General features: G+C 32.1%; 41 protein-coding genes, 4 long non-coding RNA genes and 6 other non-coding genes across 82 annotated transcripts; 24 read left to right on the top strand and 27 right to left on the bottom strand.

Annotated features, from left to right (window-relative positions):
• Nucleotides 1-15,789: 15,789 nt before the first annotated feature.
• On the bottom strand, nt 15,790-32,838 carry LOC111426061 (basic helix-loop-helix transcription factor amos-like). Its single transcript, XM_071194323.1, has 2 exons — nt 32,469-32,838; nt 15,790-28,802 (listed from the first exon to the last, which is right to left on the bottom strand). The coding sequence occupies exon 2, from the start codon at nt 28,574-28,576 to the stop codon at nt 28,007-28,009; it is 570 nt and encodes a 189-aa protein (XP_071050424.1). The 5' UTR covers nt 28,577-28,802; nt 32,469-32,838; the 3' UTR covers nt 15,790-28,006.
• A 7,173-nt stretch (nt 32,839-40,011) lies between these two features.
• LOC111425899 (E3 ubiquitin-protein ligase RNF181-like) lies at nt 40,012-41,564 on the top strand. Its single transcript, XM_023060193.2, has 3 exons — nt 40,012-41,251; nt 41,310-41,416; nt 41,480-41,564. The coding sequence occupies exons 1-3, from the start codon at nt 41,083-41,085 to the stop codon at nt 41,531-41,533; spliced, it is 330 nt and encodes a 109-aa protein (XP_022915961.2). The 5' UTR covers nt 40,012-41,082; the 3' UTR covers nt 41,534-41,564.
• A 12,236-nt stretch (nt 41,565-53,800) lies between these two features.
• On the top strand, nt 53,801-59,323 carry LOC111426065 (carbonic anhydrase 1). Its single transcript, XM_023060420.2, has 6 exons — nt 53,801-53,940; nt 55,804-55,834; nt 56,375-56,557; nt 57,669-57,787; nt 58,519-58,836; nt 58,890-59,323. Exons 2-6 carry the CDS (start codon nt 55,804-55,806, stop codon nt 59,028-59,030), a joined length of 792 nt encoding a protein of 263 aa, XP_022916188.1. The 5' UTR covers nt 53,801-53,940; the 3' UTR covers nt 59,031-59,323.
• A 184-nt stretch (nt 59,324-59,507) lies between these two features.
• Nucleotides 59,508-110,955, bottom strand: LOC111426048 (melanocortin receptor 5-like). Of its 3 annotated transcripts, none has more exons than XR_011639727.1 (5): nt 110,648-110,955; nt 67,176-67,236; nt 66,173-67,117; nt 65,639-66,018; nt 59,508-64,362 (listed from the first exon to the last, which is right to left on the bottom strand). XR_011639727.1 is itself a non-coding variant. In XM_071194322.1 (5 exons), exons 3-4 carry the CDS (start codon nt 67,106-67,108, stop codon nt 65,830-65,832), a joined length of 1,125 nt encoding a protein of 374 aa, XP_071050423.1. In that variant the 5' UTR covers nt 67,109-67,117; nt 67,176-67,236; nt 110,648-110,955; the 3' UTR covers nt 59,508-65,747; nt 65,827-65,829. The 3 variants fall into 3 exon arrangements, 2 of the variants coding, with proteins under 2 accessions (XP_071050423.1, XP_022916160.1); XM_071194322.1 differs by having other exon boundaries at nt 59,508-65,747; nt 65,827-66,018; XM_023060392.2 differs by having other exon boundaries at nt 59,508-66,018.
• Nucleotides 110,956-122,225: 11,270 nt separating this feature from the next.
• Nucleotides 122,226-123,593, bottom strand: LOC111425897 (uncharacterized). The gene is made up of 2 exons (XM_023060191.2): nt 122,844-123,593; nt 122,226-122,789 (listed from the first exon to the last, which is right to left on the bottom strand). Exons 1-2 carry the CDS (start codon nt 122,859-122,861, stop codon nt 122,250-122,252), a joined length of 558 nt encoding a protein of 185 aa, XP_022915959.1. The 5' UTR covers nt 122,862-123,593; the 3' UTR covers nt 122,226-122,249.
• Nucleotides 122,649-123,963, top strand: LOC139429015 (uncharacterized). Its single transcript, XR_011639726.1, has 2 exons — nt 122,649-123,530; nt 123,592-123,963. It is a non-coding gene; the product is annotated as an uncharacterized lncRNA (long non-coding RNA).
• A 3,228-nt stretch (nt 123,964-127,191) lies between these two features.
• Nucleotides 127,192-128,321, top strand: LOC139429014 (uncharacterized). Of its 2 annotated transcripts, XR_011639725.1 has the most exons (3): nt 127,784-127,800; nt 127,844-127,923; nt 127,988-128,321. It is a non-coding gene; the product is annotated as an uncharacterized lncRNA (long non-coding RNA). The 2 variants fall into 2 exon arrangements; XR_011639724.1 differs by having other exon boundaries at nt 127,192-127,923.
• Nucleotides 128,322-128,768: 447 nt separating this feature from the next.
• Nucleotides 128,769-132,243, bottom strand: LOC111425968 (sodium- and chloride-dependent glycine transporter 1-like). 2 transcript variants are annotated; one of them, XM_023060275.2, is made up of 8 exons: nt 132,011-132,243; nt 131,822-131,936; nt 131,626-131,757; nt 131,319-131,580; nt 131,008-131,263; nt 130,275-130,940; nt 129,298-129,453; nt 128,769-129,091 (listed from the first exon to the last, which is right to left on the bottom strand). In XM_023060275.2, the coding sequence occupies exons 1-8, from the start codon at nt 132,149-132,151 to the stop codon at nt 128,825-128,827; spliced, it is 1,995 nt and encodes a 664-aa protein (XP_022916043.2). In that variant the 5' UTR covers nt 132,152-132,243; the 3' UTR covers nt 128,769-128,824. The 2 variants fall into 2 exon arrangements, with proteins under 2 accessions (XP_022916043.2, XP_022916042.2); XM_023060274.2 differs by having other exon boundaries at nt 131,822-131,948; nt 132,011-132,084.
• A 592-nt stretch (nt 132,244-132,835) lies between these two features.
• LOC111425975 (uncharacterized) lies at nt 132,836-133,656 on the bottom strand. Its single transcript, XM_023060293.2, has 3 exons — nt 133,518-133,656; nt 133,279-133,463; nt 132,836-133,222 (listed from the first exon to the last, which is right to left on the bottom strand). The coding sequence occupies exons 1-3, from the start codon at nt 133,585-133,587 to the stop codon at nt 132,965-132,967; spliced, it is 513 nt and encodes a 170-aa protein (XP_022916061.2). The 5' UTR covers nt 133,588-133,656; the 3' UTR covers nt 132,836-132,964.
• A 144-nt stretch (nt 133,657-133,800) lies between these two features.
• LOC111425868 (ADP-ribosylation factor-binding protein Gga) lies at nt 133,801-139,894 on the bottom strand. 2 transcript variants are annotated; one of them, XM_023060156.2, is made up of 8 exons: nt 139,783-139,894; nt 139,168-139,727; nt 138,887-139,106; nt 138,454-138,465; nt 135,577-135,882; nt 135,393-135,516; nt 134,809-135,340; nt 133,801-134,729 (listed from the first exon to the last, which is right to left on the bottom strand). In XM_023060156.2, the coding sequence occupies exons 1-8, from the start codon at nt 139,817-139,819 to the stop codon at nt 134,502-134,504; spliced, it is 2,019 nt and encodes a 672-aa protein (XP_022915924.1). In that variant the 5' UTR covers nt 139,820-139,894; the 3' UTR covers nt 133,801-134,501. The 2 variants fall into 2 exon arrangements, with proteins under 2 accessions (XP_022915924.1, XP_022915925.1); XM_023060157.2 differs by lacking the exon at nt 138,454-138,465.
• A 328-nt stretch (nt 139,895-140,222) lies between these two features.
• Nucleotides 140,223-140,719, top strand: LOC111425869 (essential MCU regulator, mitochondrial-like). Its single transcript, XM_071194321.1, has one exon. The coding sequence runs from the start codon at nt 140,364-140,366 to the stop codon at nt 140,616-140,618; it is 255 nt and encodes an 84-aa protein (XP_071050422.1). The 5' UTR covers nt 140,223-140,363; the 3' UTR covers nt 140,619-140,719.
• Nucleotides 140,720-140,968: 249 nt separating this feature from the next.
• Nucleotides 140,969-149,320, bottom strand: LOC111425830 (FLII actin remodeling protein). The gene is made up of 14 exons (XM_023060089.2): nt 149,096-149,320; nt 148,692-149,041; nt 148,262-148,638; nt 147,979-148,201; nt 147,533-147,774; nt 147,275-147,369; nt 147,147-147,217; nt 146,829-147,075; nt 143,244-143,429; nt 142,871-143,185; nt 142,643-142,815; nt 142,465-142,591; nt 141,298-142,410; nt 140,969-141,233 (listed from the first exon to the last, which is right to left on the bottom strand). The coding sequence occupies exons 1-14, from the start codon at nt 149,156-149,158 to the stop codon at nt 141,099-141,101; spliced, it is 3,717 nt and encodes a 1,238-aa protein (XP_022915857.1). The 5' UTR covers nt 149,159-149,320; the 3' UTR covers nt 140,969-141,098.
• A 211-nt stretch (nt 149,321-149,531) lies between these two features.
• Nucleotides 149,532-152,030, top strand: LOC111425983 (maternal haploid). 2 transcript variants are annotated; one of them, XM_023060306.2, is made up of 3 exons: nt 149,532-149,635; nt 149,705-150,445; nt 150,496-152,030. In XM_023060306.2, exons 2-3 carry the CDS (start codon nt 149,708-149,710, stop codon nt 151,960-151,962), a joined length of 2,205 nt encoding a protein of 734 aa, XP_022916074.2. In that variant the 5' UTR covers nt 149,532-149,635; nt 149,705-149,707; the 3' UTR covers nt 151,963-152,030. The 2 variants fall into 2 exon arrangements, with proteins under 2 accessions (XP_022916074.2, XP_022916075.2); XM_023060307.2 differs by having other exon boundaries at nt 149,547-149,635; nt 149,696-150,445.
• A 251-nt stretch (nt 152,031-152,281) lies between these two features.
• LOC111425908 (ribosomal protein LP0-like) lies at nt 152,282-153,213 on the top strand. The gene is made up of 3 exons (XM_023060202.2): nt 152,282-152,401; nt 152,461-152,705; nt 152,764-153,213. The coding sequence occupies exons 1-3, from the start codon at nt 152,374-152,376 to the stop codon at nt 153,187-153,189; spliced, it is 699 nt and encodes a 232-aa protein (XP_022915970.2). The 5' UTR covers nt 152,282-152,373; the 3' UTR covers nt 153,190-153,213.
• Nucleotides 153,214-157,227: 4,014 nt separating this feature from the next.
• LOC111425960 (atrial natriuretic peptide-converting enzyme) lies at nt 157,228-178,220 on the top strand. 2 transcript variants are annotated; one of them, XM_023060251.2, is made up of 10 exons: nt 157,228-157,363; nt 162,256-162,758; nt 171,052-171,238; nt 171,667-171,880; nt 172,105-172,709; nt 174,184-174,390; nt 174,800-175,013; nt 175,065-175,210; nt 175,258-175,793; nt 177,003-178,220. In XM_023060251.2, the coding sequence occupies exons 2-10, from the start codon at nt 162,705-162,707 to the stop codon at nt 177,186-177,188; spliced, it is 2,349 nt and encodes a 782-aa protein (XP_022916019.1). In that variant the 5' UTR covers nt 157,228-157,363; nt 162,256-162,704; the 3' UTR covers nt 177,189-178,220. The 2 variants fall into 2 exon arrangements, with proteins under 2 accessions (XP_022916019.1, XP_071050421.1); XM_071194320.1 differs by lacking the exon at nt 162,256-162,758.
• A 65-nt stretch (nt 178,221-178,285) lies between these two features.
• LOC111425844 (Protein phosphatase PP2A regulatory subunit A) lies at nt 178,286-183,920 on the bottom strand. Of its 2 annotated transcripts, none has more exons than XM_023060108.2 (6): nt 183,812-183,920; nt 183,580-183,710; nt 180,461-181,033; nt 180,293-180,398; nt 179,060-180,064; nt 178,286-178,781 (listed from the first exon to the last, which is right to left on the bottom strand). In XM_023060108.2, exons 2-6 carry the CDS (start codon nt 183,661-183,663, stop codon nt 178,771-178,773), a joined length of 1,779 nt encoding a protein of 592 aa, XP_022915876.1. In that variant the 5' UTR covers nt 183,664-183,710; nt 183,812-183,920; the 3' UTR covers nt 178,286-178,770. The 2 variants fall into 2 exon arrangements, with proteins under 2 accessions (XP_022915876.1, XP_022915877.1); XM_023060109.2 differs by having other exon boundaries at nt 178,286-178,775.
• Nucleotides 183,921-184,368: 448 nt separating this feature from the next.
• LOC111426003 (zinc finger Ran-binding domain-containing protein 2) lies at nt 184,369-185,943 on the bottom strand. The gene is made up of 2 exons (XM_023060333.2): nt 185,512-185,943; nt 184,369-185,453 (listed from the first exon to the last, which is right to left on the bottom strand). The coding sequence occupies exon 2, from the start codon at nt 185,446-185,448 to the stop codon at nt 184,861-184,863; it is 588 nt and encodes a 195-aa protein (XP_022916101.1). The 5' UTR covers nt 185,449-185,453; nt 185,512-185,943; the 3' UTR covers nt 184,369-184,860.
• Nucleotides 185,944-187,021: 1,078 nt separating this feature from the next.
• Nucleotides 187,022-188,555, bottom strand: LOC111426010 (uncharacterized). The gene is made up of 4 exons (XR_002707763.2): nt 188,259-188,555; nt 187,943-188,182; nt 187,539-187,794; nt 187,022-187,488 (listed from the first exon to the last, which is right to left on the bottom strand). It is a non-coding gene; the product is annotated as an uncharacterized lncRNA (long non-coding RNA).
• A 34-nt stretch (nt 188,556-188,589) lies between these two features.
• Nucleotides 188,590-301,036, top strand: LOC111425851 (Muscle-specific protein 300 kDa). Of its 8 annotated transcripts, none has more exons than XM_023060129.2 (34): nt 188,590-188,655; nt 193,059-193,320; nt 193,381-193,678; nt 216,570-216,631; nt 217,342-217,437; nt 217,496-217,672; nt 218,086-218,240; nt 218,290-228,590; nt 228,639-229,243; nt 229,347-229,421; nt 230,033-230,283; nt 230,343-232,164; nt 232,217-232,538; nt 232,754-236,805; nt 236,863-240,048; nt 248,721-249,026; nt 249,086-249,237; nt 253,990-254,800; nt 254,862-255,020; nt 255,091-255,303; nt 255,363-255,623; nt 256,680-271,016; nt 271,538-271,645; nt 273,755-273,928; nt 275,450-283,336; nt 283,393-284,349; nt 284,411-284,713; nt 292,414-292,671; nt 292,731-295,684; nt 296,531-296,569; nt 296,635-297,007; nt 297,079-297,471; nt 297,880-297,938; nt 300,598-301,036. In XM_023060129.2, exons 2-34 carry the CDS (start codon nt 193,102-193,104, stop codon nt 300,812-300,814), a joined length of 51,582 nt encoding a protein of 17,193 aa, XP_022915897.2. In that variant the 5' UTR covers nt 188,590-188,655; nt 193,059-193,101; the 3' UTR covers nt 300,815-301,036. The 8 variants fall into 8 exon arrangements, with proteins under 8 accessions (XP_022915897.2, XP_022915898.2, XP_022915894.2 ...); XM_023060130.2 differs by lacking the exon at nt 188,590-188,655 and adding an exon at nt 192,492-192,786; XM_023060126.2 differs by lacking the exons at nt 188,590-188,655; nt 193,059-193,320; nt 193,381-193,678 and adding an exon at nt 207,758-208,515.
• LOC111425852 (serine/threonine-protein phosphatase 2A 65 kDa regulatory subunit A alpha isoform-like) lies at nt 195,004-198,873 on the bottom strand. The gene is made up of 5 exons (XM_023060136.2): nt 198,509-198,873; nt 197,744-198,133; nt 197,450-197,644; nt 196,895-197,000; nt 195,004-196,838 (listed from the first exon to the last, which is right to left on the bottom strand). The coding sequence occupies exons 1-5, from the start codon at nt 198,584-198,586 to the stop codon at nt 195,094-195,096; spliced, it is 2,514 nt and encodes an 837-aa protein (XP_022915904.2). The 5' UTR covers nt 198,587-198,873; the 3' UTR covers nt 195,004-195,093.
• TRNAF-GAA (transfer RNA phenylalanine (anticodon GAA)) lies at nt 199,585-199,657 on the bottom strand. Its single transcript has one exon. It is a non-coding gene; the product is annotated as a tRNA-Phe (tRNA).
• On the bottom strand, nt 201,331-201,403 carry TRNAF-GAA (transfer RNA phenylalanine (anticodon GAA)). Its single transcript has one exon. It is a non-coding gene; the product is annotated as a tRNA-Phe (tRNA).
• TRNAF-GAA (transfer RNA phenylalanine (anticodon GAA)) lies at nt 204,392-204,464 on the bottom strand. Its single transcript has one exon. It is a non-coding gene; the product is annotated as a tRNA-Phe (tRNA).
• TRNAF-GAA (transfer RNA phenylalanine (anticodon GAA)) lies at nt 204,787-204,859 on the bottom strand. The gene has a single exon. It is a non-coding gene; the product is annotated as a tRNA-Phe (tRNA).
• On the top strand, nt 205,782-205,854 carry TRNAF-GAA (transfer RNA phenylalanine (anticodon GAA)). Its single transcript has one exon. It is a non-coding gene; the product is annotated as a tRNA-Phe (tRNA).
• A 4,139-nt stretch (nt 301,037-305,175) lies between the features above and the next one.
• LOC111425896 (RNA polymerase II-associated protein 1) lies at nt 305,176-310,878 on the top strand. Its single transcript, XM_071194318.1, has 12 exons — nt 305,176-305,368; nt 305,423-305,610; nt 305,665-306,290; nt 306,343-306,881; nt 306,933-307,035; nt 307,097-307,237; nt 308,920-309,139; nt 309,189-309,337; nt 309,390-309,567; nt 309,622-310,014; nt 310,071-310,622; nt 310,674-310,878. Exons 1-12 carry the CDS (start codon nt 305,254-305,256, stop codon nt 310,854-310,856), a joined length of 3,387 nt encoding a protein of 1,128 aa, XP_071050419.1. The 5' UTR covers nt 305,176-305,253; the 3' UTR covers nt 310,857-310,878.
• Nucleotides 310,879-310,934: 56 nt separating this feature from the next.
• On the bottom strand, nt 310,935-314,555 carry LOC111425999 (uncharacterized). Its single transcript, XM_023060329.2, has 12 exons — nt 314,460-314,555; nt 313,152-313,403; nt 313,006-313,097; nt 312,815-312,951; nt 312,615-312,754; nt 312,488-312,548; nt 312,098-312,220; nt 311,874-311,951; nt 311,759-311,803; nt 311,632-311,703; nt 311,145-311,580; nt 310,935-311,089 (listed from the first exon to the last, which is right to left on the bottom strand). Exons 1-12 carry the CDS (start codon nt 314,496-314,498, stop codon nt 310,987-310,989), a joined length of 1,578 nt encoding a protein of 525 aa, XP_022916097.1. The 5' UTR covers nt 314,499-314,555; the 3' UTR covers nt 310,935-310,986.
• A 288-nt stretch (nt 314,556-314,843) lies between these two features.
• On the top strand, nt 314,844-357,134 carry LOC111426000 (DNA oxidative demethylase ALKBH2-like). The gene is made up of 6 exons (XM_071194319.1): nt 314,844-314,894; nt 321,720-321,899; nt 356,154-356,456; nt 356,508-356,692; nt 356,747-356,901; nt 356,954-357,134. The coding sequence occupies exons 3-6, from the start codon at nt 356,283-356,285 to the stop codon at nt 357,085-357,087; spliced, it is 648 nt and encodes a 215-aa protein (XP_071050420.1). The 5' UTR covers nt 314,844-314,894; nt 321,720-321,899; nt 356,154-356,282; the 3' UTR covers nt 357,088-357,134.
• On the bottom strand, nt 314,980-352,074 carry LOC111425998 (uncharacterized). 2 transcript variants are annotated; one of them, XM_023060326.2, is made up of 6 exons: nt 351,811-352,074; nt 326,587-326,658; nt 323,273-323,356; nt 317,587-317,763; nt 317,321-317,527; nt 314,980-317,257 (listed from the first exon to the last, which is right to left on the bottom strand). In XM_023060326.2, the coding sequence occupies exons 2-6, from the start codon at nt 326,651-326,653 to the stop codon at nt 315,366-315,368; spliced, it is 2,427 nt and encodes an 808-aa protein (XP_022916094.2). In that variant the 5' UTR covers nt 326,654-326,658; nt 351,811-352,074; the 3' UTR covers nt 314,980-315,365. The 2 variants fall into 2 exon arrangements, with proteins under 2 accessions (XP_022916094.2, XP_022916096.2); XM_023060328.2 differs by having other exon boundaries at nt 317,321-317,515.
• On the bottom strand, nt 327,104-330,487 carry LOC111425894 (uncharacterized protein DDB_G0283697-like). Its single transcript, XM_023060189.2, has one exon. It carries the CDS (start codon nt 330,485-330,487, stop codon nt 327,104-327,106), a length of 3,384 nt encoding a protein of 1,127 aa, XP_022915957.2.
• Nucleotides 357,135-357,419: 285 nt separating the features above from the next.
• Nucleotides 357,420-358,654, top strand: LOC111425877 (THO complex 6). Its single transcript, XM_023060167.2, has 4 exons — nt 357,420-357,579; nt 357,631-358,020; nt 358,076-358,238; nt 358,294-358,654. The coding sequence occupies exons 1-4, from the start codon at nt 357,479-357,481 to the stop codon at nt 358,612-358,614; spliced, it is 975 nt and encodes a 324-aa protein (XP_022915935.1). The 5' UTR covers nt 357,420-357,478; the 3' UTR covers nt 358,615-358,654.
• Nucleotides 358,655-363,075: 4,421 nt separating this feature from the next.
• On the top strand, nt 363,076-377,720 carry LOC111426067 (uncharacterized). 2 transcript variants are annotated; one of them, XM_023060422.2, is made up of 4 exons: nt 363,076-363,402; nt 373,209-373,777; nt 376,916-377,123; nt 377,268-377,720. In XM_023060422.2, exons 2-4 carry the CDS (start codon nt 373,292-373,294, stop codon nt 377,684-377,686), a joined length of 1,113 nt encoding a protein of 370 aa, XP_022916190.1. In that variant the 5' UTR covers nt 363,076-363,402; nt 373,209-373,291; the 3' UTR covers nt 377,687-377,720. The 2 variants fall into 2 exon arrangements, with proteins under 2 accessions (XP_022916190.1, XP_022916191.1); XM_023060423.2 differs by lacking the exon at nt 363,076-363,402 and adding an exon at nt 363,676-363,917.
• Nucleotides 377,721-377,783: 63 nt separating this feature from the next.
• Nucleotides 377,784-379,792, top strand: LOC111425893 (heat shock cognate 71 kDa protein-like). The gene is made up of 3 exons (XM_023060188.2): nt 377,784-378,192; nt 378,315-378,616; nt 378,672-379,792. Exons 1-3 carry the CDS (start codon nt 377,979-377,981, stop codon nt 379,728-379,730), a joined length of 1,575 nt encoding a protein of 524 aa, XP_022915956.2. The 5' UTR covers nt 377,784-377,978; the 3' UTR covers nt 379,731-379,792.
• A 1,336-nt stretch (nt 379,793-381,128) lies between these two features.
• On the bottom strand, nt 381,129-432,253 carry LOC111426012 (probable G-protein coupled receptor No18). 7 transcript variants are annotated; one of them, XM_023060341.2, is made up of 7 exons: nt 432,006-432,253; nt 414,227-414,330; nt 383,607-383,871; nt 382,567-382,795; nt 382,177-382,360; nt 382,005-382,126; nt 381,129-381,903 (listed from the first exon to the last, which is right to left on the bottom strand). In XM_023060341.2, exons 3-7 carry the CDS (start codon nt 383,857-383,859, stop codon nt 381,375-381,377), a joined length of 1,317 nt encoding a protein of 438 aa, XP_022916109.1. In that variant the 5' UTR covers nt 383,860-383,871; nt 414,227-414,330; nt 432,006-432,253; the 3' UTR covers nt 381,129-381,374. The 7 variants fall into 7 exon arrangements, with proteins under 7 accessions (XP_022916109.1, XP_022916113.1, XP_022916112.1 ...); XM_023060345.2 differs by having other exon boundaries at nt 382,029-382,126; XM_023060344.2 differs by having other exon boundaries at nt 382,183-382,360.
• A 3,366-nt stretch (nt 432,254-435,619) lies between these two features.
• Nucleotides 435,620-436,466, top strand: LOC111425836 (uncharacterized). The gene is made up of 3 exons (XR_002707742.2): nt 435,620-435,921; nt 436,068-436,158; nt 436,221-436,466. It is a non-coding gene; the product is annotated as an uncharacterized lncRNA (long non-coding RNA).
• Nucleotides 436,467-436,636: 170 nt separating this feature from the next.
• LOC111425828 (uncharacterized) lies at nt 436,637-445,351 on the top strand. 5 transcript variants are annotated; one of them, XM_023060086.2, is made up of 8 exons: nt 436,637-436,842; nt 437,832-438,077; nt 438,178-438,441; nt 443,731-443,921; nt 443,985-444,085; nt 444,140-444,382; nt 444,437-444,904; nt 444,958-445,351. In XM_023060086.2, the coding sequence occupies exons 2-8, from the start codon at nt 437,833-437,835 to the stop codon at nt 445,288-445,290; spliced, it is 1,845 nt and encodes a 614-aa protein (XP_022915854.1). In that variant the 5' UTR covers nt 436,637-436,842; nt 437,832; the 3' UTR covers nt 445,291-445,351. The 5 variants fall into 5 exon arrangements, with proteins under 5 accessions (XP_022915854.1, XP_022915853.1, XP_022915852.1 ...); XM_023060085.2 differs by having other exon boundaries at nt 443,731-444,085; nt 444,140-444,376; XM_023060084.2 differs by having other exon boundaries at nt 443,731-444,085.
• A 1,755-nt stretch (nt 445,352-447,106) lies between these two features.
• Nucleotides 447,107-467,609, bottom strand: LOC111425961 (uncharacterized). The gene is made up of 10 exons (XM_023060252.2): nt 467,442-467,609; nt 459,602-459,945; nt 452,506-452,632; nt 450,947-451,265; nt 450,660-450,891; nt 450,111-450,338; nt 449,223-449,376; nt 449,051-449,139; nt 448,864-448,984; nt 447,107-448,717 (listed from the first exon to the last, which is right to left on the bottom strand). The coding sequence occupies exons 2-10, from the start codon at nt 459,666-459,668 to the stop codon at nt 447,265-447,267; spliced, it is 2,790 nt and encodes a 929-aa protein (XP_022916020.2). The 5' UTR covers nt 459,669-459,945; nt 467,442-467,609; the 3' UTR covers nt 447,107-447,264.
• A 5,897-nt stretch (nt 467,610-473,506) lies between these two features.
• On the top strand, nt 473,507-478,544 carry LOC111425817 (juvenile hormone esterase-like). The gene is made up of 6 exons (XM_023060074.2): nt 473,507-473,763; nt 473,822-473,950; nt 476,803-476,949; nt 477,025-477,915; nt 477,975-478,234; nt 478,293-478,544. Exons 1-6 carry the CDS (start codon nt 473,707-473,709, stop codon nt 478,480-478,482), a joined length of 1,674 nt encoding a protein of 557 aa, XP_022915842.2. The 5' UTR covers nt 473,507-473,706; the 3' UTR covers nt 478,483-478,544.
• Nucleotides 478,545-479,432: 888 nt separating this feature from the next.
• Nucleotides 479,433-482,243, bottom strand: LOC111425971 (pyrethroid hydrolase Ces2a-like). The gene is made up of 5 exons (XM_023060280.2): nt 481,410-482,243; nt 481,162-481,293; nt 480,954-481,100; nt 480,015-480,893; nt 479,433-479,945 (listed from the first exon to the last, which is right to left on the bottom strand). Exons 1-5 carry the CDS (start codon nt 481,593-481,595, stop codon nt 479,496-479,498), a joined length of 1,794 nt encoding a protein of 597 aa, XP_022916048.2. The 5' UTR covers nt 481,596-482,243; the 3' UTR covers nt 479,433-479,495.
• LOC139429013 (juvenile hormone esterase-like) lies at nt 480,768-487,856 on the top strand. Its single transcript, XM_071194314.1, is given in 5 exon segments — nt 480,768-480,916; nt 485,363-485,509; nt 485,565-486,446; nt 486,507-486,766; nt 486,822-487,856. Coding segments are annotated over 4 exon segments (1,389 nt in total). The 5' UTR covers nt 480,768-480,916; nt 485,363-485,452; the 3' UTR covers nt 487,012-487,856.
• Nucleotides 487,857-487,862: 6 nt separating this feature from the next.
• On the bottom strand, nt 487,863-496,501 carry LOC111425835 (proteasome adapter and scaffold protein ECM29). Its single transcript, XM_023060094.2, has 18 exons — nt 496,414-496,501; nt 496,105-496,235; nt 495,934-496,050; nt 495,738-495,885; nt 495,563-495,683; nt 495,229-495,498; nt 494,904-495,173; nt 494,404-494,841; nt 492,690-493,111; nt 491,964-492,634; nt 491,576-491,906; nt 491,112-491,286; nt 490,521-491,052; nt 490,332-490,453; nt 490,060-490,282; nt 489,850-490,006; nt 489,166-489,324; nt 487,863-489,113 (listed from the first exon to the last, which is right to left on the bottom strand). Exons 1-18 carry the CDS (start codon nt 496,436-496,438, stop codon nt 487,936-487,938), a joined length of 5,490 nt encoding a protein of 1,829 aa, XP_022915862.2. The 5' UTR covers nt 496,439-496,501; the 3' UTR covers nt 487,863-487,935.
• A 129-nt stretch (nt 496,502-496,630) lies between these two features.
• LOC111425912 (zinc finger matrin-type protein 2) lies at nt 496,631-497,464 on the top strand. The gene has a single exon (XM_023060205.2). It carries the CDS (start codon nt 496,753-496,755, stop codon nt 497,350-497,352), a length of 600 nt encoding a protein of 199 aa, XP_022915973.1. The 5' UTR covers nt 496,631-496,752; the 3' UTR covers nt 497,353-497,464.
• Nucleotides 497,465-497,827: 363 nt separating this feature from the next.
• Nucleotides 497,828-499,222, top strand: LOC111425863 (nuclear transport factor-2). 3 transcript variants are annotated; one of them, XM_071194311.1, is made up of 5 exons: nt 497,828-497,887; nt 497,946-498,066; nt 498,141-498,212; nt 498,294-498,392; nt 498,956-499,222. In XM_071194311.1, the coding sequence occupies exons 2-5, from the start codon at nt 497,959-497,961 to the stop codon at nt 499,067-499,069; spliced, it is 393 nt and encodes a 130-aa protein (XP_071050412.1). In that variant the 5' UTR covers nt 497,828-497,887; nt 497,946-497,958; the 3' UTR covers nt 499,070-499,222. The 3 variants fall into 3 exon arrangements, with proteins under 3 accessions (XP_071050412.1, XP_022915919.2, XP_071050413.1); XM_023060151.2 differs by lacking the exon at nt 497,828-497,887 and adding an exon at nt 498,576-498,692 and having other exon boundaries at nt 497,894-498,066; XM_071194312.1 differs by lacking the exon at nt 497,828-497,887 and adding an exon at nt 498,576-498,696 and having other exon boundaries at nt 497,894-498,066; nt 498,956-499,158.
• A 433-nt stretch (nt 499,223-499,655) lies between these two features.
• LOC111425883 (tetratricopeptide repeat protein 17-like) lies at nt 499,656-501,269 on the bottom strand. The gene is made up of 4 exons (XM_023060178.2): nt 500,809-501,269; nt 500,505-500,748; nt 500,039-500,452; nt 499,656-499,984 (listed from the first exon to the last, which is right to left on the bottom strand). Exons 1-4 carry the CDS (start codon nt 501,111-501,113, stop codon nt 499,820-499,822), a joined length of 1,128 nt encoding a protein of 375 aa, XP_022915946.1. The 5' UTR covers nt 501,114-501,269; the 3' UTR covers nt 499,656-499,819.
• Nucleotides 501,270-501,358: 89 nt separating this feature from the next.
• TRNAC-GCA (transfer RNA cysteine (anticodon GCA)) lies at nt 501,359-501,430 on the top strand. The gene has a single exon. It is a non-coding gene; the product is annotated as a tRNA-Cys (tRNA).
• Nucleotides 501,431-504,449: 3,019 nt separating this feature from the next.
• LOC111425953 (X box binding protein 1) lies at nt 504,450-507,903 on the top strand. The gene is made up of 3 exons (XM_023060243.1): nt 504,450-504,830; nt 506,001-506,492; nt 507,160-507,903. The coding sequence occupies exons 1-3, from the start codon at nt 504,685-504,687 to the stop codon at nt 507,239-507,241; spliced, it is 720 nt and encodes a 239-aa protein (XP_022916011.1). The 5' UTR covers nt 504,450-504,684; the 3' UTR covers nt 507,242-507,903.
• Nucleotides 507,904-508,377: 474 nt separating this feature from the next.
• LOC111425981 (lysosomal Pro-X carboxypeptidase-like) lies at nt 508,378-512,018 on the bottom strand. 2 transcript variants are annotated; one of them, XM_071194310.1, is made up of 5 exons: nt 510,370-512,018; nt 510,131-510,313; nt 509,014-509,737; nt 508,768-508,957; nt 508,378-508,670 (listed from the first exon to the last, which is right to left on the bottom strand). In XM_071194310.1, the coding sequence occupies exons 1-5, from the start codon at nt 510,504-510,506 to the stop codon at nt 508,594-508,596; spliced, it is 1,311 nt and encodes a 436-aa protein (XP_071050411.1). In that variant the 5' UTR covers nt 510,507-512,018; the 3' UTR covers nt 508,378-508,593. The 2 variants fall into 2 exon arrangements, with proteins under 2 accessions (XP_071050411.1, XP_022916072.1); XM_023060304.2 differs by having other exon boundaries at nt 508,389-508,957; nt 510,370-512,017.
• Nucleotides 512,019-522,421: 10,403 nt separating this feature from the next.
• On the top strand, nt 522,422-525,437 carry LOC111426057 (salivary antigen-5-like). Of its 2 annotated transcripts, none has more exons than XM_071194678.1 (6): nt 522,422-522,605; nt 522,665-522,783; nt 522,836-522,914; nt 524,876-525,036; nt 525,095-525,204; nt 525,247-525,437. In XM_071194678.1, the coding sequence occupies exons 1-6, from the start codon at nt 522,509-522,511 to the stop codon at nt 525,314-525,316; spliced, it is 636 nt and encodes a 211-aa protein (XP_071050779.1). In that variant the 5' UTR covers nt 522,422-522,508; the 3' UTR covers nt 525,317-525,437. The 2 variants fall into 2 exon arrangements, with proteins under 2 accessions (XP_071050779.1, XP_022916173.1); XM_023060405.2 differs by having other exon boundaries at nt 522,430-522,605; nt 525,253-525,437.
• A 22,529-nt stretch (nt 525,438-547,966) lies between these two features.
• Nucleotides 547,967-549,969, bottom strand: LOC111425829 (salivary antigen-5-like). Its single transcript, XM_023060088.2, has 6 exons — nt 549,867-549,969; nt 549,693-549,812; nt 548,954-549,032; nt 548,657-548,817; nt 548,485-548,597; nt 547,967-548,427 (listed from the first exon to the last, which is right to left on the bottom strand). Exons 2-6 carry the CDS (start codon nt 549,771-549,773, stop codon nt 548,364-548,366), a joined length of 498 nt encoding a protein of 165 aa, XP_022915856.1. The 5' UTR covers nt 549,774-549,812; nt 549,867-549,969; the 3' UTR covers nt 547,967-548,363.
• A 1,719-nt stretch (nt 549,970-551,688) lies between these two features.
• Nucleotides 551,689-552,681, bottom strand: LOC111426047 (salivary antigen-5-like). The gene is made up of 6 exons (XM_023060391.2): nt 552,576-552,681; nt 552,391-552,509; nt 552,244-552,322; nt 552,021-552,187; nt 551,842-551,963; nt 551,689-551,790 (listed from the first exon to the last, which is right to left on the bottom strand). The coding sequence occupies exons 1-6, from the start codon at nt 552,634-552,636 to the stop codon at nt 551,727-551,729; spliced, it is 612 nt and encodes a 203-aa protein (XP_022916159.1). The 5' UTR covers nt 552,637-552,681; the 3' UTR covers nt 551,689-551,726.
• Nucleotides 552,682-558,471: 5,790 nt separating this feature from the next.
• Nucleotides 558,472-560,242, bottom strand: LOC111425996 (phospholipase A2 inhibitor beta-like). Its single transcript, XM_023060324.2, has 2 exons — nt 560,044-560,242; nt 558,472-559,230 (listed from the first exon to the last, which is right to left on the bottom strand). The coding sequence occupies exons 1-2, from the start codon at nt 560,079-560,081 to the stop codon at nt 558,561-558,563; spliced, it is 708 nt and encodes a 235-aa protein (XP_022916092.1). The 5' UTR covers nt 560,082-560,242; the 3' UTR covers nt 558,472-558,560.
• Between the last annotated feature and the right edge of the window lie 16,474 nt (nt 560,243-576,716).

The following is a 576,716-nucleotide window of genomic DNA, read 5'->3' as shown; positions in this document are numbered from 1 at the left end:
TTAACAGATTCATTTTAAATTATCAAATGAACTTAATATCTATAATAATAATAATTTATATTATTATGTAATATACGTTACTATAATATTATTTATATTCATTACAGTTATCAGATTAGATGTCTTTATAGATATAGGTATAAGTATCCGGCTCATTATTATAAATTCATGACATAGTAATAATATAGTGTGCGCATGTCACCTCAATTTGCAGAGATTATATCGTGAACAACTAATTGTAAGAAATCTCAACTGAATAAATGACAAATCTGTTATTAAAACGGACATTGAACTAGCACTAATTCTTCTAAGGGATATAAATCACGGCTGAAGTGTTTTTGCTTCAAATAGATTAAATAATTATAGTAAAAACTAAAAACTCGATATAAGAGCCATGCGTCTCTTAAGACGATTAAACCCGAATGTTTCTACTTCTAGGTCTAGAGTTAATTCTAATGCTAGTGTTAGTTTTACTTTTAGTTGATAATCAGCGCTAGGTATGTATATTTTCATTGAACTAAACGTAGAACTAACACTAGACGTAGAACTAGAAACATTCGGGTTTAGCCGTACGTCTCTTAAAACGACTAAATCCGATTGTTTCTAGTTCTAGGTCTAGTGTTAGTTATAATGCTAGTGTTAGTTCTGGTTTTAGTAGTTATTCGGCATTATATTGCTGTATATTTTTCATTGAACTAAAAGTGGAACTAACACTAGACCAGAACTGGAAACATTCGGATTTAGCCGCACGTCTCTTAAAACGGCTTACTAGTTCCAGGTCTAGTGTTAGTTTTAGTGGTAGTGTTAGCTCTAGTTTACTGAATGCAACGTTGTGGATAGCTATCCCATTTTGTGCATAAAGTAATTCATTCAAAAAGTTTAAAGTACAAATTAAAAATGTTTCATATAACTCACTTTTGGCTATAACGGAAACTCCCTTCCACGTATTAGTCTGTTATATCGAGGTTATACTGTAATATATTTCAATTATAATGATTTTACTTGACATTCTTCCAACTATTTATTAACTTTCTTTTTTTATCTTAGTATGGTAAACTTGTAATAACCAACTTCCGTTGTAGGAAAGTTTTTGACCAAACATGATTCCGTAAGTTTTGCCATTCAATGAAGCAATTAACATGTGGCAGGATGACATTACGGGGGAATTTCTATTCGCGACGTAGATAGACGTAATGGTATTATTTCCATTTACAACTCTTCGGACTCTAAGACGTTCCTGCGTTTGCTCGTTGGCGTAGTGTCGACCAGCCAATATCGTTAAGTTTAATCCTTGTAAAAAAGTCGAAAATCACGGTGGCTGTCTGTAAAGGAAGAACGAATCTCTGTTCGCTGGGGACCTATTGAACTGCCCGAGAAAATAGCACAACTACCCTAATAGGTCCTGGTGAAGCGAGCACGACCATCGTGAAGAAAATCTTATCGGTTCTAGATTGGTTTTGGAATTTCTTTCATTTAATATACAGTTAGTATGGTTGCAGAGGAATAAGGGGAAAGTCTTTTAATCATTAAAATTTAAAGAGTACAACTCGACAGTTAATAATTATGGTTAATATTTATTACAAGTATGTTATTGGTTGTAAATAGCTGCAATTGAATTGAAAATGGCTTTCATGGGAACTACTGAATCAAATATAAAAATTTACTACGCTAAGTAAGTAGCTGGCTGAATTCGCAAACCAACTGTCGCCAATTTGAATGCAAGAGCGGGCATTCTGTTGGACAATGTACAGTAGTTCACTGGCGTTTAGTGCATCGGTCATTTCTACGTAGTTAACGTTAATGGTTTCGTATTAAGATATCGGTTCGAATAGGAATTCTAGTAAATTTCATTCCGCTCAAGTATATTCTATTACTAAACTTAAAAGGGTTCATGCTTTATAGGATAAACGGACGCAGCAAGTTTCCCGATTTCTATTTGAATGTCAACTCTTCTTTAATTATTCGACATTTAATTTATTACCCATGCAGATAGTACTTTATTTTGTCACAATCTGTTAACATTGGTGAAAATTGCCTATTATTCATTGTATCTAAGACATTGTTAAAACAGAAAGTTTAAAAACTCATTAATCAATAGTTAGAGGTCGCGTACTCAAATTCCTGAAAGTCGGAATAGGAAAGTGATTTTAAATTGGTGTCAAGATTTTAGAGTCATGATTAATTGAGACATGTATTAGAAATTTACAGCTTTGTTTCTTCTACTATTGTTTCTATCAACATTTATTATTTAAAATTTAGATAATTTCTGCATATATTTAGAAGTATAATAACATACTTCCACAAATTTACTTACCGGATTAGTGATAATATCAGTCAATAATAAGTAAGTAAGTCAATAGTAACAATTCACTAGCGATATCAACTATCGCTGAAGACACTTATATGAATGATGAAGCCGGAAAAATATCTGCTATGAATAGGTCTTACATTGCACTTTAGTGACCAAGGAAATTTCATCTTTAAATCTGGCATTGAGATATCATGTTGGAGTGATTATACCTGGTACTACATAATTTTTTTGATTTTATATAATTGCAGACTGAATATACAAGGAGCGTACCAAAGTAGACAGAAGTGTTTGAGCCACCCTCAGAAAGACCCTCCAGCCATTTAACTATCTATTGAGTGTATAAAAAATTTGTAAGCACTGGGTCTGTGACCAATAATTACAAAGTAAATAGTGCACGTTGCAAAAGTATTTAGACCCAAGATTACACAATAACTGTTCAAGGCACAATGATTAGAATCCAAGGAAAGTCAAATACGTGAATTAGTGCTTAAAGAATATTCCACCTCGATTTGGGAATGAAGCCATATTACATTCAAACGATACAGTCCTTTTCTGACAAACATAGAGACAGACAACATACACAATATACATTTTATGTCAGCGGCAACCTAAATAAGCACAAACACTTGATTCTCTCCGAAAATAAACGAGTAATTGGTCCATATTTTCTTAATGATCAAACTGTAAAAGGAAGTTCTTATCTAGATATATTGCAAAATTTTGTGGTAGACAATTATTTAGCGAATCCGCCATATCCGTAGCATTGTGGTTCATAAAGCTACTATGAGCAGGTTCCTTCTTATGATAATATCCTTTCGTTTTCGAAGCAACTCCCAACGGCATGTTACTAACAATAAGAGAAAGAAAGTCGAATTCACAAATTGTTATTTTGATTAAGGTTCGGGTTGGAAAATAATGTGTATGTAATTATATCCTATTACAGTAGCTCGAGAAATCATTTTTATTGAAACATTTTGTTATATTTTTATCGATAGACGTGAGAATTTACAGAATGATTTAATAGACATTCTTATAACCTTTCCTCAGTTACGATATGTTACCAAGAATAAAGTCTATTGAATAACGAACAGTTGTTGATTGCGTTTGCAAATATCTTGGGGTTAAAAAGTTGTTGATTATACACGATATGAATCGTTGGGAGATTCCGTGGATAACCTTGATGGATATATCATTTTTTGACCAACGTTTAAAGATCAATTGATGTAATTATCTGTTATTAATTTGGTATTTTTGATCGGTAATGGTCGCAGATTTATTGTACAATATCACCATATTCGTAATATACAGTTCAGCAATCAACGCGGTACGAATACCGCATGTAATATTCATTACGTTGCCATACATTCTGAGCTTCGAATACATAACTTAAAGCAATTAAAATTAACTCTATTTTAAAAATAAATGAAAATGAAAAGATTTCTTTTCTTAATGACATCAAGTATAACATCGATGCGAGTTTAACAGTTGTTCACGTACAGTTTTCTATGGATTTCATAAAGAACGTTAGAAACAAGATAATAATTCAATGTCGCCACTGAGGTGCCATCTTTGGTGTTCATTTGCTATTGACAAGAATTTTTCCGTTTTGGAATTCTTTGATAACTGTTCATAATGTAGTTGTAAATCGTATCAATAAAATAGACATTTTAAGAATTATAGCGGAGTTAATGATTATTAATCTTTTATTTTTATTTTCGCATGACTTTACATATATAGATAACTTATTGATCAGGTCTAGTTAACATAAAAAGCTATTGTTTGTCATGCACTACTAAAAGCACCTTTTGTTTGAGATATTTTTCTAAAGAAGTGTGACCTTTTGTTTCCACGGGAACTAATTCGTTTTCGGGTGATGGTCTTTTGATAATAGAGTACAATAACAATTGTTATTTGTTGAGTTAATAATGAAACGGTTGTTTTATATGTGGTGAAACATCTACGTCTTACTTTTACGAATAAAAAAGATCCAGGTGATCTATAGAATCGAAACGAGTTCCAATTTAATCAATTTGCTCGTTTAATTTGGTTTAAACGTCAGCGGCAAATTGGTTTTCAATTGCATCTACATAATTATAATATATTCAACAATTCAAATCGGTAGCTGAGTTGTGGGTTATATAAGTGAATAATATCTATTGACAGTTTAGTCAATACTCGTGTCGTTATTGTAAACGAAGAACGAGGAACATCGTAGAGTTCACTGTGCTTTACATATGGCGCGGGATCTTTTCGAAATTAACTCAGCTGCTGGCGTCAATGGTTGTAGAGAAAAAAAAATTACAGTTACTTCAAAGAAAATGTACCAAATTTTAAACAATTATACCCATCTTCGGACTGACATATGCCAACTTACTGTTAGACACGTTTACTGGACACTAATTGAACCAGTAGTAGGGCTTTGCGGCTAAACAAATTACTGGTCGTCGTCACAAAGTAATTGAATAAATTGAGGCTGATGAAGAAAAAGATTATAGAGCAGTCTCGTACCCATCGATCTATCACCATGAAATTGACTTGATTTCAACTATTGTTGATACACGAAACGATCGAATAATCGTGTTATGATGACTTATTATTGAAATTTTTTATAGGGAGATCATTAATGGTCACTATAATCAGGAAATACTTAACATTCTTAATATTCAATTGATTATATTATGTAACACGTGTTTCATTTACTTTATTTATTGCTAATAGATTTTTACTGACTTTATGGTTTTTTTTTTAAACGGGGGGATCAAAATTCCTATAACTAGGTAGGCAGTTTGTTGGTAGGAAAAGAGACTCATCATTTGCAACCGACCCTGACGCAAACGACCCATTTGCCATATGTTCCCTTTGGGGGGTGGGCCACTGGAGGCCTTAGCACACGTCAACACGAGCCACCGCACGAAGAAAAACAGCACACCAACCATTTATCTTCACACGGATGGACGATCGAGTTAATGGCACCGTTCGGGTTTCAACTACTACTCGAAAAAGCTATTTGATAGCCATTCGGTTGAGTTGATTCCCCATTGCGAGGATACAAACCAATGAATCCAGTAGGATATTAATTGATATTTCAAACGATCGTTTCGACCGATCGCTACATGTAATTATAGAGCTTGAAATATTATTTTGAATACTATATCGTTTTTACTGAAATTATCCCGTCAACGTATCTGTTATAGTGATAGACAGTTTCTATTGATTCGTCGTGTTCTGGTAGCACGAGAATAAGATTGAACAGTATTTGATTATATTTATCATACCTAAAAAAGTTTAAACGAAGTTGACATCGAATAAGTCAACATTCCTAAAATAACTCGTTCGAACTTCGATTTGTAATTTTAATATAAACATGTGTACATAGAAACTTAACAACCAATTAAAATAGCATCGTTCTAATATGGCAAACGATCTAATTGGTTTAAATAAGATTTACGGACACTAATTTGAGATAAACAAGTACTTACAAGTAATGTTGTGTTTACGGTATACGAGGTTATCCCGTTAAGAATTAATCGATTGTATGCGGGGGCTATTTAATGAGTTACAACTAGAATAATTGCGAATATTTCTGCCTTTTAAAGTTAATTGAAATGCTTAAACATTTCGATTGTCTTCAGACGCACGGCTAAACCTTAATGTTTCTATTTCTAGGTCTAGTGTTAGTTCTAGTTTTAGTTCAATGAAGAGTATACAACAATCTAACGCTGAATAATAACTAACACTAGCATTAGAACTAACACTAGACCTAGAATTAGAAACATTCGGATTTAGCCGTCTTAAGAGACACACGGCTAAACCTCAAATGTTTCTAGTTCTAGATCTAGTGTTAATTCTAATTATTGTTCAATAAAAGCTGAAATTTTCGTTAAAAATATTTTGTCCAATATAACCGAAGTCCATTTTAACGAGGTTTGTTATATTGAGGTTTTACTGTATACCTATTTCAGTTAGACAGAGATAAGGTAAATAAAATTGACAGGTAAACAAAAATAAGTAATTTCGTTTAATTGTGCACGCGACAAACGATGTGGTGGATGGATCGTCCATTTAAGTGTGATCATCGTCACTCTTCCAACTCATTATTCTCGGCAAATTGAAAATTTTCACAGAGGCAAAGACCGACGACGACGACGGTACAAATTAATAGCTAATTTAATGTCGTTTAATGGAAGGCTTAGCGCCCGCTAAACGGTTGCCATATATAATAAAACTCCGTCGAGGAGCACTTGCCCGAGACGATTGGAATCCGACGAAGAAGCGTGCTCCACGACGATACGCTGTTAATGTTCAATTAATTCAAATTATGTTTAACAGTACGCAGAAAGCATCTCCATGTAACTATACCTACCGGTAGCGAAACGTTTTACACGGGCTATTTCCCGTTTTTAGGTATGTCCGTATACATTGCGCGGAATCGAATTCGTTATACGATGATAACGTAACGCACACGATGGAATTTCCATCTTTTCATTGCCTGTGGCCAATAAAGCTTGCTATGCGGTTTATTACCGAGGACAAAGGATGATTTTCTTGCGAGACCTATGTATCCATCTTATATCGATTCCGATGAACCAACAGAATTTAATACTGTTGAAATGTTTTACAATTTATATGTTTTGCTTTTGCCGCGCAATCATTATCCAATAATTCCTCCACTCAAGCAATAAATAAAGTAAATTTGTGAAAATACAAAAAAAAAATCTTTTTATTATATTTTGCTTCATCGCTGCATCTAGATGTAGGTTTGCATCAGTATGAGTAATGTATATGGGCACGGATGCTTAATTACGCGTACTTTTTTAATTGGTAAACGCTTATGGGTGTAGCGGTAAGATGTTTTCAGTAAAAGCTTAAACATCACGCATACAAATTTGCTTTAAAAGCGTACTTTCCACTAGGTACGCATAGTTTACGACGATTTTAGCATGAACATGTAGTTATTTATGTTTTGTGGCATTCCTGGTTTACAAACGCGGTATGGAAGCTGTAAACTAGATGTCGATTGACTTAATTTCATTAATAGTCAACAGGGTTTCATCGTTTTTAATGCCTTTTTCTTTATTCAATCGGTTTCAATCGGTAAGAAGACTTTTTTAATGTGATTTTTCGATTGATTTAACTGTAACGGTGGGAAAGTAGGGTAACGATCTGTTTTTCGTGTAATCATAATATAAATGTTTTCTTATAAACATAAAAGACCCTTTAAGTACCAACGTAAAAAACTTTAAAAGAACCTATTAACCTCAAAATATTTTATGGTATATGAAGGTTTTCACATTTCAAGTGTATTTTGTTCGCTTCTTTTCTTGTAGAGCTAAAAAGCCACAGGACTGTCTAGTTATAAAATAGGATATAAACTACCGATCTCCAGTTGGATCGTCGCAGATGTCACGGATGGCCCTCTTTGTTGTTGTTACCTATATACGTACCCAGTAGTAAACGCGTTATATTGCGTACGTAAGCTTTCCGATGTCGTACGATTCTTTTGGAAGGTAATTGGAGACCCTTTAAATACCCACCGTTAATGTACAAAAAAGGATGATGTCTCGACAATTAACAGTTACGGTATTTGGCAAACGATACAAGTGGTCTTGATTGCCAGCTATTAATCCAACTTCTCGGGTATAAAACAATCGTTGAGTGGTTTTGTGTTGAGGAACTTATCGATTAATAGCGGCTATAAATCTGTTAGAACTTTTATATTTTAAAGTTTCTTTAAACAAACAAAAAATTTATTTAAAGATTTTTTTAACAATCGCAAAAAAGTTTATGTTATGTGCTTAAAATTATTTTTCGATGACTTTTGAAACTACTAATCGAATTCTTCATGCTATTAATCAATAACGTAATTAATCACTCTTTCTCGTGCTGTGGAACGTGTCTCAGTAAATTGTGTGTATACGAAAGGGATGGCAGTATAATGGTCTCTAGGTAATACTTTTATGCACTCAACCGTGAACTAATCCAGATGACGGTAGTTTAAATCGCATATGGTTCTTTAAGTGATGGTCACGTGCCAGAAAGACACGAGCTTTAAATCTTTTTTTCCTTCTATGAATACCATTTATAAAAAGTTTTCTCTGTTTTGAAATGTTTAAGATGATTTTACCTTTTTCAAAGATTGCCATAGAGCTTGGGCTGAGGAAGATTATAAATTATAAATAACATCATTTGGGAATACTATCTGTACTATAGCTTTTCTATAATAGAGATAATCTGGAGATTTGTTTGCTCTTTTATATGCTAGACCCTAGATTAGTGCAAATGTAGATAGAGTATTTAGCTTAGTTCTGTGATCATTGTGTTAGGGGCTGTATATTGAATACTGATAGTTTATTCGAATCCATTAAATTCTGCGGACGTTATTGACTGGTTTTGGTAAGATCCATAATCTTACCACTAATTTCATGAAAAATATGATACAGTAGTAATATGTTCTTCATAGAGCCACATACGCGCATGAGTCATGGATAGGGTTACGATTTTGCCATGTTACTGAATTATATCTCAACTTGCATCTTTAATAAGTTGTAATTTTGTTTCTTTTACCATTATTTCTTGCCCAAAGTGATTGATTAACTAATGTAATTGATTTATTTATTTTTATGATCACTCCACAACACTACATTGTAACTTGGTAATAGACAGCATATCCATATTTAATAAAATCCAATATGAATTATTTGGATTACATGGTTCAAATGCCGACCGTTAAGATATTTTCAAATGGTTGGATTAACACAGCTAGATAGATTTGGTTTGAAGTCAATAATTTTGTACTGAACAACAATATTGCCGTCATTTATCTATCGTAGGAGATTATGAAAACTTCATTAACTGTTTCAATTTCTATGGATAATCGTAGTCAAAGGCTGGCGTCTTAGAATAGAATCCTTGGAAATAGATTAGGCACCAACGGGTAGGAACGAAATTAGAGGTTCGATTAGAAAAAGATTTCTATATTGCATTGGAGCGTTAAAACTCCATTTAAACTGTAACAAATTTCGATGAGGCGTTGTGTTGCTTCGAGTTGCCGTGATGGCTTCCCCGTTGTTTCATTCAAGATCCGCTGTGCGTATACCGGGAACTCTATGAATAATAAAAAGATTTATATTGGGTCCACCGAACGGACTACATAGAACAAATATGTATTAGTTTGTAATGAGAGCTATTGAAATTTAAATTCGGTTACTCTCGTCTGATGCGCCTATTAACTCGCGTCAAATAAGTGCTATGTAATCTACTGTAATTATTCACGTTCACTCTTCTATCTATTCGAAATAGAGATTTTAACGGCTCGTTCAAGATATATGCTGATTACTAAATGACATTACTCTTAAAAAACCGATTAGCGATTATAATTAATGCTCATAAACGTGAATTAACAACTTATTACTATGCAATAAACTTTTTACGCTGCAAGTTATTTGCATTAATTTTAAAATGTCAACGCCGTTATTGCCATAAGGAGCTATTTTAGATTACGACAACAAACAGGGTTTACAACGAGGTTAAAGATATTGTAATAGACCTAAGATTAAAATTTCCATTTAGGGTAACGAGAAGTCTGGTTTTCTCTATACAACAGCACATATAATCTATAAATCTATAATAATCGTTTTAACCCCACTACTATCATGCGCAACGTTACCGCAATAAAGCAATGAACCATTGTAAAATTCACGGCCAATAATCGAACACCTTATTAATGTCTTTAATGAAGAGAAGATCATAAATCTTGCATAGAAATACTTCATCATTGCAATAACAAACCAATGCCTCTATTTATGTTTATTGTTCTAATGGAAAACTTATTTTTATTGTGTGTATTATTATTTATTTATAGTTTGTAAATACTCCGTGAAAATAACTAATAGGATGAAGGCCTCTTTCACAAATAAGCAAGATCTCATATGGTTTATGTAGAAGTAATGGAAATTTAGATTGATGTTAATGGTTGATAAGGGTTGTTCCGTATTGAATAAAAACTGGATGGATCTTATACGTTACGTTGTCCATCACACAATTGCCATTATCGTCAATAAACCGGGCAATTGAATAAGGAACGTACGCATCCGGAACGGTCGGAGAACGTGATCTTCTAATGGCACCAATTGGATAATATTGCAGCGCATGCGGTTTATTATTTTAATGGAAAAACTAGTTGTGCGGACCATTATTATAAATTTATGCCCATCGCATATAGCTGACAATGCGTAAATCTTCGCACACATCCGTGTTGACATCGCATCGTCAGAGATTTACGACCGCGACTAATAGAAATAAGATCGCGAACGCGCCACTTCTGCTGACAATATAATTACTTCATATTGTACTGTATTTATCACCGGTACGTGAACTCCAACCGCAATTACCTTCACGGTTTCCTTGATCGAGAATGCTCCGTGAAAATAAATCTTGGATTGAAGTCTAACGGCCCGTCATGGTTTCCGATTTTCTTCAGCAAATTACTAACTGAAAACTTTTAATTTAATTACTAGTTTAATGTTATTAAATCAGAAACAAGATGGTTTGTTGAGTTACAGAAATTCCTCTTCGGTATGTCAGTAGGTAATAAGAATGATTTATACCGATTGAAGCACTCCACATCATGCACAATTTTGTTCGGAATCTAAATGCAAATCCCGTGGGACGGCGTAGTCTTTGAGATAACGGACGTATAGATGGCCCGATACGGAATTTATGCGCGCGGAATGAAAGTGTGAAGTTCACAAGTTACTGTAAATAACGAGATACTATCGTCAGACCATAATTCGTCGCGTGAAAGGTACAAATTAGACAGTCCGTTCGGCGTGTAATCCGGCCGTTTCCAATTTGTATCTCACCTACTCCATCAAAGAGGAGGACCGAGAAGGTCGATCCGATCTACGTGTGCGGTCCTTTCATATTTAATACTCACACTCGGGACCAGAAGATAATTAAGAGCAACAATTACCTACCGGTAATGGAACGTTTAGTGCGATATCCAGATAACCATAAGATGATTCGTACTTCCTACGATAATCTATAGCCATTATGAGTATATATTGTTCAAAACATTACACATCAGGCTCATCAAATTATAGATCATGTTGAAAAATTTATGATTTGAAATTATTTGTAATGGCGAAACTATATGGGTTAATTGCAAAAATGTTTGATGGTACTTACATCAATTTTTATGTTTATATCTGACAATTACACCATAAAATGTGTTAGAAGTGTGCAGTCATTTAATTAACTTTTTACTAACGATTAAGCGATAAAAATATAAATGGCAATTATAACCTACTTTAAGTGAAAATCTAATTGAAATTATTCCATTTTTATTAAAAAAAAAAAAACGTTACTTGAAAACATAAGAATTGTGTAGTCTATGTACTCATTGATTGTATGAATAATACATAGGTGCTTTCGCAATAAGATAAAAAGAAATATTTACCATCGAGTTGTTTAAGTACGTGTGCATAGCAAGTGGGAACGTTAAACGCCTTAAGACCCTGTCCGTAGACGCGTAATTGAACAATTAAATAAAAAACGGCGGCAATAAAACCGGAATAATGTGAATTGTGCGCGACTGCCTTTGCGGTTATGGCGGTGTAGAAAAGGTGGACGTAAACGCGGATATGGCTTTCTGCAGCGGCTTGCTACAGAAAGCGGTATGCGTTACGGATGTTTCGCTATTCTTTAAAGGTCGAAGCAGTAGTAGAACAAAAGGGGACGTTAATTTTTAATTACAGCCTTCCAAACCCGTAAATCCTTCTTTAACGCTCCTGTTCTTCAGTGCGCACCATTATGTCTTTCAGGTATATAGCATACTTTCACCACTTATAATAAAACAAAATTGAAAAAAATATCTAAAACATCAATAGATATTTATTGGTTTGTCTTGGTTTGCTTAAGGCTAATATGGCCTTCAATTATTTTTTTTATGAAATTATATCAGATTATTTCATAGTGGCTATTCAGTGACCTCTCCTAAATCATTACAGAGTATTTCAAAGTATTAAAATACAATTTGAAAACAATGATCAAAAATTATTTGCGTCTCAATATCTACTTTTAAGTGATATGTGTCAGATGGGTTATTCTTGTAGATCTTAATTGTAAGGCAAAGTCACAAGACAAATTAACTCAACCCATACATATTGGACGTTCTGGTTTTTGCGAGATTACTTTTCCCACTGTTCCACTATTCGTGGACAAACCCAAGTCCTGCTACATTACATCAATTCTTTAAATTTGTACACCAATTTTTGTGATGGTATTGAAGGATGATATGCTTATTATTAGCCACAAGGAAAAATGGATTAGTACTATGGAACCAATTCAAACTGTAACTCAACAAAATTTTGAAACTGCGTGCAACACCGGTAATATCACGACAAATGTCGTGACAAGATGGTGTATTTGCTGCTTAAAGTAGGATAGCGGTTTTTACAACCTTAAAAAAATAGTTCATTTTCTAATAACTGCTGGAGAGGTTTGGATAACTTTGAAACTGTTCAACAGAAATCCGACCATATATCTACTACGAACGAATGAGTGAACCTCACAGTTCAGAACTGCAGTACCAGATGGGAGTGTATCAACTCTGAAGTCACAGTCAACTTTATACTTAAACATGGTAAGGAATTTTACTTCTTCCCGAAGACTTTTGGACGAATTTGTACTCTTTATTGTTGAACCCATTGGGACGGTTCTGCAATCGCTATATCACGAATTCTTATATACAGCGTAGACCATTAGACTCAGTGATGACTTGTATTGGCTATGTTCTGGACTACAAGGAATCTGTTTTTCAAATTTTCATTGAAGTTGAAACTTTACTAGGACACTGTGATCGATGTACAAAGAGTCAACTAGGGTACAGCTGCGGTTTCAGGCAACGCAAGCAATATCAATCCTACATAATTTCAATGAGCAGAGGCTGATGTATTACAACGAATAGAAGTAGATGATGAATTATGATCTGATTATGGAAAATGAGTATGAAAAGGAACATAATAAATTAATAAAAGGAACAATCCTTTTATTTGTGAAAAATGAAATATATGTAAAATTGAAGTTGTTCTTTCTATTTTTAATCGTTTAAGGTAGGTAAGATACCTACAAAGAAACCATACTAACCTGTGTCGGAAAGTTTTAAATTGTTACAATCGAAAAGGAGTTTGTTTCAAGAGAGCAATGTTACAACGCAATAACTATTCGTCATTCAGATGTATACTACGTAGGTGTCGTAAATATTCTAGCTAGGTGTGCGGATCCTTTAAACCTGAGAAGCACCCTGTTAGACTTGAACCGATGTAGAAGAGTTCATGTCACTGAATCGATTTAAATTTATGGTCAGAGTAATAACCATGTACAAATTGCAATAAATTTACGCTGCTGACAAGAAATCTGATATAGGTACAAGTTGACCACTCACGACGCATTAAGAATGAATGTTTTGTATTCGTTCAACTTAAATTCAAAAAGGATATCAATAAAATAAAGTATCAAAAGGAAAGATTAATAATTTAAAATACCAACCTACACATAGAATTTTAAGTAAACTTAATATGTATCTACACTTTTCGAAACTCGTACTATCTCGGGAAATGGAAATGGGTTTCGTGACAATAAAATTAGTGTTATCAGTCCATCAAAGAGAAATTAGAATTCTGGCATAAACAATTTCGCTTGGTGGCACTCAAAATGAACCTTGACTGAACGGTCTCCTTGATAAATTAAAAGCCCGCTGGCGAATTGGAGCTTTAATTAAATCGTTTCAGAGTCGATCACAAGAAGTGACGGCCGTAAAGTCACTCTATAAATCCAGTACCCGCTGTCAACTCGATCGTCATCGTCGGAGAGGTAAAAAGAAATAACTTGGATCTGCGTTAATAAAAAGCCTATAAAAATAAAGAGTGTTTCGCATTAATCCAAGCACTCAATTTTATGCCCTTCGCTTTTATTGCGTTTCGATCGTTGCCAGCAATTTTCATTTTGCGCAAATCTAGTACAGTAGTGATCAAAAGATAACTATTACTTTTCTATTACAATGTGATTATGAAAATTCAATGTAATTGTTGGTACCGTTTCCATCCTGAAATAAGGTGATTGATCTTTCTACTATACCAGTTAACTTAATTTCAATTTCTGCTATTATAATCGTTACTTCACCGTTGCATTATAGACTTATCAGATAAATCCTCGCGGTCGTGAATCGCGATATTCCAAGTTAAATTGTTCGAGATAGACGATTCTCAACTTAACGCGCCGTTCGTTTTGTACTGCATTTCTGCAGCACGAAAAGCTGACACAAAAGGTAAGGAATAAATGGGAAATTTCCGAGAAACCGAACGTGTCCCATCACACTCCGGTGAGAAGAACTCGAAGCTTAGGAGAGAGAGTAATAATTGCGACGAGTTCTTAATAATTAACGGTATTCCTTTCTGGTGCATTTTGATTATTCCCACTTTGACCTTTTACGTTATCCCGATTACGATCGGATATTATTGTATAGTGGAAGTATTAAGGTTCATCGCGTCTTTTAGTTCCGCATATACATTCCTTTTAAAATGACTTTCTATCCTCAATCGTCATATTATGGGATTTGTACGTTAACTACATCTATTATATTTTCTTTTCATGGAGTTGTGGGATTTCTTATAAGCACATAAATCGTCTCATTTGGAAATTTTAAAAGGAATCTTCGAGTTGAATGCATTGTGTGTTATGAAATTGATATTTGAGTTGAATGATGAGTTTTAACGGTAATTTCAAATCTAAATAATGTTGATGTGATATTTATGGTTTCCTTCTTTGACAACACGAATAACAATTAAAATAACTGTGCGAACTAGGAACTTGAAGCACCTTTTCATGTTCGTTTGTTAAAACTTGCGTGAGGTTACGGCAATTCCTATTGTGGTTGTTTCACATACTCGCAAGAATAGTATCGCAGAGTCATCCCTGCAAACTATCGTGCGTAAATCCACTTTATTTTGAAAGAACCTTGACTAACAACATATACGATGGATATTCGAAATTACCACATTTACCATATCCTTTTGGCCTTTACATACTAAATTCCTTTGAGATTTTACTTTCTTGATGCCTTTAATGTTGACTATTAATATATTATTGTATAAATTTAATGATGATATTAGTTGAGTGTAAAGTAGCTGCGTGTGTGAAATATAAATAGGTCAAAATTTGCGTAGCGACTACTTAAGTTTGGCCGATATGCGTGTTTCATGGTTGGTATGAAAAATAATAGTGAAACTTAAACTTTCTAACGCAATATTCTTGTGAGGTGTTTGTAACATAAAATTTTACATAAAACAGGGGAGTCATAATTTTCACTGGCAGTAAAAGTTGGTTAGATATGACGATAAATCGTAACTGCATATCCACATCTTTGAGACTTACCTTTTTAAGTGCATAATGAATTAAAGGAACGAAATAATAAAACCAAGTTTTATAATACAGATTTATTTTGAAAAAAAAAATATTGCACGCATGAGATAATATAACATTTGGTACACAAATATATCATATTATAAGGAACATTTATCATAAAGTCAGTGATTAATTTGCATAATAAAAAATCTGTGGAAATATTTTTTTTACCGAAAGCACTCATAGTACCAATAAATCATTATATGAATACTTAATTAACTATAAAAAACGACTTTTGATAATGTTATAATATTATTTACAATTGTTTATAAACAAAAAAATATATACTAAAAAATCACTTTGCGTTATGTAATAAAATGAACTAAATAAAAACAAATATACAGAAAGAAAATGAAATGAATCTGAATTATATCAGTTACATGAATTCAAGGTACAATTTGTAAGAAAATTAATCTTATCTTGTGCTTATTTGGTGCTCCACAATTTCCAAAATTATTAGATACTGTCTTTTTATTTAGATGTCTTTGGTATATGAGTAGGAAAACAAAAATTCCTTTTTTTTTAACAAAATGTTTAACCAAACTAATAATCCACAATCAAGAACATTCAGAGTATTTTCATTTTCAATAATAAAAAAACTGTACAGCAACAATAAAGCACAACTCACATTAAATACATTAAATCTAATAATAAATAAATTAATCTTAAACAGAAATCTTCAAATATTGCACTTAGTTTAATACTGAAAAAATATACATACATATTCTAAATAAAAAAATATTGCACAGAGCCCAACAACCAAAATAGGTTCGAAACATAAAAAATGACAATAAAATTTTCCAAGTTCGTTGCGATGTGATGATCTTGCCGCGGTCATCGCGGTGACCTTTCAGGTACTGTTATGCCGAAGGCCAATAGGTTATTCATGGTGTTGACCGTAATCCAAAAAACTCTTTCTTGCGATAAAGTCAAGTTAGGAAGAAATACATTTGTGCGAGTGTGTCGGTAAATCGAAGAATTTTCAACATTCTCCACCGCAAACGCGCAATTGTGCTTACAGTTACCCGTAATTATACCAAGTAATTTATGGTAAATTATCATTTTCCAATGACACCCGTCACCTATTACAGAAGACCCGCGATGGCATGCGTAGAAGGCAAGTTATATCATTGCATTGTTAACTTTGATTATATGATTAATTTTAAAATGGAATGAAGAATGTCTATAAGAAATATTCATCAATTCTAAACGACAAAAATAAATCAATAAATTCAATCAATCATTTCATTATCAATAAAATTATAGATTCGAATAGTTAGAGACTAAATTCTTTTACCGTTTATTATACAAAGAAATGTTTATTAAAATTTATAAATATTTTATCAGTTTATTATCAGTTATTATTATCAGTATTTATTATCAGTTTTACACTGTATGAAAGTAAAAGAATTAATTATGATCTGTAATCATTGGATACATATTCAAGTGCAAATGCAACTAGAAAATGAGCTTCACCTAGTCAGGAGTGAAAAGCGAATTAAATTCTTAAAAAAAATATTCGTAAATGGTATAAGTCACAAATTTCGAACATTATAAGACTTCTGACTTCAGTTTTGGAACATTAAGGAAAACTCATTACAGTTATTTTTGCAAATCTAAGAAAATTTTAATATAACAGAATCCCACGTTAATGACACTCGGTTTCTATCGCATTTTAGCTATGCTACAGTACACAGCTCTTTTAGATGTGCTTTTGTTGCAGTTATCTTTCAAAAGGTGTAACATGTGTCGTCTAATTTGGGTGAAATTAACTATACAGTAAGATTGAAGTTATTATGAAATATCTTTCTTATCTAAAACATCAGAGATATGAAATAATGCTTAATTGGTCCCAACTACAATTATGCTGCATATGGTTGGCTGAGATGTGATGATTAAAAGTGTTATAAATTCCCATGATTAATATGTGAATGGAATACTGCAATAAGGAATAATTAATATTGATCCAGAAAAAACTGGCCTAAAAGAAAATCTTTAATGCGTAGAGAAAAGAACATTCTTTTATATTTTATGAACCTAATAGTTTGCGAGACCCTTCGCCAAAAATTGACAATGTTTTGAGTACATCTGCGAGAAGTTTGCAGAAATGATGTTTGATCCCAACTCTAAATCACTAATAATAGAAAATAAGAAAATATACAAGAATTTATTGTTACCAATATGATGGAGAAGTTTCGATGTTTGAAATATTGGGATGAGTCGGAAGAAAAAAATTTTAAACACCCATCTTAATTTTATCCCATACAATTTAGATGATGTCAGAAAAGAGTAAAGTGAGGGATTTCATCAAGACATGCATTAACGTGATAGAGAAACAGTATTAAGGCTGCTAAAGAACCAATATGATAGGAGACTAGTGTTCGCCATTACATCGAGGCGTTAAATCAAGCGACTCACAAGAAATCTAGCTGTATCAGGAGATTTCCAGAGAGAAGGGTAAAGTTATAAGTACATAAAGCCTATGGAATGCTAAAAATAATTAATTGTTATATTAACAGTACAAATAATTAGGCTATCAAAGATTATCTAAGATCCAAAGACAATTAAATTTTAACTTTTCCTCATAGAGTAATTTTATATACTTTTAATTAATTATTAATTCCTCAATGGTTCTAGTAGGATTTGTTAAAAACAAAAGATATAGGCTAATATCATTTAGTCTTGAAATGAGTGTCTTTAACATATACTCCTAAAAACTTTTATACTAGGGCTACACTCTTGGTCTCATTTATTTGTTTATCTTCAGGTAGTACATACATAATTATTATTAATGCTAATTACCGAAATTGGTTGTGTTGCATTTATTATAATACGTTATTAATGTTGTAATAGAATAAAAATTGTGTCATAAAAAAAATTAAATAAAAATTGTTACAAAATTAAGGCTAATTAACTATGGAATAACTATGATTGAATAAGAAAAGAGGTAGACAAAAAGGTGAATTATTAAGAGTGGAAAAGCATGGTTCCATTTACCGAGCAATCACAGTATGAAGTAACTGGCAGTCAATTTAAACGTGAAATTTCCAGAACGAGGAAGAAAACGCTTTCATGGTAAACCATTCGCGGAACGATTTCCATCAATTCAAACGTCCGCATCTACGTATACCGGGAAAAGATAATGGTGCCAATTTCAGAACGAAAGTTTCATATTTTTAATCACGAAAACTATACCAACGTAAGCTAATGCGCGATCGTTTAAATAGAGTTTTTGATAAATAACCGTACCGTTTACGCTTCTTTTATTTCGCACGATTATTTTACAACCGATTTGTTGTGTACTTTCTCTTTGGATTTAATTGTACACCACTGAGGTGTTCTTTCAGTTGTACGTTAATTATTTCGTACTTTAATCTTTTTACACTCACCTATTATTATCTCCTTTTTATGGTGATGTAATAAAAACCAATAAATTAATATGTTATTTTATTTCCTTGTAATATAAATTGTGTGTTTATGATTGAATCATTAAACGAATATAATTTATAAAATAAACTACCTAGGTACATCTAATTAATAATCATATGATTATTAATAAAGGTGAATTAAAAAATTTAAGGAAATTAAACAACATTTTTATTTTGATTTTAGTTAATTGAACCATAACTGTTTTTTTAATGAAAACATTAAATCGACATGGTTATATTAACAATTTTGTGTAATGAAAAGGAAGATGCATAGCTTATAAATTCAAAATAATAACGGCAATCGGATTCTATAATTGAGCAAGGTCTTTACACGGTGAAGTGGGTCATCGGATTTCGTCTTCGAGAAATTAATTTCACCGTCTTCTCGAATACTAATCGGGTTCGACGTGATGCCTATGTAGGCAAAAACGAGAACGCGACGGGATACACACACTCGACCACACGTTTTGAGCCGAATATAACTGTAATGTGCGTTTCTGAAATTTTTCATGATTTATTCATGAAGAATTACGTACGCCCGAAGGGAAATGTTTTATTAATGTCGTCATATTTGTAATTGCCCGCGTATATCGATAATTCATTTTGTTTTTTTTATGTGTTCACTGTTCATTAACTGAGCATTTAAAATCGCGTCAAAATAAAAAAGAAACACTCCTTGGACTTTGTTTAGATAATATATATATATATCTATTCTGGTTACGAAGGGGTTACGACTTCCACGAATTTTATCTTTGTCTATGGGCGCACGGAGAGGCGATAATAAGCTGCCTCGGAGCATTTAATTGGCCATCGTCCACATGTAGTTTTCCCATTCGATTACAAAGGCAAACCTAAACAATGCGGGCCTTCGCTTGCCGGGCGTTTATTGAATATTCATCCGTCCAGATAATGCGAAATCGCGTTATAGAAAACTATACGGTACACCTTTCATTCGTGCCCCGGCATATCGCAGCAATCTAACACCGGAGGCCCTAACTGTAAATTTACATTTGGATGCCTCAACGTAATGACTAACACTTTTTTAGCAGGTTTTGCAGAGGTGAAGAGTACATTTTGTTACTTATACACGCATCATCAAACGTTATAACTCTCTTGTTAGTCACACTGTATACATCATACGATATTCTATCTATGTACATTTAATAAGCATGTAAACCTAATGCTTTATAAAAGAGTGTACCCTTTTTCTCTATATTTTTAAATTTATTATTCATAATGTCTTGATCATCGAGATGTAGAGTCTAATAAGTAGACTAACAAGTTTGTTTAACTCAATGAATGCTTACTAAATTAGGAATTCTTTATATCTTAAAATCTGTTGCAACCACACATTTACGGTTCCAACTAAAGTTATTAAAAGTTGTAATCCTCTTTATGACAACTTTGACCTCGTTGACAAATATTTCTTCATCATCTAGATTAACAGTTGTATTAAGAATTCCAACCTTAATCTGCAATGGATAATAAATCATCACCGGCAAGTGTCTAAGGGAACAACATAGAAGATCGGGTTCTATTATTTAAGCAAGTTTCGTCCAGATTAATGAAAATTTTCGTGTTTTTATCAGCAGTGTTTAAACAGCTACCTGTCAGTATCAGGCAATATTATTTTAGCAATTTCAAGTCAATGCTCCATCCTGCTAATTGAGATAATGATAGATTTAAGTCTATATTATGGTTAGGTGAAATGAGATCAAACATAAAAAAATGTTGTTTGAAAATAATTGCGTGTCTATTGTGCCTTATTATTTTAAATCGTGAACTCGGATTACGGGTTTATGTATTAAAAATGGCTAAAGTTACAAGTGAAGCATTAAATTCTTTTATCGAGTAATATAGAGCGATCATGCACAATCTAATTCTTTCACTCTCGATTCAATTCTCGCGAAATTTACGGAATTTCAAGAAAAAGTTGGATATATGATTTACATATTAAAAAAATCGATTGAGGAAAACGCTACCTAAATTAATTCGGTTACGAGATGGAACTATTTGATAATTCACAAAATCGCCGAGACATTTGGGAAGCAAAAAATACCCAGTTAATGCTCAAATCGTGTCATGATTGATTGAGATGTCATCGTCTTCGACGTCCAAAGACAAAGAAAATCGTTCAATAATTATCAAATTTGATTTATGTTGATATTATTAACCCAGATCGTGATTTAACATTTAGAGATTTAAATATTTTTACACATTATTACACACTGTATTTGATTTTATCGACTAAAATCAAGAAGTTTAAATATCGTTTTTATGCAGAAGTTATACAAATATATTTTTCTTTCCAATTGACGCTCTGTTGTCCACTAAAATCATTGATAACAACTTTGACAACAGTGTCATCGTTTTCGGACATTCTTTTCATTTGAATCATGATAATACTCAGTATTTCCTAATGCTTGGTGGGTAACTTTAGTTACTCAAGCGTCTAAACTAACCAAGTTTTTGCATCTCAAAGACCTATTTTACTATTACTATTAATCTGTTTTATTTCATATTTACGAAACAATGATTTTTAAGCAATTGGTTGAACGCCTCTGAATGTTTTGCCAATAAGAGTATGGGTTTCGCTCGGGAAATAGCTGTATAACAACTGTTTTGAAAATCAGTTATGATCTTTACTAAAACAATTCAATACATTATATCAACAAATTCAATATAGTAAACCAAACAACTATTAAACAAACTTCTAAACCATCGATGAGCTCAAAACAGCCATGTTGGATATCATCGATATCACGACACCCCATTTTTTTTTTTTGAAAATGTTGCTCTTCGTCTGTACTCAACATAGCAGACACCATAGATGGCAGACCTATCAAGCATGTCAACTAAATTTGAATATCTGTAGTTTCTTTTAAAGTTTGAATAAAGTTTTTGTACTATTTAAAGATAATTTTTGAAAATTAAAATTTTTTTTATCATATAGCACAATAATTATCCTTCTATACTTTCAATATAGTTCGTCTAAACAAGATTTAATTTGCTAAACAATACAATGTTATCACAGGAAATGTAGTCACAAGGAATGATCAGAAATTTTTAATTTTTGCATTGTAGACAAGTGCTGGACGTGTCGCGCCGCACTTTTGGATATGTTGAAATGTACAAAATTCATAATGTTTTTTTCAAGTTCGAGTGATCAAACTAACCAGTGATTGCACAACCTAATTTACCTGTTTTACATCTCATTCGAACATCTGTTAATGTTTAGAATTTTTTTTCTATTGGGTAATCTTCGATTGAGAAATTTTTCACCCTGTGTTGATCCTGTAGTTGGATATTTTCAAAACTGCTTTTAAATGGTGTCTTATGATAACAATGTACTGTTTGCTAAATTTGATCTTTCTGCAACAGACCATATTGGAAGTATTTAAAGAAATATTGATAAACTTTTGGATAACTATAGGTATATGTATAAATCATGATGGATTAAATTATAATACTTTGATGTTTAAAGTTTGACGATCTTAGTTGTAGCGTCTCGGTCGCAAGTGACCTCGGGAACTATCTCAAAAACACTTAATTGTTTCCATATACAATGCTTATTTGTCATGAAATTATGAATCTGTTAGAAAAGTGATACGGACAAAGAATATATGTGTTGTCAAAAATAGGAACAAGATGCGTTTTTATTTGGATGCCGGATCAGGATGTATTCGTATCAAGAGAAAGGCGGTAATAGAACTGGACGCCGCTGGAAATTATTATGATAAGCTAAATAGGTATCAAATACCAGGGTATTATAGCAAGTAGAAGTTTCGATATCAATCCAGATAAAATATATATTGCTTTGAAGTGTAGAACTAACGTAGATCTTGCAAATCTATCCACAACAGAAAATGAACCATATGAAAAAATGAACCAATAGAAGTTTTGGGTCTGGTAATGAAATTCATGTCATGAAGATTTATAATGAATAAAAAAAAATGGTTGCTGAGGATAACTAATTAATTTTCGTCCAATATGTCAAAAACTTTTAATTGCTTTCAGGATGTGTTAATAATAGTCAAAATATTATCGCGGTTTAGGTTATCTATAATTTAGGTTATGGTTTGTATTTTTCTTCCATTAACCACACTTATAAATTAATATAAAATACATTATCAACATATGTAAATTTTAATTAGCATATTATCTTCTAAAAATTGTTTATAATGAATTTATTGGTTTTTTTAATAACAAAAAAACCGTTTGCAACCTTTTTTTTTAAATTCCTGGAATTTACATTTAAACCTACCATACAAATTAGAAAATAATTATTTATAGCCGACAAATAAATTTGCCCCCCTCACTTAAGCCACACACTAAAGCAGTAAAGTTGACCAGTTTTCCACTGTATACCTTTTGTAAACGATAAATCTAACTCGGGTTATTTATTTGATGGTATTAATAACGTAGCCATTAAAATTAAAGGCTACCGATAGCCTTAACGGTATATAGCGAATGAATAAATTATACGGAGCAATTGAGTCATTTTATCGCTTACAAAGTTTTATGAAGCGCTTTCGTTGGTCGTCGTTGAAGAGCGCCCACTTCATAATGATGATTACAAAGCTTATATTAAATAGAACTCCGTAACGTTACATCTCGCCGGTTATATTATTGTCATTATCTACGCGAACGCGGCGGAAGAATGAGGGAGAACCAAAAGAAATAAACAAAAAAAAATGAATAAGAAAAAAATTGACAGAAAGTATGTGAACAGCGGACCACTAACTGGGGGACTTCTATTATTATAATGACGGTCTAATGGACAGAGAAATACACTACTACGGTGAAGTATGGACTGGGCTAAAAAAGAAGGAGGAGGTTTGACATGAGCTGTCAAGAAGTGACGGCGCGGGTTAAGCTTGTGAACATCTTCCAGATTATTGCTCTCAATCGTGAGAAGATTTTTCCATCTTTTATTATGAGAGGAGGAAATGGGGTATTAAACTGTATAATTTGGAATAACGTTTACTAATTTATTTCTCCTTACACTATTAGATGTTATAGTTAGGTCGTTGGCACGTTTTATGCGAAGATTTAAGAACGGAAAAGGTTAACTATAACGAGATATTAATTGAAATAAAAAAGTTTCTTGCGTGTCTATTTAATCTAAACGGTAAAGTTCTTCTTCACTGATTAGTATTAATTTATCTATTTAATTTGTATTCGTGTAAAGATCACGGAAATCACATTATTTTTGTGATCAAATATATCGGTTAAAATCAAAAAGTGACCGCGTTATCTAACGTTGTAATAAACTTATTAACGAATGCGGATGTGCCCGTTAATATTCAAATATAATCGTCGGTATACACGCCGGTTAGTGGTCATTATTTTTACTACCACGTAAATTTTAGAGTTGGTAGATATTCGTTTTAGTGTTTCCTACGAGAAAGTACTGTCGTGATGTAGAAGAGACCAAGTTTCAACTAAACGCCTAATCGTAACTAATTTTATTGCGTGTAACCGTACATAATTGTATATCACCACAAATTACTTAAATAAATTGCTTTGAAATTGACTAATCATTATAATTATTTATTTTTTCTTTTAATTATTGATAAGAGTTAAATAAAAATTGTAAACAATTCAACTGGATATAATACAGTTAAAGGTAAAGACGTATTTTTAAAAGTATTTTGAAAGTAGTTGAGATCGTGGTAAACCGAAGCGTTTCCAGGATTGAGGCGATGTTAAACGGAGCGAAATTAAATTTCCTAGTTGGGATTGCGCGTCGATTAGGTGTTATTAAATCTAATAAGAGTTTATAGACGTCCGGTGCAATAAAAATTAGCGATAATTTTTCTTCTCGTCTCTCTATAACACCGCATTCACCGTTTGACCGCGGGTCTCCGTACAAATCGACCGTGTACCGTTCCATCGCACTAAACCATGATTGAGCTATTATTTATCCCACCTATTAATTAAAGACGGCGATCGTTAGCCCCGAAGGGAATCTTAAAGTTGTTGTTTACTTTTATCTAAGCAAATGCATAATTCTAATTCGCAACGCGTTTCTATTTTGAATAAAGCAAACGAATTTGGTTAACGCCGCGTGAAAGCTTGATCATCATCATCACATCGCAAAAACTTGAATAATTACAACACACATTTAAAGAAATGATTTCCTTATTCGAGAATAATTCACACAAGATTTTCTATTCAATGCTATTAAAATTCAGAAATTTATGGGACAACATTGTAGAAATAAATAGTTGGTAATTTATCTGTATATGCATCGTTTTTGTACAACACAAAAATATTAACAATTACACTAATCGACAACGTTTTTGTCACACAGATTCTTAATGCTAATTATTACTTTACTACATAAGCTCACTACAAAATAAATTACTTTGTTACTGTCACCCACAGATTTCTTGTGACAATCACTTATAATTTACAGTGTTAGTTTCTCAACATGCGAAGGAAGTGTATCATTCATCTTAACAGTTTTTGCTATGTATGTAGTGAGTCAATAATCTTCATGTAGTACAATTGCAGATTAAATTAATGATCCAACCTATGTACTTGATAGTAAAACATCTTATTTAGTAACTTAAGCTGATTTTAACGATAGGGTTGGCAACTGAAAATTGTCAAAAAAGCGGTCTGCTCTATTAAAATCAAGATTAAAAGAACGGAATTTACTTCATCCAGATACAAAGGTGTGCCATGTTTCGATTCTTTTCGATTTGAACTACAAGATTGGCGTTTGTTTATAGATTCGTCAAAAATCAATTTAAAACCTGTACTGTTGCATAACGGAAATAGATTTTCCTCACTTCCGGTAGCATATGCTTCCGGTATGAACGAAACTTACAAAAACGTGAAATTGGTGCTGCAAGAAAGACTACCCAAAGCATATTACTCCTGGAGAAAATAATGTTTTCTTACCGAGAAATAATCATTTATTTTGAAATGCATAGTTGGTTACAACAGGTAGTTGGGCCACCAAGCTGTGGAGGAAGTATTAGAGGGTAAAATGGGGTAACTCTTGAAGCTAGAGTTAAAAGAAATAAGAAATAAATTTACCGCAGAGTCATCGAAGAAACAATTGAGTCAGACAGCAACATTCTCTCCAGAATATGAAGAAAGTTTTTTTATGAAGGCACAATTATTTGGTTTCATACTACATGTCGTCAGAATATTAGCATTCAATCAGAATAAGAAAAAAAAAAAAAGGTAAATCCTGGTAATATGGTTTTGTAAGTAGACATCCTGAGTCAACATCGCTTGCACGAGATATTAGCTTTAATAGACTTGCTGTTCAGGAATATTCTGAGTTTGTACGGAACTTTACTTAAACTCCAAATCAGATGACGGCTGGATTAAGAGTATTTATGCGATTTTTGCAAATAAAATAGTGGTTGCCTTAGTTTACTTAGTTTTATGACCGCTACATCTATTACCAAATCACAAGAGAATTGATTTATTTAGAAAGAGCAAAAGCAGTGCTAAACTGTAAAGAAAGAAATCATTAAAAAATTTTCTTTGGAAAAAAATTATCGAAGATCAAGTATCCTGTTTTACCCAACTCTCTTCTACTTGAAAAAAAGTTTCCTAAAATTAGGGACGCAAAAATAAAGGAAGGAATTTTCGTCGAACCTCAAGATCAGGCAATTGTTTAAAGATAACATATTCGAAGAAAAGTTGAGTCCAAAATTTTTGGGAAACCATAAAGCAAGTAACTGCAAAGATCTGATACTGATCTGTCACTCAAAATACACTTTCTACACTCCCATCTCGACTTCTTTCCTGAGAAGAATATGGAAAAAGGTTTCATCAGGTTATTTCAGGATATCAGAATAACGGTAACAAGGTAGATCGAGTATCGATCGTATGTTGGCAGATTTTTGTGTCCATAGATCAGCCTCAAGTCAAATACTACAGAAAATCTTAACTTTTAGTTTTAAGAAACATATTTTTTAGTTTAATTGTAAATAAAATCTCAGTCAAGTTCTTGCCACAAAAAAAATATGGGTAGCAAATTTTTTCTACACCTTTTTTCCACTTTAGGGAATCAAAATAAAGTAAAAAATGCTTAAGAAGTTGATGTGACAAATTAAAATTTCATTTTTGTCGATCAATGTTATTGTTTTTAAGCGTTTTCGAAAGTTTTATAGTTTTAATGATATCGTCTTATATAATTATCAATGATAAATAATAATTAAGTGATAGAGAAAATATTGCACACAGTTCCAGGACGATGATTTTTTTAAATTATGGGTTTAATGCTTAATAATAACACTGTTCAACACGAGAAATTTGTCAAAGTTCATGAGTAAAGCTTCAAACCTACAAAGTCAAAGAGGATTTTAAATTATACCTTGAAAGCACAAAGATAATTTTGATTTTCTGATCATAACTTTAAAATAACTTATGAAAACTGTCTTTTGTCTAGAATAATTATAGCGTCGACTTTCACCTTGTAAATTTAAACGTTACTTTCAACCAGTACAACAACTTTTCCTTTATTAATTTATCATAACAACTACGTATTAAATTTCATAGGTAAACTTAATTAAAAGTTTAAGATCCGTAAGAAATTTGATATGCAATTATTGTAAAATGTAATAAGAGAAACTTTATCTATAGATAAAGATTATTATTACTTTTTCTTGAAAACGGTTATTATCGAAGCATTAGGTTCATATTTACGAAAAAAAAATCATCGTCCTCTTAATACGTTAAAATCACAACGCTTTGAAAATAGCAAAATAATAATTAAAAAAAAAACTTAAACAAAGTATTGTATTAAAAACTTAAATAAATAATACTCAACAATATCCTAATCCCTCTGTAGGAGTTCGTGAAGAGCTGCTATATAAGTTTGTGCCATCTGCAGCGTTTCAAATTTTGATAGTTTTCTATCATTTCCCAAAGAGGGCACAACATCTCTTAACCTATCAAAAGCGTCATTTAAACTGTTCATCCTCCTCCTTTCTCTAGCATTTGCTGCTAATCGTCTTTTTCTCATTATCTCAAGACCGCCTTGCGGTGGAACGCTTTTCTTCGGCTCCTTATTACTATTCTTCGAACTATACTTATTATCCAAATTGGATTTATAATAATTTTGCGAATAACTATTCATATTCGAATCTTCTCTTTTATATTTATTATATTCGTACTTGAGATAAACGTTGTTATTCTCCCCGTAATATTGCTGCCGACTCCACGAATCACCTTGTTTATAACAATTCGGAATGTAAGGTTGTGACGACATACTGCTTTCCGAATTTCTTGGACTCGACAATGTGTACGTGTAAGAATTTTCTGGACTGGAAACTCGAGGGGATGCGTAACCATCTGAAGATGTTTCGTTAGACATTGGCATGTAATTGTTTCGGTACAGGAACATATTTCTTCATGAGCTTTAATTCCTCTTTCGAGGATGTTTTATCATTGAGCATTATATTTATTCTAAACGATTATTTCTAAGTTTGGCGTAAATTATTGCACGTTATTTAATAAACAGGTATCCAGTAGCGTCACATCACACAGATTCAGTCACTATCTTTTTCAAGATCATTGATTAAATTCATGTTTTTAGGATTTGCATTATTTAAATTTTTGTTTTGATTTATCTGAAAAACAAAAAAAAAATCAAATTAATAATATGTTAACAAATTCCTTTAAATATGTTGTAAATCCATAAAATAGTCGATTAACTTCATCGGCGGCGGCAACGATGACGCCGATTGATAAATCTTAAATGATCGACATTTTTCACACTTTGCGGGCGAATTTATATCATCGATACAAGGAGAGCGTAACGCCGGGCAATTTTACGCAGTTTATTGTCCGTTAAATTCGCATGAGATTGAATGGAACAAAACGAGACCGCACGTCCGTTGTCCTTTTTGGCGATCGACCACACATTCTCGTAATAACTTCCAAAGTCTATCTATACATCATGGATACAACAAAGCTGAAGAAAGTTTATGAAAGTGTATAATATAGGAAGATTTAAAATATTGTTTAAATCTTTTATATCGCCTGTATTATTAAAGTTAATGTAAGTTTTAATCAACCGATGATAATATGTCATTGCTTCATGTTTCTTCTTAAACAACAAAAAATAGAGACTGTTAAAAGTATGACAATAAATATGAAGTTATCTCTTTGAAGTAGCTTGAAAAAAGATACGATTTAGACTGAATGCATCAATAAGAAGCTGAGACTGCATATACTTGTAAATCTATTGACAAAATCAAAGACGCCAGCATTAGCTGTAACCATTTGAAACACAGTTTAGAATTTAGTGACTCAAGAGTCGTTAGAAATGGATTTTTCAAAACAACCCAAGTATTTCTAAATTTTTAAGATTACTCTGCGTTAGAAACAAAAATACAAATACAAGGAGATCTTGTTGGTGTTTCATCCTAAGAATCTTGATCGACTCGTCTGATTACTCATTTTCGACAGAATCGACAGTGAATTTGTACAACAGCGCTTTTATGACATCTTCCATTTAAGTATTATTTTCAAGCCTAATATTAATATGCTGGTATGTATGAAGTTATCTGTGACGTGAATGATTTGTGTTCGGGTTTGCACGAACGACTACATAATAATTAACGCTGGCTGTAATAGCGTTCTTAGCGATAGGTGAATGTCTGATCAGACGTTTTTTCATATTTGAAGTTTGCCGAGAATCTGTAACGTTCTCTTTGTCCCTATACCATACTGGGATGGAAAATGTAACTTAAATGGGGTCATCACTTTAATTGGAAGGTGATCAACTTCTTTTGTAAATTATAATTGTTTCTATTTTAATAACAGTTTAATTTTGAATAAACAAGACAAAACTAAATTTACCTACACTTAATCTTTTGAGGGAAACCTTAAAAGATCTATTACATAATATACTCTAAATGGTTGTAAAAATTTCTGTTCGATGAAAAGTATAATGTATTATGTATAAATGGATACTGTTCGACGAATAACGACGTTAAACAAAAATGTTCCTACTCTATCGATATTTCTCAGAATGGCAATGGTCGTGTGCAGATTCAGTACCAACCTAAAAATTAGCACGGTATAAGTCGCTTTTATACTACTAATCGACTTCTTCTATATGTTGCTGCTTGTGGTGCTGAGGTTGATTGTAAAATTGAGTCTTCCAGCTTGCAATGATGAGATGTTATTATGATTTTTGTATGATAAAAATTAAAATCATGGATAAAAAATAGAACAAAATTGATGATACCTCAAAAACACAATTAGTTGTAGGGGAAGCTATTAACATCAAAAAGATTCGGAGGGTATTAGTCGTCTTAACTTTTATACATATTTGTGTAAAGCTCAAACGGCTATGTCAAGTAGCTTCTATAAATTACTTTCTGACAGCAATCATCAACATATGATCTAATAAAGTTTAGCTATCAGCATGCTCGGCGATGACGCTCATTTTATTTTAATCTCATAGCACGAATGCTTGACGATCTGTAAGCCCTGGTGGAGTTAGGATCAAATTTTTCCTGGATGCATGATATCTCTTCTCGATAATATACAGTATACATGTACCATTAATTCTGGCTCTCTTAAATAATACAATTGCGACTTATATTTTGAAACCTAAAACCCAAGATCTCTGTCGACAAGTAAACAAATCTCTTTCTTCCAATTCAGCCACCTATAGTGGAGCTTTTGAGACGCCCAAATAATCTCAAAATGTAAAATCAAGTTTAAACGGACTGAAAAACAAAAACAGAGAGATCCATAATTGTATCAATGATACGACTAATAGCAACATCACGGAAAGACATACAAATAGGCGGTGTCAACCTCGTTGGATTCTATGTTAGAATTTAATCGCATTGAGATATTATCAAAATTATGGTATCATCGTTTATTAGATTATTAAGAGCTATAAAATGGCAGTTGTTGAGAGGCAGGAAATCCTTGAAGAGTGAACTGCATCAAAAAGAAAAGGAGAAAAACCATATCAAATAAATTCCTTATTTGGACGTTTTCCTTGTTACCATGGAACTTATATCAGAATATTGTGGTCAAAATAAATCCATTAATTATCAATAAATAAATCTGAAATATTTCATATAGTATATACAAAAGCTAAATCATTAAATGAAACAAATCTAAATCAATCAGTTTATTAAGTAACAAACTGATAGTTAGAGACGTCAGTTTAAACTACAGACCATAAGAACATAATAAATGACCCCAATTTACAGTCGATACTCAATAACTAATAAATAAAATCGTTTGCAAGTTGCAAATTATGATCTGTCGCGTTAACAGTTCTTCGTTCTTGTTTTAATCCTGAGAAAAGTTCTACCTTGTAAAGCTACTCATTAAGATCTCTCCGCTTATAAGGAGCCGTAACGAATACTTGTTATAGTCGCGGTGCAACAATTGAATTCAACTTGTTTTCAATATATTTGTAAATCATTTATTAATTTTACAAATTAAATAATATTGTTAATTCTAAAGAAACACGCCATATATAAATATATGCAAATTCGCAAACATCAATAGCTCATTTGTATAATTAATTACGAATATAAACAATATATTTGCATAAGCGGAATGCGAACGCCCAACACGCGAATAACGTTGTAAAATAAGAAAGATTGTTAGATTTACGAGATTTGAACATTACAAATGATTTACTATTAGTTTTCAAGTGCTGTTATTAGCGGAATAGGTAAACAAGGTAATGATATGAACTGGGAAACTCAATATTTCAATTAAAATAAAATGGCGTGCAGCTTGGAGCCAAAGTGAAATTTTTTCGGTTACGAAGTATGCCAATGTTTACAGTTATGCGACGGTCACGTTTTCTTTTATCTTTATTTTTGTTTCTTTTGAAAAATCGCCCAAATTTCTCTTAACAGATTTAATGTTTTTTGATCACTCTCAATGATAGTATTTTAAAATTACAAGTTTTGTAGTCTATGTCTTGTAGCATTGATCTTTCTTATTCCCGTCGTAATTTCTTGTAGTGTTTGAATTGGATACCTTTCATTCGGTAATTACTTAGAATTCTTCGTAATCATGAACGATTAGCTATTGTTTCACACGGTAAAGAAGAACGCGGTTACAATTATGGCACTTGTACGTACTTCGAATACAACCAGACGAGAAAGGTAATTTGTCATCAATCACTTGTATACCCGATAAGAAGAAAATTATCGACAATTTGTCTTAATACCAAAAAAATTAACCATGGGAAAAACTTTTCCGACTCGGGTTATCTACAACAAATAAAATTTATTTTTTAAATTTACCTTGAAATTTCTTCAGACATATCTTCAAAACAAAAAAAAAAAAAGTCGCGAATATAATCACATCTCTCAGTTTCTTTCTTAAACACACGTTGAAATCACCACTTATAAATAAAAGAAAATTTCTTTTAGTAAACACGTGTGAAGAAAATATTAAAATTTTTATAAATTCAAAGTCGCGAATGATCGAAGAGCACACAGCATGAAGCGGTCAGTTCGCGATCGGTTCGAGATGTGTTGCGTCTTGCGCCTCTGCAAGAAGTAAGTCGCCGGTTTACCGCGGCCTTCCGCGGTAGTCGGGAGATGATGGAGATGATGATGGAGGGCCGATTCGCCACGCAGATAACGCACGCGTGATTTCAGCGGCACGCAGCCGAGACCTACTGGAGGAGATGTCCAAACGCGTGCTGCTGTGGCGGCGACTGTTAAATCGGAAGAAGTGTGGTGAGGATCGCGACCGATGCCGCCTCTGCCAATGCCAAGGCGAGATATTGTGATTCACTTCGTACGGTCCTATGCTGTAGTCTTCGGAGATCTCGTGTCTTCGTAATTAATTATCTTGAACGTTGACGGTTGCTAATTTTATACATCTTAAAATACACACCTACAACAACCATGTAACGTTAGGAATTTGTTATAAATAAATGATTACCTACACTTTTTATTTTTTATGATAAAATTTAATGCAGAATAATTACTAAGATAATCTTAATAAATTAAACAACTTCATAAATAACAAAAACAGTAATTATTTCATTATCATCTTTCATTCTTTTTTTCTTTCTCCTTATTCTAATAACATTTCTTACATTTACATAGATTCAATATAATGGACATCGTTAATTCAGTAAGATTAAGATTCTTTAGACTGTTATCAGTTTCAATTTTGGGTGTTATTATATCCATTAGCTTAGTGATCGATTTTTAGTAGAAATAATTCATTATTATTGCAATATTGAATATTTATTACTTAGGTTGAATAGATTTGAAACAGATTTGGTATCTGCAAGAATCACGTGATACTTCCTTTGTGGAAGGTTTATACATAGTCATGAAAATTAGATTTCATTGTTGAAAATCACGAGTAGAATACACTGTGTTAAAATATTAATTAAATTTAATTTAAATTAAGACCTACTACTATATTAATAATAAAATGATGCTTCGCCTAACACAACAGTTGTTCCTCTATTATTCGACTTCTTTTTATATTAATAACAACAATTTAAAGTTTTATAAATAAAGAAGAATTTAATTTGTACTTGAAATATAATATCTCAATGTTTTTCATGATTATATAGGCTATTACAAGATCATACTTATAATTGTTTAAATCGATGGTTATATTTTGAGATATAGTGAGATCCGAAAAAGCTCCGTTTAAAGCTTAACACAGTATCAGTATCACTAGATATCATGAGTCTGCATTCACGATATGGGGAAACAACTTACAGTATGCTGTAGACTGTAGAGAACTGGTGCTGATATGATTTAACACTGAATATATTGTTGGACATACAAAACATCGAAGGACAGATTACGCTACAGTACATAATGGTAAATATACAAGATTAATTCATCCCGACAAAATGGTACAGAAACAAAAATACGAGGCAAACTGTAGAAAACATTAAATATAAGCTATGTAACAAAGTTTAAATAAGTCTCGACCAACTAATTGGTGGTGCAAAATTATGAAGCCGTGGTCTTACCTGAATATATCCAAAGCGAGCGAAATGAAAATAAGTACTTACAACTTACTGACTAATTAGTACAAGTGTGAGGTATGACATTTATGGACAGAGTGGGTAACAACAGATGAAATGGTCATCTCTGTGATATGATTAGTAAAGTAACCGATGTAGGAGAACGCAAGTGACTCATAAAGCATCAGCATGGTTTCAGCATGGTTTTGTTTCCGGTCGCTCTAAAGTTACCAACTTGGCTACGATTTCCGAGTTTATCTGTAGCACCTTGGATAGACGTGGGCAGGTGGATGTTGTATACACTGATCTATCCAAAGCCTTTGATCTGATTGACCATAGAATTCTCTTGTATAAATTGAGCTCTTTCGTATTTGTTCCTTCAGCAATTCAACTTCTGGCCTCTTATTTGCAACATAGAAAATGTTATGTTGCTTACAATGGATATTTTTCTAATGAGTTCACTCTTACCTCAGGGGTTCCACAGGGATCAAATTTGGGCCCTCTATTATTTGTTCTTTTCATAAATGACTTACTTCTAAAAATTGATTGTCGGATGTTGGGATATGCTGATGATATCAAGATCTATGCCGAAGTCTCATCGATGGCAGATGCAGATAAGCTGCAGCACAACTTAAACACAATAGTGCAATGGTGTAAGACCTACAAACTTAACCTTAATATAGATAAATGTTGTGTACTTACTTGTAGCCGATACTCGTCACCATGCATATATCCTTACAATATTGCTGGCAGCACTTTAAGTCGTGTTGAGGAGTACAGGGATTTGGGGGTCCTGTTTGATGCAAGTCTTAATTTTAAAAAACATATCAATAATGTGTGTTCGGAGGCCTTTAGGTCCCTAGGTTTTGTGATGCGTATGTCTAAATATTTCACAAGTGTCAGCTTATTAAAGACCATGTATTGTGCTTACGTTCTGAGTAAGTTAGAATACGCTTGCCTGATTTGGAGTCCCTTATATGCATGTGAGTTCTTAAGCCTTGATCGAGTCCATCGTAGATTCTTAAAATTTCTTTCTTACAAATCTGATGGAATTTACCCTGAGCGAGGTATACCACAAAATAATTTGATTGCACGACACAATATGGTTTCCTTGATGGACAGAAGAAACGCGTTTTATGAAGGGTTTCTACAAAGGCTTATCGAATATAACATCGATTGCCCTTTCATTCTTGAGCGACTAGGGTTTGTTGTTCCAAAGAGTAACTCAAGATATAGCTGCGTATTCGTCATTCCTTATGCTAGGACAAACATTATGAGACGGGCGCCAACATACACTCTCTGTAAAGTGGGCAACAGGATTCCAGACAATCAGTGATCACCTGCATGTATATTCACTTATACATGTAAATTCACTTATATAGTTTTTATTTTTATTTTTCTTTATAATTCGGTCAATTGTTAATTTCTTGAATTTTTTGTAATTTTTGTTTTTTTTTCTCACCTACAGATACATATTATTGTATTATTACATTATGTAATATATATTGTTATCCTTTTTTGGGCTATGCCTGTTGGGTAATAAAGGAATATTATTATTATTATTATTATTATTATAAAGTAAATTTAAGGAAAGAAGAAAAGATAACGAGAACGTTCCTATACGTTGATACGTTGTAGGCAGTTTTATTCCACAATGCCCAAGACCCAAAAAGATGCAGTTTAGAACAGAAGATGTTTGCGACTTATATTAATCATATTCAATATTCGATCACACAATGGATTGATCAAAATTTTACTGTGGATCCCTAAAATTGGTCAGTTAATAAAGGAGATAAATAATTAGGCGATAATCTATCTTGGAATATGTCCAAACTATACTATAGAAATACTCATTATAATTCTGAGTTCTTCCTTATAGACATTTTTTCAGTAACTCTAGTTTAGATAAATCGATGATGACAGTTCTCATCAGGCTATAGTAATATTGCAACTGCTTAATTGCAATCAGCATCAAACCAGGTCTACCACCTAAGGCAGTTCTATCTGATAGCTTTTTAGTTTTTTCCTTCAACTTTCCCATTCTGTTTCAAACCTTTTCTGAACATTACTAACACACTCAAGTATTCACCCATTTTGTCACCCAAGTATTCATAGCGAACATTGTAAGCGTTTTTAAACCACTTGAACATAGTGATCGTTCCTGAGTTCTTCATTAAACCACCTGTTACAGAAATATTTGCATAATAACCTTGTTCATGAGCACACTTAATCTTAGGTTCTCTCTTTGGGGATCTGTTTAAACCTAAGTTGACACCGCTTATAGAACTTGGGAAAAAGATGCACATGTTATAATACCTAGTGGTAAGACCGTCTATTTTTAATCTACTTTCTATTTCTAAGCAAAGGCAAGTACGTAACATTCATTTCTCGTTATTGGAAAGAAGTTCATAAAATTGTATCTAAAATAAACTTTATAATGCCTAAATGCATAGAAAATCAGCAATTCATATAATCGAAATAAACTGTTAATACAGTTTTGCACATTTGTTTTATGTTAGTATTGCAAAAATTTATGTAGTTCCACATTCTACATGACAATTCATATCAGTTGATGACAAATTGTTTTGGAACTTTCACATATCTTGTTGTGTTTAACATCTTGCGTTTAACATAGAATTCGATGTATGCAGAATATTTGCATTTTAAACGGAATATGTTTTGCTATAAATCGTTGTAATTTATTATAACAATAATTTAACCTGAATTTATTTGAATATACTGATGCTAAATTAAAAAAGTTGAATAAATTAAAAAGACTAAAACGTAATATAATAAAATAAAGAAAACATAACATATTTATGTAAATATTGAATCAATTCAACAAATGTAAATCAATTTTCTAAAATAGGTTTCTATCCGATTAAATCAAGCAATAAATTTTCATCATTCCAAATTAAGATGATATCCGAACAGGTAGTTAATTAAAAAACGACTTAAAAAATGTTATATTAAAAAACTAGTACTAACCAACATGAAATTTATTGACGTTGCATTTTTGCCGACGAGCCATTGTGAACTACTAATTGTAAAGTCTCGTCTTAAGTTCCCAGGATGGAACGGAACGTTGTTCGCTTCGTCAAGTGAAATGAGCATATACGGATCCTGCTATGCGAACAATGAATTACACACTTCATATTACACCCCATAACCGGAATAATTCGATTAATTCCGGTATGCATTCAATTTTTTTTTAATAAAGAAAAGGAGAACACAAAAAATATACAATACAATTTTTATTATGTATTTTAGATACAAATTAAATAGACAAAGTTAATCAAATAAAACGATTTATTGATAGTATCAATGGTGAATTGATTCATCGATTCAAACAAAGGGTAAAAGAACTGAACGGATCTTATATAGATAGATGCTTAGTCACAGACTCGTCGTTGGATGGTTGAAGAAGTGAAGTGAAGTGAAGTTGTCCAGGCATCTACATAAACCAATGTCGCGTATTGACATTGATTTTTACGATCACCGCGGGGTGTCGGGCCACCTGTCGTTAACTGTTGCGGCAACTGCCCAAGACGATGACACTTCAATAATACAATTGAGTTATCCGCACCGCGTGTGTGGTTAATTAGCCGCAACGGACCAGTTTAAATTTGTCATCGATGTTCTCTCGCTTAGAATTTATAGTCGTACTACTGTTTGTGGAACATTACCATATACGATCTTGGGATGTGGAGCTTAGGAAACTTGCGCCCATCGTTTACGAGACTGTTTCTTTTACGGTATCCCGGTACGTGCTTCTTTATAGTCGCTTTGGGGGTCTTTGCGAACACGATCAGCCTACGCCGTCACTTTTAAAATGACCTTCAATTTGTTTGCATTCTTATTATAGTTCACGAGGCTTACCGTAAATCCAATCAATATCTGTTCAATTCGGATGTACCGAAACCCTTTATTATCTCCTCCAACTGGAAAGTAATTTATCATTCAGAACAAGTTAATAAACTGGAACGCGACTTACAGAGATAATTGTACCTGCACTATTCTGGTAGTGAAGTAGCAGGGAAAAGTTATTTTAGATCTCCCCAACGATTTATGAGTAACGGTAACCCTGCATCGCCGCTGACCGCAAACAAGGATTTGATTGCCCAAGGGCGCCGGTTTATCATTAAATCGGCCGTCGATTTAATTACTCAGCACGTCATGAATTACCTTTGAAGTTCAAACGCGCTACTTCTTATCCCGGAACCCGTTAATTTACACCTTAGATTCAATTAACCGTTTCAAAAGAATCGGTAACTAATCGATTGTCCACTAACAAAACATGCTTATCTTCCTTGGAATACAACATTAAATAAGAAATTACGATCGAACTCTACTTTTCCATTTAAACCAAACGATTACGAAGCTTTTAACTACCACGAGCTCATTTCATTGTAATCGATTCGTTATTTATAGGCACAATTCTTTAACGAATAGTAGTTATGCATTTTTAATTATAATTATGCATTTGCAATATCGTATTACTCTAATTAATTAAATGACGAACATGAAAAAAAAAACAAAAAAGAATATGAGTCTGTTTAGAATTATTTGTAAGCTTTATACATTTTTATCTCAATACGCCTTTTTTGTTTAAAACACTTGTGTGGAAGAGTCTTAGAAAACTCACACTATATCTCCACGCTTCATTGAAATCACTCTAAAATAGTCTACAACACCACATTATATCAAAGCGAGTAATATTAAGTAAAATTTGAAATTTAAGTTCAGATTCTTGCTTCGTAGAGAGAAATCAATTAAATATGTAGGTTGGTATGGAGTGATTGAGTTCCTTAATACATCGCATAAACCTCATGACTTCCGATGTAGAGAAACTCTATAGCATCACGCTTCCTTCATAAAGATACTGTCAAGAAAGATAGAGATAGACAGAGTATAGCAGCTGCTTCATCAATCTTGGTGTCATTGCTAATTGTCGATAGATACTTTGTCTATAGAAAAATATCTAGATTTCTTCATTTCCTGGAATTTATAGAGATGAAAGGGAGATGGGGAATTCAAAACATTCGTTTGGTATGTCTTAAACTCCAAAATAATATGTTAACGAGTATCTATTCTATCTGTTGTGAGTTTGTCCGCTCAAATTCCAATTGTGTAACTAAGCTTGAATCTCTCGTAGTAACTATTGCAAGGACCATATCCGGTGATAACTGTATTCTTTTGCTTTTCATGATAATATTGTCCGCATTCCTATACCTTACGTTTCATCACCCTCCTAACAATCCTTTTACTTTATTGGGATTTAACCACATATCATTTTATTCCCCATCTCATATCATTTCATCAAATCTTCTTCGCACCAAATATTTTTTTGATTGGATTTCCTATTTTCACTTTTTTCTGCTGCTTTTAACCTTTTCAGTAACTGTAACCTGTAACTTTTGCTTCTTCTGTTAAAGCTGGGTATTTCTGTCTTTTGGATACTTAGTCAATTGCCAAATTTATTCTGACTTGCACAATTGCGAAACATTCCTTCACTTTGGTCACCATCACCGCATCATCTGCAAATTGAAACTCATTTGTCTTAATTTTCGCCATCCTTGTTGGGATTTTGTAGTAATCTGAACAAAAGTAAACTGTATCTTTCATCTACACCTAACCGTATCTATTTTTCAGAATGAAAACCGTGGTTGTTATAAAGTTATCTCCCAAATCGGGTTCGATCTTGCCATTCAGCTATTATGTTATTGCCTATATTTATTTTATTTTTATGGGAGAGGTCATTCTGGTGTTTTAATTATCAATTGTAGTGTTTCAATCAATAATTTCTGGGTTCTTTCTTTTTTGGCATTGTTTGAGAGTCTCTCTTTTTCCTTATCTGTATCTTTTGAGACACTGGTATGGTTATTCTGACTCCTCCAATGTTACGGCTATAATGTTACATAGAAGTATAAAGTTTATCTTCAAGCAGCTGGTTACCTTTTTGTTGTGTTTCACCTTTATTTAATATTTTTAATGTTTGCAAAACACCATTCTAAATTGTTCTACTCTCCTCCGTTATAACAAGTTCCAATTTCAAATAAACTAGTTTGAGGTAATAATTAACCTATAGGTAATATTACATAGACACTGACAATGACAACAACACATTTAACGAGTTAATGACGATGGTTTATCAATAAATCAAACCGATCGTCCTCATTATTCGAACTGCGGTTCGAAATTATCTTTAATACGGATTTCACCCGGCATACTCCTTATTAGCGGTACTAATAACTTTGTCGATAATGGTCGAGTTGCAACCTTACAACGTACTACGCTTCAATTTACTCAGCACTTCATGATGGTATCAAATTGAAAAGTCTCTTTTGCTGAAGGAGACTTGCCGCTGCCGACGGCTCTCTCGGGTTGATTTTTTATTAAGAGATCGTGTTGTATACGCGTGAAACTGGATCAATTTGCCGGAATCGAGTTTAGCCTCGACTCGATGGCAGGTTTCACCTCGTCGACGGCTACGACGATGCCTTTTCGCATTGTGCCCGGGCCAAATTCCTCTCTTGTCGTTGTGAACTCGCTTCCGAGACGCCAAACATGGTCAGGTTAAAGCGAAACTTTATGTCTTTGGTACAGTTACGTTTATGTGCTTCACCTACTTATGTAACGCCAGTAACCAGAGAGCAATTTTTTTTCTTAATCAGGCCTTTTAAATTTTAATGTTGCTTTTTAGTACCAAAATATTTTTTGTTATTTTAATAAATTCCGCAAATTCATTATTTTCACACTTTAATTTTATTTTAATTACCTTTCTTAATATTTTGAGGAACTAACAACCCCTAAATACCTACCAAGTAGTTAAAAACATGTTTATTTCAGTATTTTCTATAAATAGCGCCCTTCATCTTTAAAACTATTCAGTTTCACAAAATCTCGCGAATATGGTTGATCCCGTCAGAGCATATTGTGAAGAATTGGAGGATGTTGTGGTATCTCTTGATCGTTTGATGTCGTCACTTTTTGTGCGCAAAGATCTTCGAAAAAAGTATCATACATATGTTGTCGATTTCATTCATGAGGAATTACCGGATCTTACAACAATTCAGAGTGGTGAGTTTAAATAATTTAAACGATCCTGGTGAACTAAATTTCATAAATTTTTTTTTAGAAAATTGTTCGATATGTTTAATAGAAATTTCACCAGGGACCCAAATAAAAAGTGTTCCATGTAGTCACAAATTTCATAGTTTATGTTTATTAAATTGGATGTACAAGGTAATATTTTATATAAATATGTTGACTTAACTCCTACAATATAATTTAAATATTTTATTTTAGAAACCTACATGTCCATTGTGTAGGAGGTTTATACCTCCAAGAGTTGATGTTTAGTTATCATAATTTTAACATTTAATTTTAAGAAATACTAAAACAAAATTGTTAAATATATTTTATATTTTAATTTATATAAATCACTAGAGAAACGTAGAAATAACAGATAAGAGAATCAAAATTATTTGGACAAAAAAGAAATGTTTTAAAAACATATAAAGAGTTTCTTTACCCCTAATAAACATACGTTTCCTGAGATATAAATCGTGTTTAAGTGATGACAAAAAGTACAGTAATATATGTCTGAAATAAACTACGACAACTTTTAACATATGTTATGGTATAATTACCAATTAATTAATATTCAATCGAATAATGTAAAATAAAAAAAAGTATATTTTCTTCATATATTTTTTTATCTCTTGAAAATCTTAATGAAGTATTCTATTAAATCTTACGGTGCAGTTACGATATTAGTCGGATTTATAGCATGCAATTTATTCTTGACATAATTATCTCAATATGTAAATGGCTGCTGTAACGACGGAACAAGAGTCTCATAATCATATACACATTTTTGGGATTTTCGGTGTAGTTGTTCTGTTATAACCCGTATTAAACAAATACTATATAAAATGAAAAATTCATAAAATTTGTATAAAACAATAATTCCAAGAAGGCTCGAAGAGACTTCGTATAAACCATACAATCTGTTGTCAGAAAGATATATGGTTGGGTAGGCTTTCTTCCCTGAACCAGGAATACCTATATCCTTTTTATACTGTATCTAGTTTGCGTTTACTCGTTGACTCTTTCAGAAGTAGTTACAGGTTAATGAAATACTCTAATGTTGAGTTAACATCTCTTTGACATCCAACAATAAATCGACAAAATAAGTTTTGAACCGTAGCAGACATGGAATAGCAAATCCGACATAAGAAAGTTTATTGCAATAGTTTCAAAGTGCAGCTGGTTGAAGTTTGTGAAGACATTTAGGATACAGGTAACACAATCTGATCTAAATCATGATGGTTCTTTAAACAGCACACTAACACTCTATTGTTATTGTTAATCTATTGTTAATATTAAACTCATTTATAACTCTACGAAAGTAAAACATTTCATCAAGACAAGGCTAAGATTATTCTGATAATACCATATTATTTTAATATTCATATTCTACAACATTGTCCTCATACCCTTCAAAAATCCCTCAATGGCTTCAATAATAAAGTTTATGTATACTGCAAAAGGAACTTCATTACACCCATTAATATTAGAAACATTATTGCCTTATGTACTACAAGGTCCAAGAATGTTCTTCGCTTAATGATACCAGTGTCTTATATGATGCTTGGTTTGGACAGAATACCTTTCAGTTTAGTTTAGTGTTAGTATGCTGCAAAAGTTACATGTTATTCTTGAAAGCAAATTCCAAATTGGTAATGGATTTTTAGCTTCATCGAGGTTAGGTGCTTTTCACTTTACAAAGACAACAGCTATCTTATTTATATCATTATATTTATGGTCTTCAGAAGCAGACATTTAACTAATGTTCTGACACACCCTGACCGTCAAAATCGTTACTCTATTGGTAGTAAAAAGGTGCAGAGACAGCTCACTGATCTGCGTAAATACTCTGCCTACTTCTAAATTCTTCCTAATTTATTAAAATTGAATTTCTATACATATTCAACAGTTTTAGTTCAAACATAAACAAGCCCTCAGACAGCTGGAAGCATATATATGGTGCTTGTCAAGTATTAAAAGGTTTATTTCGAATCGGGTCAGACTTAAGTGACGCACACGTGTCTTGCATACAGTTTTAGTTGTCTTGTTTATATGAAAAACAACATCATTCCGTATTGATTAAATTCAAACGATAATTATTTTGTTAGAGCAAGATTAAAGTAAAGTTTCATTATAAAGTCATTATTTTTATATTAAACGCCTTTTATATTATTTTTGATTGATTTTGACAGTTCCATATTGTTTCGTAAATCTATCTGAGTATAATAAACTGCTTAATAAAAGAATTACGATAACATTTCGAAAGATCATTTTGGTGGAGACTCACTTAACGGGATCCTTGTCATTTGGGTCAATCGAATTCTATACAACTAGTACTCGTTGATCAGGTTTTTTACAATTTCACTTCATGTTTCCTCCACATTAACGACCAACAATATTTAATTTTCTTTATTTATGAATGTTACCTACGTAACTTACGGGTACCACTTATGACTACCGTTTTCGTGTGGTTTTGGTATAGGTATTTGTGGGAGAAATGCGGGTTAGCAGTTTCACGAGCGATCACTGCCCGCGTGGGCTTAACGTCAAGTTCACAGCTATGAGGACTTAAATCCAACTTTATATTATTTATATCTTTTCGTCTTTAATTCATGAACGATGTGGCTATTTTCTGGTATATAACGGCGTTTCATTCTTAACGTTATTTAATCATCTCAAAATATCTTTGTTTAATAAATCGAGATATGATTTATCTTGATAAAAATGAAAAATGTAATAAAATATTTTTGATTCTAAAAACATATTATTAACTGTCGCATAAATTTAACTGTCCAAAGTATGTGTGATAATAAAATATTACTTGACAAAGTTAGAAATTATCCAACCGATTTATACCTACATATTTCTTTTGAAAGATGTCGATAAAAAGCTTTCAGTTTCAAGTTACACTTTATACCCGTATGTATTACTAGTTCCTAGTAACAAATTTTAATGCTATTTTATTCCAAGCAACGGGAAGTCTTTAGCGAACCAGATTTATGCACTTACAATTAGTATTAAAAGTAACTGTTAATCAAAATCAAACACCAAGAAAACTATAAAAATTATTTCTTTTAAATTTAAATTTAACACGTATACAGAAAGAGAAAATTAAATGTGAATTAACCTAATAATCATAAAACATCAATCTAATCTGTTAACGGTACAAGAATAGTAGTAATACGTGAAAATCAAATTTTTTTTAAAGATTCTGTACCGTAATCGAATTTACGATCTACAATCATACAATCTTTATCACCAAAATCTTATCAAAATCGTTAAGAGTTAATACTTTGTACGGTTCATGCTGCATCTTCGTTTAGAATATGTAAACGAAGAAAAATAAGAAGAACCTAACGTCTCCGTTAAGTGTAGTGGTGTAGTACATCCACGGCTCGGGCTACGTTTTATTGAAACGTCGACGTATCGTAAATTTACGATAGAATGTCGGCAATTCAACGAAAGCAAGTGAAACGAGCAAATTATGCAAATTGGTAACGAACGATATTGTTTACGCACAAATCGAACGTGTCCATCAAACGCCGCACCAGATCTGGATATTGAAACGGCTACCGGTTTTGTCCATTTGAAATTATAACCATTTCGCGTGCAAGACAGTTGTAAAGTCAACATCGTTTTCATCCGATCGTAAACTTGCAGAACGATTTATAGGTAGATTTGCTTTAACGATGAATCGAAAGGCGGTCAATATATTATTTATTAAAATTTTTAAATAGTGCAATCTAATTCTATATATTTGGGGGTTTTAACCCAAATTAACATCAAACGTTTAATAAATAAAACTGTTAATAAGATTATAGGAGGGGGTACAATGGCTCAGCGTGTTAAAGTTAACACGCAAGATGTCTCGGGATCAAATTCCGTAGAAACCACGTTTAGTCGTTCTCCATCCTCCAATGAAGAATATTTAGAAGGAAAATGGAATGGGACAACATGACAAAAATGAAGAAGAACGTTGTAGTGGTACAAAAAGGAGATTACGTTAAAGGCGCTGATAAAAAAGAAACGGTCGTGAAACAGATGAAAATGATGAAGAAAAGAATGAATTCCAGGAAGGTAAAAAGTAAAAAAATTACCAACAGTAAGACCTGACGTAGATGACGATAAAAACATTCCAACGTTGCTTATTAATTAAATAGAGGTTTTTAAGGAGGTATGACAAAAAGTGAGAAAAAAAACTTTAAAGGTGCTATTCTGCATAAAATCTTGTTGAATAATATGGAAATAGTAAAACTATCCAATACAAAACCTTCAGTAATGCATCTAGATCCAAGATCGATCGTGTAACAAGTCTAGTCATTCGATTTACATCATACATTAAATCCCATTTAGATTTGCAACTTCTTAGCTTACTTAAAAGACGATAAATTCGAAGATTGGTTAAACAAAGTGCAAATATTGGTAATGCAATAACGCCAAAGGACTATGATGTGTGGAAGAATGGTATTTATGGATATTGCGAATTTATTCATCACGATGTTGAATCGTTCGTTTACACAATTAAGTATTCTGAGGATCCGAGCATTATCACTGGTGAATATGAATAATATTAACGTTGATATCTCTTAATGTTTCTTCGTTCATTCGGGCTTACCTCAACTCTTTGGATATAGCCAAAATAAGAATCCTTCGACTTTTTGTGATTTTTGTGGAGGCCAAAACAAGAATTTGTGTATGGTTCGTACTCTGTATTGTTGGCTATTATGTTAATCATCTAAAACTTTACAGAAAAATCGAGTTTATTTTCTTGTCATCAGATACAGTTTTTTGCCAACCGATGGAGTCTTAGATAAAATCGAAAAAAGTTGACGATAGTAAAGTAGACGATTGTTTTATGCGTAATGCTACTCAAGGCATCAACTTTACTGACAAGCTTGATTCCTCGATGGCATCTAGATATGGGAATAACACTAAGATAGCGTAACTAAATCTTATCAAAGTGCACAATTAGCCACTGGCACACACAATCAATGATAAGAATATACTAGTCATTTTAAGCTGTGGTTCTATGAGAAGACATAACCTAATGTTCTTTGATACATACTGTTATTTAAGTAGATAATGATGGTAGGAGATAAAACACCAAGACGGAGAGTCTTTGAAGTATAATATGAGGAAGAAGGTATAAGAAGACTGATTCATCATTCTGTGGCGGTACATGGTTCCACTCTACTAAGTGCTGTCACTTTCCAATTGGATTTGATTGACTGTGTTTTGTAGTAACGGCATCCTTCGGTCTTTGGTTAACAAATTATACTTCACTTGTAATAGCTTAAAAGAGTCTCCTTCCTAATGTTTTACCTGTAGAGATTCCAAATAACTTTTCTTCTTCTTAATGGCTTTACGTTTAAGTTCAGTTTTACACTATAGAAATGTGAGAATTGCCAAGGTTAACTACAGATGCTTAAAATGTTGTTTCTCCAGTCTGAATAAGCAAACCAATGCCGGATATCCGTTCCATCACTAGTCCTCACCATCATCACTGTCTTCTGAATGTTTTTGAGATATTCATCTCGATGTGCTGGATTGGGATTGCCATCTAGTCTAAATACTATATAGGCTAATACTACATCATGATGATTTGGTGGTTCACTCAAAATTACAGAACTTTCCTACTAAATTAAAGACTTAATTTAGATCAAGACTTTATTTCTAACGGCTTTCCAAAGTAGTTACCTTATGCTTGAACTGGACATGATCAAAAAAAGATCTTTTTGATAGACAAAATAATTATGGATTTTATAAGCGTTAATATTTAATTAAAAAATCTATTTAGCTTATAATACATTAAACCAACACTCTTATTTCCAGGTAAAGTGCATCAGTGTGGTAACTAGTAGCAGACGAAATTGTAATTAATTACCATGAAATTAAATATAAACGACCGAGGATGTCGGCGTACGTGGGGCGGAATGTAGAAAAATGAACCGTCTATAAAAGATTTCGATTCACAATCCCGTGCATTGTAAGTGTATTCTCTTATAGACAATGTAAACAATACAAAATGCGGCATTGTCGTCATTAATGGCGTGTGAAAAGTTTGGTATTATCGACGTCAGTCATTCACGTTCTCGTTCGGAGTACCTTAAATAATGTGGCCTTTATTTTTTGTGCCTTTATTAGCTACTTTTTTTATTTCTTAAAAGGGATACCGCACATACCAAGTCACAATTGTCTCTAACATACCTCTACGACTACCTATACTCTTACACCAAACAAAACAAAAACGAATAAAAACGGATTATAATGAAACAGTAATAAGTATTTAAATACTCATTTCATTTTAATTTTTAATTTTCTGATGTTTTTTTTAAAAATAGTTTTCAACGCGTAACATAAACGGATTTTGGAATACAAAAGGTCCTATGAAAGAACATTTATTAGTGGTACTCGGATATTATTTTTAGCGGCCCGTTGACGACACGACGTTTCTGCTTTGCTCTATAAGTCCATGGTCTTTTATCGCCTTATTGTTTCGCGACGTTTTATGCGACTTCCAACTAACACAGGAACGAAAACGGTAATTAGCATAATCCTAATGAACGAGGCTCCGCACCAATGCTTTACGATGTAGTCGGAAACGTTACGTTCCCGATCACACATAAGCGACATTAATAAATCCGACAAAGCTCACGTACTACACGTACAAAGCTCTAACGTCTACGTTTACGAATTTTAACGACTCTTATAAAACTACTAGAATATTTTTCTAAAAATTTACATTTCACCTGATTTAAAATATTAAGAAAATTGTTAGTCCAGCTGACACTAGCAGATGCATTCTCTTTTATTATCAAAAATAAAATCGTCTTGAAGCTTTAAACATCTTTACTTTTAGATTCCTAAAATAAAGTGGTGAACGCTTTTTACGACATTTGAGTAGGCAACTGCCACTATCAAATCTCTTCTATGTAGAGATTTCGCTTCTGTTTAATTCAAGCATCTTCTGCAAAAGGCAGCCGTCTGGCACATAGAGATATAGTAATGGTTTTTAATTTAATAGCCTTGGAATAAGCATGAAACGAGAAAAATGATTATGGTCTACGTACATCTCTGCTCTTATTCCATGTTTTATATATATTTTTTGCTTTACGTATAGCACGCGTTCTTCGAAGTGTAATTTTCCGAATACGCTAAAATATTAGTGATAGAATTGATTATAGTCAATGGTGCAAGTCATTCACTTTAACATCGTTTTTTTTATAAGATGATTATGTAACCTCGTTATTGTACACTTTATGTTGTTAGAATCAAGTACTTAGATAGAAAACCATTTTATTATTCGAAAATAGATTTATTATTTAATATTAACATATCTAACAAAAAGAAGGGGTTTTCAATTTACTTTTCGATGTTGATATATTGTTTTATGGTCGAATCAGGAGAAGCAGGTTGTTGTTTGTTACGATGCCTTTAGGTCATCTTTAGCAAACGAAGACGTGCTATAGCAGTGTTATGACTCTCTACGCACTCTCACGAGAGTTATACGACCTTTAATTATCAAGTACAGTAGTTAATAAAATGCCTAAGGGTAGTTTTTATGTGCTTTTTATCTAAATATCGCTGTGAGAAAATAAGTAATATAATAATTGTATGAAATTTTACAGCTTTAAAGTAATAGAAAGCAAATGATTTATATAATGTTATAAAAATTTCAAATTTGACGTTATTTTTGTAATATATGCAACCAAAGAAACGTTTTTAGTATTCTGTACTTTTAATTTAGATGATGATATCTACTTCTTATTTATACAATTCTATAAATTTAGCTAGGCATTAAGAGAGGGCGCATATATTACAATAAAAATCATTAATCTTCCAATAATAAACATTCTTAATCGCTTAGAAATCACAAAATATATTTCTTCTTGTTATTATTAATTAAAAAATTAATTTTAAATTAAACGTTTGAAAATGTAAAAATATTTAAAAATTTGTAACTTTAAAGCTGGCGTGATTTATGAACTGTTAAAGCGTAAAATTAGTATTATTAATGAGTGCTTATTTTTAGAATGAAAATTTTCGTTCAACTCAACTTATTTTCTTATAGTTACTTTTTATACATAGTCGAATCTTTTAATAAAATTCACACCTTGTTACCTGTTTTGTTATTTGTTGATATAATTTGTTAGAATTAATAAAAAGTTTGAATGTACGCATAAAGAGTAAACAACGTGTTGCAAAGAAACGCAAATTTTTTTTTGGCCACTTTTATGTGTTAACTTTTATTTTTTCTCTGATATATTTTTTCATCATTTTGCATATTTTTTTAGCATAGTTTAATTTCATCAATTGAATTAAAATTCCAGTCAGCTAACTTTGTAATCGTAACTGGTCGAGTTGGTGATGTCGGATAAAATGCTGATTGCATTTAAAGGTAGGCACGGTTCCTGATTATATATTTCAAACAAATCTAACAAAATGAACTTGTTTATAGATTTTCCATTCAAAACCCATCTTGAAGTTCAGTCCAGATTACATTTGTGAAAAGACTAAAATGTAGAGAGATGAACAGATATTGACCGAACCACATACAATTTTGCTAAAAAATAAGGCTTTAGCCAATGGTGGTTTTCTACAATCTCTTCAATGTCGCATCCATCACTGATTCTGTTATGAAGATAGGGAACAAACCAAGTGGTGAATTTGCTAAAACATGTAAACTGATTCAAAACAATCATTGACAAGTACGCGATCAAAAGTGCACGTTTTTCTGATTTGATGCTCTTCAACTATCGGAAATGAGGAAATTGTGATAGAAGTACCGCCTGGTAAAAGAGGGAATCAAAAATGATACGACAGACTATAAAGTTTATCTAAGATTTTATTATTTAGTTTCTTTATTTTTAACATCATTTGTACATTTATTTATCAATAAACACTGTTTAGCCACTTTTCCATTTTTTCTTAATTTCTTCGAAATTTCAAAAAAAATTTCAAAAATTAAGAAAAAAAAATAAGTAATGTGTATACCAAATTTAATAATTTTATCACGACAAATCAAAAGTCGTGACTCAAAGGGTTAGATAGTCAAGTCTATGTGTGAATTTTGGAAAACATACAATTTGTAACCATTTGTAAACATAATTTTGAGATACTAACACTGGAATGTGTTGCACATGTTACTATCCTTTAAAGTTTATCTCATTTTGCACTTTATAGTAGTACCAGAAACGTAGCGTTAAATGTAATAGGGGAAAATGGTATGGATATAGACTATGGACTGTTAGATAGTATCTCTAATATAGGTACAAAAATCATCCCAACATCAAAAATTATTCCAAAAATATAAAGGGAAAGAAAAGACAACAAGATCTGTGGTAAAAAAAAAACACTATATTAGAAAGTCCTAAAGATGCTAATATTTGTGATTTAAGGCACTATCAAAAATACATTTTTTTGTACTATTGTTATTAAGATTTAATAACATTAATACCTCATGATAATGACAAAGAGATATAAAGAATTACTAAAAATTTTGAAGTGTAAGCTAATCCGACTGCTATTTCTTTCAACTACTGCCACATTTAGTGAGCCATTTGTTACACTGACGTTCGAAGATTTTTACATCCTGGTGTAAATTAAACTACTTAGAATAGTTCCCCATGTTTTGCTCAAAAACTTCCGGGATCGAGTTCAAAACATGAAGCTTTAGTTCCAGCTAGCTGTACCATTAACAGATAATATGGGTATGTTGTATATCATCCTGGATTCCAATAACTATTTGGGTTATAATTTGAATTGTATCAACTATTAAGCTTGACTTAACCAAACAATTTGTGACAAAGTATTTGATGGAAACCTAGAGAAAAATGGGTGGTCGACTATCAGTCCATGCTTTAAAATCATACAACAAAGCTATTAAGCAGTACATGAGTAACTATTCTGATGAGTAGTAAATCTTGCAAAATTGCAGATTTTTGAATTTGTATTTTACCATTATAGGTTGGTGTTATGTATGTTATATGGTATTATGGTATGTTACTATTCTAATTTGGACCATCACACTCAATAAATAGACGGAAATTCACCCGCCTAGGTCTTTAAGTTGGATCTTGTTGTAATTATTTATTTACTTATTATTTGTTCTTATGTACCTAGTATACAGCTAGTTCAGTGGCTATTCAACATGACTCTTTTTATTTAAATTTATTTTTACAATTTTTTTAATAAATATTTTTGTAGTAAAAAAACAAAAACAAATTATTCGTATTTTGCCGACTAATCTCTATCTAAAATTTCAAGGGCAATGCAATGTACCATCGCACTGTAAAAGATAAATCCATGCAATTAACTTTAATATGCAAAGTAGTGTTGTTTTCCAAGAATAGTCTAATTTTGAGATAAAAATAAATTTTCTTCTAAATACGATTTTTTTGATATAAGATTACATAAATGTGAATATCACGTAATTTCTTCGAAAATATCCTAACACAAATTTATAATTTCATTTGCATCCTATATCTAAAAATATTTTCGTATAGTTTCTAAGTGTTTGTTATACTTGTTCAAATTGTATATTTAGAGTTTTATTGCAAATATGTTATCCGTTGATCGCATAATATAATGGAAAAATATTTGTTTTTGATTTTTTTTATAGAATTTTATTTATCTTCTTTTTTTAATAAGCAATAATTTAATTTTTATAAGTAATAAAACTTTCAAAAATATTAGGTATCCTTCAAGAATTTTTTTCATCGTATTTTATAATTAACGACATTAATTAATATAATATTCATAAAGTGGGCAACACGTTTCATAAACGACGAATATCATTATAACACGTAATGAATTGGATTATAATTTTTAAGTTCTTCGAGGAATCATTAATTTTTAAATAGACGTAATTCTGTGTATGAATTCTCTGTTACATATAACAATGCATAATCATAGATAATTTGCTAACATTTATTTTTGATCATCCCCTTATTATTGTTAAGTGCAGGTGTTGTTTGCACGTGAAACACTAAAATTTTTACGATATTTCTAAAAGCGTGAAATCTCTTTTTTTATATTCGCGAATTGGCTTTAATTCAAGACGTTTCAAACAATGCTTGATACTATTATAAAGTCGTAGTTAATAAATAATATCTAGGAAGTATTCTACAGAGTATTTCTATGGTTGGTAATATATACAAATAGACTTTTGGGCGGTTTTTACATCAACTATTTCCGCAGAACTACCCTCTGAACTATCAATTTAGCATTTTTTGGTTTTTTTTAAATTCAACGTACCAATTTTTGAAAATTTTCAGTTTCTTGATCTTCATTTTCATTATCATTGTGCTTTTCCGAAAAAACCTTCAGTTGATGAATGTCCAATTCTTCGAAATCTTCATCTACAAAAGCCAAATTTTCATCAACTTTTTCAAAAGCTCAGCTGATCAACATCAACGGCGTTATTAAAATCATAAACACGAAGAAATTAACTATAGAAACAGAGAAACTGTAAAATATGTTCTGGAACTCTCGATACTGGTTTAGAAATCATATTTGAAGAAAAATTAAATATTTTGGTTGATATTTAACTTGCGTTATTAATTCCAGAAAAATTATTACTTTCGAAATGTTTTTCCTTTTAAAAATTACTCCTATTTCATTATCAATGATAAGAAAAGCGAAAAGGAAATGTAAATATAACAAAAAATTATGTTGCAATTAACTATATTTTTCAATGAAATTGATAAATTTGATTGAAAAAGTAATGATAATGTTATCAATGTTTTTGTGTTGATTTATATTTCAGAAATTATTCATTCTTACTCGTTCCTTATATCTATAAAAAAGTAGTTGTCGCGAGTCAGAAGTTATAAAGTAATAAAATAATTTACGAAAAATTTACAGCTTCCATTTCATAAAAAAATTAAATAAATTTATTCGTTTACTGGCCCTGAATTTTAACTCTGATCGTAAAATTCTTCCTTATTTAATTCTAATAATAATCAACATACGGTCATAAAATTGGCTTTAATTGACATATACGATTATATTCAGATTTAAATAACGAAATAAAAATACGATGTGATTTGAACGTTCGATTAGAAAACTTATTTTTGGATTATGTACCGTTTACGATTTTTTTTGATTACGTATTCAAAACGTTTATCGACTTTGAATAAAGGTATGTAAATAAATATTTTAAAGTGTATCGTATTTAGAACGTGATTGATTAACTAAATAGTCTTAATAGTTGTTGTTAGATGGTAATATGTATTACAAGAGTTGAATTTAAATATAAACAATTTAATAAAAGATGATTTGAGATTTATTTTCAATATTAATATTGGTACTAATAAAAATAATCAAGGTAAAAAACATCATAATTTTATTATTGGAAGTATTTATGGTATCTTTAATTCCATTAAATTGCGAATAACTACAAACAGATAATAATGATATATGGGTGACTAAAAATTGAGGCACTTCGATTATGGTAAAATGCAGTGTTATAAATATTTCATTGTTTACATAATAGAGTACGATGATATAAACGCGTCGTCCAAAGTAGTGGGGTTCGTAGTATTTCCGCGGATATTGGGTATTTAACGCCCAGTGTCCCCAGTAAGTTTAAGTTTTTGCTGAATCTACCTTCAAGAAATATCCATCCAATTTTATTTTCTTAAATTTTTTTTCGTGATTCTTTTTAATCTTTTAAGGTAAGTAAAATTTTTTTATTATTAAATTTATAAGTGCAATGAAAAATTATAAGAAATTTGTTTTCTCGATGGAAATTATTTTCTTATTTAAATTTTAATTTCAAATTTAAACCAACCGTGCTGAAAAAAAATCATCGATTATATTTTTCGCTTCTCTTTGCTGTGGTAAAATAATTAATCCAAAGAAAATTACTGTTATATTAACACACAAATAATGGTACTCGTCGTTTAAATGTAATGATTTTATAACCACGCGTATGCATATACGTATTTTACAAGGACATTGAATCGTTTGAAATGCAATTTTTTATGTGCACATTAAAAAAAACGTGTTTACAAATCTTCTTGAAGTGGTTTTTATTTATTATAATACAATTTTTGTAAGTATAAAACAGTTTTTTTTATAATACATTTTTCTCAAAAATTTTGCTATTACTTTGAATTGGTAGTGGTTTTGATTAGCATAAGGAATAACCCAAGGACAAATTTTCTAAAACTGCAATTCACTATCTTTTGTATTCTAGTAATTAGATTTCCGATTCAATACACATTAAAATTTGCATTATATATAAGCAAGGACAATATTTTAAAAGCAATTTGTATCTTACACCAAAACGACGAATTAAAATGCATTTACTGAAATAATATTAAATTTTGATACAACTTGAAACACTCGGATTCAACAAGATGCATAATAAACACTAAACGATCACGATTTGTGTGTTTGTCTCGCCTATTTGCATGGAAAAGTTACGTTTTACTAATGCAAGTCTACGCAGAATGTATTTTTAGGTTACGTAGGCGATTATATTAAGAGTACTTTGACTTGTTTGTAACTTTATCTTATACAATAACTTTAGGTTTATTAAATTACACCCAAAAAAATACAGTAAAACCTCGATGTAACGGATTAATATGGGGAAGAGAGTTACGTTATAGCCAAAAAAATTTTAATTTGTGCTTTAAACTATTTGAATGAATAATTTTAACAAAGCACACAAATTCGAAGAATCTAGCTCTGAATAATAACTAAAGCTAGCGCTAACACTAGCACTAGAACTAACACTAGACCCAGAACTAGAAACATTCGGGTTTAGCCGCGCGTCTCTTAAGTCGGCTAAACCCGAATGATTCTAGTTCTAGGGCTAGTGTTAATTCTAGTTTTAGTTCAATAAAAATATGCAAGAGAGCAACTTGGGGGATAACCCGAGTTGGATTCTATCTATAAGCGATAACATTTATATTAAAATATACTTATTTATTAAATAGATAATATAAATAGTACGAATTAAAAATATTTTGTTCGTTATATGTGAACTTCTTTGTAATGAGGTTCGTTATGTCGAGGATTTACTGTATATTCAAAAAATCATTACATTTACGATTATTTAAATGTTCATTTTTCACTAAATAATTAAATTAATGACTAAAAAATAAATTATAAACGTTTCAATTAGAATACAAACCCATTTAAACTTTATTTTCGTTAGTTTTACAGTTATAACCATTTACATTAGCAATAACCATTAAGTAAATGGACGACTGAAATGTAATTTCTTGATAAAACTAAACTAGTTATTATTTTTTTTTAAGTATTCCGAGGACTTTTAGATAATTAAAAAAATCAGTTCGATACTTCTCTGAATAATAAGATTATAATAAAGATTTATTACCCCTCTATTCGATATCAGTACATTTCATAATTTATTGCTAGGTTGTAAATAATAGCTTGTGCCGTATGGGTATTAAATCCTTAATTGTTGATAAAACGATATCTAATTTTATGATTTTGGAACATCACCTATAAATAATAATAAATGAATAATAATTAATTACTTAAAAACAATTTTTGTACAATTTCAGATGTCTAACTGGGGTTATTCTTCTTCAAATGGTAAGTTTATATAAAAACATTAAATTACCAGTTACACCCAATAATTTTCTAAATCGAAGTTTTATTTTTCACGTTTATTTATATACGTAAACTTGCTAGACGTAAATTCTATGAAATTTGCCCATCATTTTATTATGTCTTTTTATTGGTATGTTTACAACGCCATTATCAAAGAAAATTGGTATATAATCGATTCGTAGTGTTTCGTAGATATATATGCACGTGATGGTGCAACTCAAAAAAAAAGAAACAAAAAGTTATAAGGATGACCCCCTACATTCTCCAGAACGCAAACTAATTTAATCGATTTATTTGTACTGCGGGTCCGAAAAGGGAAATTGTCCATCAGCCCTAATTATTGCATGTATTTGCCTCTCTTTCAGAACGTCCGACGACGGTAATGACCTTTAATTGTTCAGTTTGCCAAAAGGCTCATTTATTAACCACGGGAATATTTACCGATCCACTTTTAAAATGAAATGTGTTCATAAATGTTGTGTGTAATAAAAAATCGTTTTAATATATTTTTTTTTGAAATAGGACCTGAAACTTGGGCTGAAAGTTATCCAACAGCAGCAGGACCTAGACAAAGCCCCGTGGATATTAAAGCGGTTAATTTTGAAGTTATGAAAAAATTAGATTGGAAATATAATCCTAAAAATACTATCGATATTTGTAATACTGGTTATGGATGGAAGGTACATGTTGATGGAAAAGGGTCCGGTAAGATATCAAATAAAATTATAACAAATGTTATTTATTTATACAACTAACTTTAAACTTTGTATGATTTAATCCCAAACATTCTTTTATAAACCTAAAAAGTTTTATTTCTGAATTTCAAAATGTTTGAGAGAAAAACTGTTCAATCTGTAAACTTAAATCTTGGTACAACTCAACTTTAAATAATCATATACTCCAAAACATGCAGAAACCATCTGACGTCCAATATTCTTGTGTAGAAGACTTGATTGTTGGTAACTTTAATATTAAAAACAACACCAAATAATGTGATGTGTTACTTTTACACTTTTGACCATTTTTTCTATAGTTCGATTCGCGAAGTGAACAACTTATACGAAGAGTGTCTTCAAAATGGGCGTCTGTTAACCGCGAATTCATTTGGCAGAATGATTTTTCACATATATATGTAGAGCCAAACATAATACTAGTATTTTGTAATTAGGGAAGTTTTCTGAAACATTTTGTTCCCAAAATTCTTCGCTGGAAGCACTTATTTTGGTTTTTAAACACACATCTTCCTGTTAAGCAATTATCTCCAGTTGAAGTGAAGCCTTTTAAAAGATTAAATCGCTTTATAGCCATATAAAGAGATACTTCAAAAGGCAACTTTCAGAATTGCGATAGCATTCCTATTTCATCAAATTCCTTCCTAAGTTTTGATATAAAACTTAAAAGCACAACAGTATCGATTTCCCTATTTGCTATTAATTGCTGTTATATTGAAGAATGGTTGGAAAATGAATAAATTGCTTATTTACGACAACATTTTCAAAAATATCCAACTTGCGCCGAAAAACAGACACATTTTATATTAAATCAGATATTAACTTTCCATTTCCTCGCAACTCTACGTTCAGCGCATTCAAATATTTTAAAATGTCGTCCAAAAAAGCCATATTTGCCATATTGGAGCTGTTTTGTTAAGAATTTCAAGTATTTTTCTCTTCTAATCTATCCAAACTTTCTAAGAAGGCGATCACTTGCTCTTTCATTTTCCAAAAATACTCTTGACATCAAAAACTATTAAGGCCAGCATCCAGCATATTGAATAAGATATAGAAGTTGTTGAAATACGTTTCTTAAATTTCAGAATTAATTGGAGGACCATTACAAGGAAAATACATTTTAGAACAATATCATTGTCATTGGGGTGCAACAAGTGAAAAAGGATCAGAACATACAGTTGATGGAATATCTTATGCAGCTGAGGTAAGATACACCTCAAAATGTTTTTTTAATATCCCTAAATATGATTGAAATAATATTGATTCAATTTCAAAACCAATTTCTCTATGTCCTTAAAACTCAGAGAACTGTTTTTGATAAAAAGCATTTCAACTGTAAAAACAATGATGCAACCCAAGTTCCAAAAGTGCATTTTGCACTCTAAATTTAAATAAGTATTTGAAGTGAACCTTCGCGATGTCAGTCGGAGTAAATAAACTCCGGTTGATGTTTATTTGAAAACAGTCCAAAAACAATAAAAAAGAATCTTAAAATTAAATCATCGGTTATCGTTTAAAGTTAGAATGACTTAAATTAACTTTTTAATTTTCAAAAATATAGATAGTTTGCATTTTGAGTTAAATGAAGGTTATCGTGAAGGTTGGTTATTAATTATTAATTTTTAAGACTAGATTTCTCTTTACTGTAAACTCCGTAAATCATTTACGTCATTTTGTAATTGACATGACTAATTATTAGAGATATACTGCCATTGTTGTTAAGAAAAAATAATAATTGACCTACATCTTAAGCTTTTCTGTTGATGTTACGTGATAAAATTCCAAACTGGTTTTAGAGTAATAATAAACGAATTTAATGGGTTTGTTTTTAAAACGATTTAATACATCGTAATTTTATCACGTATAAAGAATAAATTATATATAAGTTTGCTGATTTTTCATTTCTTGGTGAAGTATAAAATTGTGTTATTTCAGCTTCATTTCGTACATTGGAACGCTGAAAAATATCAATCGTTTGAGGAAGCAGCTCAACAACCTGACGGATTATGTGTTTTGGGCGTTTTTTTGAAATCTGGTAGACAACACGATGAAGTAGAAAAAATTGTGTCTTACTTATCTAACATAGAGTATAAAAGCGAGCATAAAAAAATAAACGAGGCAATTGATCCAAACCAAATGCTACCTCAAAACAGTAGCTATTGGACTTATTTGGGATCTTTAACAACTCCTCCGTGCTCTGAATGTGTAATTTGGATTGTTTTTAAAGAACCTATTGAAGTATCAGAGAAACAGGTAAAAATTATTTGTAATTAAAAATACAAATTTAATTTTTTAAATATTTTTAGTTGGAAGCCTTCAGATCTTTAAAATCTTATTGTTGCGAAGAGGGTTGTCCTTGCGACGATTTTTCAGGTTTCGTAAAAACCAATTTTCGCCCAACGCTTCCATTGGGCCAAAGACAAATTAAAGAGTGTCCAAATTGTTAATTTTTTCCACATGTAGCTGGTGCAAAGCATTTTAATTATGAAGTACAAATATCAATAACACGTCCATACATTCTCACATTGTTATACGTTAGCACGTTTTATTGCAATAATATTAATTCAATGGATCTGTATTGATATAATTAGATTTTATATTATACGCATAAATATACAACGACACGTGGAATTGTGTTACTCAGGTGCTAATATGCAAGTATTGTAATATTTTATTCTTCGAAATATAATAATGTATTTAGCAATTATTAACCAGTACGTAATAAAAATACTAGTCAATATTTGAGTTATTTATTTATTTTGAAATTAATTGTTATTTTATGTTGGGAAATTATGAAATGTACAAATTAGACATGAATTGTTAATAGAAGTGAATTGAAGTCTTTGGTGCCATCTTTTATAGAATAGGCCAAGTGACTACAAATATAAATTAGGAATTTATAATGAATTGATTTTAATTTGGGATGTAATAAAACAACATTTTATTTCACATTTATTTCTTACAACTTCACATGAAATGTAGTTTATTCTTATTAAGAATATGTTTAAGAATACATTTAGTTATCATTTTTGATCGAGGTTTAACCCAAAACCCCCCATTTTAGACCAAATAGACCACTCATTTTACCTATTTGTATATAGATTAGTTGAATGTGTATTTAAATCATATTTATATCTATATATTTATATCGTTCTACAATATTACCTACTCTATAACATACCTACACCATAATTAACTACTATATAAATATTATTTGTTTACGAGTCATTTTAAATTTATTTACTAACGTATAGGTATTACATATTAAGACTCTTAAATTATATCGATTCATAGTAATTGATTTAGGGCCGATTTTAAAATTGTTTTTTAAATTCATTTTAGGAATAAGATGTACCAAGATTATAAAACCAGCCCTTAATCGGAATAAGTATGTATTTTTAAAGATTTTTATAATAATTTTATCTGAAATCAAAAATTTCTTTTCGAATAAAAACAAAATAGTGCTCTTTTCTAATAATAAATTCTCTTTATATCATAGATTTTATCACAGTCATACTCATTAAAATTTAAATATAAATATCTTTAAAGTATTACATTCTTTTACACAGTTCTTAAATTTTAAGTTTAATAAGTTAAGTTTAACATTAACTCTAAGTCCTGAATTTTAAATCTTAGACAACGCAACTTATTTAAATCAAAACTTGCACACTTAGAAAAATATAAAAGAATATCAACCTGTGATATTTTTTAATATAACTCTGGAAAGATTTGACGTAAAGTTTTAAAATTTGTGTAGTAGTAGATAAGTTTATATAATGTCTTGTGTATTGCACTCTCCGCATAAATATCTATCAGATGGGAAATCGAAAGCATAAAGATACAATACCAATACATGCCGATTATGAAAGTTTCAGATCAAAGTACTATCGTCTTCACACGTCTTGTACCATAGACAGAGATGCAAAAGGGGCTTTACGCTTGACTCGAGTCAGGTAAAGCCCCTTTCTCATCTCTGCCTATGGTGCATGTCAAGTGCAGATGACAGCACGCCAACGAGCTCAGTTATATGCCTTTTGATTCTCTAATGAGAATTCATGACAACATCGAAATAGCGCTACTTATTTGATATAGCCAAAATCAAACCCAAAATGGAGCGCCGAACTGACTGTGGAGGTGCGTCATGCTGGAGGTGTGATTGGTTTGTATTTTTCGCCAATGAAAAAGATTGTCACGTTATGGTCAATAAAGTTCGCTACCGTGCTACTTTAATTTGGATGAGTGTACTTGGTGAGCTGCAATCATCTATGTTTAATTTAAAAACACCACTTGCATTTTCTAATCTCCATGTTCAGTTATGGCAAATGATATCTGCTTTTTTTTGAGGAGATTTTCAGCTATACTAAAATTTCTCTCTACTAGATAAAGCCATGTACTGAATTTGAAGAATTTAGAAAACTGAAGAAGAATTGGAGGAACATAGACTTAGATGGTACTGTAAAACCGAGTACTTGTAGCCAAAGATTTTGGCTAAAAATTAACCTTATCTTACATTCTGTCATGGTATAATTAGGCTAATCTTACAAAACATTCTTTACCAGGATGATTGACATTTCAAAACAAAACTAACCTTACCTAACACTATTTAATGGGATGATTGACAATCCTAAACAGAACTAACCTATGTATATGATCAGGGGCGTTATCTAGTACGATGACAATACAAGCTAATGTTGAATATTTGAAAATTTTTTATCTTCTTAGACTGTACAGCACTAGTTACGAGAATACTGTTAACGACTGTTGCACGAGTTAATTTCTTACCATATAAAGCTCCATGGTATTAGACAATAAAGTTTCCCCCAGTTCTCATGTATTTGAGGCTTTAATCAATTGATGGATGTTTAATGATATATAGGGTGATTCATAAGTAATGGGCCAAATTGTAAATGTACGTTCAGGAGGCCAAAATAATAATATTTTCATTAACAATAATGGGTCTTAGTCTGCTCCTTACTGAGATACAGGATGTTAAAGCGAAAAAAATAAAATAGATTTTTGTTAATAGATCAGCTACTTTTCTACATAATGACTCATAGTTGACTTATAGTTTTTGTAAGAGTAAACAATAATGTGTGAGAGGATTTGAGTTAACTCGTAGATGTCGCCACATGCGCCATATGAATTATGAAACGTCAATGAGCTTTTACGTTTAATGAATAGTTTAAAACATTTTATTGTTAAGTAAACTGATTCATTCTTGTCCTAACATAAATCAAAATGGCGAGACATAATCACTTTTCAAACGAAGAAATGAGAGACATGTTATGCGTTTACGCACAAGAACGTTTTTCTGGGCAAGCAGCATCCAGAAAATATCGTGAAATGTACCCTTACAGAAGGCAGCCAAACCGGAAGATATTTGAAAATATTTATAATCGATTGGGTGAAACAGGTTCATTTCGTCCAAAATATCATACAGGACGTCCTAAGATTATCACTCCGCAGCAAGAAGATGAAATTTTGGTAAGAATTGCGCAAAATTCTGAAATAAGCACTCGTCGATTGTCTGCAGCAACTGGAATAAGCCAACCATCCGTGACTAGAATTTTACACAAGGAAAATTTATATCCCTATCATTTTATACCTGTGCAAAATTTACTTCCAACAGATTATCGAATCAGAGTTCAATTTTGTCAGTGGCTAAAAGGAAAATTGAATAATAATCCAACATTCCTAAATAACATTCTTTTCACGGATGAAGCAACCTTTACCAGACGCGGAGTTTTTAATTGGCGAAATAGTCATGCCTGGGAAACCGAAAACCCTCGTTTAAAAAAAGATAGACATTTCCAGCACGAGTTTAAAATAAATGTGTGGTGCGGTGTAATAGGCAATACATTACTGGGCCCAGTTGAATTACCTCCTAATTTAAATGGAGCTCTTGGGAGATCTTCCATTACAACTAAGAAGAAATATGTGGTTCATGCAAGACGGTGCTCCTCCACATTTTTCACGTGCTGTGCGCGAACATCTGAATGAAACATTCCCTCACCGTTGGATTGGACGTGGTAGTGATCCACTTGATTTTTATGTGTGGGGTTACATGAAATCAATGGTCTATGCTGAACCTACTATAAATACACGAGACGAGTTATGGAATAGAATTCAAGATGCAGCCAATTCAATACGAAATAATCCTGCTACATTTTTTAAAGTCAGACAATCCTTAACCAAACGGTTAAATGCGTGTATAAATGCTGGTGGTGGTCATGTTGAAAACCTTTTGCAGTAGCTCATAATTAAGCTTAAATTTAATTTAACTTCGCACAACATTAACATGTAGGTTTTGATAACAGTTGTCGTAAGTGGTCTTAGTTCAAGTCTGTTCTAATGTTGTATTTCGTTTTATTAACTGGCGTACAATAAATTGTTTTATTACGTAATTTTTTTATGGTTTCAGTTTAATATTGTTATCAATTATCAATTACGGTTAGGTAAATGTCAACATTCCATGCCATGCTTGTGTCTTAACAGATTAATGCTACGTCGACCACCGTGAAATGTAGTGTAGTGAATTAGTAAAATTCAAATATCTCGAAAATCGTTAATATTTTCAAGATCAAAGAAGTATAGCTTTTTTCTACAGAAATGATGGGGCTATCCAAATTAAACAAGTATGTTGTAAAATAATGAGCGATAAAAAATTTGTAGCTGATTTCATCTAATTCATATGGCGCATGTGGCGACATCTACGAGTTAACTCAAATCCTCTCACACATTATTATTTACCCTTACAAAAACTATAAGTCAACTATGAGTCATTATGTAGAAAAGTAGCTGATCTATTAACAAAAATCTATTTTATTTTTTTCGCTTTAACATCCTGTATCTCAGTAAGGAGCAGACTAAGACCTATTATTGTTAATGAAAATATTATTATTTTGGCCTCCTGAACGTACATTTACAATTTGGCCCATTACTTATGAATCACCCTGTATATAACTCCCATTACCGTGTTTTCTGCAATAAAGAGGGGTCCATTCGGTTATTACAGCTCAGAAGACTTCTTTTGGAGAGTCACGCAAAATCTCGATCAACACTGTCGGACGTTTACAAAAGTTATCCGTATTATCTAAAAGTCCGGAAAATTCATCTTCTTTAAGTTGGACCATTTCAAAGCAGAATTTTCGTCGTTTATCACGTAGAAGTCGTTTCACAGCACATGAATTATAAATTTGAAACTGCAGAAAAGATGAATATAGTCAACGAAGTACCTCCAATAACTTAGAAGTGAACGCGAAAAATGTATCTAAACCCTTTTGTGTATCCATTTTTTTTGTTGGTTTCTAACACATTCACTATATCTTGCAGTATAGTACACTTAGTGATTATGTAAATAAATATATAACAAAAATTTACAAAAATTATTCTTAGTAAAGAAAAGGAGTCAGTTACTTTTTTTGAAATATGTATGATGTTAGTTAAGGGTTAATGAAATACGTTAAATCAAGTGATATCGCTTATGCAAGCACGAATGGACTACAGTGGGGTACAAACAAAGTTAAGAAATTAAATACTTAGTATGTAACACTCGACACGTGGTCACGAACCCTACTTGCTTTCAGCGTGCATACTGTGTTTTAATCACGTCGTTTTCATCGACCATGTAAACGTCCTTTACCGCTATCTATGAGATAGCTATAAGTTATCATAGCTTTAAGACAAGATCGATCCGAATTTGACCGACGGTGATGCATGTTCGTTCAATAATATAGCTCCGCATCTAGTAGCAATGTGGTTAACACTCCGAATGGTTTCCTGTAAAGTCAGAACACAAGTAGATTATCTATCAAGAATATTTGTAAGCCACGAATGTCTACGACAGGAAGATGGGTTGTCATGTTTGCTTTTTAACATTGCCCTGGAAAAGGTAGTATGAGAACATCATGGTGGAGAAGATACATTTTGAAAAGACCAAGTATATGGTGGTAAAGGTTAGCGGTAGAAATATACCACAACATTTGGAAGTTGGGATGACAAAATAAAGACGGTTAAAAGCTTCGTATACTTGGGATCCCCAACGAATAATAAAATTCATTTGGTCAGCAAGGAAATCCAAGCCAATAAATGCTTCCATGGACTTAAAAACAATTTCACATCTTAGCTACCAAGAAAAATCAAATTATTCCTATACAAGAACTTAACACAACAAGTACTTACCTATGGGTTGGAAACATGGGCCTTAGTGCAGAAAGACCAAGAGGCACTAAGGAGATTTGAAAAGAAAGTGCTTAGATGAACATATGGCGCTTTTAATGACAACAGTGTCTGGCGTCGGTGTTAAATTTATCAAAGTGCAATGGTTGAGATTGATTGACCATGTAGCCAGAATGGGCACAAAAAGTACCGCAAGAATTATCTTTGATCGTGTGGACCTTTGGGCCGAAGACACGATTGGTGGACGATGTGGAGAAGGACCTAAGAAGATTTAGGAACAATTTTAGAAGGAACTGTTCAGCCAAGGTTGGCAACGAGCTGTAGAGTCAAGAATGATGATGTGGAGCCTTGTATTGGTTCATTTCACGTGTAATGTCATCAAAAAGAGTGTTTGTGAGAAAGTGCTCAAAGATTTCTAAGGGATCTTCTTGCAACAAACTGATCCTGGATTTGGGCCGTCAAATGGTCTATGTCTACTTATCAAAAAATATAGGGAATAATTAAAAGTTAATTAACAGTTATGATCAAAAAGTGCTAAAACTAAAGTTTAGTACAAGATGATATATAAATAAACAAATCTAGTTTAACTGCTACAATATGGTCTCTATGGTCACTTTATGGTCCAAAAACACAACTCTTAAAAATTCTGTATTTTAAAATCACCGCGTTCTTTTCACATTTAATTTGCTAATCGATAGATGATGAAGGTTTTATGACATGTCGGTATTCATCAGTATCATATGGAAATGGGGGAAACTTGAGTGTAGGAAACCCGATAAACAGTAATAATTAATGTCAAAAATAAATACTTTGAGTCAACGTATTCTAAATTTATCTAAAAAATATGCTCATAGATAAGTTGGTTAATGAATATTACCTACACTCCTGCTCTCTTCTAATACGTCTCCAAGGTTGTCTAAAAGTACATTCACAATGGTAAGAAATTGTTTATTTTTGGCGATTAAGCTAAAATTTTTGTCTTTTCTCTGTAATTAAATAAAATAACAAAATTAGAAACATTTTCCAACAAATTGTATACGATTACACAGCGTTTCACACAATTACATTTTAAACTAACGTCCTCTGTGATAAACGAATACTTTTCTGAACGGTATGTAATCCGTTTAATCGGTGCATAGATCGTACAGAAGTGCTGCACCCTAAGGGAATTGATTGTGTATCGGAGTGGTTGATGTCCGGGTCGTTCGATTGACAGAATACCCCGCAGAGTTCCGAGTTCATCCGACGAGTCGCCTCCTGAAATTGTTAATTAATTGAATTTACTGGTCGGCATATTTTGATTTATCACATTTCCGTCTAACATCAAAATTGAAATTCAAAATTGAAATTGAAAATTAAAATTCAAAATTAAAATTCAAATTCAAATTCAAATTCAAAATTAATTTATTACCTGTATTTCGATCATCCTCCTCGAATAGATAATAGGATTTGCAAGCGTTTTCAATACGAATAGAAAGAATGCTAAATGAGATAGGAATAAATTGAGTTCAATCCCAATATTATCCGGGATCCTATCATAAACACATCCGTTTTTACAAAATAGGATAAATTTTAATAATGACGGTACCCAACCGATTAAGCACGATCCCAATATAAGTAATGTAGTACAAACGGCTTTAATTGTACCTTGCATAGCACGTTTTTGTTGGGAACTGTTCGATGTTATGTGCCGACTTCGTTTACTTCCAGATCGAGAAAGTTTTTTCCATTCTATTTGATGTTGTATCACAATTATCAATATGTGAACGTAAAGAAATACCATAGATATCAACGAAATGAAAAAAATCGCAGCAAAAGTCATTCTGAATTTAAAATCTTGTAAAAAATCCGGGCAAAATTCGCTGTATTTACTATGAGCGAAGAAATATATATTAAAAAATGTTATGGGTAAGATCCATAAGAAAATTATGATTATTGTCACTCTTCTCGTTGTCATCATAAAGGAATAATGTAAAGGCTTTAAAACTCCCAACCAATGATTCATGCTTAATACCAATAAATGAATTACTGTTATAATAATACAACTGAGTCGATACATTTCAATGTATGTAGCAAAGTAACAATTTGCATGCTTGAATAGGATATTTGCAACTATGCTGTATCCTAAAAGGAATGATGATATAGCATCAGCCGCAGCTAAACTTAAACTCATATGAATTGTTGGAGATATAGGTTTACGCAGCCATCTTACAGCTAAAAGCACTTTTATATTTATAATTACGCTGATTATACAGAATATTGTTAATATTGGAACTGTATAGAAGAATACGTAACGATATTGATCTATTAAATGACCTGTATCGTTGGTATTATTATTATATTCCATTATAAATATCTGAAAAATAATAAAAACATTATGAATAAACATTTTTATTAAATATATCAAAACTTACTTTTAGTTAAATTTTTAAAATGGGATGTTCAGCAACAAATTCATTTATCCATTTTTAAATCCTAAAACAAAGAAAAACATGAAAACGTTTCATAAATAATAAAAACTTTATTCAATCAAAAAGTGTGTGGTGTATTGTACGCAGCGGTTTATATATTCAAAGCACGTTTTCAATTGGACCAAGTTTAAGTTTTTTCATTTGAATTTTAAAAGAATTTAAAGTTGTATATTATTTCAAGCGGAGAACAATTACGTTTAAGAAACATCTAATTTATCTCTCTTTAAGAAACTGTTTATAAAGGCATCAAAAACAAGACAAAAATTAAAAAATTAAACGAATTATCAAGTACTCAATAAGTTTTAATCTTTACCTTAACATTAATTATTGAATTGGGAAAAGTACCATAACCTCGAGGTTACTAGAAAAACTGCTTTAATTTTTCAGTAGTCATAAGTAATTTAGATTAAATCAGTTTCATTTAGTTTTACTGGGTAAAAGACAAGAAACACTAGGAAATTTAATTTAATTCAATGGAACACTTAAAAGAAAATTCAAATTGTTTTCATCTCTTTAATCTTTTTAGAATTAAACAATTTATAGATAAAAATCTTTTATATTTATATAGTTATAGGAATTAACGTTTTTTTTTTGTAAGTTCTTATTCAATTGTTATAAATACTATATCATTTCCAAAGAAGAGACCAACATTAATAGTTCAATGTCTCTTATTTTGTAATTTTTGTTCCAGAACAAGCACATCAATCATAAGAACTTAGAGCGCGCCGCGATGAGGGCACAAGGGGTATTTCGCATCCGGGTGCGATCAATCAGGGGGCACATTGCACGTGATGAAATTGCGCCTTTATATGATTTCCATGCAAAAATGGAGAGAGTGCGTAAATAATTTCGTTCAATACTCGGATCAAACAGAAGGATTTTCTAGATATTTATTTATTGTGTCCACTACATTACGAATGAATTAATGCTTGTACTGAAAGACAAAGACTGTTGGATTCTCTACGAACAGTCATTTTTAAAAGAAACAAGTACGGACTGTTTATTTGTAGTTTCCGGGTGTGTTAATTCGCCAAGTGTGTCAATGGATTTAGTTAGTAACACAACGGTTAAAACAATACAGAGACAGATTAAGGAATTTAGATAACTAAGTGCTTTCGAATATACAGGGTGATTCTCAACCTATACGCATAAATTTGAGGATTTATTCTTCGTGACAAATAATAACTAATAGGTAAAAAAAATTGTAGTAAAAATTTTTTAGTTTCCTAGATATCCATGAAATTTGGACGCTCTGCACACGGAGCTAAACTGGGTTGGTAACTTGGGTCACTAACCAGTTACTGACTTATTAGTCTCCACACACGAAGCTGACGGATGCAGAGCCGCCAAAAGGCATCGTTCTGTCAACTGCAGAAGACAGTTCCAATGAAACAAGTACAACATTAAACTAAAATTAGAACTAAAACTAGAAACTGGTTCGAAGTGGTTCGGCCACTTCGAACCAGTTTCTGAAGAAGGTTGCAACATGGCATCCGAAACGTCAAACCTTTTATTAAAAGACGCACGGCAAAACCCGAAAGCTTCTAGTGTTAGTTCTAGTTTTAGTTCTAATTTTAGTTTAATTCACACCGGCCGCGAAAGCCTTCGTACTTATAAAATATAACATTATATTAGAAGGCGAAGAATGAATGAACAGAAGCAGGCTTTGGGTCCACCTCTACATGTAGTTTTTTTCTTTCCACACTTGTGGTGAGGGTGGCAGATTTACTGAAGGCTTTCCTAGTTCCTTGAAGTTCACTGAAGTCCTTTATTCATTTCCTTTATTCCTGCTCCAGTCTTGGGGGTTTCATGTATCAAACAAAAGCAGCTCTTATGTTCTTCTGGTCAATTTACATGAGTCACAATTTCTGGTCTAATGGATCTATTTACATAACAGATATTTGGAAGATGGAGGTACATTTACACCGATTTCGCATCGTGGCTGAGACAACTCAAAAAGATTTAGCAATTTTATGAGAACACGCGAAGGATGCGGTAGATGACCACGTCATGGTGCTCTGCAAGTCTTGTGCTTATGCCAGGCAATGTGTACAAGTCTAATTGCTTCTCCATCCTGCCCAAGCCTAGGTTGAATACTGCCATCTTCCCTATTATGTTACACCACACGTAAACAGGATTCATGTGCCGGATGATATGTACATGGAAACTTTTCTGCATAGAGACGACCCGAAAGCTCAGAATTTTGCCATGATTATCCTCCCATATGCCAGTTCCATGTCCATAAATTCTTTGTTATAGAAATTGTGCTCCATAATTTCTATAAACACCCTAAGAATCACCTGTAGGTATAATTCTTAATAAGATCGCTTAGAAGTATTCAAATAAACATACAACATGAATTCTGGAGATATCGTGTAAAGTAATTATCAGTTTATCATTTTCAAGGATTTATTACGACTTTATTAATATTCTATGGATATTTACGCTTGGATCTTATAACTTGATCAGTTTTTGCATGAAATTCAATTTTGAGATTACATGTGTTATTTATGAATGGAACAACAAATAGAAATACGAACTGTTATTTGAACATCACTTTTAGATCAGTATATTTTTCAACTCAACGTATATATATCACGACTTTATTTATTTTCAGTACACGTTTTTCGAAGATAAGTTACAGTTTATAACAAGTACCGTGAGAATACGAGCAATGCGGGATTCGTTTTGTAACCGTAACACCTGCTAGAAACAGAAACGTCATAAAAACATTCTTGAAAATGTTTGAAACGTTATTTCTTTAGTTCACGTTCAAGTTAACTGCTATTTCGTTATTTTACAAATGCCATTTTGGACGTGTCAATTCCAAAATTTTATTGCTTACATAAAAATGAAGCACTCTTCGTTCTCCATTTGATCACACTTTCACAAAGAGACTCTTTCAACGAATTTTGTTGCATTTCGCTCTGATGAGTACTAATTAAAGCTGTTGCACACGCTCTTTGATTTAACTAGAATTTTCTCGAAAAGTGGTAAAATGAGTTTAATTTAAATAATTCGAATATGTATTTGATATTTATAGAATGCAATTTTATTTTAAAACTCAACTTCAAACCATAAATTTAAATATTTTTAATTAAACAAACAATTATGTTACAGACTTTACCTTATATTTCTATACTGACGTTTAGCTCATACATTTTAATTGTGATATTACGTTGGAACGCTTCAAAGCTAGATCTGATTGCGTTGTAACACCAATTACATTTTAAACAGTCTGGAATAACTTGGTTTCAAATAACTTATTACCACAAACATTTTATGCGGTAGACAAACAAGGAATTTATTTATATTAAAAAGTTAATTAACCCTTTTGTCTATAGATACAACTATTTACTTTTGTAGTCGAAAATAATTGTTAATTTGAATAATTAATACAAAAATGAATGCTTGTACGCTTTGCAATATCCAGATAAATTCGCAGTATTCGTATCATTATTGCGAAATTAGTAGTAAACCGGCAAACATATTATACTCTATCGATATGTAATTTATGATCCAATCATTTCCAACCCCTATATATACCCAATTATTTTAAAATATACTGCTAAATGTAAATCTGTTCGCTGCTACACATACACTAATCGTATTGAAGCGTTTTGTACTTAAATCGTTTAAATCCTTTAATCTTCAATTTTCATCAAGTATCGCTTTTAAGTTTTACGTCAATAATTTTAGTACCACTTCTATTATTTAATCATTGTTTTGGTCATAACCGCTGGAAGATGAACCACATGTAGCATACATTTTTGATGCTGAGAAGGTATTTTGTGTATTCTCCTATTTATCCACACATAGTCTCTTGCAACATCTTGAACACATATAATTGCACAATACCTCATTGTGAGCCTTGGTCTCATCTATAACAAACCTCCATTCAATTTGGGCTAAATTGCCCTAGTTCTGCACCTACAGGGCGCTGAAATCCTCCCAACATTGTCCATCCAACGCGCCCTTGGCCTTCCTCTTAATTATATTATCTGTGGGAATCTTTTTAATTTTTTATGAAGTATCTGGGTTCAATCCATCAATAAAGTTATCAATTTAATGCTTTTGAAGGAAAAAACATTCATAAAAATACTATTACAAAAAAAAATGGATGCATGACACCCTCCAAATCTCGATCTGCGGTCTACAACTGGTCTTTAGCAACTATTTCAGAAGAAACAAGAAATTTATAACACTTTTTTTAATGAAAATTGTTAGAAATTATATTGCATATAAACTCAATTTATGGACGGATATGTATTAGTTGTTTTACACTGTTTTAGTTTGATGATTGATTTGAATTCCACAATATTCATAGTACGTGATGCAATTACTATACCCAATTTGTTCGTATTGTGTGAACTTGATCCAAAACGAAGGTGTACACATGCAGATTTTGGTATCGATATAAATATTATGCGAGTTAATTAAAATTCGAACATTCCATTAATTAATTTATCACAATTTTAATCAAAAAATTATATTGAAATGTTATTTAAAAAAATAGTATGTCGCTTTAGAATAAAATTACGTTTCATTTAAAATTTAAATTTTATCTTACATTTTGTTAGGTATGATCCATAGACTAATGTTCTAGAGTAAAGCTTTTAATGGACGTATAAATCGTAAAACAACCCGAAAATTTTAAAGGGGGTTTCTAAACTCGAAGAACCGTTTCATCCAAATTACGATGATTTATTTAGCTGAGAATGAGGATTAATGAACTTTCAAGGTAGCAATAAATTTAATCTGTCAGTAAAAATTATCAAAATTTGTTTGTTTATCGTGTTCTTTTAAAACATCTCTATTATTTTAAAATCGAATATTTTCAAATTGTTAAACTACAATTCACGCTTAAATAACCGTTATTCATTGCATCGTTTGTACATTCAAATTTGTTACCTGTTCAATCGAATAAATTTAAAACCGTGTGAAATTTTATTTTATGTCATAAAATATCTATTTGATTTGGTTTACTCATATCGTTTTTCCAAAGAGATACATTAAAATTGATGGAAAATTATTTATTTTCAGATAAAAATTTAAATTGTCACGTTCATTGTATTATACAAATCATCAGAGAACAATATCTAGTAGATAATAATTTACTGCATTACCATTAAGCATCTATAACACGTATATTCAGTTTCCACATTCGTAAATATCTTTACGTGTTTACATTGTGTGAGCAACGGAATGGTTAATCTTCTTTCATAATGAAAGTAGTTGGATTACATGTTAGTATTGTTAAATTATAGCTGTACATAATGATTGATGTGGAGGTTCGAAATAAAAATATTGAGTTTCGATTATCTGTATCTATTGTGACCAAAAATATACTTAAAAACTGTCTAACACCTCTTATTGGTGTAACATGATCAATAATTTACTGATCTTTGTTTTATTTTGGAAGATTACTCGATACAGTTATTTTTCTTATGTATCACTCGATAACACCTTCCAACCAGAAACATGACTTCAACAAGAGGATGTGCATCTTTCTCAATCATTAATTGTGTCACCTTATCCATACCAATCTTAGATCTTGCACTATTCAGCTGCCTAACGTTTAATGTATGCATTGCCTAAGAAAAGTTAAGATAACAGATTCTCTCATCCATCATATCAAGATATAGAAAGTAGAATAATGATAATGGACAAAACAATCATAGAGGACACTCAGTTAATGTGGTACGAACAATTTGAGAGAATGCCAGACCTAATAATTACAAAATTTGCATTCCAGTGGGTACTGACAGAAAGGAACCGAAGAAAATAAACGTTTACCTGGATACGCAGCATTCAGAGGGCAACGTCGAAGAGAAATGTAACACCAAGAGACTGGGACGATAGAAGATGCTAGAAATTGGGAAGGCTGGAAACCGGAAGGTGTAGGACGTTAAAAATATGGTATGGCACTGGATGGAAGAGTATGGTGATTGGGAATGAGAATACAACACTGGGCTGTCTGATTGATATACGCTATATATGTATAGTTTATCCCATTGTACTTGATTGATCCCAAATAAATAATAATCAAAAAAATGTAAGGCCAAGGAATTATTAAGGAAAGTTGTTACCAATGTCGTGGGTACCAAAAGGATTAGACGCATCATGAATTCTGAAATATAGGTTGGTTATCAACCAGATAGGTACAAGAATAGCATAAAGAAGAAAGGGCTTTATAACAGACCAGGGTTTACGTGAGTTTAATAAAATGCAGTTTAGTCTATGCAACACACCATGAGTCACCCAAAGAATAATGGCCTAGAAAGGGTATTAAAGAGTGTTATTATTTCAAAGGTTGCAATAGAATGGAGTGAAACTCCTACTATTTGATGGAAGGCAATTATATTTAGAATTCAGAATAAATGTTACGGAGAAGTTTGTTTAGCAACATCGCGTACAAACAAGGACTACCACCGACAGAAGAACAAAAAAGCCAAGATCTTGGAGACTTGTGACTCTTGAACTTATTCAACCAACTGAAAAAAAAAACTTTACCCCACAAGATGTTGCGCAGTGCGTTACAACTAACCAGGAAAAGGAAAAACTCGATATTATTATAGAATATGTGTCTGAAATATGTAATATGTCTGATTTCTAAACCTATTAAAGATTAGTTATCAACAATAAAAAAAGTGATATTTTTTACCATTTTTAATTCTTAGTTAATAGATTATAACACGCCAAGATATACTTGTGAACAATTGTCAAGGTACATAATATATCCTGTTCGCGTATGGGCGTTATGTTCCATATGGTTACACAATTATCTAGAATCTATGACCACAACACGCAATATAGGCACTCGCCTGTAATATCGTAACGATGCTATCAAAGTGTACCACGGTATGCGGATTTCCACGTCAGCGAAGTGTTATAAAATGGTTTATATATTCGCCCATTATATCCATAAATATTAACTATATATCATGATTACGTGTCCTTCATACTTCGAGTATTGATGAACCGCATGCGTAAGTAATTTCAATTGTAATTAAAAGGAGATTTTATAAAAAAAATCTATTTTAATGTTTTTAAATTTCATTACAATCTTATTGTGGTATTTTCGTTGTGAGTTATGAAGGTCAACTCGCTTGAAAAATGAGTAGTTTAAAGAGAAAATTAGTTGGGCGTGAAAAATTTACCAGAAAACTTAAGTTATTTTTATCTGCCCAAAGCAGATATGAATTCTTATTGTAGGATACCATCTGGGCTTTAGATAAACCTCTTACTGAAAATTGCTTTCCTAAAAACTTTCAATGTACTTAAGAATTTTCAATTACTGATAATACTCATTTCAGTAAATATCATCTTAAATTTTAATTTGTAATAAATTATACTAGTATTATTAAAATACAATAACAATCAAGATTTTATCGCATTGTAATGCCTTTTATATAAATTTATATTTCATTATTAAAAGACTTTTAGATGGTTCAATTTAAACTATATTTAACGTTTGCATTTCCAATAAAACATTGTATTCGTTAAAACAAATATTTCCGACTTTGATTAATAGCTATTCAATTTCTCGGATATATGCTAAAACATAAAATGTGTAAACCAAAGTAAACTAATTTACCGTGAACACGATAAAATATTCAAGCAGAAAAATCCGTAACACGATATCCCGTTCGCGTCATTATTCATTTAAAAAACATCCAATACATCATTTTTAGATAAATAAACCGAAATAAACAAGTCAAAAATCTGTTGTTTCCTGTTTTAAATTTTAAATTAAAATTGCTAGATTTCAAAATAGACCGCTATTAAACCTCATATGGTAAAATTTCTCGTTCATCATAGCGTTTTATTTGTTTTGATGTGACGTGTTTTATTTTATACTAAAATTATTGTTGAAATTGGAAATAAAAAAAGGGTAAAAACAGATTGCATGAAAATTATGTGGAAACATGAAAATTGAAATATTTCAATAATAATAGAAGTAAATTTAAATAAATTTTAAAATTAAAATCACAAAAATGTATGAATTTCCAAATAAGTCTTGAAAATGCCTCATAAATAAATCAAACACTAAAAATATTTGCATATTTTTATTTAAAGGAATCCGATCTTTTAGTAGAAATTCTCGCCTGGTTTCATTTCGTTCCGATATTTATCTCACCAGCTTTCCTTCTATGAATCAAATCAAAAGACGTTCTAAATCTTCTCACAAAATTAAATCTGAAAATTAATGATTTTACGACTAACGAAACGTTATTGATGTTTCTAATGTGTCTATCAGTATAAGGACTTATAAAATTTCTGGAAATATATTTACTTTCAGTTTGTTAGGTGTTTGATTAATAAACTAAAAAGACACGAAAAGTTCTTATTTATAGAAAGTATTTGTAGTATAGACTGACTATTTAAATAATATTATGACTAAGCATAATCGATTATTGATTTGTTTAACGACCGTAAAACTCGAAATTAACTTTGTAACTGCCTAGTTCAGTACAGAATCAATTTATAACATCACTGTGACACATGTGGTGGCATAAGCGCAATTTCTAAATTTTAGTTCTCCCGCTCACTACGCTCGTTCTACTATAAACATTTGTGTTCAGCTATAAACCTCTGAATTATTACATTCACTCATTACATAAATAGCTAGTCGAGCTTCTGCGATCCGTTGGACCGTGTTTGGTTTATACGTTCACTATTACGACCACAATTGAGTGCTTCATATGTCAATTTACGATATCGAATAAATTTGTTAGTGTATCACTATTCTGTTTTTGATCAAACGTTGTTGTATTTTGTAATTTTATGTAATCAGCACTACAGTTATCGTTGGTAATATTATTAATTCATAAAAAAATCACTTATGGATCTGAGTATGTCTATAAATAGGTTGTATCAATGCAAATTTTTCTAAATATATGTTACTAAATTTAACTAAATGAAGTGGTGATAACAACGCTCTCTGCCACAGCATCCAAAACAGAAAAAACCTCAATATGAATTCCAAAAATAAGCAAATGAATTAATTGTTAATAATAAACAACATCTCATTTGGAGACAATGTGAAAATAATGAATTTTGAAACTTCTACCATATTATTTAGAGATTAACCCCATATGAAATAATAATTAGGCACCCTTTGAAGCATTCTATATTGGAATGTTTTTAGTCAACCCAAAAAAGAAACTTTAAATTATCAAATAATAATCGAAATTCAGATCTGGTGAAATCCAGATCTGTTTCCCTACAATATTTTTTGTAAGCGAAAAAGTTTTTTGAACCTTACTACTCAAACATAATGCTTGAAATCGTACAGTTCTTGTCTGAATCCACCGTATTTCCTTTTAAGCGGGTGATTTTCAAGTAAAATCACATCAAATTCTTTATAAATAGGCCGACGACATTATTTACGCTCTTCCGGGTGATCATTTGTTCTCCAGGACTTCAACAACTTCAACTTCCTCATTGAGTTCATTATTGACATTTCCTGGATTCCATCCTAGTTCATAGCTCTTGATTGGTACACAAAGACAAGGTATTCTAGGAACTTGCTTAATTCTCTAAAGGAAATGAGAAATATCGAAATTAAAAAAGTTCATTTCTAATAACTATGTCTCCTTAATTTAGTGTCTAAAATTCTTGTTTTGATTATTACTTTTTTATCAAGACAACTATTCTGTTCCTATAAACCATAAGGGGTAGTCTTCAATAAAATATCCATGTCTTTGATAATTATAATTCTTTAGATTTTGAGCGCCCTCCCGTGCTTTTTAATGATTAATGATATCACAACAAAAGGTCATGTTGGTGATGATTGTTATCATTTCTTAATTGGATTCTAAGGTTACGATTCATATCCTTAAAAAAATCATAACTTATGAATTTATGGGAACTCAGAAATGATTATTATATCAACTTAAAAATGAGGTTTCAAACTTTAATTTGATCTATAGATTATTCCTGAGCTTCCATAAATACGGTCGAAGCGAACGTTTAAAGTTTAAGTTTTTAATTTGATATATTTTCGGTGAGCTGAAAATCAATATTTCTTTAAAAAAAATCATAACTAATAAATTTATTGGAATTTAGAAATGAGTATTATATCAAAATATGAAATAAATTTCAAAATTTTATTTGATCCATATATCATTTCTGAAGTCCCATAAATACAGACGAAGCGAACGTTTAAATTTGATATTGATATCGTTGAGTTAAAAATCAATATATCTTTAAAAAACTCATAACTAATGAATTTACGGGAACTCAGAAATGGTTATTATATCAAATTAAAAAGCAGATTTTAAACTTTAATTTGATCTATAAATCATTTCTGAGTTCCTATAAATACGGACGAAGCGAATGTTTAAAGTTTAAGATTAAATTTGATATTCTCTCATTGTGTTGAAAATCAATATATCTTAAAAAAATCATAAGAAATAAATTTAAAGGAACTCAGAAATGGCTATTATATCAAATTAAAAAGCGGACATTAAACTTTAATTTGGTATATAAATCGTGTTTTAATTCCAATAATTACGATATACACGATTTTTTGATTTTTTAACTTGGATTTCAGCAATACAATAAAATTTTCTTATAGATATCTCCAGGTCATATTAAAATTTTTATTAAATATGTATCAAAGCATTAATTGTCATCTTCAACCAAAATAAATGATAATGTAATAAAAATAATTCAGAATCAAAATAATATATCAATTCTATCAGGTAAATTCAAAATAGATACTTTCAATGAACGTTACATAAATCCATCAGTCGATTCCAATGAAAGGGTTTGTACGTTTTACTGCGTGTTTTAAGACCTTTCCAATCTCGTTAATGCATTCCTACACTATTGGCAATTTGCCTGGTCGCCTAACGTTCCATTTAATTCGAATTTTATCGTGAAAACACCTTCAATTTTAGTTATGTGTAGTAAACAGTCATTGTCAAGAATTGGATTTCATATAACACAATTTTGAGCTTCAAATAATTTGATTTAATTCGATTATAATAATTAGGAGTTCAATATTTTAAGATTTAAATAATATAGTTAAGTCTTAAAATTCTGATCTTTAAAACATAAGAGTTTTAGAATAAACTCGTTAATTTATTTAAAAAGTTATGAGAAGCCTTTCAACACAGCTTCTTGACTTTTTTCATTACTTTTTAAGTATCCGTCCACTTTCGGCGTTTAATTATTTCCTACCGTTTAAAAACTTAGGGTGTATAATGTTAGTAAAGCTCTTTTGTGCACAAATTTCATTTTCATCCCGCTAGAAGTTGTAAAAGCATTAATTATCTTTAAATTATAACTTAAAAAATGATTTATGGTTTTACTTATCATAAAATGCTATTATCACAAGATTATTTAGATTTATTATAGAACACGCAACATCTACTATTGCTTGTGCTTTAATAATTCTAACTCATTCACTATTTTTTTGTATATTCTTTTCGAGTTGACTCTATTTTCATGATCTATAATACCATCCTAATCTAAAAGATACGTCGGAATATTAAGAGTGACGGTAGGAAGTAACTTTATAGTACGGTTTTTTCCTTTTCAACGAATCCGAGACAGAATCTCGAAAGCCTGCCAGCTTTTACTTAAGGTCTAATAAAGCGATTTATATCCGTCTGCAGCTTTTCATTTCGAACTGCTACAATTTCAAATTATGATCGAAAACGTACTTCAACTAGAATTCCTAGTCTATTATTCTAATAATAAAATTCATTAATAAACTTAATAAATCAACTATTCAAACACAAAATGGAAGTAATGCTTTCATTTCAGTAATTATATTATTTCAGCGTCACATTGAAATGAAGCGGTGGTTTTACCAAAGTTCTTCATTTAGAAAGATTATACGCAACGCCCAAGAGGTTGTGCTAAGTAGTTTAAAGCACGTTGGAATAATCATAATAAACATCCCATTCCTAACAACTATGTACGTATACGTATATTTTGTTGGGTGTTGTGTATAAAACACCAAAAATAAAGCTTGAAATGTGAAGTTATGCATTGCCTTGAGTAAATCAACAACACTGCAAATGTTCACCCGAGCTTGATGATGACGTTTACGATTTATTTTAAAATAGTTTAAGCGTGAAATGTAATATTGTTACTTATGAGGGAAAATTTTCTTTCTAATGAAAATAAAAAGAAATATTCTACAATAAATTCAAGAGTAAAATTACAAGTATCGAGTATACTACGCGGAGATATAATAAAATCATTGAGCCAGTTTTCAATTTCGTTTAATTTGCTTTAACAATATTAAAACGTAATAAAAACAACTTTTATAGTCTATTCAAAAGTAATTTAAATTTAATTATAGCTCAATTATATATTCGGGATATTCTTGTTTATTGGAAATGCTTTTCACGTTCAGGAATTGATTACAATCCCTTTACATATTTAAAATATTTCTCCGTAAGCTTCAATCGAACTTCTAATTCTATGCAAATCGATGGGTCCTTTACAAAATTCTTGGAGAATAGCCAACCCATCTTTTCTTATTCCTTTGATCTGCAATCAAGATATATTTGATTACTTTTAGAAGAAATTTTTGCTTTTATGTTTATGTTACTACTTTTATAAATTGAAATCCGTCATATAAGAACATCATTGATTGAAACTCCTAATTTATATAAATTATACATCCTAACTCATAATAATTTAAAAACTCATTTACACCTGTTATGCTTAAACTGTTTTTATTCAGTACCGTATTAAATTCTTTTTTTTATCAGCTGGCGTTCAATCGATTTGGTTTTTTTCAGCAATTCCACGAATTCAGGTTGATCAATCCTGTTTTCAAATGAAATTGTGTTTTGGTCATTTCCGGTTAGCGATTTAGATTTCGAACATGTACGAAACGATTACCAAAACTTTGTGACTTATTTCCTTTAATTCATGTGAACTTATTCTAGATAAACCATTTAGTTGCAAATCATTTCTAAACAATTCTGAACTTGTTAAACTAATTAACACTTTTACCGAGAGGTTCTTGAAAAACTTTAAAAATTCGTGTGAGACCAAACATCAAGAATAACTGGGTGTTGCATCACGATAATATGCCTTGTCACACAGCAATTTCAATACACAAGTTTTTGGTCAGTAAAAACATTCTTGTAGCTCCTCAGCCTCCTTATTCGCCTGACTTGAGTCCTTGTAACTTTTTCCTCTTCACGAGATTGAAAAATCACCTCAAGGAAACTCATTTTGGGACACCCGAAAGCATTCAAAGGCTGTAATCGACCAGCTCAAGGCTATTCCAGTATTGGAGTTCTAGCATTACTATGAGGATTGAAAGAACCGTCTCCACCGTTGTGTAGCTTCAGAAAGAAGTTATTTTGAGGGAAAAAGTAATTAAATTAAAAATAAATTAATTAAAGAATATTGTCGGAGTATTCATAAAGTTGACCTCATTTGAAAATTTTTAATAAACATGTCATTTTTAATTACGTTTTGTCGTTAATTTGAAATGTGAAGAAACACTAACCTTTCTATATAATATATTTCATCCGATTCTTGGAATGAAATATGGAAAACTCACAAAAAATTAAATAAAATATAAAATAATTGGTATTTAGCTGGAGACAAACGATCAAATATCAAATATCTTCTAATTGACGTGCCCAACGTTGATTTGTCCTTTTTGCTACTCCAAATAATTGCGAAAGAACATAGGAGGAACAAAATAAGACAATTAACTTGATCGTATATCTCAAGCAAGAACAGTTTCGGAGGGTTTTTTTTTCGTAATAGTAGAAAATAAGGATTAATGCTTTTAATATCTCTTTTATTAAAAATAAAAACTTGGTATGTATAAATGAATTAATAAACGAAATTTTGACATATTTATTTGCAACCAACTTGATTGTCTCACGGTTCTCACGCAATCTTTTGTAGTGTAACTCACACAGTAGGGGTACTTCGTTTTGTAACCATCTAAAGCTTTCATCTTTAGTATACGCAAGACTAACTTTGTACAGAAATTTCTCTCTCTGCGTTCTAATATCATAATATAACTTTGCAATTTAAGCTAACATTACAAACTAAATATTACTAAATAGTGGTAACATTTTGAAACATATATTTTTCGCTAGCCTTATTATTTTTTTGTTTCATTTATTTATAACAACTTAGTATTTTTAATGTGATGTGCAAAATCTTACAAAAACATAAAGAGCTTTTAATAACTTTTTTGGGAGTCTCCCATATTGTGGGAGACTAAATGAGTAACTTCGTTGATTTCAAAATTAATAAAATGTTGTAAAAAGACAATGTTAATGAATATCAAATGAATGATGAAATGTATACAAGAGTGAGGTTGCGACAAATAATACATCGGAATGGTAAAAATTTATTACATAACCCAGATAAATTAGATGGCTAAGTAGAGAACTAAGTGGGCAGAAAGAGTTTTATTCGCAAAGTTTTCGCATATCCTTTGTAAATGTAGGTCGCGGAAAATCGAATGATAGTTAAGTGTTTTACAACAACTTTATTTGTTTTTTTTTTTGATTATTATGCTTTATATACTTTAACAGTTACCGTCTTAGTATGGACACATTAAATGTACAAATTACAATCATAATTTTTTTTAATGTTATGTAACATGGACTAGTATGTATGTAATGTTATCGATTCGTAATCTTTTATGGTAATTAGTAACACTAATTCAAATAAGAGCGGCGAGGGGATGCGGTAATTAGTAGAGCACATGCGGTGTAATTTTACTTGGACATGCTCAAATTTACCCACCAATACGTAAAGGCAGTTTAATTAAGGTATCATAAATACCCTTGTAAATTATATAGGGTCAGCACAACTTAATAATGGATTAAAATACATAATAAGCTTAATAATATATAACATTATTCAGAAGGAACGATGTGTTATGAAAATATCTACCCTGTTATCAAAATTGATCAAAATAAAAATTGATAAATTTACATATAAATCAATACTAGGTTGGTAAACAAATTGTATTTAACTCTGAAAGAAAAACACGTATATAAATTGTCTTATTTGTTATGGCACACATGTTCTAGTGGTATCAACAAAGCGTAACTAATGATTAGAGTACCGAGATATCATAAGACGTCTTCTTTTTGAAGTTAATAATTCTGAACCCAATATACTTCTCGTATAGAGTCGAGTCTCAAGAAATTTACAAGTTTGTTTAAGACGTGTTACTGCTGTTCATTTCTAAAAAAATGTTGTTTTTTTAGATAATTTCTCACATGCTCAACCACGTCCCCATGCTTACTACTCAGATGCTTCAACAATGTATGAGGATTTAATTGGTGAATTTCCGATTAGAAAATATGTTGAAATAGGTTCACAAAAGATATGGGGCCGATTTCTCCTTATAGAATTTAGAGTCACAAATGGATTAAAATGATTATGGCAATAAATAGGCTTCAATATCCCTCAAAGCTTATGTTTCCAGGAGTTTATTTTAAGACAGTTATTGGTTAAATGAAGAAATCAACAATTTATATTCGACGTCAAGTTTTTCAAGGCGCGTTTTTTCTTTGAGGCAGCCTAAACTGAAATCGTTACAGTAACGTAGTCGTAATGTTTATCGATTCATTCATTTCACAATCTCTTGATTGTTGGATGAAGAGTGCAAGTAAAATTTTGTTTCGAAAGTATTCTAATTATAATGTTTATTTAGACATAGTTGAATAAAACTGAAAGGAAACAGAATTCAGCTCCAAACAAAACGGTCTAAGGATGTTTTCTGTGCCTGAAAGCAAAGATGACAGCATCGACATTTGCAAAGTTATTGAGTATTTGTACAGATGAAATTGTATTTTTATAAAGATTGAATAAAAAAGTACTAATAGCTTTTATTATAAAAAACGTTTAAAAAAAAAAGCGTGGTATCAATGGAAAAATTAACACGTTGACTAATTGCACTCGTACGTTGTTTATGAAATGACAAGTAGTCGATAACAAGTACTGCTTTGTACCCAAACGCTTTGTTTCAATTCAATAGCTTTTGACTGTTTTCGCCATGATGCTTATGTACCACTAAACACGGAGAAATGTTATCGTATCATGATTATATTGGAACCGAAAAATGCTTTCAGATACTCAAACTGAAACTGTTTGATCAATTAACATTCATCCCGCATTTTTTATAGGAACGTTAAAATTTCTATTTAAACTTTTATATTAATAACAAAATTATCGTTTGTTAATTTAAACGTAGATTAGTTATGTTGATATTTGTTTATTATGAATTTGTAACACTAATCTTCTAGGTTGATTACATCTAAAGTCGATAATTGCGTTTTCGCCCATAACATACCGATCGCTAATAGGAAATTATAAATCATCCAATCAAGTTTGTGTAATTAATGATCAGTTATATAGGATATATGGATTCATCGTAATGATTGTGTTGGTTTATGTTTGAAAAAGATTATAATTAATGAGGTTCAATATTAATTTAGTCGAAACTATTTGCATTGTTGTGTTTCTAATAATGTATTAATTTTCCATTGTAAAGCTTTAGATATGTAAATCAAAAATAAATAAGTATCAATTTATTATGATTGTTGTATTATTAGTATCAGTAGTTGGAGTTATAAATAAGTAAGAAGTACAAGATTTTTACATGATAAATCTTACGATGACGGTCACAAACTGTTTCTCGATACTGGTTACATATTGTATGCAAGACGAGTAATGTAATCAATTTTTCACTTTACCAGAGATACAGATTTATGCGGAAGTTCCCAACTAAAACTTTCTCTGATATAACTCTAATACATAATTCTTGGTTTTATTTTTTAATCACTTCTCGCAAATCCATTTGAATAAAACAAGAATTTCCAATAACAGGTTACAAATTATAAATATAGATTAACTTTTTGACAGGTGAAAAATTATTTTTTATGTTTTTATTTTAACTTTGATTATGAACAATCGGTTCGTTGTTCGCTAACGTTTTAGATTGTTGAGATAAATTATTTTTAGCAATTGATTATTAAATTGAAAATTTATGACTGAAAATACGGCAAAACTAGTTTTATCCACAATTCTCACCATCCATTATAACTGGCTATTACAGCTGTCAACACAACAATTGTAGGTAAAATATAATCCTTCTAACTCACGACGATTACAACCGTTACGATTTCTAATAACCTTAATCAACTCATAAGTTATCTTTTTTGCTTTTTCGTTGTGGAATCGATAATAAAAAATTTCAAGCCTCATAGAAAGCTGAATATTATAAACACTGTGTTAGTACATCATGATCGATTCAAAACTAATCTTGGAACGAGGAATTTTAAAACGATTATAGATTTGAATTAAATATTCGAATAATTAATTTATCATCAAATTATTTTCTCAAAAACACATTAAGCAACAATTTTCTTTTAATTTTTTGTTAAAAGTCCTAACCGAATTACAATAAGTAAGAAGTTGAAACTTTCAGAATTTTTAATGAAACACTTGACACAAGTAAAATTTGCGGAAATTGCGGAAAGTTTCGTTCATAATATTCGCAAACTCGAACTAACTTCAGAAGACACAAACGCGCATCGAAATGGGTAATTTCAAAGCTACCCACCAAAATTACACGTCTAAATATTTAAAGAAATCTTGTCTTTTAATGTCGTGATTTTAATAATTTAAGATTAAGCAAACCGCGCAGAAATTAATAAAGAATGGAATAGTAAAAACTTTATAATTGTGTTTTATTATTGTTCTAATTAAGTTATGAGATGAATTAATTTAGCTTTTTTTAAACTATTTAGACAGTAATCAGCTTAAAAATAATGGAAAATATTTTTGTTTGATGAAAGGGGAGTTCAAGCAAACAAATCTTAACAAAGAAGAAGTTTCACCTCTAATGGGTCTTTAGGGCCCAATACGCATTTCGACCTCTCTTAAAGAAAATAAAACATAAATAACGCACGCATAAAAACATTTGGAAAATACTTTTGGGGAAGTTGAACTCCCAAAACACTTAAAAGCCCAAATGATCATGATTGACAATATGTAAATTAATTTAGTAACAAAAATGTGGAAATCTTAATTTTGATATATGACCAACTCATTTTAAACCATCCAACAAATTTATATATAGTTCATGTACTTTGTAATAAAGGACAGCCATTTCCTTGGCTTAGGAATGTGAAGTTTTAAGAAGTTGATCCTCCCGGCTGTCGTGTTAGGGTAGTTTAAATTCCTTTTGTGCGTATATTCCCGAGCTGCATATAGATACGACACGGGTTAAAAGAACAAAACCTGAAAAACGTACTGGCTTGTAAAAATGCCTTATTGTTTTGACACGTAACGGATATAAAACTCGAAATGGAATGAACCATTTTCAACTCAATGAACTGCGACTGCGTCGATAATGATGAAGAACATATATCTTAAAATTGCAATGTGGAAACTTGAAATTGAAGGATTCTTTCAAATAAAACAAAACAATACATATGCGAAATCGGCAAGTTTTCAAAAATGCACGTACGCTTTTATAGTTGACAAGTTAAGAAATTTGTCTACATCACGTACTAAAGTTTAGGAAATCGATAGTTCATTCGAGACTATTTCAACCGTACAGCATACCAGATGGGAGCTTTCTAATTACCTTCAAAGAAACGCAGTTAATCAACTCCTAGGTATTGAAAGCTACAATTGGATACGTTTCAAATTTAGTAGTGTTATATTATGTTTTTGCAGTTTGATGTCGTACAATTTTTGTATTCATAAATGAGGGATTAATTTATTTTATCTTATTTAACAATATTAGTTGTTACAAAAGATTTTTTAAAGGATTTTAGTAATATTTTCATCTACATGTTAAATTTGATCGAGAAGACCCCAAAATTGATTAGTAAGAGGATAAGTTGAGAATTCGCCAGGAATTCCTTGACAGATAGAAATCCAAATAACTTGATGGAAGTGTTAAAATCATAGCGCCAATTAGTACAAAATATTCCGTAGCGCTACCCTAGGATTATTATTATTGATGTCCCTAAGTTTCCATCTTCCGCCTGACCCGTCTCGAGTAGATTAATATGAAGTGTATAAATGCGTAAGTTTGAACCTCAAAATTGGAACATCCAGAAGGATAAACAAATAGATCCATACACCGCGTACTCTAACCGCGATCTAATCAACGCAAAAAGCAAAGTAAATAATTCTCCGAGTAAACTTGGGGTTAAATTAAGTCAGAGAAATTAAGATTACAAATATTGGATTTAGACGTCACCCAATTATTACGCAATAATCATTTTAGAAAAAAACATCATAAAAGATTTAGGTTTAAATCATCGCTAAATAATCTCTTATCGCAATCTAAGAACTCTCATGATGTTATTGATAAACACCAAGAACCAATGATCGGAAATTGTGCCAGAAAATATCGCAGCAGCAAGTGCTTTAGTTCAAAATGAGCCAAATCAGTGGAATTTGGATTCGCTTAAACCACATCGTGGCGAAAGAATTGATTTATTAAAGAGGAGTTGGGTAACCGTGTAATCTCGAGATCCAGTCGATTTAGCGCCGTTAGATTTCTTTTTATGGGATTACGTTAAGTCGTTGGTTTATGTCAAGAAGCTAACAACGTTAAAGGATCTCAGACACAATACCGAATTCGAAATTGTCAACGTTCAGGTGGATATGCGGGAAAGAGTGGTGCTAAATTGGATCCGAAGAGGCGTCCTTCGAATATTGAAGGTTACTCAATTGGCAGTTTGGTGCCGTAACTGTGATTCGAGTTAATTGTAATATTTCATCTGCCGACGAGTTTAATTGCAACTAGGTCTCATATTTAAATATGAAGAAAAATTCTTGAAATTCCTAGTTTTTAGTCATTAGTGGGATTCAATCAAACAAACCTAATAACTGTAAAGCCACATAAATAAAAATACTTTAAATAAAACTTGTCTGTCGCTGGCTGAACGTATTTTTCGCAACTGCTTGCTGAAATTCTCTTGAAGGTTATTCACTAAAGTTGCGTATTCAGGTTTGTTGAAATTAAAGCTTGTATATTTCTGTTACATCTTCCCATTACATTAATTACACACAAATTTGATGGATTTAGACTAAAGATGTGTTGTTACAAAATCCCCTGATACGAGTTTCCACATCGCGCAATCTCACTCCCAACTATCAGAAATGTAGCAAACAACTCGCCGCTAGTTCAACCCGCAAAACGGTCAGGTATCTGTATGAAAAATAACCCGCATGCGAAGGCACCTCAAGCCCTGATGAATAAAACCTACACATATGCGACACTGCGTCCGGAATACGTAACACGAGTCAGGGATTTATACAGTACCATAAACAAACAAATTTCGCGCAGAAAACCTGACCATTAGCGAAACCGTAGAGTATACTTTACGAAGAAATTGTACGCGTAAATATTAGAGTTGTGCATCATAACAAATAGATGATATTATTGATATGAAAGCTATCGATAGTTTATTAGCGACGATGGATGAAAATGATAAAATCCACATAAGGTTTTCCAAATAATTTCGCGAATTTGACCAAAAAATCTATCAATGTCTTAGTTAAATTACCCTTGCTCAGAAAATGATAAAACTGTGAGATATTCTTTGAGGTCAGTTAATTAACATATTTGCTATAAAATTAAGAACCATGATGAATAATGCTCGTATTTTGTTCAACATTCAAAGAAGCAATAAATTTCGCTTAAGATATAAAAAAATAAAGCCTCTTCGCGTAATGTGTTGTATTATGACAGCCGTGGATATCATAAAAGAAGCTATACAGAAAATAAATTATACTGCTTTTATACGTTAATGCTATTTTTCTTTTAATGAACATATTTGTATGAATCTCAACTATATGTACTTGTTAACGAAGTTGATACACTTATGCTCTGCGGAAAGTGCTAAGCCGTCTGCTTTACAACGTGTAGTCACCTCTATAGCTCTAAATTATATAAATTTAGCCACATCATATTTGAGACGGTAAATAATAAATATTAAAAAAGTGAGTTAGTAACATAGCTGTAATTTTTTCCAAAGAAAAACAAATTTATTACTTACCCCAATGGAAAAAAGCGGACAAAGCGAAAAAACCGGTCCAAACAATTTCCGGATGCCTTCGAAACTGGAGCAAATCCTAGGAAACCCAGACTAATATATTATTGCATCGAATTTAATTCTTTGTGCGTAAATTCGTGTTGCGTTGGTAGTGTATCGTGTTGCCATCGCAGCGTGAATGAATACGGAGGTGAACAACAAAACGTACACGATTTAGTGAAACAACAACCTAAATTGGGAAAATTCGTTTCTACGTGTGAAACATCATCTGTACCTTCACATGGAAAAACAATGAGAGGTGCAAAGACTGGAAAACGTGATGGTTTTTTCAGCAAAGAGTTCTAGGAAACCGGATGTGCTAACTAAAGCAACGAAATTGGAGCTACAATTTTCTGTGCTGATGAGACCGAGCTCTATTGGCGTGTGATGCCCACTCGTACATTAGCATTTATTTTCGAAAAAACTGCTCCTGGCCATAAAATTAATAAGGACCGGATTACAGTCTTATATTGCCCAAATGCCGCTGGAGAAGATAAATTAAAATTAGCTGTAGTACGGTCAAGGTCGCCTAAGTAGAACGCCAAAGAACGTAAAAAGCCTCTAAAAAGAACCTTTCTGTGTGTATGACGAGAGCTATTTTAAAAATGTTATTTAAGAATAAATATATGGACGCCAATGGTCTCTCACAAAAAGTAGTATTGCTTCTTAATCAGGACGTAATTGAAACAATGAAGGGGAAAAATTTAATGATGAATCTACGATTACAACATGTCGTATAATTCAAAAAATGTTCAAACAAATTTTAAACAAATTTTTTGCAAATGAACCTTTAGATAAAAATTTCTTACAGGTTCTTTTATAAAATGGTAATTTTGGCTTTGTTTAGTCCTGCTCATTACATACTACAAACACACCGTAATGTAAACGCTATTCTAAGCACACGGTAAAAGACCATTACAAAGAACTTTTGGAACACCGCGAATATTACTTACACTGTTTCTCAACTAGGAACCTACGAGGATACGCGTTTCAATTAACTCGGGGATCCTTGCCTGTGACACCGGAGATATGGTTTAATAATGCAGGTACTAAACGAAAGACGACGACACTGAAATAAAAAGATCTTGCAGTTAAGATTTTTTTATTATCAATAACAAAATAATAATTAAAAATAATACTAACACTCAAAAATACATCGTAGATGATATAACTATAACGTGTTATAATAAGTAACTTCAAAACTCTCAGAAAACGTTATCACGGGTTTATGTTAGTCTGAATATTCAACATAAGGGACGATAATTATGGGCCCTCCAACCATATTGTATTCCCAAAGGTTAACTACTATCACTCAAGATGAATACCGGGTGATTACGGCTCGTGTCTGCTAATATGTAAATGTGTGGCTATGACAAATAACATGCAACATCAATCGTAGCATCATCCGCAAGAAAATCAACCGAGAAACTTAAAAACTACGAACGACTGACGATTTGATATTACTTTACATGATTCTATCATCGCCCAAATTTTATTAAAGTTGGTGAATATCTGGTAGTCTAAAACATGGTTTATAATCTAATCTGATCAATACCTTACCATAACCAATGGTAAGGTATTGAAATATATTAATATATTAATATTAATATATTAATTGAATATATTAATATTCATATATATTATATATATATATATATATTATATATTATATATTATATATATATATATATATATATATATATATAATATATATATATATATATATATATATATATATTATATATTATATATATATATATTATATATTATATTATATATTATATTATATATTATATATTATATATATATATATTCATATATTAATTGAAATATGTTTGTACTTGCCGAAGCATTGAACAAAAAAGGAAGAAAGAGATATAAAACATGTGTGTTAATATGTCAAACATTTTTCGTATATACATATGTCAACAGTTCTGGAAGACAGTTCTGTAAGACTTATGCAATAAAGCATAAACTTATGCTGATACAGATTGAACAATTGAACATCTTAAGACTTGATGAAATATTTTCTTTTTTTAATAAGATCCTTTCTGAATATTGTTCACCATGTCCATGTAGATACAATAAATCTAAATCAATAAACAACAGAGTTTATTGCAAAAACGAATTAAGTACAGTTTTTCGTTTTCTTTATATGAATTAGAGATTGAAATAGATGTAGATCAAAATTTTACTATCTAATTAATAATGGATCCAAGACAAAATCAATAAATAAATGAAACGATATTCTGAACCCAATAATACCAAATTTTTCTTTCATTACTGGTGTAAAGGATTCCTATTTGATAAAGCAGGAATTTCAATTCTAAAGTTGTTAAAAAGTCTGTGCTAAAAAAGTTGAAAAATGAATTTGTAGATTTTTAAAGTTGAACCTTGTTATACCACGACATGAACAATGAATCCCATAACAAGTTATATTGCAATGCTAGATGACCACATTCATATCTGCCGCTTCATTTACCATCCAAATATAAAGTTATCAAACGACTCGTGTACAGCTTTATTACATTTTTTCGTGCGAACTCCTCTAGTTTCACTTTATTAAATGAACCTATTGTTAGGTAAATGTATATGAAATATTAATGTTACTTATTTCAAAGATAAATTCAACAAATTTTGTTCTAAAAAAAGATATATTTACGGAAATATAAATTTTTTAATACATTTTGCATTATGGCTGAAAGTTTATATTTTCAAAGTTATTTATGTAGACTTTGGGGAGTTCGCTTTCCCACAGCTCGCCGCAAAATTGAAAGTACACCAAAATCAATTTTCTACAAAGCAGATTAAAATAGTGATGCAACAAGTTCCGACAGGTGTTATCGATTATTTGTTTACTTTGTGTCGCTTCCTATTCATATTCAAGTTTTCCAAATTTCCAACGATCTTAAATTAATTATGTTAAAAATTTAAATCGTATTTATTTATTAACAATAAGCAGCAAACATACATTTATCACGCTATTGAATATGACCCAACAACTTTTATCGCGCTTAACATGAATGCACGCTAAATCGATTTACGGCAGAAACTCGTAACTTTCTTGAAGTTTAACCCAAGGGATTTATGATTATTCGCAATAATTCAAAGTGTAGAAAATTTATTATTTATATTTTAAACGCATTTATTTTATTATCCTAAGGAAATAAACGTTAATACGTATACATAATGAAACAATCTGTGTCAACTGCACTCATTTCGACTAGTTATAGAAGAGGGAATGTTTGTTGAAATAACACCAACTCTACTGGCAAGTGCGTAATTTCAACCCTCTTTGTAAACAATTCGTTGAAATTGTCTGGACAAAATTGTTTTTTTTTTCACACGTATAAAGCGCTGTAAAATTTTCGCTAACAGATAAAGTCCATGTGGAATTGTAAACATTTTACGTGGAATGGAAAAAATCAACATGAATAATCAATATGTCTAAAAAATTAACATTAGCTAAAATTTATGCATTTAGTTCTCAGAAGTTGTTTACAGAAACAGATAGAACGCATTTAGTTCAAAGAAACAATTTAAATAATAAATTTTGATGTTTATAGCTTCAAAGGAAACTTCTTGATCAAGGTAAGAAAACGAATTTGACCGTTTTTTGTCGTTTACTCAAAATATACTATAAAATAATGATGCAACAATATTGTAAGTCAATATAAACGTGAAAACTTTCCATACCAATACTTTTGTTTAGAACAAAATCACTCGATCAAAAATTGCCACTCGATTTAACTTTGATATGCCATTTACATTTACATCGAAGTGAATTTGAATGCATTATCATATTGCAATATTTCGATATATTGACTTGAGTCTAACTGTAATATCATGTGCTTATCGTGTATTCATAAAATCTGTACATATAAAAATTGCAATTTCATTTTGAGTTGTTGAAAATGAAATTTACTTTTGGAGGATGCGTTTGTTCGAAATTGAACGGAAATAACAACAAACAAGTGACAAATACAATATAATGTAACGCAACATTATACGCTGCGAAATTGACTGTCTCCTACAGACTATTGTCTTCATGTTAATTAATTTCGTTCTGCATATGATTAAAATCTTATTACGTGTAAAGCTGAATAGGCTGAATTTCATGAATTAATACAGGAAAAATTATTATATAAAATAATCGTTCTTAACATCTCGCTTAAAACGCTATTGATGATGAATGTATTGTGTAGTCAGATCTTTTATTCCATTTTGCACACGTGCTTATTGATTATGCTGGGGGGATATTTGAATGGTAGAATAGAGAGGGTGTTTTGCCCGTTATGTAGGCGTGTGATTTACGTGGAAGTATCTCACCACGTTCTACGTCATACAAAACTCGATTTTTTTATATATAACAGGAAACCCTAAGGCGATCAATCGAAGTCTTATTTGAAATTTAAGCTCTCAATTTGGTTTTGCCTTCGAATACTTAATATAAGAAAAGAAATCATATAAAGATAAATATACAAAAATATTTACAAAAAATGATGAATAAAAATAAACAGAAATCGTTTCTTTTTTCGAGGTTGTTTGAAATTAGTGAAAAGCAAGGATAGAAGTATTTACTCCAAACCTTTTGTTCAGGTTTAGTAACTCCATGAAATTCTCGACCAAGATTGTTTTGCGTATACCCTAAAACTATGTAAACTGTTTCAGAGAGTCGATTATGTCACAGTCAACAGTTATCTCGGTCTGGCAAGCACAGTTTCGGTGCGAGTTGACACGAGATTACCCTTCGAAAGATTTAAGTTTTATGAGAATTTCGTTCTCAACATATATTGCCGGATTGTTATAAGAGAACTCAGTAATAATATAAAATATTTCTTTTTACTTTCAGAAGAATTAGCGGGAACTTTATTAATAAACTAAAATACTATAAAAAAGTATAACAACAAAATGCCAACAGCATCGGCCTTCAACACATATAACAAAATATACGCTCATTAATGTGAATAAAATCGTCAGAAAGGTAACGATACTAGAAACAAAAATTGAAAAATGGTTTCATCGGGAGCAACCCCACCGCCTATAATTGGAAATGGAGAGGTAAAAACAGATGAAAGAACCGTAGAAAAATTAGTTGGTTTTCGGGTCAATCAAATGGAACCGGAAAAGGCGAGTGCAAAATTACTAAACTACATTGTTAGGAATAGTATAAAGTTAAAATGTGAACTGGTGATGTCCAACAACGTGGAATTTTCTCCTCGAAGCACACTATTTGTTATGTATCATTTCACTTACATATCGACTTGAAAGAATCACTAAAATAAACAGTTATTTATCGATTTTCTGTTTTTAACAATGTATATTCCATATTTTTGGTTCAATGCTAAGTACACAAAAATTGTAGATATATATATAATGTTTCATACTGCTCTTTTGTATCAGAACACAGCAAACTATGAATATTTTAATATTCTATTCAGCATTTATTTAACCAGATATTCGAAGCCGGCTAAAATAAAAATAAGAAGACAATTTAACCACGTGCGAAAAAGATTGTTCCATATCATTGCACTAGATACGTCGAGGTGAGTAGACCCTTCGCAACAGATTTGGAATCGATTCAATAGTCGATTTATTATTTATATATATCAGCAGATATCATTTTTAACGTGTTTCCTTTAACATTCTCATGATTTGGACATAATTTAATGACGAATGACTTTTTTATTATATCTTTCATTTTAAAATTCTCCAAAAAACTCCTCCGCTGCTTCAAAGGGTTTCTCATGTTTTATCTAATCATTAGTACCTAACTGTAAAAGAAGAATATTCGAAAGTTACTTTCTGCGTCTTTTTAATTCGATTTTCACTGGAAAATTGTTTTTATATATAGTGTTTTAATCTCCCTCTAAGTTTCAACAGTTAGATAACTACTTTGAAGTTCGACAAGCTTACCAAACAAATTTAATTTCGACCATAATAACCCAAAGTTTTACCTCCTAACCATTATTAATCCTAGAACACCAAACTATATCGAACTCGTATGGAAAAGTTATTCAATAATAACAAACAAAGATAAATTGTTGCTGTGTGTATAGCAAAATTGCAGAAATAATAGCGATCTAAAAACATCAACATTATGTGTATGCAGAACTTGGCCCTGCCTTTTATGCCAGTGCAGGAAATGTTTTATCTCAGAGCAAAACTAAGGTTCAAACGAAGTTTGCACTGGTATAGCCGACTTTATTGCGACAAGTTGCAACTGTCTAACGAGATTTCTCTTGACATTGATTATGACAAGTTAATTTCAAGTTATGCAGGGTCAATATTTTCCGTCACGTGATCATAGTATTTTAACCTGTAATTGAAATTTTGCCATTACTAAACGCCGTATTTGCAGGCTGGACCGAATCTATTCCCCAGAGGAATATGATAATACTTGATATGGGCAACTTAGGGACTTCATAAATGGATGTTTTGTATCTTCAGACTGAACAAGAAGGATAATATTGCTTCGCCTCTAGCATAGGTAAACGAAGTAGAGTTGCCACAAATGAATAGAAGTTGTAGGATCCTTACATTCCTTGACATTCAAAAATTCACAACTAGTTCAAGTATTAATTTGAAATTTTGGGAGGAAATTCATTGAGGTGTATAATCGGTCAATATTACCAATTTTCTTTTCAGTCCATAAACAATCAATTGAATCAGTACTTGAACAATAGTGTAAAGATAGTAGTTTACAAATGATTAACAATCTCTTTGTTAGTATTATTAGAAGATTATAACATAATATTTATTATATATAATAATCCATATTTCTTGTTATTTATATGACAAAAAATGTATACATGGTCCTATTAAAAATAAACTTTAAACTTGTTTGGTTTATCCTAAAACGAAATTTATTTTTTGTTGATATCACTCTTATACGTAAACTCACACGTTATACATACAAAATTCTCGACGTTTTTTCGAACACACAGCATAAAATGAAAAGAAAACATTAACAACGTTACATAAAATATTTAACCTTAATCTTTATAGGTTCATCTTTACTACCATGGCGTTTTTAATATTCCGAAAATTTACACAATTTACAAACAGCAAACGGTGTTTTTATGGTAATTTTCGACACTGAAAAAGCATTTATGTTTTTTCATGTTCAAAACATAACCAATATTTTTTATGTATATCACTTTTTTCCCTTTTTCCTTAATGGTCTCGGTTATCCTACACTATCAGCAATTAATAACCAATAAAATCAAATGCATTACCGCATAAAAGAACACTTACACCTATAACATTACTTCATTCAACGTTTGTCGTATTCACAATAATGCATAACGTAAAAGATTGTCTTTTATGTGCTTATAAACCATTGTTAAGAATTTGTTTTTTTTGCGGATTGTTTCCGTGTTCGTTTAAATGTGATCACAATAATAAAACATTTTCTATAAAAATATCGGGATATGTCGTCACAATCTCTTTTATATTTATATTAATGCACTCGACCGTGTTATTTCTATCCCTCAGAAAAGGAATGGGAAGTAATATAGTGGAAGTTATGAGTGTATTCACGCTTTCTTTACATGCGGTACTAATGTTAATAACGTATATGTTGAATATGACTTCGTGTTTAAAATTTCAAAAATGGTTGGAAAATATGCTTATGGTAGCGACGTCATGCTTTGAAGAATTATATCAAAACTCTGAAGGTGTTGTAAAACGAATACGTACAACTGTAAAACGTTCCGTATTTATATGGATCACTTATATATCTGCATTTATTACGAATTTTTGTTTTTGTGCGGACAACGACATGGCTAAAATCTTATTTTCAACAACATTTATTTCTAATTTCACAATGTTGGGTGTATTTTACAACCTTGCTTATATACCCGCATTAATAATGAAGCACTTTTATAAAAACTTCGAAATCACTTTGTCGGATAGATTAAATAAACGTTATAGAATCGACTCTTATTTAGAAACTGTATCAAAACTTCGAAGAAAAATGTTTAACATTCAAAATCGAATAAGCATATACATATTATGGATCATCAATTTATTCCTTTGCTATATCACCGTGTATTCAGTGATTTTAGTATGTGGGAATGCAGAATTGATTAAGAAGAATGAATTTTTCTTTTCGAGATGCTTTATGTTTTTTTTCGTTAATTATATTTTGCTCGGGAGTTTTATGTTTATTATTGCATTAGAAAATGAGAAGCACAAAATTATGGTATGTTAATAGTTAATAAAAATAAAGTTTGTATTTTAATTATTTTAGGAGAAAAACATTTTATCGTTTTTATATCGATTACCGTTAACAACTTTATCCAACGCCGAATTAAATAAAGTTTGTAACAAATTAAATGGAGCGATAATAAATTACGATTTTTTTTATAGATTGAACTATTTATGTTGGACATTAAAACTCAACCCACGATACTGTTTTGTATGGGAAATATTCCGATAACGCGTAAAGTTGGTTTAAAGGTTTGATATTAATTGTCATGTAACTATTTTTTGATAAGTAATATGCAATAATCGAATTTTAGGTTTTTCAGTACGTTTTAACTTATTTTGTTGTTTATCTCCAGATGTATTACATTTTCGTGGGGATGTTTTAACAAGAATAATAAATTGAAGTTACGTGAACAAATTCGCAAAAAGGAATCCGCTGTCGTTTCGTTATAAATTAGTCTTCATTTAGTAAATTACTTGAAATGTAATTTACATTTTTCAACATCAACTTGTCCTTCATCTTGGTATACAATAACTTTTTTTAGATTTTGAGTATCCTTTATCTTTAGTGAAACTTCATTTTTATCCACTACCTAAATTTAACAACTTTATATTACAGCGCATGTTCATTTGGTTGCATATAAAGCAGTAGCTATGAATTTTTTAATTAGCTCCATCAATTTTTGACGAAAATGTACTTTTACGTACTAAAACTTCGTTCCTCGTTGAAGTTTTTGTTGTCATTTATTTTCGCAAAATTGCTTCGTTCGCGTTTCAACAAAATTTAAAGCTATTAGGAATAGTGTAAGTAAACTTCTAAAACGCGCACTAAGGTATTTTCAATGATTAATTTTCTTAAATATGTAATGGGATATATTGCATAAAAACATTATGGTGAAGGCAAGCGGAATGGAGAACACTTCAATTTAGCATCTTCAACCAGTCTTTGCTTTGAGGACCCAATTAATACAAGGACATCTTTTAAAGATCGAATTAAAGGTCGTATCACACAATTTAGCCGGATTTCTGCTTCAACAAATCCGTGTTATAAAGCACAAAGTTGAGTGTACGTGACACAATAGATCGCCGATATCCCAAATTTTAAATGTCACAACCATTCACACCCTCAACGTGTTTTATACAATAAACTCATGCTTTTAAAGACAATCTTTGATGATTTAAGAATGAGCTTGACTGTGTTTAAATCATATCTCAAGAACAAAATGAGATATCATGATAAAATAATAAACGTATTAAAGAGAATTTAATTGAGATTTAGTGCGCCATAAATAATTCCTTATTTTCAATAAACCTCGTTGTTATGATTATTTATATTCAACTCTGCATCTTCATTTATGTTGAAAAAGCAGAAACTCAAAACATCGTATCTCAAGAACGAATTGAGATATCATGATGAAATAATAAACGTATTAAAGAGAATTTAATTGAGATTTAGTGTGCCATAACTAATTTCTTATTTTCAATAAACCTCGTTGTTATGATTTTTTAAATTCAGCTCTGCATCTTCATTTATGCTGTAAAAGAAGAAATTCAAAACATCGTACCTCAAGCACGAATTGAGATATCATGATGGAATAATAAATGTTTTAAAGAGAATTTAATTGAGATTTAATGTGCTATAAATAATTTCTAATTTTCCATAAACCTCATTGTTATAATTTTTTCAACTCAGTTCTGTATCTTCATTTATGTTGTAAAAATTAAAATTCAAAAAATCAGATCTCAAGAACAAATTAAGATATCATGATGAAATAAGAAACGTGTTAAAGAGAATTTAATTGAGATTTAGTGTGCCATAAATAAATTCTTATTTTCAATAAACCTTGTTGTTATGATTATTTATATTCAACTCTACATCTTCATTTATGTTGAAAAAGCATAAATTCAAAACATCGTATCTCAAGAACGAATTTAGATATCATGATGCAATAATAAACATTTTAAAGAGAATTTAATTGAGATTTAATGTGCCATAAATAATTCACACTTTCCATAAACCTCGTTTTTGTTACCAGAAAATATTTAAATAAAAAGAAATAAATGTGTCGTTCAAACCGATTTAAGTTGTCATAAATCTATTAAGAAACACAAAATGTGATATAAACTATTTCTATCGTAGTGGAATTTACAAATTGGAGTGTGACACTTGTGACGCAGTGTAAACGAAAAGTATACGCAAGATCAATAACATATAGAGTTAATGAACACAAAGGAAACATCAGATCAAACTTTGGCAAACACGTTTCGAACTTCTCTCACCCCTTTGATGACGAAACTAGCGTAAAAGTTTTATACAAAATTTAAAAAGCTACAAAAACGACCCTCAAAGCCTAAGAAATTGAGAACTTTTAAATTCAAAATAAAGCTGTGGAAGAACTACCAAGTTTGCGTAATGAAATCGCCATTGTATCCCATTTCCAAAAGAAGCTTTAAAACTCTCTTAATATATTTTATATATACGAGAGTATTTTTAACATATCTTTCACGTCACAATCTAAATTATCATGTTCTATAACATGTTCATTAACTGTTCTTTTTGTAGATTTGCCTATATGGGAAACGAAATGAGGTAGCCTTTTCACTTTCAAATAGTCTGGCGGTGAAATTGAAACTGCGGTGAGTACCCTTCAGATTAGAAAATGTGTGCGGTTAACGGGATAAGATCTTGAGGATCGATATACATGGGTAACAAAGGGCGAAAACTTAGGTTGCTTCAATCTAAATTAAAGCAGTATAAAGCTGTTGTAAGAGCAGCAAAATTATCCGGTTTTAGATTTTATCAATAATTCTGGTGAGTAATAAGCTACCAATCTATTTTAATCAAATAATCACTGCAGGCAATAATGGCTCCATCTTTGACGTGGCAATTAACCGACCTAAACAGTTACCGCAGGCGTCTTTAGATTTTAAATAAACGGAAGCTTTGAGTCTCCAGTTAACTCACATCACAAGTTTGATGTTAAACATTTCGTATCCTACTGTTGATCCCAGTTATCTGATACTGCTAATGCAAAAATTATTTACGAATATTAATTCCAGTTACCGTTTAGGTAGATTGTGGTGTACCAGCTACTGTAACTACTGGTAACATTGCGTCTTGTTTCCAAAATATGGTTATTGTCAAAATGACATTTAATTGCAATTCAGCATAAATCTTATACTTTAACATGGGTAATGTCGAAACGTATACACTTCCACGAAAAAAATAAAACGGTATAGTAAACCGATAATCAATTTCATTTCTATTTTATTATTAGGTAACATCGTATTGTTAGTTTTATAACTTTCGTAAAAATACTGAGATCGAGTAGCAACGGTGGTAGCTGCAATGCATTGATTTTCTGTTCGTACTGATCTGTTTTTAAAGTAATAAATTCCCCAATAGACAACGTTACGAAAAACCCAGTGTATCTAATTATAACCTGAATAGCTTTTAATTTAGTCAATTTAGACTTTTTTTATTTTTTTCTACACCAAATTTCAAATTTTTCTGAATTTGACTGTTGCAAGTCTTAATAAACACCTCTTCAGCCAATTCATAGTTGTCTATTACCAACTGGTCGAAATTAGTCCACAGAATTCTCTGAAACCGGGTCCAATCCAATTTAATGAGGCATACGTGATACATTATCTGTGCATAGGGCAGACTTGGTATTGGATCAACGCGGTACATAGCATAGACTGAATAATACGACCCTTCACCTGTAAATCATTAAACGACCTGGTTGTTGTAGGACACAATACCGAAACCGTTATTTTCATTTAATATACCCTATGGAATATAATACATAATTATTTTGTTTCGTCTTTTTATTCAGCACTACAACATGTGTCCTAATTCGCGATAAATTTGCTGTTATTATTTTCGACGCAAAACGAAGAAGTCGCTTAAATAGTCGTTATTTGCTGATTAAACGAGCCTGCATTACGATATGACTCGCTCAGCTGCGAATATATCCTAGTAATAGGGATAATAACAATGAACCAACGGTCTCTCGCTCGAATGGTGTTTTTTGTAAATGGTCTTCATACAGCGCGACTATCTTAGAAAACGATTCCGGAACGTCCATTGAATCTATCGCGAGAAACTGTGCGAGTTTCTTTCAGATCCGACAATTTAATCTTTTTCGCAAAATTGCACCACACCAAGTGTGCACTGCTAAATTGTATCAGTCCAGAAATAATCCACCCGAACCTGTTGTTTGCATATTATCTAATTTAATCTATTCTATGCATAATTATTCCCATAAGTAAACCTCACCAACCATATCTTACATCTAATAGCAATTAATATATTACCTGGTTTATGAATATTTAACAAGTTAACATCAATTTTAGCAAATTTTTAACACAATCTCTAGATTTTTAACCTATTGATTGATTTTGACTATTGACTATTGCCGAAATAACAAATCCAAATTTTTTATTTTTTTTTAGGATGGCTCGTATCCAGAAATTTTAGAAACGCTTGTTTGTATTATACCGTTCGAGTCCCATAAAGTGACTGTAAGAAGTAAGATTTACGTGGTTGCGGTGGAATGAAACGCGAAATTGAGGCTGTGTATTCTCGTTGAGTGCGAGGGTTGCGGATCTGGCCGTTTGTATAAGGTCATTCAATCTTGACGCACGAGTTTTTTTAAAGGAAAGTAATTTACTTTCCAACAAATATTTTTTTAACACTTTAATTTAAGATACCTAAGGTATAATAAATGTTTCATGCAATAATATTTCATAAAGGATATTTCTGCTCGAGATCGCGATATCTAGAATCGTAACTTTTTCTTTTCAAAAATTGAAACCTCCATTCACTCTAACAGTTTTCATTAAACTTTGTAATAAAATGAAATAACCTATTGAGTTTGGATAATTAACGCTGATAATAAATAATGAAATTGAATATTATATACGTTGGTGTAAATTAACTTCAAAAATATTACGAAACTTTTATCTTTATCCTTATCCTTTGTTCAGGAATCTTTCTAACAAAAATCATAAGATAAATCGCGTCATATTATCTTTGAAGTGTTTCGCTCTAACGTTGCTCAAGATTTGTATCGTCTTGAACATCTTCAAATCTAATAGTTTCTTATTTCATAATGTTTTTATTTTCTTTCTATTTATTCTTTAAAAAGCAATTAAAGAAGTAAAATATAATTAAACTTCCACGACGTGTCATGGTTAAGATTTGGTCTCCAGAAATGTAATGTCCCGGATGATTCACATTGATCACATCGCTTTCGGGATTTACAGAACTAAACGACCATTTCGACACGATTTCCGCAATCCGGAACTGTTCATACGACGATTTACTTGGATTTTTGAAAGTTTAATCTTAAAAGTTTAAATTTAATTCCTCCATATTCTCCCAATAAACTCCTAATTTCTTTTTTCCCCTATATTTTAAACTTAAACTAACACGACGACCTTATTATATTATATTTCAAAAAAGGGGTTAATACATCCAAATTTACGTATTCAGGTATATTTCTGCCTAGAACACCTAAAATCAGTAACTTATTGAAAATAAAACCAATAAAAATATCGTAAAATCATAGAACTTGTTAATATCTATCATCAGCATCTACATCTTTTTATTGAATTTCTCCATTTGATGTTCTCCATTTATGTGAATGATATTAACGATGGAAATGTTAGAGTATATTTTTTATATATTTTATCGTTTAGCTGTCATGTAGTATTTACATGTTATTCAACCTTTCATTCGAACAATACACATGTATTGTAGGTAGAAATTAACTTTTAACGCAGTTATCGTATTTAAACTTCACGAATGTAATTATCCGTCCATGTACCCTCAAAAATCGAGTTTGTAAATTATTCAACGAGGGTCTAAAATGGGATGTACATAATGAATTATACAGGAGTTACCTGAATTGGAGCAACATTAAATATCACCTATACCTTTAAAGATGATTTTGAGAGGGAAAGAATTTTCGTTTTAATATTAAAAAATTTCTTATGTAAAAATATATCGCTTGGCTATCACAGTCATAACAACTTAAGTAATCAAAAATTCCATAAAAAACGAGCAGCAGGTTTTCAAATATGAATTAATTACATCTATTATAGGAGTTAACATAAATTTATTTAAGTACGAGGAGATCGCAACATAAATTATTCTGCTTTAGACAGGTAATAAAATTTTCCAAGTTGATTCATTCTTCTCGAGGGTGCCATTGTCTCCAACTATTTCTGACGACTATGTAGTTTTACTTAATAATTAATCTGCGCATATATGCAAAATTTATGTAAATTGAATTTTCAATGGCCTTCTACCCCTACACAATATTTTAGGTCGTGTACATTTTATATAACAAAATAACTTTTCATACAAATATATCCACCAGAATTTATTGAAACGATATATCCCAACACTACATATTTAAAATTTATATATTATTGTAATCTTAAATTAATTTGAAAATATAGTTTATTTATTTTAATTACATTCAATTTATATGTTGTATATTAAAGATTGTTAATAACCGACGAAAATTTACATCATAAATTAACACAGATAACAAATAATTGTAATTTATGGAATCCACACACATCCCATAGAAGATTTAAATCATGCAATATCAAAAGTAGTTTATTTGAAGCACTCCTAATTAAAATATTGTATTATTTAAAGATTCATTGACGTATATAAGACCTATTAAGCACCACTATTAATAAATTTATTACCCGTTTTCAAACCCAAACGGCGAATTAAATTAATGAATTGATTTATGTAGTATTACTGCAACATATAATTAAGTTGTGTTCTATTATTTCCTGTATTACTTTTATAAATAGTATATATGTCAGTGCTGACGACAATTAAAACAACTATAAAATTACAAATATCTTTAGTAGTTTGCCGCCATATCAATATGGAAGAGAACGATTAATTATTTGTAAAATAAATAAAAATTTTTTTTTAGTATTTATAGACTCCAAAACGTCTCTAATAAAGTTCGGTTCATAAAATGTTAATATCTATTAATTACAATATTAAAACGGTTTAATAATAAACACGTTATGAAATTAACTACGTAATAAAGAAGTTGTGAAAACGATTTATTTTGGATTTAGAAAGCTCTGAAAGCTCTCGTTACTAATAGGAAATATTTTATGGTTGGAATTCTTGAGGTAATAGCGCTTTGGAGTCTTTCTCATATACATGTACCTATATTATTTTATAAGGTCGAGTAATTCAGAATTATTTTTTGTGCTATTTCAAATTTTTTATTATTTTTTAAGAAAAACAAATTATCCAAAATCTTTAAATTAAAAATCTTTTAAGGTCGTTTGCGCATGCAGTGTATAAAGCGTAAAGTGGAATGCAGCAAGTTTTATAAGACAAAGAAATTTTGAACAAAGAACGGAAGACAAAGGAAATAGTTTGACTAGAATATTCGTCAGTGTAAATTCCAAGAACTGCATGTAGAGATTATAGGCAATTAGGTCAAAAATTTTAATTCAATAAAGAAAGTCGTATGATTGTAGTAAGTAGATTGTAGTAAGAAGTAGAAGGTGTTGTTGTGAAAACTTTTTAATATCCTTCAATGTCATCAACAACACATTTAGCGTACTCATATTCCATCTCACTTCTAAGGAAAAGTTTATCAAAACTTCCTTAATAGCAATAGCCTCCGCTATACGTACACTCGAGGATCGATCAAGATTAAGTTGAGTGTTAAAATATTATTAGGAGGGGTTAAAAATCACATGATTTAGAAGCGTGTGTGAATACACTTGAGTCACCTTCACCCTTCCAATAACAAATATTTATGAATACTTCGCATTTCATAACGATAAGATCTATAAATAAATCTAGATTCTTTCGGGTTATTCCGTGGGTGGAAACAAGTTTAAAAATAACAAAATCGATGGAAAATTGACGATTTTGGTGTGTAAACCCTTCATCGAATTCAATAATATCTTCCATGAACGATTGTGCTCCATACCATCCTCTTTGTTAATGGTCATCCTCTTGTAATAGGGGCTATTCCTGGCAAGAATTTAATTCGACGAAATCTATTTTATGAAGGCGTTCTGTAAGACTATACCCTGCGATTAGTGTGACTCGTTAGTTCTTTTCCAATATAGTATCCCTTTCATGCTTGTTTACACGACAATCGAGGTTTGATGCAGGAATTTTGTTGGAATGCTGCAGAAATTTTGGAGAAAGTTTGTTCTTTACTATCACTGTCTCATCATGACACCGTACTTGTTCAGTCATTTAGCATCGTCACACCTAAAACAAAAGGAAGACAAACCAATAGATTTTCTTCTGGAATACGTCCTTCTTTATTTCTTAATTTATCTCCGTTCATCTCCTGGCTCCTTGAAAAAGAACGTGAATTACGGACATGTTCTATCATGGGTGGTGTTGTGATGGCACTTGTACGTGTTCGTATGCGTTTCAGATTCATTGAATGTCTGAGTTCTTCCTCCACGAAGAACTTAATCTTCAAGTCTTTTAACATTTAACAAAACTCTGATTTCTAAGGATCTGTTTCTAAAGCCACTTCTTCGTTTAACACAACATAGAAGTTGACATTGACTGATGATAATGACAACCTCCTTAGCTGCAGGCTTATATTGTCGAATACTTTTAAAGAACATGTTGGTTTCCTTTGTCTTTCCCTTGTTTCAGGCATGACGGCACGAATGACTAGGTGACTGAAGTATAAAACTGAAAAAAAGCCTCATGTTTCACTTTTGACTTGGTTCTAAAGAAGATTGCATCATGGTACCCGAAACACCAAACAGTCTTTTAATGATGCACGAGCTATTCAAGTATGTATAGAAATCCATGGAGTAAAGATGAAACAACATAGATCCTTGTAGTGTTTCAACTGAAAGATGTCTGGAAACATGAAATGACCCCAACTTTGTTGTTAACGTATCTTTTTACGAAATATATTTGTAATGTTGCACCTTTTAAGTCCAATTAAATGATGTATTGTAGGAGAACGTCATGAAATGTATCATGACGTATACATCATCTGCAGTATATATCACCTGAAACCCACATCAAGCACGTAAACTCATTTCAAGTTGTTTTGCCGCCAAAGGCAATGGTACTCGTAAACATCAGAGATGAGTGTTTTGTCTGGTAATAAGGTTGATTTACTCTGATTATGTCAGTCATCATAACGAAACAAGTAATGATTAAATCTAACGTGTGTGTGACTATGAACATTTTGAAAGGGATTGCAGGATTTATAATGTTTGTTAATTTTTTAGTAAATATACTCAGCGCAACACTGTCAATTAGTAAAATGTAGATACAATAAATATTTTATTTTCCATTAAGCGTGACACAATTCCAATTCACATCAGCAACTTCCACATATGCAAACCAGTCCTCTCTCATCACTGCGGATAAATGTATTTATACTCTCAACGCCTATAGATAACATTCGAATAGGAAAGGTGATTAACTGAAAAATCAGCGTGAAACCAAGGTTACGTTAGTGATATTACTTTAGCTTCCGTATTCAGCGCATTATCACGAATACAGAACCAATATTGAATCATTTGCTACTCAACTGGAAATTTTCTAAAAATAAATCATAAAAAATCCATTTATACCTGACGAAGAAACAAGTAAGGGAAAGGTGACAAGAGAAAGGTCGGAAAACACAGTTTTTATTCGAAAAAAGGCGTCATCCGTTTTACGGGGCCCAACGCCGGCGAAAAGCCGTAAAATGGCTTGGCAAATATATAGAAAATCGAAAACCACGGAAAATACAGACTTTTTCTCGAGACTGTTTAGAGCTGCATCCCACGTTCGAATATGTCTATATGTTACTGCCCACATATTGAGCCGATCTTAGTAATATGTGGGTCTCCACCAAAAGTCAGTTAATTTTTCAAGATTACTCTAGTTTTTCTCTCAAGATTACAGTGTTATATTAAATATTTATGGAATCGGAATGGTTTTGAAAAATTTTTTTTCATCTTTAGCCAAAGGTGTCATTCTAAACCTTTTTTACATTCATGTATTAATTTATATTCTCATTGAAAATGTTTGAATTGCCTTTGTTTTGTACTCATAGATGTAGTGTTTAATTTGAATCGTGTATCAGCTATATAAATACTATTACAATCACCACAATCAACGATAGAAATTTTGTGCTTCGTATTGTTTTTCGAAAGTGAATTGAAAAGAATGAGGTTCACTTCTAGCTATAAACCTGATAATTAGGAAATTTCTAGTTTGGGTAATTGGGTTGCAACTCGAGATTCCAATATTAAAAAAAATTCATGGCAATATCGAAGATTTACGGGGTTCCATGTCAAAATGGCGATAGTAAAAGATAAAGATTGTCAAGTTTCCAGAAGTTGTTAAGAAAATAATATAGAATTAAAAAAATTATTAAAATTAAAAATAAATGGACGATACAAAGCAAATAATCTTGATTTAGAGTGCTTTAAATAATTTATTAGTTCCCATAAACTTCGTTACTTTGTTATTTTAAATCAACTGTAGAGTTTAAAGAGACAAAAATTAAGAAAATTGATATTAAATTAATGAGGTAAAGTCCATTTTAAAGCATATTTAATCTAGTTTGAATTTAACTGCAATTTAGTTGCTTCATTGTTTAAAAATTTTAGGAACACACACCGAATCACTCAAACATAAACTATTTATGAGTGAATTTCAAACTACTTTACAGGAAATTACCGAAACGGATATTTATTTGTTTCAAAATCACCACGATTTGTTTGCACGTTACCAGGAAATTATAGTATGAGTACGAAATACAGTTGATTAAAGTCGAACCTGGTTGGCTTCTAAGCTAGTATTGATCCACAGATTTCAAATAGAAATTTTTGGTGGCTAATCAAATTTAAATAAATGAAACTTTTTTAATCAAACTATTTTTAGTTACATTGAACTAATATAATCTAATACTTAACTAAACTATACTTTTAATTAGATGGGCCAAATTCAATTTCCCTAACCGTTTTGTAAATAGCAGTCATAGTCGTTCCACATTATTAGGTTTCCACTTCCCATCGTAAACCTTCCGCAACAATAAAGCTCAAAATGAAACTTGTAACCCAAGGTTAGTTTTGGGTATCTCAAGAAGAGAGCCATCAACGTGAAGAATAAAACGCGGCAGAATTTGGAGTTAAGTAGGTAAGTAAGGAGAAAAAATACTTGCTCAAACTAATGTCTGGTTTTTGCGGGTTTGGAACTTGATAACTTGTATAATTAATGATTTTTCTTACCACCTCGCTGCGGAACGAATTTTTGGAGCACTGCTAATCACATGTGAATCCACCAAAACATTACCTCTAACATGAGATCCGACATGATGATCTTTTGACGATCTTATTGTCGCTCATCGATGCATCAGAAACCTTATAGAATAAAAGTTTTTAGAACCTTTAGCTGTTCTGACTTTGCTACAGCATGAAGATCGTGTTGATCGACATCCAGAGACCAATGCTGTGTTCAGGACATTATGAGATGAGAATGACATCGTAGACATTTTGGCACAACCACGTCTGTAGAATGCCAGAAACAAAGTGCCAAAAATTGTGCTTACAAATAACCCGCTTAAAACCAGACCACCAAACGGATGGAGAGTCTGCTAGCAATAAACTTGTCAGAAGCTATTTCAGATACAGACCTTAATTGTAACAACAGGCCAAAGGGTCTAAAACGAGAGGAAGAAGAAGTAAATTTCTTTATGAGTTTACCCACCAAGAATGTTTATTTGGGAAGAATCTGTAATACCAAGAATGTGTAAAAACAACACTTGCAAGGCTCCGTAAATAGTGTAATCTCCTAGTTTGGTTAAAAATATTTAAATTATATTAATTATTAAAATAAAAATTTACATGTCAGCCTTTTTCATTTACTCAATCAAATTTTTCCTTCTTGTATTCTTTTTCGAATATTTCCTCTATAAATCGTGCTTGTGTTAAAAAATAAGGTAATGTTTCAATTTTCTTTAATCTCACTAAGTAGTAAACCATAAACCATATCAAACCTGAATTTATGGTTAACTGAGAGCAAAATCTTCCAATAACATCGAAAATTCTCGAAGTACGTTTTTATCAGATACATTTACACAATCTTTTCACTTTCCGATAAGATCTAAAATGCTACTACGTCTTCGTCTTAATCCAATCATGAGCGAAAATTAGAGAGAATTAAAAAAATATATTAAACGTTATATACATGTCTAAATCTTTAAATCTTGAAAGTTATTCCACAACAAAGTCAGATTGAGTCAAATTCATTTGGATCGAACAAGGAGATTACTTGAAGTTTATTGGTGGAGACCGCAATCTCAGAATGGCGAGAGTAAAGTTTCCCATTTCAATGAGGTGAGTACGAAATTTGCAAGGAATAAGATCTTATTTTAAGCTGAATTTCACATTGAAATTCAAAATCGCTAATAAATATGTATGATTTATTTTTAAAAGGCTACAAAGCAAATAGACCAATCCGTAACTTTTAATTATTTTTATAAGAAGATGTATGGTTTCTTCGACAAAAGTATTGTTTATAAGAAGGTTCGCCTGAAAATCTAAAAATATTTCTTAGAACTTCATTAAATGTAGGTAAAATAAATCCGCATTAACCAACACTTCATTTGAATTTATTATTATTATAGTATGCTTATTATTTAAAACTTAACTCTTCAACTCGATTATTTTAGACACGAAGTGAAGAAAATAATTTTGAATTTGCTGCATCTCGGAAATGTTGATTCAAAATCGCCACGAAAAACGTTGCGAAAATATTGATAGAATACGAAATGCATCTGAATAAAATAAAAGGTGGTCAGCCTCTATGCTTTAGATTATGGTAAGAACGTTTCGCATTTCGATGGTAAGAACAAAACCTTACCTTTCAAGATATTTTCAAGTTGATTATCAGATCAAACGTACGTATGTTTTATTTAAAACCAATTTTTGGTATCACATGAACTTTGATACGTTAAAAATTGCTGACCCACCAACAGAGAATAATAACTAGAAGTTACCCCATTAGAGCGATATTGGCTGTGAATTTTAAAAGCACTTTGATGTAAGGGCTTTAAAGTTAGCTATTTTACAACTTTAAGGGGCGTGTTTGAAGCGTTACCGATGGATTACTTTTAAACCGAAATTCTAATCTTTAATATAGTTAATATTATGATAAATTTAAATCATATTCTTTAATCATATTAATAACGCCACGTTTAAAAAATGTAATGTTAGATCGTGTTTGGTTTAATTTGCAATTTTACTCCATAATATGAATCGTTTTTGCATAGTTGAATTTTGCACTAAATTGTTCAAACTTTATAATTAGATCTATTTTCCTAGCGTACGATTTAACAAAACCGAATAAACGATAACAGTAATTAAAGCAACGAAAATACTTATTAGAGATATAACGCACTGTATGGCCAACCGTTCATTAAGCTTAAAAGAATTGGATATGGGTTAGTTGATGTAAATTTTTATTAAAAAAGTTTTAAATAAACCCTTTTGTATAACTTAATCTAAATAAAAGCCTGCGATCGGAGTAAATTAATTAAGAAGAGTTCAATTTCACCCTCATCAAGTGACAATTAACCGCTATCAATGTCATCCCTACATTCACGAATCGTTACAAAAGAAATAATGGATGTTGAAAAAGTGGTAATAAAAAATGTCTTGAAACCCGTATAATGTAAAGACGAAGGTATTTCTTTTTTGGGTTCAACATTGAAATGCAAGAATTTCCATGAAACCGTATTCAATAGAACAGAAACGGGGAACACGTCGGAGCAATAAGCAACAACGGTAAAGAACAGCCACAGTCGGTTGATTTTCTCACGAAACGTTTCCTCAAACCAATTTCGCCCACATTTTTTACGACGGTTTTAACGTTTTTACCTTCACCCAGGAAAATACTGATCTTACATCAGAACTAGGAAAGAATATAAAATTTATTTTTAACAAATTGGTTTTCCAAAACAAATTATTAAAACAAATAAAGATTCAAAATTGAAAACGAATTCAATAATTAAAGTATTTTATTACAAGAAAACCAACACTCTTTGACAAAAATATATAATAAAGAAAAAATTAACTTACCTTATTATATTTTGATTAACATAGATGTTCAAACACCTCCATCGAATAAGAATATTTAAACTTTTTCGATTGCTTAATTCTAGATGGAATTATCATTACTAAAAAGTAATTATTGTACACTTTCTAATACTTTCTTTTTATTTTTCTCTTAATAATTCGCACCAAAAAAATTAATTTAATTTTAAAATGTTTGTAAAATTGAAATTGAACCACGGATATTTTTTTATAAGAATTGTTCTTATTTATATATAATATTTAAGTCATTAAATTCGTTGGAAACTGTCGTCCGAGTATTTGTCGACTTTCGTCTGAAACGTCGCGACGCCAAATAGACGCTGTATTCGCTTTGGACGAAGGATCCTTTACCAAGTTGATGTATCCCGCAACAAAATCACTGCGCAGACGTGCGTGTGTAGGCGATTTCATATTTATCTTACCAAATCATTAAATGATTGACATTAATTTAAGTATATTTCAATTTTTTATTGATTTCATCAAATAAAATTGTCTGAACTATAACGTACAAGAAATAATGAATTTTAAATACGCGACACTTTGTGAAGGTGAAGACAAAATAAAACCACGTTGGTTCCATAAAATTACATAAACCGCAAAACAATATTCCCAAATGTAAACAGTGAGAAATGCACAAATTTAAAAGTTTTAAATTTAAAATTGAAAACAAACACAGCAAAAGGTATCTATATTAATGAATTTTAAATGAATAAATTTTGTGTGAGCTGAGCGTATCGAATTTTATCATTTTTATATCTCCGGAGACGAACGGAACGAGGAGTGAACAAATTGATTATGATAATGTAATACGTTATTTGTGAATACAAAACTAAACTGTCTTGTTCTTGCTGGTAGAATTCCTCGAAAATTCCGCCATCGATAAAGTAATTGTTGCATATCAGTGGAGAGTTTGAATTCTTTTTAATATCATTTTCCACCGCAACTTTTATCGTTGTCATCTGGGTACCATGGCATATCAAACAACAATTCAAAGCAGTTTAAGTGATCAGACGTATGCAGCTTTAAAATTGCCTACCTATGGTTTGACTTAACCATAGGCTTTGAATCAGATTACTCAGATCATTTAAACAAAAAAAAACTGAGTATACTACGCTAACTACTGCCAAAAAGTCTTAGGAGTGGCAAAGAAAGTCAACCATGGTAATATTTTGGATTTTGAAGCCATTATTATAGGACAGAGTCTAATAATGGTAACCCTTATTGTCAGAAAATGAGCCGATATCTGCAATGAAAGGTATAAAAAGTAATAATAAAGCACCTGGTCCGGACGACATCCTGGCGAAAACTCTCATGTGACTATCTCAGGCGCTCAAAAGTCTTACTGAACATGTCCAACATCTGTCTGTACGATTCTTGCAACAGTTGTAAATTCTACGGGTCATCCTTACATCTATAAAGAAAGGCGAAACATAAAGCGCTTTGTCATTTAGACCCCTATGCGTGGGTTATCCGACAAACAATGTGTATTTATGCCAATTTATAAATCACTACTCAAGACCCAATCCTACCCCGGAGAATCTCATGGGGATCATAGGACTCTATTTCATGGAGAGAATGCTTATTTACGACGCAACCGAAGACGAAGCGAGTGACATACAGAGAAGAGATTCAAGTGAGAAGTGACATACTAAGATCATTTGAAAAAAGATTCACTATTTAAGCTGAGAACTTTTCTTTACAATAGTGCGCAATAATGTTTTGTCAACACAATGACCTCTTGTATGGAATACGAGAAATTTCACCAATAGTTTAGCCACCACGGTTTCCCAAATCAACTCCAATGGACTTTTTGGTTACAGAAACAAATAAAAGAAAAGATATATTTTATTAAGCCTGATAATTTGAATTCTGTTGCCAGGACAATTGAGGAATGAGGCTGTGTTAAGAAAGGAGAAGTGAATATTGACTCATGCTATGTATAAAATAGTGTTGTTAATTTTTCTATATACGTTATGACTTTTGAAAAAGAAATTATGGGTTATTAAAAAATGTACAATTATATCCCAGCGATACAGTCCAGCGTTACTTTTCACTTCCAATTTGAACATGGGCTAATGCGCTTCAACGTACAATTTGTGCAGTCGACTAGTTTTAGAGGTTTAGGGGATTTACCTTCAATGAAGCGAAATCCTCTATTAATATTGCCGATTCGGTATGTTTGGCATGTAAAATAGAAAACGAAACTCAATACATGTCGAACTCTTAATCCTATACGATATACTGTAATAACGTTCATTACTGTAGCGTCTATTATTATTAAATTCAATTTATAATAGCTACTATTTTAGAATAATCTCGTTTCGTACTGACATCATAAATACCTAACCCAATGCAGGTGATTTATTCTAAAATAAAATGGTAGCTAGTACATAAACTTTACTAATTGAAGTGAGTAAATATGAAACGAATAAGGAACGTATACGCTTACTCGCTCCACTGTTTTATCATAAAGACCACTAATCATATTGAAATAAGTTTTGTAAAAGTTATAAAATCGAAATTTATGTTTTTTTTTGAGATTTTATTTGTCTCAACTGATAATAAGAAGCTCATTAAGAGTTTTCTAACTTTTCAAACTTTTATTGATAGTGTTTGTAATTAAATTAGCATTTAAGTTACAATAAAGAAATGAAAATCAAAGTAAAAAAGGGTTCAAGGATTAATAATGAAACTTTTGAAATGAGTATGTTTTACTCACAAAACCATTTCTCGATGAAAAGAAGTTACTCTCTTTGGACTACCTTCCCCTATTGTACAGACAAGTTCAAAAATCGTGTCACTCGGTTGAAACCTTCTGATCTGTGTACGGAAATACCTTTTTGAGATCACGTCAACGTTTCTTGGCACTTTCAACACTTTTTTATAAGAATTTTCTATATAAACGACGTTTGTGTCACGATTATTTAACGCAACTATACCTTTCAAGAATGCTTTTGTAACTTCTACTATTGTCTGATATTCTCATTGAAAATCGTTGGAAATTTATTTTTAAGTGGAAATCGCTGTAAAAATATCTAATTAATATTTCATTTGTAAAGCTTATTTCACTTTTCTTAAAAACTGTACCAAAAATCGTTGTTAAGAAAAGCTCTATAAGCAATATAATGAGCTTAACTGTATTTTTTTTATTCAATTTAATAACTCGTATTTCCATCGAATAATATCCTTTCTAGCTTACGTTATTATGGCTTGTACATTATAAAGTTCAGTGAAATCGTTTCATTATAATCGGTTTCCTGGTAATTAACCCGTTAAATAGGAGAAAGATCAACGCCATATGAGAGTAATATAAGCTAAAGTTGAGCAAACGAGGGCAAATATATAGTCAACACTCTAATAAAGCTTTTAACTTTAACAGTGCAAAATATGTGGAATTCATTACCTTACAGGTTTTAACCAAAAACTCTAAAACCGTATACATATCGTATTATTTAATTTTAAAATCAACCTAATAATGTCACATCTCTTACAAAGGCATTAATCTCTAAAGGATTATCATTATTATAATAAATCCAATGAAAGAGAAGAAACGCATTATTAGTTGCTTTTCATTTTCAGTTTTAGAATTATCTGGTTTTGCCAAGTGATTAATTACAATAATACTGTACATTCTCGAACGAGGGTGAGAGTGGTAGTTGGAGGGTGTCGAGGCTGTTATTAACTTAATGGACAACTACAACCCAACACAACCCAATGCAACGCAACACCTGCTTTTGTAAATACTCGATATAGTGGGCGAACAAGGACGAGCAAGCTCTGGATTAAGAATTCAAGTATTAACTACAACCCAACCCAACCCAACGCAACTCAAGTCAACGCAACCCAACTTAACACAATGCAACACAACCCAACCCTGCAACTACTTTTGTAAAAACTGGTTATATTGGGCGAGTAGATGAGTTAAGTAGAGATACCGACTACGTATTGTAATATTTCGATTATTTACCTCTAGATTAAAAATTCGAGTATTAACTTCATGGTTTTTTGGTCAAACACCCGGCCATTTAGAGCTAGCGATCAATGCAGTGAGATAGATAACACTAAATAAGAGGTCAGCTTTCCAAACAATGTTACACGCCACATTAGAAACGTTGAAAACATGGAGAGATATAAACCCGTCTCAAATTTTTTCCACATACATATAAAAACATATCAGGTAGGAAAATTGAATCTAGTTTTGAAACATTTTTGTTATTTTATAAACTAAACAATGGAAACTCAAAAACTCAGTATATCTCAAAAAACTTGATCTGATATTTTCTCAAAATCATATAATACCCAAGAAATAACAATTATAACCTGCGAGACTGCAACTACCACAGCTATTATTATAAACACTGGATATACTACTTAAGTTTTAGAATACAATAATCCATGCTTAATTACTTCATAATGATATGATTTCAAAATTATGTAAATACATTTTTTAACTTTTCATCGAATAGTAGATAGATATTGCTGAGAGCATTTGACACGTTTGAATTACGTTCATTTGCGGACATCAAACGGCAAATTATTAGATTTTCACGATTATTAGTTTGTAATCACATCACCTTCCTATTTGGATATTTGGCAATATTTGTCACATATCATAATGCGCAGCGCTGGATAAAAGCCTAATTATTGAAAAGTGTAAATATGTTTGTGAAAGGAATTAAGAAAGAAATTATTTTCAATAATAATTTCCTGGTCGATACTTGTTCTGCGATACTATAAACTAGAGTTTCCCATGGTATTATGAACAGTAGGGTGTGTAGTTGCTAAAATGTCAATATAGAGGAAAGGCACACCGGATGGATGTTAATGATTAACACTTAACATAATTTAATAATAATTGCAATTAAAATTTAATCAAAATTAAAGCACTAAAATAGACAATTAATACGTAACATTACAGTAAAGTAGATAACCTCAATCTAAGATTTAATGACCACTCTCAAAAGACCAGTTTTCAATCATACTCTGAACATCCCACCATTGCTTTTCTACTTAAGGAGATTAGAACGACCTTTAAATAAGCTTAGTCGAAAACGATTAATTGATAAATAATTCAACGATTACTCCACAAAACTTCCTATCTTGTAAAACAACAACAGTGCCAAGGAATTTCTCATTACACTCTTTTGAATTTAACTTTAGATAAAATATCTTTAGAAGTAAATTTGATAACTTTCCAGTCAAAAGTTTTATCCATTTCAAACTTCGTTAATATTGGAAAATCCTTTATGAATAGTATTCCAACGGAAGTAGTAACTTGCAGAAAATCAGTACTCTTAATCACTTTGATCTTAAAATTAACTTTTTAAATTGTTTATCATTAATTTATCTAATCTTTTCATTTTGTTAAATTTTGCAAAAAATTTTGAAGACAAAACAATTTAATTTTAACCAAGTTAACTTTATTTAACTGCAACGCAAGCGGAAGATTGTTTCAAAGTTCACATTAAATTGTTTATGTAATCGATACCTTTGTAGTGACTTGTTTAACGCTTTTAGATGTAACAAATATTTACTGAAAAGAAATTTAATAGATTTCAAATCCGATATTGCACTACAAGGTTATGACAACATTATTATCCGACAATTTTAAGCTTAAAATACAATTAGTAGCCTAAAATTATTTCTGTTCTTGTTAACACCCAATAAATTTCAATACTAATTAATGAGGCTCAAAAAGAAAATTTATTGAAAGCTGTCATTATTCGTCGATTATAATTAGATTTCGTGTTACCATTATTCAACGAATTAATTTAACCACATCGATTGATTTAGTGTGATATTTCAAGTTCGTTCTAAAAATAAACATATTACAATGTTACATTTTAGTTAAATAATTTATTCGTTTTAATTGCCCTATATTTGCGGATCATTATTGTTGGGGAAGTGTTTCGTTACAATCTGCGTAATTAGTTCGCAGAAGTTCTTTGGCATTGTCTAAATGAAACTGGACGTACCTTCCCAAAACCATTCATTCAAATTCTCGGTGAAATCTTAAAGGAATTAGTTTGAGCAAACTTTGTAGGCGAATATTTTGTTGTCGACTTATTTAGGTCATGTTTCTCCAACAATAAAGAAGTCTTACATAATAACAATCAACCAATTCCAAGTACCTTTTATATAACATAAACGATATTTTATACATGTTACAGGCTTCTTTTTGTACATATGTATTGATTTTGTATCAAAAATTTATAAAAGCTTTACTGGATACTGAGTATATTTTAGGAACATCAGTGTCAAACACTATAAAACGATATAGAACCCCCAGAAGGTCGTAACGCAATAACCACATAGCCTCCCAGTAAACGCAATTTTACGCGATTCTGGTCCTTCAGCGCATATTGCATGTAAACTTTAGAATAGCATCGTTATTGAATTTCGAAGAATCGATATCTCTATAAGCAAATTATTGAACTTGGAGTGTTCACACGATTTAAAATGTTCCAACTAACTGAGTGTTGATTAATTAATTAACGTAACCCAATCAATTGTAAGATTAAAACGCTAATTTGAAGGTAACCATCCGGAGAATAGCATATTTATTCTTGCCGAAATGAGTAAATACGAAGTAAATGGTATAATGTTTAGTTTGAAAATGAGAGTTCCATGCAAATATTGGGACTATTCCGGTAGTCATTTAACTGACAGCGAACAATTAAATCGACAGGCAGTGGATAATGAACTCGAAAACGAATCAATATGAACCAAGCACATCCAAATTCATAGAAACTGTCAAATCTCGTGACGCATGTAATCGTTAACGGTGACTTCAATTTAGAAACAATTACCCAAACTGCATTTAAGTGAACTTGTTACGAACCATTAATTAAGTTGGTACGGTAATTATACGTGAAGAAGCTATCAATTATGTAACTTAGACTAATTTCATTGTCTAAAGTAATTGTTTATCTATTTAAGTGAAATTTTTAATCAGTTTGTAAGATTGCTCCAGCCTTAAGATAAGATAAGTAAGGATTTGGAAATCCAATATCAAAGAAAATCGAGCAACGGAACATCACAGGAAACTTGTCGCTTTTGTGTGGTTTCGTGGTAACACTTACGAGTATGCGGGATCAACCCTGTGAACTTTAACAAGTCTAAACGACATAAATTGTGGGAGAGAGTCGGTTAACACAATGCTTCCTTAATAACACACATTATGGTTATATCGACCGGCTGTGTTCGGTTACTCAATCGTAAGGTAAATGACCGTGATTGTAGGAACTTCTGAATAGGAAAATCAATAAGGTATTTTTTACTTTTACGTTATCGTTTTGTTCACAAGAACAATAGAGAGGGCTATAAATAAGCCACATGTTATATGTCTTACAATGTCTGGTTAGGAGACTTGTAATTACTGGCAAAGTGCTTCTGCCAAGTCAAATTAGTGCGCTACAAGCGAAGGATATTATAGGGGTTAAAAAATAAATAATACATAGAAACATATAATTGCCATATTGTAGGAGAATCATTTAACTTGTAGTCCATAGCTTTATAATTTATTTAGGTAAATAGTCAGATAACAACAAATAAATATAATATATATATATATATATATATATATATATATATATTACATAATCGGAATACTTGGAATTACTCTTTTATATATACATTTACTTTTTTATATATAACACCACGTAAAACGTGGCTTAGCAAACTTTTTCGTTCTAACATTAGAGATTTAGGGATGGATTATATCGGGAGAGTTATAGTTTAACCAGACATCTCTCCATTATGAGACAAGAACTTTTATTTTCTCTTTAAGACCACAATGGTCCAATCCATTTTCTAGGATCACACATTTTTCAAAGCCTTATCCTTTCGTTATTTCAATTTCTGATTTCTTCTCTGGCATTTTCATCGAAATTAAACGCCTTTTACTTGCCGTACTCGTCCAAGAGAAAGCTGCCAATAAGAAGAGAATCGTTTTCATCATCGATTTAACCCATCCAAAGGTCAGAAATCCAGATTATAGGTTTATATTTGAAAGTTCATTCAATTCATTGAATCTAATCAGACTTAATTTATAGAGTCTATTAAATTCAGATTTTTGTCAATATTTGTTTTATTAACATTCAATTTAGAATGTTAATAGAATAGTAGTTCAATTAGTTCCTATATTTTCTTGGTTAATTACATATTTATATTCCTTTTAGGTATTTTTGTACCAATTCTTTATTTCATTATTAACATCATCATGTAATTAGTTAGAGTGCCGTATAGGATTACAGATATGGAAATTCATGTTAAATGGAGTTGTTATTACATTCATAGCTCTCGTATTAAGATCTCTTCAACCGGACTTATACTGCAACTATACAGCACTTAGTGCTAAATAATAGAGATATCATCTATTTCAGAAGCCGGACATAACCATCTTTTAACTAGTAATACAGTTTCAAATTGCTTTATTAATTTATAGTTATGCTTTCCTAACATAGTTGTTGTGAGGTTGTGGTCTATAATACATTAAACTTTACCACTTAGTCACGTGTGACATGAAACATAAATTAATTCAGAATTGCATTTAAACCATGATTTTGATAACTTTGTATAAATTTCAAATCATTGGTTGTTATTTTACAAAAACAATCCTTGTCTGACAGAAGTAAATAGCGATCAATTTTCCTTTAAATCGACCAAACTAACCAAATACTACGTTAGTTTGAATTGCATAGTATTAATCTCATCTGAATTAAGTAAGAAGGTTAACCCCACAACTCTATTACTGAGAACCAGCTCATTTATGTAAAGAGAAACACTGATAACTGAAGATTTATTACTGCAAAACCGCAACCACGCTAACCATGCCATGAATAATAATTGGAATTACATAAATTGAATTCTTTAAAGGCAATTAAATTACATCTTTAAAAGAAATATTTTTAAAGATAAATGCTGGTCCATCCTAACGTACTAACGGTGTTTACCGAAAGTTTTACTTGTGTCACGTACAAATGCGAACGAAAATGGGGTAAACATTCACGAAGGACCATGACGTTTTGTAAATAGTGCTACCGAGAGCGATGAAAGTCAGAAAATACCCAATATCCCAAAGGGATAGCACCAAGAAAAAGGGAATATTAAACCTGTTTGCACCCGATCAACATCAAAAAAGATTTCTAAGGCTGAATTAATGAGATACATTTTTCATGTGAGATATGTTGTAAATGACATTGATTTCTATTTCTGTTTAAATATTTACAAGAATAAATATTGTATAGCACCAAATGATTTTAAATGGAATTACATTTGCGGAATAGAGAAATACGTTAAATGCAACGACTGTTTTGCATAATTTACTGTTTTGGCAAACAAATGTCAACAGAGCGAAAGCTTTATTGGTCACGGTGAAATTATCGAGAAGCGTAATTACGCTAGAGTGATTTTATTGTTAAGAACCAAATCATTGAAAAACTAACACAATAAATTTAAATTTGGAATATGGTATACTTAATCCTTCCTGGAATAAATTCACGAATATCCATATAAACGATATTATTATTATAAAAGTGATGGTGCAATTTTTCGGTAGGAATTTAAAGTTATATTTAACTTGAGAATAAAACTAGAAACCAATACCCAACTTTCATTTTGAAACGAACAGAAAGCGTCCGGTTTGTAATTAAAATTTTAATTTACATGTATGTATGTCCATCGCTGTAATCCGACTGCTTTGTGGAAAATAAAGTTTATTTTTTTTATTAAAAAGAGGCTTTCCCAAGAGAACGAGACATGAAAAAGAAATTAGGAATAACAAAAAAATATCTCTGCGCTTAATTCGAATCCCAAGATATTCCAAATACGACACAAGAACGAATCTGTTAATCAATAAAAAGCAATTTTCTTCAAGATCACCAAACATTTTAATACTAACACAGAAACAATAAATTTTTGTAAATACAAAAGAAAGTGTTGATAAGTTAAACCAGAATTGACATAATATGTAAATTGTGTTTTTAACACATTCTAAGTGAGAAATAACCTCGACGCAAGAAAAAAATAGTTTTTTCTTAAATACTAAAGGAATTTTCCCTTTGAGGCATAATTTACTCACAAGTCTATGCAGAAAAAAACTTCTAGTAAATAGTTTTATTGAAATCCTCTACAAATTCAGTAGAAAAAAAAACAATTTTCGCATCGTCTCACATTCTACGTATTATTTTCGTAATACAATCGATTGATCAAGTAAATTGGGGGGGGATCAACGATGAATGTCCGTAGAGCAAAGTTCAATGCGTTAGTATACGCATTGGGGTGTTCTAAACCGTAGCTGTTTCAGTGTTTGAGTGTCGGATTTCCAGAAAATGGTCTCAATAATGGTACCATTCTCGTATAGATAAAGACACACCTACATGACATTTCAGGCGTACAAGTTAATGCTGAAAAAAGAGATCGTTTACGAAGACGTCTTGTTACTATCACTCTTGTTAATGATTTGATCAAGTCTTTAAGACGTCAACGCACGAAGATACTGAAAGATGCCAATAAGATTTATTTATCTGAAAAGTTAAATATAGTAAATCACATATCTTATGACATGTTCAAAACTGAATTTAATATTAATTTATGTATTTCATTGGCTACCCATACCTGGGATGGTTTTCAAGGATCAAAAATCTTCTTTTTGAGGAATAGTAAACAGTAGTAGTAAAAATCTGACCAAACTTCACTCCTTTAATATTCACGTGCTCTTAACCAGTGAATCGATATTTTATACATACGATGAAAGAAGGAAAATGATGAAGTATCAATCATTACCTTTCGGATACAATTCCAGAACTTGACACTTTTTGTGATGCCTGCGGAGGGCGAAATAAAAATTATACGGTGTTTCATCATCTCCATTATCTGGTCTTAAATTAAAAAAAAAAGGTAGATTGAATTGTCCTACCTGGAACGCGATATGAACATAAGTTTCCTGAACCAAAAAGCACTTGAACTGAAATACAATTATTAACAGCGATCAGACTTTATTCAAACCTTGGACGAAAATTTAAATAACGCTTTCTTTTATTCTCACTTCTAGATGCATTAACACACATGTTATTAACTTTGACAATTGTATAGAATACTAACAAGAAATGTTAAATCTATCCCTCAACCTAACTTAAAGAAATAATGAAATATAACCGATAATAAAATTTGATCTTGAATGTAAAAATCGAACACCATACAATATTGATTCGTAACTCAACGGAAAGATGTTGCAACGTTAAGTTTTAGGTTTCTCCTACAGCTTTAAATCTTATAGCCAGGAATCAGTTTGTATACTGGACTTCTCCTGTTTTTTTTTTTGGTTTACATTAATGTTCTACTTATGTCACTACATGGATTAGTTTGTATCAAATTGAGACTCTAAACATGACTTGTCGGTTGATGCACCACCTGCATCAAAAAGTAAGTTCGTTTAATTGTTGACTCAAAACTTACTCCTTGCTTTTTAATGTATCACAATCATTCATGAAATTATTAATGAAATTTATTTAATATATTTCAAGTATACAAATTTATGTTATAATATTTTTTATACCATAAACTTTAGAATTTAACTTAAATTTATCTACCCCACAACAGCAAAAGCACACGCTTCTCGAAATTTATTACGTCCCGGTTCGGGATCAGCATGCCTTTTAATTTTTTCCTTCTCTTCTTTACATTCATCAGGTAAAGTAGATTGAGTTTCATTTTTAGATGTACTGTCTTCAGCAATAACTTTTTCTTCGTCCTTATTTTTATCCGGTAATGAAGAATCCTCTGTTTTCACGGTGGTAATCGTAGGCAGAGGAGAACTTACAATTTTTTCTTGATTTGTTTTGTTATCTGAATTGTTTTCGATTTTTTTATCACCTTCGCCATCGAGTACAGGTGATTTAGTTGAATTAAGATACACCGTGGTTGTTCCTAATGTAGGGGTTGGATTTGTAACAAAAATTATTTCATCTTTTTTAGAAGTTATTGTTTCAGTCGGGTTAATAACTGTAGATTCTTTATTCAAACTGGTTTCAGTTACTTTTAATTGTTCTTCGGTTGTTTGGATTTCTTCTGATTTTTCTTTGTCCGTTGGGTAACCATTTGTGTACAGACAAATACACAAAGTGAACTGTAATTAATTCATTTTGGTTATATAACGTCAAAAATAATTAGTTGATCTTACCAAGATTACATTCATCATTTTTGAGAAATAAAATTATTTCTAATGGTTAGATCGTAAGGTTTTCTTATAGTATTTATACGGAAAAATAAGTGATAATTTTGTTAATTGGATAATTTGCCGTATTTAGTGATAAAAATTGGTGAATACGTAATGAAACAGAGAGCAGAGGTTGGAATTTTAGAAAGTCGATGGTAATTATGAAGTGTTAAGTCACATATTCCAATGAAATCCAATGCCTATTATTTAATAAATAAGATAAACAATACTTGTAAGTAATGATTTTGAAATTAAAAACAAGCAAACATCTTCTATTTCATTTTGATTACCATCACGTCTTATTTAGCCATAAAATAAATTCCATAATAATGTTCCAACAATGACGCAAGTTGTCCTTCTAAAAAAAACTACAAATACTTCTAGAATCCTGAATTAACATAAGGCCTCAATACTTTAAACAAATTGAATTAAAAAGCCATTAAAATCGTTTCTAAATAAACAATTAAATTCTCTTATCATAATGTAGAATAAAATTTTTCGTTTTCTTTTACAACCGGTTTGGTAAGATTTCACCAACAAAGTACTACAACATTTATATCCAGAAATCCACCGATAGAAAGTGTCAGTTCTCTTCGAACCTCTTCAGAGTAAAGACATAACAGAAACCGCAAGATGGAGAAATTACTTTACGTACGAAACGGGAATCGGTTCGATGTGCAATTTGAGTTTACTCACTTTCATTCTGTTTTAGTTATATTTATTCACGCTGCTTGTTTTTGTGAATCTCAACTCTGCAGCTAGAACTACATCAACTACGACTACGACAACCACCGCAAAACCGACCGAAACGACAACGAGAACCGTGCATTTAGTTCTTGGATCAACGGAACGTACCATTAGTTTAAATGATGCAGAATGTAAAGCGATGGAAGAATTCTTTGGAAAGCATAATGGAAGAACGAGGAATCAAAGGGATTTGAGGGATAAATTTAGGAAAGCGTGCTCTTTTGGAGCTTTAGGTTAAAAAATTAATTATGTTTTATTTTTTTTTAATTTTAATTGTGATTATGTATATTTACTTGTTTTGATTATCAAATTTGTTTGGAATAAACTTTGATCTTAATTTTTCGTTTTAAAACATACCTTATTGAATTTCTAGTTGAACTTCTAAAATTGGCTTAATTACCCTATTTAGGATTGATTAATGTGTTAAGTATGAATTATTAGGGTTGGATGACGGATTCATTAAAGTTAGTTAATTTATAATAACTTAAATGTTTAGATTTTACACCTTTTGAGTAATGTTCTAGAGAAAGTTGGAAAATACAATTTTATGGAGTCTGCAATACATTATCATACAAGGCTTCATAAAATCAGTCATTCTCCAACGCCACAGTTGATGGGATATCGATCCTCAAAGTAAAACACTTTACATAAAGCTTTTCGAAGCAGATTTACCTGTTTCAAAATGCAAACTAGTAGTATCGGATCAATACCTCGACAATCGGCCAATACAAAAAATTATGATTCATTGAATATTAATTGATTTGTATTAATTCATGTCGTCGACATTTCAATAAAAAATGATTTCTCTTATGTATCTTGGCTAACAGCTTGATATCCATAGGATCTCTTGATTGTGCTTTTTCTATTTCTTTCTAAAAAGTCAAGAGTCGATTGACGTTTTTGACTTATTCGTACATCTGAGGAGATATATTCCCTTTATGTAAAGACGCCACTGTTGAGATTGTTGTGTGATGATGTTAACAAGTTTAAAAGCTCAAATGTTATTTATGTACTAACTATGGAATGAAAATAGAATAATTTTATAATAATAATATGATAACTATTCAAAAATAGAATTCATTATGAACCTTGTTATTGTCCAAACATAACTTTGTATTTTCATATCCCCCGTAAAAAAGTCACGTGGTGAAAACTCTAGTAGCAAATTGAGTTAACCCATAAGTCGAATGGATGATCATAATTCCAGATTTACCGTTACTTGACATTTTTATGGAAGGGACATGAACACCTGGAAAAGAATGTTAGAAATGATTGCCAAAATCTGGATCAACGAATTTTCTTAAAATATAATACGTTTCAACTGAAGTTTTTATACGTTTAGATACTACACGTTGAACTTGATATAAAAATCGTAACATTTAAAGATTAAGTTTATCGAATCTAAGAAATCATTTACGACGCATTAAATCTGCATTAAATTCTTTAAAATGTTCATTATTTCATCGTTATATCTCAATTCGTTCTTGAGATACGATTATTTAATGTTATGAGTAAAACCGATAACAAATAACTGCGGCGAGTTGAGTTTAAAAAAATCATAACTACGAAGTTTATGGAAACTAAGAAATCTTTGATGACACACTAAATCTTTATTAAATTGTCTTTAAAATGGTCTTTGTTTCATCATCATATCTCAATTCGTTCTTAAGATAGGATTATTTAATGTTATGATTAAAACCGATAACAAATAAATGCGGCGAGTTGAGTTTAAAAACTCATAACTACGAAGTTTATGGAAACTAAGAAATCTTTCATGACACACTAAATCTTCATTAAATTGGCTTTAAAATGGTCTCTGTTTCATCATTATATCTCAATTCGTTCTTGAGATACGATTATTTAATGTTATGATTAAAACCGATAACAAATAAATGCGGCGAGTTGAGTTTAAAAAATCATAACTACGAAGTTTATGGAAACTAAGAAATCTTTCATGACACACTAAATCTTCATTAAATTGGCTTTAAAATGGTCTCTGTTTCATCATCATATCTCAATTCGTTCTTGAGATAGGATTATTTAATGTTATGATTAAAACCGATAAAAATCAAACACGATGAGTTGAGTTTAAAAAATCATAACAACGAAGTTTATGAAAAATAGGAAATTATTTATGACATACTAATTCTTCATTAAATTTACGTTAAAATGTTCATTATTTCATGATTATATCTCAATTTGTTCTTGAGATACGATTTTTTAATGTTATGATTAATACCGATAACAAATAAATGCGGCGAGTTAAGTTTAGAAAGTCATAACAACGAGGTTTATGAAAAATATGAAATTATTTATGAAATACTAAATATTAATTAAATTTGCTTTAAAATGGTTTTGTTTCATTATTATATTTTAATTTGTTCTTAAGATATAATTGTTATTAAAATCGATAATAACCAAATGTGATAACTGAGTTAAAAAAATCATAACAACGAAGTTAATAGAAAATAAGAAGTTGTTTATAACTCATTAAATCTTCATTAACTTTACTTTCAAAGACTCTTTGTTTCGTTATTATATCTTAATTCGTTCTTGAGATAGCAATTTTGTAGGTTCTGTAATAAAAATCAATAATCAGTAGACTCCAGTTAATTTTATTTAAAATTCTTCTAATTTTGTTTCTTTTTTCTTTGGAAGTTTGAATTAAACAAGTTCACTGTATTATGAAACATGGTAATTTATAAAAAAGAACTATGTATTCGTATAAAAGATAGGGTGGACATCAGTAGGTTGTAACAGAAAGGATCAAAAGGACTGTGAAATATAAAGGATAAAGACCCCTTTGCAGTACGTAGATTGAATCCCTTTTGACGCGTTTTTAATTTAATTTGTGGAAGGTCTAGTAGATCTTTTGTTCCATTACTAACTACGTTAGACGTAGCATGCTGCCCATAAAGGGGTTTGAATGAAATTTGGAAAATAAAACGTGGTGTTTTTCAAGTTATCTATATTAATCTTGAAATAAATAGAGAGGAGAAAGGTATTTAAATAAAGATGTGTAGATACAGCTTGTAAAAAGCTTGATAAAGTGTATTTCATTAATTTTCTATCAAAATTTTCTACAAAAAATAATTCAATTGCAAAAATTAGTTTCCATTCAAGTTTTTTTACTTTCATTTCTCATCGAAAATTGAATTGGCGAGCGTAGAATCGAAACGAATTTTAAAATAACTTTTATTATTCCATTTCACCTCAACCATTTTAATTTTTGCTTTCATCAAATTTTCTGATACTTATTATTAACTAGGAAATTAATTTATTATTTTCTAATAAAGGAATATTTTTCCTCCAATTTAACCTCGGATTGTTTTTTTTAACATCTCCTTTTATCCTTCATTTACATTAATGAAACCGCTAATTGGACCCATCAAAGGTTCAAGCCACTCTTGAGTTGTATATATAGATGTTTTTCTTTGATAAAGATACAATATTGTTTATGTTACACAACTTAAGATGAAATTAATTGGTATTGTGGTAAGTGTTTAGTTTTTAAAGAATCGAAAAACTAATTAGGGTAATTTTTTTATTAAAAATTATAGATTGGGGTTATTTTGGTTATAAATTTTAGTTTAACAACGGGAAGGCCCTCATTAAATTGTCATTTAGATTCAGAAACTTGGTGGAATAAAGCAAAAGATTTATATGAATCGAAAAGAAATTCTAGGAAAAGAACATTATTTTTGAAATCGCTCGCTTACGGAGCTGCTATTCATTAAATTTATTGCTAAACGCGCAAAAACATAAAAAAACATAAATATAAAAATTAACAACTAATTATTAATAGATATTAACAAATTTCTTATGGAATTTTACTTTAAAGAGACAAAAAAATTTTTTTTTTACCATATTAAGCAACTTTATTTTTACAACCCACATTGACGTAAAAAAGAACAATTATTTAAAGGTAAAAACTCGTGAAAGTTTACATAAATAAAGGTTAAAACTTAATCACAACATTATTACTAAACACTAATAAACAAGATAAACAAACGATGAGCGTCACCCCGGTTTTATACAATATTTTACAATGGAAAACAATTTTTACCAACGGAAATAGCGGCTTGAAAAAAATAAACGATTCGCGTAAACGTGCGTTTTCAGGTGACTTCTTAATTTAATTAACATCAGAAAATGACGCAGAACCATAACAAACGTAGGTATATAAGGAACATCTTTTCACTCTTAATTCAAATTAGTTCAAACCGTCTTTAAGTTGTGATTTAACTTTTGAGTTTTTAAATAATCCCGTACAAGTACAAAAATGAAGCTTTTCGCTGTAAGTATTAATCAAAACGGATATTATTAATAAAAGAAAAAAATTGATTTAATTTTTATTGCAGATCTTTTTTGTAACATTCCTTTTCATCTATCAATTGGTGTCAGCTTCTCCAATTGCTTCTGCTATTGAAGAACAATCAATCAGTGCGCTGCTATCCAATACAGATACGGATCCCAATCTACATATCAGGGAAAAACGTGAAGCCAGAAGATTAGGTTTTCGTGGTGCCTCTGTTTTCGCAGCTAGTGTTGGGAAATAAGCTTTAAATATTGTGAAAACGTAAACGGATCATGAATTTGTTATATTACATAATTTTTATTAAAATAGAATAGTCATATTTTGTATCAATTTGTTGTAATAAAGTAGTATGCATTAAAACGTTAAATGAATTTTTACATGAGATTCTTATTTGATATTAGTTTATAACATGAAAACCCTTTCTGGCTTTCCATAAAGATAAGAAAACTGAAAACTATTGATTTTTCTCATTTAACTCGCATTTTCAATTGAATAGCTTGGAATATAAATACCACGTCAAACCATAGAATAGTAAAATGGATGATATCTTTTCATCGATCACCAATGGGTTCTCGTTCCAATAAAAACGCATCGGATCTGCATACATTTAGTCTCGATTGTACGAATTCTTGGACTATTCATATTGAGGTTCGAAAGCCGGGCAACAAAATTCAATTATTCCCGCGAAGACTACGTGCCCTAAAGGTACAAAGCCATTTAGAGACTTTGCAATTCTAAAAGCGCTGCAACAATCCTCTCTATATTAAAGCCGATAAGCTTTCACCATAAAACTACAACCGCGGAATAATAATTATCGGGTTGAATAGGCATCCATCACAAAAGTATTTTATTTTACTAAGTCAATAATAAGAATGAATAATTAATTTGGATCTTCTATTAAAACAAGTCTTCCTTTAGGCAGACCATGTGATTTTTGGATGTCCCCCAATAATTTATGCCATTTCATTCTATGTTTAAGTTTTTCTTCTGCATATGTTTTTGAATTAGCTATACAAGTATGTTGGCAAGTTAATCTTTCTGTCCGGTACCGTGCATCTCTTCCTGGAAAATAAAATTTTCTTGCTCGGTTTTGTTCAGTATCATAAGGTCCCCAACTATCGGAAGGTTTTGTAACTGTATTCATCCTCTGCAAAACAAAATTCAATTTTGTTTATTTTTTCGTCATTATTTTATAGGATGTATTTGAATAACATTGCCAAAAAACATTTAGCGAATTGTAAATATAAACTTTTTATACTTCGAAAAACGAATAATTTTTTCTCCGAAATCGCCCAAAAAATCGCATCCTGAAGTTTGGCAACGTTATTTAAATGCAACCAGAAATGTGTATACTCGTAATTTAACATGTCTGCAACATTTCGATAGGAATTGCATGAAAACTGGAGATATCATAATTATGCAATGAATGTATGACCAAATTATAGCTGAAAATATTAAAAATATTTTCTTTGATTGAGCCATTTCGTAAAACATGTAAATAAACGCAAACTGAAATTAAAAAAAATTCATTTATGATTCAAAATTTTATAAGGCTGCCACAAATGATAGATGATACAAATTAAGTTTTCAACTCAGCATAAACCAATATAGACTACAATCTGTCGTTAATTAATAGTAACATCAGATAGCAACAGTACAACGATGTAAATTCATGCAGCAAGTTATAAAAGACTCAAAATACGTATAAATTAAAAAAAAGAATGTAGGTTTGTCCTGATCTATGGTGCTTGCAGAAAATACAATGTCAAATCTTTCAATAAAAAACTGATGCCTATTAGTTTATGCTGTGCGGGAATAGGTTCTTAAATATTTCGATTCTAAACATTTTTAAGGAGTATATAGGACGAATTGAGTACACACAGCTATAATGATAGATGATACAAATTAAGTTTTAAAAAAGAATCATGGAGTAGAGTAACGAAACATTGGTCGAAAATAGAGAACGTAATACAATAATAATGCACAACATAATATATTCAATAATTAATACCGAGATTGAATTTAATTGTTAACGATAACAAACAACAAACAGGATTTATAAAGAAGTTACACCTAACTCTAGTTGCACAATAAGGTTATTAAGATTACTAACAGAGTTATGAACCTGATTAATCTGCTTACGTTACCGAACTGCGACTATCTTAGCCGATGTAATTAACGAACACTACAAAATTAACCCGACTGCCACCGTATATGCTTATCGTTCTCAACACATGACATATATCAAAATACTCTCAAGTTTCAAGTTTCAAGTTCGGCTGCAGTGTGTGCTGAACTCGTCCATTAATTCTATAAAAATATTATTTTACCAATGCAACTATAGGTGCAGTTTGCCAACTAACTATCCAAAATTTAGGAGGTGGGTTTCCATAAGTAAAAGTATAATCTTCAATAATCCTTTTCGTTGAATAAATAAACATCAAAGCAAAACTTATAAAAACAAAACAAACTGTACTGTAATATATATCTCCATTAAATCTATACGTATAAATAGTATTTATACTTAAATTTGTGCAAAAATATATGCTAGCAATAAATTCGATTGCACAAAAACCAAAATACACCAATATTTTAAACCTGCGTAACCTTTGAAATTTTTCTAATAATGCAGAGGCGCATCCGATGGTTGTAAATATCAACATGTTTAAATTACTCCAAAATAAGACAAGGTACCAAAATATTGAAAGACCGACTCCAAACCGTACTCTATACAATACGTCGGGTATGAATGCGAATAAAACGTCGTGACCAAAAATTAAAAGACATCGGGCGTCTGTAAATTTATAATGTCCCAAAACCAATTGACTACATCTTTGTGTGTAAACCATCATCGCCATAAAAAAAATGTATTTAAAAACAACTACTTGAATACCAGCTTTAATCGGTGATAAAGATTTCGGTTTTAATGTTCCTATGTAAATTGAATCCGACACAACGATTATATCGGCTGAATGGATTAACATTTCAACCCAAAACTAAAAATGTATATTAAATTTTGTTTTTTATAATTAAAAATATAATAATAATTATAATTATAATTACGTCTATTTGTGCTAGGCTTCCTTGCGGTGGTCGCGATACAATAGGATCATTTGTTAAAATTAATCCATAAATGGCAATCGAACATACAAAAAAACTCAACAAAATTTGTAAATTCAACGTAATTTTTGCAATGCGTCGTACTCCAAATATAGATATGGCAAATACAACAATCCAAATGAATAGTGAAGCGAAAACAAATTCGTTGTTTACTTTTAAAATTGTATTTACAAATCTATCATAACCCATTATGTAAAACCTTAAAAATTTATAATTCATTTAATTTCATCATGTTAATTAAACCAGACATATACCTGTAATAATGTTGTGTTGCCATATAAATAGTTTCGTTTTTACCTCTACTCAAAAAATTGGTAGGACAAGAAACATTGAGCGGATTTTTAGGGTGCATTGGGTAGCATACGCCATTAGTGTCTTGTTTACAATTGTTTGAAACATCTTCAATTACGTCATCAGTAAACAATGATTTAATAAATAAAATTAAAGGTGCCGTCATAAATTGAACTTGGAAGATGCCATATGTTATTCGGCAAAGTAATAAGCTATAACCAATACCTTAAAACCAAAAAAAATCGAAATACAATTAATTATTTAAATTACCTGCAAACACTGGGACGCAATCCCAAAAAGTAATGAAACCTTTTTTTGAGTAACTACTCATGAAGATAAATAAAGACATTAGTGGTAATGTAACAAACATTTCCACAACAAAAAATCCTACAAAAACGATAACTGAAAAAAATATAAATATTAATTTTTAATTTAAAGCTTGTTTTAAGTTAAATATTCCATTTACATCCACGATTTTTTGCTAATATATCGATAAAATTAAATATGTGATAGATATTTGTTTGGTAAATAAGACAGGCGGTTACAAATTGTGTATTGCTTAATTCGAATTCATCTTCATCCTATAATCACAACTTTTTTATTACAATGACAATCGATAATTTCATTAAAAGTTCGATTTTATTCTAAAACTTACCTCAATTTCTGGTTCAGCACCAGCGATTCTCTTAATTTGCTTTATGCGTTTATCGCGTATAATTTGAAATTCAACCGAACGTTTAAAAAGATTTCTTACGTTTGCCATGCTGGAGTTCATTTTATGTATACTTGCAGACATCTTACAGATAAAATATGAGAAATTATAATGATTGTATAAAGAAATAAAAATAGAGTATATTTGTTATAATGTTAAGTCAATGTCAAAGTCAAGTATTTAAAATGTTATACTTCAACCAAGATATACATAATTATATATTAAAAATCAAAATATATTTAAACCATCGTAGAAAAATTGTTCGAAACTATCTACGCAAAATATATAAATAAAAAAAGTAATAAATCATTTAAATTTGCAGATGTTAAAAAATTTTGCAACGAAAAGCTTGAAAAATGGTAAAAACCGATAACTGGTGTGACTGCGTGAATCAAGTCTTTGAAGTGGAAGAATATACTTACAGGCAAGATGTAGAATGTGGAGATTATTATATGAAATAAGTTACAGGAGTTTTTTAGCTAATATTATTTTTTAAAAGTTATCAACTTCACATTTAGGTGTAAAAGATTTTCCGATTAAATAGCGTTACTAATTGGAAACTGAAATAAAGAAATCTAAGTTCATTCGTGTACAGGATGTGATTACTAGCGTAGAAAAATAAACATCATGAACTAACAAACTGTTTAAAATTTATTCCATTTATGTTTATGTACTATTTTAGAATAAGCGACCTAATATTTACTAACTGAGAATTTAGTTAGGTATCTAATCAGGTTTGTTCAGAGAATAATAAATATAAATGTAAACTGGGCTGAACGAGTTTTATTAGTAATAAAATTTCTATAAATTATAGCTTAATAAAAACAAAATTAAATCAATTTTTTTATGGTACAATAGTAAAATTTAATAACATTTTTATATTGAAGTGGCTATAAATTATCTACATACTTTTAAGACTTCAAATTTTTTAATATGTACATAACTACCGCTATTAGTCCATAAACTCAAAGCTTTAAAATGTTGGTAACCCACTTTACTCACTTTCCACATATTTTCATGGAAATATCTACCAATGTACCAATTAAATGTATCGCCTTCGAATCCACCACGAACTAATTTGCAATCTGGATCTTCAAATGGAACATCATCCAAATTAACCATAACCCATTTAAGAAGTCCATGTGAGCATAATATCTACAAATAAGATTACAATTGTATCTGGAAAATCTAAATTTCTTAGTTCTTTTTACTTTAATATTCGTTTTGGTTTCAAATTTTCCATAAAATTCTCCCACAAAATTTTGATTTTCAGAATACAAAGCGCCAGGAATTAATGTACAATTACGATATACTTGTCCTATATAGACTCCATATGCAGCTGTTACTGCATCAGGTGGAATTGCCCCATTATAATCTCTCCAATAATAATCATAATCTAAATAATTAAAAAGCAATGAAATAATCTAAATAAAATTAATAAACAATTTACCTGAATTAGATTTTGCTCCACATATAAATACAATTAAAATTAAAAATTTAAATGAAACCCGATTTGTCATGTTATGCTCTTAATGTGCTTTTGTTGAAGACTGTTGTTGATTTAAATTCCAGCCATATTTAAAGTTAAATGTTATCATGTTATAATATTTTTGTAACTTGCAAGATAAGAATTGTAATGAAATCTGAAATTCAATAAACATGGGAAAATCCAAATTTAATGTAAACCAATATATTTCTTATAAACTTTCCAAATCATTTAAATAAAACTTCAATTTTTAATTAATACACAATATCATGTATTTTGTATAATAAAAAATAATCAAACAAAATCAGTCATATATTAACTATTAAAAACATTATGGACTAATGGAAAATATATCACATAAAAATAATACAAGGTGCATAAAAATCAACTTGAAGAAATAAAACTATCCAACATTACAACAAGATACCTAAAACAAAAATTAACCGCGTAAAATAATTAAGTGAATAATAATGTGTAAAATCAATTGGAGTTAAAGAGATTCAAATAATAAAAGTGTAAAATAAAGAGAAATAATAAGATTATTTCCGCATAAATCTAGATTTTATAAGTATAGTAATAATTGTGGTACTAAGTAACCATCGACAAGGCAACGTTTATTAGACAAGCAAAAACGGAAAAACGGGCTTGTTTTATTAAGATACGATAAAAGTAGAGGCTAGATAAACTAACTGATTTTCGCTTAGATAAAATGTAATGACTAAAATTGTCATCAATCACTTATTAATTATACAAGGTGAATCTGAATAATTATAATCAAAATTACTATTGTTAACATCATAATTAATTAACTAATTAATTATCAATCTTTATCAATTAACTGTTTAAAATCTCGTTAAAATTTGAACAAGATTGCTTGATTCAAATTAAAAATTATAAAAAAATAAATAAATTATTTATGCAGATTCACCCTGTAAATAAAATAATCATTTATTGTGTGTTGTTACTGTTTTTTTCTACATTAGGTAAACTTTCAATTTCTCCCATTTCCGTCGTCGTTTCTTCATCGATATTATAACTTACGATAAATTTTAAGGAGACATTCACATTTTCAGGATTCGCAATTAACATAACTTGAGTAATCGCAGATGGAGGTAAAAATGGATTAAACGGTGGTAAATCTGTTGCTGAAGGAGGTTGCAATTTCACTTTACAAACCTAAAATAACAAAAATAAAAATGATAATATATTGTGTATAATAATTACAGTAAAACCTTAATGAATTTATTTTAATTACCTTAGGTACAATGGCTCGAAATAAAATGTTTTTGAGAGGTAGTTCATTTTTACTAATAATAGTTACGACAATAACTGAGACATCTTCTCTGGGTTTATCTCTGGCAAAATGTAAAGTTACTGAGATTCCACTTTTTTCTTCAAGAGCTATGAGAGGTGGAATAGTAGACGGTTTTATACTTTCAATAGCAACAAAAATATCGGTTAATTTCACTTCCATTTTAACTTTAGATTCATTATTAATAAGAGATTCTTTAGGTTCGTCATTTTTTTGAGATACTTCCAATTTGTTCTTTTCTTTTTCATCTTTCTTTTCAATTTCTTCGGTAATATCAACTAATAAATCATCACCATTTTGATCGTTATTTTTACTAGGGTTTAAATTTGAGTTTAACGACTGTTTTTCTAATAAATAGGTTAAATCGAAATCCAAGGGATCGATTGATGAAGATTTTCTCTCGTTATTTTCGGTGTTAATTTTTGTTGTTGAGTTTTGTTTACTTAACATATTCATTGGAACTTTTTCTGGAAGTCTAAAAAATGTAATCGTCATTTTTGCAATTTTTTAATCAAATTATTATATACTTTTGAAATTGATGTCCTTGTCTTGTTGACAATTGCAAATTTTGTTTCAATAAATTCTCACCTAAAGCGTCAAGTTCTTCAAAAGCTTTTAATTTTCCATTTAATTTTGGAGAATCATTTCCAACTAAAATAAAAAAATCATAAAAATCAAAACCAAATTTCGATTTAAAAAAAAATTCTTTACCTTGACCTACAAGAGATGTTGGTTTTAAAATATCAGCATCAACTCCCAACATCACTGAAGAACTTTCATTCGAAAATATATCACATAACACATCATAACCTGGTTTAGAATCAATTTTTTCTGTTAAATTTTGTTTCGTTTCTAAGAGTAATTCCGCATCCGTTTTATTAACACCCAAATCTAACAAAGACGGTCCATTTTCTAAGAGTAAATTTTTCGTTTTAAACTCAGTTTTTCCATCGATGATTACACGTTTGTAATCTTCAAATACTTGACAGAGTTCGTCACTTGCATTGAGTAAATCACCTAAAACAAATTCACAAAAAAATGATAATTGAACTAGAATTAACAGTTGAGCGTTTAACACTTGCACTCTCACTAAAACTAATAGTACACTTTGAGCTAACTAGAAACATTCAGGTTAAGTAATTTTGGGCCCGCCCTCGTATTAGAATTATGACCAAAACTAACCGTTTTATATTGGGTGATGTTATTTTTAATGTAAAGAAGACAGTGGAAGATGTAAAGGCAAGGAATTGTTAACATTCAATATTTAATAAATTTAGCTCTACAACAATCCTGGAATCTCAAGTTTGCCGTTCACTCTGACGCATCTTCTCTGGACTCTAAAAACTCGATCAGTATGGGCAGAATGACCCCAAGCCAATAAGGTGTAGGTGGCATGACTAAAGAAATAACCATAATATGTGCCCATCAGTACTACATCGAAAGGGACCAAGTCACAGTGTCTGCGAATTGCAAAAATTGCGGTATTAAGTTTTTTTATTAAATGTGAAACATGTGATTCCCATGTAACACCCTAGTCAAGGTAGATTCCCAGATATTTAACAGGCGCCGTGCAAGTCTCTAGATGGCTAAGGGAAAAATTTGATTGAAAAATTTGGTTTGCGTTTTGGCTTCGTTCATGATGAGTCTAGTATAGACATCAATCGCGCAAGCCATGGCTACTGTATCATGATTTTGGGCAAGTCATTGACGAAAATTAAAAATAGAAGTAGACCCAGCACTGAGCCCTGGGGGCCACCATGTATAATTGGTAACGGTCAGAATCTTGCCCACAATAAGAGACATATTGAAGTCTATCAGTCAAAAATAACTCCATAAGTTAAGTTAACTTAGTTTGTTAACCCTTTCACTGTTATTGTCCCTTGAGGGGGACACAGTTTTTTATTATGTTATAGTCATGGTACAGTGAAAGGATTAATAAGTAAATGATGAGACACGCAGTCAAACGCCTTCGTTAGATCGTAAAATACGGCTTGTAAATAATTGTTGGCTTCAAAACAATCTTGAGCAATCTGAGACAGTGCTTGAACGCCAAACTGCGCCGAATTTAACATATTGTTTGATTCAATATGAGAGAGCAATTGCTTATTTAGGATAATTTCAAAGATTTTCCCAAAAATAGGCAAAATAGATATTGGCCTAAAATTCTAATAATAAGCGTTTTGTTTTTTTAATGTTTACAATTTTCCCCCTCTTCTCATTGGCACAGAGGAATCTGGCCACCAATCTCTTCCCTTCATCATCCCCCGCCATCAACAAATACTTTGGCAGTTCCTCTGTCACTATCTCCCCATACCTTTCATTGTATCTCCCTTCTCGTATCTGTGACCTTCTTTCCTGCCTCTGTATATCCATGTCCCTAACTCTCAGTTCTCTCCACATTTCACCTCTTTCCGCTCTTCTGTTTTTGATACCAGTTAGTGAATATCCCACTCTTCTATAATATTCTTCCCCGTCTCTTTGCCCATAGATCAGCCCCCTCTCCTTAATTTCCCTCCAGCACTCTCCCAAGATCCTACAATGTGGTCTTGCTACTATCATTTCCTCATACTTCACTGTTCTTCTCCCCGCCTCCACCCTTACTGCATCCACCTTAACCTCCTCCCTCATTACATACCCTGTAGTCTCCCTTGCCAACCCTAGTACCCATCTCCAATACCGTGTTTGTATATCCTCCAGCAAACCTTGTTCTCTCCATCCCCATACTTCTGCGCCGTACATCATCATGCTCCTTACCAAGCCATCATACATAACCTTTCTTTTTCCCACGACCCTCCCAAAAGTTCTTTCTCCCCATCCCCAAACCTATCCCATCACCCTGTTCGCTCTTTTTGCTATCGCCCTCACGTGCGCCTCGACCTTATTACTTTCCGCGAAACCATATTCCAGGTACGTGTACTCTTTCACTTGCTCTATCTCTATTTCCTGCCACCTTCATTCCTCCTCAAGAGGTCAAGAGGCGAGGAACCTACTTTGCCGACACTTTTCCGTAATCTAAATTATATGCAATGATTCCCATCTCACGAATCGCACGAATATTCACCTCACTGGTGCTTTTCCGCGGTTGGCGTGCATGGGACTCATTTTGCACTGACTCTCGCCATTGGAAAAATTTTCTGCCAGTTGTTGACTTGGATCCATGAAAATGTTGTTATAGCGAACTATGCAGTTAGTCGACGCAAAATTTTGACAGGTTTTACGCTTAATAATAATGATGACGCTATAAACATGACGCTACCAACAGCCAATCTGCTCTGGCGAGCTGAACCGATTTACTCTTCTCCATTTTACATCCCCATTCAACATTTATCAAGACGTTATGTTACTAACTTCACTTAGAGAACATTAAAAAGAAAAGTCTGGTTAATGTTTGATTCGCCCTAATTATTTGTCATTTATTTTTGTTAAACTCTTACAGACATGGCATCCGAAACGTCAAACACTTTCTCAAAAGGAGCACATAACTTGAAAGTTTCTAATTCTAGTTCTACTTTTAGAGTTAACCTTAGTTCACTTTTTAAATTGTTTAGGTGAAAATAATTTAAATTTGTTTAAAAATTTTTAACTTACCTACTGGGTCACCTTAATTATTAATGAAGCATTAAAATAAATACAAAGAAAATAAATTTAAGTTTACTTGAAATTAGATTTTTTTTTATTTAAAATGTTTTGTGTCTAGGTACTCAAAATCAAAAAAAAACACCAGCTGGAATTGAAACATTTTTTAACAATCACAACATGCTCTTATCTACATTATTTGTAAAAATTTTACTTCATAATTATCCAAAAAATGTAATTGTTAAATTCAATTAGTTTTTTTCTAAACACTTGGTTATGATATCATTGTTTACAATGAATCAGTTACTTTACAGCCATAACATTTTATTGTATGGTTTTTTATGTTATTATTTTTGTAATTAAATTCAAATTTAGATATGTTCTGATTTATATGCACTTTAGACACATGTGTAATCTTTATTACTATTAAATTTATATTTCTTACCAATCATATCATCATTTTGTTGACATTCTGTAGCCAAACTATGAATTTTTGGTTGTAGTCGTTCACAATTTTGATGTATTTCACGAATTAAGGCTAAATCATCCGGTGTACCACCATTTTTATTATAACTCTCCAACATTTCTTTTAACAACCTTACATTGCTGTAAACAGACTCAACCTCTAAAATTTTCCTACTTTTTAATTCCGCTCGTTTATCATCCTATGAACACAAAAAAAAGTTATATACACTTATATTAAACAATTTCATGACTTAAATTTACCTCTTTAACCATGCATTTAATTAATCTATTAGCAGCTTGTAAATCCTCAGGATTTTTACTTTGCAATAACTTCTGTAACAGTTTCGATTTTTCCTCATCACAAAAAATAGAATTCTTTGGTTTATTGTTAGCTTGTTCCTCGGTTCCTAAACTAACAGTAACTTCTTTAATCAAACCTTGTTTTCTTAACATCTCGTAAGCTTCCATAATTTTAGTTTCTTTTGGATAATCGTGTGTCCACCAAAAAATCATCCTCACAACCTTGTGTCTTACAGTCATAGGCGTTTGTAGCCCCAAATATTTCGGCGAGACCAATTTAATCATTTCATTTAGAAACCGAAACTTTCCCACTTCAGATCGAAATGTATTACCACATCTTTGCATGCAAGTATCTAAAACGCTTAACGTTTGTAAAACTTCGCGTTCTTCTTTTGAGTGTAATCTAGCCGCTAAAAGTTTAACACCGATGTGGTAACCGTCCTTTTCTTTATTTACTAGAACGCAAAAAGCCTCTACTGCGGCTTCATCTACGTTTTGATTTAACGGGTTTGTAGCACGTTCTTGAAGTATTAATATTATATTTTTGAGTGGAAATAAATTGTACGATTAACTTACGTAATAGGGCATCTAGGCTAGTTTTTACTATTTCCATATTTAAATGTAGTTAAACTTTCATATTCGATTCGAGATGTTGTTTATGCGGCTGTCAAGACAACTGTCAGCTGTCAGGTAAAATCTTTTATGTCCTACTTTATTGGCAAATCAAATGTGCTAATAAAATAAATATCCACTATTTCTAATTAATTTATATTCATAAATTATATTACAACATTAAATAATATTTGTTAAAATAAATCAGTTCAATTTTTGAGTTTTAACTTTGATGTTTAAAAATATGGTTTAATGTACAAATGAACCAATATCAATAAAGATTTTTTATACAATTTAAAAAATTAATTTTTTTATTAAACAAATTAAAATTCTAGTTTATTATTGAGTTTACACAAAAATATATCTTTATCTCAAAATTAATCTACTAATATCACGATTTACTTCGTTCTAGAAATAAATAATTCCCCACCAGTTTAGACAGTGACAGGAGATTACCAGGAAAATTAAAAAATAGATTTTCGGCATTAATACAACTGGAACTCTCAAATTGTTAAAGTGTTAGCAAACGTAAAAACGAGTAAAAAATGTTATTTTCAAGATTACGACCAATTTTAAGTCAGAACTTATTAAAAAACTTCGAAACGGTTCGTCATAAAACGTACACACGAAGTGGAGGTATATTGCCAGAACCTCCAATCACTAAATTTGGATTATTAGGAGTGATTTGTACGGTTATACCTGGATTACTAATCGGAGCCACTATCAGTAAGAATATGGCTAGTTTTCTGGAGGAAAATGATCTATTTGTACCTTCTGATGATGACGATGATGATGATTAAATGCAAAGTTGTAACATAAAAGGTATTAAATTATAAGTGATTAATATGTTCATCTAAATTATTGTTCCTGAAAGTTAAATAAAACATAAGTAGTAAATAAATGATTGTTGGTTCTTGTAAAACCTTAATTTCTTATAAATATTTTAATGTCATATTTATCGCTTTAAGATTAAAATAAAATCAATAAATAATAAAACATCACTTAAATTGACTCTACATTATTATTTTATAAATATTTGATTTAATAAAAAAATTTTGAGGTTAGTTTCAAATATCAAAATGACATTTAAAATGTCAATTTAAACTTCACCTTGAGATGTAATTTTAATTATAAAAATAAAAGATTGTTTTTAATTATGTAGTTATTTTAATAAATATTTCAATAAGTACTAAAACAATACAATGTGATAAAGCAAAAAAAAATCACAAATTAATGAATAATATGAAGTAATATATCAAAATATATAAAGATTGAAAATTTTATTCTGGAGGTTTTTTATGAGCACCCCATCCATGGAAGCACTTTGTAAATCTTTTAGACTCTTTGTTCTTTAAGGTTAAGAACAATTTCCTTGATTTATTTGGTTGTTTAACTCTCATATGTTGAATGTAAACCTAAAAAAAAAAAAAACAAATAATAATCCCTTTGAAAACTAATTAGGTTTATTTAATTATTTACCTGAGCTGATTTATAAGCTAATTTAATTTCAACTTCACTACATTTAGCACCTAACCAAAGGAAGACTTGTTCACCATTATCCAATATCATAATATCGTCATCAGCTAAATCATCTTGACAAAAATCTGAACATTTTTCAGATACAACGAAATACCCTTTTTCATTTGAACATCTAAATAATCTAGTGTATTCCATAAAATCTGCGTTATTTTCGTATGGTTTCTTTCCACTTAATCCCAACCAAAAGAAATTTTCGGGTTCTTCTCCTTCGTTTAAAACTTGTAAGCTAACCCATGGATTATTAAACATTTGATCAGCAATTTCTTGAATTAATCTCGCTTCGTCTGGATCGGCTTTGGATCCAATCCAAACATAAACAATTCCTGATTCATCTTGTTCGAAGGGAACACTCAAAATATAACAGAACGCCGAATTTAAAGCGGAAGCGTCTGGCTTGATTTGTACTAATCTAGTGTAGAGAGCGCTTCCGTTCGATCGTAAGTGATAAAATTCAACGGCATCTTGTTGCGTTTGCTTCCGTTTTCCTTGATGAATAATAAATTTTCGTTTAAAATGTGCCATAAATTTCATATTTTCTTGTTGTTGATGCGTCCTAACGACTTCTAATTTATCTTGAAACAATGCTTTAAATTTTTTTTGCAAAGTAAACGTAAACGTTAACCATCCCATATTCGAAGCTTCCCTTCCTTGCCAAAAATATACCACCCATTGAAAATCTTCATCTAGCGGCTCGTTGTCATCCTCGTTTTCGTTATCTTCCGCTGGAATCCAATAACGACACAAAAACACATAACAATCCATTGAATAAAAATGGCCAATTTCTTTTTCTGGCAATCGACCAAATTTCTTTCCTTCCAAAACGAAGACTTCCATAGCTTCTAAATCTTCGTTCCAATCTTCCATTAATTGCTGTGCTTCAGTTTGGGGCATCGGAGGTTGTCTTGGCATGAATAACGCTGTTAAATCGGCTTTTGTTTCTTGTTGTGAAGCCCATTTTGTTAAATCTGCTCCGGTTTTTTGTACTGATTCGGCTGTTCGTGTAAAATCTACTGCTATTACTTCATCCCAGCCAGTAAATTTCGATTTAAAAATCTATAAATAATTTTTTTAATGAGATTAATGAGAAAGAAATTTTTTTTGACTCACTTGTGTTTCATTTCCTTCTCTTACTCTTAACACTGTTGCGTATTCTGGTCTGGTAATCATGTTAAATAATTCTTCTGATAATTTAATGGCTGCTGCATTAACTAATCTGGTTGATTTTTTACCAATCCTGGAAAGAATTTTTATAAGTATAAGAAAAAATAAAAATATAAAAACTTACCACACAAATACATCAGAATAACAATCTAAAATATAAACGTTTTTGCTGTGCAGTAAAGTATGTTGTAATTTTCCATGTGGTACTTCAACTTGAGGTAATTCTAAGTAACCCATTCCTAATTGTACTTGATACAGTCTTGGTGGAACTGGGATAAATTCAGAGTCAACGTGTTCCTTAAAAAATTAAGATTTAGTTATTTCCAAAAAAAAATAAATAAAAAAAACTTGCTTCTAAAGGTTCAGTTGGTTTTTCCCCATTTGGCACTCCCAAACAATACCAAAAATCTTCACTTTCCTGGCCCATATGTTCCGTGAAAATCTCAGCTTTATTTTTCCTTTCATTTTTGTTAATTTTTTCAGACATCAACCTCGCTTTCGATTTTAATGTATTTTTCGATTTTTTCCCATTCCATATAAAAATTTTCAAACCCGTATCTAAAACGAAAACGTATCGTGGATCTAACGATTCCACACCAATGGCAACAGGCTCTAAATGAATTGATGCACCGGCGGCGTGGACTCTATAAAAACGGGTTTCGTACAACTAAAAAAACATTTATATTGAATTCAAAGAAAATTTTAATAAATGTAAGCTTATTAACCATATCTTCAACTGTATAAAATCCACTACTTGTTCTTCCACCCTCAATGTAAGTTATTTTTCCTTCAAATAATGCTAAAAATTCTTCTGATTCGTCACGTTGTTCTTCTCGTATTGTTCTACATTGAGCACCAAGATAATTGCGCAAATTTACTGCGTGTATTGCTGAACAAGCACGTTTATCCAACTATAACAAAAAAAATAATGTAAATAAAACAAAAAAAAAATTTTTTTAGTTAGTTATTGTTCTTATAAGTTGTTGCATGAGAACCCTTATGATCTGAAACATCAATCTTTGCTTTAATTTTATTATCAGCAAAATTTTATTATTTTTATGCCTACTTGTACTGGCAAAAGATTGTTTCTATCCACTTCCTCCAACACTTTGAGTGTCCAACCTTTTAAGCGCTACAATACTGTTTTTGCCTTCATTCGCTAATATTTCTCCTGTCTACAATTTTACGTTACCGACAACATATGTCTTCTAGCAAAGAAATGCAGAAACCAAATCTACCGGCGGTTTAATTTTTGCTACTCTTTAATGGGGTTGAGTTGGGTATAGCTTCCGACATTTCTGGTGGTTTTTGTGACACTCAGAAAGAGTAGTAGCAGTAATTATCACCCCGAAAAAGTACCTGAACATGATTTATGATAGGCCCTCCTAATGAACTAGGTCCAGGGACTCATTTTTTTTATTATATTTTAAATTAAAAACACTTAAATAGTATTTAGAGTACTAATTAATGTTTACATTCGAAAAATACCAATTTTAAATAAATTGTTGTATCTTCACACAAAGTAATGGTATTTAATTTTTTAAATATTATGTATTATGTATGAATATTATTTCGTTATATCACTGCAATTAAGTCATAAAAACCACCAGAAATATCGGAAACTATATTACTAGTTTGAAAATGCTACTCCCATTTCTTCACAGTCCTTATGTCCACCAATTAACAAAAAGATTGAGGGGGCTATCTATACCTCTGATCCAGAATGTCACCTATCAAAACAATAGTCACTGCCACAGATGAAGTAGCCTAACTAACACTTGAAAACTGAACCCAACCCAACCCAAAAGCCTCCTGGTTTTGATTTATCACGCAAAACGTAGTCAACTCTAAACAGAACAGGAACCTAGCATGGTAGATGCGTCTACTTTCTCCATAAATTGAGCAAGATATTGACGCGTATGATAAGATATCTGCGAATGCTGTGAAAATCAAACCTATGAAGATTTCCTGTTGGCGACTCCAGAATCAATATCTTACATAATTGAACTTAATGTCTGTTTGTAATTGGAACCATGACTGTGATTGTAGTTGCAATTGTAATGGTATAATACTATGTTGTTTTCATATTATTTTATTTCATTCTATTTTATTGCTTTAGAAAAGATATAGTCATTGTAATCTCTTACTTTTAATCTCAGTATTAGTTAACACGCGTCGAAACCTGTTTAGATGTATTTCACACTATACTCTGTTTTTAAACCAGGAGTATTTTAAATTTGTCACCAGATTGACCTTGCACGTGATTGGTTGAATGCGAGGAAGGTTCACACACAGGCAATTTTGAATTTTGATTTTGAATTTGAAGGTTAGGTAATTAATAATTCGACAGTTTCGTGTCATTATTGTATATTTTGTGTTCTTAAACCCTTTTTTATTATATTTTGAAATAAATACACTTATAACTTCAATGGTAATTTGTATGTATAGTGTTGACGATAACAAACGAAAATAAATACAATAATAAGTAAATAAATAAATAATAATTATTAATTTAAATTTACCGCCAAAATATCTAGTGATATTTTCTGGTGATTTTTCCCAGTGTAAATCTGACTTTCGCGTTTACTTCTCCTGGTTTAAAAACAGAGTATAGTTCTAGTGCAAGTGTTAGTTCTAGTTTTAATTGTTATTCAGCGCTAAGTTGTATATTTTTAAGTTTCGGGTTGGGTTGGGTTGGGTGTCTTCAGACGCTGAATGTTAGGCAAGGTTAGTTTTGTTTACAAATATTAATTATACCATGAAGTATTCTTTGGCAATTAGTAATGGCAATTATAGCGTGAAGTTTTCTTTTGTAATGTCAATTATAGCGTGAAGGAATGTGAGGTAAGGTTAGTTTTGTTTACAAACATTAATTATACCATGAAGTTTTCTTTGGCAATTAGTAATGGCAATTATAGCGTGAAGTTTTCTTTTGTAATGTCAATTATAGCGTGAAGGAATGTGAGGTAAGGTCAGTTTTGTTTACAAACATTAATTATACCATGAAGTATTCTTTGGCAATTTGTAATGGCAATTATAGCGTGAAGTTTTCTTTTGTAATGTCAATTATAGCGTGAAGGAATGTGAGGTAAGGTTAGTTTTGTTTACAAACATTAATTATACCTTGAAGTTTTCTTTGGAAATTATACTCTGTTTTTGAACCAGGAGGAAGATTTTAAATTGGTCACCAGATTGACCTTGCACGTGATTGGTTGAATGCGAGGAAGGTTCACACACAGGCAATTTTGATTTTGAATTTGAAGGTTAGGTTATTGACAATTCGACAGTTTCGTGTCATTATTGTAAATTTTGTGTTCTTAAACCCTTCTTTATTATATTTTGAAATAAATACACTCATAACTTCAATGTTAATTTGTATGTTTAGTGTTGACGATAACAAACGAAAATAAATACAATAATAAGTAAATAAATAATAACAATTATTAATTTAAATTTACCGCCAAAATATCTAGTGATATTTTCTGGTGATTTTTCCTAGTGTAAATCTGACTTTCGCGTTTACTCCTCCTGGTTTAAAAACAGAGTATAATAACTGTCATGGCCAAAAATAACGGGTGGGTTGAATAAAAAGTAGTACATGGTAATGCTTGAGGAAAAAGAATTTACTACATAGCAAATACTTTCGGATGTAGTACGCTTTTAGTTCCGGTAGAATTTACTCACATATGTAGTACGAACTATGCGATTTAAAGTAAATAAATACTACTAGTAGGAAGTAAATACTTTTAAAGAGTACAAAGCAGCATGCTGCTTTGTAGCATGTACTTCCCTTCGTAGTAAAAACTTCGACTTTCCACGCAACAAACTACCGATTAAGTAACTTCTGGGAAATATCGAAGTATCTACTGCAATTAGTAGAACCTGCTTCACAATCATAGAATTTACTTCAGTATTGTAGAATTAGCATTTACTACTGTTTTATTCAACCTACCCAACGTTTTATGCATGACCATGTCAGTCATATACATGTGACAAAAACAATTTCTTTTCAGCAGGATGCAACAATAGCTAATTTAGTGCATTAAAATAAAAATAATGTAGGTACAACTGAGCATCAACTAATCCTCATCAGCAATTATGTGCTTGGACGACCTTCTAGTATTCTTTCTAGTATAAATTTAGAATTTTAGTATAAATTTTTTTTTAAATAAATATTTCGTCACTGATTTTCTGCCTACTAATCGCTGACCTAAACTAGTTTCTCACAGTTTCAATATAAATATTTAATTGCAGTTACTCTGTCGTTTATTAAAAAAATATTAGAATTTTCTTAAAACAATTATACTCACAGATGCTTTTTCACCAATCCAAAAATAAATTTCCCAATTATGTGATCCAGTTTCATCACAAAAAGTTTTTAGCACAATATAACAGTCGCCCTCGTAAAATTTACCATGGGCTACCTCTTCGATTCTATTTGGCAGGAAATTTTCAATTTCCCAAATGGTTAAGCCTTCCGTTTGACCAGCTTCTTCATCAAAAAATTCCGAGTAATCTAATGGCGGTTTTTCCAATGTTTCATCCCATCTTTTTGGTCTAAACATTTACAAAAAAATTATATAAATATATAAATTAATCAAACAATATTATTAAAAAGAAATTGTTACTTAAGTGATTCTGCTTTTAGTTCCTCTTCAGCTTTCGTTCGATTTTTTTCTTTAGCAATGTCTTTCATTCCCTATATAAACCAATTTCTTATAAAAATTAAGTTTAATAAAGTTGATTTTAAAAATACCTTTAAAATTTTTGCTTGATCTTGATCTGCCTCTTCATGATCTCTTCGACCTCTCCTAAGCCTCATTTTTCTTGCAATAGGGTCTTTACTAGTATCTAAAAATATAAATAATAAATTGAAATGAACCTTCCATGATAACCTAATCAATTATATTAAAAACATTAAGTGTGATTTAAAAATAAAATTTTAAAAACATGATTCATACTAAATAAATTTATTACAAAATTTGTTTTAAAATTATAGTAATTGTTGGCTTACTTTGAGATGGTTGTGGAGCTGGAACGTTAGCTCCGGCCTGTCGAAGTTGATTTTGTAGCGAAAAATCGATATTATAAAATTCCAAACCAGCACCTTTGCTCATTTCGTGCGGTTTTGGGGGCATTACTAACTCAGGATTATCACGTAAATCCAATGAATCCAAATCAGTTAGTAAATGAATGGCATCTGGGAGAGTTATCAGTTTATTACTGCTTAAGTTTAACTTTTTTAATGATCCACAACTTAAAAAGAAAAAAAAAACAATCAATTAAAAGTCTATTACAATATTTAGGTAATTATAATAAATACAAAAATAAATTGTATGACAAATATTCAAAAATAAATATAGATTGTGACATCATTATTGTAAAATTTTATTGTTTTAATACTTATTTCAACATTGTTGCTAATCAAAATTTCACATGAAACTTTTTTGCAGTACTTACCGACATAAACCTTCTGGAATCATCTCTAATTGATTATTAGCAGCTGAAAAAATTTCCAAACGACCCAATTTACCAATTCCAGATGGAATACCTTCAAAATCCATTTTATTATCATTAACATACAATCTTCTTAGTGTCGATATTTTGCATAAAGATGCAGGCAAGCTGGTTAGATTATTATGAGACAAATTTAAAGTTTCTAATTTTTGCCAGCAATCCATCACTAAAATAATATAAAAAAACTTATTTCCTCATCATTTTCATATCTATTTTTGTTACTTACTCGAAGATATTTCAGTGATTTTATTTTCACTTGCATTAAGTCTTTTCAAATTCGGTAATGAATAAAGAGCTTCTGGTAATTTAGGTAAATCATTTTCAGCAAGGTCAATTTCAGTTAGATTAACTAAGTTTTCCAAGTTTGCTGGAAAATTATTTAGACATCTTTGTGTGTTTCTTAATTGTAAAACATTTAGGTTTGTTAAAGATGGTAATTGTCTTAATTGGCAATGACCCAATGGGTTATTATTTAAAATTAAGGTCTGTAAATTTACAAGCCTCCTTGTTTGTGGTGGTAATGTTTCTAATGTATTATTGCTCAAGTCAAGAAATAATAAGTCTATTAAATTTATAAATAATGCATTTGGAATAGAGTCAATACTAAAAATAATAAAATTAAGATTATATGATGCTTATTTAAATGTTTCTCTTACTGATTATAACTTAAATTTAATACGATTAAAGACTTGGCTCTTTCTAAACCTTCAGGCACCTCTTTTAAATTATTATGGCTCAAATCTAATGTGCTCAATTCCTCCAAATGAAACAATTCGGAAGGAATACCAGAACTTTTAACTTTATTATGCCTCAAATTCAAAGTACGCAAACAATTCAATTCAGTCAACTCCCCATACAATTTCTCCAAATTATTACGCATTAATGACAAGTGTTCCAATTTAAGCAGATTTCCCATTTCTTTCGGAATCTCACTTAAATTTGTTCGATCCAACTTCAACCATTGTACACCCGTCATCAAACTTACTGCTTCAGGAAACTTTTCCTCCTTTAATTAAATTGAATTAAAACAAAAAGATTCAAGCAAAGTACGAGTACTTACACTGAAATCATTTTTTGTAAAGTCCACCCCTCGAACGAAGGGCAACACCCCGGTGTTTGCCATTCTGTATACGTTTATTATTTAGGCGATTTTTGAATTATTTACTTTTGTAGAATGTTCCAATAGTGATTCATTACGATAAAAAGTTTTATTAAGGATTAACTTGACTTACATAGCGAATATTTTAGTAACGTAACTTAATGCTTTTTTGACAGTTATCATCTGTCAAAATGAGAGGATTTTAAGATAGTCGTTAAAATAGAAATCTATTAAATTTTTTTGCTTTTTTCTAAATTTATTTGATGATATATATTAAAAAAATTAGAATAAATTTGGGAAAAATGACATAAAACGAAGATTTAATAATAAATTTTAATTACATTATTTTCTATGAAAAAATAGCACTCTAAAAAGATTGATTGGTAGACATGATTTTATGACAGTTTTTAACTTTAAGAGAAGTTGCTAGAGGTTATGTTAAATATTTTAATCAGTTTATATTAATTTTTAGTTATACTGTGTTAAAATAATCCTAAATAGGTGCTTGTTTTAGTTTAAAATCCTTTTTGTACTCAATATTTAGAATAAAAATTTTTAAAGATTTTTTAGGTTATGGCAGATCCTGATTTAAAACTTGCTATTTTACTACAAAAACAATTTGATGACGAATCTCACGTAGATAATCATGATGATACACTCTTAGCGACTCATTTACAAGAAGAATTTAATCACGAATATAAATCAGAAACAGGAATGGGTTTAGCGTATAAAACTAATAAAGGAGCTATAAAACATGGTGGGAAATCGCTGGTTGATCCATCATGGGAATTAGTTGATCCTACTCCAAACATACACAATCTATTTGTTGTATTTAATGAGCGTTTCTTTTGGAACTCCCTTCAAATGGTTTGTGTTTCATGGAGCAAAAGAATGACTTTGTGTGCTGGAGTTTGTTCATACCAAGGCCGGAGAGGGCTATGTCACATCACTTTAAGTGAACCCCTACTGAAATTAAGACCACGAAAAGATTTAGTTGAAACTTTATTACATGAGATGATTCACGCTTATTTATTTGTTACTAATAATAATAGAGATAGAGATGGACATGGTCCTGAATTTCATAAACATATGCATCGGATTAATGGTGAAGCTGGTACAAATATTACTGTTTATCATGATTTCCATGATGAAGTAGAATTGTATAAACAACATTGGTGGAAGTGTAATGGACCATGTCAACAACAAAAACCTTATTTTGGAGTTGTTAAGAGAGCTATTAATAGAGCGCCAGGACCGAATGATTTTTGGTGGAGTGAACATCAAAGTAGATGTGGTGGAATTTTTACTAAAGTAAATGTGTAATATTGTATATTTTTGTAACATTAATTTATGTTTTTTAGATTCATGAACCTGAAAAAAAGAAACCACAACAACAAAAATCAATTAATAAAACTTCATCTATTCCTAATTATGATATAACAAAATATATAACAACTACTAGTATAAATAGTCCAATGAAATCGCCAAAAAAATCAATAAAACCAAATAAACCAATAGTTAGTCCAAATCGTGATATTAGAAGCTTTTTTATACCAACAAAATCTAAGGAAATAAGTAAACCAATCAATACAATTAAAAATAAAAATGGATTTAATGTTGAAACTGGAGCTGTATTTAATAAAGGAAATATACATGGTTTTAAAAATTTGGGAACAAATAATTCATCAAAAGTTTCAAAAAATTTAAATGATACCAGTTTTAAAGGAATTGTTGCTGTAAAATCAAATAATTCTAATACAGTTGTTGTCACTGGTAAACAACCCTCAAATTTATCAAAATCAAAGGAAAATATTCTAAAAAATAATGTTCAAGTATTCTCTGGAACGTCAAAAACTCTTTCATCAACTCCTACAAAAACTTCACAAGATTGTTATAACAAAGTTCGAGATACTTGGGCAAAAAAATATGATAACAATAATTTATTAAGTAATAAAAGACCGGCTTCAGAAGATGAAATAACTTCAATTCAAAATAAAAGACATCAAAAAACTCAAATTGTATTAATTAACGATGATATACCATCAAATTTAGTAACTTGTCCAATTTGTAATAAAAAAATATCATCATCAATAATCGAAAAACACGTTGATGAGTGCCTAATAAAACAATTTAAAGACGATGAGCCGGTAGAAAAGCAAGAAACTTGTTGTGTATGTAACAAAAAAGTGCCTAAATCTATCTATAAAGAACACATTGTTGATTGCTTTAATACAAGCTACGACAACGGTTTAGACGAACTAATTGAATGCGTAATTTGCGAATCATTTTTTGATAAAACCATGATTGAAACGCATACAATTGACTGTATTGAAAAGAATTCTAAAGTAGATATCCAACATACCAATAAGAATAATAAAGTTGATAAAAATAATGATTTAATGAAATGTAACGTCTGTTTGGAATTGGTTGAATCATTAAAGTATAATTTGCATGTAGAAAAATGTTTGCATAAAATGTTGGATGATATTGAAGATGAATATGATATTCCTACGACAAATACGAAAGTGAATTGTCTCGTTTGTAGAAAAGAAATTTTTAAAAGCGATTTAAACGCGCATTTAGACGAATGTATGAGTGGTGTGTTTGACGAAAAATTCCCGGATGGAACACCGAAAGAAGTGGAAAAAGAAAATTTTAATCCATCTTCTAGTAAAGATGACGATTTTATGTATAGTTGCCCTTTTTGCTTGGATTTGTACTCAGAATTAGATATGACCGGTCATTTAGATGAATGTGTAAAGATAGGAAAGGAAAATAGTCCAGAAAAATCGATTCTTATTGATTCATTTTCTAGTGATGATTTTTGATCTTTACTATTTTAGTTAAAATATTTGTTACAATGATATTAAACGGTTTATTTCTATTTTCTAAGAAATTATTGTTTTATTTGAACGATTCAAGCAAGAAAATTAAATGTCACCAACCTAAAAATAAAAAAAGACACTAAGAATTAAATCAAGTTAAGAGATAATTTATCCAATATTATATTATAATATATTAAATATCTAATAAATACTTTTAAATTATAAGAAAAATTATATTTTTTAAAATTAATAATAAATAACGTTGCCAACCTAAAATTAAAGAAAAAGATACTGTCAAAATCACACGTCAAAGTATAAATGTGTTAAAAGTGAGGTTAAGTTATTGTTTATTTGAAACACGTGGTGAAAAGAGACTCCTTAATTTCTAGAAGAAGTTATTAAAACATCAAAAAAATGCCTAAATCTAAACGGGATAAGAAAAGTGAATAATTGTTTTTAATAATTTATATAATTCTTACTTATTCATTATTATTTTTTTAGTTTCTTTAACAAAAACCGATAAGAAAGGATTAGCATTAAAGCAAAAAATAGTCGATGATATAAAATCATGCGTTGAAAAATTCAATAGCATTTATGTGTTTACTTTTAAAAATATGCGAAATGAAAAAATGCAAGATATTCGACAAGAATGGAAACCGAGTAGATTTTTCTTCGGTAAGAATAAAGTTATTGGTATAGGATTAGGAAGAACACAAGAGGAGGAAGTAGCTGAAGATTTGCATAAAGTAAATTAAATTTTTTAACATTTATAAGACATCTCATTGATTCTTTTTATTTTTTTAGTTAACAAAAACTTTAAAAGGACAATGTGGTTTATTATTTACAAATTGTACAAGAAAAGAAGTTGTTGAATGGTTTGAAAGTTTTACATACGAGGATTATGCTAGATCTGGATTTAAAGTTGACCAAACAATAGAATTAAATGAAGGACCATTGAATCAATTTTCACATGCAATTGAACCATATTTACGGCAATTAGGAATGCCTACAAAATTAGAAAGAGGAATTGTTACATTAACTAAAGATCATATTGTTTGTAAAAAAGGCAATGTAATTACACCAGAACAAGCTAAAATATTGGAATTGTTAGAGCATAAACTTGCAAAATTTCAATTAAAATTAGAGGCTGTTTGGGATAAAACAGAGGGATTCAAAAAGTTATCAAATGATGATGATGAAGATGATGAAATGGAAAATATGAGTAGTTAAATAATAAATATTTTTATTTAAAAATTTTTGTTGATTATATGTACCTTGTAAACATAATTAAATCCTAAGTAATATTTAGGTTAAATAATAGAAAGATTACATCATCAAAATTTTGAGCATTATCAGCAACTTAACTATTTATTTGTAATATCACATTTAGATGGTCTTTAATTACCTTGAATGGCCTTTTATACAACACCTTAAGCTTAATTGTCAATTCATCTTTAATAACCTCATAAATAATGACATGGTAGTTTATATCTATAATTTTTTAAATTTAGGTAAGTTTTTTTGGCGGGTTTTCGAATATTAGAAGATCTGATAGCATCAACAAATAAAGGAAAAGTGAACTGTTATGGTGTTCACTTAGCTTATAATTTACCTATATTACTTCACCTTGGCTCCATAATAAAAACACTGAAAACAACTTTAGGTGTATTCTTTCTTTACTTTCATTTAAAGAGAGTACTCAGATTCTTTGTAACTATCTTTAATTGTGGAAGATTACTTAAAGAATTCTGTATAATAGCTTTTGCGATTGCAAGAAGAGGTCGCAAGGAAAGAATTACTCCTGAAAAATCAATTTGGATTCAGCGAACATAAAGGAGCTGTGGAGCAGATAGCAAATCTTTTTAGCACGTTGCAACTTGTCCAGAGGAAAATATATCAGAAGATTGCAATGCTATTAGGTGTCAAAAAGGTTAACGACTTTGTCTGAAATGATGGTGAAATGATCGAGGTTAACCTGCAAGGGAATTTAGTCAGTGCCGAATTCTTTTCTAAAGACTAAGTACTTCCAGGTGAAAAAATTAAGGATCTCCACTTTCTTCTCTACTATATTATACAGGTGTCCCAGCGAATTAAACGTTTCTGGCCAAAATAAAAATTTGAGAATTCAGACATAAGTATTATCAATTGCGTTCTCTTCGACTAAAATATTTTCAGATTTCTAGCACTTCCGGTTATACCGGAAGTCGCCATCTACTTTATTTTTTTAAACGCAACACCCTGTATATTTTTACATATTTGGATTTGTCTGTTCTCAAGGTTTTTAAATAACTTTACTTTTTGTTAATTTGATTCGGACGTTCTCGAGTTATTCGAATTTTTCTAGAAAAATCTGCTCCAGCAGACATTTGTTCAAAAAATCAGAAAACACTCGATTTTTGGGATATCAATTTAGGATTCAGAACATGATTAAGCAACATGATGGAGTATGTTTTGGTGCCGAGAACAGCCGTCTAGAACGTTTGGTCACTTTATTTAGAAATTTGGAAGTACCATAACTTAATTTTTTTAAATGGCATCTCCCACATTTTATTGCTTAGTTGTCTTCGGTGTCTCATTCTACATCTTTTATATCCCATATGTCCCATATCTAACATTAATAGTTTGGGAGATAATTACGGTTTTTTGAAAAATGCACACATATCATATGGATATTTAGCCTAGTCTTACACAATCCATTGCCATTGAATGAAAAAAAAATACAAGTCATCTACAATTTTTTTATATCTCTGTCATTTCTGAAATTTTTGATTGCTGATTATTGTTTATCAGGAATAGATTTTATCCAATTTATTTTCTATTCTCTTAAGTTATGCATTTTGTGTTAATAACTAGTTCATATCTTATATTATTCTGATTGTCAATACTTTTTACGTTAACCACAAGGACGTACATTCGATGATAATGAAACAACATTACGCAATGACGTCAAAGTATCTATCTTATCTCCTCACATTTATACGAATTGAAGACCGCTTCGTAACATCAGTTTATAACGAGACGTCAAAACGAAACAAACAAGTTTGTTTAGGTTAAATAGTTTTAAAGTTTATCACTGAATATTTCCTAGTTTTATTGTGAAATTTTTCTAAAAATTAATTACTTTATCAACTATATCTTTTCTGATAAGGTAAGTAAAAATTAACAGATTTTTTCTATCAGCGATTTTATATAAGTTTAATATAATCAATTATTTATTCATTAATTCTTTTATAATGTCGAAGTCATTAATTTGTTGGTTAATCACCTGAACAAAGTTTAACTATCACATTTTTTGTAGCTATATTGATTTTATTTGATTTATTTCAAATTTAAGGTGATGTTTAATACAACATTATAAAGAAACTTAAAACTCAAGGATTATCAAGCTGATTACACAATTAATAAGAATGACTTTGTAAAATTCACGATTTACTCATCTATAAAATATAACAAAATCAAGGACGATTTAACATAGATGTATAAACACAGCTATCTCCTTTATAACATTAAATGTTACATACACATTTTAACACTATTAAAGTACCACTACAATTTTTTAAATTAATTTTTGACCTTTAAACATTGACGTTGCAACTTCATTACAATCATTTTTTATTTATCACTTCTTTTCGTTTTTAACCCGTATCAATTTTAATTAACATTTCTTTTTTCTTATGATTTTTTAGTTAATATTATGAGGGTGACACCTGATCATTGGAACACCTTTCTCGATTTTGCCGAACAAAATTCCGAATTAATAACAAATCGATATCACGGAATACACGGAAACATACAAAGAAATCTGCTTTGGACCAAAGCTGCGAATGCTTTAAATTCGTTAGGTCATGGTCAGAAAACGGTCGCTCAATGGCGAAAAGCAGTCACCGATTGGAAAGCGAAAACTAAAGCGAAGTTATCAAAACCTTATCATGAAATAGCCTTAACTAGAACTGAAAAAAGATTATTAACTTTAATGGGAAAACAAGCTTTGAGAAAACGAAGAAAATTAGTTATTATACCTGGAGATGTAAGATTTTTTTAAATTTTTTATTAAATTTATTCGTTTAAATTTTTATTAGGGTAGATTAGCAACGGAAGTTAATTCTGAAGAAGAAGAACACGTCGATTTTAATTATTCAAATCTCGTGTGTAAAACAGAAAATCCTACAGAACAAGATCCTGTTATTGAAAGTGTTGAAAACACCTCATCTGTAGAAGCCCCAATAGCTGCAAGTACTTCAACGACAACTACGAATTGTGATGAAGACCAATCGGATAATTCAAGTTCTGATAAAGATTTACCAGAAAAACGGTTTAAATGTAAAGACAAAAGGCATAAGTGTTATAGATTTGATCCTGTTGAACGCCAAAGAGGTAAACAAGAAATTTTACAAGTTATGAATGGAATTGGGAAAAACGTAGAAAATATATCAAATTCGATTGATAAATTAGTTACTATTTATGAAAAATTAACAGAATTTTGTCAAATTATGGTCACAAGAAGTGAACCAAAAACACAATAAAATTAATATTTATTTAAATAATCAGTTATTTTTAGTATTCTTTCTTTTAATTTTAACCATAAAATTTTAAAATGTAATAATTTCAATTTCTCTCACCTAGTGTTTATTGTCAAAATTATATAGAGAAACACGTTTCGTGGTTTCAATGTGCAAAACCTACTGTAACACGTTTTCGATTCTTTTTCGTTATTTACAATTTGCCATGTATAACGAAGCATGTATGTATAACGATTAAAGAAAGCCATAAGTGAGAAAAACCTCACAGATACAGATTGCCAAGATCTGTAGACCGAGAACCTCCAAGAAAGATTTCTGGAGAGATTTCAAATTTTAGCCTTGGTAGCTAAACTCATTGATGAAATTGACCAAATCAAATTAATTTTGCAATCATAGTAGAAAAGCGAAGTATTGGGAGATCAAAAAGTCAAAACGCACTCTAGCTTTCCGTAAAGTTTAAACTTTCGTTTCCACAATTTTCAATAAAAAAAAAACAATAATAAATAAATAATGCAATAAGTTAAGTGATTTACTAACAACTTTAAATTTAAAATGATTGAATAACAAAGCGGAAAAGCATTCAATTAAAGGATCGTAATTGTTGCGAAACAATTAATTTACAAGATTGTTGTACAGTATACTATTAAATCGAGTTCGTTTCGGTACCAAATGTGGTAGAAGTAGGTAGTAGGGGGGCAAAAAAGAGAAGTTTTAAACGTCTACCGTGTTCGTACAACCACTTCACCAAAAGCGAATGAAGAAAAGAACGTCGTCGTCTTCAAGTCGGCATTTAACATCTGTCGACGACGGTTAAGTTGTTATTATACGAAGAAAGGTGTGCTTTGGATTTAATCTAGGATTTAAAAGATTTTGATCAAACTTACGTAAGTTCTTTATTCAGTATTTATTTATAAATGCAGATATAATTTTCGGTTTATTTCTTTAAATATAACCAAGATCCGACTATTAACTTCCGGGTTAAATTTTCCTTTTGCTAAATCTTGGTCTTTATTTAAGATATATTCAATTAAAGATTATAATTATAAACTAAATAATCAAATTGATGCTTTTTTCGAATAGAATTTTTTTTTGCTTGGTTGATTAACAAAGAAATTTAACCAGTTGATGCCATAAAGCCAAATGAACGCTATCGGTGTCAATTTCCTACTTTCTCATTATACCAGAACCAATCTATAAATACCGGTGCGGGTTGCTTCGTAGCGATTTCTTGCATTCTGTTCTCGATTGTTCGGCTTCGGAAACCATAATTTTGAAATGTCTATTGTCCGACAACTGAAGGTTAAATGAATAAAACTTTTACATTCATAATTATACTATTAAAAAAAACTGGTCTTTGTATAGTTCACCACATATATTAAAAAAAATTCCTTGTTGAATAAAAGTATTAAACGCATTTATAAAAATAAAAGCGATAACAAAAATATTTATTGTAATTTTTTGTTCAAATCTAAGAGGTCATTAGAGCACGTAATTGCGGACATCGTTCAAGAACTCGAACCCCTTTTTCTCTAGGTCAGGACAACGATGTTTACGTTTTGAGGCAACGGGCATCATAATTTCTTGAAGCTAACGGTATATCGTCTGCCGTAAGCCTCAGATCGATTAACACAACGTTTTTTTCTTCACATCTCTCTTTTCCTTCTTCACATCTTCTTGCGGTTACGATCGCGTGACTGTGCACAAGAATCGACATCATTGACCTTTTTCAATCGATTTCTTTTACCAGGAAATGGCACGGCCAATGTATGATCTTACACCCACAAAAATAATACACAAAAAGTTAACTTTCAGTATTAATTATTTATGAGTATAATTAGGTTGGAATGTATTAACCATAAACTACAAGATTTCGTAATTGTATTTGAAGACGTGGTTTATTGGTATTTCCATTTGAAATTAATAGCCAATATAATGTGCAATGTGCTTGAATATTGCACAATTTTAAAAAGTTAAATATTTGTAAGAAAATCACTTTTAGAATATTCGTAACAGATCTCACTCGTAATTAGATATCTATGCTATATTTCACTATGAAGCAATGTAGTAACCACATCATAAAATACTTAACTATAGGCATAAAGTAGATATTTTAACGGTTATCTTCGACGTAACAAGCGATTGTAACACCGATAATTAAAGGTGGTTTGACCCGATTTTAATTGGTGAAATAACGCATAAAACTTTAATGCATGAACACAGTGTAAAGTACAGCGTGTATTATTAGCCATAATTTTCGTTCTGCCGCATATTATTTATCTGGGTCATAAACCACCAATTATTTATTATTAGAACAGTTAAGAGATGTTATAAGTAATATAATTAGATATTTACTGCGATTTGAAATAAAATGGAAAGAAATTAGAAAATTTTTATAATTATGTTAAGCTTTTTTTTCTCGTAACCCACTTATAAGATAAGATGAGTATTTCCGTCACGATTGCAAAGTGTGGTGAAACTCGCCGCTTAAGAGATTAATTTTCATAAAAATGTTATAAACAAGAAATTAACAAAGAAGGAAATTTAAAATACCATCGAAGATTTAGGACGATACCATATTTATTGATTCTGAAGACAACATGCTGTTTAAGACGACCTAAATTATTGTGGTATTCAAAAAGAAATAGTGAAAGGAATTATAAGAATTTATGGAAAAATAAACGACGTGTATCATCTCATCAACTTTCTAAGCATCATAGTAACTATCAATCAAAGAAGATAGAGAACCACGAATGCATTGATTGTCAAATCTAAAGTAGCACCAGTTTAATCAAAAACAACACTGTCAAGCTAATAACTTTTCTCTTCTATTGTTATTTACTGCCCTGAATTATACAAATAATGATAAATCTAGAATTATAATTGCAACGATAGTGTCATCAAGGTTGGAATTATGTTTGATAATACTTCTGGGAAAATTTTCAGAAAGGACAATGAAATCATTAGATTGCGAAAACGTTCTTCCAATCTACCAATAAATCCTGGTTGAATTTATGTGCAACAAAACGAGAAGTCTTTCTTAAAATTCTCCATTTGGCAGCTTTCTTTGCTTTAATCGATATGATTAAATACCAGTTCTATCTTAATTCCATGAAAAGAATACAAAGGAATTCACAGAAATCGTCCCCGAGAAACCTGCATTGATATCTGTAGACGAATAATACTTAGCTGTTCATGACAGGAAGGATTTTCCGTGTTGCAATCATCTGCAACGAATTACAGCTCAACATAAACTGTAAACCACAGGAATTCAAAATTATCCATGAAGAAGCAGTATGATGATTTCAGCAATTGAAATGCTGAAGAAAGTGTGATCGGGCAAAACGATAACTTATCATTAATTCTTGCAGTAAATTTTAAATAATAAAGCTGGTTAGTTATTGTTGTCTTTAATTGCAATGAAAGTCTAAATTACTTGGAAAAGAGTTAATGAAATCTTGTCAATAATGTGGTATTCTTACCATTATTATTATAGACCATTGCATTTCATAAATTGGCTGATATTATGAATGTAGTGGCGAATAGTTGCCTCTGCAAATAATCAAATCTTCCATTTAATGATATTTAACTTTTGATTCATTCAACGTTTTTTATTTTATAAGAGTGACAGGTTGTATAACTCACAGGCGTTGATATGCACATGCGGCATCAAACAATAGTTCCATTCTAGCATCATAAAATAATTGTAAAACCTTTACAGTATACGAATTAACGGTATTTTTTTGTTTGGAGTTGTTTTAACATCAGATAATTGTTATTCTATTATAAACTCTGATTTTGGTATTCTGTTAAATATTTGGAAGTTTGTTTCAAGTATAGTCAAAGGTAGATTCCTAAGAGCAAACAGACCCCCCGGAAGACCACTTATACCATAGTATGAAAGCTGAAGCTCAACGTTCCAGCATAAGTTATGAATAATCAAGAAATAAAGCAGATGTCTTACAGAAAAGGAAGAAGACAAAGAAAATACATTTTTCTAGTTGACCGCAAAATTACATAAATTAGAAGTGTTTAATGCATAGAGAGGAACATCTGAAAATATGACCATATCAAATATCTGGGTGGAATTTTTAATGGTGACAATAACATAATATGACGAATACAATCTGCAAAAAGGTGCTACCATGCACATATAAAAATATTTTAGTGAAGTGATATATCTATAAGATAAAATATATAAGATCAGTTTTGACTTATGGAGCAAATTCTAGAATTCCTCTATAAAATTTCGAGCTTTATCAATCCAAATTGGTATATCTCAAGATTTTCCACTTTTCGGGGTTTAACAGTATTAAAACGGTTTTATTTTTGTACACGCTTCTACTTCCAAAAACCTAGATTATCTGAAGTTTATTGAGGATAGGGAATTCCTTTAAAACACGCGGTCACGCTGAGACCACACCTTCTTAGTTCCTATATGGTTCGTTGTTATAGGTTATCATAAAATAGAATCGTTCAACTTCAATTTCAGCTATAAATCGTCGCTTTACTCCCAGAAATGAGGTTTGAGTTCATAAATTTTTTCGATTTCTAATATTCATGTTCCACCATAACATAACTTAGGTTTGCAACATTTTCTATCAAGATTTTTTTGGCAGGCATTTGTTAAGACACTGTTAATATTTAAAGTTTATCATAAAATAGAACATTTTCTCATTTCTTGGATAAAAAGATTAAATCTTGTAAGAAATATTTTCAAGCATCAAGCCGTTCTTAAAAGTTTTAATTTATAATTACATTTTTTTATTTATTTAACCATTTCTTATGGAAAACGTGAAAGAAAGTACAATTGACAATAAATTATACAAAAAGTTGAGTTGAATAGTGTACGTAATAGGAAATAAGAAAATTGGTTCGATCATGAATCACGTTATTTGCAAAAGGGCAATTACTTTTAATCGGTGAACATTATGGGTAGACGCCGTGACATTTTCTGTTTGCACAACAAAAGTATACCATCGACAACAAAATCCTTTCTTACACGTGTAACATTTTGTAGCTTGTTTTAGTATAATTTCTATATTTTCTACTTATAGGTACTTACAGAAATTATTTTCTTTCTGTTTTGTTACGTAAAAATATGAGTAAAGCAATAATTAAAAGTTGTTTAGAAAAGCAATAAAAATAATTTGTTTTTTTATGCTATTTTCTGTGTAAATTAACAACACGCAGACTTTCTCAAAAGTTTTTGATTAAATAGTCGATAAGACAACAACTACAATTTAAATGTACGCAGAATAATTACCTCTCCACCTAGTTTCTATGTAAAAAACGGGAATGTTTAAAATGTCAGACGTTTCACACATCGACAATCCCGTTATCTACGCTAGTTTTACAAGTGAATAGCCGAAATTCGTCAGAAACCGTTTTTAACACTGTCATTATATGCATACTTTCGTGTTTACAAAATGGTTCTATAAATTTCTTTATGTGCGTAACTGTTATTCACCTTCGAATTGGAATGTAAAAACTTGCAGACAAGATCAAATCCTTGAAAAATATTGACAGTTTCGAGGTTATTAACAACCTGCTTATAAAATGATAAATTAAACTCAATTAATTAATTTTTAGTTTTTGTAATCAGAATTTAACTCATTAACCCAGTATTTTCCTTAATAACAATTAGTGATTGTTCATTAAACTCGTTCCCTCATTAAGTATAAAAGATGCTTCTGAAAACTACTCTAGAAAGCCGGTCGTTGTGTTGAATTTAATCACTAACTAACGTTCTACATGCATACTTTAACATTTCTTACAGATTAACAGCACAGCATCAACCATCGATTACCTTCTTCGTGGGTGAAAGTCGACCCGGAGGTTTACCTTTTAAAGAAAATTTCCATTCTCATAGGGAAACGATCAAGACTTATAATCAAATAGTAAGATGTGATCAGTGAGTTCACCAAGAAAATTTTATTTGTATTCGTCCAAGTTGGGTGCACTCGTATTTCTGATAACAGACAACGCGCGGTGATCTAGAAAGTAAAGAGCGGCGACTTCTTGGAGAAGGACGGTCATTGTGTTAAGCTTGTGGGTCTGTGTGCTGACGGCAGTTGATCGTGTTGAGTCTTCAAGAACGGACTTGAAGCTTCTAAACATTTTTACGATAAAACTTAAGTAACATAATTTTTTAAATTAAGTTGTATTAAGAAGAAAGTGTACCTTTTTAAATTAATTTTTGACATGTGAAATTGTGAACTTGGCACGATGACAGTGACGATGGATCATAAAAACGGAAGAAAATCATCATTAGACTCTAAGGTAAGTAATTCGACGGTAATTTTAGTTAAATTATTCAATTTGAAAATAGGCAATAAGTTTTTGTCTCCGAAAATAGTGTTTATTTGAAAGTTAAAGGCATTAATAAAACCCATTTTCTATTTTATGGGTATAAAAATTGTTGGATTCTAATTATAAATTCATTTAATCTATCTTGTCACTAGAAAGTCGTTACACTTATTAAACTTCAAATTTCTATTCGAATTATTAAAACCTGACGCTTAATTCTAATTGCAATAATAATTTCCGAATTATCATTAATCATATTGTAATTATATTTTGCTTCATAAAAAAAGTATAAAACTAAGATGTAGAATTAAAACCGTAACTATACAGCTTTCTAATTTGGTATCATATCTAGGTATGTTTATGTTAGTATTCAATATAAACTGGATTAGGTATAGCCCAGAGGAACTTTTGTATGGCTTTCATATTGAGAAATTCCCAGTGCAAGCTCTCCAAAACAATCGAGGAGAAAAAACATTAACAATCGGACTCGGGCCTTTAAGAACACAAAAGCATTACATAAACCAAGTAAAGATTTTTATAAAGATAACACTCCAGAAATAAACTTTGATAAAACTTCATTTGCAAAAGAAAAAATTAAAATGAAATTAATTATGATTTTGATGAAAAATAGGCTGATAATAACTCTTGAAATGGATGACTTAGTTTTGAATAAAATCCGTGTTAATTAATGGAGCGTTTAATTAAGTTTTGCATTAAGAGTGAAGAGAAACTTGAGTTTCCCAAGGTTTTGAATATCTGTCGGGTATTCTTCGGTGATTTATTGGTCGACTTCTTTGGCTTCCTGACCCATTAAATGGAAAACGGTAGTTCTTTCATAACGTGAAAGTTTTTCTTACGCATTATCTCATTATCGGAATTAATTGAAAATGCGTTCATTTTGTGAACAGTAATTTCTAATAATAATTTCTAAACATCTAATTTTAACAATTTCCAATCAGAAAAGCACCAATCACATAACACAATGAACAATATTACCTACAGTAATTTATTTTTTCCAAGATAATTATTTTTTTCGAATGAGTTTATTAATGACAGGAAGAATAAATAAGTCATAATAATATTAATAATTTCTGGGCGCTTTTTTTGTGCATGAAGTTTGGTGATGACCTCACATTACACTCTACCACTTCCGCGAAGAATTCCACAATCATTTCACAATATCAATAGAATTTATTGCTGACATTCCACGATTTTCAGGTTTATAAAGCTTGGGGAAGTATAAAAGTCACTAATTTATTGCACAGAAATGAACAAAGACTTGTGGCAAATTTGGGTACTGAAAGCAGTGCTGTTGATCAAGAATAATTGGAATCATTAATCATCAATTCCAGTTTGTTATGTAGACTTGATTTATTTACTTATTGTTTATATAGTTTATTGTTATTTTACCGCTTTATTTCTTTGATTTTACTTCTATTTCTTTTTTTATACGGTCACTTACCGTTTGTATACCGTAATGGTTAATGTTGCAATGTCATGTTCGATGAAATAATAGTTCATTGAGAGATTGCAGATAAGGATTCATGCAGATGACATGACAATAATTTTAAGGATCATGTATATTGTATGGCTGTTGAGAATATTTTGGGGTGATTGTACACATGTGCAAAGAAATTGAAGAACACTGTAACAAACAATATGTAGGCAATCTTTTCCAAACAGTTAACTTGCTAGGAAGAAAATTGACAGCTAGAACGTTATCAATAGAAGATGTAGATGGAAAGATACTATAGATACTAAAGATGGTGAAGATGATGCTTCACCGATGCTGTAAAAAGTTGTATTCTGCCAAGAAATACAGACAGAAGGCGAATAATAAGCGGATACGTCACATAAAGACAAATATAGCTTCTGGAGCTGATCAAATAAAGGCAGAAATTTTTAAAGTGTTGATCACTCCGACTATAAAAATGCTTTTAAATCTATGTAACAAAATATGGAGAACAGGAAAATAGTCGAAAGATTGGACAATATCAATTCTCATCCCCATACACATAAGAACAATGACGGCTTTGCTGGCGAAAGACAGATAGAAACTCCATAGAATGCTGGATTTGGTGAGAGAAGAAATCCGAAACTGGGAATTAGAAATGAACCTAAACAAGGCAAAATTAATGATAATAGACAGAGGGATTCTCTAACACAGGAAAATATTATAGATGAGTTAGAATGTTGCGTATTCCATGGACAGATAGACGAACTAACATGTTTATACTGAAAGAGTTCGAGATAAAAGACAGACTGTCCATTATTTGCCGGCGTCGAATTCCACAATATTTTATTCTATTTATGAGATGGAGATAACCTAGAAAAATTAGTAATCCAAGGAAAAATAGAGACCAAGGGGAAGATCGCCAACTAGGTGGTTGGACCAGATAAAAGAGATAACAGATACTCCGCTTCAAGACGCACTTCCAGAGGCACAAAACCACCAGTTATGGAGGAATAAAGTAAAAGAATACCCATAAACATGGAATTACGACTTTTCAGCTATGAGAATACGACGCAGAAGAAGACTGCTGTTATTTGATTTTAACAAGGTGTAAGAATCGCTCTTTGCATGTTCTCATCTACTTTGCAAATGAAAAGTGTTCTCTCTTTCTACTGTATTTCTAACTTCCTAAGCTCATTCATATCAACAATTCAAATTCATCACATTAATTCCAAACCCGTTGGTAAACTAACAGTTAAGCTTAACATAATTTTTTATCTTTTAGTTTATCGTCTGTCAACTACAAAGTTGTTAAATAAACGCTCCACTGATTTTAACTGTTAGACAAGATTATTCATCAGTCGCTTACAGAATAGTTTTTAATAATGTTAATTCGGATTCAAAAATTAGTTAATCAAGTTATTATAAAAAGTCAAAGTTCATCAAAATAAATATTCAAATTTGCTTCGAGGCACTTATGGTTTCATGACAATGGTCGTGACGTTCACCATTATCTGACATTTTGCAAAGCAACTCGAACCCAATGATGCAAATAGCAGACATTCACTTCTCAAAGTGTAAGGTTTTCGCCGGTGTGGATTTAAAAGATAACTTTCGTTTAATGATACTAAATTTTTTTTAAAATATCACAAAGTATTCGAGATATTATTCGAACATTCCTCGATTTTTTTTTAATTAAAGAGATGTTATAAAGGTTAATGTTGTCTTCATGTCGATAAAATGATGTTGGATAATTTTCTGTAAAGGTGATGAAACAATATACAGCTGCACCCATTTGAATAGAGATTTCTTTAAATATAAAATAATACAATTTAATAATTTTTAAGGAAACATAGGATAGAAAACATGTGGTAGTTTTTATATATTTTCGAAAGGCACTAAACGGGTCATTGAGTTTAATCTTAAAGCTCACACCACTTCCCTGCTGTTTGCTTTCTAGTACCTTTCAGATAATAAAATACCACCTATTAACGTTTCTCTTAAACTTAGCAAAACGGACACTTTCAAGATTATAACTTGCTACCATAATTTAATTGGATTATTCACCGTCTGCATCATAAACCTGCAAAAAAACTCGATCGTAAACTTTCAATTTCGATTTATTTCGTTTAACTTACGTATTGTGTTATGAAAAGAAAAGAAAAAAATTTAAGAAATTTCAAAATCGCAAAATCGTTGTGGCTTGTTACTTTTTTTGCCTTTTTTAATAATTCTTTTGTAACCTTAAAAGGTTTTTTTTGTACTTCTTTTTTTCTTGTTTGGATTATGGGTAATGCTCCAATTGTCTTGAGTCTTTTCGTTTTGCACGCGAGATAAAAAACAACGCGAGAGAAAACGCTAAGTGACCAAGTAATCATGAAAATGCGATAGTTAAAATTGGTCATACGCAATTAAAATGAAATTGAAAATGATAACTTTCCCTTTTAGCGGAAAGATTATTATAATAATTTCATTCTTTATTCTATAATGAATTACTTTCACTAAGACTTAAAAAACTGATTGCTCTCGATGAAAGTTATTTTCTTAAGTAATTGTAAAATTAACATTTCTATATCTCATAATTGTGTATAAAACGGTATTTATAAAATTAACACATCTGTAATAGTCCTCTTAAGCAAACATCGTTTCGTCGATCGTCAAAACTAGTAAGTGTTAAAAACGACAAGATAACGGGTATTTCGTCGATCGTAATTATATTTCTTAATGTCTTAAGTAAATTGTCTAACTGTTGTTATGGAAGATGTATCTTTTATATCTTGAGTTGTTTAGACGTCGAAAAATTGAGAAATTTTTCTTGTTACTTTTTAAAGGATATTGCAGTCATAAAGTAATCAAATTTGATTGAAACGTGATCAGGATAAAAACATAGATATATTGTTTATTTAGCGATTAAGTGTTAAAGTTCTTGCAAAATTTATAATTGCCGTGCACTGTGCCAAGGTTGTTACTTATGGGTATGAACTCGACAGGTGGTATACAAATTTGAAAGTGTACGCTTACATAATTAGTGTAGATACACAGTAACGTGTTTGCAATACAGTAGCTGATATTGCTTTTAGATAAAATTAGATATTTAAATTGGTTTTCATCGTTTACCTTTTCATATTGCTTCATTATGACTATAAATATTTTAATAATAACTCATTCAACTTAACATATTAACAACAGGAAATACACTTAACAATACAAGCTCGATGAAACATGTCCGGAATTAGAATAGAATACCGTCTCGGAATTTATAAGACTACCTACTACCAACCACATAGATCCGATTGTGCTTTTGTATGCAAATGGCACGACCACGTATTAGGTAATAAGGCCAAAAAGGGGGACAGATGTGTCACAAACTACAAGCAAACACATGCCTCTCTATGCGTGCCGTGACATCGATTCCATTCGATGTAACGGTACTCTCCGATACGTCTATCAAATACCACGTTGGCATTAATAATTTGGTATGCAGTGGTGCAAAGCACAGTATTATGTACTGATATTATTCATTATCAACAGATGAAGCTATTATGTTTCGCTTATTAATGAAATATTAAAGAATATGGATGATTTGTATATTTTTGTTAGTGAATCTAGCACTTCTTATTGTTATATTCAAGATATTTTTAAACCAGCGGTGGCCAAATAGTAAAATTCGCTATTTCTAGCACAAAGGATAATTACTCTGCGTCTTATATCTTACTTTAAACAAACATCATACGTTTATTTAATCAATTTTTCCTGTTAGATGCCATTGAAATAAAGAAGATTCCACCCACTTTTGGTCGAATAGAGACCGAAGATAAAAAAAAACAGAAATAATAAATAGAGCCCCGAATAACTTAGGCAATTCATAATATGTCATGTATCGTTCCAAAGTGACTTCCTACCTTTACTTTGAAATTTTTGAAAAGAAGGGTTTTATAAGATAGTGAAAACGTCAAGATTTAAGATTGCAAATGCTAAAACTACCTGAATTATGACACCTTAATCTTTACAATATTCGATTATCAAAGCTTATCTTATTATTAAAACTGATTGAGAGGAGGAAACACGTTGCAAAAATACTTTAAACTCAAAGAAGACAGAAATGCATATCCTTAAATTTGTTTTCAATCCAGGCCATAATTAAAGAAGATAAAGTGAAACAAATTTGCTAATCGGTTGAAGTAACTTTTAACGTAATTGCACAGAGTGAAACATCTTGTTTCATTATTTGATCTGCCCATCAATATGAGTTCAATCTTATACAACACTTAAGAATTGATGTAGTCAATAAGATCGTAAATACATTAAGAAAATTAATTAAGTCTAATCTATGGTAGGATGCTTCTATTACATTCCTCCAAGATTCTCCAGTAATTAAAGATGATTTATCGATAATTCGTTGCCTTAACTCATCAAGACTTCCAGCTTTAGTTTTATAAACTCAACTTTTTAAGTATTTCTAATAAAAATAGTCTTTGGGGTTGAAATTCGGTGAAGGAGGAGACCATTTAATACTACCATCTATTGTCCAGGAAATACTTTATCAAGATAACGCTGAACATGTATGCCAAAATGAGACTAAAAAAAAGAGACTAATTAACTGAGTACCACCTATTATATCCGACCATATTTAACTTTTGTGATATTTGAATACGGTTTTCAAGCATCCAGTGGGGATTGACACCATTCCACTACCTTACACTATACAGATTTGTATTCCCTCACGATGTAAAGGTAGCTCAATCAGTAAAATATATCTTGTTAACGCAATTTTCGTCAGTTTTTCCATCATTACCTCAAGGACCATCTTAGAGAAACGGTATTCTTTGCACTCTTCAAAACACAGTGCATTAATGTCAAAATTACAGCATGCTTGAATTAATTACTTCTTATCTCGTTTATGGTGAGAATTTTATTTATTTAATGTCTTAAATAAAGACCTTGAAAATAGACTAAATAACAATTTGTCAAAATTTTTATCTCCTATTTAATGAATCCACCGTTATGGCATATCACTAGCCACAAAGCGAAACAGCAAAATAAGATTTGTTGTCAATGAATTATTTACAAACGCAGCTTCATTCATAAGTATCTACTAAAATGTGTTTTTTGCTTTGTGTACAAACTCTGTACACTCTCGTTTTGAATATTGCAATCAATAGGTTCTATTTAAAGTATGATTGCAATCTTTTTTTGAAACATTATTAAGAGATCAGTTAAATGCCAAAACATTATCGCAAGAGAAGAGAATTGTTAACTTATTATTACACGTTGCGCTTATCTGTAATATAAGAATTCTAAACTACTGTGGTAGATTTACTTTTTATAGATAGATGTATTTAACCTTGGATTTTAGCAATATCAACTTAATATCAAAACAAGAGCGATAGATTACATAACTGTTGTTTAAAATAAATATTGCCAAATCAACTTAAATCGTTCCTAATTCAAGACATATATGCAAAATTTTTGAGTATTATTAATTTTGTGCTTCCTTTAAACATTCTGATTTATTGTTGCATATACCATATCAAGATACCCATTATTCTTTGTTATATTTAATAGTAAATCTTTCTGAATAAATCGCTTTCATTACACATTGTAGTTTCTCCATTCAATTTCTGTCGGCAAGACGATTTATCATACGAATTTATCGTATGCTGGCACTTACATTGTAATTATAGTGGTAGGTTCACCCGCACGCGAATCCGAACAATGGTAACGGTTCAGTTACCAACGTTGGACGGTTTTAACCGAGCATAAAAGGAGGTCAAAAGGTCGAGATTGAAGAAAGTTACTTGCGTTTGACACAATTTTCAAATAGGACATTTTATTTTTTTGTGCGGTTAGTAACGAGATGATCGCATTGGTTTTCATTAAAATCGTAAGATTGATACGGTAAGATAAGTTACTGTAAACATTTGTATCAACGTTCTCTTTTCTATTGAGTAACGTAGATGCAACATTGATTTCCTAATAAATTTCCTTCTTAACATCCCACAATGGGATAGCATTATACAGACGTCTTGCGTTTTCTTCTCTGGGATGAAATGGAATCAAAGATTGCAAAATTCGCCGAGAATTGTATACGGGTTTGTAACGTGAGTAGGCATCTTAATGTCATCCTTAAGTAACATTAAAGAACACCGACTATATTATACCTCAACATGACTCATAATCCTATAATAACTTGTAACTGAAACAGAATAAGATATTACTTATCATATTGACAATGGTGTGTTAATAAATAAATCACGAGTATTTTTATGACCCATTTCTGTCAATTATGGGGTGTTAGAAAAATAAACTAATTCAAACACACGTGATAAATATACACGTGTAGGCACTAATTCATTTGTTATTGCTAACTGTAAACCGTGTATGCAGTCGTATGTAAATCATTTGTAAAGCGACTTGAACATATCGAGTTACGTTCACCTGTTAAATCTATCCGATACTTTATAATAGATTTATTATTGTTTTACGGTTACTATCTTTTGCAATGACTTGGAAGGAATGCGCTTTTACTAGGTGCTTATAATCGAGAATAATATACTGAAAAGATAATAATACCACAGTCTTATTGAAAAAAATGTAATCGTTAACAATCGCTTAACAAATTGCTTTTAAAAGTTATATCTCATATTTGTTTTGTGTGATATCGACAAATAATTCATAATAAATGTTTCACGTCATGGTTTCTATAATTGGATATTGATAAATAACTCACTTTCTAAATAAATGTACAAGTTTCAAATGTGATTGATTGATTTATTATGCTGTTTAAGGTTCTATATATTTTTTTTGTTTCAGGTATCCATGAGTACTGTCAGTAATGGAACAAGACATTACAGAAGATCAGCAAGCTCAATTTTATCAACAGATTCGGATATAAGATTTACAAGAAAAAAATTAAGCTCTCAATATCGATGCGGATGTTGTATTATAGCTTCTTTCTTATTTTTGCTGTTATTAGCAAGTGCAGCTGTTTATTTTGGATGTAAGAAAAAAACTTATAACTTCCTATTAAGTGTACACACACCATATTAATGATTAATTAACTACTTTCACGTGACTTTGTAGAGTACAGTTAACCTGATCGTGTTTTTGTAGGAAAAGAAAAAAACGGTTTTTATCATTAGATACATACCAGCCATTGGTAATGGATAAATTAATCCGCAAACGGCAATGCTCCGTTAACTTTAAAAGTTGCAAGTCCACATTTTTTCACATAAACATGTCCTTGCTTCGTTGCCTTCTTTCTTGGCGAGGTGTGTCGCCGCGAATGAATTCTTACAATTTTTTTTACATTACTTTATGGTTACTTGTACTCTACAGGTGTGTTACGTAACAATTAACTTATTTCCCGTAATCCCAATTACAAGAACATTTTATTTGATGGAAACTCATCTTCTCTTATTGTTCCAGATACTTATTTCTTTTCGCAAACATCTCAAGAAGATGTATATCGTGCTAGTTTTAAGGTAGTTAACGGAGATAGATATGTTATAGACATGGCGGATCCATCCACCGACGTCTTTAAAGTTAGAGCTAGGGATTATAGAGAAAGACTGAATTTATTGTTTAGAAGAAGTTATATCAAACATGGATTCTCAGGAACTGAAATTTTAGCTTTGGATGGGTAAGATTTAAAAACTAACACAATCAAATTACTTATTGAGACATCAAAAATTGTTATACATAATGAGAATTATAGAAGAAGACGCTTCACACGACGCGACGTGGTTTGTAATGATTACCGTAATTGCGTAGTTGTACAATAACGGTTGTAAAACCACCTGGCGATAATGGATGTGATCATTACAATACCTTTTAGTGGTTAACACAAAAAAATTTTAATTTCAGCAACGAAGGAAACGATTTAACCGTCCACTTCAGTGTAAGAATAGATCCAACATTTGTAGATGTCGACTCGGACGATTTAAAAGACTTATTAAAAAAAGAAATCACCTTCGAAGAATCGTTATATTTCAGAAATATAACGGTCGATGCTAATAGTATAGAAGTAATGGAAAGTGACGCTCCAATTCATAGTAGTACAACTCCAAAACCAACAACACCTAAAACCACCACAACAACGAAAGCACCGGAACCAAGGAAATGTACAAAAATGGAACTAACGTATTGCAGTAAACAACCTTACAATATAACGACGTATCCAAATATTTTTGACCACAAAAACCTTTCCATGGTCCAAGAAAATATGATTTTGTTTCGAGAATTAGTCGATGCTGAATGTTATATGAACGCATATGATTTCGTTTGTAACGTTCTTCAACCACCATGTAAGAAAGGAGTTAAAGAAGATGATATGGTACTACCTTGTAAAAGTTACTGCAGAGACTTTATGAATGGATGTGGAAGTCGTTTATCACCGAAAATTAAATTAATCATAGATTGTAATAGATTTCCTGAATTTGAAGGTACCGGATCGTGCATTCCTAGACCGAGTAAGTTAATTTTTTTTTTTAATACTTTATAATCTAATTTACACAACATTTAATCGCCTTTTGCATGTACTTATGCCACGTTCTTCTTCTTTACTTCTAGACACAATCCTTTCCAATCAGACAATGAGCCAAGAAATCCATCAGCAAATAGGCGAAGATCAGCCTGCACTTGCATTGACTGGATTAGTAACTAATTCATCCTCCACTACTATTTCTATACCGACTTCAACATCCAGAGACAACTCCTAAACTGAATAACTACATATTTTATTTATTTTAAGCTTATATTTCAATAAATTGTAAATAGGTTTATAAGCTTGTATATTAAGTGTATAAATAAATAATTAGTAGAATATGTAGTTGTTTTTTTTTCTCAATATTTTGATGGGATCTATTTGGTGGTTTTATTCTGAGTAGAATATACATTTCGTAGATATGAGGTGAATGAAATCTTTTCATTTCGGGTCTTTAGAAGCTTTTTTTTTAATAAGAGGGAGATCCACAAAAGGAAGCCGAAATGAACAAACAATTCTTTAGTTGGATTTAATTTTGTGTGAAGAAAATCGAATCTGATACAGTTACAAAATCAATAAATAGGACAACATTTTTGACAAAACACTGGATAACCCACTTCCTAATCAGATCTAAGTATGTATATCATCTCATTACTGTTTTGGCTATTTCCATTATTACCAGAGCCCGGACAGTTTAGTAAACGTGCGCTCCTTCACTCGAAGCGAATGGTTCCCTCCACAAAGAGGTTTATGTCACTGAACATTGAGAGTAAAGTGGGGTGCGTTTGAGAATCATTACCCACAACTGTTCGGGCAAACTGGAATAGCTGCAAGCTGCTATTCCAGTGAGGATAGAGTTCACAGCTAACACACCATCAGGTTATTCAAACATCCTGTACATACATGATAATGATAATCAGAATCACTAGCGGTTTAATGTCTCCTCAAAACGATGGGGAAGCGAATCATCATGTTCTCCATGAACGAGAACATTTTTGGGCACTCTCATGGAAGTAATGGACATCGTCATGACCAAAACTTGTGCAGTAGTTAGCAATCCTATTGACAGTAATATTGAGAAATTATTGCATCCTCAATTGGAACATTAATAATTTATTTTTTATAAAATACATTTCGGTTTCTTTTGGGATCCCTTTACAATCACAGGTAAGTAAATAATTTTTAAATTCTTTCACTTAACCAAATTCAATTAGGTCATAACTTTCTCGATAAATATGTCCTAAAGGACACCGTCGACACCAACAAAATACGTAGGCGTTTTATGTATGTAATCTCGTTACGTTATAAGCTCATCTAGTGGGTGAACGCCTTCGGTATTGTTCCACATTGCTCGTGGCATTCAAGGTTTATAATTATTTATAATCATTTTTTTAAGAACATATATGGTACATGGTATGCAAATTTGTTTAATAATAAATATCGTTTTGTTATTGTTCTAGATTGCCTCTGGGACATCAAAACCCACGGTTTACCTTCGAGGCATTGCGACGGCGTCGGTGACTGCCAAGACTTAGCAGACGAAAGAACGTGTTCTTATTGCCCTAGTGACCAACTTCACTGTGGCATCGGCCGCGTTTGCATTCGCAAAACGCAACGATGCGATGGACACGTTGATTGTCCGGACGGGAGCGACGAAAGAGCGTGTTGTACGTGGTGATTATAAAGCGCTACGTGAAAAGATTTAGTTAGATTTTTTGACTCACTAATAGACAATACTCCCGAACACACCTCATTATTCATGAGTTTTAACCATACATATTTACAATTAATTCAAAGGCAATTACACAATTAAAGAGTTAAACCCCACACATGACGACCAAAGATGCAGAAACGGTAAATCTCCGTGGCTCATTAATAAAACATTGATTTCTTAACGCCTCCTTAGGGCCGATTTTAAATATTTTCTACAAATGAATACACTCCTTTCAGTCTCAGCATTTGAAAACACCCACGTTATAGAATGATCGATGTAAATGAGTACAACTTCGATCCGTTATTAGAAAAAAAAATATAATGGAAAGGTGCAAGAAATTTAATTTTGAAATATCATTACAGTGAGCCTCGCCCCTAATGTTAACAACCTGACGAAAAATATCCTCGTAACGCCACACCTACCTAGGTATATTTCTAATGGATTCGTAGTTTTTAACGAGAAAGGCGATGTTGGAAAATTGTGTACGGAAAACTTAAATCGAAGTTTATCTATTAATAAAACTGTTGAAGTTCTAAGAACAGTTGCAAGTTCTCTATGCAGAGCACTATCATATAGGTAAATAAAGAATTATATTTTTTTTCAACTCTATCATTCATTTTGGTTTAGGAAACTAACATCAGTAAATGTTGAAATTGATAAAGAACAAGGAGTACCATACGTAAGCATGAAAGATCCTACAGCTTCTGAAATTAGTTTCATAAGAGCACCATGCAATTCAAAGCAAGTCTTAAAAATGTCTTGCGATGACCTAGGTAAAAATCTAAAATAATTTTTAAAAAAGTTTACATACATTTTTTAGAATGTGGTTATCAAGCTGCACATTCCCAATCGGGTACACGTCTAAATAAAGTTTCTTTGCACGGAGATTGGCCATGGCATGCAGCTTTATTTAAAGAAGATGTCCATATATGCGATGGAACCTTAATATCAACAGATTGGGTAATAACCACAACATCGTGTTTTCAAGGTCAACCAAAAGCAGAATGGACTGTAAGATTAGGAATTATACGCATATCTGGAACATCGCCGTGGCAACAAGAAAGAAGAATCGTCGGAATGGTAAAATCGCCGGTTGAAGGAAGCACTTTGGCAATGATTAAGCTTGAAGAACCATTAGTAATGTCCGATTTCGTTAGACCAGTTTGTTTACCAAAAAAGAATTTTGGTGTAAAAGAAAATTTAATGTATTGTAATACGTTGGGTTGGATGAGAAATCGGGATCAATTGCAAAGAGTACAAGTACGAATGAGCAAAATGGCGAAATGTGAAAATATGAGTATCCCAAGTGTGAATGGTATTTGTACTGAAACACCATATGGACAAGATGATTGCAATGTAAGCTATTAGTATTAAAAAATATATTAATAAATAGTTTTGTTAAAGACAATATGTTATATGAGTTAATATTTTGCATTTAACTCATTTTCAGTAAAGCACTTCCATTTGCTCTTGGTTCGCCTTTTGTAGATCTTCATTTGGTACAAAATCTTAAATAATATCTTTCTAAAACATTTGGTCATGAATACTTGTATCTTGTTTTCTATATTTTCGGTCATCTTTCGCTTCCGTAGAATAAGCTAGATTTATAAGATATATAGTAAGCTAGCTGTATGCGTATGTGACCAAAGGCATATGTCGTCAGCATACTCCTCATCATTTAGACTGTTTAGAAAGTCCCACCTCATGCTGTTTTCTGCAAAATCTTCATTTTTCAGAACCTAATGTAGTACAATATTGAATAGTAGGAGTGATGGCGAGTATCCTTGTTTTACTCCTCTTGACTGTTATTTGGTTACTAAACTTACCCCCATAGTGACATATAATGCTGACTATAATGTGACATCCTCTGCTTCTTCCATGGGCTATTCTGGTATCCCCCATTTACTCCTCTTTTCACATTTATGCCATCTGTTTGATTAATTCTCTGGTTTATCTCTTCTCTTTCCTGTATCAGCCTCCACGTATCATCTGTTATCCATTCCTTCTTGAGTTTTTTCCTCTCTCCCAGTATACTTCTACTTGCTTCCTTTATCTTGGTTTTTAGTTATCCCCATTTTGTTTCTATTTTTCTTGTCTTTTGGTTATTATTTATATTTTGTTCCTTAGGGTTTCTTTATAACCTCCATGTATGAAAGGATTGAAATTGTATGAAAGGACAATTTTTCCAGGTTCAATTTTGTACTTTTTGCCTCTGTTTCTTACTATCTTCAATTGAATATTTGCGATGAACAAATGATGGTCATTCTGCCATCTGGTAACGTCCAAGTTATGTTGCCTAAGGCATTGTGTGCCTGTTTGTGTTCTGGTTTCTATTTCCTAGGCCATAGTTTCCCATGATGTTCTCCAAGCCAATATTCATCTCTCCCAGCTTTGCGTTCATTTTACCCATTATCAGAGTTATATCATCCTATCTTTATCCTTTCTATCGTTTGTGTGAGTGCGTCGTAGAAACTTTCCATTTCTTCTTCCTCGGATGGGTCGGTCGGCGAGTAGCATTATAAAAATGTTAATTTTGTATAAATTGTATAAAAATTAATGTTTTAGGAAGAAGAATTTGCAGGAAGTCCATTGTTATGTTTACAACCCAACGGATCAAGGTGGTCTTTAATTGGTGTATCAAATTGGAGAATAGCTTGTTTAAGAACAAGAGTGGACCGGCCAAGAATGTACGATAAAATAACATCGAATGTTGAATGGATTGTAGAAACTATGCAATCCGGGGACGTGTAGTAACAACTTTTTGATTGTTTTTGTTATTGTTCAAGTTTTTACTTTGCTTTGTTTACAAAAATAGAATTTTGCTTCAGATTGAATACAATATTTTGGGATAATTTCTAAAAACATTTTTTAAAGGATTTTATTTTGTTTATATAGGGTGTTATAAACGACTGGAAACTGTCAAATACCTCAAAACGACGTATTTCTGAAATAATCGTTCTCAAAGCAATAAATAGTGATGTATTTTTGATGATGATTATAAAGGTTTCTGCATATACAACATAAACGCTGAATATTGTAGCGTTCAGTAAATAAATTGTTGTGTTCAAAACAAATCTTATCCATAATTCTTTAGGCAACCAGTTTTACACGGTTATCGTTGATCTCAAATTCAGCTTTCTACAACATACAAAACATGTAATAAATTCGGTATACACGTTAATAAATATGTAATCTTCATACAGTATAAATGAAATGATACAAGTATGTAATATATCTCAAGTAATAATATACTTTAAATTACATCGTTATTGAGATATTTTAGCATTTCCAGACTTTTCTAACACCATTCTCTTTGTTACCAAGATTTGTGAAAAATGCCATTATCTTGCACTAGTTTATATATACTTGAAAATATTGAGGTAGTCAAATCGGCTATTTTAAAGGTAAAAAACATAAGAAAATCCGTATTTTTTAGTTGCCTGATAAAATAGAAAATATTTGGCAAAAAAATCTGCCTATTATGATTTTTTTTTTTGGAAAATTCGCAATAAATCATAAACACGCTAAACTTCTTTTGCCAAGATATTTTTATTTATCCTTCTAAACTATTTTCATAGTTAAAAAGACGTCAGATTTTTATGCAAATCCCTAAGCTATTCTTAAATGACAAAAATAAATGTACAAGAATTTCAAATTTTCTTAATACTTATGACATAGGTACATTTTGACTACCCCACATTGTATAAAAAGTATCATAGAGTAACCTATTATAAAAATGTATATATTAATAAGTTTTAAATAAATAGTTTCAATATTTTTTAATATGGATTTCATTTGGAATAAAATTAGGATACCACTGGAATATGAGAGTATCAAAAAAAATCATATTAATGTAAACTTTTTATTATACATAGTAAAATACTTAAAAAATGATTGAGATGAAAGGATGAGAAACACATCATTCTGCTTATAGCCAAACTATACTTTAATAAATCTTAAATGATAACCTTAATGTTATTTGAACAATTGTATAGAAAAACAAAAAAAATCCCCCATTACGTGGAAATAAATAAAATTTCGATACAAAATAGTGTCTAAATGTACATATTCAGCAGTGTTAATTTGTATTTCTCCCTGTTCTCACACATCCGCGTCCACGCTCGGGTCTTTTACTTTCCGTTGATCAATAATACTAAGGTTTACTAGCAAGACACTATTTTACACAGTATTAATTTTTTTTTTCAGCACAACAGTTACATGTACTTTTACTTATTTTTTACGATCTATTTAGGTTATTTACGAAATAATAATGGTTTCGAGACTTTGCTTTCAAATCTTTACTTGATGTCCCAATTGAAATGCAAATGAGTGCTCAACCTAAAGCTGGAAAAAATAAAAACCATCAAAAGGTTGCATCCTAGGCACTATATGTTTAAAAAAATAATAATAAACCATGCTTAAGAGAGTAAGTCGAAAAGTGCAAAAAATGCTAAAGATTTCTTTTAATCAAATTGTTAAGGAAAAAACCTTTATTACAAAATACGCGATAATAAAGTCATATTACAGTAATAAAATACGGATGTCTTAAATGTTAAAAAAAACATGGAAGAATAAAGCGAAAGAAATTTATAATTTATTCGGAATTGGTTTTGGGCACTTACCAGCAATCCCAGCTATGGCCTCCGACGCAGAATATTTTACATCAACGTCTGAATCGATGTTCAATTTGTCAAGTACCGGTTTCACTTGTGGCTGTATCACAGCCTGATCAAGTTGGGGTGCAATCTTTTGTAACGTTTTTGCAACATTAAAACGAACATTCGCTACTTTATCGTTAGCCATGTTGAGAACGGTCGGTAATAAAACTCGCGTTGTTATATCGCTTCCGCAAGCTTCCGCCAAAACATTAATACAGAACAAACATGTCATTCGGTATAAATAATTTTGATCTCTGGACATAGCCAATACTTTTGGGATAATAGTCGTTTCGGCCCATTCAGCCCCAAATTGATCTACTAGCTTCCTTAAATTAAGAGTTGCAGCTTCTCTAATTGCAAAAACATGATCCATTAACCAATTCATGCACAACGCGTTCAATTTCTCATCAAAAAATTCCTGACCAAGTTGTCCTGCTAACAATGGCATATACTCAATAATAGCCGATCGAACTCTCCATTTCGAATCTTCCGCCAACTCAACAATTGCAGGCAATAAACTTTGAGATAATTGCTGTATACCAACCACCTCGTTCACGCAATCCAGATTTGAAATAATATTTAATCTTACTTCGGGACATTCGTCTTTTAGTTGTGCAAGGAACAACGGAAGTAAGTGATCAATTGTGTTGTGTCTACCCAAAATAGGACTTAAACCCATTATAACAGATGCTAGAGCAGATTTAACGTGTTGGTTCGGATCAGCAACTAATTCTTTGACGCACGGAAGTATATAAGTCATAATTATACTTTCTTGATGAGGTTTGTCTAAATTTTGACAAAATTCCTTTACTTTATTGGCAGCGATTGCGCGAACTTCCGCTTCCGTATCTTTTAAAAGGCTTTGAAACGCTAGGACGAGATCGGTTCTTGTTATTTCTGGCCCAACTGCTTTTTGTAACTCCGTAAATTTATCTGCTACCATATAACGTACTCGCCATGATGTATCCCCTAAATAAACAGATTTACATCATTAAAAATATTTATACTTATTTTAAAATGATGTTAAAATTATCAAGTATATTTTGGCAGAATTAGCAACGGGATGAATGAATCATAGTAATGACAAATAAAAATACTTTTAGTTTATTTAGTTTTGAGTCATCCGTTATTTCTTAATTTTATATATTTCTGGCATTAGTCAACATTTAATTATACACACATACATTCAAAACCTACCTGTACATTGTCTTAATGTGGGCATGACAAGTTGTTCAACATCTTCTTGCGACAACAAAGCCGCAATATTCACACATGCTTCCACCGCCAACAACCTAACAGAATCCTAATAAAAATAAATAAACATAATTTTTAATTAAAAACAAATTGTCTTCTTTTCTTTCAAACCTGTTCATCTTGTGCTAGATTAACAAACATAGGTATTAAATCCGACTTCAAATACTCGAGCTCAACCACTTGAGCTAATTCGCCTAATTTCGAAGCAGCGGCCCGTTTAACCATTGGCGTATCATCCTGACATAGGGCGCGAAAATGATTGCGAAGATCTGCTTTAACTTGGGCGGAAACGCGTGCATAGCATACTGCGAACAGGCCGCAAGCGGACGTTCTCGATGTAAACCAATCCCCCGACGCCAACCGATTCAACAACGGAACAAAATGATTTTCTAGGTCCGTAGGGTTGTGTTGTTGTGCCACGGCGCGTAGCGATTCAACGGCTTTATCTCGAACGACCGTCTCCTCGACGTTTGCCAGGCTTTCAAGCGGAGGCAATAAGCAATACGCGTGCTCGGGCCCGCCGATTAACGTTATAAAATTACCCAATTGTTCGGCTAGAGCCAACAAGACTTCATCTTCGTCGTAGATTGTTTCGGTTAGGAACGGAATCAGTTCCGTACGTGTACGTTCAACACCCAATGCCAATGCTATGGTTGATAATTTTTTTATTGAATTAAGACGTAACTAGAAAAACAAACAATATTGTTAGAACAATCATTTATGTTAATTTTGTAGAGAAGTTTTTATTAATAAGAAAAAGTGTCTATGATCGGTTATCTAACAGGATATTATTTTATATTTGTGTAGATTTATTATTAAATATCTATCAATTAGTGTTAAGTTTGATTGAGTACTCCGAACAAGTGGTACTTTTATTACAAAGTAAACAAATTATCTTTAAGTGATTTAGTACATACAATAAACTAAATTATATTGCTACCGAAAACTTAAAGAAAACTCTCGTATTTGTAACAAACCGCATCACGATATCCTCATCCATTCTTGAATTATAGAAGAAACTGTTAAAATCAAGTTACATTAGCAAACAAATTACAGAGCACAAAAATGTTATCATTTAGAGGTTTCCTTCACACTTTATCCAACCTAGGACCGGTTCAAAACTATTTTTGAGACTAATGGACCAACGAAACATCAACAATGACAATAAAACAAAATAAACCAAAACAGTTAGAATTACTCAAATTTTAGCTAGAAATAAATAGCTCACAAATGTTGGCAATATCTTCCATTAATATCGATGCATTTATTTAATCTAGTTTCGGTAGAAAAAGCCACCGCTTAAGTGTCAGGAAGAGAAGAAAAAGCAGGGCATTTAGTCTACTCCATAGATAAAAATCTAAACAAGTTAGATGCGGCGAACGCGACATATAGAAAAATACACTTCCTCTTCTAATTCGTTATTAGCAACGCGATTCTTCTCTATATGCCATATCCAATGTCGGTTTTGCTCGAACCAATAATACACATTCAATGAACTTCAAAATAATTATCAGATATTTCTGTTGCCCACTTTGCCCATAACGATTTTTGTCCAAAAACTCTAGACCTTACCGTTGTCGAGATACAGCAGATACCTAATTATCCATATGAGTCAAATGGATAAAAAAATTCCCACAGCGTGTCCTTGAGTAAAGAGTTATCTTTTTGGAAATTTCCATATTTTAGATTGTATTGAAATAACACACGATGCTTGGAAAGAGATTAACGAAACTACAGAAATCATGGGAAAAGTTATGTCCAAGGATAATTGGTGATTTAGAATTAGTAGATGTAAATGAACTATTTGCTTCCCATGACAGCTCTTTGACCAACAAAGATCTGTTAAACCTTGAAACACAAGAGAAATACACTATAAAGTTTATGATATCGAACCATCTGAAAGATTGATAACGAATATATTAAAAGCATTTGAGTACCTTAACAAAGCAATGGCCAAAGTTATTGCAAATCTATGGAATGCTTATAGTTGTTATAAAAAAATCTAAAAAGACAAGAAAATAACTGCTATTGGGATAACTCTGGATAGCTTTATTCATGCAAAAATCATCAATGTCCAGGACATCAGCTTTTGCTAGATTCGCATCTCCTAATATAGCTTAAAATTGAATCCACATCACCACCAAGAAAGCGTCAATAATTTTTGACTTTACATACATGTATTGGTGCAGGTTTAGCACATAAACTAAAATGTGCCTATACATAAAAATAAAATTTCTAATAAAGATTTGCTGGGTTCCTAGGACAAAATTGATGCAAAAATTATTGAAATTTCGATATATTCCATGTTGAGACGACTGTATTTAGTATATAATTTAGTTTTATTTCATAATAATATAAATGTTGAATAAAAACTTTTGGAAGCAAATATTGAAATGCACTCTAAAAAGTTGAGAGGGAATTTTATTGACTCACTGTATTTACCAAATATAAACAAAAATTAAATTCTTTTAGTATTTATTTAGAAACCTTTTGCTTTTAAATTAAATCCAAAATATGCTGCAAGGAAATTAATAAGAAGTAATCCATTTAGGTGATGCTTGCAATAAATTATAACGTTGTCTAATCTACATAAATACATAAAGTAATTTCCAATGGCAATGTTGTAAAGAATAGGTGATAAAATCACTATAAAAACTCTAAGATCACTATTACCACAAATTTATTGAACTGGAGTAACTATTTCCAGCAGTTATTCAATAAGAATATAAAAATTAAACAGCACAATGTCAAACTTAACACCATATAACACTTAGCATTTAATCGAAAACACCTGTATATGAAACTAATTTGTTGATTTATGTTTTGATATGTCATTATTAAAATGAAACCTTTAATAAAGATCGGGATAAATAAATTCTTATAATAATGATCACGTATCTATTAAAATTAAATTAGTTTATTAGCGGAGACATTGAAGATTCTAGAGACAATTTGACAGCATCAATCATGTGAAAGGAATCAAAACGATTTTTCTCATCTTATGATAACCCATCGATACATTCTTACCAATTCCGTTAAAATGCCATTAAAACGACGTAAAATGAATAGTTTTAATTAATTTAAATTGAATTTCAATTAAACTAAGCGGCTAAATACCGGGCATTTGACACATATGATGTCATAACCTGAGATTGCGGTACCACGTTTACAGGAGTCCACTTCCCGCTAGTCTATCGACATTTTAACAACAATTTTGTTGTATTTCTCACCTGTACGTCCTCGTTTTTGAGTTCGTCGATGAGTACAGCGATTGGATATAAAGAATCATCGCCCGCTGAATCGCTGGCTGCCATTGTAGAACCGAGTGCTACCGTCGTGTTTGGGCTAGTGCTTCACTACACTGTAAAAACGTGAACAATGAGCGGCCGATATCTGACCGTTAACGTGGTGGTCCAGTTCGAGCGTACCCGAACGTAGGAAATACAACAACTATCCACTTACGAATTTATTGTTTTAGCGTTGTCGAAAATTTTTCGGGGAGCAGTTGCAACAGGACGTAACGGCGAGATATATTTTTGTAAAAATCATTAACAAAATCCATGTTAGGCGGCGCTCGTAACTGGACAAATAAATAACCTCAAAACGACATCTGTCAACTAATAGCTGATATAATTTATAAACTAAAAGCGGAATTTATAAAATAATATTCAAATATTTATTTTAACAACATATTTAATATTTTTCATATACATTTGCTTATAAATTAGAATAAATAAATAAATAAAAAATATTATAGTAATAATGGAAACATTCAGATATTAAATTTCAGTTAATTAAGAAAATGATTTTTTGTGATTTCTAATATAATCAATAACTTAAAAAGGAAATAAATCAATTGTATATCATTTTAATGCTGAAAAGGAAATAAAATTTAAAATTTTTAACATTTTGTAATAATTAACACTTTTCTTTAAATCCGTCATTATGTTGCCTTCCTATTCAAATCTGTCATTATGCCAAATCTGTCATAATATAAAGTAGAAAAATAAAAATAATAATTTAAACGAAAATATTTCTTAAGCTTTATTTTAGAAAGCACGCCAGCATGATATGTTCTTAATTGCATCTATTATCTTTCCATAAAACAAATTTCACATCATTCAAAAATTGAAATTACTTTTAATATCCATTTTTTGTTTTAATAATTATAATTACAGTATTTGGTAGTAATTAATAAGTAACGCTATTTTTTTTACTAAATTAATTGTTCGTCATTACTCAAAAATAATTTGAGATTATCTAAAGAAGTGTATAATACAAATTGTGTAATTTGTAAAACGTATATCTTCTTTTTGTTTGTATTAATACATTTTGGGCATTACAAGGCGTAATAATTAATTATTATTAACAATTTCTTATTCTTATTGTACATATAACTCTTAAAAATGAAATTAAATTTAAAGATTAAAATAAAGGAAATTCTTGTGACTGTTTTTTGTATTAACTTATTGTTATGTTTTAAAACTCAATCTTTTTCAGAATTAATTCTTTTACTTTCGTCTATCTCTTGGTGATCTAGACCGTGACCTTGACCTTCTTGATTCATCTTCATCCCCAAAATCCGTAAGATCATATTTTGATAAATCTCCATCTTCATCATCTTCTTCATCCTCATCGTCATCATCATTTTTATCATTTTCTTCACGATTTTTTCTTTCCTTTCGTTTTTTTTTTCTTCCAAATTCGTCGTATTCATCATCCGAGTCTTCTTTACGATCTTTATATTCTACGACACCTCTATCATTATAACCACCTCCGAAACCTGTTCTTTCTTCAACTTCACCAAATTTTGGTGCGTTACAAACGTTACACTGTTGTCGTCTTGCCCAATTTACATTTCCACATTTGTTACATTGCCAATCATCAGCTGAGAATAAACCACGACTTTTTTCTGCTGCTGCTTTACCAATTTCTTGTCCTAATTTTTTCTTTTTATTTGATATAGGTGCTCTAGCCTTATTACAACGATTACAAGCGGTTCTACGGGCAAAATTTACATTTCCACAATCAGGACAAACCCAGTCACCTTCTCCACGAATTGTTGGAGGTGGTGGAGGTGTTAATTCGGCTTCTGCCATACTACCTAAAATTTTAAAGGTAACTTTTCGAATTTTTTATGATAATAAAAACAAATTACTTACTTAAATGTAAAGGTAAGTTTTAATTGTATTTTTGCTTTATTTTGATTAAAAATTGTTTTTTTTTCCAAATTGTATTGCTTCTTTAGAGGGTTAAATAATGACGTTTCAATGTACAAGGTCGTAAGGAAAACTGTATTTTGAAAAGACGACGAGTTAAAAACGGGAATATTGCGGATAGTTTTGTTAGTGTAAAACCCGATTGTCTCCGGCGTGTGTATTTTTAATTCCCAGAACCACAATAGCGCACAACTCTACTGTGTTTGTCGTCGTTGGAGGGGGGCCTCAAAATAATAGGGTTGTATCTATTGTACGTTCCCCTGCAGATTTACTGAAAAGATAGGGGGAAAGGAAGTCAATGCAGCGAGAAATAGTGGAGAAAAGCTTAAATTGAAAGCATAAACTTATATGAAAATACGACATCGAAAAGTTAACTGACAGATATGACAGTTCTCTAATTAATAGAGACATCTAGTTAGGAAATGTGGAATCATTATTCAACTAAAATTACAGTTCTCTAAAATAACGATTTTCAACGAGGATATGGATGGTGGCCTACAATCATAACTGTAAAATTGTATGAGATTCTAAATTAAAATACTGTACTAAATATTTTATAATAATATTTTTTTATTATAATATTTTATAAATAAATTTATGCAAATCGTTTTTGATTTTCAGGAAATGCAAAATACCTTTTTATTTAGGAATGTTCAAAACCGCCATGTTTCTGGGAAAAATTTTATGAAAAGTCCTGCGAGGAAAACAGACCGGAACTGTTCTATAGTAAACCAACTAATACTTCTGACTTTGCAAAAAAAGATTAAAATATAATGATGAAAAATATAGTTCAAGTTGCAAAGCAATTTGTTCTACAAGTCAAGTATGGAGTGCATTTAAAATTGACCAATAAGACAAGCAATTAGTTATGAAACATTAAGAGTTACCTAGCGTAAGGTTACAGTAGAAGTTTTTTTTGAAACGCTTCAAGGAAACTGTGAAATGAAAACCCTTCTCTACAAATTCATCTAGGCAAGTGGCTTAAGGTGAAGCTTTCCATCATGAAGAGGTGTTTAACTCTTTGAACTGTCATCACAGAAGACCAAGACATGCGACATAGCAAATATGTGACACGGCGTCATTAAAATTCGCAGAAGAAAACTTAAATTGACCCAACCCAACCTTTTTTTTATTGAATTTTTGAGATGCAATTCGCTGTTTGAGATGACTATTTGTTAGAATAGGCTTTGGAGAACATATATTATGATGATGATGAAATAGCTGCTAATGCTAGTGTGCCTTATGATGACATATGGCATAATGGTCTAACTTCTCAAATATGTCTGGGCTGAAAAAATACATACTCCACTTGAAAATCAGATATAATTTTTTAGAGAAGAATTTTTTTTAATGTATTATTTTAGGGTCAATTTCCTTTGCACGAGTCATGACTCTTAATGGATAACTGCGGGTCATGTATACTTCTAGTAGGTACTAACACTGAACCTGTAATAAAAAGAAAGTAATAACGACACCTTTTTCTGCAGATCTCTACCTGACCTTTGAACAATTGTTCACCGTAATTGGCAGTTCGGTATTGTTAATGATAAAGTGAAAAACTTGCCAACGTCAGGTCAGGCCACCTTACATCCTGAGTACTCAAATTTATCTATTTGATTTAGTTCGCAATCTGGTAAGCAAATTTTTTTACTTACTTTGTTGGAAGAACAAAGTAAACATCTGATGCTTTTTCAAATACTTACTTAGCTCGAATTTTTATTGAATTGTGAACACCTACAACAGAACAAAACTGCAGTTATGATATGTAGGTAAGTCTACGTGACAATGATACGAATCATTACTATAAAGAAGCAAATATTTACTTGCCCGGGGGCTCCATATGGATTTCGGATAGTTCCAGTGATAGAAAGGCTCGAGCTTTTGGAAAGCATTAATTTCTTACTTTCATCCATTGCTTTTCTGCAATATCTAGATAAGCTCCGAACTGGAATGTAAAAGCCACTACCTACCTGTGTCAAGATTTTGTCCTCAATGTTGTAAGCGTTATTTACCATGGTCTTTCATATGAGTTATTTGCTCAGTTTGGTTTGTAGTTCTCTCTTGTACTTCTTCAGAATTGTTGACATGGGACGTGTTATCATCGCAATGTTATTTGACTCCATTTAAGATTCAGGCAATTAGTCTCTCAGGGATATCCAAAAGAAAATGTATGTTCAATACAAATATCCAAATTACACCGTAAGTGATGGAACAAGAGTACTGGACCTGAAATATAATGTTGCTGAACCTCAGGTAACATGCAAACAGTTAATCATCAATTCATTCAAAGAACAAAAATGATAAGTTGTGCTGAAAAGACCTTCAAAGAACGGAATCAGCCACAATCTCCAAAATACGAATTGTGAATACATACATATATATATGGTTGTCGGCATTCGAACCATTTGGATTTAAGTCATAAACACATCGTTCCTAATTTTACTGCCGGCTCTTCTTTCAAAACATTTCAAGCTGTTCCCATTTCTTTCCCAAAACATATTACAACCAAGTTTTGTAAATTGTTTGGTCATCAATAAAATATCACTTATAAATGTTTCTTTTATTTGTTAAATTATTTTTTCTTGAATTTGTGATTCTTTTGTCACTTTTTTGTCTGGTAATGAAGATCATCAGTAAGATTGAATTAACATTTAACTTTTATGGTTTAATTATTTATAGATTACCCTTACGTTGGCTTTTTTTAGATACATCCTGTATATTCATATCCTTTACACTAAAGAACCATTAAACTAATGGTTACTCTTTATTGAGTCTTTATTCTATTTTTAAACCATCCTTAACTTGCTATGTTAGATTTGCAAATGTTTATGATTTGAAGAGTCTTAAGAAAGTTGATTATCAAGTGCAAATTTTCTTGGCTGTAGACGTGTAAATGAACTTATGCAAGGGTACCGTTGTGAGTATGATGTGGCGCGACGCTCGGCGTCTTTAGGCGTCTAGCTGCCAAATCTAAAATTAAATTTAAAACCAGGAAGGGGTACAGGAGTTTCAACTATGTCCAGACTTTTCAGTTTTAGTGCATCCCAGTGAAGTGTGCACGTCTTTTTCTTAGGATTGATTTTTTTGGTACGTAAACATTTTCCACACCTTAGTTTTATATATTAGAAGAAATGTGTTGTTCTAAATGACGTTAAACATTTATTTAAAAAATAATCCATTTTATTACAAACATTTTCTTAAGACTATTAATATTAAACAAGACATTTTAATTCATCCTACTTTTAAATAACTCATTATGTCGCATTCACATTACAAAGCAGTAAAACTTTGTGGTACATCGACCTTCTATATTTATATAAACATTTGTGGCCCACGGATATAATTATAATAAGTTTACTACAACTAACTTTAGCTTTAATGTGCCGGAAGCTTTATCGCAGCTTTACCAAAATTAATGCTCGCTTGATTTGCGTTATAAGGGGACTCTAAAGATGTTATATCTATATATCTGTAGATGTTCTTAAATGTTATTTTAAAACATTTTTCCTCTATTTGTAATTTTTTTGACATGACAAATTAGTTTTTTCCTACCTACTTATATCAATGAGCGTTTATATTAATGGCGCGTTGCTCAACAAAATTTGCAACAGCTGTGTGGTTTGGCTAAGATGAAATAGGTGTTGCAAAAAAAACCTATTTGAATCGTTGACAAATTAGTTCAGAAAATAACTTATAACTATAAAGGCATAAACCACAACTACAAATTTTTATTACTGATAGCTACTTGAAAATAACCAATTACCGTTCAAATTATATACACGTTGATTCGATTTCATAGCCGCAGACATTTGTTCGGTGTGGTTTGTCGGACGGCCTATTTCAAGTGTAAGTCTTATAAATAGCATGTCTGACCTTAATTCAATTTATCAGGGACTGGTTCAAAACCGCACCATATTCCGTTAGATTAGAAAACGTTAACACAATAGGTGTTACACGAAGATACGGCTGAAAATAAAAATTTTTAATAGACTTAATGTTGAAGATAAAATTTTTATATATATCCTTCTTAAACCCGACGCCATAAATCTGTGCCCGTTATGATTCAACGAGTATTAAAATATAAAAGCCACGATTGTATTTTCGAAAGTAACACGTCCACCGGGAGAACGGATCGTTCGAAGTTGAAGTTACGAAGTTAAGTGGGCGTCAGTAGGTATATTTTAAGCTATGCGCCAGCAAAACACGAGATTTAAAAAGATCAGCAAACAGAGGAGTAAAGCAAAGAAAAGGTAACTTGAACTAATAATTTGTGACTTTAATTTACACAATTTAAAGAGAGATTTTTTTAATCATTGTAAACCTCAATGATTTCTAAGTTGAAAAGATACTTTTAGACATCTTTAGACATTTTTCGATTTCATTAGGTATGTGTAAATATCTTTGAAATCGTTTTTATATCTTCCAAAGTCTTTAAAACCCATCTGAAAATACTTTAACATTTATGCAGAATCTTTGCACATCCGTTGAAATTCCTTGGAAACAACTTGATATTTTTGAAACTCTTCAGTAATCATTTCAAAAATTTTCAAAAACCTCAACACATTTCTAGAAATTTCTGGATTTTGTTGGAAACACTTAGAAATCTCTAGATATCTTTGAGAAATTAAAAAGTCATTTGGAAATCCTTTAACATTCTTGCAAAATCTGTATGTATTCTTTGGATATTAAATTCCTTAGATACAACTTGATTGTTTTGAAACCCGTTACAAATCTTTTATTATATCACTAACAATTCTTCGAAGTTACAGAAAATCGTTTAGAAACCTAAACCCATCTCTAGAATTTCTTGGAATTTGCTGGGATTACTCTAGATATGTTTGAAAACTTTTAGACAACCTCTGATAGATATTTTCTAAAAATCCTTTGATAATTTTCTAAATTATTTTAATTTGTTGCACATTTTCCGCACCTGTCAAGATGTCTCTAGGAATTACTGGATATAAGAGCCATAAGAATTTTTGCCTTTCAGAATAACCTCTGTAAAGTTCCAGAAAATCTTTAGATCTTTCTTAGTCTTTTGAAAATACGAGAAAAAAGATCTACGTCTTTGAAACTCTTTAGAAATCCCTTAAAAATCTTTTGATTTCGCTGCAAATCCTTTGAAGTTTTTGAAAATCTATCTAAAATATTATTGCAACTACCGTGTCGCATATTGCAAAAGTTCGGAGAAAGATTTTGAAAATTATTAAAAATTTTTGGGAATTTTAGCTAACTAATTTTAGCATTAGAAATATCCTCCAGATATCTTTGAAAATGTTCTTGCTAATGATTTGATATCATTGCTAATCCTCGGAAGTTTCTGAAAGTTTTCTGGATTTTCTAGAAATTTCTTAAGAGATCTTTAGAAATTTTTGGATAACATTATAATTCCTTTTTTAGAAAATCCTGATTATTACTGAAAATCTTGGAAATCATAAGTCACCTTTGGACTTTTACTAAATAGTAGTATGTTGGATATGATCAAAAATGTTTAAAGATACTCTAAAAAGTTTCAAGAAAATGAGGAATTCTATGTTGCGTCTGAAAATTTTGCGTTATATAGAAATTCTTTAGAAATCCTAGAACATCTTTATATATCCTTGGATATCTAATGGATATCTATAAAAATCCTGAGAATTCTTTGATATACTCTGAAAATTCCCAAAACCCCTTTAGAAATAGCTTTGCCTTTGTGGAAATCCTTAGAACGACTTAATGCCATCGAAAATTATAAGAAATTCTTTAAGAATCCTTTGGAAATCATAACATATTTGTAGAAATTCCAGAATATCTTTGAGAAACAGCAGAAATCTTTGATTTTGAACCTCGTTAGAAGTTTTTGAAATATCTTTAAGTACCCTTAAAAATTCTCTCGAAATTCAAAGAAAACGTTCAAAATTTCTTGAATATCTTGGGAAGTCCTAATCATTAACTCTTATAAGAATATGGCTTAGCCATAGTTTAACATTGGTTTAGAAATGTTGAGCAACATGGAGCAACATTCTAGTTTGCATTCCCTTGCATTCTAAAGATTCTAGTAAATATACAGTATTTAAATATACAGGAGATTTTTGAATTAGAACAAAGTTATCTGTACTAGTATGATAGATCAAATTGAATATATAATGTTGTTTCATTTACCAATTTTTTACATATATTTTTATTATACCAAGTCAAAATGTTTATGAACTACATAATAGCTAAAGAAAACCCAATGACTGTTGATGGATGAACTTGCTGAAGCGTGTGGAAATATGCCAAGGTGGAAATATTTGATTACTCTTGCCAATAAATACATGATTGTGTATTTTTGGATGTGTAGTGTACATGAGAAAATGTTGAATGGAATATGACATAAACTGTGTTTCTATTGGTTCCCTTTTAAACTAGTGGGGGATAAAACATACTAACTACTTACTACGATTTCATCGAACATAGTAGAAAAGTATGCGTATTGAGACAGGTAAGGATGTTTTTGGAAGAACATGTTTTTCTTAATATATTTTAAGATGTTATTATACTTGCTTTGAGCCACATAGATTTATTAAACATTATACATATAATATATTGATCTTAAATGCATTTTGTACTTATTTCTTAACTTTCATATATCTAATATTAATTTTATTATTAAGTTAATAGATCCTCAAAGTGGCGATGCGTTGCAAATTTTGGCACACCACCAAATCTCGCGAATTTGTTACAATATCTAGAACAAATTTGCCAACCGATCGGTCTATAAATATTGAAGAGTAACGCGCAATTCAATCGGTAATCCGACCATGGTCAATTCCAATGACTAAGATCTCTAGCCTCTTAGACGTTTTGGCCCACTGTCTGTGGATGCATTCACGCATCGCTATTTTCAAATCGAACCTATACCGAGATTAACGTTTTGACGTGGCTTCGAAGCGGTCGCCAGAAATAAACGTGATTTTCTTACCGCTCAGTCAGTGGAACACGCTTCTGTTCGAAAACCATCCGTTCGTCTCATTGGAAGCGGTGTTCGGTAAACTAATAAAAGCACCGCGGTATTTAAGTAAAAGGGGAAAAGAAAAATAAATTTGTTTTCCGGGAAACGCGAGCAACGGTTTGTTTGAGTCGATTTATATTCACCGAAAAAGGAACTTGAAGGGGAACATTCGAATTTGTGAGTGTATTGTTTGTTATTGTTCAATCCGATTGGAGCTTCTTTATGGAAACAAAGTGTAGAAAATGGTAGGGTTGTATTCTAAAAAAATAAAAGACTTTAATTCGAAAATGTCTTCTTATTTGTTATTCAAATTAACGCAACAATTTACAGAATACAAAGTGTTTATTCAAAAACTGTGTTTAAACATCCGTAGCTATATTCGACTTTCGTCATTCAAGCAATTCCGGTACCTTTATTTTTTCTCTGTTTGAATTAGTACCTATTTTTGGATTTGGTCTCACTGTAACGATCGAAGTCTTTTTATAAATCCTAACACATTTGTTTTATTTTGGTGCAGATTTTAAAGAATATGACGGTTTGAAAGAATAAAGAACAAAAAAATGTCGGGACCAGGAGGTCGCGGAAGTGGAAGATCTCCACATCATTTTAGACCTCCTTCTCCGTACGCACCGTCGCCTCCGCCAAGACTAGGAGGCCCCGATTATGGAGCCAGACCATCGATGCCTTGCCCAAGACCTAGATGGCCAGCTTCTATCCCAAGGGCTCCATCCCCGGTTGTTAATCAAGGTCCCAAACCATTCAGATTACCAATGCATCCAGTAAGAACATCATTTCTTAACTATTCTTATTAATATTTATTATTATTATAATATTTCTAGCCATCGCCCGCTCCTATGAGATGTGCTTCACCAGATTATTATCGAGGAATGTCACCTTATGAAACATCTCACAGAATTCTTTCCCCGATTTCAATTTCTTCTCCAGAAGTCAGTTCTGCTGGGAGAGTTGAGTACGAGTTCGTGGGTATGCCATTAGAACCACCGCCGTTACCGCAACACTACGACCCAGACGAAGAGGATTCTGGTCCGTCCACTGCGGAGATAATCGCAAACCAGTCTCAGGACTACGTCGACGAAAAATTGGCAGAGTACCAAGCGACTATTTACCAGCTGCAAGGTAAGAAACGTTTTCATGCGCTTTAACCGTTTCATCTCTCTCTCGCGTTGCATGCACCACGGTCATTGACTTGCAACAAGTGTGCTGCAAGTATTTATAGCTTTTGGTTACTACCGAGTTGATCAAATGCTATTTTAGCTAAAAGTAATTTTGGAAACAGTTGTGTTTTAAAGAATTAATTATTTGATTTTTTTTTAATGTCAAAAAAATTGTTTGGATTCGATTAAATCTTTTAACGCCTTTAGAGGAGTTTGGTGGTGAATCATGGATATCGTAAACATTGGACGGGATTGTTTACGGTCCGAGTACACAAAACTTGGAACGTTTTCCAGTTTGTCTTTTAAATATGTGATATGTTTACAGTTACTATTTATTACTAGAGCACGTGGTGTGGTTGGAAAGAACACGAATGAAATCATTCGAAACAAAACGAAATGAAAAACTCGAAATTATTGTTCCATACATAAAAATACAAAAAAGATTTTTTTATTTCAGTCTGTTTTTATACAATGACACATAAATTTAAGCAGAAAAATATATAAAATAAGAGCTGCGTAAGAAGTTGGCAGTTGATAAGATTTCTAGAAAATATTTAATCATTCAACTGCAAGATGTTTGAATAAAATGTTAATATGTACATCATAAATTATGCAAAACTTTCTCGTATTTGATAATATTTATGTATTGTTACATTTGCGGTGTGTTCATTTGATTTACAAATGAAATATCTTTTGAAAATATCGATTCTTTTTAATTTCTATCTTTCGTCATCGGTAAATATAGTGTTTACGGCAGAAGTATTTTTAATATAACCGTGGGCGCTTGTTTTCTTTACTCTAACATTACATAATGACCTATTTTAAAACATAAAATTGTATCGTAAAAAAAGGAATTTTTTACTTTACTAAAGTCAATTTTATATGATTTTCTAGTATTATATTTAGTGTATTAAGATGTGAATATTCTTTAGAATAACTTTAATAATCCATAATACAAATAGGAGTTGGATTTTTATCTCACTGTACCGCCTAAATTTTCAGGGAATCGGTCTAAGTGGGTATGCAAATAATGAATTTTTATGCTCATAAAACTTATACAGCTCGAAACACTAAAATTCTATGAATAACAGCTCACAAAATCAAAAAGCCAAATGATTGTTTGAAATTAGCTTTTACAATATTTCAGCATTATTTAAATCAGGACATAAATAATTCTTCGATTATCTATGTCGGTATAAATCTGTCAATTATAAATCCGATCTCAAATGATAAATTTGACATTGCTATTTAGATATCTGTGAAAAATTGTTTTATCAGACCAATAAATACAGTTATATAGAATTTATTACAAAATATCTTACAAACATTACATATAAATAATTATTAAGTTAAGAATAATATATTAATTTTACTTTATTAAATTTCTATATCATCCGATATAAATACTGCTTCTTTACTAACTACTTGTGGTGCATCATTTGCTATAGATTTTGTACTACTATTCTTTTCCGAATTTTCAGATTGATCCATAGGTGTTGGATTATTGCTAGTATTCGGTGAAACTACTAAATCTTGAAAATCTTCTTTAGCTAAAAAAAATTCTGTTGCAGCCTCTCCAACTTCAATTTTATCATTTGGCGCTACTTTTTCGAGTGTTTCTGATATATCTATAGATTCGGCTATTTGTTGTTCCAATTCGATTTTTTCCAATTCTTCTTTAATATCTTTCGCTTCCAAAATAGGGACGTCAGGAATGTCTTCAATGTACGCTATAAACACATCTCTTTTAAGTTCTAAAAATTTAATATGACCGTTGGTTAAATCGTTTTGCAACTCTATATTTATAGTTTCCCTTTCATCATTTGATAAAATATTTAAAACGCTATTAACCCACGGTTGATTTAATTCTTCGGTTAGCTGTTTATTTAAGTTTTTAACACGATGTAATGTTCTTGCCGCCCTCATTCTCACGTTATAAACTTTATCTTGTGCCAATTCTCTAATAACATCCATAAAGCAAACGACGATCAGAAATAAAATTCCTTCCAAGTAACTTTCTTCTTTTGGATTATCGATTTCATTTTTACCAACGGCAATTATTTGTTGATCGACGCAATTTCTTAAATCATCGAAACTATCTTCGGCGAAACATTTTATGTTGTCGTTAAAATAATTTTCGTCTTCACAATATTTAAGGACGATATCTAACCATTCATTGTCTACGTTATTAAAGTTATTTGATAATATCTCGTTCAGTTTATGGATTTTGTTTAAAACTATCGAAGAATTTTCGTCTTGGATACATTTTAATGTTGTTAAAAGACCGTCAGATTTTTTGTCTAATGTTGGAAGTACTAATTCGTCAATACAAAATAGAGACATTAATCTGATGCGGTACCCATAAGTTCCAGCTAATTCTAATATGATTTTTATTATGTTTTCTTTACCCCACGATGACATTGTGTAATGTTTCACAAATATTGGTAAAGCTAAAGGTGCAACTCTTCTAACACCGTTGATTGCATCTTTTAATAAAGAAACGTATAAATGTTTTAAATGTTCATCAAAATATTCTTGTTTTGAATGTTTTGCAATATGACTTAAAGTAACTATTAAATTTCTTCTTGTACGCCATAAAGTATTTGAGTTTTTTAATAAATCCGAAATTAATTTTTCCACCGTTTTACTTAGATCATCAATACCAATCACACATAAAATATTATTTAAACTATTTATGATATTTTCTTTTACTTTACTCGAATCGTTTTCAATACAACGCGTTATTAACGGCACCAAAAAATCTTTAGTACATTTTTCCCCCAACAAAGTACTTAGAGATGTTATCACTGAATATAATCCATCTTGAACATCCTCAGCAGGATCTTGATCTAATTCTTGAATCAGCGGTAATATTTCCTTTTGAATGATCGGGTCTAAATTTTCACCACTTTCTTTTTCTAGTTCTTTATAAGATGTTTGCAAATTTTGACAAAATCTTACTATGTTTCTTGCTGATATTTCTCTAATATTTGCTTCGGTATCCCTTATTAATGATTTATACATATCTATTAAGTAGAGTCGTGTTAAGTTTGGACCAATTGAGGATTGAATGTTATTGATTTCAAAAGCACATCGGTATCTTACCCTCCACGATGAATCGTCTAAAATTAAAGTTCAAAAATAAGTTGGAACTTATTAGTTTATGTAAAAAAATTACCACAAAGTGCTTGTAATGTTGACATAATATGTTCTACGATTTCATCTGTTGTTAATTGGAATGATAGTGATATTGCTACGTTTACTGCTAATATTCTAACAGAATCCTTGAAAAAATAAAGTGGATTGATTAGTTTAAAATTGTGTAAATAATTATACTGTTCGACAAGGTTTTTGCCACATGAATTCTGAATGGTAATTATTATTTTACTATATAACTACTATATATGTTGTTTCTGTCACCCACAGACTTCGATCATGAACTGGATAAATATTAAATTTGAACCAGAAGATTGGCGTTTGGCTAGACTCGCCAAAACCAGTTTAAAACCTTCAAATATTCCATAAAATCTTAACTTTTTGTTTTAAGAAACATATTTTTAAATTTAATTGTAAATAAAGTATCAGTCAAGTTTCTGTCACAAAAAAAAATGGGTGCCAAATTTTTTCTACGCATATTTTTAACTTAGGGAATCAAAATAAACCAAAAAATGCCAAAAAAGAATTAATGTGACAAATTAAAAATTCATTTTTTTCGATCAATGTTATTACTCACTTGGTCATCTTTAGCTAAGTCTTTAAAACTAGGAATAAATTCCTTTTTTATTTCTTCCATATCAGCGTATATGATAAAATCCGTTAGACTAGTAGCTGCTGCTCTTCTAACCATAGGTGATTCATCTTGTAATAAATTAGAAAACATATTTAATAATTTTTGTCTACATGGTTCTCTAACTTTTCTATATGCCACCTAAAAAATGAAATTTATTCACATAAAAGTCATTCTCTAAGAAAAGTTATAAATTGAACATGATGCTAATTCCATGTACTTAAGAAACAAAAATCTTACTGCGAATAATGGAGCTGCTGAACATTTCGATGTAAACCATTCCGCTTGGGCTAATTGCTCGATAACTGTGATAAAATCTTGCTCAAGTTGTTCTTCCTTTAATTGACTTGCAATATTTTTTAATGACATCACTGCTTTTTCGCCTGTTTCCATTTCATCAGAAGCAGCTAATTTTGTTAACATAGGGAATAAAAGATGAGCGTAATCAGGACCACCAATAAATGGGACGAATTTTCCTAGTTGTTCAGCCATTACAACCAATAAAGTATCGCATTCAAAAATATGTTCATAAAGGTAATCTTCTAAAAATGGTACAAGTTCATCTCTAGTTCTATCAACGTCCAAAGCTACAGCAACAGTTGATAGCATGTGTAATGCTCTTAATTGAGTCTGTTTTAAAAATAAAAATTATTAAAATTGATATAGAAAATATTTACACAAAAGATTTAGTGTTATCTTTATCACGATTATTTCCTAACAAAACTCATTTACATACGACTATTGATATTTCAAAGATAATAAATGATATTTCGGTATAAAGGGCGATTCATTTTATTTATGACAACATAAAAAGCCGTTTATAATGACGATTAACAATCTCAATTAACGATGATATTCCGGTCAAAAATCACACATTCCATATAGAGAACCAATAAGTAAGTATTCGCTAATTATCTGCTTGTGTTTTTATCAGCAGTATAAAATGAACTCTAAAGGTCGTTGATAATAATAATCGTAAATAATAAAAAAAATTGTAACGCTTACCTGACTGTCGTTATGACCAAGATCAGTTTTAAATAAATCTAAAGGATCCATTCCGAAATCTTCATACTTTTCGGACATCTTTTTTTTACGGTTGATATTAGATATTTACCAAGAATGTTACCGAGATTACCACTAAGGAACTAAACAGTCGGTTACGTTCGTAAGTAAATCGCTGTATGGCGTTGTATCTTATCTGAGCGAGCGATAAAATTGTTTTAATCGTAGACACAAACACGAAGTTGCGTTAATTGGCCTATCAGATAATTTACTAACATTTCGATCTGGTTTGAATTTGCAAAACTGGTCATCGATGTTCGTTGATGACATTTTTAAAACACTATTTAGAATAAAAACTATCCTATTTCAGTAAACTTGATTCATTTACACTCGGCTGTTGTGGTTAAATATTTCCACACAGTCGGCTGAAATCGGAAATTCTTGTTTGGAAAAGTATGTGTCATACTTTTATGAATGGATACGATTATAATAAATAAGTAAAGGGAAAAAGTTTTTTTTAAATAATAAATTTAACATTGTAATAACACTTTTCATCTCTAAAATTTCTTTTTAGCGGCTCGCGGTCGGATTAAATTTAACCAGCATTAAATTGTCGGAGTCCGAAAATTTGGCAACTACCGATTTCGACGTAACGTAAAATTTCAAAGTAAACGTGGACTTTATTTTTGTCGTCCAAATTTAAATTTAGACGTTATTGCTATTAGCGATACTTGAGGTGCTACTGTTATTTGGCGAATGGCATCATATGTTTCAAAATTTACGCCGGCGTTAATGTATAGCTTCCTTGGTCCTTGGCACGTTTCGCCAACAAATTGAATTGAATGAATCAATTTCACCTCACTGTTCTCAACTTTCTCTTGTTAGTTACGGTTCAAGGAATCTTTCCAAAGGGATTTTTTTCTTGTTTTATTTTCGGATTAAATGCTGTGATAAAAATAATAGTTATAAAAAGATTTATTATGTGAGTGTTATTTATATAAATTTATTAGTCAATTTATATAAACCATATACAGTAAATAAAAAATAAATAATAAAACCAACAAGAAAAAAAATTAAATTGCCGAAACCCGGGATTGAACCGGGGACCTTTAGATCTTCAGTCTAACGCTCTCCCAACTGAGCTATTTCGGCTGTGCAAGTTTTTACTATGAATATGATACAGCATATATATCCTTAGTCCTTCTCAACTTCAATATCATTATCATTAGAGTACAACATTTGATTTTTATCAACCCGTGGAACAGGCGGGTTGATATAGCCTTCGTTGATTTCCAAAAGGCTTTTCATACCGTTGAAATATGGTCAATCCTAATGATTCTACGAAACGCAAGAATACACTCAACGTTTACTCAAATCATTGAAAATATTTACAATGCACATCAAAATAAACGAAACAACAACGAACCAACAAAATTGAAGCATTGAAGAGATTCACCAAAACTGTTCACACTAGCTCTGGAGGAAGCTAAATACTTCCTTAGATAGATTGGAATGGAACACTTAAGGAATTAACATAAATGGTCTAAGACTGAATCATCTCAAATTTGCAGATAATGTACTCCTATGGGTAACAACATTGCAGAACTAGACAAAATGCTGAATGATTTAAAACTGATACCTGCAAGAACAGACTGAACATGAGCTAACACAAAAAAAATACTGACAATGAGTTCTGAAGATACCAACATATATATACAGAATAATAACATAGAATGTGTAAACGAATACACATACTTCGTTCATACTATTAGACTGTGAAAAGAAAACCAACACGTAGAAATCACAAGGTACATACTACTTTCATAGATAACTCTTGGCAAATTGAGTCACATTCTAAGAAAGGATACCATCCCTATAAATCTGAAGCAAAAGGTATATAACACGTATATCCTGCCTGTACAAACATATACAGTGTGTTAATTAATTATCGTTCCCGACGTCATCATTGCAAGTATGCAACCAGTAACGCGATTTGCGTATTGTAATACGAATACTGTCATATTGGTTGCATACTTGCAATGATGACGTCGGGTACGATCATTAATTAATACAGTGTAGACTGGAAACAACTTGTATAACTAAAGAATGTGCACACGAACTCTTAACAACTTAAAGAGCCATGGATCGATGCATGCTTAGCCTCTCACTACGCGATAAAATAAGAAACGAAAACATTAAGAGACAAATAAAGGTTACTGATGCTCAAGAAGTAGCTAAGATGAAATGGCAATTTACTGGGTAGGCTGGCTAGTAACAAGTGGGCATATGATATACCACAAAACAAGAAAAAGCAATACTTCCGGCAAATCCTTTTTCCTTTTTTGCATCGTTATGGATGTGTATAGAAGCTATGTGTTGCCAAACAGCCACTTTTGTCCAGAATCTGGCAGCTATCTGGTGCTCTCTGGTTCAAATAGCGAAAGCTGTTTACTGTATACTTTATCGTATTTATTGCTTGTAGAAATCTCTAAAAAACTGATGAGCCCCGTTTAACATTGTGGAAGTTTGTTTTGACTTTTATATCAAACTAAACCAAAGGAGGCAAAAGATTATACCTTAAACGAGAGTTTGTGGAAAATTGGTGAAAAATTCACTTTAAATCGTGGTTGCGTCTAGCACAATAGAGTGTACACGAATCGATATGCGGTGGTTTGTAACGAAGAGTTAACAATAAAGAAGGGTAAGACAGGTAAAATGCTGTTTATTAGCAAAACATTAATTGACTCACCTTCGCAAAGAAGGTCTAGGAACTTTATAGCTGTTTCAAATGGGCCGATATAATTTATTAAATAAAAAAATTCTTCTGCCGAAACCCGGGATTGAACCGGGGACCTTTAGATCTTCAGTCTAACGCTCTCCCAACTGAGCTATTTCGGCTGCTTTTTTAAAGGTAACATCAGAATCAATCGTGGCAGTAAAAAAAATACATGAAAGGACAGTTGAGTTCAAAAATGTTCGTCGGATTTTGTCATAACACTTTGATTATATATAATATGGATTGAGCCAACGAGAGAGATAGCTTGCGCAAGGTGATCGAACCAAGATAGACATAGAAGCGTACTGACATATAATGGGCGTGTGTTAATTTATAAGATAAAAAACTATCAATTAGAAGTAACATTTATATAATACTTACAGGTGATGTGAAACTGTATTATCGCGAACTTTGCACACGAAACAATACATTTTTAAACATAACGGTGTGACTGGCTGTGACACAACAAAACGATAAACGTCAAATGGAAGAGGTTTGACACTTTTGTGCGCATGCGCCCGTCTGTTTAGTACCGTTTTATGTCTATCTTTGTTACACTTTCACATTATCGCTTTCCATCTGCGTCTATTCACCTTGAGCCACATTTTTGTTAGTAGATATATTCAGTTAGCTCAATCCATATTATATATAATCAAATCATAACAGAACTGTAACCCCTCGTATTTATTAGTCTCTATTACATGGTAAAATTTACTATAAATTAATAACGTTTTCTTTGGTCACAGTGTAACGATGATGCACTGATGCAACATTTAGTGTACACCAAAATTTGAGTTTCGTGCGTATATGACACTTTTTTTGTGTACATAAGTGAAAATTGTAAATATGACCTGTAAACTCTTATTAAAAGCGTAACAATTGAAATAAAAAGAGCGGCACAACAAATTTTGGGATAACTGAGCAACTTTTTTGAGGTTAGTGACAGCCCATATACCGTATTTTCTCGAATGTAATCCGCACCTTTTTTACAAATTTTATGTGCTCTAAAATCAAATGCGGATTACAATCGGGTGCGGATTAGATTCGCAGTCGTATAGTTGCAATTTGGAAAATAATAAAATAAAATCACATTATAACAATAACACTTTATTAAGGGTTTTAGAACGATATTTACATTTTTATGTATCATTTTCTTCCCATATTACGTCATCTTCGGATCAATACGGATCAATTCGGATTATACAAAACTTCTTAAATGATGTTATAATATTGTTTTCAGGGATCCTTTTCCATGTCGCCTACACTCACTGAACAAGTTCAGAAGCTCCTTTAATTGCTCCCGGTTTTGTTAATTCTCGAGTTTGTTAATATACATATACATACACAGGTTGTAGTATGGATGTTACTCCACCAGGTATTATTATCATGACAAGAAGTCTAAACCAAGGGCAATCAGTCTATGATTAATTAATATCCTTATTTAATAATCCTCCTGGTCTAAGACTCCATAGTTGTCTTAATCATTCCATCATCAGCTTTTCCATTATCCATCCTTTTTGCTGTGCCCTAACTAGGACGTCATTCAGGAAGTCTTTCAGATTTCAGAATGGTTTTTTTCTCAATATTAATAATGTCGACAATTTTTCCCTATCACTTGTTACTGTTAGCATCAATGTTATGCCCAATTTGTCGAAACCACTCGTTTATAAAGAAATTTCCCACACACCTCTTCTTTCCAGTGTGTAATTAAGTTTGAGGCAAATTGAAATTTTCTTGAAAATCATTAGGAGCTTTTGGGAAATTGTAGTTCTGCGCCTCAACGATAACACCATTCGGCGCATAAATCCCACAGTCCAACCTTAGCTAGTATTAAAAATTTTTTAGTCCCTCCTTTCGTTTTTCTTGAGAGAACTAGAAAACTGCCTCGTCAATTTTATGAAATCATCTCTTCTTTGGCCCGGTAAATTTTTTGCACGATGTCTCACAGTCTACAATAGCTACCTTGTCTTTCCGCAACAGCCGCAACGTTACTCTCATTAACAGCAAAAATTGTACCAGCTTTTCGATTTCCTTAACGCTAACTTAATAACATCTCTTTAAACTTTGCTGTATAGAAGAACCTTTTAGATTTTTGCTACTTTTTTTTATAATTACGCTATTATATGTATAATTAAGCACACACCACGTTCGAGCTACTACGAGGGCAGTATATGAACGGAATTCACACAAGCATCGCATCGTTTTGGTGTTGTCGAATTGCTCTAAGAAAGATGCGGATTACATTCGCAAACAAAATTTTTTTACCACTATGCATTTTTAAAATCGGGCTGCGGATTAGAGATTAGATTCGAGTGCGGATAAGATTCGAGAAAATACGGTAAGTAGGTTACGGATGGGTGGGTGGCAATAGTAAAGGAGTTATTTGTTAGTAAGATTTTGATCTTAGATATGTAGTTTTGAATGTAGCAGGAAAGGTAAATCTTTTAAATTTTTGGAAGGACTGAGATTCTGGCGGGCTACAGTTTTTGGTAATGGGTTTCGATTTTTGGGTCTCTAGAGTACGCGCATATGACCGTGTTGTTGATGGTAGCTTGGTGGGATTGTTTAGTTTTTGTTGGGTTTAGGGATGAGTATAGAAGATTACCAGGCAGTGAAAAACAGGTTATGGTCTTTTTGGGAGGTTTTAAAGAAGGATATTTGGTGTGTTGTTAATGGGAGCTTTGAACGGTTTGAGCTATTTTATAATCATATTAATGGTGGCTGGTGTAATTAGGTGGAGATCTGTGAAAGGATAGTGTTGTTGGTTATGGAATTGTTGGATTAGGTTGAATATTTCGTTTTCTTGGGCGTTGGTTTTGGGTTTGCATTTGTGGATGACACAGAGATAATCGGACAGGAGATACACTTTTTAAAACTTTTCAATGCTTCCAGCAAGGAATCTAGTAAAATTAGAGAGTTAGTTATGTTTTCAATTGATGTACGTGACGTTTGAATAATGATGGTGCAACTTTCAGAAACCAAAATTTGACCTTTTTCTACATATGCCACTCTCATGCTTCTACTTTCCAAGAAGGTGGAATTTATAAGAATAAACTCGCAATAAAAATATCCGAAAAGTTTTTGTTATCGTAATAAAAAAAAATACTTTTTGCCGAAACCCGGGATTGAACCGGGGACCTTTAGATCTTCAGTCTAACGCTCTCCCAACTGAGCTATTTCGGCTGTGTTTTCAAAGGAAACATTTCAATCAAACCAGACCGTGAAAAAAAATTGAGAGATAAAGTACATCCCATTAGGTTCACAATTTATCAACAGATCGTGCCGTTTAGATCATTTTGTACTCATTTAGACAAACCGCGGTTGTACTGTTCGAGATTTTACGGCAGTGGTTTTTCAATACACTTTGGTACCTAAGTGTTTAAGACTCTTCCCGTGCATATACTTTTCACTGTGGTGTGAATTGTAATAGAACATATCAACTCTTCTTAAAATCTTATTATTTGAAAGGATTTTATTGTTGTCATACTAAAAAAAAAGTAGTTTTTGCCGAAACCCGGGATTGAACCGGGGACCTTTAGATCTTCAGTCTAACGCTCTCCCAACTGAGCTATTTCGGCTGATTTTTGCAAAGAAAAGTGTTACAATCACAGCATTCAACTACAAATTATAACTATTACAAAATGGTTTATAATACTTCAATGAACTTAACAATGAATTTCAACATTCATTCAACCTCCAACAATAACCACTTACTTCTTACATTACCTATATTTATACAAATCGATTCACGACTGAATGATTTACGTAATAGGTAGCGTGAAGAGAATTGGCATTTCTTGGTACCACCGCTTTACCATTTGTATTTCTGCAGATTTAAAGGTATGACGCCGAAATGCATGTGCGTGCTACAAGATCATTTAGAGAAAAGGTGACGTCATTGAATTCGTGATCGAAATTGGTGGTATCATCTATTTCTGTTTTCGAATAAGAGATAAAGCGGAAAAGTTCTCGTATTAGAATTCTTTGAAAAAACTTTGTCTTTGTCTTCCAGGAATTATGCAATAAAATCGAATTCTTATGCGGAGATGTCACGAACTATTTCCGTCGAATTCTTAATTAAATAGGATTTAGTGAGATTGAGTAGAAGAAATTTAAGTTTTCAAAAAGTTTATTTTTAACGTAAAATAAAGGCAACTTTTATGAAAAACGAAAAATTTTCGAGCAATCAACTTGCAGACATAACACACCTCCAGGATAATTACATTTGGTGTGCAGCGTAGAATGTAATTACAAACTTCGATCGTGTACGTGACGTTTGAGTAGCAAGCGTATGATAGAAACGATTACGCAAACTAGAAACGAACTAAACTTACTGAATAATCGAATGGAATGTTATATGTAGCTGGGATTTCCCATACATAAATTTTATTGTGGTATCCTTTAAATTGTTGTTCGAAAACAATTTTGTTACTGATACTAATACAGAAATACAATTTTGAAATTAGTTGCAACTTGTACAGTTTCTGGTTAAAAAAATCAGCCGAAATAGCTCAGTTGGGAGAGCGTTAGACTGAAGATCTAAAGGTCCCCGGTTCAATCCCGGGTTTCGGCAACGCTTTTTTAATTATATACTTTAATTAATTAACTCAGTTTATTTTTAAATTAAAGCTTATAAATTCAAAGTTGTAAGTACCAAGTACCAATCATAATTTTAAATTAAGTTCAATGCCAATTGAATTAAACGTTTCTCTCTGCCTATATTCGAACGGTACCGGCGCGGCTTTTACTACAGCAATAAATAATGAATGTTATGAACCGTGTTGTAAATAAATGATTGCACATGCGCTAACGAATAGTGCGATACGTGTAAAGATTGGATAGTTCGTGTATGTTCGTTGGATTTCTAGTAGAAATGAAATCGTTAAAGCAACCGCAGAGAAAAAAATACTGCTGTACTGCAGAGAATATCATAACATATTTAGGAGTCATCCCTATTTTTGGACAATGGATTAATTTACCATTTAAATTTCGGTGCTTTAATGATAACGTTTATTTTTGACTGTGTAAAACGAAAACAAAAAAAAATGATTAGATAAGATGGCACGTTGGTTAATCTGTAACTTTTATATTTAAGATATTTATTATTTTAAAATCTGCAACAGAGATTAAGGTATTTGTTGGGAACGTCATCGATACATATAGAAGTAATGGTTTTAATTTGTTTACGAGAAGAAATTTCGATTTTGCAATTAATTAATGAGTTCTAAGTAAATTCTGATACAAAATCACAACCATGATAATTAAATTATTATCATTTCAAACTTGGAAAAAGCTACAAAGTTTCATCTAATGCCAAGTATTTGGGAACTAGTTTGTGAAAATACAAGAAATTAATTTCTGACCACTTTTGCAACAAACAAGGAGTAATAAATTGTTGAACCAAGTCAATGAATTTCATAATTCTTGAATTCAATGAATGGAATGGTTCATACAAACACCTGATTGATACAAGATCCCAGACTACAATTGAATGTGATACAAGTAAAAGTGTATTGTACACTTCTTTATGACATAGTGAAAAGAATGTTTTGAATTACAACTAATTCATTAAAAAGTATTATGGTAACTTTTTTAAACAACTCTTTTATTTGGACCAAACAAAGGCTTAAGATATAATAAACATCTCTAAACATTGTTTATATTCCTAGAGGGAAGGATGCTGTAGGGAAGACGTGGGATGCGGTGGAGAGAGTGGATCTAGAAACTCTAAATATTGAACGACCAGAGGAAATAATATTGGACCTCAGCAAATGGAGGCAAATTGCAAAGTCAGTGTAGACCCACCCTGGGTTGTGATGCCGCGAAGAGAGAGAGAGTTTCTTCAATTTATTGAATTACTCCCAAACTCATATCACCTCATTGACTATATAAACATCATAGAATAGCATCAGTTTTTCTTATGCTAATTTTTATGGTTAATTTTAAACTTTTTAACAACAATAATTATTTTTTATGAATCTAAATTTGTCCATTCCAAGAAAACTTAACGACTTAATTTGTGAGTTATTAACGTCCTGTTACGACCACAATTCACCAGAAATATTTGGCTTTTATGAGTATGCGTCTTTTATATTGAATCATTTTCTGTTCTTAAATTTCCCGATAATTTCTTAATAACTTTTTTCTATGTGGTCAGTGATGTTTGGAGAAAAATATTTTTGTTACATAATAAAAATTTAAAAAAATTAATCCACTTGTTTACGGGATCAAACCAGCACTCGTTAACAATAAACCAAACGATGTTATCTCGATAGCCATCTTATCAGTTTATAAAGATAAGCGAAATGTAACATCAATTTGATCGAGTTGTATTCGCAGGGTAATGTTGCATCATAGTTATGAGGTCACGTCGCGTTGCCTCTGAACTGAGGCCCCCCGACCTCACTCGACTGGATCGATCCTCTTTCCTGCGTTTCTCCATCGCGCCTTCTCCATTCCTGCGGACAGTCAGTATCGAACGCGTCCCCAACCGGCGAGCATACTACGCGAGAACGAAACGCTACTGTAAAAAAGAAAAACGCCGGCACGAACGCGAATGCCGGCACTTATTGATTCTTCTATGAATATGGGAATTACACCATGAGTAACACAGATCCCAATAGGAAAGAGCAGGGGAAACCTCCTGACATCCCCGGGACGCCATCCAGAAGATTATCGGATCGAGTGAGTTTCTTTGAGAAGGTGTGGAGTGGATCTCCCACGGGAGATGTCACTCTGGAAAATATTGAGAAAGTCCGAAGTCCCGAAAGAAAACAGCTTCATCAAAAAATTGTTAGACCTGATGGGTCTTTTGAGGAGACCCTTTTGGAGACAATGGAGGAAGGAGATTTGGCGTCTGGGATGAAGACGGTTAAGTTTGAGAAGGTCACGGTAAAGAAAACGGTTAAAGAGGTGAAAACCAGTAGAACACCTTCCGAAGAAAAATTAATTGAAGATTCAGCTTATCATACTGAATACGGAAATGGTTTGTCCTATTCAAAATCATCCAGCGTTACTTCATTAACGGGAAGATCTGAGGAAAGTTTAAGTAGACCATCTTCAAGGGAACAATCTAGAGATGAGTGGGATTCGAATAGTACTAGCAGCAAAGTAACAACATCTTCTTTAGATTGGTACAATGAATATCGTTCACAATCTTTTCAACAAAAACATACTCACAAAGAATATTACCGAAGCAAATCCGAATATGACAACCACATAGCTATCATAAGAGGTCAGTTTTTTTTTCAATTCCTATTTAAATAAACTTCGATTATTTCATTAGCGGCTTCGTTTAAATTTCAAGTGTAAACAAATACCGTAACCTTGATATACGATATTCGCATTATATTTACTTAAGACTTTATACATATATATTCGTCAATTTTCAACATTTAATTAGACTTAAGTATATTTGCTTAAACATTTTTCAAGAAATCTATTTATAATACTCGTAATAAATTTAAAAGACTTTTGTCTTGAAAGTGGACGTAAAATCAATAACGTCTGCTCCAAATACAACCACTCCTATGGCTTCATTTCTTGCAATTTAAATGACCACAATTTAAATTTACAATTTAGAAAGTGTGTAGTAAATTGTGAAGGTTTTTTTGTTGTATTATTTGATAATGACCTTTATGGGTTTTCCAGATAAGGAATCGCGACAAGATACGCCCACGTAGAAATAAATAAATTAATAATTCTCGGTTTATGTAATAATTGTGTTGGAATGATTTATTTATTCTAAAACTTGATTTTATTGAAACAATAAGTCTACCTTCTTTATTATCACAACAACGAACGTTTACATACACACATTGTTCACAATAGTTTACGAGTAACTTCATTAGCAAATCAGTCTTGTGAAAGGAAGATCATAAATTGTTCTTTTACATCAAACGAAATAATTTTAACAATTTCTTGATTAATAACAACACTGATTTTTTATTATAATTGTAATAATGTATGTGACCTGAATTGATTATAAAAAATAAAAATTGTTTCTTTTGTTCTAAATATTTAAAATAACGGCATTGGGTTGATATTAAAAAATAAAATAAAGTGATTTTATTATAAAAATGGGAATAAATAAAGTCTCGTGTTTATCGCATGATGAATAAGAATTGCATGATCGTAAAGATGGGGAGTTTCCTAAATCTATTGAAATGCTACTACTATGGTAGTAAAAAATGTGAAAAATATGGCAGTAACCAACCCAAGTTTATGGACTTCTGACACGCAAATTCTTAGTCGATATAGGTCAAATTTTGAATAATGAGATTACTGTAATAGTTTTCCAATGAATTTTCTTTCATTAATATTCATTGTTTTTATTCACGATTTAATCTTATATCATATAATTATCTTAGAAATTATCTCTTATGGAGGGCAGTTTTTATATTCATATTACAAACTTAATTTATACATTAAGCTCTCTTTAAAATGTCAACGAACTTGATAATTAAATTAAATAAGCTTGCTGCATTCGATGCTAATGTGGATTTACTACAACTACAGCAGATTTATAAAAAAAAAAGGATATCAATATAAGTAGGTGTATTATTTCTCTGTTTTGTGTCAAAGTCGGAGACTCAGTGTTGATGACATTGTAATGCGTGTTTGTTTCATATCTTATCTTTTCTCGTTTGTTAACGGAATAAACTCTATCAAACGAAAGAAAATATGTGAGCTTTGTTTTATGGATAATTAAATAATGTTATTATACTCACAACAATAACTTTTAAAAATTATCTGTTATTAATTATTGGCTCTTAAAATAATTTCTAAATCAATTGCGTATTTTTACAATTGTAGCGTCTCGGTCATAAATAACCTTGTTAATAATTTCTCTCGCTCATTCAAAATACAACAATGTTAGTTAGGGGTGTTAGTTTTAGTGCTAGTGTTAGTTCTAGGTTTAGTTGTTACTCAACGTTAGATTGTTATATAATTTATTTGAACTAAAACTAGAACGAGCACTAGACCTAGAACTAGAAACATTCGGGTTTAGCCGTCTTTAAAGACGTACAGATAAACCCAAATGTTTCTAGTTCTAGGTCTAGTATCAGAATACGTGGTATCAAGCTGTTAATAGTTTGAATCATATACGTGCAACAAGTTAGTGCAAATTAGTGACAAGTTATTTTAAGTGAAAAATCATGACAAATATACAATGTGAAAAAAAAATTTTACACGTAATACTAAACTAATATGATGTACAATTTTGTCGACAACATCGACCATAAAATGTCGTGGTAGCAAAAAAAATCGTTAATGTTGATAGCTGTGATATATGACACCGTGCGTCGTGTGCTGTTATGCACCAGGAAGCAGCACACAAATTTGATCATATTTCAAACCGTATGGGATGATGTTTGGACAAGATTCTTGTTGAGACGACGATTAATCTTATTGTTAGTAGAAGTATATTGACCAACTCGGTTACAAATTCCATGTGCAACTCGGATAAGATAGTTATAAATAGAATAGATATTTTTTTTTACAACCAAGGGTCAATAAACACTCTAAAATTATAATTATTTTAATTTCAACAAAAATTTCAATTAATCGTTAATTTATTAAGAAATCTTAAAACTACGTAATATAACGTATAAAGTTAATATCTCACACGTAATAAAAACAGAGAATTTACAGCTTTCTCATCGAAGCTATAAGCAGTAATTACTAGCGAAGTAATTGATTTTCGCGTCAATCCGAGAAGCTCGTGGTAAACCGTGCAATATAATTGAACCGATTCACGATGTATTTTACGCGGACACGGATGTACACAAAGAAGTCATTAACGTCTTTAACTATTGGCGAACTATAATTAAGGATTACATAGCGTCTAATTATCGTAACTGCTTCGAAAGGGTTACTAAAAAGAGGTTAATCAATGCAAATTGACCGTCCTCACGTTATAATGTATACAAGAAGTTAATTATCAATAATGTCTTGTTTGCGTATTGCGACATCATATTTATATTGATCTATATTACCACTAATGAAGTAATTTTATGTATCGATTATGTTATTTTAAAAAAAATTTGTTTAATAAATGGAAAGCAAATGGCATATTACTCTGCTAAGTCCCATACTTGTTCTGGAGAAGAATGCTTAACAAAATTTTGATGTTTCCGATAAAATGGCTAAGTAACAATTTCCTTTGCAGAATGTAATCTGCTACTCCAGAAATTGATGCATATATCCAGAAATAATGATCATTGCTGAAACAGAAGGAAGACAGATAGATGGTACTTGTTATCTATTGCTTCTATTTATTGCTGATTCGTTAGATATGAATCGACGTATAACCTGATATCTGATTTCAAATTTATTATCCAAGTCTTTGTCGTGTTTCCAGATTGCAAAAGTGTCACCTACGTACTGTAGGCATAACTTTGGTTTCTGGAACGTATTTTGGTACACCTTCAAGTATAAGTTTTTGTTATAGACTCTGTAAAAAGCGATGCTGCTTTGAAACTGACTATTGTCCTATTGGTCCAGGAAAATATTGCTAAGTAATTACATAAAGGATGTTGTACCTTAAACGAGTGAGTTCGTGTTTCTTGTAAAGGACGACACAACTATGGCAAGGTGTTTGGCACAAGTTGATATAAGTAATTTGAGATTATGAGCTTTTCTTACTAGTGTTAGAATGCAGCAGAATAATAGGTAGCATTACCTATTTTTAGAACTCTTGCGACGAATATATTGCTTCTACTTCACATATACTTCTGTTTTTGACACTGGTAGGGGTAATCGCAAAATTTGTTCTTTGGCTTGTTCTAAACTTTCTTCCTTTCCCAGTAAAACGTTAAATCAAAACATCCTTCTTAAATAAATTTCTTGAAATAATAATGTAAAATCAATAAAGACATCTTAATGTCTGCAGACCTTGTAACTTATCTGCACCGACTCTTACTAACATTATGGAAAATGCTGATAAAATGAACTTCTTAACTGAGTTTTATCGGAAAAAGTTAGTGGCATGAACATTCATTAATCATGAACGCTTAATCGGAAAGTTCCGCTTCAAGTTTTAAAGTTGCGAAAGATAGTTTAACTTTTTTGTAGTGAGCCAATAATTTAGCAACTTTGAAATTTTGACCAATATCATTTATAGATACCACATGATTTACAAGGTTTAAATATAGATAAATATAAATAAAGATATGTTGCCAGTTTATTGGATATGCAGCAAGAAACTTTGTCTTGTAAGAAATATTCTCATAGATTGGTACAAAAGTTTTTTTTTTTGGTTTTGTGACAAAAATAAATATTCAGTCAATGATATTTCAACATTCACACCTTATTTTTTTTGTAATTGACCATTCCGTATTTTGTGTAATAAAGTAATAAGTTTTTGACTATTTAGATAAAACATTTAACGACTAATGGCAGTCTTCAGATATTTTGAAATGTATAAAAGAAAATGCTTGAATGGAGTTTTAAACTTCTGCCTACATTTATGCATGATTTCATACAACTAGCACATCAATTCAATGGTTCCTTTCAATTATGAAAAGATTGGGTGTTAGATAACTATTGGGAATGAACTGAAAATCTTTGGCAATAGACGAATTTGACGAAATGTTAATAACTTGTTTGTTTTCCCATTTCGTAATTGTGGTCATAACAATATTCAAGCACTCTTGGCTTTGATACTTAGATCTACAACATTCCTTTAACCAGTTTTCTCACCACTCTTTTAATAGATTTTAGAAGCTACTCCACATCAAAGAATTCTGAAAATATTAGTTCTATTACACAATACAGTGTTCACGAGAACAAAGTATCCAGAAAGGGTTGCTTTATTCTGAAAATGTTAGTATTTTTCTGTACTTGCAAAATATTTGTATTTTGGGATCTATTTGGACCACGAGTATCAGAAAATAGAGTCAGCTTTATAATTATATAAGTTGAGAAACATTATTTAATTTATTTAACCCTTTATTTAATAACTTTTTTTTTTGATATTATTGTTCGAAATATTCCAGAAGAAATTTTTATTTTGATTGTATTGAATCTTGCCGATCGATTAGCCTGAAGGTTAAATCGTTGAGGATGAATTGGAGGAGTAACCAGACGGTCGAGTTTGGCGGACCACAAAACTGCATAGATGTTCGCATTTACCGTTGCTTTTTTGTGTCTCTTGGAGAGACCTGGGTGTTAGTGACCTCACGGTGTCTGGGTTGCGTAGGCCAGAACCTGATGCGAGAAAGGTATTACGTTGGGATTCGCTGAGAGTTATTTAAAAATAAAATAAAATATACCACCGTAGGGCGATACAACTGGACCCATTTGTTATAGTCTCTTCTCCTAGCCACAAATAAAATAAAACGATTAAAAAGATTATGTTCCTTTATTTATCGAAAACCTGTTATTTAAACCAGCTTTTGTTGTACCTAACCATAAGGTGGGAAGACTATAAGAATTTCTTTTTGTTGAAATAGGATTACTTAAAGCTTGAAATAAGTAGGTACATAAATTGTCGTTGTTCCGCAGACAAATAAGTTGGAAAGGTCAAATAGCATAGAAACCGCACCAAAGGAACACTGCAGTAGCTTCAATTTACATATGTTATTTGAAAGGTCACTGGTACAATTCAACTAAGGCACCGCCAGAGATATTTTTATGAGATGTTACATAATTTATTAAGAATTTATAATTTTAAATGGGGCCATAATCATTAATTTTCTAAGATATAACCCAAATTTTACAACATCCATTTCCAATAGCGTTTTACGTCATTTATCACTGTCGGCAATGATTCTTTTTTTATTATACCATTTTATGTGATACCAATGACAATAAACATGCGAAGAGGTTAAAATTATTTCCGATTAACTAAACGTCCTAAGTTTAACACAAAGTTATCAGCATGTTTATTATTGACAAAAAATTGATGTAAGCTTAAGATTGTGACTTTGATGTGGTTATTTTTGGCAATAACGTAATGTTATTCTAATCGTAATAACGTCATTTCAGTTGTAATATTTCTTGATTTTTAATATAGATAGAACAAAGAAACTTTTGGTTAAAAAAAATCTTCTTTGTGACCTAATTTCTAGTATATGTTGACGTCACCAGACGAATAAAAATGAATACAAAAAAAAACGTGAATTATGTAAAGTGTTGTCCGACGGCATATTTTGTAACCTCAGAAGGTCACGCTTATTGCATAAAAAAAAACTAAAAACAAGGTGAAACTAGGATCCGTGCTAAAAATAGCTTGTGAGCGAATCGTCGACAGCACCTAACGTAGAAACTTTTTGATGAACAAGTTGTTTGTAAACAACACCCAACGCAAAACTATTTAAGAAAATAACCTATTAGGAGAATTGACCTTAATTATTTACTATTTAAGAGTAATGAAAAGATTTCTACGAGGTAAAGTGTTAACAAATGGAGTATTATTTCTAAACCAATATTAATTTCAGAAAGACAATTTACCTAGTTAACTTGGCAATCACTCTAATTTTACCGTAATTACAAGCTTTATTTGTAGGAAGATAATAAATAGTTTGTTAAACGTACAATAAAATAAATTGAATACGTTTTCCACCACATGCTGTGATGATATAGGTCAATGGATATTGAATTTCCTTTTTCTACAATATCTGTAATCGTTCATTCCCATACATGTGTTAAAGTATTGGCTAGCGAGACCTTTAACAGAAAATCTATGTCAATTGGTGTGTTCTATTAGCACCTACACGTTTCTTCGCTGTCTTACATTTGTAGTTACATACATTTTAACGATTTTGTGAACTTTACCAGCTGCTTTAAAAAGGAAAATTAATAAAATTTTAATAGACATTAATTTTCTATCAACCTATATGTGATAATCTTACAAATGATCATATCAGTATGAGTAGTAGGTATGTCTTTTTGTAAGACTTTGCATATCAGAATAATTAAGACAATTTCTTACTGTTATTAAGATTTTGTAAGAATTTCATTTATATTTAAGCATATAAAACTCAACAACTTTTATTTTATAAGAATTATCCCGATTTTGATACATAAAGAAGTTATTGGGATTATGGCAGAACGATCCTAAAATTGTCAGAAACTTACGAACCATATTTTAGAAATGATAGCGCCTCAAATAGTCTTCACTTTGTACTATATTCTGGTAGAGAAGTATTTCAAAGAGGTTAGGAATCATTGCAACTTATATAATGTTATAGAGCTTCAAATGTTCCTCAAGCATTTTTGACCTCTATTGGCATTAGCAGCTCTATTAGCAGAAATGTATTAGCATCATATTTTTGATCTAACTTTGTATTACATTATGGTAAACCAATTCTAAACCGATTTGAAATCTACATTGAAATAAATCATAAATGTTTTTTAAGTAAGCCCAAATACACATTTAGAAATCTATTGAGATTCAAACTGCATAATATTGTTGGTGTTCTACTATAAATTAATTAGGAATCTTTGTAGCATATATCAGATACATATGAGAGGGAGTAGTTAAAACATCAAATTCTAACATTGCGATATTTTCAACGTTTCCAAGATTGTACGAAATGGTGTCAAATTGTATCAAACGTGACAACTTGTTGAATGTTTAAAATGTGGTAATTTTGTGTTCTGAAGGTATCAATGTCCAATATAAGTTGTTCTACAATGTCACCATTTGTATATGATATTGGTTGGAAAACCCAATTAGTCTTACTTGAATTTAAAGTCTTGTTTAGTAAGTGTTAAGTCAAATATAAGTTTCTTTAATTAAAATTGTTCCGTATTTGTTTCAAAAACTTAAATAGTAACAGGTACTACTACAATGAATTGTACCTGTGGCGCCATAAGCAACATAAAAAACCATTGCGTCATTTTGAAAACAATAAACCGACCAAGGTCGTAATGATTCATTACCACCAGTGCCACTACTATATACTATCGGTTACCCTTTAATTATCCCAAGTCAAGTTAATTGCACCGTTGTAAATGTAGGGCGAAGAATTAATTGACCCACGAATTCGGAATTGAATTCTAAATTGGATCGCGTGTAAACATTGTGTTAACTCTGCCAAAAGATTAAAATAATACGTTTCGCCTAGAGAGTCTTGCAACGTTGTTTCATGAATATGTATTACTTTAAATGACGTCACGTATCTATGTGCGAGTGTGTGTTAGTATACTACGTGAATATTGTGAATATTCATGGTTGTATACAAACTGGCCAGACGAGCATGAATTAAAGTTTTAAAAATAAATATGTAGGCTTTTGTTTTTGTTTCGTGTAGCGTTAATAAGTTTTTTTTTGAATTTCAGATGAACAGGAAAGAGTGCAAAAGAAAACTTTTGTAAACTGGATCAATTCTTATTTATCTAAGGTAAGAAACAATAATGTTATTATTTTTGTAATCGATATGTTATTACATCACGTAATAATGTAATAAATACCAGTACAAAATGAAATGTGGAACGAAAAACAATAACTTAGTTTACTTATTGCGCTTCAATTAGCATGTTAAATTGATTAATATAACTATGCATATAGTTCCAATCCATCGATTTCAATACGTTTTTAAAAAAGTAGTGAGAGTATCGTTACTTTCATTGAAGTTTATTGATCGGATAACGGTATAAGTAAAGGTGCGTTTATAATCCAATCATAAACAATTCATTTTGTAGGGATTCATAAACGCATTATCATGCTTCAATATCAAATAGCAATCTCAAACACCTGCCGGTGGTCACATCCGCAACACATCGGGGTCGAATAAAAGATATAAGTTAATTATTCGTTACGAACCGGAGATATAACGTTACTTTCTAACCACTAATTTCCACTAATGTTGCGAACATGGCGTGCACACTGGCTTTCCTACTTTTCATTATAAACGGTTAACAGTTATCATTTTCTCACATCGATTTATTAAATTATATACGAGCTAAGTGAAGATTAGAAGATTAAGAAGATTATAGGTACAGCATGTATTATGAGTTTAGACAGTATATTTAAGCAAATAATGAATTCGATGACATTAATATCCCTTGATTAAGACGATTAATTGATGAAGTTATTTCGTTTTTTTTTAAGCATGTTCCACCGCTTAAGGTTGAAGATTTGATCGAGGATTTACGAGATGGCACAAAATTGTTAGCTCTTTTAGAGGTTTTATCTGGGGAGAAATTGGTTAGTTTAACTTATGTAGTGTGTAATTGAAAATTAAATTGTTTTGTATTTAATTTAGCCTGTTGAAAGAGGTAGAGTACTACGCAGACCACATTTTTTGAGCAACCATAACACCGCCCTACAATTTTTACAAACCAAGAGAATTAAATTGGTTAACATCAATTCAAGTGATTTGGTCGATGGTAGACCACCGATTGTTCTTGGACTTATCTGGACTATTATATTATACTTCCAGGTAAGTTTTTTTTATTACTTTGATCAATCGATATCCTTGTTTGAGCGTTTTCTTACTGTTGCCGATTATCACGAGTATTTAGTAAGTGCTGGTTACTGTTTAGGATCACAAAATTGTAATTCTAATTATTATTGTTGTGTTAAACAACAACTTTGATAAACATTTACTACAATAATAACGAACAAATTAATTGTGTAGTAGATTATTTTTTTTATTATCTAAATTCTTAAGCTACGTAAAAAGGATTTTGGGCAACGATGGGTAAGTAGGCTAGCTAAAACACAAAGAAAAACACTTCAGTGAAAGCACGACATGTAGATGTTTTACACTTCTTATGTTGGTTATTTTTGGTTGCTGTCTTACACACAAATTATTTTTATTTTTGGTTCTTAACACGCATTAATTTCTATTAGATTGAAGAAAATAGCCGTGCTTTGGAGTATTTAACACATTGGGAGAGTACTAGTAGTTTGGAGAGTGCTGGTACAACCTCCTCAATTGCCAAGGATAAATGGAAACAAGGAGCGAGAAAGACTTTATTACAATGGGTTTCAAATGCTTTACCAAGGTAAGTTTTTTTTTTAATTAAAAAAACCATTCTATTTAAATCTATTTAGCGATGCTGGGATAGAGGTAAAAGATTTCGGAGCCAGTTGGCGCGATGGTGTTGCATTCTTAGCGTTAATCGATGCCATAAAAGCCAATTTAATAAACCTCGCTGAAATGAGAAAAGAATCTAACAGAGCCCGTTTAGAAACTGCCTTTGACGTAGCCGAATCCCAATTGGGAATCGCTCGTTTACTAGACCCCGAAGATGTTGACGTTCCTAAACCTGATGAACGTTCCATTATGACTTACGTTGCCCAATTTTTACACAAATACCCCGAACCTAAAGGCCCATCATCCGATGCCTTCACCACGCTTCAAGAAAAATACAATGAGTTATTGTCGTGGTTGTTGAAAAAGACACAATACTTGGAACATTTACAACACACGAATTCATTACCTCTGAATTTCGATACTTATTTAGCGTTTAAACAAGAAGTTGATGAAAAAGAAGTGACTTTTAATAGACTGAGGAATATTGTTGAGTCTCAAAGCTTAGTGTCTATTACTAGGGAATCTTGGATTGAATTAGATCGTCTTTGGTCTTTGTTACAATTCCAATTGTTACAATGGTTGTGGTTGTTGGATTCTAAGTTGCCCGGCGATTTTAAGTTTGTTGGCGAATGGTTGGCCAAAGCTGAGAGATTATTAAACGATAACGAAATCCCTGATGTTATGAATGAAGAAACTGCTGCTATAATTAGCAGAAAACTTGAGGAACATAAAGCGTTCTTCCTAGATCTTCCGACTGTACAAAACAAATTTTTGCAAGCCTACAATAGCCCGTTGGCGAGAGAAGTGCCTTCCGCTCAGCTGAGCAACATGCATAAGAGACTGAACGATGTTGGACCTAAAGCAGCTCAAAGAAGAGTTAAACTCAAGTTCCTTGAGCACAAATGCTGCCTAATCGCATTTTTGCAGCTAACCGAAATGAAATTAAAAAGCTGGACTTCAAAGTATGAGAGTTTGGATAAAGTTGTCCAACATTTGGAGCAATACAGAAATTTCGTTTCCAAAAATCACATTTTCCAAGAGTTTAATAAAGCCTTCATCGATATGGAGGCGGTTATTGAAGAATATAAACGCGATGGAAACATTTCTAAACGAGAATCATCCGATGTGGATAAATTTATAAGTAACATTGGTGAACGCTGGAAAGGAGTTTCCATGGAATTACGCTGCGTTCAATCAATGCTCGAAGAAGTAGTTGCCCATTGGAGAAGATGGAACTCCGCATCCGTCGAGTTCGAAAATTGGTTAAACAAAGCAGAACATGCAATTACTTTGCCTGAGGAGCAATGCATGGAGTTCTTCCAGGATATTTCCGTTTGGAAAGCTAACTACCAATTACTTGGGGATACCGTTAGTTTCCTTATTGCTACATGTGAAAATAAAGTCGCCATGGAAATGAGGGACCAATACACAAAAATGACCGAAAGATGGGAAAAATTATACCCGATTGTTAACCGATATAGTCACGCCGGCGATATACTAAGAAATCGCAAAGACTTTAGAGCGGGAATAGAAGTTTTAACCAACTGGTTACAAAAAGCAGAAGGAATCTTAAACAATCAAGAACTTGAATCAACCGAAAAGATAAAATTACACTTGGAGAAATTACAAGGTTTACAAGGAGAGGTTGAATCTACCGAAAATCTCTTCAAAAATATCAGCAAAACTTTCCAAACATTAATCCAAGATTTATCGCGAGACGAAGTTGACCGAATGATGGGAACCTTAAAGAATCAAAAAGAAAGTTTAGTTAAAATTCGGGCATTAATTCCAATGCAAATTCATTTATTCAATCAATTATTGGTCCAACAACAATCGTTAGAATCGGGCCAAAAAGAAATAAATCAATGGCTTGATGATGCCGAATCTTTATTAAGCAGCTTAGTTTTAACTCCAAATAGAGACGAATTAACCCAACAATTAGACACTCACAAAAAATTCTTCACAAGAACATTATACTATAAATCAATGCTTGAAAGCAAGAACAAAGTGTTAAGAAACATAATCAAAGCTGTTGATCAAACGAGCAATGTAGATGTTGAAAAGATTAATTCAAAAATGGAACAATTAAACGACAGATTTGCTTATGTAACCCAAAACGCCCAACTTTGGGAACAAAAACTACAAGATACCATACGATGCTTGTTTAATTTTAAAGAAAGCGAACGAGTAATCGCAGACTGGTTGAATAAAGCAGAACAACTAATTGCTGAAACAAGAATCGATACCAAACAAGCCGTTGAAATGCACAAATCCTTTTTTGAAAGAGTCAACGAAAGATGGATTCATGAATTGGTCCAAAACGCCCAAGATTTATGTAAGTGTCTTCCAAACGAAGAACGTCCTCCAATAATTGAATCGGTTGAAGCTCTCCAAAAGAAATGGAAAGAAATTCTTTCATTTGCACCTCTTCACTTGATGAGACTCGAATTTAGATTGGACGAAACCACATTTGGCTACTACATAAAGAAAATTGAAAACGAAATTAAAGTTGAGCAAGTAGCGTTAAGTAAAAATGAAAATGTTGACGCTATTACAGCTAAAAATAAAGAATTTTTCGCACCGGATGGAGCTTTATTAGAAACGAGAAAGTGTTTGGAAGGGCTCAAGACCATCGCGAAAAACTACGCTCAATATCAACCAGGGGATAAAGTTCTTCAAGAAGCTTGCGAAAAAGCTGAAGTGAAATGGAAGTCTATCCACGCTAAGATGAAGAGCTTGCAAGATCAGCTTGAGCATATTCCAGAACAATGGAGCAATTACCACGACAGATTTGCCAAGATGGAATCTTGGATGAATGGTGTTGATGATGTAGTGGGAAATCTTTTCAAAAATGTTGCTTCCATTGAACAATTTGAAGACGAAAAGAATTTCTTCCAAAAAATATGTCAAGACGCAGATGCCAAACGCGAAGAAGTTAAATGGTTAGTTCAAACCTTAGATTTCTTAACTTCACATTGTTCAGAATCACAAGCTCTAACAGAACAAACCAAATTAGAAGCTTTGATTTTGCGCTATAAAAATTTATTGCCAAACTTGGAAGTATCCATGGTGAAGACTGATGTATTGACAAAATGCTATGTATACAGACGCGAAGTATACGAAGTATGCGAATTACTAACTAAAGTTAAAGAGCAAACCAAAAGAGAACCAATTCCAGAAAACTTGGAAATAATCCATCAATTGATTAAGCAACAAGAAGTTGCCGTACAGCAATTAGATTTGCAACGTTCAAACATTATGTCGATGTTACAAAAAGGTAGGGAACTAGCCAAAGAAGAGCACGCCCCGAAATTCGTAGAAGATAACGCCAATGTACTAGAGTTGGAATGGAACAATACCTTTGAAGGTTCCGTTGATAGATTGAGAAAATTAAAACACACTCAAAATTTGTGGAGTAATTATTCGGAACAAAAACAAGAAATTGTTACTTTGTTAGCCCAAGCCGAAAACGACTTAAAGAAAATATCAAGTAAACACTACGATTATAGCAACCTCCCAGCTGAGCTTCAAGCGAAACAAAATATGAGTATTCATCTTAGAGAAACAACCGAGGAAATGTTAAGAAGATTGCGAGATTTATGCGATAACTTAATGAAGATTACTCCACCAGAAAAGAAACCTGCGCTACAAAAAGAAGTACATGATATCGAACAACGTTTACACACAACATTAGTTAACGTTGACGAGCACGTTGTATTTTTAGAACAAGTTACCACTAAATGGGGACACTTCCAACATAGAATTTTTGAGCTCCAAAACTGGACTGTGCAAAATGCTCCAAAACTTTTAACAATAACTCAAGAATTCGATGCAGCCCCAGAAGAACGAGCTGTCACAGCAACATTACTCAAATCACAATTAGCAGAAAAGATCAACTTACTTGAAGATGTCCAAAAAGAAGCATCTGAATTAATGCCAGATGAAACGGATAGTGCTGACACTCAAAAAATTAAAGCTGAATTAGCAGCTTTAAAACACAATGTATATGCGCTAAACACCAGCGTTGAACAACAAGTTGTTACCGTTAATAGGGATCTTGAGCATTATAAGTTGTGCCAAACTATTCTTCACGAAATAAATCCATGGGTTGAAGTTGCAGAATCGAAAATATCATCAGGGTTAGGAAAACCAGCAACATTACAAGAAGCTGAATGCATGCATAAAGAACTAGAACAATTTGCAATTGAATATGATCAAAATTTGCAAAAACTTCGCGGAGCTATCGATTTAAGTCATCATATCGAATCCAAAACAACAGCACCCGAAGAAATTAACGCTATGAGATCTAGGTTTTCTGTGGTTGAAAGTGCCAAAGCACAGAATGCGAAAAAATTAGAAAAATTGATTGCTAACTGGAAGGAATTTAACACCAACGCGGATAATATAAAAACTTGGATTCAAGACAAAGAGAAACTTGTAGCAGAAAGCCAAATCAATTTAGATACCCCGGTTACAGAAAAATTGGAAAGAGAATTAGCTAAATTGAAAAGTCTTGGTAATGAAGTATCAGAACAGCATGCTAAATTAATCACATTAACGCAAGCTTCTGATTCAATCAGTCATAATTTAACACCAGAAGGAGCCAGCGGGGTTAAACTTACCGTTCATGAATTGAAGGAAAAAATTCTTAGATTAGCCGATAATATACGAAAGAGAATCAATAGCGTGTCTGATGCAATTCTCGCACGTCACGAATTCCAAACTACATTATCAAACTTTACCACTTGGGTAAACCAAATGAACACCAATGTTGATCAAATTGATAGTATCAGAACTGATAAAATTGAACAAGTTTTGAATACACTCCACGAGATGCATCAGGAATATTCCGAACGCGAACCTGCTTTCGTTTCCATCTACGAAGAAGTAAAACGACTTAATTTGATGAATACAGCCAAAGAAAATGAACCGCTAAATCAAGAATATAGTTACATGGTGGATAATTATCAAAAAATTGAAACCAAGTTGAGACATAAAAAGGAAGGATTGGAAAAGTGGAAAGAACTCCTTAATTGGCATCATGATACCGACCAACAATTATCCCACATCAAGTATAATGTTGAAAGCCAAAAACCAAATGTATCAACATTAAAGCAACACATAAACGAAATTGATGCTATAATCACTAAAGTGATTGCATGCAAGACGACAGCATCGGACATTGATAAATATAAGGAAGTAATAATTTTAGACAAAACATCCGAAAATCAAATAACTGCAGAACAACTCGTAAGAGAAATTGAAATCAAATCGATTAACCTTAAATCGCATTTATCAGATAAAGTGAAAGGTTTAGAAGAAATGGATGTAAGGTGGAAGAAATTAAATGATTTACAACACCAAATATATGTTAACATTGAAAATTTACAACATGCATTGGCTCACGTTTACGATAATGTAATAACACCAACCGATTTAGAAGCGGTCATCGATAAGTTAAGCAACGTTTTAGAGATGCACCTCCTCAAAATTGATCTTAAAGACAAATTACAAAAAGAAGGTCATTTATTGATTAAGGACGATGTGCAACAAGCTACCGTAATTCAAAATATTCTTTCCACAGTTGAAGCTAATTGGAATAAATTCCAAGATAATATTCGTCAACAAAAACTCACGTGCTCAGAACTATTAAATAGTTGGAAAGATTTCTTAGACGATAAAGATAAAATTCAAAATGACTTAATCAAAATAGTGGAGAATTGCGAAAGTGTTCAAACACCTAATGATTCCATACAAGCAAATTTAAATAATGAGAAAAGTAAGAAAGCATTGGAAGCAATTAGGAGGGTTAAAATTGTTTTAGATAAACTAGACGTCAAGACAGATCAACTTATCAAAAGTGCTGAGCTTGTTCCTCAAATAGAAAAGAATGTAAAAGATGAATTAAGAAAAACGCATGATGATTGGTCTAAAGCGTACGAAAAGGTTTTGAAATTGTCACAAATGACGGAATCACAAAATGTCATTTGGAAAAACTTGGATGAAACTAAGAATAAGATAACTCAATGGCTTACCCATCAAAACTCTTGTATTTTAAGCGCTTTGGAGAAACCAAACGAAGTCGAAATAGCTCAACACGTTTTAGCGAAATACCGAGAAGAATTACCAGCTAATTTAAGCCTAAAACAAAGCATCCCAAATAAATGCAAACAACTATTAAAATTAAACGAAAAAGATGAACAACCATCCTTAACATCTTTAATGAAGGTAATTGATGATGAGTTCGAAGAGGTTAATAAAAACGCTGAAAAGCTTGATTTAGCAACATCGCTTTTTGGAGAGAAAGAAAAATCTGTTAGAACTAACATTAAAGATGTTAACAATCAAATTTCAACGATACGAGAAAACATTATTAAATGTGAGGATTTAAGCGGGGAAAATACGCAGATTTTAGAACGATTACAAACTTGTCAAGTTTTAAAACGAGAATTATGCTCATGTGAGCCTAAAATTAAAAACATCGAACAAAACATTCAAGAATTAAAAAATAATTACCCAACGGTTCTCGAAAGCGGATTACCGAAAGAACATCAAAACCTTAAAAAACGATACGATGGATTACTCATTCACGCAAACAAAATTGAGGCATCATTGCTTGGTTTCTTGAAAAAGTTCCACAACGAAAAGTACGCCGCTTTAAGCAGAATTATTCAAACGCAAAAAGAAAAGGTGCAATGGTGTTTACCTGAACCCACCAGTGACAGATACAACTTAGAAGTAAAATTGAGTACTTTAGCCCCTATTCAAGCCGCTTTACTTGATTGTGATAAAAGAAAAGCAGAATTAGAACAATCATTAAAGGTGTTGGAAGGAATTGAATCCCCCGAATCAATTAAATTACTCGCAGCTGAAAAAGGTCGTTTACTATCCGAACTCGACACCTTAAAACAAAGTTATTCAAACACCAAGAAGACGTTAGAAGAACATATCAAATTATTTGAAAAACACGAAGATTTATCACAAAAAGTTTCAATATGGTTAAAAGACGTTGAGAATCGCGTTCGGGTTGAAAACACAACTCAAATTGATTTGGATCACGTGGACGATAAAATCATTGAAATCGAAAAATTACTTCAATCAGTAACGCAACATCAAAATGAATTCAAAAATGTAACCGAATTATCTAACCAGATTATCGAAAAATTACCTGAATCTAGAGTCGCCCAATATGCGCAACATTTAAATACGAGGTATCAAGCAATCATTAAATTTTTATCTAATTACATCGAAAAATTAAACGAGTTAAATAACTTTAAAAAATTATACAAAGATAGTATCGGCGATGTGGAAAATTGGTTGGTACAAGCCCAAGAAAAAGTGCAATCTTTTAAGGAATACACAGCGAAATCCTCAAGGCCCAATCAATCTACTTTGAACGAGTTGAAGAAATTTGCTGCCGAACGAGAACGAGGGCAACAACTATTAAATAGAGCGGTAGAAAACGGAGAAGCGCTATTTTCTGGAATAACGTCGGAAAATCGCGAAGCAATTCGCGCGGAATTAAGAGGATTGCGAGATAAATCAGAAACTTTAATCGATGAAGTAAACGCCATTTACAAACAAGTTGAGAATATTTTGATGAAACGACATTCTTTCGATGATAGTTTGGCGCAAGTTAGAATTTGGCTAGAAGATGCGCAACATAAAATTAAAGACTATAAATTAGATGAGAATCTAACGAAAAAGAAACAAACTTTACACGATTATAACGCTTTAGCCACCGACATAAATTTACATAAAAATATTCTTGAGCATTTAAAAGAAAAAACGGTTCAATTAGGCGATTCAGAAGCAGATGTAAAATTAGAAGAAATTTATGCTCAATATAACGAATTAGCAAAGAAAGCGAATGAGTGCGTTGAAAAATCGGCGGATTATGTGAATAATCACGAAATTTACATCCAAGTATTAGAAAAATGTAGAGATTGGTTAAGTGCTTTATCAGCTGAAGCTACTTTGTTGGTAGACGAAATCTCCACCCAAGCTTCCGACGCTAAAATGATCGTAGTTGAAAATTTATTAGCCCAAAAAGAAGAAGGCGACAGAATTATAAGATCTTGTAAAGACCAACTTGATGTGGTTTTAGACCAAACAGCTCCAGAAGGACACCCAGCTTTAATCAAAGCTTATGAAGACCAAGTTGGCGCATGGAACAAATTTTTGAGCATGTGTTCAGAAGCGCACATAAAACTAAACGAACTATTTGGACAATACGCCGAATTCAAAGCTAATTTGGACGAATTAGAAGCATGGATTAAACAAAAAGAAAATCAAGTTAAAGACCAAAGTCTTAAAAATACACTAAAAGCTAAAGAGGCTCATTTAGAAAAACTTCTTGCATTAGAAAAAGAAATTTTATCAAAATCAAATGACGTTAAGAAAGCTGCTGATTTAGTTAACACCATTGATGACACAAATTTCATTGAAAAAGTTTCAAACTTAGTAACAAGATATGAATCACTAATTAATATATCAAAAGAAAACATACACAAATATGAATCGTTTATTAAAGACCATAAAAACTTTAATGAAAATTACAACGAATTGATTCAGTGGTTAACCGAGAAAAAAGATGAATTACAAGATTTGAGTCATATTGTAGGCGATGTCCAAGTTTTGCAAGACCGTCAAGAAAAAATTAAAGAATTAATCGATATGCGAAATCGACGAAGTGAAGAATTTGAAAATCTTATTCAAAATGGTGAAAAATTATACTCGCACACATCACCAGAAGGAAGAGAAATTATTAGGCAACAATTGAGAAATATCAGAACTATTTGGGATGGTTTCACCGATGATTTACAAGGCGTTAAGAACAAATTAGAACAATGTTTGACACAATTCGCCGATTTTTCAACAGCCCAAGAGGAATTAACCAGATGGTTACGAGATGTCGAAAAAGCTATGCTACAACACAACAAATTAAATAACACTCTACAAGAAAAACGAGCACAACTTCAAAACCACAAAATTATGAACCAAGAGATAACTTCACATCAAACTTTAGTTGAAAACGTTTGCGAAAAAGCTCAACATTTAGTCGATCAAACATCAGATAAATCACTTAACGTTTATCTTCAATCAATTAAGCAACTATTTCAAAGTATAGTCGAAAAAAGTCAAGATCTACTCACAAACTTAGGCGATTGCGTTGATAAACATAACGAATTCAACAATAAAGTTAACGCGTTTAAAAATTGGCTAAACAAAGAAATTGAACAAACTCAAGAACTAAACGATATAACCGGCGAAAAAGGAGATATAAACACAAAATTATTCACACTAAAAATGATTAAAAACAACGAAGTTGAAGGAAATCGATTATTGGATGATTTAAAACAACAACTAACACTTGTTGCTAAAAGTACAGCACCTAAAGGAGTGGAAGAATTAAAAATTGAACTCCAAAACCTTCAAGACTCAATGACACAACATTACGCAGAAACCGATAAAGTTATTGAAAAATTGGAATCGATGGTGATATTATGGCAAGATTTCGAGGATAAAAATAAATCCATAAATGACTGGTTAAAGACAATAGAAACGAAATTGCGTTCTAAACCATTACAATCAACTTTGGCGGAAAAACAAGAACATCTTGAAACAATTCTTGCTGAGAAAAATGAAATATTAGGAAAAGAAAAGGAAATTGATGCCTTCGTGGATAGTTCGCATGCTTTGATTCAAAAATCAGAAGTGCAACGAATCAAACCTTTAATTTCTCAAATATCGGCACGTTATCATAATTTGCTGGTACAAAGTAAAGATGCAGCCACAAAATGGCAGGAAATGGTGGATAATCACCGAAAGTATCAAGAAAAACTAGATGAAACATCGAAATGGTTGCAACCATTAGAGGAACATTTAAAATCGTTGCAAAGTGGGGATTTAGTAAACGATGTTCAAGCTACAAGTAACATTTTGCAGTTATTATTAACTGAAAGAGAACAAGGTGATCATAAGATTAATTCTTTAACGATGATCGGCGAACAACTATTTCCATACACCGAAGCTAAAGGAAGAGAAATAATAAGAAACACTTTAAGGAATATTAGAGAACGTTGGGATGTTTTAGAGGAAGGTATTAAGGAGCAACAAAAATTGCAAGATGCCCAATCAACGAATATGTCGATGTATCAAGACATTCTTCAGCAAGTCATCGCTTGGTTAGATTCGATGGAAAAAGTTCTTCATGGGGAACCATCCACCTGGACAACGATGCAAGAAATTAAAGTAAAATTACTTAAATTTAAAACTACGTTACAAGAAATTATATCCCACAAAAAAGTGGTTGATGGTAAGTTTTTTTTTTTTTTTGACAAAATTTTTTAACCCATTTTTTTAGGTGTAACGGAAAAAGGTCGAGCAGTCGTAAAATTAATTAGCAACAAAGAACAAACAGCTGAAGTACTATCAAACATTTCCACCATCAACAAACGATATAAAAATCTTCAACAAAAATGCGAGGATATAATCAAACAATTTGAAAACTCAATCGAAATCTATCAACAATTTTACGATCTTCAAAAAGAACATCAAGAATACCAGAAAATACTTTGGGACAAATTATCAATGTATTCCGACCATACCGGAAACAAACAAATTCTTCAAAATAATTTGGCTAAAATTAACGAAATTAAAGATTTATTAACCGATAATAAATTAAAAGATCTTGAAGAACACGTCGAAACGAAAGCCACTATTCTTCCTGCAAGAATTCAGGAAGGAATGCAGAGAGATATCGCCAATTTAAAATACGATTTCGATAAATTTGTCGCTTCACATGAAAATGTAACCTATGAATTAGAAGAAAAGTTGAAGCAATGGAATGAATATGAGAATGCAATGGATCGATTGTTGACTTGGTTAGGCGAAGCGGAATTAACGTTGAAAAATTTCGTTCTTCAAAATACACTGGAAGAGAAACAAGAACAGCTAGATAAATATCAAGTAAGTTTTTTTTGTACCTATAATCCACAATTAATTCCTAAATTTAATAAAATAATAGTGTTACAATTCTTAGTTTATTTTTAAATTGTTATAAATTATTTAGGTACTGGCTAAAATTATTGATTCTCACAGCCACGAACTAAAGGAATCTATTATTCTGAGTGATCATTTGGAGCAAGTAAGATTTCTAAATGTTGTCTATCTTGCTCTTGTTCTTTTCAGATACAATTCTTAAAGTACTTATAACAAAATCATTTAACCCATTTTGACGCAACAAAATTTCGTTGAAACAAATTTAATAAAAAGGAAAAAAATAATATTGTCTTTGAATGAGTACAATATGTTGCCAAATGGTTCAAAATCTACCCCCATAGACTATTGTTCGTCTTGGTCAGCATTAAAAAAATATTCGTTGTTTTATGGCCATTTATGGTTCACGTTTTGAAACACGGAGAAGTAGGACTTCAATCCTTAATTCAGAAATGTACAGACTTTTACAATAAGAGCTGTTACTTATCTAAAATATAACACGCCATAGCTAAATTGTATAATTCGGTTGAATGGGTTGAGTTAAGAAATATAACAAAATTGCTAAAATTGGAATATTAACTAACATTTTCTTCCTATACTCATTCAAGTGTACAATGTGACAAAATGGGTTAAATTAAATCAAGATTGTATTCTTTCTTCTGATATATCTGAGGAATGCTGTACAAAAATAACTTTCTCTATCAACTAATGTAATAACTGTAAAATATAATTTAAAAATCGTAATTTTTGTTTCTCTAGGCATTAATACTCAGTTTAAGACAAACCGAAACTGAATTGGATAAACTATCAGATGAATCTACGGAACTTGTTCAAACTAGTGGAGATACACACATTTCAGTCAACATGCAACAAATAACTTCCCGATTTCAATCAGTACAAAGTACCACAAAAGAAATTGTGAAAAAATGTGAACAAGCAGTAAATGATCATAAACAATACAATGAGAAGTATCGGCAATGTACTGATTGGATAGCAGCAACTCAAGCAAGGTAATTTTAATGATTAACGCTTTATATTTTATACTAAAACTCATTTAATTTAAATCTAGATTTAACGCGTGTAAAGAAAGCATTAAAACTGGTACTCAAAATGTATTAGCAGAACAATTAAAAGTGATAGAAGAGCTACTTTCCCAACAAACCAGCGCTAACTTGCTTCTCAATAATACGATTGAGTTAGGTGAAAAATTATATTCTACAACTGCTGCTCAAGGTCGCGAAATTATTAATCAACAACTTCAAAATCTTCAACAAGCTTTCGAAGGATTATTTGATAACATAAGCAGCACTGAAAGAGATTTCAAGGCTAAATTAAGTAGATGGATTGGATTTGATGAATCAGTGGAAAGTATTAAACAGTGGTTGAAAACCATCGAACAACAATTACCACAAGAACTTATTTTACGTGAAACCCTTGAAGAGAAACAACATCAATTACAAGCTTATCGTAACTTATTATACGACGCTGTAACTCACCAACAAGATATTGTTGATCTTCGCGATAAAGTCGATAGTTTACCAGATAAAAACGAAAAAATCGATCAACAACTTGGTATTATTACGGAACAACACTCTAAAATATTAAAACGAGGCCAAAGATTTGTGGAAAAATACGAAACTTTTGTCAGCGATCATCAACAATTTAATAAAGGAATTTCCGAGACTGAAGATTGGATTGTTGATCTTCAAAACAACGTGATTCTTTGGGGTGATACCGATGTTGAGAGAATCACATTATGCTCCAACTTAGAGAGATTAAAGAATTTGTATTCTACATTACCAGAAGAAACAATAAGAATAACATCAATAAAACATCTTTCAGATAAAGTAATCGCTGGCACTAAAGATACTGGGCAACCCAGCATTAGATCGCAATCAGATAGCCTTCAACAAGAATGGGCAAAATTAATGTCCTCTTTAGAAAAAACGATCGAAGCAATCGAAGCCAAATTAGAAAATTGGTCCGATTACGAAGACCTAAAAGAAAAATGTCAACATTGGTTAAGAGAAACAGACACAAAATTACACCAAGTTGACTTAAAAGCCACCTTACCAGAAAAAGAAGATCAATTAGCCACCTTGAAAGAATTAAACGGTGAAATAAGAGCTAAAGAATTAGAAATTGATAGAGTAACGGAACGAGGTCAACAATTAAAGAGAATCGGTTCCCAATCAGTGTCCGATTTAGGAATTAAATATCAACAAATCTTCCATAAAGTTAAAGATTTAACGTCGCGTTGGCAACAATACGTCAATAACCATCAAGATTTTGAAACAAAAGTAGCTCAATGTCAACTCTGGTTAGACGACATTCGCGCAAAATTGTTGTACTGTTCGGATCTGACATCTATCAATCAGAAGGAGTTAGAAGTTAAACTTGCCGTTTTACAAGATTTAATATTATTTAAAGAGGAGGGATACGGAAAAATTCAAAACCTTGTCGAGTTGGTACAAATTGTTTTAGCCAATACAGCGCCAAGTGGCCATGAAGCCATAAACAACACCTTAACGAATCTGCAAGAACAATGGTCTAGTTTAGCATCAAAAATGATCGAAACCAAGGCTGTGTTGGACGATTCTATACTAAAATGGACGAGATTACTCGAACAAACTCAAGGTTTAAATAAAACCATTGAATGGTTGGAAACTCAATTGGGTGAGTTATCACAATTCCAAAGTAATATTCCCGAAAAGAAAGCTCAATTGAGTAGAATTAAAAATGTCGAAGAAAAAGTTAGATGTGAAAAAATAGAGGTGGATAACCTCAAGAGTAAAGCGGCTGATATGTTGGCAACGGCACAACAAAGTCAAGCTAGAAGTGAAGCTAAACAAATTCTAGATAAATTTGATGAATTATTTGGAAAAATTCAAGTAAGTTTTTTGTTATTAACTAAGGATGTACATTAAATTTTTTTTCTTTTAGAAATTATTATATGAAAGAGAACAACAATATCAGGACCATAAAAGCTATAAGGAAGCTTATGAAGAATTACAAAGATGGTTAACAAGAGCTCAAGAAAAATTACCTCAAATCAAACAGAGACCTTTAAGCGATAAAATGGCAGTAGAAAATTTTGCAGCGCCATTAGATACTTTGTTAAACAAACAAGCGCAAGGTGAAGTTTTATTAGATAATTTAGAGCAAAGTGCAGAAGTTGTTATACCTAGTACCAGTGGACCAGGACAAGAAATTATTAGAAATGAAACTAGAGCTATCAGAGAAAGTTATGAACGACTATTTAAAGGTAATTAAACATAATTAATTAATTACTAAATGTTAGTTACTAAAACTAAAACTAACACTAGCATTAGAACTAACACTAGACCTAGAACTAGAAATATTCGGGTTTAGCCTTCTTAAGAGATGCGAGCTACACTCAAATGTTTTTAGTTGTAGGTCTAGTGTAGGACTTTTAAGTTTTACTATACTGATAAATAAATATAATCTTTATTTTTACAGATCTTCGAGAACAACGTGATCAACTTGAAAAAGTTTTAGTACATTGGCGTGATTATAAAGATGAATACGAACGTTTATCGGATTGGTTACAACAAATAGCAATCTTAACGAAAAACCAAAAGATAGCTTTATCAGCTACATTGCAAGAAAAAGCCAAACAAGTAGAAGATGTAAAAGAAATTCTACATAAACTCAAAGTTGGTAGAGATCAAATCGACAAATTCAATGAATCCGCTAAAGTTCTTCTAAAATCACCATTAGACACTTACGTTAACAACCAACTTCAACAATTAAATTCCCGCTATCAAGTTGAATTGAACTTTGCTAACGATGTCTTAAAGAAAGTTGAAACGAATTTCGAACAACACCAAGAATTTAATGATAATTTAGAGAAGAGTAAGGAGTGGATTGCAAACGCTCGAGAGTTAATAAGAAATTGTTCGGATGGAACGTCGAGTAGCAGTAAAGAAGAACTTCAATCCAGGTTGGATAAGATTCAAGATTTATTACAAAGAAGAGAAGAAGGGCAAAGCTTAGTTCATACTACAATTAATAATGGAGAGAAAGTTTTACGAAACACAAGATCTGACGGAAAAGAAACCATTAACAACGAAATTAAAGATTTACAAACAGAATGGGAGCGATTAGTTAAAAAGATGTCAACAGCTAAAGTTAACTTAGAAACAGCCCTTCTTCAATGGGCTGATTACGACTCATCTTATAATCAATTAAGACAATGGATAACCGATCGTGAAGCTAAATTACAACAAGTTTGCGAACAAAGAGTGGTCGCTAAGAAAGGTCAAAGTGGTTTGAGTTCTTTACCGATTGGCGAAAGAAAAGCAACTCTCCGAGAAACCAACAATATTGTTCAAGACATTGAATCTTTTGAACCGATGATTCAATCTGTAACGTCCAAAGCTGAGGATTTAATGCAAGGCGCTCCCGCGTCCGAAATTTCAACAAAATACGAAAGCTTATCTAAACAAGCCAAAGAATTATATGCTAAACAAAAAGAAACCGTTGAACAACACCAAGCGTTCGTTGATGCCGTTAATGACTTCATGCAATGGATAAGAATTGCTAAAGAAAAATTAAGCAAATGTTCTGAACCAACCGGTGATAAAGAAACATTGAGTAGCAAATTATCCCAACTAAAAGTGCTTTTAAACGAACAACCAATTGGTCAAAAGAAACTAGAAGACGCTTTAGAACAAGGAGATTTAGCGGTCCAATGTGCCGATGAAGAAGATAAAGAAATTATTGAAGAAGAACTCGGCCTTCTTCAAGATGATTTTGATAATTACGTTGAATCACTCACTAACAGTAAATCCCTTCTTGAAGTGGGCATCGTAAAATGGACCGAATACGAGGAACAATATCAAGATGCGTTAGAATGGCTCGCCCAAACTGAAGAGTTAGTACAATCCTATAACAAACTTCAAGATGGCCTTGAAGAAAAACGAATGGTTTTAGAACAATTTCAATTGCATCTTCAAACATTATTTGATTGGCAAAAAGATTTAGATCGGCTCAATATGAAAGCTCAATCTTTACTCGAAACGTGCGCGGACACAAGAATTAGTAATGCTGTTACTCAAATGTCCACTAAATACAACGCAATATTATCTTTGGCTAAAGAAATAATGCGACGTTTAGAGTTACATTATCAAGAACACCAACAACATAACGCGTTGTATCAAGAATGTCAAGATTGGGTGTACAGAACAAGAGAGAAATTGAATCAATGCAGTGAGCTTCCAAATGTTTTAAGCGAAGTTAATAATAAACTGCAAACAGTAAAAGGAATACGAGCTTCTTTGGAACAAGGTCAAAACAAACTCCGATACATACTCGAGTTGAAAGAAAAAGTTATCATGAATACCGAACAATCAGGAGCGGTTAAAATACAGGAAGATACTGAAAATCTTCAACAAGATATGGAAAAATTGCTTGAAGACGTAAACGAAGCTCGAAATAAATTACAAAATCGCGCAACTCAACTTGAATCGATTAGCAAAATGCACAGTATGATTGTTGAGTGGCTACAAGATGTCGAGCATCAAATTCAATCTGATAAAGGATTCTTAAACGAATTAAGCGAGAAAAAAGCCCAATTAGAAAAATATAAGAACCTACAAAGAGATATTGGAAGCCACAGTGATTTGTTTAATAAATTAAAATCAGCAATCGATGAAGATGAATCTTTAAATTTCGATGAATACAAGACCACGTTCGAAAAATACGACAAATTAAAGAAAAGCGTCTCTGATAACATCCAAAGTTTGGAAAATCAAGTTAAAGAACACGAACAATACAAACAAATTTACCAAGAAACATCAGATTGGATTAGAAACACACATCACCAAATCCAACAATGTTCCAATTTACACGATAATCTTGATAAAACGAAAGAAAAATTTCAAAAAATATCCGAAATTATTTCGTCTTTATCAGCATGCGATGATCTTATACACAAAACAATTAAAATCAGTATATCCGTTATGAAAACTACGGGAAATGAAGGACAGAGTATAATCAAACAAGAAATTGAGCAATTAAAGAACGATTGGGAAGGGCTTCAATATGTTTGTAAAGACACTGAAAAATCATTAAAGAAATGTATCGAAGCTTGGGAACTTTACTTGACCAGTTACAACGACTTAAAACAATGGATTGAAACGTATAGAAAGAAAATTGATGATGAAAAAGTAGACGAAAGAAAAACACCCGAAGATTTAGAAAGGACTAAAAACATCCTCAAAGATATCACCATGAAAAAACCAGAAATGGAACAACTCAACGATAATTGCGAAAGTCTTATGGAACAAAGTGCGTGTAGTTGGATTAGAGATCAAACAGTTCAATTGCAAGGGATGTACACAAATCTTCTTACAAACGCCCAAGGATTAGTTTCAAAAGTCGAAAAGAGTCTTTCTGATCTAACTGAATTTATAAAGGCTAAAGAAAAAATCGATGAGTGGTTAAAAAATACTCACACCACACTTCAAACGTGTCTAGGCGAAGGTGACGAATCGGTATTGAAAGAGAAAATGGAAACGGTTGTGGTTCTTTTAGCCCAAATGCCTGAAGGTCAAAATCTTTTAACATCACTCCAAGAAGCGTTTACGAAAGCGATCGATACAGTACCGCCAAATAAACAAGAACAAATTCGGGATGATCTCTCAGAAATGAGAAATAGTTTCGAACAGTTAAGTATGAACGTAACATCTTTGCAAGCTCAAATTAAAGCTGGGTTAAGCCGATGGGACGATTTTAACCTACTCAAAAAGCGATTAGAAAGTTGGTTAAGTGAAACTGAAAATACTCTGCAGCAAACTCCAAATACGAAGGGTGAATTAAGCGAGATAAAAACATCGTTGGAGTTCTTTAAAAATTTGCAGAATGAAATCGCTAATAAGAACGTCGATTTGAATAATTTGCAATCGGAGGCGAGCGTTTTAAGTACTTGGGCTAAACAATCAGCTGCCAATGAAAGTGTTAAACTTCTTAACGCACGTTACAATAAAATCGTTTCTCTTTGCGATAAACGCAAACAAAACTTAGAAACAGAAATGAACGCGTATAATATTTACCACCAAAGTCTTCAAGATACAGAAAAGTGGTTGTTACAAATTTCGTTCCATCTGATGGCCCATAATTCTTTATATATTAGCAATCGTGAACAAACTGAAGAACAAATTTCTCAACACGAAGTTTTATTAGATGATATTCAAAAGTATCAATCGACTTTGGATGATTTAAAATCTAAAGGACATGGACAAATTGAAAGATACTCGGGAATTCCAACCGTAAAAGACGTTATTGAAAAACAATTAAATAACGTGCAAGAAAGTTACAATTCATTGCTACAAACAGCTGTGCAAATTAAAAATAGATTGTTGGATTCGTTGGCTAAATTTAAAGAGTACGAAGCCACTATTGACAGTATTAGCAATAATTTGGATAAATACGAACCGATATTGGATGAAGAAATGGAGAAGCCTATTAATAATTTACAAGAAGCTAAAGAACTTTTGGAAACAGCTAGGGTAAGCAATATTAAGTAATTACTCCCAAAATATTTATGTATTGAAATAATTTTTCAGGGCATTCACAACTTCTTGCAAAATGAAAAATCAAGGCTAGCTCTTGCAGTTCAAGCATGCGAAGCTGCAACAGCTTCAATAAGTCGTCCAAGTAGTCCAAGAGATACCTTACCGCCACCTATTCCAATCAAAGAACTCGAAGTTCGTGCAAGATTAGAAGATTTAATTGATCAGGTGCAAAATCATCTGGGTAATTTAACTTCATCGGTGGCTCAATTTGAATCAAAAGAAAAACAACGTGCTGAACTTAAAGATTGGATTTTATCAGAAAAGGCTACCATAACAGATTGGGCACTGCGACCATCTAAATTGAGATCGGACGCGGCAAAGCAAGACATAACAAACATGAATGATTTATTAACATTGGTTGGTCAGAAACGAATTCAACTTAATTCTGAATTAACTGGACCGGATGATGATAATGCAGAGTTGGAGCAATTATTTGATGATTTGGAATTGAAGATTAATAACGCCATAGTGGATAAACAAGGAAATCAACAATTAATTGAAGATTATCTTCAAAATATTCAAGCAACGAATGCTTGGTTCGATAATTTGTCTAAAAGAATTGATGTCGTTGATAAAGGAAGTGGAATGAGTTGTGTTCAGAAACAATCAGTGACTATGGATCTTCAAACAGAATTTGATGATCAAGCTCCTAAGAGAATGGAAGAAATTAAACGATTAGCTGCTAAAGTAATGGACGTTGTCAATAACTTGGATGCCCAACAAATTGAGGAACAACTAAAAAGTGTTGAAAGGAAGAAGAACGATGTAGCGAAACGCCTTCAAAGGAAATTACAAGTGTTAGAGACAACAAAGAAAAGAATCGATGATACTCGTAATGAAATCGAGCAAGCTCGCGATTGGGTTAAGCAAAAAGCAGAAGAAATAAAAGCAACACCATTAGGATTTGAAAGCCGCAAAGCTGAAGAAAAACTAGAGGCGCTAAACAATTTATTGAAACAAACTGAAAATAAAATTGCCCAAAGAGAAAATTTAGCAACGTTAGTTAGCAACATGGTAAACGAACTTGAGCCGATTGAACAAAACGCTTTAGAGGCAGCCCTTGACAAATTAGGAGCAGAACAAGATGCTTTAATCGACAAAATAAAAAGTGAAATCTCAAACACCGCATCGGCGGTTAATACAAGAAAGAACTTTGAAGCTAACCTTGAAGCAGCTAAACGCTGGCTCAAAGCGAAAAACTCAGACATTCAAAAACTATCGGGGTATTTACCATTAAAATCGACAGTTGTTGAAAAGGAGATATCTCAACACCAAGTTTACGACACCGAAATTAAAGAATTCTACGAAGGCGATCTTAATGATCTATTAAAATTAGGTCATAGTCTTCTAAAAGATTGCAGCGATGAAGATAAAGAAAGATTAAATCGCCTATTAAAAGAAGTCGAAGACGAATACGATACTCTTAAACACGACTCTAAACAAAAAATTATGGCACTAACTGATTTGTTACAAGGACGTAGACAATTTGAGGGTGATCTTAATAAATGTGTGGATTGGTTAAAAGAAGCTGAAGTCGCAACATCCGACGATATCCGTGCATCTAGCATCGAAATCTTAGAAGAACAACTTGAAAAATACCTCAAATTGAGTGAAAACGCAAAGAAAATGAAAGAAAATATCGATAAAGTAAATGAGCAAGCCAAAGCGATTCTCCCAACAATTTCCGAAAGCGACAAAATTACATTGAACGAACAATTAAAGAACATTAAAGATAGATATGCCCAAATCGTTGATGTAATCCAAGATAGAACAAATAGCTTGAAATATCATTTACATCAACAAAGAGATGCAGCCCAAAAAATTGCTGAAAGTTTGCAATTTATGCAAGAAATTCAAAACGCACTCAAAGATTTAAATAAACCAATCGGAAGCAAAGTTGAGGATGTTAAAAATATTTTACAAAGTTACGAGAAAATTTTGGGAGATTTAAAATCTAACAGAGCGAAATTAGCTGAAATTCCAAGCACCAGTAAGGATCTTCAAGGAGTTTTGAGCCAACAAGATGATTTAATGAAAAGTGTTGAAGATCAAATCGCTCGATTAAAACAATTACTCCTTATTAGAGAGCAATACATAGCTTTGATTACGGAAATAATGAATTTTATTACTAAATACACTGAAGTTGTACGCGATATCGAAAAATCTGGTAAAACTGTCGAAGAAAAAATCGAAAATTACGGAAATATCATAAATAAAATTCAAGAATGTGAAGCATTGTTAGCCACTGCTTATGATAAAGGCCAACAAATCATAGCAGATGGTTCTGCTCAAGATAGAAATGATGTTACGGAACAATTACAATCGTTGAAGCAATCGTTACAAAATTTGAGAAGAGAAGTTGAAAGGCAAAAGGAAAAACACGAAAACACTGCTTTAGAACACAAAAAATTAGCAGCGGAATTAGACGAAATTTTGGATTGGTTACATGGAAATGAAGCGACAATTCGATCAAGGCCTCTATTAAATAGAGACATTCAAAATGTAATCACTGAACTTGCAGCTCACGGAAAATTAGCTGGTGATGTTAACAATTATTTAGACAGAGTAAGACACGTTCAAGATAAAACTAGACATGATGATGGAATGCCGGGATCGTTAATAGAAAAACTTTCCGAGGCAAGTTCTTTACTCCAATCACTTCCACGAGAATTAGAAGAACGCAAAAAATATCTCGAAAACAACAAAGCTTTAAGAGAGGAATACGAAGCCCTTAAACTAAAATTATACAATTGGGTTAAAGAAGCTGAAATTAGACTTCAAAGTAACAAAGATGGTGTTGACTTTGCCAATATAGTCTCCGATCTCGAAGAACATAAAATTTTCTTTAGCACGGAAGCTTCAATGAAAGAATTGGTATCGATTTTAATCCAACAAGCCGCAGATAAAATTTGGCCGAGTTTAACCGCTGGCGAACGAGAAGAATTGAGCAGGGAACAACAACAGCACACCCAAGTTTTAAAGAATACATTAAACTCAGCCAAATCAGAACGCGCCCAATTAGAACAAGACGCCGAAATTTGGAAGGAATACTGCCAAATGTTAGATAAAGTGAAATCAGTGATTTCAAGAACGAAATTCGTCGACGAACCAGTTTGCACTTTGGCCGGACTACATTTCAACACGCAAAAAATCTCACATGCTTTAAACGATGTACAGGTAAGTGTTTTCTTTTTTACAATTTTATCTATGACTAAAATAAAAATAGTATTATTTTACCGCAAGATTGCATAATCTAGATCGATTTCAGTAGTTTGAGCACGTCAGGTACGGTTTTGTACGTGTTTTAAGTGTAATTTATCAAGCTGAAACTTTATATTGATGTTTATTACGAGCTTCTGCAGTGAAAATGATAAATCGTCAGGGTATAATAGCATGCAATTATTTTATACAGGATTAAAACGTCTTTATGCTTCAAATTATTTAAATAACACGAAGGAAATATTTACGCCATATTCATAAACAATAATTGATTAAGATTCTAATCAATAATTAAGACTATTAAATGATTAAAGCTCTAATTATAAGGCTCAATTATTAATAATCGTTGAGCCTTGGCCCCAAGTGAATAGTAATCACGTTCAATTCAAGTAACGAAATAAACTGTGTATGGATATTTTGATACACAACACTGTTTTTGTAATTTTAAGACCCATTTTATACCACACTCCAATTTTCTTGGGTTGACTAATAAATTCGTGTGTTTTGACAATGTACTATTAAATTTAAGGTGAAACCACTTTATCAGTGAGAAGAAAACCCGGTCAGACTGCTCAATTCTACATAATGTTTGCAAAATATAAGTTGTGCTAAGAAAAAATGATGTTGCAATCAATTCGTTTGAAGTCCAATACCTTTCTTCTTTACTGCTATATAATAATGTATATAATATGCGTAATAAGCATATAACTATATACTGTATAACTATATACAGTAGTATATAATATGCTTTAGACTAGGCACAACAGTCGATTGATCGTCGACGAAACAATTCACTTCGATTGGTTTAAAATCGCAGTGCATTATCAATTTATAGCCGACTCAACTGTTTAATTGTTCATGAATCGCGTTGTATCGTCGCACACATATCGACGTTGAAACATCTGGTATTTATGTTGAATTCCTTTCTTCGGCAAAATTATTGTTCTCCATAATTTCGAAAGTGATGCATTTAATAACATTCTAGAAATGTTAAATAGAAAAGTGTTATTACTTGCCTTATTATACATTAAAAAAAAAGCGATTGAAAAAAACTAACAGGCGGTATTGGGTTCATTGTTTCTTTTTCTCTACCCCTCTCCCTCCATCAAATACCCGGAATGTCCTCCATTATTATGACAAGGTCTGTCCAAACATACTGTGGTAGCAACACGCGGCATTTGCAGGACATAATTCTGCCGCACGTTAGTTTTGACATACCTAAGAATGTTTGCGCGGCAGTGCTACGCGGCCTATGCAATACCGCTGCGCAATCAGCGCTCGAAAGCCACTCACGAATGTTTAGACATACCATTATACTTATTCTCCTCGTCCACATGAACGCGCCTTCTTGTTCCAACTCCGTCCACAGTGTTGACCCTTCCCACCTCCTTCTTTGTATTTCCTCTTGTTGCATCTTTTTCTTTCCTGTTGTCCATACTCTCCCACCCCACTCTTAAAGTCGCTCCTCTCCTTCCACCCATATGTTTTCCAGCTTCAAATCCTCAATCCTAAAGCCCACATCCAATATCTCTCCTGGATCTCCTCCACCATCCTGTATTCATTCCACCCCCATATTTTTGTTCCATACATTATCACACTCCTCATTAATCCATAAAATCTTTACTGGTGAAAATATGTGCTAATATCCTCATGTAATATACTCAAATTATTTTGCTTATTATAGACCAAACTGGCTCTGTGATCTTATATAATTAATTAACTTTACTAGTTCGGACTGTAATTTTCCTTTTTTCCTGCCGTTTTTGAACAAATGTTTGCATCATCACTTTCACTGTTCGTAATTATTAATTTGTCATGCATTATCTAAAAGAACCTAATACCACAAAATAAACGTTTTAAAAAGCAAACCGTGCGCCATCTTCAAAATGCAATTATAAGCTGAATATTTTAAAAAGAAAAACAATGCCATGTACTTCGTCTTAGGTTCATCATGTGAACATCTTGCTGTAATGTTACGTTTCTTCTTTCTTTCAATATGGAATATATACTATTAATAAACAACACGTTACCGTCTAGTTCGAAAATAATAAAAATGTGACAAATAAGATCTTCCACGAAATTGCCTATTTTCTTTGGGGAATGATGAAACTCAGTTTGCCAAAAGTTTCATTGATTTCTCGTCTAATTTCCTATAAAAGAACCACGTGGTGTACGTAATTCCATTCAACATTTGTAATATTATTTTGTGGTACGATGGTTAAAAATAAATCCGATTAGACAACAAAATCATATTGTTTTACAATCTATTATCTTTATGGTCCATGCAGTATATCGTAATATGTACTAAGGATAAAGTAGCTAACCCGGTAAATTTTATAATAAATAAAACATAAAAATTATTTAAAGATGAAATATTTTGCCCATAAACATTTAAAGAATGAATCACCTGTACTCTCACTTTCTCAAGTATTTGCAATCGGTAGCAATTTTTCAAGGTAATTAATTGTCTGTTGCCGTCTTCTCGGGTCATTTATAAACTTACTCACGTCCATACCAAATTAAACGAAAACCCGGTGCTTACCCCACCTTTACCTGTTAAACATTGGTCTGGAAGCAAGTGTTGCATAAACAACCGATGATGTCATTTTCTTATATAGTTCTGATATCATATTTTCTACAACACATGACATCACGCCTACTTCGTTGATAGCAGCACCACATGGCGGCATTGCCCCGTTCAGAAACGTTATCGATCCAAAACGTAGAGCAGCCGTTTCGTTTAGCAGATTCGCCGGCAGTTTGACATACACCTTGCCGGTCTCTTCACGTGCACGGAACGCGCGGTTTCCGATCCGCAATGTAAAAAAACGGAATTCTGTGTATGGACTGTTTAAAAAAAAACTTTGAAAAAAAAAAAAAAAGACTATTGTGGCACACTAATATTAGGATTATCGAGTTATTCCTTAGTTTATTTTTCGGTTAAAGTGTAAGTGTAGGAAAATCTATTGAGAAATTTATTGAAAGTTGAGAAGCAATAAATTAAATTGAAGATTTCGTTAGTCTAGTGGGTAATTGAAATTTATTATTTGTGTGGTATTTATTATCTTTATTTACCTTCATGATAAGGTAACTGTAAATAGCTTGATAAAAATCGCGGATATTGGTTCAGTATCATAATCTGCAAAAAAATGTTTAGAAAATTTTAAACAAACTATGGCTATTTAAAAATAGTAATTACGGCATTGTTTAAACATGAAATGGGTTATAAAATCGTGCTTTTTTTCAATTCTGGATTTGATTCACTCTGATAAAAGATATTTTTTAACTAACCGTTATGAAGTTTAATAAAATAATTTCAGTTTACAAAAATATACACATTGCAATTTCAATTACCGTACAATAAAATTAAATTCATGAAATATGCAAAAACGGTCATTGTAACCAAAAATAAAAACAACCAGTCTTTATTGTTTTAGTTACGTTCGTTTACCCTTCTTTGTTAATACTCATCATATTAACATTAATTTACATTTTTTTTTTTGAAATTTCGATACGTTCCAGTAGCACAGCGTCAATTGAGATATTATCAGGTGTGGCGCTATCTTAATCTATTGGATAAATTTATTAAAAATAGGAATGAGTTGCTGGAACCGCTTTGATAACTAGATGCGTTTCGAGAGTTTATTAATATCTGTGTAAACACAGCTGATTTAAATCATTCCCAAAATGTTGATTTTAAATTTTGAGCTCTAATTAAGCGTATATTTATTCTACGTTGATATATAATGTTAATTACATAACTAAAAAAACGTAACGGATGCGGTTTATAAAAACCCAAAGATAACACGACGAGAAAATCTTTACAGAAATTCCTCACTGTGGTAATATTATTCGTTATTATAAATTATGTTGTTTTTATGACAAATACCATTTATTTTGTTAAAAATTAAAATTTCGAACATGCTGCTAGAATTTTTTTCTTAAAGGCGACGTTCAAGTTCAAATTGAACAGAACCTGCATGCATAATGCAAATATATGTACATGAGAAACATTTCTGCTAAGCGTGCAAAATTCACTCTCTAAAAAGCACTCTAACAAACAAAGAGCACGCTGTACGTGGTTCCGATAAGTTCAGGTTTTTATTTTTTAAATATAGCTTTTGTCGTAAATTATACAAAATGTTGCAAAAAGAATGGCAAAAGCTTAATTTCCTACGTTTTATACAAATATAGGGCTAAAGAATATAAGAACGTGAGGTGGAGAAGAGCTGATGAATATGTATCAATATGATGTTTATGCCGAAAGGAAAATAAAAGAAGATACCTCATATTCCCCAGTCTTCGCTCTAGTTCTGTTTTTTTCTTTTTATAATCTCATGCACCATCCACCGTATCGATTACCACTTATCGCTCTTTGAAATATGAGGCCCCAGGTTACTCTCCCTTATATCATCACCACATTTTTCTCTAATCTAGCAGTTCGTCAGTATTTTCCAAGTCGTAAAACCAGCACACACCCGAATCTGATTCTGTAGTGTCTTGTCCTCTATTAGCAGTGTCTAGTCTAAATACTGCCCTAAATACTATCCAAATCTGATTTATAAGGAAGATCTAGTTTTCAATTGATAGAATCTTATATTTTGTCATCAGTATCTAATTTGTTATTAGCAGTATCTACTGTTCCATTGACAGTATCTAGTACTCTGCCAATAGTATTTAGACTTTTGCCAGCATTATCTCGTCTTCTGTGAATAATGTCTAGTCTTCTGTAAGCACCATCTAGTCTTTTGCAAGTAATATCTTGTCGTCCATTAGCAGTTTCTTGACCTCTGCAAAGAGAATAATTATTTATTTTTTTTAGTTAAAACTTTTTCTGCACGTAAAAAATTGGTTTAAACCATTTTTACAAAAATCAAATTATTAGTCATTGTTTAGTCATTGTTTAGAATAAAATATAATTTTTTTCTGCAAGAAATTGAATTACTACCATTATGCGTTGCTTGTTACCTTGTGAATTTTACCATTCGGAGATATTATACGGTGTTATTTATCCCAAGTCTTCTCACATTGCAGTCATAGTGATGATCTCCTTGTATAAGACGTTTTTATGTTGGAATACCATACCTTAATTTTTTGGAGTATTTCTCTTGATTCTATTTGTAATACCGTGAACAACTGATCTTTATCTTCACTAACTACACTGATGGTCATCCAATAAATCTCTTTCATCTGCCACTTTGTACGTCTTTCCAGCAGGTATGTTAGGCGGGTATGTTCTTGATCCACGTATGCTAGGTTTTGCTAGTAAAACATCATCTTCCATATCTTTGGAAACTTGATTCTGCTTATACAACCTAATCTAATCCAACCCAACCTTGCTCAACGCCGAGATTTGCACAACGCGTGAAGCTCCCGTTCTTTAAACGTATCTGAAACAACTATGTATATTTCTTTTCATTTTTTTACATTGTTTTTTATCTTTCAAACTAGCTACTAGATTTAGACAAAAACGAAGAAAAGAGTTATGTCAAGGTCATGGTGTATCCTAGCGGGTCATCATCTAAATATTGTGGTCGTCCAAATATTGTGACAGCTCTAGTTATTAAGACTAGAAATCTTGGATTTAATGAATTATGAATTAGTGCGATAGCCGTTCATCATTTGCAAGTGGCAACACAGGGTGGCAGTAGCCTCTCTGTTATGATGCAGATAACATTAAACTGTTCTATGTTACACGCCCTAGTATCAGTACCTGATCGTTCCTTAATCATTTAGTGGTGGGACTAGGATGACAACTATTTCTGAAATTCTTGCCTCATCTAAATCCTCCTCTTTCTCCTTTGTCCTGGTCACAGCGTCAGAAGTCCGCGATGCCTTGAATCACTCGAGGTCTACGAGTGTGGGAGCTGATGGAGTTGGTCTCAAACTTCTTCTTCCTATATTGGATATTGTTTTTACTCCTATTACCCACATTTTTAACTTCTCAATTGAACGATCCTCATTCCCTTCAATCTGGAAGGTTGCTCATGTTGTCCCTATACCCAAATCCAAGAGTCCCTCAAGTTTAAATGATTTTCGCCCTATCTCCATTTTATCTGTTCTATCTAAAGCTCTCAAGCGCCTTGTTTATCTACAAGTTCAAGAGTATTTACAAAAATTTAACTTGCACAACGACTTTCAATCGGGTTTTCGTAAGGGTCATAGCACGACAACAGCGCTTATTCAGATTACGGATGATATTACGTATGCTTGCGACAAACGTTGTGTTACCATCCTTGTATTACTTGATTCGGTTGATCACGATCTTTTGTTGGCGTCACTAGCTGCCCTTGGATTTACCTCTTCATGTTTATCTTGGTTTCAATCTTACTTTTCCTGTCGTTCCTTGTGTGTGCGTGCTGATTCTGCGCTCTCGTCTGCTTGTGATATTAAATGTGGTGTTGGGTCCGTTGCTCTTTTCGATTTTTATTAATGCCGTCACCCACTGTATTTCTTGTAATTATCATGTGTATGCTGATGACCTCCAAATTTACACTACGACAACTATTGATGATTTTCCGGAAGCAATTGCACGTCTTAATCATGATCTTTCCAATATTTTGGATTGGTCCAAACGTTATGGCCTTAAATTAAATACTGCTAAAACTCAAGCAATTGCGTTTGGCAGTCGACCTTTACTGGCAAAGCTGAATAATTTTTCATCCATTCACTTAATGCTTGACGGAGACATTATTCAGCTGTCAGACACGGTTAGAAACCTTGGGGTGGTTATGGATTCTACAATGTCCTGGAAACCTCAAATTCAATCCGTCTGCAGAAAGGTCTATCATTGTTTCCACTCACTGAAAAGTCTCCGTTGCTTCCTTCCTCCTATGATCCGTCGTAATCTTTGTTTTTCCCTGATTTTCCCCCATATTGATTATGCTGACACGGCATATCCTGATCTTTCGGTAACACTACGAAACAAACTGCAAAGACTTCAAAACAACTGCATACGGTATATCTTTGATCTCGAGAGATCTCAACACATAACCCCATACCGTAATTATTTGCAGATATTAAGCTGTCAGAACCGTAGATCGTTTCGTATATTAACTATGTTATATACTGTTCTTCACAATCAAACCCCAAGGTATTTGTATTGTATATTTCAACGCTTGTCGTCGCATGGTTTACCTACTAGATCTCAGTTAGATTCTGTGCTTATGTTCCCGACCCATAGTACCGAGATTTACCATAAATCGTTTGCAGTGCAGGCAGTAACCCTTTGGAATAGTCTACCTACTGAGATCCGTAATATTCCTCACCTTGTAACATTTAAAAACCACCTAAAACGTCATTTATTGGCTCTTCAAGTATCGTCCTGAAAACTTTTTCTTCTCCCTTTTCTTCTCTTCTTCTACTTTTCTTCTCTTCTCTTCTTCTTTTATTCCAGCAACTATCATTATGCACCGTTTTTGGTGACCATAAGTTTAGCATAGTAGCTTGCCGTTCATTTATTGTTTTTCTATATAACTTAGTATACTGCTGATTGATTGGGTTGTTTGGAAGATATCGCTTACGCGATAAATCGACCCTTTTGCCCGTATTTATGTATTAAGTTAAATGTATACATTTTCTTTAATTTGTATTTTTTGTTTCTTATTATGGCAATAAATTTATTTATTATTATTATTATTTATTATTATTATTTAAGGATCTAAAGAATAAGAGGAGTTGGGAACGAGGTTGATATCCGTCAACATCACTCTTCTCCTTGGTAGCTTGAGGTGGGTTCATTCCTTTTCCCATTAGCTCATCCTCACTTTTACAAAAGTTAGAAACATTTTCCTTATTCGTCCTGTTCAAACGGAAAAATACTGTAGGTGGTAAGATGTGGGTTCTATCCTGTAAAGATATTGAAGATTCACTCTTCTTGTCCTCGGATTATTTTATATCTATAACACTTGCTTCATCTACTTATAAAACATCTATTTCCGTTGGATTCCTTCAGCTTACACTGCGCGTATGTTGCAAATAGTTTCTACGTTGCTGATATCTTCTTTTAAAAACCTTCTTCGGTCTGTATAATTCAGTACTTTCGAGAGTTTTGCATTCATCTAATAAAATATTGCAAGAACTCGATTTTTTGTAGTGATTATTGTTACTAACTTATTGCTATTTGCTTTATTTGTTGCTACAAAAATTCTATATAATTTTTTATGTAAATTATATGCACATTGTTTTAGAACAGTCTTTATTATATATTGGATTAGCTTATAAATTAAACAACTTGAAACTTTGAAACTTGGAGTACAAAATTCAATTTAAACTTTACACATTCTCGAATTTTGTGGGTTAATGTTTACTAATAATTTTATAATTAAACGTGCGTATCTACTATAGAATTTCACTTACAATGTAAGACACTAAAATACCAATAGCTTGATAAAATACATATTTATCGATCATTAAATTTACGCAAACCTTGTAATATTTAGCCTTATTTGAATATTCAAGGTTGGATTAACCTTAAATTATGAAGAATATTATTTACACGATTTAAATTTTTTATTTCTTTTGTTGTATGACATTATAATGTTTACCTTGAACATAAATTACTCATAAGAATTAAATATCATAAGTTAGATTTGATTTTCTCTGATCTGTGTTATCTTAATTCTTTTTAGAATCAACAGGGTGAATTAGATCTTCTTTTGGAACGAGTTAACGAATTAATTAAAAGAGCCGATAAAATAAATAAACAAAATATCGGTTTGCAAAGTTCAGCGGTTTCAAACGAATGGTATTCGCTGATATCGGATCTGGAGTCGCGAAGAGATACACTGACCAAATTAGCGCAGGTTTGGGAAACATTCGAGGGTCGTTTTCAACATTTCGAAGGACTTTTGGTCGGGTTAGAAGAAAAATCGAAACACATAGATCTTATAATTAGAAGTAAACAGCATGTGACAAGTACAATTCAAAATATCGAGGTAAATTAAAGTTTCGTAAATTAAATGTTTACTAATGATCTTGTTTGTTGTTGATTTAGATTCTGCAATCGGAAGCAGATTCTATTAATCCATACCAAGAAGAGGTCACCCAATTATCAAAGACGGTTCTTCTCTTTTTGGGCGAATGTTCGAGTACATCAGCTGATGCTTTATCTGCCAAATTGAAACAACTATCTGATAATTACGAAAGGTAAGTTTTGTTGTGTTTTGAGGGTTTGAAATAAATGAAAATATATTTACATATTTCGAATTCCTTCAAGTTCACTTCAAGTTCAAATTTAATCGACCAAATGATTCTTTAAATAGTTATAGGTTTTTTTTTGGCAAGTAAATCTAAATTTGTTTTTTCTAGAACAACTATTTAGTTGATTCAACGGTTAGCCAAAGGCTTAGTTAATATAGGGTCATTATTTAGGAGGGTATTTTTATGTTAAAAAATCGAAGTTTAGATAATTATCGCGCACGTGTTTTACTACCAACCCATACTATCGCATATCAAGATCAAATTTATCATCTATTTATTATACCTTCCCAAGGGAAACAAACGTTACCCTATTAATGCACCCCGGTATTCAAATGAAAACCTAAAATAGTCTCACGACACGAGACATGCTATTGTCATCATAAAAATCTATTTTTAACTCCTAAGAAAAATAGACCAAACCAAATAAATGTTCATACTCGGAGCTCAGACATCGGTCGATACATCCGCAGACGAAGTTATTTTGACAGCAGGTTTAGGAGCGCACTCAAAAGTGGTTATTTTCGGAATGAGGGTATTAATTATTTTTAGCCATACCAAATGAAAATAAATGATCATTTTCAGCACATCGCCACCGTTCGTAATTTAGCTTGAAAGCTTTACCAAATTTAATATTTTCAACTTGTAATAACAACATTCAATGAAAGTTTACCGCACCACCACCTATTCAAAGTAGCAGAGAGAGTATTTTCGAGTATAAGCTGTGATTAGCGTCACTGCTTGTCTACACGGCCATTGAAAATTCGTTCTAATGTCGCTAAAAATAGATGGAAACGTCGTTCAATAAACTAAAAAATGTTATTATTCTTTTCAAAAAAGAGTAAATAAAACGATTAAACGTTTAATTTATACGCATAACGTGATTTATTTTCTTGATAACATGTTTCATACAAATAGGATTCGTTAAAAAAACTTGCAACATTATTTAATTTAAGGAAATCGAATAAGTCTGCTGTCTATTTCAAATAATCTAATAACAAATAATCTATACTAAAATCGTCTTTTATTTTCACCCTAAGGGGTTCTGAAAGGGTGCGCCTGAGGCGCCGTAGAGAGTATACAGAAGGGCTTCAAAGCATTCCTACGAACACGGGTAGATGAGCGTTCTAAAATATTCTACAACAAGCAATATTCTCGTTATTGTGTAAATACGATGACAACTATTTGGCTTTACTTTAGTAGAAGCAAACAATGATGTAAGATCTGTGTGTGTGCTTTGATGAAAAGTTTTAGGGGACGAGTATATGCTCTCAAGTAAGTTAAAAAGACACTTGAAGGCTAATGGGAAGTTGCAAGATTAATAATATCAAAAAACTGTTTAGTAACGCACAGCTAATATTTTTTAAAATTGAAGACATTTCCTGTGTGCTGTTCTTAACGTGGTCATAAAATAATGTGGATTAGGCAAGGTGCATCGGAATATGCTCCAAAGTACTTAATAATACTGCATAAAAAAGTATTTCTTTAAACGGCAGATTTCTAAAAAATATTTACACACGGGCTTAAGATTTGACTACGTGGATCTGCTATTTAGTTCATGATGGCTATCATAAGATGAAGTTATGATGAAATTACAAACAGATTTTGAAACTTTTAAAGACTGTTCTGCTTAGACAAAAGCTATCGTTATGGGTAAGAGAAATCGATGAAGTTAACAGTTAATCTTGTCTCTCAGGGTTGCACAAATTTGTGGCTTTTTATAAAGACGATGTTTCACAAAGCTTGCCTTTCAAGGTTTCATTCTTTTTAATTATAACACATTTTGATAAAATCGCCGGGATACTCCTCTAGAGCTAAAAATGTATTTAGGGTATGTTTATGGATAAAAAACGTTTAACTTACTTTTTGACATAGATCAACATTGAATTTGGACAACGTAGGAGAATAGTATGATAAGATTGGGATACAGAATAAAAAGATATAGATGATCACCACAGTGTACTCTTCTCGAATATAGGTACAAGTGCACAGAGACTGTGGAATTGTGCAGAATGCCAATCTGGAAGAGAATGAATTATATTATTGAATGAATTTGTACATGAAACTGTATATAACTAGTTGTTTTAGTTTTTCAGCAGTTTTTGAATTCTTTTGTAAAATTCTAATTTTGCAGCAGGCATCATAATATTAAACATTTCTGGATGTACTGGTTTTTGTAAAGTTTTTGTATCTAGTTCGGATCGGCGTTTAAATCACATTCTTACGCAGAACAAATGAAAATTGTATACTAAGTGAAACTGTATCTAATTTCTTCATAAAAGCGAACTTTACAGTGCTCCAAATCTCTAAATATTCTTTTCTACATCTTAAGTCCAGCCTTAAATCCAAAATCGACATATAATATCAAAAACAGAGACCTCGAATATAGAGGTGTTTGGCTGATACTGCGTTCAATTTCGGCTTTTTATAAATGGATGTTTTTGGACGTGTTGGCATAAACCCAGATTTTGAGGAAAGTCCACAAAAAAGTCCAGTCTATAGCAGCTGCAAGAACTCGTCATTTCTGGCCGCCAAAACTATAAATAACGCATCCAGGAAAGTATTCATGCAAGACACATGAAGTATGGCCAGTGACACAGTACTATTGAAACCGCATGCCTTCAATCTTACAAAAAATCTTACAATCATCCGCGCAATGTAAGATATTGGACTAATGAAAATATTGACATAAACCAAAAGCAAAATTGGTCTAATGTCACTTCTCTTTGCTACAACCAATGAAAGTGACTTAAATTAAGAAACAAAATTGTCAACATTATCTGGTTGATGTCTTTTAAATGTAAGACGAAAGTAAGTGTTGACATGATTTGGCTAAGAACGATACTTAAGAAGTATCAGTCATCAAGTTTTTTGGCAATGTATACAAGACCGATTTTGGAATAATTACATTGTCATTACATTCCATCTCAGCTGCAATGCTGTAATTGGGAAGTAGAATCAATTAAGAAAACCTTCGTTTATATACTATTTTAACCCAGAGAAAAGCATCGCAATAACCCCATGTCTTCTTTATTGGCCTTGATCATTGATGGGGAATCCCAATCAAGGAAGCTTTAGAAATTGATTGTCAGGAAATTGATCACGCGTGTCTTGAAGTTTTTGAAGAAAACTAATGTATGAAATATCCATACGAATACCTCCGCAATCGATTTTTTTATAATACAGTAGCACAATTGCATAGTAGAGCGTCTTCTACGATAGAAAATTATGCTTTTGCAAAATTTGTTTCAATACAGAAATTATGTGCAAACTTCATAAGGTTGCATCTCGCATATTTGATTGAAACTTCAAAGTTAACTGAGACCAAGTTTCTTTAGATCAACATCAGACGTGATGACTATTATCATCTACCAGCATTTTTAAATTGAGCCGTGTTGAGAGATTTAAGACATTTATGAACAAATTTCAAATCAAACCAGAAATGCTCGGGAACCTACACGCTATTTTAACCTAACGTTATTTTTCAATAAGTCTTAGTATCAGATAAAAAATATCATGTTTTAAGTTTCGAGGTAGAAACTTGATAGGAGTAAAGGCTAAAGATCTCAACCCCTTTTCTCCGGAATACCCGATACAATTCAATTAGTTATTTATAAAACTGAATGCAATTCAATAACGGTAGATGCGGCAGTTGCTCCCATACATGGTGTACTCGGTATTCTCGAGAAGATACTGTTCCATTTAAGACATTGCCGAGTCATCGTCTTAAAACGATTCGATAATATAAAACTAAATACTTTGTAATAAATACGATATAGAAACATAGCAGATAGCAAAAATAATAGAAAACATGAATCATTGCTATATTATTATTTCCCTAATATTGGAATAGAAGGACATTATTAGATCAGTGTTATAAATATCTCATCTAAAATCCAGTGTTACATTAATAACTCTCCACCTTGAATTATTATTAAATATTACCTCCAAGAATAACAATGTTGCCATCATCAAAAAGTTTATAACTTTATCGTTACGATTATTTACGAACAATTTTGGCAAATGACATCGACGTAAAAGTTTCTGGCTATAATCCGATGTAACATATAACATTACCGGCGTCTATTCGATTTAAAGCGAGACGTTTCGACGTCGCATGCGCAAAAGGCGGGCGTCGTGACGCTTCCCATTCCAAATTCGTAGCAATCACGCAACAGAAATTTCATTTATATTACGAACCACCGACCTAAAAGCACTGGATGGCTGGAGCGAGCTTTTTCGAGTACTTTTACACGTGATAGTTTTGCTAATTGTTTTTTCAATAGTTTTTGCGCCTTGTTCGTAAAATAAAGCTCCGGGCCGATTTGTCTAAGGTGAAAAGTGATATCCGAAATTAAAAATAGTGTCTGATGTGCTTTAGTTATTTTTGTATTTTTTATTTTACTTTGTGAAATAAAAGAATAATATTTAAATTTAGTAATAAATTCCATTTAAATTTATTTTATGTCGATGATGTTAGCTGTTGAGTTGTTAGCTGAATAATTTCGGGACCGCCTTGCCCGAAAAACAGAGTCGAAAGTTATTTTGGCACATTTATTTTACAAACGGAATAGAGGCCACGCGGTTCTATTTAAAAATAGTTATTCTGTTCAGTAGAAACGCCGCCATATTAACTTTGACGACACTCTGTTAATTTCGTTTTATTTTGTTTCTTACTTTTTTAATTTTCTCTCTCTTCAGGCTTACCGATACTTTGAACGAACAGCACAAGAAATCCAAGAACAATTTGCTCGAATTGGACGACCACTTCAGGAAAATCCAAGTTTCGAAATCAGCTTTATCTTCAACTCAAAATCGCGTCATCGACTTCTACGTCTTTGATCAAAACTTCTTACAAACCGAACTCGATTTGAATAAACTTCAAACCGAGGTGAAAAGTGAATTGAATCAAGTGAAAAACTTAATCTTCGCTATCAAAAATCATTATCTTCAATTGCAACAATTAGTGCCCAGTGATCTTTTGCACGAACTTAACACTCTAGAATTGCTTACTGAAGAAGTTGCTAATACTATGGATGACAAGGAGAAAGAATTCAAAAAAGCTAGAACCGTTCGGTCGGATTATTTGACTCAAGCGAAAGACATACAAAATTGGATCAAAGAAGCCGAGCTTAAAATTCAAGATAGAAGCATTGAACCTTACGCTCTCGATGAACATCTTCAACAAATCCAATCCGAACTCCTTAACGTTGCCGATCAAGTGGAAAAATTAACTAAAAACGGAAAAATTATCATCGAAAAAACCAGAGATGACGATGAAAAGAAATTGATTCAATCCACCATCGATAATTTAGCCGATCAATTAAAAAGAGTTAGATCATTGTTGGACGAAAAGAAACAACAAGTTGGAGGGGCTCAGGATGCTTGGAAACGTTTCCTCGAGCTGTACAAACTTGTTATGGTTTGGGTAAAAGAAAAGAAAAAGTTTATTCAAGAACCATTTGTCATTACAACTTTAGCGGAAACGAAACAAAAGTTGCATGATTACGGAGTTAGTGTCATCAAATTTATGTTTAAACATTCCAAATTTTAATTAAAATAAATTTTTTCAGAATGCCGTAAAAGGATGTAAAACTGCTACCAAAAATCTAAGTGATATGGCTAAAGAATTAGACCATATTGCAAGTGTCACCAGCGTTGGGGATCTTCCACAAAAAATGGAAGAAGCTGAAGAAGCCAAGGTCGAAGTAGAATCGAAAATACTTGAGACGGTATATTTAAATCGCATAAAAGCTTATATGTATAAATATATACATATAATATGATTTTGTATGTTCACAGAATGCCCACCTTCAAGAAACATACGAAGAATGGGAACAATGCGAGAAGAAAATGAAGGATGTTAGATCATGGATTGATAAAACAAAGTCGACATTAGAATCTCCACAAAACAAGAAGAAACCATTGCGAGATCAACACGCCTTAAGAGAAAAACTTGTCGGTGATTGTCAAATTCAGAAGACGAAAATATCTTTATCTGTGGAGAAGTTACAGGTTTGAATCGAGGTTTTTAGGAATTTCGTTCTTCTTCAGCGGTGTTAATTTTAATTTAGATTCATTTCCGATCCGGAATTGGTGGAGACGCCAAAATTGCTCATGCCGCTCAAGAATTATTGGACGAACTCGACCAATTGAATGTTGTCATCAAAGACCAAAGCAAACAACTAGAAGTCTCAATTGCTCAAGTTGATCGTTACCAAGTGGAAGTTCAACAATTGCGGCATCAAATCATCCAGTTGGAGCAGCAGTTAAGAATCGTATTGAACCCAACACAGCTTGTTCAAGATTCTGAGCAGATGCTGCGTGAGCAACAGGTAGGAATATTTGTGTATTAACAAAGTTTGAGTTTGGTTTTTTTGAATGATAAATAACAAAAGTTTTAATGGAGATGGCAAAAAGGAAATAAATATTAAAAAAAAAAAAATTAATAAAAATAAAGATTATAATGGCAGGATATATAATGTGAAAGAAATTTGGAGAGATGCCATCTCCTCTCTCAATCACCAGTTGATTGCCGCACTTAGCATAAACTGCAAAAGCAAAGTAGATGCGATTTTTTGAAAAGTGAAAATCAATACTGGTTGAAGAATATTTGTGGAAACATTTTGATGATAATTTGAGTAGACTATCAAGATATTGGCTGAGGCGTTCATCAAGGTGTTTCCAATTTCCCTCAAACATCCCGAACAGCTGGGGATTGTGTTATTTTTTTTTGGTTTTTGGCTTTTCTATCGCTTGTTTACGCTCACCATGCTTTTAGTATTCTTTTTTGGGGTTTTAATTGTGTTTTATTGTTATTTGTGCTACTATTTTCATTTTTACTTCAATTTTACACTCTTCTAAATTGATCTATATCAAATTCATTCATTAAATAATAAAGAAATGTATAGATCAATTTTGAAGATGAATCATCTTTCAAGCTATCATTATATTTTATGTTTATTTTAATTTGTAAAGTGTGTTTTTTATTCTATTTCTTGTTTGACTTTGTTTTTCATCAATCACTTTGTTTATTATCATTTATTGCTGCACTCCTTTATTTCCTTCCCATATCACGTAAATCAGGTGTATCGAGATCATATTCGTTCACTTCAAGAGCAGCTGAAGATCCGAAACGATCGTATTCAGCAGATCTTGGAAACCGGCGAACCATTCTCGGATACCCTGATCACCTAACTCACTCAATTCCTATATAAATTATTAAGCTATTCCCGACTTTGACAATTTAAACACAAACTTGACCTAATTGAACAAAAAAAAAACGAAAAAATAAATCGACCTTGACTAACGTCGCAGCCCATCATCTTGCATAGCGTGACATTTTATGATTGATCTTGCGTGGTAATTGTTCTCCTTGTTGCTATGATCAGAATCTGGTCGTGAAGAAAGAGGCCTACAGGCGAAGGATTACAACCCTTTTGGACGCTGTCCACCAACTCGATCCGTATTACGATGGTAAAGGACTGACTTATGCTGAGATTGTTGCTGGACAACAACGCGATCTTGCTTCTAAGGAATTAAAAACAGAAGAAGTCAAGGAAGAAATGGTTGCGTTACAAGGTAAGAAAGAAGAAGTCCGCCAAAAGAAAGATGTGGACATTCCTACAAAAGAAGAACATCTTAGTGAAGAGCCAGAAGCACAACGAGAAGTTGAAGAAATTTCAACCGTACCCGAGGTTGTAACTAAAACCGAATTTGTGAAGCCATCATATGAAAGAAAAGAGAAAGTACGACCTCCAAGGAAAGCTAGATCTCCGTACAGGCGCGATGAAAAGAAAAAAGTTGTACAACAACCTCAACCAAAAGATAACACCCAAAAAGATAATAAAATTAAGTTGGATGTTGAAAAGCATGATAAAAAACGATCTAAATCTCCTATTTGGGAACCCGGCTCAACATCTTATGCTAAAGTACTTAAAGGTTTAGCAGGAGATGGCCAAGAACATGCTATGGTATCAAAGTACCAAGAGGAGCAAGTTGATGTTCAAGCGGAAATCCAAACGGAAACTTATCAAAGTGAATCTCGTGATACCCAAGTCCATCCACAACAACCGCAACCAACAATTCAACAACAACCCCAATCAACAATTCAACAACAAGCGCAAGCAATTCAACAACAATCACAATCAGTTCAACAACAACCAACAATTGAACAAGCACAAATTTCGCAAGAACAACTTCCACAACCTCCAAGTGAAGTGTTTGTTCAAAATCCATCATGGATTGAAACTAGGGTTGATTACCAACATAATCAAACTTATGAGTATCCAATGCAAATAAACGTTCAAACAACTACTTATTATCAACCGCAACCTATTCAAGCCGTCCCCCAAACTGTAACTTACGGTTTTATTCAGCCTGATCTTGTTGGCTTTATTGCTTCTGGCCAACAATTAATGAGCTCTGGTTTGGGTACTTATCATGACCCGAGTAATCAATATTATTCTCAACATTATTACACTGAAGTTGAACAACAATCGCATCAAGAAGAAGAACAAGTAACAACTTATACTCAGCAAGGTCAATATCAACAAAGTGACGTAATAGAAACTTACCATCAACCTGTAGATAAAAAAATAACAGAACAAGTAAAGGAAAGCGTTTCTGAAATAAAACCGGTGATTGAAGAATTACCGTCAGCCACTAAGATTGTTGAAGATGAGCCCAAAATTGAAGTGACAAAACACTCAAATGGAACATTTTCGTACGCGCAGATTTTATCTCAGGGATTGTCTACCGATAATCTCCAGCCATCCAGTACTCAAAAAACCGTTAAACAACGATCTGTGTCTCCCAAGGCCGAGCCTCAGAAACATAGCTCAAAGCCTATGTTTAAAGAAGACACGGCTAAAATACGGGAACACCCGAAACCGTTTAAAGTAGACAAGAGATTAACCACGAAAACGACGAAACGATATGGATACATTGAAGTCGACGATGATGAACAATTTCAAACGCCATCTGAACCACATGGAGAGGCTGTTTTGAAAGAAACAGTTGGTTCTAATGTCCAAGAAATTGTTCTCGAATCAATTACTCAAACAATTGAGGATCCCATCATTCAATCGATTGAAGAATCCGTTATTGAATCAACTAATCAAACAATCGACGAACCTATTACTCAGACAAAGGAAGAAAATGTAGTAATTACTGATACGGACAAGATAGCTAAAAAGAAAAACAAAACAGGTAAGAAGAAGAAACCTAAAGTAGTAAGTCCAATTGATGAAGTTGATAAAGCTTTGAAAGAAATTCAAGATACACAAAAAGATAAAGTTGATGAACCGAAGAAGAAATCAAAACAAAAAGTAAAAGAACAACATCAAACAGAAAACCAAGAAAATGTAGCAACGTTAAAAACTATAAATGTTTCAACAGAAGAATTATCAGAGGTAAAAGTGCCGAAAAGGAAGAAGAAGAAGAAGTCTAAATCTGAATCAGAAAGTCCAAAACAATCTGAGTCATCACAAGAATCCAAAATTGATGAAAGTGCTACTAAAATGACTGTTGAAAACGTAAAAGAAATTATTACGATTGAACAACAAATAACTGGAGAAACACAGACATTAACTTTAGAGGAAGGAAAAGTTGAGAATAAGAAACGAAAAAATAAAAAGAAAGTTATCCCGGTTGATGTAGCACAAACTGACAATTTAGAAGTTAAAGCTGAAGAAGTTCCAGTTGCACCAAAGCGGAAAAATAAAAAGAAACAGAAAGGTGAAAAACCCACAGAAGAATTGAAACCATCAACAATCGAGAAAGATGGAGAAGAACAAAAATTAGAAACAGAAATTGAACAACAACCTAAAAAACCCAAAAAATCTAATAAAAGTAAATCACAAACAAAAGCTGTTACAACTACAGAAATAAGTACTGAAGATATTGTGAAAGAGGAACCAAAACAAATCGTAAAAGAAGTAACTAAAAATCAAAATGTTAAAGCAGAAGAAAATGTTCCTCAAATTGGAAAAACAAAGAAAAAGAAAGGAAAGGCTTCTGATTTGATTGATTCTAAAGAAATTCTGATTGAATCTGGAATCGATGAAAATAAGGTAAAAGATCAAAATCAAAAGAAAAAGAAGAAAGATAAAACTCATGATGTAACTCCTAAAAATGTTCCGGAAGATGTTCCAGAAACTTCTGATTCAAAAGTAATAATATCTGAGAAAGTTGTACAACTAACTCATGAAATAATTGCTGAGTCACAAATAATTACTGAAGAAAATACAGCTGAAATTGATAAAGATATAAATAAGGAAGACGTTTTAATAGGTGAAAACGTGATTAACAAAGATGAAATTAATGTTACACATGAATTATTAGAATTTGAAACTAATCAAAGAATGAATGAAGAAATTATTGAACAAGAAATTATGGAAACTGTTTCTCAGATCGCTCAAAAAGATGAAAATGTAAAACCAATTTCTAAAATTGAAGAAATCGAAACACCTCAAATTGTTAGTATAGAACATATAGAGACGAACGTTTCAATTATGGAACGAGAAGTTTGCGATATTAATAAAGATAATAATGATGATAAAGATACTAAAGATGAAAATGTTGTTCCAGTTACAGAAATCGTAGAAAAATCTGTTGAAACAACTCAAATTGAAAACATTGATGATAAATTAGGAGATAATGAAAATGTTTTATTAAGTTTAGATAAAGAGATATTAAATATTAAAGATGATATAGTCACAGCAACTGTGGAAATGATCCAAGCGGAAGCAGTTTGTGAAAAAACTGAACTACAAGATACAGTAACTGAAATAACTGATATTAAGAAAATAAGTGAAATGGTTGAACATGGTACACCCATTAAGATTCCTCAAGAAATACATGACGATACACAAAAAGAGGTGTTGTTTGAGAAATTGATTTCTCAAGAAGATGTTTCTAAAAAACCTGCTATTGAAACACAAAAGAAATCTAATCAAAATAAACCGAAACCTCAATCAGAACAAAAACAGAAGAAACCTAAAAAACCTAAACAGAAGGCGGATGAATCGCGTGTTATCTCTATCCCATCATCAATCGATATTGCTGAAGATATTTGTAGCACAATTAGAATGGCTCAAAGTCAGCCAGATTACACAATTTGTACTTACCAACAACAGGAATCAGTAAGTGATAACCCTTATAATGTTACTTCAATCAGCGAGAGTACCACGACAGAATCAAATGTTACAATTTCTGAAGTTAAAACCGTGGAACAAACTCAAAGTCATCAAGAAGAAACTACGACAATAATTAAAACTTCCACCGTTGAAGATAACAAAGAAAACATTCAACCTGAAGTAATTCAACAAGAATCGGTCGATAAACCGGATAAAATGAACAAAGTAATTCTTATTACTCACGAAGAAGTGGTATTACCAACCGTTAGGACGTTAAAAATGGAATTTGTTGAACATGAAGATGATATGGCTCAACAAATAACACAAGAATATTCTCCTGAATCTTTTGATGTTTCTGTAACTGAGGGATTGGGTAAAAACGTAGAGGAAAAAGTTTTACATAAAGAAGATCAAGTAAAAATGATTGAAAAAGAAAGTGTAAATGAACCAACAAAATCAACGCTTGTTGAAAATAAATCTGTAGTAATCATACCGGAAACTGAAAAGAAAGTTGAAATTGTTACACAAGAATGCTCATCTGTTAAATCTCTTGTGGATTTAACCAAACAATTTATCCAAGAAGAAAAATTACAAATTGAAGATCTTGTGGAAATATCGCCATTAGAAAATGTCGAAGAAACGATGAAACCTGTACTAGAGGAAAAAGAAGATGTTATTTTGGAGACTCATCGAGAAAATGAAAAAAGTATTGAAGTTTTGGAGATGGAAAAAAATATTCTTGAGGAAAACTTAGCCACACAGGAGATGAGAATTATTTCTCTTACGTCAGAGATTCAGTCCAAAACATTACAAGAACAAATCATTCCTGATCTTAAACAACAAATTCAACAAGAAGATATTCAAAATATTCCACAAGAATGTCTGCAAAAAGAAGAACGCGAAGATGACTTAAACAAACTGGAAGTGATTAAAATAGAAGAAAACGCCCCACAAGGTGAGGTGCAAAATGTTACACAAGAGTTTCTTCAAAAAGAAAAGGATGAAAAAATCTTATTTACCGAAGAGACGAAATCAGAAATAGTGCAAGGACAGATCATATCTGATGTTAAAGTACATATTGAAGAAGAGGTACAAAATATTGTACAAGAATATCCTCAAAAAGAACAAAGTGAGGATGAAATCAAAGAAATCACCCCATCATCGGAGACTCAATCGGAAACGTTGCAAGAAGAAATCAGAGAGGAAAAGTTTCTTGCAAAAGAACAGCACAAAAGTTTTGAATCTGAAATAACTAAAGAAATCGCTGAAAAAGAGAGCGATGTTGTAACGGAAACAATTATTGAATCATCACAAACTATACAAGATTTCACTGTTAATAAAAACTTAGAATTAAATATAACTGACAATCAACAAATCATAGATGTTAAGGAATCAATTATTAGCACACAAGAAATTTTAACACCTTCAGGAGAAACGGAAGCTTTAGATGACGAAGACATTGAAGTCGAACAAGCTATCTTTGGGTCTATAAAAGATCGATCAAGAGGAAGATCGGTTAAAGAAGAAACAAATCTTCTCATAGTTTACGAATCAAGTCAAGAATTGGAAGATGAGACAAAAATAGAGCAAAAAGTAGAAATGGTGGAAGAAAAAAGTGTGGAAGATGCCAATATTTTGGTATCTACGGAAACAGCTCCCCCTGATGTTGGCAGTTCGCAAAATGTCATCGACGACATTAGCGATGCACAAGCACCATTAAGGCTTAATTCAGTTGTAGATGTGGAAATTCACAATATAGATGAAGTCATGCACATTTTAGCGAGTAAACAAGTGTCCGAAAAAGGAAGGGAAACCGAAGTGACATCACCGACGCCATCTTCGGGTTCCGGTGGCGGAAAGCGACGACGCCGAAAAAACAAGCATAAAAAGAAAAGCGGCACTGCAAAATCACCTGTAGAAATACCAGAGAGTAAGGATGATAACATTGAACTAGATGATGATCAAGATCAAAGTGAAACAGAAAAAAATGTCGATGATCCTAATGAAATAACATCACAAAAGAATGAATCGAGTTTAGAATCTGAAGTAAAATTAGAAGGGGAATCAAACATAGAAACGGAAACAAAATTACAACTGGAAACAAAATTGGAACCGGAAATAAAATTAGAACCAGAAACAAAATTAGAAACAGAATCAGAATTAAATGTTGAACTGGAATCAAAACCTAAACAAGAAGCTGAACCGAAATCTGAACCTGAAACTTCTCCATTACAAGGAAAATCAAAAAAGAATAAAAAGAAAAATAAGAAAAATAAATATGAAAAGGAAGAAATGTCATCTGAAGTATCTCTAACATCAGAAAAAGAAATTGAACTAAAAGATGAAGAAATACTAAAAACCGATCATGAAAATGAGGCACAAATCATACACAAAGAAATAGAATCAGATTCTGTTGACGTCCAAATCGTAGAAAAATCTGATGATACTCCAATCATAGAAGAATGCGTTAATGTTGAAAACATACAAGAATCAGCAAATATTACGAAATCAGAACATGAATTACTTTCAGCAGTTTCAACAACTCACCCGATTATAAGGGAAATATCGTTAGAAGTTGATGTTAAAGCGAAATCATTAATTGGTTGGGCTTCGGAAATACAACCATACAATATCTTAAGAATGTTAGAACAAGAAAATGGTTGGTATGAATTCAAAACATTAACGGAAGAAACAAGTATTAATAAAACAACAACCGAGATAAAACCAGATGATTCAATCCAACCAGAAGAGGCCAAAAAAGTAGTTATAAAAGAATTGGTTCTAAAACCAGAGATACCAAATCAAGTAGTCAAAGACAATGAAAAAGGCGGTCTTAAATCTCCAGAAACACCATTTATGTACGATGTCTTACAATTTAATATTAATCATAATCAAAACATGACGCAATTTTTGGAAAATGAAATAGATAGTTTTGCTAAAGAGTCAAAAGAAGATGTTAGTGTAAAAGCAGAAGAACCCAAACAAGAAGTAGTAGAACAAGAAGTCGATATTGTAAAAGAAGATATAAATAGACCAAAAATAGAAGAGGTAAAACCAGATGTTTCATATTTAGAACAAGAAATACCAAAATATAATTTGAAAGAATTCGAGAAATCAGAATGTGATTATCAAAGAATTTTGGAAAAGAATCGATGTGCAGAAACAACAACACCAAAAGAAATAACTACGTGTATAAAAGAAGATATTAAATCAGAAGATAAAAAAGTTATTGAAGATCTGGAAACAGAATTAATTAAGGAGGAATTACAACCATCATCTATGGAAAGAGAAACCACAATAATTAAAGAAAAAGATAATCAAGATGAAATTCTGCAACACATTAAACGTGATGTAACGGTATATAATATGAGTGAAATGTTAGAAGCGGAAATGGTTTGGTATGAAGTCCAACAGAAAAAGCTTGATGATGAATCTTGTAGAATCGAGAAACACAATCATGAAAAAATGTTAGAAAAGGTAACTGAAATGGATACGAGTGAAGATAGTAATAAAGATATAGAACATGACAAACCGTCAATGTCAATTAATCTTGAATTAAATCAATCAGAATTGGCACAAAAAACAATAATGTACGAAACTGCTATTTATAATATGAATGAATTTTCTCATGCCGAAACTCAATGGCAAGAAAATTTGGAAAAGATAAGAAGTGATCTTAAAAAACAAACTATCACACCGGAAACGATCCAGAAAGATAACGCATCAGGAGATATTGCGGAATACGTTGAAGCAGATTCATTAATAATAGAAGATGAGTCTGTGGAAATGACTCAAGATATTAAAAACATCGTAGAAAAATCTCTGGAAGTCCAAGATTCTATAACTTCTGATTCGGGTGTTACATCGATTGATGTTAGTAAATTAGAAACTGAAGGTTTACCATCTTTGGAAGACGACGCAAACGTAGGTGATTCAGCTTCAAAGCAACCGTCTGAATTTGAAAAAATCTTAAAAACTGCAACTGAATTTGTACCCAAAAAAGGATTCAAACTCAACCCCAATGCTGAAGTTTTTATACCCGATGCAAGCCAATTCTCCCCGACTTCCAAGTTCAACAAAATGTATTTCAATAAACCGGAAGGTTACCAACAATTTAAACAACCATTTACGGGAGCACCTTATGACTCAGAATTTGATGAATCATCTGATCATCATTCTTCATTATGGGTAACCGATTCAGCTAAAATCGAAAATATTCTAGAAGAAGAAGAGCCACTATCGAAAGAGGAAGATCTGAAAGTAATTGTTTCGCAAGTCGATGAGACAAAGCCTCAAACTAATATAGCAACTGAAATAGCCGAGAGTGTTATTGAAACTAAAGATGATGAAGTATCAGAAATTAACAAAGATGAGTTACATCCAGATGAAGGTGGCGATGTAAAGAAATCCAAGCGATCAAGAAGGAAAAAATCTAAATCTCCTATGGTGGAAAGGCAAGTGATTGAGAAGGTCCACGATGAAATTGTACCTTCCCCACAACCAAACGTGTGGGTTGCCATGAAAAATGATGGTAAAACATACGCTGAAGTTGTAGCGAATACTACTGGAAGAGAACCCGAAAGAGAGTCATCAATATCAAAAGAAGAGCGAAAGGAAAGTGTAGATCTTCAAGAAAAATCGACTATTGAAGTTTATGAAGAAACCCCAACAGATATTACCGAGAAATCATTTACTGACGAAGATCAAACTTTGTCAGATAGCACGCAATTAATAACTATACCACGAAAATCTAGATCACGTTCAAGATCAAACCAAAACAAACCTGCTTTGACCGATGACGAAAAACTAACAGACACAAACCTAACATTAACCGAGACAGAAATAACATTGACCACCGATCAACCTAAATCAGACTTAGAAAACGAAGAATTCATAACAAAATCGGAAATTTCGGAAAGTTCCGAATCTTCACCAACTCATACGACTTACGCAGAAATTGCTAGAAAACACCATCATGCGAAAGTATCCGACATTAGCGTTACCCAAGAAATTAAAGATACGCAGTTGTCCCAGCCACATTTACAACAAATTGTTGTTGAGACATCAGAAGAACCAAAAACTGAAACTGCACAAAAGGATAGTGAGGGATTTTTATGTGTAATATCTCGAAAAGATCGAAGGAGTCGATCTAGATCGAAAACCGATGATGATGTATCAGACAGTAATAGAGAAGAAGATCATTCAGCATGTGAAGGAGTCGAAAAGAAACGGAAAAAGTCTAAGAAAAGCAAATCAAAACATAAACCAAGTGAATCAAGTAATATCAAAAGTGAGAATATTGAAAGTGAAATGTTAATAGTACCTAAAGAAGAATGTGAAATCGAGAAGAAAAAGAACAAACATAAATCAAAACGTGGGGAATCTAACATTGATGATAAAGAAAAGGAAGAAGTCGTCTCAGCAATTGCCGAAGAAATCGTTGAAAAAGATAATGTCAAAATTGAAGTAAAAGATGATGATACAGTTGATTCAGAAATTACTACAATTTTGACAGAAAATGAAGATGAAATAAGCTCCGCAATTGAATCAATTAAAGATGAAAAAACTGTAATTGATGTGGAAATAAAAACAGAAATAGTTGAAACAGCAATGACAGAAGAAAAAAGAGAACAAGAAGACGTATCAACATATTCTGAAGAAATTAAAGTTGAAGAAATTGCAACAGATCCAACAGAAGTTGTCGATGAAAAATTGCAACAATTAGAAACGGTTACGACTCAAATAACTTCCGATGATGACAAATCTAGTGAAGTAAAATCTGATAAACAAAAACATCGCAAAAAAGATAAGAAGCGAAAGAGAGATGAGAAACAAGACGATGCGAAAATTATGACACCAGAAACGATAGAAATGAAAATTAAAGATTCAGATTCTAAATCTCCGTATGAAGAAGTGTCAGAAATGAAAGTTGTGGATGTACAAGAAAACATAAAAGATAAGAAAGAAGAAATTAATGTTCAACATACTCTGTTCATCAAAGACCAGAACGTTTGTGAAGAAAAAGCAGTTTCAGATCTAAAACTTGAAGGTGAACATGTTATAAATATTGAAGAACCTGCAGATGCTAAATGTGAAGAGAAAGGAGATCAGAAAACTGATGGCAATGAAGAAAAGATTAATATTAAATCAGACGATGAAGTGATAATTTCAGCAGAAGAAAATAAAATATCAGACTTAAAACCTGAAGCTATTGAAAGTAAACATTATGATGAACATATAGATGTTAAAGAAGTTGCTAAAATACAAGAACAAGAAGTGTTGGAAATCAAACCTGTTGAAGAATCAATTGAGTCTCCGAAGAAAAAGAAATCAAAGCCAAAAAGAGATAAAAGCAAACAGAAAGATGATGAAAAAGTTTCTAGTGTCGAAGAGGTAGTTAATGTTAAAATTGAAGATGTAGTAAATATTACAACGGAGCAAGTAATTTCAGAATTAAAACCTGAAGTTGAAGTAGTAATAGATGATGTAGAAGATGTAAATGTTAAATTGCAAGAAAAAGATATGTTGGAAACTAAACCTGTTGAGGAATTAATTGAGTCCCCGAAAAAGAAGAAATCGAAATCAAAAAGAGATAAAAGCAAACAAAAAGGCGATGAGAAAGTTTCTGATGTTGAAGAAATTGTTGATGTTAAAACAGGAGATGAAGTAAAAATTATAACAGAATTAAAACCAGAAATTGAAGAAGCCAAAGATGGTGTAGATGCTAAGTTACAAGAAAAAGAAGTGTTGGAAATCAAACCTGCTGAGGAATCAATTGACTCTCCGAAGAAGAAGAAATCGAAGTCAAAAAGAGATAAAAGCAAACAGAAAGATGATGAGAAAGTTTCTGGTGTTGAAGAGATAGTTGATATTAAAACAGTAACGGAAGTAAAAGTTACAACAGAACAAGTTATTTCAGAATTAAAACCTGAAGTTGAAATGGCCAAGGATGTAGAATGTGTTGATGCTGAATTACAAGAAATGATGGAAGTTAAACCTGTTGAAGAATCGATTGAGTCTCCAAAGAAGAAAGCGAAGTCAAAAAGAGATAAAAGCAAACAAAAACATGATGAGGAAGTTTCTGGCGTTGAAAAGATAGTTGATGTTAATGTAGGACAGGAAGTAAACGTTACAACAGAGCAAGTTATTTCAGAATTAAAACCTGAAGTTGAAGTGACCAAAGATGTAGAATGTATTGATGCTAAATTACAAGAAAAAGAAGTGTTGAAAATTGAACCTGTTGAGGAATCGAGTGAGTCTCCGAAAAAGAAAGCGAAGTCAAAAAGAGATAAAAGCAAACAAAAACATGATGACGAAGTTTCTGGAGTTGAAGAGATAGTTGATGTTAATATAGGACAGGAAGTAAAAGTTACAATAGAGCAAGTTATTTCAGAACTAAAACCTGAAGTTGAAGTGACCAAAGATGTAGAATGTGTTGATGCTAAATTACAAGAAAAAGAAGTGTTAGAAATTAAACCTGTTGAGGAATCGATTGAGCCTCCGAAAACTAAGAAATCGAAGTCAAAAAGAGATAAAAGTAAACAGAAAGAAGATCAGAAAGTTTCTAGTGCTGAAGAGATTGTTGATGTTAAAATAGAAGATGAAGTAAAAGTTATGACTGAGCAAGTTATTTCAGAATTAAAACCTGAAGTTAAAGTAGTTAAAGATGATGTAGAAGATATAGATGCTAAGTTGCAAGAAAAAGAAGTGTTGGAAATCAAACCAGTTGAGGAATCAATTGAGTCTCCGAAGAAAAAGAAGTCAAAGTCAAAACGAGATAAAAGCAAACAGAAAGATGATGAGAAAGTTTCTGGTGTTGAAGAGGAAGTAAAAATTGGAACAGAACAAGTTATTTCAGTATTAAAACCAGAAGTTGAAGAGGTTAAAGATGATGTAGATGCTAAGTTACAAGAAAGAGAAGTGTTGGAAATCAAACCAGTTGAGGAATCAATTGAGTCTCCGAAGAAGAAGAAATCGAAGTCAAAAAGAGACAAAAGTAAACAGAAAGATGAGGAAAAAGTTTCTGGTATTGAAGAGGCGGTTGATGTTAAAACAGAAGATGACGTAAAAGTTGTGACAGAACAAGTTATTTCAGAATTAAAACCTGAAGTTGAAGTGGCCAAAGATCTTGCAGAAGGTATTAATGCGGAATTACAAGAAAAAGAAGTGTTAGAAATTACACCAGTTGAGGAATCAATTGAGTCTCCGAAGAAGAAAAAATCGAAGTCAAAAAGAGATAAAAGCAAGCAGAAAGGTGATGAGAAAGTCTCCGGTGTTGAAGAGATAGTTGATACTAAAACTGAAGATGAAGTAAAAGTTGTAACAGAACAAGTTATTTCAGAATTAAAACCTGAAGTTGAAGTAGACAAAATTGTTGAAGTATCTACAGAAGCTAAAACACAAGAAACAGAATTATTATTAATCAAACCTCTTGAAGAATCAATTGAGAGTCCAAAGAAAACGAAAGCGAAGACAAAACGAGACAAAAGCAAACAAAAAGATGATCAGAAAGGTTGTAGCATTGACGAAAAAGTTGATATTAAATCAGAAGATGGAGTTAAAGTTCTGGGATCAGAAAAAACAGGTTTAGATATAGAACCTGAAGTTGAAGTAACAAAGGATGATGATGTTAAAGTAATGTCAGAGATCAAACCTGTTGAACCTACTGAGATTACAACAAATGTTGAAGAATCAAAAGACTCTTCGAAAAAGAAAAAAGCGAAATCAAAAAGAGATAAAAGCAAACAAAAAGATGATCAGAAACAAAATGTTGATAAATCGATTGAAAAATCTGTTGAATCTCCCGTTGTACAAGAAATAACCTCGCCTAATAAAACTTGGGCTAGTATTGTTGGATCAAAATCTACCGAACCTTCAGTAAAACCTGAAGATGCAGTAATAGTACAAAAAGAAGCAGAGATTCCGTTAGATCAAGGTAATCAACTAACAGAAAATGTCTTTGAAGAAGTACCATTAAAACCAGAATCATCAGAGGGAGAAGTCGAAAACGTCGAAGCCTCTAATTTGGTAACCGATAAAAAGAAATCCAAGAAAGATAAAAAATCTTCAGATAAACCAAGGGGAATTTCTAATATAATATCATCTGTTAAAAACGCATTGAGTTCAAAACAAAGTCCCGACGAAGGAACATCATCCGATGAACATAAAAAGAAGAAAAAAGATAAATCAAAACAGAAAGAAGACACAAAACCAATTGAATGTAAAGAAGAAGAAATGGTTTCAACAACGATGATTGAAATAATAAAATCTGAAAATTTACAAAAAGGTGATATAAAACCTGATCAAAAAATTGTTAATTTAGTTGAAATAACATCCTTTATACAAGCGGAACAATTGGATGCTTTACCTGAATTGAAACCTAAATCTCCTAAAGAAAATAAAGAAGGTTTCTTTGGTGGATTTATCTCAAGAATTAGGAACGATGATAAAAAGAAATTTAAAAAAGAAAAACTTGAAGCTGGCGATTCTTTAAAACCGGTTTTATCAGAACCAAGCTCTGAATGTCCCACTGTATCTGTTTCCACTATAGAAACTGCCGCTGTTGTCGAGAGCAAAAAGAACAAGAAGAAAAAATCGAGGCTAACTTCAGAATCTGAACAATCAGATGTTGAAGAACATAGAAAATCAGGAGTTTTAGGTTCCATTGTTTCGAAAGTTTCAGATGTTTTAACTAGCAAATCTAAAAAGAAAAAGAAGAAAAGTAAAGATAACGCAAAAGATGAAGAGCCACAAAATATAAATAAAGAAACTCCAGCTGAAAAAGTAAGTGAAGATGTTGCGTCACCTAAACAAGATGTACAAATTATATATTCCACAACTGGAGAAGAAGTTAAAGCCACTGTTAGTGTATCAAATCAAGAAGCCGCTTCTGAAGAATTATCTGTTAAGGTAGAAGAAGAAATTACGGATGCAATGAAAGATTTACAAGATGATATCCCTGCTGAAAAACAAGAACTTGATGATTTTGTAATTGTCGAAAATGTTCTCGACGAAATCGTTACCGAAAACGTTGTAAACAATCTTCACGAAAACTTAGCTTTAGATGGTCCATTCTGGTTAACAAGACCCCGATACGAAGAAGCTGAAGAACTCTGGACAATTTATATACAAAGCACCTATGAGACTCCAATAATTATAGAAGAACTAAAAAAGAAAGATGACACACCAGACAACGACAGAGATGGTGATTCAGGTCATTCAAGTGGACCCGATTCACCATCAAGCGAAAAGAAAAATTTCGGTAGTGATCACTTTAACACTTCATACGCCAGCGCAGACTTACCAGGAGGAATTTGTAGATGGAACGATCAAAGTACTTATTTGTCTTCAGAAGAAGTCGTTAACAATGTTATCAACAACGATGTGGTCGATAATGTGACATTAGACTATAACACTGACACAAGACTTTTAACCGAACTCGTAAACCTTAATTTAAGTATACCCCAACAATACATCACTTCCAATCTACACCATCAACAGTCCATAGGGCCTAAAATGCAGCAATCAACGAGTGTAGGTGTCGTTGGAAGTGAAGGATTGGACAACATCGATAACAACCAAATAACGAAGGTGAAATTTGTGTGTGTGAAAGTCCTTGCATGATCTTAAATTTGTCCAACTTTTCCTTTAATAAAATTCTAAAAATTTCCTTAACTTTTACACTACATGGTTTTATTCATTTGTTTTGTTTTTGTTTTATGTTCTTCATTTATTCAACTGTAAACAAACAAAAATTGTTTAAAGGCATAATATTTAATGTAATTGAAAAAATACAGTTGAATAAATTTCTATTTGTGTATAACATGTAATTAAAACATTAATAAGGTTATATAATCTCATCTTTTAATCGTTCATAAGTTTAAAAAAAAATTCATAGTGAATTTAAGGTAAGACTTAAAATAACTCATATTTTCAATGTTATAAATTAAATTTCCCCTTTATCATTATTTCATTAATTATAAAACCGATAATTGTATGATTATTAGTAATTTTGTGCTTGGTAGTTGAAAACACCTGCTTTTGAAATGCTTCTAGTTAATGATAAATTTAAAAAATACTTTTTATTGATGACAAAATGCTGCTGTTTATAGGCTCTTAAAGAAGAAGTACATCAAATGAAAGAAAAAATTCAAGGAGTCGAACAAAATATTGCAAGAATTCCAATTACTGGGTACAAAGAAGTTTTGTCAGCACTGGAGGTAAGAATTTTTAATTTTTTAAATAAATATTAAAATCAAACACAATCTTTGTAATCTTATACGGTGTTTTACGCTATGCATCCATAATCACATCAGTAAAACATCAACTCGTGTAACCTTCGGAAAAACACAAAGTGACCACGACATGCAAAAAGAAACACCTGAAGTACATAGTCATAAATCTAATAAGAATAATGCGCGGATTATAGGTCGTCGTGCGTTAAGTAAATATTCGTGTAGATAGAAAGGTAGTTGAGCGTGTGTTAACGTTCTACTAAAGTTTATTTTTAAACCGTTTATTGGTTTTGCACAATTCACTCCTCCCGGTAGTTTATTGAAATCATAAACACACATTCAATTCTACAATAACTCAATATAGTTAAACCTCGATATAATGGACCTCATTAAAACGAACTATTATCTATTTAATACATCAGTATATTTAAATATAAATGTTAGCGCTTATGGATAGAATCCAACTAAATCCGAATATTTCTAGTTTTAGGTTTAGTGTTAGTTCTAATGGTAGTGGTAGTTCCAGTTTTAGTTCTTATTCAGCTTTAGATCGTTGTATGTTTTTCATTGAACTAAAACTAGAACTAACACTAGACGTAGAGCTAGAATCATCCGGGTTTAGCCGCACGTCTCTTAAGACGGCTAAACCCGGATGATTCTAGTTCTAGGTCTAGTGTTAGTTGCAGTTTTAGTTGTTACTCAGCTTTAGATTGTTGTATATTTTTAATTAAACTAAACTAGAACTAACACTAGAACTAGAGCTAGAAACATCCGGGTTTAGCCGTCTTAAGAGACGTGCGGCTAAACCCGAAAGTTTCTAGTTCTAGGTCTAGTGCTAGTTCTAATGGTAGTGTTAATTATTATTCAGCTTTAGATTGTTGTATATTTTTCATTGAACTGAAACTAGAACTACAAAGTTTCGAGTTTAGTCGTGCGTCTTCAGAATCTTTAAAGTGCAAATTGAAAATTTTTCATATAACAGAGTTTTCGTTACTCCCTTCCCGGTATTAGTCCGTTATATCGAGGTCAATTCGGCTATAACTCAATAATAATAGAATTAAAATCTATAATAGTTTATAAGAATCGTTGGCACTACACATCTCCGTAACAAAACTTATAAATAGTAATGACGTTTCAAGTTGGCTTTAAAATTTTTTCTTGTCACGTGAATCGCATATATTTAGCATGATTGGTCTTAATTAATTAACCGAAATTTAGTACTACTGTATTTAGAAGTGACTAAAAGATTTTAATAGATAAATTGTTACCTTCGTTATTTCATCTTCAATTGGATTGAATGACTTAAACACAATTCTTGCTTGAATAGGCCTATAAATCTTAACAACTCGCCTTGAGAAAAGAAAAACTTTTAATCTTGACACACTTCTTAAAAAGTTGTACCAGTTAGGACCATTTGCAGATCTTAGCTTTCTTTCAAGTTTTCTAGATTTTAAAAGGAACCTACATATCAAGGACGAAACACAAATTTTTATTTATGAAAACAAAAAGAATTAATATGAGATGTTTCAAAATAAGAAGCGTATTGAACGTTATTAGTTATTACTATAGTACCCTGTAGTGATAATAAATGGCAAAGACCTTTAATTGGGGATAATACCTGGGTGGAGACTAAATAATAATACAACCAATTTGTATTGTGTCTGGTTATAAACCGTGATGGGGTTTTTATATGATTAATATAGTGCACTAAATTTCTTCCCATTGATTTTGTATTATTTTCAAATGTCTTCTATTAATACTAACGAAGAAGTTGGTTGTTTTTTTTATATTGGAGACCCGGAAGTATTTCTATTTACCTTTCCCATCAATCACGTACCGAAATATACGCTAAACATTCAATGAACGCAACCTAATGGTATGGACGCCGGTTGCAAAAAACACAACCAACTTCTCCTTCCTATATTTAACCGGCGTGGATGCGTCCCACATGAACCAAACGAAACGATTGCTGCGGCTTCAGTCTCCTACGAGACGCAGTAGAAATCGTTCGGTTGAGATTATCTCAATTAATTTTGTTTGCTGATTTATTTGGGTATTAGTACGTTTGTTTTTATAGTTTTATCGTTTTCGTAGGGTATTAAAAGTGATTTGAGAAGATATGCCACCGATGCCATTCGATTGGAGCAGATAGTCATGGACCTGCCATCGGATGCAGATAGTCAAAATTTGGCTCTCCATTTAGCGGGGATTCGAACAAGAATTGCAACGCTTTTATCAAAAGCCGAAAATGGAACGGTTGCTGTTTCGGTGAGTTATCGGTTCATATCGCCGATAGAGTCAGAATTATTTTTGGATTGAGTGTTATTTTACAACTTTCTTTTTACAATCACTTTAATTAATTTCTTGAAAAAATGAACGTCACGTTTATAAATAAAGTAAAAATAAAATTAGTATCGCGCCGAGATTATTTCAAAGAAATTGGCAGAAACATTTTTTTTTAATTTTTCATGTTTATTGTAGTAAAATAATAATGTTGCATAATTATTTCTTATGTCAGTTCTAAATTTAAATGGCAAAGTAATAACATAGCCGAAACATTTCTAAATGATGCGGTCACTATCCGATTTTGCTTGCGGCATAATAATATACCTTTCCATAAATTACAATCGTTTGATGATTAGTTTTTTTCTTGTATTACAAATGTTTTAAATTCTGAGTATGAATGAATCATATATATAAGAAATTAGAATAGTAATTAGTCGGTTTGATAAAGAGACAGATTATATTTGTAAACAAATATTTAACACGAATCTTATCATTGAACACTTAATCTTCAATTTATAAGTAAATTTAAAATTTATCCTTTTAGAATTTCATTTCGATATCGCTTAAACAATGCTAATCATGAGTTTACTTTACTAATTTTAAAACGCTTAGCAAATAAAATTTAATCACATCAACGGTTTTTAAGGAGCATCGTCCTTACAAAAATACTTAATACTTTTACTATTCTAAAATTGGCCAGAGGCGTTAAGAATTATAGACATAATTTGTTTCTTACGCTAGTTCTAATTTTGAACCGTAAATAAATGTAGTGAGAGAACAGTTTAGGACGATGTGGTCATTGCATGTTATATGTTTCAAAATACACTAGTTGATATGATGTTGTTCAGTATAAATAACTCAAATATGTTTTTTTTATGATAAAGCTGGTATGAAATTATTCGGCAAAACAAATTTCTTTTTCAAATTTTTTGAAAACATGGCAGAAAGGAAATGTAAATTTGCTGCTGTAAAGAAATGATTGGGAAATATTTCCATTCAACAATGGATAACAGTTGTGGATGATCGAAAAACTTTAACGTTAGTCGAGACCCATCTAACTGATTGAAATCCATCTCTCCCTCAGCATGTGTTGAATATGCGCCATGATTAATGAACATACATTTCTAAACCGAATCGGCATTCATCACTGAAAAAAATTCTATTCTATTTTCTTTCTATAATCACACATATATATTTCTTTAATGAATTGTCAATTTGACAATATGTCTTGGAAATGTCATCCACCAAACAAAGTGGAATCGTAGAGGTAACCTAAACGGGTTGGTCGGTCTGATCGAAATTTCAAGTGTTATATGAATGAAAATTTTGTTAGTGATGGACCGCATCCACTAATTTTGAAAGTACCGCAAACGTAAATTCAAAATTCCAGTTCTGAATTGACAAATTATGTCACTGGAAAATTAGTATCCTTCGCGTGCAAACCGAGCATACACTGCGTATTAATATTTCCGTTTTAAAATAATGATTTATATTTTGTTGCAGAGCGCACAAGCGCTGCAAGAAGAACGCCAACGGGAATTACTTCAATATCAAGTATTTCTTACCGACATCGAATTATGGCTAAAATCTATGCAAGATACTCTAGCCCAAAAAATTAACTTCAAAACAGAAGAAGAAGTGGAAAAAGACATTAATTTACACGAAAATTTAAGTTCCGAATTACAGCAGAAGAAGTCGGAATTGCTTAAATTAACCCAGTTATGTGAGGATTTTAAGAAATATCCTGATTTAGAAACGTTCGCAACGTCTTTAGTAGAACAACTAGGTCATTTGAGAATTGTCTTTGAAGGACACGAAGAAAATTTAAACAGAAAAATCAATCAATTAAAAGATGCTTTAAAGAAACTTAAAGAAGACAACCTTAAAGGTAAAAGCATCCAAACCCAAACTGGTCGCAGCTTAGATTCACCACATGGAGAATTAATTTTAAAGGATATTGAAATTCAAGCACACACATCACAAACTACATCCCATACAGATACGCCACTCGCAAAAGAAACCATCCTCATCCATAAAACCACATCTAAAGATGGCGAAACTATTAAGATATCAACAAAACCGTTCCTGGAGAAACAACCGATCGTAGAAGAACCAGATGATTTACTTGTAACTGCTGATTATTCCAGCCACCAAGCGGAATCATCCGGAAAATTGGAAATCTCTCACTCAGATAATCAACCGTTTGAAACTGTTATGGTAGAACCAGATGAAACCACAACGGAAGTAATCGTTGATTCTGATGGAACGAAAAGAATTATTGTCAAAAAATTACATCGCACGTTAGTTCAACGTCAACAAACCGTCCAAAGGGAACAAATTACTCACCTAGGAACAATCACCCAAGGAAATATTCCAATAAGTCAATCATTTTCTCAAGTAACACTTCAAGGCCAACAAAGTAGTACAACAGTTCAACATGGATCAAAACCAGCTGAGACAATATCATCAGAATCCCTTAAAGGAAATATTATATCTTCTACACCTTCCGGTGACGTTCAAATGCATTCTTTTGAATCAGAACCGAAAATAACTTATTCCAAAGAGCTTAAACCTGATGAAGTTGAAGTACATGGCGTTAAATTACATGAAGGTGATGTTGCGTTCTTAGAAGATGGCAAAACGTTTGTACCAACTGAATCTGTTCATACGATTGAAGGTGATGAAATCCACACATCTGGTTCATCGGTTAGAGCTGTGGTCCAACAAGTCACCAGAAGAATAATAAGAAAAACGCGCAGGATTATTAGAAAAGTAGTTATTGTTGATGGTAAAGAACAAGTAACCGAAGAAGTTATTGAAGAACCTGAGGAAATTGAAGTTACCGAAGAAGGAATACCTAGAGTTAGCATAAGTGTCTCACAAACAGAAAATGGTGTTGTAAGAGAGCAACAATTTGGTGAACCAATTTCTGAAGAACAATTACAACAAATGATGACTGACCAACAATCTGTTATAATCGAAGGGCAACAATCATTTATAACTGAACCGCGTCCAATTGTTGCAGAAGCTGAAGATATTAATAAACAAGTTAAAGAAAAACCGAAAGAATCCGACATAGAAATAAAAGAAGTTGAAGAAGTCGCCACCGTTGAAGGTCAGCCGGTTGAGAGGTATGTCGTAGAAACCACAATGAGCATGAGCAGCTTTGCACAAGAACCAGTAGAAAAGCAATTAACTACTGATGTAGCTGAAATTATTTCAGAAAAACCGAGTACCGCGACAACTACTGTTAAAACAACGGAAACTGGCACATTATGCACATTAGAACCAGCACCTAGCTCAGAAAAACTTGTTGACACAAAATCAGAAACATTAACTACTCCGGATGAAGCTTCAGTTTTAACTGCACAAGAGCAGAAACCTAAAATCTCCGAATCAGCAATGTTCATAGCACAAGAAATTGTAGGAAATCTTGCCGAATCTTGCGTTGATGAACATAAAGCAACAAAAACCGAGGAAGTTGGTCGCAAACATAAAGAAGACATAAAAACATTAGAGGATAATATTACCGTAACCTCTGAATTCTTAAGAGACATGCTACAAGATGAAGAGTTCAAACCTTTACAAGCAACCAAACCAGCGCAATCTATAACAAGCATTGAAATAGGTTTATCTCTTCAAGAAAGAGTAAAAGAAATTCCTCAAACTACAACTATCCCTGAGAGAGTTAACCAAGCAACGTCTCCATTGCAATTTGAAACACCATCTCCTGAGAAACCAGTAATTGATGAAAACTTAATTATTTCTGATCACCCTGTTGAAGCTTCTGTAGAAGCACCTGTGCCGGAAGAATATGAAAAAGTTGGAGTTTCCGTCGTTGATGAAGCATCTTTAGAAGAAGAAAAAGTGGGTAGCTCTACTTCAATCAATCTTGAGCAACAAGTAAGTCTAGCCGAGGAAGCAATAAGCCTTGATGAATCATTACAAGTTGAAGAAAATAAAGAAGATATCCAAGTGGAAGAAAAATCGATTGAAGAAAGTGAAGAAATTAAAACGCAAGAAACTACCGAAAAAGATGGTAGCATTAAATCTCAAAGTGATGATCTTCACGAAGAAACTTATGAATCACACACACCTGAAGCTTCTCGGGGTGAAAAGTACGAAGATGTGTCTTCGAAAGTTTCAGGAAACGTGAGTTCAAAATCAACTGTACAATCTGAAGTTTCCTCGCCCATCGTTCCAAAAACTCAAAGCAGTCACGATTCAACTCCCACCGATGTTGATCACGGAGGGCGAAGTAGTAAGAAGAAAAAGAAAAAAGAAAAGCATCTCTCTGTTCATGAATCATCCTCAATAAAAGACGCTACAATCGACGATTCAGTCATGGCATCAACTGATATCGCACTTCCAGAAGACTCCCAGTCATCTTCTGACACAACGAAACCTATGATTGAAACCTTTGAAGCTGTTACGCTATCAGAAGGTGACTTATCAGGCAAAGAAACCGGATACGAAGCAGATAAAACTACAGTCGACGAATCATTGGCCGATGATGACACTGAAAAGAAGAAACGTAGAAAGAAAAAGAAGAAAGTTAAAGTTAAAACAAAAGAGGAAGAAGAGTTTACTCCAAAATCAGTTTATACATCATCAGCTATTGGCGAATCTCCACAATTTAGCGATGAGGAGCAACCACCAGTAGTTACTTCTATAGCGGAAAAATCCGCAGAAACCAAGAAAAGTAAAAAACGAAAGAAGACGAAGAAAGATGAGTTGGAAGAAATATCTACTGAACCACCAGAAGTTCCAACTGATGATAAACCTATTACAGACTCGGATTATGATCTCAAACAAGAACATTATGAAGAAGTCTCAACTGCATCGGGAACATATATATCAATGTCAACTATTTCGGAACCAGGTACAGTTAAAATCGTTGAAGAAAAAGTAATAATCAGTCCACAAAGCCAATGTGAAGACGAAGTAGTCAATAAAATCGTAACTACAATTCCTGTTATTGAAACTGTTATTACACAAGAATCGGTTGCGCAAACATCTCCTGAAGTATTAGAAAGTCAACAGTTCATCGAACAAGAAAAATCTTATTCAGAATTAGAAATACAAACTTCACCCGAGCTCGTTACAGAAACTGTAGAATATGGCACTCAATCCGAAACAGAACTGAAACCAGAAATAGCAGAGAGATCATCTCAAGTGGATATTGCCGTAGCTGAGAACATAACTCAAACTTCAACACCAGAAAAAATTGAATTAATTACCTCAGAAATGTCGATACAAACAATAATTGCACAAGAAATGCAAGGAAGTACACAAACCAGCACACCAGAGGATTTACATAGAGCCGATTCGGCCATGCAAACCTTCACCACTACTGAAGAACAATTTGCCCAAACCATTTCACCTGAAGTCGTTGAAGTACAAAAAGTTGAAGTTTACTCCCAAGCTTATCCTTATGATATTCAATCTCCTCGAGAAGAATCCATTCAAACAACTCCTATTCCTGATGTTACTGATATTACAACTCAAACTTCTTTACCTTACTTTACTCCTGAAGCTGTAGTAACAGTGAAAGAAGCGGTTTCAGAAATCGCAAAAGAAATAAAAGAAGAGGTTGTCCCCATTGGTGATCAAGTTACTTTAGAAGCAGAACCTAAAGAAAAAGATGAAGGTGAAAAACCTATTGAGGCGCAAAAACCAGTTGATGAAGAAATCAAAGAAGAAAACTTAATTGAAAAAGATCTTGATGTTGTAAAAGAGGATGTGATTAAAATTGAAGAATCACAAATTGAAGATGTTCCTAAACCGGAAATTGTAAAAGATATGAAAAAAATAATCGAAGAAACAATTAAAATCGAAGAAAAACTAAGTGAAGAGAAAAAAGAAATTGTAAGAGAACCGGAAATCGAGGAAATTGAAATTAAGGAACCATTTGTTATAAAAGAAAGTCCACCGAAATCTTTATCTCCTGTTATTGTAACCCCAGAAAAAGATTTGAAAGATATTACTCAACAATTAATTGAAATGGAAAAGGTAACATCACCAATTCCGATTGATGTCGGACAGGAAGAGGTGACATCACCTGTTTCAATTGACCAAGAGGACAAAGTTCCTTCGCCAATTCCAATTGAAACTGTAGAGGAAAAAGTAACTCCACCAATTTCAATAGAAGCCATAGAAGAAAAAGTAACCTCACCTATTTTACTTGAAACAGTGGAGGAAAAGATTATTTCACCTGTTCCAGTTGAAATCGTAGAAGACAAGGTAACTTCACCTATTTCAGCAGAAGTCGTACAGGAAAAGGTGACTCCTCCTGTTCCTATTGAAATACAAAAGCAAGAAACACCAAAACAAAAACTTGAAGAACCCGAACTAAAAATAGGCGGTGTTATTGATAAAGTGGAAGAAATTACACCAATTCATCCACAAATTTCTACAGAACCTGTTGAAAAACATGAATTTGTTGAAACCTCATCTCAAACAAAATCTGTTGTTATAAAAGACACGCCTATAACAAGTCCGGATGAACAAGAGTATGAAATGAAAATTAAGACTACAATAATAGTAGACGACCGCTCATCTTCAGATTTATCTGAAGAACATCACATCCAGGTTCAAATAAAAGAAGGTAGAGAAGGATCAGGTACAAGCGATTCAGAAAATGTTAAAGTTACAATAGATGGAGTTCCTATTGATGACGCCGATAAAAAACCGAAGAAAAAGCCAAGAAAAGGCAAGAAGAGTAAAAAAGAAATACCTGTTGAGAAAGATTTCTTTTCTTCGTTTACGAAGAGAGATGACGAAGACGTTGGTAAAAAAGAATTGTATTCAGATATTACTAAAAAGTCACCACGGGATGACTCACCAGATTATGAACCTGCTTCAGTAGTTGTTTCTAAAATTATTACTGACATACATAAAGATCAAATACTCAAACCGAGAAAAACCGATGTGGCGCATCCTGAAACAGTTCGTCCATCAAGTTCGCAAATGGTACCACCAACAGAATCAGTTATGCAAGGTTTCTTAACGGAAGAAAGATTATCTTCCGGAGATTATACTTTGATTCAAGCAAGCGATTCTTCTACAAGCTCCCACGGCGAGATGTCTTATGCTGAAAGTAGCGATGCATCTCCATCTGCGCCTCCTGAAGAAGTGGATTCCTCATCACTGTTAATTGAACCATCAAAACATACATCTGAAAGTAGTATGATAGATGACGTCGAAATAAAACCAGAAGTACAAAAAGATATCGTTGGTAAGACTGAAATCGCACCAATTAAAGAGGCGCTTCCAGCAAAATCGAAGGGTTCAACGGAAGAAAATGTTTTAATTCCAGAGAAAGGAATTGCTGATGAAACACAGCTAAAGAAATTAAAAGAACAAGTTAAAGAAATATCTAAAGAACCTGTTCCAATTAAAGAAGAAGTGATTGTCAAGTCAGAAGTATTCCAACAAACACCTACAGCAACAAAAGAACAAGAATTATTCAAACCTGTAATTGAAGATAAACTTCAAATTAAAATCGAAAAAATTGATCCAAACGTAGCTCTAATAACCAGTGAGAAAGAAGCTACGGAACAACCTCATTTGCCTCAAAAGAAACCTAAAGCTGTGAAACAAAAACCGAAAGGTAAACACCCATCAGTTACTATAGAAGAGGTAATTTCAACGCCAGTTACTGATACTCCAATAACTCCGGGTACAGATATTTCAATTTCACCTCCAGAATTAATTTATACTCAAGTATCCACGGTTTGGGATAAACCAGCGGCAATAGCCGAACAATCGGAAGTTTCAGAACAACATGTTCCTATTCAAGAAGTAAACATTAAGTGGAACCAAGCTCAAGCTATGGAGAGGGTTAAGAATTTGCAAAACGCGCAAAAGACGACTCATTTAAGTAATATTTTATATTTGGCGACGTTAAGCGAAGTAATCACCGATGAAACCATCGAAGAAAGAAATAGTAATATTACCGAGAATTTGGATCAATTACGAAACGCAGTTACGACAGGTGACGCTGTTATTGTTCAAAAGATCGTTGTTACAACTGTAGAAACGATAACAACTTGGTTAGAAACGATTGAATACAGAATTTATATGAATAGACAACAAACAGGTGACGGGCCGTCTGTTGAAAGAGTTGAAGAACTAAACAATTTGAAATCAGAAATTAATACGGTCGAAAATATTATTGGTACATTGAAGAATGAGTTTGAACATGCAAATAGTATTTGCGATGCTGAAGACTCCGAAAGAATGCAAAGTTATATAACATCTTTAGAATACCAAGTTAAAGTAATCGAGGAAGCAACTGAAAAACACGAAATACTTGCACAACAAGATTTAAATAGATGGCAAGAACTTATAGATGGAATACAAAGTGTTACAAAAACACTTAACGATGTTAAAAACGAAGTAACTAGAATGAAAGACTCCGAATTAGGTCTTCAAAAAATGTTGGATCAATTAGACGACTTTGATAACGTCAATAAACACGAAAATATTAAGATTGTTCATTTACTTTCAATAGCAAGAGGTTTAATGCGTGATTTTCCCAGCAGAGAAATTCCATCAGAAGTTTATTCATGTTTAGAGTACAGCAAACAATTAGAACGTTTGATTCAATCAGAAAGAGATCGAGTAATTGAGTTAATAACGGTTGCTGATGAGTACGATAAAGCTCTAAATGATTTCGAACCGATTATTGAGCTAGCTGAAGCAATGGTTGAAAATCCTGTTTGTGTAAACAGTTTGGAACACCTCGAAGAGGAGATGCAAAGTCATCGACAGTTCTTTAGTTACTTAAGTCATAGCAGAGCTTTATTAGAATCATTAGAAGGAAATTTGGTGAAAGCAACGAGAGAATTACATGCTGATAGATATCTTCAACTCTGCGAAAGAACTAATATTATCTTAGAAAAAGCATCAGAAAGATTAAAAGAAATGTCTTCAGCGGCTACTAAATGGACTTTACTTGAACAAGGTATGAAAGAAGAACAAAGGTGGCTACAGGTAGCTCAACAAAGAGTTCCTGATTTAAGCACCGTCACTTCAGCAGATTATGACCAATATATAAATTTGTATCAATCGTTATCTTTGGATATTTCTAATCATCACACAAAATTGGTTTACTTAAACAGCGTAGCTCATAAATTACAAGAAATGATAACATGTTCGGCACTTGATCATACATACGTTGAATCATTGGAAATAATATTAAAACTACATGAAGATGTCAGTACAAATTTGAAAAGACTTTTAGCGTTCCGAGAAACATGGTCCACTTACAACATCTTAACTGATAAATTGGAGTATTGGTTAAGAGATGCAGAACAAACTTTAGCTAAAGTTGAATTTCCAAATAGTTCCTCAGTTCCCGCCCCTGGATACATGAGACAATTTTGGGTAAGCTTTAAAAACTCACTCAATCATTTTTAAAACTAATTATTTTTTATTTTCAGGAATTAAAAGCTCAAACAGAAGTCCACAACAACATCAAAATAGAAACAACAAACGCATTAGAAAAATCATTACAAGTTGTACCAGTTGCGGATGAAATGATGCAAAGAAAATTCCACGCAGAACTTTTAGACCAATGGCACAAATTTTCCGATAGAATAAACGCCGTGCAAAACGCTGTAATTGAAAATTTAAGCGCACCGGATATGCCAATGAGTCAAAAATTCACACTTTTAGAACAAGAACTACTCGAATTAAAAGAAATTCTAAACAGTCTTCAAGGAATCATCAAAACAGAAGAAGAATTAGACTTATACATCGAAAGACTTCAAACGATGTCCATCAGAGTTGGTACCATTCAAAATGAATTAGGCAAATTGGGATTATTATCAACCACCGAATCTGAAAAAGTTGGAAATCTCTTAATGTTATCAAAACAAATTGAGGTTCAAATCAATGAAGAATTAGAAGGCGGCCATCTATTGAAAGAACGTTTACAAGCAATCCAAAGAGGCATTGAAAGAGTTAGAAAACAACATCAGAACTATTCGGAAACTTTGGATCAGTGCGAAGGTGCCGAGAAAATGGGAAGTGAAGCAGTCGAAAAAGCAGCTCAAGATTGTTACGAAGTCAATGAAGGTTTAGTGAATTTATGGCAAGATCTAATGGGATTAAGACAACTTTTACACACCTTACCAATGAGATTAAGAGTAACAGTATCCCCCATTAAAGTTGAAAGAGACATTTCTGAGTTACAAGACACCCACACCGCTTTAGAAAGAAGATCAATGAATTTATTGTCTTTATTGAAAAACCGATTAAGTTTGTGGCAAAGATTTGAACGACAACTTGAAATGGTACAACAAAACGTTCAAGAAGCTGAATTCATGATGGATTTACTTACGGTGCAAGGAATGGTTGATTACGATCGACTTTTAAAAGCGACAGAACGTTTAGAGGTACTCAAATTTAAATTAATCATTAAATTTAAAGTCTAATTATTTATTTTTTATTTACTAGAACGTCACAGGTGATATGGTAAAAAGAGAAGATCTCATAGCAGAATTAAAAGCGCTGGCTGAGCCATTAACTGAAAGTTGCGCACCGGAAATATGCACTCAAGTTGAAGCTGCCGTCGCCGAAGCCGTAACAGCATGGAACGAAACTTGTTCGAACTTGAAAAAACTTTGCTCCAAGTACCAACACGCAGCGGAATTATGGAAACAATATCGGGATACTTCAGATTTGGTTAAAGAATGGATTGATAATAATATAGAGACTTTGGATAGTTTGGATATTGATGAAGCAGTTCAAGTCATTAATGTAAGTTTTTTTTTATTCATATTTTTTTTAATGAGGAATTTTAAAGTTTTTAAATATTTAAAATTTTAATTAATGAGTAACCGAGGTAACTGAATAATTCTTTTTAATCAAATAAATTCGTTGGAAATTTAAAATTATATCGTTAAAATCCGTCTTATACGAAAAGATTTTAATTTTACAAATAAGAATCCCAAGAAATTTATTCATTATTAAAAATTAATTTATAATTAATGTATTGTTTCGAACAATAAATTAATCAAGATTGTTTCCTAGCTTAATAACGCCTGTGTATACGTTCTATTTAAAATTTTTAAAGTAGGTCGTATATGATGTTGTTTTGAATAAGAAAAATCGCTTGGAAGTTTAAAATTAGACCGTTCAGTTCTTAAGAATAGAATCGCAATACAAACAAAATCTTGAGACCTCATTTATGTTTAATCTAGGGCATAGAAATAGGAACGTAATGTTGCCGAAATGAGTATAATAGACTACGTTTTATCTAGATTAGGAGGTACATTGCATTTTTAAGGTAATGAAGACACTAAAAGTAAAGAAGGAATAAGAGCATTATTGGGTACAATGCTGCTTTAAAAATTCTAGAAAGCAGAAAAATCAATACAAATAAAAAAATTGATTTTTTTCAAATTTGCTGATTATAAAGATAATGAAAGGTGATTATTAAAAAAATGGTTGTCATTATTTATCATATTATTATTCTTGTAGAATAACTTTGTGCAAAGCTTTTTCAATGCCGCAGACATGACATCTTTCTCATTTTATTCCTTTTGACTTGCTGGAATTAGTTTCGTTGTAACTTAAACTACAAATAAAACTTCAGTTCCTGAAATTCTAGTTTTACCTCATATCTTTTTGTTTCCAAGTATACCATGATGAATTGACGACTACGATATACACTGTATGAAACCTTGGAGCCTATGACTAACATTTGGTTCTTCTAACTATATGGCAGAAATGTTTGATGAATACTACCTACGTTGTCTATTATCAATACTATTTGGGAGCGAGTTATCGCGGTGCACCAAAGAAATTAGTAACACCACACGATTTTTTCTTGACATTTTGAGCAATAGTGTTTCAACTTAAAAGAAATTTTGGTTTCCAATGCCGTGTTCAGCTATCCATCCCTTTTCATGAACATGAACAAAAACCACAACAAGAAACGTCAATATCGATATCCTTTTTAAAATCACCTTTGGATTCAATTTTGTACCATGTGCTAGACAAGAATAACTGTAAACTGATTTTTTCATTGCCAATAGTTGTAATAATAACTGTTTTAGTTCCTTACGACTGTTCTATTGCCAACCATGTCCATCATTATGGGCATTTCAACCTTATTGCCAATTTGGAATAATAAATAATTTCCTTTTTTCTTTTCTGGATCACAAATTTTTCAAAGTTTCGTTTCTTTTATTTATGACGCTCAAAAACAAGAGTGCGCCAAATTTGCCGATGCGCATTCCTAATCAACATTTTTACTAATCTGTTATTTATCTAATAAAATATTTCTTGTAACGAGTCATTGTTTACTGATCTTTGTTAAATATTACAATGATAATTTTGTTATTCTAACACTCATCTTAAAGTTCTAAGATTAATGTCTTTTTAACACTCCTATTACAATACTTAACAATCTTATTTGCTAGAGTCGTTTTAACAAACACATTTCTAGTTCATTAGAATTAATTCTGTCGTTAGTTTACAAAGTGTGTCCCAAGACGTCAAAAATTTTGAAACTTTGTGCAATCCCCCTATTTTCGCATAATCTAAGTGTCAAAAAAAAATGCTAATTCAAAAATTTCTGGAAGCCGTGTTTATTGAAATTAAGAAATGAAACTAACTTTAAATTGAAGCTTAAAGCTTTCTGTTTACATCGATGTATAATAATCGTTGGGTTGAATTAGAAAAATATTGAGGAAAAGAGTATTGAGTTAAAACTAACATTTTCGTATACCCTAAAAGTGTTAAAAAAGATGCTAATTTAAAAGTTCCTGGAAGCCGTATTTATTGAAATTAAGGAATGAGACTTATTCTAAATTAAAGCTCAAAGCTTTCTCTTTAGAATAATATATAATAATCGTCGGGTTGGATTGGAAAAATATTAAGAAAAAAAAAGTTGAAATAAAACTTACATTTTCGTATATCCTAAAAGTGTCAAAAAAGATGCTAATTTAAAAATTCCTGGAAGCTGTATTTATTGAAATTAAGGAATGAGACTTATTCTAAATTAAAGCTCAAAGCTTTCTGTTTAGAATGACATATAATAATCGTCGGGTTGGATTGGAAAAATATTGAGAAAAAAGAAGTTGAAATAAGACTTACATTTTCGTATAACCTAAAAGTGTCAAAAAAGATGCTAATTTAAAAATTCCTGGAAGCCGTATTTATTGAAATTAAGGAATGAGACTTATTTTAAATTAAAGCTCAAAGCTTTATTTTTAAAATGATGTATAATAATTGATGGGTTGGGTTGGAAAAATATTAAGAAAAAAAAAGTTGAAACAACACTTACATTTTCGTATAACTTAAAAGTGTTAAAAAAGATGCTAATTTAAAAATTCCTGGAAGCCGTATTTATTGAAATTAAGGAATGAGACTTACTTTAAATTAAAGCTCAAAGCTTTCTCTTTAAAATGATGTATAATAATTGAAGGGTTAGACTGGAAAAATATTTTTAAAAAAATGTTAAAATGAAACTTACATTTTCGTATAATCTAAAAGTGTCAAAAAAGATGCTAATTTAAAAATGTGTGTTTAAAACTACCGGTACTTCAAAGTACCGTCGGGACACAAAGGGTTAAAATGTTTGAAGTGGCAAAATCACTTATTTTACTAAAACACGCGGTTTTTTTTTAAATAGACCACGTAATAGTTTTGCAATAAATCTTTTAAAATCCACGAAAGTAATAAATCTTTGATTTATTAATTTTTATCTTGAGTCATACAAATTGCAAAGAGAATGTGAGATTATCTCGAAATTTAATATTCATAATGGATGAATTTCAAAAATTAACTGCTACACCCTGTGCAATAAATTTAACCTAACGTAATATTAATTTTAGATAGGTATCTTAAATGCAACGATTAAAAATAGAACACGATTTCATTTTTAATTTGTGATTTGCACCAAACTATTCGTTTAACTTAATGAAATAAAATAATTAGAAAAAAAATTAGTTTTGAATAATTATCTCAAAATTAACTCAATCAATACGAGTCAGCTATTAAAAAAAAATAAAAAAATCATAGTTACATAGCGCAGACGTTGTACAGCATCCCTAAATCAATGACACCCCAACTTTGCAGACCAGCTGGAGGAACCTCCTTTATTGCAAAAATCTCCTTCCTAGTTCCCTTCGACTTTAACGAAATCTACCACTGCGTTCAGTAAACGTCTGCGCGCGTTCAGTTCGAGTGCGGACGTTGAACATGTTGTTTCTGTTATTGATAACTAAACATAAAAACGTGAATAGCGAGTTTTTAACGAAAATTAACGTTGGATTTGCTCAGTTAATTAAAAATTTGAAGTGATGTGAAAACTTTTCGTCATGTGCACAAACGACGAAAAAAAGGTATTTGATTTATCTACTTTTTGTTAGTAATGTGCAAAGTATTTCAAGAAAACGAACGATTATTATTTGAAAACACGCAGCCGAGGGAATCTTATCACGGTTCATATGCAATGCATGTTTGAACTCTATGTCGCGATGTTTTCTTGAATGGACGACACGCGGAGAGAGAATCTGAAATTCTTGAAATAGACCCCCTTTAAACTATAAATAAAATTTGGAGACCTTGCGTAGCGTATATAGGAATGTATGTATTCGAAATCAAAACGTTAAAGTGTTTGCATCTCCAACCAAGAGACGAAAAAAAAAAAATATTAAACAAAAAGCGGTGCCAACGATATGATATCACCGTCTGCTATTTTTAAACTGTAACACGGTACATTGTATTCGAAATTTTGTTACAAAACTATTTAAGGTCCAAAATGTTATTGACACTAACTTTGAATATAAATATTCTATAATTTAAAAATTAATATTCAGTTCGTCTATCTAAGAGGAAAATGTTTGCGGTCTTCACATTTTAACGGAAGTTATGAGTGATAGCGGTTAATTTAAAAAAAAAATGCGAAAATTTACGCAATGTTTGTTTTTGTAAAAAAATGTGGATTTTAAATCGCGTTAAATGTCATGTAAATTTATTGGAGAAAATCCAAACGTTTTAACAGATGTTTTGTTTACACAATGGTTCCGAAATTTAAACAAACCTTTATGGGAAGTTTATAGCATTCAATTATTGGTTTTAAATTTTAAATAGATTTTATAATAACACACTTTAGATTTACATACATTTTTATAAAACCGGGTCGTTGAACGGAATGTGTTGTAAAAGCAAAATTGCAATGTCATGTCTACAAAGTTTATTTCCTGTATTTACAGGAAAACCTTAATTTTTATGTTTACCACATAAACAACTCATCATGAGAAGTCTATGATTTTATTTTAATCGATTAAACATCAATAATTAAAATGTAACACAATACTTTACAATAATTAATCCAATAACAAAGCTAATAAAAGAAAGTTAAGAAATCGGCATTAACTCAACAATTTTGTACAAACTCGGTTTTGCCATAAGATCACTCTTCTCAATTTTTATGTCATTTTAAGACAATTAAATTGTTGCTGTTCTCAACTCTCTTGTGAATTTCACGCAGAATTATAAAAACCACACTTGATTTGGAACTTTAACTTGCTTCCGTTCTGTGCTAAAATACCTTGGCTCCCAAATACCATCACGGATGACTTAGAAGGTTTCATTTTAAGCAGTGCTTCTTAGCATTATTGACCAAAACTTTATATCTCGTTTTGAATCACAGCAGGGTCAAATCCTGAAACATATAATACATCCAATCGATCAACGCACCTTATAAATTACTCACAGCTATAACTAAGTAAAGCGGTCATTTAAGCATTGCAACTTTATAATAGCATTGTGGAAAGAGTGATTATGTCGGGTTTGTTGTGTTAGGGCAGATGATTCTAGAATAATTAAGGGTGAGAATGCTCAGAGGCTCTTCCTGTTATGGGCTACGTGAGGTTATTGTATGGTGCCGACCGAAGAGGATGAATGGAACAAAAAATGTATTGAAAGTGAATGTTGTTTTTTTGAGGAAAGAGAGGATGGATTAAACGTAGATGAAACTCCTTTCAGGATTGTAGGTTCAAAAGTAGGAAAAGAAAAGGTGCGGAAAAAGTGTGATTGAGATGGTTAGTGCAAAAGCAAGGAATGAAGGAGAGAACATGGAAATGAGTTGGATAGGAAGGGAAGAGGAGTGGCTAGTTTAATCCATTTGCATAAAAGTGCGGAATATTCCGTGAGCCGTAAAGGCTTGCATCACCAAACGCGGAATATTCCGCGATCATGCGACTGTCTCATAAAACCAATCGCATGATGCGAATGGGTTAATGCAGAATGGGAAGGAGGTACATAGAGGATATATTGAAGAATACCAACGCGTGTTGTTGAAAACATGTTAAGAAATATTTAAAATGATCTAGATACTTACGTGTTTATGTTCGCCTACACAGGCAACTCACATGCTACTTGCTTTTGATGTTTAAGTATTAAATCAAACGCTTTAAAAAAGTCAAGCAAAATCAATAGAACATCTTAGTGAGATTGGATGATCATGAATTTTCACAATACCAATCTTCTCCATAACATTTTTTTTGACCACCATATAACATGTTCTTTTTCGGTGTGCAATGTTATGTATAATATGTTGGGGCATTATCAACTTATTGGCCAAGGCTGCCAAAACAATGTTTTTGCAAATGTTATTGTTCCAATTGGGATTTAATGTTGAAATCCTTAAATTCATTCCACGCTCTATTGGTTGAGGCTAAGCAAAAGTACCTCAAAGCTGTGAATAAAAATCCAAAAGGTCTATAATAACGAATATCTGTTAAGTATCATATCTATAAAAACTGGGTCATTTTGACTTTATTGTATATTTTATTTTTTAATGCTTCCATAATCTCAAAATGTATTAAGGTGTTAAGCTGGCGTGAATTCTTAACAAAAATGTGAGTGTGCAAACCTGAAAACATTCCAAACTATAACTATTTTTCTAGGAAGTTATATGTAGTTACATGTTATCGATTCTAACAGGTTCGGAGAACATAATCTTCACTCTAAACAAGCGTAAAATTAAGTAGGTGACTTTTAAAAATGTGTATGAAATGAATGATTTACCCTAGAAACCTGAAATTTTGTATGACCTAAATTCAAAGGTTCTTTTATGAGCTGAAAAAGTTTAATTTCAAAATTCCAATCAGTTTCGGAAAAAAAATTTCTTAAACAAACGTAAAATTAAGTAGGTTATTTTTAAAGATGTGTACAAAATGAATGATTCATCCTGTAAACATAAAATTTGGTACAACCTATCTACAAACGTTCCTTTATAATGTTAAAAAGTTGCTCGTTTTCAATCCTAACAGTTTTGGAGAAAACAATGTTTTTGTTTAAATTCACTTTTAAGGAATGTTAATATAAATGGATATGCTCAAATGCATATTAAAAATTCATACATTCTCGTTTTTGATTTTAAAGAATAAAGGGGAAAAAATTGTTGATTGGTAATTATATCAATTATAATAAAATAACAATATATCATATCATATTTGCATAAAAACAACTAATTTTTTTTTATTCGCCTTGATCTCAGTTTCGCGTTAAAATGATTTAACATAACACAGATTAAATCATTTAGTTACTTTCCATAACGGTTTATTTCGCAATAAACTAAACAGTAACTTGGAAGCATATTCGTTTTAATCTTCTTCCAATATTTATTCTACAATCACAGTTTAATGTACACAACACTCTTAATCGACAAAGAAGCATTTTCACAAACTCCAATTCAAAGCACTATTAGTTTTGGATAATATATAAGATCATAAGACTTAAGTCACGTATTTCTAATCACTTTTTAAAAGCAAATCAACAACTTTTATTGTAAACATATTATTTACCATCATTTCAAATATAATTATCTTTAAAAAATAAATCGTTAAATTAAAAGAATTTAAAAAAAAATGTATTCACACGAATTCTTTTAAAGTAACATTAATTTTATTGGAGCAGTTGATTGTAGGTTTGTCGGAATAATTTCGCGTTTGCGATTTGTCTAAAGCAATTTAATTAAGTCGCCCCTTTGCCATTAACCTTGGAATCGTCGAAATTGCAAACGGCAATAACGACGTTATTGGAGATCCGGAATTAGCACGCGATTCACACAATCGAACTTAATCACTTTCCATGTTTTACATAATATGGTTTTATGCTGGCGGAAATAGTGAAAACACAAGTTGTTTTAGTTTATTTATAACAACTTTTTTATTAATTATTTGCGTTACAAAAAAACTTGTTATCTTTACTTGAACTTTTAACATTAACAAAAAATAAGAATTAGTGTAGATAATACAATAAAACTGTTATCAGTATATGTCATATTTATAATTAGATTATTTACAAAGTAAATAAAGGCATGCTTATGAATTAGTCTACAACCTCAGACAACTCAATCAACACTTGTCCTTATCATGAGAGTAATATTTTATTTATATGTTTATATTTAATAAATTTATGTATTTCTTTTTATTTTAAAGGGTTGTGAAGAAACTTTAGCGGCTCATACAAATAAATTAGCGCAACTTCGCGAGTTAGTAGCAAATATAGCTTCCGCAGTCGGTTTAGATGAACACGCTCTTTTCGGCGGCGAAGTTGAAGCGCTAGGAAAACGTCTTCAAGATGTACGAGAAACCCTCACCACACTAGCTGAAGTGGCAGAAACCAAAGCTAAACTTAAAGTCGACACCAAACAAGAATTAAGTGATACTAAATTATATTTAGAAAAAATACAAAAGGTAAGATTATAATCTTCAAAAAAGAAACATTAGATTTATTTCGTTTTTTTTTTTAATAGAGTTTAGATACGGTGCAAAAAAGTGCTGATGCCGGTGAAAAATTAAAAATGTTGCGAGAACATCTTTTATCATTAACAAAAACAGAAGGTCAAATAGAAACGTTGAACGAGAAAACGGTTGAGATAAGCGAAACCGTGCAAAGTGAAGTTTCCGTGATTGAAGTCTTGGAACTTTGGCAACAAGTTTTCAGGGAAACCTTCCAACAATACCACAGAATAAGCGCGCGATTAATAAAAGACGAAGACAGTATAGCCGCTTTAAAATTGTGGGAGGAGTATTTAATAAACGTACAGCAATTCTTAAGTGATTTAATCCCATCCGATTACCACAGTTTATCCGAACATTTAAGATTATGCGAGGTCCATCAAAGCTTATTAGCATCACAGATGAATATGCTTTCACCTGCCGAACAAACCAAACTGATCGAATCCAAAGTTATGGAACAATTTAACTCTCTAACAAACCTACACAACGAAACGTTAGCCAAAATCGTTGACAGAAATAGTGAAGTTAAAGATCGGTTAAGTTTATGGGACAAATACAGGGAGGACCAAACAAAAATATTGGCGTGGTTGAAAGAAATAGAAACGGAAAGAGAAAGGATGCAATTACGATACGTTCAGTTGAAAAGAGTTCCCAAAGTTTTAGATAGAATACAAGGCATTTTAAAACGAGTTCCTGATGGAAAACAACAAATTTCTAACTTGGAATCCCAACAAAAACAATTATTAGATTTCTGCGATGGCGCTCTTGCGATGTCGATAAAAATGGAACACGCTGCAATTGAACAAAGGATATCAAATTTAGACGCGGCATTAAATACGTGGTTAAATTACCTAAAACGGATCCAAAAATCGAAATTAAATTACGATGAATTAACGACAACCTTAAGAGCGCAATTTGAAAATGTACAAGACACGATAAAAGAAACTGTAATCGAAAATATGTCCAACCAACAAATTAGCAACAAATTAGAAAATCTCCAGAGATTAAGGTTTAGGTTAGGCGATGCTAGAAAAGACTTAGAAAATTTATCTGTGATTCAAGAAGAACTAAAAGAATGCGTTAGCACGAGAGATATTAAAACGATACGTCAAGAAATCTGGTTATTAAAGAACCAACACAACGATTTAGAACACCAATTAAAGAGTTTATGTTATAAATTAGAAGATCGATTAGGATTACGAGCCGCCTTTGAAACGAGACAAACCAAATTCATCGAATGGACCGAAATCATGGAATCAATTCTTCTTCAACAAACTCTTCCCATAATCCAAGACCCAGAAGAACTCCTTCGAAAAATAGAATCTGAGTATAACTCAGAAATGTCCTTAAAAGAACAAGAATATAATTGGCTGGTTGAGACAGGCACGACGCTTATCGATTCTTGCGGAGACGAATACAGCGATGTTGTTGCGAAACAAAACCTCCAAGCTAGATTAAACCAAGTGAGAAATCGTTGGGAGTATTTAGACAACATCGGAAAATCGAAGGTGAATAAAATTCACGATATGTTAAACACCATGTACAAGTTAGAAGTAAGAATTAGAGAAATCCGAGCTTGGTTGAGTCAAATCGAAGCAAAACTTTCTGTTCCTATTACGTTTAAAGACACCTCGAAAGAAACCGTTGATAGCTTGTTAAAAGAACACGACGCTTTACGAAAATCGATAGAAAAAGAAAGTGGAAATGTTGCCGAAGTTCTTAATCTATGTACTTTACTCCTAAGCGACACAGATGTGTGGAAAGCTCAATACACCAGCGAATACATAACATCTTCAATGGACAACATTCAAAGAAGATGGAAATTAGTTTGCGCGGCTTCCGCCGATAGAAAGCGAAAAATTAAATTATGCTGGCAACTCTTACAAGAAATGCTTAAACATTCCGACCAAGAAGAATGGCTCGACGAGCAACTCCATCGACTTAACCAATTAAATAAAATCGTAAATAAAGATCAAATACCCGACATGATCGGTAAAATCGAAAATGTTAACAAAGAAATTGAATCGCGCGGACCAATATTTGAAATAATCGAACAATCGTACGCTAAATTATTACAAACGAGCGAAATTAATACCGATGATATCTTGGAAATAACCAACAAAATAAAATTAATAATAATTAAGTGGGAAGCTCTGAAATCGAAACCGAATGAAATGCTTGAATCGCTACGTCTAGAAATGATTATGTACAAAGATTTTATTAAAGCGCAAACAACCGCCTTACTTGGTTTATCGAAATTAGACGCTCAATTAACGGAGCTTCAAGTTGTTCGAATGGAGAGAAACGAAAAATCTCCCGAACAAAGTCTAGGCGTTATTTCAGAAATAGATGAATCTCTTGTCGGTTTAATACCCGTCCTTGAAGAAGCCGATAAACTAGGGTTATTAGTCATGGAATCTAGTCAGGAGGCCGATATAAATAAACTACAAGAAATGATAGACGAATACCAAACGCTGTGGAGGTGCACGCAGGAGAAAATAAGCAAATTAAAGATAGAATACTCACAACGAAAACGATCGAAAGAAGTTCCAGAAGCAGTTCAGGTGCAAACGTTAAAATTGGAGCAGAATACAGCGGTTCAAGTCGACACTTTACCGCAATTAGCGAGAATGACTTCGATCAGTGCTAAAGACGCGTATTTATTGGAACTTGGTTCCGCTTTAGACGAAGGTATGAAAAATGTAAATAAACTAAAAGATCTTATTACCGTGGACATTCCTCAACAATACTCACCGGAATTAGTATCGATGGGCAAGAAAATTGCTAAACTTATGGTTGCTTGCCAATCATCCATTGATCTTGTAAAACACTATCAGAATTTGCTCATCGACGAATGTAAATTATCGAATGAAGATGCCCAAACTCAGCAAGTTGACGAATTAATTCAAAAATACAATAATCTTATTGATAATGCAGTAAAAAGGGAGGATGAAATTCGACAAGTCAGGTAAGATTTTTTTTTAATTACATTTCTTTTATATCTGGTTGTTATTGTTGATTTAAGTCGCTTATTTAGTTAGTTATCAAGCGTATAGTCATCACCATATTACAATAAAACCTCGATATAACGGACTTTTATAACGGGATTTTCCTTAAGCTGCTCTATTTCATGTTCATAGATAAACGGGTATTCCCCGAGTTGGATATACGATGTATAAATCAAGGATAGTAGTTCCAGTTTTAATTGTTATTCAGCGCTAGAATCGTTAAGGTTTAGCCGTACGTGTCTTAAGACGGCTAAACCCGAATGATTCTAGTTCTAGTTCTAATTGTGATTCAGTGCTAGGTTGTTATATATTTTTATTGAACTAACACTAGATTTGGAACTAAGAGACGCACGGTTAAACCCGAATGTTTCAAGTTCTATTAGTTCTAGTACTAGTGTTAACTTTCACTAATGTCTTAAGAGATGCACGACTAAACTCGATCAAGATCTTTATTTTATGTTATGACCCTTGAGTCTCAAGCTAACAACATTGCAAACCACGAATAAAAAAAATTAAACATTTGCTAATTCAAAGTGTGAAATAGTAGTCGCATAATTATGCGTGACGTCACGAACGGTCCTTCGAGTTATGCACCAGTTCTCGGGGTGTGCATATTAAAACGGACTTTTGGCTATAACTTACCCGTTTTAGTCCATTGTATTGAAATTTTACTGTATTTTTTATTATTTCTCTTATTCACTGCACGTTCCCTCTTCCCTTTTTTATATTTCTTGATCTTCTAATCTCGCTATTGTGAATGTATTTCTATTCCATGCTACTTTCATCAATATAATATTCATCATCAGACCATTAATCTGTGATGCATACGTTTTTTATTGCAACCAGTAAGTTTAGTTAATCTCAAAAAGCCTTTGAAATAACAAAAAAAATATATTTTTTGATTATTTAGTGAAACTGGAAGGCTATTATGCCCGATTTGCACCGAAAGAAATTGGAGACAACTAGAAACGGATCTTTGGCGATTAGAGAAATGGTTACAAGCGGCGGAAGTACAACAAAGCACTCAACGGTCGGTTTCATCTAACACGGAAGTCCTGGAAGATATGATACAAGACCACAAACAATTTATCTTGGAATTGGAAAGTCATAAAAGCGTTTTGAAATCTTTAAATGTCGTTGGTACTCATCTTTCGGAACATAGCGAACAATCGGATCAGGCGATTACGTTTAGGGATAGGTTGGAGGATGGTAATCGTAGGTGGGATGCTATTTGTAGATGTGCGGTTTCTTGGGAAAGAAATTTACAAAAAACATTATTAGAGGTAAAACATTAAAATAATTCGAGGCTAATATTTAATTATCGAATAAAATAATAATTTATTATTTATTTTAGAACCACAATTTCCATACGTTAATCATCGATTTAGTACAGTGGTTATCAAAGATTGAAAAACGTATAAAATCAGCTGAACCGGTTGATTTAAATGCACAAGAAGCAGTTTTAGAAGCGAAATTCCGTATGTTTAAAGAGGTGAAATTCGAGATGGAACATTGTGAGCCGCGTGTATTGAGTTTATATGAAACGGCTAGGGCTTTATTCAAACCGAACGATGTGCCTGAAAAATTCCAATACACTTACGCGTCCGTAACCGATTTAAAAATGAAGCTACAATCGTTAATCAAACTCACCGGGATTTACTTGTTGAAGTTAGGGGCGGTACTTGGTAAAAGTGACCTCGATATCATCAGACCAGGATCACCATCCACTGTACCATTGACACACGACGTAAGTTTAACCAGCAGGTGTACAATATTATAACAAAAAAAATTTGTTCGTAAGGTTTTTAGATATTTAGGCCATTGTTTTCTTGAAATATTTATTTAGAAGCTTTAATTGTAGTACTACTTGACGCAATTTTTTTTGTAGTCTTTGAAGTTGATATATTATTTGTTTTGTGACACTATTTCGTTATTACTAGTAGAATCGTTATGTTAATTTATATTTACAAGAAAAAGAATTAATCAAGCGCTTTATTTATATACATAGAGATGTTTAGTTTATTTTTACTAATTTGTTGTACTTCTTGTAAACGTTCAAATTGGTTAATTTTATTTATCATCTTTCTTAATTATTATAAAACACATCGCCGTAATGTCGTTTCGCACTATTTCACCTTTGTTTGCGTTTGGACAGCTTCAGGACCGACCGAGTACTTCCGATGGGTCATCAGGCACGCGAGGCGATAACAACACGTAAATATTTCTTTTTTTTATTTTATTGTTTAGTTGTTTTTTTTATTTTATTAAGCACACAAAAAAAATTTTAAAATACTACACCGAGTTATATTTTAATCTCTTCAAAAAGCTTTAATGGAAAATGTAGATGATTTTATTTTTATTTTTTTTCTTATGAAGAGATTAAATTACAGGCATCGTGTGAAATTTTTAGAAGTCACATTCATAAACCACACGCTTTCGCTAATTATCATATCTTTTAATAAAGCACATTGTTTTTAAACAACTGAAACAATACATAACTAAAGGTATGTATTATTAACTTTTATTCTTTTTCAATACAAAAATAATTGAAGTGTTATGAATGAGATTAATTAAAGTTCGAAAGTACATGTACAGATTTAAAGTTTATGTAATAATTTCGATTTCTCTATTGTTGAATATCAAGTAAATTTATACAACAGATATATAGTTGTTCGTAAAAATATATGGCCATTTAACTTTAAAAGATTTAATAAGTCACTGAAGATATTATCATCTTTTCATACTGTGGAAAATAATTTTTTACAACACAACAAGGCCTTTGTTCTTATCGTCAATATGATTAAAGAAGTCATCTAATGCTGGGCTGGAAAGTTTTCCAAGCAGAAAGGTTTCATTCAATACTAGTACAAAATTAACGGCTTATTTAGATGAATTTTTCAAGTCAAGATCGCCAAGGTTTTCTTGGTTATATTGGCAACGTGTGGATGACCTTTATCGTGTTGTCACTTTTGCTAGATAACTTTATTGGCTGAGCGGTTGCCTTCCTTATTGGTGTACTTCTAAAGATATCATTTTCCGCCACTAGTAATGGTGCAGAACTCTTTACATGTGTCTTTGAGTTGATAGATGATGAGCATGCAAAAATAGAAGATTATGGATGTTTTCAACCTAACCATCTATTTTGTGCTTATGGAAAGCTATGTTGCAGAAACGTATTTTTGCATGTTCGCTGATACCTTACCCATCGGCGCTTCAGCCTCACCACTCCTCTCCAGTCTCCCTGCAGAATTCTCTGCGCGGTCGTCCCAGAAATCGTCGACCCTCAGGTTTCTGGTCTTATTCTCTTCTTATCACCATCTCTTCCGACAACCTCTCCATGTAGCTCAGCCATCTAAGTCTAGTCTTCCTTACTTCGGTTGTAAAAAGTGGCTCACCATGTAATTGGTATACTTCTGCGTTTGAGCGGATCCACCTTAAATTACTATCCCGAATGAGGCCATTAATTCGCCTCATTAGCACTCATGTCTCGCAAACGTACACAACTCTACTGTTCTATAAATGCGCTTCTTTGTATTTCTATGCAGTAGTCATGACCTGAGCAGGTGCTGAAGGCTAAAGTATGCTCTGTTTCCAGCTTTGATTCTTTCCTCGATCTTCTGCCCATTCTCATTGTTCTCTGTTAAGAGGGATTCCAAATATTTAAATGACACTACGTTTTTAAAGAGTATCCGACAACAGTGAAAAGTCGCCGTATCACAGTCCTTCCTCTAGGCATTAGCATATATTTTGTCTTATTCTCGTTAATATGGAAGCCAGCCCTCGACTTTTGTTCCATCTCCCGTAGACATATGCCCAGTTCGATTTGTCCCCTGCATAACAAGTCTATATCGTCCGCAAATGCCAGGCATTGCGTTGTTCGATTTAACAATGTTCCACTCTATCGTATTCCGATGCTTCTAATTGCCCTCTCTAGAGTCAGGTTAAACAACGTACAGAACAAGGCATACTCTTCCGTTGCGGCTCACCACAAGCTCTTACGAGACACTTCTGACCACCTTTATCACACTCCTGGTATTTGTCACTTCATCCTCACTAGTCGGATAAGCTTTTCTGGTATCGCGAGCATCCGCAGTGGATTGTATAAGTATGCCTACACTACTATGTCCCAGTCTGTAATCAACGAAAAGTTGATGCACAGGTATTTCGTATTAATTGTAAATATGTAGTCAATTGTTGACCTACTTCCAGGGCTTGTTCTAAAACAGTTCTATACATCTGGCAAGCATCTTTGTTAGTACTTTATATGTTGTGTTGAGTATTGGGATTCTTCTATAGTTTTCACATGTAATTTTTGATCCTTTCTTATCCACCAGACATGTCATGCTCACTGCCCAGCTACTAGACATTTGATCTCACTCCCACACTTCACGAGATGGTAGGTTTTCCTACTTTGTATGGCTTCTTCCACTTCAGATTGGGTCGGGGGTAGTAGAATTAATAGTTTATTGACTGGATGGGTTAAGTAATTCGAATGAAAACAACCTAGTCCAAAGTTACAAAAATAATTTCAAGTTTTGCAATAAAAGTAAAATATAATGTATTTTTACATAAACTTTGTAAACATGCCTTGAATCATGTGAATGGCTCCAAAAAGGAAATATTAATTATCATTTTTTTGTAAATAAGAAAAATTGTTTATTAATTCTAAAACGTACACAAAATTGAACATTAAATACCAAGTTTCACATTCAACTTTTTGTTCAATCACTTTAATAACTGCTAAATCATTATCAAAAACTAACACATCATACACTAAAAAAAACATTTTTTTTCAATAATAACTGGTGTGTGTCATATATCTTAGAAAGGTAATACTTTCATGAAATTAATCCCTTTTTGTAATTTTTTTCAGTGGTGGCACTGCAGATGATAATACAAGAAAACCAAGTAAAAAACGTTACCGTATAATAAAAGCATCGTTGATAATTCAAGCGTTTTTGTTGCTAATGCTTGGTATTGCCTCAATGTATCCTTACAACGAGGATGATGCTGGTTGTTCGTTGGTGAATAATATAGCAAACAGTTTGGCGCCGATGTTGCGATATCCGGATGGTCCACCGCCTGTGTAAAAAGTTTTCATAAACAAGAAGCTGAGAAGCAATTCATTCCATTTTTACTACTACGAATTAAAAATATGATGTTTTATTCCTATACGTCGATGAGCGGATCCTTTAGATTAAGCGTTTTTTTCTTTTCCTTTGATATATACCAATTTTATGTCACGATATACGAATCGATTTCTTTTTATTTTAATTTTTGACGAAATATATGGTATAAATTTATTAACGTAATAGATAGTTTTTTTATTTGTACTTGTTATTAATCTCTTCTTCGGTACGATAGTTTCTATTTCGCATTGTCAGCAACTATCTTGTCTTGTATACTTATTCGAAGACGCGACGCGCACATAATTAATAAATCATTAATACTAACGCTACGAGAATATAACATAACGTTTAATGAATAAAGTATGTATTGTATATACCTACATATAATTCAGACATGAAGAAAAAATACATAATATACATTACTATATATAAAGCGATAATTAATAAAAAAAAGGTTTGTGATGAAAGTTGTACGACGAAAAAAATAATAGCCGCGAAATCATCGAGGCGTGGAACACTCGTTGGTTTTCGGATTAACATGAAAAAAATATGTGATGCTTTTCTGATTTTAATTGTAAAGAAATATCGTGTTTAGTAACTCTCCATATTAAATGAGATATTTTTTTTGGATTAAAATCATTGGCAGTTTTTACGAATGGTTGCCTTAAAAAATATTTTTATTATTTCTTAACTCGTTTTTTTAGTCATTAAATATATAAATTAACCAACAAAAAATTGTTCGTAACTCTTTTACATTAAACATACAATATTATCTTTAATAACTATGTTTTTGTTGTGCATAGGTAGTGGTTTTCACTCCCCAATTGACTGAGTTTTTAAAGAGATAGGAACAATTTTTATTTACAAAAAAACTATATACTAATTTATATCCTATGGTCAAGGTGCTATATTTTTGTTAAATAGTATTTATAACTGTATTCCATTATGAATTACTATTATTATCCTTGCTTATGAAACCACATTTATAAAGTATGGATTGTTTTTCTTTTCTGTTTTCATTTTGCTAAACATTTAAAAATCTATAATGAATGTCCATGTTCCTGTATGAGCACGTGGATAGTATATTAATTTAATAAAAACCGTTTTATCAAATTTATTGTTGTTTTTTTAACTTCCCCTAGAACATATCAAGCGGAAGACGTTTCCAAAATGGGCACTCAAATTCCTACAGCAGTCTACCGGTACTTCTTGTAAGCCCTCAATTCTTACAACAGACTGTCAATTTTCAAAAGACACATTGCTTAAATATTGCCTTGCAGCAGCAGACTCGATACTGCTTGCAAGAGAGTACATACTGCTTGAACAAGATTATGCACTGCTTGAGTCACACTTAGCAGTGCATGAGCAATACTATTCACTGTTTGAGCAAGACTAGAATTGCTTGAAGAAGACTTGAAAAAGTGTATACGTTGTTTGACACTTGAACAAGACTGCTTCGAAAATTCCTTGAATATTAAAATATGTCATATTTTCATTGCAAAAGAGTAGATACTGCTTAAAATAGACTAAATTTTGCTTAAAAGATGCTATTTACTTGTTGAAAAAACTATAGGCGTTGTTAATAAAAGACTAGATACTTTTGGCAGAAGTATTGGCACCATGTTTGACAGTGTTCATTGCAAGCAGCTACATATTGATTTCACAAGATACTATTTGAAGAAAATGGGATTATTATTGGAGAAGACTAGAAATTGCTATTAAAAGAAATATTGCTTGAATATTAAAATATGTCATATTTTCATTGTAAAAGAGTAACTGCTTAAAATACATTAAATTTGCTAATAAAAGACTAGATACTTTTGACAGAAGGGTTAACACCATGTTTGATAGTTCAACATGCTAAATAGCAGAAAACTAAATATTGCTTTCACAAGACTAGATATACTGTTTGAAGAAAATGATATTATTACTACAGAAGACTAGAAATTGCTAATAAAAGATATATTGCTTGAAGAACTACATATATACCGCTCGAAAAAAAGTAAGTTCTGCTTGAAAAAGATCAGGTTTTGTTTGATAAAACGTATACTTACTACTTGATAAACACTATAGATACTGCTACTACAAGACTAGATGATGCTAGCAAAATAGTACATACTGTTTTACAATTGAAAAGACTAAATACTGTTGGATGGAAAACAAGATACTGCTTACAGATGAGTATAAATTGCTAATAGGAACTAAAAATGTAGAAGACTTCTTAACGCTTAAGGGATACGCATTGCTTGGAGATTGTAAAAGGCAATATTCTCACAAATAGAAAAATATTGCTTGCAAAAGATTATATATTTCTTGAAGAGTAAATATTATTTGACGATTACGAAGACCACAAAATGCATGAATAACGCAAAAAAACTGCATTGCTATTGCAGAAGAATACACTGTTTGAACATACTGCTTGAAGAAGTCGAGATTCTTCTTGCAATACACTACAAATTGCTAATAAAGACTGAATACCGGTTGGAGAAGATATTACACACTGTGTGTTGATTGATGATGGCAATATCCCAGTAAACAAGAAACCTCTGTGAAACATTTCAATTTTAACGTACAGTGAATTAAATGAAACATCTTAGAACTACGTTTCATATACGTGACAGATACGATTTTTACGAAACGTATCTAAAGATATGTATCAAATACATTTCAGTAGAAATATTTATGAAATATCATTAAAATATGTAGCAGAAACATTTCATTTGAAACATTTCGCTACAAATGTGTCTGAAACATGTCTGGAATATCTTTAGCACCGCCTGTGAACGTATGTACAAACATTAATTAATGTTTGTAAACAGAACTAACCTAAGGTAACATTCCTTCACGGTTTAATTGACAGTTCAAAAGAAAACTTCACGCTATGATTGGCATTACTAATTACTAAAGAAAACTTCACGCTATAATTAATGTTTGTAAACAAAACTAACCTTACGTAACATTCCTTCACGGTTTAATTGGCATTTCAAAAGAAAACTTCACGCTATGATTGGCATTACTAATTACTAAAGAAAACTTCACGCTATAATTAATGTTTGTAAACAGAACTAACCTTACCTAACATTCCTTCACGGTTTAATTGGCATTTCAAAAGAAAACTTCACGCTATAATTAATGTTTGTAAACAAAACTAACCTTACTTAACATTCCTTCACGGTGTAATTGGCATTTCAAAAGAAAACTTCACGCTATAATTGGCATTACTAATTACTAAAGAAAACTTCACGCTATAATTAATGTTTGTAAACAGAACTAACCTTAAGTAACATTCCTTCACGGTTTAATTGGCATTTCAAAAGAAAACTTCACGCTATGATTGGCATTACTAATTACTAAAGAAAACTTCACGCTATAATTAATGTTTGTAAACAGAACTAACCTTACGTAACATTCCTTATATGGCTTGAATATTGCAAAAGATCAGATTCTCATAGCAGAATTTTAAATAGTTTTTGCAGAAGATTAATTATTCTTTCCAGAAGATTCATTCAATACTATTTCCAGAATACCAAATAATTTTTGCAAGAGTTGATACACAAGTTGCATACAATGGCAAAAGGAAGCCCAAAACTTGAATTAGTAATGGTACTGTAGACTTAATCGAATACTAAAACGCGAAATAACCGTATGATATTCTATTAAAAAAACATTTTTATTAAAATGTTGCAAACTAATGTTCCAAACATTCTGTGTATCTTCTTGTGTGTTGCCATGATATAATAAACCGAATTGGTTGCAAGCGACTTCTCTTAAATTAGACTAAATTAGCAAAATCATACAAGCTATATAATGAAACTGCCCCCTTTTCTTTATCTTTTAGGATTTGGTATCCAATTTTCTATGCCTTAAGGCAACAACTTTGCCAGGTTTTGAATAGAAGACAAGATTTCTCTTATGTCCATTCAATATTGTAAATGTGCATTCTAAATTGTGTGTTTCGCAAATATTCAATGCTAATGAAATGAGCTGGTTTTCAGATAGTCAAAATAGTTTTACTTAGTATTTATCCTTGAAACCATTTATTATGGCTTCTTTACTTACTATTGCTCATCATTTGCATTCTTTGGCTCTATATGACTGTGAATGGAACTTCCACGGTGTTAGGAAGTTCTTTGACAATAAGAGTATTTATCAGATTTGATGAAAAGATATTTTAAAATTAACTAATTTTTCAAATGATGATGTTTACCTCTTATCATGAGGTTTCGTCCAAATTACTTCGAAGTAATAAAAACATCAAGGTATAAGAAAAAGGACTAAAATAAATATTTAATTAATTTAATAAACAAATATTTTCTGAAATGATTCTAACCTCAATATTTTGATGTCAACTTCGCACAATCGCAGTAAAGTTAACTACCAAAATAAGATTTATTTTAATCATGTATAAACGTCCTCAACCAGGAGAGAATGATGAAGATATTATTAAACTACAAAAAGAGTTTTATGAAAATAAAGTATCACAAAATATTCAACCAGCAGCAAAGTTTTCTGCAGGTTTTTATTTTTGAGGTTATGTTTTCTTTCAATTAATTTTTAATTTTCACAAAGTAAATCCACACGATCCACCACCAGAAGTAGATCAAAACGATGAACCCCCACAACTATCCAATACGTTTGAAGAAATACCAAGCTTTCCCAATATTGGAAATATTGTAGAAAACCCAGAACAGAAATTGCAACTTTTCGAACCCAAGTTTTTACAAAAATCAGGATTTCCTGCTGCGAAAAGAAGAGATGTAAGTTAAATACATTAATAATTAATTTTTAAATATCTTATTACATGTTATTAGACCTCTTTAAAATCTGCTAAAGGTAGTATATTTTCGCAACAAATCAAAAAAATTAAAGTAGAAAATGCCAGTACATCTAAACCTATAGATATTCAAAAAGCTTTACCTGGTGAAAGTTTTGTATTAACTGGAGAAGATAAAGATACCATACACCAAGAAAATGTTAATATCATAAGTCAAATGACACAAGAAGAAATCATAGAAGAACGTGATCGATTACTAGCAACAATGGATCCAGCAATTGTGACTTATTTAAAAACAAGACGACAAAAAGCTATCAAAAAGGAAGCAATAGAAAAAGTTGGTGTCATTGAAGAACAGAAACGTGCTGCTGAAAACATAAAAATGGATGATATAGAAGCAATTTCTGATATTTTAACACAACCGAAAGCTGAAAAGTGGATTCATTTTGATAGAATGGAAACTTCAAAATTGGCTTGGATGAAAGATATTGATATAAACATGGAAAAAAGTATCGCTGGGTATGAAGCCAGGTTTGATTTTAACGGATTTTTATGCCCATTTGAAGAAAAAGAAATAAATGAAAAAAATCGAGCTTTGTATCATCATGGTGAAGAACCAAATCGACCTGGATATACTTTACAAGAATTATTCCAATTATCCAGGTAAATCAAATTTATTTTATTATTTATTTATCTTATTATTTTATTCTTTAAGGTCAAATATAACACAACAAAAAATAACTGCTTTAAATTCAATAGCAAACTTATTATCATTAGAGTCATCAGGAATATATGATGGTATTGTAGATATCCCAATCGAACAAATATTTTTTGTTCTACGATTTTGTTTTGATGATAACAGTCCTTTTGTTTTAAACGCCGCGGTTAAAGCATTAAGAAATTTATTTTATTATCCAATAGACGAAGCAAGTTTAGATAGTTTGCTTGGTTTTTGTATTGGAAATGTTCAACCAACTTTATGTTCAGAAGAAGATATTGAAGACGATGAAACCGTGAATGATCAACAGTTAGCTGAAACAAATTTGGTTAAATGTTTAGCACGTACTGAAATATTAACCAGAATAAAGTACATAATAAATACTGTTAAACCACCAATTGAAACAATTTCTTATGTTTTGGAAATATTGATTAGATTAAGTAGAGATTCAATGAGAATTGCTAAGAAAGTTTTTGGTGATGATGATTTAATAGGGTGTATTTTGCAACATTTTGTACCGAAAGTTTATAAAGAAAGTAAGAATTTTGTTATTAATTAAATTTGTTGTTGTTTCTTGATTTTTGTAGATCTCTCAAATTTAAATTATGGGGTTCCAATGAAACAAGCTGTTAAATTATGTAGAATATTATCTGGTAGAAGTAGAGATATTGCGGAAAAATTTGTTAACAAGTAAGTTTTGAAATAGAAATATTGCTTTACATTTTTAATAATTATTTACTTGTTATTATAGATACAATATTATGGATTCAATAATAATGTATATATCAAATCAACATTTTTCTGCAAATACAATAGGTGTACAACTTCAAACAGAATGTTTACATTTTTGGGCAATTTTAATATCTTATAATTTTACATATGAACATTTTACGTAAGTAATTTTTTCTTTCCAATCCATTCAGCTGTTCAGTTATGTGCGCTTTGGCCTACAACCATGAGTGATACTTGTGGTAACGAATTTGTATCACAGGCGAAAACAACGAGTCTGACTTATGGTTGTAAGCTAAAGAGCACATGGCCCATGCAATTGGGAAATGCACATAACCCAAGGGGTTAAAGATGATATATTGCTGATGACACAAGAAAACTCTTAACTCCATTATTTTCTAAAAATGAGGTTTACAGCCATTATAAGGTAGTTATTAAAAACTATGTCTGCAACAATTTTCATAACTCAACAAAAATTACTTATTTCTCTTTACGAATTTCTTGTATCATCCAGCAGCCTCAAAGCGTTTTGGAATAACTCTTAACAAATTTCGCATAAAGTATTGTTTCTCTTAAGTTGAATGTGAGATCAAATACTTAAGTTTTTAACTTAGTTCTAGTCCCTAGATCTCTTGATATACTTCTTTATTACACCAAAAACGTCTGCCAAGTGTTGTCATTTCGGTAATGTTGGTTTACTTGAAGTCTTGAACTGCTCCAGCTATCAGTTTAATATCATAATTAAATGTCGTTTACGTTAACAGTAACATCGTAACTACCTGTTATTCAAGATGGTACCTAATTGAGAAGGTAGTGCTGCTTTGGGATTTCTACGCCTTTCTTTCTCCACTCATGCCTGCACTCTTTGATTCCGAGGCTCGTCCATGTCTCGTCACAGGTGATAATTTTATGCAGAAAGCTTCCCTTTCTTTTTCAAAACTAGTTGGAAGCAATTGAGAAATGCGAACTCGTGCGGCTTTTGATTTGAGATTTTTCTGAAGCCCTACTGCTTTTTAATGATTTATTACACACTTCCATAGCTGACACCAAGTTCTTCTGAAGTTTTTGAAGTACTGTAAAGCGGCGATCCCAATAAGTGTAATGTTTTCATTAGTTATACTGATGCACAACACATTCATGGCGTTGCCAAACTTTCATTCTTGACTATGAAAGGGTAGCTTCCACGAACTGGGCATGCAATCTGCGGCTGGTTGGGTTGTGTAATCCTGAGGGTTACTAAATTAAGCACGGAACAAGCCGGTTCATGTGGTTTCACTAAAGCCTCGTTTATATTTGATTAACTAACGTATTAATGTACAGGCTGATTACAATAATTTCATTTGTTTCCTTTTTCTCATCAATTCGGCCTAACAAGAAAACTTGCGTGCCTATATTTAAGAACCCTTACATATGACTATGACGGGTTTGTGCAATACAAGCATATAAATAGCACACGAATAAAATTAGAGTTCCAACCCCATTCGAAAACCTACCTTCACCCCATAAACCAAGGATTCCATCATCAAGACTATCAAAGTTTTTATGACAATATTTCGTACCAATAAACAATAATAGTGTACGTAATCAGTTTGTTTTTTGTTCCTGCTATTTTTGCAAATAATTCGTACAAAATGTATTTAAAAGATTCTCAATCTCTTTCCTTTAAACATTTATTTAATTGTCAACCTAAGTGTTTTTAGAACATTTTTTTTATGGTGTATTTTCATTTCCTATCTTGTAACTCCCATTACATTTAATGGATAAAAAAAAGATTGAATCAATTTCGCAAAATTGATTCATCAATAAATAATTTAATTACCAATATCGATTATTTTTATTTTTCAGGTTAATCGAACCAATTCTTCTACAAACAATTAATTTTCATTATAACAACACAGATTTAAACACATCCTCTTACTCAATGCAAGGACATTTTGGGGCAATCATAAATTTGTTAACTTGTGTTGCAAAGCAACAATTTTCCTTGATTTTGCCTTACCTACAATTGATTAATTTGTGTTTAGAAAAATATATTCACCAATTTTGTTCTTTAAATAACTTTTTGGTAAGATTTTTACTTGTATTGTTTAGAAATAAATTATTTATTATTTTAGTGTGGTAAATTAATAATAATTTCTTCATTATTACAATTTACAAGCTCAATCATTTATCATAAATCAATTGTAAACGGTGAAAAAATTAATTATTTAATCAAAAATGTATTAAGTTCTGAAGGATTTCAAGTGGTAACATCAAAAATAAGGTTTGTTTCATAAAAAAAATATTATTTTCAACAAATAATTATTTATTTTTAGATCTGGTTCTAATATTTTAACATCACACGAAACACACAAACCATCAAAAAATTTAATTTCAGTTGAATCTTCAGTTTGGAACGCTTCAGAACATATTGTTCCTGTTTTACAAACAAATAGTTGTATTCCATTTTTAAATTGTTTATCAAGTTTTATTAAGAATACCGATGATAAAGAGGTAAGGTTTTGTTGAGTGTTGATTTTATTCAATTCAATTTTTTTTTTATTACAGTTGAAATTACAATATCTAAATCATAATAATATAAAAGATTATTTATTAATAATAGAAAATCATCGTAAATTTAATTTAACATCGAACTGGTTCACAAAAATTGAAAGTGAATTAATTATGAATTTATTAAAAATATCTTATGATATTCATCAAATGTTAGATACTTCAACACATTATGTTATAGCAGTGAGATGTTTATGTATATTTAATTCTCAACAAAAAGAAGATATAGAATTTTTGTTTAAAAATATTATTTTTAATAAAAATTATTATCCTGGAGATATATTATTAAAAAATCTTAACATCGCCGAACAAGAACCATTTGTTAATGAATGTTTAAATTATTTGGATCAAATTTTTGAAACGTACATAGAAGTATTAGGATTAAGAAATGTAAGTATTTTATTTCTATGTGTATTTTCCAAATAATCATAAATCTTTGGTTGTAGGAAATTAAGAAAAATAATTTCTCAATAGATGTTAAGATAGGAAATGTTATTCCATTAGATTGGATTTATAGCCCAATAATAGTTTTATACGCCAATAGTCAAAAAAATGAAATTACCTTATCCGAAGATAAAATGGTTTTTATTATTTGCAACTGCCTAAGATGGGTTTTTATTTATGAAACATACTTTTCTGATCTCTCTTTAATGATTAATCCAACTGATAAATTCTGCCGATTAGCTTGTGTTTTTCTAACGAGTGACGATGTATTTTTTGTACCAGAAGTGCACGATATATTAGAAAAAAATTTAAAGCTTTTTATAAAATCTAATTTGGATGATTTAGATTTCAAAAAATCCGTGCATGGTTTAAGCGATTTCCAGGATTTATACAAACAATTGTTGGAACAATATCAAGGTGTTAGTTATGGAGATAATCTTTTTAGTAATTTCATTTTAATTCCATTGATGCAAAGAGCTAATTTGCAATATAGAAAAACATTTTGGTCTGAATACAGTGGTATTACACAAATATGTAGAATTACTACAGAAAATGTAAGTAAAATTAATATTGTTATGTAGTTATTTAATGTTTTTCTGTTCTAGTTGATGTGCTCTATTAAAATATTTTTGGAACCATCCGAGACGGATATTTCTTTATTAAAATGTTATAGAAAGTTTATATTAGGTAGAGCAGTACCGGATGATAGAGTTTTAAAAATTATCTCAAAATATCATCTGGATACTTTTGTAACAAATAAACGTGAACAGAAAATGTCACAAAACTAAAATATATACTATTTTTTAACAATTTAAGCTATTATTTATTTAATTCAACAAGTAAATAAGCTAAATATTAAATTAATGAAGAAAAATCCAATAGAAAATTAATGAATGAAACAAATAACATTAAAATAATTTAAAGTGTCATACTATCAGGAGTTTTTAAATCAATATTAAATCCATCATAGAAAAACCCGGCCATAAACTGTCCAAATTGGTAATGTTTTTCTATCTCTAACCTGCAAGCACAAATATAATTAATTAAATATAATTATTTTAAAAGTCCTTTCTCACATATTATCATTAGTTATTTTCACGCCAGGTATCTTTCGAAGATTTATCTTAAGTTTTTCTTGTACTTTCAAATCTATCACTTCAATCAAATCTTTTGGTAACGTTTTATTAACGATATAATAACGCAAAACGAGTCTCAGCAAGCACAGACTGACTACATCGTTTTCTTTTACACGTGCGAGCTTTACATCTGTGGCAGGTTTCTCTTTCTCGCCACATTTAAGACAAATATACGAATTATTTGGTGCGTTTTCATCATTTTGATAACCGACGCAAATCGTATGCATTATTCTATTGCAAATTGTGCAAGTTAAAGTTCTGCTCAAACCCAAGGAATAGTTCAATTTGCAGAAACAATTGATTGTGTTATCTAGACGAATTTCATCCGGTTGTAAATAAGTTGGAGAGTTATTGGTGTCCCCGATACCATCGTCACCTTTAATTATCTTTTATTGTATAATATATACGTTTATTATTTAATACTTACTTAACGTTATATCAATATCATTAAACTGTTTTGGAGGTGTTACTAAATTAATTTCTGTGCAAAGAGTCTGATCTATAAAAAAACACATTAAAATACTTAACAAGAATATATATACCTGATAACTTACTAAAACTTTTGTTTTCTTGATATCGCTTAGATGAGATGTCCTCGTCTTTATAAAAAAATTATTACTTTTTCAAATATTTTGTACAATAAATTTCAGTATAAAGAATAATAATTACCTATTATCCGTATCATGGAATCCATGGACATGCTTCGTTTTCGTGGTCTTTTAGAACCCGATGATTTGAAGCTGGTATCTACATAATTCCATATAATAAAAATAAATGTAATCAATGAACACTTTCTCATCTCTTTGGTGTAACATTTTAGTAGTAGGTTAAATAGTCGTACAAAATTTTAAAGTAATTTTTACTGGAATTAGTAAATATATGATTTTTCGTACCTAAGTAATTAGCCTCAGGTGTTAGTAAGGAAAGAGAATTAAATTCAGGTTCACCAAATCGTGTTGGTGTGCCATTTTTACGTTTAACGCCTCTAGGTGATGTGTTTTCTAAATTTTCAATGTCTAAAAAACAATTTCTTTGTGCCAAATTAAAAATAAATGTACTTGATTAGGCTGTAGACTATATTTTTTCAAAATTTTTGACGCGCTTTATATATTTTAATCTAAAAATGTAAGAGTTCGATATTTCAATATTCATCCATATTTCTAACATAATTTCGAATATAGCAAAAATGGCATGTTTATTTTTAAGATTCAAGTCGTCAAAGATATTCGGAAAAACATAGTCTGCAGTTTGATTGATAATTTTGTCAATTTATTATTAATTACCTTTTATATCGTTTTCACTTGCAACATTATTTGCATCATTTTGCGATTCTTGTTGTTCAAACTGAAAAAAAATGGATAAGCAAAAAAGAATAAAAATAAATAAAAATGTATTATGATATTAATTAACCATTCCCCCCGCATCTAAACGAAGTCGATGATATCCAGTGTCAAGTCGTCCTAGTGGTATTGTTGCTTTTTTACTAATTTTTGTTGAATACCCAGTGGAAGTTAATGGTGTAAAATATGGTACATTCACTGAGGAGCTTGCTAAAAATTAAAAAAAAAATATGTTTTTGTCAAAAATAATGTGAAAATTCCTTCAATTACGTCCGAGAGTTTTAAATTCAAATATTATTTCGATTTCATTAGGATTAAGTCGAGAAAAGTTATCACTTAACGAGTTTAAAACTTCAAATATTTTTTTTGTATGCGATAATAAAGTGTTTCCATTAACAGATTCTTCCCTAAAAAAAATGATATTTTATGGCTGTATTGATACAATAACCGATATTCTTTACGGCATTAAATCTTTATATTCCAAATTAAATATGTAGTATTCAATAGATTCTTTATTATTCTTGTTTGTGAAGAAGAGAAATATTTTTTCAATCTAAAGAAATAAATAAATAAAATTTACATATTTTTTAATCAAAATTTTACTCGCCTCTTTTTTTGCAATTGCGCCTGCAATTGATCGACACAACCAATAAACACTTGTAGTGTGTTTGTTGCGAATGCCTGCTTTAAAAGCCATATAATCCCAGTCTTTAACTGACTTCTTCTCAAACAGATTTTCCTCAAGATCAAGACGATGATATACTATGTTTTCGATTACTAATGGTATTATTTTTCTTACAAATTTTAATGATACAGCAGCAGAAGTTACTGATGAAGTAATATCATTTACTGATAATGTCTACAACAATAAAATTAGAATATTAAAACGCAACAGGTAAATAAAACTTAACATAAACTCAGTCCGCTGCGTGTGACTGTGTAAGAGCATGTATTGGAAGGTTAAAGTAAAATTTGGGCGTAGAACTTGATGAACAAACAGCGCTGTACAGCCTACATTTTGCTGACGACCAGGTGGTAGTAGCCCAGGATGAAAAAAAAACCTTGAATATACGGCAAAAAAATTAATCGAAGTATACGACCGGTGGGGCTTGATTACGAATATACCAAAAAGTCAGTATCTTTGCGTGGACGAAGAAGCAAAAGATCAGGTGTTAAATGATGGCCGTGGAAATAAGATGGACTACAGTTGGACAAAAACATAACAAAAGCCATAAACTCCCATCTTTGATCAAAAAATTGTCAAAAAAGATCTCAAAAAAAAAGAAAACAACTATATTCCACTATCTTCATTCCTGTGGCGCTGTACGGATGCGACACCTGGCAATTAAACAAACAAATAGAGAAGCGGCTACTGACAGTTAAAATGAATTTCTGGGCAAAAGCAGCTGGCAAAGCTAAACTAGATCGAGTGCGAAATACTGACATACGAGAAATGATGGGGGTACAAACAACGATAGTCGATGAAGTCCAAAGAAGACAGCTCCAAAGGTACGGCCACGTTCAAAGAATGGGTCCAGAAAGAATCCCGAAAAAAGCGATGCAATGGAGTGTAACAGAAAGAAGCAGGAGGGGACGCCCAAAAACGACATAGGCATCGGGAATAAAGAAGGCGATGTCCAAAAGAAACCTGTCACCAGGGGGTCCAGGGGGCTGGGAGGACTGCAAAGGCTGGAGATTTGCAATCGGAATGCGGAAAACGCTATAAACTTGCTATAAATTTTAATTATCTTTTAATTTATCAATATCACCCAGGCAACAGGCGCTATAATGAAATATTTTGAGTTAAAGGTTATGCAATCCTAAATACAAGAATATTTGGGATGCTTATGGTTTTAAATATTTTTTCATAAATATTTTTACGTTTGTATCTAATAAAGATTAAATAATTACTTACCAGTGTATTTTTAACACCTACACTAAGTTTAGTACTCATTTTATATAGAAATATGTAATAAATGGGACAACAATGATCGACAATGATAATGATAACTTGACAACACGACTAATGTTTGTATTGTTAAGAAAAAACAATTGAGTAATTGTCATAGAAAGGCATTAATTTACATCATTTGAATTATTAATTATTTTCAAAAGTGATATTTTTAAAGCCATATACAAATTTCATGTTAAAACAACATAAAAATGCTAATATGTTTAAATATTCACAAAAAAATTAAATTCAATCATATTTTATATTTGGAATAATATTGGTGTACCTGAGTAGGGCAGCCAACATAAAATAAAAAAAATTGTTTTGATTATTAAAATTTTAACATAACCTAAATTTATGCAGTTTTTTAAATTATTATTATTAAATTAACGAAAATAGGTATTGTAAATATTATTTTATATTTTTATTATTTTATGCATAAACACCGTTTTTGTACACCTAATTAATAATAAACAACAAAAGGGAACTCTTATACTTTATTATCCTTTTTGTAATTATTGCATTACAGAAAAAAGGGAGTACAACATTTCACAACATCGCAATTATCTCTAAAAACTTTTCGCTGCGTTCCTTCACTTTGAATAATTCTCGTTCCACTTATAGCGCTATACCGTAACTTGTAATAGTAGTAATGTAATATTTAATATTAAGATCTAACATTAAAATAAATAAATATCGAAACTTCTTCACTCGCTCTCCGATTCTTTCGTCTCATCAGGCACGCGTCTCAGTCACGCTTCTATTTGGGGTATGGGGCGGGCGAGGAAACAACGAGGGGGAGGTTTGCTATCGGCGATCAGTTCTTTTCGAGGAAAACGAAAGAAGCTATTTGGGCTACAATTTCGCGGTCTATTTCTTCGCATACGATCTATATTGAGCAGTGAATAAGTCTCGAACAGCTCCTATTACTCCTACATCTAATGACTGTCTAGCATCTCGAAGCTTTAAATTCGCTAATTTATCCGTTGCTCTTTGAATAGGATCTTTTGATTCTTTTGACGGTTTCTTTTTCGTGTTCAATTCATCTAATAATTCTTTAAAAACCACGTCATCTTTTGATTTATCCGATTGATCGGGGGAGACATAATCGTCTGCAAGAACTTTTAATTCAGTACCAAGTTCTTCGAAGATTTTATCGGATTCCGAGAGGGGTTTTATAGTTGTTGTTGGTAAAGTTTGATCACGTTTTTTGGGTTTGATTTCTTCGTGAGTTAAATTGGTGTTTAAATCAGTATTTGTCGATAATAACTCAGAATTGATCACCTCGACATCAGGATTTTTTGTTGTTTTTATTAATTTTTGATCTTCCTTCGAGTCTGGTGCAGTTTCAACGCTAGCGTTCTCATTTAACATTGCTGAAACGGTTTGTATTCCTTTTGGAGTCGTGTTTTCTCCACTTTCTGATGGCTGTTCAATTGATTCTGTTGATATAGCTTTTTGATTTATTGATTCTTTTAAATCTTCTTTAATAGTATCATGTAAACTTCCAGTTATGTCGTGATCATCGACAATTTTTTTAACGTGGTTTTCAATGACGGATTCACTTTCAATGATAGCATGTTTTATAAGATCATCGGTGTGGAATTTAACTAAAGAAGAAGGTGATGTCGTTTCTTTTAATTCTTCTGTTAATCCATCAATTTTGTTTAAAGTAGTTAACAAATTTGTGTTTGTAGTTTGATCTATATCACTTATTGCAACTTGTTTTAATATAGTATCGGGTAGTATAGCTTTTTCGTTAATCAATGATTGAGATTTTAGCCAAGATAAATTTGTGGTATTTTCAGAAAACGTGTGATTGTTTGTGATTTCTAAAATTTCTGGAATTATTTTTGGTGATTCTGTTGAAGAGTGGTAGAATTCCTCATGAATTTCGACTATTTCAGGGTTGTATTCAGCATCTTGTGGAACCATAATATCGGGGATAGGTGGATAAGCTGGATTTTCCAAGACGTCGTCTATTTTTGGTTTATCAATTTTTACGGTTACCTCTTCAATTTTTATAGTAACTAATGCGCTATCAACCCGTACAGGTTCACTTTCGGAACCTTCAGCTTCAATATCTATGGGTTCAGCTGCTGGTAACTCAACTGCAACGTCAATAGTTGAATTACCAACATTAACTTCGGTTGTTGAAGTTATAATTTTTGGTAGTTCTTGAATAATTATAGCTGCATTTTCTTCAGATTCTTTTATTTCTTTTTTAATTACGTGTGTTTCGGGTTTTGTATCCTCGATAAAAACTTCAGGATTATTATTTGTTGATGGCGCAATAGTTATGTCGTCGAAAACATCTTTTTTAAGATAAAACGTTTCATTGCCGACTGTTATAACCGAAGGTGGGTGTTTTTCGAAAATTTGTGATAAATTAGTTTCTTCAGTTTTAGAATCATGAGAAGTATGATCTACTAAGTTGTCGTTATTTGTCACCTTTTCTTCAACCAATAATTGCCCTTGAATTTTTGTGGTGCTTTCTAATTTAGTTGTTTCAGTTATTGGTATCTCTATCAATCCAGGAATGATTTCGTGAATCGTTATTCTTGGTTCTTCTTTATGGTCCGTTTCTTCGATCATATCAGGTGGTGGGGTTATCTCGTTTATTAACGATGTTGATTTTAATTTTTGTTGAATATCCGTAGTGTCGCTAATCTCATTTTCTGAGGATATATTACCCGTAAATTCTGATGAGATTTGTGTCGATGAAAAGAACGATTCTGACTTTACTTTTTCTTGGATTGGTTCTAAAAATAAAAAAAATAATGTAATAATTATAAGTGGGTTAATAAAGTTATTTATTATGTTACCTATAGGAGGACAATGTTCATATTTTTGACAACACTGCCCGGGAACTCGCCTTCCTTCGCAATCTGTTCTTATGTAACAACTAACTTCTGTGCATTGTACTTCACCTCCTCGACAATAACAAACTTTGCATTCTCCACCCGGTTTCGTTTCTAATCTCTCTCCATTTCCGTACACCTTACCTTCAAATTCACATTCTACAACAGACGCTAAATCAGTTATGTAAAATTAATAGATGCAATAATTCCCAATAATTTTAATTATTTACCACACTGATATTCTGGGCAACACTCGTTTGGTTTATGAATAGCTCTACATCCAGGTTTCTTTTGACATCGAGTTGTTTCACAATGTACTCCCGGTGGTTGACATTTACATTTAAGACATGGTTGTTCAGATGGAACTGATTCTTCAGCTGTATATACTACATCTCCAACAACACACACTAAAAAGAAAAAAAAAAGTATAATGCGATGATAAACACATAGCATATAAATATTGTGATAGACTAACAAGGGAAGTGTCACAACTGTGTCTCACCGATTTCGATGCAATTTGGTACAGTCATAGAATGGGCCAAAATAAGGTTCGCACATTTTTTTATACGTGCGGTAAAAGCCCCTGGGGCGAGTTATAGGGGTTGAAAGTTTGGAGAAAAAGTACGTTTTCACTTATATTTTAAAAATGAAAAGTGCTATCAAAATTTGGTAAATTGTAACTGATATTCATTTTAAAAGAGCTTTCTTTTGATGTGTCACACATATAGCAGAGGGTTAAAAAGGGCGAACTACCCCTATTTTTTTGGAATTATTTAAAAACCACCCTATCGATTTTGGCGGCATTAAGTATACTTCTAGTGCGTTCAAAAATATTAGTTAAGGGTTTTTTCCCATTCGCCCTAGATCAACCCCAGCGAAGTTACGGGGGTTAACATGTAAGCACTTTTCGTAAGAATGATGTGATAAAATTGTCAGGTATTTTGAAAATACTTTAAACAAAACCGTAAATTAGTCGCACAATAAAATGTTTAGTGTAAAATAAGGCATAATACACCATATAGGGGTTGTTGGGGTTATCCACCCCCTTAAAAATTAATTCTATCCCGGGCGTTATTTGTCGATTACGGCGAAATTTGGTACTGTGTTTGTTTTATATTTGAAGTAAAAATTTTTGAAAATGGTTATAAGGGTTACAAATTAGGGGTAGTTTTTTGTTTATACCTCGAAGATGAAAACTGCCATCGTAACTGTGGTATTGTTTTTTAAAAATCTATCTATCGATGTTCCACGAGGTAAACTACCCTCATTTTCTTTAAATAATAAATATAAAACTACTAGATAAATAAGATATTTTATTTATTTATGAGTTAAAAAGCAACTGACAAAAAAAATAGTTCAATATACCAAAGAAGTTTATTCTACATTACTAATTGACGTTTTTTATGTATTATATTAATTTTCAATATTAAATTTATTTTTATTCTACGTAGTGTTGGCAAAAATGAAAGTCGTGGAAAAAATGTTTTAAACATAAGGATTTTTTACACCATGCACATGTTATGACCGCTATATCCCCACAGATATCACACGTTGGCTTCTCACTCGAAAAGCAAACTTCCACGGGATTTTCAAAATGGTCTGGTCTCTCCTCTATATAGCCACTTGCAAACCATGCGTATTTAAAAACATTTATAAACCGAGGGGAAGCCAACTGGTTATGCGTCAACGATTGCAATTTTAATATGTTATCCCTCTGATGTAAATTGACATCATACTGGTAAAGAATAATCTGATCAGAGAATCTTCTAATAAAATTTTTCCATATTCTGAAACCAAATACATCTAGGGGCTGTATTTGACCTGTTGTCCCTGCAGGTATAGATAAATGTTTAAAATTAGTACCTGATGGAGTTATTTCACTAATAACTTCAGGACAATGGCCACTCCAAGAATCTAATAATAATAATGATTTAGAACCAGTATTTGGAAAATATACATTTTGGAGCCAATTTTTCATGTGTTCTGAAGTTAACTTTCCAGATTTTGATGCCAAAACGTATATATTGTCTGCTTTAAACATTGTATTTGCTACCCTCGGTCCAAAGCTGCCAGAGGGTTCTTTTAAAACAATAAAAAGTGGAGAAAGAAGTTTCCCATCAGCAGATATTACGGGTTGAATTGTGTAACTGTGCGTTGTAGATGACACCGACTGGACCACACTTTCTACGGTTTTAACTCCTAAATCGCTTAATGTTCTTCCCGAATGGAATTCCAAGTTAAAACCGCTCTGATCCGAATTGTAGGTGTTTTCAGGTCCATATATTTGGATTTGTAGCTTTGCCTCTTTAACGAAATCTTTTGCTAAAGTTTTTACTCGATCAACATTTCCAATTTGTTTTTGGGATAGAAATTTTGTTATTTTTCGGCTTACTAACCGATTTGCTTTCTTAAAACGTTGCACCCAGCTATGAGATGCTTTGAACAGTTGAGGAGATAAATTCTTTTCATTTCTAGCTTGTATAGCCCATCTGCGTATATCAATATCATGTAGTGGCAATTTATTATCTACGGCGGCTCTCGCTTGATTAATTACAAATTCGGTAATTTCTGCTAATTTTTCTTTGTATGTCCCTCTTTCTTCAATATATTTAGACCATCTGTGCAATTGGGTCTTTGACGTTACTTTTCGGTATTTGTTTTTTACGGTTTCTAGTTTCAAATAACCTTTCTTCCCACTTGTCCAGTAATTTACCGCCTCTAATTTGTACTCGTAGTCGATGTCATCCTTCAATGGACAATGAGCATCAGTATCTTCTACAAACCTGTCAGTTGTATCCTGGTCTTCAATAATTTGCTGACCGTCATTGATGCCATTGGATGAATCGAAAATTAATACAGTTTCGTCTTCAATTTGCATATTGTAGTCTTCCATACTTTCCATTAAAATACGCTGTATATTTTCTTTTAAACTAACTTCTGCTTCATTTACAGGAGTCTGGGGAATATTCATAACAGTAAAAACTGTCATTAGCAAATTTAAAACGTTTATTGGGTTTATTGTAACCATTGCTTCTGTCAGTTGCTCTGAAACTAAAATCTACCCACTGGGCACACGTTCTTTTATACTAGAAAAAACTATTTTGAGAAATGACCTTTAGCAAGCGGCACTAAAAAAACAAATATTGTGCCAAAATTTTTTTGGTAGGTGTATTTTTGGCAACATTATGTAGAATAAAAATAAACTTAACAATGTTAATGATGTGATAGAGAATTTCTATTTATTCTTTCATTAATTTTCCTTTATTAATAAAGGAATTTTATAGAAGATAGGAAAAAAGTGTTAAATTAATGAAAGAATAAATTTAACATTGAACATAAAAAACGTCAATTAGTAATGTAGAATAAACTTCTTTGGTATATTGAACTATTTTTTTTTGTCAGTTGCTTTTTAACTCATAAATAAATAAAATATCTTATTTATCTAGTAGTTTTATATTTATTATTTAAAGAAAATGAGGGTAGTTTACCTCGTGGAACATCGATAGATAGATTTTTAAAAAACAATACCACAGTTACGATGGCAGTTTTCATCTTCGAGGTATAAACAAAAAACTACCCCTAATTTGTAACCCTTATAACCATTTTCAAAAATTTTTACTTCAAATATAAAACAAACACAGTACCAAATTTCGCCGTAATCAACAAGTAATGCCCGGGATAGAATTAATTTTTAAGGGGGTGGTTAACCCCAACCACCCCTAAATGGTGTATTATGCCTTATTTTACATTAAACATTTTATTGTGCGACTAATTTACGGTTTTGTTAAAGTATTTTCAAAATACCTGACAATTTTATCACATCATTCTTACGAAAAGTGGTTACATGTTAACCCCCGTAACTTCGCTGGGGATGATCTAGAGCGAATGGGAAAAAACCCTTAACTAATATTTTTGAACGTGCTGGAAGTATACTTAATGCCGCCAAAATCGATAGGGTGGTTTTTAAATAATTCCAAAAAAATAGGGGTAGTTCGCCCTTCTTAACCCTCTGGTATATGTGTGATACATCAAAAGAAAGCTCTTTTAAAATGAATATCAGTTACAATTTACCAAATTTTGATAGCACTTTTCATTTTTAAAATATAAGTGAAAACGTACTTTTTCTCCAAACTTTCAACCCCTATAACTCGCCCCAGGGGCTTTTACCGCACGTATAAAAAAATGTACGAACCTTATTTTGGCCCATTCTATGACTGTACCAAATTGCATCGAAATCGGTGAGACACAGTTGTGACACTTCCCTTGTAAGTTACATTAAGTTTGTGGAAAATATATAGTATAGCTATTTGAGCAATTAGTAATGGTGAATTTAACAAGTAATATTTATTAATATTTATTTTAGATGTAAAAGTTTCAACCGCAATAGCCCTCAACTATTTTTTCTACAATTGAAGATGGTAGAAAAATTGAAGATGGCAGTCAAGAAAATATTCTTCAACACCACTTCTCGGGTTTCCTACACCACGGTTGATCTCAGATCATGATGCGCTAACCTATTCCCGCTCTACTTCTTATTGATACTGTAAGTATTAAACAATTCGATCACATCTTATACTTCATATCTTTAATTTCTCAATGAAATCCTCAAACTCAGTTGTAATTGGAAGCGGGAAAAGTCGTATCCATAACTAAAGTTAAGTGTTCTACCCGAATACTATCTGTATTCGAGTACAGACTATATGTACTGAGCTCTTATATGTCAAAGTACAGGATAGCTTGATGAGCATAAAATATTTTTAAGTTGGTTTCAATTCAGGTTACACTACAATATTGGTATTTATCAGGTTTGCTGATAATATTATAGGTACTATAGGTAATTAGCCAAGAACGACGTTATTGATTTTCTCCGAATCAGAACAGTTTTCAAGAGCAGAAAATTGATTAGCAATTGACATATTTACGATGATCTAATAAGAATTGAAATTTCACCAAATTTGCCAGAAATATGTTAGAACTATTATAGATACTCGAATCTTAAGGCAGTATTGGTTGGTCCATTTATTCAACATGAATAATTCATGATGAATTTGGCAATAGTTGATGAATATAATTACTGTTAAGCTTCTTGAATAGTTCATTATAACGTAAAATTTGAACATTTTTGACTTCTAATTCGAAAGAAGAAGTTATACTTTAATCTGCTTATGTTCAACAATATTATTGACTTAAACCACTCATATTAAACAATATTACCTAATCGATTGTTAAACATACAATTAGTTATATCATAGATCAGGAAATCATACTTGTTAAGCGGATTGATTGAAAGTTTGAAATAATTGAAATTATGAAAAATAAAATAGTATTTTTCTTTTGTGTGCTTCAAAATTGAGTACACTTCGCCCATTAACAGTAAACATTCTTATCTAATCAATGGTTAAACCTACAATTAGTTATATCACTAACCAGGAAATGACAAGTGTTAAACGGATTGTTTGAAAGCTTGAAATTATTTTTAAAGCGTTTCCTCATTCTAATCTTTATTCGAAAGCATGGTTACAATAAAGATGACACAAAGTTAACTCAACATTTATTGTAAACATCTTACTTATATGGTAGAAAGTAAAACTTTGTATCGTATTTTTTTTGTCGAGTCATTGAACTTTTAATTTTTTCTTTTGAAATTATGAAACTTAACATTTACATAAATATTAAAATATTTACATCGTTAAAGTCACAAAATATTACGAAATACGCTTAATGGTCAATCAATAATCGCTTTCATGAAACATCCGTTACTTTGTTGGTATTATTTTTTCGTTCTTATTTTGTAATTTTTGGGTGGGGAAGTTCGAAGAAGATGCCAATCTTACGGTTACGTAAGTAACATGCACTTTCGAGTCTCCGGAGTCAAATCTCGTAGACGTATATCGGTAATATTTTACGTCGGCTTACCTTGTTTTTGACTTCCATCCGCTTTCTCCGGCTCGATTTCCGGGTATACCTCTCTTATTATCCTCAGATATCGATCCACCGGTCCTAAAAATAATCATAAGATCAATATTAAAATTTAAATGATTAATCTAAGTCTTTATTTTGGGCTTTAAACATTTTCTTCAAATTAAAACTATTTTGTGTCTTATTATTAAGGTGGTTAATACAAGGCAAAAAATGAAAGTTAAACCACAAGTTTTGTCATATTATAACAAATCAAAGAATTTATCCAACGTTTTATTCTCTTTAAACTGCATACCCGAGGACTTTCTCTTCTTGCACGTTCCTGTTTGTGCGTGTGAGTTCTTAAATGTTATGTAATCATTAACAATTAATTTCATTTGTTTTATTAAACTATTAAAACTCAAAATGCGATTTAGAAATAAAAGTAACAATAACTTAAAATAGTTTTAACACACAATAGAATAGTTTTCTCAACTTTAGAAATACGGAAATGAGATTACTTTAGAAATTTAACAATTGGTGGTCTGAAAATGCAGAAATGTGACGTAAAATACCAGAATAAATGTCGGTCAATCGATAGTTTGCAAAGAAGCAAGCTTTTAACCAAGCTTTTAAGCGTTTAGACTTTTTTAATTAAAGTTAATTAACTCGAGGAACCATCTACAAAACGCCGTTATTTATAAGTTGACATTAACGATTTGGCGAAACTCAAGGTAGAAAAGAATAAAAAATTACGGAGAATTAAAAGCAAAACATAAAAAAAGAAAAATAAATGAACGAAGAATAAAGTCGAAGAATAAAAAATAACGTTTAAAAGCATTTCCACAAATTTCCTTGAAACGTGAGAATCGTTGGTGATTTCGTTGTAAACTTAATAGCATGAAGTGCTTCTATCTGGCGTTTTTTATTGTTTTCTCTTAATTGTTGAGAAGAAGACAAAAAAGATTATTGTGTGCATCGCGGTCGTTTCTTGTTTTGTCGCGTGCGCCTTAATTAAGTTGACCTGAAATTCTTAAGGTCGCCCGCAATTTCGTTATCTGTAGGTGTGTTGAAAAGAGTATAATTTTTCTTTTCACACATTTTCGACGAAAACGATGCCGCCTGAGCGTAATTACTTTTGCAATAAATTCGAATGAAATCGTAAAACTTTTAACTTGCGTAAAATGTCAAGGAAGGAGTACGAAAACATTATCACGATATTTAGCTTAAGGAATTTTTATTTATGTATATGTCACAACCTTACAGGAAATAATTATTATAGTTTAGTATGATACACCCAGTTTACATTGATGTAGTAAAAGTAAACTATCTTTTTTTAATTATTTTAATTAAGGAAGCAATCATTTAAAATTGAGATTTCTAGTTTTTGTAAAGCAATTTAATTTGAGAAAGTGTCAATTCTAATTAAAGTTTATTATTTAAAATTCATGTTTGATGTTGTAGTAAACTGAATTAAATTAATATAAATTATCTTAGAGATTATAAAATTAACTTGTTTTATTACTCCTGGAAAACGTGTAGATTTCTGATTTGATTCGGGTACATTGCTGGAATGAGCAAAAAATTATAGTTCCTACAACAAAATTGTGCAGATATAAATCACCCTGACAGACAGATAAATTTCTTGAGCTTTCAGGCCCTCCATTGGGGTTTGAAGTTACATTTTTACACAATATTCTTTTTATATGATACGGAAAAATTTGTAAAGAACATATTAATCTAGATTTCTTAATCTAGATCCTGATAAGATTCTTCTCTTATCTTCTCTTATTTTCCCATAAAGTCAATAATTTATTCGAAAACCCATACTTTTTCATGGAATTTCGATTTCCTGTTCTGAACACAATGATTTTAGACCAATTTTTGAATGCTGAAATCTATGAAATGTTACAATTAGAAACTTATTTGAGTATAATTTTAGTACTTTGCGTGGAACCTTACAAGGTTTTCATTTTTTTCTTTGCGTCTGGAACAATTGAGCTTAAGATGAATCCTCAGTTGAGAAAAGTTTCCTCGTCACAAGATTAGCATTGTGAAATAGATTGGGAAGGCATTAAAAGCTGAAGGTGTATGTTTTCGCCACATATTTTCCTTAGTCTATCTTTGGAGTAGATCAAATCAAGCGGTTCAAAATACGTATCGTTAGTACTTTTCGCTATGTCTGAAAGATTAATGGCAAGGAAAATGCAGTGTGGGTATCTTTCATGCCAGTTACGCAAAACTTTCTTGTTAACAACACAACTTGTAATAATGATGTTCTGGTTATTTCACTTCTGGGTGCTTCATAAGGTGCCACGTCAAGGTGTTTATCGTCTAAATAGAAGTTCATCCTAATATGAGTTCTGCATCCTAATGAATTTATTGGACTCAATGAAATGGTAAATGTTGGAGGAGATGCAATTATGATCCGTAGTTCCGAATATTAAAAATCTTATAAACTGAAGTAATTCTAGAATTCAAATATAAGTTGATTTACTCATAGAAACAGTTCCAATACAATAATGATGTTTCATAAGAATTACATCTGATTGACTAGTCGAAACACGTGTAACACATAAAAATACTTATACGATTCATCTTTTAAGGCCAAAAACTGGAGTTTTTGTTTTCCTTCTCTTCCACATATAATAATCATACCTATGTCATAATAAAAAAGATTGGAAATGTTGGAGGAGATGCAATTATGATCCGTAGTTCCGAATATTAAAAATCTTATAAACTGAAGTAATTCTAGAATTCAAATATAAGTTGATTTACTCATAGAAACAGTTCCAATACAATAATGATGTTTCATAAGAATTATATCTGATTGACTAGTCGAAACACGTGTAACACATAAAAATATTTATACGATTCATCTTTTAAGGCCAAAAACTGGATTTTTTGTTTTCCTTCTCTTCCACATATGATAATCATACCTATGTCATAATAAAAAAGATTGGAAATCAAAAGTTACTAAAAATTCTAGAATCACTAAACTTCAGTCTATAAGAGAATAGCCTAGAATAGCTTAAACTGTCAACAGTTTGATTTTAAAACAACTTTTGATTTGTACACTTACGGGTGTAAAAAAGAAGTGTGAAAACTTCTTTTGTCGAAGGTGAATGTACTTTGCCTGTTTAAGGAAACAAAATTAATTAATTCAAAGTTGTGGCACGAAAACTGTGGAATGCCTTCGATGCAAATTTAATAGAACAAACATAATAAATGGCTTTTCTACAAAACTTTTTAAATTGTTTAACAACAAATTTATAATGTTATATATTATAGATTAAGGATAACCGTTATTAATTACTAAACTGTCAACTTACCTGCTTGTGCAAAAGATAATGTGGCCCATACGAAAACACAAAGTCTAAATTTGAATTTTTTCGTCATGGTATCTGTAACAAAATACGAAAATTATCAATATTTTTTTTTTTAATGCTCCGCAATCGAATCGATTGTAAATTATCCTCCATTTGAATTACATTTTATTGATTTTTTTTGTGATTTGAAATTTTGTTGTACCTTTTTAAATTGTTACTAAAACGCAAATTAAAAGAATGCAAATATATATAAATAAATTCGATTTCCGTTAAACCGGTTTGTGTTAAATTGATTTCAATAGCGGCATAAAAAGGCAATTTGCGTAAAGTCTGAAATGGACCCGCACGTAAGTTCGTTAACCTTTAGCAATGGTCACGCCATTCCTTTTCTACCGCGGTGCAATTACCCTTGAAACTCAAAACACAGCTCTGGAATTTTTTATTCGTTCTGATAAAGAAAGGTTTATAACAATTTGAACGAACGTGCACGCAAAAAATGTGGTCTTCATTATTGATCTTTTTAACAAATTCGTCTTGGTATTCTAGAAATTTTCTCTTTAGATTTTTCACGTTTCTTTAATAACTCACTTATCTTCTCTTCTAAATGACTGATTTCCCCATGAACTAGTGATAGCGTTGATTTGTGTATGTTGAATAAATTAATAGCTTGACGTAGTGTTTCTTCCTCTGGGGAAGGATTGGTACATGTTTGCGTTACAGTTTCATGAGCAGTTTGTTTTTTTGAGTTTATTTTCTTGTGATCTCTTTTTTTATCACCCACTATCATTTTCTTAACTTTTTGAAACGCCGATTGTTTATTTTTTGGTTTTGAATCGGCTTTTCGACGAGGAGTTACGCATGCAGTCGGAATTTTTTGATAATCAATAACTTTTTGTAACGTCTCTAAAAGTTCCTCATTATCATAACCATTTTCATGATAAATATCTATCAGCTTTTCTGCATTATAATCTGATTCATCTTTTACATCGGATACAGCAACTTTTCGTAAATTACTATCTACTCGAATGGGTAATTTTGATTTACTTATATTATCTTTTGATATTAAGTTAGGATGTACCGATGTAGGCACCGAACCATTTTTTTGATCCATTTGATCTCTTAATGATGAATCAGACTTTAACAGGGAAAGAGGTTCGAGAATAATTTTTCTTATTTCTTCTACTAATTTTTCTCGACACGCTTCCATTGCTTTATCAACGTTAGAATCGACCACTACTTCCTCTTTTAATTCAATTAGATTTGGAATAGATACAGTTGTTTCTTCTTCTTGAATTGTATCATTCCAATCCATTGCGGTTTTGTGGTGACGGTCACATTCATCTCCTGTTAAATTATTTTCACTGCTATCAGTTCCATAATTAAATCTCCTATCAACAATTATATCTTCATATCTTACATCTAACCAATCAGAATCGTCTTTTTCTTCATTACCTTTCCATTTAATTCGTTTTATAGGGGCATGTTTTGTTTGTTTCGTATTTGGCGAATTAGAGTATTCTTCAATATCACGAAACTTTAATTTTCCATATAAATCGCTTGAATTTGGAGATAATTTATCGGTATCTTTAGTTATTTTATCAGTTAAATATAAATTAAAAGTGGCTAAATCACTATCTTTATTCAAATCATTTTTTTCAATTGGAGATTTTGACGCTTTTTTACTGGCTAAAGTGTTATTTGAATCACGCTTTCCTTGTACTCTGTTATTAGCATATTTTTGTTGTAGCTGACTTTGTTTTCGTTCCAATTCTTGTAGTTTAAGTAGTAAAAGTTTATGTTCAAGTTCCTCCTGATGCTGTTGATGAAAACTGGTTATTTTCGTCACTACCGATTTTTTGACATCATCAGTGTTTATCTTAATTTCTGGTTCTTTTTTTATTTCTTTTATTATGGCGCTATTTTGAACAGACGGAGATTTCTCAAACATTTTTTTATTTGTTATAATTTTTTCTGCATCTTTAAGCGCTTCTAATGTTTTTATTGCTCTTTCTTCCATATGGCTAATAGTAGAAAGTAATGATGGCGATTTTGAAGCATCATGACATTTATTTTTAGTATATTTTTTTGGTTCTTTTTTATTTGGTACAGGCGAGGAGCGGTCTTTCCGATTTTTTGGTCTCACAGTTTCGGCTGATTCATTTTTGCGCTTGAGTTGTTTGCGATTATTTTGAGAATCAGGTTTATTAATAGCCACTGTTTTTTTCGTTCCTGAAACTGGTGAAGCATTCGCGCTGTCAGGCTTGTTTGGTTTACAACATAAGGTACTTGACTGAGTTGATTTTTTCTCTTGTTTTAAATTACTTTTTGGTCTTGGTAATTTTAAAGGTGTTATTCTTGAAATCACCTTTGTTTCGCTTGCTTGAGATTTCTTTTCTACCTGCACACATTGGATTTCTTGTTCAATCAAAAGTTTTTGCGAGCTGGTTGCTGTAGTTTGAATTTGTGGCGTCTCCACGTTTTGTTCTGCTTTATCGACATCTCTCTCTGGAAGTTCTTTAGTATTTTCTTGTATAAGTGGGGTATCAACGTCATCTTCGTCATATTGGATTTGTTTAGACTTGGTTCTTTTCGGGCTCTTTCGTTTATTTTCTCTTTCGAATACCACGTGATGGCAAGTATATGATGATCTTCTGTTATCTACAGGAAAATGATCTGTTGATGCAACTCTTGTAGTGTTGTGATTAGAGTACAAGAAACACTTGGGACTTTCATCGTCGTGTCTATCCTGCCTACTTTTATGATGTTTCACCGTTGTGTTTCCAATCTTTTTCTCCATAATATATCTTTCTAACCGTTCAATCATCTCATAATCTTCATCGTCTGGATATTTACCACTTCTACTGGATCTCGATCGATGGCGATGTCCCGAATGATCTTCCAGCATCTTTTCTTCTGGGCTATCATATCTCTTATGTTCTCTTTCGTACTTATATTTGTCATGCTTTTTCAGTTTATCAGTATGATCACTTCTATATGGATTATCGTCGCTTCTATGGCGAAGTGTTCTATAATCGTTGTTGTCATAGTGATGTTTACCCGATTTATACCTTTGGTCTCTTTCTTCCGAATGACGTCTTATGTATTTTTGGTAATTTTCGTAAATTTTTCGTCGACGTTCGAATTCGTCCTCATCATATTCAAGTGAATGTCTTTTGTGTTTGTGTTCTCTCTGTGGAGGTGAAATATCTCTATTTCTTTCTTTTTCATGATGTCTGTGATGTGTGCGATAATATTCTTCTTCTAATGGTAGTTCAGGTTCTTCATCATCATGTCTATGATGTCTTTTACGATGTTTATGATATTCTTCTTCTTCTTCATCTTTTTCAATATGCTTATCTCTGCTAGATCGTTTATCTCGTTCCTTCTCATATTCTCTTGTATCTCTATGTCGTGTTTCTGAGCTGTGTCTGTTGTGATCTTTTTTTCTTTCTTCGCCTACTGCAGATAATGCTGCGTACATTAATTTAATGGATTCACAAGAAGATTTCTTTGACGTAGGAGCGTGTTGATATTTGCTAACGATTTTATCAATGTAACTTTTTTGCCGATGGCTAATTTTCGACGATGTCATTCTGCGTATAGGGATTTTATCCGAACTTTCTTTCCTTCTAGCAGCAGCTACAGCTTCGATCCATTTAGCTTGAACGTCATGCTTCCTACCGTCACGTCTTTCTTTACTTTTTAATCGGCTGTAATAAAGTCTTTTAAATTCTTGGTAATGGCGTTGTCGTTTGAGAACCTCGGAATTGTGTCTCAAACCTTCTGGGTTCACTGTTAATATCGATCTTTCACTTTCTGTGGAACTATTTTCCGACCACGAACTGTTACCACGTTCCTTACCGATTGCATACAAGAATTTTGCTTTCGATTTTGGTTTGGCCATACATAAACTAGAAATTTATCCTACCATTGTATTATCTTATCGGTCCCTTTTTGAAGACCGAGTTGACTGGTTTGGAATTGTCAAAATTTTGATTTTAATAATCATTGTCATTATTGTTTTTATATTTAATGATGTCATAAAGTTAGCGTATTAAGATAATTATCGAACTATCTAGGATCATTATATTAACATTCCACTGAAATACGCAGTTAATGTTCGGAATATTAATATGAGCTTTACTACTCGATGGTAGTCTAAAGATACAGAAACTTGAAGAGTAAGGTTCAAATACATAGATTGACCGAGTTTGAAACTTTAGCAATCTAGTAAAGTAGCGAGTATGCGATGTGTGTGTCCTAAAGTTTCCCTTCGTAAGAGTAAAGTAATTGATATTGACTGTACGTTACATCAAAGTTCACATTTTAAATGAATTGGAAAGATATCGTATTTAAAGACCCCAGAAGAAGTTCACTTAAGGCAAATGTGAACTCTTTTATGAACTCGAGTATAAAAGCGGGGAGTTACATGGTTAGACAGAAAATTACGTATTTATAAAAAGCGGTCGAAAACATGCTTTCATACAATTACTGAGATCTGGAGTTTTCGCCCTGCTTCTTTCTCTAAATAAATAAAATGTATATTTTGTAACGTGCATCCGAGGTTTTACATAGAGTAATATACGAGTGCGAGCTTTTCAATAGGACCAAAAATTGTGCTTATAAAACCGTAGTGATATGATGAAAATGTTTAATAAATAATAATACTTCGAAACAAAAACCAATTACATTTTCAAACGTACAAACACTATTTTAAAAAATTGGAAAAATTCCAATCAAAATTTAATCTCATTTTATGAAAATATGAAATCGATAAAAATATATCGCGTTGTTCAAACTCTATACGTAGAAATGAAAACGCGACATCCTGAATAAAATTTTTACGTTTTCTCCAACGGCAAATTTCATTATTTAAATTGAAAACGTGAACAATAGATAGGAAATAGATAGATATCACATAGGTTTGCGGGCTTCGAGCTGCATGCATTTTCACCGCTTCCGGCGTTGAGTCACAAAATAGGTAGCCATGGAAACCGCTAAATAAACGGAGAGCTTCTATTAGTTCAATATATATCAATAAACGTCGAGATTGTGTTCCATTCGAGCAATCGCGCATAGTATTGCATATGAATATTTATGGTGTACTTGAATACCAAATCAGTTTCATTTCAAAATGACACACAAAAAATTAAAATCCATCCCAAAATTAATCGATACAGGAATAGATTAGTTTCGTGATTTACAAATTTTGGCAAATGTACTGTGTAAATTGCTTTAACACCACTTTAACGTCCAATAAATAAACGGTTAAATTAGGTTATCATAGGATTTGGAACATAAATATTTCACGATTTAATTATCGTGTATGCATAGTATATTACCTACATGATTGTAAATACGGGCTAATACAACAAATTTATTTGTTTGTACACGGTGTGTAATAAATAAAAAATTACATAAATTGTTATTAGATATCACTTTGAATTCAAGAGATTAAGAGAAACCAAAAAAACCTTATACAACCCCCTCGAAAGAAAAATACGACGTTCTAGATATTCTAGAGAATTGTGTATACTTTGGGGTCGAAAAACCTTCAATCAGATAGAAATAAATTTATAATAAAGCAGTTAAATCTTTTTGCGAGAATTTAATGATTTATGTCTCAATCGAAAGTTTGCATCAGAATGAATAAGAAAGTTGAAAGCTTAAACGGTTTATAAAACTGAAGAGAAACAACTCAATCAAATCCATTCTATTAATTGATCACTGATTTATAACTTAATCGAAATGCCTGATTAAATATTAGTTATTTAACCATCATCAAGGTGTAATTAATTTAATGGTGATGATGCATTTTGGTCAGAATTTTCGATAATCAGTGATAAATTTCGTATTCGCTTACACTTATTAGGTATGTGTAAAAAATAGAAAAAAGCAATCAAATTGGGATTGAAATTGCATTCGGGAACGAGCGATGTAGTTGCTTCTCATCAATTAAATTGCGACTGGAATAGGTACCAACCTAATTATTCTTTTTACCGTGTATTTACTGTGTACGCAACCAGCGGTAACGTCATGAATATGATAAAGGGGTTGAAAGGATCAGAAAGAAATGTGACAACTGATTAGTTTTTTACAAGCGTTAACTTAGCTAGAAAATTGAAAAAAGAACTGCTTGGTATAACTGAAAAGTTCTTGGAAATGTCCCATGACGGAAACTATTCAACATATTTTTATTAATGTATTCATTTTGTTTTTTTCACCATTTCTCAACAGCCGTAAATTGAATGTTCACATTACAAATTTAAATTTCTAATAAGTATTATCATGTCTCCCACACAAGAATATGGGGTCACTATTAACCCCATTAGTATCATAAGTAACAAAAGTGTGATATTATAACGGTTAAGTTGATTTACTATTCGATTTCAGGCACCAATTTGATCGATTATTATTATTTTATGTGCTACTCTCTTTTTTGTTTTAGATTTTCACATTATTGATTATTGGGCATACATTTCCGACGACTTCAATCTTCATAATTAAAAATCCTCAAAAAAAATGCTGATTGGAAAATACTGGCTACATCCACAATCTTTTTGGCAACACTCATATTTCGATATCCACATATATTTTGATGCCAAAAGTGTAGTGCCGCATAGTACACGGAAACATCGATTCGAGAATATCAATTCGTATTCAAAAAATTCCGGTTCATCAGTCGTAGTTGGCCTGAATCCCGCATAGTACTTTTAGAGAACGGGCCAAGTTCCATTTACGGGGGCTGCAAAACGTCGTCGTCGTCGAGTCGACCATTCGTTATGTGCAACCTTCGCGTTTCGCTAAGAATGCGAATGGCATGTAAAGTGCGCGGACCTTCGACGATGACGCCGTTGCGTCTGGACGATTTTCGTCCTCTTCGTCGCAGCGCTCGTATATCGCTCGAGAACTCGGCTAAGAAGTTTAAATGCTAAAAGCTTTTTCAGTTCTCCTCTTGGACACGGAAGGTCAAACGAACCTTTCTTGGGCAAATGTTTGCGTTATCTCACGTATTGCTGCAGATAGTAAGTTACAATTACCTTAAGGTTCGAATCGTTGCAAAGAAAAGGAGGAACACGATGCTGACGTGGTGTAATCCTGTTAAATTGGAGCCTTTAGGAGAAATTATGACTTCAATTGTCTTCGATCGAAGCAATTGGTTAGAGGATTTATTTTGTAGAGCTTACTGATCTTATTACGAAAACTTTATTGTTTCTTATATTTAATATAATTAGTAAAGTAGCATGTTTTTAGAACTACCAAATTAATTGAGTCATATTTTGGATTATTTAAAATGTTATTCAGAGATTTTATTTATAGGAAATTCACGGTCGAGTGAAGCAGTTCGTTCTGCCGGAGGCATTTCCGAATATGACTCATCGGATTGTTGTCAAGAAGACAATGGTTCATTTGAATTATATGCCTCCGTTGTTCTCAACGGATCGATTGTATACTAGGCTCCTCTTGCAAACTGTTGCGGTTCTGTGTTCACAACAGAAGGTTTCCTCAGATGACGTGATAACACGGCCTAATGACAGACGTTACGTGCATTTAACATCTCAATCTTCAGGTACTTAAGACAAACCGTTCACGCTCGGCGAATTGGAATAAACGGCGTTTTATGGTATTGATAAAAAGAAACTACAAATACGAGATGGCAATGTTAATTAGTTGTTAGATAGTAATGAAGAATAATTGTTTATGCAATAAAGGGGGGATAAGTAGTTATTTAAGAATGTACCAATATTTTCGTAATTCCATTCCCTGGCAATATGCTTGTATCGTTTCGTGATGGTAAATGTCATATTTACACTTGAATTACCACGGTTCTAGGATTTCATTTCTAAATATTTAATTGTTTATTTCAAAAATAATAATCAGTTAAGGTCAGATTTTAGTATGCTAATAACCCTCTTATTTTGAATTTAAACACTAGGTATCAAATTAAACTTAAACAGGATTTTTGTTGTTAGAAATGAGTCAGACATTCGGTCGCTCAAAACAATCACTGTGACAACATCCTGTTTCTTAAGAAACATTTCGAAAACTGCACCACTCTTACCATTAGAATGATTCATTTTAAACAAATACTTTCGTATCCGTTTGTATTTTAGTCAACAATGAATTGGAGATCGCTTTGGACATCGTTTTCATTCAAGGATATCCAGATGAAGTCGCCGAAGTAGTCGATAAATTCGTAAATTTACGACCGATCGATTTAATTTCGTTTGACCGCTTTTATCGGCATCTTGTTTCGCGACCAACCCTCGAAACCATCCAAGATTTATGACCGTCCCCGTTTCGTGATATTTCGAAGTCACGAAACCGGCTGGGATAAAAATTCGTGTTTCAACCCTCAAGGGGCGTTTGAAATATTTAAAATTTAATCCGCTAATCCTTTCTTCCGGGAGCATCACGTCCACCTCGAGCTGTTTGCGGTAAACTTTATGGTGCCTCTGCCGCAATATTCCTGAATTTTTAATGCGACTTGTCCGAGAAACTGAATCGCATAGTATTAAAGCTTCGAAAAGTTGAATATTCACAATTACTGTATAAATTTTTAAACTAAATATAATTAATGCATATAGTTGTTAAGAATGTATGTAACATCAAAGAAATCAGTTACATAATTATGTAAATTAAACTAATAACAGAGTAAAGTAATTTTACAATTAAACCTACATAAAACATGACTTTGATTCGATTAAGATAATTATACACTATAGTAGTATCAATTTATAAGTGTTACTACTAATTAACAAAGCGAGTACAATAATAGTAAGTAAAATTAAATCAACAAAGAGATATCTGCCGAGTATAATCAAATAATAACGGAGCAGAATTGACGTTGAACTAACCGAACTCTCTTACATAAATCTACATAACATAAAATTATGCATGGGCGGAGGCAAATTTCCCGGTGAAACTTTAAGGTTACGTAAAGAAATAGGAGATTTCGCTACGAATTTTAATGAGGCAATAAGGAAAAGAAACAGAACTAATAGCACCCAAAAATATTTCGTTAACATCATTAATTAATTCGTTGTTCTCAATACCAAGACGATTTTTCGATTTTCGATATTTGAAAAGAGTATTAATTAAAAACGTATCGTCACGTTTCAATTGTTTTTGTAGTTGAAAAGATATATTTATTATCCCGGCGTTTTGTTTTCGGATCACGTACCGAATGCCCTTCGCAGGAGGATTTAATAATTGGCGGATGCGCCTGGCATATTTTCGCTGCCGTCATTGAATCGTCATTCGCAAAATTGAATCCGACGGATAACGAGCCATTGATTTTATCCAGAAATAAACGTGATGCGGATTCCGACGAGAAATCCCTTCTTTGGTTCGAGAGGTTTCGGCGATAGCGAAATATGCGAATTGTCGTGGAAATCTTAAAATTTTTCGGTTTGGTGAGTGAGTTTCAGTTTAAAGTTGGAGATGACGAGTATTCACTTCGTCAACGTAATGGAGAAATCTGTTGTTGAAAGGTTCTTTTCATACAAACCTATTAAGAAAAATATTCAGAAATATTATATTAAATCTTATAGTTAGCTAATAACTATAGTATATAAGATTAGATAGGCTTTCTACTTGATTGGTAGTAAATCAACTAAAACTGTTTTCATAAATCACTTTGATTTATGATAGCGGTTCGAATTTCAACAATATTAATAACATTTATTTATCGATTTTAGTAGTTTTATTGTGTTGATTTTTCATGTGTTTCGAATTATTTATTTGTTTGCAATAAAATTTATTGCGTACGCAATTTAAATTCAATATTGATTAAGCGCTTTTATTTTCAAAGATAATTTTAGACAGTGTATTCGAGTATTGAGCGGTTGGTGAACACACAAAACTAATTACAAATAAATCAGGTTACATTGATTGACGTTTGGTCGATAAACCTAACTATAAACCATTTAACAGTAAATCAACCTATACAACTTGTAGATTATTACCATGATAATTTGGTATGTAACCACAGAAAGCAACAATTACCAATGCCTGGAATTAAGTTATAAGTAACGTTCTTCAAAGATTACAGAGATCTTTACACCTTGATGTTCCTAATAGATATCCTAATAGAAGAAGAACAAAATTCTAAGTAATGAAGAGTCAAATAATATAATCGCTGTAATTTTGAAATCGATAACGATGCAGAAATAATTTGGATGAAAATTCTGATGAGTCAGATATGGAGCCAGGTACTCAGGAAGATAATGAGTTTATAAGTAATGTGAGCACAAAAGTATGACAGCTGATGACCATGTAAATGTTAATATATCAGCAATAAAAAGGTTCAATTGCCCATGGAATCAGTTTGGTGGAAATCATGCAAATTTAAATACTAGATTGGAATTCTTTCGATTTAACGAAAGAATAACGAAGACAGAACGGTAAATGATAAATTTGCCATAATAAAAGAGATTTGGGCGGTATTTGTTGAAAGTTGAATTGAAATTAAAAAATTTCGCTTTGCCAAGTTTTTCTTTAGATAATACATGAAATCAAATCCAACAAAATATGGTATCAAAATTTGTATGTATGTAATAAAACAGATCCAAAGAATATGAGGGGAACGGATCTAGATGTTGTAACTATTACCAAAAACAAGAAGTCTTTTACTACCAAAAAAGGACAAGTCATATCACTATGGCGATATCCTCTGGGGACGGAGATGAAAAGAAGAGTTTTATGACAATGGACTATAATTAATTAATTATTTAACAGTTAGTATCTGCCTACTCACATTGATGCGTTCAGTGATCATTATGCTGGATAAAATACGGTACATATTTATACCGATTTTTGGTTTCTGGCAACTTGCTTCTAAAATGCGATCAAGATTTTGCATGGTACTGAAGAATACAATAATATTAACAAATTCTTTTCAGCTGTCACGTTTGCAATTGGTATCACCACATCTATCTTTTCTTAGACCATAACTTGGCTTTCCTTGATGACACCTTGGATTACTTCCACAACTTGATTTTGACTTCCCATAACTTTTCTCAGCCACAACTGGTTTTTAGTTCCGCTTCTAAAAAGGCAAAAGAGTACAAGATTGAAAAGACCACCTCATATCAGACGGTAACTCCTGAAGATTGAAGAGGCTTTTTATGGACAATGAGAAATTTAAGGAACTCGATAACAAAAGTTTTGTTTGCTTACTGATTGTAAGTTAGTATAGCAGTATAGTATTATAGTTAGGCATAATAAGATTCTCGATGTACATTGAACTAATAAACCAACTACATTTTAGTTAGGTGGAGTTTCAAATTGAAACGGAAACTTCTTCTGCTACAATCACGGCAAACTATAACTCGAGTATATTATGTTGCCATGCAGATCGATTTAGGCACCTATTTATTGCCGTAGGATGACAATGTTTTCGAGCATTCTTGATTATATTTTAAGGCATGGTGGCTTTTTCTTCGCTTGTAATAGCAGGTAGTATATATTTTTTAAGATTATAGTTCGCTTTGTAAATGAACAAAAATTCAGTAAGCAATTTTGTGCTAACAACATTAGTCTTGGTATAACGAGGAATAATGAAGTAGTAAATAAAATCATGCTTTTATTCTCTGCAGCAACCTTAAGCAACTAAGGAGGTAATTTTGCGCAAAAAAGACGGCAATTTTCTGATGTATATATTTACAAATTAGAAATTCCAGGCATTATTTCTTAATTCGTTATATAATAATATATTATGTATATTATCAAATCATTCATATATCAAGTAATCCTTCCATAACTTTGAAATAAATGAATAAAATATTTGCAACATTTTCTTTCGTATGTAGGTATGTACAAGATAGCTGCCTCAGTTTAAAATAGATTTTTAATTAATCCTAGTACCTCGAGAGAGTTAGAAGGGCCGCCCTAATTGCATTAATTAAACTCGAAACTAATAAAGCGGTCCAAAAAGAATCTTAAAAGTAATCCTCCAGTCCAGGTCGAGGGGACGAATTCTGTTATTTCACGAAGGTAAACCTGCCGTGGTCAAGTGTAAATCTGAGCGAACACGTTAATTAGAGTTTTCGAGAGAGGAATTAAAAATCCGTGAAAATCTCGGGGTTCATTCAAAATTGAGGTCATTCGACTCTTCATTTTCTAGATAAATTCGTCATTTAGTAAAAATTAAAAGAAACCAAACAAGTTGTTATAAAAGAAATTTTGTTTTAATCGGTGTAAAGTATGAACAATCCCTACTTGACAAGCACAACTATGAAGGATCCAATTATCGTGTTATCGAGTGTAGAGAGTACTATTTCACACTCTATCTCCCGTTTTCGCCGGTTGCCGTTAGTTTAATAGTCAGCGTTGTGGTGCAAATCGTTCAAGTTCAATTAGCAAAACGAATAGATTTGAACTTGATTTGTAAAACAGACATGTTAATTTACTCGAAGCGGTGCTCTGCGGCACCATTAATTTACATGGTAATGGTGTTTATTTAAAAGATTTATATTTTTGATTATTTAATAAAATGTCTTCCTTTACTGTTCATAGTTAATTTACTTAATAAAACAATTTAAGTCCATTTATGGTACACGACTTTAATCGAATTAATATCAAAAATATAAAATTAAACAATTTTAATTCTACATTAATAACCAAATACATGTATTTATGCGAATTCTTAGAATGAACGTAATGAAACCATAAAATGTCTTAAAAATACGTAAGCGGAAAATAAAAAAAAAACATCGAAAATAATTTCGAAGAACAGCCCACGGGTACAATCTACTTCTTCTAAATCACTCTCGGTTTGAATTCTTAAGGGAACTACGTATTACGTCATTTTTTCGAAAAGAAAAACCTTGAATATATTAGTAAACAACGCGGAACGATCGTTTCTTAAAAACCATCGATAAAAACGGTTTAAAAAATAACAGACGTAACGTTTTAGGAATGCGCCTCATTAGTCATATCTTGATGTTGTATGTAATCTATGGTAAAATTACCGAAGAAATTAAGAATAATCCGGCGACTGTTAAAGTATGTAGGTTACGCTTTTGTGCAGATAGATTTACGCAGAGTCGATAGACAATTGCGAAGGTAGATTTCTAATTTCACTTTTTTAATTTGATACAGGAAAATTGTGTGTCATTGGCGAGGGACGGAAAAGGAAAAAGTACTTTCTTTTCTTTTTTATTTGTTTGACTATGTAAAATATAATGTGGGAGAGACATTCGCAAAAAATTTTTTTTCATTCTTTTTCTCTCATAGATTTATTTCTATTTATTTACAACGCACCCATAATTCACGATGTGCCTACTGAATTTCAATGAATCGCTTCGGCTAACTCTTTACGTCGAGTTTCCCGCACTGTCATTTCGCAATTCTGATAACATACAAAACCACCATTGCAATAAATTCTGGAACTACTGACATATCTAGGGCTTATCTGAACACGTTGACAATTGCGTGTCTACTCATTCGTAAATAAGGGCTGGTGACTAATGCTCAAGCGTATATCATTTAATACGTAATAACTACGGATATAACGAACAAAATATTTTTAATTATTCAGCGCTAGATTTAGCGCAGAAATAGCCATCTTAAGAGATGAACGGCTAAACCCGAATGTTTCTAGTTCTAAGTCGAGTGTTAGTTCTACTTATAGTTTAATGCAAAATGTACAACAACCTAACGCTGTAAGTTATAGTAACTAAAACTAGAACTAACACTAGCATTAGAACTATTACTAAACCTACTAAATGTTTTTACTGTATGTAGAATTCTACAAACTAAATTTACTCTTCCTTTCAAGGTAACTAAAAATGCAGGTTTTAGGATAAATATGGAAAATATAATTTTAGATTTATATAATTTTACTGGAAAACAATTTTATAGCAATTAATTTAAAACGTGATTTGAGATCGGAGAAACTATTCTCCAGAAACAGGTATTCTAGAAACAATTAAAGCCATCAAAAGTACAGAGGAGGTCGACAAAGTCGTTCACAACCAGCAATCACCATTTATCAAAGAACAAAAGGCATAAAGTACACAGCAACAATAATCGTTTTGCCAGTTTACAATTACCTACGCCGAGAGCACTTGGTGTAATTAGGCGCCGTTGACGTTAAGAGATCTCAATGTCGAGGTAGTGAAATGCGAGGAATTTACATAATAACCGAGAGATACGGAATCTGACCCGACTCCGAGAAGTACCTTTAAACGTATTAATTGGCCACGGGCAAAAGTTGATTGTGGGTTGGCGCCACCGGGTTCATGGGATGTTGGTTCTTCGTCGTCTCCAACACACGGGAAAGAGCAGAAGATGGCAAAGAAGAGCCACGCCGTCGAGGCATCGGACCGCATTCCACTGTCGGAATTACGCGCAGCTGGCTGTCATTAAATTTTTGCACTCATGCCTTTCGTTTGGTTGCCATCCGGCCGATCTGAGGTGCTCTTCTTCGTGGTCGCGTTTTTTCTTCTCGTAAAGTTGCTTGCCGTAGCTTCTTCGTTACAAATTTTTTTTCTTGCAAGAATTCCAACATTCTTCAACCGATTTTAAAGCAAATGATTCATTAAAAAAATACAAACTTGAAAGACATATTATAATTCTTAGTAATGCTAAGATTCTTAACTTTCCTCGTAATAGATTAGTATGGTAATTTGAAAGTAGTCAGTCTGCTTTAATGATTTCCAAACTTTTTATAACAACATCAGAATATACATAAAAATATTCTATAAAGCCAAATTAATGCGTAATAACGTGCGTTTTCAATTTATCTAGCTCAAATAAAATATGGTATCTCAAACATGAAAGCAAAGAATAAGAGGATGGTACAATCATGCATGAAAGCATATTTTCGTATATAATATTAGAGGGAAAACGAGTAGGCACTCGAACATCAGGTAGACCATCCAAATGATGAAAGAACAGCTAGAAATCTACATCCAAAGGTACTTCGACTACGAATTCAATATTCATGCTTGACACAATTGGGAACGATCAGAAATTTAAAAATATTGTTTAAAACAAATAATACAACTGTCATATACATAATTAAAAGACTATAAAAGCTATTAAACTCCAATACTACAATCTCCTCCCAATTTCCTTTTCATTACGAGTAATGTGGATTTCAATTTTAATCTCCGGAATTTACCAAATTATAGTTCTACGGCTCCTTCCTTATAATTTCATTTCATTTAAACCTTGATAAACTGAAGGTATATTAAATATTATTATACAAGAACCATTTCTGTTTCTAATGGAATGTTTTGTAAAATACAATCCTTAAAAAAACGTCTTAACTTTGTTGTGTTTCGGGTACAATGGGATAATCCCACGTTTTGTCAATTCCTCCCAGTCTCCTTTGTGAATTCAAAGGAAGCGTGTTTGCACCCACTTCTAGCACAAGATAATAACAATACACTCAAAGCAAATTGTTTGTGGATATCATTCTCTGCACCATTAGTTCAAAAGCGTAGGTATTTCTACGTTTTGTAAGATATATATTTCTTTTCTAAAGAAAATTGTTTTTTACAGAAAATAAAAGTGGTGTCCAAATAAAGTAAGAACTAAATAGCTTTAAGCTTTTCCTAATTCTCCCCTGGTGACTAATAAATTTCGTACACGAAAGTACGAGGAACCCGCAGTAACAACGAATATCGACCGCGACGCGGATTTTCACCAGTGAAAAAGGATCCTCTTGCGCCCTTTGACCGATGTTCGCCCGATTTTCATGTCGGCCACGAACCAGTCGAAAGCTGAAACTAAAACAAATTGCCGACAAGCTTGATTTACGGATGACTATCCGTTTGTAGGGTTAAATTATATCTACCTGCGCACCTACCGGGTACCATAACTCAATAACACTCGTAAAAATTCGCAGTAATACATAGCCTATTCCTTGTTTTACGATCGCACGATTCTCATGTCGTAAACTATCGAAATATATAACCCATATTTCTTTTTTGTTGTAAGTAGGCATATCGATACGGAAAATGATACCCCACATTTCTACATGCGAAAATTTTGAAATCGAGGATTTTCAACATTAATAACATAAATTGAACCAAAGTGTACCGTAACATGGTTAAAAGACATTTATTACAGCAGTAACTTCGTTAAAACCTTATAAATAATTCACTTCCCCAAGATTGCCTTTGTAAGGTTAAAAGAAGACCTTTTCCTTTTTCCATAAAATTTTATGAAACACCTAGAGAGTACGAGGGTAAAAAGGAAAAATATTTCGAAATAAGTGTCACATTTGACTTTAACATCCAACTCAAAGAGTTCTATTTCAACAAAACACACGTACAAGATAGAACATATATAGCGAGTTTTACCTAAGGGCATGTCCGAAAGCGTTCTTTTCAAAGCGACAGTTTGTAAAGATCAAACGCAATACAAAAGATGCAATAAATAGATAATGAGGAAGAGCGAAGCGTGGCGTGTCAACGCGAGAATCGGAAATCAGGCCAAACGTTCCTCTCCGAGGATAAAAGGCTTCCACTTCCCTCTCGCTGAATATTTAAGCGGAACTTCCACGATGAGCTCGACCCATTAAAAAAGCAATTCAACCGTGATTATGAAGTCACCTTAAGGCTCGTGTAATTAGGTCATAATTGAGAAAATAAGTTGTGACGGAAAATCCATAGAAAAGAAATTAAGTTAATCTAAATGAAAATGGAATAAACTTAAAATCACATTGAATAAATTGGAATTGATTTTTCAAAAAAAGTTGTTAACGCCAAAAATGCATTAAAGCAGAAAAAGGTTTTTGAAATATAGTAAAAAAAAATACAGTAAAACGTCATTATAGCCAAAAGTCAGTTATATGAAACATTTTTAATTTGCACTTTAAAGACTCTGAAAATGCACGGAGAAACCCGAAACTTTCTACTTCTAAGTCTAATGTTAGTTCAATGAAAAATATACAACAATTTAACGCTGAATAACAATTAAAGCTATAACTAACACTAACATTAGAACTGTTACTAGACCTAGAACTAGAAACATTCGGGTTTAGCCGTCTTAAGAGACGTGCGGCTAAACCCGAATGATTCTAGTTCTAGGTCTAGTATTAGTTCTAGTGATAGTGTTAGTTGCAGTTTTAATTGTTACTCAGCTTTAGATTGTTGTATATTTTTAATTGAACTAAAACTAGAACTAACATTAGCCGCACATCTCTTAAGACGGCTAAAAGTGTTAGTTCTACTTTTAGTTCTATAAAAATATACAACAATCTAGCACTGAATAACAATTAAAACTAGAACTACTATCCTTGATTTATTCAATTCTGAGAATACCCCGAGTTTATCTATGAACATGGAATAGAGCAACTTGGGTTGTTAATAGTAGGACTTAAAAATATTTTGTCCATTCGAAGTTCACTCTAACGAGGTCCGTTACATCGAGGTTTTACTGTATAGCAAAAAGGAGTTATTAGATTTTTTTAGTTACTCCCCAAAAAGCATAAACAAAAAAATTTTATTGTTATTTCTTTTAGAATTTTTTCGCAGATTTTTTTCACCTGATAACCAATTTAATACATCGATTAAACAGAACAAACGACCGTTTAATTTATTTTAAAGTCTGTTTACAGCGCAACAATTGTGTTGCACGTCCATTGTATTATGTAACACATTGTATTCCGCAATTTTGTGCAAAAATAAGGAAATCGTACTTAATTAAAAAAAATCGTCCGTCGGTTATGTAACGATTCAAATCAAAGCTTGGCATCGTCGCCGTCGCGAATTGCAAATGTTGCACGAGATTCAGGTGTTAATCGGATGCAGATTTGAGAGTTCTTCGCATATATCAACCTCGTTATAACTTGTATCCCGAGGGGGAACATTTGCAAATATCGTAAAAAAAAATTTTAAGCCATAAATTCACGTCGCACGGCGCTTTGAAACGGTTGATTAATATGCGATGGAGGTATAGTGGGTGAAAGACATTAAAGTTGCATAAATCACGTGTAACGAAGCTGTTTTGGTATGTACAAGGAATTTTAGGGTCGGTTTAAAAAAATTAAACAATCATTTTTGAGTATTCGTTAATATTAATAGTGTTGAAGTATTTATGCTAATTAAAAAAATATTATATTTCTAAAAATAAATAATAATCCTATTATTTAAAGTTAAAATAAAACAAAGTATAAACATCGAGTTTTTTCGTATAATTCGAAAATATTAATCTGAATTTATATAATAAAAAACTTTACCCTTTTAAATGTTTATACCATTAATAATTTCATTATTTACGAAATTGAACAAAAATTACTTATTTTGAGTTTTGTTATCACAGTTTCATATTCACATATGAAATCGTGGAAATGGAGCGCGTATTGTTTTCATTCATTCGACCTAATGGAAATTCGACGTTTTAATTAAAATGAAAGAGAAGAGTGTGGGGGGTAATCTGATTCAAATAAACATGCATGATCCAGTAAGAATTAAAAGTGATGAAGTAAAACTAATTTGGCGATTTAAATTAAATAACACAACTTTACAAATTATAATAACGATAATATTGAGTAACTCGTATTTGCATTATTTTGGTTTTTCTATATCAGACACTGAAAGGCCATGGGTGCCGAAGTTTTTGTAATATGTACAGAATAAAGCTGTACAAGTGGTCACTTCATCTAAAAGTGTACTTTTCATTTTCATTGCCAAATATAATTGCCAATTAGCACAATATAAATATCATGATTTATCATCAGTCCAAGTCAGTTCCACTTACGAGTATAGCTAGTTGTCCAGGTGTAAGTGAAAATGCCCAGAAAAGTTCGACTACATCTTCGTCAACCAGTGGCAGTAGTGATTTTGTCATGGAAGGAAACTATTTAATACAAAGTGGATTGAGTGATTTGATCCGTGATTTGAGCTTATTGAAACAAAAGGCAGAAAACTTGTCATTCTGCGATGACATCAGCGGCTTATTTCATGCAATAAATACACCGTATGATCGAAAGGAATGATGATTGTTCATCGATGGTTCCAAATACAAGGCTGCTCTGCTATACATTGAAAATAAAAAACCATCCATTCCAGTTATTCATACATTACAAACGATGAAATGCTACGACACAATGCGGACAATATTGGCCAAGACCAAATACAAAGAGTATCATTTGTTTTACATATTTTTCCAATTAAGGTGATTGGAATCTTGATTGGAATGCTATGTGGATTCACAAAATATTGCTGTTTTTTTTTTGTGTCTGTGAGGTAGCAGTACAACTACACACTATTATGCGAAAGAAAATTGGCCAAGTCGTATTTATACAAAAAGAGGTAGCTTCAAGTGCCTTATCACTGAAGACATGCTCCTCACTCAAGGTGATGCAGGGTAACCTCAGAGTACATCTTGAAATACTCAGGGACTCAGTTGATTCAAATTAAAACGGATCATATAAGCTGCACCTAAGCTCGGATACAACTATTTTTCAAGCTGAAGTTGTTATAAAGTTCTGCACCGTATTGAACCTTGAAAAGGGACAAAAAGGGTAAATCCGCACTGGTCAAAGAAAGTATTGCAACCTGAGGAAACTCGCTAGGAGCAATGAAATTACTCTATGGTGGGTTTCAGGTCACAAAGATATTGAAGGCAACGAAAAGGTGGACAAGCTGGCCAAAAAGGCAGCGAGGATGCCCTTAAAACAGGTAATAAGCACATGGGATGACTCAAAGCGCTGGAAAGAACTTCCAGGACACAGACAGGCGAACTGTATGATAACTCCGTCACAAAAGAAAACCAAAGAGAAGTTTTATGCCTCAGCAGAGGGGACCTAAGCTCGCTCTTAGCAATCTCGCTTCTTTGCAACGATAAGTCAGAAACCGCTGAACATATTCTGTATGAATGAGAGGCCGCCTAAGACACAACATTTTCGGAAAGGTTCGCTTGACACCTACTGATATTAAAGAACAAGACCTTGGAGCAATACTAAAGTTCATCAAGAACCTAGATTAGCCCTAAACCTTTGGAAGGTTTGAGTTACAATACATCTCATAGGTCGCAATTATAATAATAACATTTAATTGCTTAGATCCAAAACCATGCTTGTGATAATTTAAATATGTTTGGAATTTGCCGTTTTTCATAATGTGAACGCGTATTCTTGTTGGAGTAGTCACTTTCTATAAACTTTCATTTTCTGCATGTATGCTTTTCGTTAATTCCTGCACGAGTAACGATCGTCTAATGATTACAAATAATCTTGACTTTTAAACTAGGTCATGTTTTTCCTACAAGTAAATCTATACGATGTACATACAATCAACTAAAACATTCATCATTCCCACGAGTTTTTTTATTTAATAATAAAAATTTATTTCGACAATTATTGTGATGCTACATGAATAAATAATGTTGTAAAAACAATATAAATTATAAGCGTCATTATTAAGTTGCATAATTATTATAGGTATAATAAATTTTATATGAATAAAATTAAATCGACTGTCGTAACTCCACGCAAGTTTTTAAACAGTATGATTTTCTTCTCTTATGAACCAATAAGAAAAAAACAACGTTTAATGGTTGGTTTGATTTTGGAATAAATCTCAAACCAATTATATATTATCAATACTTTTAAGTGCCTTTGCATATTTTACTATGAGGTTTCGATTCGACATGATATCTATTCCACGACGTAATTACTTTATGACATCTTTTATTGATGAAAGCAATTTTATTGATTGGTTTTTACAAAGCAATTTTTTGTTCATTTAAAAATAAATTGTAGCAAAAAAAATGAGTATCGATTTTTGAATTATTACTGACCATCTTCAATTATTCAAGAGTATTATTTAATAATTTAAGAAATATAATAACATTTTCCAATGTCACCTTCCACTAATTTTATGTTTTCGTTTTATAACATTTGTCGCAAATAAAACGACGTCACATTAACAACGTTGAGAAGATCTTGAAACAATGCGTACTAAAAACTTAACTTTGGCTGCCGTAAATTCCATATTAATTCATAATGTGAAGGTATCGTTAAAAGCGTTTAAATGTAAATGTGGCGGTAAATTTATTTCGTACCGAAAGTTTTGATTGGTGTAATGAACCAAATATCTTCGTTAACAACAAAGTTTCAAATAACAAATTACAAACCGTAATAGTCCATCGTAGTTTACTAAATGAGCCAGGATTACCAGACGTGGTTACATTACTATTCCATTTTACCCTGAAGTTCTATTACAATACCCTGTTGCTAAGCAGTCTCAACGTAACCTCATCTCTCTCAAAATCAAAGTTTTAATTATTTTGAACTTTAATCCTTTTCGTTCAATTTTTGTAAACATCAATTTAATCTTTAACTTTTTTATAATAAAATACCAGGTAAGGTTGAATCATGTAAGACATTGAAACTTGAAATTTTTAATGTTCAAATTGCGTGACTAGTTTATCATGCTGTGCATCAACGGTTAATAGTAATTTTTTATTAAAAAAGTTTCTTGTTTAATTCGACAAAGAAATTTAAAACGAAATTGGAATAACTTATTTTTTGTTAAAACTTTGTAGTATAATCAACGTTTCTAATTTCAAACAATATTTAAACACTAAAGCCATAATATTTACAATAAATCGTTAGATTAATGCAGGGATACATTACACGATGAGCCATAGCTAGTCAGGTAATGAGAGACATGTGTTTGTACGATTACTAGGAATTGCTAAAAAAATTTGTATTGAATCATGAATACTCAAAATTAGAAAATACTAATGCTTTGTAAATAAGATAATAATGCAGAAATTACGGAACAGGAGAAGTATATATAGGAAGATGAAAGCAACAGTTTTCCTTCTCGGCTTTAAGTCCATCTCATCATCTTTTACATCAATAACGAACAGAAAGAGAAACATCAATGCAGCACACATCCAAGTATAACTTTAAAATATAGGAACGCCACCACAGACCACAGCTTTGACTTTGTTGAGCTTCAATCTACACCGTAAGAATCTCTATTTCTAGTACCTATAGGTTCTGCCATAAATATTTTTTATGCTGGGTCATCATCGCCATTTCTTACCGCATGACCTGCCCATCTTTATAGTTCTTCTAGTAAACTTTATAGTTATCACTATATCCCTATTTCTATTTGATCCATAGATATTATGTAGTACAAAGTTGTACCTATTTCTCCATACTCCCTGTTTACAGAACCCACACCCAACCCATCTCACTCCAAACCAAACCAAACCCAACCCAACCCAACCCAAAGGAAGTAAGTTCAACGTAAATGAAAAAAAATTATCAATGATCTACGGGACTTAATAGTAATTTAAAAAAGTAATTATTGTTATTGATAATTTGGACAAAGTAGAAACAAACATTTCTTTCTTGCAACAAGTAATAACATATTTGGTTTTGTAAGAAACTTTGAATGAAACTTTAAATTTTAGTAATTGTAATTAAAGAAATCTTTGAAAATGGCTAAGCATTTGGTTATCTGTAGAAGCGTCCCAACAAAATGAAATAAAGAACCTAAAATGATCTATATAAATGCGTTCAGAACATCCATGAGAAATTTCAATTATACATAATAATGAAATAAATTGGAAAGCGGAACTTAACTACCTTTTCTGTACGCCCTCAACGCATACATGGAGCTGTTTTAATTCTAAGTAAAAGTAATCTTGAGCGCATTAGAATCTGTATCGAATTATCTGTGGGAGTGCATTGTGAATAAATAGAATTGTGCTGTGAGTCATGTGGTGTTGTAACTGTTTGTTTGTATTTTGCTCACTCAGTAATTTTTGAAGCGCTTCATAAATTGATTACAATAACAAATTGCTTGAACTGCTTGGACATTGTATCTATCACTAATTATCATTAATTACCTTATAAGAACAATTAATAGAGCAACTAGTCCTACTAACTGCCTACATATCTGTTAATTAATTATTAATTTCTTAATCATCGTTCCATCTGTACAACTGATGGCCTGCTCACGTTATCAAAGTAATTTACCGAATTAATGACAGCTTATGGGAACATCAGAATCAAAACAAAACGAAATAACACGGTGGTTTGATAACGCTAAAAAATGCGACAAACTGAAAATTGAATTGCTACAAATCATGATAAACGGGATAAAATTGTCTATTGAAACATCACAGTTAGGTAATTGAACAAAGAGGAAAAATGTATAAGTAAATAATTGGAACGAACTGTACAAATAGATGAAGCAACTCCGAACTAAATATCTAGAACAAGAATATCTAGAAAGATTAAAAGAAAGATAGGTGAGAAAAACGAAAATATTTAAAAAATATGATTGAGGAAGCAGAAAAAGCTTCCAGAATCTATAACACAAGAAAACTGTATGCAATAATAAAGAAACTAACGAGGAAAAGGCATCAGATAAATACGAAATTCTAAGAATGTAATGAAAAACCATCATGAATCGACTCTAGCCAAGATGAAAAACCAAATACAACTATGGAAGAAATAAAAAAATGGGTGCATTATTCTAAATATATGTACAAAATAAAACAAACCGAAGAGAAAAATTGGACACTCAAGTAACGACAAACAGGATATATGTACTGCATTTTACTAAATTGGAACCCATTAAGGAGGAAATAAGTAAGCAATGAGAAGTGATTTGAGAATATCTTTTATGCCTTATTGGAAAAAATATGGCAGAAAAATACAATGAAAATGGGTGAGCTCACATTAACAAACATGTCAAGGAAAATATTAACTAGAATAATACTAGATAGATTAAATCAAAAATAGATCCTGAGAGCAAACCAAGCCGGGTTTCAACAACCACAGGTCATGCATAGATTATTAATGACTATTTCCGAAGAACAAAATGTGACAAAATATCCCCGCGCTGTTATTAGAGCTACAAGACCAGAAAAAACCAAAAAGTTTCTGCACTTTTGCTTAAACACCTCAATTCAATTTTGATTGAAAAACTGAAATCGATATACACTTTTGTTGATCGCACTCTTAGACGCATTTAATCATTTATGGATAGCATATTTCATCGAGTAAATTGTAATCTAAGAGTCTTTGGTGACCTGCCAATTAAATGAGACGTTCCCAAAAGGCTTTTATATAGACCCTACTTTTATTAAAGGTTTGTAAATTTTCCACGATTTCAAGAGAATATCTTAACATTTTCTATGATGTCTAGTTATTTCTAAATATATCAAGATATTCTTTCCACTTTTAATAAGGTTTTGGATATTTATAAAGATATTCACAAATTTTTTCAAAAATTTAAATGAAAGAATTTTTATGGATTTTATAAGCTTTGATAAAGATTGAGGTGCAAAGTTAACCATTGTTTCCATTCTTTTCCAAAAATTAAATACTTGCCGTTATTATATGTATTAATGTAACGTTTTTCGTTCAAAGACTATAGTTTTTGAAAAATTACTTCATAAACCCGTGGGTATCAAATTTTAATGTCAAGAGATTCACGTAATGAAACGGATCAAGTAGATGTAATAACAAAAAAATTAGAAAAAGAACAGCTAGTATAACTTACAGTGAAACTATGTGCAATTTCTATGGGATAATTTAATTCAATCAGATAATAAATATTTTAATAAATAAATATCTCTAATGAATGTCTGGCTGATGAATGTCTGGCTGATGTGTTCGACGTGAGTAATGTGCTAAATTTTGAATCAAATTTAAATTATTTAATTTATAATAATTATTTATTATTCTTGCAATTAAATTATATTCTATCACTACTTAATAATAACTAACGTGTTTAATTATTGAATTAACTTAAGAAGTAGTAAATAAAATCCAAGTTTTAGTTTAATTTAATGGTTACTAACTTTTGCTTTTACAATAGAACAATTTCTACAAGTTAATTAAATTGTCTAACTACGCAGAAAATTGAAATGTACTTGAGGGAAAATATAAACTGTGAATCATGAATAAAAACAATAACATTTCACCTGATAACAATTAATTGTTTTTGTTAATTTTAATTAATATAATCAGGTATTTTTGTAATTTTAAATAGTTTAAGTATGCAGAACATAAAAAAATAACAATAAGAATAAATCAAAAGAGAATTTGAAGGTTTAAAAAATTAAATTGTAATAACCCTGATTTAATAAAGCCATAAAATTAAAATTAAAACGTACTTGAACCGTCAATAATACAACATGTTGAATCGTTTCACTTAAAATCTAAATTTAAACCAAAATTTTTTCCATTTATTTAAAACGAGAAAGTGAATATTAAAAAAATCAAAAATTACTCACCAAATTAAATATAATCGAGTGCCCCTCGTCTAGATGCTAAAAGTGGACAATAAAAATTTCTTTTAATGTACCATTTCACATTGAAACTAAGGTCGAGTGATTTAGGTGGTTGGTTACCAAAGAAGTATCAAGATTTTTTCTTCTGGTTTACGACGAAGTTGGTCCACGTGTATATCGTGTGCGGATATAATAAACGCGGATTGTAACACCGGGTCAGGCCGTCGTCGACGGTGAACTGACGGTGAGTTCTCGACGCGGACATCGTCGGTTCGGTGGCACCGCGAACGCGAAACCCGACCCAGGCGGGGGTTGCGCGAGACGGGGACGCGGCAATTTCCGTCTTACTTCCATCCACTTTTACGCGGTGCTCATCGTCTTCGTTTTCTCCTCGTTGGTATTCTTCGCGTACATGACGATCCGACTCACGACCTGATAGAAGAAGAGGTCCAACTTGAGTGCGCCGCGACGTCGCTAATCGACTCCAGATACATGAGAATTGCGAGATTTTTCTATGTCTACTAAAATCATGAAAGGAATATTAAATTTATTTTAAATCGGTTCTTGGGTTAATATGGATTTATTCAATAGTAAAAAGTATGAGAAGACAATTATTCTTGTCACGATTAATACATTACAAAATAACAAAGGAGTATATTAATTCATAAAAATTATAACATTTTATTTTTGACACATTTTGTAATATACCTGAAGAAGGCGTAAAGCAGAAACATGATGGTTAAACCAACACCAAGTTGAATCGATTAGTTCTAACCATTAGGGAGTTACTGTGAAATAGCAAGTGAATGTGGAAGCATCATACACAGCTGCATAGATTAAATTATATAAGTAATGATTATGTTATGTGTTAAACGTTAGTATTGCGGAAATACCTCAACAACTATTATAACTATATTATATCAACTATGGCAAATTTAACAAAATCTACAAAGTAAGTTTTGCCCAGACAAATGCTTATAACATCATCTTTAAATGGGGATGTAAGAGATCGTACTGTTCTGTACGCGTTTCTAAACATTTTTGCATATTGCGACTTCTTTGTCAAAGATTCATTTCTTGTGAATAACCACTGAGGTTGATAATCCATGCTACTATAATTGTAACTATTTACAAGTGAAGACTTTTACATGAGGCAATGTGTAGAAATCTTGATATTCGTGCACAACCAACAGATTATTTATGGTTAAATAAGAGTATGCATGTTCAGACTAAAAGGAAGTTCAAGGAAGGGTACCTCTAGAAAGTATTCTTGGCCCTCTACTGTATGTCTTGTAGACCAGTGATACACCAGATCTATATAAGATAATACTGGCTGTATTCGTAGACGTATTTGTACCAAACATGATGGCTTCCAGACAAGTATTGCAAACAGCCAGAATATTGCAGAATTGAATGAATCAAAAGTTTTAGCCCTTCACTTTTGGTTATTAACGGAACAATACTTCTTTTCGACAATGGAACAACTTACTTAAACATAACACTTGACACCAAGTTGAAGTGGCAGGTTCCTGTTAAAAAGGAAAAGGATGAAATAAACACGAAATTGAAATCACATTAATGGCTAAAAGGAAGACATTCTAACCAATCAATGTATAACAAATCTATGGTACACCTGGCTTTTTGTATATTATTGATTTAAAAGAACGGAGAGCTATGTCTTCTTCTTCAAGTCACAGATCGCAATCATAATGTTTGAAACCCATTTGCCGAGTCACTGCAGACAAGAATATTAAATTTCAGGGTTTCTTGGATCTAACTGCTTCCACTTCGATCAAATAATAATTTTTGCAATCAGTCACAATAGATCATTCGAAACTTTCTATTTAATTACTTTTCACTCCACTTTAAAGTTAGCTAAAACTTTTATGGCTTCTGTATAATTTTCGACTTTTTACTTTAAGTAGTAAATTTGTTGTTATTGATGACGTAAAGCAGAAAAGACATTTATAGTATGGCACGCATCGGTCAAAGAGATCAATCAAAAAAGTTATAGAACACATCAGCTACTTTATCAACATCTAAAGATACCTCCAATACCAATTAGTTTCTATAGGGGCATTGTAAAGGGTAGGATAATCTGCTATATGAATCTTAAACGACCCGAGAAAAATTAGTTCTGGTAGGAAGACACATTGAAAAGAAACTAAGCAATCAATGTTAGGAAAAAAAGACCATTTACCTACAGCAGTTATAAAAGGCCGCAAGTTCGACACCATGCCAGAAAGATTATCAGTGTCGGTCAAGATACCATAAAAAATGTTTTTTGAAATCAGCAATTTATCACTGTTATGATTTGATATAAAAGGTTCAACCTGCTTAATCAATAGATGCTGAATCAAAGGTGTACAGAATACCCACTTTTTCTGCAACTTTAGACTCGAGACAATTCCCCAAGGTTTATATATAAGAGGTTGTCGAGATGCGTACGCAACCATACTGCGCATTACGTCACATGTGGAAAATAATACCGCCAAGCAATTCAAATTAAACAAATGTACGGAGCACCACATGGGCATGAGATTGCGTGCGCAATCCGTGATCGCTTACGTCACGAAACACTCCTGCTCTTGCCCCTCGCCCACAAACTAAATCAAAGTATTGCAGCATAGGTACTTAGACAACCTTTAATATATAAACCTTGACAATTCCCTGCTTGTCAAGCCTCGTGTTTTGGGTTGTATTCCACAGTCGAAGAGAACCAGCTCTGAACCCATTTGTTGGGAGATTGTAGTCTCTTTCTTTCATTCTACATGCTCCTTACACTTCTTTTTTCTGGTTTTAGTCCATTTAACTACATCCAGTATGTTACATATATCTCTAATGGATGTGTTGGTTTCAGTGCCATTACTCTCGCCTTTTGCTTAATCTTCTTTGTCTCTGCTGTCGTCTCGGTGCCATATGTTAGTTAAATCAATTCCGCCATACAGTATCCCATAGACAACCCGCTACTTCTTTAAGAACTTTCTCTTTTGTGACTTCTATTTGTGTTTCTCTACATAGATCACGGTGCTTTGTATTATAGAATACCAATACAATTAAAAGTAACCAAATAACGCAACAAACCTGACAAGTCAATGTCACATCTGAAGAAGACGTAATTCCTATTGTGAAATTTCGTATCAACAATGTAATAATTAAACCAATTGCCTTAAATTAATCTGCTTATTCTGATTATTAGTTATCACTACCATCAAGGCAACGAAAAAACGATTTCTGGTTTTCTTCACTTCCTTCAGTGGCCTGCATTTCGCATTAGAGTACCTTGGAGATCTACCTTTTTGGTGATATAAATGTATTGGTAGCAGAGAGCCAAAATGTCCCTAACAGTAGTTCTGTCCAAGAATGATGTTTTAAGTATTCAACTCCATACTTGGAACAGTAACAACATGACTATTCGGATTTTTGTTTAAATTCAGCTTATATATAGGTAACAACTATTTCAGTTCCGCAATTTCCTGACATTCTTTCCATGATTTTCTCACCATACTATAAAGAATTTGGCAAACCCGTTTTATTTAAACAAAACTTGGGGTAGTACAACCTGCAAAAAGTAAAAAATATAGAGAAAAAATGTATTGAAAATCAAATCTACTCACCGTTTCTTACATTAATAAATACTCAATCGAACCTTTATTGGTCAGTTTGTTATCTTTGAAACATCTATCAATGTACTGGTGTTCTAATACACCTTTTTTTTTAATTAGATTTATTAAAATTGGCCAATTTCATCAGAAAGTCTGCAATTAAATTTATTTCCTTAGTGTTCTCAGATTTCTCTGATTTTCCGTAAAATTCTAATTTAAAGACAACCAGGATGAATGTGCAGCCTTGAGCAAGGAAAAATTTTTGTTGCTCAACAGCGCTTTTATAAGTAACCATAAAAAATTCTTTAAGTTTTTATAACTTAGTGCACAATATGGGAAGGTAAACAATTTATTAGCATGAAAAGGGAGTAAAATTTGCCAACGAAGCGTTTGTGTACTTTCCGGAACAACAGGTTTTCAATGAACCGTGAAATCGTCTGTACGCGTAGAGAACTTGATGCACGCTTTCCGCAAATATTGATTGTTTGTGTAGGTGTTTATAATAAACACGGTATTAATGATGTTTATTTTTAAATGTATACTTATTGGTTTACGGGGACACATCTAATAGAAGTTTATTATTAAATAAACGTTGGTAGATTTATGATAATTAGAGATATTACAAAATGTAGCAACGAATTAATTATAATGTTGATAATAATCATATCCATAATTACAGATGTATTAATAATAATTAATTCAAATAAATATGTTATTTATTAATAAAAATTCTTTTTGAAGATTTTTATGCAACCAAAGCTGCTCGAGTATTCTAGATGAGAAAACTGAAGTCGTTCGAATTATATTATTAACGTTTGTGTATAAAACGCAAAATGTGTTAAAACATCTCTGTATATGTTTACCTAAAAAATGGATTTAGAATTAGAATTAAAGAAATTATCTCAACAAAAAGTAACATGGAAAAAATACTCTGCAGAGGGGTTAGATCTAGATTATTCGTTAATATTTAATAAGCAACTGGCAAGTGACATATTTTTAAAACTTGAAGATTCAATACAGTATTACACTGGTGATTTGACAAAGGTAAATTAATTTTCATTGATTAAAACAGCCCTAAAAACATTAACTTTTTAGGTTAAAGTCTTTGGAAAATATCACAACATTCCTAGACAACAAGTTGCTTTTGGTGATGAAGGAGTTTCTTATAAATTTTCCGGTGTAACAATTCCTGCAAAACCTTGGACACCACAACTAGAATTTATTCGCAATTATCTTGAAGAAATTACCAATTATAAATATAATTTCGTTCTTGTTAATAGGTCTTTATTATAAATATTAACCCTAAAAAGTTAAGCAAACGATTTTATTTTTAGGTATAGAAATGGTTCAGATCACATCGGCGAGCATAGAGATGATGAAGGAGAATTAGATCCTCAAACTCCAATTGCATCTTTATCGTTAGGACAAGAAAGGGAATTTGTTTTAAAACATGCTGATGCTCGAAAGAAAATTCGAGATATTCCTAAAAGTATTATTTAGTTTTATGGCCATAATTACTAATTTATTCCATTTATTTTTAGTTAAAATTGTCCTACAACATGGAAGTTTATTATTAATGAACCCACCAACAAATAAGTTTTGGTATCATTCCTTACCTATTAGAAAATCAGCTCCAGGTGCACGGATTAATCTTACCTTTAGAAAATTGTTATAAATTGCAATAATTTCAAATATTACAATAATAAAGTATTTAAAGTTAAATTCCTGTATTATCATTTTTTTTGACATATTCCTGCCCTATAGATGGCTTATAGGTTATGTTGACATAATCAAATGTAAAATAAATAAAAATTATTACAACGCTATTTTAATTCAAACATAAAAACAGCTAAAGATGCAAGACTTAATTTTACCTTTAGAAAATTGTTATAAATTACATTCGAATAATTTCAAATAAAGAGTTTAAGGTTAGATTCCTATATAGTCATATTTTAATTGATATATTCCTGACGTATAGATGGCGCTCGTGCTACATATCTCTAAAACCATTAAGTGTGACATTGTCATAATTTTTAGGTTATGTTGTAATAAACAACTTTAAAATCATGAATAAAAATTATTACAACACAGTTTTAAGCCAAACATTTTCACCGTGCGGTAATTATTTAATAGTCGGTGATATCTACGGACAAATATTAACATTTCAGTAAGTTGATTTTACCGCATATTATTTAAAAAAAAATATCAATTCTTACAGCATTGCAAAAATAATCAAGCCAGATTTAAATGCTTCAAAACAAGAAAGGGCCCCTAAAAACACGATATTAGTAGAAGAGGATATTCAAATTAATAGTTTGGTTACCACTACTAATTTTCTAATTGTTGGTACAAGAGGTTATCTTTATGGTTACCAATGGAAAGCGGTAAAAGGTACAAAAGATGCTAAACCAAGTTGGAAATATGATCTTCCCATTTTAAAAGATAAGCTGGAGAAATGTGATGTTAATTGTATAGTTTATGATAAAGATGGTGAAGTTTTATATGTTGGTTGTGGCGATAATAATGTTTATGTTATAAATATAGAAACTGGGGCTACTGTAAATACATTGAGTAAACATTCCAATTACATTCATTCTTTATACAAAAAGTAAGTTGTTATTTTAGAAAAAAAAGGGATATATTTATTTTTGTCTTATTGTTAGTGGAAATGAGTTAATATCTGGCGGTGAAGATGGTTTAGTTTGCATTTGGGATTTAAGAAGAAAAGCAGTTTCTAATAAAATTGAACCATTTAAAAATGACAAACTTGGAAGGCCTGAATTGGGTAAATGGATTGGAGCTATTTATTGTAACGACGATTTATTAGTAAGTTTAAAATTACTTGGAATCTATAAATATTTGAAATTATTTTTTATTGTAGATTTGTGGAGGGGGACCAAGATTATCAATGTGGTATCTTCGAACATTGAACACCTCAACAGTTTTTCCAATAGAAGATAGAGGAATTCATGTTGTAAATCTTTGTGACAATAATGTGTTAGCAGGGGGAAGTTCAGAGTATTTTTATCAAATGAGTCTTAATGGAGACATTATTTCCGAAATTCCAACATCAAGCGCAAGCATTTATAGCGCTGCTTATCAATTAGAACCATTCACTGTGCTTTGTTTAGCTGGCAGTAGCCCCAAAATTGATATTTGTAGCAATTTTAATTATAGAGATCAAGTGTTATCGATTTATTAAAGATAACTATTATAATAAAAAAGTTTTGTATGATTTATAATATTGTTTTGTTATTTCTTTTTTATTACACATTAACTATCAACTTAATTTTTATTAAAATCTGACTGCTGGATGTTGTTTTTATCTATATCTACATTCATTTATAAACTGTTCCCTAAATAGTGATAAGGTTATTTGTGTAACCACTTATAATAAAGAAAATTTTTATATGTCAAATTTTAAGGAAATACAATAATAATTATAATCTTCGTTTTTAAATGTGTCAAAATTTGTTTGATGAATTTATAATTAATTTTACATTTTAACATGTTTGCAATCCAGTTTTTTGTAGAGTTGATATCTCAATTTACTCACATTGTTGGTTGAACTTATGCACCAAAATCATGTTTATTAACATTTTTATTTGCTTCCATAACCTGGGCATTTTTGTCAGAAATGATAATAGTACACAACACTGAATACAAGACAGAATAGGCGCTGGAAATGTATGCTACTTCGCTCACAAAAAGTTTTTCCAATCAAAACTGCTGTTTAGAACATTAAAACTACTATATAAAATGATTGATAAAGGGTTCGAGGAATGTCCGTTTACTGGCAGAAACCATTTGTTTTTGTAATCTGAAATTAACGGATATCCCACCAACGTGGAAGTCATTTACCCTTTACACATTGCTTCTTAACACTTTTGCTCTCAGATGCATAAATGTGCAGAAATATTCGAAAATATGAAAATTGGAATAATTCGTAGTTTTACAAGTAGTTAATGGAAAAAATCGGTATTCCGAGCATAATATAGGAAACCTTATAGAACAGAAGTTGTAGCAAATTTTACCCTTTAGACATTGGCTTCCTAACACTTTTGCTCTCAGATGCATCAATGTGGAGAAATATTAAAAAATATGAAAATTAGAAGAATTCGTAGATTCACAAGTGGTTAATGGAAAAAGCGGTATTCCGAGCATGATACAGAAAAACTTTTAGAACAAAACTTTTAGCAAATTTTACCCTTTACACATTGCTTCCTAACACTTTTGCTCTCAGATGCATCAATGTGGAGAAATATTCGAAAATATAAAAATTAGAATAATTCGTAGTTTCACAAGTGGTTAATGGAAAAAAACGGTATTCCGAGCATGATACAGAAAAACTTTTAGAACAAAAGTTGTAGCAAATTTTACCGTTTACACATTGCTTCCTAACACTTTTGCTCTCAGATGCATCAATGTCGAGAAAAATTCGAAAATATGAAAATTAGAAGAATTCGGTGTTTCGCAAGTTGTTAATGGAAAAAACGGTGTTTCGAGCATGATACAGAAAAACTTTTAGAATAAAAGTTGTAACAAATTTTACCCTTTACACATTGCTTTGTAACACTTTTGCTCTCAGATGCATCAATGTAGAGATATATTGGAAAATATAAAAATTAGAATAATTCGTAGTTTCACAAGTGTTAATGGAAAAAAACGGAATTCCGAGCATGGTACAGAAAAACTTTTACAATAAAAGTTGTAGCAAATTTTACCCTTTACACATTGCTCTGTAACCTTTTTGCTCTAAGCTTCATCAATGTGGAGAAATATTGGAAAATTAATAAGACCGGTTGATAAAGGGTTCGAAGAATGTTCGTTTGCTGGCAGAAATTATTTGTTTTTGTAATTTGAAATTAACGGATATCGCAAGAACGTGGAAGTCTTACAGACAGTCTTTTTTTCATAAACTTTAATAATTGATGTTAACATACAGATACATTCCATTAACTCTCGTTTCTTTTGTGTCGCAATATTAAACGTTACACATCGAAAAAAGCCGTTGTACATTATCGGATCTTGGTCATGATCACATTGTAAAGATAACATCAAATTACAGAGTAATTTTGTTTTATGAGATATATTGCAAGGAATCGGGCTCGCGGTTCGTTCTTATACACACGTGATTCTGCTGGCACGACAGCGATACGACCCAAGGGGTCCATCCTTTCGAAAATTGCACGCTGCCCCCTTCGTTGTGGGAGGAAATGGCGAGGTTTTTAATTTTAGATTTATGGCGAGACGCGCCGGGAATTTGGAGGAAATAATCTTTAATTTTATCGTCGGCCGAGCACGACCGCACCAGAACCGTGACCCCCTCTGTAATTTACTCCGATCAGCGAACGAACGCCACACTGGAAACGTAGGGCCTTTTTTTATAAGTTAATATCTCTGAAAGCGTTCGGGCGGAAATCTCCGTTACATTTCAGGGATTCCAATAAGTACCAACTCTTTCAAGTCTTGTTAAATCACATTAAATCTAGGAGAATCTTGTTTGTTATGTATTCTCAGAAATTAGCAATGAATTATACGGGAATTAAAAAAAACATAATTTCCTGGTAGTTTAGTTATAGGAAACTAAACTACCGGGAAGGAAGTAATAAATCGAAACAGGATTATATTTGAAGAAGAAAAAAAATTAACACTCTAGTCATTTATACCAAAGGTTTAACAAAACAGGATGCGAATAATCGTGGTGTGTGCCGTAATCGTTCAATACCGATGTTATCGGTTAGATCTATTGAGGTAGAGCGCAGGTACGACTTAACAGTTTCCTTCGGCTATACACTCCTCAAGTCTCACCCAAACTATCTTGTGTTCAACCAATCAATTACGCACGCTGCGTAATCATTTACAATGCGTCTGACGTGCTTACGTCCAAACACCCCCGAAGCAATAAACAAGCCTCAATTACTTGTCTAGTTTTAAACGTTTTGTCTTCGTCATTAGACACATTTATCAATGTTGTGATACTTACCTTAAAAAAGAACAAAGACTTTTTTAAGAAAAAATTTTTTCTTGTGAGTTCTCAGTTCTCACCGTCTTCGGTTGGAAGGTCGGAGGTCAGTCCGGTCGTACTCACGACCGGATACGCCCATCGCACGCACGCCACCAAAAGTCCCAACAACGCCGAAGAAGAAGACGCCAACAACAACGAAACGACCGCCCCCGTAGAAAACGCGCCGCACTAGGGCCCCTGAAAGCGAAGAAAGCGAGACGGAGGGAAAGGAGAAGAATAACGCCGCCGCTTTCGGGGAAGCGAACCGCCCACAAGTTCCCCAATATTTTTCAATCTTGATACCGACGCCGAAGAGAGGATGAGCGTTTTCGACACCAGCACCGGCGCGTTTCCCATAATAAGCTCGGAGGCGAGATTTCTACGAATGGCTCGCACAGAATGAGATGGATCTTATCGAAAATTCTCTTGTACGCGTGGTTGTTGTTGGGGAAAAGTTCCAACCCATTGTTAAGATTATTCTTTGATATGCAGAAATTATTAACGGATTCGTTTTAGAAGCAGGTAACTGTATAAAAATGTGATTTGGTGATTGACTTTATTAAAATTTATGATGTAGGATGTAAAAATCCGAATTTATTCGTTATGTTTATGCCGGAAATATGACGAGGATATTTCTTCGTAGTGAATATTTTACCGTAATCGTTAAACTAGTAACGATAATTTACATCATTTTCCCACCTTAAACAGACGCCTCTTTAGTTTAAGCGGGCGTAAATTTTCCGTCTGACTAATTTATGTTCCGATGATCATAAATGCGGCTGGTTTTATTGGTAACATACCGTTTATGTGTGGTCCAAGCGATTGGAACACCTGGAATCAATCAAAATGTAAATAAAACGACGGTGCTAAATTCTCCAACGATTTCACGCTTGGAAAAGCTGCGCTTGTGGTATTACCAACGAATGAATCAGAGAAGCCTCTATGACAGTAGAAAAATTTTGGTAGTAAAGAATAAAATTTTAAACGTGGATACATATTTTGTGGTAATTTTTTCCCCATTCTTCTTTTTACGGTTCGTTGATCGAGAAAATGGACCACAAAGTAGGTAATAAGAAGAGTTTATAATTGTTTATACGTTAAATGGTGCATGAAATTGGTTGGATGTGGAATTTCTTTTTTTTTTACGTTTGTTTTATAATGAGTTTAGGAATCTTAACAATGATTCTTTTTAATCTTAGATACCAAATATATGTAAAATTATTTCTTCGGCGTTTGGTACTTTTATCTTACTTAACATCTATGGATAATGAAGCAAACTCAAGTTAACAAGTAGAATTAAAAAAACGTATGCTTTACGTGTATGGAATTTAAAGTTCTCAAATCCCATCTACACAAATCTCCTAAAAGCGCGCTTACACGAAGCCAACCGTTCCGTACGTACTTTACCTAATAATTAAGTTGTCTCATTCGGGGACCAAATTTATGCGTCTTTCTGAAACCCACAAGGGACGCGTGCTGCCCATGTATAATATAATCCCAAGATCGTATATGGACAAACAAAACCCGAAAGAGCGAAGAAAAAGAGAAGGGCTTATAGGTAAGGGACGAAGACCGAGTTAATAGGTAAGTGGAACAAGAAGAACGACGCTCCTCCCCGGGACTTTATGATTAACGATTGCTCTGCGAAAACGACCGGCCACACGGCTGCGTGCGTTACCGGAGCTCCTCATCGTGAGACTCCTCCGCCAAAGGCCGCATGAGACGGCTGAAAGCTCTTCTCGTCGTAGTCCAAGTCACTTTGTGTGTGTGTTTGCTTCAGTCCGCTCTAGTGTCCCATCGCGGTTGTTGTTGTTGATAGTCGAGCTATTTTAGTTATGTTGAGTTGCGAGTGACGCGAGTAAACGTTTCTCGTGACGTATCTACCACTTCTGGGTATGTTACGTGATCGACATTTCCGGTTGATTCGATCGAATTTTATTTATTTACCTAGGAAGGGATAGAAAATTAATTGAGATGTTAAAGGTAAGAATGAATGTTAATCTAAAATACTGTTTCATGATTTTGAAAATTTTATTGATTAACATATAGTTAAAATTGATTTTTGCAACATAATTTTATCAAATACTCGTAATTATTCATGTTTAATCAAAAATAAATAATGCTTTTAATTATATAAATTATATAAAAGCTTATAATTATATCATTAAAAATTAAATGCATCTTAATTTCTTAATATCTCCTTAAATTAATCGAATAAAATTTGTTTACAATCCCGTTAATGTACGTAACATCCGGTATGATATACAAGCGCCATGCGCCACGCATACCTATACACGCACCTTCTTACCACCATAATCCCGAATGGTGTCTTGGAGAAGGATTAAAAGTATCGCGGAATTTACGACCAGAAACGGTCGCGTAGTATCTGTCAGTGATCCACTATTTATGTTACTCCGTTATAATGGTATCTCTTCATCAGCAGACTGTGCTAAGTTTAATGTTTACGCAATTCCGACTTACGCGAAGTCGTGTACTACGTACCTTTTTTAATTTGGAAGTACTTCAGCGACACACACGTGTCTGTAAGTGCTCCGTATTTATTTTGATTTTACGACAAAGTTTTATTATTATCAGTCGAATTGAAGACTCTATGTCTTTGAAGAAGGTTCTATTGTTGTGCTATAGAGTGTTTTTATACAGTGTTTAACTACATCTAATTAAAATGTTTGTAAATGTTTAAGCTTTAAGTGTCGGTAACTTAAGTACCAAAATCGTATACACTATAGAGGTTGATATCTCTCGCAAGAAATCCGGTTCTCGTAAAAAACCTGGTTTTTCAATAAACATAAATATGAGTGAAATTCTCCTAAAGATAGACTCTTTAAGACTTATCCAAATTAAACAAGAGTTACAGAAACTCGGACTTAATGATGAGGGTTCTAAATGCTACCTAAAGCAAAAACTTAAAAATGCGTTAATTTCCAATCAAAATAACTTAAACGAATCATTAAATATATCTGACGAATTGAATGAAACAATGGAAAGTGTGGTTACGGTGGTCAATAAGGGGAAACCAAGAAAACATAATAGACTCTTTTTTAATCTTTTAAATAAAATAAAGTCTCTAGAAGACAAGGTCAATTTGTTGTCTGTACAGCTTACAAAATATATAAAGACTCAAAACAAAAACAAGAAGTTATCGAAGGCATCGTCAGACAATCTGGTTGTGGGTGATGTCAATAAGAAGAAACCACTCCCGAAACTACTGAAAACGGCTAAATGCAATTATAGTGTCCTTACAGAGATACCCAATGTACTGGAGAAAAACACATTGGTGAAACCAATCGAACTATCCATACCATGTCAATCCGCATCAAAATCTCCTGGGATAAACCATATTTCTCAACCAATGGATAAATCGAAAGTTTTAATCCTGGGGGACAGCCATGCGCGAGGTTCTAGTGACTTTTTGGAATGTTATCTGGACAAAACAAAATTCGATCTACTCACTATATGTAAGCCTAATGCTGAGTTTGCTGCTGTATTGGATGGTATTGGTAAGATATGTCGCGATTATAATAAAAATGATTATGTTCTTGTAATTGGCGGTTGTAATGATTTGCTAAAGGGTAATGATCCGCCAGCACTAGTATACCGTAAATTAAAGGCTGTAGCTCGTCAGTGTAATGTTTTGTACTTGTCCGTTCCGTATTGGTATGATAAGAAGGAACTTAATTTTAGCATTTATAATTTCAACTGCAAAATTTTTGATTTCTTTAATAAGATTAGTCCCAGAAATAAAAACTATTATATAGACGCAAACACTGTTCTCTCATGGCGTGATAAAACGAAACACGGACTCCATTTGAATGCTTCTGGGAAACGTAAAATCTTTTCACACATTGCAAATCTTATTAATAATGATCATAGTGAGTACCATAAGAAAACTAATGCTGTGATAAATATTGACTGTTTACCCATGCAGACTAGCTCTAAGGAACAAATATTATTAAATAGTAACGAAAATTTTTACAACTACCGGAGACCGTGGAAAGTGGCGTAGACTTGAGGAATGATATAATAAATGTATTTCACCTAAATATCCAGGGCCTTAGGAACAAAATTAGTGAACTTGATGCTTTCCTTTTTGATTTTCCTGTAAATTTTGATGTTTTGTGTGTTTGTGAACATTGGCTCAGAGAGGATGAATTGGAATATGGTATGAACATTGCTGACAAAACCGTTGCATCTTTTTTTAGTCGTTCTGATCATAAATGTGGCGGTGTGTTGATACTAATTAAACGTGAATTTTCCTTCATCCCTCTTTATAACATTAATAAATTATCTGTGGAAAAACATTGTGAGATGACGGGTATACTGTGTAAAAAATTTGACGTAGTGATAATTTGTGTCTATAGATCCCCTTCTGGTGATATTCAGTCATTTTGCGACATTGTAAGCTCGGCATTGACTATGTTACGCCATCAGTTGCGTGTTGTCGTGGCGGGTGACTTTAATGTATGGTTTGGGGGTCGGAGCGCTGACGCGACGATGGTGTGCGACTTGTTTGTGTCACATGGTTTTGTTCCGACAGTGTCCCAGCCTACTAGAATAAATAATTGTATTGACAACATATTTGTTAATTTTTCTACGAATAATTTCAATACTACTGTGATTGAATCAAATTTATCAGATCACAGGGCGCAAAGTGTTAGTATACCGACACATCATGTTAAAGAAATTAAAACCTATAATACAAAACTGCACAGGCCTCTGACACTAAGCGGTAGAATGAACTTTTTTAACATGTTGAATCAATTCGATTGGAAAATTTTGAGTGAGGTTCCTGATAGCGTGAATGATGCATATGGAATGTTTCATAATGTCATTATGGGGGCTTTTCATGCGTCTTTTCCTCTATGTAAAATAAATTTCAGGTCTTGTGATGACGGCCTCAATTGGTTTAACAACAATTTGAAACAGATAAGGGATATGTATAACTCTTCTTGTGAGCTTTATAGAAAATTTAAAATGGATGACTTACTTCATGCTAGAAATAAACTTAGAATTCAATATAGAAAGGCGATTTCTGATGCAAAAAAGAAGGCTTCGAGTGAAGTTATTAAGCAGAGCAAGAATAAACCAAAAGCAATGTGGAATCTTATTAATAATACTAGGCGTAGTGGTATGAATGATGACACTTCTCATTTAAACCCTAATGAATTAAATAATTTTTTTATTGGCATTGCTGACGAGGTGGTTCGAGGTTTGCCAGATTCAACTGTTTGCGCTATGGACGTTTGTCACACGCTGCCTCCAGAAGGCGTGTACTTTTCGTGTTGTGAAGTTACGCCGATTGAAGTTCGTGATCTGCTTTGCAGTTTAAAATCTAGTAACTCTAAAGACATTTATGGCATTTCTGCAAACTTTGTGAGAAGTAACACCGGCCTATATGTGGCGCCCCTTACACGATTGGTGAATCTTTCCTTTTCATCTGGCGTATTTCCTGACTTATTAAAAATAGCTAATGTAATTCCAATTTATAAAGGCGGAGATAAGAATAACAATGCTAATTTTCGTCCTATAAGTATTCTGCCCACCTTTTCCAAAATATTTGAAAGGGCCCTTTTCAATAGAATCATCGCATACTTGGACCAAAATAATTTATTGCACCCTCATCAGTTTGGCTTTCGTAGGGGTAGGTGCACCTCTGACGCGGTAGTTAAATATGTGAATATCTGTCTTGACAGCTTTGAAAAGCGTGAATACTGTATGTCATTGTTATTGGACTTGTCTCGCGCATTCGATACAGTTTCTCATCCAATTCTTATTGATAAACTTCGCAATGTTTATAATTTTGACGATAAAAGTGTTGCTCTAATCCGATCTTATTTGTCCGGCAGAACGCAACAGGTGACTTGTGGTCAAGCGACATCGGAGAGAGTCAGTTTGACTAGGGGTGTTCCACAGGGTTCTATCCTTGGTCCTCTTTTGTTTTTGATGTTTTTCAATGACTTTCCGTATTATTTTAGGGACATTGACTGTTTATTATATGCTGACGATGCCACATTAATTATCCGAGGCAATGAAGCTGAAGAGGTCATTCAAAGATCAGAATTGGTTCTAAATAGAGCACGTAACTGGTGCATCGCGAATGAGTTGTGTTTGAATGATGGGAAAACAGTCAGAATGATTTTAAGTCAGAGAAATTTTAATTTTACTAATTTTGGTAACCCGTCGTTTGGAAAATTCTTGGGAGTTCACATAACCACTCCAATATTGAAGTTCGATCATCATGTTGACGCTATAAGTAAGAAAATTTCGAAAACATCTTTTTGCTACGAAACCTTATTGTCAGGGTGGAACTAGAAGTAGTAAAAGCCGCTTACTTCGCGCTTATACAAACCCATATATCTTACGCCATTTTAGCGTGGGGAAACACTCCCGCTAGCAAACGGGTTTTTAACTTACAGCGTAGGGCCCTAAGAGTTGTGGGAGGCCTGGGATACAGTGAGGACTGTCGACACATCTTCGTGCGTTTAGGCGTTCTAACCCTGCCATCTATTTACATATTAAATTGTTTATTGTATGCTCTGAACAATTTCGACGAGCTTTTAAATCATGCTGATGTTCACAGATATGCAACTCGTAATCGTTGTAATGTGTATGTTGATAAGTGTAGATTGAGTATGACGCAACGGGGTCCAACATACATGTGTCAAAAGCTATTTAATAAGTTGCCGTTGAATGTCAGAAGTCTTCCGTTTCTTACTATGAAACGTAAACTGACACATTTCTTGGTTTCGAATGCGTTTTACTCCGTCGATGAATTTTTAAAATGTAATATTGATATTTCTTAGTAGTAAATGTGAACCTGTAAATTGAACTGACGAGTGTAAGAGAACTATCTTATGGCACAATAAAGATTATGATTATGATTATGATTATGATTATGATTACGTGAGTATGTTATATTGGGGTGTTACGTTACAATTTATGTTTGCGCAACGGTAGTTGAGACAATGAACGATTAAACCTTACCTTATTTTGAACGAACACATTACATTTCATTCACATTTCATTCACTCTTATTACGTATTGTGTACACACATTTGCAGAGAGATTCAATAGTTTGAGATAACATTCTGTTTCTGTTTCTACTGTTATGATCTCTAATTAATATGGTAAAATAATTACACCGTTTTGGGGTTTTGAGTATTAATTGTGGAAAGGGAATGATAGCTTATTAGAGATGCTAAAAATACAATAACGGTCTAGTTTTTCGTTAATTTCTATTTAACCATATGTAAATTATAGGTATGCACGACCATAACTGCAGGAATTTGCGTTTTTTTCATGTTTTAAATGTGCACCTTGGTTTTATGCATATGTACTTTTAATGGCTCCTTTATGTTTTCTTTTTTCTACCATTATAAAGTGTGGTGACCTCTTGGTAATATTAATTTACATAGATTTCAAGAGCTTGGAATTAACAGACTGTGACTTATTTTTTTGGATTATATTTTACGTTTAATATAAACATAAAATTATTGATTTGCAGTAACGATATTTCCGATCATTGCTGAGAAATGTTTTATACGTACACTGATTTATTACATTTTCTTTTAGAGAACAGCATTTTATGTTTTAATAATAAAGTTAATAAAGGTTAACTATGAATAACGATATATACAAGCAAAATATCATTAATAGTAAAAGACAGCTATAGTGCCAAATCATTAATAACTCAAGGTGGACATGATTCAAGTAATTAAGTTTTAAAATAAATTGAATATCGTGTATCTAACAAGATTAGATAAAGTATTAAATTAAAGAACCAGTTGCATGGGTTGGGAAAGGTATTGCGTAAACGATCCTACTTGTATCTGCGTAATCATTTGAATTATTTGTTACCAGGAACATGTTTAGTAATTCTAATAGATGTTTATAATAAAATACAATTTAGATAACACGATTTATAGGATTTAGCAACATGCATGGTTCTTTCAATTTACTCACAATTGCAGCAAAAACTTAATAAGAAACAAGTAAGAAAACAAATAAGAAAACAGATTTAAGAATAGAAGTAACAAAGGGGGATTACTATTGTACCAAATTCTTTTTTACATATATTCTAGAAGATTCGGGAACATTTTTTCTATTGCTAGAAAATCCAAGATCAATTGAGAACTCAAGTTTATGATTGAATGATTTCAGAATTCAGAGCAATTTTCTCTTTTAATTCTAGTTTGTTGTTACTAGTTGGTTCTTCCTCTTCCAAAAGTTTACTCACATGTAAGGTAATAGGTTCTCTTATCAAGAAATGTCCCTGCATCCATCAATAAATATGAACAAGTGTATCAAAACTGTTGCAAGTTTACATTGAACAAGGTCAAGACGAGTTAGCAAGGAACACTTTTGAAAATTTCGTTAGTTTCAACTTTGTAATAATTCCTTGGTTGAAGTCCAACTATGTATATCCCCTCATCTATAAATACCTATATAGATTAGTCTCGTCATTGTGAAAATTGAGGAGATTAGAAACCATTTGATGGAGATGCGTTAAAAAGAGATGCCGTTTGTTGCAGATCTAAGCTTGAATTGATTTCTAGAGTTTTTCCTTGCAAAGAGGTTCATCATCAACATAGTTGGTATCATCGTTTGTGTAACTGCACGTGAAAGTAGCCATCTTCGTCCATTGGGCAAAATATTAGTCAAAAAGGTTACTTGTCTAATTTCCGAAATTTATCATTGAATCTCGTTGACGCAAAATAGCTATCAAGATATGGTATTAGCAAAGTATTTGATTATAAAAAGTAACATTAATGCAATCTAATCATAAATCTTGTATTGTATAGCCAATAAAAAAGGCAGAAACTGATTCTAATCTCGACTTAGTATAAGTGATATCAGAATGATTGGAAATACCAAATGAGAAAGATTTAAGCCTTCTTTCTTATTGATTCCAAAATGAATAAATCTTCGGAAAATTTTTCATTTACAAATCTGACAAGGACAAAGAATCGCATCAGGCATCTGTAAGAGATTTTAAATGGCGTTAATCCAGGTGTCTTATCTTAATGAGTATTTTGCATGTTTTAGAATGCTGGGTGAAATAAGGAAAAGGCAATGTAACCTTTTAAAAAAAAAAAACCGTTTTTTTTTAAATTCTAATAAATTTTATTAATTAAGTTGGTTCGATCTAGTGAATGATATAGTTTTGAAATGCCAGTATTTTTTATATCTTTGAAATAATTGTTGACATTTTACCTCCCTTTTGGTTTTGGAGAAATTCTCCTTGCTCACATCTGGTTACAGGAAAAATGGTCCAATATCAGAACAAACAATTTCTTCTCAGATGTCAAATTTGCAACATTTCTGTATTAAGGTTCGGTACTGAGAATAGGTGTTTAGCACCATTACATATTATATGATCCTTGTTAACTACTTATTTATTTCCAAACATATTCAACGTGTTCAGAATATCTGTTTAAATTTCCATGCTGCTTGTTCCTTCCACTGTATCATTTTCAATAAATCTTCATAAACCTTTCTTTATGGAACATAATCTTCATCCTCAAAATATACTTCATACTCAAATAATTATTGCGTCTCAATAAACATGTCAAGACTGCCAAACGGATTGCTTATAGTAAATTGAAACCGGATTTCAAGTCCAAAGTTCAAAATGTTTATCTTTTTTTAATAATTCACAGATTATCTTCACTAATCTATCACTATCTTCTTTTTTATTTTAAAAGCCTCGTTTTACACAGTTGAGTTAACAACGTGAATTTAGCGTGACGTACAAATGCACGCTACTTGTTCTTTGTTCCATATCACTTTTCATAAATTTCCATAAACGTTTCTTTGTGGCACAAAATTTGCATCCGCTGAAACATGAGTCATATTCAAATAAAAAAACGGATTCAATTTTGTTTGATTTGCAATCAACTACTATTATAGTATATATTATATACTTTACGGCCTTGTTGACAAAGTGGAATATAAATAGTTAATTACTTTTTCAGATTTTTGTTTATCGAAGAAAAAGAAATGTATAGTGTAGGTAGCACACTTCGTTTTTTCCGCACGTGTTTATAAATATCCACCTGACACCGGTGGGACCTCAGTAACGCTACGTGCTCATTTGAAATTCACCGTGGCGTAAATTATAGGATTCGCGTCGACAATAGACGTACTACAAGAATAGTTTAAATTCTCGTCTCGTGTACTTCCCGTAAGAGTATCTTCTTCTCTGGAATCAGCGGAGGTCGCGCAAAAAAAGGCGCAGCTCGCCGTCTGCGCCGTCTTTGAGGAGATTCGTATTTCATTCTGGGGGGTGAATAATTCACATTTAAAGGCAGTAGAATAGCGCGCGTCCCACGTTACGCGAACGGGGTTCTTAAATGGATACCGGCGTGCACTCCAAATCGTTTAACAGGTTTAAGTCTTAAGGCAGGGAACTTGGTGTATTATTGTTACGACAATGCGTTTCGAAACGTTTATTGGTGATTTTAAAACGATTGATAGAAGTAGAAAAAAATATCTCTAAGATAAAATCTTTAAAAAAAAAAGTAAAAGTGTTACTGGAAATGTTGAAATGCTAATGGTTGAATATAATTAGTGTTTGTTTTTTGTCGTAAAACTGTTTTTTCTGATCAGATATAAGTTTCCTAATCAAGAATAAAGTACTACAAAAAAAAAGGAAAAATCATGACTATCCTACTCAAATAGACAAGGTTAAATCCCAGACGTAACTAGTTTGTACAAATAAGTACAATGGCAGTATATAGGTGTTTTTACTATCTTGTTCTCGGCACCAATTTAAAATTATAAACAGGAATCTAACAGAATAAGTAAAGTTTTTTTTCTAACAATTTTATTAAAAATGTTTAAGAACTGATTAACATAACGGGAAGTTTTCAAAATAAATTATCATCAATTATCTATTAGGTACTTTCACAAAAGCAGTTTTAAGTTGAAGTTTATGTTTAAAATTACTTACTTTATCTCTAAGATTGGGTAACGCTCGTTTGAGACGCTAGTACTATTTTGAATTTCGAACGGTTTAATTAACTTAATGCAATGGAACGTAGAGAATCGAAGAAGTGTATGTTATCGAGCTGTAATCGACTAATTGACGGTATCTATCAAACAAATTAATTAAGCCAGAACGCAATCTCCCATTGATCCGAAAGATAGAATTCGGAGGTTTATTGGAATGTCGTTAATGACTCTCCATTAATTTGAAATAGAATATGAAGAACCTAATGGTATTTTCAAATTAGAAAGTATTTTTTATTTTATGGAAAACTTCCGTAAAACTTTGCTCCGTTTTATGATACACAAGGAAGTTATAAAGATTAAACCTTATGATTGAGTTAAAGATAGCAATTAAATTATATAGATAAATACCCTTATTTTTTATTAATAAGGCTTTAATAAATATAGATAGTAATATAATACAATTCTATTTAAATCATTTATAATATTTTAATACATTCACTATAGAGAATTTATTTCCATATCATAAATGAATTACCTTTAATGACGTTAAGAAAAAAAGATATAACAAAAAGAAAACCGTTCACAACTACACGTTTGGAGTAGCGGTTTAAAGCAGAACCTTGTGTTTATAATCGGTAACCAGTAATTGCACGCAATTTGTAAAGTTGTCGTCATTCGATAAATTAATCAAAAAGGAAATCCTTCCTTCCTTTTCGTTGTTTTGGTGGCTTGCGTTCCTATTTCGTAAGAAAATTGTTGAATAAACATGATGGCATAATAAAGTTATCTCCGGTTTATCAATTTATTTTTATTTTCAGATAGAATTATAAATTCGATGCTAGAATATTATTCATGAAAGCCAACGAAATGTGATCAATAAAGTAATTATTGATTTATCCCGATGGGACAAAAGCCTTCACAATTGGGAAATGCCAACAGACGTCTGCCACTTTCATGGACTTTAAGATCTCAAAACCATCATCATCATCAACAAAATACCACAGCTTCGATTAAAAGCCAATACAAAACAAATAGAAAGTCCCCAAATAATACCGGTAAAGAAAACGCGCTAAATACAGAAGCACCATTGAAAGGAAGAAACTTAAAAACAATAACAAGTGTAAATAATAGTATAAATAACAACATTAATAATAACAAAATTAACTCAAATTCTATTAAGAATACAAACGTTACCGATGTGCAGTGCAAAATACTAAAAACTCAAAATGCTCCATTGAGAACCAAATCAGAACCTAACTTAGCAGCGGAAAAGAGAGAAAAGCACAAGCATAGAAGAAAAAGTTCTTCTAGAAGTAAATATGGAAGAACTAACGAGATACAACAGTTTGGTTATGAGATAGATGATGTGGATGAGTTTTTAGCTAAGGTAAGATGAATTCTTTTGTACCATTTATAAATCCCAAACCTATTTTCCGACCACGTTCATATTCTCGAAAGGAGCCATTCACGAAACGTTCACAGTTGTCTCGGCATTATTGATGAGAAAATACGCGGAATGCAATAAATCCCAAAATGGTGCTTCATCGGCACGACCTCGTAAATCCTCTTTCGTTCATGGCTCGACGAACCGATGACCGTTTATCATAAAAGGCCGAGTTTCCTTATTGTTGAAAATGGTAAGGCCCCGCAGCTAATGCACAGGTGTGAGTAACTGATTCATAAACCTAGTCATTATCCCATCATCTCACCCGCAATTAAATTGTCGAGAGTGATAATAATATGTTTAAACTTTTTTTTTATATTGCATAAACGATTTTCTATTTTAAATAAGAATTATTTGAATAAAGTGGTGAAATTGATAATACTAATCGTTTATCAACTTGGCGATTACTAATATTTATTTATTTTTTTTTAATGAATTCAGCCAGATAAGCCACAGGATGTTGATTTATCAGTTTATTTGTCAATATATTATTTGAAATTCAGATTCGAAATGAATTTTGCGTTTTTGTACGGCACCTGTACAAAAACGGCCATATCATGCTAATGATAAACAGTTTTTAATTCCAATCTATTCTTTGTTTTTGACAACAAATCTGTTTTTGAATCAGTAAAGATGAAGGCACATGTCCATGATTTCTGAAATAATTTATCTGGTCTTGACCCATATCTTTTCAATAGGGGTACAATTTGTCAGAAGTTAATTTGCTAAGCTTTTGAACACTTGTATTCGTCTCGATTTTGCTGCACATCTTCTTCCTACTTCTGGCTCTGTGCTTATGAAAAACAGGATTCTTTATTACTTTGATGTCACACAACATGTTGAGTCATACATGTTGACCAGAACACCTTCTTCCTACTTTTCTTTTATAAAACTATATGAATGTCTCTGTGCTTATGAAAATCAGGATTCTTTATTAGTTTGATGGCACTTAGATTGTATACTGCAATGGAACAGAAAATCTTAAATCTCACAGACAACGAGAAAAGTCTTTATGACGTCTTTATTCAGCAATCGCCGCAAACATTCACACATAACCATGCTTTGTACCATCTTTGTACCACCTTTATTTTGTTATCCACGACAGTGAAATAAGTCTCGTTTAACTGCAAAGTATTTAGTCGATGATGTTTTATCATTTATGTATTTATTGCCCCCAGTGGATATAGTGGTACATATAGTAGGACCTTATTTTTTAAGGATGCTGAACGATATGCCAATTTTCTATTGACAGAATTCGAAGGTTGTTTCGATGATATACCCAAATACGTCGCATTGTGCTTTGAACAGTTTGGTATAAGGTGTGTTGGAAATGTTGGCCCATTAACTCGCCAGACCCATTTAAGATATTTTCGTCTTCAGTTTTCTCCAACAAGTTGCTAGAGGTTGGTGGCTAGATTTAGGTGTAGTAACGAAGAAAGTGCTAATAGATATTGAATGAAGGTTGAGGAGAGGGGGTGTAGACTGTTTGGGGAGGGCTGAGGAGTCTTTAAACCATCTGTGACCATCCGGTGGATTGCGATGAGTTGAGGGAGGAAGTCATGGATTGGAGGCAAGTGTTGGGGGAGAGGGCGGAGAAGAGGAGATGGATATACAGATAATGTGGATATATCTGATATGTTATTAATATATGAATTATGTATTGTAATCCAAAACAGCTTTATTCTATAATTTTGTTCTACACTTCACTTTCTTACTCTTCGGTACTCTTCTTCTATACTAAGCACTAAAGCCGTTTTTCTTCATTAAACAAATACTCTTTCTTTTTGCCCATAATAATTCTAATTGAGTTAGTTGGTTCATTCCTTTTATATGTGGTTTAGTTTAGAATATACACCTCTATATTTAGAAGCTAAAACTTTATTTATGGGGATAGCTAAGGGTGGTTTGTGTTAAAATTTTTTATGTTGATTCAATTCTCTTTTTGACAACCTTCTCTGGTAGATAATTCTTGCAATATTTAGCAGCAAAATTTGCTCAAAAATCCAAATTGTCAGGAATTTGTAATCAACCAATGTAATCAAAATTTGAACAAACAATAGTCCATAGAATATCTTTTTCGCCTATAAATAACCAAATTTGAAACGGTATATAATGGCATTAATCGGGAACTTGCCAGAAAAGTAATATTGTTACAAGCCAAACTAGAGCAAATATTGTATCAATACCAACTCAGTTCATATCAATCATGTAACTTTTAATCTTCATTTTGAAACATTGCATAAATGTAACTGGAACAATTAAGACTTCCTTAAGAGTTTCTATGTATACTTTACTTTTTATTTAAGTATTTTATATCATACTTTTGTTCTATATTTCAAAATTTAAAATTTTGATTAAAAAATTTAATTCTCTTTACAAAGATAGCATCACCCTGTACTGTATGGGTAAAGTACTTTTCGTCGATCGTTGAATTGACGACGTTAATTCTTCAAGAAAATTACCCATAAGTGGGTGGTTAGCCTGCCCGAAAACGGTTCCCACACACACACAGACGTGTTTCTTCACACAAAATCAGATATTTACTCACACAAACAGATATTTACACACACACACAGATATTTTTACTCACACACATAAAAGATGCGACCTTTCTCAGTGCGTTTTATGCATGCGGCTCTCGTAGAACTGTAATTATAGGTGTCCGAGCGGCCAAAGTACATCAATCGCTTGAAGACCGCCTTAAAAGACCAATACGGTACGTTTTTCCCAAGACTGATTCGATTTTTTCGCCGAATTATTGGCTATTTTAACGTCCATCTGAAATTTATTGGCTATTTCAGCACCTAAATGAGGGATCCATTATCGATCAATTGCTCAAGTTAATTTGAATCGATTTTATCCTAAGAGTAACCGATATAATGTTGAGAAGATTACTATCGAAGAGTTGGAATCTTTTCCGCAAGATCCTCACGAACACGATGTAATAGTTGTTACGTCATTTAAAGCTGATAATTATACAGTTTCGTTCTATCGTTAACATTTTATAAGATCGTTAAGATGTCGGTTAAATATAAAATTGTAGGTGTTTAAATAATTATTTCCAATTTTTATTATTCTTAGGCAAGTATCGATAAGCCAGCTAACATTCCAGTTGTTCTCGCATCCCCAAGTGTATTATACCAGACCAGAGTTGGCGGATACCAAGCGGAGATATCCCTTCCTTTAGGAATGGTTGTGAACGCGGTCTTCAAGAACCAACATTGGCTTTACGTGCAAACTCCGCACGCCGAGGAAGGATATGTCAGCTATGCCGCTTGTTTACCTTTAGGTAAGTCTCGCAAATCATGCGATTGCCGTTCGTTACGTGTATGAATGAAAATATGGTCGGTTAAAGTCGTCCAAGTAACCCTAATTGACATACGTATAAAGTTATGTCGATATTTAACTGTTTAACTTAAAATTGTTTTTCTAGGAATTATTCCACCACCTGAAAATTCTTTATCACCCTGTTGGGAAAATAGCACAGATGTATTTCCAAAACCATCCGGTAACATGACGGACACGGAAAAGCTTAGTTCTCGATCGGAGTGTAGTGGTGGAAGATGCAGAAGTAGGCGGTCAAGAAATGCAACGAGTACATGTGGCGAAAGAAGTGTTGATAGACTTTATTTACGAGCGGCGGCATCTGCAAGAAATAAAGGGGGAACGCGACAAACTTTATTAATTATTTGTTGTGACTACGAGGGCGGTAGAAACAATACGTTGAATGTGGTGAAGGGTGACGTTGTGGTGTTGATTAGTACTCATGTGGAAGGGTGGTTTTGGGTTAAGAACAAAGAGGGTGCCGAAGGGTTTATACCCGCCGCCGTTGCTGGGCATGGTTTTTTGTAATATTCTGAAATAAAGTTTTTATTATTTGTTTTTATTTTATGTTTTATTTATCTGTTATAAACATATCATTACGAATAAAAAATAAATTAATAGAAACGCTTAGAATTAGAATTAGGGATATATTAATTTTATTAGGTAATTCATAGAATAATGCAGTTTGTTTAAGTTTTAGTAGATAAGATAAATTAATAACAACTGTTTTAGCCCAGCTCATCAACATATATAAATGAAATCTAATCGAACAAATCAATACAGATTGAATAGTCAAGCAGGTTAAATAGAACAAATCAATATGAATCGGACCGGAAAAAAATCTTACGTTATTGGAATCGACTTGGGAACTACATACTGTTGTGTAGGTGTATATAGAAATGGAAAAGTGGAGATAATACCTAATAATGGAAATAATACAACACCATCTTATGTCGCATTTCGAAATGGTGACATTCTTGTTGGGGAAGCAGCTCGGAGACACGCTAGGGACAATCCAAGAAACACAGTTTACGGTAAGAGATTCAGAAAAATTAAATACGCCTATTCATAGCTATATCATTTCTAGTTACACCGAAAATATTGCACTTTAAGCTGCATTTAATCCAATACCATAAATTTTTCTTTTATTTTCTAGGTGTAAAACGATTAATAGGACGAAGATATCAGGAAAAGGAAGTTCAGACTAACAAGAATATATGGCAATTTAATGTAATATCAGATGAAGAAGAGCGACCTCTAATAGTAATCACAAATGATGGAAAAACTGAATCCTTTAATCCAGAAAAAATAAGTGGGTTCTTGTTACGAGAATTAAAGAAGGTGGCTGAAGAATATCTTCAATCGGCTGTTCATCAAGCTGTTATAACCGTTCCAGCATATTTTACCGATGCACATCGAGAAGCTACGATGAAGGCTGCTGAATTAGCCGGATTAGAGGTGAATCAAAAATACACTACGTTTATTAAGAGCTAATTTTTCAATTTATTTATAGGTTTTAAAAATTATAAACGAACCTACTGCTGCTGCTCTAGCATACGGACACAAGAAGAAAATTATGGAAAATAGATTAGCTTTGGTTTTTGATTTTGGGGGAGGCACTTTGGATGTGACTATTTTAAACATCTGTGGTGATACGTACGAAGTAAAATCTACAACAGGAGACATGTACTTAGGTGGTGAAGATTTTGATAACACGATTCTCCAGTATTTTGTTGAAATGATTAAAAGCAAATATGATGTAGACATTTCGAATGAACCTAAAATTATGCGACGTTTAAAAGTTCAGTGCGAAGCCGCAAAAATTGATTTAACGTTTTGTACGGAAACGTCCGTGCAATTGGAGTCTATTCTTTCAAATAAAGACGACTTTAACCACAAATTGGGAAGAGTAAAATTCGAAAATCTCTGCGCGGAGATATTTCATCAAGCCATGAAAGTCATGATGAAAGCCTTGACAGACGCTGGAGTTGATAAATCGGAAATCGATGATGTAATATTAGTGGGAGGTTCTTCACTTATTCCTAAAATGCAAAATATGATACGAGGATTCTTTGACGGCAAACAGCTTTGCACTAGCATCAGTAATGAAGAAGCAGTTGCAACAGGAGCTGCCATACAAGCTGCAATTCTGACAGGTTCTGATGATTCATCTATCACTGACATTATTATAAGAGATGTAACTGCAATGGATCTTGGTATTGCAGTGAAAGGTGGGAAAATGTCCGTCGTGATACCACGTGCCACAAAGCTTCCAGTATCTGTTGCTCGGACTTACACATTAAACTCCGACTTCCAAAAATATGTTTCTATATTGATTTTTGAAGGAAATAATGAATTGGCCGATAAAAATATAATGATTGGAGAGTTTGTTTTCGATGGTTTAAAAGACATTAGAAAAGGCAAATTAAAACTGACTGTTACATTCAAGAAGGATATTAATGGCCTTTTAAAAGTTTCCGCTATGGATGAATCAACTACTATTAAAAAATCAATTAAAATTACTAAATATAATCTTCTCAAAAATACTAATTTAAATATATTAAATTTATAACATATTATTTGTAAAATTAAATTAGAATTTATCATTATGTATATGGGAAATATTCATTGAATAATATTTAGTTATTTAAAAGAATAAGCAAAATATCTTAATAAATATCAACTAAAACACTATTTTAATTTATCATTTAGAAATTTAGATTAATTCCCATGTTAAAAATTTTAAATATGATTTTAAAAAATGTCTAAAGTTTTAAATTGTCACTCCGAATGAGACGGTTAAGGGTTGTTATCATAACCTGCATAATAATTCTAGGATACAGTGATAAATGGATATCTTTCTTACGGAACTTCGATAAAGTTTAGCTTGGTTTAATGATGGCTCATGTTCAGAAGATCAAAACAAATCCTAAGGTGGATATATTTGTGGTCAAGATTGGTTTATTAGATTTCTTAAAATAACGTTTTCTTTGAAGCGATGGTAAATGTATAATGTGGAATTGGTAAATTACGAGATGGTTCTTGAAAGTCAGCATCAACAATCTGGAAACGTCGTTTACTTCGCTTCTCTCCGGATAGGCCATAACGTGTTAGAAACTGTCCCATTGATTAACACCAAATGTTAGTAAAGAAGTGAGTGCTTGCAAAATAGATATTTAAACAGATTTACGGAATGTAAAGTTACCATTTTCAATTGTGGTTACTTCGCATATGTAAATATAAATACTGTGGGACTTATTTGTCCAAAAAAAATGGAGACTTTGTCTTACAGGTTATGCAAGCCTTTGTAAATAAATTAATTTTTTAGATGAGCAGGGGATGAGGTATGTTGGAGACAGTGTCTTTTATTGTCTTAACTATACTTTTAAATTTACGTGTACTTAAACATTAGACTAAATGTTACAGTAATTTAATTCTTCTATGTCAGATGCTTAGACTTTTACATTGCCCATTGTTTTAGCAACTTTACTTTTCCTTCAGTAGAAATAAGATTTATTCATTTAATTAACATTCCATAAATTCTGCAGTTGTTTATTTGGCTTCTAACTTCTTTCTTTGTCTCCCTTGTTCCGCTCTTGCGTCAAATTCTTAGATCCATATCGTTGTCCTTTTTCCTTCTTCTGCTTTCATGAATGCATGTACTACTTTGTGTTGAGTCTTCAAATAGTTTTTTCTTACATCTTCATCACTTATTGGTCTGTATTCGACAAGCTATGTCATCACCTGGTTGTTTTAGGTTATATTATTACAGAAAAGAAGACTAACTTTGAAATAGTAAAAGCTATCATTTCATAGGATATTATTAGGATTATTCCATAGTGATGCTGAAACATTCACAGAGATTAACTTCCATCTCGAATAAAACATATTTTCTCTTTAAATGCTTCATATGAAAAAAAAATTTCTTTTATTTGAGTGTAAAAGGGTTGATAAATTAAATAAAACTCAATTATATTTATGCTACCTATGTATTTCTTAGATAATACGTATTTGGTTGTGTCTTTCAGTTTTGTAACAGTACAATTTTAAGAGCTACTTACAACACACATTGACTAGAATTTCATAAATATTTGATAAATACGTACGCACTAGACAGTAATGGCAAATAGAAAATATAAAACTAAACGAAGACAACAAAATGAAAAAAGAGATAAAGAGAGAGATGACGAGTAATCATCGATCACGTCGAGCTTGTTTATCTGTGCTGGAAAGCGTTTGTCCTGCGGGATTTTGAACAATGCCGGCACGTAAGTCTCCAAAAAGCTATTCGGAAATCCGGGCTATAAAACGCATATATGAACGGGTTAATGGCGGAATTGATCCAACCCAAAAACGTGAAATAGCCCATAACTACGTTGTTTTGGGCTTCTTTTGGTAAAATCGGCATCAACACGTAGTAGATGAAAAACGGAAGCCAACATGCTATAAATCCTCCTACAACAATGCTTAGGGTTTGTGCTGTTTTTGTTTCCCTACGGAAGGAAGAAACTCTGGTAGCCGGCTCAAAGTTTAGAATGGATACATCTAATTGTAGAGATTCCGGTCGCGATCTATTCGCTGGTAACGGCGTTGTAGGGGTGTAAAAGCTTGCAGCCCTTTGCGGAGTTGCTGGTTCAGGCGTGAACGTGTAATTTAAAGTCGATCTTAGAGAGCGGGATTGTTGCTGCCCATTTTTGCGAACTTCATTGTGATTATTTTGGTTTATTGGATCTCCCGCTGTGATACTATAAAATATGTTAAGAAAAATACGTTATTTTTGATTTTAAAAATACATCTTAAAAAAGCTTAAATAAAAAAGCGTTTAACTAAATATAACATTTATTACCGTGCACTAAGCTGGCTAATGTACCTGGTGCACTTGATATTAACATTGTGTTCGTCGCAGTCCGAGGACATCCGGTCCAATTCCGATTCATCCTTCGCGTTCAACACCAGCTTCTGACCTTTCTGAAACGTGTTATTTCAATGAGTTAAATTCATACGACTATTAAGCGTACCTTTACTCTGCTATTGATGTGTGATAATTGGTCATGCCTCTGAGCGACAATGCACGAGATTCGCACGTACACGTAAAGCATAATGGTCATTGGAATGAAAAACGAGAACATCGCAGAGAAGACGACATAACCGGCGTTAGCGTTGTAGGTGCATTTGAAGTCATTATGGCGTCCTGGTTCGTACCTATAATAACATTATATTAAGTATTGATTAATAAACAATTAATGATTATTAAGTACTATTTTTGTTGCAACACTCGACGATCTCAAAGCTCGCATAACGCAGTAATGTATTCAAGTCACGTTATATAATGGTCAATTAGATACATGACTTTGTTCTGCTCGAAGAGTGTTTTTTGTTTTATTATTTCCAAAACTCTTTGTACTTACCAACCAAACATCGGAGGACATGTGATTAAAGCGGATATAACCCAGACCACCAAAATCATGCTAAAAGCGAGTCGTTTCGATCGTCTCTTTCTGGAGTAACTAAGAGGTTGGGTCACCGCCAAGTAGCGATCTATGCTTATGGCACATAAACTCAGGATTGATGCTGTACACAAGAGAATATCCAACGATATCCATATGTCACACAAAATCCAACCCATTTCCCATTTACCTAACACATAATAAACACATAATAAATTAATTAAAATTTATAAAATTTCATTTTTATAATAATCCTTATAATATAATAATAATAATTATAAAATGTTTGTTGAATGCACAAAGTTATAATATTTTGTAAAGCAATTTCTATAACGTTAACTGTTATAGTTACTAGTTACATCACTATTAATGTTACTGGAGCGATTCTGCCGAAGGAGACCGCATTGTACGAAATAGAAGGCTATAACGATTTCACGTTCGTGAAAGCCAACCTAAAATCAGGCACATCTGGTCAAAATGCACCGGAAACCATGGTCTGCGCAAGATGGTTCCACTAATGAGAACGAACGCGGATTTTTCACGAAAGCATTAAAAAGTCACCAGGGTGGATTAACGAGCAGCGCTGAAATAGACGAACATCAAAAGAAGCTGAGGACGTCGTCTATAATGAACCTTAAATATAATTCGAATGATGATTTTTTTTAAATCTTTCAATTAAAAAATTATTTTGATTCAAATAGTGAAAAATATTGAAAAAGTAATCTGCATAAATATACATAAATAATATTTTTCCATTAATGCATTTATCGTTCGGAAAAGAAAAACTGTTGGTGTAATGCGCTGTGGTAGTTACTAGTCACGTTCTTCGACGACGCAATATAAATCCTTTCGAACACGGTTTTGAGTTACTCATCTAGTTTCCAATACGTAAAGTGCTCCGCGAATCTGATAGTCAGCAAGAAATCCTTAAAGATCTAGTTCCAGAACGTGTAGCAGGATAGATAAGCAATTAAATTTCATTTTCACAAAATAAAACTTACGTCTAATTCGGTATACTATCGCCGGCGGCATCACGGTTATCCCAACCAACCAATCTGCAATTGCCACTGACATCACAAAGCAATTTGTAACAGTTCTTAATCTTCTCGTAGTTAAAACCGCGATGATAACAAGGGTATTGCCGATAAGGGTGATGATGATTACTACGGCCAATAAAATAGCCAATGCGATGTCCTCGATGTGTTTGGACGCGTCTTCGGTGCCTGTCACATTGAAATTGTTGTCTTCCTGCATTCCTGATCATTTCTAAAAACAAAATAATTTTAAAAATCTATATATTATTTTTTACTTTCTAGTAGAACAAAACTTTTCGTTAAATTGATCGAAACTAAATAAGAAGATATGTCAAAGCCATTCGTTTCTTTTTTATTCTACGAGATCGTAGTCCAATAATGGGGAGCGAACCAAGTCGTGAGTTATAGCACGTGTCAACTTTGGAAAATAAATGACTGGAAGTCGGTATTGAGTTTGCAGCCGAAAGCGCGTACCGAGGGTTTAATGCCCAATTAAAAGCTGGTGGCTGGCTTTTAAAAGTGATTAATATATTGCCTTCTTACTATTATATTCAATATTCAAGTTCTGACAAAAACTTGGTCGAATTATGCAATACTTATAAATATTGATTTTTCCGTAAAATATTGATATCTTTTATGTTTAATTACGAGATAAAATGTTTTCAGGAAATTAGTAACCAATTACTCATTTTTAAGAAAATAAAGTCTCAAATACATATTAATAGGAAATTATTTAATGTTTAAGTTGATGTAATAAGATTTGCTGTTACAGTGGCAACGTTTATTGGCTACATTTATAGCAAATTTCGATATTGCCAATTAGGTACAATTAACCTGTCCGGTTCGTAATGAACAGGCAGAAAACGTAGGAGATAAATTGGTAACCATTTTTTATCGTAAATTGCTCCACGCCTGACAACCTAATTCGACCAACAATTGTGAATTTGTTTTTGCAAACGCTATTTATTCAGTATAAATGCATTATTTTTTTTTTAAATACTTTTAAAAATCTTTATTACACTATTTAGTAGTCAAAGATATTTCTATATTCTGGAATTTGCTAAATACATTTTCAAACACAAATTTGATCCAAAATAGTTTTATTAACTTTTGTAGTGTTGTTTCAACCCGATTTTATTATGTGTTCCACATATAGAACGGTGAGCAATCGAGTATCTTTATGGTTCTAGAGGTTAATCGTTAAATGGTAGAAAATCATTTTTGCTCTAGAGAATACTTGCGGAGATCATATCGATTAAATGTCTAGAGAGTTGGATTTCACAAGTCTAAATGCACACCAGAAGCACTTCAAGGTCTACCAGAAATAAATTCACGAAATAATAAGGACCAATATCCAACCCAAACGAGTGGTAACGATTTTTCTTCGGGCGACGAAATTTCTTTTTTATCAAAGAAAGTGAGAGTAGAAAAAAATACCAGAAATAGAAAAAGTTATAAATGGACAGAGGAGGCTGAAAGGTCAAGCCGATGAAAAAGACAACCATAAAAGATGCAATATCTATTCAATAATTTAAGGACAATAATTTGAGAGGCACAGGCACCATTCGAGTAAACCGTGTTACAGCAAATCCTCTGGTAGATTAGGAAAAAATGAAAATAAAGCCAAGTGGATGCTAAACTATGGGGTATTAAAGGTAAATGATAATTGCTTCATTTAGTGCTAAAAGGCAAAACTGTTTTGTACTTATACAACTGTAGATTATAATTAAATCTTTTGCAAAATTTACTCAGAACACCGAGTTCACATAAAAACATACAACGTTGTCAAGATTGTTTTGCGTTAGCAGAATGTTCAAGAAATTATTTTCAAAGAAATTTACGATGTGTCACGGCACATCTTTTAAGTTACAAATTTTGGATCTATTTTTCTTTCGGCGACAGTTTTATGGAGGAGTGGAGAAGTTAAAGCACCTTACCAAGTTTTAAAACATCTAAGAAGGGGTGTGGCAAAGATTTATCTATAGTTATAGGGGTTGAAAATTGGGGTGAAAGTTATATATTTGCTTATGATTTAAAAATAAACGAAAAGCGATATTGATACTTCTAAATATAGAGTACTATTAATTTTTAAAAAGCTGATTATTGATGTGTCCCACTTAGGTCTATATTTATGATATTTGGACACAGATATTAAAAATATTACTTAAGACCTGCAAAGTACTTTAAGTACTTTAGTAAAATTAATTTACTTCTAGATCAACGAGTCAAAATCAAATCTTAATATTATTACGAAAAGTAATTTAGGCTAGAACTGAACACAATTTATTCTCCTTATGCTTATCTTTTGGCATTACATCCCGGGGTGGGTTTTTACATTAGCCTCTTCCTCTCCTCACATCTTTTTCAGGTCCTGTCATACATCAGCTTTACAGCACATTCTAGGGCTTGTTCTATTTCTACTGCACCAAAGATCCTTTTTTGGGCTCTTCTTCCATTTGTACTCATCACGTGCCCCAACCATCCTATTAGCCGCGCCTTCGCCATATGAATTATATTTTTCTCTTCCATCGCAGTTTGTAGCAACTTCCTCTCGAATACCCTCAATGCATTTTTCACAATTTATCTTCACAATCGATTGAAACATCTCATCGTTGAGTACAATGTTAAAGCAAATATGAGCAAATATATTACCACACCTAAAATGTCTATAATTCAGATTAATGCGGTTTTAACTTGAAATTTAATTCAGGCAGAATTTTATCTAATATGGGACTAAAGACTGTAATGACTTCGATCTTATAGGGAATAAATTTTTTTTAAATACATTACTATAGTTCAAGCATTTACTGCTATATATGTAATATAAAGTATTAATTCACACAATAAAACAGTGACTCATCATGGAAGACAATTCATCAGAGGTTAGTGAATGAAACCAGGCAATAATGACATTTATTTTTGGAAAAGCAATTTAGGGAGAGTTGATTGCGATCAATAAACCGAGTTTATCCAAAAATACTCGTAATGATGGTCGTTCATATTCAATTTTATTTTTTTTTATCCGTTGAATATGGCGACATAGAGTGAAGTTTAATTAATATAGATAATTACATATATTGGAAATTCTTTGAAATTTTACAAACCGTGAAAAATCGATTTAACGGGAAAGCATTGTACTATTTCTAAATATCAATAAAGGTATTTTTTTTTAATAAACAACGCTTTGGTTTTTGAGTTATTAACTTAAAAATTAATTAACAAACTAAATAATATAAACTGTGATTGAATATCTGTAGAAATGGCACTAAAATACCCCTTCTGAATGAAATTTACTGACTACGTGTCACCTGGATACATTTTGGGAAATGTCCAGTTGAATAAATGAGGTGTGCTCGGAATACGTTATCAGAATCATCAATTTTAAATTATGGAAATATGGACAAGTTATAAGTACCACTTTCGAGGGAATCCTATTTCGAATTTATAATCTGAACAACTATCATCATCTATGGTAGAGACTCCAATTTCATTTTCCTTTCATATTCCGATCGAACGAAATGTGTAACGGGACAAACCGCTAAAAGCATTTTAATGGATTAAACTACCTGCGGAAACTTTTTAACTTTATGAATATTATATAAAAATATTGTTCGACTCCAAAATTATTATCGCAATTTTTAAACGTTAAAAAATTTTAATTTTACTACTAAATTACTATTATCAGTTCTTCACTAGTTCAAACTAGAGAACTAAGAAGTACCATTCGAAAAATTTGTGGAAAGGATCAGTTTCAGAATTATTTGAAGTATGCTTCCTACAAAATGTGTCACAAATGACGGTTTTCAAGGTAGTAGTACATTTGGGATTCTATTGAAGCTTTCTGGCTCGACCTTCTCTTTACGCCACATTTTACGATTAATATAGACACGTTTGGCGCATTGCGCTTGTGAATTCTCGGAATTGCCGAATTTTTGAACGAAATATGAACACTCTCTACATACAAATGTAGGAATGTATTTGCAAAAAATCAGAAAATGCGACATAGGAAGCGAAAATAAATCGGATAGTAAATTATACATATCATCAAGACGAACATAACATTTTAATGTTTCACAAGTTTTCTTTCATAATTGGAATTAATGTTCTTTAACGTTGATTAATTAGTGGTAAAACGTTTTGAAAGTGTTCGTAGGTGTTACAATAACACGATTGTTTCAGTTTCTTAGATGATTTATGACTCAGATAAAAAAGGGTTATTATATTTTTTTCCGGCTTCCAGTTCAAAAGTAATCTCTACTAAAAGGGCATAACCGTAATCTATCCGTGTCATATTTTTTCTTTCTTTTATACTTTTAAAAAATGTATATAAATTTAGTTTTGGTATATCCAATTTCATTTAAAAAATTTTTTCCTTGTTTCTGAATAGGGAATACGAGTAGAAAATAATGAACAAGGTACTTCGGTGTATTATGCGTCATCTCGTGTGAACATTCACGTGATTCAATGGTCGTAAGTTATACGCCGTTTCTGCAATTAGGGATGTTTTATGAGAGACAATACGTCTGCATTATCTTATACGTTGATAGCTACCGCAATTTAAGCACTTACATGCTTTCCCCCTTCGGATAATTAGCAACTCATGTAGCGGCAAAACAAGTAAATCGTAATTTAAATTTGAATTTTATTCGTTACAATTTTAAATTAAGACAGAAATTAGAATCTTTAATTAGGAGATTGTTTGATTTTCTGCATCTGAAGTAGTTATTCGATCCCAATACACCAAAGTCATAAACCAAGTTAGATAGGGTAATCGATTCCGGTGATCCGGATGCCATCTGACGGCCGATTGGATTACAGTTTGGTAAATAGCGATTGTAACGAAATATTAATCTATTGTATGTATACGTCTGGTATGCGTAACTCCCTATACGGGATTATTTTGTGGTAGGTATGTACGTTTCTCGTTTAAATGCTTACAGTTAATTTCTGTGGTGTGCATACGTTGTAACCCGTAAAACGAGCAGGAACCGAGGCCGGCTCCTACAGGAACTGTAATTGAGGGGTATTCTCGTATCGCAGACATTGTGTGTGGTCAGCCGCCTTTGATGGTCGGAGCACCGGAGATTGTCGTAATCCTGCTGGCGGTCCGAGGACCCAATTAAAGGCGACTGAGGAAATTAGTAGCTTCCTGGTAGAGTGGAGATTAAATATCTATGCGATTCAAAAAAAGTATATATTAAGAGGGCTTTAGTTTTTGTGGTTATTTAAATATTAATTTATACAATGAGATAAAATAATTAGTGCTTGATTTGGGTAACCTTCTTTAGTGAACGTATCGGAATTGCACAGTTTCGCTTGAAACATACACCAGAAACCGATATGCTAATTACGCAACTCTCAGTCGCGTTTCAGTATTAATTTACCACAATTATGTAGTGTCTGTCCTTGGACATTACTGACAGCTACGAATTTCAGACGCTATTCACAATATATCAATACATGCTCCGCAAACTATAAAATGGGTTTGTATTATATTACAAAATAATTTAAGGGATTAAACCTGAAGTTTTGTTAAGCAGTTGTCAAGAATGAATCACATTGGTGGCAAAGGATGAGATTTTGGGCTTCCCATTGCATGACCCAAACAGAAATGCTATCATACCCAAAAATTTCTACTCCAGAGATTTACTTAGTTCCAAGGATATGAAAAGGATAGAGGCGAATAGATTAATTTTTCCCTTCAGGTAATTTTAAAAACTTTAAAGCGCCTGTCAAAACTTTAGAAAAGATTATATAGTGATGAACAGTACATTAATCTTTATCTATTGAAAGTGTGATAATTGCGGTAAAGTCATCAGGTTTCAAGTAATTTGTTGAGATGTCTGTTTCATCTCTATCCTTACTAAGTAATCGAATATTAACTAGATATAAATCGCCAGAATGCTTTTTAAAGATATTTTTATCTATATTTTTAATATTAAAGATATTATGGAGGATTATTATTGTATTCATTTAAAACTTTAAGTCTCTTTTCTATAGAATTAACTGTGATATCTACCATAGTTCAAGTACAGGATCATTACATATATCTAATTTTTTGTCATTAGTTTTATTTATGATAAGGAAATTTAGATTCTGTGTTTAAGTTACAACAAATGTTATTTGCTTTATTTAAAGACTCTCTAATACTTTATGGAATATTTTCCAACATGAGTTTATTTGGTTATAACTGAGCTACCTAGGAAAAAGTTAATTCGGTTCGGCAATATAATATGTAACTACTATTATTCTCAGTAGATCATTATTTCAAGGTATCTCTTTTTCGTGTAAAATTCTTTCGTGAGTTACTTCTAGAATGGTTTAAGCCTGTAACCTTTTATCGGGTTCTCTGACCTTTTTAGATATTTATCTGTTCCTTTGAAACTTCATGAAAAGAAATCGTTTGTGTTATATTTTCAATCAAAATCAAAAAAAGTCTCTTCATCTCTCTGTTCTTTATCAAGTATATTTTCCTCAGTGTTTGGATTAAATTATTTCTTCACAAAAGGCTAAAAACTTTGGATATTACACAAAGTTCGAATTCCAGCAAAATAACTTCATATGAGATAAGATAACATAGACCTACGTTATGGAGCTCACAGAACCTGAGTGACATACCATTCAACATCCAATTATATCCAATTTTACAAGTTTGGTAGCATATGGTGATGTAATTGATTATAAAAAATTTAATCTTTTGGTGCAGATGCAACCCAAATCATTTTAATTACTTACATTGAAAATTCATTGCAGGAAATTAAAAAACCTGCTACTAGAAGACTTCAAAGTTAAAGTGTTCTATTTGGGTCGATGGTCTTTACTGGTGCAGAACGCATGAAGAAAGTTGAATATGAAATGAAAAGAGCTTCTGTGGCAACGTTTTTGTAAGTTTGTTTTCCTAAAGAATTTGTTTCGCTCTGAAAGAATATTGTTATTAAAATGAAAAAACATAATATTTAGCAGTATAATACGGAATATTTTTATAGTAGCACGAATAACAACTTTAAGTACTTTTTTAAACTCCATTAAAAACCATTTTTAAATAAATAGTGTTTAAAAAGTATTCACAGAAACCAAAACGTAATAATTCTTCGGTAATTATATCACTTTCAAGAAATCGAGATGACTCAGTTCAAGTTCAAACACTTTTAGATTAAACGGTAAACTTTATTTAAAACAACCGTGTGTCCTAAATTACGTATGTACACATTGTTAATCTTAACCGGGTATTTTGATGTCGAATTTTTCATTAAATTTTTATTACCCCTCCATAAACTCGGATAATGATTATCATACAAACAAAAAGGTTCGTGCGATCAAAATTCTGAAACACGTTTAAATTGATGGCGTCAATAAACACCGTTCCTAACTACTTTGTCTTGAAATTAATTGCTCAATTAGTGATATAAATATCGATACTTTAGCGTAATGAAAAAACATCTTTTTTAATCATTTTTACCATTGGAATATTACTCAAATACTCTAGAGAGTAACAAATCTTCACGGAGCTTAATCATAATTTACGCGTGGACATTTCAGTATGTAAACAAATTTTAATTAAGCTTAAGTTATAGATTTCAAATTGCAACTTTTATGATTAATACGTTAAAATAAAATTAAAACGTGCAGTTTGAATTCAAAGTTTATTTTAATTTTTTTTTATGAGGCTTTAAATAAACCTATTTAAAACCATTTGTTTGTTTATTTAACGCATTATACGAATTTAAAGTTTGGTTTATTTTTTTAGGGCCATTATATTTAAATAAAAATGAATTTCATTCCAATAGTTACAATTTAAAATCTTGTCGATTATAGAATTGGATTATGATTTATTTAAATTTCCGTACAAATTCGGAAAAAAGGTTATCTACAAAATGACTAATCTAATACATGCACATTATTCGGCTCAATATACATGTATTAGAAACATTATTACATAATTATTAAAACACCACACACTTTCATATACTCCATATTGTTATATCTGACACTCTAGATATACAGATTGCTCAATACGATGCTATCGTCTATTGCAATAGGTGTGGGTCGGCTTCTTCTTGTCTATGTTAATACCTCTCATTTTTGTGTATTGATTTCCACGTGAACCCATATGTCATTTCTCTTCATTTCTGAGTACCTACACTCGCTTTAGCTACATCTAAATTATGCCTGATATTCATCAATTATTCCTTCAGCTGCAGGGTTAAGACGATTGTTGATAACATCTTCTGTAGGCAGTGCAGGAAAGAGATATCTCACAATAACTTGTACGCTGCATAACTCATACTTCCTGTTCTTGTTTCTTCATAGCTTGTACAACTAACGTTTGCATAAACCATCGCTGTAATTCGTTCCTTTCCTTAACCGTTTAAGGACCAAGACGGTATATATACGCAAAAAAAGTCCAAAGCCAATAATAATGTGTAAATCACAAATACACTTCTCCTTCCGTAGTCCATGTTGTTTTCCTTCAATTTTCTCTTTTACAAACATCATGTGGGCGATTTTGTAGCTTTTCCCACTTTGTATATTTTCGCAACGTGCGATCCATTCTTCTCGAATCTACTCAAAATCTCCACTTTACGTTCATTTGCAGGAAATGTTTTTCTTGAGGATGAAGACATTCATTATATAAATTTAATTAAAGTTAAAAAACAAAACTGCATACAGAAGATACTGTGAGAACAAACTAACGAGGTGCGAATAACGCTGACATAAAATTAATTCTCGGGGAACCGACTATTGTTTATTGCTAGAATCTGTTCGGATTACAGATCAGGCGTTTGAAATTCATGAATATCCCAAGTATGAAATTCAAACGCTTCGTTCGGCGTTAAATCTACACGCATCCCTAGAGTTGGGATAAAAACTTCATAAATGCGAATTTTTGAGGTTTCTGGTTTTTAGCATATTACGTATATTATAAATCTTTTCAGTATATAGGTACAGAAAAGAAATTTTTTACATTTATCATAAAGTTTTTCACACATAAATCGTTTTCGTTGCTATCTCAAAAACATTTCCAGGCTGCATACGAAATACGATCAGAAAGTCTTCCGATACATTTACGTCTTTTGTGTGCGATATTTTCTTGTAAGTAACCATTTTAATATTTTTCCGATATCAAGGATGACATAATCGTTTCGAAATGAATGAGGAAGTGATTGTAAATGCAATGGAATTAATGAAGCATTTCATTCATATAAATAAAACGGTGTGTGTTTTGAATTACAAAAGGAATTAAATTAATTTGTGATAATTTATATTAATGGATAAAAAGGGAAAATAACATTTTGCTTTGATATATTACATCACAATTGCTTTATTATAATATTTTGTGTGGTCTGATTTATTTTATACATACTATAATCGAATTTAATAATTCTATAATCTAATAATTTATATTCATATCGTATCTTTTGTAAGTCATTTTTATTATAATTGATTGAAATAATGTCGGTATAACAACATTATAGACAAAATTGCTCCATAATTTTTTTTTTAATTGTAAATGTGGTTGAATGCGTTAATTCTCAAGAGAGAGGAAGCTATCAGAAGGTAAATTTGCTACAAATCCATATGGACAAGAGAATGGGGTCGGCGGATGGTATACAGCAAGAACGATAAACGTTGATAGAGGAAATTATTTCCTAGGTCAAAACTCGATAGGAATCGTTAGGTTGAATTACGATTGCCCGGGCATTGGGGTTAAGTGCGGTAAAGGGTGCAAATGGGTAATATCAACCCAGATCAATATCTGTATTATCCGTTTCCGGCATGAATGTTAAGACAAACAAAAGGGCGCAATTATTCCTAAAGTATTTATCGATAGTACGCGTGCGGTTTCATTTCAGCGAATACAAAGTTACCGTTATCGCCGCAATTTGAGCTTTAAATATTTTATCAACAATTATAGTTGAAATGTATAACAATATTTTTAGTTTATTGATTTATTAATAATTTTATGTATTTTTGGTGTATATTTGAAGATATTTTCACGCATAAAATTGTTCATTTACGCAAATTTGTATTCGGAGGAACCTTGAAAATTCCAACGGGCGGATTCCACAAGTCTATTGGTTTACAAACTATACTAAAATATCTATTCGTTTATTGTTTCGGCATATGCTTTTTGAAGGGGAACGAAAAGTGTGTATTATGATGTATTTATTTAAATCTACAAAGATTTAACCATTAATACACTCAAACACAAATATATTAAATAAAGTACAATTCCACACGTTTTAAATCAAAAGTTTTATCCTGCAAAGTAATGAATTTAATCAAATTGGTTGTGGTTTGAAAACCTCTACATCCTCTGAGCATATTTAGATTATCTTATCACATTCTGACTATTAAACACTCTCTGCAAACACATACATTTCTTAATTTGTTAAATATTGCTATGTAAACATGTTAGGCTGAACGATTTTTATAAATATAGGAACTACCTCCTATGTTTATACTTCTTTTCTTTAAAATATACAAACACTTTCTAGAAGCTTATTAAACAAAGAATTTTGTAAACAAAAATTATTTGATTTCATTATAACAAAATGTACACAACATATTTTTAACTAAAATACAGGTATTTCAAAATTATGAAAATATTTGAGTGTCTTATTCTAATGCTTTAAAATTGTAGCATTCAGATTTGAAAATATTAGTGCTAAAATTAATCTACGTTGAGAAAACATTTACATTTGGATTCTAATAAATGTTTTACAATTTGTTTTAAGAATTTCTCTGAATGGCGGATTGATTGATCGGAATATGAATGGTTCGGAGAATCAGATGAAGAAAATCTTGATACTGATAAAGAACAAGATGATGCAGAAGAAAATCTTGAAAATGTAAACATTAAATCTAAGAATCAATAGAAACTACTAAAAAAAGAAACCATAGTGATTTTGAAGGACAATGGCAAAGGTCAATGTACCAAGAGGTAATGAAACATTTTTTTGATATTGAAAAAAAATTATCAACTTAATTGAGGTATATTTTTTATAAATTAAACTTTTAACCATCAAAAACCACTGATAATATTCGACGAAAAAAGAATATGCCGAAAACTCAAATTGCGAAGAGAAGATGGAGTAATAAGAAGCTACTTCACTTACACAAAAGATTGAACGACGATCAATACATGTACAACGGCGAAAAAGACGACTTCAAGTATACACGTTCATTAAATATGGATGATGGGGAGAAAACAGAACGCTGGAAATAGATACTACTTTAACGACGGAAAAGTGCAACACAACGTGGTTGAATGTTTTGTAAGGAAGGATAAATTATTATATATTGCGTAAACGACCAGGATATACAAACGAAAAAGTTAATTTGCTCAAATATTTCGTTATCCGAATAGTTCATAAAGCTATCAACGTGTCAACTTTAAATTACCATGGGTTGGGTTAATTTGTTGTAGAATTAGCTTGTTGTTAATTTTTACGTAAATTGCTTTGGGATTCGGTTGGCAATAAATAGATAGGGTGGATAGGTACCTTTGAGGCCTCCCAACTGTTGATAGGTGACTTTTTTGTAGTTCACAACCGGGTTGGAGTCTCATAAAGGACGATTCCGCTGCCTCTTTGGCAGTGGTTTGGTTACTGATCTATTCATTTTATAATAGCTTTTTGTAACATCAGTGATGTTTTACTACAACATTGATGTAAATACTGGTTTGTAACTGAAGATAATTTATGGACCCCGTGAACTAATTCTAATAAGTTATTATTCTTTCTTGGACGTATACTAATACCGTTATGTTCAGAAAAAGTTATTGATCTTATTCTAAATATTCGTGTTGCAAAGATTCTAAATTTTGAAAAGAATTAAAAGTACTGAAAAATGTCTAAATTCAGATCAACGTTGTGCCAATCATGGAGAATCATTTAAAAAAATGTACAGTATTGCAGAAATGTTCAAAATATCTGAAACATTTTATATCATTTGCAAGCAAAAGGTCAATTAAGCCTGTACGTTCTCAGTTTATTTGTTTTTAATTATAATCGATTTAGTGATAATTGCTTTTTATAAGAAAAATGTTATTGTAGAAAGTAATCAAATTTACAACAACATTTGTAATATAACGCTATATCGATTTGACATCAAAACTGCGTAAATATACGAAAAAAGGTTTTGCGTCAAAATCGACTTAAAACTAATTAAAATTAAAACAACAGCTTTTTACTTATGATCGCCGATTACTCCACATAACAAATACATATACCATCATGTTAATTACTACTCACGCAAAATACACTCGTAAAAACTGTTTGTATAAGCGTCGTAAATAATACACGCTATGTTTAACCTTAGCTGTAATACCATTTTACAAGTCGATTTTTGTCCACTATTTTCTTAGAAATAAAATAATAAAGTAATACTGGGAAGTCCCCGATAATCTCCAACAAAACATATAATCCTATTGTCCGATCTGACGTTCTACAAAATATGGAGTCGATAGATTAGCAATGCATATTACTGTCCAAATGGGAATTGCATAGCGAATTATTACACCTATACAACATGTAAATACGTGGGTTCGATTCGTGCAACATTCGATCTATTTATGTAACACAATAAGTACACAAAATCTGTACAGATCGTAATTCGATTTCGATCGATTTTTCTATTTCTTGTTTATTCAGATTTCTAAACCAAAGATAAGTTACCTGTACGTCAGCTTCTATGTACTTCCCAGATGGTATTATTTGGTAAAGTTAGGGATTTATAGCTAGCTTAGCCCAATTTTAAGTTGGATGAGTTGTTGAACTTCCCCTCAGGAATTGTAGCCGACGTGCTTGCACTTTGCCGAGATTTCATTGTACGATAACAATGGATAAGAACATAATCGTATCTCCGTACACAATATGAGAATAAGTATCAGAGATTAAAATGTAACAATAATAAGCTTTATAGTGTACGGTGTGTTCCTATTCTTAGCTTTGTGATTGCATTTTTTTTTATTATCCTTGATTTGGAATTTTACGACATACATTTTTATTTAAGTTTTATAGGAATATAATACGTGACGTGCGTTAAATTATATTGTGTAAAACAATAGAATTATTAGTTTTTTATTTCTTTAAATGTTTAGTTTTATGATTAAACACAGGAGAATAACTATTAAATTTTGAATCGAAATTTGTTACTCTATGTAAAATCTGTATCATGAATATTTAACTCTATTTATACACATTCCATATTAGCTCAAAATTAAACTGATTCCGATCAGATAATAAGTTTATTTTTGAAACTCAGATTAAGATTTAAATATATTTTTTCTTAATAGCTCTTTGTAAATAGTACGTTATAATAAAAAAAGTATATTTTTGTAAAATTCTAGGTATTTGAGGCATTTATTTGAATCTACGTTTTTAACTTTGTTTGCATTCCAACTTATATTATTTTTTTAGAAATAAAGTATGTGCGTAATGCAAATTTAGTATTTAATGATATTTCTCATATTTTCACTAATTAGCTTGACCGGTTATAAATAATGAAACTTCAATGGAAAATCATAAAACCTCCAAACGATGATAGTTATTTTATTTTTAGATTTCAACAATCCTCATAATGAAGCTATTAAACAAAACCTATTTTATGATATGTTATAAAATAACTCCATAAGAAAACATTCGATTTTTAATATGGAGAATGAAAACTTTTTATTTTCAAATTAATTCTATATAGTTAATTGTCTAAATTAAATTATCTATAAATATCATTGCAACAGCAATAAATAATTATAAATTTAATGTCTTATCAATACCTTTAACGATAAGATACACACAATCATTTTGCAAATTGACTCGTCTCCATAAAAATCAACACAAACAAAAAAAATTAATATTTACCTTACGCCTAAATCTTAGAATCCTACGTTTTATTCATCACAGCCAGATAGAGAGAAACCGTTCATTAAAACACCATGTTTTTAAATTCACTTTTTGATGAGAAAAAATCAACGGAGAAGCATAACTAAAAAAAATGTTCACGCAACTTTTAACGCACTCCTCGAACTACTAACTTCTAAGGCACGTTTAGAAGCACAATCATGCAAAACTCGATGTATAATCGTCGCCTCACTTTGTCAACATAATTACCATTTGGTTGTAATTATTCGTTTGTCGTTGAGTAGGTTGCTGAATGGTTTCGCGTATTATTCGGAAGTCGTAATCGAAACGCCGCACGAAATTGCGACACCGATGAGAGATTCTCGGCAGAATATGAGGAAATGGGGGATGTGGTTGCGGGTTTTAGGTAACGTTATGGTTCAAAATGTGAATTCGGTACGGAGAGTTTAGATAAGATTGGTATTTTGCGTGTCACACACCGCATGGACTGTTCGTTTGACGGGAGTCCCGGTAGATTAACTTGATATTATTACATTAAACTTTAAAGTAGGATGTGTGGGAGGTTGTTTGAGATAGGATTTGTCGTTTGGGTTGATGTATTGATTTTGTCGAAGGATGGGACGTGTTTATTTAAAAATTTTTAAGGTGTTGATTTAAAATTTATCTAATCTTAGCAAGGTCTTTATAAATTTTTTTAAATTTCACGTCTAAATAATAGAACAATTTAGTTTTTTTTTTTCAAAGGTTACGATATTATATAGTTGAAGTTTTATTTCGAAACTGATACATAATCGAAAATAAAAGTAATTCTAATAAAAATTTGATTTTGTTATGAACATTAACTTAAAAAGAAATAATTTCACAATCAAGTTATTTCAGTTATTTTGAGATGGTAGAAAATATGTTTCAAGTTTATGAATGCAAATAACAATCATTACTAACTTCAAGATATTTATGAGTAACATTGTCACATTAACCTTGGTTATTCAGAATTAAAACTTAACAGCAAATAGCTTATCTATTATTTGAGGAACAATAACTATCTGAATTATCAGTGTTAATTAATAAATAAGATACTATTCAGTACAGGAAACACTTTAAACATTTGATTACTTATTAGACTTAGAATTAGTAGTAATCCACTTGAGCACAATCTCCGAATTGAAATTTTGAGCTTTGTTAGAAACTTATTTTCGCATCCTCTCCAAAACCGTTATCATACGTATTTGATGATAGATAGAAGAGATTAATATCTATTAATATCTAGAGAATGGTCTCAGTTAAACATATTATTTGTACAGATCCGCTGTGGCATATTTCGTTAGAAAGATTTGTACCGCTTGAAAAATGAATTTGTAACAAAATATATTATATGTAAATGAGATCATATTAAAAAATGATGTACTATGAGGGTGAATCAAAAAATAAATTTCAACATGCTAAATGTAATAAAAAAAATGAAAAAGAAAAAGTTGGTACATGAAATTGCAAAATGTGCGCATTGACCCATTTACTGGAGAATTCATTCCAAAGTTTATTCCTGCGGATGTTTAGCTTGATCAGGCAGTACTTCAAAGGATTATGAATTTCTGCTGATACAGTCTGCTCGTATTTCGCATAAACTTCGTGACATGGGTTGATTAAATATGTACAATAGACGGAAATTGCTAACGCTTTGTCTCTATCATAAAATTTTGATCAGTGGGAAGCCTTCCTACCTGACAAACAAAATAAGATATCGGTGTGATGTGCACAATCTGAATACGAGGTTCAGCGGTAGAATTTCTCCACCTAAGTAAAAGTTGTCACTATTTAGAAGATCATTCACGTACCAGATTTGTGTATTTTACAACAATTTGCCTGATGACCTAAAGAGGTTATTTCTCAGAGCCTTTAAACCTACCCTTGTCAACTTGTTAATGAGATATCAATAGTTTCTTTTCTTTTATTATTTTCTTTTTTATTAATTTGTATATGGTGGGCTATCTTATACCTTTTACCTTGACTATTCTCGTGTGCCGTGACAGTGCTCGCAGTCTTGCGTTTTGCTTTTCTAATAAAATTTTCGTTAGGGGGTTGGGTGTGAGCACATTTGTGATGTGCCATCAGGACCCCACCTGATATATTTTATTTTGCGAATTTTATAGTTTCACCTTAGAAGTCAATATACACTAAAGTAATAATTAAGTCCTCTGAATCTGTGTATTTTGCGATAATGATGTTTCTTCTGAATCTATTTCACCAAGTCACAAATTCAAACAAAACCTAGCAGGAAGTCTTAAACGCTTATAGATGCGAAATACTTCATGGATGTGCCTTTACTGACGTGATTTCCCTAAGCACTATTATCTTAGTTTTATCTCAGTTTTTTCAGATCTCTTGATTCAGTCTTCTCCAGCCACATTCCAGTCATTCTGAATTCTGAGTTGGTGCTTGGAAAGATGTTTGCTTTTTGGCTATGGCAAGGTGTTCCGCTACCCATTTTTCTCAGCAAAGTCCATACTTGGCGCCTTGAGGTCTGGAGGTTCAGGTTTTTTACGGTTTCCAACCCTTTTTTTTCTACTGCCTTCCAACGTCAAGGCTGTGAAGAACCTAAAGGTACTCACCTCAAAAACGGTATCCGGGAATACCAAGTTGACACAAAACATCCTCAAGCCATCATCTTAACGATTTAAGTGACTAAAGTTATTGAAGCTAAGAAATAGACAAATCCACAAAGTTTTCAAGTGTGCCAAAAACATATCTTATATATGCAGACACCAATGCATATTGAATTTGCGAAGGATTTCCATTGAGGTCCAAGGAATTTATGTGGCAATGATTAGAAAAAGAATGATTGGTTTTATGATATTCTTTTTAAGACATGAACCAAAACGTCATACTCAATCGAAAGGAAAAAAGTAAAGAAAACTTGAGAGACTCAGAATTTGTAACCCAAGAGTTCATCCTCAAGATTATTTGATGTTTATCGCAAATTTACAATTTGGCAATTCAGTATATTTTTAAAACGTTCTTTTATAATTGCCAAAAAAATGATTCAAGTCCCAACAGAAGTCGTTTATCTCATCAAGAGAAACCTGCTCATCTCGAGAATTTCGAGAGATGGCAACCTGAAAAGCCAAACAGTTCTGGTATTTGCAAAAGTGAGACGAAAAATGTTGGTTCCAGTCCAGATTTTTTAATATTCATGTCGGATTGTTCCAGAAAAAGGGGTTTGATTTCAAGGAAATTGGACGACTTATCTCATTAAATTAAAAACATAAAATAACTTCATTTACCAGCAAACTGAAATGAAAACATAAATGTTAAAATTGTCTATAAATTTTATGAATGAAATTGAAAAAAAAATATGATTACAAATTTGATTTTAATAACACATACGTATAAATTGAATAATAAGCAATTTTGAAAATTTACTATCGACCACTGTTAATTGCAAATCACTTTAGCAATAAAACTCTAGGCATCCATCTGAATTGCAGAAAAAAAATTAGTGAATGATAAAATGATTGCAATTAATTTCCTGTTTTTTCTGAACTTAATAAATACTTAACGATACGCACAAATTTTTTATTTCAATTTTTTTAACTGATGTAAATGATCTTGACCCAAAAAGCGATTATTATAGGGCGATAAAAACAGAAACGTCGACATTTGAGGAAGACTTGTGGCAAATAAACAGAGTCGTAACAATTCCGCCTGTGTTTTTATGGTTCCTTGTGACCGCAAGTTTACACTTGAACGTTTTTTTACAATGGTGCAATATTCATGAAGTATTTTACACAAATGCGTTAATGTAAATTGTTTGATGGAGGTGTGCATATTTCTAATATGTCGACGCGTAGACACTGATTTACCAATTATTTATTATTAATAGGAACGAAAAACATTTACTTTTATCGATAAGTGTACTTTACTCAATTAATTTATAGTCGAGATTTTTCTTTTGAATTAATTGACTAAAATTACTTTCGCGGTAATTAACTTAAACTGGTTTTAATTGCCCTTGTAAAATAAAAATTTGATGCGTATTAAACTAACACGCTATGGGAAAATTACCAAAAAGTGGAACTAAAAACAAAAACGCATTAACAGATAGTTAAAGAAGTTTTATAGGTTTACAGATTTTCTGGCTTGTAATTTTTATAGTTTATGTTTTAAAACGTTTGAAATTTCAAGGTAAAATATGCTACGCAACGTTTTTAGTAAACACCGTTGTAATAACTACAATATAAAATTACAGATTCTCTTTATTTTATTTTATTTTTTGTATTTTATTTTCACAGGAAAGTTTTAGGCAGTTTTTTTAAATTTATTTTAAACTGAATCATTGGATGTAAATGTGTTACATCAATCACGTAACAAAAACCTTCAACAGAGAGCAGTTCATGTTATACGTCAAGTTAAAAGCGTAACTCACGCGGAGACTATAAAAGCTTTTGTGCTATGGAGATTTTTACGGTCAAATGAATTATTGCTTACTTTTGAATGGGTTTTGGTAGGTAATGATGCACGAAGAATTTTCTCATATCTGCATTGCGGTGCAGAAATTGTGATAGGAACTAAAAATATTATTATTTCAGCAACTATATAGCAAAGGATCTTTATAGATTGTAAAATTACTTTAGTTTAGGTAATGAAGTTTTTAATTTAATCTATTTGTGTACTTCATCAAGTTAAACATTAACCATTTAGGCTAATAAGCCAAGTTAATACAAACGTATTCAAGGAAAATGGTGAAATGATGTTATACACTCAACAAGATAGGAGAGCATATGGTGTTTGCTTTCATTCTGTATCTACAATATGACTCATAATTTACTATTTTTTTCTCCTTTTTACATTAACCAACATCAAGTTATTAATGAATGATGTTTTTGGATGAATCATTTATCATCAAAAAAATCGTTTCGATTAGACGATTTAACATAAATTAAGGTAAATCAGGATTCTCTCGGGAACGTTATTACTATTTAATGTGAACAATTGAACTTTTCTGCCGAATGCAGCTAGTCTATTGGAAATTAAATTTTCATCAACGGGATTATTTGTAAAGTGAACGTATAACGGAGAGGGGATATTTTGTGATAAAATAGCAAATATATCGTCGTGTTTAATTTAGTGGTTAACCGGGATTACATGGTTGAATCGTGTTATATTATAAATTATTATATAGTGTGAATATAATGAATATTGTAAAGGACTATTCAAAATACATGAGTAATATTCTGCGTGTCAATATATAAATATGATAAAAGTGATAACAAGGATTAGTTAGTAACAATTTTAACCAATATTTTTATACAATACGATGAATTTGACATCATTTGATAGTGGCGTCTATATTTTCCTTGCAGAAGTAATACTCTAGAATATGAAGTCAGTAAAACCACTGTCAGTCACTTTTACGTTCCTTTTAACCGGCCGCAACATCTTATTTAGTTTAACAGTTATTTCATCCCAAATTTTTTTCTTCTTTTTAATCCCTAGACAAAAATGGTGACGCTGAGGATGAAAATGTAGAAGAGGCAAATTTGCAAATTTATCGCTTGCTCGTTAATATAAACTTAGTTTGGGATTTGCATCACGCGTATGGCATAAATTAAAGGAATAAAGATATCCTCGAGCGTTAGTTTGTACAAGGGATTCTTCATTTCAAAAAACAAACGTTGCAACTATTAACTGATATCATACACCAAAATCTCCAGGCAATGATAGAAATGTTGGATGAACAGCACGGATTCCGACGGAATGGAAGTACAATAGATGTGATCTTCATAATACAACACATCAAATTAAAGACCACAACGATAATAGATAATAGAAGAGGTTAACCTGGATACATATAGGTACAAAATGGGAAACGATAAGATAAATATAATGTGCTATGCCGTCGATGTACTTTGTAGCAGAGAACGCAGATGATCTCCAAGGGCTCCTCGGCCAAAGAGGAAAACGCAATATGAGGATTTTTACAGAAAAACCCAAAACATTAGTGAAGTCTAGGAATCTTGGATGATACAAGCTGGAGCTGGAAGGTGAAATCACAGAACAAGTGATGACCTTCAACTATCTGGGAGTCGTTTTGCAGACTTATCTTACCACAATAAATCTTTTTCGCTACCACCACTAAACATCTAACCATGAGATTGTCAATTTGAAACAAATCGTCTTCGGAAGGATTTGATTGGCTGTTATTAGCGATATGAAACATGCCAAGAAGTATTTCCATGTTACTGCTCATAATTTTTGAGACTATCTATCAATAACGTTGTGTTAACCCATTGCTTTCGCCAAAATAATCAGACTCCTAAGTCTATGGCGACTTCATCTACGTTTTCATGTTCTGTATAATTGACAGTATAACTTCGTATGCTTATAATTGCGTTATTTTGCCCGGCATAGGGTTGATCGTGATAATAATCATTTTTCACTTAAGGGCACGTCAAATTCTGAAATTGAATCTTCGCCACTGGATAGTTAGGGAACATCAAGCAATTCAGACATTTCATGATCGTCAACAAAGTTCAGATAGATCTGCTTCTAGCAACTGCAAAAGGCGATCCGTCAGGATGTAAATATTTGTCTTTGCCAAATAATCTGAAAATAGCATTCTCCAAATTTTTCACCAAATTAAGAAATAATAAAATTTATGAAAGAAATACGAAATTTTAAAGATTTAATATTAAATGCACCACCCTTTCAGAGATCCTATCAAATAAGTAAAAGCACGGAGCCTTAATTAAATAATTTTAAAACGTAAAAAAGCAATTTTTACGTAAACTTGTAAACCCAAGTTTATTTTTGGAGGATTTTAATAACTCTGTTAATAGAATGTAAGAAATTTGCATATTTCCTATTAGAACGTGAAAATAAGCAAGTGTTACATGGCGCAGTCGGTACTAAACAACGTAGGGTTATTAACAATTCTGACCAATTGTTCCATCTCTCCCATTCTATGTATATATGGATCGCAACTACATGTATGCGGCTACATCCAGTAACAGTAGAGGCAATCTGTATGAATTTTGTTCCGCGGTGATTTATGAGAGCGAGTTTGCTGAGAAATCACGATTTGGACACATTTAACTGCCAAAATACGACGGGTTTTCGCTAAATCTTTGCGAATATTTGGTAAAATTTAGTTTATCGCTAACAAAATATGATAATACAGAATAATTTAGCATATAACACGGAATTTGGTGGGATTTAAATATTTGAGAAATTTTAATTTAATTCTTTTAAAGGATTAAAAAGCTGCGTCATCTTTTATTTTGGAGTAAACAACTAATCAGAATACAAAGGAACCTTTTCCATTGTTGGTTGAAGTTGAAAGGAAATCGTGATCGTTAATCGTTGACTCATGTAAAGGGCGAATTTGTTACTGAAATGCATGTCCTTTGAAATGTAGATAGTTGCAATTAAATTACAAACTATAAATAGGGTCTTTGTAATAATAAGTTATCTTTATATTATTGTTTTTCTCCTATTTTCAGATGCTTCTTTTAGATTTATTTTAGATCATATATTCAAATTAATGCATTTCAACAGTTCCTAAAAGTTTATTTTCAAAGTTTGACGAATGTAAAGTTTTCAAGAATGAGCATCCGATGAATAAACGGTTCCTGTGAATTATCCCTGAATGTAGCACTTAACTTTCCTTGAGAAAGATCTTCAGAAACTCTACAAATTCTAAGATTTAAATGAGGATTGCAACAGGAGATGTAATACTTATGTTAGTGACGTTTAATGAGTAATTGTACCGGTCTTCTAATGGAAACTTTACTCGTTTGATTTAATTGTTCTTTAAGGTAGTACGAGTTTTTATAAGTAGATTAGGTAAGCTTTTCCGGTACACAAAAGTAAAACAAAAATGTATAATCCCAACAAGTTTTCAACTTTCCATCTTATATTTCTTTATTTACGATGAATAGAGAACCGATTTATTTCGCAGATTCATAGTTACGAACTGGTAATTTGCTCGTTCTAAACCGATGCTGCCGTAAATAATAGTAAGTTGATTAAAATGGTACGAAATCTTGGAATAAATGATGTCTAGAAAGCCGGTTCTGTAGAATCGAGTCTCGCGGGATCGAAACGAACCAACCACAGAGTTTTCTGGGGGTATTTTGCAAAGTTCAAAGCCTGTGTTGGAAATCCCGAACGCATCTTCAACAGTTTATAGATCCCATGGGATGTGCATTTACTCCCTCGAAGCTTGAATTGAATGGCTATAAATTACGTGGACAAGCAGCTATAAAATGAATTATTAAAGGAGGAGGCGAATATTATAAGTTTTACTTTAAAAGGGAAAAAGAAAAATGTGATTATTATCATACATTGTGCATGTTACTGCAATAATAGTAGTAATTAAGCCGTAATATTTTTAAAGTTTTATCTGATTGTGGTTCATAAGTATTTAAAAGTTGGAAGATGTAGATTATATCGTCTCCTCGTGGAAAACTATTTCAGTAAATTGTAATTTTGTGCTATCTAAATTAAACATCTTAACGAAAAGGAATATTAATTTTAATATGCAACAGTTTACTTTTTTAAAAGCAATTATTAAAATAGTTTACAGATTAAAATCATAATATACTGAAGCACATTAATTTTTTTTTATTTTTATAGATGTTCCAACATCATACCGCGAATACATTATGCAGATTTGTGATTCCAGCGAACATCTTCTTCGAACTAGAAACTCTTGGTGTGACACTTTACTGCAACGCAATATGCGAACCTATTTTAAATATGAAAATATTGCCGAGGTTATTTACATAATAAGATCATACTAAGAAGTTTCAAATTAAATTTTGTAGAAAACCTTTACGGAATTATTAAATTGGTTCTCGAAGAGATCTCATCAAAGAATTAAACCTTTCAATTTCTCAGTTTCTTTACATTCCCTTTTCGTGTAGGTGGTATGAGTTCGTGCAGTATTGGTAGCTTTTGTTCCTTGAGTAAACCTCTAGAACAACCTTAAAGGCGAATAAAAGCAAACTTGAAACGAGTGGGTAGCTGGTATCCACTTCATAACAGATTATGAAAGTTTCCTTATGAATAAATTGAAAAATAAACTCACACCGTAAGATTCTTTGTACCAGTACAGTGGATATTAAATTCTATCTACCGTTTCTGAACTATGAAAACTTATCTAAAGGTTACGTGCTATTTGAGAATTTAAGCTATTTTAAGTTTATGCAAAGTGGATATTTATATAACAACTTGCATGAAAGTAAGAATGATCCGTATATTAAATTTCTAGAAGTATTTTTAACTTTGAACAAACTTTAATTGGTCGTCTTTACATACGGTTTGCTAAAGGGTTGTATCTACACTAATAGTTTCTTTTCAAAACAGTACAAAGTATATGTTTATCTAAATGCCATACTACTACTATAGTTGCTTGTACAGTGCGTTAATTAATTATCGTACCCGACGTCATCATTGCAAGATATCACAGAATTCGTATTGCAATACGCAAATTGCGTATTGCAATACCAGTTACAAATCTCATTGCATTACAAATCTGGTAATGCAATACGCAAGTTGCATATTGCAATACGAATTCTGTGAATTTGGTTGCATACTTGCAATGATGACGTCGGGTACGATAATTAATTAACACACTGTATATGAAATGCGTGTTCGTTTATCATGAATAATAATTATTGTTTGCAGAAAATTATTGTGGGTTCTTGTAGAAATGCCGCGATTCCATTACAAATCTCATATTTAACGTTGTTCTTTTCTAATTCGCTGTTGCCATACTGAAAATTTTATAAACGTAAGTTATGCGGTACATCTTGATATATGCACATCATCGACTCACCTGCTAATTTGTAAATGCATAAGGGCATACAGACATACAGGCATTAGAAAATAGTCGTTAGAAACCAAAGTAATGGCTTCCATTCAAGGAAGACACTTTTGTTTGCTGTTGTGCCAGGCAAACGAAAGATGAAGTGTTTATTATATCATATATAATCAGCATCTAATCATAAAGTTCACCAATGATAAAGATATGAACAATTCAAATATTACAACTTCATCACATCACCACCAACAATAAAAGACGTTCGTAATTTGAACTCTTTTCCAAAGAGCCGCGAAGTTATACTATGGACAAAATTTAAAGAATGAAGAACAATGATGGACCAGAACAAACAAAGCGTAAGAAGCAATATTGATCAGATTCGGTAAGTAGTCAAACTTTTGGTTCCATCTGAAACCAGATCGCCTTTGTTTCAGGTGTGATAAAACGAATAGTCAGGCTACTGAAGACGGACGACAGTGTGATGAGAATTGCACAGTCAGCAAACTATGGAAAACATTGTCAATAATAAAGAACAAACTTCCTCTAATGAATAGGGTAGGATTCCATCGATTGTTGTGAAAAGTGCGGAATTTGAATGTCGACAACGATATCAAATTGGGAAAAATTAAGCAGATGTTAATTGCAAAAACCTCACTTGTCCACGACCGGCAAGTATTACCCAATGTCAAATGTGATTAATACGGCAAGGAATTAATCACAGTTGACATTCTGACTGTAAGGAAACTCGGTCTATAATTAAGAATTTCCCCCATATTTAAGTAAATTTGTTTACATTGTTTACAAACCCATTATTTTTCTTGGGATTAATTTAGGTTTTGCTTTACATTGTCCAGAATACGTTAATGAAGAAGTTTTTTCTTTTCTATAAATTATTTCTTATTTTTTGTAGTTGGTAATTTCAACTTTCAACGTTATAATTGAGATTTAAACATTTTTTACTAATTTTCAATAACATTTACTTAGTAATAATTTTTTTATCTGTACTAAATTATTTATATGTATACTTTTTTCTTAGCAACACTTTAATTTTAGGAATGAAAACGTGTCAAAACTGATAATGTATACACATATTTCAGTAGCGTCGACAAGTTTAATACTTTATTTTGCCTCGTGACTCTCGTTGTATATACAATTTCTTTGGTATAAACCAAATTATGAACAATTCTATTTAAATCATAATTAATCCTACGTTATACATTTTCTTACATGACATAAGTAACTTATTCCTATGTTGTGTTTATTGAACAATTCACAAATCATCTTCAATTTTGCAAATAGTAAACATACTTGAACAAAGATTTAATCGAACTGATTGGTACACATGCGATGATGCGCTTATTGCGACGTAACTAATAATATATTCTGAAAGTTGTGTACTCTGGAGATTCTAGAAATTATAAAAGAGTTGTATCTTAAACTGGTCACGTAAAGGAACAAAGTTAAAACTTTAAATATTACTTTTCTACTGGGAGTGGTGGTGTTGCTTTAATCCCAAATGATTTTATTAAAGAAATATCCCCTGAATGTTTAAAAGTTTTATAGTTATGCAAATAAACTTTTTCGAATTAAAATGCTCTAGTTTAAATAATACAAAACTTTCGTATAATGAATAAATACTCATAATTCATTTTGTAAAATAATGTTGAATACATCTAACAATTTAATGGCGAGACAATTTTAGACCCATCAGACGATTAAACTACGTCCATGGGATTAGTTCGAATTAATAACGTTGTTTGGTACAGACGAGGAAGAGCTCGTTGAAAATTGCGGTTGACTGCGCTGAATTGCTGTTGAAGTGGAGTTGATAGAATTCTGCATGAGATATTATTCCAAAACACTTGTAGTGCGTTTATCGAAACGGTTTGAATTAATAATTTAAACTGGGTTAACATAACTACTAAAAGAAAATAAACTATTAAGTGTTGACCATAAAATTTGTTCAAACTTTCTTTCGAACAGTAAGTCGTAATTTTTCCCCAAAAATAGTCTTTGGACGTTGGTGTGTTTTCCTAACGTTTTGCCAACCAAGCCAAGCGAAAACGTAATTTACTTGGAAAATGAAAATGTAGGTTCCACCCACAGTCCGATTGAGAATTGCTCCGGTTTAAATCGAATTTTCAGGAGTTAATAAAATAAATTCTCGTGGCGTGATTTCACTCATTATTTAGTGACGGCCGTTCGTAGAATGATAACTAGGAAACTCGCAATTAATTAATCACCATTTCAAGTGCTAATTGATATTTAATTGCATCAACTGGGGCAAACCTTCGTTTCAAAGGAAGATTGAATTTTAATCGCCCCATGGTATTACCATGATGAGAACAGGTTTCAATTTCCTGTGTGGTCTTGTTTTAACTTTGCAACCATTTAATTACCTAGTTTTTAGTAACATGAGTGGCACTATATCAGACTCATGTGATGTGACGCTGTTACCACATGTGATATATTCATCTAGGTTTAGTGAGTTAAGTACACGTTAATGGCGAGTATTTATATCGATCAAACTATGAAAGGTGAACCAAAACCGAAATTGCTTCGAAACATTCTACGTCTATTTTACACCTTGTTGACACCTTTAAACTATGTTAAATACACGATTTTATACTAAAATATTTAAGATTAAAACGGATTTGAGATGAAAATCGAAATGTACTAATCTCCTTTCATTATATTTTCTTAAAATGCTTTTAATCCTAATAAAACATTGAACATTTCTTTGTTTAAAGTGATAAATATGCCATTAAATCTTTATCTACTTCTCCTGGAGTTGAGATTTCGATTTAATTGTCTAAAATAGAATATATTGCTTTCGTTTCATCTATACTTCTTGGTGTTTACGCCCTTTTCTTGCAACTTAACTAGTTTGTTGGAACAGTAATTAATCTACCTCCAGAAAATTTCTTATCTGTATTCATTAAACACGTTAATCGATTGACCACAAATTTGTGTTGGGTTAAAATGTCTTTTCTTCCACGAAAAAGTTTTTTTCGTAATTTACGAGACTTTTAATACCTTTTGTCACGCAATTTAATAGCTACTGAATTAAGCTACTGAAGTTATATGTTAGGAAAGTGCAATATTACATGGGACAAAATTAATAGCTTGTAAACAAAACATAATTCTTGTGACGTTTATTTGGTTTATACCAATTTATATGTTTGGAAGAGTGTAAACATTTAAACGCATAGATGAACAAAAAGAAAGGATAATAAATTTCGTTGAAACCCCCTTTCTCAAAATGATGTTTGCCTAGCAGTAAAAAGTCACAAATGCGCCCGATACTGTTCTTGGTATATTTCCGGAAATGTTTTTAACTCAAAAATGAAAGTTTAAAAAACATGTCAGTCAGAAACGATTTATATCAAAAAACGAATTTCAAATAATAATAACGACTTATTTAAAATCACAACAGATTTAATAAATGTTTCAAAATGTTATAAAAACTAAATTTTAGGCGCTTCCAAATTTATTTTCATAAAACCCTTTTATACGGTGATGAGGGATAAGAAGATTGCGGGGTTTCGTGTCGGCTTTTGTTCTTTTTTTGTAATTTACCGGGCCCATTTTCTTTTGAAGTAAAACTTCCATAGAGACAGTCAACTTTAAACTAGAACTAGAAAAGCATAAGAGGATCCGAACAAAGCGGAGTTTTTTCCATGGTTAAGACTTTTTTTGAAATGTTATCAAACAAATTCTAGAGATTTAAAAATACATGGCTGATATAAGAATAGATAGCTATTTTTAATCTTTCTGCTGTTATTCTTTGTTCTTCTTTATATTTCATTTAAGATATAAAACAAATATTTCATTTATATGAATATACACGGTATTAACAAAAGAATGTAATATATTTAAAGAGATAATAATATGGACCAAAATAAACAAAAAGCTGCAACTCCTCGAGGGTATTTCCACAAAAAGAAATCTGGAGGGTTTAAGTCAGACAAGCTCTCTTGCATAGTACAGGTACGCCTCTTCCTATCCATCTACGTGGAAAAGTTTGATTTAAATATTCTCTAACCGTAATCGAAAAATGAGCACCATCATGCTGGAACCACATTTACTGCCTTTGCTTTAAGGGAAAGTCATCAAAAAGATTGATTATTGTGTTTTGCAGAAAGTTTGGTAAAATAATAGGACCTAAAAACCTATCGCCTACAATGCGCATCCAAATATTTAATGAAAAACGTGTCTGATGTCCAGATTCCATTATTCCATGGGGATATTCATCGGCCCAAACCATGCGTATTGTGGAAACTAACAACTACATTCCATGTGAATTCGACCTCATCAGTAAAAAGAATAGTGGCAAGAAAACGATTGTCCAACGGCAAAAAACGAAACGTGCTTGAAGATCAACTGTTTTAAATTCTGTACTCGTAGTACATGGTACGGATAAACCAGTTCCTCGTGAAGGATTCTCCAAACAAGAGGAGCACTAATTCCTACCTCGGCTGATATTCTCCGTACACAAGTGCTAGAATATCTTTTTCTGCTCTAGGAGTAGATACCAACCTTGATCTTCCGGATAAACAGCATTGTCTGCTTAATGAACTGGTATCACGCAATCTTTGGTGAATTCTTGCAAAAATACGATGTAAAGGAATCTGGCGATTTGAATAAACTTCAGCATACAGTTTTCGCACTTCGGTGGCAATCCCATTAGCACGACCATACATAAAATGCATGTCAGTTAATTCTGCGTTGGAGTAAACTACCATAGCAAACGAAATGTTAGCTACCTATGATAAGAAAATCATACCTATGAAACCGGTTATTTGCGGACCCATATTTATTAAGATTTTTTTATTTATTTTGGTCTACACTATTACTTCTTTAAATATTTTACATTTTTCTTAACACCCTGTATATGCTAGTTGATATTTTGAAATGATTATTGTTTTTTTATTTAATTTTTGAAATCTAACAATTGGTTTACCAATTGCGGTTCAATTTTGAAAGCGTAACTTTAGTATCTCGAATTACTACCTATGCCCTGGGAAATTGAGGTTTCTCTTTGGTGAATCCACCCATTGTAATGTCACATGCCACAGATGTTACACTGGATATAACTCCATTCGCGTTACGAATGAATTCCGACAATAACGTTTCCAATCTGATTGTAGAATTCCCAATAACTCGACATGTGTGTATCACGAGAAGCTTTTGAACTTTGACCCGCTAATACCCCCATCGTGTCACAGGATGTGTGTGAGAGAATGCAAAATGTTGTTTGGGTATTCCAGAAAAGTAGAAACAAGTAACCTTTGAGAATAATCGATCTTCGTTTATCTTTGACAGAACTTACTATATATTCCGTTCATAAAACGTGTTTTGCTGAAAGGTTGAAATGGAAGGACTTGTGAGGTGATAAGATTTTTACTTGGAAACCATCCGGAAGAAGTTAGATAAAATTTTGTAAGGGTTTGTAGGTAATATTGAATTTTGCAACATCTTTTTAAATAGATCCTTGAAGTGAGAAAATCTTTTCATATTTATGTATTACCTCAGAAAGAGTGAAAAACGTTATTCTTGCAATACAAAAAATGTCTTTAGCATAAAAATGTAAAATTTAATTACTGCAAAGTAGGAGATAAAACATTAATTTTGTTTTATTTTGATCCATCGGAAGTATTCTTTGCTCCGAACAATTACCGTCATTTTAACTTGCGATTCGAGCGTAGTTTAACTTACCCTTTACAACAACGTTGACTTGAATAGCCTCGAAATGCGCCAGCGAAATTGGATAAATGCCAATTCGTTGCTCTCCAACTCGGGCAACAATTGTGTCTATAATTTGTATGGATCATCACTTGAATAATGGCCTTTTATAGTACTAATTAAAAAACATCCCCTGTTTTCTTATTTTACTAAAGAAAAAACCATAGCTCTCAGCAGAACCATATCTGTAGTGTTGGTTTAATTAAATATACTTCCGGATTTAAAAATGAATACTACAAAAGCTAATAATAAATTTTAATTTTCAAATAACAAATTTAAGTATAAAAGTTTGCGGGACAGTTTGAGCCGTCGATTAACGAATAATACTCCTGATGGTATTGCCAACGTTCGTTGGATACCATCTGGACAGATTTTACGGCCGCTAATTTTATTTTAGAAGTAATTTAAAGTTTTGCCTGTGTCGTCAATGAAAAACCTTGGGGAATGAAATTACACGCCTCGAAGTAAACTTCCTCGAATAACGACTTCGAACAAGTTCGGTTTAACCCTTCGCATCCTCGATTCGCACCCACATTTACTTAAATGTCTCATTTAACATCCGCAAAGAATTGTTAAACGCCGTAATAATGAATATCAATTTTCGAGAAATTTAATTCAAAAAAATTTAACATTATTTCTCCTTATAATTATTCAAGCTCCTTTCACCCTAAACACGTGCCGTTATCAAGGTCGAAGGTGCTATAGTATGCATATTCATAATTCGACCTCATTGAGATGTGACACATATGTATGAAACGTGGTGCGTCCCGCTGTGGTCGTCCACTTTTCAATTAGCTAATGAATAAATATGTGGCAAAATGTTGTGTTAGTATGACGACTGAGATTTTGATAAATTACAGAGCAGTACACCGAGCCTTATTTAGCAAAGAGCTTTCTGTTTTCGCACACCCATACTTTTTTAACATAACCCGTGTGATGAAACATGATGTAACGTTGCAAACTTTCACCTCTTTACTCTGCAAACAATTCTGCGCCCTCATTTAGGTCCTTGGATCTACGAGGGGATTCATCTCTTGTAAATATAAAGAGGCTTTGTTTGTATGCGCTGTGATCTCGGTTAGAACTTTTTGATATCGTAAAATTCGTAATTTTATCAAAGTTGAGCGAGTTATTATAACAACACTTTTATAACTCACCTAGGTTACGACCTTCATATCACTATGTAGGTTGGATAGTTATTACTATATAGAGCAGTTCCGATGGATCTTGGATCGAAAATAATCATTTGGGAAATCTGCATCTAAAAATAGAAAATAATCGTACTTTTAGTTGGTTAAATATGACTAAAAAATTCATGTTTTGTAAAGAAACATGGCAATTTCTATTTGTGGAATTTACTTGTTTCAACAAGATTATGTGCAGTGATTCGTTCCGAGAATATTGTACGAGTTCTGTTACATTTTTGATATCATTTTTATACAACTCAAATATATTATATTTCTAAATATAAAGAGTATGTTTTAGAAAGAATAATTGTGTAAGATTATCTACTTCACGCGAATATTAATATTAATTTTCACGATACGTTGTCACGAACTGTTTTCTCTCTAATGGATATAAGAAGAATTCCGCGATAGTTACGGTAACTCATAACTCACAACCGTTAGTAATGAGATTTATAAATATCAAGAAAGAAAATTTATTTTTGGATTTAGTTATTATACCATAACATAATTTCATTTTTAGATTAAATGAGATACTAGGTTTTCAACGAGAAGGAGTCAAGTGGTTCTCGAAATTTGCCTTAAGTTTCAACTGGAGATTACAAATAATAAAATGAGTATCAGAAAATGTTGGGAAGAATTAAGAGACTGTAATTCCACGAAAAGATAAAGTTTATAAAAGAGTAAGAACTCGCGCGAAAATAGCCACAAACCTCTGTGCAACAAATTTTTACCCATGTTTTACCACCTACTTTACTTACTATACAGCGTGTCCCGTATCTTCCGCATCAGAGCATTATACGGTTGTAGAATACATTATTCTGAAGCGATCTTTCTAATAAAAATTTTTCGAAATGTTTATAATAACCGCACGGGAACTGTTTAACGACGACCAATAACGGACAACTTTGATTCATCGAAAAAGTTCATTTCTCTTTCCATGACGAATCTATTGGTGAGTACACGTGGGAAACGAGTTATCATCGGCGTAGCGGACCGGCCGAGGGTGGCACCGATTACCTGAGTCTGATTTGCGATCTGCTGATTGGACGAAAAACAGTTCCTTTAAACAGTTCCCGTGCGGTTATTATAAACATTTCGAAAAAATTTTATTAGAAAGATCGCTTCAGAATAATGTATCCTACAACCGTATAATGCTCTGATGCGGAAGATACGGGACACGCTGTATAAGGTACTAATACGTATAAATTAAATACATCACTACAAATCCTGATCTTTTCTTCATGTTGTCCTGTTGATATGTTGATGTCTGCAGCGGCAAAATACAAAGAACCAATAAACTACCCTACACCTACAATCGCTTGATTTCGAATTTTCTGTTTTTCTTATATCTTCATGCATATTGATTGTGATCATAGACAACTAACGTTTTCTTTCTACTTTTGGAGTCTGCTACAAAGTAAACATTCTTGGAACTTGCCCAAAGAATTGAGACAACATATTTGCCTGTAGGATTTTGAATGCATTGAATATTTATCAATTTAAATTATCGGAAGCTTTTCTGGCTTTAAATATTTATTCTTTTGGACACATTCTCCGCCATTCATACATTTTCACAAAAATATTATTTGAAATTAAGAGTTTAATGCATGGATCAACGCTTTACACCGATGATAGGTGCCTTTAAAACTAAATTTATTGGTCTAACTTATAACGCCCGCCGATTTAAATAATCGCCTTTTGACGAGACCACGAAATTGTAATGAATCACTGCTAGATTGTGTCGATCTTGAAACCGGATATTATGCAATTAATTTTATCAGGATTGCCGCATTATCTTGTTTAGCACAAGTCGGACGAGAACTCTTTGCCGAGATTGATTAGTTGATCGATACGATCGCCGATTTCGAGCGTCTTAGGGTTTGCATCAGGAACCACGTTTTCAAGCCTATAATAACGACACGTATTAATCAATTTAAAAGATAACTTCAAAACACACCTAAATCGTACAGTACTTGTTATTTAAGAAATAAAGACAGAAATTGACTTCTACCTTTTGTGGAAGGAAGCTATCAGTTAAACCTCAACTATCATTTAAATGAACCTATCAATTTGTTAATGATCATTTAGGCATCCAAACAAAATTAATCTATTTAAAATTGCAGTTTTCTAAAAAAATATTCCCAACGATTATTAATTCCTCTTTACCTAATAAATTTGAAAGGTATTTAGAATCCATTTAAATGTAATGATTAATTATCATTCAAAGAGATACTTAGTTTAAGAACAAACGTGAATCAATTTGATGTTGAACTAAGTTCTTTAAATATCCTCTGGGCCGGATAGTATGAATCAGCTGTCGACAACTTTATTGCCCCTCAAAAAAACACAAGTACAACCAAAACGACCTCTCTTCTATCTTCTACCCACACCGTTTCCGGACCTTTTTACGTTCGTCTCTTTTCGATTTTACGGGAAAAACTCAATCCCCAACCGCTCGTAATGAGTTTTAAGGTGGCCATCTCCGGAAGCTACTTTTCTGGTAGGTGATAAAATCGACTAGGAAATTCAAATTGTCGAATAAGGTGGGGTCTTTGTGCAGAAAATCGAGTTAAATTTTCTTGCTTTTGTCAACTTTATGTGAAACTGGAAAGAAAATAAAATGGAAAACCAATTATTTTTAACTAGTTTGTGAAATTATATGTATAAAATGTATATTTCTATGCAGTATATATTAAATACAAGACCTTATAACCTATGAATTCAAAGGATACAACACAATGTTGGAGCACAAAGTAATAAATTAGAACAGAGTTTGGAAGCTGCAAAGTGCTGCGGTTAAATTTCGTATAACATTGGAACGGGGTAATTATGAAAGCTTCACTACAAGAAGTAATTCTAAAACTATGTTTACTGCGATTTGTTAGTACAATCTTGTGCAAATGTAACTTCATTTCTTAAATACAGTTAAAAGAACACGAAGAGTTTATGCTTTTAAATAAATTAAAGAACTAACTACATAGTAGAAATCTACGTTTAGTGTAAAATATGACCAGCTCAATATTAAAACTCTCCTAAATTGCAAGTCTGAATTGATTTTTTAATAAATCAAAAGTTTTCCAATCATATTGGTCTGTATAAAAAAAGGGTCCATTTTTTGTAAATATTCAATTTCGATCAAATATGCTTATACGGCAAAATCATTTTAATAATGTTTCTACGTTGTAATAAATGATGAGTATTTTTGCACAAATTGGGAATTTAAACTTTTATGAAAAAATTGTGCATAGCATCGGGTCATTACGACATAAACCGGATTTAGTAAAAAAATGCTTCAATATTATACATATATAGGACATAAATAAATTTCGATGATTCAGGTATTTATTTGAATAATACCTACGTGCATAACGCGAATACGCCCCCATTTTCTAATGTCTCATTCCTTTCCTGTTTGACATAACGTTGTAAAAGATGATATATTACGTAGGCGGAATCATCGTTATACATGCACGAATTTAAACCTCGTTGATGGGTTTAAGATGTGTTTAATTCAAATTTAGCTTTCTTATTACGTATTGAAGCGAGTGTGAACTCGTGTTGTTCGAGTTATGATTTGGAGTTTGCCGAATCCTTTAAGGAATTTGGGAGTGCAATTCGGGCAATTTCAGGCATTTCCCCATCTTTTCTATTATATAATACGCAATGAAATTTTTAAATAAATCAAATAGACAAAATGTAGCTGTTGTTATCTTTACTAGAATTTAGAGGACCAATTATGTCTAAAATATTGTGTAAAAAGCAATAATTCTTAAATTTTGCAATGGAAATCTAAAGGTATAATTAATACAACCTCTGACAATTTTTGAAGTTAATTGGCTACACTGATTCTTCTCTGGAACTTTAGGAACTTATGATATGGGTGATATCAGGCCGTTAGTTAGAATTTTAAGGGGTTTACTTCAGTACTGTTTTAATCTCTAAATAAAAGGCCTTTACGGATTTTTCCATTATTTCTTTGTTGAGATCTGTCGGCGTTTTAAAGTATTTTCTCCACTTAAGGATTTCTTTTCATTCCGAAAGCGTTTGCTTGTTTATCTCCTCACAGTACTACATTATCGATCCTCGAATTCAACCAGCAACTGCTATTTTTCTCTTTACGAAAGCACTATTTCTAAAGCGGTTAAGGTGACATCTACCCACAGAATAACCAGAAATGACACTGATCGATTCGTTTGATCTTATCGTGAGTTACCAAAGGGACAGAATAACCAGAAAAGACATTGGCGTATCCCGCCAAATTTTTACAACCAATAACAGCATACCTATTTTTAATAGATTTGTCTCTAGAACTAAATCTTTTTAATTATGATCATCTTTTACTGTAATTCGCGACGGTAATGAAAGCTATTACAGTACTCAAACGGGTGCTGTAATGACACTCTTTAGAGCATCCGATGCTGTAATGAGATTTTAGTAACATTTTATGGAACCAGTTCAAGTTGGTGACATTGGGTCATTAATTTTTCTAGTTGTCAATGTGACAGTGTTTGTCTATGGATGTTTAAACACATTGAACATTGAGCAATTTCTCTTATTTTGGGAGGTGTACATGAAACATTTTTATCAGGTGAATACGTTTTGTGTTTTGACAGTTTCTATTTGTCATTCAAATTTCTATTTTCAAATGTTACGTTGTTACCAACTGCTACATACCTATTTTCCTACATTGTCAAAATTTATTTTATTTTTGAGAAAAAAAAAAGATAAAAACGCGAATTACAAAAAATAGCATAAAAAACACGTTTTATAAGACTTAAAGCACTCATTCATTAAAAAACTCGTGGCTTCGCCACTCGTTTTTCAACTTGAATTCGTGCATTTCAAGCGTGTCTTACGAAACTTGTTTTTTAATATACTATTATATTGATGATCAACGTTACGAAGTGTTGTTAAGTCATAAGATGTTGATAAGAGCCTATCTATAATAAAGGCATTACCATTACAGAGTACGAAAGTAAAGCTGCAACCTTTATTACATCTTACAGCTGAGCGGAATCTGCGCAAAATACATTGGATATACAAATTGGGATTGCGATAGAACTTTGAAACAAAGTATGTATAAACAAAAATTTAATAATGACTTTTTTACGCCATTTATCTTATTCAAATTCATTTTCGGAGATGAAAATAGCTCATTAATGTGTGAATTTGTATAGAGTTATAATTAGCTAACCTTAAAACTGAGGCAACGGATTTGTTAACAGAATTGAATACTTTGTATGCTCAGCTTTTTAAAGAACAACCCAAGTGGTGGCTAAATGTGATTAATTTGTTAGTTTAAAATTGGGAGTGAATAATTTGGCTATAGTTGTTTCAGCAGAGTTGCTTTGGACAGAGCTTCTTTGGAAATGTCGATTGCCTGAACTTCCGACAATGCATTGCATCAGGGCTTTCTCTTTCAGATTTTTCTCCAATAGATAGTTCAGGTGTGTATTGAATTCTGCTACCATTAACATCCGCTACAACTTGCAGGAAAATGACGTCAATACTTTTCAAACTGTTGGTGGATATACTAATTTGAAAGAACTTGTCCTGCTTTTCCAAAAAAGCACTTTGTCGGATTTAGTACTCCCTTGATTATCTAAAAACGAGCCGCGGAAGCTTCAGGTCTTTTCCTGAGGTTGCAGTTACAAATATCATCTACACACACATATGGAAGCACTCTCGGTATCTCATCCATTAGTTATTTTCAGGTCTGTGCGGCATTACCAAGTGCAAATATACATTTTTTTTGGAAATTCGTGTAAACCGAAAAGGAGTCGTTAATACCATTTTAGATATAACTTCTTCCACAATCGGGATAAATTCAGCATAAGCGGGTATTTGTTCGGCACAGTTTCAGCATCTAGTCTACTTGGAGACCATTGATGTCCAAATACTTTTAGGAAAATAAATTAATTATGTCTTTCGCACAGAACTATTGTTTTCTCCACTCCCTTCCCTGATACGACATGCACAAAATATTTCACCTCCATATGAATACTTCCTCCACATTTTTTAACTAAGGACACATCTGCTGTATGGTTGTGAGTAATCAGGCATACCAGAACATTGCGTAGTTGTTCTTTGTTAGTAGTTTTAGCAATTTCTTGGCAACGTGATTAATTTTGATCTGATAAACTAATCAATTAAAGATTTTTCAAACTTTTGCTAACCAACAGTAGTGATCTCTAAAGTCACTCGATACTTTTAAATGAATTTTTTATTATAACCTGCGTAGATTGTGTGCGACACACCTTTTTAAAGTATCGTTTAGAATGCAATTAATATTGGATCATGTAGGTTACTAATTAAGGGTCTACCAAGGGTTGCAAACAATGGCTGACACGCCTCTTAAATGCAGTATTAATTGCATTCAGGGTGGAACCCTGTAACAAACAGCGCATTGGTCGAACTGCCTTGTAGTTTTACTTTTCGTAAAGAATAATTTTCTCCTTTCTTTTTATTCTTATACACATTATCGTTAATGATAATATTACGATTATCGGTAAAATTATAAAGCAAAGGAAAACCGTAAAATAAAATTTTCGTTTTAGTTACATTTGTAGTGAATTTAAAAAGCTGTCGCGATAACAATAGACGACTGCGTTTTAAAATTCAATTTGCAACCTTTGCGCAAACATAAAGCGTCCGAGTTTCCCAGATTTTGTATCGAGATTAAATCCCATTTCCAAGCCAGGACGAGTCTTTACAGATAACTGTATGTCAACTAAAGGCTTTTCAACGAATAAATATGTTTTCGATGTTCACATCTACATTAAACGAAAAAAAAACTGAAATATCTCATTTTTATACCATAATTTTTATTCCGCAACAACTTTAAACAGTTAAAAGAGACAAGATTAACTAAAGTGTGATGGAAATTTAATTGAAACTTTCCACGTCATACTTACTCAACTAGACGTTTCTATAAAAGATGAAGTTCACTGCATCGTTTATGATTTATATGACGTGTTTTCCGTTTTCGACATAAATCATGAACAGTACAATAAGAATTCTTCTGTTACATAAACGAGCTTTATAGGTTATGGAGAAATAAATTACGTCATATATCTTTAGTAACAAGTAACTAATAAACAACGATCGATAAGTAATTTTCAAGTTCAACTAAAGACATGTACATACACATCTATCATAGATAAATCGTTATTAATAGGTAGAATTAATATTCAAATAATATTGTAATTTTTATTGATGTTAAGAAAAGAAAAAAATTTTAATAGGGAACGTCGATAAATGATGTAATAAAAATGATATAGACCATCAATGAATCCATTACTAAGAAAATTGTAACTTAATACTAAACTAAGGATGATCTATAGGATTACGTAATTTTCCATAAGTGATGGGTGGCGTAAAATAAACTGTAAAAGAAGGGGATGAAGCGAAAAATAACGATTAATACAGTTGGATAGACGGCGATTTTAATTAGTTTGCTGAAATTGGGGTTAAAGTCAACAGTTTGCCATCGTGGGCAATTTTAAACGAAAATTATATCCGCCTCTATGGATAGTGTCTTTGGGAATGAGAACGTTCTCGCGATAATTAAAATTGCAATTACCATTAAAGGTATACTGATTTCGCGGGTTCTAGAATCAACCAGGGACCAATTGAAATTGGAGTTAACGTGAGGGCGAAGTCTGGCTCTCGCTACGTGAATATTTGAATTTTCTTGGAATACCAATTGGTTAAAAGTACGGTGAAAATTTACATAAAATTCGTTCTTATTTTATCTTTTATTCTTTTCGGTAGAAAATTTATTCAAAAAAATTTATTAATTAAATTGAGTAACAGTTTTTGTTTTAGAAATAATATTTATCGCGATTATTTTTATGTGCAGGTATTTTTATGCAAAAAAATTAATTTTGCGATATCTACCATATGGTATCGTTATTAATTGATGCAATTAACATTAGAGCATTTGGCCTTACTTCGCCAAGCTCGATTTCCCTTATCAATCTTATCTGATTGGGCGTTGAATATTTATGATTTTGTATTTGAGTCATGTCTGTCAATTTAATGCGTATCCTATTTCCTTTTGGAATTGACTAATATAATAGTAAACGATGGCTTTAGAGAGATAACATTTATCTAGTTTGTTCTAGAGTTATCTATTAGATATTAAACACGAATATCGTTTTTAATAAAATGTCATCTCGGTAATTTATAACACATCATTTCAAGTGCATTCCTTTTATTATCGTTAACATTACAAAATGATATAAGCCAAACAAAAAACATTATTGTTAATATTTTTTGACAAAACATCTAAAACGAAGGAAATCCCAATAAAACAACGGATGATTTAGATTTAGAAAAAGGTTTTCATAACTATTTCTATTTCTGAAAACGTCATGTTTTGAAAATTAGTTATCTAAAGGGATTGCAAATATGATCTAAACAAAGAGATAATATTAAAAGAATACAACTTAAAATTGAAAATTTTATCTATTCCTTTTTTTTTCTAAAGTAAATTTATGTGGCATTAATTACTGCGTTTTGTATGAAAATATTTATGAAACCGCCCAAAATTGTGTGTTTGTTTAATTAGAATATGTTAACATTCTTGAAAGATACTCAAGCTTAAATAATGTTTAACGACTGATATCTTTTGCTCAAGATAAAAACCAGTGAATATTTCTAAACTGATGACGACATGCTACTTGTACGTAGCAGAAATATAAATAACCTTTGGGGTAAACCTATTGTTCTCGACATTGTTTATTCACGAAAATTTATACAGGATATACGCACATAAATAAAACTATATCGAAGGCGGATATTTTCTTAATTTCCCGGGGAAATTTTGCACGAACTGTTAAATGACAGTGTAAAAAGGCCAAAAACTGAAGGGGTTGCATTAAAGTAATTTATTTAATTCAGAATCCGCAAAGTACCGATCGATAACCCTTTTAACACCTTTCAGGTACCTTCCATTAATTTTATTTTTCCCTTAAAAAAGCATCATAACATTTATTCATTACATTTCCTACTCTAAAACTTTTTATTTACAAACTAAATTAAATTTTCCAACCGTTATGATTCACTAATATTGGTATTTTTACTTTGTTTATTAACGTTGTAAACAAAGCCCAGCCGGCGGACTAAGAAACGTAAATTTAAATTAAAAGTGTTACTACAAGAGTGAATTATATTTGGTACACATGATCGAGTTTATTTTAATGAGAAGTACACATGAAAGATTTAAAACCATTATTTTTGAATGTATGTGTATTAAGCGTGTATTGTAGTAATTAAGAGGTTTATGTAAAATCGATGTTCAGTAATAAAATATTGATTGATTTGGTAAATGTAACGCAAAGCTCAGTTTCATTAAAATTTCAAAAGGATTAAGTTTCATGTGAAGAAGATTAATCATTTAAAGTTTGTGAGGTAAATGTTGGGATAAATTTAGAAATCGGTAATTTTGAAATAACTATAATAATGGGTTAGTTTCTGATATTTACGAAACATGTCGTTAAATTTTCTTTCTGACGCAAATAAAAGCAATAAATTTTTATTGGGAATTGCCATTATGTTGCGTCAGAAAATTGTTTGATTGTTACATTTTGTAAAAAATATCTTTTTGATATACAGGATGGTTCAACTTTTAATCGGAAAACTTTACTAGGACGTAGTACTTGCCAAAATAACACAAGTCTTTTGTATAAAGATAGGGTGATAAGGTGAGTCAAAAATTTATATTTTATCTTTTATTTCGGATATAAGTAATCAGGTCGAAGCAAATAATGGTCACGAGTGGTGTGCCACAGGGTTCATGTTTAGGACCTTTACTGTTTACGATCTTTGTGAATGAATTGCCAAATTTGTTCAAAAGTTCAATATTAATGTATGCCGACGATCTGAAGCTTTTCAGAACAATTGAATCGGACAATGAGTGTACCAGCTTGTAGAAAGACTTGATCAAGTTGTGTTCATGGTGCCAATCAAATGGGTTGTTATTGAACGTTGCAAAATGTCAAATCATGACTTATATAAATAAAAGAGAAGCTATTCATTATGATTATCGGCTAGAAGATACAAGTCTTGAACGTGTGTCTGAAGTTACGGATCTGTGGGTTTGGTTCGACAATAAACTGCTGCCCACAGCTACCCCATTACAATATTTAATCGTGATTTCGAGATCACAATATTATTTTATGGGTCGATGCCATGTGGTCTGCGTCAATTTCATTCCGTAAATAACATTACCAGGTTCAAACTCCACGGAAGTATAACGCAAATAATATTGTTTCTGGCTTACAGCGAATCTTAAAATTATCCATCTCTTAGGAAACAGTAAGAGAAAGATTTGTAATTTTTCTCACTTCAAAATTGATTAAATAGTAACTCAAGTATATAGAATCAAGTAAGAAACCATCTTTTCAGCAACATTTTTTCCACCAACGATATTATGTATAAGTCGTGGTAACCCCACGAGAGCATTCGATAAACCAAAAGACATCCGACTAAACATTGGTAAGCAATTGGTAAACACCTCGATTCTAAACAGTAAACATAGTGAACGTTTAGGTTAGCTAATCTCAATCAATGGAATCTATCTATTTTAAGGTTTTATATCTGACTCGTTTTTTATTAGTTTTTGTTAGTCATTCTACAGAAAGGAAAATATTGTACTTTTTGTATTATATCATTAATTTGGTCATAAATTCTTTCATACTAAAACGGTCAACCAGGAAGTTTACAAAATATATTCCATGTTTTTTCTTACGCATATCCTAAAGCTATAGATATTTTTTTGAAAATCATGTTGTACGCTGCACAAGTCGTTATAATCTTGAATAATTACCGGAAGAATTAAAATATCGCAAAACGTAATCGAATTACGTAAGAAGTAAAAAGTGGTTTATTTTTTTAATTAAAATCATAAACTTTAATCGTTAAGTACCACAAAAGTTAACATATGATCAATAACTCTATACAGGTACGTACACATCTAAGTAAAATAAACATTGTAAATTTAATGAGAGGATCGATAATTTTACGTATATTATCTGTTAAAATACCCACAATCGTTTCTGGGTAACTGCTTATTTCGAAGGAAAATAACTTTGGGTGTTTAGGCAGGTGCCAACACCTTGTTTTTAAGAGGAGTTTACTGCACCGAAAATTTACAAATATTATACTGTCAGCGAGATTTCTTTTAATCTTAGATCTCCTTGGTTTATTTCTAGAATTTACAAAATAAAACAAAAATTTCACACATTTTTCACGTAAAATTTTCAAGTTAAATCTGTTTAACAACAATAAATTTATTATGATTATTTTGATCGAATGATGTTTATTATTAAAGTAGAAAAGCGTTTACAATAAAATTTATGGTGCCACTCAAATGTTTATTTTATTGGGAGGAGATGGAATTTGGTCAAAAACGGATAAATGGCTCAATGTTTATTTATTGATTAATGAATTCACGATAATGGTAAATGAATGTACAACGTTATATTTATCGACGCAAATCGCTATTTGCTTAATTTAATTAGGTTTCATTTATTACGAATTTATTTAATTTTTTGAGTTTTAGTAGTTGTAATAAATTCTCTTTAATGTGAATTGCCATTCATAACGTTCTTGGTGTGATGACTAAAAAAAATTGCTTTGTTAAATTGCACGTTTAGCCACACAGGAATACTACAAAGGAATTATTTCTATGTAAACGTCAATCTATTTTTGAAGAGAAATGAGCTTTCAGTGTTTCCTGCTGCCTGCATGTTACTCGTTATGGTTACCTGACACGTAACAACACCAAATCAAACTAGACATATTTTACTCTGTAACATTCAAGCATTTCAGTGTTAAGCTTTTTTTATTGCATTAATTAAAACCTGGATGTAATGTTTTTATGTCATATTATTAATATTATCTGTTTAATACATCAGTATATTTAAATATACTGATGTATACTCATGGATAGAATCCAACTAGGGTTGTTCCCCAAGTAGCTCTATTCCATGTTTATAGATAAACTTGGGGTATTCCTCGAGTTTGTATCAGTATATTTTTATTGAACTAAAAGAAGAACTAACACTAGACCTAGAACTAGAAGCATTCGGGTTTAGCCGCACGTCTCTTAAGATGGCTAAACCCGAATGTTTCTAGTTCTAGGTCTAGTGTTAGTTCTAGTATTAGTGTTAACTCTAGTTTTAGTTGTTATTGAGCATTAGATTGTTGTATATTCTTATTGTAAACTTTCTAGTTCTTAGTTAGTTCTAGTTTTAATTGTTATTTAGCGCTGACGTCACGAACGGACCTTCGAGTTTCCTTCGACCTTCCCGCTCAATTTAAAGAAAAGTTATTAAATTTTTCCTAGAATTTAAAACAATTTACTTTAACGTTTCGAAACGATGTTTAGTCTATTACACTTTTTATATTCGTTTAATTTTATAAAACAAACACTACTAGTAATTTCCCCTAGGTTACTAAATGATGGTTTTTATGAAAAAGCGAGGAGTGGCGTTTCTTTCTATATTATTTTTCATTTTTGCCAGTAGCACCCTGCTCCGTTTCACGCGAAAAACGAATTTATTAAACGTCCGAGACACACCTGTAATTCTACCACCGCGGTGTTGTTGATCTCTAATGTCTGGGGAATAGTTGGATTTTTAACAAGAAAAGAACAAGATTTTATTCATTTTATTAAGATAAATTTATTAGGTATTAATCCAAATGAAATGATTGTCTACCTATAATAGAATGATAACGGTGAAGCGTGCGTTTAACATAATTTATTATCGAACATAAATTGCACTAAAATAGTAATAAACACACGTTTAATGAAGTTTTAATCGTAAACCGTAATTGCATCTGTTCGTGTTTATTTATGAAATTTGTTTTTAATACATTTACATTTTAAATAAGAGTTGTTTAAAATAACAATGATTTATCGCTATTTATATATTCTTTTAATGGAAACATTATTTCAAAGGACTGCATTGAACGTTTAGAGTTTCGTGCGATTTTCCCGCCCAAAGCTATTTCAACTGTGATTTATATCCCAACCAGGTTTTACTAAGTTACGATGTAGAATTGCAAGTTCTATATTTTGTGCTAAAAATTTACTGTTTCCAAATCGAATAAATATCACACTTATAACCCGTCGCATTTGCGCAATATATTTATTTGCTCTACTTAGATACGCTGTACGCATTTACTCGTTAAATATTTACGAGTCATTTTAGAAAATTAGAGATGCCACTTTTAGAATACGTTTACATATTTTAGTATTAATAATATTTCCTTGGATTAAACTAAGCATAGCCACAAAGGTTTCCCGTTTCATTATTACTAATTAATTATATCGCTATTAAATTAACATTTCCGTTACATGGCAATATAATTAATTACTAAAATAGAGGCATAGCGTTGTTAGGCATTATGTGATAATATGCAATGTAAGCCTATAGAATCCAAATGTGAGTGTTCCTTTTGCAAAACTGGCTTTTAATGAAAATTTAATGTAAAATTGCGAGTTGCATGTTTCGGTTTAATCGTGGCGCCGTTAAAGAAATTTATACCAGCATAAACTGGATGGAGACCGTACACTTTACATTGTCTTGTACTCGGTTGGTTTTATAGAATAAGCGTAATACAGATGCAAACGAGTTTTGAAACCAAACCAACCGTGTTTTATTGTTTTGTAACAAAAAAAATCAAAAAGTAAGGCAGGCAACAAAAAATAGTATAAACGATTCTTTTTTAATTTCAAAATTGAAAATAATAATAGCTCAAAAAATAGACGTCACAAAAGAATTATTTAAAAATATATCTATAAATTTTAAGTGTGTTTACAATTTCTTGTGATGGTTGAGAGGTCGTTGAAAATTCGTTAGAACTGTTAAACTTAACGATGTTTCTGTTAAAAAAATGTGCTGAAAATTAATCCAAACGATCTTACGATCTTTTCTTTTTTCTTTTAAAGAAGTGCTTCTAATTTTAAATTAAATTTCCGGTAATATTACTTTTTCAAAAAAAAAAACTTTTAATGAAACTAAGTTGATAGAAACTGTTCAAGCTGAAAGTGAGTTCATTCTTTGATCATCTTATTTTGAATATGTTATTAAATTATATAGTATAGCTTTCATACAAAAAAAGGTAAGCCAAAATGAGAACTTTTTGCGATTTTTCGTTTTTTGTTCTATTAATAAGTCAAGTTTGTGTTTTAAAGATGAAAATTAGTATTGTAACATTAGCTATGTATAAATGAACATATCTCAACCCTAAAGTTGTTAGAAAGTTTCTAGTTTTAGTTTCTTCAGAATATGAAAAGCATCCTTATATTCAGAATTGTCACACGATTGCTGAGACTAATTGTAAGTAAATTGAGAGATATCGCAATTTAGCACTACAAAAACAGTACAACTTTTTTAATTATTGATCCATCTTAATCAGCGTAGACAAATGAAATTTAAAAAAATACACATATAGACACCACTGCTCTAAGGACTATCTGAAGACTCCGCGATGCGCAAATACAACATCTTTTTTCAAGTTCTTCATCTACAAGAGTCTGAAATATTAATCGGATAATAATGTAGTACACTAAGGAGGACAGATGTACGAATAATGTGTTTGGCCAAACTACACCATCTTTTTGGTATCCAATACAACTAACTAGCTTGCTGTTAAAATAATTCGATAAACAATAAACCTTAAAATTTCTGTCATAAACTAAAAACATCGAAATAAGTACGTTCATCTATCGCATCATCGAGAACGTTTAAATTTTCTCATTTCCCAAACCCTAACTTTCCCCATTACTATAATATCAGTTCTGAAATCGTTCTGAACAATAATCCTTATGATCAACGTTATGGCAATTATAGATTGACCCGTTCACCTCTGAATTAACGTATATCAATATCGTTTCACAAATCCCGAATGTAAAGTCGATTTCCATCACTTTGGACATGGGTGTAAGTGAATGTTGAGATTCCACGATTAAAATCCGGTATTATACTGGATACTTTTCTACCATTTGAACCATTAACATGATCAAATGATGCTGATAATAAAAAATTTAATCTCTTCAAGATGCTCAAAGAAGGTGTTCATAACAATCTGATATACACCGATCAATCGGTCTAAGTACGTTGCTCAGCTTCAGTAAAGCCTTCATTGTAAATAAAAATGTTGAATTCATGCTGCAAAATAAGACCAAATCTCTCCAGTTGAAAGCATGCTTAAAGGTTCACACTAAACCAAAGCTAACTTACTACTAAATGTTAAATAAATCAAAAATGGACGAAACCAACTGTTTGGCAGAAAAGTTACTGAGAATTGGAACTCGTATCTTCGTAAACTGCCATTAAAACGTTGAAATCAACATCAAAAGTAAAATAATAATCAGGATTATCTGTCATCAACTTAGCCTTATCCAGACAACAGTATTAACTCTGTGAGCAGAAAATTCTTAAGACAACATAGATGTGGTGTTGTGTGCAACAATACAAAAGAATTCGCTGTAGTGGAAGGAAAATGTAGCGTGTTGAAAACTTCTTCGAGAACGACACGAAAAAATATCTTCTTCCGTAATTTTCAAACTTCCTAATTAAGAAACAAAAAACAATCAAAGCTACAGTCGTTATTCTCAAATTAAGGCAGTGTGAAAAGTAGACCCACAATGGACAAAATCGCATCTGTAATTATTCTGGCTTCTGTGAGATATTTCTTTAACGAAATCTGTCCTTGATAAGAAGTACCTCGATTGTCTAACAAACATCATTGTTGAGGAAATCTTTAGAAATGACTATAGCTATAGTAGTGAGATAATGTACAAGACGCTGAAAAAATAGTCACGGGACAGAAAAAATTTGCCGAATTGGCTTTCTACTTGCCAAACTAGAAAGTTGCATTACAACACCGTATTCATCCAGAATCGTTGCTGTTAAATTGCATAAATTGCGCTTACATTGTTGCCGCGTCCAACGAGCACTTTATGTTTCTCTGAGTTTATCGCTGCGACTGAAGTTTATTTTGAAAAGCTTAACAAATAATATTTTATAGACGTTCTTGAAACTTTATCTGCAGAATTACGCATCTACACTAAGGGGCAGCAATTAATACCAAATCTGACCAAACCTGATGACAATTCTCGGCTTTAAGCAATCCGAATAAATGGCAATGCCAGTAAATACAATTTATTTCTTTTATAATTTAAGAGAATATTTAGAGAAAGTTCACTAAATGTAGGTACACCTTATTTGTAATTGGGTGGGTTATCGAAGTTTGAAGTAGTTGAAGAGGAGAGCTGGAACAAGACTGGTAAGGCAAGCAATCTTATGAATGAAAAACCTTAATGAAAAAACCAACAAGCATTGAAAGTTTTATTAATAATATTATTCTCAGTCCAATTCCTTAGTAAAACTGCAAAACATCGAAGAGAATGAATGATATATTTGGGTTTAGAGAAATCCATTGTTTATGAGATTTAGGAAAGCTATAAAAATTGGCTGAGTTATGTGGCTCATTTCTTTCCTATATGGTGTGCGGAGTTCTTATTCAGTACCTTATACTTCAATACAGCATCAAGTTAACGTCAGTGACCACGATTAATGATTGAAATGGTGAGGCATCTTTCTTTTAAAATATAATATATATCGAACTAAGTCGAAAAAGTATTTTCCAGAACAACTAATTATTGAAGAAACAAAGAAACAACAAAGTAAAAAATAAATATAAATAATTTATACAACTTTATTAATTAAAACTGTTGCTTTATTTAAAAAATTTAAGCTAAGAATGAACACATCCTTACATTTTAGCACTAAATCCTAAATGAGGTCTGCAAATTCTGCTAATGAGTGCAAGCTGTGCCGCGGAAAATTGCCAAGAGTATGTATAAAAGAACAAACACTAATTTTTCTGAGTTTATTAAATCATTTCTTGTTAATTTTAATTTATATTTTATTCATAATTTTATGAATTATAATATTTTGATTATAATATTTTGATTATAATAGTAGGTACCATATTTTTATTGTGTTACTACTGGATATTGATTACATGTCAGTACTTTACCCACGTTAATAGCCCGGGTAATCAAGATAATATAATTTACCGCGATTCCTGTTAGATATGGAATAGCGATATGACGAAAATAAACCCTGTCAGTCATTGCAACAATTCGACCTTTTGCGTTTTCGCCAAAGTATAAATCAAAGCTTCCCGTTAGCGAATTAGGCTATTAATAGGTACGTGCAAATTGATTTGTCCGGATCATCTTTGATGTTTTATGTATTTTGCTCGAAAATATCCCTATTGAACACCATAAATGAAACGTACACGAACTTTTTTTTTATCTGTGTATATCAAACAGTCGAGTTTCTTTCATCACAACACAAAACGATTCATAAAACTAGTTCCTTTGAAATATTGAGAAAGAGTGAATAATTCAAAGATCTCTTTAGAGGAGTATATATGAAACATATCTTAGTAATAGTCGGATTATGCATCACAATGCACCATATATGATCTTCCAAGACTTCTCATCGAGTTGTTGTTTGTGCAAATATAATATTGCGTAGATATTAAACTTGGAAATTTGAGACAGTAAATTTATCTTTATAGGGGTTATATTTTTAATAGAGTTTTATTGTAAACAATAAAAACAAAAATCCTCCAAAAATAATAATTCTTACTTAAACTTTAAGATTAATTAATTTATTTATGAATTATTTAAACAACATATTTTTTTTAAATTTTAACTTACCATCAAGTATGGAAGGTAATCATGCGAACAATGGCTAAAATTCTTTTCTGAACACGAAAGTTTTTGTCAACTTTGTCCTTAAGAACTACTCGTTTCTGTCCACTACGGTATAAGACCGGAAGATCGTCAAGAATACCGCAGAAAATGATGTTAGCTTTGTAGAACGAATTTGACGAACTTTTAAGTTTTAACTTAAAAGTCACGAGCGTTAGCGTTTGCGTCGTTTTGTTCCGACGTCGTCCTCACGCCCGAAGGATTCAACGACGACTGAACGAAGCGTCGCGACGCTTCTGGTTTCTACCCCAACCAAAGAGACGCACTAACAACGTTAGTAAAGATCTCCATAAAAACTCAATTTCATTAATCATGATTTAGAAATTTTGAAAAAATTAAAGATTTTTAATCAATGACAAATAATTGTTAGTAAATAATTTTTTTGACGTAACTATTTAAGTAAAGGGACATATAACTAACCCTTTCTTGAAGAGTAAGGCCAAAGTGTTATTATATTCATAATGTCATTAGGAGTCGATGACCTTAATTGAGAATGCTTAATTAGGTCGATAGACTCGGTAGGGTTACGATGGAGTTTTCAGGGGAAATTTCAATATTTTTACATCACCCATAGCTTTGACATTATCGCTTATAATCACATTAGATTGATTTTGTAGTTTTTAAATTTAATATAATACAGAATAGCGTGATGGAAAATAAAAAATAAATTATCTCGTAACAAGATTTCCGAGATCGTAGACAGTTACGGTTTTCAGTTCGTTTCAAATAGAGACACAAAACCCTATGCGGCTGTAATATCGATTATACAGACGGGCTTTGTCAGATAAAAGTATGCACTGTTTCCAATAACACACATTATTATCTTTTTTTGAGTATTCTTCAATGTGCGACATGAATCTCTAAAAATGTTTGTGGATAACACTAAAAGCTTTGGAACTGTGGAAATTGTTTCATATTTGTGTTATTCAAATAGATTAAACTGCATGGCACGATTTTGTTTAAATCCTGGCGATTTAACGCTTTTTTTTAATGTGCAAAAAAATAACAATTTTAACTTATATTAAAATAGCCGTGATTAATTAATTATCATTATCGTCCCGAATTATAAAGTAATCTAAAAAAAGAAGTACTAGGGATAAATCATAAACGTAATGATTAATTATCCTTAAGATGGTGCTTTGACACATCCTATAATATTTAGACTGCCTAAATTTTGTTCGATAACTTTTCTTGTTTTTCTTTTCTCCCAAAGTTGACACATAATTTTTCGAAGGTTATCTAATTTTCCAAAGATTACTAGTTTTTTAACAACTTGCTTTTATGAATTATTTTCCTTATTTACTATTTACGAAAAGTATTTGCTAAAAATCTATGTTTCTAGTTCTAGGTCTAGTGTTAGTTCCCACGCTAGTGTTAGTTCTAATTTTAATTGTTATTCAATGGTAGATTGTTGTATATCTTTATTGAACTAGAAGTGGACCTATCACTAGACCTAGAATTAGAAACATTCGGGTTTAGCCGTCTTAATAGACGTACGGCTAAACCCGAATGATTCTAGATCTAGGTCTAGTGTTGGTTCTAATGCTAGTGTTAGCTCTAGTTTTAGTTGTTATTCAGCGTTTGATTGTTGTATATTTTTCATTGAAGTAAAACTAGATCTAACATTAGTTTTGGAACTGTGTAGTTCTAGGTCTAGTGTTAATTATTATTCAGCGTTGGATTGTTGTATGTTGTATGCCGTCTTAAGAGACGTACGGCTAAACCCGAATGATTCTAGTTCTAGGTCTAGTGTTAGTTCCCATGCTAGTGTTAGTTTCAGTTTTAATTGTTATTTAATGGTAGATTGTTGTATATCTTTATTGAACTAGAAGTGGACCTAACACTAGACCTAGAACTAGAAACATTCGGGTTTAGCCGTCTTAATAGACGTACGCCTAAACCCGAATGATTCTAGTTCTAGGTCTAGTGTTGGTTCTACTGCTAGTGTTAACTCTAGTTTTAGTTGTTATTCAGCGTTTGATTGTTGTATATTTTTCATTGAACTAAAACTAGATCTAACACTAGTTTTGGAACTGTGTAGTTCTAGGTCTAATGTTAATTATTATTCAGCGTTGGATTGTTGTATGTTTTTATCGAACGAATTCATTTATTTGAAGAAAATATGAAATCTGCATATCAAACAAAGACTTTATTTGATGATATTTTAATTGGCAATTTATTTTTGAAACATGTTGTGTATAATGATAGAACTAATTGCCAAATTTAATATTTCTACAATAAATTATATTTATACCAATTATCAGATCTCTTTTGATAAAGTTATACCTCATAAAATTTCATGATATTCCAAAAAAATATCATTGAAAAATCTATTATAATCGTGTTTAATAATAATTATTTGTGCTGATGATGCTTTAATCGTCAAATTAGATCAATGGTCGAATATTGCACGAATAATGAATTCTAATATGAAAATTACTCTTCTTTATAGAAGCGAACGTGTGTATATGTCACTACCGGATACAACGATATCCGGTGACATCAAGAAATATGGTTGTAAACATTATTAATCCAACTTATCAAAAAAGTATAATAACTTAAATTTATTATAACATTTTAATTGTAAAAGTTTAAAATACTCAAACAATTAATGTGAAATGAATTTTGTAGTTTTCCTATTTCGAAGTTGTTTCTTAAGTTTCATAAACATCAAAGAATATAACTGTTGAAAAGTAGGTTATTCGACTTCTTCTTGAAATTTATTCGCACTACTTTATAGAGTTGCAACGTAAAAGTGGTAAAATTATTTGGGAATAAAACCGCGTTGTGTAATGAAACGGGACGATAAATAAACGTTTCCTGTTTTGGAGAACCCGCATACTGCACGGTTTGTGATACGGGATAGTATTTGTTTTTGCTATCGACTGTCTGTACACCTCACTATTTCTCCCATTTTAATACGTCAACAATTTATGGATCGTTACGATAACATTTATCTCTCCAAATTCACTGCATTTTGTGAATATTGTTTAACAATTTCATTACTTTTTAATAAAATGTATTTTTGTGGTTATATTTGCTATAGGAATTTATATATTATATTATATTAACAAATCAAATTTACATGTTTTATTGTAATAACAATAATATTGGAAACTATTTGATTATCATATCATCATTTAGATCACATCATAGATGACAAAAAATTCATGATATAAAATTTTTATAAAATATGGGCAATTATCCCCTATAGGAAAAATTATAAATCTTATTGTTAGTCTTATGCCAAATTTAACAACACGAACAGCACAACTATTAAATTCGCTTCATACGTATTCTAGTTTTCGCTAAATATCGATTTCTGTGAACTGTTTTATTCACGTACGATTTTTTTGCATTGTGCATCCGCGATGTGTCAGTGTTTGTACTTGCTTAACCCTTCGCTATATGCGCATTTAACCAGTAGATAAATGCTGTTGCTATCGATTATTTTTTTCTATATGAGATAACTTGCTAAGTTATAACGCACTCATAGTTTAATTAGATGTGAATAATTCATTAGATAGTTGCCGGATGGTTCCAATATTCAACATACCTCTTTTTGCTAATCTGTTAATTAATGCATAGTTAATGGAGTACACAAGCACTAACAATGAGCAAGTAACAGAAGTTCGAGAGACAATTTTGTTTGGATAACAACTTTGACATTAACGATTGACGGTGTTTTAAACTACTGATGCCTTTATGAGGCAATTAGTAATCTGTGTGGAGGCAGTCGGGATGTGATGAGTTGAGATAATTAACACAGAACCCATCACCCATATGTTTTACAGCGTTCAAATAACACTCCGTAAATACTCTCTTCAATCCTGTCTAAGTTAATCTTCTTCGGTGCATGCACGTATGTATCAGTTTGTAGTGCATCATAGTTTCATTAATCTTGATTCATGATGCAGAAATAGCAGCACTTCAATTATAAGCGTCGTTTTATTGTTGTGTGCACTAAACGTTCAATAGAGCTTAATTTCCTAAATGATGACTTTTCAGAATTTTTAGATGTTCTCCGCCATAAGCCTAATCTTGGTGCCTCAAATTAGAGATTATGACACGCTTGATGAAATGCTGCATAGATGTCGAGGTACATGTTCAATTAAAAAATTTATATTTACATAATTAATTTAATTTAATTTAAATTTATAGAGTGAAATTATCAATCAATCGAAAAAGGTTATAAATTTGAAATATGTTGATGTTTTAACCATTGAGGAATTGCTCCACCACCAACAAACAAATAAAATAAATAAACTCATTGCCGTTTTTTAATACAACGTTTTTACCATCGAAATAAAATTTATTTGTTGTTCACCGATTTATAGAGATAAAAGTATTGTGATTGGCAGATTTAATTGTCGATTCGTTTCTTTGTAATCCACATAAATTGACTTGTAAAACCGAATTCTGTTTTTTTTTTTGAATCCAGTTATAATTCTCACATTTTTATTAGATGGAACGGAAAAGATAATCAACTTTTTTTTAACTAATTTTTGTAGATTTATTGCTTAGTAAATTAAGATCACAGTACGATTGTGTATTCGTTTTGACAGTGGTGTCAGATTGAACAATTAAAATTTATCCACCTTCATGTCGCGTTCGAATCCATCTCAGTGATCTAAATTATTTGTCACACAAACAACAGACAGTATTATTTCTGTCAGTGATACGTAAATGTCCGCGAAACCTGTGATTCTCTTCTTGTGTTCTCGAGGTACCTGTAGTGTTTGCAACGTATTCGGCGTTCAAGTCTTATAAAAAAGATTCAAAGGTAAGTTGGAAAATAGTCGTTAAAGAAAAGAAAAGTCCTTTGGCCCCGGAAGAACACGTACAAAGTTTTGCCTTTCGGCATTGGTATGCTATGTGATAAAGGTGACCTGAAGTGGCCGGAAACTTTCTAATTCAACTGTCAATTCTTTGCCATCTGTCATTCATGGAGGGCTTTCCCATCTTGCTTGGCTATTTTTCTATTATGAGCTTTGGGGACCCTTCCGGGAGACCTTTGCTAACTTCGTAATGGAGTTACCCCCAAGAAATACTGAAAGTTTGCGAACTAGGTCGTCTTATAAATATTTGAGGATTCACTTATCAGAAATGAAATGAAATGTAAAAAAGTAATATTATATTTTTAAGGATTTCAAGGAAAAGTTATGAAAAAACTGAAACTTTATATATTTACACATCATTTTTTGTTATGCTGCAGAAAGTTTAGTGTTTAAATAGAAACCCTTCACAATAAATTAAATTTTACGTCAATGTTCTACTTTTCCCTTAATTTCCTAACTAGAAATATAGAAGCTTATCAGACATGCAATCATTCAACACTTTTAATAACAAGGTTTTACTTTGTACTCATGTTTTATGGAAGTTGGTATTAATATCGCCAGGTAGAACAAAAATAAAACGGGTGCGATAATTCGCTTTATTACGCCGCTTATAAAATGAGGTGCACATATTGTAGAGCTTGTGTTGTCACAGAATATGATAGCATCTTTAAGACATCTTTTCCACCTCCGTTAAGTTAACGTAACTTTCTTTTACATCAGTTTTTGTAGATAAACTTTTATTAGAACAATTTTTTTAGTTGCTGCATATTAAATTTGTGCTCTATAAAACAGTGTTATTAAAAGCTATTCAACTATTCAAATGAAAATGTAAAAAAGTAGATTTAATAAAGCATTTGAAGTTTTAAATTAACACTGGCGGATATTAAAATGTAAAGAGAAATTGGAAAAGTTAAAATACTTGATTTCTTTTTAGTATGTCTCGACCAGGATCTTATTCATATACAGGACTTCCTGCACCTCCACCTCATCAATACTTTTACGATGAAATGGAAGGTTATATAGGTGATTATTCCGAAAGCGAAGGATTATCTGATGCGGCACCACATTTAATCACAGCAGGAAATCCGGATATCACGGAATTATATCGACGGAAAGCGATGGCTTTGCCGGTGGCACAAAATCATTACAATCACTTTTTACATGCTCCCCCGCCACCTGAGTGAGTAAACGATACGTTTTTTGTAATTTCATTTAAAAAAATTAGTCTTACCCGAATGTGAAACCGTTATAATCCATACAGTTATCTTTCGTTTTCTTAGGTATTATTACGAACCAATGCGGCAACCTCAAATGATTAGGGCGTCTACGTATAGAAAACGAATGCCTGTTATCGCTGAACAACCGAGATATTATTCGCCGGAAAGAACAGAAGTTTTTAATCCACATCAACCGACTTATAGAAGTACTCATCAATTGGTTACGTCTTTGCCAAGAAATGCAGTTCCCGCGTCCATTCCATCTGCAACGGTTGTTAGATCTAATGTTGGTGTTAGAAGACATCCTATTACAGTAAGAACTCCAAAGTAAGTAATTTTTTTAATAAATTATAAAATCATATTTAAATAGTTTAAAAAGATAGTGCTTAATAATTAATAAATAAACAAACCGAAGATTCAATATCTTAAATAGGATATTAGGGAGAATATATCCAGTAATCTTCCCAAACTCAACTAGCTTAACAAGTGCGCCAAGTTCATATCAAACTGGATAGAAATGCTACAGTGATTCTTACAGACCGATGAATGTATATAGCAGTCCTCTTAGATTCTTGATCTGCTGTAGAAGCATTAAGAGCATACATTTAATTTTGGAGTTAATTCCTGCCACATTCATAAAGGCATAAAATATTGATAATGGTCAGCTTTTGGTATTCTAAGCTGCATTATAGGTTGTATGGAGTTCATCAACAATGTCCACCCTAACCTTGGTGGAATATTTTCGGGCTTGTATTTATCTAGTCCATGGTGCATACTTGAGGCCAGAATGACATTTTTATACTTTTTGAGAGGTTATGGCACTATTGTAGTATATTCTTGAAGTCCAAACATACCACAAGTAGTTTGCCAAGTATAGCCTAGTATTGTAGTATGCCTAAAACGTGATCACAATATGTTCAAAATCAATTTATACTGGTGTCACTATAAAGAAATAAGAAGTAATAAATATGGGCATAAAAAGAAGTATGTATAATATGGATCTTATTGCGAAAAGTAATAACTACTAGGTATATGAAATTTTTGCGTTAAATAACGAATAAGCTCAGCAACTTTTTAGAGGCTAATGGACAATTTTCTGGAAGACTCAGAGAGGTATGTAGTGATTCCTAATAATCTTCAAAGAAATAATTTGAAAATTAATGTAACCCTTTGCAAAATCTCTAACTTTTTTAAGGATTTCCAAACATTTGTGATATTAATCAAGACAAAAGAAGTATAGTAGAGTATTTTTATCGATTTTAGAAAAACTTCCAAGCATTTTTAAATCTGAAATTATGATTCCGATTTGTAGATACCTGCCTATTTGAAGGGCTAGAGTTCCCTCTATCTTTCATATAGCATTGTCCTTTACGTGAAGAATTGGAAGAAATTTGTTAATCTAATCTTTAATCATGTATGCAGAAGTATAGTGCAAATCTTCTTTACCGGCGGATTCGGTATTCTTCCACCTCAAAGTATTGCGATAATAGTGACAAAATACAAAAACATTTAAAAACTTAAAAAACTTTTTTAATGTAGATAGCTCTATTAACTCCTCAGATTCCTAGATTGCATATCCTCTCTAAAAATACAGTCTTCTATAACTTAAATTTTAAATATTCATTAACTCCAAATTTATATGATGTTTATTAAAATAAATAATCAAAACTCAATTCAATTACATTTTAAACGTTTCGATATAATAGCCAAGTTATTATGATGTTTTGAGATGTTATCTAAAGTGTAAAGTGTAAAAAGTTTATTATGTACATTCGGTTGTAAACAGGAACACTCTGGCTAATGAAACGTAAACATCGTTAAATATCCGCGATTCGGTACAAGATATTACTGTATCATTAGTTTTCGATTTACCAATAATTGAACATGTTAATAGTTTGTTTACAGTATGTAAACGTAATAGCTGTTTTAGTGTATTAAATATTAATTTTTATTTATACACGCAAGGTGAAAAGTCGGATAGCGATCAAAAATAACTAAAACGCTTTAACTTTAATGCATTCACAAAGCAATTAAACGTGTTGATCAATTTCCTTTCTTTAACAAAAAAACAATTACCGTAGTTGCGATCATCAAATCCAAAATTTCATTTCAAATTTCAATTGTTGCCGTTGAAATAATGCATAACATTTTCGAATTGCGATTCACAGTTTCTACGTTCGACCACCAAACTGGGAAAATACGATATTACCACTAATTGGATCAACGCTCGTGCGAAATTCCGGCTCACGGCTTTAATAATTTCCTTTCATTTCGCATAATTAATTACTGAATTGGTTGTGACGTTACCGGACGACATGTCGACTTTAATTAAGATTCGTTACGTAACTGGAAAATAGATTGTGGATTACCCGGATTTTCCTCATCCACCGTAGGTTCTTTTTTATATAAATACAGAAAATAGAAACTTTTGAGCACGACAGTTTCAAATAATAGCCTTTTTTGTATTTTTGGCTGGTAATCTATCCGTTCGGTTCGTTCGCACATGTCAGGATGGTTCGATCGATTTATTAAAACCCATTCATCAGGGTGTGATTTTCAGATTTATTAAAATAATAAATATTGTAGATTCATTTGGAGTGTTTTACACTAGGTGTAAATGAATACGTTTAATAGATACGTCACATAAATTTGTAAATTGTATGTAAAACGAGTATGTATATAAAATTATACATTTCTGTTAGACTACTTAATTATGTAAATAGTGCGGGTAAAAAAGGCCATGACCTAAACACGACTCCGACTCGACGTAAAGATTTAAGTTAGATTACAAAAGTGCGGACTACAAAAGGTACGAGACGTTCTCGTATTCAATTCTTATACGAAACGCCTTTTCTCTCTCTCTTGTTCCATTTTTAGTATTTCTTTCGGCTTAATCCATGTTATTCGAATAACATGCGAGGGCGAAACCAAAGAATAAATTTTTGGGGCTTTTTGTGGCTTTTCTTGACGCGCCTTTCGCGTGGGTAGTGGGAAGGATGATTTATTTATAGAATAATACCTTTTGATGGATACCTGCCATCAGAGAAACAAAGACTTTTTGTGATTGTTATTTGGATTAATTAAAATTGACGTTAAAATAACAGTTTTTTATAATTATAGGAAAATACCGGCGCCTCCACCATATTATCTTTTAGAAAATATTTTGTGTATGTTGGTAAATTATATTATCTAGAAACAAATAGATAAGATGAAAGCTTTTATATTTATTTAAATTCTTTAATATTCCCCTTTTATGATCAATATGGGTAAGGTCAAGATCAGCAGATACTGAATAAGAGTTTGAGTATGGTGAGATTTATTTGTGTTGAGTAATGCTTACCTAACTATGTTGAATAATGCTTTCCTTTAACTGGACCTGAGGTTGTTGAAGTTATATTTAATGTCATTAAATGCCAGTTTTGTGATACATAGACACTAAATTTCAAATTTCTATCAAATACATATCCCTAAAGATGATTTGGTGGTATTGGTTAAGTTTTCAAATGTGCTTAAATAGTATTTATTAAAAATATTAACTCATCAGTCAATTTCGATGTGTCTCCATAATGTTGTCAACTGCAGAATAGTACCAATATATTACTGCGCCATTACAAGTCGATTATTGGTTTACGGATCATAGTCTCTAAAGGGCGGTACCGATTTGTCCCAAATTCGTTCTGACGAATTCACCCAACTCAGCCGTGAAGACCTATTTTTTTGTTTTTTTTAGAAAATCAATATTCCTCAATAATGATGTTGCGGACTCCGATGTAACAAAATATTTGCAAATTTCGAATAGTTTTCATTTTAACTCATTGTAAATGATTACTGATGGTAATATTACTTAACTTTAAGCTATTATAGCATAGAATATTGACTTGGAAGCAGTTGATAAATCGGAGAAGATGCTTCACAAAATCAATAAATGATACAAGAAAATAATAATAAGTAAGTAAAGTATTCACAAATAAAGGCTGAGGAAAATGATGAGAGAAATGATGACTATCTTTTCTTCTGACAGATTAGGAATTTATCCATCTTTGGGTATGGCTCTCACAAACTGTTTTATTACTCACATGTTCTATTCACATAAGAAAAATAGATATTTCATTTTGTAGTAGAACGACCTTTAGATGAATCTCATCCTTTTTATATCCAATTCCGAATTCGTTCATCAAACCATTAATGTCTGAACAGTATACTAAAGCTATAAGTTCCTGCTGCCAAGAAGTCTTTCGTTTTGAATACGAAGCCAAATAGTGTAGCTTTCTCCATAATGAAGCCTGAATTAGGGACAAGAAGATCAAAACCATAGCCTACTAGCCTAATGGTAGAGCAAGACAAGGATACCTTACTTTATTATTTTATTAGTTGTTGCTAGTAACATCAATGGTAAAAACAATCGTTAATGTGCTTATTACTTTCCATATCATTGGAACAGCAAATATAAACAATCACATTTTTTTATCATCGTAGTTATTCTTACAATATACTATGCAAGAAATTGCAAATTGAATATGAAGTGAACCTCATTTTTCACTACGCTCAAGTATCTTGAATTTCAGCCGTTTCATCTGGAACTTTCAGTACCAAGCATTTACTACAAAAATGAAAAGCACGAATTGTTAGCACTAACACTCAGTTTCGGCTTGTTACAATTTCAACTTGTTCAATAAAAAGCCGCTAAAATAAATGCAGCTTTTTAAACTTTGACAAAATTGATCTTAAAAACCCATTTTAGGTATAATATTTTAAAAAATTGTGAAGTCCAGAATCGGGTTTTAACAAAAGTTATTGGAACATTACTGTTTATTAATTAGTGTGTAGCAAGCATCCGTTTTCATTACATTAATTATTTGTGTAGTTAAATAAAAATAAAGTATGAAATTTCATAAATTATTGCTACGCAATGCATTAATAACAATTTTATTTTATATTAAAAGCTAGCTGAATTTAAAATACAGGATTATTTTTTTGTGCTTTTTCAGTTTACAGACTACAATACTGTTGGTGTCCCAATGTTTTTATTTAAAAAACCATCGTAGTATATTATGCACCACACAAAGCACTAAAACATTCATAATATTAAAAATTAAATATGTGGGATTTAAAATAAATACAGTACACAATTTTTTTTATTTAGCTTTTTTATTTATAAAACAATTCAGCAATTTTCATAATAATTCTCGCCATCACCTTGTAATTACGTTAATGGTTGCGTATGTTTCAAAAACACGTTAATGGATTAGCAAACGTGCAAACTGACACGAAAAGCTAAATCAGGAAGTCGATCAACAACTACAAAGCTATTCATCGATTCCAACTACATATTTCACATCACATTCTTAGTAATCAAATAAATCATTAGTAAGTTGATAAACATTTTCAGAGTGTTGCGGAAATTAATGTTTACCTATTGTTTAAGAAAGTTTACCTTCGTTGATTCAACTCTAACACGCGTACCTGCAAGTTTATTTTCATAAACGTTACGGTTTGTACAGCTGTTATATTCGAGGAAGACGAAAATGCAATTAGACACCATACAAACACTTTGTTTATTATTGAACTATGTACGTTTAGTACTTAATTTGATATAAACGATTTTTATTGTTATAGGTATTATCGAAGACCAGCGACACCAGCTCCAATAAAACGACCATCAGCTTTATGTTTACCAGTTGCGGCACAACCAGATCCCGCAGTTTATAACAAACGAAATAAACGAATTCCTCAAGATGCACACCTTTATCAAAATGAATACGTTTTTCCTATTAGCCAGTCACAAAGTAAACACCATCCCCATTATGGTAATACGGATAAAAATCGATTACTAAATAAAGACAATTTAAATGTTACACGATCTAAATTAGATGCTGCTTTAGAAAGATATGAAAACATTTTTGAAAAGAATATGGTTGAATTCGCTGGAAATCCACCGGATCTTAATTTAGTTAGAATGTTAAAACCTAAGGTTTTTGAAACGAGCCAACAAAAAAATATTTTTGTAATCTCTATATTTATTTAGATACCTCCTACAATAAAAGAAACCCAAGAAAAACTTAAACAACAAAAATCTCAAAAAACTCAAAAAGAACAAGAGGAAGTTACCTCCGATGCATTAGAAGAAATGTTATTCGCTGACCTTAAAGCTAATGGCTTTACAAATAATGAATCGGGTGATTTTAAACAACCACCTCAAGAATCAAACACTAACAATAATGAAGGAAAAGATGATAAAACACCAAGAAGTACGGATGGAACAGTAGGGGTAACGCGTTATTGATTCAATTAGATTCAATAAATTTTTCTTTTTAAATTTTAGAGCGAAAAAGGTTTAAAAGATCTTCCGAAAAGTTTTAACTATCAAGAAATTCAAAACAACGTAATCAAAAAAACTCAACAAAACAATCAATGTTCTCAACATACTTCAGGAATTATCCAAGAGGAACCATTTGAAGTTCCAGAACAAGATGTTCCAAATGAAAAGGATATTAGAAAATGTGAATCTGTTCATACTAAAGAACACCTGCAAGATTGTGTTTCAAATCCATTAGATCTTCAACCCGAATCGTTTAGACGTATATGTTCACAAGCTTCTTCTCAAAGATTAAATGATAATGATCGTTCAGCTGAGTCGATTAAATCGTTAAGAACCGCAACTGTTCCTAGAGTGCTGGTTGATGATGCTCTTGAACTGCACCGAACTAAAAGTTATGTAGTCAATTTAATTGATCACGCTTTAAGTAATCATTTTGGAACGAATTTATGTGAAAAATATTCGACGAAAGAAGTAAGTTAATAAATTAAACGGTAATTGTTAAATAATTTTGGATTAACTTTTAGAATCCTATAGATCACCGTGTAGCTGTCGACATATTAAAGAAACATTCCGCTGGAAAAATGGACAAAGAACTATGTGTGGAAATAGCTCAAGCTTTAGCAGATACTTTTAACTCCAGTTCAACTTCTTGTACGGCCGGAAATTTGCATCACGACTGCGAACCTAAACCACAAACAAGCTCTTGTTCTTGTAGTAAAATGTCCGATGAGCCTTTATATGTTAAGCAATTAAAACAGTTAAGATGGGGTCACTTGAAACATATTCAACGCGAAGTACGAAGACTCGAAGATTTGGAACGGTTTCTTGATTCGTGTAGCTCGAATTCGTATGTTTAACCAAAGAATCAGTGCACAATGTATACAAGTTAATAAAATAAATATATTGACAAATAATTCAGGCATTTAGAATTTAATTTTGATAAATTAAAAATTTGACGTTTATGTTTAAAAAATAAATCAATGTCAAGTCGTAAAAACAAAAATAAAATGTGTAGTAAAATTTTAATTTTGATCACCGTAATTTGTTCCATAGTTATATTAACTACAATACTTGGTGTATTAGGTTGTATAGTGCATATATTTCAATGTATGGATTATTATTACAGCGACTCAGAAGGCAACAAAAAAGCAATTCGATAAGAAATTAATTTTATTTGATATTAAGAAGAAGGAGTGCAACAAACAAATGTATTTAAACAATGTGTTTTATGTGCATCTTTAAAATAAAATTGTTAATTAAATTAATTGCGGATTTTCTCCCCATGTTTTCTTATACAATCAGTTACGTAAATCATCCTACCCAACCAGATTATTAAGGCAATTAGTACAATATGTACAAGTACGACAAGAAATATTATAATAAACTTGATTATTGATAGTAGTATCATGATTTTGGATGACGATTTTTTGACAAAATCTGTTGTCTATTGAAGGATTCTATTTGACATGAAAAATATTAAACAAATTTTAAGGGTATCAGTTTTTTTCGGTAAAATTTACAAGATTTCATGAATTGTAAGAAAAGAACTTTTCATTTTAACACGTTAATCGACACCATAAATCCAACATAGTTTTTGTCTGGGCCATGGTAATTTTATTAAATAATTTAGATATTACACCTGAAGTGAATAAAATGATTTATTGCAAAAAAAATTTCTTTTCATAAAATTTCCGGTAAAAGCTTATGTCACACTTATGACAAACCATGTCAGTCATATACCTGAGATATCTCTGAACAGGTTTTGTCAAGTGTTATGCTTGATCAAAAAGAAAGATGTTACCGAAAATATTGATCGAAAACCTTCGATGATGATAACGAGGATTTTAGTTCAGATTCAGATGAGTTAATAAAAGATCTTAATTATTCATTTTTACATTTTGTTCTTAGCATGGAACATCTAGCTTTCTATAAATCAATCGGATATATATGTCTGGCCGAATGTAGTAGTCATTTTATTGGATACTCTTGCCATAAACTTTTTTCTGTTGGAAAACTCGAACAAGCGCATGTGGATTGATAAATATTAGATAGATCATATGAAAAGCTTAGAGAAAATGTTCAAAAGTACTTTGAATATACATGTATGGTACATCTACAGTTCATTTGAATTATCTGTTGGTGAAGAAGCCACAAGTGAACTAGTCTTATTGATTCAATGTCATAAATCTCTCATCCTAAGTTTGGCCGACGCTCAACAAAATGATTTCTCCCTATTCCAGATACTGCATCAAAGATCCTTTTTTGGGCTCTTCTTCCATTTTATAATTTGTCTAAACACCTAACTTCAAAATCATTATCCAGAAAAAGTGTAAACATATCAAATTAATCAATAATATTTTCAAAATTTAATTTAATTTTTTTTCCAACAATTAAGGAAAAATAAAAATTGTTGAAACTGAACCAACGTTTGTACCAAACTGTTTATATCATGTATTTGATCGAACATTCGATTCACCGTATAGCAGGAACATTCGTCACACCAACTGTCGAACTTGCTTATCCCAAACGTTGGGTCCAACGAGCGTTCGTATCGTGTAGAGGGCTTCAGACATATGATTGACGCGGCAATCAACGTGTTAATAAATTTCTTGTAGTTTTTATGGAAATTATGGAAACAATAAATCATTAATTTATAGAAAAAAGACCGACATATCACGAAATATTTCTTTTTATTAAAATAAGAAAATCACACAATGAATCGTCTCGTCAATTAATATATTAAATATTATAAAAATAATCCTATTCAAATTTATGTACAAATAATTATTATTATTAAATTTACAATTACTATTATTACAAAACGCATCTGATTATCTAGATTCATCTGATAACGGGATATATTTGATGGATTTATAATCATCTTCAAACACCGGTAGATTTACATAAATTTCGTTTGGAACACTCCTTTTGGCACCATTTATACTTCTTTGTGATTGACTAATAACCGTTGTAGTTTCAGCCTTCAATTTCTCAGCTCTTACTGTTTCGGCAGTTTTTAGAAGCGCAGCCCACATAGTTTCCGAGTTTTCAGGATACACTATAGCAACCTTTTCGGTTTTCTTTTGAATTTTTTGTATGTGAGTGTAGGGAGTAGTTGATTCTCCTTCATGTTTTTCTCTTGGTGATGTTAAATCTGCACTTGGTTTTGAAGGCAAGCTTAACTGCCGCTCTTTCGTATGAATTGCATTACTAGAATCGTCTTTTAATGGCTTCCGTTCGGTTGTTGTCGTGGAAAAAGTAGTGGATGATGAAGTTGTAGTTGCTTTTGTGGTTGTTTGTTTTGGCTTCTTTGTTGTTGTGACGGTTTCTTCAAAATGTAATGGAACGTAACGTCTTTGATTGTCTCTATCTCTTGGGTTAATGAAGTCAGAAATAAATCTTGGCGTGTAAGTACTAACGAATGGAAGGATGGTTTCTCTGGCGTACTTTTCGGCGTCCTCAAACATCCTTGCTATTCTTTGCGGTAAGAATTGAACCGTTCTTACTAACGCGTCAAATCCATTTTCTTGTCGTTGAGGTTGTAAGTTAAAGTTTATTGAGGCAGATTTAGATTCATCTTCTCTTTTCCATTTATCAATGGTTGTTATTTCATCGCGGAATACAGTTTCTTTTTCTTTTCTCGCTATAATTTTTGATTCTTTAGTTGTAGCTCCATAGTTTGAAGTTGTTGGTCCTAATATTGGTTCGGTTATTTCTGGTCTCTCTTTATCAGGATTATGAGCTCTCGCATTTTTTGTTGCTTGAGCTTTTAAAATTGGTTCGACTACTTCCCTTATTGCGTTGGAATTATTTCCGTGATCGTAACTAGCTGATTTTACATGTCTTGTATTAAAAGCTCTACTTGATTCTGTTTCTGTATCGACGGTATTATCTCGATCATTAGCCTCAATTTTAGAAATTGAATTATTTTTTTCTTCTTCGATTAAATTTGGAACGAATTTCGATCGATGTTTATCATCAAGTCTATCCTCGGCGTATTGCCTTTCGTTATCTTCACCGAAAATATTGCAATCTCCGTCAAATAATGGCAAAGTTATGTGAACGCCCGATTCTAAAATCAAATTTTTCCGGCAAACAGAAAGGCTTTTCCCGTAGCTATCGCTAAAAGAAATTTTATCTATCTTCCATTGGTGCAAACCCGACGTTAACCATCCATTATAGGAAGTGTAAAGTACTTGAACGTGGCTCGGTGGTAAAAGTATTGGATGTGGTACTATTATTTTTGATATCGATTCTCCTAAACGCATTTCTTCGTCTTCTTTTCTGTAACACAAACAAATATTTATGCAAAATTACAATCGGTGAAAGTTTATATTTGTGTGTTGGTCGATTTAATGTTAAGCATTCGTCACGAAAACTTGAAACGGCGATAAATACCGTGGAGAGAGAAAGTTTGATGTAGTACTTACTTAGTGAGTGTGAAGGTTTCATTCAGAAGAGTGTCTCCTATCAATGTCACCTGAATCCGACCGTAACTAACGATTGGAACTTCTGTAGGACTACTTTCAATTTTTACTAAGTATTGATGTGCTTAAATAAGGAATCAACACAATATTATTTAAGATAAAATAAATAAGTTTTTAATTTTTTTATTACCACAAAAAGGTTCTTCGTCTCTCGTAAGTAAATACAGTTGACCACGTCCTTTAAGACGATCGGCGTAGTAGCCCATATTTCCACACTTTCTATAAGACCAAAAGCGAAACGTTTATTCGTATGAGGAAGAAGTGAAATTTTCTATCGACTACCAAATACGGATTTTCCTTACCTTTTCTCAGTACAAGGGAAACAGTGACCCGCCAGGAAATCATCGTATGAATCACAAGGAAATGCAGGAAAGTGACATCTTGGATAAATGGAGTCCGTAAAGAATTTATAGGCACGCCTATGATTGCATAGAGAACGACCTTCTGAGCCAGCAGCTAAAGAAACAGTAAAAAAAGGATTAGGTATAATGTTTATAAAACTAAAGCTTTTCGAAAAACAATAAGAAATGCAGACATTTTAATTGATGAAGTTCTCACTTTTAATAAGCACATCAATAAATAGATAATGATATGACTATGTGAAAATTTAGTGCTAACTTTTTTATCTTTTATAAAAAAAAACAAACGTTTGTAAAACATCTCTTTGAGATCGAGAAAAGCAAATACGAAGTACCTAATCCTCTGTAAAGTAACAAGCGTCTCTTTCCGAAATGCAAACTGAAAGACTGTACGGCAGAAAAAAGTCAAAGGACGAATCGAAAAGCGAAGCGGTTCTTGTTTTATTCATGATTATAAGATATGTCATTAGGAGTTGAATGGAGGTGGATGTACTTAAAGAGCTATTACGGAATCTCTTTAGATCATTAATAGATTATTAGAGTTTGTTAAATCTTTAATTGGAACTACATAATTAAATAAAATCAATACTCATTAAAAGCATATAGTTTTAAATTGAAACAGAGGAAAATAAATCGGCCGTTATGAAACAATTTATTCGCATGGGTGCACTTTCAATTCAATACCGGAATAGTTTGAACTATGAACCTCAACCTCCCACTATTATTGCCGGGGGATATTTCTTAACGCTTGAATAATCGCTCATTAAAGGATATTCATCAAATAGAAAATTATCGATTTAATAATCTTTAATAATTAAATATTATACTTACACCAAATAATATCAGTTAAAGCGCCAACAAACAAATTTGTACATCCCTTCTGCATCCTACCACCGTTTGGATAAAAATCGACATGACCCATCGGTTGCCAAGAACCTAAACCTCCTAAAATTAAATTTTCCCCATTACTATGGATAACATCCACAAAAGCAGCATCTGATTGATCTAATCTTGCTCTAGGATCTTGAGATTCAAAAAGAGGTCCAGCTGGATCCAATCCTGATTAAAAACAACTTTTTAATATAATTCTAAAATAATTTATACGAAAAATCTCGATATAATAATTTAAATATATTTTCGTTTGGAAGGTGTAACTTCTAATGACGTTTGAAAAGGGAAATTTGAAGCTGTGAGTTTGATTCGGAATTCCGCGGCGTTAAAGAAGAGGGACATAAAATTCAATAAACGAGCATTTCAGCTTCGTTCCCCCTTTTCTAACAAAATCATCATGTACTTCCTTTTTATCAAGATTCATGTGGTATAAAAAAATATTCTTTTTAAATAAGACTTTTTAATAATATAGTTGAGTAATCAATATACCTGTTATTCTACTTAAGTTGCCTAATTCAGAACCAGCAAAACCAGCAACATGAGCTCCTAAACTAAATCCAATAAGATGCATATTTTCTAAAGGGAGTCCCACGTTTTCCGATAAACCTTTTAGAAATATTGCAAGCTGTTTTCCTACCAGTCTTGTATTTGCGCTAGCTTTTACATAATTGGGTAAAGTTGCACCGTTTGTCCAATCAACACATATCACATTCACATCTTCCTAACAAAAAAGGACTTTTTTATTTATTGCAAAATATTTCATTGATAGTACTTACTTCTTCCAATAAAGCACTTCTCATTTCGTACACCCAAATGTGGGAGCAATCACTTCCAAAACCATGTATCATCACCTTAGTGGGTAATGTACCGTTAAAGTTTTTTGTTGACCAGTCAAAAGCATCGGTGATGTTACTAAAAGGTATCTCAATGGGTTGAGTACCACTTCTCCTTCTTCTCTTACTGAACGGATATAAAAGAAATGTCGTACTGATTTCTTCTGGTGTATTAGGTAACATGTCCAAATAACCGAAAGGACCTGAAGATTCGAAACAACCCAAATCTGGGTAACATACTGATGTATCTTGACGTTTATATCTATAATAAATTTATAAACGAAAATATTATTATGTTCTGGGTCTAGCGTTAGTTTTAATGCTAGTAGATAGATTGTCCAAAATGATTGGAAATGATTAACAACTAGTTTGTAAACAATCCTTGTTGCTCAAAATGACTGAAAACTAGTAGATAGTCATTGAAAACTTGTCTAAACGTATAAAGACTAGATCATAGCAAGTCCAAATGACTCAGAACTGCTGAAAGTAGTACCAACATTGTCAAAAATGAGTTTATAAGACAACTAAATTGTCCAAAATGATTGGAAATGCTATCTCATGTTGTTCAAAATCATTGAAAACCGATTGGGTATCGTTTAATACTTGTCTAAGTGATTAACAACTATTTTATAACAAATCCAGGTTCCTCAAAAGACGCACGGTTAAACCCGAATGATTCTAATTCCAGGTCTAGTGTTAGATCTAATGCTAGTGTTAGTTGTTATTTACCGCTAAATTATTGTACATTTTTATTGTAAACTAATTAATACAGAACGTAACGGTATGAATAGCTGTTCGAATTTGTGTGCATTAAACGTATTAAAATTCTTCATTCAAACAGTTTAATGTGCAAATTAAAAATTTTTCATTTAACGGTTTTACTGTATTATGGTGGAACGTTATTGGATAACTGAACCTAAACGTAATTGAACTACCCTTTGTAAGCAAAACAAATAATACCTATCATTCCATGAATATAGCCAACAAACATACAAGCAAATACCGAACACCAAACTCTCTACTAAAGCGACAGAACATTATCCCCTATAGCGTATTATTGTAAATTCCCATTCCTATTGTTTTCTAATAAGCTCGAATAAGAAGCCTTAACTCGGTTTCTCCGAACACCAGTAGGTAATAATTGTGTTAGGTACGAAAGTTTTGTGAGCAAACACGAGATTGAAAAAAGGGAATATTAGAACACGGGTGAACGTTGAATTTGATCTTTACTCAGATAGCGTATTATTTCGAACGATGAGTTCTCGTCTCGAGTGGCCTATTCTTCCACTTTCAGCAATAATGTACTGTCGAGAAACTCAAGAGAATTATGCTCTTGTTTACAAATTAGTCTCGAATTCGTATTAAAACAAATTTAATTGGACGTCTTAATGATCTTTTGCGTAATAAGTATTTGGTTAATTGGTATAAAAACGCGATGCTATTTTCCATGAAGATGGTGTAACGACCTATTTTTTAATAATTTATTAGTTACTAAATAATACCTGGCTTGTTTACTCTTGAATTTTTTATTATGCTCCCATTCACGTATGGAATTTACAACGGCCCTGTGAATTTCAACGTCTCTGGCTTCTTCTAATGCTTCTTGGCTCCGGATGTATTCGATATTTCCTGCAAAAAGATATTGGAATTAGATTAATAGAACAGATACGAAAATTAATGGCTAAAATTAATGACACATGATCTTCGCACATATGTTAAATTATACGATCGGTAGCTATCAATCAATCCGTATTAGTATGAATTGTAATCCAGTTTACTGTAATACAATATTGGGTATCATTAATGCGCTCTATGCGCGCCATATGTCTATACATACATTGAAACCGGGCATTAGTATGTGCTGTCGGTTGTATTCTTTCTGGAAAGTTTTGTCGTAATCAACCAGAATATAAATTTCCATTTCAATTACATAATAAATTTATTGCAATTTTAAACTTACTCATATACATACTTTTAATTCTAAATACACATATTATCTGCAACACCCCAAAACCTATTAACAATGATAATTACATTTAATATGGCAATGTAATAGAGCTTAATAACCCAACATCGTCATTTAATTACGTTAAATGAAAGCATTACTCAACCAATAGACTGTAACTTCATAAATCACGCTCCTCCTCTAATTGTTCTTGGGCGGTAATTGTGTCGACAATTAGAGTTGCAGGTTAACAAGGAAGATGGAAACGATCGTTAATCAGGAAGAGAGATGTGGATTTACAAAGAATTTTACGTAAAATTATCTTAATTTACTCTAAAATCTAATTGTTTCTCTTGTGGTAAAGACAAATCCCACAACAAATTTAATCCAAGGAATTATGTAGTGCATTATTACAACCTACTCCTAAGAAGACCACAAGCCAATTAATTTCAGTAGCATCAAAGGTCCATCAGGAAATGTTATGCTGGTTTCAAACTCCGGTTCTAAGTGCAGGTTGCGGTTTATGCATTACGCAATCCGTTAGAAGTAGAGCGAGCAAATCCCAAGTCGTCGACGTTGTTGCTGCAGTTGATTTTATGTTGTGTTTTAAATTGAGGAAACGTAAAAAAAAAGCCGTGCATGACTCGTGTTTGCCCGCCGCGTGGTAGTAAATAGTCCGTTATTAATGGAATGTAGGTAGATGTTAAAGTAAAAGTGTTCTTGACCTGGTTTACTGGCGAACAAGATGAACGTCTACATACGCGAACCTAGGGGGAAAACGAAATCTAGCAGAGAGGCTGTGAACTTGTTTGCGCAAGTGGCTTGTTTTAATGATCGTACTTAAGCCTGAGGTACATGAGAATTGTATTATTTAGAAACTCTCAGCATTGTTTTGGGTACTTTAAACTACGAAACCACAAACGATTTTAACTTCTTATCTCTACAATCAAAAAAATTTTTTTCGAGATTTTATCAAATTGTAGTTGCAAATCATCAATTTTAATGAACATTGTAAACAGAAAGTGAACTTGTTTTCGAGATGAAAGTGATAATCAACAGAAAGTGGCGTTTTCAACATCATAAATATTTTGTAAATGATATCAACTCCATATGGAATCGACTTAATTTTCAGAAGGAAGGAAATTTCTCTATTAAAATTTCATATATTCATGCAATTCCAGTATTGGTATTCGAGGTAAGTCGTATAGATATTGCGTGTCAACGTTATGCGCATAGATTATTTCCGTTATTTCAACTAACGATCACCCCACGTTCTTGTCATTAAAAAAGATTTCGCCTATAGTTTCTAAATCGCAAACTTAAGCAATTCATGAAACAAAAATCTCATCTTTCCAAATACTTAATAATTAAAATTAATGCAAAGGTGAAGGATAAATTTCAAGACTAAAGTGAACGATGGTATTACACAACTATCTTAATTTATATCTTTGTGATCGTAACACACCAAAACAGATACTTTCTCATTTTACCAGGTGTGATGGGCGTATTTCTTGTTATTTTCTTTCGACAATTCGTATCGTATTTTTGAACTGAATTTACTGGAGAGGAATGGCGAAAGTTTTCTCTTCCATGTGTTAATGGATACAGCAACTGGAGTGTTTGAAATTTCTCTTCCGTATAACTCTAAACAAGTTTATCAATATCTAAATAGGTAAGCATTTGGGTTGATATACACAACATAAAATTTGTGTGTTTATAAACTTTATCTTACCTACAGCATACATAATTTTTGTGTTACATTGTTTTTCCTTACGGTACCTATACATTTACGGTTATTTTTACCTACTTCCTTTAAAACGTGTGTAGATTTTAAATTCTCTCATTTCATACCAACATATACTAAAAGTGCATATTATAATCTTTGAAAGATTGAAATGTGCAAAAGGGAATAAATAGAACAGTATTATATTAATTCTAGATTTTTTCAAATATATTTTTTGCTATAATCTTGTAGTTTTGATTGTTTCATATCGCAAACTATGTACATCGATGTTATCCCGTGTAACTAAGTAGGTAAAGTATTTGGAGAAAGCATAGATAACAACATATTCTCAGTCTTTTCTTGTTAGGATTTGTTTTGGCAAAAGGAAAAACGTGGCGAAAGTTTGGTGTGTTATTTACTAAACTGATTCATGTTGAAGACCATTTGTTTGAAATCACCAAATGTGAACATCGTATTCTGAAGCTTAAACTGGTCCATTTAAAACCCTTTACTATAAATGCTGCTCACAAGAAAAGAGATGTATTTGAAAAGAAGAATACCAATTATTTAGAAGGTATTATCCCAAGAAGAAAAACAAAATATTTAAGAAACAATGCAGTTCCATAACATTTTAACATTTGTAGTACAAATAAACTTGAGACCACTGGCAATTCAAATGTTGCCAACATTTTAAAAGATATTAGAAACCCGTTTATGAGGGCAACTGTATTCCAGATATGCATTAATAAAGTACACGCTAACACCGCGTTCCATGTTATTCATTATGACATTTCGTGTAATATCCAGATGTGCTGAGTACAAATTATCATATCACTTGTTTATGCCAGTATCTGGACGAAGTTTTTCGATCTAGCTTAGAACTAATTTACAAATGGGGCTGTGCTGGATCGCAGTAACTGCGTCAAATGCAAGTAAAGTGTTAGAGATCGTAATAAGTAAAACAATCTTCAATTTATAGAACGAAATGCAACGTAAATTATGCGAACTGGAGTTATTTGAAAACAAGCTGGTACTTCCACAAACAAGCGCACCGAGAAAAATAAAGTAACAAGGGACTATGGAATAAGAAGCTTACAACAAAAAGGGTAGAAGTGGCAAGAAATATCAACGAGTTGTTGGATATTCATAACAAGGTAGTAAGGAAACTGGATGGAGTGCTAATTAATGGTTTAAGAACTCTATTCTTTCGTGTTGTTTATAACGGGAAAATCTTAAACAAATAGTAGAGCTCTTCAGCTTGTTTAATGGCCACTTCTTTTTGCAATATCGATGCTGCTAAGGAAGAAAAAATTGTTGGCATTTTTACTTACTAAGAATGGTAAAACAGAAAGACGTAAATGATAGGATGGCTGGGACACGTGATGTGAACAGATGAAAAAAAAGTCCAAAAAAGGATCTTTGGCGCAGGACTTAAAAAATAAGAAGGTAAGAAATGTTTGCTTCATTATTCATTATTCCAGAAAACAACTTGTACCTAAATTAATGAACATGGCTCTTAATTCAAGATTAGCATTTGCTCAGAACAAAGGTTGCATAGATCGAGATGTCTTTTTAAAGTTTATCAACTATTTTGTTTAGCAGTGTCTACGCAAATACGTTGAATTCACAGTATCTAGGTATTACATTTTTGCAGTCGTTATCACTGCAATTGATGAAGATACTGCAAATCAAGGCAAGACAACGACTTTAAGAATGCATAGACAGAGATGCTACTCAAGCTGGTATCTTTCAAAACTGTACAACAAATAAAAATTAACAATATGGATTACAACTTTGGTATTTGATACTATCATGTTGCGATAAAGACAAATAAACATATCTACAAGTGGCGGTAAATGGACAATATAACATTGCTGTTATTATCAATTGGCGCCCCCGTAACACTTCTTCACATAAAAACCTCTTCAGAAAAACCGTGATTTAAAATACCAAATCCGCTCTGGAACATGTACGGTCAATTCGGCAACGATTGATTTTGCGTTATCGTATATGAGCAGCACCGACAATAAAAAGTTTTTTGTTCTCTTCCCAGTATGAATGTTTTTCGTCCTACATAACTACGCTGTCGATGCGATTTTTATTTTTTGTAATTTTTGATTTTCAAAATCTCTTTTTTTTGTACTAATTTTTCTTGTTAAGATGAATTAACCAACCTTAATGTGAAGCATCGGCAAGTCCGCACTTCCGTTTGGAACTCTGTAAAAACAGAATAAACGATCCTCCAGCAGACAAACACGTTATTCTCCAAGTTCCTCGACTCAGATCTTCGGGGAATACCTCATGTAGTCTACCGTCAACTGGACAACGAAAATTTCCGTGTTCACAATTTTAACAATAGTTTTCAAAGAAATTCATATTTGTGAGATGAAATAATTTTTCGTATTTGTTATTGTGAAATTTCGTTATAATGAAAAAAGTATCAAAGCACAAAATCATAGTTTTTGTCGATATATGTAGAAATCGTCAAGTCACGGTTAATAAGCAATCAATATTAATTATTACTAAGCTTCTATGCGATCTTTAACACGAAATTAAATTGTTGAAGAAGATATAAATAATAATTTTCTTGACTACTTCATATATTTCATGAGGATATATATTCTACGAATATTATGAAGGAGCTCCAGGATCATAAATTCTTCAAAACATTTCGCTTAACTCAACTGTAAAGTAGAGATCATTACGCAATGTCTAAGTTTGATTATGGAACGTGTGAGAGTGAAAATGATGAATTTAATTTTGCACTGAAATACCACTTGTATAAACTAGTTCACTTTTTACGTAAAAATCAAGGTGAAATTCGCTTCGTTGGTTTAATGTAGAGATTAGAAGAAAATTCTTATACTAACTTCTACAATGACTTCGTTTTGCGTCATTGAACTCAAAAATTAGTGTGTTAAACTTTAACAAGACGTTATTTTTATTTTAATATTTAAGTTTTTTCATTTACGAAGAAGATTTTCATGCGTAGAGAATTTCCAACATTTAATTTGTGGGTTAGTAGTACAACGATGAGCTGTTAGTAAGAAGAGCGCTATTTGCAAGCAAATCCGTGCCATATTTACTCATCTGAATTCATCTTATGTCATTAACCGTACTTGAGAAAGTAACGGTGGGGAATAGTTTAGTCGACTTTGCGGTTTATTATAGTCTTGAAGAGATTTAATCGCTGTTTCTCGGTACTAATTACTCTAAACATAGAACAACCACAACACGTTTTTGATGCACCTTTCGCTAGAACATTCGTTACGTCTCTCCGACAATCACTCGACGACGTCTTATTGTTAGTTTACAACTGAGATAACAATGGATATTTTACATGGTGTAACGAGCAACGTGTCACATAGCGTTCGGGACTTGGAAATTAATCTGGGTAATGGATACAAAACCTCTGCTGGGAATTATTAGTGCGCAATTATTTAGTTATGTGTGCGTGAGTTGAAAAACGCTAAAGTTATTCAGAGTTAAAAATTAAATTTTCTTGACAGCCATCTTTACACATTTCTTGTAATTTTCTAATAATTAACGTAAGATTCTTAATGAAGTATCTAAATAATCTGTTATCTTATTTTCTTGTAAATATTGAGTAATATTAACAGTACACGCACATCTTAACTGTAAATTAAAATAGATTTTAAAAAACTTCGTTTGTACTCTAATTATTTAGAAAGCAAGAAAAAAAGTTTTTATGTTGAGCTGTAATTGCAAAAAGTCTTGAAAATGTTCGTACTAAACAATTATTAACATAAGTAATTAATCTAAGAGAAAAATAATGAATATGAAATGAAATTAAGTGAAAACATCCAAAGTAAATTAGTGTGCTCACTATTTTAATATGAAAGAGACACTGAAAGTAACTCGTTATCGTATATATATATGTTCCATTTTCGTGCAGGTGGCTGACCCAATTATAGTTTGTTCTTTTCGTTAGATGGAAAGTAGTCGTGTAGTAAAATAGAAACTTTAACGTTACTCTAGAAACCTTTGAACTAAAATGTAAGAGATGCTGTTGAGGATTAAATTATGTTACGTTATGACAATTAAATTGATTTAATTAAAAGTTTTTTTCTTCTTTCCACAATAAGCCCGAATCACCGTTACGACACAATTGAAAAATTGGGTAAGTACAGAGTCGTCTAATTACCATCATTGTTCTGTACTGGAAATAATTGCTGCGTTGCATTAGTCCGCAGCATTAGGTCTATTGTGTAAAAAGGAAGCTTTTTTTGATCAATTAATTTCTCCTATTGTGGTGTTGCAATGAATAGTACAAAGCTACTGTAAAGGTAATAAAAGCTTCTTTTTATAAGATTAATACAGAGATTATAAATTACTTTAACAAATACTTAAAAGTAAATCGAGTTAATTAAAATAACCATTTATGAAAATAATGATATTGCTCAACAAGTCACGCTCTCTCTTAACATTTCTTTCCGGGCAATTTTTCGTATAATTAGGTCGATTTAAGTTATTATCTCCGCAATAAATGCTGCACAATTGCATTTTCATTTTTCTTTTCAATCGAATACCGCACCTCAAAGAAATCCTTCAACGACATTATCTCACGTAGACTAACGTAATTGAAATGCATTACGTTATTTTATATTTCATACGAAGGTTAATAACAAATTATCATCTTTTTAAGTTCAACGTTCCCTTTCGCTTTCTTATTACATATCTAATAAGCTGTAAGTAAAAAAATAAATCAGATTCCAAACATTATTGAAATTAACGGTCATTGTATTTAAACAGTTATACGATGATCTTGGTTAAACCGCAGATGTTCTACAAATTTATAGTCAATTAAAATATTTTACGATCAATAAACTAAAATTTATTTGTGACACAATAACGTATTTAATTTATTAATTACTGCCATAATAAACGATAAATAAAAATGTTTACTTACCAACGACTAGACATGTTAATAAAAAGACCATCCACAGCGTAATTAAGACACGTACAGTGGACCACATTATTTACAACGAAATACCGGCACGGACATTTGTGTCTTTTTCGTTTTTTAGTTTATGTCAATAATCATTCGTTTTCACTGGCACTAAATTGAAATGCTAATAATGTCTTTGCATGTTAACTACACCGCACCAGTTATCCTTGCAGCCACCGTCACTGTATCGTTTGAAACGAAATTTTTCTCTTCTTCGCACAGTTACCGTCGTCGTGGTCGCGGTTGATTAGAAAGGCAGCCATGCACTTCGTTAACGGTTCTCTAAACGTTTAACGTCGTTTTATCTGTAACAGAAAAGTTAAATACTTTAACCCACCACAGATTAACAGAGGTGGACGATGAGAAGAAGTGGTAGAAAATGTTGTAATCTTCAAATGGAAATGGTAACCTTGGGTGAAACTTTTCTAAATTATGAAATTATTTTTGTAATTTATGAAAAAGATGGCTTGATTAAGGATTATTAAAAAAATTATCTTAAGGCTATTTTAACTTATCAAGAAACTAATATAAATAATTAGCGGATGTAATCAAGGTAAGTTGGATTAAATAATAATTAACAGGAAATTTAAAAAAATTATTAAATGGTTCCTGGCGGAAATCTTTTTAAATATCTTAAATTACAAAATTAACCATAATTAAAATTGGTCTCATTACAGCTTGGATTAAGCAGGAAGTGAGACTTCTTCAATTGGAGATTAAGAAGCGAAAATGGTGGTAATCACTTCAAGGAATTAATTATTTTATAATTAAAATATATTAATTATCTTAATTTTTGATTGAATGCAAATCACCACTCACCACTAAGTAGGCAAGTGTCAAAGGATTAGAAGCAGAGTCAAGTATTGTATATAGCTATTCGATACCACCATGAAGGTTTTCACATAGCTTTTAGCTAACAATATCACCAAACAAGTGGCGAGAGGAAGGACCAGGTTTCCGGAAGAACCGGTCCACAAAAGACGTAATTTTTATCATCTATCAAATCGCCAAAAAGGCACTGAATTCAATAAACAAGCATATCTTTGTTCCATGGATCCTGAAAAGACATCCGACGGACTCCAACCCAACCCAACCCAAACATCAATCAAACAACTAAACACAGATAACAAGACAAAACTAAAAACCCGGAACGGGGAAGAGCCAGAAATCAACATCAAAGCCGGAATGCGACAGAACATGCTAATGGACACTATAGTCAAGGGCCTAGATGGAGTACATGATGCATATACACCGGAAGGAACAACAATAAAGATTGTGTGCTTTGCAGAGAACGCCATCATCATGACGAATCGGAGAATGAACTATATAACGGCTAAACGCTTTCAACAAAGCATGTGATGCGGTAAACATGAAGATTGTTACCAATAAAACGAAATCGTGCCTGGTAAAATGTGACAAAGATGGCAAAACATACATAAAAAGACCCTCAAAGCGATGGAAAGACAGCTGAATCTCAGTATCACAGAAGAAGCAGAACTAAGAAAGACGAAGCGTCATAACAAGTCATAAAGCTTTCGATAAGGAAAAAAGAAAGATTTGTAATGATAATTCACTCTAGTCCGTTGAAATATTTGGTTGAGTGTGGTGAAGAAGATTGAGTTCTCGACCATTTCCAAAGTCAAGCTTTGGATTCTGGACAAAGAGATTGAAGCTAAGGGCAAAGACAGAACTCTTTGTATTCTAGAAAAACAAAACACGAGCCTTGATATTCCAAATTAAACCAACTCTGTTGTCAAAGTTGGGTTGTAAAACTCATTGGATTATTGTTTGTAAGCAGTCAAGAACCAATTATTATAGTCCTTTTAATAATTCATCTAATTATTTAATAAGTGTAGACTAGAGAAGACTATTATCTTTCCACTAGAGCAATCCGGAATTGAGAATAAAGCGGTGCACGTTAATGCCTATTCATAGCCTTAGAAATATTCCAATTTTTATTCTGATGCAAATTTTAATATGCCATTCCACTTCAAGCAACCTGTTGCTTTGCAACTAACACATTGATACGTTTTTCTCAATCAGAGCAAATATCAAATTCTCCTTTGAATAAATGAATCTTTTTATAATTTTGTATTAGATTCCAATAAAATTAAGTCAATTCATATTTATTAATTTATTAATAAATTGGTGTTTCGTTATATTTTGAAATATATTTATTTTATATGCAAAATAGTGTTTAAATTAAAACCACTTTCAAATTACTTTTACTATACCCACACTATCACCGCCATTGATAGAGTAATGAGGTCAAGTTGTCAAACCAATACAATCACTTGAAAGTGATCAATTAATAATCAGATAAAGAGATTATTCCTTAAACAGATTTTCAAAACGTTTCGATATTTTACCTATGCATTCCCACCAAGTTATTTTTCTCACCAAAGAATGTTGTAATATTAAAAAAAACAATAAGTTTAAGTAAGATAATATTAAATGAAGCACATAACGTCATCGTAACAAAAATTTCCCATAAGAAAAGTCTTCTTAAAGAAACTGTGCCAAACAACACGTTCACTTTACAGTGTACATTTTCAGTTTACTTTAATTAAAACCCTCATTAAAACTTGAATTTTGCAATGAGATAACAATATTTAGTAACACTCAGAAACAACCTGCTGCATTATTAAGAGGATTTTAACCTCATGGGGAAATTTTGAAAGTTAACGCGTTTGTGCAGGACAAATAGATGAAAATGTCCGGAGTAATAATACTATTACTTCTTTAGAGACTTCAGTGAAAGAGATTTCAACTTTATACGTGACATATGTATGAATAGAACAATTTCAGAACGTTGAAGCATATCATGGATTCGAAAGGAAGTGAATTTCCTTGTTATTGTTCGATCTTCACGTTTCCTTTTAATTGAGATTGATGTAGCGGAAAAATACTTCCTTAGATATTAATTGGAAAATTTTGAAATAACTTGAACGTACTCGAAATTGAATAACTTAAAAGTACTCGTTAATGTAATCAACAAGTTTGGACCATCCACTGGACATTTAATTTAATTCACAGTTTAGCTTATCCATCATTGAAGTTGCTAATTTATTTTCTAACTATCGCGCAAAAATATGCGTTTGGAAAAGCGAAGGAAAATCAGGTTAAACATTTATTTTCACTTAATGTAATGAAATGGAATGTTGGTTTCTTAATTTTCATAATAATAATCTCTTTTTATTAATCAAACTTACCAAATATCTACATATATTTCTACCTAAAGATTTAAAAACTACTCTACATAATGAACTTTCTAATGACTCATCACTTCCATTATGACTAAATCGTAAATTTCGAACCATGGTATCCATTACTAAGAAACATGCTGATACCATGTAGTCGTTGCGTGTTAACAATCGATAAAATTTAAGCGAATTTAAACGGAGACGCGATCGCTTACATAGTGGAACGATAAGCCGACGGCGTGAAAGTGCTTCACGATTTATGGTGATAAAAGCTATGGATTTTGCAAGAAGAACTGCTCGACACATATAAGTACTTTGCTGAGGAAATGTTTTAATGTTCGTGATCGCAAACACTAATTAAAATGCTTCCGGTGTCACTATGATACGATTCTAACATGAGAAAGTTATTTTCCTCATAGCCATGTCTAATTTAAAACCTCGTGAATTATTGAAAAACTTTCATCTTGAACTTAAAAAAAAGGATTCTTTTCTAACCACATCTTATAAAAGAAAAATATTAAATTTAAATGAGTTCGTTGGTTTGTTTATTAATGATAACAAGAAAGTTTCAGTTGAAAACTTTCACTTTAAAATGATCTCCTTAAACGACACCTTAACTCCTTATTGGACCAATTATAATTAATATTAACCCTTACTTGAAATGTTATGGTTGTTAATAAAAACGTGGGACGTTATGATCGTTCGTAAAACGTAAATGGTAATGAAAACACCAAACTTTCTAATTATTTTACGTTAAATAACTTGTTCGGATGCACCTAGTACGACGAATAACACGAAAACTTTTCGTTAAACAACAAACTTGATAATGCTGTTATAGTTTGTTTTCGCAAGCAGAATTGCTAGAAATTCTTGGAGACAAGAAGAAAAACGAGTAAAACGGAAAACAGTTTTATAACTTTTAAAAAACAAATGAAATATCAAAAAACTAAAATCAAAATTATTAATTATCTTACATATTCGTTTTAAAATTAGTTGAATTATAAAAGAGATAAATAAAACCTACAAAAACAACTAAAAATAATATAATGATATATCAATCATAGAAAAATAATAACAAGAAAAATGAAATTTTCTCGTAAGGCGGATTCTATTTTCGGTGATGAAATCGGATTACACCAGAACAAGACTCATTTTATCCGTATTTCATTCTTTTAAAGTAAAGTAAAAAGATTGCACAATGCCATTTCTTATTGTTCTTACATCACGGTGCATAGTTCTGAACAGGAAAAATGGACATTGTGAAACTTCACGCTTAAGACACTCCACACACTATATTCAGAACTTCCTCGAGTATAATAACCATTCATTGTCGCTGACAGTTATTATAATTCCAACTCTCAAAGAGACGTATTTATTATCTGTTTCACTCGATTAACATAGCTTTAACAAGGGCACAAATGGGAAATCCAACCTAAATAACGAAAATCTTATTTTATAAAAAGCTGTAACAAATACTGAATGACGGATGTTTACCGTAATCGGATGCAAGCTTTTCCCATAAATTCGGATACGATTCTAGTTAAATGGGTAAATGTGTTTAACCTTTTAACACAAATACCACTTTTGTTACGGTACATTCGTAATTCGGTTTAATTTAATAAAAATTATTGTTGCATTGTTGTGGAATTTGTATTTAATTAAATTTAATATCAATATTTGTTTCAAAAACATTTGGGTTACGTTGTAATTTGAAAATATCTCTTTAATGAACTAAAATAATATGGCACAGTACTATTTAATAAAAAAAATTGAAACAATTTTTAAAAGTTATTATTATTTAACAGATTTTTCACTGATTTTGACAAAAATGAACAGATTTTCACAAGAAGACCATGTTACAGTATTATTAAAGAGAATTAGAAAATGGCTTAGCAAATAAACAACAAGAATGAAGAGATGAAATGACTTTTGTTTTCAGCTTAATTAACACCCATAGATTATAAGATTTTATTAAAACTACCACATCTTTAGTTTTGTTATCAAACATATACTTCGTACTTACAAGAATGTAAAAAAGTAGATTAATTTTCTGAAACGTTCTCTACCATTTCTACAGTTGAAACGTTGAAACCACCAATTACACCAAATCTAACTCACTCAATCTTACTTAGATTGATTTATTTTAGTCTCTGTGCCCTAACCAAAAGCTCAACCACGATTTTATCTTTTCCAAATAAATTAATAAATCGATATATCCTCCGGTTGAAGTTAAGGTTGAAAGCAAGTTATAATCCGCAAATTCCGTTCCAGTAGTAACTTTCTTATTTCGTGGGTGTTAAAAGTGTCGTGTAGAAACCCTCATATAAATCTTTTTACCCGAACCCGCACATAACTCTTTGGCCGTTTCTATCGTTCCCAGTGGAAAGTGATGGTCTTCATAAATTTATGTTTTTTTTAATCTTTAAAAAGGCAGAGAAAGTAGTTTTTGTTGAATTATTTACCAAGAAATAGAATGTAAAGGAAAAAATATTATTTTGAAACGTGTAAAAAATAAATAATAAAATTATTCAAATCGTTACATAATTAAAAAACCCTTGACACTATTTATTGATTCAACATTATTTATTGATTTAACACTATTTATTGATTCAACACTCTTTATTAATGATTTTAATGGTCCTATTACACTCTAACCGCGTGTTGTTGAACTTTTTATGAACGTCCAAGTTATTATTTGAATCAACAACTCTCGCTATTGCTAAATGTCGTGCTACTAGAAGTGACGTAAATGATACTTGAAGATGTAGCATTTTTTCACACATTTTACATCATTAAAAACGATTTTCTTTTATTAATTCTTTTGAGACTATATTTACAAAAAAAAAACAATTTGAAAGTGTTTCAACCAAAAATTCTTCGTGAAGGTTCATCGACCGCAATTTAACCACCGTAACGGTGAAGGTATTCGAACTTAAGGTCCAACATAACTGTTATCTGTCCAAAGCGTTTTATAGCTTACGATACAATTTAAGTTTTGAAAATAACGGACATCTGGACAATCATTTCTTTGTTATTAACATTTTACGATTTTTGTTTAATTGCTGTGAAAATCTTTTATTATCTTCATTTTAAAATATCTGGGAAAATTATTTCAACAGAAATTTAAATGTTGATTCTTTTATTTTATATGTATTTATTGCTATGAGTGAAATATATAGATTCAAGGCATCCAATTGATTTTTAAGTAAGTTTGAATGTCTCCATTTACGTTAGGTTGTCTTCAAGATGCATGGTGATTCTGTTTGATTCGTTCGATATACAAAGAAACAAACTATAAGAGTAACATCAGCATCACAGTGTACTTATAGGAGAAAGATAAGTTGTTCAGAAGTGGAAAGAGTACAGGTAAGAAGCGAGATTACAAGGGGGGGGGCAAAAGTTTCATACCGAATGTACGAAAATGGACTGAAAGAAAACAGTAACAAGTGGGGAGCAATCTTATGCATAAGCATCTTGCATAAGATTGGAAAAGCTTGGAGCTTTTCTAAGAAAATATGAAAAAAGTATTTTTTGGGTGATTCCGGAGAAGCAGAGAGAAGAGGCTTTTAGTCGATTGGAGAATTAGAAATGAACTCCAACCCAACACTACCTACTCGTCTACGATTCAAGGCCATTTATGTGCTAGCTATTCCCGATCTCGATAACGAATAGTGTTGTAGTACTTGAATTAAGTTAGATTGTAAATTCAATATTGTTCCATTACATTTTTGTTTTATTGTATTACTTGACTTTTAATTTCTTTTTCCTTTAGTGCAAGAAATTCGGCTTCCTCCTATGGCTTAGACTTTGTAATTGCGACCACCAGATAGAAAGCTAATTTCAAAGTAATTAGATTTGTTCTTGATGGGTAAGGATAGGGATCAATCATACCAAAATATAGGATGCACGATGAGTCATAAATTCTATCACTTGGAGACTTGATTCATTAGATTTGAAAAAAATTAAATATAATCCAATTTAATAGTCTTAAGCAATGTCAATGCAAGATGTGTCATATATAAAGAGTACAATATCTGTTTTATTTATAGTTTCATCATAACAAACAGTAAGAAAAGTACCAAGTTCATCACCGAACTTGATAGTACATTGTAGATAAACTGAGAAGATGAAAGACCGCATTAATTCAATTGAACCTACAGTTTCATCGAAGTTATCTAACTTACATAGCAGGATGTTATCGATTACACAGTTGAATGCTTTGGTTAAGTCATAGAAATTCTGCGTATACTTTTTAGGTTCAAAGCACTCCTATACTTGAGTATACCAGAACACTTCTAATATTCAATAAGAATGCCCATTAGTTATGTTATGAATTATTTTAATAATTTTTTACCATCTTATCGGAATATATTTTAAAATCAAAATTTCAAAATTCATTATATTAAAGGAATTGGCTACAACTCAAGCCAGTTTCAATTACTTATTCCCTCGTAAATTCATATAAAAGAAAAACAAATTAAAAAGTTTAGATCAAACATTTCTTTAATCAAATTGAAAAACTTTTTTTATAGTTTAAGAAAGTTTACCGCACACTGAAATGATTCCTCGAGACTAACGTTACTGGGTAACATACTGACCTTTATAGTGAATCTCGATCTATCCGTCGGACATCCAAACCTAGTTTACAAACTCTCAATAGATACCACTTATACCCTTGAGGTTAAAGACTCCCCACGTGTTTCGTTTAAGCGATTAAACTCACGCTCGCAGCAGCACGCACTCAAACTGAGAGCTCAAATCGTACTGAGGATATCGCTCATGTAGAGAGTCCAGTCTTCGATGGCCTACAAAAAGTTGTAGTAGAGACAATTTCACTATGCAGCGACCAGACATCTGTTGGTGGTGGAATAAGTGCTATAATAAACACACCTAAACACTTAAGATTCTTTTTACTTGAAATCTTTTAAGAATTAAAATTCAATATAAGCTTTTTTGTAATGAAAATTTACAAGTAATGACATGGCCATTTAGAAACTTTCACTTTAAAAGTTCATTTGCGGTGAGTTTTTAATAAATGGAAGGGGTATTTTTTTATTAAATTAATTTTATTTCCAAGAAAAATATCTAATTATATGACAGGATTGGCTATCAAGATAATGTTTACCCTTAAAGCAAATAAGGATAAAAATACTACCACCTTCGTACGTCAGCAAAAATAGTATCTTATAACTTTTTCTATACGTCAGAAGAGTTACAGCGACGACGAGGACGATGACAGATCGATCAAGTTAAGCTTTCAGCACTAAAACCAAAAATACGACGAGACGGGCTTTAAACCAGTATACAAGAAGGGGATATTTCAAGCGTGATAAACGTGGACTTGATAGGTTTATTGCTTCATTTCAAGTTATATCTTAGACGTACTCTTATCTTTTCCAAGTTTATCCACATACTTTTATAAATGTTTGACACATTTTTCCAAAATTTTAACTAAGTTGAAAACATAGTTTCAGGAATAACTGCATCAAATTAATGTAAATTTTTAAAAATTGCAAAAATTACATTATAAAATATTTTAACACTATTCGCATGGAAATAGCAACACATGGTGAAAATAACATTACAAGATTTCTCGATTTCATGATGATGTTGCATATGAAACGTTACAGGTTGGCGCATGCAAAATCAATTATCGCACACACATGCGGTACGATACAATACAGTTAGTGATACAATTGCAACGGGAGGTAATTTTGCTTCGTGGATTTTGCGTTCCCACGGAAAGAAAATTCTGGTAAAAGAAATGGGACCATCGCATTGTGACTAATAATAACCGAGAAAACCGTTTCTACTATGACCACTTAAAACAATGTCCTAGTATTTGCATTTTTGTGAATTAAAAGAAATGTAGGATGTTGTAAAATTTTAACGGTTTCTATATCAGAAAATGTGATTATTTGGTTGCCTAATATTAAGAAATAAAAATTAATTTTATTAAAAAACTGACCTCGTATAATCATCATCTTTTAAACATATTACCAATTTATTATTTTTGACAACCGGATTTGATATAAATAATTGGTTTATCTATTATGATTTATGTATGTTGACAGACTTTATTTCTGCCTAATATTCGACAGTGATTATCTTAATTACTTATTTATGTATAATAATTTGGTGAAGATAAAATTTTTGGTACAAAAAATATTTTTAGTGTTATTTTGGAGCGGACTTATTTACTATGATGGAGTAAACGCATCATTTATCAAACAAACTTTGTTTAATTTTATAGTTGACTAAAAGGTTACTTAAGCTATTATTATTAAAAAAGATAAGGATGATATCAAATTTAGCAAAAATGTAAAAATCTTTGAACTTTGAAATATAGCAAGAAAGAAAAAGATGCACTTAAGCTCTTATAAATAAAACACAACATATTTAAAACGTTATTCGTTTATCACTCAAGTATATTTGGAAAATGTTGGATATGTGTTCAAACACATTATGCTCACCAAGGAAAACTATTCAAATATGAAATTGTTTAACGGCAACTATTGAAAAAATTGTTAACTTACACAATTGCATAGTAACAAAGTATGCTCGTAATTTAGTATTTCTCCTTTTGACCGATGATTGTTATTTTTTCTAAACTATACGGAATCACGTTTCGACTTATTGTTTTTGAATCACGATTATGCTCAATAGTAGATTTGAACAACATCGAAAAAATTCTTGTTACATTTCGTTTGTAAAAGAATGTCATAAATAATCCTTTATTTGACACCAATCGAACATTTTAAATTAAAGAGACAATTGAAGGAAATAAAACTAATTCTAACTTACGATTCCTTCTGTCTTATATTTCCGTAGATCGTTCCAATTACCCAGTTTTATAACAATAATTCCAATTGTTGTTCTCATAACGGTTAATCCGTTATTAGTCCACGTACAGATAAATAATAAATGAGTACTCTATTTTTTTATCATGCTCTCATTTCCTATTATCGCATTATTTTTTTGTATTTTGCATTGTTTAAACTTAATAAAAAATATGCGTAAGTACATAATCTTTATGGCATACATAAACTTTACACATTATTGAATCCACATGCCACTTTACATGATAATAATCAAAAACATTAGGTATCAGGTGTATGGGATATAAGTACCACGTGTATGACTAACTGACTTTAAATGATATTCATTAATAATTTCCTACTGTATATTCATCTAACATAAATTTATATCAGTAAAATATCAAATAAGTAAAAATGGAAACAATTAAAATTTTATTATTATTTACAATTACTCAATGAAATATAAATATGTTACATAAATCGGTATATTAAATAAATGCAAAAATTAACCTTCGTAATAACCAAGTTTACTGAATAATGTAAAAGTATACGAATAAAAAATAAAAAGGAGAACGTGATATGTTTCCTTTTATGCTTAATAAATTCAGTCACTACTCTTCAACTTAATATTTCTTAATTGATGTATAACAGTTTGAAACCGACATCGTATATAAAAAAATATTTTAATTATTTTAAAATCTATCATTTTCTATTATGATGTATAACTTTATCGCATTTTGAGCAACTCCAAACAAGTTTTTGAACCAAACTCGCTTAATTAAATAAAATTATTAATAATTACAAGTAAAAAGTTTAATTTCAAGGCTTTATCCAATGGTAATAATATTATATCTGACCTTATTACTAACCTTACCACCATTCATTTTTCTATGGAGAAGCAATCTGTTCTAAATAGTTTTGGCTCAATAACTCAAGGTAGTTATTAATTACGATGTAGTTAATAATAAAAACGTGGTCAAATGACCCCTTTTTTCGTTTTATTGATTTTCTTGTCTTGGAATCATCTGGAGATATTTGTATTAATCTTATCAGGATTTTTTGAACATTTCTGTACAGAACGCGAACATGATGAATGAAACTGTTAATGGACTATAATCAAATTAACCTGAAAAGAAAGTACAAAATGAAAAAATTAAAATGAAATGTTGGCCCAAAATTTAACGCTTATATAATAATTTTCTTCCTTAATTATTGAAATTTTAGATAAGCTACCAACAAAAAGTACTTTAGTAAACACGACCATTAGTTATGCACAAACGACATCTCATTCTGTCAAGAAGATTTCTATACGAACAAGCTGATATGCCGAATCTTACAAAAGATAATCAAACAAGTTAAAGGAAATAATAATACAATGATGAAAAAATGGACAAAATTTACTAGATCTATTAATCACTGAAAACTTCAAGATACAGATATTGATGGTTTACTCTGAAATGTACATTAGAATATGTTAGAAAATAGAAAGTAGAAATAGTACGTTAGAAATATGTTGTAACTGCATATACTGCAATAATTATAAAAAATCATATCAAACAGCATAAAAGAAAATTTTCGATTATAATATTCTAGCTACATATGTGAGTTTAGGAGTTAGCTTGGTCAACTAATACCAAAAATCATCAATGGGAACCTAGGAATTATAAGACAAAACATGCTACGTATTGCCAAGTTAATTTATTAAGAACTTCAGATTTCTTGTTCTGCGATGGGCAACATTCATCTTTCTTTCTGCACATCTTGAGTCAAGCAAAATTTCCTAGCAAATATTTATGGAATAGTACAATTGAGACCGATATCCCTCAATTCATAAGCAGATCTTGTTAAAATTCAGAATGAACAATGGGCAAAGGACGCTTATAAGTCATATCATTTACATGATATGACTTCAGTAACCACAATTACCATAATTTTATTTATATCAATCCAACAGCTGATAATAACGACGATAATACTATAAAGATTTTACTTATAAAGTACTCACTCCATGTTAATTTTCCAATACTTACGTGTCCAATACTTAAAGTAGTATGAAATACGATTTTCTCCAAAACTGTGGTCTTTAGGTAGTTCGTTGCTTTTAAAAACTATAACTGATCATCTTGCAAGTTTCTCATAAATGTCTTAACGCTCTCCCTAACACAGTACTTAGAATTTTTAATATAGGAGCCAAAGAATAAAACAATTCACAACAAGACAAATAAACATGACAGAAAGTTTGCTGGGTTCTTGCAAATCGAAAAAAAAGACACGGAAACTCTTTTTATACTCACGTTATCAAAAGTATTAAAACGTTGTTTCGAATGAATTTTGCATAATGTATCAAACAAATGTTTATTGTGTAAGTGTTAATTGGTGTCGGGAGAATCGTGATTGAGTAACTGAAAGCCCGTCATCACCGACGAAATGCTGGCAGATACAAAATCGATCAAATTTAATAGGATTTAAGATTATTGGAAACGTCATTCGTCATGTAATCTGTTTATAAGAAATATATTTTACGTTTCATTTATTTTTTTTATAGTATAATTTTATTTTTGTAGTGGAACAATAATATTTCTTATCGTTTTATGTAATTAATAAAGTAATACGAATGAGTTCTTGATTTTGATAAACTTTATTCCAAACTTTAAACACTAATCGAACATGATAAGAAAAATGCGATAAATAGTCTCCACAAGCCTCAAAGAAAATTGAAAAATTAACAGAAGCGGTCTAAAAAAATGTATGGTAGAACAATAAATGAAGAAAGATAAAGAGAAGTAAATGAACGATCACAAAGTAAAACGAGAGATTTTTATAAACGGATTCATCTTGGTAAGATAAACGTTTATATATCCTGAATATATCATAACAACATCGCAAAAAATTTAATTTTCATGAATTTGTCGGTATACTGGAAAAATATTGTTTCTAATATTAACACTGCAACTTTCGTTCAATTTTCAATAAAATATAACTATTAAAATGATTTTTAACAAAGGCGTTCTTTTTAAATTACCAACATTCAAAACAATTTTATTACAAAAATCATATATCCGAAGTTGCTTGTTATGATTTTTAGGGAAGTATAGCCTTGATATCGTGAGGCTGGATGTTGAGGGTTAAATCTAAAACAAAACAATCGAAGAGTCTTGATAGAATCTTAGAGAGAGATCAGAAGAGTTAAATTAGAAAGACCGAAGAGATAAAGTGGAAACTTTTGCATGAAGGGCGAGGAAAAAGATTGTAGATTACTATATAGTTAATATACAATAATATTTGTAAATTGCTTTTTTATTTTCTGTTTGACGTCAAAACAAAACTTTTTTTGTTATCACCTGCTCAACATAAACATAGATAAGCAAAATGTTTTCATTTTTAAATCAACATTCTCAAATAGTTACTGTAACTAGGCAATGAATTGATCCACATTTGTAGAATGTATTAAATGCAAGTTGAATCAAACCCAAAAAAAATATCAAACTATAACTGCAAAGATATCGTCTTAATTTAAAAAAATAAAATTGGCGTATTCGAACGCCAATGATCCACAACCCAGATCAAAGAGTACGATCTCATGTTCATACAAGAAAAGCCCCTGATTATCCGAGGTTATGAAAGGTTATATTACGTATGTCTACGGTAATAATGGCCACATGTGGACGAAGGCCCGCCAGTCGATCGAAACCGCACTTCAAATTCCGACAAGGTCGACTTGCAATTTCGAAAACCAGTTCAAAATTCATCTCGATTTCGCAATTCGAATCGCTTTCTCTGTTATATTCATACACACAATAAGAAAACTCAACAGTTGTGGTTGGTTTTAGTTAGTGTTAGTATCGATGATGATTTCTATGGAAAAACTGATCTTACTCAACGTGAATCTACGGGATGTGCGAAATGTTAAGCTTTTTAAAATTTCTTATCACCTGTTAAGATTTACGGTTATCTATACCGCAGGAAATGAGTGGGGCATCCATATAAAAGCAGCGAACTGCAAAAGTATGACCACCACAGTTATGAGAGGTGTTTGTTATACACCATGATTTTTAAAAGTTTTTTATTGATTTTTGTAATATTTTCTGTTTGTTTGATCACAGTAAGTAAAGAATTTTATTATTAAAGTACACTTTATTAAGATTTTTTTTATTATGTAGTCCGGTTATGTTGCACATACAAGGCAAGGTACTATACGAGGTGCGAAGAAAGTGACTTCAGATGGTCATATGTACACATATTTGGGAATACCTTTTGCGAGACCACCTTTAGGACGCCTCAGATTCCAGGTAAGCCTTTAAAATTATCAAATTATAAATAGCATGCAAGTATTATTTATCATATGTTTATATCATCTACTAGATTAGATACACAATAATTTTCGGCATCGTTGTTATAACCAAATTTTAAGTTTTGAGACTAGAATATTAACTATCACGGCATTAATAACTCCAGCTACTTGAAATCATGATAAAAATACTGATTATTTGTGTTCAATATTTGAACGTTTAGTTAACACTTAGAACGACGCAACTACTATAAGTTATATTTTATAAAATTCAATTTCAAAATTATCCAACAATTTTTTATATCACTTGTATCTATTTTTAGAAACGTTTTTGTTTATTAATATTAGGTATTCAACAACTAAAATGATGAAATTGTTTATTCTACTTTTCAATATACTTTGAAGATTAATACCTTTGTTAATTTAGAAATATTCTCATGGCAAGCAAGTATGTTAATTTTAATAATTGACAATTGTATTTGACATTTAAATCACTGGTTGCTGTAAAAAAATAGGTAATTTGATAAATATTCCTTTTACTACAATAAATTCCTTTTTATTATCGTTGAACAATTATGCAGAAAACAGAGTTTATACTGCACATTGTTCACATTATAATTTTTTATTTCATTGTATTAATAATTTTTATTTAAACAATTATTAGTAATAAAAGTTGCACCAAAAATTATGCAATAAATTATTTTTATTAACCCCGATGAAATAATATCCAATTAAAATTTAATTTTAAACTCTGTTAACTTTAACATAATTAAATTATAGTAAATAAGTTGTCAACAATACGGAGAAAGCGCAATAATTATCGATAAAATAACACTAAATCGAGTTTAATTTGGAAATTATGTTATAAAAAATAAACCTCGGCCAGCATAAATTAATAATGTTATTCCGAATAATTCATTGAAAACGAGTTTATTAATAACTCAACAAATACTAACACAAAAAGGTTGTTTAACGGATATTCGACATTCTTGTAAAATCGACTTTTGTGTGAATCTATTTAAAAATTATTTAAACTAATTTTTATATAAACATTCACACTATTTTTATTGATAAGAAAATATTCGTAAAATTATTTAAAATTACTAATGTATTTGAAATTTGTAAAGTGAAATAATAGTTGAATCATAAATTATGTACGTTGATTTTTGTTATTGCTAATCAGAATAGGTTGAAATTATTATTTCAAAAATTTCACTTTATTTTTGTTAATTAACTTGCCACAATTATTTAGTTTGCATTAGTTTCGGGCCACAAAAACAACTTTAATAATACCTTGACTTGAATGAATAAATAACTTAGACAAGTTTATTTATAGATTATGAAAACAATGTTTTTAATTTTTAACAACAATCTTAAGATTTTCGCGATTATCAACTAATTGCTTTCTATATCATTATCATAGAATCGTTTCACAACCTCAATATTTAACCTCGCCCTTTCGGATTTTTTCTATAGTATATATTATGAAGTTAGAGAAAAACCTTTATTGATATCACCAGAAAGCTATACGACATGGCTATAATAGGGAAGATGTATTTCTTAAGAGTACCATACAATCCCAACATAATTCGCAAATTCTAGTTTACTCTAATCCCAGGATTTATTAAGATATCTTCTTCGTCTCCAGAATTTTGAGGAATACACAGGTGCCTTATGATTTGCAACCTTTATCTGCAATGCAAGATTATCTTCTCTGCAACATAATGTGTTAAACTAAACTAAATACTTCATCTAATTTCTAAGAAGGATTGACTCCGCTCGCTCGCTGTAACTTGAGGATTATTAATTTCAAACTTCGAATGAGTTCAATCCCCCATCATTTTCAAATCATCATTGTCTCTATCCTAATCCTCGGATAGAAGGTTGATGCTCTCATGCTGATAAAATAAAATCAGTGTTTCAATGTCTTTCCAACTCTTGGAGCTCTATAAAATAAGCTTTAATTCTTGTCTACTTAAAAAGCTGAGAAAGTGATGACGAACTGATCCTCGTTGAACCTGGTTGAACTAAAACAGTATTTTATGATAAAACCATTTTATTTAATTTTTTATTAAAAAGTAATTCATCAACATTAAATCCACGTGTTTCTTTATCGCAAAAATTCAGATAAAAGTCGGCACGAAAATATAAAAAGAAATTAAATAAACTTAAATTAAATTAGTAATAAGAAACTCAATTACAATAATTACGTAGACTAAATATGTTATTTCTGTTTTCAATAGGGCACGTGTTTTAATGAGTTATTATTAATATTTTTTTGTTCATTTGTTCGATAAGTATTTATAAACAAGAATATATATAATTATGATTCCATTGAAATTAAATTAATCATCAAACAATTAACAGTTTTTAATGTTTTTTCCTTGTTATTTCCACAACATGAACAATTAAAAACTTTCCCGTGCGAATAAAAATAAAGGTTCAAGTTCAAAATCACGTAATTACTTAATGGTGCAGTATAACAAATTGCAACGATAAATTTAAACGAATGTTATTTCTCTATATTTACCATTCATTTAAACGTGTTCACGTTATTAAATTTAAATTAATAACATTAAAAAAAATGAAATGAAATTAATACAGTTTTTCGAATGTAAAAACAAAATAGTCCAGCGCTAAATAATTATCCTACCTCAGTATAAGTAATTACTTTGGTTTCTCGAATCTAAGCTACACGTGCGGACTTACGTGTAAAATTAGAATGAGTCAACAACATGTTGACTCATTTTGGAAGATGATACCATAACGATTTATTACATAAGTTGAAGGATTGTTATCCTTAGTATTTCTAGATATAAAAAAAATATTTAAATCCTTTTCAATCGATTTTAGCCACCACAACCAGTAGTAAAATGGAAAGACACCAGAGATACAATCACTCAAAAACCACAATGTGTGCAGTCAAGGAGCACTTACGTTCGAACAGATAAGATTGAAGGATCCGAAGATTGTCTATATTTAAATGTTTACACACCAATGGTAATATAATTTTAATTAGCTTTTCCCCCTTAAGTTCAAAAGTGATTTAAAAGTATGAAATTTATTTTCTTACAGGATCCGAGCAAAAGAACTGACCAAGTTTATCCAGTTATGGTTTGGATACACGGTGGTGGATTTTTTGAAGGCGATAATGGTTATGATTTATATCCACCAGAGAATTTCGTAACACAAAATATTATAGTAGTTACAGTTTCATATCGATTAGGAATATTCGGTTTTATTAGTACGGGCGATTTAATCGCACCAGGAAATAACGGATTAAGAGATCAAATTATGGCGTTAAAATGGGTAAACGAAAATATTGAAAGTTTCGGTGGTGATAAAAATTCCATAACAATTTGGGGTGAAAGTTCAGGAGGAATATCGGTATCCCATTTACTATCTTCGCCATTAACCAAAGGATTGTTTCATAAAGCGATTACTGAAAGTGGCGCTTCTATTTCTGCAGTGGGTGTAGGAATTGACCAACCTCTCTTAGCTTTTGCAACCGGATCATTATTAAATATAAATACTACTAACAGCGAAGAATTAATTACACATCTTCAAAAGGTCAATTTTAAAGAATTACAAGCAGCTGCTTCACGAGCTGGAATTGCTATAACCGTTGAGCAACCTTTAATAAGATATCCTTTTACGGTAGTTATTGAACCAGAACATGAAAACGCTGTTCTTTCAAAGTCGCCGTATGCAATTTTGGAAAATGGAGAAGTTCCTAAAGTTCCGATTTTAATGGGTTTCAACTCAAATGAAGGTGATGGTCTTCCGGATGCATTTGCTAGAATGGCCTTAACAGCGTCTAATTTAGCCCCAGCTACTTTAGTTCCTGTTGGATTGAATTTGAATACGCCAAATGATACTAATACTGCCAATTTAGTTGGAGCACTTATTAAAGAGCATTACTTTCCCCGTGACACAACAAATTTTGCAGAACCACACTTTGTTCATGTAAGTATTAAATTATTATATAATATTGTCTTGAATTAATTCACGTTCTCAATTACTAGTGGTATGGAGATACGCACATGATACGTCCAATAATACAGCAAGGATTATTACTTTCAAAGTTCACCGATGTGTATTTCTTCGAATTTAATTGTATAGGATATTTGGGAAATCCTCTAAGATCTAATTGGAATGGCGTCGGACATGCTGAAGAACTAAATTATTTATTTAAGAGACTAACACAACCAACTGTTTTATCTGCGGAGGATAAGCTTTGCAGTGAAAGAGTAGTAAAATTATGGGGAAATTTTGTCAAATATAGGTAAAAAGATAAATTTGTGATGTTTGTATTTTTCTGATTTTGCAATTTTTGATTTTAGTAATCCAACTCCTGAAAATGATCCTTTATTACAAGAAATTATTTGGCCAAAAACAGCCCCGACACCCAATATGTGCTACTTACATGTGGACAAAAACTTATCAATCAGGATTAATCCAGATAAAGAAGATTTTCAATTTTGGACCAATATCTTTGAGACATACGGAAAGAGACCATTGACGACCTTTTAACTGTATTATATCTATTGTATTATAAGATGTACCTGATATTACAGATAATTTATTATTTTAAATATTCTACTTCTGATCTAGAAAGTTATAATTAGATGTAGTGCAAGAACTTTTTATTTTTGGGATTAAGAAGGATAAGAAGTTTTTTCGTTTTCAAAACTACCTCAAAACTCGATTCTTAATACTATGAATAAAATGTGCTACAACAAAAGTTAAATAATTATTAATATGCATTTTCTAATTTATAATTATTATATTAAGAAGATATTTTAAAAATGTAGATTTAAAAAATTTGCAAAATTAAAGGTGCTCTTTAAAAAAAATTTTTTGATGATTGTCACTAACAGCGCCTATTCCACATGCAGACAAAAGTATATAATATACACATAAATAATGCATTTGTGTACACGATATAAAAAATACCGTTTCGTTCTTTATGGAAATACAGCAAATGAATGAAAACGGTCCATACATGTAGCTGTTATGCAACAGTATACCTTTGAAGCTTGGCTCAGAACAATACAGAGTAGAAATAAGTCTGGAAATGCCTAATTTTCCCGTAAATGAGCTAGAATTATACAAAATTTGAGACATGCCTATTTTAAGATACCAGGATTCTAGATGTAATATTTGCCAGATTTAGGCATAGTTGCTCAACCTGTATAATTCAAACGGTGTTCAGAAGGATGCCAAATTATAAATGTACAAAAATGTCACTTTGCCTAATGTCACACTGACTAATATGCAAATATGGTCCGAAAATTAATACCAAAAACAAATTATTTTTCACAAAAAAAATATACAGAAAATAAATTATAATGGTAAATAGAATATAAAAATAAATATCATAAAATAATAAATATTTGTAAACAATAAATATTTACAAGTACATTAGTGTCATGGTTTCTAATACAAAACTGTAGTATAAGGTGTTATCTGAAACAACACAATTTAGGTGCAGCAACTATATAATATTTATTAAAAACATCACAATTCTAAAATGTATAGAAGTTTTAATATATTTTAAATGGCCTTTTTCCGTAAGTGTTGAATATATTATTCCAAAATTGATAATCTTTCTCATTTGGGTTAGTTCTGAGTGACAAGTTTTTGTCCAGATGTAAATATTTCATATTTGGCACCGGAGCCGTTTTTGGCCAAATAATTCCTTGTAACAAAGCATCTTTATTTGGGGTTGGATTTCCAAATTTAATAAAATTTCCCCATAGTTTTACTACTCGTTGACTACAAATTTTATCATCGTCAGATAAAATTCTCGGTTGCGTTCGTCTGGTGAATAAATAATTTAGTTCTTCAGCATGACCGACGGCATTCCAATTAGTCCTCAAAGGATTACCCAGACGTCCAATACAATTGAACTCGTAAAAGTAAACGACAGTGTGTTTTGAAAGGAAGATTCCTTGTTGTATTAATGCTCGCGTCATGACCATATCACCAAACCACTAATTAATAAATAAAAATTAGTAATAAATTTTTCCTCGATAAAATATAAAATCAAAAATTGTACTTACATGTTGAAAATCAGCATCAGTATAATCTGTAGTACTACCCGGAAAATAATATTCTTTAATAAGTGTACCAACATAATTTATGGTGTTTGTATCGCTTGATGCATTCAAATTTAATCCTATCGGAACCAAATTATAGGGAGCTAATTTGCTTTCCTTTAAAAGCGATCGAAGAAGCATATCTGGAAGACCATCACCTTCATTTGAATTAAATCCCATTAAAATTGGAACCTTATTATATTCCCCATTTTCCAACATTTCATATGGCGATTTTGAGATAACAGCGTTTTGATGTTTTGGTTCAATGACTACCGTATATGCTATTAAACGTTGACCTGTATCAGCTCCAGCTCTTGTAGAAGCCGCTTCTAGTTCTCTAAAATCAACATTTCGAAGCTTTGTAACTAATTCCTGACTATTGTTGGCATTGATTCCTAATAATGATCCGGTTGTAAATGCGTAAATTGGTTGCTCTTCTCCTATCGCCGGCGCCATAATAGAGGAGCCACTTTGAATAATCGCTTTTTGAAATAATCCTTTAGATAACGGTGATAATATTAAATGGGAAACAGCCATGCCTCCTGCACTTTCACCCGAAATTGTTACTTTATTTTTATCACCACCGAATTTTTCAATGTTTTCATTTACCCATTTTAACGCCATAATTTGATCTCGTATTCCATTATTCCCTGGTGACACTAAATCACCCGTATGAAAAAATCCAAATATTCCTAATCGATAAGCAATTGTAACCACTACAATGCCTTGTTTTACGAAATTTTCTGGTGGATATAATTCATAACCATTATCTCCTTCATAAAATCCGCCGCCATGAATCCAAACCATTACTGGATAATTTATATTGTTATTTATATCCGGTAGCTGATGAAAAGAAGGTGTTTAAGGTGAATACAATTAATATGAGATTATTAAATATATTACTGTTGAGGTATAAACGTTTAAGTACAAGCAATCTTCAGAACCTTCAATTTTATTTGTTCGAACAGTAGCGAATCTGGACTGAACACATTGTGATTTTTGTATAGTTGAATCTCTGATGCCACTCCATTGTTGTGAGGGTACAGGTGGCTAATAGAAAATAATTAAATTAAAAATAACGAATCAGAAAATACTTTGTGTGAGACTTTACCTCAAATCTCAACTTTCCTAAAGGTGATCTTGCGTAAGGTATACCTAAATACGAATACATTGTTAGATTACTTGAAAGTTTCGTCTCTAATCCTCGTACTTTTCCATTTTTTGTACGGATAATATATCCATGCTACAAAAATATTAGAAGCAAGAAATATTAGCCAAGGCTGTTTGCGCCTTAATCTCAACTATCAATAATAAGTAACAAGAAATGATTAGAATTTTTTAATTATTGTCTTTACTTACCGAAATTAAGTAAACGGAAAATATTACATAAATGTATATAAACGTTCTGAGGCACATGGTAGTTAACAAATACTTCAGAAAAGTGTACGGTTCCTTGTTACTACGTGCTTTTATATGGAATTTCCCACTTATTTCATGTGGTGTAGATAAAGTAAGAATTGTAACATGTTCTAACAACTGCTGCATTGGGGTTCAATTACGATGATTTTATACGTTAATCTCGTGCAATTATGTTTTACATCATTTTTGATAAAAAAACATAAACAACACAATCTTTCCAATCTTTCTTCTTAGCTTTATTTTATGATTGTAGAAATCTTGGACAATTTTATCAGAAAATTTTACACCTTTATTTTTTGAACGATAAAGGAATTATTAAGGATGATTATATTTATTTGCCGAGACTTGTTTTATGTAAAAATTGAAAAATCATAAATTGCCGAACAATGTTGTTGAGTTACAGGCCTTCAAACACTAATTGAAAATACTAATTAGCTTTCCTGATTACAATTCCTTCACTGGCAATGAAGCGGCAGATGAGCTAAAGCGTTTGTGGGGCCAGAGCCAACAGTTGGTATATCATTTGCGATGGCCAAACATTGGATTGGACTCTGGGCTGAAGAGACTTCGACAACTGTGGACCAATTCTCCTAGAAAGAGACACGCTAAGTTGTTTATTGATATCGCCAATGTCAATCCCAGGAATATTTTATGACTTGCTCGTAGTAGCATTAAAGTTCTAATGGGTGTCTTTACTGGGTACTGCCGATAAAAGACACAGCTGAACTTATTGGGCCTAGCAGACGATATTGAATGGCAACTATGTGCAGAGGACAAGGAGACGGTTGAACATGTTTTATGCCACTGCCCTGCTGTTAATCATATTAGATTCTCGATTTTTGGGCCGCCAATAAGGATCTGAATTACTTTTCACCGAGCAAGACATTAAGTTTCGTTAAGAGTATTGCACTGCACGGTGAAATTTAATAATGGTTGGTTGGTCCGGCTACCCGATATATACAGAAATATATACAGAAAATATTGTATAAATCAAAACTAAAGTTTTTGATAATATATTGCTTAAGAAAACACCTCAGAATTATGACGGTAACTCGCTAATTGTATGTGGTATAGATAAAATAAAATTTTGAACCGGTGATAAAAAAATACTGCATTGGGATTATTATTATTATAATTTTATACATTAAGCTCGTACAATTACATTTTACATCTTTTGATAAAAAAATAACATAAATAGCATAATTTTTTTATTCGCCGTTGTTTTTCCACAAAACAATTCCATCAAAATAATCCAACCCAAAGCATGCAAATCAAAGTTTAAAGCAATTCAAAACACAAAGTAACTCAATTTTGAAGTAAGCCAATCTAATCACAAAGGATTGAAATCCCAAAGTATATCAACCTAGTCCTAGAGGAAATTAACTCAAAATCAAAGCAAGGTAACCCAATTCTAAAGCAGATCAATCAAACCCCAAAGCAATCCAGCCAACCCAAACCGGAAGAAACTCAACCACAAAGGATTCCAATTCAAAGGCAAGCAAATCACTAAGCAATGGAATCCAAAAACAAGTTGATTCAATCCGTTGTAAGACAAACTTAAAATGTTGCTTTCAGTTCATAAAGCAAACCCGACCTATTCCAAACCAGGCTCTTAAAGTAAACAAACTCATTCTCAAAGCAAGGTAACTCAAACACAAAGTAAGCCAATCTAACCACAAATTAACTCAAACGATACCATTATAATTCAAACTTAACAAACAATTGATAAACTACAAAATAGATCAACTCCAAATCAAACCAACTCAAGCCAAAACACAATGCCTTAGATGGCGAGAGATCAGGGATGAACTACTTCAGTAAATCGGCCCCATTACGCCGGACACCATAGTTGAAAAGATGCTGGACGGTGAAGAAACTTGGTGCAAAGTGGCTGCATTCATTAAAAATGTCCTGACTGGAAAAAAGAAAGAAATGAATAGACCGGAGGAGGTGCCCTTGTGGCTTCAAGAGCCCGCTCTCAGCCATGTGAGACCCTTGCACTCTAAAAAAAAATAACGATTAATTGTATTTTTTATATCTGTACTCACGTGGAACTCATTAACACTTGGGACGACCACCTGCGAGACGACGATAAAGGAAGGAGACCTTTCTGAAGAAGAACGCATCCCTGGAAGAGCGGAAGACGGAGGTGGTGCTCCCACTGCGGTGAATTGTAGCTAAAAACGCATATTTGTAAAAGTAACTGGAAAATTTCAATTTTTCCACACTTATCTATCTGACATGATGACAAGTGCTGGCGGTATCCGCCCACAAACGCATCCCTGGAAGATAGGAAGACGGAGGTGGGTGCTCATCTGGGGCCGAAGAACCCCTCTCCAATGGCGGTGAATTGTATATAAAAACAAATAGACCTAAAAGCAATCTGAAAATTTCAATTTTTCATAGTTACCAACCTAACACGATGTTGGAAGACACCGCTTCCAATCATGCGAGATGACGCGACACCACAGATCACATCCAATCACCGACGTTCCTCCGAAGAAATACCCAGAAGGGTGGTACCGGAGAAGAGAGGGGGGTTTTTACGGGGTAGACACTGTGAGTCCCAGACTCTAGGCCGAAACACACCTTACGTACACCTCAAGGCGCCAACAGTAGGCCGGGGTGCGTAAAAGCATTTTCTCCTCCTCTGCGCAGAAACCCAAAAAGCAAACCAAATCAATCCAATAGTACACCAACCTAAACCCAAAACAAGCTTACTCAACTCCAAAGCAACTCAGCGATAAAGTAACTTAACTTCAAAGCAAGCCAACTCAATCCCTTAGTAGTTTAACCACAAAGAAATCCTGCTTCGAAACAAGCAAACTCCTAAATTAACTCAACCGTAAAGTAACCCAACTCCAAACTATGCTAATCAAACTTCAAAGCAACTCAACCACAAAGTAACCCAACTTCAAAGCAAACCAATCTCATCCACAAAGGAAATCAACTGAGACCGAAAAGCAGTTCAATTCAACCCTAAAGCACTCAAATCCTATTCCACACACTTTGCAATGGCCGAAGAGTTAACTATCTTAATTAGAACTGCCAATTATTTAATTCGAGAATGTAAATTGGTTTCCTCAGTTGTCTCTCATCGTAAAATATGATTTAAAATTACGGGTCGCTGTTGTGTGTAGTAAATTACTAAAGCGATTCCTCAAGGTGCTTCGTATTTTCTTCGTATTGTTGTTACTGTTATTATTACTAAACTTATATACTATTTACCATTTGACATTAAAATATATGGATTATTTAAAACCCACTTTAATTTGAGTTGTTGTTCTTTTATAACACCTTATCAAGTACGTTTACTGCTTTATATGTTTCCAATTATGTAACGCTAAGTAAAAAACTCTTTTAATTGAAACGAGATAAAATTTTATCACCTTTAAGATGAGAGCTGAGAACCCATAAAGTGTTCTAATCTAAAGACTACTCCAATTTAGACAACCAAATTCATAAAAATATTTTAAACTTATATTATTACTTATATAATTTCTAAATTTAAGATTGTCCCCTCCATAGGAAATGAGTTGGTCATCCATATAAAAGTGTGCTATAAATACAATCGCCATAGCTTTAAAAGGTCACTTTTGAGCACGATGGTCCTTAAAAGCGTATTTTTGTTATTTGTAATATTTTCGGTGTGTTTGACTTCGGTAAGTAGACCATTAAATTTAATGTAGGTAATATGCATTAGCAACATTTTTCGCCTACATTAGCCTTACAAAAAATGGATTGATACGAGGATTGAAGAAAACACTCTCAAATGATCATGCTATGTACACATATTTAGGAATACCTTTTGCGAAACCACCTTTGGGAAATCTCAGATTCCAAGTAAATCTTTAAAACTTGTAAATGGTCATAATAACAAAGCTGCTTTTTAGCCACCTGAATCTGCACCAAAATGGATAAATATAAGAGATGCAACCACGCAAAAGCCACAATGCGTTCAACAAAGAACCTGTTTAGTTCGAATGGATAAAATTGAAGGTTCTGAAGATTGCTTATACCTAAATGTTTATACACCAAAGGTAATAATAATAAGTTTCTCACAAAAATATATAAATCAAATTTATAACTCCACAGCCACCCAGTAATATACAACATGACATAACTTACCCAGTAATGGTTTGGATACATGGGGGCGGATATTTTGAAGGCGACAATGGTTATGAATTATATCCCCCAGATAATTTTGTGAAAGAAGATATTGTAGTGGTAACAGTTTCTTATCGGCTAGGAATATTCGGCTTTCTTTATACGGGTGATTTAGTCGCACCAGGAAATAACGGGTTAAGAGATCAAATTATGGCGTTAAAATGAGTAAACGAAAACATTGAATATTTTGGTGGGGATAAAAATTCCATAACAATTTGGGGAGAAAGTGCAGGAGGAATATCGATTTCCCATTTATTATCTTCACCATTAACTAAAGGATTATTTCAAAAAGCGATTATTGAAAGTGGCTGCTCTATTATGCCACCAGGGTTAGGAGTTGATGAACCAATTTATGCTTTCGCAACCGGATCATTATTAAATATCAATACTACCGATAGCGAAGAATTAGTTAGAAACCTTCGAAAAATTGATTTTAGGGAGCTACAAGCAACCTCTATAAGGGCTGCAGTTGTTCTTGATCAACGTATTGTAGCATACACGGTAGTAATTGAGCCTGAACATGAAAACGCTGTTGTTAAAAAATCGCCCTATGAAATGTTGGAAAACGGAGAATTTCCAAAAATTCCGATTTTAATGGGATTTAATTCTAATGAAGGTGATGGTCTTCCGGCTGAAATTCTTAAAAAGGTTATCAGAGATTCTGGTTTTGCGCCCGCTACTTTAATTCCTATAGGATTAAATTTGACAGCACCAGATGATGCCAATACCATTAATATCGCCGGTACACTTATCAAACAACATTATTTTCCGGGTGATACGACAGATTTTACTGATGAACATTTTATGCATGTAAGTAAAACTTGTACTAGAAAGACACATCAAGTTTGAAACAAAATATTTATTCAATAGTGGTTTGAAGACATGATCATAATACGTCCGCTAATACAACAAGGACTTTTGCTTTCAAAATACACCGACGTTTATTTTTACGAATTCAATTGTGTTGGATATCTGGGAAATCCCCAAAGAACTAATTGGGAAGGTGTTGGGCATGCCGAGGAACTAAATTATTTATTTACCAGACGGACACAACCGAGAAATTTATCTGATGACGATTATCTTTGCAGCAAAAGATTAGTGAAATTATGGGGAAATTTTGCTAAATATGGGTAAAAAATGTATAAAACATTAAATATTAATTTATCGATAACATTTTCATTTCAGAAATCCAACTCCAATAGCAGATGCATTCTTACAAGAAATTATTTGGCCAAAAACAGCTCCTGTGCCAAATATGAAATATTTACATCTAGATAAAAATTTGGCCGTTAGAAATAATCCAGATGAGGGAGATTTTCAATTTTGGACTCAAATTTTTAATACTTACGGAAATAGACCATTTATAATCTATTGATTGTACATACTTACAGCGATGTAGATTTTGTTTGATAATTGTTAAGTTGATGAAAATTAAAAATTATAGAGCTTTTAAATAATAGTCATTTTTAAGGTATACCTACTACTTCTACCATATAACTTCAATTCTTAGAGAATACTAAAAGATCCAAGATTTGTTCATGATTTAGTGGTTAATAAAAGTTCAAATTAACTCTACAATATCAAGAACACCTGGTACACCCTTCACCACTCAGAGTTACGTAACATAATGTTGGATATGAATTGGTGTAAAGATATAAATCCGACTATATTTGTAAATTTGTGGTTCCTTCTGCAGTCACCTTTTTATGTTTATGAACATATTTATGAAAATATGATATATTTACATTGTTTTATGTGAAAAAATGTTGGGTATGAGTACTCTTATGCAAATAATTATAAAATTTATCATTCTGCCAGCCTCCCAATCAGCAACCAATTGGCTAGCTGACTGCTATATGCTATCTATACCAAAAGTTAAGGCCCATCAATTTAGAGATCAATATTTTCAGTTCAGATAGGTATGTTCAGTTTTAAACAGGTGATAGCCTGATGTGTTCTTAATGAAGGGCATATTTTATTTTTATTGCAATTATGTCAAAGAAAATGTGAATTAAGTCAAAGAAATGCGTACGTTTAATCGTCTTTCACATCAATGTGAGAGTTTCTTTTGACGTGAGAGCGGCTCCTTAGATTCCTTCTGCACACTTACTCTAATCTTGATCAGATTTCAATCAAAAGTAGCTAGTCGAAAGATTCTTCTTTAAATTCTAGTCTGTATAAAAAAACACAAGTTGCATTAAATGGATTTCATACAAATAAAATCGCTTATATTGAAATTCTGTTTATTAATTAAACCTCATAACAAAAGAATGAAATATACATAATAAATTAGAATAAGTTAATCATCAATTAAAATTTTCTTAATATCAATAACCCGTGATTTAATCTCTGGTTGATTATCTTTACATAATTCTGAATATGATGTTTCAAACATTTCAACTAACTTTTCAAATTCCTCTTTATCGTTCTGTTTCAATTTTTTTCCCAATGAATAAATTACGTTCAAAGCTTCCTTACGTAATCTCGTGTTTTTGGCAATACCCAAACTGTAAGTTAATGCGACCAAAATATGGTTTATAATGCGAGATAAACTTGCTTTATCGGTTTCGTTAAGTTTTTCCTCGTTGAGTAATTGCAGTTTATCGACATAATTGCATAAAGCAACTACAATACAAACTTGTACAGATCTAGTGTTGACTGGTAAACAATCAACGCAATTTTCAATCAAAATTTCTCTGTATTTTTCTTGGGTTTGTTTGCTTTTTTCAGGCCAAGCTTTTCCTAAACATTCAAAAGCAACTTCTTTAAGTTTAATAACGATTTCACGTTTTTTCGACTGTTCCTCCTTTGATGTCTCTTCTTCATCACCTTCTTTTTCAATAGAGTCATTATTTAATACACTATGGACAATGTTGTAAACATCCTCAAATCGATCGATTTCTAAAGAAGATAAAATATCGCCTAAAGAACTCAAAGCATTTACTTTATACTCAATATCTTCTTTCCGACATTCTTTTAAAACTGCTTCAACGATGTTATTTAAATCTACCTCGGGATCAATTTTCAATGAATCTTTACAATTTTTACAAATTGATGCTAAAGCTTTCAATAATTTATCTTTCCCGTTCCATATTCGTCCACTTAACCCAGCCAATAAAATTTCAATCAATGTATTACGATGTTTCCTCTCCATTGATAAACCTAACTTTGCAGCAACAGTTGAAATCGAATTAGCCGCTTGCGCCTTCATATTCCAAGATGGTGAATCTAACGCGGTTTTTAACGTTTCACAAATAACCTCAATATTTTGTCTAATTCCCGATTCAGTGCCGGGACTATGTTCCGACCAAATCTCATTCCAAGTTTCAATCGTATTTTCAGTCTCCGGATTATTTTCCGCGTGCATCGCAAAAAAAACTAACGGTAAAATTACATCTGAATGTGCTTTTAAAATATCTTGATTGTGGACGCCAATTGATTTAATCGTATGAGCGCAGGCAGATCTTATTGTATCATCTAAAATATTCAAAATAAAAGGTGAAAAATGATGAGGTTTTATATTTTTTACCTTCCCGTTCGAAATACCAATGATTAATTTTTGCAAATAGTTTTTCTAAACTGGATTCTTTAGCTGTTTTTACTAAATGACCGATTGTTGTTGCGTAATGTTTACGAATTGCTGCGTTACGATCTGTTAATCCATTTACTAAAGTTGATAAAAATTTTCCTGGAAAGCATAACAATTTTTTATCAAAATTGCGATATTAAAATCATTAAGTTTTTGGTATCATATTGAAAGGGTATTTTTTCATGTTAGTGCATCTTAGATCTAATTGTTACACAAATATAAGTTTTAAAATATCAAAAAATATTTCTAACTGTTTTAAAAGAATGGAATATGTGGAATATATTTGAAGAATGTTCTAAATTATTCATTGACGTAATGTTAAATAACCAACAAAACTTATCTATAATATTTTAACCATTTTAGATTACGACGATATTTATTGCATTAGATAAAGTAGAAAAATTTTACCGTGAATTCTCTATTGTGGTTTTCATCATCCAATGATTAGATTTACAATTGACATAAAAAAAGCAGTTGGATATACGCGCCAAAATAAGAGCTGCTGCGCAATTGCCAAGTATTATATACTTGTATGATAACATTTTGAATGAATATGTTATATAGGACATTATTATTATTACAATTGTTATTAATCATATCCTGTATATAAAATTTATAACTTACCTGTATATGGTTGTAGATCATTTCCCAATTGAACAACAAGCAAGGTAATAAAATGTGCACAAGCTACTCTTGTTCCTAACACAACGGAACCTTTCATTAAATCAACAACTTTAGGAACAAGTTCCTCTAAAATTGTTGCATCCGCATATTGAAGACACTTTAAAATTTTAATTTTTTATTAAAAGAAAAAAAATTTAAAATTCAACCTACCTTAGAAACTGTTTCTGTTGTAAAATGAGATTTAGCAAAAGAAGCCCTCGCGCTATCAACAGCCTCTTGAGCATGACTTTGTCCACCTAACATTGTGCTCAAACGAGACAATTGCGACGATTCTAATTCGCCGGTTGCTTGAAGTAATGCAGGAATTAATTGAGGTAAAAACGGTTTAAGTTGTGGTCCAGCAGATCCAACTAACTCCGAAATAGTTTGTAAACTAAACAAGATGTGACAATCTTAAGATTTATTTAAAAAAATAAACTAACCTTATTAAACGAACTTCAGCAACCGTATTGGTTATTCCTTTATTTAAAAATACCGGTAAAATAGATTGAGTCATTTTCACCCCATCTTTTCCTTGGCTTTTATCACAACCTCGAATACATAACTGAAAAAACAGATATTTAAAGTAAAGAAAAATAAATTTGAATTTATATTGTGTTATTTTAAATTACCTTACTAAGTACTTTGGCTGTTTTATTTGCTGCCAATCGTGTAGCTTCATGATGATCATCCATAACCCTAAACAATTGCGTCCAAATTTCTTCCATAGAATCAACTGAATCATGTATAGAACGATTCCCTGCACCCTTAATGAAATCTTGCAAAGCCAAACAACACGATTGTCTTACGCGGTATTGAGGTGAATTTAAATTGGCTAATAAATCCGCGAGTATTTCGTGATGATAAGTATCCAACATTTTTTGAGGCTCAGGTACTAAGACGTGCCAAATATTCTGCATTGATCCTTGTAAATTTGGGGTGGGATCATATTGATAGCGATATAATTTCGGAACAATTTGTGGGAGATACGCTTGAAGACGTTCACCACATTTTTCAGCTATCGACGAAAACCCAAATGCAGCGCCTTTCTTTGAATTCCAAATCGCATTATGATTCGCAATGTGCATAAATTGGTATACTAAATCGGGTTTATTTAAATCCGAAGCTAACGAACACAATTCCTTGTATGTAGATAAATTCCCACTGGAAATACATTCAAAGTTTTATTTGATTTTATTTTTTTTTTTTAATATTTTTTTTACCCAGTTGGTGATTTTCCCAATTCACCTTCCTCAAATAATTTTGTACTTGCAGTAACGTTAGTAGTTGATCGTCTTCCGCTGGTTAATTGATCAACTAACGCACTTAATAATTCCTCAGATTTAGAATAATCATAAACTAGACATAAACCTTTTGAAGATACATCTTGTACAATATCTAAATAAAAATTAGAAAAATATAAGTTAATACAAATAGACTGGTGGATAGTCAATTTAAATAATTTAGTATAGGGGTTCCCAAAAGGTGGCAATTTTTACTTTAATAAAAATGAAGACTGTATGACATAGAATAGTGAAGTGTACAAAATATCCTTAGCCATGTGAGTAAGACTCGTGGGCAATTGGAAGATAATGCATAGACCAAGGGGTTAGAGAAAGAGGCAATGATCAATGAAGCGAGATTAAAAGCTAGGATAAAGATAGCGGTAACTATATCATAAACCAACCATTATTTTCTCCCAATAAATTCATAAATATGCTTTGTATTGAACTTAATTGATTCTTAATAGGTTCTCTATCAGGACAACTTTTTAACAAAGCCAACAACCAAATGCAAGAAGCCTGCCTTGCATTAGGATGAGTACTTCTTGCATTGTTAAGAAGAGAAGTAAGTAAGTCTTCAAGATTTTCATCAGACGGTTGATCCCTCATTGTATCCTGAGGGGTATAATCATCAGGTAAAATTGTCCAAGAATCTCTAGCTTCTGAAGACCATAAACCTTGAACGCACATTACTAAAGATTCACCAATCGTGAAATGAACTTCAACATCTTTTGTCTAAAAAACAACAAAGAATTAAAAATTAATAAAACCAATTTTCTTAATTATAAAAACCTCTTTTGCTGTATCTAAAAATCCTTGTATAACTTCTTTAACAAACGGGAAATCTTCACCAACGCAAAGTAATCCCAGCGCCAAAGCGGCACGTTCACGAGCTTTTGAACTATTTTTGTTATTGTTCATTACAACTAACAACTGTGAAACGACATCACACTTTGTAATTCGTTCAGCTGTGGCGAGTTTTTTCGCTTCAGGACTTCCGGTAGGTTTAATTCCTCCATTTTCAAGCGGTAACGCCGTACTTTTCGCAATCAAACCGATTGCAGTACAAGCTCCCCCCATTAACATTCCATTTTGATGAGACAAAAATGTTACCAAAGTGTTTACGCAAGTTTTAAAAACTTCCCATTGTTGAACATTTCTTTTCTCTTTTTGAGTCATTATTCTTCTTTCCAAGCAATTTCCTATCGCCAATAAAGCACCATGTTGAGATTCTAAATTTTTTGAATTTGTTTGTTTTATTAAATATTCCAATGCTTTATTAAAATCGTCATCGTTTAATGCAGGGTTAATTGTTACTGCATATAATAAAGCAACTTGTTCTCTAACTTCCTCTTTAACTGAATTTAATAAATCTCGCAACCAATTTATATCATTTGATAAAGATTTATATAAATTTGGTACACAACCAATAATTTCCGACATACAACAAATTGATTCAACACCTAAAAAAATTAATAATAAAGATAAAAACTAAATACTAATAAAAAGTATATATACTTGGATTTGCCATCATTAACTGTTTAACCAACGAAACATATTGCAACAAAGCACTATTTTCAATTTCATCCGTTTCTTTAAACATACTTTGTAAATGCTTTTTGATAATTGGAGTTGTTTCGCATGGATGTTTTATTATATTTCGAGTTAACGGTACCTCTAAGTCTTGTATCAAACACAAACGAAGATACATAATCATTTCGGTGAAAACCGGAGTTGCAAATGGTAAGAAGCGGTTTCCAACTGAATATTGTTTGGACGGATCTTTCATTCGATCCTCAGATTCTTTATAAACATGAAGAACCAATTCGGAAAATGATGGCATCACCACCTTTATTTTACTACCCTTTGAAATATCAATATCAGTTTTACGTGATGTGCCATAAAGAGATTTCATTGCTTCTGTAGAAACTTCGTCTTTTCTGCAAATAATATAAACTTACTATGTAATTAACACGTTCGCTACCGGCGTGTCCAGTCTATTGGACGGAGAGGTTTTTCGTGGTGAAACGCGTCTAATTTATTGGAAGCTGACTTATTACTTAACGATTCGAGTCAAATGGTTCTACCCCTCCTGCTACACCAGCTTTGCAGTTTGAGTCGGATTGGACTGACCTGGAAACTGTTCCCTTAGATATTCCGTTCTGAACGGAATATTCAGGATTTAAAAAAAAGCTTATTTTTATCTTTATTCTAAAACAATAAGAAATAGACCTATCGAACCCTATGTTTTTGTAATCAGAAAAGAATAACGAACTTAATAAGAGAATAATCAGTGGTTGTTTTCATTTAAAAAAAACGAAAATTGTCATATCTCCAAATCTAAAATCGAAAATTTTTTTTTGACTACGTCATTAAATTCTCTGTAAAAAAGTGTCCATACAACGTCGTAGTTATAATACTCCACCTATAATAATAACCAAGATAATTGCATTTGCTGGTTTCACGATATTTTCAATTTTGGGCTCTAGGGGAAAAATAAAAGACGATAGCGCTTTGAGGTTTCCGACCTTGGAATGTTTTAAAAAAAGAGATCGAGACATGTAAGCTACTTTTTTTCTAACTCTTATAATTTCCGAGATAACCTAGACATCGAATTTGAACCACCCTGTACATGTGCGGGATAGACAGATCAGGCCAGATAATAGGATAGTACTCATCGCCAAGGAAAACCATAAGATGGTACAGAAAAGTGTTCTTTTATGTTATAGATATTGCAGTGTGGAATGCCTATTACATATTATATAAGAAGGAAAGAGTTACAACCAAAATTTCAGAAGTTATAAATTCCATTATCTGGAGACAGTTCTCTCCACACAGAAAGACAAAACCGTGACGAAGAGGTGACGCCAGTGTAGCAGAGGTGAAGTTTACAAGAAATCCAGATATAACTGCCGGATATGTCCAGAAAACCCTGGTTGATGCGTAGATCCATGCTTCAGAATCTCGCACAGTGTACAATAATTATGTTTTGTAATATTTTGGAGTAGCTGTAGTATTCATTTTGGTTTGTATAGTTCATTACGTTGTATTTAGAAAAAGAAAATAGAGACGTTGAAGAAATTCAGGTGTGTCCAATTGACTTTGTACAGAACTTAGAAATTTAAAGAATGTCCAGTAAACTGGAGTAGGTCTTAAAAACTACTGCAGAAGGCGCAGTAGCGAACGTGTTAACCATATTACAAAAAAATAAAAAAAAATAAAATTTACTTACGAATCACCCATTGCAAGTAGAAGAAGAGCTTTTGATGGTACATGTTCTGGTGGAAAAATAGTAGCTAATGTTCTAACAGTTGCAAATCGAACCATTGCTTCTTCAGATTCCATAAAATATTTTAATAATACAAAAAGAATATTCATCCGTCCATTTTTATCGCATTCTTCTGGATTAACATCATATTTATATGCAGAAATTAAATTTAAAAGACCTTCACGGATTTGAAGTTTCAAATCTTGATCTGCAGATTCTAATTTTTTAAAGAACATCTCCAAAAGACTAACATCATGATAAACGACCATAGGAAATCGCCTTCCAATCATTCCATTTATTGTAAACGCTTGCCCTTGATGACTTTGTTCACCTTCATTGATTAATTTGTTCAAGCCCGTTTGAAGAACGGGGGCAACTTTTTTTAATTGGTCACCATCAGCACTAAAAATTTAATTAACAATAAAAATCATCAATCCTCATAAAATTGAAAACAATTAACTTACTATCGGACTAAATTCGCCGTAAAATTTAAAGCTAAAGTTTTTAATTTCGAATTTGTTTCAATACCAAACAAAGAATCGAATATAACTTGAATCGAAATTGGTACAACAAATCCTCCGTTTGTCACACGACAAAGATAAGTTAGAATTTTTAATCGAATTCTAGTACTAGCAGGAGCTTTTTTCAAATTAGACTTAACATTATGCGATTGCGTACCTAAAAATAACATGAACAAGGGCATTGTTGTTGATGAAGAATTCCAATCTACAACGCTAAACGAAATTTAAATATAAAATATAAGTTAAGTATATAAATCACAAAATGTACCCAATTATCTTTTTTAATTCATTATCAGCAAGATTAGGAATACTAAATCTTGTATCTGCAGCTGCAACAATCATGTGAATCAAAATATCTTCATTAGGGAAAATATCATTTGCTAAAAATTTAATAATCCCCAACTTAATTTGTTCTAATTCGTCCGGTTTTAATGGATTTTCATTAAGAACTCTTTTATATGTGTATTCACTCATTCCAGCTGGTACAGATGATTCATTTTCAGGATTTTGATGTTCCGTTGAAGATAATGAAAGGGATCTGTTATTAAATCACAATTTTTAATTATTTTAAATTCAAATGTAATAATAACAAAATTGATTACCCATAAGGAAGCAAAATAACATCTAAAAGAAGTCCTAATAAATGCTTACAAATTTGTGGCTTCTCATTAAGACCAAAAATTGACGATCTTTTACTAGGATCACTTGGTATTTTTATTTTCCCTAATAATATAAATCAATCACTAATTTAAATTAGAAATAAATGTAATAAATTACCAAGTAATGGAACAATAAGTAGCAATAAACTATCTTGGTGTGCTTGAGGTTTACCATCAAGAGAATTTAATATATTAGGCACCAAATCAGTTTGTTCCTCCACAGTTAATCTAGGAAAACCCATTTTTATATAAATAATGGTAAAATTCTACAAGAATAATGTTTAAGAAACAGTTTAGAAATTCTAAAAACATACTATTAAGAAACTGCTTGCTTCTGGGTTTTGATATTGAGACAATAAAGTACTGACTGGTAAACGAACTTGAGGGCGTGTTTTGATTCGTTTATTAATGTGAATCAGCAATTCCATCACCTAAATTTAAATGAAATTAATCACCTACATTAACTTTACACTTATTTTTGTTACCTTTTTTCGTACAGCGTCTTCAGGAGACGCCAATTTAAGCAATACAGGAGGCAAAAACTTTGATACCACATTTTGTAATTGTTCATCAGTTTCAGCAGAACCCACTCGAAGAAATACACGCTCCAAGAGCACTACAATTCAAATTTAAAGAGTAAGATGACAAACAAAATTTCTATTTTTATCTGTATTGAAGGCATATTAATCAATAACCCCAAGGTTTGTTAATTAATAAATTAAAGAAGATATATTTTAAATAAATTCGAATACATTACAAGTTTCGACACTTTAATTTTAATTAATATTACATACCTAATTCATCTTGAGCACTCGTCATCCCTAAATTATTTTGACAATTAATTTGACAGATCAATCATCTGATGTTTGCTACAATTGTATTTATGTGTGTATCAAAAAAGCCTAATAAATAAAATAAAAACTAATGAATTGTTTACGAATGAAATTAATTATATTCTAATAATTATAAAATATCATTAAGAATATTTCAATTTAAACGTTATAAAAAGAAAAAAAAGTTTCTTTTGTGTGAAGTTAGTTGTGTCATACGTCAAAAACTCTCAACAACAACAACACCATTTTTAACAAAACTAATTTCTATTACAAACACCAATTTTAATAAAATTATTTAAAATGTCGATGAAACCGGACGATCACAGAAGAAAATGGGACCGGGAAGAATACGAAAAGCTTGCCGAAGAAAGACGAAAAGAAGAACGCGAACGTGAAGAAGATGCTGAACAGAAGAAAAAAGGTCCCCCGATAAAACGTGAACTTTTAAAACAACGAGATTACAAAATCGATTTGGATTCTAAACTGGGAAAAAGCATAGTTATTAACAAAAATACACCCACGTCGCAATCGGGCGGATATTATTGTAATGTGTGCGATTGCGTTGTTAAAGATTCTATTAATTTTCTCGATCATATTAACGGAAAGAAACACCAACGTAACTTAGGAATGTCTATGAGAATTGAACGAAGCAATTTGGATACTGTTAAACAACGTTTTGCTTTAAATAAGAAAAAAATGGAAGAAAAAAAGAAGGAGTATGATATGGCCTCCAGAATGCAAGAAATCGCTGAAGAAGAAGAAAAACTTAAAGAGTATAGAAGAGAGAAGAGAAAAGAAAATAAACGTAAAGCGGAAGAGATGAATAATGATAGTGAACAATTTAGTGAAATAAATAGTATTATGGGATTTTCTGGGTTTGGTTCTTCAAAAAAGAAATAATAATAAATAAGATTAATTTTTTATTGTATATATACATTGTAATATTAATTAGAATTTAATTTAGAACATTGATTCTAAAATTAATGAGGTAATAATAAAATAATTGTTATTATTTTGTGTTTCAATTAACACTAAGGGATTTAATTTTTAATGTTGGTATCAGCTTAATTTAAAATTTTAAGATTGTTATAAAACAATTAAAATAATAAGTATAAATAATAAAAAGAATAATTTTTAAAAGAATTATTAATCCAAATTAAGTTTTTAAATGATAAAATTAAATTTAGTAACCATAAGTTATGTTGACAGCATAAAACTTAAAATTTTTTAATTTATTAAATTTAAATTATAATAATTAATATTTCAATTTAAGCGAATAAATAAATTAAAGGAAGTGAAATGGATTAATAAAAAATTAAAATTTTAAAATTTTTTTATTAAAACGATTTTTAAGTGATATCTTTTACTTTATGGTTGGCAACAACAACACTAGACAGATTTCTAGCCGTTTTCTCGTTTTGTCATTTCGACGGAGGTTAGTGTTCTAAAAAAAAGCGGTTCTTTCGGCCCTTATTTTTTGTTAATTTCTTTAGAAAACCGTATCTAATGGCTTTAAATCCGCAATACGAAGCGATAGGGAAGGGTTTTGTCCAACAATACTATGCGGTCTTCGACGATCCCACCCAGCGAGGTAACCTAGTTAATTTGTATGGCGTAAGTGTGTAATCATATTAAAAAAAAGCGCGACCCGCTATCCTAAAATACGACCGATGCTATTTCGTACACAGGCCGAGAACTCATTTATGACCTTTGAGGGCACCCAACTCCAGGGCGCTGCTAAAATCATGGAGAAATTAAATGTAAGATTGACAGTTTGTCTTTTTTTGGGGTTAGGTTTTTGTTGTATGTAATGAAATTTATTTTTTTTTAAATGTTTTTAGAGCTTACAATTTCAAAAAATAAATAGAATAATAACGGGAGTTGATTCTCAACCAATGTTCGATGGTGGCATCTTAATAAACGTACTAGGAAGACTGCAGGTATTTTTTTTTTTATTGTTACGATTATTACTTAATAATAAACTTATATGCGTAATTGCCACCTCAATTTTAAACAGAAATTGATATAAACCTTAAAGAAATGTCATAGATTTATATAAAATTTTTTGTTTAGAATTTGAGTGGTTTTTATTTGAATACTTTAGTTATACAATATTTGCCCAGACTGATGAAGATATGCCTCACGCATACGTCCAAACGTTTGTGCTCAAACCCATTGAGGGCAGCTTTTTTTTACAACACGACATTTTCCGTCTCGTTCTCCATGATACGATTTAGTCGGTCAGTACGTATTTTGTCTTGCGTACAGATATGCTTTTTTTAAATTGAACATAAAAACAGAACAATGAATAATACGATTTTGCACACAAAAAAGTGCACATCCCCTATTTGTTTATGTTTCTTACTAATTTATGCTGTGCCTTTTTTCCTATTTAATATTTTAATTTCTATGTGACTAAGGTAGCTTCCAAGTTTTAGCTTTATTTTTTTCTTAATTTTTATGATTTTATGTGGAATTAAAACTAATTTAGAATTGTTTTCAGACTGATGAAGATCCACCACATCCATTCTGTCAGATATTTGTATTGAAGCCGTTAGGAACATCCTTCTATGTACAACATGACATCTTCAGATTGGGAATCCATGACTCAGTTTAATCGATACATATTTTCTTAACACATACAGTTTATATACAGTTACAAAAAAAAACTATAAAGATTTTTTAATTTCGGCTTAAAGCAACATACATTTTCTTTTCTTTAATTTTTACGATGCTTTCATGTTCGTCAATAATTAAAATTTTTTGAATATGTCTTGTTTTATTTATTCCTTCTATCAAATTAACACATTCACTGTCGTCTTGGTCAATATGACCAACAAAATAGTTTTGGGCTAACCTGATTTGGTTTATATGACTAACAACATTCTTTTAATCACCATGAAGGCTTGGTCAATATAACTGAATCAGTTTTTCGCATCATACACGCCAGATATTTAGCATCTAGGTTAGAGAAGGTTGAGATTGCATTATTCATAAGCAAAAGTTTTGCGAAATTCCAGGATGGGTTTTTCTCTATGTTTTATTTCTTTATACATCAACCACTATTTCTAGTCTGTAAGTAGACGTTTTGTGTTCCAATATTCACTTCGTGGCACGATTTTGTACTCAAAATCAACTCGTCTTCAGTATTCAACTAGCATATTGGGTTGCCTACCACTCACAATGAATATAATCAAAGAATATTTTATACATTTATAGTTTATTATTACATTTAAAAATGGCACATCAATAGTAAACAATACAATTACAAATAGTTGGAGAGGTTATTAAAAAAAAAATAATAAGTTAAAACGATTAACTAATAATTAAAGGGAAACAAAACAACTCTCATCTAAACAGGAAGCATTTAACATGACAATCTTTTTGATCGCGAACTTCTTTGCGATATACCAAGTCCTCTCAAAGATCTCATCGCCATAGCTTTATTAAAATGGCGATGAGGTTTAGTTTCTGGACATTCTGTTTCAGTTGTATCCATAGATGTTATTACAACTAATAAAACTGCCAAAATCTAAAAATTACTTATGTTAAAAAAGGATTATTTTAATTAATTGTTAATATTTACCAAACATATAATAATAACTAAAGTGTAAGTATGTAAAGGATCGGGTGGAGTTTCCTCCATTTCCTTTAAAGCTAATTGAGCTGGTTCAAAACCTGGTTTGAGCTCTAGAGTATGCCTTAAATGTACTATTGCATCTTGATGTTGTCCATAAGCTTTAAAAATTTCTCCCAATGTGAAATATTGTAACCAAGCCCCTTTATCTGGAGGTTGAACTTCGAGGGATCTTCTTGTTAAGTAAATTGCATCATCTAAATATTGGAGTGTGTATAAAACCCTGGCAAGGTTTAGTAAAACCTCTGCATTGTGTGGGGACACAGCTAAAGCTCTCCTAAAACATTCTATTGCTTTTCTTGAATTACCTTTTATTCTCCAAAAGTTTCCAATTTGATTATAAAGATGGATGGATTTAGGTTTCTACAAAAAATTATGTTTTTAATAATATTTTAAAATAATTTCAAATTTTTACTTCTTTCTTGGCTTTTTTTAAACGCCTTTCTAAAGCATTTATATCGAACTCCAATCCTTTACCAGTTTTCTTTGACTTAGTTAAAATTAAATCTAATCGTGGTTCAGGGACATTGGGATGTTTATTGCGATTTAAAATTCCTACCAAATTGTCGTAATAAGTAAAATTTACCGGTTTTCCACAGTCTAAAACTTCATCTATATTCTCTTGTTCAGTTTTAATATCAATATTTCTCGTCCAATTCCTAAAAATTTTAATTTTTTGTTTTAATGATAAATCTATTACATAATTTTGTGAGACTCACTTTGAGCTTTGATTTTGTTGTGTACACCTTGTGCAATAATATTCCACACCTTGTTTTATCCAAGAATGTTCAATATACACAGTTGAAGTAATAATTCCAAAGATAGGGTCATCCTCCCCAAATTCTTGCAATGCTTTGTCATCGTAAGATATTGAAAGTATTTGTTGAAACGGATTAACCTCCACAATTTTATCCTCATCATAATTTAATTTCCACATGGATGAAGTTCGAGAATTTATTGATAATACTTCCAGACAGAGTATGTATAAAGTAAAAATTTGGAAATTATGGACTTGACCCATCATTTTATTTGGAATTATTATAGCTTATTTATATCGTTATAATGATTTTTGTTTCTTATTGGATACGATTTTGAGTTTGGATCGGTGCGTTTCATTCAAAATTCTTTATATTTATTTTTTGATAAATCACACATTTGGATGAGTTTCGTATAAACAAAATAGGTTATTTGAACTGTCAAATAAGTTAAATAAGGAACAGATGTTTTTTGTTTATACTTTTATATACATTTTAGAGATCTTTATAACATGGGGATATAGCTCAGTGGTAGAGCATTCGACTGCAGATCGAGAGGTCCCCGGTTCAAGCCCGGGTGTCCCCTACTTTTTTTTTTTATACTTTAAATCAAATTTGTACGTATATCGCATTGTCGTATTCTATATGTTTTGAAGTAGTGATTGATTTTGACAGTTCAGTTTTCTGGTCGCTTGTTCACTCCTTGTGAACAAGTGAAGTGAGTGATTCTTCTGCACCTATTTATTCTTGCTTCTATGCTTCTGCTCTGAATAAGCATCATTGATGACCAGCTGCAAAATGAAAGATAAACAACAAATAGCGCCATACACGTTGCACAACCCATATTTGCTGTATTATCCCTAGGCCCCATACACCTGCAAACAAATTGTACAAACTGACGTTGCGCAACAGGTTATTGTGCAAACAAGGTGGTTACCCATACACTATACACAACTTTATACAAACTTCAGTTGCTTGTGTTGTGTACGCACGGAAACATGACGTCTGACGAAACAGCCTGTTTAGCTATAATGTGTTAGAAAAAGAAAAAAGAAGCAAATGAAAACATGGTTACGAAAAGATCACTTTTTAGCCAAATCTTCTCAAAGAACTTAAATTGTGTTCACCATTAGACTATAAAAATTATTTACGGATTCCACTACTTTTGGTAAATTATTGGTCATGGTAGCACCACTTATACAAAAACAAGACACAATATTGAGAGAAGCAGTATCGCCCAAGCAAAGGTTATCTGCTACTTTAAGGTATCTTACATCTGGACTTACCTATGAGGGTTTAAAGTTCGAAACAGCCATAGCTGCTCAAACACTTGGAAAGATGAACATTTGAATTTCTGCAACCACAATTTTCGCAAAACAGCGGTTGTTGCGGAATTTGATTGCAGGTGTATGCGGCCTATGGCGAATAGAAAAATTTGTTGTTTATGTTCCATTCACCAACAATTCGAGTAAGCTTTTTTGGAACTTAAACGCCGGTGTGGTTCTCTTCCAGTACAGTAGCTTCCAATATAACTTTCAATTTTTGTGATCCCATTATGAAATGATTTGTCAAACTCAGTAGTGAGCACAACTTTGATTGATTTATCCATACATCGGTCGTGCAACTTAACCAGTCGCATTGTTTGATTAAGTCCATTACTTTTGCCTTCACTTGGTCATATGTTTGGGGCATTAGTGACGCATGGAAATATTTTTCAGCTTTAAAACTTTATCACAAACACTTTTTTTGACGACATTATACGTGAAATGAGCCGATACAATGCATCATCATGCTTGGCTCTACAGCTGAGTGTAATCCTTGGCCTGCCTTAACTTGTTTCCAAACATATTCATCCCGCGTCTACCGTCTCTAACTTTCTTAGGTCATTCTCCACATTATCGATAAATGGTATCTTTGACCTCACAAACCAATCTTCTACTCTCAGATCTACGGTGATCAAAGATAATTCTTTTGGTACCTTTTATATCCATTCTGGGTTCATGGCCAATCCATCGCAACCTCGGTACTTTGATAAATTTAATCATCGCTGGTTCGCAATATAAGATAAAACTCAAAGTTGTAACGACTACAGAGACCGCTGTCATTAATATCCATCTTGGTCTTTCTGAATTAAGGTCTATATATTTCTATGATTCTTCTCCACCTTTGTATCGCTGTTTCTATACCTTCTGCGCTGAATGAAATTACTTGTCAAACTCAGTAGTGTGCACGACTTTGATGGATTTATCCATACATCGGTCGTGTAACTTAACCTAAGTCTCAAAGCAGTACTTTCCACTATACAGCATGTCGACAATTATAAAGTCCATTGGCCTTATCAATTCTCTGAGTCCATTGCGGTTCTTTCGCCATTCTATTTGTTATATCTGTCAACCTACATTGTATGAGATTCGATTGTTATTATTAATGTTTGTCACATCTTTCTTTTTTAACTTAGCTTCATTTATCTTCTCATCCATCTGTGATTGTTTCAAAACTTGTGTAATCTTTGAATTGTAAAATTTGGACAATAGTAGCTTCAATCCAAGGTTTATAGAACATAAGGTTACCTCATTCCCTATGCCTCTGTAGTATCGATTATTACCCCGCAAATTGACGTCACTGGTTCGATACAGTCAGAATAAAAGATACCCTATACGTGCCTATACTGTGGTACAGTCTATATAAAATATTTAATCCTCGCATCGTGTTGTGTTGTTCATAGAACCAGCTACGTCACTGACCCATCTTGCCTCTCAGAGGAGGAGAATCGGTATTGGGTAACCTTATGTTCTATAGACCTTGGCTTCAATCCATGTATAGTTTTTTTTTGGTTAGTTGCTGCCCAAAGAATAAAGTTTTTTGCAAAGTTTACATATGGCTTTTGACAAGGCAGCAGTGTTTTTGTCTTAGAAATCAAAACTTGTTTTTCGTCTTTCTTGTTTCATCTTGCTTAAAACATGATGAAAATTCCGTACGCGCAAGCTAAAGCAGTTACGAGAATAGACAAAAACTAGCTAAGACTAATAGACGAATAAAGAACAAAGTTTCTGTTCTAACTGAAGATTCACATTTTGGCCGAAATTGGCCGAAACCGAATCTTCGGTCTGACACTAATTTATTAACAATTAAATTGAATACTACTGGTTCATTATTAAAAGATTAATAAATGTCTGGACTTTCTTTTCAAACAAAGTTATCAATTTTATTATTTTATAATCTTATAATAAAAATCCCCTTTGTTTGTGAAAAGAGATTTATCAGAATTGATTGTCTTATCTATATTTGAAATAAAATCATAAAATGAAGGAAATAAAATACGATTTTGTATCATCATAATAAAACAATTTATCCAATGCAATTTAATAATTTGTTATAAAATCCACTTTGCTTTGCATAATACTATAAAACAAGTAATTTTTGTATAAAATTGTGAAATCGATGACTAATGAAGTTATTTTTACTCCTATTAATAATTATTTTTACTTGCGCATAATTTTCGCACTCAATACAGTTCCATCTATCAATTATTCATCGAATTAATAAGTAGAAATATGAACGGTGGGGGGTTCACATGATTATATCAGCCAATAGGAAGTCACCACATACATGAAAAACTTATTGACGTAAATATACCATCTCCACCAACGTAGCAAGAACGTAATCTAGTTTAACAAAAACTTTTAGATTGTTGCATCAGACAAGCCGGAACCCAGTAATGTTGTGACCCATTTAATATCAATTCATAACAGTTTAAGACGCGGACACGTGCGGAGCTCCCGTTAACTTTTTGCTAATATTTTATTGATATACATAAATATACGGTTCATCTAAGAAAATATGAGTGTAACTGTGCCGTCGATTTTAAAATACCTAAATAACAGCAACAGTTTTAATATCATGGGTGACAATGAAAATGAAGGCTCGTCCAGAGCCAAGAAACGAAGGCTTGATCACTTAACATGGGAAGAAAAAATACAAAGAAAGTATGTAGTGTATTAATTATATATTTTTTTATACAATAGTATGTTTTAACAAGGCTGATAAGAGGGAAATTTTCTTATCTTTACAGAGATAAGAGTTTAAAAGCATTTTGACGTTTCTGACGTAATTATGTAACTATTTACGATGACTGTGCAAAAGTAAATGTTCATTTTTTTGGTTGTATATGCATGTGTATATTGTGTATGGGATGTTGCCTAACATTAGTAAAATGACATGCATTTTAAATCTTTGACAAATCTGTTATATGACTTATATGAGTTAATGCACAATACAATTTTATTGTGTTGCAAACATTTTTAAGAACACATGCTAACGATAAAATATAGGTGTTTGTATACAATTGTATTGAGAATATTGATGCAAGATCAATTTATTACAAGGAGATCCCTTAAAAATCTTTGAGCACTTTATCAGAAAATTTTTTTTGACATATACATGAAATGAGCCAATACAAGGCTTATCTACATCATCATGCTTTGCTTTACAGCTCATTATGATCCTTGGCCTATCTGCGAGTTATTAGGTTTAGTACACATAGCTGACATATCCCAATTCATATAGCATTGTGCAACGTCAATCAACGCCAAAGCAACGGAATCATTGACCATATCCAAAATGTTCTACCCTGGAGGTCATTAATCTTAGTAAACATAACTGCCCTTTCCGAATCTGAAACTGTGCAACATCCATGACCTTCCCAACAATTCTTTCACCTCGATACTCATTCATCTTGATAAAGAAAACATGTTTAGGCAAACTTAGACAAACATGTTTTACCTGGAAATCATTAACTGAACTACACATAATTGATCTTTCCCAATTTACCTTACCTTCAGGACGTTGCATTATGCATCATCCATGATCTGGCACAACACACTTTACAGGTCTTTGGTGACCTTGGCAAACATGACTAAGCCTGGTTAATAAAGTAATTATAAAGACATAGTATCTATAGTAAGTAACAGCGTGGTGAGGTAAAAGTGTGCGTAACAGCTAGATCATGGATCTAGCTAAATCAACCTCTCGTGTGCCTTCTGTCTCTCATGCAGATCTAATATTCTCTTCTGATCCACAATTATTGCAATGTTTTTAAAAATGTTAAAATGATATGTTTTAATATTTAAATTACAATGTAAATTTTTTGTTTCCAGAAAATTAAAAAATCGCGTAGCTGCACAGACATCTCGAGATCGCAAGAAAGCAAAAATGGAACAGATGGAACAGGCATTGAAAGAACTCTACGATAAAAATCACGATCTGATGGCCGAATGCGAACGTTTACGGGCGACCAACGAGAAAGTTTTGGCAGAGAACAGAAATCTCCACAATCAGCTGCAACGCGTTCCATGTCCGAACTGTGGCACGCAAAGTCGGCCTGTTGAGTGCGATGACCAGAGCGGTTCGACAGAAACCCCGAACCCTCAACCGCAGGGCCTGGTCAGGCACTCAGCAGCGACTTTGAGTCGCCGACAGTCATCGGTAATGGCCGTTCAGAAGATTGCGGCGGCTTACCTTCTTTACCAGATCTTCTCGATGAGCTCAACCGCGACGTCGACCTCACCTCGTTGGAAGAAATCACCCAAAGCCTTCTCGAAGATATCGCCGCAGACTTGGAAGCTACTACTCAAAAGACAAATAGCCAAGTAAGAAATGTTTAGTAGAAAGAAGTCGTTGGTATTGGAAATGTTTTTGTGTTGTGGTTTTTTTAGTATTTTTAACAATGTAAATAGGCACTAATTAACATTGGGATTGGCTTCATGATTGGTATTATGTATTTTTATTATTCTAGCTATCTTAATGAGTGTTATGGTATCATCTTTAAGATATTATTGCTGTACAGAAGGTGATTTTTGAGCACTAATTTTTAATGTACATACACGTCTTTAAAAAAAATTATAATTTTACACTTTTTGTAAATATCACATATTTTGCACAAGGAGTCTTAACTGGTATGCAACTGGTGATCAAATTGATGTAGCTGAATATGTATTCTATAACAATTTGTTTTAAAATCGCATCCAAACTGAAGGCGAAAATTGAGCACCTAAGTAGCTTTTAATCAATTACTTGTATTTTTTGTATCTGTCACCTTAAAGTATGGGAGTTAAGCACATACAAAGTTACTATTTAAGATGTCATAATTTGGTATTGCAGTTCTTGCTTGCAATATCGCCACATTCCAGCAAATATCATTAATCCCGCTTCTGATCTATGTGGTTCTTATTGCTTTCTACTTGCTTTCAAATTGGTGTTGTTTATATCTAATATGTTCCATTTGTATTACATATATTATTGTTTTACTTTTTCTAGGAATCGAGTCATATTGCGACGGAAGAACTATTGGTGGGGCAAACACCAAAAGTCATGGAATCCGATCGAAGTGAAAGGTTAACGAATACTAAATCGGAATTGGAGTCTGAGATCTCTCAGTATCTCCTCCTGCATCATGACTATTTTGCGAAACCTCCAGAATCGAAACTTACAAGAAAAAAATTGACAACAAAAAAATCACATTCACCATACAAAAAATCATCGCCAAAAGAAAAATCTAAACCAAAACTACAGGATATTCTTCCGAAATCTAATTACGCCAATATCCCAGAAATTATTACTAACACTGAAGATACGTTGTATGGCAACTTAGAAGATGGCACACAGTGTATTGTCATTGTTAGTGATGACGAATTGAGATTAGATGAGGCGGTAACGGAAGTTGTTACATCTGAAAATGTTTCGTTTTGTTCAGATGCTAGTTATTTGGAGGCTCCTAATATTACAAGAGAGGCTTTGTCACCAACTCCTAGTTCTGGATATGAATCAATAGGATCTCCAAATATTGAGGATGATTTGTGGGATGAGTGCGTCTCAGAATTATTTCCATCGCTACTTTAATTTTTGGTTTAATTAAAGCATTTTTCTCAATGATACATTTATGTAAATATAATGGTGAAAGTTTTAGATCTTTGTATTGTAAATATATTTTTTAAGTGTTATTTCTTTATTGTAAGTTATCGATTTTAAATAAGCTTTTCAATATAGTTGTGAAACATATAAGTTTTATGTTTTTTTTTATTTCAAACATAAGTATTTAGGATTATTAAGAATTTTAGTTCCTAAATTGATAAAAAGCAGGGTAATATTAAAAATGACTAATGTCGCCATCTATCGGTATTATATTTGATAAATATGCGTTACAGTGTTCTTTTTTACTACTTGTGAATCCTGGATTAAGTTGGTACAAGTAACACCAGATTGAAGTAGTTACATTAACTTTCCAATACACGAGCTAACACTAGCTCAAGAAAGCTAGCTTTAATATTTGTATATATTATGAATATTTCTAGTTCTAGGTCTAGTGTTAGTTCTAGTTTTAGTTCAATAAGAATATATAGTAATATAACGATGAGTAATTATTAAAATTGGAGCTAACACTAGAAGCAGCACTAACACCAGACCTACAACTAGAAACATTCGGGTTTAGCCGTGCGTCTCTTAAGACGGCTAAACCCGAATCTTTCTAGTTCTAGTTCTAAATCTAGTGTTAGTTCTAATATTAGTGCAAGTGTAAATTCTAGCTATTAGAACTAACACTACCATTACAACTAACACTACACCTAGAACTAGTAACACAAGACGGCTAAACCCGAATGTTTCTAGATCTAGTGTTAGTTCTGATATTAGTGCAAGTGTAAATTCTAGCTATTAGAATTATAAAAAAAAATTATTAAAAAACTTTTTATATTTTTATCCAAGATCGTACATAATCTCTAATTCTTTCTCTAACCATACGAACGGATTTTGGATCGTTAGGATGTTGAGCTCTGAAATCAAGATGATGTGCTGTATCTGTCATTATAAGAGCATGCGAGTATTGCGACGAATATAATACTCCTCCACCGTGCCACGGATCTAACATACCATTGGTGAAAACAACATTGTTGTATTCGGCATCTTTGCCTCCGTATTCTAATATAGGGAGATCTTGGCGATATGTTTTAAATCCGTAATGTTTGTAACAATATTCCGAGAAGTTGGTGAAATTCCAAGATGATTTCTCAAACATTTCGTTATCTTTAATGCACATTGGCATTACAAGCTCTGTACAACTCTTAAATGAAATTATTTTATTAATTTTTATGTTTGAAAGTAAAATGGAAATCAAACCTGATAATACCAAGCTCTATCATTAGGATTATTCATAATATCATGAATATCTATACAATGTGTTTCTGAAGTAGAATTGGCATATATTCGAATAGCAGTTCCATAAGCATTTAATAATTTTTTATCGGTAAGATTAGGATCAGTTAAATTTGTAGATTCACAAAATGTTTTAACTGGATTCTCAGGTAAACCATTACAAGGATACGGGTAATTTAACATGGTCAAATTGGCGAACATTTCATTTAACCAATATAACAATTGCGCCAAGTCTTCTTTATTCTTAACCAGTTTGCAGAGGTGAAGTTTTAATTTCAATATGGTTTGACCTCTAGATGAGGAGGTGTAATTTCGAATAACGTTCCACGTTCTCTTGATATTTCGCATGCAGGTTTCGCCGGCGGAGATCCTAAAGGCTTTCACTAATATATCGTTGAACCGATTGCATTCGGTGAGGCCGTTAAACTGATAAATGGGTGCGGAAGCCGCGATGGCACCATCCACTGAAGCAGGGTATTTTAATCGAATCCAGGCTGCCAACATTCCTCCGTAAGAACCACCAAAAGCTATCGCTTTACACGGTTTGTTGTGGTTTTTAGTTTTGCATTTCTCTTTTAAATCTGCCAACAAATTCACAAAGTCTGCCAACGCTTGCGATGTGGTTAAGTAACCAAAATTGTGATTTGTATGCGATTTTTTACCAAAAGGTAATGATTTTCCATAATATCTATAAAAAAAAACAAAAAATAGGAAGGATAAGAATGAGTAAGATATTATTCAAAGACAAGGTCAATTTCTCTATTGGTTTCGTTTAAATTTGTTGCCTATTGATGTATCGCCGACTCCGTTTTGAACCCCAATTTATTTCTTTTCTATGCAAATGATTTGTTAGGTTGTGCATACATATATCTCCCTACGCAGGCTCTTTATTTGCCGATGAGACAGCTTTTATGACTATCCCTGAACGCAGTGGGCGATATATCAATGGCAAAAGGATTTATATCACATTGCGACCTACGCTTATAGATAAAACATAATATATCGTCAATAACTAATTAAATCAAGACGGTTGGTTTCCTTTTATAAGCGAAAATCGATACTTTACTTTTTAAAGAAATACCTATGTTCTGCAAAAACTATAACTGCATTGAATTCAGGTGCCATTTCCCACATAAGTCCAACATTTTGAGCGAATTCTTCTATGTTCCCTTCGTTTCCGGTGTAAAAGAATATAGGTCCTCCAGGTTTCCAGTGTAATTCGTTAATAAGAAATCTCAATCGAAACGTATGATTAAATGCAAAGCTTTAAAAGGTCATACTATCTTAATTTATACGTTAGATTAAAGATAGAGGGCAAACCTGAAATGGTCCACCGGAACTGTAATGTACTTCGTGTCGTATGTGTAATTCGCATTGCTCGATCGGTAGATCCCGTAAATTATGGCAATAATTACTAAAACGGTGTATCGAATCAGTGAAAATGAACTTGTTGACATAAAATGTACATTCAGCAACAAGGGTTGTTTTATCTATAAATAATAAATAGTTTCTGTTTTGTGGAAATATTTCAAATTCTTCTTTTCTCGTGTAGACATAATATAAGAATTCTTGTTACATGAATAACGTAGACTTCAAATGTGACAACTAATTTTTATTTGTGGTTAAAACGTATTTTATTTAAATTTTCTTTTTTGTTCCAATTTGAATGTGATGGACTACGACGTATTTGTTTATCTTTATGATGTAAATCAACTCAGATCGGTGTGAATATATGATCCTTTCGACATACGGTCCGAGAGGATGTTCGAAATCCGTGTTTCTATTATCGCGAGTAATAAAGTGCAGTCGTCAATTAGTGTTTAGGGCAAGCCGAACCAGGGTTGCCGTCGGTGTTTTCCAAATCACTCGGTGCAAATCATTTGAAATTATGATTTATTCAGTTGTTTGCACTATCGTAGCGGACAGTGGGTGTAATTTACGCACTCGTAAATTACGACGTCGCTATCGACACTAGAACTATAGTACATATTTTGGTGTGCGAACGCACATATGTATATACAGTATGGTAAACGTAATATTTTTTCATAAACTAGCTGTAGTAAAAATTTTTACGACGTGAAATAAATTTTGGTGGACGCGCCGGTTTTGACACTGACACAGTTTCGTAGAAACCAGATGAAATTTTGTATTAGGGGGATTTATATAAAAATAAAGAGTTTTATGACACACTAGGCGCAAGGATAAAAAATAGTTTTTTATGTATCTAGGTGGAAAAGCATAACTATTTTAAATAATATTGAGTTATTTACACGAAACAATTATAAAAAGCTACAAAAGTGTTTTCAAACATCACTATAATACTAAAGATCCAGCAAAGTGGATAATTTAGGTTTCCATAGAACATTAGCTATATTTTTGGTTTTATGCCTTTGATGTCTAGCACAATTCTATATTCAGAGCACTCTCAAACTCAAACTCTCAAACTGACATAATCAAGTAGTGCTTTTATCTGCAGGCCCAACAAAGAAGTCCTCTATTTTCGTGTAATTTAAAATAGTTTTAGACAACCTCTTTTAAAGTTTGTCAAGTATGTGGTGCTGTTAGGTGAGGTGGCACTGTTGGGACTGAATCGTGGTATGGGATTAGTGTACTTACATTGTTTGGGCTATTCGTACCACAATAATCCGCCTTGCTGCAATGTAGTTTCCCAATCCACTGGTAGGACATGGTGCTGGGACTAAAGTTTGTGAATAGTATTAAAGTTTATGGAGGGTGTTAGTTATAGTGAGGATTTAAACTTTGACAGAAAATGGAGGGTATTGGAGAAGACATGATTGATTTGAGTTGACTAAGGTCATTTCAGTATCTATCCAACAGATGAAGACAACTGAAAGACGACAAGGATCACAGAGACGGGAGAGGAGAAAATTTTTTTTACGAGATTGTGATTGAAACGGACAGAAGGACGGATATAAAAACTATTAAACGAAGTGGTGGATTGAAAAATTCGATCTCAGTAAAATCGAATCGGATGTATATTAATAGAAAGTCTTGCAGATATAGATATTTGGTTTGTCGCTGAGCTTGTATTTTTTTATTTTTAATATTTGACAGTTTCAGAATAATAAAGTTTGTATAATTGAGAATTCGCATCAAAACTTACCGAACTGTTTCGGTATTTCATTATAGTGGATAAGAATAGAAGAGAAATTGAATTTTCCAAGAATACTGAAAAGTTCGCGAGAGTGACATCGGCCTGGGAAGTTTTACGTTCCGAAAAGATTTACCTCAAGTCGGAATGATATTTCAGGAAGATGACATATGACCACACGGATATTACGGAATCTCCCTTTCGGTTCGCGACAAAATTTGAAACATCGCGACAAAAGTTATAATGCACAGTCTTCCATTTCCCGTATACCCTTTTCTTTTACATTTAAAACGACATCGAATTTGATTATTCATAGTTTATAACCGTGTCAATCGAAAATATTTATGTATCACTAAATCCCACTGGACCCGGTCATGAACTGGTTACAACATGTTGTTAAGACTGTAGCGAACGATCTCGCTGATCTGTAGATTTATTACATCGTACTCCCTTGAGATTTCAGTCACGTTTATTGACAACACAAACATCGAGTATTTCCAGGTTTCTGCACCGTTTTTATCCTTTTACCTTCTATTTATTTTTTTAGCAGATATGGAGTTTTCAGTTTGAAAACAAAATGATGTACACAAGAGTTTATTACATCCGTTTTATAGTTATAACATCTCATCATTTTTAAATTTTTTTTATTCAATATATGTTTGATATAATAGCTAATCTTATTGGAATTAATACATAGCTTTCTGTTAGATTTTATGAAATGAACAACTTAAACTTTATAGATTAACAGCTTAGTAAACCGGTTCTATTCTCATCTGGCAAGAGCTATAAGTCCTCTTTTCTCGATAGCTTCCGATTATCCAGAAATTAAACAGACCGCAACGAACCCATCCAGACCGGACGGTTTGAAATTAAATTTGAAATCCTTTATGCAAACCGTAAAATATTAAGTGGTCGCCTTATCAAAGAATGCTCCCCGTAGCCGTCGGCAGCATTCTTTGGGCGTCGTCGACGTCGCGGCGCCTATTTCCTTATGCTCTCTCTCTCCGGGCGTTGCGCAGGAAGGCATTTAAATACATAATGCAAGTCTCAGGTATATAGTGCCCTCCCTCATGAATAAAACTCATATTCGGCTCCGGGTCTCTCGCATGGACATTTAAAACGAGCGGGCGCAAACTGAGGAACGCGAGGGGGCAATATTTTCCCTACCGTATATCATCGGGTGCCTTTATTACTCTACTCTGCCTAACTTGGTACGCCCCCCTTTCCTACTTCATCTCCCACGCCCAGTTTCTCATCCCTTTTTCCCCACTTACCTCCTCATTTTTTTTTCCTACGGGAATCTTGGGGATACTTTACGACTAACAATTTATTAAGTATGCAAGGAGGGCTAATTTTAAAAGAAACTATGTTTATCTTACACCATAATGTCGCTAACTTATACTATAAATTCTTGTGTAATATTAATTTCTTGCTAAGTGGTGTGTGGCTTTTTGATGTAAAAAAATATTGTACCCCTGTGTGTAACAGTTATAATATAAATGATTAATGTTGTAGATTAATTTATGTATAAATTTTAAAACGTTTTTTATTCTGATTGGAATCAGTGTGTTGTGGTTGCCTAAGGAGAGAAAGAGCTAAAGGAGGATGAAAAAATCAAACAAAACAAATCCCTGCATTAATATTCGTATCTACAAAAAGCACATAGATCCTATATATACAGATTCCAGTGTCTCAGTTGCTGGATAACAGACCATCTTGACCATCAGGTATAGAATTCGTATAGAATATGCCAGATTCGTTTTTCAGAGAAAGAAGAAATTCGTAGCAAATTCCACCTTGTCACTGGATGTTTGATATCGACTTGTGAAAACGTAATGTTATACGGAGTGGAAGCATGGACCCTTGAAATTAATGGTGCGTGCCGGATAGAAGTCTTTGAAATGTGGGTTTGCTGTAGTATGATCTTTTGGACAGAGTACGTCCGTCACACATTAATGAGATGCTGAGAAGGATGGGAAATGATGGAGAATTCTTAAATATGGTAAAAATCGAGAAAACAAGTTATCTAGGGCATATTTATAGAGAGAAAAAATACAATTTCCTAAATTTTTTAGTTTCAGATTTTCCTGGTTGTGTGTTTTTTAGGTCTTGTATATTTGGATTTGATTCAACTGTACCAAAGTGATTGTGTTATTATTGTATTTTGAGCTAGTTAACAGGAATTTGAAATGGTTTATGCCAAACATCCAATCTCCAATCTAATGCCAATTAGTGAAGTCGTAGTAATAAAAATTTTCATTTTCTGGTTAGTACAAAATTTTTCTTGTAGTGTAGTGTAAAGGTAATGTGTCAAGAGTTTTTTAAACTACGTAAATAAAATTATATACTTGATAAAGTTACCTCAGTGACCTTAAAAATATAATCAAAAACGTAACAATTTCCGAGTCTTACTCATTACCTTTTATTAATATTTTTTAATTAACATAATTGTCTGGGTGGGTAATTTTAGGCCGAGACGATAAATTATGTCATTTCCGCTTAGAACTAGAACACGATATACAGTCCCTTAATTAATTAGCATTTCTAATAGTATAATTCCTGTTAACAACATGTATATTTATTACAAAGGGTTTACAATTTGCATGATCAGAAGGTCATGAATTATTCGGTCGGCTGATGTTGCCGGCACATACCATTCAGGCAGCAATAATTTATCCCAGATGTACCCACTTCCAGAATTTGTCATTATACGCGGTATACATGAATATGTGGACGGTGCGGGATTTATATGTATAAACCGCTAAGAATGAAAGGGGCACAAATTGGTTATCTGGGATGATGAAGATAACGTTCCGAATGATTTAGCACGATTCGAACGGTTGCGTGAAATAGATTGAGACGAATATTTTCAACGACAAACAATAAATGGATGAGATAATCGGAAACGTATTTTTTGGGCATAAGGCGTGTCGGACTCGAAGGGGAGTATGCCTTCATTTCCTTTCCTCCTAAGGTCTTCAAATATCCGGCGTGGAAGCCCAATGAGTCGTGAAGGCACATTATTCTGGAATTTGACCTCGATAAATTTGTTTTATATCCTACTTGAAATTCGAAACAGTTTTTTTGATCCCCCTGACTAATTCTTTTTAAACTTCAACATGAGTGATATTTTAGAAAATGCAATATTATTTTCTATATTGAGTTATGATAATAAATTTTGTTAATATATTACCCATCTAAATTCACAATTAAAATTAATTTAAAGTTTTTCTCTCCAGCTGGTGGAGGGTTGCTTCGAAAAAGAAACTTTTCTCCCAGCATTCAATATTTTTCACAAACTTCCAAAGTTTATCGAAATTTTTTTATAGCTTTTCTCGAGATTACTCCAGATAAGTCGTTTGGTACAAAAACAAAGTATTAACTTAAAACCCGTTCTAATCAATAGGGGTTAAGTCGTTTAATAAAATTTACTCTTAATAAAATACGTAAGAAGTAGAGAGAAGCGAAAAAATGTGTCTCGTCTTCGTATTTGTGTAGCCGGGTGATGTAAATGAAACGTAAAAGCATTTAAAAGCTGGAAAAGACGGTAACAAAACGGTTGTCTTTCCGAATGCAGGCGTCGCGAAGGGAGCACTGAAAAATAGATGAATCGTCTCGACTGCTGTGGGGGGCAATTCGCCATGGACAAACTGCGGAAATGGGTGAAGGAATCCGGAAACGGACGGAATACGGACTACGCCATAAATCACGGACTGCAAAACTGACTGTTTCGCTTAAACGTTACAGAAATAACTCCCCAAATGCCTAGGATGTTTTTCGCCCTTTTGCAGGGTGCGCGGTGACACAAGATATTCGCCACTTTTTGCCCCCTTTAACACCAACATACACCAACCCACTCAACCCTCTCCGAGGTTTATTACAACCTGAAAAGCTACTGGTTATTAAGTGACTTTCTTTCGAATGTTTTCCTGTCTGTGTTTACACCGCAAATATTTACAACGTTCCTATTACGTGTTGTTATTAATATGAATCTCGAACTAAAATTTATTACGTATAGACATTAATTGAGGTTAAATAAAGTGTTTTGTAGCATGAGTTTTTGTATTAATGGGTTACGCAAAATGGTTGTGCCTGCATAATTGAAACTAAATTCTAAGCGACATGTGCTAAACTAAAGTGGAAAGTTTTTAGTCACACAAAACTTCGCATTCAACGTTTAATAAAACCAACAAAGGATCGCCTTGAACTTTCAAGTTAAGTGAAATGCGGCAATTATAATGTCGAGCATGATTAAAGCTTGAAACTAGAGTTGAGTATAAGTTTAATTTTTAATTGTATTTTAAATCTCCTCATTCAGGTATATTGATCTTGTTCTAGCAATGTTGATAAATCTTGAAATGAAATAACCATGATATTGAAATGTGTTTGTCAACATGTGATCCATATTCATATTTTATACAGGATTATGATTTTAGTGTACAGGATAGATGGCAGCGACGTGTCAAAGATGCAAGGTTGACATAAAACTTAACGATCAATAATCTTTGCGGTACGACCTTATTATTAATGCATACAAAACATATTCCTTGTTTCTTACATCAACTTAAAAATGCATGCGTTATATCCCTTTACAGGGGCAACAAATTTATAAACCAAATGGATGTATCTTAAAACATATCTTAAAAAGAACTAAAAATCTGTATTGAAGTCTTGATAATGTTTTTAACACTTTTTCGTTAAAAGAATCATAGAGGGGGTATTTCATCAGAAAACAAAGAGTAGCAATTTCCGTCTGGTGCAAAATGGTTCAACCTGTTTCGGATAATCTTTGATCGGCGGCGGTGGCGACGCCGCTCTGCGCTATTGGAAATCGGCCTTCGATATAAAGTGCACCGAAGTGAGGAACAGTTTTCGGTTGGGCAGTTCGCAGGAATCTAAAACCTTTGAGGGTTCGTCGATATTAAATCAAAACACAGCCCTTCTGCCGGACCCTCGACGTCGTCGTGCACAAAATTATATCGACGAAAATCTAACATAAACGAAGTCTCTACAGCTCGCGTATTCCAAACATTCGACGCCGTCACAGTTAAGCAAGTCGATGGTTACAAAAATATTTTGAATATCGTTCGTGACAAAAAAAGATTAGAAACAGAACGAATCAAATATGATTTTAAACCTATCTGTGCTATTTTTTGCCGAAAAACTTTTATACCTTAAATATTAGGATAATACACAGCAAAAAATCGTGTCGTGTAAAAATTTTAGAGTAGTTGGTAAAAAGAATTAGAGTAAAAATTGTAATATCACATGGTAAAAATAACTCTAATGTACAATATATTTAATATTAATATAGAGTTCATATATTATTCACTTAATAGAGTAGTTTTTACAGTTCTCTAAAGGAGAGTTCTTTTTTACTTATGTTAGTGAAGTTATACAATGCGATCAAGAAAGTCGGTCCGCTAAAAACTACTTTCCCAAGCGCTTGATACCAATACTTACTGCCCTCGTCACAGAAATAAATTCTCTCTGGAGTTAGATTGGTGGATGTAAATTTAAATTATGATGAAAATAATTAAAAAGGATTAATTAATAAAAAGAAAACCCTTTAAACTATTCTTTTGTAATTAATTTATTTCATAAATCAAAAAAAGATCTTTTTTCTTCAAACGTCATTAAATGACAACTTTGTTGTCGTGTTTACTCGCGGTAGAAGTAAGTCATTGTTGCATAACGACGGTTGCTAAGATCAACATAGCAAAAAAGTACTTCAGCGTTATGGCGCTAAAGTAAATTTCACTTTAGCGCCATAACGTTGAAGAACATTTCACTTTAGCGCCGTATTATTTGCAACGTTTGAAGAAAAAATACTATGTTTTATTCGGAAGAGAAGCAGATTCGTTTGTGGCTGGTCCGTCATTGCTGGACTCACTTCGTTCGTCCGGCAAACTGTCGGACACGCCACAATTTTAACGGCTCATCTGTCATTAGCGACTCACTGCGTTCGTCGCTAAGCAACAGACCACGCCATAAAAAGCACTGCTTCTCTTCCATATAAAACAATATACTATTACTTTATTATAAAAATAAAGGTTTAGAAGTTTTATTTATTATAAAACGAATTCAAAATCTTGACCATTCTTTTCTAAACATAAAGTGATTCTTCTTTTCATATTATCGAAGACCTGTACAGGTTGCTCTGCAGTTATTTGTTGAACATTGTGTCGTATTGCATCTTCCAATTCTTCTATGGTTTGTAAACGGTTTTTGTAGACAGAATTTTTGAAATGACCGAATAAAAAGAAATCTAGTGGGGTTAGATCGGGTGAGCGAGGTGGCCAACATCCTCTACTGATTACTCAATCATCATGAAATTCATGAAGGAATCTTTTGTTTGTTCGTGCAGTTGCATTGTCATGTTGAAAAAACCCTTCTTTCAATTCATCATCATGTAGTTATTCAATGAATTCTTGTAACAAAGCACTTTGACAACTTCCCTAATGTCATGACATAAGGTAATTCAGTACATTTTCCAGGCATGTCTCCCTAAATTCTTCTACACAAAGACTTGTTGAATATTTTCATACTCCATTTTGATCTTTTACTCTATTTCGAAGATAAGATTTGAAAAGAAACTTTGAAACTTGTCTTCTTCTAAGGTGAACGGTATGATTTAACCTAAAAATAAATCAACGAAATTTATACCAAACCGATTTAAAATAAAATAATTATTTACCTTAGAGAAAAATCACAATCGAATTTTTGTCTTAATAAAGACAGATAATATTAAATAAAACCGCAATAAATTCATAATGAAATATTGAAAACTCTAAACGCCAAAACCAAGAACACGACTCTGAGCTCAGCTGATCGAAACCATTGAACTAAAAATCGATATCACCTCGTCGACCAATAAGAACGTTGAAAATTAAAAACAAGTAGAAATGGGAGGAGGCTGTGACGAGGAAAGTAAGTATTGGTATCAAGCGCTTGGGAAAGTAGTTTTTAGCGGACCGGCTTTTTTGATCTCTCGGTATAATATACAGGGTGTATCTGAATGACATGCCCAAACTTCAGGGGGTGATTCTTTAGGCAATTTTAAGGGTACTTTGATATATAAACCATGGGCGACTTGGGTTCCCCTAAGCAGCTACACCCCTGCAAAAATGGCGGAAAATTTTGGTTTAATTTTTTTTTCTCAAAAACCATAAACGCTAGGACAACGAAATTTGGGGAATATGTTTAACTGGTAGTAGGGCACGTTTTCACCCTATTTGTACTTTAAACCTATCTTTCTAAACTACTAAACGTAACCACCCCCTTTACATTTTTGCTAAAATTTTTTTATGCAGAGGGTAAATACATAAAAAAAAAAATTACATAGATAGATGAAAGTATTCTAAAACTTTTTTGTCTCTCTAAAATTTTTCCAAAAACGACTAATTTTTGAGAAAAAAAATAATAAAGTAAACACTGCCCGTTCAACAACGGGGTTGTCGATCAAAAGTTGGAATGCATTTTTAATGAAAAAATCTTAGTAGGCTTTGCAATCTTTGTCAGAAATATTTTTGACGTTTAAATGTCAGTGGTTTTCTTACTATTATTATTGTTTTTCAAATTAATTTATGAATAAAGTTCTACCGCATTTACGCTCGTTCACTCGACGTTTCAAAATTTTAAATAAAACAATAATAATAGTAAGAAAACCACTGACATTTAAACGTCAAAAATATTTCTGACAAAGATTGCTAAGCCTGCTAAGATTTTTCTTTTAAAATTCATTCCAACTTTCGATTAACAACGCTACAGCTTAACAGTTAGTGTTTGCTTAATTAATTTTTTTCTCAGAAACTATTAACTTTTCGAAGAACATCAGAGAGGCAAAAAAGTTTTAGAATATCTTCGTCTATCTAAATAAAATATTTCCAATGTATTTATCATCGTCATAAAAAAGATCTAGACAAAAATTGAACGGGGGTGGTTATGTTTAATAACTTAGAAGGGAAGATTGAAAGTACAATTAGGCTCGAAACATGCCCTATTATAAGCTAAACATATTTCCCAAATTTCATTTTCTTGGTGTTAATGGTTTTCGGGAAAAAAAAAATAAACCAAAATTTTTCACCATTTTTGAAGGGGCGTAGCTCCGCAGGGGAGTCGAAATCGCTGATAGTTTATATGAGAAAGTACCCTTAAAATTGCCTAAAGAATCACCCCCTGAAGTTTGGGCACGTCATTCAGATACACTCTGTATAAAACATTAAATTTTACACTAGACGTGTACTTTTCCTTCGGGTACTTCGTAGGCACCGCACTATTTTGCTCGGGATTACTCGTCGGTACCACGTGATCAACATGTGGTGTGATACAAGCTAAAATTTAACGGTCATCTACTAAACGAGTCGGAACTCGATATTGTTTCGAGACCTGATTTACGCGATATAGAAAGAAAGAACGATTATTTTTATTTTAATTATGTTTAGTGGAACTTCCGGAAGATTTTACATACAAGTTCCTTGTGAAGATTGGTAAGTATGTGCAACTTGGTGCAACTATACATATAGGAAACTTATAGAAGACTCATTAGATGCAGTTTTGATGGTGACTCGGTGGAAACTTTAAAATGAAATAAGTATTATATATGTTATATATGTATATAAACAGAATTTAATTTTTTTAAATTTAAATTATAACAATATATTACAAGTAAAAATAAAAACAAATATTTTATAATTTTGATTATTATCGTAACGTAAAACTTCCCTAAAAATACTCCACTTCCTATTAAAAATTAACACTAATAAGTGGAAGATACACACTATTTAGTGATATTTTGTCAATTAATAGAGTAAAATTAGAGCGAATTTTTAATAATTTACATTGATTAGATTAGAAATGTATCTAATTAGAGTCACGACAACATCTAGTTAGATTACATATAATACACTGTTATAGAGTAACGATTTTACACTATTTAATAAACACCATCTTCTCACTATTTAGTGTAAATTTTTAATCTATTCACCTACACTATATAGTGCAAAAAAATAACTCTAAATAAATTGGACCGATCTGAACCATGTTTTAGAGGTGATTTTTACTCTATATTTTTTCCTGTGTAGCATACAATTTGGTGGTGAATCAAAACAAATCTAACTCATTTAGTCAATATGGTACTTGGTGATATTTCGACAATCAACTAAAGAAGTACTATATTCTAAAAGCCTTGGTTGCGGTATATCCAAAGATTTTTACCTTTTTTTATCCACTATTCTTTCTATAAGTCGATCACACAAGGTTGACGGTTGAGAATTGCTGCTTTCTAGAACATAGTGACAATTGCTTAAATTGCTAATAACTCTGATTATTTCGTTATCTTCTCAATAATGATCCCAATATCACAATGAGAAAGCCGCGTTCAAGAGGTCAAAGGGCGGTATGTGACTATCAAAGCGCGATTTCCTGACCATTGATTTGAATGATTCAGAGAACTATTAGAATTGATCAGCTGACAATTAATAGGTGTTTTAGTGGATCAGTAGTGAATGGAGGAACGTGTCTGGTAGAAAATTTTGGGCAAATGATCGAAATCTAAGATTATTCGAATAATACCTACTAATCCTAAATACGTAGTTTTAATTTTAGCTGAATTAGTTGTTTTAAAATGTAAGGTATATAAGAAGGTTGGAAAGCAATGGTGGAAGTTTAGCATAACTGGAGAGAAATACAGTCCGCTTCGGGAACTACTTGCATTACCGGAACTGCTATACAACTATTATTGCGATGTACGTCGACAGTAAGTTATACTAATCATCATTACTGCCAGCATCGCACTCGCTTGTTTGCAGAATACGGAGTCAGCGCAAACAAGGACAGTTTCCATTGGCGATAGTGCGCGGCAAACAAATAAATTTCCAGAAACTCCTATCTAAGCGATTGCATACGTTATGATGCAGAGCGCAATATTTACCGTAACAACAAAATTGTAGCTTATTCTAGTATATGCAAAATAAGTAAATAAATCAAAATTGTCTTTTAAAAACGATGTTATTTGATTTTGTTTAATTGATGATTAAAAAAATTTTTAAACATATAATTCTTTAATTAGAAAAAGGTGTGTGCAATTTTGTTTCCTTTACTAAGTTAGAATCAAATGACGTAATAAAATTGGAACCTTTAAATGTTTTTCCGATTTTATCACTCTTTATATTACGTGTTCTTTCGCGAACTGCGTATACAACAAGCTCTGCGTGAGCAATTGCCATTGTTCCACATCCATTATTCTTTCAAACGGGGCAATAAATCGTCCCCATAATAACAACTTGTGCTTTATTAAACAGGACATTGCGCGTTTATATTAGTTTCTATGACGGTGGCCTTACCACGATGAACAAAGCTTGCAGAAATTACCTTATATTTTTAACATTATCAGTATTGTTCCCTCCAAATTTATCACAAACATCTAATCATATAGAAATACTGGGTTAGTTCTGATAAACAATATTGAAAATAAATTAATTAAATTTATCATAAATTAATTAGAATGTGGAATTTCGAAAGAAGATAGTGAAGCCATAGTAAATGGTCATAATGAGTATCGAAAACTTATAGCAAAAGGAAAAGTTTTGGGTCAACCACGAGGTATTAATTTGAAAAAAATGGTAAGGTATTTTGTATTTTAAAATAAAATTTGATTATAGTTTAATTTTACAGCAATGGGATCAGCATTTGGCTGATGAAGCAGATAAAATAGCCAAATTAGCAACTTTTGCGCATAAGAAAGTTTTCGATGGTGAGATTCATTTAATTAGTCCCTTCTTAAGTAGTAGCCTTTTCAAATATACAAAATAAACCCTATAAACTAAATTCCTAAGTAGATTCAACACCAGCTAGTGTTCATGGTCCGTAATACACACAGTAATTGAGCGGTGAAAACGTGCCGTGAAACACAATTAGTAGTGTTCAGAATTTCAAGTATGGTATCCGTATTCACTTTACAGGTAGTAAAACATGGGTTTATATAGCAAACAAATTTTTTTTTAAATACCGTTTATTGTTATTCTGCAACGATTTTTGGCACGACTGGAATTTCATGCTGTATGAATTGAATACAGCAATTTATTTACAAAAAAATCAGACCATTTTAAACTATTTATACGTTCGATGAACATTTTTGTAATGCCGCAATTCGAGAATTGAAATTCCAAAAGTGTAATTTCGACAAAAAAAAACTTAAAAAAACTAATCAAATTTGAAGTTACTTACGATAAACATTATTGTGATTTTTAACACCAAATTCCACACGTTTATTAAGTCCAATTTGAAACTATATCATTCAAACCAAAATGAATGAACAAAATCGAAAAAAAAATCGGAATTCGAAACTATTTATTCGATTGATTGAAAATTTTTCTAATAACGTCGATTCGAGAGTTGCAATTCCGAAAAGTTCGTAATGTGCGTTCGCTGGTTGAAAATCAAATTGTAAATTCTTGTCGGCGATCTGCAACCGAAAGCGTCCAAACTCTTTCAATTTTGCAAGCGTTTCCAGTGGACACATAGAAAGGAATGTTTTGTGTTTTGAAGGTACTCAGTGAATACGAACATTTAATTCAAATTTAAAATTTCTTTTAATAAGTTAGTTAGTTATTAGGATATGTATGAATGAAAGTTCAATTTAATTTGATCGATAAATAGATTACATATGTAAATTACTGAAAGCAACTGAGAAATTAATATCTTAGTTATATATAATATATAATAGTTAACATGGCTGCATTATATGATAAACCTAATCATTGGTCATTTTACCCTACTAAAAACAGACTAAAAACAATGTCTGGGTACCAACCTGCCCTTAAGTCAACCTATTTTTAAAAGATTGTTTACGATGGCGTTCAACTATTATGCGATTCCTCTCTGATTTATATTTTTAAATCCCCCGCTATGTCTTGGTGGTCTCATCTAATGACCTCTTCTATTTCATCGCCAATCAAAGTTTAAAAGTATTCATGTTGTATTGTGTTCTAGCTCCGTAACTGTGATTTGGTCTCTAAGAACTATGCCAATTTTGCTGACAAAGATATTCTTGTTCTTAACATTTCGGTTTAGATCAATCAAAACATTTCTGCCTTTACTTTACAATTTTTAGTTAATCTCTTTCTCAATTCTATTTTGAACCGTCTTGCACATTCCAACCATTTCAAGCGTCTTTTCAAGCTCCAATCATCCATGTTCTATATCTACTTAAATAGAAGCTTCAGTGATATTTGCTACAATTTGTTCATAAAGTTCTTGCGAAAGGTATTGTAATCTGAAGAGTCAGACGTATGATCATCAAATTCTGGAATACATCAGAAATCGTAAAACCTGGAAATTATAATATCTTCTTTACTACTGAGGATACCTTATTTTACTCTTAAAATTAAGGCGGTCAATCTTTATGTTTGAACTCAGCTAAAATACCTGTCTGAAAGGCACACCATGTATCACTTTCCATTTTCTGAACCTCTTTAATCATTTTCTTTCAGCTTATTCTGGTAAAAATTGCGAAAAGAGCGAAAATCATCACTCATATACACCATTCCCACAACTCGCACTTCAACCCTTTCAATGAACGTCTCTATGATCTTATAAAAATTTTTCCTTTCATATTCCGTCTACCATCTTCACTTTAAACTGTGGAGGCAATTTTGTTTCATTCCACATACTTTTTGTGGTAAATTGTTGATTAAAAATTTTAATATTTTTTAGAGCGTTGGTTATATGTTGGACAAAACTTACATATGCACTCAAGTAGCAAAAACTCTACTGGAACAAATTGGGAAAGATGTTTAGCTTCTTGGTTTGTTGAACATAAACAATATAATTATGGCCCGATAATTCTTCGTGATAAAACCGGTCACTACACACAAGTATATTATTAAATATTTTTCTCTTTACTTATTTTATTTCTATCGTATCTAATTATAGATGGTTTGGGCTAATACTGAATACGTAGGTTGCGGATTTTGTTTTTTCAAAAACGACAGCAAGACCTCGATGCCATTTCACAAACTGTACGTCTGCAATTACGGCCCAGCGTAAGTAGATTTCGATGTAACTATTGAGCCTATGTCAGTTAGTTTTAGTGGAAACTTCATTGGTCAAGTTCCGTACGAAACAGGATCAGAGGGATGTGAAGAATTATGTTAAAGCTTATTATCATTAATTAAACAACTAAATATAAATAAAGTATCTTTGAAATCGTTTTTCGCTAATAAAAAAGGTGTTGTAAATGTATAGATATTTGAATAAATAAATCTTTTAGAATTTATGTGGAGGTTTAGTTTATCTCTCAAATGGTGGTTATAATTCTTTGTGCTCGAAAACATTACCAACAACGGATTTATACGGAACATTTTAGAAACTATTTCTTTCAAGATAATGTCCACTCTTATAATTAATTCAAATCAATATAATTCAGTGTATTTTAAATTAATTATTGACATTAATTTTAAATGAGTTGCACTCATTAGTACACAAAAAGAATATCTGTAGTAAAATCGTACCCTTTACTGGGAACCTCACCAGGTTTCGTTGAAAGCATTCTTATACTTAATAAATAATTCACATCTTAAAGGCTGAGAGAACTGTATCTGTACAAAGTGGGAGGTCGGTTTTACCAGAAAATTCAACAATACTCTTTCTTGTGGTATCTCGAAGTGCTTCACTATAAATATTTTATTTTCTAAATTTATTTTCTCGGTCAATTCATTAAGTTAAATCCCAAATTTAACATGAATAAGATATTATATTTAAAGTTTTGTATCGAAAATTCCCGGGAAATCGTTGTGTCGAAATCCAAAATAAAAATTAAATATCACGAAACAAAACATTTTTAAATATTTGAATACGGTATGGAGATTTTAATAAATAAACAACAAACGTATGACGCTTCAAAGTTATATGGTCAACTAAAATAAAATTTTACTACTGATAAATATTGGAGTGTTAGAAATAAATTCAATATAAAATAAAATGGTTACAAGCTGAAAAATTTGTGATTATGTTTTTGATGTATTTGGGACTTGAATTCATCACGGACCAATTAACATCGTTATATTAAAGAAAAAAATAAAATTGTGATGCTTAAATTATAGGCGAGAGATCAATTTATCGCACGGTAAATTTATCCTTATAGGTAATACAGCGCTACTAAACTTCTACAATTAAATTTAATTGATGCATTTGTATTAAACGGTGCACTTGCAGCCTTATATTGCAGACTATAATGCGAGTTGCTAGATAGAACATTCCGAACATGAACGTTCAGCGAAACCTACTTTCCGGAACCGTTGTTTGTAACATATGACAGGATTTATCAAAATATTACTTAACCACCATCAATTGAATTATTAAAAGGGATAAAGACTATTTTGAACAGTTTGTATATCAGATACATATTATGTAGTACTACGTGATTGAATTTCTGTGGATTCTAGTTTGTGTAAGCACCGGGTACATGTTAATTATATGATCAATAGCCTCATAATATTGATGGTAGCCACACAATCGCAATTACCAATGTTTTGATAGACTTCATAAAGCCTTTGATATCCACTATACATCTCAACTGATAAATTTGATAATTATATTTCAATACAATCCATCAATTGTACGAAATGAACTATGAAGTACTAAGAGAAAGATTATTTGAAGTTAAATTTCGAATTTTTTCAATAATCCATACAACTACGTGTTTGATATAGCTTCGTCGATTTCTATTTCGGGTTTCGTTTGGCAGTTAATACCGACAACTAGTTCGAACTCGTTCGCGCTCCCTTTGATGTTCCCTAAAGCTTTTGTAATGGGTCGAATCTGTTCGGAGGGGTAATTTAGCGTGCCGAAAACGTCGTGCTCTAAACGCGGCCGCCCTTTTCGGCCGAGTTTATCTCACAATCAGATGTGTACCGGGTCGAATGCTTTCACATCTCGACGCCGGTATTCAACGTTGAACAAGCTTCCCACCCTGCTCAAACCCGAAACCCTTACTTCTTCTCATTTACCCGAATGCACATGTACACACCTAACGTATTCTTATTACGGAAGTGTAGCACTGCTTTTACATTCCGGTTTCTGTTTCCTATTTTTTTTTTCACCAGTTTTAAAAGAGTTGTATAAATGAAAATTTCATTTTAAAACTGTTGGGTCCTTTTTTATTATTCAGATTTTTTCTTTTAGAATGAAAAGAAGTTGTGGCGTCTTGTTTAGCGAATTAATTAATTGTAGTCATATACGCAGAATACAACAAGTTATTGATGTAAGCTTAAAACGATAACCAGAAATTATAAACTATAAGTTCGTATAGCTGCTGACTGAAGATTGTAGATTATTGTCAGAGCATCATACACCAAACTTCTGAAAACCACAGATCCAAATAGCTACTTCATAATCATTCTTGGTAAAGTTTAGTTCACATTAAGGCGACATAATAGTTGAGAGATATTTTACTGGAATCCATTTACCCAAGATTGCTGTCTTCATTACTTCGTGACACCAAGTGAATGTACTCAGATAATCGCGAGCAGTTAGTCGCGAAAACGTGCGAGGTGTACGGTCGCATAATCGCGTCTCTTGAGTTTCTAAGTAGTGTTGTGCGATTGTTATATTTAAGGCTTCTTTTTTGTTTTTTACATTCACCCGCGGGTGCTGGTCAGCGTGGTGTTTGATTTTGTTCGGTTTTGCATTCAACATTTTTCGAAGGATTAATATATCTATTTTTACATATTCTTTCTTCCGCCGCGTTGTCGTATTCGCTCGTGTTGACCTTTGTCCTGTCGTTGGAACCGGAATCCCCGTATCGATGTCGGGGTGCAAGATCTGCTCGTCTCGCCTGTCATCCAAGAGTCCTGGCCTTCAGTGCGGCGGCTGCCACGGGAACTTCCACGCCAAATGCGTAAAAATTTCGTCCGATGCGCTTGAACAAATTAAGGCGGGGGGTGTCTTTTGGAAATGTTCCAAATGTCGAGGAAATTTGGATAAATCCGTCATAATTGACGATGAAATCTCTGATTCCCAGTCTTCTAGTGGCCCTAGCAATGCTCAACTGTACCGTCTCTTATCATCTATTCAGAATGATGTAAAGAATTTATCAAACAAATACGACGAGATTGTTAAGTCAATTTCCTTCTACGGCGACAAAATCACTGATTTCGAGCGAGCCCTTAACAATTTCGGTGATAAGATTAAGCAAGTCGATGCGCTGGTCGCTGTAAATTCTAAACTTAAGGCTGATCTAGCTGCTGCGGAGTGTCGCCTTGATCACCTCGAGCAGTATTCGCGGCTCAATAATCTGATCATCGCGGGAGTTCCCGAACATGTAGGAGAAAATCTTCCCGAAATTGTGTCCAACATTGCGGAAGCTATCAAATCTCCTATTGTGGCTTCCGATATAGATGCAGTTCATCGCTTGCCTCAAAGACCATCTCCAGGAAAAGACAAGTCGCGCGCTAAGGCCATTATAGTAAAGTTCACCTCCAGAATAACACGTGACCGTATTTTTAGCGCGGCCAAATTATATCGTCGCAGTGCCAATGGCCGTTGTCTGTCGATTCCCGACGTTGCGGATAATCTTTACATTAATGAACATCTTACGGCTCGTAACATGGACCTCTTTAGTAAGGTGCGAGAAATCGCGAGAAATAAAAACTACAAGTATATCTGGACGAAGAGCTGCGTGATCCATGTGCGGAAAGATGATAGAGCGAAGATTTTGGTGATCAAATCGTCGTCTGACTTGAATAAATTGTAAGATGGCCCCCGTCGTTTTTATTGTTGTTCCTATCACTTTTTAACGGTTTATGGGTATCAGCTTCTATTATCAGAACGTCCGTGGTTTACGATCCAAGACTAATACTTGTTCAATCAATTCACATGCCTTATTGGCGGATTTTATCTGCCTTACTGAAACATTTCTTAATGATAGCATATCCGACAAGGAGTTACTCAACTCATCTTATACCGTATATCGTCGCGATAGAAATTCAACGGCTTCCACCAAGCGCGATGGTGGCGGAGTCCTTATAGCTGCGAAGCATGGCTTTCATACCGTTCCCATGCCGAGTCTGCAAAGTGGTGCGGAGGACTTGTGGTTGAAAGTTCAGTGCGGTCAACTAATTTTTCTTTTGTGCTGTGTTTATCTTCCTCCTTCTGCTGATGAAGCGCTGAATCTGTTTTTGTCCAGTGTGTCTGCTGTGCGCGATGCCTACCCGGAAATTATGATTGTTATTATAGGTGATTTCAACATGCCAACTATCTCTTGGTCTATGTCTGAAGATGATGTATTAATTCCCACAGGGAATTTCGACCGTCGCGCGATTGATTTTCTTAACATTTATTCATATTGTAATTTTAGTCAATTTAATAATGTATCGAATATTAATAATAGAATTCTTGATCTTGTTCTATGCGCTAACGGTCGAGTCGAAAGCATACACCTCTGCAACGATCCACTTGTGGATCCTGACTGCCACCATCCACCGTTTGAATTCTTATTATCGGGCATGTTCATTTGTCTGAGTGATGGTCCGAATGTTCGCTTTCTTTTTAAGAACGCGAATTCCGGAGCTATCAAGTGTTTCTTAAATAGTATCGATTGGCAGACTGTTTTTGCTGGGATGGGCGTGGAGAGCATGGTTGAAGTTTTCTATGACCGCGTTAATTATGTAATTAACAGAGACGTTCCTAAGCGCTTTCTGCCTAAGCAACGTTTTCCTTACTGGTACAAACGTTCAACTATTCGTGTCATTAAGTCTAAGAGGCTTATTGCGGCCGATTATAGAGATTACTTAAACTCGATTCAGGCGGGGGTTATGGAAAATCCCAAAGGAATCTGGTCCTTTGTTAAGTCCAGGAAAGGGGATGTGTCTGGCTTGCCGGCCGCTATGTTTTCTGTTGATGGGTCAATGGTGACCTCAGGTCATGATATCTCTTGTGCATTTGCAGAGTATTTCGCCTCGGTTTTCGTAGATGGTAGTATTGACCGCTCAATGGTCTTCGGTGGCCAGGGTGTTTCACCTTGGTTCTCTGCTGACGCAGTCCTCAATATTTTGACCCATCTTGACAAGTCCTCTGGCTCTGGTCCGGATGGTATTCCATCTTCCTTTTTGAGGGAGTTTGCTGCCGAACTGTCGACCCCACTTTTTCTTATTTTTTCAAAATCCTTACTCGAAGGTACTTTTCCGCGCGCGTGGAAGACAGCTTTTGTCGTTCCAATATTTAAATCAGGGAATAGACAGTTGATATCTAATTACCGTCCAATTTCTATTATCTCGTCTATTCCAAAGGTTTTTGAAAAAATTGTTTGCGATTACTTTAACCACTCTATTGCTCACTCTCTCATTACTGAACAACATGGATTCTTGTCTGGCCGATCGGTTGAGTCTAACTTAGTGTCTTATGTTAATTTTATTCATTCTACCTTAAATGAGGACTCACAGGTTGACGCAATTTATACCGATTTCTCTAAAGCCTTCGACAAGATTGACCATGGAATTCTTATACAAAAGCTGTCCTCCTTTAACATTCCTGCCGGCATTGTGCGCTGGATAATGTCATATCTTTCTGACAGAAGTCAGGCAGTTAGGATGGGTAGCTTTTTGTCGGACTACAAACCCATCTCATCTGGTGTGCCTCAGGGAAGTCACCTTGGGCCCACATTATTTCTAATTTACATTAACGACATTTCTTCTTGTTTTAAATTTTCCAAATTCCTGCTCTATGCGGATGATAATAAAATATTTACTAGAGTCAGCTCTAGTCATGACTGCCTAAGGCTCCAGGAGGACCTCGATCGTCTACATGATTACTGTCGCGTTAACAAACTTTATTTGAACTATGACAAATGCCAAAAAATAACGTTTACATGGAAACGCTATCCTATTAATTTTAATTACAACTTTAATGGTAGACCTATTATCTCTACTGACAGAGTGAAGGATCTTGGCATTATACTTGATGCCAAATTGAGATATCACCTTCACATCGAAGTCATGGTGGCGAAAGCCCTGCGTAACCTAGGGTTTGTTATCAGAATAAGTAGACAGTTTACCAATTTTACAAGCATTAAATCCCTTTATATGGCATTTGTTAATAGCGTATTATCCTATGGTTCCATAGTGTGGAATCCTATGTACGCGGTCTATCGTGATCGCATCGAAGCGGTTCAACGACGCTTTGTACGCTATCTGGCTTACAAATATCATCTTCCCTATTGCGATTACGATAGACGCTGTGTGGTTTTTAACTTATTATCCCTGCGGCAGCGTCGGCTAGTCTCAGACTTAATTTTTCTTTTCAAACTGGTCAATGGCTTGCTGGACGCACCTGATCTTCTGTCTGTGTTGAACTTTAATGTACCACAGCGTTTCACGCGGCGGAATACTACATTCCTTTTAGGCACATCGAACACGAACGCTCATCTAAACTCGCCTATCGTTCGGCTTTTGAATACTTACAATCAGGACTTCAACCATGTTACTCTATTTGGACTCTCGTTGCGCTCATTTCGAGAATTACTATTACGTAACGTTTAGTTGTTATCTTCTGTATTGTAGTACAATTATATAATATTTTTCGCTTTTTTTTTGTAATTTTTTTCTAATTAGCAACTATCAATGCTGTTATTATTATTTTCATAGTTAATGTTATAATTATTGTTATTTTTTTTTTTTCTTTTCTCGTTTTTTTGCTTGGTATGTAGTTAAGTGCTTTGTTTTTATGAGGATGCTTCACTGGGGATATCCTCCCTGTTTGTGTCCCAATAATAAATAAATAATAATAATAATAATAGCTGCAGCTTGTGTATTAGAGACGCAGAATGTCTATATGCTACATATAGAATAGTCTAAGCTATGACTGCGTAATGGAAAACAAAGACAGATTACAGCTGTAAACAGCATAATGTAACTGGTAGCTATAAATGGAACATCAAACTGCAAATTAACATTTCAAAGTGCATATTGCAAGCCAGCGATGCTGATCAGCATCAGACTACACAGTGCATACAGTAAGTACAGAATGTACTTCAAAGTTATAGTTAAATGTCGTATATTCAGTAAATATCGTCCTCCCTTGTTGATGCATTGACCCTTTCCTGGAAGTTATCAGTAGTTATTGTGTTATTCCCGGCGCCTTACTGATTGCTTCCTTTACAGTAATAATCTTAAAGGATATCAAGGATGATGTTGAGGAAACCAGAGAACGATATTGGAGGATATCAAGAATGATATTTAGCGGTATTAAGAATGACGTTAATAATAATCTTTTGTGGGTATCAAGGTATTAAGAATAGTATGAGGTAATGTTAATAGATGCATTAGAATGTAAAATTATAGATCCCTATATGTTCATGTAGAACAGAGCATAAATGGTAATCTTATAAACAACTCTCTATGCTTAAAATTACTAGACAGTACTTCCTATTACCAGTTTGATTTGGCCGAATCAATCTTACTTCCAAACTCCTTTCACAGTTTAATTCTTCTTGTTGATTTTTTCATAAAATGAAATCAAATGTATCCATTTTACCAGTTTATGTATCAAGCGTAAAATTTAAACAACGAAGACAGATTCTTCTTACAAAGGTTTAATTATCGGTTATTCGATATGATCAAAAAGTTTTAATGAAATGTTAAATGAAATAATACGTTCAAAATATGGTATAAAATCAAATATAGATTTAAAGTCAGTGAGAAAAACGAAACGTTACAGAAAAGCTTTTGAGATTATTATCTTTTAAACTAGAAACAATTTTATTACTTTCTTGGTATAAAAAAAACACTAAAAAATATATCTTTTTGCTTGAAAAGTCTAGCGATAAAGATATTTCCTTGTAATAAAATTTAATTGTATAAACTTTCCCTGTAAAAACTCCCTTTCCTTTCTTCGGATTTTGAACGAAAATTTCCGTTTTGTAGAAAAATATAGGATAATAAAATATAATAACGGAGGGTGGGAAGCTACTTAAATGCGTCACAACTTCGAAAAGCATGTAATATCTGTGTCAACATAGAGAACCGATACGTATCGAAAATAAAATGAAGGACGTGAATTCACATTATGTGGAGGAGAATTTGATGAAGGGGAAAATATCGTAACGAAAAAACTCTTAATACCATTTCTGCCACTTTTTAACATAGCACTAAACATCATTCAATGTTGTTTTTGACAACATTCAACATCGTTTCTGATATCCTTCAATATCGTCTTAACATCGTCTCTGGAAGTACTCAACTTCTTTAATATATTCTCTGGTGCCTTTAAACTTGTGATACCTTTACACATCGTCTCTGATCTCTAACAACATGACGCCGAAATTCTCTCAAGCGTCTTAGTTGGCACACTCTAATTAGCTTGTCTAACACATTCCATAGCATACCTCAACGTTATTTCAATCAATTTTCGATCAATATCGTCCTTTCTGTGTAATAATAGCAGTAATTCCACCTTCTTTGCTACAATCTCATTAGGTTATTCTCTTTTTTCTTGAGATCCTCTACCTTGTATCTTCTTAGCAAGGTCTTAGTCAAAAAACATTGCATGAATATGTTGCTTGGCAAGAAATGTAAGTAAAAAAAGAAATCCTACACCCATCGTATTGCAACTCAAATTAACTATACGTAAATGATATTTTTAGAATCATTTAGGTCGTTTATTTAATCGGTTACGGTGTAGTATTCATATTTTGACTTAATTGAATTAGTGGATCGATTTTCATTGCCCAAAACTGAAAGTAAACACTTCCACGCCACCATTTAACACGATTACGTCGGACAACGTTGGTTAATTGAGTGTGGCTAAATTATAACATAGCTAAATAATTGGTTTTCGTTGATCGACTCGGTGAATCCGAGGTTGCTATAACAACTACAACAATGACGATTACATAAATGTACATGTGAGAAACCTTAAATTCAAGCGATCGAATACATTTTATCGACAAAATAATTGATGTTTAGTGGTAAATTTGTTCTTAAAACAACTTTAAGGTTTCTATGAAACCCACAAAACAGATTTATGCGTTGGGTATTGAACAGGTGGCCAGCATTGACGGGTCGCAATATGTTCGATAAAGTTTAAAGTTGCAGTACCCGCACTCGTGTGCCACTACGAGTCAGTTTCCGACTTCTGGCTACCTAATATTTTAAAGCTGGCGAAGTTGTTGAAGCACTATTTCAACTGTCATTACGTGCAATATTTCTTGTTCGCTTGTGGGACAAGAGAAAAATTACTATTCTTATTTAGTTCTAGGTTCTTATATACAATACCTGGAAATGAAGTCATTTCAATTACTTTTATGTAAGTTTCAATTTTATTTATTACATCATCACATTCTTTAAAACCTTATATACACGAGTAAATCAGTTTTACATAACCTCGCTCGAAACTTAGGTTATTATTAAAAAAAACAAGAAATAATGTTGTATACTTTAATATAGTAATAATGCAGCAATTTCAGTAGCTCAACAACGCAACGTCTAGTTCTGGATAAACCCGGGTCTCGTTCGAGCTAAATTGAATATTCGCTATAAAACGAGATTCTGAAGCGTATTTTGCAATTTCGTGGTGGCGCAGCATCGTCGCGACGTTCTAGTAGTACTCTATTGACCTGGCTGTGTGTGCAAGCGAGGGGCCGCATGTGTGCCAGTACTTAATTCATTAAATCCGAACTCGGCAGAAAGTTTGCGGTGGCTATGCATATTAATTTGCTAACGTAAACATCGGTTCACAATAAATTTATTTGGCGGAAACGTGAGCACCAACGTAAAGCGCATACTTTAGATGGGCTCGTGCATAAGTTTGACACGTGCAAAACGTTACCGGCACGTTGCCAGCCGCACGATTCCACGTGTACGTGTCGCACCCAGTGCTTCACATTGTAAAAGAATTTATTGGGGTATCCAAATAATAATGAGAAATTAATTTATTTTTCTTTGTTGAAATCTTGATACATTGTTATGAACAAGAAAACAAAGTTAAATTAAATTTATGTTTAAATTTGTAAGATGCGGGTGAATCGTGGTGTATTTAATGCATATTTAATGAGGAGAACCTCGCAATGCTAGAGGATTTAAGAGATGTGTATTTAAGCCAACGGGATGATAGTGACCCAGGATGATGGAAATAGAGTTATTCTGTTGGACTTACGAATCCGTTATCTAACACGTACCAACTTATTAATATTTAACATAAACCAGGATGATTTCTGTGTTTGTTAGAAATGATTTCAGTAAATTAAATGTGTTTGCAGTATAAAATAATCTCGTTTTAAAGGAACAATGGGTGTTATATATCATTAATGGTAAGTAAATTTATCGCAAAGTAAATATGTTAAAAATATAGCGATTTTATTGTGAAGTGGAAATATGTGACACACGATTATTTTGTCACTTGAAAAACACATTTGGTTCGTAAAATTGGTAGAGTTTGTGAAGCCATACGTAGCTTGATAAGAAAAGAAAGCAGACGCGTCAGAGAAAAATGGAATCGTGATGGCGTGCCCTGTATACGAGAGGGCGAGTTTTCGTTTTATTCTCCCTTTCGTTTTTACAAGGTGTTTTGTGCCGTGATAAACGGAATATCGTAAAGATATAAAACGCCCTAGAAAAGACTGGAGTAAGCGCGTCTTGGAAATTTTTACTTACTTAGGTAAGCTGATGGATTAAGGAAGTTTATCGATAGGATCTTACTAGAATTTTGATCAATTCGCTTGTTCAAGCTGTTGGACAGTTTCTAGGTTTAAGTTGAGATAATTTTCTGAATACTAGTAGTTTCTCCCCTTTTTATATTCGTTGGGATAAACTTTATGTGATTTGCTGTTATAAAAGTATACGGTTCGCATAAACTTTAAACATTAGTGGAGTTTTTGTGGAAAGAGGTCGAAGTTACGAAGAACTACAGAATTAACTACCTAAAAATTTTAAATATAGAAGCCGAATCTAAGTTTGACGGAACTCTCGGAGATTTATACGAATGATTCTCAAATTGTATAAATTATATAAGATTCCTTTGGAGGAAAGTAAATCCTTTCCATTTACATCCGTCATAAAGTTTTAATTAAAATCTTTCTCGGTATGATTAAAATAGAAGTAACACGTGATGCGAATTTAAATAGTTATTTTCTTAAGTAAAGCTCGTAATGTTAACCTATATATACTTGAAATAAATTATGTACAGGTGTATGTGGCAGCCGTTGCTTATACACAATATGAAATTTTCCTGGTAACTGACGCGTTATTGTCGTCGTTGTTACGGGGGTACTGGCTACTCCCGCTTTGTCCTTTAATTTTGCCCTTTTCATCTTTTCGCAGACACGGAATAAATTGCGCGAAAATATCGCATTTCTGACGCGAACGAAATTAGGTCGCTCAGAAGTGGAGATTCGTCGACTTCCTCGCTCGATGTCCAAATGAAGTGCGCTTGTCTGAGCTGATTATATCCACCCGTCCCGAAACTAACAAACTTCCATCCATCTAAATTCGCCCCTGCATCCATCCCCTGCATCTCGCCGTTCTCGGCTTTAATGACAAATTGTTATCGCATTATCATTATATTCAATACACTCTGTCTTTCTCGAATCGCGTACAGTCGAATCCTAAAGTTTGTATTCAAACTATTTCAAACGTTTGCAACATTACGCAACTTTTTAAGTACATTTCTTATACCCTCGTATTTCTCAAATAACCCCACTTTACTGTTCACCCTACTTTAAACTAATAGCCCTAGTTAAAGCTGCGTAAAGTGGACTGTATATGTACTTTTCCGCCCTTTGTGTGTAAGTAAGGCTCGTTGTAACGAATGGTGTAGCTTTATTTCGAATCTTTTATGAGGAAAACGATCAGTACCAATGCAATAAATGACGGGAAACTACAAAAATCGGAAGCAAGTTAGCCACTATCAGTTGAAGGGTAATCTTCTGTAGCTTGAAACATTATCCCCTTGAAATCAATTCACGCAAAATACGTAAATTACATTGTTGTAAAATGTTTGTTATATGTTATTATGCGGACGTTTAGCAGAAATACATAAAAATAAAAAATAAAAAAAGTGGGGATTGTTGTAAATGTGCTTAACTCCCAACCCAACGCAAGCAGAGGGGTAACATGGAAGAATTTTCAAGTGGATTCGGGATGTGTTAGAAGAGGAAGGGTGCATCGAGGATGTAAAAGAAGTAATGACAGGAATGAGAGTTTAAATGCAGAAACGCAGTTTCAAACTAACATTCGAGTGTGACACTTAAATAGGCAAAATGGATGAGAAAGAGGATAGACAAGAACAAAACCAAAATACCAAAACGTTACCCATGAGGTAGAAAGCTGCGAGAAAGGATAGAAAAAGTAAGAATGGAGATTACACCTACCTTCCTACATGCTCTGTAGGAAGGTTGGTTAATCTAAAACATCGAATGAAATGAACTCAAATACCGGATACGGCGGTATCAGTATTTTTAACCTTACAGGCTTGAAACAACATTACAGAATTGCAATAACAGGTTGCATCATTCCAGAATAATATAAAAAGGAGAGACCTCAAGATACGTGAGTTAAGGAACACCATACTTTTAATTGGTAAATCATTGATTCTAACCTACCATAGGAAACATATTCTAATTTGTTTGTCAAATATAATTCATTTGATGCTATTAACGATTATATTAAAAATGTTTAATTTACGAATCACCAAATCATGAGAAATATACAAGTTGTACTAGAGCTTGGTAAATAGTACATGGCAAAAGTTAAAATTTGATAATAATGTGAGTAATACAGGCTTCCTAATCACTCGTTGATCTGAACATCAAATAAAGACTTTTAGCCTGAGACCCTATCTAACCAAGAATACTGTATTGTTAATGAAAAATTTTAGGTTAAACATTATTTGTAATACCTTCTTTCCTGCCACTAGGCCCAAACAAAAATATTGTGTTTATATTATTTTTTGTTTTCCCTCATCAGTGTATAACAAGATATCATCTGTAATACCAAGTAATCCCGTTGAGCAGCTACATCCTGGCTAATAAATCTACAAATCTAATATACCAGAAATTTTAGATAATATCGACTGATTTTGAGTTACACTCAACTAAGTAAACTTATTCAACAATGCATAAATATTAAATAAGTTAAACATACAGGAATTAAAAAAATCATAAATTTAAGAGATATTAAATCACATGAGATTTTTTATACGGATTTTACTATGACATAGTTGTTCAAATCCGCATCTGCTTTAGTACATCAAAGGATATCACTTACATAAACCGCCACACAACGTCCACGACCTACTCTCTCTATCCTATCAAATCTATAACCACCAATGGTTAAGATATCTAACATAAGTCAATATTTGGAGACATCCAGTTTGGGAAATCATGAGGTAACGAACAGACGTTTGTCGTCATCATATTAATTAAAACAAAAAACATTATTATACTCAATGTTGCACTAATCATAATAATGCTAAATCAAATCAAACGTTAACATTTTGTACTCCGGCATCATCTGCTTCACGTTTACATTTCTCACTAATTATCACAATTCCCTCGCAGATGTACAAAAATTTAGCTGAATCCCAAACCTATTTCGAGATCTCTGACAAATTGTGGTACAATTTCTCCTTGCTGATTCAATTAATGGTACTTTAGTTGAGTAGAAATTACATTACATAAGTATTACATTTAGATATGTATGTAACGATTTGAAATAACTTAGAAGATTATATATATACGTATAATTTATGAATTATACATATTTTATATACCATATTTGTTTTGTTATTATGCGTTTGTACATATTGAATACACTCTTGTAAGCACTTACAGCTACTACTCTTGTGTTAATGGCAGTTGAGCTCGCTCTATAACGAAATGAGCGTGATGCGAAAAGAGGATACGGCCCCCATTGGCTATAGTTAATAACAGGCGCGTAGAAGGGCGGCAATAATTTTGAACGTTATAGCAGTTGAGAGGGTACTCGAGCCACATGCCGAACCTTTCAATATTTCACAAGTAGCCAGAAGTCGGAAACTGTCTGGCTCACACGAGTGGAACTACTCCAAGTTCAAACTTTATCGAGAACATATTAGGTCCTGTGCCCGTGCAACTTGACGTCTGCAATACCGACGACACGATTGTAAACGTGCTCCGATCAAGTTGTCCTAATAAACGCATCCTACGCGAAATGTCGATGCTCCTCGTCCCTCTACTCTCTTCGTCGTCGTTAACGGTACTTGAAATCACACAAACTTATTCAATATTGAAATGGTCCAGAAAGTTTTAGGGTAGTAAGTACTAGGACTGAAGCATGCTTAGTATTTTAGAAATTAATATCGTCAAGTTAATTAAATTTTGATTCTCAAAGGACATTTTTGGTCAAATATGGTTAAGGGTTTGCAATTTGCCTGAAGAGAAAAAGGGTGGTAACTATTATTCTCCGGTGTAAACGATCTCGGGTAGGTAATTTATTTGCGGAAAGCCTGCAAGATAAGGCTATAAACTGCGGATGGGAACAACTCCTTCGGGATACATAATATGACTTGACCCATATCAATGGACATTGTTAGTGAAGTTTATAAAACTAATTCAATTTTTTTTGTCATCTAAAAAAGAGAGTAAAAGAGCTAGATATCATCGTCAGCAGATATAAAATTGCACAATGATTTTTTTAATACTTTATTCAAATTTTGTTCAATTTACCTTTGAGGAAGTAATTTACCTGGTCCGTGTAAATCTTAAAGAAGCCCGGACGTTTATATTTTAATACGGCAGACCCTAGGGTCCGTGGCCGGTAAAGTATCGAAGGAAAGGAAAGGGTTTCGAGGCTGAATCCTAGACGATTACATTAAACTCAGCACTTAACTGCATAAAATTTCTCGAGACGACTTAAATTGCTTCCCCCGGGGGCAAACGGGGTAACCAGCGAGATTACACTTCAGGGAAAAATCCGATTGCTGCCTTATATTAAACCGAGAAATTATTGTCAAAATTTAATCTCGCCGAGTTTTCAAAATGAAATACCCGCCTCCGTTGGCGGTCATTATTATTTTTTCCCTTTGTTTACGCTTTTTGCTGCCGCTGGGTGGAACAATTAGGAAGACGCGAAGGGCAATTGAAGCCCTTCTTATTGTCAGGTGGTTCGTTAATTAAACGCGCCCGCTTTAAATAATGGCTTGGTATATCTTAGCTTGCAAAGTAGAAAAGACCCCGCCTTTCCTTCTTTCAACTGTGATTTGAAATTCATAAACTTGCGAATAATTTTCCGAATAATAACAGTGTACTCACAATAAAAAAGCTTTACGATCTGCGAAGGGTCGGGGTATAATAATTTCGTAGACTCTCGTAATTTTAAGGGTGGAAGGGGACGCAACATAATCGAGCATCTAGGGTTTGAACATCAAAGTCACTGAAATCGGATATGCGGGAACCATACAATTTTATAGCCCCTTGCCGCGTGGCTCAATAAAATGATAATGGTACGACGATTTCCGAAGTACGAAGTGAGGAGACCGGGTTCCTCGCTAGACGACGATAACATTCACCCCCGTAGCTATTTTAATTATTAATACTCCGGTTGACATTTTGAGGACTTTGGTGATAACGGTATTCATTTCGGGTTTAATTTTAGATTAAATGAGTTTGCGTTTTTATTGCGATTTTGTAATTTCCCTAGTTTATTAATTTGCAAACTTTGGCAAATTTTTAATTGAATTTATTTTAGTGTTGTTGTTCGAACCATATTTCAAATTTTTTCCCCGGTTTAGCAATATTAACAAAACCGTCCACTCTTTCAACAGCAGATTTATTTAAATTTAATGGCGCACTCTGGGGAGTTTTTATCGCTCGGCAATCATTAAAATTTGCCGAATGGCTTTAGGATTCGAGTACCGCTAGCGGCGGCTCTGTTCGATAATTGCGAAATAAATGGTAAATTTTCGAAGAGGTAGTCATAATTTGCGGTCACCCCGTTTTGTATTTACCGTGCGCATTTACACGTGTCAAATAAAACATTTACATAGATGTTAAAGTGCACTCTCCGACGCCACATCGGTCGACGTGATGTTTTTGCCCTACCGTAACACTTGATGCGAGTCATATTTGCAGTACCCTCTATGAAATGCAAACAATTATTGCGCCTGGTTTTACCTTTGCAACCCAACGAGCCAGTACCAACACGATTTGTTATGAAACAATTTTTTTCTAATTACGACAACCGTTTTGATGCTTTTCATGCAAATAGGAAAAAAATGGAAATTAAAATTGCATTGACACAAAATTAGAAAAAAAGGTAAACATATGAACATTTCAAATTCATCGGAAAAAATGGCGTGGAAATAAAATGTATATGGAGTGTTTGGCAAACCTATCGTTATGAAAAACATGTTCCCAAAATACAAAAATTTTACTTAAAATTAACACAACTTTACTAATGGGCAATTCAATAAGTTGCAGACTTAAGTTTAAAGAGACAGAATTTATTGGTAGATGTTGAGATGGTTGTATCCTAAGTAATAGATTCGTTGAGATGTCTTCAATTGATCATCATTTCCTTTTTTTACCCTTGTTACTGATTCATTATAATCGGCATTTAATTTATGATGTGAAGTATCAAAGATCGCAGTGTTAGTTTTGTCTTGGGCAAAGATGGTTTTTTATTCAGATAAATTACAAATCGCTTTATCTGGAACTAATTCGCCGTCCATTATGCGTTGTTATCAGACATAGATTCAAGAACATCACAGAAGAGCAGAGAATCACAGTTTCATGTTCCAATCCTATCTCACACACTGGTAGCAACATTTGTGAGTTGCGACTGCACTACAAGAGAATGAAGCTCAAGTATATTTGGGAATGCATATGCATGAGTATGGTAGCACTATGTGGGGACTATGTGGATAAGGAAGTAGAATTCCATTTCTTGAACTGTTGGAACATTCACTAATTCAGCACGATAATGCCCATCCCCATATTGCAAGACGTTCTATAAACCGATTTGCAGAGGATAATTCTAATATTTTGCCATCGTTACTCCACTCACCTGATCATTAGCTCATCGAGCATGGTTAGGAAATTTTAGGAAGGAGACTTGATGACGCTGGAAACTCTACAACACGAACTATAGTTTGCTTGGAACATTTAGAACGTTATAAAATGAAGTATACACCATTAACACTTAATTTTTGTATCTATAAATAAAATGAGGATAACTCGATATAACATAATTAATTATTAATTAACTCTAATAAGATTAAAATTTAGAATTGACGCCGCACACCAATTCAGTTTCAAAATAGTAGTTCTTGTTAAGGGATAATCTGAAACAACGTGGAAATAAATAAAGACTTGAAATAAATTGGGGAATTACTTACCCGAGTTGAAGTAAATTGTATATGTTACGTACTTATTCTACAAGTTACATTTTTTTTAGGTTGGTTTGAAAAGTTATGTAGCTGATATTCGAGAAATCTGAATACTTTCGGAATAAAATGGGTTTACATATTGCAGTAAACACCCAATTAAGAACTTCTTGCGTTTTCTTGGTACGTAGGGAAAGTTGGAAAACATTGCTTTACTTGTTTAAAATTTCCTCTCAAGTAATATAAAGATTCTAAATGATAAAAAATGAAATTTGGGATAATATACTTATATACGGTTAAATTTAGAGTCTTATTGAAACTGTGGAAAGATGATGAAATTAAATACTGGATAATTCAAATATGCGATAAAAATGAAGTGAAAATCGATTTCTACGTTTCTATTTTGGTGCTCGATCCCAAACACTAAGTTAATAGATAGTCATAGAGGTAAGGTGGGAATCTTGATAAAATTGTTTGATGAAAATGATCTAAAGATTGGTAAGTTCTAAACTGTGTGAAAAGGTTTGAAATTTTTTCCATATATAAATATTAAACGTCTGTGAGGCATGCGTTAAATGCATTATCTATCAGTTTGAGATATCTCAAACTGTCTGTGTAAAATGTTTTTCATCCTGTTATCATTCGCTACTGCACATTGTATAATTCATTTCCTCGTGTATCATTCTAGTGATAAAATAGAATAGTCTATTTTGGTAATCTATCTTCTCAATATTACATAAGATGTATAATTTGTATGTGTTCTGGACATATTTGGCAGTGGCATCTGGATTTCTTGTTAAGCACATCATTACCACACATCTTCGTCACTGATATCTTGTTTAAATTTATAAATCCAGTCCTTAGTGACAAAAAAAAAGGACTAAATGACGTTTTTCAAAAAAGTATTATAATTTACTGTAATCAATTTCACTTACTTATTTATTTATAATTGAAATACATTTACCATTTTTATCGGTGGATATCAGTATTGTCGAGTACAAAATGAAAAGGTAGTAGTAAAACTAATGGCCATCGAATTGTGTCGGTTCATTTTTCTCCATGAAACTGTAGCTGGAGACATTACCAAGGCTGTAAATCGCGAGCATAACGTGACAGGTGAAACAATGGCCATTGAACAGACCGAGGCCAACAATGGAGTTTTATAAATACAAGTCATTCTCGGGGGAATCTTGAGGCGTGGTGGTAAGTTATTGTAAAGGGAGTTGCCAATACAGCGGCCCTGGAAACTTAAACACGAACGAGCTCTTTTCAGCGGCACGAGCACACATTCATTGTTCTCAAACAACTCATTTAAGTCGTCTTCTTTACCACTTTGTAGGCTGTTTTAACTTTTCACGAATCTTAACGAAAACTACAGGTAGACTTTACACAGTTTAAAATATCTTTTGTCATTCGTTTACATTTTTAATAAAAATTTACCATAATTAACTTTAGGTACCTTAATAACATAATCCAAAATGAAATTTATTGAGGGGTATTTATAGGGGATGTAAATAAAAGAGATGGGGCCGATGAAGTCCGCAAAAGTCGTAAAAAGTTTGGTGGCGGCCGATTTAAATTAGAATCAACGCAACGTAGGGAAGTGAAACTCGCATAAAAATGCTAATGGGTGGCGTCGTCGGCATCGCGGCAGTTTCGCGTAAGCGACGCAAAAAATAATGAGATATAAGGGGAGTTTGAGGTTTCTTTTTAGTCGCGGAGGGGGCGACAAAACCAAACCGGGCACAAAAATTGTCGTGAGGCGCATCTGCGCGTTGGAAACAAAGGCTATTTCCCGAAAATGCAAATTTATGCACGCTTTTTTAAACCAAACAACTTCATTCCGAGCTCGCGGAATGTTCTCCCCAGAGGTAACTTTAAGAATAAATGTAACGGGCCCAAGGAGAACATTAGTCTTAGAATAGTCATCAAGGTTTTAGTTTGTACCATGTATCGTATTACTTTCTTTTAGTAAAATTTTTTCGTATTTGCATTACGATAAAATCATGCTTTGTAATTATAGTAAAACCACGATTTATATGTTTTTAAGTCATACTATTAATATTATCTATAATGATAATCTAACTTGGGATATTCCCCGAGTTGTCTATACGATGTATATATTAAGGACGGTAATTTTAATTGTTATTCAGCGTTAGATTGTTGTATATTTTTATTGAACTAAAAGCAAAATTAATATTATTCATTCAAACAGTTTAAAGTGTAACCCTTCCCCGTATTATTTAGTTTAGTTATATCGAGATTTTACTGTAATATTATTATTATTATTGATATTGGAAGCGCTTCGATAGCGAAGATCTTTAGCACTTACCGTATTTATAATTGATGGAACAAATCAATAGACATAAAAAATTCAACCAAATTAACAGGATTCGCGTATGCATCATCTAGACATGAGATATTATGTAATTGTCTCTCGTTGGCATATAATTCATAGTCTAGCAGGATATTCATTACCGTGGGATGAACTTCGCAGCCCAAACATACAGGTCTTGATTTTCGTTTTAACAAATATCCGGAAGTCAGCTGTGTATGTCTTATATGTAATCTCGCTAGTTTAACCTGTTCTGATCTATTGAAGATAATGGGCTGATTCCAAGGTTTTATTAAGGGTTTGATACGGCGTAGAAAACTTTCATTGTGTTGCCAGTCATTCTGCCACTTGTTATATACTAGAGATTTAAGTTGCCTTATGACATCCTTATGACGACATACACTGACGTCAATACTGTTACCGTCACCATGTGTCCTGCTGCTTTGTCTGCCCTTTCATTACCCTCAATGCCGATGTGACCTGGTATAAATACGATCTATACAGACTTAACGAGTCTGTAACTATGACAAAGTTATTTGCATTATGACTCATACGGATGAATAACAGAGCCTGGAAGATGGCATACAACTCCGCAAAGAAGATAGACGCAAAACTCTGTAAGCTCCATGAATAATCACTATCCCCAACCACAAACGCGCAACCAACCCCACTCTCCTTTTTGGAACCATCAATATAAATAAAAACAGCACCATCATAGGCATTAATTTTATTTCAATTTGAAAACGGGTTTATTTAATTGCCAAGGAGTAAATTCGATACTGCATAAAGAATGTAAGGGGGGCATCGTAAAGTCTAAAGTTTCTAGCAGTTCTCTGGCCCTTACTACTGCTGGTCTTGTGGCTGTTGATCTGTACACAGGTGGTTGTTGCGAAAACAATATACAGATTGGATGCTCAGATTGTATGCGTTTTTTTATAAAATAATTAAGAATTTGCCAATTTCGTCGATTGTGAAGAGGGGCAATACCAGATTCACAATACAAACTATGAACCGGACTAGTGGGAAAAGCTCCAAGTATGTACCGTATTGCAAGGTTGTGTATTACATTAAGCTTTTTGAGTACGGTTATTCTTGCAGGGGAATACACCATACTACCATAATCAATAATAGATAATATCACACTTTTATACAACATCTCCAGCATTGTAGTATCAGCCCCCACATTGTCCAGATAAAATGCGCAGTAGATTTAATGATTTCCGACAACGCCAAATGATGAATATGGCTCTGCCATCGTAACTTGGCATCGAATATAATCCCCAAGAATTGAGGAACAACACCAATATGGATACTTTGTAAATACAAAGAGGGTCTTTCTTGATGACGATATCGCCTAGAGAACAGAACACACTTTGTTTTTTGCACGGATACCTTATAACCAATCCAGAAAAGAAGTATCTACGACCGATACAAGTGAGCAACAAGTAAATGCGACTATTCGGAGTGTACGGTCCAGGTTTTAATTAAAGAAACAACTTTTTAAAAAGCTAATATTTCGGTGATTTATTGTAACCTTCCTCAGAGCATTTTTTATTGTTGTTTTTTGAAACTAACAATTGTAGAACAACCGAAAAACATCATCATAATTAACGGATCATAAAGGATCACGCGAACTATTAACACAACTGGATGAATCAACGTGCGTACAAGATGTCTGACAGGTAAAACCTCTTTTATATAAAAATAACAAGTGTTAACACTTGTGTTAACACTTGTGCTTGCGCTTGATCCTTTATGATCCGTTAATTATGATGATGTTTTTCGGTTGTTCTACAATTGTTAGTTTCAAAAAACAACAATAAAAAATGCTCTGAGGAAGGTTACAATAAATAACCGAAATATTAGCTTTTTAAAAAGTTGTTTCTTTAATTAAAACCTGGACCGTACACCCCGAATAGTCGCATTTACTTGTTGCTTATAACCAATCGACATGGTGTTTTCTAAAATAGTATTGATGGCAGGCTGAAATGAATTATTAAGTTCTTGTACTGTGGATCCTTTCAAATATATACAAAAGTTATCTACGTATAAAGATCTTCCTATTTCTGGGTTAAGATTGGATATTACACTATTCATAGCAATCAGAAAAAGGGCCACGCTCAAAGTAGAACTCTGAGGAACGCCATTTTCCAACAAATGCTCCGATCAAATCCATTATTCCATGGCGCCATGACATGACATATGCTTGTTCTAAGTCAAAAAGCACCGCTACCAAAACCTGTTTTTGTAGAAAGTTTTCCTGAATAGCATTCTCAAGCAAAACAATACTATAAATTGTGGAGCGACCTTGTCTGTATCCAAATTGGAAGTTAGAAAGTAGGTTTTCCTGTTTTACTATAGATTTTACTGTATATTAATAAGAAAAAAGTCTGTAAAGATAAATTTTTAGAAATAGAAAATTATATTTGAAGAGTTTTAAAGTGAAATTAATTAGATATGCAGGGTTTCCGCATAACTATAAGTTAATCAGACAAACGCTATCAAGCAAAGTTCTTGACAATGCCAGAAGTGCGCTATCGCCTTACATTGCCATCATCCGCAATTACTTTCTTTTTCAATAAACATGAAGTCGAGAGAAGTTGCAAAACTCGATTTGCTTGGTGAATGGCGCCCCTGCAAATAGAATGCGATCCTAACAAAGAAAGGAGAGTAATACTATAGTTTTCAATTTTAGCCCGCGGCTAGAGTTGCAGATTGTAAAGCGGTTCATATAACTATTCAAAACTAATCAAAATTTTCGATATAAACATAAGAGGCGGTTGGTTGATTGTGTAAATTTATTGTAAATTAACGAAGTTTAACGTCATTGCAAGCGTTTTAAATTAATCTGTGAATTTTGTCGAACATATTAAGTTTTCGACAGGAATTTCGAACATTTCAACATTAACGTATCGCGTAAATTACAATCGTAGGCCATGCGCGTATGGTAATTTAAAATATAATAAATAATTCGGTAAAATTAATAAATAAACGCGTTATTTATTTTTAAACTCGATATTAAACTGCAGTTGCGGGTAAAACATTAATTTCAGATTTAACGTTTGTTTATTATTTATTGAATAAACGCGTTATCGATTTTAGTTGTCAATGTATATATATTAAACTATTGTGATGTTTTATTTTATAAGTTAAAAAACCAATTAAATCGTTAGCACGAAAGTATCGATTTCACTTAACTTGTTATTAAATAAATTTGGATTTCTTTGTGAAATCTGAAACAACGTAACAAATATATAGGAATTCACTGAATTCTATCGATAGTATTCGTTGGCGTTTAGCCAATTTGCCGTGTTCACACGTTGTGAATAGTTTATTATCACGTAGGGAATAAAAAGCTCTATCGAACAGGGAATTGGTTTTAAACTACAACCGTTCGTATTTCGATTTAACTGTTTTTCTAAGTACATGACTGTTTTAAAATCGATTATGTTTAATCGGTTTAAAGGTGATAAAACATTTTATTTCAATTAATAATAACATTTCATTGTAACTACGTTAACAAAGATTTTCACAGCCTGAGCTTCCAGTTTCATACGGATTTTGTCCCACCCAGTTACCACTAACAAAAAATAATGGTGATTAAGATTTATGTTTAGTTATAATACAATAAACTTACGCAGGTCCATAATTACAAGCATAAAGCTTCTGGTAGGGATATTTGGCATTTGTTTCTTCGTCATAAAAATAGCAGTAACCACATCCCACAAGGTAAGTGTCAGCCCATACAACCTGTATTAATATTAAAAAATATTTATTTTATACTTATTTTACTTTAATATTATAATTACTTGAGTGTAATGTCCGGTTACGCCATTTTGAGTTGCTGCACCATACACGAAATTTTCGTGTTCCTTCCACCATGATTCTATACCTTTTGCCCAATTTGATCCTGCACCCGCTGCAGTAGACATGTGCATGTATAAATTTTGTCCAACAGCAGGGAAACGATCTTAAAATTCATAAAATTTTTAATAAATCATAAATAAAAATAGATAAATCTATCCCATAATAAGCAACTTCGGTAACTTTTTGCGAAATCGAGAAATCGGACACTTATTTTAGGATAGAGGGGGTAACTTCTTTACCATCATCGACAATAAGGTGTTCGAATTTTCCAGTTGCAGCTACTTTTTGTGCTTCAACCGCTAATTTTTCATCCCAAGCCTATAAAGAAAAACAACGTTATATCTTATAAAAACAAATCCAATAAAAATAAACAATGTAAAGAAAAAACAATATAAAGTGCCCAAAGCGTAGAAACAATGGAAAAGTTTACTTTAAACAAAAAATATTAAATATTAACCCAAAAATATAATAAACAATTCATAATCCATCATGGATTAGTTCCAACTTAAAGAATATGGAATCGATGTTTCATATTTTATACATTTATATATTTACAAAAATAAAACATACAAAAGCAACCAGAAATCAATATAGTCATATCAATAATATTAACGTATTTTATAATGAAAATAATTGTAATTAAAAGAGAGTGGAGGAAGGAAAAGGAAACAACACAAAGAAAAAATTAGTTAATTAAATGTGTATTCGATGTAGTTAGTTAAAGATAGTACTGGCATCAACTTCATTACCAGGTGAATATATCGATCAGCCTTAAGGCAAAACTGTAACTCTGAGAGTTTCCAGATCTGTTGACAACGAAAACTTCTACATACTTTGTCTTACTGCACCTCAAAGTTCGGAAATGCCGAAGGGCTACATGAATAATTCTGGATGGAAAATAAAGGATAGCTCTCAAAATGTTAATACGTTTTAAACACGATATTAATAAATAATGTAGGTACAGATTTTTTTATTTACCATGCGTTTTAAATTGATACCTCTAGGCTGACCTTCAAGTTCACCACGAGGAAATTTGAAGACGATAGTTGTTATGTTCATTAATAATAATGTCTTGTTCCGACGTTGCAACCCCACACTCTGCGAAAAAGTAGTATTTTTGAAATAATGATGATATTGTTTAATATAACGTACCGTAAAATATTGGTTCTGAGGTGGCTAACCCCAAAACAATACACGTAAGTAAAATAGAAATCATGATTTACGATTAACTGACTTCAATCCCAAACGTAGCCGCATTATATACCAGCTAAAGGTGTTAGTTTTACAATATAATAATCTCTAGTAAACACTTGACAATGAAAAAATATTTGGTAAATACTAGACCTAGATATCTAAAATAAATAAGCAAAGCAGAAAAAAACGTATTCTGTTGGGATAAGGGTGAAATTTTGATATTAATTTGTTAATATTTTGATTCATACTTGAAATATCGATAATCTTTTAGAAATATGTTATTAGCTTCAGAAAGTATTAATAAAAGTACTAAATGTTTGCATGTAATTTTATGTGTCCCTGTCTTTATGGTTACATGAAATAAATAAACAAAATTAAGCAATACACAGAATCTGTGTATTGCTTATCTGTGTCACAGATTAAGCACTTTACTTAAAAAGATTAAATTATGATGAAAGTATAATCCTTAATACAGATAAGCATCTAAAATTTTCCATTCAAAATGATTATCAAATTGAAACACATTCTGACAATTTCAATGGTCAGTAAATGGGTACTATCGATAGCGAAGCATCATCTATCGTTGTTAACAATCAATTTTGCTGACATTACGAGTTTGTTAATCATCAGTGACATTACGCCAACTCCCATTGGGAAGGGCAATAGTAGTATTCATCATCTGGAAATTTCAGCCAGTTACAACGATCTAACTGTAAATCATAGTTAAACTGAGACTTTTTTTATTGAGTATCTTTAGTTAATTCGTAAATTGGCATGATTCTTAAAATATTGGACTATTCGAAATATCTTGAGATGAGCTTTATCTATGAAACAAAATTTTTAATATATTAAACAATTCCACTATAAATTTAGAATAATGATGTACAATTTTTTTACATAGTTCTTACATCTTATTGCGATTTAACGTCAAATTTTGGTAAATCCTTAAATATGACCCGGATGGAAAAGCCCAGATGCATTGGGCTATTTTATGTGGAAGGTATGTTATTATTAGTTATTAGAGGCTCTCATTTTGTGATTCAAAATAAATATTCGCAACGGCTTTTTTGATGTGTAAAACTGTCTGAGCATGGTACTTTTTGAAATTATTAACTAAGTTTAACGAAGACGTGTATCGATTAATACATCAATAGATGACTCTAAAATCTAATATTTTCCCGTTATTTTATCGAAATATAAAAATGCATGTCTCGTTTATTGCAATCTTCTTTTGAAGGTATAGTACACAATATATTTTATGATGTTCTGACTACTTGGGATTCTTAAACAATTTTTTTTAATAAAGTCAGCGTAATTTTGAATATCTGTTAGGATTTGCATAACATCGAGGCTACTAAAGAATAGCTTCAAATCGCAACTGATGGTCAGCGCTTCATATTACAAACACCAACTCACAAATGCATCGAACAGTATGGAATTTCTGCACCAGAGAAATAATATTAAGTCATAAACATATAAAATTTATTATATAGAACCGCTTTTTCTAAATCAGGTAATGGAATCAGATCTTGTAATTGTAGTTCATAAGATACATTACAAATTCTTGCACATTTTGACACAATAGAGCCTACGGTATCTTCAAATGTTATGAATTTATATAAAATATGCAATAAAAATTAAATCAGATTATGTCCAAAGGTTAATGGCAGTAAATAATTGACTACAATATCGTGTCTGTTCAGATCTATTAAGGGTACGTAGATACGCACATATTCATAATGGATTCAAACATAATAGAATTATAAAGAAAGGAAAATAATTATGACTTAAAATGGTTTATTATTTTTTAGGAGTAATTTAACAAAGATTTTCACATCCAGATTCGCCAGTTTCGTATGGGTTTTCTCCAACCCAATTTCCACTAAAACACCAAAGATAAGTGATTTAAATTTTAGTTATAATAATTACTTACGCAGGCCCATAATTGCACACATAGAGTTTCTTGTATGGATATGCCGGCATTATATTAGCGGTGACGTTATCGTAAAACCTAACATAACCACAACCTACAAGATTTGTGTCTGCCCATACAACCTAAAAACGAGATCATGATCAATATTTGATTTGTCATACTAAGAAAATAGTTTTTACTTGTGTGTAATGACCAGTAACACCTGCTTGGGTCTGTGCGCCATAAACGAAATCTTTATGTTCATCAAACCATGCTTTGATGCCACCTGACCAATTTATAGTTGCACTGTTTCCAGTTGACATAGAGATGTACAAGTTTTGTCCAACATAACCATAAGGGAATCGGTCTAAAATTGATTTTTAAATATTTAACAGATTATTAAAAAATGTGTATTGCTGTTACCATCTGGCGCGATTAGATGTTCAAATTTACCAAGGTCTGCAACCTTTTGGGCTTCAACTGCTAATGTGTCATCCCAGGACTAAAAAAATAAATTAATTAAAAGAATTGAATTAATTTGCAATAAATAAAACCATTGAACATTATTACCATTCGTTTCAAGTTGGTTCCTCTTGGCTGACCGGCAACTTTTCCATTTGCAATTTGTAGTCGATAGTTATTGTGAGCTTCGACAATCGTCTCCTGTTCCGTAACTGAGACTCCAGAGTCTATAAATATAGGATATTCGTGCTGATATAGGTAGTATTAAATTTAATTAGAAAACTAAAACTTACCGTATACCTCAAAAGAATTTATTCCGAGGGCTAATGAAATAAGTACAGCAAAAATAAACATTTTTATGTCAGAGTGGTAACTCAAGTGACTTAGTTTGCTTTCCGGTTACTTATATACTCAATTTTAGGAACACATTAAAATACAAAGAATTCTCTAGCTGATAACAAGAAAGTTATATATCACTAAGTGCATTTTGTAATTTTTCAAATGTCAGAACAAGGTTAGTAGATGTTAAAAAATGATGTTTTTATCGTTAGCAATCCAAAGATTTACAGATGAAACTTTATTTCAATAAGAATTAAACACAATTGATTGGACAATACTGAAATTTATCTTCGAATCTGTATTGATAAACGATCCGATTGTCGTGGAGGTTGCCTTCACACCGTCTTGTATATAGCTATCCATTACAGCGTTTATCATACTTTCGTTGTTGTATGAAACACATCCTCCATGCTCGTCCACCAACTAAATCATTGCAACTAATATCAAATCTGAATTGTTATCAATACAGTCACAAAACTTTAGAACGCTAACCCGTACAGTTAATAGCACACCTGAGGCATGTGATTCCTGGCAAAATCGTTTTTGGTAAGAATTTGGTTCAAATATGCCTTGTTTTAAGTTATCCATATTAAGTTCAAAAAATTATTGACTAACACAATTGAAGTAATTAAGCTAAGTAATTATTAATTATAATCCCCAGCTTTCACAAACTGTGTCATAAGCTCAATGTAGAGTGGAAGACCAATTTTTTGTTGACTTATTAATGGTTTACCATATTTAAATCTACAAACAAAACTTTTTATTAATATTTGTATCCATGTTGCAAATTAATTAAGAATAAAACGACAAAAACTTCTTCTTTGTGTCGTTTTGTTAAAACTTTTTATGTTAGGAACATCGCTCACTCTATACTTCATGCGGGTTGACACTCGAAGTTCGCTATTCCAGTCTCTCTTCTACCTCTTCTTCATTACTAAGCTTTCATCGCAGTTTATCTTATACTAAAACGACAAAAAACAGCATACAACATTTTCTATTCGACATCTGACTAAAACAGAGCGTTTGTAACAACAGAAGGTCTATTGCGAGCGTTTGAAGTACGAAATAAAACAAAATTCAGAAAACGACGATTTTTAGACTTAAAACTTCATGACGTTAAAGCTAAACAATTTAACATGTTAATGGATGAAACCGAATAAAATTGCATAACGTACTATTTCGATATGCAGTAGAATTTACTCAAATTGGTTATCCAAAAAAAACAAATTCTATTTTACTGTTTGTGTGTTATCGATATTGCTACAAAGATGCATGTTTTCATTAAAAAATAAATGTGATGTTATCATAATTTATCATGTGAGGAGCCATTCGTATTAAAAAATGTTGTTTTTTAACGATAACAACATATTTGTGACGTTAACATAGCGTTAATTTATTTACCGTTTGACCATTTTTACAATATTAAGAAAGTTTATTGTAAGTGCTTGGTAATATTCCGTTGGAAATGTATAAAGTTATATCAATTTAATTCTTACTTGCAGTAATCAATCATACCATATCAAACATAATTCAGGTGATTTTTATTTAATAATCTCTGATTTGACCTAAATATCATGCTTCCTATTAAGTATATTGGTTGTATTAATTGGGCGACCGTTAACTAACACGCTGCATATTCTGGTTGACATCTCTCGGTTGAATCTGGCGGCGATAATTTCAGTAACAGACGTCCCTGATTGAATAATCGATAACAATGTCAGTTACTGGTAATTGTTCGTTTAAAAGTTTTGGATAGGTGATTTGGGAATAAGAGCTACATTTTTAAAGTCTAAATGTAATACGCAGTAAATCCTTTTTTAATGTTCACGTGCTTTTAATTACTTCGACATGAGCTGCTCTTTATTAATAATAAATTGTAATGGCTTTATATAATCTAATCTCTATTTCATCAGTTTTGTCGTGCTTAAGGTAAAATGGGTTTTAGTAATTTTCCCTTCACTTTACATATATTCTATTTAAAAATAAATGAAATAAAAAACATCTTGTTCCACTAATCAAATTACTGTTTTCAGTTTGTATGCCAAATACTCCCGGGAAAATTAAAAATATTTGCTTACGCAAATTGAATTGAGTGTGGCCGGTGAAATCATCGTTGTAAGAACAAATTCACGCAGAGAACTAACGGTGTGTTTGGCTGTAAAAAATATAAATAAATATCGAGCTGAAACAGATACGACTCATGTCGCAAATGGAGGCAAATGGAATGCGTTGGCGTATTAAAAATTAATATAAATGTTAAGTATTTATGAAAGCCGTTTTTTTAACGTGCACTTTAGCCTCGAGCACTAGGGCATATAACGGAACAACTTCGTTCCCCGCTGACTCAATTAACCTCTTAGCAATTAGCACTCAAAGCAAAACATAGTCGAGCGGAGTGTTTACTCCATCAGCTGCAACAACTGCGACGCCCGACGTCGGCGTTGTGGGACAGCAGACAGACAATTTAACAAACGTATTTCACAGTATAAGACACACTCATGGTAAATTATGTGGCCGGTGGCGTACAACTGCTAGAGAGAATACACTCTCTGCCGGCCATTGGAATAACATGTCCGTTAAAGCTACATCAAAGCCGTTGTCCGACCACATACACAGATATGCAGTTGTTAATCTAAACCACAAGACATAGAATAAATAATACATTGATTGGTATAGATATATGGTAATATTATTAAAAGAAAAGTAGTCTGTACGAGACGATACTAATTTTTACTGTCTCGTACAGACTACGCCGCACATATTTTATAAACTAAAAGAATTCAATAGAAATTTTTAATAGATTAAAATTATTAAAAGGTATTAGTGCTGAACTTAAGAAACATCAGGAATAATGTTTTGCGATATCAAGGATGATGTTGATAGATAATGACGAAAATGTTAGACTAGAAGAGAACATTGTGAAAAGATGTCATAGACGATATTGAGGGAGTGACCATGTTGAAAGCCAATAATGGTAATGTTAATAGATGATATGGAAGATGTTGCGGAAGGCCGTGACTGTGCTGAAAGATGATTAGGGCTTTATTGATGAATGCCGTACACAATTTTGAGTAATGTTAAAAATACAGGATTTATTTTTGTTTAGTAATGTTAATAGATGATTGGGAGGATGTTCAGAGCTATCAGAAATGATATAAATGGATTCCGTACACAATGTTAAGGAAGACCAGCGATGGTATTGGAGGCTATTAAGGACGGTGCTAAAAGATATCTGATATACCTAATGTTAATAGATGATGGGAAAAGAGACTCAGGGATGTCGTAGATTGCGTCGGCGTAGGTTAGGGACTATATATAAGATATTATTGATGTTGAAAGCCATAGTAAGGAAGTTTAAAACATTGTTGAGGGATGTCAGGGATGATATCTCGGGACGATGTTTTAAGATATTAGTGGTAATGTTAATAGTTAACGGGGCAAATGTGGAAACACACCAGGATATAGTTGAGGATGTTTGGCCTAATATACAGGGATACTGAAAACGATGTTGATGAAGACCAGCGATGTTATTAAAGGATATTAAGAACGATGTTGAATGATATTGGAGATAATGTTAATAGATTATAGAGAAAATAGTTAGGGATGTTGTTGGACATCAAAGATGATGATAATGTGATATTCAAGTACATCAGAGACAGTGTTGATTGGAAAAATGTTGAGGGATACCATAATAATATTGACAGATATCGGGGACAATATAGTGGCGATTTCAGGAATGATGTTGAAAGGGTTTTGGTGTTCAGTCGCTATATGAACATTTGTAACTTATGTAAGATTCTGTATAAATATGAAGTTACAACCTTTACAAGTTATTTTGAGATGTTTTTGGAGGTATGTCACAAAAAGTGTGTCATTAGCCTTCTACAATATTGTTCCTCTATCACACACAGAAACTATTAAAATACTAAGTTGTGATATATCCATGTTCGTAGTCCAGAGGAGAAGTTAAGAATATGTTTAAATATGCCATGAACATTGTAGATGGGTGTCTTAAATGATGATGAGAAAGGCTAATAACGATGTTTAATGATATCAAGGACGATTTTGAAAGCTATCATTAATGATGCTAAAAGATGGTGAGATTTGTGTTGTAAGAATTTGGTCTTTGGTCTCTCTGTAATTAATTACGCTTAAAATAGGCCTGCAACATTCATAGAGATAGATCAAAAATTCCAACAGACTCTACCTTTACACATTGATTGGTATCCAGCGAATCCAGGACCACTACATTGATAACGGATAATGTTATCAGAGTATGTTGCAAGGAGGAAAGTAAATCTGTGCCGTTGGAAGTAACGTTTCTCTTAGATTTTTCATATAACTATGTATGATTGCACAACATCCTTTTTCAGGGGTCATGCCATATCTCTTGGTTACTCTGAGCAATTCCAGCTTCAAAATTTTGTGGGTGAAGTAGTAAATATTATTTGTATGAAGTGTGACAAAACTTTCATATAAAAATGTTGTTAGTCCTCAGTGCTATATAGAAATATGAAAAACTGATCGTGGGTTAAGTTAATTTAAGAAACTATTTTTTTTAATCTAAAAACTGAAACACCTGACCAGATCGCTTTATTTGGAGTTCCTATTATCACGACGCAACTAATCGCCAATGTTTTACCCAAATACATCGCGGCTTTGGTAATAAAACAACCAACAGAAGAATACTAGGTTAATTTTGAAAAGCACTACGTTTTTAACTCGGTTTCCTATCAGTTTAAAATATTTTATTTGAATCTACATTCTTTTAAAACTAATTTTATTTATTCACTCAATAACGTGAAACATTTTTCATCCTGTTTTCTATAGATATTTCGTATTTGACATTGGAATGTAAATTTTATTTAATACAATATCTGAAAATATTGTAATTCAATATCGATTTTCTATTAGCCAACTTTTTTTACAGCCAGTTTTTGCTAAATTTATTCTTTTTACTCCGATTTATAAAAATTTAATGATTTCAATTTGAATATCCAACCTTTTTTTTTATTTAAACCGGCCGCATATTATTTTTTTACTAAAAGGATTTTGACCTATTCATATTCCTCTTTCATTTAACATGTAAAAATTCCTCCAGCGTACCCGGAATTAAAAGCGACTATTAGTCATTCCTCTCTCTAGCCACTATAAAAAATTATAAAAAAAAGTAAATAAACTTTATTCGGTTTTCGTTATCAATGAATTTTGACGGAAACCGAAGAAAAGGTTTAATCTTAATTAAAAATAGACTGGGGAGTTTCATTTTGTTTGCTTTAATTTGCAAATGCTACTTTCCCGATAACTGCTCGGAAATAACCAAGAATGTTCTGGTTAATTCTCAATCAACTCGTTGAGAGTGAATTAAAAAACATTCTGTATACTAATAAGATAATGTTGCTTTTCGTAATAAAATGTGATTGAAAAAGTTTTGTATCTTTCAGGCCCTCCATTTATTCTTTATTCATTGAGTTTATAATTGATTTAATATCTGTTGTGCTTTATTACTAATTAGTTGCTATATTCACTAAAAAAAATTATTAACAATGTTTTTCCCATAAATTTCCCTCGTAATTGTGTTCACAGAGAATTTCAAAAGCTGTACTATTACTTATCATCCTGCCTGCAGTGGCAACGAACTATATAATCCCAAACGGCCGCTTCTTGAATAATAAAGACCCTTCACCAGTTCCCTCCAGCTTTGTCTCGTGTAAGTATAAACTAGGTGAGCATGTACTTGGTTAATACGTTTCTATTAAAGATTTGACTACAATAGAACCTTGCAATTTGAATGTAGTTAGTTTCTTATTTGACCTTCTAACGACTAATTCGTTCTTTACAATAAGGCACTTCTGGTATTAATTTTTTTATTGTTGTATATTAACAAAATATCTTATATAATTACCACACAAACATTAAAAAATATTCATTAGTGTTTATTATTGGAAATCTTCAATGTCTGAGCCTCTTGGATTTGATTTGATGATGTATCGAACTAAATTCGGTCCCATTGTTTCTTTCGGTGGAATAAATCTCAATAAATTGTTACCCAAATGTAACATTTTAAGATTACTTAAATGTTTAAAAGCTTTGGGATTTATTGAAACCAATTCGTTACTATCCAAAAATAATTCTCTAAGCATCGGTAAACCAGTAAAAGTCATTACAGGAATATTCTTAATATAATTTTTACTGAGGTACAATGTAGTAAGGGATTGAGACATTAAAAACGGTCTCTTTTTTGGAAGAAGTAATTTGTTGTTGGATAATAATAACACAACAAATTTGGGGTTGTGTTTGAACATTAACGGATGTATACGTTGTATGCTGTTGTTGGTAACATCCAATACTTCTAATTTGGGTAACGACGATACAACTTTTCTCGGGATACGTTTCAGCATCATACTATCCGCGAATATTGTTGTGACGTTTTTCATTTTTTTGATATAAGTAAACCATGATGTGTTGCCCATATTACGCATGTCAACACAACGGATGTTATGGCGATCGATGGGCCATACAGGACGTGTTGGATTCAATAAAGCCGTGTTTCTATCACTGCATGGTTCGCCTTCGATAAATCCGCTTTGAACAGTATGATGAAGTATTCTGAAACAAGTGCAATGATTGTAATTTTAATTAAATCCGTCCCCGAACATGAGATGGTATTTAAAATGTTTGATTAAATCAAGTTTAATTGCATAGGTCTATAAAGTGATTTTGGATTAAAAAGAGACACATAAAAGTGAATCATAAAAGTATTATTGCTTCTAATGACATCATTAATTACGCACCGGGCTTCCGTACCAAGGGTGGATTTCAAAGACTAATTACTAAGCTCATTAAACGACCTTGCCATTTGAAAAGCCTTCAATCGATTTAATGAAAACAGGCAATATGAAGCACACCAACGGCATTTCAAGTATTTCAATATACTCTACGTCAAGAGAACAAATAGGTTGCGTCGATCGATGACGTGCCAGAGTTTTAATTTTTTGTGTTATTTGCCGTCGCATCGATGCATGTTAACTATTCAAGATTCGTAAATTAAACTCCAGAGATTTTCATTTCTTTCATATCACGTTCGAAACCGTCACATTTTTCAATTTGTACCCATCTTCCATCTGCGTGGATATAGGAATTAATTCAGCGGATGTTATAATTCTATTAGGAACTAGACTTCGTAGAGACTTCATATTACTTCTTTTCGTTCTATTTTTCAGGACCTATTTCTGTACATTAAATTACACTCAACTCGTTAAAACAAAATTACTTTATGAATTTTAGAAGAGTTCTATTACTGTCATTATTTATTTTATTTTTCAAGATTTTTTTCTCTTTAATGATCAATTTCATATATTATTTAAATTCTTTTATTTATATTTCATGATATTGTCATTACTAACAAGCTAATGTACTTACAGGAAAAAAGGTAAGAATAAAACAACACGAACCAACATTTTTTCGATGAGGCGATGGTATAACACTGGCGCGAAGGTGGGTTAGTGGTAGCAAGTTTAATGGAAACGATGGATAATTTTAGAAATTATTTTCACTGAAAATCTAAAAATAAAACTATTCGCGTTTCGCCTCTTGGGAAAATCTTGACTCACTGAAAGGTAAATAATCGTGTGCTTCTTCTCTCTTTATTCCCCTTGCAATTTCTGTTGACGTACGGGTAAACACAGGAAATTCGATAACGACGCAGTTCGCGTACTCCTCCGTTTTCCGTATCAATTATGGAGGAGCGGTTTGTTTTCTTAATTTTCACAAGCGATTATCAACTAAATTGATATCAACGTCGCAGAATAACGATTATATAAATAAACTTATAGCCGGAAGTATAATAATGTAACATTATCGGAATCGTTTTTTTATTCCAGATAAAAATGATAATATAAAAATGACTTCAGTCAAAACCAGGATATTCAATTAAAGCTAATTTTAAATGTATACAAGTGAATTCTAGTTTTAACCGGTTTATTTCAATTAATTCTAACTTAATTTTAGATATAATTAGTTCAAAATAATAAATAATTTTATTTGTTTCTACCGTAATAATTACCTTCTTCATTAAAAATTCAATTACACATTTTAAAGCTTGACATGATACTTATGCTGACTAAATTTGTGGCGAAGCAATTAGATCTTACAATTAGTAAAGACGTCGTGTTACATATTAGTAAATCTTGTACCTCTGATTTGACCTAAATTTTTATTACACCATCTGTTAGTGCTATTTAACCTTTCAGTAGTGGCGTGTATCGGACGAAAGAGTGGCGTCGGTCTCACAGACCGTCTGTTACTTTTCATATTAAATTCATAATATGACACACAAAGTACACTTACGAAGTATGGTATACCTTTATAATGTATGCAAAATTTCTAAGCAATGTAGGTTATAAAAAAAGTAAGTTTTATTTTTAAGTATTAACAAAATAAAAGTAACTCACAAAAGTGTTATCCATTGAGTAATAGTACTCATCACATGCTATTTCTGAACGATCCAAACATTACGCTTTTTTTTGGAATCGCATATTATACAAACAATATTGCCATTTGCTGTAAGTTTTGAAGTATCTTGATGTGCTACATTATATATGCGTATATTATGGTTTGGAATATTATGGACCATGGCTTACTTAATCTTGATATCATTGTGAATTGGTTAGTTTCTGCATGCGATATCATATCAATGTGGCGCTCGGGCTGCGAGCAACCTCGGCTTAATTAATCTTTATATCGTTGTGAATTGGTTCGTTTTTCCAACCATATGGTTCAACATAGCGCCTCGGCCACAAGCGAGCTCAGCTTATTTAACCTTGATATCATTGTGAATTGGTTAGTTTCTCCATCGATATGTTTCAATATAGCGCCTCGGCCGCAAGCGATCTCGACTTTTTTAATCTTGATAGCGTTACGAACTGGTTACATTTTTTTATTAACAATATCGCGGCTCGGCCGCAAGCGACCTCAGCTTTATTACTCTTGATGTCGTTGAAAGTTGGTAGCATTTATATCGATATGACATTTATGTAGCGCCTCGGCCGCAAGCTTATTTGATCTTGCTTTCGTTGTGAATTGTTAGTTCCTGCATGCGATATGGTATCATGTGGCGTTTCAGTTGCGAGCAACAATGATCTTTATATTATTGTGAATTGGTTAGTTTTTACTACGATATGGTTCAATATAGTTCAATATAGTCTTGATATCGTTACGAACTTGTTAGTTCTTTTATGCGATATAGTATCAATATCGTACTTCGGCTTTATTACTCTTGATGTCGTTGAAAGCTGGTAGGCATTTATACATGGCATTTATGTAGCAGGTGAAACCAGAAAATTTTTAGCTTGTAAACCTCATCGATTTCGGCTTTAGTCTTTCGTATAGCTTATGGTAAACGTTAACATATTCATAGCTGAAAATATGTTGTACTATTCCAAATGCCAACAGGAATACCACGAGGAAATGAACAAACAGAGCGAGTTATGAAATTTGTAGTTAACAGCGTCCGAAGTGTGTTATGGGATAATGAAAACAAATCTGCGTCAGTATTGCCAAATCATCAAAATTTTACGCTCCCGTTATCCCAAATCGTAATTTATGTTCAACTCGAATCATCTACAGTGATTATTGTGATTACAAAACAATCAGAGTTCAAAACGATGGTGGTGAAATTAATAAATGGTAGTGAATAAAGAAGAATTTAAATCATTTCAAATAATATCTCTCATCAAGTGTAGGTTAAGGAATGAATTAACAAGATTTTGTGAGCACTGCAACTGCTTTTATTAAAGTTGCTAAGGCATTTAACTCAGTTTGATCATAAGGACTTATTAGCGAATATCTTCTGGTAATCCTTTACTCCTTCTTGGAGAAAATTTAACTTAACGATAACAAAAGCATTGTAAGCATACATGAAATTATTTTACAAAAATATTTTTCATCTAAAACAAGTAGAATTTTTAAATTAATCTACACCATAATTTATCGAGAAGTTTTAATATTTTCCTATGTTAGTTTCATGTGTCGATTTCGTTTAGTTTTACGTTTTGTACTATACATTTCCATTGCTACTGAAGCAATTCCCGGGGCGCATAACTGTAGCGTGAAAAAGTTTGTTATCTGGTAACGGCTCCAGGAAATTCTATTTCAAATTCCTGAGAACGTAGTCCAATTGATCGAAAATAACTTCTTCTTTTTATGTATACAGTGAATAGTTTTCTTTTTGTTTTTTTTGTAAACATTTCTTTTTATGTAAATAAATTGATAGATTCGATTTTTTGGGAAAACGAATTTAAAATAAAACATAAAATTCTTTAATTCATTATTTTTATCATATTTATATTCTTATTCAATCTTAAATGATATTAGTAATTGCAATAGTTTTAAATGCGATTTAAATCACATTCCATAAAACATGAATAAAAAGGTTTGAAATTTTTGTTCAACTTCAAATCGAGTGCAGTTCCCTGCGGGTTCTTGTTCCTCCACTCACTTATCTCTGGCAATTTCAACAATCGGCACCACCGCTCCTCACTCGAACAAAGGAACACAAAGTACGTCAATTTGAACGGCAAGATCTGAATAGGGGTGGAGAGTAAAAGGAGAGTAGCACCTCTATAAGACGCCGAGATATGCATTATTCGTAATATGTCCTTTTATTTGGACATCTTTTTCGTAAAAGTGCTCCAAGTCGATACACGAGAAACGCGTTTACGTGCTTTCGTGGTTGACACTATGGAAGAGGAATCGCCATTTTAAAAGTGTTCACTGCCCTTTTATGTTTTAATCTCGGCGCGCGATTTTTCCAGCTCCACGCATTTTTTGCTCATGATGTCGGGTAGTATATTTCACACGCCCTTCAGACGTCGGCAGTTTATCTTCCGCAAACGGCCCGATTTCCTCGAAGGAACTGTTACTATGAAATAGGGCTGAAGTGGATGAAAATAACCCCAATTGCCCGTGCCTGTTATGATCGTGCATATATACCAGCTTCTCAGTGGAATTGTCCGTCGAATAAATCACCGGATTAAAATGGAGCGTAAACAAAAAAAGTAACAGTTAAATTTATTGAACTATGAATGACAACAATCATAAAAATAACGAAAATTTTACATTTATATTGGAAAATTTCCAACGATTAATTTTTATCCTGCGTGCTATAAATAGCACAGCAACTATAAATTGTGTTTGAAGAATAAGCATTATGTATTTAGGAAAATTAAATAAATTTCAGTATAAGGTGAACGTAAGGGAAAGAAAAGGATGGGTTCTTGGGTTTACCTTCTTCACCGGAATCGGCACAATTAATGGTAAACAACAAACGGCTCTCTCCGATAAATTTGTTACGAGATTAGGTGAGCCACAAGGATCGATAGTAAGGCCCATCGTTCGCTCTTGATTAATTGTTTAGAGTAGAAAATCGAAATATCCCCACCTCTCCAATCAACTCAATCGTATATCTTCAATTAAAAATAAATAGAACGCTATACATAACAAATCACGTCACTTTTTCTTTCACGTCATAAATATCAAAAAATTTAATCTGTTTTATTTATGGGCGGGTGGTGGACATTATTGATACTGAGCTAGGTTGATCCCATCAAATTTAATCTTTACGTCCAACTATTCAAAACTGTAAACGTTTTTCGTAGTTAAAGCGTACGCGTTGCATTAAATTCAGTTGGAAAATTAATTTAAATCGCTTAATTCCTATTTATACGTCGGATGGCGTTTTATTCTGGGGTTCCCGATATTACGGGCTAATGGAACGGGGTTCTGCCCGTCCGTAGAACCTGGAAGGGTTCGGGCATTCTCTCTGGTATGAAATATTCATTTCTCAATCCCCTTAAATTCCATCACATCAACCCTTAATACGGCGGCAGCGTTGGAGGCGGTTTGGTCGGTTGAGGTCGGGTTCTGGTGACTGTGGCCTCCTTCTGCATTGTCGTTGCATCCGGCAAGACCGCCCCTCAATTACAATCCGCTATTTATTATTAAGTCAAACAATCATTCTCCGGACGTCTCAGAATACAACCGAGCTCTGACATTTGTCTCATTACACATATTATTCCTATCTATAGATGCTATTTCTCTTCGAGGCGGTGTGTACACCCGAAGGACGTATTGATCGGATATACGTGACTGTATTTCGATATTCCAATGAACGGCATAGTTTTTACGCCATCTGCCATCTGTAAGAACACCCACAGAATATTGAGTTATTATGCCTAGACCACCACGAGACGATGGACTACATTACTGTCATTTCTGTTTCAGTTACCACTCCTTAGAAAGGTTAACTTTCCGAGCATTTTGTTATATTTTTCGATAAAACTGAATAAACCAAATAATTGATTTGACTTGAAAAAAGGATATAATTATTAATCTGTTGGCTTTTCAACCTTTCGTCTGGTTTCTTATATAAAGATTAATTTATTTATGGGAGAAAAAAGAAATTTATTACGGGTGCTATAAAAAGAGAAATCCCACTTCAAATGCAGTTCAAATAACAACATTAGGTAAATGGGTAACTTGTAGTACTATAAAAAGAGTGCCCCATAAAAATCGTTTACATGGAACAACACCACACAAAAAGCCCTACATATCAAATTAAAAACTACTTAAATAGTGCGTTTTGGAAACTCAATTATGGAGCTATATGGCGGTACCACAGCTTTTAAAAAATAACTCATTAACAACAAAACCCAAAATTTATTTAAAATAATCTGTTCTTCCAAGCCGTCCTCCTATTCTTACTCGTTAAATATAATACTTTACAGCCACTATATTAAAATGCAAAAGATAAAAATATTAGTATGTTACATATAATATAAGGAATAAACGTGAAAATGAAAATATAAAGTCCATAGAATGTCAGATTTTAAGTAAATTTTAACGTCTCCCTTTTCTGTCATACATAACGATTTTACAGGTTTGATGCTCTTATACTATTTTGAGTGTAACGGTAAGTTTCTTGAAAGCTGCCACAGCCGTTCACAACCCTTGACGTCTACTAGTAAGATGTCTACTACGACGCAATATCTTATTAAACCTCTTTTAATATTCCGCACTTGCACTACACTGCAAGAGTGTGTAAACTAATTATAGAACTTTTGATCGTTACACTCGGTATCTGCACACGAGAGACGACTTTGTATAATATTCATGGTTACGAATTTTTTCCTTAACGAAACGTGAGATTAGATAATTAGATATATTTAAGATATTCGTTTTGGAAATTAAAATTGATTAGGTTGGGTGGCTTATTTGGATGGTGTTGGTTAGTGGATGTGTTATGATTGCTATTTAAAATTGATATTAATTACTTCAAGCTGTCAGGATATTTAGTGGCTAAGTAATTATGCAAGAACGTAATTCCGAGAAACTAACTTTGATAAACTGACCTAAACCAAGAACTTCGAAAACTTGCGGTTATCAGATGAACTTCCAAGGTGGGAGCGTTTGCAAGACATCTTATCTGGCTTCGTACAAACTTTCATGTAGCTATCTCATTACAAATATAGAATTATTGCTTTTATCTGATTCCTTTCTTAAAATAAAAAAAAATGTGTAAGAACTTTGAGAAAAAAATGAAATATCTAATGTGTTGTTACACGAAAAATAATGAATTTTGTTTGAAATTAAACAAAAAATATTAAGGGGAAAAGTCATAACACACTTTTGCAAGATTTCAAGTGGACTGGGACATCAAAGCAACATGTCGCTCCATTATTTCCGTTTTATGTTCCCCAGGTTTGTAGATGGACTAGCAGTGAAGCACTTCCTAAAAAGCAGAATTTACATTGTATAACTAGTCCGCTCGTTATATTTCACCGTTTTGAGGAATTGAGAAGGGCTCGGTTTTAGCGGTCCCTTGACGCGCAACGAAGAACTCTTGGATACATCTCCGTAGCGCTGATTTACATACGCGGCTTCACGGTCCATTTGAAATTTAAAAAAGTTGATCCGCAGATCGGCCGAATGGTCCGTGCTTGCGGCGGAATTATTTCCCTCTGAAATGATGCTTTTTATACCGGGGAGCCATTACTTCCAGGATACTGCGGCCCACTTCCATCGTCTCCGCTATACCGTAAGCTCGGTATGGCTTCCTATTTTCGCACACTTTTCGTCCGACAGGACTAGACTGCCGACAATGGAAGGCGTCGACGTTTTGTTGCTCACGCTCGTCCCGTGGATGGAGAAAGTAACGGGCTTATCCAGCTAAAATTCTCGGGCCATGAACGCGATAAGGAAGCGCATAAATCATACGAGCGACAGATTTGGAATATATAGTGCAATATAAACTTCCATATCGAACTGCAATAGGAAACAAGCGTCCGTTATCGTATTAAACCGAATATGGTAAATTTTAAGAATTAATATCTATTCCCATAATTATTCTTTTAGTCTAAATAAATTGAGATTGTCTGATGTATTATATCCTAAATTCTAGAAATTATTCACTAAAACTATTTAATCCATACAAATCGTTTGTATTAACACGAAATATATCGTTGTGTTTACAGTGGCAATATAATTGCCGTTTCTTTCCACATATATACGTGTTGGAAATAAATTTTCACGCAAAACACATTAACGTATTGATTCATTAGTAATTATCATACATCACGAATTACAAATTACTAAACCTGCTGGTTAATAAATTAAATTTAGCAATGTTCCATTAGACTAGAACTGTAAAATTTACGCGTTCGGGACAATACGGGTTATAGCAATGCAATTACAATATAATTTAATTATTACAATTGAAACGCACCTTCACCATAATTTTATTTATGCAGACTAGATCGTGAATAATTCTCATAATCAAAACTAAGAAGTTTGATGTGTAAAATTTTTATGTTACAATAAAACATTTCGTTAGCTGCCACCGTGTGTGAGGTATTAAATTTTCAGCAAAGTTCCGCCAACTTGTCTGCACTGGTTTATCAGCGAATTGCATACGTTCCAAGCGCGAACATCGCAAACTGAGACCGGCACGTTCAATTTATCTGTTGACAGATGTCTGGTTTCAAATATGATATGGCCGAAACATAATCTGCGCGAACAAATTATATGGTGAAAATTAAATACATTTTTGGGGAATGAAAAAAATTTTAAATAACTTTCCATGTATAATTTTTCGGGATTTAATTATTCAGAATGTAAAATAGACACTCTTTATTTCATAAATGTTAAATCTCATTTAATTTTAATTAACTTCTTCTTACTAAATTTTTTATATTCTACGAATCCATGTACTTTCGTTTTATATAGTAACGTTCAAAACTCAAATTGTACTTAAGTACTTGAGAACGTTCGAAATAAATTTGAATAATCATTTCGATATTACGTAATTGCTTACGAGTTTCCGAAGGTGCTTGGAATCCGGAAACGAGGAAGTTCTCGAGTACAAGTTGATAATCGAAGCGATAAGCACGTTCGCGTACGCTGTAAAAACCGCACTAGAACGTGCAGTTGGGCGTTATGTATAATATCTGGAATTGTAGAAAATGCACTTGTCGTTTTAATTTTGTTTGCAGCTGACTAAAAGGACAAAAAAATGAATTAAAACGCGGACCCGTCGTCGAGAGTGTGAGTTAGGAGGATTTTTTGCGTGGTGTGTTGATTTTTCTGTGTGGTTGGAACTGGGTTTTCACTCTTTAAATTCTACTTTTAGGTTTTAGGTTACATTTATATCCTGTTTTAACAAATTAATAACAGTATTTATTACATCACTTGGAAAATTGGAGTTTTCATTAAAGTATAATGTAGAAAAATAATTTTTACCATTTTAAATTTATGACATGTAATCTTATCCTCTTGCTAACATAATTTGCATTCCAACTCCGTGCTTGTATTTAGTAATACAGTCGAATTTGTAATCTTGTAACCAGGATCCAAACGCCAGTCTTGCTAAAAAAACTTTTTATTTGGGGCAATTTTAACCTTTATAACTAGTGCAATTTTATTCCATTGTTGCCTCAATAAATGGGAATTTTTCCACTTCAACGAATTTTACGTTCGCAAATAGGAGAAAAAAGTCGATGTTCAATAATTTTAAAGAGATGACGATATTGCGTTTGTCGAATCTCGTTTTCAGTTTATCAAAGGTATATCTCTCTAATTCTTTAAATCGATTTGCGTGAATTATAAATTAAAAAGAAACAGAAATAAGCCATGCCGGAAGAGCGGGTTCTGTCAAATCATGACCGATGATGCGTTCTAGACTGGACGCCGCGCCTTTATTTTACCTACATAAGAAAAAAGGCGCGACGTCCTGTTTAGAATGGATTTCAGAAACTTCAAGAAAATTTAGAATGAATAATAACAAGTTTTATTAAAAGAAATTAAGTGATAATAGAAGAGACTTACAATATTTTATTTTAACAAAATATTGTTTTTTTACTGTAATATATTGTTATTTTTACAAAAATGAAACTTTTGACAAACAGTCTTGATATTGAATAAGTTACGTTATACAGCTTCCAAGTAATAAACATTGTTGGTTATATTCATAAATAACTTTTATTGTGTAGATACTTAAGAATCCGAAGAAATAGAGAAGAAGATAAGTTGTTGAGGGTTATGTTTATACCATTTTATGAGCAATAAAAGCGAATGACAATAATTAATATTAGGGTTTAAGTTTGTCTATTCCTCTATTGATATATTAGTTTACTTAACACCAATTATTAGGAAGGTTGTTAAGTGATTTACAGTTGGGGGAGAGAGAAAAAAATAATAATTCCAATCCACTTAGAAGGGTATTATACCGCCTATAGGAGTAAAATCGACAACGAGAGGGTCAGTAAGCCCCTAGTACATGGTGGGTTAGAAATCCTGTACCCTCCGCGTTCCACTTCATCCTGCCCATAACTTAGGATAGTGTGTTGTAGGCACTAATAGGCGGCGGTTACTTAATAAGCAGAGGAGCCCGGAAATTATCGCCTGCGGACGCCTAATTACGTCCGCCCGACCCCTTTTCTTGCATAATCCGCTCATACCATGTGCGAGGATCCTGCCAACACCACGTCATAATTCCAAGGAACGCGCAAGCGACGTCGACGCCGCGCCGCCGACGACCGGCTGCATACTTTTTGGACGGAGGGGAATTCATCCTTGCCGGATGAGAACGTTTTAGCCGAAAGTAATTAGTTTTTGAGCCGGTCATATTAACGCACATACTGGCACGTACGTGATGGCGAACAATTTCCGTCCGCTGTTCTACTGTTCGAATCGTCAGTGTTTAATTGTTTTTGGCGTCTCGCGAGCTTTTAATGCTCGGATGAAATTCTCCAAGTTTAATATCCAACAGTAATGGTCGGGGAGCTTTATTCTATAAACGATTACTAGGACCGAAGGGTGCGGAAAATTACTCATTATAAAACAACGCTAATGGTTTACTATATGAATTTCGTTTCCAAATTATTTCATACATTTCTTTTTATTTTCAGTAATTTCATTCAAAAGAAAAATATTAAAGTATTTCTTATTGTACCGATGATGAGGAAAATTTTCAAGAGGTTTGTGACATTAACGACTGTTATAAAAAAGGGGAGACCAGCAGAAAAGAGAAACGCAAACCCTCAAATAGCACACCAAGATTAGTAAAAACCATACCCTAGAAATAAATTCAAAAAGGGCCTTGGCGCTGCTGGTGACCGTTATAATTCAAAGGCGGCGGAGAGGAGTGTCGTATGAAATAAAGCTTGAAGATCATGATCCGAATTGTAAGAAGTATTAAAAAACGAGGGACGAAATGTAATGAAACGGTTAATCAAAGAGTATTGAAAACGAATTATGCAAAATAAGATATCTAAATAAAGATCCAAAACGGAATATGAAAGAAAAGTAATTTTCTGATATTCAATTTTCCTTTAATACTTATTTTCTTTAAAAAAAAATGTATATTCTCAATACGAATTCAACACTAATTGTGGTAGCTATTAGAGGACCACCAAAAATGTATAACATAAACGAACAACATGTGTTAAATGTAAATTTTTTGCGAGGGGTCGTTGCTATACAATAGCCGTTAATCTACAGTATACAAAAAGTAATTTCATTCCTCCAAATGAGCCGTTATTGTTCACCACAAGACAAATATTTGAAAGCAAATTAGCTCGGTTGTGTCTGTGTTGTTTTAGAAACCGTCTGAATATTAATATCGCGTGTTTAAACACTTAATTTTGTTGAATTGTGATTCTTGTCGATAATCCTTTAAAAAACATAATAAGTGAACTACTAATTAGCACATAAATTGAGTCGGTTTACAAACGCTTAAATTAAAAGTTTCGGTACTTTACAAACTTATACATTATTGATGAGAAGGACGTCGCGACGGGCAGCTTGTGCACTTTCTTAAAGTTTTGACTGCATTTTCAGTAAATTTTAGTATTTTTATTATTTTTTTTTAATTAACTTACTACTTTTTAAATTACTTTCATGTTAATCATGTTATTTACATTAAACATTCGCGGTATTCCCCGAATTGTTTATACTATGTACAAATCAAGGAATGTAGCCGCACGTCTCTGAAGACGACTAAATCCGAATGTTGCTAGTTCCAGGTCTAGTGTTAGTTCTAGTTCTAGGTCTAATGTTAATTCTACATTTAGTTCAATGACAAATATACAACAATTTAAGGTTGAATAACAACTAAAAATTAACACTAGCATCAGTACTAACTAGCCATCTTAAGAGACGTGCGGCTAAACCCGAATGTTTCTAGTTCTCGGACTAGTGTTAGTTCTAATGCTAGTGTTAGTTCTAGTTTAAATTGTTATTCAACGCTAGATTATTGCATATTTTTATTGAGCTAAAAGTAGAACTAACACTAGACCTAGAACACACCCTTGCCCGTATTAATCCGTTATATCGAGATTTTACTGTACTTTACAATATAGAGTCAGATTTTTTTTAATTTAATTTTTCAAATATGTCATGAACAATGAAGCAATTACCTTAGTCGATACAGATTTTGTCACTCCCCTTTACAAAGTTGGACGTCTCTAATTTCGAAATTTCCCTTTCAAGCAATCGTAATGAAATTATTGAAGTTTGCTTTTAAACCCAATTACGTAAGAAGACGGATTCGAATCTCGCACTATCACCCCGATAATTAGTTTAGTACGGAATGATGTTAATGTGAAAATGGGCAGTTAAAATCTTATTTTAAAATGTAATGAAAAATTTTTTTTTGATACGTAATTATTTAATCTAATCAAAAACGTGGCGTTGGTTTGATATTCAGTTTTATAAGTTGGCTCGTTGCAAAATAACCGGAGGGTTAATTTGAATGTTTTAATCCGGGCGCCCGCATGTGCGGTGCGACCGAATTTGTAACCAAGTTTAAGACTAGGCTCCGGCAATTTAATTATTATGGACCGAAAATGAAGTTATTAAATTAATGCCGTCCTCTGTGAAGCGGTTGGGTTTTAACGGTTCACGAGGATACTGTCAACCGACAAAGGCTTTAGACTTTCCGTGTATGCTCGAATGTGGCCAGAAATAAATATAAACTGTTGAACGAAACATTTTGAAACGTTTACTTTAGTATGCAAATTATTTTAATATAATTTTTGTGAGTTTATCGAAACAGAAGATTTTCTTGTTTCATCTTTTTATTTTAACGTAATTTGTTGGTTAATAAACGCTCATTATACTCCCAAATCATCTTCTAAGTCGATTATAAATTGAAATTCTTTGCGTTTCCATTTTCATTGCTATTTTCTTGTTGCGAGTTAACGAACGAATAATCCCTGTAAGATAGTTTAAGTCTGTCTTATTTTATACTGATGATTTATAACATTCTATAAAGTCACCTTTCCGTTCAGGAAAGTATAAAATATATATCACGAGAAAATCGCCAACTCTGCACGAACCGAACGAATATCTACGATATCGTTTTTAGAAATTATCTACGAGTAAACAGCCACGTTCCCATAAAGTAGTTAAATCCGGTATGGTTGGATCGGGGTCGTCTGAAAAATGTATATAATGGTGAAATTTCAGCGGTCGCATCACGCGCAAACGACGGTTTACACGTAATCGAATCGCAGGTCGCAATCCGGAGGCGCGCATGTGACACAATTTAGGATAATGCGGTTTAACTCCGCGGATACTCCGAGTTCACCATTTGAATATAAACTAGAAGCAACCGTGTGTGGGTATACTACTACCTATACTTTGCTTAGAAGTTATCTTAAAAAAGTTCTTGTAAAAATTTTGTAGTTAAGTTACACTTTGCAGTTTTTACATACAAATGATATCAACTTGTGATATTCGGAATTCAAGTTTTTCAGTAAGTCTGTACAAAACAATAGTGAATCTATTTTCTGTCTCTCTTAAAGTTTCACCCAACAACAAGGCTCAATTAAGTGTTCTATTTGCATTATCAAGTCTATTATTAGTTGTATCTAATACCCTTTCAGCTGTATCTAGTCTTTTGCCAACAGCATCTAGTCTGTTACAAGTTTCAGTTTCTAGTCTTTTATTAGCAGTAGCTAGTCTTCAGCCAGCAGTGTTTAATAATCAATTAGTGCTCTATCAACATTATTTAATCTTCTTTTAGTAGTACCTAATCCCCTGCCAGCAGTATCTAGTCCTCTATTAGCAATATCTAATCCCTGCGAACAGTATCTGGTCTTCTGTCAGCAATATCTAGGATTCTATTAGAAATATTTAGTCTTCCATTACCAGTATCTAATTTTCTACCAACAGCATCTAGTCTTTTACAAGTTTCAGTTTCTAGTCTTTTATTAGCAGTATCTTCTGCCTGTAGTGAGTAATTTGTTAAAGTTTTCAAACGTTTTATCTTTGGCTCCCATGAAATTGCATTCCTCCCACCTGTGCTTCGTCTACATCTTCTGATATTGTATTTTGCTTCAGTTTTTTGCTTTTTGACATTGAAACCATGTTCGAATTTATTTTGAGAACTACAAGAAGATATCGAAGCCAGATCATAGACTTGATCCTATAACGTCTAGAATATGTGACGCTCCAGATAGTCTCTGATACGACCAGACAACTTTAATATGAACAACATAAGTCAACCTATGTGTGCACAATGCTTTGATTTTCTCGATCACTTCACGAGGTTGATATTCAAGATCTCCAATCGGCCCGTCCCGAATAATAGCTATTGATTGGTTGATGTATAACTAATATCTTCTAATTAATTAATTTATTCTCTTGTCTGCTTCGAAATAAACCATTCTTTTTTGAACATAGTGTTGTAAGCAGAGTGCTGTTCAATGTAGTAGGGAAGAATGTTGACCCTTGTGAAATTTTTTCTTAATACGTATGGCCTACCTAAATCAATAAAAATCTATAAATCAAAATATGATAGATCAGGAATATCAAAAAAAGTCTTGTAGTAACAGATATTTTATAAAGTATATATTTCATTAAAGTATTTTCAAATTTTAAAGCATTACTTTTAAAGTCAACGACACCATAAAACACCACAGTCTTATTTACATTTAAAACGAGAGTAGTGGTTTCGTGGAAACTTGAGTCCTATTGACCTTACCGGACGTAGTCTTAGCTCTGACCTATTTTACATATACCCGATAACCGTGTAGGCATTATGCTAATTAGTTGCGAGTTGGCGAACACGCGAAGTGTCTTAACAACGAGACAACCTTCATTGTTCCCAAACGCTAAAGGACGGCGCACAATCAGGAACAGTCTCAACGTCTACATAATTTAATTCTGCGAGAGGCGAACTTTCCTAACGCATTTTTGATGTGTTACTTACTACGTTTAATAACGGAACCGTCTCCGTGCAAGATGCGTCTTTGTACGGTGCTCAGGCATCTAGACTATGTAGACTATAATGGGTTACGCTGCACGAGTTTTCGTTTGTTAAACACGTTCGCTTTGATCAATTACCGGCGTGATTTAATGGTTTGCAAATGTACGAATGAAATTGCATTGCTCGTACAAATATCGCCGACTGCGTCACATTTGAAAGTTTAGTAACGGAATTTAGTAACCGTGTGTTGGTGACTTTTTAATTATTTATTTATAAGATGAAAATTGAAGAATTATTTGTTATTTAATTTCTAGTAGGAACGGATATTTTGACTGTTCTATATTAGAAATCTTTCTCTACAGACTTACCCTGCAGACACTTCCGGTCTCGACAGCGGTTTGATTTTAACGCCATCAATCCTCGATTCAATTTAGATGTCTGGTGCACTTCCCGAGTACGTTATAAAATGTCGTAGCGACTTTTAGCTTTTTCTTTGCAATTTTAGAATTTGTTGTTTTACGATTAAAAACGTTTTTTCTTTTAATATTAAAGGTATTAAAGCTTCGTTTTATAATCATTCGCAGCAAAGTTCGAATTTTTTCTTTTATATTCCCACAGGGTGAAAAGGAGGTGAAAAGTTCGTCTCTATGCGAGGGAGGCCTCAATTCGCATACCTGAAATAAGCAGTGTTGGCCCGGTATGCGACCATCAACGCCATTACACTCACCAATGCTCCAGGATATTAACACATCGCATTCCATCTCTCCTTAGTTGATAAAGCCCCAAGGGAAATGCGGGGCTTTTCCATAACACGACCTTTTCTCGCAGCATAATTAAGACCTTTCCTGTTATGATAAAAGTTTTTTTTTCACTTATGGAACGTATCATATTGTAAACCTCTAACTAATTAGGTTTGTATTAACTTCACAACACACCATATTATATCCCATGTAACGGAAGGTCCGATGACATATCAGACGGACGGGAATCGGACATAAATCAGCCGCGACGTGTCGAGGTGTTGTTATTGCATGAACTGGCGACACCGATAAACCTATTAATTAGCTTAGTAATTAGCTCTGAACGGACTACAATGAGGTAAATATTAGTTGACTTAGGTATACAAGGACGTAATAGCCATCATCAACGTGCTTCCTCGGTACACTACCGATACTCCAGATCCTGTATACCACCAATGTTAATTTCATCGCCTATTGTTGGGTACATACACTTCTACTAATAGGATTTGGGATCATGATATGAAAAACTAATGTAGTCCCTTTTTGTTACCTTTGATATCACGATAATATTAGACATAATAATAACCATTAAAGCATTGTGAATTTAGATTTATGCTGCTAAAATTTAACTAATAAATAATATAGAAATCTTCAGATACCGAGTGAAGTAGAATTTAATTTTTTGCGATTGAAATTGAGTGGAGGATTATATACGTTTAATATTTGCGGTAAAGTTCGTTAAGTTTTAAAACGTTTAAAGAGGGCAATCGTCTAGTGTTTGTCTTAAATTGGTCTCAATTGACGTATCAACAGGACCGACCTAATACTCGATCAAATTAACGGTCCGTCCGTTACGTCTTCGTTTTAACGGGATTAGAGGGCGAAAGTTTGCCAGTCGCAAACGTTTGCCTGAAGCGTTTACTTTGTAATGTAAAGTAACGTTCGGCGAAGATCGAATTTTCTATTGCTGTGAAACGGACGGAAGGATGGACGAACGGACGAAAGAAGGAAAGTACTGAAGAACAGCTAAAGTCGTTAACAGTTTTAACTGCCGCGCTGCGTCAATTGTTTAACGGAGGGTCGGGGAGTTGATCAAGTTCAGCGGACGGGCCGATAAATAAAAGTCCAATAAAGAGTCGAAGTGACAGTACTTTGGGAGAGGAAGTTTGGAGGAGATCCTCCGCGGGCCTTACTGCCTCCTGCTTACACTGTTCGCTCATTAAACGGGAAAAAGTTAAGGGGGCAAAAAAGTATAGACGGCAACGGGGTCGTGCATGGATACAGAGGGAAAGAAAGGAAGCTACGTTCGGTTCGAACTTCCAAAATCAATATATAAAGAGACCGGGACCAGCGGCGTCCTCCGAAACCAGAGTAGACCGTCGCCGTCGAGTACAAATGGAAGTTCTCCGGATGTGGGTAGACGTACGGAATATATCGGTTTGCGGTGGTAAATATTTAGAGCCAGCATATATTAACCGCGAACAATAACACGTGTCCCCTCGTTAAGATAAAATGCAAAACGGCATCGATCCAATAGTGAATAACGGAGCTTCAACCCCACCGGCTCCTACCATGAATATGGAACCGAT

The sequence above is a fragment of the Onthophagus taurus genome, chromosome 2 (assembly GCF_036711975.1).
Source record: "Onthophagus taurus isolate NC chromosome 2, IU_Otau_3.0, whole genome shotgun sequence".
Classification (NCBI taxonomy): Eukaryota; Metazoa; Arthropoda; class Insecta; order Coleoptera; family Scarabaeidae; genus Onthophagus; species Onthophagus taurus.
The sequence above is the reverse complement of the archived record's forward strand: the minus strand, read 5'-3'. Positions and strand labels throughout refer to the sequence as shown.

Excerpts from the sequence above, each read along its gene's own strand:
- LOC111425960 (XM_023060251.2), top strand. The coding sequence starts at position 162,705 with ATGACAGTGACGATGGATCATAAAAACGGAAGAAAATCATCATTAGAC. Across the intron at positions 174,391-174,799 it reads GAGCGACGAAAGAGCGTGTT|TGAGCCTCGCCCCTAATGTT; the intron begins GTACGTGGTGAT and ends ATATCATTACAG. Across the intron at positions 175,014-175,064 it reads TGCAGAGCACTATCATATAG|GAAACTAACATCAGTAAATG; the intron begins GTAAATAAAGAA and ends ATTTTGGTTTAG.
- LOC111425971 (XM_023060280.2), bottom strand. The coding sequence starts at position 481,595 with ATGCAGCAGTTGTTAGAACATGTTACAATTCTTACTTTATCTACACCA. Across the intron at positions 481,101-481,161 it reads TAGGAAAGTTGAGATTTGAG|CCACCTGTACCCTCACAACA; the intron begins GTAAAGTCTCAC and ends ATTTTCTATTAG. Across the intron at positions 479,946-480,014 it reads CTGATGCTGATTTTCAACAT|TGGTTTGGTGATATGGTCAT; the intron begins GTAAGTACAATT and ends TTTATTAATTAG.
- LOC111425877 (XM_023060167.2), top strand. The coding sequence starts at position 357,479 with ATGAATAAAAATTATTACAACACAGTTTTAAGCCAAACATTTTCACCG. Across the intron at positions 358,021-358,075 it reads ATTCATTCTTTATACAAAAA|TGGAAATGAGTTAATATCTG; the intron begins GTAAGTTGTTAT and ends TCTTATTGTTAG. Across the intron at positions 358,239-358,293 it reads ATTGTAACGACGATTTATTA|ATTTGTGGAGGGGGACCAAG; the intron begins GTAAGTTTAAAA and ends TTTTTATTGTAG.
- LOC111425817 (XM_023060074.2), top strand. The coding sequence starts at position 473,707 with ATGATTTTTAAAAGTTTTTTATTGATTTTTGTAATATTTTCTGTTTGT. Across the intron at positions 476,950-477,024 it reads TAAATGTTTACACACCAATG|GATCCGAGCAAAAGAACTGA; the intron begins GTAATATAATTT and ends ATTTTCTTACAG. Across the intron at positions 478,235-478,292 it reads GGAAATTTTGTCAAATATAG|TAATCCAACTCCTGAAAATG; the intron begins GTAAAAAGATAA and ends TTTTGATTTTAG.
- LOC111425996 (XM_023060324.2), bottom strand. The coding sequence starts at position 560,081 with ATGTTGGTTCGTGTTGTTTTATTCTTACCTTTTTTCCT. Across the intron at positions 559,231-560,043 it reads TTATTCTTACCTTTTTTCCT|AATACTTCATCATACTGTTC; the intron begins GTAAGTACATTA and ends CACTTGTTTCAG.
- LOC111425894 (XM_023060189.2), bottom strand. The coding sequence starts at position 330,487 with ATGGCCAAACCAAAATCGAAAGCAAAATTCTTGTATGCAATCGGTAAG.
- LOC111426000 (XM_071194319.1), top strand. The coding sequence starts at position 356,283 with ATGGATTTAGAATTAGAATTAAAGAAATTATCTCAACAAAAAGTAACA. Across the intron at positions 356,457-356,507 it reads ACACTGGTGATTTGACAAAG|GTTAAAGTCTTTGGAAAATA; the intron begins GTAAATTAATTT and ends TTAACTTTTTAG. Across the intron at positions 356,693-356,746 it reads AATTTCGTTCTTGTTAATAG|GTATAGAAATGGTTCAGATC; the intron begins GTCTTTATTATA and ends TTTTATTTTTAG.
- LOC111425835 (XM_023060094.2), bottom strand. The coding sequence starts at position 496,438 with ATGACGAGTGCTCAAGATGAATTAG. Across the intron at positions 493,112-494,403 it reads CTACTTGCAATGGGTGATTC|AAAAGACGAAGTTTCTACAG; the intron begins GTAAGTAAATTT and ends TATTATTTGCAG. Across the intron at positions 491,053-491,111 it reads TTGGGAAAATCACCAACTGG|TGGGAATTTATCTACATACA; the intron begins GTAAAAAAAATA and ends ATGTATTTCCAG.
- LOC111426057 (XM_071194678.1), top strand. The coding sequence starts at position 522,509 with ATGAACAAAGCTTGCAGAAATTACCTTATATTTTTAACATTATCAGTA. Across the intron at positions 522,606-522,664 it reads TAATCATATAGAAATACTGG|AATGTGGAATTTCGAAAGAA; the intron begins GTTAGTTCTGAT and ends TAAATTAATTAG. Across the intron at positions 525,205-525,246 it reads GTCTGCAATTACGGCCCAGC|TTTTAGTGGAAACTTCATTG; the intron begins GTAAGTAGATTT and ends TATGTCAGTTAG.
- LOC111425869 (XM_071194321.1), top strand. The coding sequence starts at position 140,364 with ATGTTATTTTCAAGATTACGACCAATTTTAAGTCAGAACTTATTAAAA.
- LOC111426047 (XM_023060391.2), bottom strand. The coding sequence starts at position 552,636 with ATGTTTATTTTTGCTGTACTTATTTCATTAGCCCTCGGAATAAATTCT. Across the intron at positions 552,323-552,390 it reads GAACCAACTTGAAACGAATG|TCCTGGGATGACACATTAGC; the intron begins GTAATAATGTTC and ends TTATTTTTTTAG. Across the intron at positions 551,791-551,841 it reads GTGTGCAATTATGGGCCTGC|TGGAAATTGGGTTGGAGAAA; the intron begins GTAAGTAATTAT and ends TTGGTGTTTTAG.
- LOC111425953 (XM_023060243.1), top strand. The coding sequence starts at position 504,685 with ATGAGTGTAACTGTGCCGTCGATTTTAAAATACCTAAATAACAGCAAC. Across the intron at positions 504,831-506,000 it reads GAAGAAAAAATACAAAGAAA|AAAATTAAAAAATCGCGTAG; the intron begins GTATGTAGTGTA and ends TTTTGTTTCCAG. Across the intron at positions 506,493-507,159 it reads CTCAAAAGACAAATAGCCAA|GAATCGAGTCATATTGCGAC; the intron begins GTAAGAAATGTT and ends TACTTTTTCTAG.
- LOC111425829 (XM_023060088.2), bottom strand. The coding sequence starts at position 549,773 with ATGAACATAACAACTATCGTCTTCAAATTTCCTCGTGGTGAACTTGAA. Across the intron at positions 548,818-548,953 it reads ACACCTTATTGTCGATGATG|ATCGTTTCCCTGCTGTTGGA; the intron begins GTAAAGAAGTTA and ends ATGAATTTTAAG. Across the intron at positions 548,428-548,484 it reads GCTTGTAATTATGGACCTGC|TGGTAACTGGGTGGGACAAA; the intron begins GTAAGTTTATTG and ends ATTTTTTGTTAG.
- LOC111425851 (XM_023060126.2), top strand. The coding sequence starts at position 207,882 with ATGAGTAACACAGATCCCAATAGGAAAGAGCAGGGGAAACCTCCTGAC. Across the intron at positions 255,021-255,090 it reads AATCGAAAATACTTGAGACG|AATGCCCACCTTCAAGAAAC; the intron begins GTATATTTAAAT and ends GTATGTTCACAG. Across the intron at positions 284,714-292,413 it reads AAGCAGTTCAAGTCATTAAT|GGTTGTGAAGAAACTTTAGC; the intron begins GTAAGTTTTTTT and ends TTTATTTTAAAG.
- LOC111425868 (XM_023060156.2), bottom strand. The coding sequence starts at position 139,819 with ATGGAAATAGTAAAAACTAGCCTAGATGCCCTATTAC. Across the intron at positions 139,728-139,782 it reads TAGCCTAGATGCCCTATTAC|AACGTGCTACAAACCCGTTA; the intron begins GTAAGTTAATCG and ends TAATACTTCAAG. Across the intron at positions 139,107-139,167 it reads TTAAATGCATGGTTAAAGAG|GATGATAAACGAGCGGAATT; the intron begins GTAAATTTAAGT and ends TTGTGTTCATAG.
- LOC111425863 (XM_071194311.1), top strand. The coding sequence starts at position 497,959 with ATGGCTTTAAATCCGCAATACGAAGCGATAGGGAAGGGTTTTGTCCAA. Across the intron at positions 498,067-498,140 it reads ACCTAGTTAATTTGTATGGC|GCCGAGAACTCATTTATGAC; the intron begins GTAAGTGTGTAA and ends TTTCGTACACAG. Across the intron at positions 498,393-498,955 it reads ACGTACTAGGAAGACTGCAG|ACTGATGAAGATCCACCACA; the intron begins GTATTTTTTTTT and ends AATTGTTTTCAG.
- LOC111426061 (XM_071194323.1), bottom strand. The coding sequence starts at position 28,576 with ATGTTCCTGTACCGAAACAATTACATGCCAATGTCTAACGAAACATCT.
- LOC111426065 (XM_023060420.2), top strand. The coding sequence starts at position 55,804 with ATGTCTAACTGGGGTTATTCTTCTTCAAATG. Across the intron at positions 55,835-56,374 it reads GGGTTATTCTTCTTCAAATG|GACCTGAAACTTGGGCTGAA; the intron begins GTAAGTTTATAT and ends TTTTTGAAATAG. Across the intron at positions 58,837-58,889 it reads TTGAAGTATCAGAGAAACAG|TTGGAAGCCTTCAGATCTTT; the intron begins GTAAAAATTATT and ends AAATATTTTTAG.
- LOC111425975 (XM_023060293.2), bottom strand. The coding sequence starts at position 133,587 with ATGACAAATCGGGTTTCATTTAAATTTTTAATTTTAATTGTATTTATA. Across the intron at positions 133,464-133,517 it reads TGGAGCAAAATCTAATTCAG|ATTATGATTATTATTGGAGA; the intron begins GTAAATTGTTTA and ends TTAATTATTTAG. Across the intron at positions 133,223-133,278 it reads AAACCAAAACGAATATTAAA|ATATTATGCTCACATGGACT; the intron begins GTAAAAAGAACT and ends TCTTATTTGTAG.
- LOC111425852 (XM_023060136.2), bottom strand. The coding sequence starts at position 198,586 with ATGTCCGAAAAGTATGAAGATTTCGGAATGGATCCTTTAGATTTATTT. Across the intron at positions 198,134-198,508 it reads TTGGTCATAACGACAGTCAG|ACTCAATTAAGAGCATTACA; the intron begins GTAAGCGTTACA and ends TTTTTAAAACAG. Across the intron at positions 197,645-197,743 it reads CAGCAGCTCCATTATTCGCA|GTGGCATATAGAAAAGTTAG; the intron begins GTAAGATTTTTG and ends TTCATTTTTTAG.
- LOC111426003 (XM_023060333.2), bottom strand. The coding sequence starts at position 185,448 with ATGGCAGAAGCCGAATTAACACCTCCACCACCTCCAACAATTCGTGGA.
- LOC111426048 (XM_023060392.2), bottom strand. The coding sequence starts at position 67,108 with ATGGAATATAATAATAATACCAACGATACAGGTCATTTAATAGATCAA. Across the intron at positions 66,019-66,172 it reads GGAGGATGATCGAAATACAG|GAGGCGACTCGTCGGATGAA; the intron begins GTAATAAATTAA and ends TAACAATTTCAG.
- LOC111425998 (XM_023060326.2), bottom strand. The coding sequence starts at position 326,653 with ATGACGAAAAAATTCAAATTTAGACTTTGTGTTTTCGTATGGGCCACA. Across the intron at positions 317,528-317,586 it reads TTGCCCAGAATATCAGTGTG|CGTCTGTTGTAGAATGTGAA; the intron begins GTAAATAATTAA and ends TAACTGATTTAG. Across the intron at positions 317,258-317,320 it reads TGAACATTGTCCTCCTATAG|AACCAATCCAAGAAAAAGTA; the intron begins GTAACATAATAA and ends TTTTATTTTTAG.
- LOC111425893 (XM_023060188.2), top strand. The coding sequence starts at position 377,979 with ATGAATCGGACCGGAAAAAAATCTTACGTTATTGGAATCGACTTGGGA. Across the intron at positions 378,193-378,314 it reads TCCAAGAAACACAGTTTACG|GTGTAAAACGATTAATAGGA; the intron begins GTAAGAGATTCA and ends TTTATTTTCTAG. Across the intron at positions 378,617-378,671 it reads CTGAATTAGCCGGATTAGAG|GTTTTAAAAATTATAAACGA; the intron begins GTGAATCAAAAA and ends ATTTATTTATAG.
- LOC111426067 (XM_023060422.2), top strand. The coding sequence starts at position 373,292 with ATGGGACAAAAGCCTTCACAATTGGGAAATGCCAACAGACGTCTGCCA. Across the intron at positions 373,778-376,915 it reads TGGATGAGTTTTTAGCTAAG|GCAAGTATCGATAAGCCAGC; the intron begins GTAAGATGAATT and ends TATTATTCTTAG. Across the intron at positions 377,124-377,267 it reads TGCCGCTTGTTTACCTTTAG|GAATTATTCCACCACCTGAA; the intron begins GTAAGTCTCGCA and ends TTGTTTTTCTAG.
- LOC111425899 (XM_023060193.2), top strand. The coding sequence starts at position 41,083 with ATGGTTGATCCCGTCAGAGCATATTGTGAAGAATTGGAGGATGTTGTG. Across the intron at positions 41,252-41,309 it reads TCTTACAACAATTCAGAGTG|AAAATTGTTCGATATGTTTA; the intron begins GTGAGTTTAAAT and ends ATTTTTTTTTAG. Across the intron at positions 41,417-41,479 it reads TATTAAATTGGATGTACAAG|AAACCTACATGTCCATTGTG; the intron begins GTAATATTTTAT and ends ATTTTATTTTAG.
- LOC111425983 (XM_023060306.2), top strand. The coding sequence starts at position 149,708 with ATGGCAGATCCTGATTTAAAACTTGCTATTTTACTACAAAAACAATTT. Across the intron at positions 150,446-150,495 it reads GTGGTGGAATTTTTACTAAA|ATTCATGAACCTGAAAAAAA; the intron begins GTAAATGTGTAA and ends TATGTTTTTTAG.
- LOC111425912 (XM_023060205.2), top strand. The coding sequence starts at position 496,753 with ATGTCGATGAAACCGGACGATCACAGAAGAAAATGGGACCGGGAAGAA.
- LOC111425828 (XM_023060084.2), top strand. The coding sequence starts at position 437,833 with ATGTCTCGACCAGGATCTTATTCATATACAGGACTTCCTGCACCTCCA. Across the intron at positions 444,383-444,436 it reads GTACGGATGGAACAGTAGGG|AGCGAAAAAGGTTTAAAAGA; the intron begins GTAACGCGTTAT and ends TTTAAATTTTAG. Across the intron at positions 444,905-444,957 it reads AAAAATATTCGACGAAAGAA|AATCCTATAGATCACCGTGT; the intron begins GTAAGTTAATAA and ends ATTAACTTTTAG.
- LOC111425999 (XM_023060329.2), bottom strand. The coding sequence starts at position 314,498 with ATGAGTACTAAACTTAGTGTAGGTGTTAAAAATACACTG. Across the intron at positions 313,098-313,151 it reads GCGCAATTGCAAAAAAAGAG|ATTGAAAAAATATTTCTCTT; the intron begins GCGAGTAAAATT and ends TTATTTCTTTAG. Across the intron at positions 312,549-312,614 it reads GTTTAGATGCGGGGGGAATG|TTTGAACAACAAGAATCGCA; the intron begins GTTAATTAATAT and ends ATTTTTTTTCAG.
- LOC111425981 (XM_023060304.2), bottom strand. The coding sequence starts at position 510,506 with ATGTCAACAAGTTCATTTTCACTGATTCGATACACCGTTTTAGTAATT. Across the intron at positions 510,314-510,369 it reads GTTCCGGTGGACCATTTCAG|CTTTGCATTTAATCATACGT; the intron begins GTTTGCCCTCTA and ends GACCTTTTAAAG. Across the intron at positions 509,738-510,130 it reads ATAGTTTTTGCAGAACATAG|ATATTATGGAAAATCATTAC; the intron begins GTATTTCTTTAA and ends TTTTTTTTATAG.
- LOC111425968 (XM_023060275.2), bottom strand. The coding sequence starts at position 132,151 with ATGTCTGCAAGTATACATAAAATGAACTCCAGCATGGCAAACGTAAGA. Across the intron at positions 131,758-131,821 it reads ATTAGCAAAAAATCGTGGAT|TTATCGTTTTTGTAGGATTT; the intron begins GTAAATGGAATA and ends TATTTTTTTCAG. Across the intron at positions 131,264-131,318 it reads GCAACACAACATTATTACAG|GTTTTACATAATGGGTTATG; the intron begins GTATATGTCTGG and ends TAAATTTTTAAG.
- LOC111425896 (XM_071194318.1), top strand. The coding sequence starts at position 305,254 with ATGTATAAACGTCCTCAACCAGGAGAGAATGATGAAGATATTATTAAA. Across the intron at positions 306,882-306,932 it reads ACCGAAAGTTTATAAAGAAA|ATCTCTCAAATTTAAATTAT; the intron begins GTAAGAATTTTG and ends TGATTTTTGTAG. Across the intron at positions 309,140-309,188 it reads GTTCTTTAAATAACTTTTTG|TGTGGTAAATTAATAATAAT; the intron begins GTAAGATTTTTA and ends TTATTATTTTAG.
- LOC111426012 (XM_023060341.2), bottom strand. The coding sequence starts at position 383,859 with ATGCAGGAAGACAACAATTTCAATGTGACAGGCACCGAAGACGCGTCC. Across the intron at positions 382,361-382,566 it reads TGTCCTCCGATGTTTGGTTG|GTACGAACCAGGACGCCATA; the intron begins GTAAGTACAAAG and ends ATGTTATTATAG. Across the intron at positions 382,127-382,176 it reads ACATCAATAGCAGAGTAAAG|AAAGGTCAGAAGCTGGTGTT; the intron begins GTACGCTTAATA and ends AACACGTTTCAG.
- LOC111425883 (XM_023060178.2), bottom strand. The coding sequence starts at position 501,113 with ATGATGGGTCAAGTCCATAATTTCCAAATTTTTACTTTATACATACTC. Across the intron at positions 500,749-500,808 it reads CAACAAAATCAAAGCTCAAA|GAATTGGACGAGAAATATTG; the intron begins GTGAGTCTCACA and ends TAAAATTTTTAG. Across the intron at positions 499,985-500,038 it reads TAGTTATTATTATATGTTTG|ATTTTGGCAGTTTTATTAGT; the intron begins GTAAATATTAAC and ends AGTAATTTTTAG.
- LOC111425908 (XM_023060202.2), top strand. The coding sequence starts at position 152,374 with ATGCCTAAATCTAAACGGGATAAGAAAA. Across the intron at positions 152,402-152,460 it reads ATCTAAACGGGATAAGAAAA|TTTCTTTAACAAAAACCGAT; the intron begins GTGAATAATTGT and ends TTATTTTTTTAG. Across the intron at positions 152,706-152,763 it reads TAGCTGAAGATTTGCATAAA|TTAACAAAAACTTTAAAAGG; the intron begins GTAAATTAAATT and ends TTATTTTTTTAG.
- LOC111425830 (XM_023060089.2), bottom strand. The coding sequence starts at position 149,158 with ATGGCAAACACCGGGGTGTTGCCCTTCGTTCGAGGGGTGGACTTTACA. Across the intron at positions 148,202-148,261 it reads AATCACTGAAATATCTTCGA|TGATGGATTGCTGGCAAAAA; the intron begins GTAAGTAACAAA and ends ATATTATTTTAG. Across the intron at positions 147,218-147,274 it reads ATCAAGCAAAAATTTTAAAG|GGAATGAAAGACATTGCTAA; the intron begins GTATTTTTAAAA and ends TGGTTTATATAG.
- LOC111425844 (XM_023060108.2), bottom strand. The coding sequence starts at position 183,663 with ATGGCAGCCAGCGATTCAGCGGGCGATGATTCTTTATATCCAATCGCT. Across the intron at positions 181,034-183,579 it reads TCAAAAACGAGGACGTACAG|TTACGTCTTAATTCAATAAA; the intron begins GTGAGAAATACA and ends TTGTTTTTCTAG. Across the intron at positions 180,399-180,460 it reads ATCTAGCACAAGATGAACAG|GATTCTGTTAGGTTGTTGGC; the intron begins GTTTGAAAGAAA and ends TATTTTTATTAG.
- LOC111425961 (XM_023060252.2), bottom strand. The coding sequence starts at position 459,668 with ATGTGGTCCACTGTACGTGTCTTAATTACGCTGTGGATGGTCTTTTTA. Across the intron at positions 450,339-450,659 it reads CAACTTAAGTAGAATAACAG|GATTGGATCCAGCTGGACCT; the intron begins GTATATTGATTA and ends GTTTTTAATCAG. Across the intron at positions 449,140-449,222 it reads TTCCCTTGTACTGAGAAAAG|AAAGTGTGGAAATATGGGCT; the intron begins GTAAGGAAAATC and ends TTGGTCTTATAG.